The sequence below is a fragment of the Micropterus salmoides genome, unplaced genomic scaffold (assembly GCF_014851395.1).
Source record: "Micropterus salmoides isolate LMB-PRFRI ecotype aquatic unplaced genomic scaffold, ASM1485139v1 Ms_hic_scaffold_8, whole genome shotgun sequence".
Taxonomy (NCBI): Eukaryota; Metazoa; Chordata; class Actinopteri; order Centrarchiformes; family Centrarchidae; genus Micropterus; species Micropterus salmoides.
Genome location: NW_024044570.1, coordinates 30,884,513 through 31,310,432, shown reverse-complemented (window position 1 = coordinate 31,310,432; position 425,920 = coordinate 30,884,513). Strand labels below are relative to the sequence as shown.

Genomic DNA, 425,920 nt, shown 5'->3' with positions numbered 1-425,920 from the left:
AGAGACAAAAATAATGACATAGACAAATTTTTATTCTTTTATTTTGAAAATTAAGCAATTAACATTGTGTAAAACGTCACAGATTTATTATTTGCCAAAAAAGTGGATCAGCTTCCTCTGCAGCTGTGGCAGCAACATGAGTTTTGAGCTGAAGTTAAGTGAAGTCAGAGCGTGCTGGAGTTGTTTTTATTTGGTGCTTGCCCAAGTATGAAATTCTCCAGGGTTCCTCCTTGGCATCCTGCACTGTAGCCCTACCGTATGGAACCAATATGTTCTCCAGTCAAGCCAAGTGTATTTCATGCTCCAGGAGTCGTAGTTTGGCCCTGCAGGCCTGCTGAAGCTGCTTGTTATTCTAAGTGGCTGCGGGTAACAGTTGCTTCTGTCTGGCCCAGGATCAGAAATACTATCAGATTAGAGACAGACAGAGAGAGGGATGAGTGCACCTGGAAAACAAACACCATTCTGCCTAGTTGTTTGTGTAAGTTTGAATCCTCCTGTCTAGCAGAGAGTGTGTTGAACACAGGAGGCTTTAGGTTGTAGGGTTACTTTTCTTTCTTCACAAAAAATTTATCAAAGCTGGGCCGACTTTAAAGACTTACGCTAGAATGTGAAAAAGCACAAACCAGAATCCTCAAAGGCTGCAACAGTACATACACTTTAAGAGAGGTGGAAATAAATAAATAAATGATTAGACAAAGAGTTCTAAAGAGAGCCGTGATTCACCTTGAGAACTGATTTAGCCCATCTACCTTGCCAGTGGCAAGTTGGTTAAACATACCTACGGGGATGAGTTGAACAGAGTAGTATGGCGATTACAGTGGTGGCAATATTAGTTGTCTTATTTGGTTTGGGACCTCAATGTCAAAAGAAGACTTTTCATTGTCACACAGAAGCTCTAACAGAAATAAACCTTTGACCAATTTTAGATCTTGAGGCTGGATTTAAGTCACTGGAATGATGAGAATAAACCCAGTCACTATAGGGGCCCAATGGCAGAATACAAAGTGAAATCCAAATAGAGAGAAAAAAAACTCCAATCAGCCACCAGCAATTTTTTTTACTTAAGGGACTTAGCCAAGCGATATGCTTGGATGGTTCAAAGAGGCTGCTGTAGTTTTGAACTTTAATTAAACTGACAGAATTAGCAATTAGAGGCCTCAATGGCTGATTCACCAAGGTGCAGTAATTTGAAAACTATCTCTGCGGAGCTCAGATAAGATGTTGTCACTGGAGGCTAATTTGAGTATATCATAAACTTGAGGCTACATAGGAAAATCAGATTGGATGTGTTTGTCAAAATACAGACCTATGGCGAGTTCAGTCATCATAACCACACAGAGTAGCATTGTGTTATGGAAAAATAACTGCTTCAGATTTGATTTTAAAGTCTGTTTTGCGCTGAGGTGCTCTGAAACACCAAAAAAACCCACACAAAATCTCTTTTATGAAAAGATATGTTTCGTGTAAGGCAGGTGGACAAATCCAATTTGAAAATGGTTTTCAATAATGCTGCAGGGTAAATGCAACGTTATTGACCAGAGCAGAGCAGGGAATTATTTTCCAGTGCTGTGTTTGAGACTGTACATCTCTTCGCCTCTGGCAACAGCTTGGTGGTCTGACAAATAGGTTAAATTGGACAGAAGCGACTGCAGGAGAAAGGGAAACATTGTTAAACACTAATACATCATTGTCACATTAATGGTACAGCATATTTGGTGTTATTACTGTGAGGAAATGGCAGAGACAATTGCTAGCCTTTTTATTGCATTGCTGTTAGCGCTAATGTTCTTTTATATTAGGACAGCATTTTTACATACACCCTGTGCTTCATGTCACAACAAAGATTTGCAATTTACAGTATCTCCCCCTCTGCAAGACTCCTTCTCTACTAAAGAGGGTAAATATGTTTTAAAAGCAAAGGTCAGTGTGGGCTAAAAATGCTTGCTAAGGAATGTTTTCTACATTGGTCTTTGCTCAGTATATTAAGACTATAAGCTATGAGAATGATTTGTTAGCTCTGACGCTTAGCGACTCCGGAACAGGAAACCAGCTCTCAGAGCTCAACCCTAAATCTGTTGGAGGTGAAATTGCCCAGAACTTTTATTCCTGGCATCTTTTTTCTCTGGAAGTACAGTGCCTTCTAACAGTTTAGTGCCATAGAGCAGATCAATGCATTTTTCTCCAAATCCAGCCCACTGGTGCATCATGTAAAATGCAGTGTAGAGATAGATACTGCTGAAGTTCCCAGCAATGGTCTTAATTGTTTAAAGGAAATTAATTCCTAAAACTAATTTACTAATTTTGGGAAATATGCACGTGTCTTTTCAAGAGTTAGATAAGAACATTTATTCCAGTCTCAAGAGATAAAAAGGCACCAAACACCATGTCTGCTTACTGACTATTTCAGTCCTTATTGACAATCTTCCAAAATGAATGCGCAAGGTATTAAATTAAAAAGAAAACGACAAAACGACATGAAAAAAAAAATTCCTGAAAAAGGTGTGGGCTAAAGCTTTAGCTTTTTATACCACAGTTTTTACATAACATGTTATAATAGTCAACCCTTGAAAAAAATAAAATAAAAACTAATATTACAAATGTTTCATACACAGTATGCTGGGAGAGACGTAGCAGATGGCAACTGGGAAAATGCATGACATTTTGACCAGAGGTTTAAGTGGAACACTGGAACAGAAATAAGACAGACAGACTCTCACCATGGGAACCAAATTCATATACTGGCCTCGAGCAAATGGCTGCAAGCACGGCTGTGTTTTCAGACTCAGTGTTCGAACCTGAGACCTGCCAGTTTTAATTACTGATAAGACAAAAGAAGACCAATTACGACTTAAAACTTGGGAAAGTGAAGTACAAGATTAGTATGGCACTGACCTATGTGCACCATTGAAGATGCATTTTGTGAAGATTGAGGAGGGTGATAGAAAATAATTTTACTTTTCCCCTTTTATCTTAATTTTACTGCTGATATAGAGAAAGAAGAGAGTAGTTAAATAACATTTAAAGGCTCCTCTCGTTTTTACACACACAGACACACACACACACAAAATACACTGAAACAGCTATTTCTAATGTGGAAAGTCATATCACTGTTTTATGACAAGAAATGCAAATGCATTCATATGTATATAGACAATGTCATATATGCCGTGCAAGTGCTACTTTTAAAGCTTTAACATTTTCTATTAGTCTAGTTGTGCTTTATATCTTATCCATGTTATTCATAGGCCCATGATATCCTGCGTGATTTACCGGCGCAACTTCCGGTTATTCAATTCCCTGGAGTCTGCAAGAGTTAGCAATATGGTACAGTCTCTTCTCATAGACAATTTTCTGAAATAAAGGATGTGGGAATACATCTGGTGACACCTTGAACTTGGTAATGTGATCACACCTCTGCCTTCTACTACAGAGTGATGGGAAGATGACCTGAAGAAGTTAGTAGCCCTGAATTAGCTCAGCGTTAGCTAAAATGTTACTGAGTTCGGGGAGTTGTTTCTGTAGCATACAGCTAACTCTCACAAGTGCGGACGCCTGTAGAGAGCCAAAGTGAACCCGTAATTTCCAGGTCCTGTTCCAGAAGTAAGAAAAATCCCTGTTAGTAACTGCTCTAATAACTAAAAATCCAGCCTGGGAGCAGGGCTGTTCTCAGTTTCTCATGTGGCTCACTGCATATGTCTAAACAAGGACAAACTTTTGAAAAACTATCCAGTTTTATTTTATATTTCACCACACTTTTACCTATAAAGCTCAGAACTTTGCGGATTAAACGTCACTGCTCTTTCTAAAAACACTTGTGGAAAAATTACAGAGTAGTTGGTGAATTTTATGGATATGAATGAAGCCAAGTTATGATGTCTTAAGTACGGCCACGCTTGTAAATTTTCATGGGAGCTGTAGTTTTTTCCGTACTCATCTTGGTTTTATTTTGTTGAAATCATGAAGATTTCACTTTCTTATAGCAACTGCTGTAATTGATTTGTCTTAAATAAACCCCCGGAACATGTTTTATTTTTTAAGAAAGACTGATTAAAGAAATCCTGGATGACAGCTTATATTGAGTTACAGAAGCTATGGAACAGAGATTACTGGACGTGGCGTCAGGACTTGGGTTCTCTATAATCCGCAGGTGATATCATGGGGATAGGAATGAGGTGAATAGGCTAAGGACAATACACTTACTGTGTTGTTTAAAATTACTACCTTTAGTTAAATGCACAGTAAACTATATAAAAAAAAGCTCAACATAAACTCTATGGAGATATTTAACTTGATTGTTTGTCCTTTTCTCACTGTATTGTCATCTTTGTACCTCAGACAGTGATTGTTTTCTGTGTTCAAGGTTGTACACAAGCCTGTGTGTGTTTGTGTGTGTGCTTGTGTGTGTGTGTGTGTGTGTGTGTGTGTGTGTGTGTGAGGGAGAAAGAGAGAGAGAGAGAGAGATCAAATATCTCACTGTGGTGTAAATTAGCTTGTGGAATTAATCACTCATCCACACAACACATTGTGCATTTCACTGTTACTTATTAAACTGCTCTTCTCCGGCGCTTTCTGATCCAAATGTTGCCCCCTAACTTTATCTGTAGAAATAGCATGCGGTGCTGAGCTTTCTTTGCCTTTTTGTGTGTGAGAAACAAAGTAGCAGGACTAAAGCTGATGTGTACATGGATGATCCTGTGACACACATGTTCACTCCATACATACATCACACACCTATGTGAAGCTGAGAGACAAAGGGAGTATGTTCCTATAAATAAAAAAAACACATCGGCGCTGGCTTCAAAGTGGCGCTGCTGTCGTGGCTTTGGGCTTCCCATCAAACAGAACGGAGATCCAAACATCTGGGATCATGGATGAAGGATGGACATTTCCAGGGATGAAAGCAGGAAACTAGACAACACGAGCTCTCTACACATACAGATCACATAGATGTATTTTGCTGTGGATAGTAACAAACGCTCTTTACTGTACATTAGCACATACAGCAAAGAGTCAAATGGTGAAGAATGTTTGTATTTGTCCATGGCTGTCTTTTGGTATGTCTGTTTGTCTCCCATTTCTCTGCTCCTCTAACATGTATTTTATCTGTCTTTCCCTCTTCCATCCATCCATAGTAGGTTTTGCTACCTTTATAGAAAAGCATTAAACTGGTGACTGAATGACTGACTATTTGAGTGTTTTCATATTGCTCTCTAAATTTCAAATGAATGTTTCTGGGTAGGGAATTAAATGCTTGGAAAGAAAACAAGGTTACTTACAGTGCAAAAAAAGAAAAGATATTATTTCATCTTATAAAAGCGGTAGAAATAGCTCAACAAAGAACAAAAAATTGGAGTGGTTCGTGTCAAGGTTTTATGAGCTGTATTTAGGTTAGTGCTATGTTTTTAAATTTATTTAATCCTTTTTAAAGATGTTACTTCCAGGAGTGTTCATGTTTGTCCGCACCATCTGAAGCTATTCTGTGTGAAAACAAGGCCAAATGTGGAAGCTCATCGACAACCAAACTTTTGAAAGAGCACAAGACAAAAGAGAAATCATCTGCAAGTCAATTTTAGGGAGCAAGGACAAATTTGTGGCACAGAACAAGTTTTGAGAGAAAGCCAAGCCTGACTTAAATTAAAGTTTTAAGCCAAGACGAGGTATAACATAGTTAAATTTATACAATTGACGCAGTACAGAGATTCCTTTGCTCAGTATCTTCAAAGCTGTGTGCTCTCTGTTTTAGCAGTTTGTGTCTCTTATATGTAACTTTAAAGTGTTCTTTGGAATTGACCTAAACAAAAAGTGGCACCATCTATTCAAATGGTAATTCTGGTTTATAACTCTTTTTTTGTTTTTATACTTTTGTTCATCATTTTGGCAATAATATTGAGCTCACCAAGTTAATTGCTGAGATGCGGAAATGCGGTGCTGAAGCTAGAAATAAATCGGTAGACCAAGAAAGACAGACAGTCAGAAGAGTTTTTATACAAAGCACTCGGGTTATCCAAACATCCGTAGAAGAAAACAAAGTTTTGGGGAAAAATTATAACCCAAACTGTATGTTTTAAACATCAATCCCAGTTTACAGACCAACTCCCACACACTTGATCCCCTGTACTTACCGAAGTTGCGTACCTAAGGAAAGAGCTGTTCCCCCCTGTCTCCAGTCTTTATGCTAAACTAAGCTAACGAGTTACTGGCTGTAGTGTAGTTTTATATTTAATTGACAGATTTGACAGTGGTATCAAGCTTCTCATCTGACTCTCAGCAAGAAAGCGAATGAGGATACTTCCCAAAAAGTTGAACTACAGTATTGCTGTAATGCACACTGTAGTACATCCTCACCTCCCTTAACTTTCACTTTTTAAAGATTTTTTGTGTCTTTTGTGTGAAACACAGATTTGAGACTTGGACGTTTCTAAAAAAAAGTTGTCAGATATGTTTTTCTGTGACATTTCATGACTCTAGATTAAAGCATCACTGGGCAACTCAGCATGTTTGCTGCTCCAAATGGCTATAAGAGATTAAGTGTTTGAACATTTTGAACTTCAATACCCAGAAATCCTTTAAGGTGACATCAGTAAGCAAGACGACATTCTCGCCTGTGAAGCCTTATACCAAAGGAGAGCAAAGTAATGAAGGTGGAAAGGGTCTTGCATTGCTGAGTGCAGCTTTTTCTGGACAGAGTGCTGCCCCCTCTGCTGTGTGGGAGTCAGATTGGATTTCACTTAAATTGTGACTCTTCATTTCCTGTGGCCAGAAAAGTCAACACATCCAACATAGGGGATTTTATTTGGGTAGTCAGGGGGAATCTGCTACAATTTACAGAAATGGGGCACGCTTCTTTGTTGGGCCACACTTCATGATTTATTCTTATATATTTTTCACTTAAAACTGTGTCTAGTGCAGATAACTCGATGTTTTGGGATGAATCGTTTTTGCAAGTAATTTGTAGTTGAATTTGGAGGTCTTACTGCACCAAACACCATCATGGAGTTCTTGCTGAACGTGTTTGGAATAAAGCAAATGAAGTGAACTCACAGCACGTGCCTGACAATAATGAGTACCACCAGCTGAAAAAGAAAATGTGCTGCTTCTTTCTCTAATAGCAGCTGAATATGAGTTCCAAAGCTGAACACCTGGCCTCAGTTTAATTGAATCTTCTCTCAGGCTCCTTGCTTGAGCGTTTTCTCTGACAACCTCAACATGTGTCTTTTCTTGAAAATAACCTCTACTCTCACTGTTTTCCCCCTGGGTTTGCATGGATTCAAGGAACACTATTTTTTGCACATTATGGTGATTATGTGAAATATGATTCAAGATGCTTACACACTGCCGCGACTCCTCATGTTCATGCAAAAACACCATAGGGATAGTTTTACTCTCGGAGTCTCCTAAAATATCTCCTGGTGGTAAGAGATGCTGTCCTACACTGGGCACACTGCCTCTTAACCTTTTGCTACTGTTTGCATACAATGAGCCAAAGATGTGGATTGTACCGTAACCCATACATAAACATGAAATACTGTATGGGCACATAGTCACAGTCTCTCACCAATAATCCAAAGTCACATAATGTACATGCCATATATTTCAAAATATAACAAAAACTGTTCATATGTTTAATATGTTGTTAATATGTATAATACATTTTTACAAACACACACATATATTTTCATTTAATTTATTTATTTAGTATAATTATTTGGTATGGAACAGAAACAATAACAAAAAGACAAAAAGACAGCATATTCTTGGAAAACAAAAAAGAGCAGATATTAATCAAGCAAAGGAAGAACATTCTTCAAAAAGACAGTTTGCCAATAACTTTTAGCTTGTCTGATTGCAACAACAAAATTAAGCATATCAGGTGATGTGCACTTGTGTAATGAGGTAGAGTGTGGCATTAGGAGATCAACACCCTATATCAAGGTATGTATAATTATTGGGCAGCTTCATTACCTCTGGTAAAATGGGCCAAAAAAGATATTTAAAGAAAAGAAGCTACCTAATATTAACTTACTCGTAGATGGGTACCTTACATAATTCTTTGTCAGATAAAGTCAAATAAAATATAATACTCATCTCTCAGACTTTTGTCATTACAAAAGGTTGCAAACCCTCTGGTTTCTATCCAGTCCTTTCTGTCTTCCGATGATCTTGGGAATGCTAGCATAATTCACCCTGATATGGCAAATAGCCTGTCTACACTTTTGGTTTTCATGCAACAGATACTTTTTCAGTTTGAACGCATGCTTAAATTCTACATACGTATCACATGATGGCACACTTCTATGCTCACTTTGCCACTTTCGTAAAAACTGGTCTTCCAGTCTCTGTTCGACAGTTAGTTTTAACCAGTTAATGTTGTTACATTTGGTTATGCCAAAGGTAAGACAAACCACAATCATCCAGGATCTGCTTAACATGAAGTACCCATGGTGACGCAAAAACAACTGCATTATACAGGTTCAGCAGATAGTTGTACATTATTCGGTTGAGTTTCCACTAGTTCCCCCCAATAACCAATAATGCAGGTCCTCAATCTTAAATTACTTATTATAATTCATAGTTACACCGAGATATTTAGAAGAAGTAGTTCTCTCCATTACATGTAAACTTTAATTAGCTGCAGTCAGCTTTCCTAGTAGTAAAAGGAGGACATGGAAGAGGAAGACCAAGGAGAGCCAAAATCTCCGATGAGATTACCATGGTCTAACAGTAAGGGAGGCTTGGCAGAGAGTACAATCAATTTTGAACAGGAAGTAGCGTCCACTGCCCTGACTTTCCAAAATGAGGATAGGTAAGAAATCTGCTCTCACTGCAGTATTGCATGCCAATTCAATACTTGATGATTACTGTAGTACAGTAATCTTTAACAGCGGACCAAAGTACTGTAAATAGAAAGTATGTTTTGTTGTATGTATGTATGAGATTGGAAACTGTATTCCTACTTACACAGTATTTACAGTATTTATAGCCTAGAGTTGGAAGGTCTCTGACCACAATCCCTAAAATGTGCACCACTTCTACAAACTATGGAAGATGCATGAGCATATACAGCTGTAGAAGCTTCTCAGGGATGGATTTGCCATGCAGCTTGGCCAGGAAGAACATTGCATTTTTTATTGGTTACTCTGTATGAAGAACATATTAGAGCTCCCACGGTGTACAAATACAAAATATTGTATTTGTGTGTCTTATGATGACATAAGGATGTGGTATTAAAACACAAAAGTTTACAACAGGCTACTGTACATGCATTGTATAGTGTAACAATGAAAAACATTGTTTTAAATGCAGTGTTAGGAGTGTGGTTTTTTGTTCATGTCTTTCCTATTTTAGTCTGTTTTTGGATTCTGTGTTTCTATAGCTTTATTTGATATTGTTATGGTTTGGAGTTTTGTAGTCTAGTTTATTATTTTGTTCATTCCCTTTGAGTCTTTAAGTAACTGTCTTGTTGCTCATCGTAGTTCTTAGTCCTGTGCTTTAGTTCATGTTCAGTGTTTTCTTGGTCGATGTACTTCTGTGTTTTATTACTAATGGTCTGTGTCTTTGTCCTTAGTCTTTTATCTCCATGTTTTAGTTTGGTCCTGTCCATGTCCTCATTTTGCAGTCGTTCCATGTTTTACTTTGGTAGATCTGTCCTTGTGTGTTCCGTGAACTTCACTTCCTGTTTTATTTTGTAGTCTTCTGTGCCTGGTGTTTTTGTCTAGCTTTGTTCCTGTTGTTAGTTAGTATATTGTTGTCTTGATTATTTATTTTTTACTTCTGGTTTGGTTTTGGATCTGTGTCTGCTTGTGTTTGTAGTCTTTTCGGTTTATTCTTTATTCTGTTCTGTGTTAGTTTCCTGTCTGGTTTCCTTGCTGTTGCACTCTGTCTTATTCACAGTGTGTCTGCTGTGCCTGATTAGTCCTTATTCCCTTCACCTGTGTTGCTCCCACCCCGCTCGTTAGTTCCTGTGTGTGTGTATATATGCTTGCTTGTTTCTTTAGTCTTTGTTGCTTCCTTGCATCTGTGTTGAGTGTACCTGCACTTGTGGATTAATCTGTGGTTTGTACCTTATGCCTTTTTTTTGGATTTTTTCCCTATGGATTATGTTTTTGTTTGGAGTAACCTTTGTTTGGGCCATTGCCACTGAGCTCCCAGTGTAGATACTACTGTACTTGTTTAATAAAATCTTTTGTTTGAACTGCAACCATCTCGCCTACGTCTGCATTTGGGTCCACACCTCAGTCCTCAGCCTGCACTCGGCACCCCCGTGACAGCATGAGATTTGTGGTGTTTTTGTTTAGTTTCAGGAAAACAAGCCTTGCTTTCAGAAAATGTGTATAAGCAATTCAGAAAAACTGTAATACTTGTGAAACACTGAAACATTTATAAAATACAGTATATGTAAACATAGCCTATTTTATATGCACAGTATTGTTATAATGTAAGGCCATATATTAGAATTTCCTTTTGGGTGTCTTAAACATTAATTCCTCAATTTAAGTTACAATAGGTTTATGGGTTATGGACAAATAGATGAATACAAATATTTTAATGTGAATGAGAGTGTATATTTCTATTGCATTCTGTTGACTGAACAGTTGAAAGACTTTTCAGAATTGGGTTTATTGCCAAGTACATTTTCAAATACGAGGAATTTGCCTTGGTACAAATTGGTGCTTACAGTACACATAACATAAATAGTAAATAAATATATAAAATGTAAGAAGATCAGAAAATTTTTATTTTTATTGTATAAAAAGATACAATAATACTATAATACAATGCTGACAAGTATGTGCAAAAGTTGGCAACATGAGCATAAAGCACAGTTGAGCGTTGTAAAGTGTGGGGTCAGGAGAGTGTATGAGTGTGTGTGTGTGTTTGGGGAGGGGGGCACGAGAGTCAGTGACTGTGGGGACCTGGGCCATGTTGAGGTAGCCCACTGCCATCAGAAAAGAAACTGTTCTTGTGGCGAGAGGTTTTAGTCCTGATGGACCGCAGCCTCCTGCTAGAGGGGAGAGTCTGAAACAGTTTGTTTCCAGGGTGGGAGGGGTCAGCTGCAATCTTTCCTGCACGCCTCAGAGTCCTGGAGGCGTACAGGTCCTGAAGAGATGGAAGGAGACAACCAATCATCTTCTCTGCAGAGCGAATGATACGCTGCAGCCTGCCCTTGTCCCTGGCAGTGGCGGCAGCGTACCAGATGGTGATGGAGGAGGTGAGGATGGACTCTATGATGGCGGTGTAGAAGTGCACCATCATTGTCTTTGGCAGGCTGAACTTGGTGGTCGTTGCTCCAGAGGCGTGCGACCTCTGACATGTATAGCAATTGTAAGTCGCTTTGGATAAAAGCGTCAGCTAAATGAATAAATGTAATGTAATGTAACTTCTTCAGCTGCGGCAGGAAGTCTATCCTCTGCTGGGCCTTCTTGGTGAGGGAGGTGATGTTCAGCTCCCTCAGCACTAAACACAAACTACAGCTGAGACCAATGAGAATGTTTTTAGTTTTGGTCAAATAAAATTTTTGGATGTTATTACAGTGACTTACAATTTATCCTGAGGTTGACATGGTGGCGCTAGCGAGTACGTCAGAAGGATTCATCATCTGGGCACCATGAATGTCTGCACCAAACGTAATGAAAAACCAGTTCTCTAATTGTTGACATATTTGTGTCTGGGCTGTAATTTCCATTCCTAGAGCCACACTTGTAGCATGGCTAATAACTGTAAGACGCAACATCTTTTAAATCCATATTTGCAAGTTATGTTTTCATGATGTTCTCATTTGTCATTTAGAGGTGGACCCTCAAGCTGTAAATGCAAACCTAAGAAAGAGATAAAAACAGAGCGCAGGTGAGAGCGCACCTGTGCATGTATGTGTGTCTGGCCCTCGTTCATCTCCGCACTGCTTCATCATCACAGTTTGGTCTGAGAGAGAGTGAGTGAAAACCTTGTATGTTATGCAGGAGTTGCTCCCAGTTATTTGGATGTTTTTTGCGGATGAATATTTTATTACTGCCGGATGCCTCAGTAAACAGAGAAGCAGCAGCAGTATATAGAGTGAAGATGAAGTCCCACACCTCTTTGGCTTTACAGAGTAAGTGCATAAGCACATGTAAACACATACTCCACTGGTCTGGGATACTGACACAAATACTTGCAGACTCAAAAACAACATCTGCACTTATAGACAGTGTGAAGGTGATGTGATATTGGTTCAGACTCAGCAGTCTGCCTCAAAAGTCATTTTGCTTCCATCGACTTCCTGTTTTTCCAACAGGCAATGAGCAGCAAACCTCCTGCTCCAGAGGCCTCAATTATAGAGAAAGCTTCTTCTCAGGTTTGTGCTCCAAAAATTGTGGGTAGGAATCTGCGTCAAAGTTCGTTAGTTATTTATTTTGACCTTGAGGTGCAAAAGTTACGGCAGCTCTCCTGCACATATAAGAGGCAGCTGTGAAGCACTTGATTACCGGTATACCTTTGACAAAAGCAACACTAACTAAGCTGTGGCAAGCTGTATCGTAATAGCAATTAATTGTGAGGGTTTAAAAAAAAGTGAAAGTACTCTCAAGCGCCCTCAGACTCATGTATCATAAATGATGAAATGAAGTGTATCTTTGTTCTACGCTGCCCTTTTCTGGGAATTCGTTGTGCATTTGAGTTTAAAAAATCATCAGGAGATGTAGTTGAAGAAGAAATCTTACATGCACATTAATGAGACCCCTGCTTTACAATGAAACTGATGGATCTGATGAAACCTTTGGTTTTTCATATTTATACATTTAGTTTTTTATTATGAATGACCATGGCACATATAAATCTGTTGTCTTGGGATGTAATTAAAAAGTTTTGATATAAAGTACCCACCCATACATTTTATATATACATACATTTTCTGTACCTGTCTTCTTTAGCATCATGGAGCACTGAAGCCAATCCCGGCATGCATTTCAGCAAGAGGCACACAGGTTGCCAGTCTATCATGGGAATACACACAGACTTAAAAACTGAACAAAAAATGTAGGGTTGCCAGTTACCTAACCTGCATGTTTTGGGAACGAGAAAACCCTAACAGGCACGGGAAGGAAAAAGAAACTCTACACAGAAAAGCCCCAGCCTTCCAACAGATTCAACTCCAGGAACTTGATTTGATTAAGTTTTTAATTCATTTTCCCCTCATTTAGTTGTTAAATTAGAAGCTAAGTAGCTCTACAATATTTCTATCACTTACAATTTAATTCTCATATCATTTTGTAAGATTATTGTAGTCTTAAATGTATAGTTTTGATGGATATCTGATAGTGAAATTAAACCTTTCCATTACACAACGTTCTAGGGTTCATGACATATCTAATAATTACCAAGAAATTACTTGCTGAATGTATTAATAGCTTGTTTTATCTATCTATTCTGCTATTACAGTCAGTTTTGTCTTTAAAAAAATAATAATATATAATCAGGGTGCACATATATGAACTATAGTAGCCACATTATGCATTAGAGGACACCTTTCATTGGAATTCCATTGCTGTTCAAATCACCTAAAATGGACATTAACAGGGAATGAGTGAGAAACATTTCTCTATAACCCTCCTTATGTATGAATACTATTATTATTACTGCTGCTATGCCTACTACTAAAAATACATAATAATAATCATCATCATCAATCAATAAAAGCAGAGTAAGAGGCAAACGTGTTTGACAGATGTTAATTGCTAGCTTCATTTTAGGAGAACATTAACTGTAAATATAAATATTACTAAATAAGTAAGTTGAGAGTAGCTTTTTTTAGCCCTGTGTGGTGTCTGCAGGTAGTCCTTTCAGGCTGCATACAGTCCCAACAACAATAAGATAAGGCAGCCTGTATGTAACCTGAGAGGCGTCATTTAGAGCAAAGAATGAAAAAATCTGTAAAGAACTCACTGATGCTTCTTGTATCTCAATATTTCTTTAAACACCAACTCTATATTTCTAAATGCAAAAGACATTCTACACAAACTCTATCAAAACACAGCAAACTGACTCAAAATCAAATCATTCTGTCGAAACACTAACACATTTTCTTTCCAAGAGGAACAGATAAATCAATCATAGCACAACGACTTTCATTTCACTCAGGGGTGTACTCACTTTTGTTGCCAGCGGTTTAGACATTAATGGCAGTGTGATGTGTTATTTTGAGGTGAACCAAATTTACACTGTTATACAAGCTGTACACTCACTACTGTACATTGTAGCAATTGTGTCATTTCTTCAGTGTTGTCACATGAAATGAAATAATCAAATATTTACAAAAATGTGAGGGGTGTACTCACTTTTGTGAGATACTGTAGCTGTGATCATCTATTTTACCCAAATTATTTAAAAAAACAATGATATGTTCATTCAGAAATGCTTATCAGCTGTTTCGATATAGATTTTGAGCTGCTATTGTATAGCAGAAGTTGACGCTTTATACATTATTTAAGGTTAAACATGTCAGAAATAAATTTATTTCTGACATGTTGTGTGCTAGCATTTGTAAATAACACAAAAACATCCATAACTTTGGTATTGGGTAAGCTTGTACGTAAAGAAAAACATAGCATTTCAGTGTAAAAATGTATTCTGTGTAAACAACATCTGTTAATGGTATGGTATGAACAGACCAATGTTGGGCTAATTGTGTGACTACAGACTGGACAAAAATATGTTAGCAGTTGTAAAAACTGTAACACATCAATAACTTATAGGGACCCCTTTTCTCATTCTGAACATCAACATTCACTGCAAGTAAAACAAAAAGTAGAGAAAAGAGAAAGCTGTGAAGAAGAAATAATCATATTGAATGTACAGTTTTTAGAGAGAGAGTCTTCCCAATAGCTCTCAATTTATTTGCTTTTAAAACAACATTATTGTTTGAATGTACGTAGAGCATAGAGAATGAGAGAAGAATGGATGGATTGGGGAGTGTAGTGACAAAGAGAGCAAAGGAACTGAGAGAGGAAGAAAAGGACATACTGAGGGGATATGAGAACTTGAAGGACAGATTATGAAGATATATGCAAGGGAGGATTGAACACAGGGGAAAGAGAGAAAGAACAGAAAGAGAGTGAAGGTTATACTAATGAATGGTTATACTGGGGATGGCAGAGAGAGAGGAGGAGGAGAAGGAGGAGAAGGAGGAGAGAGAAGAAGAGAGGAGAGGGTGGTTAGCAAAAGAATGTGTGGGTGTCAGGGGATGCTTAAAGAAAGACGGTTTGTTATAAGAAAAAAAAGAGGAAGATCTCTTTTTTTGGTGTGTGCATGACCTTGAACAACCAAATCAGTAGCTACATGTAATTAAAGTCATTTTACAGAAGTGCAGAAACACACACACACACACACATATTCAGTGTCAGTGAAGATGATCTAACAGAGTAGTAAATGGTCTGCAAGGCTCATTACACATGATGGGGATTGATCCAATGTTCAGAACTGCAGTCAGATAAATAGCAGTAGGTGTGTGTGTGTTAACATTGGTTTTCTTAGCTTGACAAGACTGTGTCATGGATAAGTTCTGTTCCTCTGTCTCTATTGTATGTACTTGCATGTGTGCTGGTTTGAATGAGATCCCACATGTGTGATGTGCAAGTGTACGTGTGTGTGTGTGTGTGTGTGTGTGTGTGTTCTCCATAGTGTTATCGCTGCAGTAATCCCAGTGACAGTAGCCTTATTGCCCCAGCTGTGGCCTGACCTTTTCTCTAATTGACTCTAATCAATTGAGCTCTATCCTTTCTATCAAGCCGCTCTGAAGGGGAATGATGCTCCTCTTCACTCACGGCATGTTCCAATCTAGCCTTTAAAGAGGGATGCCACTTAATTCACCATTTCTGTGTATTCCTGCTCCAAAAACTGGACAGCGGTACCATAAAACATTGATGTTTGAATCTGAATGCAGCAGATGCACTGTACCACACTGAATCCTCCATAGTTCTGCAGATAAATGGACTGAGATGCAAAGCAGGGAATTTATTGTCCATTTATGTGAAGAGAAATCTAGTTCTTTTCCAAGTGCAGTTTCTGACACTATTTTGTTATTCTATATTCTATCCCTTCTTATATCCCCGTGGGTAAATTAGTTCACACTCCTTCTCTTCACAAGGGAGTGACACTAATTGCAGTGCAAATGAAAGGTTGTTTCTTTGAACTCTGTTTTTCATGAGAGCCAAGTTCGGTACCCACTCGCTGTGCTATTCTTTTTAATTTTGTCCTTACAAAATCCTTTAACTCTATTGACAAAACAATGTCAACTCAAGGTCCACTTACTCGCTTGTCCTAGAACATCTAAGCGCATCACACGATCTTCATCAAGCACAAATTTAAAGCCAATATGGACGACAAGCACTAAAAGTATTCAATATAATAGTAAGTTTTAACATCTACAGTTTGCATACCACAGCATACCACATTTGTTGATGACAACTGTGTGATACGGTCAAAAGCTCCAGAAAGAGGTCTTACAGATTATATTGTACAGATGGTCATGTAAAGGGAGTCAGTGGTATGAGACCAAGCAAAGCCGTTAGCAAGCTTGTTAACTCTCTTCAATGAAACTCTTCACTGGAGATCGTAAACAAGCCAGTGTGTATGATTATGTACAATCCAGACAACAAAACACCAGGGGGAAAGTAAACAGTACAGTACAGAGAAAATAGAAAGAAGCACAGCTAAAACTCTGGCGTGGACAAAAAGATCGTTTCGGATTTCAAACAAAAACGTAGCAGATGTTGCCGAAGACATTAACACATAGACAAAAAACTGTTAAAGAGGTGGTATTATGGTTTTTGGCTTTCCCCCTCTCCTTTATTGAGTTATATATCTTTTTGTGCACGTAATAGGTTTGCAAAGTGAAAAAGCCCAAAGTCCCATGTTCCTATCTCCCACAGAAAACTCTGCTCTGAACTGCCTGAAAACAGCTCGTTTGTAGTCCAGCCTTTACTTCCCTTTCTTGTGATGTCACAATGAAAATACGTGTCATAATGCTCGCCGTGCGACTAGTCCGACACGCCCTCAAAAACACCGGTGGAAAAACACTGAGCGGCACCACACCTCTCTTCTCCCTTCCAAACACTAGCTGCCCTCCAGGCAATCAGTGGACATAAAGTTGTTACTGTGATGTAGAGGCAGAGCTCAGTTAAAACTTTCTGGATGAAAGATGTTTCAGATTAATCACTCATCACTCTGAAACTTTTTGCTCCAGTCCAAATTGCCAACCTTGTCGGCAACATGTAGCCTACTGCTGAACCAAAGCTGTTTACCGTCTTTTCGCTGACTGGCCTTTCTCTGCTTCTGATTGGCTAGTAGTCCTTAACTAGGAACTGCGCATGTGCAACTCCCAACAAAGATCATTTAGAGACAAGACGTATCACTCCATAGCTACAACAAAGCCTTCAACACAGGGTGAAAAGAGGAGCTGCAGCAATGTGCAGTAATACAAAATATGGTGTTTTGTGGAGATGAAACCATTGTAAACCTGTTCTGGTACAACCCCTAAATAAGATTTTGAACCTAAAATGAGCACACCACCTCTTTAATAATGACACAAAAAAGTTTATTTTAAATGACATTAGATATAGTGAAACCCGACATTTACATGAAAATGTTACAGATTACCCAGAGATGGACTGGCGACCTGTCCAGGGTGTACCCCGCCTTTCGCCCGATGTCAGCTGGGATTGGCTGCAGCCCCCAACAACCCTGTACGCAGGATAAGCGGTTGACGGTGGATGGATGGATGTTACAGATTATTACTGACATGTAAAGAAGCACAATGATGAAACAACATCTCACTGCATCTGGTTGATGTTCGCATTAGTTGCAACATGTTCCACCAGAAAAGAGATTCTTAGATAGATTTTTAGTATGCCAGTTGAGAAGTCGAAAAAGTCCCCCCTCCACCCTCTCTTTCTCTTACCTCTACACACACACACACACACACACACAGACACACACACACATGCACACATTCACACAGACACACACACTTTTAGTATTGTGTGTGGTGACATTCAGTGTGCTTCCGGTCCCTCCTCTAGTGCTCACACTGGGAGCCACTCGATCCCCGATCAATACACTGCTTTCTACTCACACACACACACACACACACACACACAGAGCAGCTTCTGTATGATCAGACTGTAACAGCGATCATGATAACTGCGGCGAATTCTGCAGTCTACAGTTTCCCCATGCACATGAATGCACACACATACACTACAAACACCTAAAACACACAGATATATTTACCAACGCACCTGACACCAAAAGACGGATGTTGCACATGAAGCACAGCAATCAGATATTTCTTATCATAATAGTTTTTATTATCAAAAGGAAGGAGAAGGAGATTGTTTGACAGCGAGTAATCTGGTTGTCATCGATATGATGAAGGAAGACAAAGTGAAGAAGAAGATGGTGAAGAGAGGACAGAAAGAGCCGATAACATAGAAAGGGAGAGGGAGGATTTCAGACCTCCACCATTACAACTAGATCCAGCAGAAGCACATTTGTGTATATGTGTGTGTTCTTATGTCTTGGTGGGGACTTTAACCTGAATGCACACTGACCCATGGGACACAAATTTTGGTCCCCACGGGTAGAGACTGTTTATTGAGGGTTAAGACGAGGGAAGGGAAGAAAAGGGAGAAGGGTAAGGGTTAGGCATGTAGTTGCGATGATGTTTCAGATCAAGAATGTGTAAAATCCAAAAAAGGTATGTGGAGGAAATGCGTGTGTTTACATGTGCATCTCTCTAAAAGCATGTGGGTGAAATTGTAAGTGAATGAGAGTTAAAACACAGAGCAAGAGAGTAAGTGTGTATGAAAAAGAGAAAAGTTCAGAAGAATAATCGCCTGTATGTGTATGCGTTTGTGTATGCAGGCTAGTATAAGGTGGCTGTGATTAATTTCCCTCCGTAGTCGTGGCTCTAATTCCCGGCTGAGGTGCGAATGGTCCCTGAAAGAGTCCCAGTGGAAATCACAGTAGGCAGGCAGGCAGACAGCAGCTCTGAGAAACACTGATGAATTATCCATAGAGAGAGAGAAAGAGGGGCAGGAGGGGGTGATGGTGAGAGAGACAGAGAGAGGGCTGGTTTGTGAAGAGGAAGAAAGAGAGCAAGCAAAGTCATGAAGGAGGTTATAGATAGAGAGGAGAGAAAGTGAGAAAAAAAGCAAAAGAAAAAGAGATGGCAGGATAGTAAATACAGCAGGGAAGGAGAGGAGGAGTGTGAGAAAAACAGGGTGAGAGAAATTTGAGAGAGGGAAAAAGAGAGAGATTGTTTGCTGATGGATGGAGGGTAAAGTGAAAACCACAACATGTTTTCCCTCCTGGAAAATTCACACTTGCAGCGCTCATCCACCACCAGTGTGTGTTTCCTCTCACCGCTGAATCAGTGTGTCTGTTTCGTTGTATCTGTTTGGAAACGTAAATCTACGCCTCAATGCCAGCAGCTATCCAAACAGTCTCAGGTGTAGTTCAGCTGGGAGGGAAAACGTGCCCCGAAACTAATTCACCACAGAGACCAAAGGTCAAGCAAAAACCGACATCAAGTATTCAGGCCCTTTAAGGGGAAAAATGTGCACCTGGACATTTCTCTGTTCCTTTATTCAGGTTTTTCTTTTAGTCTCACCTGCATGTAATTAGTCAAGAGAACCAGGTTTCAAACTATTTTTGACAAATTGTATGTGATGCACAGACTTGTAGCTGCAGGTTTCAGAAACACAATTTTAGTACTTGTGTGAAAGACACTTTTAGTTCTTACATGGAATTAAACATACAACACAGCTACAACAACAAGGCTGATATAAAGAACAAATAAACACAAATGTTTTTCATTTCATACAGCCAGTGGTGGAAAGAAACTTAAGTATACTTTAGAGACACTTTCATGTGCAATATACTTCTCCACTACATTTCAGAGGCAAACTTTGTACTTTTTATTTTACACTTCATATATTTTACCACTATGTGTCATGGTCCAGCTGTGCCTCTTCCTCATTCCTAGTGTTTTCAGCTGTTCACCCTTCCCTGTTGGTCCCCTGTCTGTTATCTGTGTGTGTTTGTCTGGGCGTGGCGCTCCCGTCTCTCTCCTGCTGAGCATTCACCTGCACCAATTCACAACAACAGTTATCTCATTGCAACTTTCATATTGAGCAGGTCTAGACCGTTCTCTTTGTGATATTATTTACAGAGACCCATCACTTCACCACCGGGCGACCATCTGCCTCGACCGGTTGGGGTTGAGAGAGAGCGAGAGAGTTAGGGGGGATTAGCCAACACAATATCCACACAGAAATACAGACAGTAAAGTAAAGGAAATGGTGGTACAGACTGAAAATAAATAATGGTACTAATTATTACAGTAATGTTAATGATAATAATAATAATAATAATAATAATCTAATAATAATAATAATAATAATAATCAGACTAGTAATAACAATTGAAGCAAAGTGTGCCAAGCAGGAACATAGGGGCAAACATGTGACTCAAACCACAGATCCAGACTTCACAGTTCCAGAGCCAGAAACACCTGCAGAAAGTGTCAGGAGGAGAGACGAGAGGAATAAGAAAGCACAAGACTACAGGAAAGGGAAGAAGTCGAGTTAGTAATATGCATTAATGAGATGGCGTTGCTTACAGATGGAGAGAAAGAGGAGGAGAGAGGAGCTCAGTGCATCATGGGAGTCCCCCAGCAGTCTAATGCGGCATTCAGACCAAATGCAAATTTAATCCGCGCAACGCTCTCCTCGCGGGGGTTTTATCGCTGGACAACTGCTGAGTGTTCACACACAACGCGATAACGCGAATAAACACAACTCGCCATTACTACAGCTGTATGAACCCAAAGTAAACATTTTGCTGTGATTAAATAGCAATAAACGGATCAAACTGATGCCGAAATAACTACAATATGATGCAGATTTGTTAAACATATGAATTCATACTTTGTCAGGTCTGTCAACAAGTCAGCAGGACAATAACATTTAAAGGGGCATTATGTAGTTTTCAACGGCCACTAGCGGTGTGGTTCTAAGATTGCAACCAGGTGTGTGCAGCCAATTCTCTGAAACACTCAAACTCAACCATTGTAGCAGTCCTACTACATCTTTTCCTCTGCCCTCCCAGGTCAGTGGTTGTTCACTCGCCTCGTTTACTCCTCTCACAGAGAGTGAAGTATCAGAAATCTTGACCCGTAGCCGTCCAACTACATGCCCACTGGACCCTATTCCTACGAATCTCCTCCAAGCCACATCTCCTACTGTGGTCCCGACTCTCTAACTTCAAGAAGCTCTTGAAAACTCATCTCTTCTGAGAACACTTCCTCTTATAACACCCCTAACCTCTAACATGCACTTCCTGTGCTCTTCTTCTTCTATCCCCTACGATGATCTTGTATAGATTGCACTTTTTGTTTTTATTGCACTTTTTGTTAACTCTTGCTTCCTCCCTAGGTATCTACCCCATTGATGTGATATGTACTGTGAGCTCTTACTAGTATTTATTGCTGCTCTTACTAGTATGTTTTGTCAGTTGTAGATCTGTATTTGATGCTCTGTTGATGCTTGTATGTTGTTCCTCAAATGTAAGGGTCAAATGAGTAAATGTAAATTTAAGTAACTTTACTGTTACTAGTGATATGGCTCTTCCTCTGGGTTGTTGTGGCCATTTTGTTGCATGGTTTTATGTTATGTGGGTCATGTTAGTTACAGCGACTGAGGTAGAGAAGCTGTGTACCCAAGTATTGGTAAACACATAGACTGTATATAAAAACCACAATAAACATAAACTGAATGTTACGAAGCAAACGGCGGCAGGTCTGAGCTACTGTAGCGTTAGCTGGCTGCTCCTGGCTGCATCACTATAGGCTAATGTTAGTAAACAAATCGCTCCACATTTGCTTTTTACCTTTACATGTTTGGTCTGATGGGCTTCAGCACATACACCTTTATTGTTGGGAAATTGTTGTTTTGGATCCTTACATGGACTTGTGTTTTTCTGTGAGCCGGTTGTTTTATGGTGCCAAACGACGCTAACAACACTGGAACTGGATGTGCTCGGAATCTAGCTGCTGAGAAGCTCCAGTGAAGATAAATCAACGATGTAATCCCAAAAACTAAAGTAAAAAGGTAATTTCATAAAAGCAGTTTACTCCTAGCTCCTCCCACGAGTAAACGGCGTAGTTGTCAGGAGCAGAATACAGTCCTACTATGGGTGTTTTTGTCCAAAAGCTGGAGCGCTGCTCCCTGCTCCTCTGACCCAAGTTTAGCAGCTCTCCACCGACCATGAGATTTTCAATCGCCTGATCTGCCTGGCCCTCTCCACACAACGCTCTGAAGCCTCGGTGACGTACAGACATTCTCAATGTTGATAGGCTATCGCGACTCAGCGTCATGCGAATTTCTCGCTTGAGTTGAAAATACTCTACTCACGCAAATTCCTTCGCGTTGCCTTCGCGTCGCCGGCACCGCACCCTTCGCGTCACTTCACTGTGCCCAACAGGAAATCGTGGCTCAACGTGTCTTTGCATTGACTTTGTATGTAAACTCACTGCCCGGAACGCTTGCTTGGCTTTTGGTCTGAAAGCACCATAAGCCTATAGCAGCATAACTAAGGGATGGTTCAGGACTCACCTGAGCCAGCCCTAACTACAAGTTTTACCTTAAGCCTACTCTTAAATGTGGAGATGGTGTCTGCCTCCTTAACCCAAACTGGAACCTGGTTCCACAGGAGAGGAACTTGATAGCTGAACGCTTTGGCTTTTTGAGACTCTAGCAACCACAAGTAACCCTGCATTCTGGGTATGCAGTGCTCTCCCACTCTCCACTAATCAAGACTCTGCGTTATGTCTAGCCCGGCTCCTCACTCCACTCTTCGCCAGGTTGTTCAGTTTGCCACCATGGTACTAACGCTACGGCCACATCTCCAGCACAAGGCTTGTATTTTTTCTTTGTGTTTGCTTGACTCTTGTCACCTTTGCCTCATGTTCATTCCCTGCTGGTGAGCTCGGTCTCACTGCTCTGTCCAGTGTCTCGTGTTTTTCCTGCCGCCTGCCCAGCTCACTCTGCCTGCCTTGCTCTACCAGGAAACTCTGACCAAGATTTTCAACTTGCATCTCTAACATTGAGAATAAATCTATTTTTTAACCTTTTTCATAATCCCTTGTCTGTGTTCTGCTTTTTGGGTCTAATAGGATTACCAAACTTAACACTAGTTAGCCATTTATGACAAATCACAGTCAAGGCGCATGTATAATTACAACCATTAATGGCTGGTTCCATTTAGCTGCTTCAGTTCCAGGGTACAGCATGCTGGATCACTGTCAAGGCTTACTGGGACAGGTGAATAGAACAGAGTCATTGTTAATGTAACATTGTAATATATTTGCTTTTCCTACTATATACAAATCAAAATGTCTGCCTATATGAAGATTTTTCACACAAAACACAAGGTGAGCTATAAAATATGTTGAATTGTTAGAAGTTAATCTTGCAACATATAAAGTTAAATTTAGCTCCAGCTTGACTAACAAAAAAATAAAAGCCCCTTGCAGTTTAATGTATCAGTTTTAATATTTTATATTCTAATATAAATATTCTATGATACATTTACTTTTTTAAGTCTCACTGCCCTCAGCAACCTCCTTTGCAGAAACAGCAGGCAGCTTTTCAGAAAAAAAAACAAAACTCTCTAACAAATCCACTGTATACTACCTACCCATCACCTAGCTAGTTAGCAACTAGCTGGTGAACATTTATTTGGCAGCTAAAGAGATATTTCCCTAGGAGCTAAAAATGGAGTGAATATTAGACTTACATACTTAAAGTGGCCAGAAACACGACTCCAAATGAATGCTAATGTTGCTCTGTATCTCTGAATTTGTAAATGAGCAACAGTTTGGCCACAACAATTGGGTGTTCCCCTAAAGCTGTTTTAACAATCCAGTAAAATAATAAATAATAATAATGCTTTTGCATTAGGAGTATGTTTTGCCAATTATACAACATATAATACATATATTACATATTTTACTTGAATGCAGAACTTGTAATGGCGTATTCTTATATTGTGGTATTACTTATACTTAGGTTCAGGATCTATTAATTTCTTCTATTTCCATTTCTATTTTATTTATTTATAAGGACAGCACACACTAATCAACGTTACTGTAAATGTGCCAGTGTTAGCCTACTGGCTAATTTTCAACTGCAGTCCTTCGGCAAGATGTTTTGAAACCTTAAAAATGGTAAAATAAACAGTATACAAAAAGTATATCAAGACACTATAAAAACAACAACAACAAAACAGAACAATTCTCACAACATAAAACCACACGAAACATCCAGAAACAGTCAAGCATCATTACAGTTACGGCAGACACCATTTAGACACAGCTAGCCATGGAAATAACACAGAGTAACAACACACAACCTACTTTTGTTACATGCAAGCATGCAGGACAACAATAAACAGTACACATAAAATAAAATACATCAATCATTATATTGGTATTACCAAGCTGTGCAAAGCTGGCCGCCTGCCAATGGGCAGAGGACATGAGACATGTTAGCAGCAGGTTAAAGGTTCTTCCACCACTGTGTGCAACTAATTCTGTATTACAGTAAGTTGTTGTAATATAAGAGTGGGCAAAGCAATCTGTCACAAAACAGAGCTACAAAAGTGTCATAATGTTCATCCATATAGTGTAAAATAGAGTACGACCAAATAGACTTTTTAATGAATATAGGGATCAGTTCTGATGAGCTCTTCTGTAAAAAGAAAAAAAGAAGTATATATGGAGTTGTTGAATGTGCTGTAAGTGTGCAGCATGTTAGTGTTGTGTATGTAACATTAACAACCTGATGGTGATTTCTGCCATTTAACAGTAATTTAATGGACATTATGCACAGTGACATGGATGTCATTAAATCACACCATTGACCCTCCATGTGAATCATTTCAAGTAGAACGTGTTTGACCAAATAACAGTTGTTTCTGGCTCTCTGGGTTTTTCTGTATGACCTGAAGTCCTTGGTTTACATTGAGTGCACTGTTGTGTTTCATTATTACTACATTTAAAGTTACATACAATCTGTCAACACATAATACACAATGGAACTGTAATGAGCGTGTTACCCACACAGTTCCTTCAGAAGGTACTCACTGCCTCGAGGTTTTAGACATTGTGCAAATTGAACAGAAGATTATTATATAATGATCATTATGCCAGTAATGAACTCATAAGCTGCTTTTAATGTCTAATGACCAGTGCTTAGAAGAGTAGGACATTTACCAAAATACAGGACATGAGGTATTGCGCTCTTTTGTTCGAGTTCCATAGAAGTGACAGGAAGAAACTTTACTTCTCGCCGTGGGGAGACTAGGTATATTTTTAAAATTAGCCAGCAAGTTGAAAGAAGTGGCGAATACACATGTCAGTGTTTTATTCCTGGACCTCCATGACAAATGCTCTGCCAAATTATGCACCTGACACCTCCTTATTTTGGATGGTGGTCCGACAGAGGACTCTCAAATCCCTCATCATTCCCTCAGTCTCCTTCAGTCTTTCAGTCCTGATTTTCAGCCTCAGCCGCAAGCTTGCTGAACCAGTGTCTTCCTTTCTTATGCCTCATCTAATACCTCTTCCCATGACATGGACAGCCCTACAAAATAAATAGTCCTTCGAGTATTGTGCCAGGATACTAGGTCAAATGTTAAACTGGTGCTGTCTGTCTCTGATGGGAATATACTGCCCTAAATCTACCAGTACTCCCCGATTCCTAGCTTACTGCAACTCTCCTACACAATAATATCTCATCCAACATTCAAAGCCAATGTTTCAGGTTTGTGCTCATTCTAAGAGCAGAATAATTCATGTTTGTTTATGTATTCTCCTGTACTGTCATCAAAGGCGTGACAACTCTATCTGCAGAAGATTAACTTTGCATCCTCGCAAGATGTGTTTCTGCACTGCGTTGCTGAACATGGGTCATGTGGGAATTCAGCAAGGGACTGTCCTCACCAGAAAAATGAGAGTGTTGGTCATTTCTTAAAGCACCTAAAAAAGTGGTTCAACATTTTGGAAGATATGCTTGCACACTTTACTGCCAAGAAGATTGATATCATGCTGATAATTGTCCATTAAATGTGAAGCTACAGCCAGCAGTGTTAGGAATGTGGTTTTGTGTTCTTGTTTTCCTGTGTTTAGTCCTGGTTTGGGGATTTTCCTTGTAGCCTTGTTTATTCTTTTGTTCATGTTTAGTTCTCATACCTGTCTTGCCTTGCATCTTAGTTTTTAGTCCTGTACTTTGGTTTTGTGACTTTTGTTTATGTCTTTGTATTTATTCCTTGTTCTGTGTTTGTATTATGTTGGTCTTGTCTGCTTTGTGTTCTGTTGCTAGTATTAGTCTGTTTTTGTTTGATTGTAGTTTATATGTATTATTTAGTTTTGTCTGCTTTGTGTTCTGTTTTATGTTAGTATTAGTCTGTTTCTTGTTTGATTGTAGTTTATTTGTATTATTTAGTTTTGTCTGCTTTGTGTTTTGTTGTTCTCTGTCTGGTGATTTATTATTTGACTATTTTTAGTCTTGCCTGCTTGTTTCCTGTCATGTTTAGTTTGCCTTGTGATGTTGTCTTGTGTTTGTGCATTATCTGTTTTTATCTGCTTCCCTGTGATTACTCTGCCTGCCTTTGTGTCTGTGTCTGATTCTCTCCACCTGGTCTTGGTCCCGCCCTGCTTGTTATCTAGTGTTTAAATGTTGGCTTGCTCTGTTTAGTCTTTGTGATGTCCTCGTCTATGTTGAGTGTTCTGTCCTTGTTATCGTTCATTTTTGGATTTTCATTGCCTTTGGATTACTCTTTGGTTTGGACTGTTGCCTTGTGCTTTTTGGAAGACTTTTTCAGTAAGTTTGGTTTTAATAAATAATTGAACTACATCCTCTTCACCTTTTGTCTGCATTTGGGCCCACACCTAAGACTGCACTCAGCCATTCTCATGACAAGCAGATGCTTAGTGTAAAAATTGGAAACACATGGGCAACAGCTAGCCTGGCTCTGTCCAAAGTCTGTAATGATTTGCATATCAGCTCCTCTAAAGCTCACTAACTCATTATATAATATCTAATTTGTTTAACCTGTACAATAACCGAAGTGTAATCGATTTGTGATTTGCACTGGACTATAATTGGCTGAACAAGGTTGTTTTTACACTTCAGTTACTGATTCAACAAATAGCCTGTTAATTAGTGACTTTTAGAGGTGCAGGTAGGTGGTTTTTGTATTGCCTTTAGACAGATCCAACAGATCTTAATGATCAGGAAAGTTAAGTGACTGAATCCAGCTATATATTTAACATACAAATATGAGGGTGGTATCAATCTTCTCATCTAACTCTAAGCAAGAAAGCAGGAAAGTGAGAAAACATATTTCCCAAAATGTCATTAAGTGTCTTCCTGACAAGCAGCCTCTTACAGTCATGCAAATCTTACTTGTGTCTGAGAAGAAATTGCAGAAGTAGCATGATGTTGTTAAGCTATACTATAGCACTGCAAAATATCTTTTGAAGACTTGGGAGTAGAAGGTTTGATGTGCAAAGTGTCTGACTCTGACACCTGACCGCTTTCGCAGTGGATAAGATAAGAGACATGCCTTTGGTGCGAGAGAACCGGATTCAATCCCCCACTGTGACACATCCTCCAATGTGTCCCTGAGCAAGACACTTAACCCCTTGTTGCTCCAGAGGCGTGCGACCTCTGACATATATAGCAATTGTAATTGTTTGGATAATGATGATGTTTCTGCGTTCTGAGATCTAAGCTAATATTTTGGTGAATACAATGCAGTTCTTGTCGGTCATAGTTTACAATGTTAGATTGATAGAACCAGTGTCAAAAATAAACCCAATCATTGTAGCTTTCTGTTAACTGAGTAGTTTTTGTTACCCTGACATAATCAGACATTAATCAGAGAAGTGGAAGACCAGAAAATGCTCATATGAATCGTTTTGGTAATGGCCATATGGGGTGATTTAGCATGATAAAGCTTCATGACAAGCAAAAAAGTATATAGGCAGACATCAGGCGTAAAAACACTTGGGGCTAATTCAGGATGCATTCAACAACGCTGAGCTATCAGAAATTGAACTACCCATACCTCCTCCAACCAGTGATGCTCCTGTACCTGCTTCCTCTTGTCTATTTGCCTCGCTTTGTTTAATGCAGTTTAAACTTTTTCCAGAATATGATCTGCACAACTTTGCATTTTGTCTTATAGCATCACCCTGTGTAAGTACAGGTTGTGCTGAACTGCTTCTTCCAAGTTTGATTTCCACTTAGAAATGAGGCCACACACGTCATCTTTCCACTCTGGTGGCATCAATTCCAATCATATTTCAGCACATTTGAATTTCTCCCATTCAGCTGCACAGAGGTAACTCAAAGACTGTAAGAGAAGCTGCGAGCAATGCTGGAACAAATGAGATGATCATTCTCTAATCTAACATTGACCCCTCAATGCACCCAGTGTTGTTTCTAAAATCCTCTCCTCTGTTATTTCGTATTTTTCATGTTTTTCATATTTTCTGATAAGTTGATGCTCCTGGGTGGAGGAAGGTCCTGACTCACATAACTCTTTCAGTACCAATTGGATAATGTCAGGCATGCATCACCATCTAGCAAAAGTAATGCTTCTTTCTTACAGTTGCAACTGTCTTTTTTGATAAATGATGGATGACAGACAAAATATTCCCTACTTTCTTCCCCAAACCACAGCTCATTTTTACAGCCCAAATATTGTATAGTATTATTGATTTGTCATGAATGACTTGAAAACAGACTTATGTAGTTGATAGGCTTAGTGGTAAATCACTTTCAAATTTGAGAAATCCTTCATAATTATGCTTTTTGCAGACACTCTGCAGTTGCCCAGCTGTTCTGTTACATTAAAAATTGTAAAGGCACTGATCCGATCAGGTCTTGGAGAGTACTTGCAGAGTTGTGTGAAGCCTTTTGTGAAATCTGTTAATTGTTAATTGGTTGATAATCGTCTGTTGGGGCTGAAGTTCGAAACAGAAAAATATCTGGCGACGTGGACTTACCTCTGTAGCCCGCTCCTCATGTCTGCTTGAGGCTAATGGCTTGAGGTTACATTAGTCGCTACTAGCATAACACACCTGAATCTCCAACTGAATGGTCGGCGTCAAGTGGCATAACATAGATGCCAGGTTTTCACAAGGAAGACTAATGCGTAGAATAAAAAAGATGATTTCTCTGGTTCTGTGTGCAAAAATGCTGAGTTAAATACTCATATAAGAATGACGACTGTGGATTTCGTTCCCCATGTGTTTGTGCTAGGAAGAGATTCTTTCACAGCCAGTATGAAGAGGAGGAATGATAACAGCAAGGAAAGACCAATAATCTTCTATGTACATATGGGCATTGTAGTGCAGTGTGAGTGTTGTATTAAGACAGACTTCTGCATCTGAACTTTATCCTTTAAGGCTCTTCCTATATGTAAGAGGCTGAAACTGACCGATGTCTGAAAATTCACTGATTTCTGTATTAGTGTTCATGCTGGTCTCCACCATTATCTGATTTATTTGTTCCTTCCTTTCAGCTGTCATGGGCCTCCATAAAAATTGCAAGGCATCTGGTGCACTGCATACAGGACAGGAGACTTCCATGGGCACTGGGACAACTCTTTTATGTCTTGTGTCTCATTTTGCACCTCTTTCTATATTGGCTGAAATAGCAAACCATAGCAATAATTTCATTAAGACATTTTAAGGAATCCTTGTTCAATGCCTTGAATGCCTTGAATCTTTGTAATACTGGACTCTATTTTTCTTCTAAAGAATTTCATGCCACCTATCAACAAAGTTGGAGCATAACACAACAAGAAGATATTGCTGATATTTTCTTTATCATCTATTTCCATACAATTTTGCAGATAATATAAAACAAATTTAAAACAATCCATATTGTGACTTCCAAAATTTTGACAGCTTTAAGACTACTGCTGAGTGGACTTTAACTCTGTAAAGACAGTGTTGAAAACCAGATTAAACTCAGTGGGTTGTTTCAGTGCTAAGAGGATGACAGATGTTGGCTTTCAGAGTCTCATCTACCACCTCAGCTGAGAAACAGTAAGAAAAGAGAAATGTTGACGGTAGAGGGGCGTTCAAAACATGCTGTCAGGCCTGAGCTTTTGGTGTTTTTTGGTCATTGCTGTCTTTGCAGTGGTTCCAGAATCCCACAAATTCTCAGCAGTTTGTAGCCCAGTCAAGTCAAACATGGAGATTCAAATGGCTGGACCCGAGCAATAGTTTGCTACCAATGAATCAGATTGCTTTTACCTGCTGTGGAGCACATATGAAATCCTCAAAATTGAACACTGAAGCAGTAGTGGAGTAAATGTGGTCCTTCTCCCCAACTGTCGCTGTGGTTTCTGAAACATGGCTGCTCTATTTATCTCTGTCTGCCTGCAGATCCCTCTGTGCCTGGCTTTCTACTCCAGTCTCCTAAGCTGAAAGCTAATGAATTAACATCTACCCACACTCCACTGTCTAAGGATTTCTTAAGTACTTCATCACCACAGTAGTTTCTTATTCACTACTACTAAAGTGGTTTATTAGGCCTTAAGTTTAACTTGTTTTTTTTAACTTAAGGGTATCTCAAATAATGCTTTGTCACGTCGGCTTGCCTTCTTACTTTCCAGTGTTGTCATTGGACAGGAGTTGGTCCAAACTTGGTTGCATTCATCATTGTCACTATGTCTGTTAGCTCAGTTGGTCTGCGGTTCAGTCCATTTTCACTGTCAGCTTACAAATCCATCTACCTTCTGTCAACCCGTCAGTCTTTGGGTGTTTTCATTGTGGAGATTAAGATTTACATTTACTCATTTGACCGAAGCTTTTATCCAAAGCGACTTACATTTGAGGAACAACATCAACAAGCATCAACAGAGCATCAAATACAGATCTACAACTGACAATACATACTAGTAAGAGCAGCAATAAATACTAGTAAGTTTCCATCTATCTTTAGATAAGGTTTTATCCATTTCATATTTTTATATCATCTATTTATTTATTATTTATCATCTATTCTCATGTGTTATTTACTTTATATCTCATCTACCTCCAGCAGGGCCATAGCAAGGACTTCAGGAATATTGTGGTCATGTTTAAATTTTACCTCTGAACGTGAAAGTCTAACAGTTTAAAATTCTGGTGGAGAAATCCCCCTATAAGTCCTTTAAAGGGCTGGGTTAGGTATTTAATGCTTCTTCAGATTTTTAAACTTTACTTATTTTGTGGTCAGATATTTCCAGATCAGGAAACTTATTTATTTTAGGCAAAGCTTTTGAACACTGATGCCTTTATCAGTTTGATATATTTTCTTGAATGAAAAAGAGGGTCAAACCATGTTTATGTTCCTCAAAGTAACATGTATATATAGATATTGATGCCCAGTCCTTTATCAATTTATTTTTGTCCGCCTAAAAGTAGTCCAATTTAGCGCTGCTATATCCTGCTACATTTATTTACATGAATCAAATGACTACATGTAATGTAAAAAGGGTTACCCTGCTGTTCTCATCGACGTTGTTTCGGCTGCAGCACAGAGCTGTTTCCTGCAAAAAACAAAAAGCAATAAAAACCTATATGCATGCTATACCTGCCAGGCAGCAAACGGCACATAGATTATTAAAATTAGAAGCTAGCTGGTGAACACAGTGGAGCTTTTAGAAGCTAAAGAGCCAGCCATTTCCATCAGGAGTTGGTGGAGAGCTAAAAGTAGAGTGAATATTGGCCTTAAATTCATCAGGTGGCCAGAAACACAATTTTAAATGAATGATAATGTTGCTCTGTAACTGCTGGATTTGTGATAGAAAAACGTTTGCTATGTCAACTTAATTAGACGATAACATGTCCGCTGCCCCCTATTGTATTTTAACATAAACACATCAGCCTGAAAAATACCCACACTCTTTTAGCCTCCATATGAACCCGTCTTTGTCTTTCAGCGTATTGGCTTTTTACATTTTTCTCTGTAGGGATGGTATTGGTTTGACAATCTGAAGTGAAAACCACTTAATCAGCTTCTATCCAGCTATGAGCTCCAGACAGTCCAACAGGGAACAAATGAAATCCTGCAGTCTCAATGGCACCTCCCATGATGATTCTGCACGATCCAACAAGAATAGAAAAAACACAATAATGTTCTCATAATATTCTCGTGGAAACTAATAGTTGCCTGAGTTGGTCAATAATGTCCCTACAGTGAACGTATTTATGATATTTTTATCTCCAGCGGTGTCAGTTTAGTAGTCACACAATATTACTTCAGGGAATTATGCTTCTGGGGTAATCAATAGTTTGAGTTTACTATGACTTGATTGTGCTGATGCCATGCAGCAGTGTTCTGTCTTTTTCTCTCTGACTCTCTAGGGGAGCCTTGCTAGAGTAGTGGAGAGAAGAGGGGAGGCCACAGAAATAGCAATATCCTCCAACGAGGATCATATCTGACACAGGATGTCATTTGCTACAGTCTCTGCTCTTGTCCCACTGCACCGGACGGCCTGTACATGTAAACACACACACACACACACACACACACACACACACACACACACACGCACTGTAAAGCCTACTTACTTGCTTACTCATCCTCTGCAGCCTTTTCACAAACACACACACACACTTTAAAACACTTCTCTGACAAACACACAAACAAGGGGCAAACCAGCACGTTGATATTAATGAAGCCAGAGACACACACACAGAGTCAATTGAGCTTTTAATAGAGCAGCTCCTCTTCCTCTGTTTGGATAAATAATACAGCAGTCAGCAAATCTAGATCTAATAGATGATACTGACCTTTGGGGGTGGGAAAGGGGACATGGAAAGTGAGCAACGGGGCAACACCAGGGGCAATGGAGAGAGAGAGAGAGATAGAGGGGACAAAACTAGAGAGTTGCGAGAGAGAGACAGTTGCGGCGCAGAGGAATACACACAAGTATCAATAGAAGCGGAGCGCTCAGACAAAGCATCTTAATCAGAGTGCGACAAAGCGGTGATCAATCACGAAGATGACGATGGAGCAGCGAGTTGCAGAGCCGGAGAGGCCCTGACCTCAGCTGCACTGCAGATAGAGCACAGAGGCTGGCCGGGCAGCACTGGCCCTCAGAGACTCTCTTTCTGTGCGTTTGTCCTCTCGCTTTGTCTTTTCTTTTTCTCTTTCTGACTGCATTGTCTCTTCCTTTCCTCCTCTATCTCTCTGTATCTCCCCCCTTCCATTTTGATTACTCTCCACCGCTTCATCTCTCGGCTCCCTCCCTCCCTCCCTCCCTCCCTATATTTCTGTCTGGTACCCACCATCTGTCATCCGTTGTCTTCTTCGGTCACCCCCACCCCCCCTCTCCCACTCATTTTCAGTCCCTCAATCCAATTCAAGGAGCTTTATTGGCATCATAAGATGAATTTTACAGTCTCTCTGACTTTCTTTCCGGAACATTTGTCTTCCTCTTACTAATTTCCCACTTTTAATGCTACTCCACAAAACTCTCCTGCGTCCTGTGCAGGCCGTACAAGTCACGGTCAGCGTACAGTGAGTCCAGTACACTCTATCACATCAATGTTGAAGCCAAGGCCATGTATTCTTTATTACCTGCTCATGAACAAGCAGGCTGAAACTGAATGCTCCTCATCCCAGGCCGTTTTACAAGCACTGTGGAGGCATGAGTGTTGGCATGTAAAGGAAGAACCAGACTAATAAAATGGCTAAAAAGTAGCCTCATAGTTTGAGATGGCCTTGAAAGTGACTTTTATGTCTATAGTGACACCATGTGGAAATGCCCCGTAACAGATTAAAACATCGGTATGTTATATAGAGTGTTGCCCATGCAGCAGAAACTGAAAAGCATTTTTGATCTGACCTCTGCAAATGAATCTCTTTAAATAAATCCAAAATATCTATTTTCATAGACCACTTGAAAGATGTTCAAAATGAAAACATATGTGTATACACATAGAAAACTTCATACATTGTGATACACATGTCTATAAACATATGGTTTAGTCCTGCATATATGATGGTTTTAGACTGGAGGCATAGTGAAGTGGCTTGGTGGTGAATTTAAGTTAGAATGTATGGGATCCATCTGCATGTCTGCTGTGAATTAAGTAGTTGATCTCCGAAACAGGCCAACAGACCAGCAGGGGTCCCCTAGTCCCAGTGAGACTCCACCACAAAAGGGAATAACAAAATTAAATATATTCATATATTGTAGTTCCCTATCATACATATTTTAGACAGATGTCTGTGGATATATAACTGCTTGACATCACCACTGCTCTCAGATGTTGGTACATGAGGTATGATCATATCAAATGAGGGTCAGATAACAGTCACAGTATATGAAACTAGTCTAACCTGAACTTGTGGGTGAGCTTGAAACGTGCCTCCCAGACTTTCTAGTACTTTTCCAAGAGAGAAGTCAGCACTTTGACAGAAGGGACCAGGAAGTGACGGTGAGGACTTTATGGGGTCGGAACAAGCCGAGGGAGACCGTTCCGTCTCTACAAAAGAAGTTGGGTGAAAGAGGAGCTCCGTCATGCTAGCTGGAGACAGATAGAGGTACACAGGAAGTTGAAGGATTGGGCCTTCAAAATAAGGGTGCACAAAGTGGGTTGTTGAAAAACAAATTTATGTATTATATGAGTTATCAGCAGGTGAATTAACCTCTTTAACCCCTCCACTCCTCCTACTTCCTGTGAAATGCTTCTTCTCTGCAAGAATACTACCTGGTCCAAGATTTGCTTTCTGGAAATTCATGAGTATGCAATATACACCCACTCACAAGACTGACATAATGAAGGTCTTTAGGTCAAGATTGCTCAATAAAGCAGGAACCATCATATCATGTAATTCATGCTTAAGTGCTGCATATTCCTAAACAATGTTTCAATGAAATAGTACAAAACAGGGCCCCCCGGGGCAGCTGTCTGCCTTGGCAATTCAGCCACCGCAATGCTGGATGTATCTTCTTCAACAGAGGTGGTGTGCTAGATAACACATAAAAACGCAGAAATGTTGGACCTGAATACTCCCTACTAATGTGACTTTTCATTTTAACTATGTATCCTCAGTGATGTACCTTTTTTTTGTCTGTTTTGTTTTATATATGCATAACAAAAATAAAAAGCAAGCAAAAATGTATTGTTGTATGTTTCATTGGCCTGTTTTTTCGCCTTTAAAACACAAACAATCTAGTTGTACACAAAATGCTGCAAAGAATTCTCAACCCGCGTTTTATTTTGAAAATGACAACCGGAACTTCTGTGTCGCATTTTGTCTCTTTCCACTTTTCAGTCTTGGGAAGGTGGTCCCGGTCGAAAAACACCGTCCAGAAAAGCAACTGAGGAGACAGCGGTGCATGTTTTCATACAGTTTCTTTCCACTTAAAACATCTCCAAAACAAGCCATGAAACTCTGGGATTGACACAAAATGTTGCCAACAAAGGAAGTGATGGATTTGAGTTGTTTGTCCTCGGGTATAAAGTTGAGAAACTACGAGGTGAAAATGGAGAGCCCAGCTGAGTGAGAGTGGGGTGAGGAGGCTGGATTTGGCAAAGTTGGGAGTCCTTCCCTGCTGCTAGCAGGCTAGCTAGCATGCTCAGACACTTCGCTATGTCGGGTTAAGTAATGAGGCGAGATTGTAAGTCACTTTTACTCTTATAATGGGGTTATTTGTGAAAGTCTTTAGAGACTGTCCTGGTGTTAGTCAGTGTTGCCGAAAAATAACTGGTAAATGTGTTTTTGGCTAAAGAAAAAACATTGACATGATGGGGCCTGGCCATTTTTAAAATCTTAACTAAACTTTAATACAGTTACATATTACATTTTTTATACAACTATGTTATTCGGGATGTTTCCAGTTTATTTCCTGTTGTTACAAGAGAAAAAGTAAAGTAAGTTAATCAACATTTTGTACTGAGAACACTTAACAGTACTATATCAAGCAGACATCCAACATTTGATACTCGGATATAAGTGACCATCTGTGATAGTGCAGCTATTTCTTACAATGGCAGAGCTGTCCCTTGTTTTCTTGGCCATTTCAAAACAGACTGGGTCGCTGTAATTATATTTTGGCTGAAAGTTTCACAATATGGCCTCATCACGCAACTTCTATACAAAACTGTGGCTTCAGTGCCAAACTTGTCTCTCTGTTTAGGTCAGTTGCTTATCTGCCTTTGAGTGATAAATGAAAGCCGGACTCCGGTCAGGTCAGCATATTCTCAGCCCATGTGTGCCTAACCATAATCACTAAGGTTCATATGTCATTTTCTACTTCTGCATTTTAGAGCTTCCCTCCGTTGTTCTCCAGCCTGTGATAGTCCGGGGGAGCTGCTTTATCTGCAGCATGACCACAGCTTCTCCCAATGGATCGGTGCAGAGTTGATGATCTTGTTTTCTGTGGATGTTCTGCCTGAAGCTTTATGCATTTCTCCTAAAGGCAAACACCCTTCATCTTGTTTAAGAGAGCTCCTCTCCCTCCCCTGCCCTAATCAGTCATCATATTTGTGTCACTCATACTAACTATACTCATGCAATTGTGTTCTCAAACATTCAACATATTACGCTGCTTGAGATGGGGCCCTGGTAGGTTCTTCAAGGGGCTTGAGGTACCCCCTGCCTTCTGACTTCCAGCAGCATGGGCCTATAAAATAATATTGGAACAACAAAACACAGTAACACAGGACTTGCTGATGGAGCCGAGACACACAACGTGCTTGCCCAAATTATATTCATGAAGCCTTGGACTTTTTAAACTGGACCTAAGTGGATGTTTCGGGCGTATTCATGAACTGTGAATGCTGATGCCAGCTCACTGGGACTTGAGTCGGAGTAATCAGTTTTATTCATGAACCCTCTTGCTGAGTCTGGGTACAGCCTGGATGTTGGATGCCCTGACTGTGTTGAATCAGCTGTTGGGGTGATGAGGCAGGGCTCCTGGTGGCCTGTGTGGCTGGCTGGGCAGTGGCCCAAGGTGATGTGATGGGGTGCAGGAACAGTAAGGTCCTCCCTGAGCCTCCAGGGGATGTTCACTTGGACCTGGTCAAAAAGGTCAGTAGGACAGTGTTGTTACTTGTGGATATACTTTTGTTACCCCAGATACTACTACTACTAGTACTACCATTACTGCTATGTGCACTAGTACCAGTAAGTATTGATAATGTCAACTTAGAGCTGCAATTAATGATTACTTTATTTGTTGATCAATCTGTTAAATATTATATTATAATATTTAATATTTATAATATTATATTAATATTTTTAAGAACAGCCAGAAGCCAGTGGGTTTTTTGTTTTTAGAAAAATTGAACAATCCTTGGTGAAGCAGCCTGTGTGTTGCTTCCAGTCCATTCCAGGCCAGATACATGACCCCAATCAGAACATTTTAAAATTGATAATTTGATCATCAGAAATTATTCTGATACTTGAAAGTTATTTTAGAAGTAAAATCCTCTGGCTCCAACTTTTTTTGATGTGGAAATTTGCGAGTTTTCTGAGTCTTTTAAGATATTTTACATAAAAGCAATTTGGTTCTGGACTGTTGGTCAGACGAAACAAGATATTTGGGCTTTGAGCGTTTCTTACTATTTTCTTGATTTAATCAAGAAACAATCAACAGATAAATTGATGATAAAACAAATTGTTTCACACCCCTACTGCACACAGGTTAAAGTCTAACTATTAAAGCCAGACTGATTAATCGGGCCAGACCGAAATATCTGACGAATGAGGCTATTGCACATATATCCTGTCGGCCAATAAGGAACAAGAAATTGTAGTAGAGAACTGCCAGACTAGGTTTTAAAGTAATTTAGAAACAGTATCACCATTATGTTTGTCCGTTTGTTTATTTAATAACTCTAAAATGTCTTTTGTAAGTGTGTGTATTGTAGTCACAAACAAATAAGGGGTCCATATCAAGATAATTTTATGTTAATGTGCTTATGTAAAACAAAATACTATCAGCTAATATGCATGTATGACAGTTGATTTGATATTATCTTCCTTTCTACACAGAAATTGAATCAGCTTTTGTCATTGTACTCTTTTTTTTTTTGTAATTTGAATCTGTGATGTTCTGTATTTTTCAGGTTGATCCTCCTCAGACAGATATCTATAAGCACTTCATTCGAGGGGATGGCACTAGGAGTAAGATGGGTGGGGCCGGTGGAGGGGGAGGTAACAAGGCTGACTCCACCTCCCCATATCAGGCCCAAGCTGCCACTCCCACCGCTTCCATTCAGCCCCCTAAGGACCCATCCGAACTGTCGGACCCTCAGCGGAAGAAGGTGGCAAAATATCGAGCCAAGTTTGACCCCCGGGTCACAGCCAAGTACGACATCAAAGCTCTGATAGGTCGCGGGAGTTTTAGCCGGGTTGTTCGCGTAGAACACAAGAGCACACGGCAGCCTTATGCAATCAAGATGATCGAGACCCGTTACCGGGAGGGGAGGGAGGTGTGCGAGTCAGAGCTGTGCGTTCTGCGACGCGTTCGTCACACCAATATAATCCAGCTGATGGAGGTCTTTGAGACGGCAGAACGTGTCTACATGGTGATGGAGCTCGCCACAGGAGGAGAGCTCTTTGACCGGATCATAGCTCGCGGCTCCTTCACAGAGCGGGACGCCACGCGGGTGCTGCAGATGGTCCTGGACGGCGTCAAGTATCTCCACACTTTGGGGATCACTCACCGAGACCTGAAACCGGAGAACCTGCTCTACTACCACCCTGGAGCCGATTCCAAGATCATCATCACTGACTTTGGTTTGGCCAGTAGCAGAAAGAAGGGCGATGAGTGTCTGATGAAGACCACCTGCGGCACGCCAGAGTACATTGCCCCTGAGATCCTGGTCAGGAAGCCCTATACAAACGCTGTAGACATGTGGGCGCTGGGGGTGATATCGTACATCCTGCTGAGCGGAACCATGCCCTTCGAGGACGACAACCGCATGAGGCTCTACCGGCAGATACTCAAGGGGAAGTACAGCTTCTCTGGAGAGGTGAGGAGTGAAATCTGTTTCACACACAGACACCCCAGCAGACTTCACCCATATTTGGAATACATTCCTTTCACCGCATGAGGCTTTGTCAACAGGTTTCCAAGAAGTTCAGCCTTTCCTTCGTGGTGACAGGTTTAACACAGACACGCATTTTCACACGCTTAACCCTTTACAAGTCTCACTCTCTGTTCCCATCCACGTCTGCCTCATGAACCTTCACCTTTTAGCTCACTACACTCATTTATTTGTCCTCCCTAAGTCATTACGCCCTCCCACTAAGTGTGTGTGTGTGCACAATAATTTATGCTCTATCTGTGTTTCTAGTTGGAAGAATGCTGAGTTGCCCGTTTCTTTGTTTCATAGCGTGGGATGTTTATGTTGCCAGTGAGCTTTACAAAAAGGGGCTCTTGGTTAATGTTGGCCCCACATACAGCCACTCCAGCGCAAATAATAGCTGAGCAGATCTGTAATATTTAATGAAGAGCAGTTGAATCATCTCAGTTTTCTGGGGATGCGTCCATTTCAACTTCTCAAGTATTGACAGGTCAGATAAGTTCAGATCTAACACATTTAATAATTTAAATCACATCAAGCGAGCCCATATTTTAGCTGAGGTCTGCAAATAGGATAGCAGAGCTGGTGGATGAGTACAGGGTATGTCCAGAAAGTCTTCCTTGGAATTAGAGAGAGCGCTTTTCAATGGAATCTACAATTATGCATTTTTTAGCATTACATGGCGGTTATTGAGTAGATATTGTGGTCTTAGTTGTCACATAAAAGTTCTCATGAGCGTATGACAGAGCAATCCTTATTCTCTGTCAACATGAGTACAGACTTGATCTCCAAAAATGGAAATTTCTGTAAAGTCACAGTTGTCAGTTTGAAAACCAACAGGGGAGAGAAGGCCAAATGATGGCTTGATATAAGAGGTTTGTGAGCTGATCTGTTCACCACGCCGCACTGTAGCTGTCAAGGAGACACAAAATCCAAGTTCAAGCAGTAAGCAAGCTGTAATCACCTCTCTCTCATATTGTAACCTTTTAAGTTAATATTTTGTTAGCAAACGAGTTGCCTATTTACACATCCAGCTGAGTTGTGTTCACAACCACCCGGTGAATGTGAGACTGAAGTTCTCTCTTTTAGCTCTGATTTTGGTCTCCATCTCCTTTGCAGCCTAACGTGGTTAGTGGTTAAGATGCATACCATGTAACTGCGACGATTGCTGCATGTCATACACCTTTCTCTCGTCCCCATGTTTCTTGTCTGTCGCTATGACAGAAGAAGAATAAACATATGGTGCGTGGTGATTAAGTGTTTTGCAGGGGCGTTGACTCAGACATTAATAACTGAGAACAAGAACGATTCAGTTCATAACGGGGTAATTTAATCTTCTTGTAAGGATGCAATGCAGTGAACTTTATGTGGATTATGTCACTATGCATGGCAGAGAGCTTAAGAAAATCCTGTCCTGAGGGTAACTGAGAGGTGGAGCTGAGGTGGGGCAGACTTAAATGTACTTCCCTTTGGGACATGTGTCTTTACAGCTGTGATAAATAATCTTCACATTTACAGCTGCAGCCCAAAAACTAATCACAGCCCAGACATTGTTGGTGGAGGAGAAATGTATGTGTAAGGGTTACATATGTGTCATGTATCTTTAGCCAACATTGGTGATTTACCTGCTGTGTGAAGAGGGGGGGGTATGCTGTCTACTGGGAGACTGAAAACACAGCTGGTTGCCAAGCAGGACATCATGTACAAACTCTGTGCGTGCGTGTAGAAAGGCATGCTGCGTTGATATTCCCAATTCCTGTCTCAGTCACTCATTCTAAATAGAGTCCATTTCTCGGGAAGAGTCGACCACAGTTGTCAAGAGCATTTGCTTAGGAAGTTTTATTTTACATTAGATCTTTTGGAAACATGAATTTCTGTTCAAGCAAAACATAAAAAAACAAATCAACCAGAAGAACATTAAATTTACTACCCTACACCCATGGTTGAGTCTGACTGTATCAAAAGACCAAGAAGACACATTGAGTCAAATACACCAAACGCCTAACATGGTCAGATGTACTGTCTGTACACTGTAGTAGAAGTTCTCAGCTTTATGTCACTCTGCTGCCCTCGTGTGTCCAGTGGACAAAGCTCTGCTGATGCCAAACAAACTATAGGTTCTTTAACAATTATTTAAAGCCCCACTCCACTCAGATGTGTTTTGTTTATTGTTGCTTTACTTGGATGTTTGAGCTTTGCTGTGCAGAATGATAGATGTGCAGGGTGTAACACTAGAAGGCTGTTTTCACATTCAAATGTTATGTGGGAAAGTTTCTCTGCACATCAGAACTTAGAGTTCAACACTTTTTACATATGAGCATGTTTTTGTGACATAACAACTAGCATTAAAGCCAGTCGTGGTCCAGTAACTTACACAAGTGTGATGTGGAAACCTCCAGAGCACATACACTAAGAATGGACTTTTCAGTAAAGTAGGAAACGTCTTGTGTCCGGCAGCTTCTGTCATGAACACACAGATTCTGATTTTGATGTGTCATCCTATACCACAAAAGTTGTTGTTCTCATGTTTTCTTTTTGTTATTTAGAGCTAGAGTAGGAAACATTGGAGAAACCAGCTAGAGACGGGTTGATTTTGAATTTCAACAAAAATGCTCCTGAAATCAATTGCCTACCTCAGCTTTAATCCATTTTCTTCTCACTCAAACATAGAAAGTTTCTCTTATGTCCACATAATAAACATTTAATTTCTATAGAAGGTCTTCTATTATTTCTTTCTCTCCTTCCCCTTCTATTTTATGGAAGCAGAAAGAGCACAGGTGGAGCTAATAATATGATTAATGCCTCTTTTCCACCAGTTATTGCAATGCAATTCAGCAATTAGTGATATTAGTTACACCTGTGTAACATGGTAACAAGTTCAGATAAGAAACAACAAAGATGGCCTCTTCCGTTGAAAGGAGAATTGAATTGTATGACCGTAACACAGTAAAACATTCATTTCCATTGCACTGTATAGAGTACAGACATTAACTTTCAGTGTACCGTGACTAAATTACAGTCTTGTCTCACATCTGTCTCCCCCTCTGCAGCCGTGGCCGAGCGTGTCCAACCTGGCCAAAGACTTTGTGGAGAGGATTCTAACGGTGGACCCCAGTGAGCGGCTCACAGCTGGCCAGGCCCTCAAGCACCCTTGGATCGTCAGCATGGCCGCCGCCTCCTCCATGAAGAACCTTCAGCGCTGTATATCTCAGAACCTGCTGAAGCGGGCGTCCTCACGCTGCCACAGCACCAAGTCGGCCCAGTCCACTCGCTCCAGCCGCTCCACCAAATCCAACAAAGCCCGGCGGGTGCGGGAGAAGGAGCTGCGCGAGCTGAACCGTCGTTATCAGCAGCAGTACAATGGCTGAAACAGGGATGGGGACAGCCAGTGACTGGAGCGGACCTTATAATTTTGGGGTAACCAGCACTACAATGACTGAACTTTCACTATTGTCATTCAAAGTCGCTGCCAATGTTGGAGGCCAAGATGGCTTTAAGTCCCAAATCATTGCCTTAAAAAATAGGACAATGAACATGACTCAATCCATGGCTACAAGGCCGTAGAATTAAGGTTGAAAAGTAACTGCTGCCAGTTGAGACTATAGAACAAGTCAATAATGATCATGAAGACAATGTAATCTATGAATTGCTATGGCAGTGTGTCTCCTGATGAACACAGACAAGGACACACAAGTCAAGTTTTGAACTCCAAAGGTTACATCATCTCTCTATTCCTTCACTTTTCCTCCGACAGGATGGTGCCTTCCACTCCTTTGCTTTTGATCCTTCGATCCCTGTGTTTCTACATATTTATTTATTATTGTTGACATGATTATTAGTCTCCATTCAAATGGTCACTGGATAATGACCTTGCATGAGGATCTGTTGAACAGAGTTCTGGGTACTGACGTTTCTAAGAAGAAAGGACTACTTTAAGAAGAGGGGAAAACCAATTCCCCTAACTCATTCCTGATTGAAAATTGCTGTGAATTAACTATACTATACTGTACTAATTGTACAGACCTTGTCTTAAGATGTGGTTAATGGAAACACACTGCAACAAAACCACACACCCTTGAAGGACAAAATGAAGGCGTATCTTAGTTGCTTCTAAGCTCATCTAATCTTGCCATTATTGCCATGTTAATATTCTGAAGCTGTCAAAAGATCGTGAAGCTGTTTTGTTTTCCATGTTAAATCTTAAATGTATTATATTAGACAATAGGCCGCGCAGCCCGACTCCCAAAGATTTTTATAAATCCATAGATTCACCCATGAAGTACTGCTACAATCCCTTCGTGCTGTAGAGCAGTATTCTAATAATTATCTGTCTTTATAAGGGCATGTGGTCATTTCCGGCGTTGCGTGGTGTTACAGTGAAAGTGGCACATGTTGCATCCCGCTAAAATGAAGATTTTTGTTATGCTGCTGCTCTTGCACCAGCTCTTTGTAAGTTCAGAGTTAGCCTGGTTATAACATAAGTGTTTACAAAGTGGAGTTTTACACATCACTAAATTAAAACAGGTTGCAGCACACAAACTAGTTCTTTTATAAGAAATGAGTTGTAACTAAACATTAACTACAAGGTGTTTCGTAGCTAACTGGACCCACTGATGAAGCTAATGTTAGCTTGCAAATGCATCACCCATTAGATTGAAGAGTAAAAGTTATATTTGATCCGAGTCCCGACACATGATTGAAATGCTGTTTAAAACTTGTTTATGGATTGACAAATTGTTGGTGCAACCCAAACCAAGTCCTGCCACCTTTTCTAGCTAGCCTCTGTTCCACCAACATCTGTAGCTCAGTGGGATTGCTCCTAAACATTTATTTCATCTGTCCTGTTAGCATTCAGTAACAACAGATCGCACCACAGTCAGCCATTGGCACGCCCTCAAAGGAATTTTTTTTCTTAAAATTTGTTAAGTATTCAAACCTTACTAACCATTGTAAGGGGTAGTAGATATTGCTATTTAGCACGGAATATGGAGAGGAAATCCCAGAAATGTGATTCTGCTTGTGGAACAGAGGCTAACGGGATCGTTCAGTTCTACAGTAGCTTTTAAACAGGTTGTAGGGACCCTTCAGAAAAACAACTGTCCTAAATGGAAACCACTGAAGATAATAAGGAGCATGTAGAGGTGAATCAAATGACCATTAATACTTATAATTATTAAAATATTCTAAATAACAAAACCTAGCACACGTAATCCTATGCATACATTTTCTTTAGTTTGGAAAGGATGCCTTTGTTCTCTAAGTGTGAACTCTAGTTGATCAAATCCACAATGTTGAAAGTAAAAGCATAATATATTGTAGCACTCTTTTCAGTCAGAATCATAACTTGTCTAATGCAGTCCAATACCTATCATGTGTGGATAGTCAGAATAAGGTTTGTGACTACTGCATTACTCATCAATAATCTGAAATGAGAAATGGAGATTTTGGTTTTTGTAATATTGTGTTGCAGTTTAAATGTTAAAAGGCTGCGTTTCAGTAAAGTGAATTTTCTGAACTTAAACAGTTCAGGCAAAGTGAAATGAAAAATGAATGAAGCTGCTTGTTTGGTCATCATATCCATGTTTAAATAATTGATTGCAAATGATTCCTCCCCAAATTTACTATTAAACATTTCCCAAAAGTAGCACAACTTCAGAAAAATAGGTTGGGATTTTTTGCCTTTATTCCTTTTGTTCCCACTTTAATCTGGCAAAGCACTTCATTAAATAGAATTTAGTTAGTTTTTACAACTGCAGTCTTCCTTTGTATGGAACCAGTTCATTGCGTTTTTATATATTTTGCCCCTTCAGAATGCTCCCAGAGTAAATCAGTTGCTACAGTGTGGTCTTTTCTTCTTTTTATGAGCATTTTGCTGTGATCTATTCCAGACTTATAAAGTGTGTTGCTGTTGTGAACTTTTTAACACATACTGGAAACCTATCGAGCCATGTCAGCTGACCTCAGTTTTTCCCTTTCTTTTTGTCTTTTGTCCTTTACTGGTTCCAGGATTCTCTGTCATCTTTCTGCTCTTTCTATTTTCCTTCATGTAAGGCAGATTTAAAAACTTGTTTTCCATTGTCCCACAGCTGTTTTTGTCCTGATGTCACACCTTCTGGTGAGACTTAAATGTTTATAAAAGATGCAAGTCAGGCTTACATTGGAACTAGTATTGGTACATACATAAATTTTCACTCTGTCTACATTTTGTGAGATACCCTACCCAAAAAGTGTCTTTTTTATATCAAACATGCATACTCTGTAGACTTGAAGAATTTGAAGAAAGGTGCATTTAAAGTGCCTTCAAAGAGAAAGCAGCTGTGGTCATATTAAAAGAAAGATTTAAGGTGTCATATCTTCTTCAACATGCAGAATAAGGAGGTTGCCTTCGTTCTGATAGTTAGTTCATTGGTTGCTCCTAGAGCATAGCATATATGCGAGAGAAACATATTTAACCTGTCTCAGCTCTGAGACTCAGACTCTCAAAGTAATCATTTGGGCTCAAAGGAATTGCTGTGGTTGAATTAGTCAGCAACATTGTTGAGTGCCTAATGTGTACCATGTTCAATGAATAACCAAATCAGTTTTGCAGAATGTCAGCACTTGGGAAGTGTTTCCTTTCATGTTTTTATATATCTGCGTGATTTTATGTAAATGCTGTTGTCCTAAATGAAGTAGCCAACTCAACACTGTTACCTGAGAACAGTTATTCATCCTTTGTTTTTATTTGTTTAAATGAATGATAACACTTTGATTCATCTACCATTAACTTTTTTTTATTTTTTTAAACGGTGAGTTGTATGTGACAATAAAACACTCAAACCATGACTTACTTGATTGCATTTGGATTTTTAAACTATTCCCTGAGAGAGGAAATAGGCTTGTTTGCGATTGGTCCAACAGATAACACGAGTTTATGTGGAAGTTAATGTGTGCACAGCAAGACTACATTTTAGTTTGAGTACATTTCGTTTGCTACGGTTGTTTTCAGGGTAATTGATAATATTTGTTAGTTCTTCCTCTGCCTCTGCTCATTTGCCATAATGTAAAGCAGGACTTCAAATTATTGGCGTTATAATTTTAGATGGCCTGAAGTAGTTCAGTTGTAGCTGCACTGAAACAACAACATTTTTTGTATTAGCAATCAAATGTAATAATAAGGAGTCAATTCAATTCAATTCAAATTTGCTTTATTGGCATGAATGTGTAACAACAATATTGCCAAAGCATCATACAAACTACATCAATCAACCCCATACATTTCATTAAACAAGTAATTAAAGCGTAAAGTAATCAAAGCGTATGTGTGTTTGTGTTAAAAAAATATAAAAATAATAAAAATAATAAAACAGTAAGGTGTGTGTGTGTGTAAAATCTTTTAAATATATATAAAAATTTAAATAAAATAAATGAAACAATAACTTGTGTGTATGTGTGTATATTAATAGACAACATTTTTTTAATTAATTGATTAAAAAAAATATAATAATAAATTTAAAAATAGAAATCAGTATCAAATGTAAAAACAAAACAATTACTAAAATGTCAAACGATCAAAATAATAATAATTTTTAGACATAAGCAGGGTGCCGCTGTGGCCAAAAACAATCTCCTAATGTTCTTAACCAAGGGTATTGAATTGTAATGTGATAGTGATAACCTATCATCAGCACTCAAAATACTAAAAATAAATCATGTTACTTTGCTTGTGAAATCTAGTGAACTATGATCATTTTTGTAACGCATATTATCTACTAATTTTAATCACAGTTGTCAGTTGACAAATGAAAGTAAGGCTAAATAGTAAGGAAATTTGTACTTTATTAAAACCAAACTTCTGGAGACAGTAAAAGATGAATTTAAATTTCTGACTTTTTTAAAACTTTAAATGTGTTTTACTTGAATTATGGTTTAATCTTTTATTTTTGTCTTCTTTGCCTGACAGTAAACAGCGCCCACTGCTGGCAGAACCGCAGCATGGCCGTGAAAGCTGGACCAGCTGGAGGCCATGTGGGTTGCCAAATTTGAAACAACGCTTCACGCACTATGATCAGAGGTACCTTTGAAGTGCAAGAAGAAATTAAACATGACAGCTATTTTCTTACGTGAATTATAGTTTAAGTTTCTATTAAAAAAACAATGCAGGAAAACAGTTATCTCTTCCCGATATATATATATATATTATCTGAAATGTCTCGCGGAGTTAACTGCTCAGCGGTTTAGGAGCATAAGTTAACCAAACCTGGCAACCCGTCATAACCAGACGTCAGTGGTCTGCGGCTGTAGCGTTTAGTGAGTTTGCTGCTAGCTTTTGTTCTGTGGACATTAAACTACCTTCCGAATAGCTATCAGCTCATGAATACAGGGGTAGTAAACGATACATACAGATAACTGTGGCGTGTGAGACGTTGTTCAGCCCCGTGAGTATAATAAACACACAAAGCACCAGCAGATACTGTAAAAAACTACTAAGCTAACGTTAGCTAGCTAATGCTGTACATGTGAAAGACTGCTTGGTCTGAAAAATCGATTAGCATGTCTTGTTTACAAAACCCATCTCTGGTGGAAACGTGTAGCTTTTGCAACATTAACACGCGTTTAAATGGGTTTGAAATAACTATTTACTGTTGATAAAATAATTGTTTTCAGAGATATTTAGCCTCAGCATCTGTCTGCTGACGCTTGCATGTTTTGCTGATAAAGTCGTTGCTTCTGTGTGGCTAAATAGCTTTGTTTTGATATTGGGCTTAACATTTGCTAACTAACTAACCTAGCTTTGTAACTCAGCTAACATGTTTAGTTTTTTTTAATAAAGGTTGTGTTTCACTGGAAAGCAGTAAACTGTTAACGTTATTTAATCTCGTGGCCTGATCGACGCTGAAATTGTGCCTAAGGTAAATCCTGGTAACACTTGAACCTTTTATGCACCCTAATGTAAACTACTTGTATTTAAACGTGTGTGTGTTTGGTAGTGCGTTTGGTTTTCTCAGAGAGTCAAACACAAACACTAAGTAGAACAAAATTAAGGCTGGATCATTGTTGAGACAAGTTAAGATGCAGTGTGCCCTGCACCCCAATGGCCCTTTATGCGATACACACTGTAGAAATATTCAAATCTTTTTATCAACAAAATAGCTGCTGTTAACATCTGGTAGTCTATCTTTCTAATATTTATTCCTGCTTTTGTCTTATTCTTTTGGAGGAGGCATGGTTCCTGATAAATCTGGTACAGTTTCACCAAAATTCAGCTGAAAGAATTTTCAAAGGGACCCCTCTGCTAACAGTTAAAGAACCTGCTTGTAGATTGATTACTCTGCTTTGGGCCTCTCTGATTGGGGTGGGGGTCCTTTCCTAGCTACTAATCTATATTTGCTTGGAGCTTTGATGCCATTTTTTTTTCTTGGTGTTTTGTTGACACAGGTAGTCTTTTACAGCCCTGCCCTAAACAGTGGGGCTATTTATACAGCCCTGGGTCTAAAACCAGTAGTTGTTAGCCGTGCATTGTTGTCTCACAGGGATCCTGCCCCGAGCCGGAACTAGCGATTGAGCCCCCTCCTGTCAGACCAGACCAGCGAGGGGCTTTTAATTATGCAGTCTACACTTGCATGACTTGTGCACGGCCGTATGTGCATTTTTTTATCTACTGTATCATTAAGGCTGTGCAGGGGGTAGTCATGGGACCACACACACAAAATGAAAGTAAGGACGAGGATTTTGTGTAATTTCTGATTAGTGTAATGAATTTTTTTTATATGGGCTCCGGTGTGTCCTTCACAACACAGAAAACTCACGTTACTTAAGCTTTCTTTATAGTTTTAGTCCAATCCCACTCGGAGACCATATCACACATTGACTCTATTTTAGTATTTTGAAATTTTATCTTGAAACAGTTTACTCCTCTGCACTTGGGCTCTTTGCAGCTGTATGATTATTATGAGCAACTTAAGCTTAAACTAAAGACACAGAGACAACTGTAGCGCTTTACATGTTGGCTGTGATTTTTCTTTTTTACAGAAGTTGCAATCTTCTTAAACAAATATAAATAATGAACAAGACTCCCTAAATTATACTGAAGCGATTTGATAGTAAATGGCTTCTTTAGATATCATCACCACAAGTAAACCTTAGGGAACAAAGTCTGGACTTGTTTATACACTGCTATGCTAACTAAATCTCTTTGTTTGTTTTTTGCTTCTCTCTTCATAGCAATCAAACCCACTAGTGTGCCTGCTGCTAAGTAGTGCGCACACAAGTTTACAATAATTGACGGGGTGGTCAACTTGTTTTCATCCTTTCGATGGGCGCGTTTGATTTGTAGTGACAATAGCGTCATGCCTGCCTGGATAAATAGGCTAAAGGTATACAAACACGTGCATGTTGCTTACTGCATAACTGCACACTCAGCTCTGGAACATGTTGCACAAGTGTTCTGTGCAGCGATAAAGCTCAGCCCTCAGAGAGCAACTGCTCCACGGCACGCTAGCCGTCACTGAGAGGGTTTTGTGAATGTTAATCAATGAAATCAATACCTAAAATCCTCTTAAATGTGTGGAACTGGAACTGAAAGCCCATCCTCTGTGTCCCTCTGGTGTAAGGCAGGAGGCGGTTACAGATCCTGCAGGAAAGGGAGGTCGTCTTATGTAACTGGGGCTGGACCCTCAGTCAGCGTGGAGCTGGTTCTCATGAGCTCTGGTGTTGAGCTTGGCAAATGAGTGTGTGTGTGTCTTGCAGTGTCTGTTGATGTGTATTTTATTACTGGTTTGTCCAAGCCTTGGACCAGAGGGAAATTATCCTGTACCTGCCCAGAATTTCCCTTTTGATGCAGCCCCAAAGGATACAGGAATGTGTGTGTCTGTATATGTGTGTGTGTCAGGTCAGTCTAGCCGGTCTTCTTTTTGTGCTGGTTGGTAGTGTGTCTGTGTATCTGTAGTGTGTATCTACTCGGAAAGATCTTTGTGCGATGTAGGATTGGTTTCATTGTTTGTTGTTTTGGATGAGAGTTTGTTTAAAAGCAGTTGGGAGTGTTGAGTTTCTTCAGTGGGTCTGCGGTTAGTTGTTGTTGGCTGTTTCTGTATAACTCAGTAAGCCATCCTTGCAGGTAAGAGAGTTTTATCTCTGTGTACGTGCTCTATCTAGTAACAGGGTTGTTCTCTGAGGGCAGCACAAACTCTTCATGAGCGGCTAAATGATGGAAGGAGTGCTTAATACCACATCTCTCTGCACCCAACACCTCCCTTTCCTTCCCCTTTGTCCAGCAGAGGAAACACTCCTATCTCTGAACGCTGCACGATGGGATAGAAAATCTCAATCTCAAGAACACACGAACAGCCTTTCATTCAGTTTCGATAGACCGATAGAGCTGCACCTGAGTAGAGTTTGGTTGATAAAGATTAAACCTGGCTGATATATCAGGGCTGATATAGTCATATCTTCATTGCATATATGCAGGTCAGTAAAGAGTAGCAATAAATGTTTATAGTCTATATTGTTATGCTGACATGATCTTAGTTTTCTGAAATCAAAATGAGGCCTTGTAACTTTTGAAAGAATGACAAACTTTTCCTCTTACAAATAGGAGGAAAAAGAGACGATACTAAACCATTATCTTTCAGGTTCATAACTCTCTAAAAACACATTTGAAGATTCATTGCCAAACACATTATGCGGGGGTTTTGTGCAAAAACAAATAGCAGACGATTAATGGTTATTATATTTTCATTATGCTTAAATAATAAGATTGTGGGGTACTGGCCTCAAAACAACAGTGTTGTCAGTGAATCTTGGGTGTTGGCCATCAGATGTAGATCTTTTTACAGCCACAGCTGTGAAACTAATGGAGCCTTGATTCCATATGCTCGGAGTATGTGCTTGCAGGGTCACAAAATCCATTTGCCATTAATTTGAAGTGATAAGAATTCATGTTTGTGTGTGCAATAGCAAGTTTGAAGATTTATTCAGTGCTGGTAGATATGGTATAAAACATATATTGTACTTATACTGTGCTCAGGTCCTTCCATTTAAATGTCAACAAGCTTTGTCCTAACCATTAACCATTTTTAGTTGTTTTTCTTTTTTCCTTTTCAGACAAAAGCAAGAAGGACTGCAGTGGAACTCCTAAATTGACACCAACACCTTCCTCCATCGCTGCTCCCGCCTTCCTCCCATCCATCCACTGCTCTTCCTGGTTGCCTCCTCCAGTTGTCAACATGACGAAAATGTTTCTACTCTGGCTGTGCCACTGACCTCCACCGTGGACAACCGCCATGGAGAGAAAACGCAGAAAGAAATTAATCTAACTGCTCAGGCCGTTTGCAGTATGGACTCATTTTTGGAGGTTTGGACCTGAAATGCACTGTCCCAACCCCTGACTCTGAACCAGGTTTTAGCTGCTCATCTGAAACAGCACACCTGCCGGTTTGCCAAGTTTCAAAGGGCCTGGTCAGACTGATTGTTTGCGCTACGTTTACAACTCAAAATGCTCCTGCTTCCTGTGTGGGCATCCGTGCTTTTGGGGCTGCTGGTGGGCTTCCTGCCTTTGGTCGGGATGGAGCCAACTGGAGGAGCCAAATCTGGATCTGACCATGCCCCCAACCCAGAGCCCCTTCCTTCATCATCTGGCTCCAACTGCTCCCAGTTAACCCTCAAACTGGAATTCTCCTCCAAGACGGTGGAACATGGTAAGAAGGAATTGTTCACACTGGTGGATATGTTTTTAATGGTGTGTTTATAAGCTGTGGAAACTCTGTTTTTTTTATAAAGTGGCGTCAAAGATTTTACTAAATTCTGTGGGTAAGTCAGGGAATATCTAGGATAGGGATGTCCTGATCATGTTGGCCCTTAATAAGGGATGATACCTTTAATAATTGACTGAGATACTCAGTCTTCCAATAACTTTGGGATAACGGTCCCAATCAGTCAAAAGCCATGTCCAGATAGTAATCCAATGACTATGAAAGGCTCTCTCAAAACTTCTGTTACGGAGTCAAGCTTGTTTTGTGTACTGTTTAGCTGTAATGAAGGTTTTAATGTTTCTTTGCTTTGCAACAGTCCAACTTTAAGAAGTACACCATGGTGGGAATACTGGTTTACTATTTGACATATTGTTATTTCCTCAAATTAATTCTTGACCTCAGTCCATCAGATGTCGGGGAGAACCTGGGCAGAGACTCAACAGTCAGTGCTGAGGCTGAATGGGTGAGAGTTGCTTATAGTTTAGAAATCAGTTTAGGTAAAAATCATTATGGAGATACCAGGACGTGCTTTGGATTTTGTTGAAATACATCAAGCAAGCCAAACGACACGGAAGTTAATAAACGGTGGAACCTGAAAAACAGGCGGTTTTAATCTTTTGATACAAATGACTGAATATATTCATTAAGAAATGCTTGGATTTATTCTTGCTGGAACCACAACAGTGAGAGATCAAGATAAAATGCAACAGAGTCATAAGCGATTCAAACTGATAATGTTGCAGGAACTTAATATAGCCTATGTTTTTATCCACTGAATATCAAGATGTAACCCCATCTGTATGAGCCCTAAGACACACCCAGGTGTCAGTTACAACAGGGCATTACATTGGAGTTGTGCTGAGATGAGGATATGGCACACCCTATCCATCTATAGTTTGCACAACTTGCTATTCAGGCTCCGTCCATCAGTTATATAAATTCTGACACAGGAATAAAAACCTGAGTTGTTTTTGAATTAGAATTTTTTGTTTGGAAAGCAAATCAACAGATGGTTTTGTTGTTGTTTTTTTTTCAATCAATCATCTGTCTCAGGGTCAGAAAGAAAGGAATCAGAAAAATAAAAGCTAATGTAAAACACCTGATTTGTTCATAATAACTGACTCTCATATAATGTCACTGTCTGCAACTTTACTGATTCCAGAAGAGATGTTATATATTTTATTAACGTACATTGACTGTCTTTGTGTGTTGCTCAAACACTCCTCAGCAGTCAGCAGGCTGTGGGCTAACAAACAGCTTGAACCTGCTTGAATTGGGCCGTGGGTCCAAGCAAATGTGACTCACCCGAATACACACTGTGTGAGCACATCTCATTTCCTGTATGTTCTTTAAAAACCTTCCCCTCTCTGTCTCTCCAGAGTACATCGTAGGATTTACAGGGTATTTCTCGGCCAAAGCTCGCAACCTGTACATCAGCAGCGCCCTGCGGAACGCCGGGGACGGAGCGCTGGATTGGCACATTGTTCCCAGAGAAAACCCAGCCTCAGACTTCCCCAGTGATTTCGAGCTGGTCCACATCCGTCAAGCTACGCCTAGCAGCCTCCTGACCTTAGAGGACCACCCTTACATCAAGAGGGTCACACCGCAACGCAAAGTGTTCCGCTTGCTCAAATATGTTCCCTGTAAGTCTGACAATATGGTGTTACTGTGTAGGGGGAAAAGATAACAGCGTCTCCGCGGTTGGCACGTCCACCCATGAAATATAAAACTGAAAAGATACAGAAAGCTGTTTGTGTCTGCTACAGTTCACAGAATCTCTCTTTGTTTGTTGAGCCGGAGGATGCCTTTCTCTCTCCATTGTGTTTGTGGTGTAAGAAAGGATTGTATATCTTCATGTGAAGTGCAGGCCAACTTGTGGGTGTTGATGCTGGGTGTGTGTGTATGTGTGTGAGGTGTTGGGGGATGGGAAGAAGGACAGAGAACGTCTTGTGTTTGTTCACCCTGGGAGGGAGTAGGTGAGTCAGTGTGGTGGGGCTTGCCTGGACAGTGGGTGCCTGGCACTGGATGAAAGACTTCAGTGTGCCCACAGCCTGCATATACACATGCAGCACCAGTATGGAGGCCATGTGTCACGCATGAAACATTTCATGTCCTGAAGAAGTTCTTAGTCAGGGTTGTTTCATTTTAAATCTCTGTGAAACTCCATCTGAATTTAAAAAATTGGACTTAATGAAAGGGTATCTACTGTGCGAAGCATTTGGGATAATAAAAACATCATATGATAGGAAGAGTTTATTAGTTGTTATAGTTTATGTTATCGGCTCTGTTTCATGTTCAGCTATAATGTTCAGTTATAATGGAAGTAAATGGGAGGAACCTTCAAACCGACTCCTCTTCAACCCATTCATACTCACATAGAAGCTTCCTTCAAGCTTTAAGCAGGTCATGACACCAGATCATACAGCCATAAACTATATATAAAAAGAGCCTCAACTGGAGCATTCCGGGGAAGTTTATGAAAATACTGAAGAGCAAGTGTTGCCATGTTCAGCTCAATAAATAACCAAGTTAGTAGGTTTGTTAACCGAATATCTTTTGAATGCATGAGAGTGCATGTTGAATCATTTATGTCACGTGCGCTGAATTGAATTGAAGTAAATAGAAGCAATCAGGGGTTGGAAAGTGGCTGTGTTGTCTATCTGTCCTCCTGGGAATGTAGATTGGTGTAGATAAGCTTTGAACCCGGTTATAAAGTGGAATACCTGAGAAAAGGTCCGTGTTCACTGGAATTCTGTTGCATGACTCAATTCCATTCCATGCAGAAGCTGTCTAGTGTGGCAATTCATTAGTAGGAGTGATGAGAGAGAATACCTCACCCTGCATTTCACTCCTACTTTAAAGGCATAAAACGCCCTACAGGGCTCTGCTGCGGTTTGGTAATGACCTAGTGATAATTTGTTCTGTCCAAGTGATCCAAACTGTGATGAGATTGGCTCCAATGGGGCTGGGGTGATCAGCCTCGCGTCACAGCTAAAAGACAGAAGGAGGGAGGGAGAAAGAAAGAGGAAGAAATGACTTGAAATGAGGGATCAGAACATGATGAGCATGATTAGGTTAACAGGAAGAGTGTGTTGTCTGCAGGAGGAGCTGAAGTGGCAGACAGCAGTAACAGGGCATGTCATTATTAGCTGCAGCCTTTCATGGAGGGGAAGTTGTTCATTTAGCAACACTGCAAGTAACAAAATGTCTGTGTGTGTCCAAGTAGAATTTCAAATCCTAAGCACAATTCTAAAATTTAAACCTGAAATCAGCACGTAAAAGACATTTGCATGTGTTGTGTCTCCGTAGCACCCGAACCTGCTGCGCCCTGCAACGCCACCCGTGGGATGCAAAAATCGCAGTCGTGGCAGTCGTCCCGCCCGTTCAGACGCACCAGCCTGTCACTGGGCTCAGGTTTCTGGCACGCCACTGGTCGCCACTCCAGCCGGCGTCTGCTGCGAGCCATCCCCCGCCACGTTGCCCAGATCCTGCAGGCGGACGTACTCTGGCAGATGGGACACACCGGTTAGACCTCAGACCTTTTGACTTGTCTAATAGGACAGACATCTGCCACTAAATGTTTATAAGATCAAACAGGAATGAAGGATTGCTCTTAATGAAAGAATAATCATGACAAACTAAGAGAACATCTTTATCTGTTTTTGGTCTTGACAATAGTATGCACTTCTTGGAACATGTTGCGGGAGTTATTGGTGACACTCCATTTGCTTTAAATGAGATTGATTTAGTCTGTGTCTTCTGTGTGTGGACAGGTTCTGGTGTGAAGGTGGCGGTGTTTGATACAGGCCTGAGCGAGAAGCACCCACATTTTAAGAACGTAAAGGAAAGGACCAACTGGACAAATGAAAAGACACTGGATGATGGTGAGAAGGAAAACGCATGTCGATGACGGCTGTTGACTAGCATTGTACATGATGATACACTATGTTTATGAGAGAGAAGGGTAGAGTAGCCAAAAACGGTACTCAAGTAAAAGTACTGTTACTTTGCCCCCAAGAAAGTATTCGATTAGATGTTTATGAAAACAACTACTTATTTACCGGAAAAAACGACTTCAGTAGCGAGTAATTAAAGAAATAGAACAAGAAAAGGAAAAATGTAGTAGTGTAGAGTTAAAGTAGTGCATGAATATGTGGTGATGGGGCAGTGGATAAGGCACATGCCTTTGGTGTGAGAGATCTGGGTTCAACTCCCCACTGTGCAAAACACTTAACCCCTAGTTGCTCCAGAGGCATGTGACCTAAAAAGTATACTGCATTAAAAATACTCTGACACGTACAATCAATCAACTTAAGTACGTGTAACTGAGTAATTGTTTCTGGTCACTGCCCTCCTCTGTTTAATTATGCTATTGATGATGGTTAGTACTAATACTACTGAACTGTCAGGATGTACTGTGTATGTTGTGTGTTGGAGCGTGGTGGAAGCCCAAAAGTTGGCTGAAGCAGCACGGGGAGTGCTTGAACGAGACCGAAAAGGTGTGTTTGTGAGAGATAAAGATGGTTGGATGATCGTCAACCTCTTGTCCTATTTTTCAGGTCTGGGCCATGGTACATTTGTAGCAGGAGTGATAGCCAGCATGAGGGAGTGTCAGGGCTTTGCCCCCGACTCAGAGCTGCACATCTTCAGAGTGTTCACCAACAACCAGGTACATAAATGCTCTCAACATAGCGCTGTGCTAGTCTAGCTGTAGTAAATGTGGTTAAAAAAATATTAATGAATGGATAAATAAAAGCTCCAAGAAATGTATTTGCTAGAGAAGGTGATGATTTTTTTTAGGTGACTTAAAGGAATGTAACGTCTGTGAAACTACTTACTATAAAAGCTACTTTTTGTATGGATTAAAAGCAAGGTATGACATGTTGATTATTGAGCTTTAGAGGTGGTAGCCCAAATGTAGCCCATATCCGACTGATATGTGAACTGTCCACTGCCTGCAAGTGACCCGCATGCGCAGATGAATTAATGCGGCGTTGCATGCTGTCATATGGAAGTAAACAAAGGAGGCCACTAAAGTTAGCTGCGGTTAGCTCATACTTGCCAACCCTCCTGATTTTCATGGGAGTCTCCCGTATTTCATTTCTGTCTCCCAGTTTCCTTCCCACGGTCACATTTCTCTGATTTATGACACGGTCCCAACTGTCTGTCCTTTCCATGACATTCATTCTTTCGCTGTATGACTCTTTCTCACTCTCTCTGACTTTCTCAAATACTTCGGCAGCCGTTACTATCCCTGGACGGCCCACCCATGTAAAGTCTATATGTGGGAAACACCGGCTATACTGTTGTGATCCAACAAGAACAAAACACTCGGATAACACTGATAGTATCATGAGCCTTCCTCATAAGTCAATGATGTGCCAAAATCTGTCTTTAATCAGGTATCGTACACCTCATGGTTCCTGGATGCTTTCAACTATGCTATCCTGAAGAAGATTGATGTTCTCAACCTCAGCATTGGAGGCCCTGACTTCATGGACCACCCCTTTGTTGATAAGGTAACAGACTCTAATCCAAAAACAGGGACGGGTTGTCAGAAAGAGCCACACACAGGAGGAATGCTACAGTCATGGTAGCATTTGGACCATCTTGACTGATATTTGACCAGGTCGATGAAAACTGGTAGCAGATGTTTTGATGTTTTTCTAGGCAAGAAATAGTTCGCACACTACCATTCCTCCCTCTAAGTTACAGCCTTTTCATGTGCTAATGAGCTGGAAAAGTGAACAGTTCAACTGTCAGCCAAAACGGGTCAAACCAGGTAAGTAGACACGTGCATGGGAACATTTTCTCCTCTGCAACAACACAACAGATGAGCACAAAAACACCACGTCGCCTGCTCCATTGAACACTGAATGTAGAAATGTCTAATTTTGTTGTTACAAGTTGACAACCCCAAGGCGTTTGCCCGTTTACAGGGCTTCATGGGAAATACTGAACGACAGGAACATGGATCAGCATGTTAAGATTTTAGTGTAATGTGTGCAAGAAGCAGACTCATGCGTCTGGAAACCTCCTTGGCAAAGGAGGTCCACCAGCGTCAGTTCTCTCATACTTTGTTACCTTATTGCAGCTAAAATAACACCAACCACCAACTTAGTTGATTTTCTTGTTTGATTGACAGGTGTGGGAGCTCACTGCCAACAAAGTGATCATGGTCTCTGCTATTGGCAACGATGGACCTCTGTATGGGTATGCCAATCACTTCAACATCAAAACAATGGCATTTGGATCTTGAATCATCTCACTCTTGTCTCAGTCAGGGTGTCTGCAAGTCTTGAAAAGCCTTATTAAAAATGCCTAAAAAGCATTGAAGTCAGTTCCCTCAAAAAATGTAATTTACAAATGTCTTGAATATTTTTTATTTCCTGATTTAGGCAGTAACTTTAGCTGTACATACGTTTTCTGCTATTGCAAGTTGTTGGGAGACTTTATACATGTATAAACTACAGGAAGGACTGGTGCGACAGTAGACTGTGCACGCAGGAGGCTCTTGAATCCTCAAGATTGGAGTTTCAGTCAGTGCCGTCTGACCTCGTCGACTCATAATGGGCAAGTGTCGATGACCTGATATGACTGTGAAAACGGTATTAAATTGCATTTGACGTGGTATTTAAAAAGTCCTACATTCAAGCAGGTGAACCCTGCAGAAGCCCAGGTCAGAGGATACTGTAAAGGTTACACAGTCTCACTGCAAGTCATTTTCAGTGTGTTTTGAAGCCAAGTCAAAGTTCAAATGGATACTTTCCTAATTGTTATCATTGTAGAAGAATTTCTCTGTAGTTTTATAATGAAATCCTTGTTCATTTGCACAGAAATGCAAACTTCCACTACACCACTTTGACCGCTTTAATTATCCAAATGAACCCCTGGCCAGCTGGGTTTTAATACCCTGCTGAACATCTGCTACCTATTCGTTCTCTATAAAAGATCATTAAAAAGACAAAACAGGAAATTCTTTTTTAATTCTGTTGCACTCTAATGTTGTAGTGCCCAGATGGAACTGTGACCTGTTCCCTGGGTTTTGTAAATGAAGTAAAGTAAGTCTCTGTCCCTCAGCACCTTGAACAACCCAGCAGACCAGATGGACGTTATCGGGGTCGGAGGAATCGACTTTGAGGACAATATTGCTAGGTTTTCCTCCAGAGGCATGACCACCTGGGTGAGTAACTCCACCACAGACACACACACACACACACACACACACACACACACACACACACACTCAGTTCCACACAGACGCTCTCCATATCATTTATCAGTTTTAGAGCAGACATCTACCTCAGAGACCTACCCTCTGCTCTAGAAGCTAGTCAACCGTAATGTAAGCTCCTGATCCCTCATCCACATCCCATCAGCCATTTTCACACACACACACACACACACACACTCACTCTCTCACACTTGCACACAACATTTTTTTATCAGTAATAGCCCAAAGCAGACATCTGATTAAGGCTTCACTCTCTGATCTCTCTGCCCCCTCAACCACTGTAAGCCAGCCTTGAAGAGGCCATAAGGAACAGACACTCACCCACTCAGCTCTCCAACCTGGATACATCAAACAGTTCAACATTCAGCCGTTTTAAATGCAGTTTTCTCTACTTTTGCTCTACCTTTCCACTGTTTTCTAGTCATTTTTACTTTCTGCTTTGTCTCTGCCTTTCTGTGTGTTGGCATTGTGTGATAGCGTGCATCTACCTGTCAGTCGTTATCACTAGTCAGTCAACACCTGCTGTCTGCTGGATGCCCTTATTTTTTAATAGTAGTGGAGTTTTGCTAGAGTTGTATGGTGACTTTAAAGTGACTCCCTGACTAGAGTGTGACTTGTTGGAGTAGGTGTAATGACATGAACTGAAACATACGTTTTAGTGTGAATAAGGGCTATTTAAAAATTTGATCCCAGCTCTCTCACTCTTGTTGTTCAGTATAAACGTGTATGAGGCGATACAGCATTTCACTTCAAAATGTGGCTCAACATGCTCTAAAAGGACAAGCTCTAGGAAATGTTATGTGGAAGCACTCTGTCGGTCTCTGCCGTTATCTCATTATCTGTATCTGCCTCTCATCTCTGTGCAGGAGCTGCCGGGGGGCTATGGCAGGGTGAAGCCTGACATCGTCACCTACGGTTCAGGTGTTCGAGGATCAGGAATGAAGGAGGGATGTCGCTCTCTGTCTGGCACTAGCGTGGCTTCTCCTGTGGTGGCTGGTGCCGTTACTCTCCTGGCCAGGTCAGTATCATGTTGTCATTAAGTGTCTGGAGTTTGAACTTTTTATGTTTGCTAGAAAGTCAAGATTCTTAAACTGTTGGGGTTTTATGAGGTTGTTGTTCAGCTGTGTGTTTATAGATAGATAGCTTTATTGTCTGTCCCAAAATAAAAGGCTCCTTTAAAAACATACATTTAAACTCATACTTCAAACGCACAATTAAAACCTACATTACAACAGCAGCTGTACAATGTCTATTTTTTTTTTTGTTCAGAGTGGTTATTGCAGACGGTATGAAAGATTTCTTGTAAATGTTTTTCCTGGCAAGTGGAACTTTATATCGTCTGCCTGATGGCAGTAACTGGAAAGAGTGATGGAGAGGGTGAGAGGAGTCTCCTGTGATCAGGGTGGCCTTCCTGATCACAGAACGGTTGTGCAGCTCAAATAAGGGGGTTTGTGGTGAGCCGATTATCTTGCTGCAGTGGTTTATTATGCGGGAGAGTTTGGTTTTATGTTTGACAGTGAGGAGGTTGTGCCAGGATGAGATGTTGAAGGTGAGAATGGATACAGTGAGTGACGAGTAAACCGGAGTTAAAATATCCTTGCTGACATGAAAAGTCCTTAATTTCCTCAGCAGGTGGAGGCGCTGTTGTACTTTTTTGAACACGCAGTCAGCGTGTAGTGCGAAGGACAGGCAGGTGTCGATCTCTGTTCCCAGGTACTTGAAGGACTCAGCCTGCTCCACCAGCTGACCCTGGATACTGAGAGGCTGGAAGAGATGGGAGGATGTTTTAACTTTGCTCCCACAGCACAGTTCCTTTGTTTTTGTTATATTGAGCTCCAGGGAATGATCAGTAAATGTTTGGACCAGGTTGTTGATTGCTTGTTGATATTGGGACAGGGCATCAGTGCCAGTCAGGTGTGCCACCAGGGCCATGTCATCTGCGTACTTAAAAAGAGTTATTCCTTCACTGCTGCAGGAAATGCTGTTAGCATTAGCAGAAAAGAGAATGGGAGATAAGACAAAGCCCTGGGGGAGTCCAGTGTTTAAAACCAGCTTCTGGAGTTAAAACCATTTAAAAACACCTGTTGTGGTCGGTCTTGTAAAAAACTCTTTATCCATAAAATCAGTGTCGGGTGGACCTGGAGGTCAGAGAGGCAGTGCAGCAGATTGTTTGTGTTTACAGTATTAAAAGCAGAAATAAAATCCATGAATAAAATTCTGGTGTGTAGGTGTGCCGAGTCCAGTTGTTTAGTGACAGTGTCTAAAAGTGTGAGACATGCATCCTCTACACCACGTTTTGCCTTATAGGTAAACTGAAGCGGATCTAGTTTGTTGGACAGCATGTTCGACAGATGGTTGCATACAACCCTCTCCATACATTTACACAGCACTGATGTCAAGGCTACTGGTCGGTAGTGTTTCAGGTCTTTAGCAGGTGTCTTTTTGGGCAGTGGGATTATGATGGATTCCTTCCACTGTTTGGGAACACAGGCAGAGTCCAGGAGGTGCTGGAACAGCCTTGTGAGAACTCCACCTAGCTGAGTGGAGCATTCTTTGAGCACCCTGCCTCTGAGCCGGTCAGTGCCAGCAGCCGTGTGTGGGTTGACTCTGTGTAAGACGGAGGTCACCAGGTGTTCACCAATAGTGATGGCTTGGAGGGAGCGGCTGGGGGTCGGGGGGGTCCAGGTCATTGGAGTGCTGCTACTGTTGAACCGGGTGAAGAAACTCTAACTGCTCTGCAGAGGAGGTGGGTCTGAGCAGCCAACCACTGGCTGTTTGGGGGCTCTGCCCATCATGATGTTTAAGCCCTGCCACGCCTCCCTCGCATTTCCAGAGGTTAGTTTCTGTTCCACCTGGTTCTTGTAGTGTATCTTAGCTAGCTTGGCATCCTCCTGAACTCCTTCTCCAGCTCTTTCACCCTGAGCTTGTCTCCTATCAGAAAAGCTTTTTTCTTCTGGACCAGGTAGTTTTTCATGTCCTTTGTGACCCATTTTTTATTGTTTGTATAGTTATTTGCTTGGTGGGAGTATGCATGTTTATTTAATGGGTCTTTTAGGTGTATTTTACCATAAGGTCAGTTGTTAAGTTGCAGCTGGGAGCTGTTGTTGGTGATTCAGTTTGATCATTATTTTCATGCAAAGACATCATGGCTCTATTAACTACTAGTAAGTCAGACTGGGTTTAATTTGAGTTGTGAGTTTTTGTTTTTTTGTCACAAAATGTAACTTTTATCAATGAATTGCTTGAAGACATTATCCTGATCCTATTTTAGCCATAATAGCAACTAGCAGCGGGACTCTAGTGTCTGTCTGATGGTTGGTTGTCAGATATTAAAAAATGTATATGTTTTGAGTGGTCTTCTGGCAATCTAGTCATAAAAACATGTCTTATAGCGTGGTGAGTCACTGGAAATTGAGTAGTTTTAGTAGTTCTTCTAAAGACCAAGAAAAGTCTGTCTGTTGTTTCCCCAACTGCTGAAAAAGTGAAGTTGCTTAGTGCTAGGAAACGTCCCCCCCCCCTTACAGACTGTACAGCTGAGCAGGAAATCTGACGGTACGTCTTTTGGTTGCTATGTAACTTAACATTAGCTCAATTTATAGGAAGTAACTTAGTAGCTGCATTTCATTACTGCCTACTTGCCCGGTATTGATAAAATTAGATACAAGCTTAGACTAAACTGGTGTAGCCTACAGCTCTGTCCTGTACACAGACTGTACATCCTAATAACTATTTTTCAATTTTTAGACTGGTTGTTAGGAAAAGAAAGGACGGTGTTCACTGTGGAGGAGATGAGCTTAGTAAAGCAAGTTGGGGCTGCAAACTAATCCCTTTTAATTAGGAGACGTTTCTAAATGCTTGGTAATTAAGGGAGGTGGTTCTCATGTTGCCTATTTTTCATATTAACTTATGTTAATGTAAATTGAGACACAAAGGGCAACATGAAAAATCTTATCTGTAGCCTAATGATTCAGAGGTCATATTAACAGTTACCTGCCGTTAGGCTTAGGAGGTGAGGCCCAAAATCACTTGGGTGCTGTGCCATGAATGTAAAATCACTGTGGAGAGAGCACGAAAACTTAAACTTTTCCTAAATCAAATGGTTGTTGTCCCTCCGCAGACACATTCTTCAGCAAGTTTAATCCTTTTTGATTGTTTATTATCTGCTATAGCTTTTTCAACTATTTGTTATAGATATGGTAAAACTAATAGTCCACACAACAGCTCTGCTGCTGACACATCATGTATTGGGGTTTTATATTAAGACATGCACACAGTTTTTTGTTTTTTTTTGATTCACCTCCGCTGCTACAACTCAATCCTAGGGGAAACACTGCAGTGAACAGGTTCCCAGAGGAAAGAGGTGTGTCACTTGTTGAGTCTGTCAGTCTTCACATGGTGAAGGCCTTCTTGTTATGTAGCTGTAACTCAGGACCATTTCATGAGCTCATGTTGCTGGGTCAAACATCCTACCACGCTTATTAACAATAGGCTCCTTTCCCTTCTCCCAGGAGCACACACACACACACAAATAGTAGCCCATCCCTCTTTTTTTCCTCCAGCACTGTCCTGAATTAAAAGCTGTGGAATCTGACACCAGCAGACACTAACCTCGCCTGTCCTCTGTCCTCCAGCACCGTCCTGAACAGGGAGCTGGTGAACCCAGCCTCCATGAAGCAGGCCCTGATCGCCTCGGCCCGTAGGCTGCCAGGGGTCAACATGTTTGAGCAGGGCCACGGGAAACTAGACCTGATCCGAGCCTACCAGATCCTCAACAGTTACAAACCTCAGGCCAGGTAGATGCCTCAGTGAGCAGAGATTTTTTTTAAAAGAGCTCCTAAAGGAGCACCCATATACAGGCATTGGCCACTAGTTCATGGATTCAGAAACCTGAGTACACATTGTGTTCCTAAATGTTGTCTTGCACATGTAGGCGAATACCCGCCAATTACATTACACTAAAGGAGACCAAGCCTGTGCTGTCAGAGCCTTCTCTCGTGGGAGGAACGGGACAGGCAGAATTGTAGTTGTCCTTTGCTCGGCTGAGTGTCAAATACTCACCGCCCATAGGCTTGCAATGTGACAAGGAAAGTTTGCAGCTGTTTCCTTCATGAAGGACAGCAGCTATCGTCAGTTTTGTATCATAACATATATTTGATTGATTCCAGTGGTGACCCAGAGTCACAGTAAAAGTAAATTAATCCATTTTGGAGAGGTGGATTCTCCTCCAGGAGTGGTTAGAGACGTTTGTATGGATATTTTAAGATTCAGGAGTATTTTTACCCGATCACAATCTGATCACCCAAAATACATTTTAATGCCTATGTTCCCCGATTCGGAATATGCAAAGTCATTCACCTGTGTTCATCGTTCATTAAGAGATCAAATGTGCATCTCTTTTCTGTCAAAGAAGTTGTTTCAAAATTTGAAGTCTTAAATTTATGTTTGTTGAGGTCTTAAAAGGTCTTAAAAAACATTAGATTTGACTTTTCAAATGGTGCAAGAACCCTGTTACAAGGTGCCAGAAATTCATACATAATGTTGCGTTTACATTTTCAATACTTGAAAAAGGCCAAAAATAAAGACAACCAGTTTTAATTATTTTGACAATTAAATGTTTTGAGACTTTTAATGTCTACCACAAATATTAAATCACTGACAAAAACATTTACTGTATAAATCAGCGTAAATACAAACTAATATAGACCATCATTTTGCTTACTTTTCCTGGCTTTTGACACAAACTTGGCAGAGCATTCCAGTTTTTTATCACCTGCCTGTACACCAGAATATTTCAGGGTTTTGTCAAGCCATAAAAGGAAAATGTATGTTCTTAAATCTTCAATATATACAATCCTAACAAAAAAGCACTCAGTTTCCACTAGTCACAGCTCAAACTCTCTGTTTTCCTCCTGAATATTTTTGAATCCGTCAACCTCAATGGTCCGAGCAAGAATACCAGCTCTCAACTGTGTGACTTCAGGCTTCTAGCTAGATGTAACATGTGATCCAGGGCCAGCGTTCTTATTTAATAGACTTACTACTTTATTTGTGAGCAAATAAAGTAGTAAGTCAGATCAGTGTGCGGTAATTTATATGTATATATGTACATTCTTTACATATTTATTTGTGTTAAGGTGGTTTTAGGTTATTTTTTACATACATATTACATATGGAATATTACCAAAATTTGTATTCATTAGTTTCAAGCTAGTTTAAAAAAAGTCTTTTGCAACAACAGAGTTATACAGAATCCTTTCCCATCTGTGTGTCCTGCCAGTCTTTCTCCCAGCTACATCGACCTGACCGAGTGTCCGTACATGTGGCCTTACTGCTCTCAGCCCATCTACTATGGAGGAATGCCCACCATCGTCAATGTGACCATCCTCAACGGCATGGGTGTCACTGGCAGGATTGTCGACAAGGTGCACACACAAGAAACACACATGAAGAGAAGTCGTTTTTTCAGTTTCTTTTAGTCAAATGCTACTCTACAAAGAGCACACAGTATACTTAATATTATTTCCTCAAGTTCTGTCAGAGCACAAGTGAAGGACGAGTTTCATCCTTGACTGACCTGGTTTGCGTCATGATCTACTCAGACTTTAAAAAATAAACATCTTCCCTATAAGCCTTCTAAAGGTTGCTCTCTCCTGTTCAGCCCATCTGGCAGCCCTATCTCCCCCAGAACGGCGACCACATTGATGTGGCAGTCTCTTATTCACCAGTGCTGTGGCCGTGGGCCGGCTACCTGGCCGTGTCTATCTCCGTGGCCAAGAAGGCAGCGTCGTGGGAAGGGATCGCTCAAGGTCATGTGATGGTCACAGTGGCATCTCCTGCAGAGAATGATGTGAGTCACTGCAGCAACACCTGATCTGTCTTCTAAGCAGCTTTAGCTTTTTCTAGAGCAGTGCTTCCCAAACTTTTGTTTGTCCTACATACCACCACATCCCTCTCAGATGAGCTCAAGTACCCCTTCATCCACACACATAATTTCTGAATGTGTTCACTTGAATTGATTTTGAAGTAGATGTTAAGTGACTCTACAGGTGGATATTTACTTTACTTTTTTTTCATACAGTTGAATTGTCAGTGTTTGGGTTGGTTTAGTCAGGTTTGCAGCTGTGCTACCACTTTGTAGTGGTAGTTTGTTTGACTTTTGACTTTTTTTTTGACTTTGTTCATTGTATTATTATTTTAACACTTGGTATACTTTTACTAAATAATTCAGCAGTTTGTCCAATATTTTAGCTAACAATCTCAACTCTTTATCCATTAGTTCAGTCAATAATTTCAACTATTTCAGCTGTTCATAAATTACTTTTACTTAAATGTTTGAGCTGTTTGTACTACATACTTTTAGCTAACCCAATTCATACATATATATACAGTAGAGAATCTAGCTTATGTAATTCATTACTCCTCTGCAGTTATGACCCATTCGTCTTCTTGACTTTTAACCCCTTGCAGTCTAAGGTGGGCGGTGAGCTGACCTCCACAGTCAAACTGCCCATCAAGGTGAAGATCGTGCCGACTCCCCCGCGCAGTAAGAGAGTGCTGTGGGACCAGTACCACAACCTTCGCTACCCGCCCGGCTACTTTCCCCGAGACAACCTCCGCATGAAAAACGACCCACTAGACTGGTATGTGTGGATGTTTACTTGATACTAAACCCATTTTATCTGCCATCTGTGATTTGGTTTAAAAACTTTAACTTGTTTTCAATTATCTGGATTCATTACTTGTTTTGACCTCAAAAATATGACATGTGAAATGTGAAAATGACTGATTGTATGTTTCCAGGAATGGAGACCACATCCACACTAACTTCAGGGACATGTACCAGCACCTGCGGAGTATGGGATACTTTGTTGAGGTGCTCGGCGCACCCATCACTTGCTTTGATGCCAGCCAGTATGGTAAAGAAACAACGACAATAGAATTAGAAGACGTCCACTTCAAAAGGACTACAACAGCTGTTTGCTTATGGTTGAGCAAAGGACAACAAGCTAACGTGCTGCTTGCCATTGTGTCTCTGCAGGCACATTGCTGATGGTTGACAGTGAGGAGGAGTATTTCCCTGAAGAGATCACCAAGCTGAGGAGAGACATCGACAACGGCCTGTCACTCATTGTCTTCAGTGACTGGTACAACACCTCGGTCATGAGGAAGGTCAAGTTCTATGACGAAAACACAAGGTATTTAACTCTCACTTTACTACTGCTGATTATTGAAATCATAGCAATAACACTGGCTAATGTTATAGGCCAGGGGTTCTTAACCTTTCTGGCAGTCCAACCCCTTTTTGAAGTTGAAAATCTTTCGCGACCCCCTCCCCCCACCAGGGATCAGACAGAATGCGTTTTTTGCAGTGAGAGGCGCCTTTTTTAAATTGTTTTCTTTTGGCCACCTGCTGCGGCTTTTTGAATGAGCGCTCTGAGAGCATGGAGTTGAAAATAATTAAACTCGTGCCCGACATCATTCGCGTTTTTTCCCCATTATCCAATCTAATGAATGGAGAGACGGGTCCTCAGTTGTGCTGACGGAAGTTACAGTTGCTTGGATTGTCCGGACTCTCCCCGACTCATCTGAAAATATGCCTTGAACCGACCATCATTAAGACTAAGCTCCTGGACCAGCTGGTGGTAGCCTACTACCAGCGGTGTCTCCCCTTTCTGAGGGTCTCATGTGCCCACTTGGATCTCAGTTTCCTTGTCTTCTCTGTATTTGTACACCTCACACACTTAAAACAGTGCCAGAGCAGGCGCCCTCCGTTTGGCAGATGTTTCTTAGCAACAAAAGACTCAGACCTGTGAGTTGTGATCAAGTTTCTGCTAATATGACCGTTATTACTTAGTCTTTGATTACACTGACAGGACAGCTGATTCTGGATTAAACAGTGCAATATATTTACAGTGTCCACCCAAAGTGTTTCCATTCACAACTATAGGCCGTCTAGTTATTTTTCTTCTATTTTTGTGTCTATAGCAGCATTCTCGTGACCCCCGACCCCCGCTGTTATAGGCCATTAAAACCAGACACTAACATCATGGTGGACAGAGACCGTCTGAGTCTCGCCCACCTCAAACCAGCGAGAAGAGCACAGAAATGCAAAAGTCTTAACTTAAAGTCGGATATGCCAATCAATTTATTAACATAACGAAAAATTAAACATTTCTTCAATAATAAACTCAAGTCACTCTCCATGATTGCACAAACCATGCACCTCGCTGTGCGCCACACCTGCACTAATTAACACCCGTCTTAAGTAGACTTGTGGCAGATCACAGCGCCACCCCATCCCAATATACAGAATGGCTACAACAATATTTGTAGAGATTCTTCACATCACCGCAGTAAACTTTACGAATTTTAAAACTGCTCTTGCTCTGAACTAAAAAAATAAATTGCAGCCTCAGCAATACCAGACAAGTTCAATAAGTAATGCAGAGTGTTTTTTGATTAATAGTGTTTTCATGGAATGAGCTGTGGGAACTTGGACTGCATTGTAGTGCAGCAGTAATCTAAAGTCCTCTCTGACTGACTCCTTACTTGTGAAGCTCCCTTGACCTCAACCTTCGTTGGAACCTCCCTGTATTTATTTCTTTAAAAGGATCTATTTGTCCTCCATTATGAGACAGTTCAGTGATTAAACAAGCATAACCTAAAAAGCTCCTGCTTTAACCTGCAGCTTTATCATGTTATAATGATAGCAAGATAAACAGCGCTGTGTACTAGTTACCAACCTGCTGTATCAGTTTCTGTCCGTCTCTGCAGTGTACAGACTATTTATGCCTCTGTAATAGATGTAATATATCACGACTTTTCGCATTCATAGCTCTTCATGCAGAGCAAAAGATTACTCATGATTCCTTGTTGCTCCATTCACATCCCACTCAAGCTGTCGCACAGAATCTGCAGGATCAAAAGTCTTAAACACAGCTAAATATAGTCTTTATGGCTTCAAAATATTATGCTGAGTAATTCAGATTTAATTGAATGGTGAATTCAATAAGAATTAAGAATTAGGAAGTCTGCCTTTTCACTTTATAAATGTGCTGTTATTGTAATGTACCCCCCATATTATATGCTAGTGATTATTTTTAAATTGGCATTTTTATCCTTACAAAACCTGCTGACAACCTGTTTGTTGTGTTGGATTTTATGTTTTCATTTAATTTCCTTAATCAATCCTCTTGTTTGGGGCAGATACCAAATTGAAAGTAAAGCTTTGTTCTGTGCTGTGTAAATTGCAACAGTGGTTCTTGATTGTTATTTCTGTAGATTCTATATTTTTGCCTAATCGAATGTTTGTAGAGATGACTTTCTTGATGTAACTTGCAGGCAGTGGTGGATGCCAGACACAGGGGGTGCTAATGTACCAGCCCTGAACGACCTGATCTCAGTGTGGGGGATGGCTTTCAGTGATGGGCTGTACGAGGGAGACTTCACGTTGGCTGATCATGACAGTAAGACATGCACAAACCCCTCGTTGGTTTCTGATGATCATCCTCTGGTCACCTTTTTGTATTGTTTTATCCACACCATTTTTGCTAAATGAAGATGGTTGTTTGTGTCTCTGTCTCAGTGTACTATGCCTCAGGCTGCAGTATCGCCCGTTTCCCAGAAGATGGAATAGTGATTGCCAAGAATCTAAAGGACCAAGGTACCAGCACCCCTCTTAAAGTACTGACCCCGGCTTAGTGTAGTACAGTGCTGGCCAGGAGCCGTGCGGGCTGACAGGCAACTTTTTAATCTGTGTGTCTTAAGTTTAGGTATAACACCGCTCCCGCTGTGTTTTCACAGGTCTGGAAGTGCTAAAGCAGGAGACAGCAGTGGTGGAGGGGGTTCCCATCCTGGGACTGTACCAAACACCGTCTGACGGGGGAGGTCGTATTGCTCTGTACGGTGATTCTAACTGTATAGATGACAGCCACAGACAGAAAGGTAACCTTTCTTTAGTGTGTGCAATGTGTGGATGCTTTGTCGTACAACAAAAGGTGCAACTGAGCCGACTGAGTAATCTTTTGTTGTGTGATTTCTCAGACTGTTTCTGGCTGCTAGATGCCCTCCTTCAGTACACCTCCTACAGTATGACCCCGCCCAGCCTCAGCCACTCCCACAGCAGGGTAGCACCGCCCACAGGCACCGAGCGCCCACTGCCACAGAGACTGGAAGGTGAGGAAGGAAAATTACACAAAACATTAACAGACAGGTTAATTTATCATCTCAAATATTGGATGTGTTCCTTCTTAGGTATATGCAGGTTTATTCTTTTCATTCTTCCAGGCAACCATCTGTACCGCTACTCCAAGGTTCTAGAGGCTCACCTGGGAGACCCAAAGCCCCGCCCACTACCAGCCTGCCCCCACCTGTCCTGGGCAAAGCCACAGCCAGTCAATGAGACAGCACCCAGGTAGGTCTGATGATGCATTGCAATGCAGACAGTTCTGTTTTAGTTCTGTCTATATATTTGAGGGTAAATAATCATTTCCATTCACTCCTCTCAGACATCAGTCGTCAGTGGCAACAGTGATATGAACTTCTGTATGTAGTACTGGCTAATTTCCCAGGTGTTATATTTCTCAACATGTCTGAACAGATTATATTGAGTTATCTTGTTTGTGCACACTACCATAGTCAACATTCTGGTTACTTTTCCTTCAGTCACAGGACGATATAGAGAAAGAGGCAAGTCTCTCAGAGGAGGGGGGGGGGGCGCGGCAGCAGCAGCACATTTCAGTGACACAGTAATACTTGGAACCAGACTTTGGGTTTTTACTGGCAGCAACAGTCTTTTTTTTTTCCTCCAACCTGTCAACAGAAGGAATAAAATTTGGTTTTGTGACAGACTTGCCCACATACATACGTTACACTATACACATTAGATTCTGTCTCACCCCCTTTCTCTTTCTCTGTTTCTTTCTCTCTCTCCACTCTTGCTCTTAGTAACCTGTGGAAGCACCAGAAACTTCTCTCAGTGGATCTGGACAAAGTGGCTCTACCTAACGTCAGGGCTTACCGTCCCCAGGTCAGACCCCTGTCTCCTGGGGAGAGTGGGGCCTGGGACATACCTGGAGGTAACACGTGCTTCAGAGTTATTACTTTAAGCAATCTGACTTGGAATTAGTTTTAGAGCTAATTAGTAGTGCACAGCATTTGACAACATTGTTTTAAAACTTTAAAACAGCAGCTTTTGCAGCGGAAATGGTATTTATATAAAACATGGAAGTTTGTCACTCATCAGTTTTTCTTTAATTTTACATTATTAAGTATCCAAGTAGCTGGTTATTATTAATGAGAGGATGTAAAAAGAACAAGTCTATGATCAGTACAGCAGAAAGGCCTAATATTCTTCTAGCATAAAGTTAGATAGACAAAGGATGAAAGGAAAGACTGTAGTGTGTAAGAATAAAAGTGGTTACTGAGGAGGCCCCATGTGACCTGTGTCCCTTTGTGCCTCAGGGATAATGCCGGGCCGCTACAACCAAGAAGTGGGCCAGACCATCCCAGTGTTTGCCTTCCTAGGAGCGATGGTCGTCCTGTCCTTTTTTGTGGTCCAGCTCACAAAGGCCAAGAGCAAACCCAAGCGCAGGAAACCCCGCATTAAACGACCCACATACCTCCAGCAGCAGCAGCAGCAGCAGCAGCAGCAGCAGACGACGACAACTGGGAAAACCCCTACAGTTTGACTGGGACTGCTGCCGGGGAGCTAGGTTCACCTCCAAAACTGAGACGCTGCTGAAAGGACAGCATCTGTTGAGCAGCAACATTGGAGGTGTTTTTTTTTACATGGAGTCTAATGAACTGTTGAGACAGAAGTCTGACTGCTCTTAAACTCGAGCCTGCCGGAACTGAACACAGTGCAGCTCCAGGTGTCTCTTGGATGCTGTTTTTGTGCCTCTCGTCTGTATAAGGCTGTCCGTAGGTGTTTGTGTGTGTTTGTGGACTAATGAACAGTATTAGAAAGTGTTACACACAATGTAAAACACACAGTATATACCTGGCCCTAAAAAATGCCTGTTTGAGACAGACATCTTGTCTACATTTCCCTCTCTCTTCTCTTCTTCTTTGACCAAACGGTTTTATTCTTCATGAACAAAATGTGTCTGACTTTTATATTTATTGAATTTGTTCGTACCCTAACACACACACACACACACACACACACACACAGAAGTACAAGCTATTTCACACTCACACACAGAGAAATAGAAATGCATACTGTATGCACTTTAAGAATAAAGCAGTTGGCATACACGCGGACAGAAAAATACCCAACACACACGCGCGCTCATATCCAACATGAGGACCATCGGATGATCAAGTGTCACCACCCACTGTTTTGTAAGTTCTGCCCATATCTGTTTAAAGTCACTGTCTTTTCATTGTTTTTATATTTTGTATAATGAATGAACTCTGGCCAGGCATTCTGTTGATAGCCTCCTTTGTGATCTCATGGTCAGTAGTAGCATTGACACACTTGTTCAAATATATCTCATCAATTAAAAAGCATTATCAAAGTGATCTGCTTGGTTATTGCATTGTTTCTGGAGTTGCTTTTGAAGTAATTTGTAATGGTAATTCAAGATACATAATATATAACCCTACTTAGACATGATATTTATAAATTGCTGCTTTCTATTACAGTAATGGTCTTTGTCAGTAAGGAATTTGGTGGTTCTGTGGCCTTTTGCTGGAAAATCTGCTCTTTCAACAATGATATATGTAATCCAGTATATTTTTGTTCCACCCTTTGTTCATAAAAAGCAGCTCGAACATACAACTTTGCGTCGTGCATTCTCTCTTTTTTTCCTTCTGGCAACAATTTTTTTCTTTTCTCTTGTTTTCCCCTGTGGATAAAGTGGAATCCATGTCTATATCAGCATGGCATTTTTATATTCAGCAGGTGAGTGGTAACAGAGGGTTGATGATGTGCAAAAAGGTTACCCGTCAGAAATTAATTGAGGACGTTGGGATTATAGTATGCGTTTTAACCACCAGGACGCCCGGCACAGTTCTTTTTTTTTTTTGGAAGAGCTTTCAATACACACGTAGACCGAATATCTATACAGATGAAATTATGAATAAATGGGAATTGCTTATTCAGCAACAGCAATCTGTATCTTGCTTACAGTTTAAATCTTTATTGGAAAGTTGCTCATCACTGCACTGTTTGCATCACAAAGGTGTGATGAAACCTGCCAAAACATTTGGCTACAGTCACCACAGACATTTCAGAGTAAAAGGCTGAAGAGAAAAAAATGGAGGTTAAACTTGTGATGTGAGCTAATTCCTTTTTATTTTGCAGTTTTCTGAAATGCATTCCTTGGCAGACTTTGAGAAGGCATGATTGCTTTTTTTTTCTGTGGAGTAATCATAGATTGAATGGACTAATTCCATCTCACTCGTGGTTTTAGTATTGGTTATGGGCTGAATTCAGTGACGCAGGTTGATTTCATCAGAGGTGATATGTGTCGGTGTGCTCGGTGGTCTGAGCTTTGCTCTTTATCCAAGCCTAATAGGCCAGATCAGCCTGTGAATCTGTCACCTGTCCTCTTGGATGACGGCCCCAGTGAAGAACTAATCTCCCTTGGAACCTTGGGAAACTGGGAAATGACCCCAGAGCCAGCTAGCTGTGCTAACAAGATTTGGGAAAGCTGGTGGTGAGTGGAGGTCACATGCCCTCTTTCCCTCCACGGTTGAAAGAGACACTGTGGCGGCTCTGAGCTGAAGCTTTAAAAATCAAAAAAGACTCGATGTTAATTTTAATACAAGTGACTCTAACTAACTAACCTGGAATGCCCAAGACTAAAGATGGAAAAATGTGATATAACAAAACTGCACAGCAGATCATCTGACATCACCTGAATCATCTGATCGATAAGCTTGGAATCAATTCAATAATGCTGTATTAGAAAGAAAAGCAGTAGAGACCAGCATTTGCAGTGGTTCGCAGATAACGTCAGATATGAAATAGCAAGGCATAGCCTATAAAGTCTTTTTTTTTTTTTTTTTTTTTTTTTTACATTTACTCATTTGGCAGACGCTTTTATCCAGAGCGACTTACATTTGAGGAACAACATACAAGCATCAATAAAGCATCAATACAGCAGAGATCTACAACTGACAATACATACTAGTAAGAGCTAATAACATGTATGGCATCAATGGGTTAAATATAGGGAAAGAAGTTAGAGTTAACAAAAAAGTGCAATCAATACAAGAGAATTGTAAGGGGATAGAAGAAGAAGGGCACAGGAAGTGCATGTTAGAGGTTAGGGGATAGAGGTGTTATAAGAGAAAGTGTTCTTGGAAGAGATGAGTTTTCAAGAGCTTCTTGAAGTTACAGAGGGACGCCCCTGCTCTGATGGCCTGTGATAGCTCATTCCACCATCATGGTCTTACAGATGAGAACAGCTGAGATTGCTTTGTGTGTAGGGATGGCAGAAAGTAATAAAATATTAACAAGACAAAGACACGCTATAGCAGCTCTGTGAGGCTGCATTTAGGCACAGCTAATGCTAACGCCAGCAAGCTAGCATGCATAATGACAATGTTACAACCTGATCCAACCTGCAATGTTAACATGCTGATGTTTAGAAAGTATAATGTGTGCACCGCATTCTCCATCATAGTTGGACTGACAAACTGACAATCTCTGGAGTCATTTCCCCAGCGTCGCTAATCAAAAACATTCATTATGTCTGTAGTTTTTTTGCAAACTGTTTCTAACATAAAGCTTAAGACTTAGACTTGACTACTTGAGATTTAACTGTCAAGCCATGAGTCTTGTGACATGCAAAAACGCAACAATAGGGTCTATCCTTACCCTGTGATATCTTATAGTAGGTCTGCAACACCAATGAAAGGGCCCCCATAATCAAAAGAAGGTTGTGCATGAAAATCAGCATATTACTTTCTGATTCAGTCCATGTCCTTCCTTTCTTTCAGAAAGCTGGCTTTAACCTACGGGGTACAATCTGTGACTATACTGCACAGAATTGATTTGAGTTGCTTTTTTCATTTTCATCCATGAAATTAAAAGTCAGGAACTCAATTTCACAAGTGATGTGGTTCTGTTTTTTTGGGTGAACTCAAACAAAAGTGTTCTTGGCTTTGTACCACCACATTAATGATGGGCATGAAATGTCCAAGTTGCTGTGCCTGTGTTATTACTACTGGACACTTCTCGACTATTGAGAATTATCTATCCTCTCGGTTGAGAAGGTCTGACTGCTTCATGTTTACTTCTCCTCCCAGGCCTAACAAGCTGCACAGTGATGAGTCATGGATGAAAATAATCATTCTTTGCTTTGACGTCAAAAGACAAAGATGATGAAGGCTTTTACAGTAGGGGGAATACGGTGAGGGAGACAGGAAGGCGGTGTATAAAAAGAAAACTGTTGTCTTGTTATCTTCAATTAACCTTTAACAACAGTGTTTGTTGCAACTTTCCCCGAGAAAAAATAACAGAAAACACTAATGGAAAGGTCTAGACCCGCACATTGATTTCCCTCTCACATCCTTTCTTCAACATTTAAGTAAAGGCAAAATCTTGTTGAAAATGAGCGTTGCAGGTGAGACCCGTTCCACACCTGACCCACTCCCCATATCACTCATGGAAAATGTTGCTAACATTTCGAACCTTTTCATCACAACGTGATGACACCATCCGCAAGTTTGTGTCACTTGGGTTCTCTTTCTTTTTAGATTATTTTTTCTTTTTTGAGGATTTTGACAAAATATAGTTAAATGTTTTCGTTATATTCACTCTTTAAATTATTTAACAGTAGTACATATTGATTTTGACTTAGTTAATAACTGGCCTTATTGATAAAGGTTAGGTTAGACAAATGTCATTGTTTTTTGTGCTTTGGTGTCTAACAGGACTTCTGCTGACACGGTGTGTGTGTAATGACTTGTAATCATTTTGGTTTATGTGTCTGTCCTGTTTGTTCAGTGCTGGTCTGTAATTGTATTTTCTAAGTGTTAGACCTGCCAAGAGACTGTAGAAAATTAGCTTTAAGCTAACTGTGATACAATATTTCCAATAGTACAATTTATATCAATTATTGTACATAGCCCCTTACAAATAAATAAAACTAAATTGTGTGTGGGTGCACAAATTACAGCAAATTATGATTTTTTTTATCATGATTTGATCTTCCCTGGTTTTGTCAGGATCAGTTGAGTGACTAGCAGGTTTCGAGCCCAAATGCATGACACAAGAGCGCAGGCTTCAGGTGCAATGATTTAATCCAAATCTCAAACAGGAAATAAGGCTTACAGGCAGTTGAGGATTTCACAATCCAACAGATCAAGCAGCACAGAGACAGGCAGGCTCCGTTCACGACAATGTCCGGACACAAACTAAAGAAACAAGCAAACATATACAGGTGAAACTCGAAAAATTAGCATATCGTACAAAAGTTCATTTATTTCAGTAATTCGACTTAAAAGGTGAATCGAATATATAGTCTCATTACATGCAAAATTAGATAATACAAGCCTTTATTTGATATAATTTCGATGATTATTGCGTACAGCTTATGAAAAGCCCAAATTCAAAATCTCAGAAAATTAGAATATTACATGAAATCAATAATAATAAAAAAAAAAAGCATTTTAAATACAGAAATGTCAGCCCTCTGAAAAGTATAATCATGCATATGTACTCAGTACTTGGTTTGGGCCCCTTTTGCATGAATTACTGCCTCAATGCGGCGTGGCATGGATGCTATCAGCCTGTGGCACTGCTGAGGTGTTATGGAAGACCAGGATGCTTCAATAGCGGCTTCAGCTCTTCTGCATTGTTTGGTCTCATGTCTTTCATCTTTCTCTTGGCAATGCCCCATAGATTCTCTATGGGGTTCATGTCAGGCGAGTTTGCTGGCCAATCAAGCACAGTAATCCCATGGTCATTGAACCAGGTTTTGGTACTTTTGGCAGGCGGGCAGGTGCCAAGTCTTGCTGGAAAATGAAGTCAGCATCTCCATAAAGCTCGTCTGCTGAAGGAAGCATAAAGTGCTAAAATGTCCTGGTAGACGGCTGCGCTGACTCTGGACTTAATGAAGCACAGTGGACCAACACCAGCAGATGACATGGCTCCCCAACACAGACTGTGGAAACTTCACACTGGACTTCAAGCATCTTGGATTGTGTGCCTCTCCATTCTTCCTCCAGACTCTGGGACCTTGGTTTCCAAATGAGATGCAAAATTTGCTCTCATCAGAAAAGAGGACTTTGGACCACTGAGAAACAGACCAGTTCTTTTTTTCCTTTAGCCCAGGCAAGACGCTTCTGTTCGTTGTTCAGGAGCGGCTTGACATGAGGAATACGACATTTGAAGCCCATGTCCAGGACCCGTCTGTGTGTGGTGGCTCTTGATTCAGTAACTCCAGCCTCAGTCCACTCCTTGTGAAGCTCCCCCACACATCTGAATGGCCTTTTCCTGACAATCCTCTCCAGGCTACGGTCATCCCTGCTGCTTGTGCACCTTTTTCTTCCACACTTTTCCCTTCCACTTAACTTTCTATTAATGTGCCTTGATACAGCACTTTGAGAACATCCAACTTCTTTTGCAATTACCTTTTGAGGCTTTCCCTCCTTGTGGAGGGTGTCAGTGATGGTTTTCTGCACAACATTCAGGTCAGCAGTCTTCCCCATGATTGTCAATTACACTGAACCAGACTGAGAGACCAATTAAAGGCTCAGGAACCCTTTGCAGGTGTTTTGGATTAATTAGCTGATTAGAGTGTGACATTTGAGCCTACAATACTGAACCTTTTCACAATATTCTAATTTTCTGAGATTTTGAATTTGACAAGAGGAATAGAGATAAATCTAGATAAATCACAAATGATACAAATAAACTACGACCAACAGGGAAAACAGACTGAAACTAGGATTAAACAGAACACAGAGCAGACAAAGCCAAAATAATGCAAATGCAGAACCAGGAGTAAATACAAAGACATTAACTAAGACACAGAACTACAATGCAGGGCCAAACCTAAGATACAAGATAGAACAGGTACTAAGTGAGCTAGACAGAACATGCAAATGAACAATGGAATAAACAAGGCTAAACAGAGGAAACACAAGACAAGGAACAAAACCCCAAAACAGAAAACATGGGCCGACTACTAAACAGAACAGGGCAGCGAACAGAGACAGGACTAACCAGGAAACAGGACTACACATGGAACAGATCATAAATAAGGAATATACCAAAACAATACTGAACACAAGACAACAGACAGACAGGACTGAAAACCAGAACACAGACTAAATAACAGATACCAAACTGAACCAATAACCAAAACTCACAGAGAATCAAACAAGACAGAGCAGACAGGCAGAATGTGAACGGTTTGGGAACCAGGGAGTCACCCTTATGTTGCATTTTTGCTACTGCTGAAAATATCACCTTTGTGCATTTTGTTATGACACGCAGACTTGATTTTAAGTTCTGCATTCTCATTCATAGAAGATTCATAGAAGCTTTTTCATTATGGTAGGCCTACAGCACTCTGCTGCATCTTATTGTGGTACGCATTTGTGCACTGGTGGAATGTAACTTAGTACATTTACTAACTGAGTGTACTTGAGTACAATTTTGGGGCACTTGTAGCCTACTTTATTTGAGTATTTCCATATTATGCTACTTTATACCTACTTTACACATCAGAGGGAAATATTTCAGGCTATTTTTTTTACTTCACTGCATTTATTTGATACCTCAAGTTACTTGTTACTTTGCGGGTTCAGATTATATATAAAATACAATCAAAATAATTATTCGTTTAAATTACTAATGACATAGGCCTGCCAAACAGGCCTAGACATAAATTAATCCATCGCAACAACAGGCTATTATTGCCTAATCACGTAAATGTCCAGCCTGATTACGATCTAAACTGCAAACACTTCTGTTAAAAGAACATTAAAGTTTCACAAAGACATACCTTTGATATTACCACGGACATAAAGTGATGTTTATTTAGACGTTATGTCTGTTTGATCCAGATAAAAGCTGCTGTAGACATAAGGGCGATCACGTTACATGCCGCGCGCTCCCGCGGATCAGTTTTCGGCGGATGATCACTTTTCCGCACGACACCTGTGTGCTCTGCTGTTCAGTCTTTCTGGCCACGTAAAATCTGATTTCAGGTCTGTTAACACCTTATACAGTCTACGAATAACACACAGTTAAAAACATTTCCCGGGACAGCTCCAGAGGGGGGACAGGCCATCAAAACCAAAAAATTTTTTAAATGTCATTAAAAACGCAGCCCCCTGGTTCACTCCTCCCTCCCTCCAGCTCACAGAGAACAGCACGGTGCCCGAGGGGGTGGTCGAGAGCTGACCGGCAGGTCGCGTGGGTGTGTGTGTGTAGTGTGTCCCGCCGTGAGTTTCCCGCCGGTTGAAGTATGGAGGAGTTAGCCAGAGAAAGCATCAGCCTTTTGGCTTCAGGCTCTGCCAAACCACCGCTGGACGCTCGGCTCGGCCCCATGGGGGCTATTTTCATCATGCTGAAATCTGCCCTGGGCGCTGGGCTCCTCAACTTCCCCTGGGCCTTCGAGAGAACCGGGAGTATCCGCAGCGCAGTCACTGTGGAGCTGGTGGGCATTTTTTTTTAAATATAATATAATATATAATATAAATCTAAGATTATAAAAAGGTATTTCATACCCTACTCTTAGAAGACAGGGTCTCTCTGGATTACTGAGTTGTGGCAGATATTTCAAAAGTTGATGCAGCCAGACTAATTTTTAACCTCATCAAAAGTAAAGTTTAGTTATTTAATTATTTTTATTGAAAGTTTGTTGTAGGGGAGATGCATCTTATCTACTGAGGACTGAGGTCCCCTGAGATCAATTAAGGAGATTTGGATCTGTTCCAGGAGAGGCCATGTTAGACTTGACCTCAGCACCTTTTAGATTCACTTTATCCTTATCAGTCTGACTTTTCCTCTGTTGCTCACCTCTTTTCTCCAGCCTGTCACTCACACCACTGCAATACTGAAATAGTTTTGTGTCTTTTTCCCTTCTGCCAAAACCAGAACTCATTGTGCATAACCTCTTCACCCTAGCTGGGCACCACTTTGACCCTGAAAACCGACTTGAATCTCTGTTTCAAGTCATGTGTAAAAAGTTCCCAGACTCCATACAAATCATTGCAAGTGTTTTTTCTTGTTTCTTTCCTTCTCCCATGTGGATGAGGGAAACTCTGCTGGGGGAACCATGTGCACTGATCGTGCATTGCTATTTTACTACTTTTTTGTAAAGCGCTAAAGATCAAACCACTGTCCAATAGTTTAGTCCAATATAAGTCATTCCTTTATTCTCTAGGTATTGTCTGTCCTCCTTTCTACCTTCCACTGGACAAATCACCTAGCACAGAAGTTCCATTAATTTAATTTATTTATGTGCTGCTCCTTCCTCATCATCTGTCTCCCTGCAGATGTTGGATAAAATAAGGCTTAAATGTGTTGTAATATACATTGTCTGTGTCCTCCATTTTGTGTTAGGTGAAACTGTTACCGAAAGTTATTTTTTTTTCTCTGCTTGATATGACACCCGTATGGTTTCACTGCCATGTCCTCCAATTCCAAAGTTGGATGTGAAATGAAATAAATGAATTATTTGGTTCTAAAACAAAGAAAGTTTTTGTCTACCAATACTTCTGAAACACAATTCAGTGTCAGTTTTAATATTCAGTTTAGACTTGGGCAGTAGGCCTATCTCATTTTTCAGACCTCCCTGACATTTCATTGGGGTGTACGACTGTATTTGTGTAAACAACAAAAAAAACAAAAGCTGAGCTGCTGGTGATAGAAGTCATTGTAGCATGTATGACACTGTCTAACCTACAATGCTGTGTCTAATATGCAATTAGCCTCCTTGTAGAGCTGTACCAAATTTATTTTTTATTTTTTAAATGAAGTTTTGGATGTGTGACAAAGTGATGCATCTGTTTTAGAGAGCTAGTTAGCTGAAATAAGATGAAAAGCTTAATAGTACTCCTTGGTTTTATATACAGTATCATTATGAGCAATCTCTTTCTCTCTACAACTCTGTTATCACAAGTACCAGTGCAGGCTTAGGTGGGTTTTCTTTTTTATCATTTAGTCCATGAGATTCCAAAAGATTTGCTAATTGGCTGTGTTTTGTATCCTTTTATATTCACTGTTAAAATAAGCAGTTTGATTCATCACTTGGGCTTTGGAAATTTGGGACAGGAAACTTACATTGTACTATTTATATATTAAATAATTAACTGAAAACATTATATTCAGATTAACTGATAATAACTAACTAAATAATTGAGAAAACACAGTAACATAAGGTGGCTCTTAGACTCTCTGCAACCGCACACAGACGCCCTCTTCAGAACTGAATCCTCTGAATACGTCTTGATCAGGGATGATTTCCTACACTGCTTACTAACTAATTTCCTGTTATTATTATTTATTTTTTTAATCAATCTTGTTTAGCTGTTTATGCACTGTTAAGGAGCTCTGACGTGGTTTTCCTTCTATAATCTATAATCTATAATCTATGAAGAGATTATGAATTCCTCCACAGTGTAATTAGTGCTAAAATGAGGCCAAAGAGCTGAATCTGAAGGTTTTTTTTCTTTACCTCTCCTCATTACTCTGCAATGATTCTAAATATCTGCCTGGACACTTGAAAGTAACTGTAGAGCTTAATTGGATCACAGACTTTTGTAGTTTGTAGTTTGTGTCCAGGCATGCTCTTCTACACTCTTCACTCCCAGGTGTTTTCCCCTCCGATATTTTATTGATGTAATTTGCATAATTGCTGTCATTTGCATCTCCATGTTGTACTGACTTATTCCAAACTTTGACCTTTATAGCTTTTATGCAGGGATCTATAGCCCAGAAGGAGGTATCATCTCTCTATTGTTTTTCCCTTCTCTCTGTTTAGGTTTTGTAGCGGGTTTTCTGATTGATATTGGGGAAGCATTTTATCTCCCACACCTCTCTTTAGAGTCCACTAACTCACAACTTCTTATAAGCATATTAACCCAGAAGACACTGACATTAATCCTTATACATAGCAGGGGTGGAGGGCTAACCTCCTGGGCTGGGAAGGTAATTGCTTGGCACACGTCTTACATAAAAGTTATAGGGTTTGACTAGAAAGTTTAGAATGGTCACAGATTGCCATTGTCTTCCCTTTGCAATGTTATGGTAGCTGTAGACAATACAAGCCAAAATAGAATTATATGGTTAAGTTAGCCTTGTCAGGCAGTCTGAATCCCTTCCCATTTCCTTAGCCCAGGCCCACCGCATGGAGAGCTAGCATTTGCACACAAGGCATTCAGTAGTCGTATTAGTGTCATTAATAATCAAACCGGATGCCATACAAAAGTAGGAAATTCCTACTTCCTACATCAAATGGAACGCAACATGAGGCCTGACACTTTCATGGCTGCGCTCCATTGACGTGTATGCAAAAGGAGTCTTTTCCTAGCTTTTTTTTTCTTTTTTTGCTGTATTTTTCCAAGATATTTTCAAACTCTTTTCCTGGGACACTTATAATAATTACAATCGCTACCCAGAGAGGTAAACCTAAAACAAATCCCAAAAAATGTTGGCTGTGGATTGAATGTAACGTTATAAAGCCCTACTGTTTTTGCTTTTTCATGATTGAATAGAGACCTACCCAGCTTTACAGGAACAGTGTTAATCCTAAATATCGTCAGGTGATGCGGTGGTTCACTTTTACTCTGTAGTCTTTATTTGTATCACATCATTTTGTCAGACTGAACACAACCTTCAAATGTATAATGCAAACCCTTCTGTCTCCTTTCTGAGATTGCTTTTTTCATTTTTCCATAAAACAGACAATATTTCTTCAGGGAGTGCAGTTATAAACAGTGGCAGTGCCGTGATGAAACCACAGGTCCGACAGTTTGTCGGACTTAGCAACAGTAACTAAGGTTGGCGCGGCTTAGCTCTGGGTCAGTTGAGATGGTGAACAAGGTAAAAATTAAACATCATCATGTTAGCATTGTGTCTGTGAGTATGTTAGCATGCAAACATTATCTTTAAGCGCTGCTGCTCCAAGTACAGCCTCACAGAGCCGCTAGTTGAGTCTTTTCCTTTTGATATTCGTTGATTCAGACACATTTCACACGCTACCTAAAAAGTATAATGGTGGTACCCTGTCTGGTGGTATTATCTAATTGAGATAAATGGGCTAAAACACACATAGACTGTGCCAATTTACTCCATGATTGTCTTATTTTCCACAAATTAAAATGGATTTGTAAGATGCAAGAGTTACATAAAAGTTCTTTTTAATGTGGTTTTAAGGTTTTAGTTGTGGGTCAATGTTATTTAATTTGGACAACAAACTGGTGGAAAGACTGACAATGATACCTGAAGCTATGACGTCAAAGCTTTGTTGTGTACATAAAGATGCATATCCTGCCTTACAGTGTGGCATCGGTTTCCTTTAGCGCCATCGTTCTGCTCTCCCTCATCCACTTAGGTCTCCCTCGTGTTCCTGGTCAGTGGTCTGATCATCCTGGGCTACTCCTCATCCATCAGTGGCCAGTGCACTTACCAGGCGGTGGTGAAGAAGGTGTGCGGGCCGGCCATCGGTCAGCTGTGTGAAATCTGCTTCGTCTTCAACCTCTTCATGATTTCTGTGGCCTTTCTGGTTATACTGGATGACCAGCTAAGGAAATGTAAGTTGGCGAGACAGTTGAGTGTGCAGCTTTATAATTAATATTCATTTTTTGCTTTCTAAAATGACCTGCTGGTATCGGAATCCATGAACCACTGAGCAGCTCTAATGGTTTATCCATTAATTCATTCATTTACCAGATTTACGTTTCTTTAATGGATGATAAAGTGGTGGAATCTAGGCTGTAGCCTTCATTACATTTTAGATATGTTTGTTCAGCCTTAGTCGGACAGGGACAAAACACAGGGGCCAGCAACTGAAGATACAAAATTACAGCTGAAGATTTAAAAAAATAAAAAATAGACATACAAAGACATAGAGACATGACTGTAAGCTCACAGTCTTATCCAGTAATACTTTTTTTGATAGTCTCTTAAACAGGTGTCTCAGAAATATTAAATTATTATCTCCAATTGTATAGGAATATATTCCAACAGTATGTGTATTGCTTTATACCCATTTTTACAAATTAAACTGAGATTACACATTATGTGCAATAAACATTTTTATGGAACTGACTGCTGTTTTGTGAGGTACACTTTTAATAAAAAAAGGACATGCAGAGGTTTTATTCTGAGCTGAGGCTGAGGCTATAATATTTTGGATTAGAGGGTAACACAGGAGTGGATTTTCACTTCTATCCCATCCTGGTCCCAAAAAAATAATCCTGTCCTTCCCAATAGTGGAAGAATGATACCCGTCCCACCCACTCTCATTGACTTTTTTTTCTGTCCTTTCCCAGTCTCGTGATGAATAGTGAAATTCCATCCTGCAGGAATCCCACAGCCTCTAATTTAAATCTCAGGAAAACCGCTGTTCAAAGAAAAAAACTAAACTTCAGATAGTCCTGAGTAACAAATTCATATACAAACAGGATTTAGATTCTGACACACAGTAAGAGCTCCTCTGCTAATGCACTTCAATACCATGGCAACTGACTCAGAGTTTAAGTTACCTCTCTTTCTGGAACAGAAAACCCGGTGTTTCTCCTTTATCTCAGGGCCCTGGAGTATTTCTCTCTGAATTAAGAACCGGCCAATCTGTCCCCTCTTCTCAAGTTAGAGCGGGTGAATCCTCTGTGACCCTGTTTGGCTTTTGTTTCTTCTCAGTTAAAGGGCAGATTTATTTCTGTGGTTTGCTGCATTGAGTGTAACCTGACCACAGAACCGCAGCAAAATGGCCACTGATATTTGGTGCACAGATAGAGGACTAATGAGTGTGGTCTGAAGCAGATGTAATTTTTTCCTGTCCACATCATAGTTGCATCATCAGGTAATTAGACATTTCATGTCCCTTATCTTTGGAGACAGATACATTTGGCATTCAGTCTGATTATTTAACATTTCTGTGCTTCTTTCAGTAAATGTTTACGTCTGTGTGTTCTTGTTTACCCGTCAGTGTGTGGCTCCCTCTATGAGCTGGTGGCTGGTTTGCCAGAGTCAGAGATGCCTTACCACTTCTATACAGACCAGCGATTTCCCCTGGTGCTGCTCTGCATCTTCCTCATCCTGCCGCTGTCCATCCCCAAAGAGATAAGCATTCAGAAATATGTCAGGTCAGTTGTCCAATGTCACATGTTGCAATTGCTTGTCCACACACATTGTTCAGACATAACCGTACAGAATGTCTACGTTCCTATAAGGTTTTTCATTTTGGATTGGAAGTAGTTTTTATTATAATATAATTTTCCTACATTCTATTTAAATTGGATTATAGTGTGTTTTTAGTAGCCCAACCCTTTGGTTGAGAACAAAATAGAACTACTGGCCAGATTTGCCATCAAATGTAGTTTTGGTTACCACAGGCTGATTCCAAAGAATTCCAGTGACCTCTTAGCCTTTTATATAGCTCTGCCATCAGCTCAAAATTCGCTCTTTACCAACAGTTTGATGCATATTAAGATTCATTCAATCAATTCAAAAGCTAATGGCCAGATTTCTACAAAATAAAAATGGTTATATTAATGGAAATATACATGAAACACATGCTGCCCTTATGATAAACCATGTTCATTTTGGATGCTCCATGAGCTTTACTCTTAACATCCCCTGAAATATTTTTTTTTGCGGAGCCCCAGTAGTTAACTTCCCATATTAATGCTGTGATGTAGTGTACTCTAGGGTTTTTTGGTGCACCATGACATCACTGTTGGGTGTGGTTATAGGCGCAAGAAAGCACACTGCCAACCAAGCCTTAGTCAGAGGTGAAACAGACTTGAAACCTTCAACAACAGGTATTACTTTTTAAATGTGATTCTTGAAAGGATTTGATTTTACTGATGACCCATGATCTTTTCTCAAGCACCAACCTTAGACAGAACGCAGTATCTTGCCCCATGGTCATGTTTCTTTTTTATTCCTCTTACTGTGGGGTATAATGAACATTGCCGCCTCTAATCTCTTCTGTATCATTTTGACTTTTGACATGTTCTTTTTGTTATTTTATTATATTTTAGTTTTTTATCAGAATGTTCGTGTTGTTTTTAACAAATTTTGTTATGCTGAAGATTTGTCTATTCACATAAACACGATCCAGAAAGCTCAGCATACAGTGCACATCTACACATTTACATACTGAAATTCATGCGCATGTATGTATGTATGTGGATAAATGACCAGCTGACATGGACCTACAGTGTTGAAGGTACTGACCCCTGTGGTCAGTTTCCAGTAATCCACTCATCCATTGCACTTTGACTTTGTCTCAGTGTGTGTGTGATTTTCATCTGAAAAAGGTGTTTTGTCGCTATCCTCTCACAGCGGCCTAGGCACTCTTGCTGCAACCTACCTGACCATTGCCATCATCATCAAATACCACACCACGCCAGCTGTTATTGTTCACATAACCCCTCTCTACAGCAGTGGGTATGTATGTATGTGTGTATGTGTGTGCGTGGGAGGGGACAAATGATGGCTTCAAACAATCTATTTGCTCCACTGGTCCCAATGGCTAGTGAAATTAGTCTTGAGAGTAGATGTGTCTATTTGTAGTCAAATTGGTTCCACCAGGCGTGCAGGGCTTAAGTTAACACAGTGTTGTCCTCCTGTTAGCAGAAAGTCAGGAGACGGTCAATCTCAGAACCCATCGGCTTTTGTCTGGCGACGACTAAAGCTGATGATACACGGAGCAACTTTTAGAGCAATGGTGCTGGACAATGTTGCTGTCAATGGTAATGAGTAAAGATTACTACCGTAATCCCCTTCTCCCACCACTCCGCCACCCTTCCTGCACCGCCGCAATCCATTCAAAACATAGTCGGATTTGCCACCAACATGATTGCCCAGCAACATTGCTCAAAAAGTTGCCCCGTGTATCATCAGCCCTGTGGGGGCAACAGCCATTGTTTAGAGGCGGTGTAGCCACCAGACATCCAGATATCCGGGCCAAGACTTAGTCTTTGGTGTGCCGGTCATCTTAACAGTCCGATTAGCAATCTCAGAACCCATTGGCTATCGTCGGATAATTATTTAAATGCAGATAAATCTTAAAAAGCTAATCTCTAGGGTGCCAAGATTGATCAAAAGCTAAATCGTCATCAGATGATAGCCGATGGGTTCCAAGATTGCATTTCGGCTATTGCATTCCGCTTCTTTTGCCATCTACTCTTTCTCTGACACAATCTTTATTCTACTTGGACTACAAACGGACTGCATGAGGACTACAAAAGCAAACCAGAGCGCCTCTTGTCCCTTGCCTACAGATTCTGCATTCTCATGCAAATATGTGTTTATAGAGATTAGCAGAAATTTAGCTTAGCTTAGCATAAAGGCTAGTAGCAAGGTGAAAACGGCTAGCTAAATCTGTCTGTGAAGGTTCTCAGTCATCCAGGTCATAGTTATCAAAAGAAGGTTAAAGTCAAGGGGAACTGGACTTGGTTGAAGATACGAGAGACTTCTTCAGTTCTGAAATAACCAGTAGGGACAACAGCCAGGAGCAGTAACGAACCAACGGTATTGATGATCTTGGCAAACGACCCCACAGGGGTTTAATACCCCACTGAGTTACCCTACTGGTCATTTCAAAATCAGAATTAGATAGAGCTTTATTGCCAAGTAGTGTTTTACACATACAAGGAATTTGCTTTGGAGATAAGGTGCTATATGTAGACAAACATACAGTTGACATAAATAGATGTAGAAATATATAAATACGGAATAAACAAATGAATGTTATATAAGAATAATAGAAGAATAGAGAAAAATAATACAACTAACTGAACTGAAGAAGTCTCTTGGATGAGGGACGAAATGTCTTCTAGTATCTTCAGCCAAGTCCAGTTGCCCTTGACTTTAACCTTCTTTGACTAGCTAAACCTGAACGTGTCATTTTACCCTTACTCTATGTTTTAAATGTGTGTTGTTAGTGATTTTTAGACTTGCTGGCATGTGGGGTTTGTTACCTTTTGGACAGAGCCAGGCTAACGCCCTCCTTCTGTCACCAATGTTTATGCAAAGCTAAACTAACCCACTGCTGGCTCTAGCTCCATATTTAACAAACAAACACAAGACTAGTATTAATCTTTTCATTTAATTCTCTGCAAGAAAGCAAATGTCAAACTATTACTTTTAAATTAGTTTCAACTTCTGGTGATGACAACAGAGTCTGTAGCTGTCAACGTTCTATTACAAAATCATTTTCTGTGAATATATGCTTAGCAGTCTGTATTTACTGCTGTCTGCATGACTAAAGCAAGTCACTTTGGATTGAAGTAAATAAAGAAAAGTATTTAAAACAATTCAAATAAAATGCTAAACATTAGATTTTTATGTGTTTTTTCCTAAAAAGTAAAGTTTTGTCTGTGAGGCTGTCCTAAATAAATATACTTAATCACCACAGCAAGTTCATGTTATAGATTGCTTCCAGGAAATATGACTGAAATTGTATCCATTAATCTGCTTTGAATCCAGGCCACCAGGACAGACAAAGTAGATCAAACCAGTATCAAACCTCCTCTCCTTGAACCCCTGTGTCACTGTTAAGACACTCTGTCTGGCTCACTGACTTAACTTGGCTGCTCTTGTCAGCTATGAGCCTGTGATTGACATATAACTCTATGGCAAAGTGTCTCTAAATGCCACGGCATTATGAATGTTGCCCTAATAATAGCTTATTTCTTCTTCTTGTGGCATTTCAGAAACTGACTCTTGTGTTTCCTCCCATCTGTGTGCAGGATCAGCTCCTGGGCCTCCATGTTCAGCGCCATCCCCACCATCTGCTTTGGTTTCCAAGTGAGTGCAACAATTTCAAATGTATTCATGTAAGACCCTTTAAGACTTGGTTAACATGTGTTTGGAACATCGTGCTGTGTCAAGGCTAGAGGCCACTGAGTGTGCAGCTGTGTATGGAAAGTTTTATGTGTATGTGCGTGCTTCAGGAGGGGAAAAGTGTTCAGTTACAGCTGCAAAATTGTAAATACATACAAGAGACTACATAATAAAAAGATTATCCAGCAAGTAATAAACATATTTCTCTCACAGCATCTCGCCTTGCAGATAGTTTGGGTTTATAGTATTTCTACAAGTCCATTTACATTACAGCAGAAAAACAAGGCATCTGTGCTGCACGTGACAGATTGGTCAGTGCAGTCTTATGCGGTCAGTGGGGGACTGAAGTTATAAATTCTGAGCTAATTGCCTGCTGGCTGTAGCTTCATACTTACCATACAGGCACAAGTAGTATCAATCTTCTCATCTAACTCTCGGCAACAAGCGAATATGTCAGTCTATTCCATTTGAACATGGCACTCGCAGTAGCCTTCAGCCTATTGCATGTGCTCAAGAAATGTGGCTTGGGGTCAGATTTTTGGCTCTATGCGGCTTTGCACAGTGCACTGAATACAGCTGGACAGGATTGATAAAGTGAAAACAAACCACATACGTAACAATTAAGGAAGCAAAAGCTGAAGATGTGTATCCAATGTGATGATGTGTATGCTTTACACTGGATAATCTAGACCTCACTGTGAACCGTTTCCATTGGAAGTCTTTGGCTTATTCCAGAGTAACAGGGAATCTGATCCTGGAAAGACACACTGCTGTTGAATTTTTAAAAATGTATTTACCACAAACAAAATTCTATTCACCTCCAGTGTATTGGCGTGGAGGCAGACATTTCAGATGCAGATCTCAAACTGCCGTTGTGCTCTGCAGGAGCTCGGCAGAGGTAAGCTTTTCATATTTAATAGCAGGGTAGAGTATGGGAAAAGGATCATTCTGTCAATCTAAAGCAGGACAGACTGACATGAACTTACCACGTTGCCAAGGTAACCCCTGAGGGATGCTGGCAGGATCTAATAAAAGGAGGGGAAAGTGCAAAAGGACTGATGCATGTCTTCTCACACAAACACAGAGAGACGCTCTCTCTCAGGGTGAGTGATTGCACTGCAAAGGGTTGAAAAGAGAACTGATGAGATCCTGAGAGGAGTGAAGGAGGGGAAGGCAGGAAAGAGGAAGCAAGAATTAAAACTGGGCGATAGCAGCTGGGATCAAGTGGGGACAAGAGTCTGTATCCTGACCTCTGTGATGATTTAACGCGCCCCGTTGTGCCCCTCGGAGCCCTTCCGAGCCCATAGCCTTTATTTAATTCCCTATCTCATCTCAGTTCATCTCACCAGCAGAGAGATCAGAGATAATAAGTCCTCACCGTGCACTGTGAGCTCCAAACAAATGAGAAAAATCGTTGGCGGCTAGAGGGTCACACAATCTGTCTGACCAACACATAGTCCCTACTTTATCCGTCAGAGCATCTGTATTTTATATCACCCCGGAGTTTATTCCCACCAAACACAGTCAATTTCGCTTTTAACCAGAGAAGAGAAACTTGGACATGAAGTCAGCTGCTGTATTCATCAGCTGGAATTAGAAATCTTTATTCTCTGCACTGATTGCACATTTTTGGATTTGTCAGTTTACTTTCTTGTGTATGTGTTTGTTTCAGTGCCACGAGGCGTCCATCGCCATCTACAGCAGCATGGAGAACCAGCGGCTCTCTCATTGGGTCTTCATCTCTGTGGTCTCCATGATCTTCTGTCTCGTCATCTACTCCCTCACGGGTCAGACAGGTTTCTACTTACCCTCTCCTCCAGCCACAATCCCATGATTATAATACACCCTGGTAAAAATTCCTGGTAAAAAGAAGCAAACAAAGGAAGAAAGCAAAGAGAGTGTAAAACTAAGCGAACTTGCCTGCACATTTGAAGCCACACAGCACAAATTATAATTAAAGGTTTGGAACATTTTCACAACAGAGACTGCCGTTAATAGCCTGACCTAGTGAAGCTGTTTACCAAGAAGGATGTTGCACTAATAGAGCTTGGCAGTAAATAAAGAAGAAATGTGTACAAAGAACAGAAATGGATGACTTGCATTTGACCACCTGTCAACGGAACAGAACCACTGCTATAATTACAGGCTGCATGGATGAGTGCTCCTTTGCCCGCATCCTTAAAAAGTAATAAACATTGGCTCATTGAGCACATGGCTAATATGTTTCTTTTACATTTATAACCATCTTTCTTGTTTTCTGTCAACATCTTCACATAACTATTTCAGAAACATAAAAAAACATCGGCTAACCTGCACCACATCCATTCAATATTCTCCAGCTTTCTTTAACTCTCGCAAAAATCAGAAAACACACCACTAATGAGAGAGATTGCACTTATTTGACTGGGCAGTGACAGAGAAAGCCAGTTCTAATGAAGTGAGGGCAAACAGTGATGCAAGCGCTTGTTGGACAAGGAGGAATGGCCATTCGTTTTTATAACGTTTACGTGAGAGAAGCTGGATTTGCAGGTATACGTTGATCTGAACATTGTTAAAACAGTCCAGTCTTTTTGTGTTAAACTTAATTTGAAACTAAAAAACTTAATTTTGAGTGAGCTGTTGATGGACACTATTCTCCCACAAAGCAATGCATACAGGATAAGGATAAGCTAATCACAGCTGGAAAACATATTGTGGATGGAACACCTCAGAAGAACATTAACATTATGCTGTGTCTTCATTATGTTTAATTGGCAGTAGTCACAGTCTGATTGGTGCACAAATTGCATCATTTCCTGTTAGTATAGAACAGTTTAGTGTGTTGGTTTCTTGTATAGCACCTGCACAATATGCTATAAAGATTAGTATATATATTTCCTCCGAATAGGGCACATTGAGAAATGTTGAAAGGCTTACTATGCACACGTCACAGAAATGCACAAGTCATGTTCTAGAAATCAAATTGTCCATCAATTGTTAAGTCACACTGCACCACTATACAAAATCTATTTCCCTTAATTAATACACACGCCCAATAAAAAGAGTTATGCGTGTCTGTTGATTTATTTTTCTGAAACTCATTGTCATGCCAACTGTGTTTGTGCTGAGTCGGCTGACTTTGCTAATGTGAGTGAAGATGCCAGCTTTTCCACTTGGCTTAAAATACGCCGCATTTCTTGTTGATGGATAAGGAATCCTTCTTTTCCCTGTTGCAGGGGTTTATGGGTACATGACATTTGGAAAGGAGGTCAAGGCTGACATTCTGATGTCATACACCGGCGATGACATTCTGATGCTGATCGCCAGGCTGCTGTTCGGAGTCTCCATCATCACTGTCTATCCCATCAGCCTGCTGCTGGGCAGGTCAGGGACACGGACTTAGTGAATTCATATCATTTCAATTGAATTGTATAGAAAGACTCAATTTGTCTCACTATTTCACTTAAATTAACCCATCCAGGGTCAAGAGAAAGAGAAAGTCCAGGATATTTTGATAAATATGAAAGAAGTACACATAACCTCTGACCTCCTAAAATTCCCTGCCTGGGTTACAGTGCCTTCAAAGATTGTCTTTTGTAAACACTGTATCCATACTGATCAAAATCACACCCATCCCTGCACTTCAGATCAGTGATCCAGGACCCCCTGCTGAGCTGGCGGCGGAGGCGTGATGGCGTGGTGACGGTGAAGTTTGAAATCCGCAGCCGCTACATGCTGACAGTCCTGTGGATAACGTTGACACTTCTCATCGCCGCGTTTGTACCAGACATCAGCAAGGTCATCAGTGTCATCGGAGGCATCAGCGCCTTTTTCATCTTCATCTTTCCAGGTGACACTCTGGTTAGAGATTGATATTCTCTCAAATGTGTAGCAACCTTTTAAACCATGTGATGTGTTTGAACAGGACTCTGTTTGATGTTTGCCATGCAGTCTGAGCCAGTGTCCTGTAAGACCAGGTGAGGAAAAAAACGTAATTTGAACGTTAAGAATGTAAAATAAGTTGAACTGCATGTTCATCAGTATTTTCCCTCTTATAGAAACATGTACGGTTTTATGAACAGAAACTTTTAAATGTGGTCTTGGTCTGTCATTAAAATAGGTTTTGTCCTGGTAGTGGTGGGTCTGAGGATGGTGACGTCTTCCTTTCAGTTGGTCTGTTTGTCCATCCAGATACTTTGACTCATTCAGATCAAAACTATATTGACACTCACTGTCAGTCACATGTATGTATATACATACATAATAAATGGTGTGGCTTTGAAGAGAGTGATATAGAGACTGTTTCTGGTTAAACAAAAAGGATCTTACTCTTTAAGAGAGGTGTATGTATGTAGGGATCCTTTCCGCAATGTTGTCAGATACTTGTAATAACAATCTGAGCCTGTCAGTGGCAAAAACAAGCACTTTATTGGACATACGTTGACAGGGTGCAATTGCCTGCAAGGATTATATTGCAGGCCTGCCGACTTCAGCGCGCTCGCTCAATACTGGACCAACTTCAAAAAAATATTGTCCCAATTAGTCACAAAGACACAAAGATATGGGGATTTAAGGTCCAGGTTGTAAAATACCAAAGTTACCCTTTAAGTTGTAACCCACAGCTAACGTAACTGACTGCATACTTGACGGGGAGTGTTTTTGTCCGAGGGGGTGCCCACAGTGTCAGATCTGGGAAAGACCAAAGGAATGATGCATGCAACATTTGCTTAAGTTGTTACATTTCTCTATGTCACTCGTGCCTTCTCCTCTCCAGAGTCATCCTCACAGTTTGGGCAGTGGTGACCCTGATCTGCGGAGCTTTCATCTTCGGCCAGAGCACCACCATCGCTGTCATGCAGCTCCTTGGAAGGATCTGACTGTTTCCTTTTTTTTATTCATGGAGACAGTGATGACTAGATGTTAACTTGTACTGCTCCTTTTCTCTTTTTCCCCTCCTATAAATAGTCCTTGATGGTCATACTTCACCAGTGTAAAAATGGACATGACCGCTGAACAATCAAGAGGCCCCTCAAAACTTGCAACTTATGGCCTATGGCGAATAAAAAAATGTCCCTCCTTCAGTGTCATGGTATGTTACTCTCATTTGGGTTAATTGTTCTTAGTTGTATCTTAGTAATGAGCTCCGTCTGCCTCTTGCAATACTGAAATGATCTGACTGAAACCCTCAGGTATTTTTGCAGTTTGTTGTATCGTAGTTGACGTACAGTCATCGCATTTATTATTGCATATTTGAGCATATCAGTATTGGACCTGTATTCAGAAAACAGATACATGCAGTCTGTGGAGGACAAATAGCCTTAAACGGATAGTAGCTTATAAACATGTTTGTCACTGTTTTTATTTATCACATTCTTGAATATTATATTTCACTGTATGGTATGTATGGTAGTGTAACATAAAAACTAACTAGAACATTGTAGCAATGTGAAATGTAAACTGTAAAGATATTATCATGTGCCAAACATGGTGCAGTAAACCAGGAAAGTTTCAACCATTTGCACAGTCTTCTGGTTACCACCAGAATATGTGATGAAGGAGGCCTGATTAGGAATATTCACCAGACCTGCTGGTATCTACTGTCGAGCCATATAAGACAAGAGTTGTCAGAGATTGCTTGAGTTTGCTACAAGCGATGGGGAGGGATGATATTTAGACGTTTCTGTACATGTATATTTGCATGTTTGTGTAAATAAGTCCTATCTTTATTTGTATGTTTAATGAAAGAGCTGTATTTGTCATATTTGATAAATATATAATGGTGTGTAAAGTAGTCACGTTAAGAGTGAAAATTGAGATAATGAATGAGATATTAATAAAATAATTTTTATATGAAACCTTTGTTGGCTGTGCATCTGTTTGCTGTTTTAGTATACGTGGGGGGAAAAATAAACCCCATAAGAGATAGAGATCCAACATTTTATATTTATTGCGGCTCTATAGTAATCCAGCATAACACTAACTCTAAAGAGACATAATGACTTAGTCGAGCTCCAAATATACTGGATCCTTACACAGACGACATCATCAGGGTTATTTCCTCACGTTAAGGAGAATTCCCTCCAGGGCCACAGCAGACATACAACTGTTTTACAGGCTGAGTAGGATTTCCCTACAGTGTGTCCCAAATTCATACCACATACTAATTGTACACAGTATGTACTACTACTCATAATTCCGCTTCAGCAGTTGGTATACAAAAAGAATCAACATATTTGACCATTTTATGCTAACAGGAAATTGTACATGTGACATTGGATTTCAACCAAACTGTGAGTTGAATAAACTACCTGTGGGAGAATATTGTACATTTACAGCAAACTAAAAAGTTGACCGTACTTAGTATACATGCTGTGTGGTTTAGGTATGCTAATTTCACAACTTTTCCAGTGTGAACACACTACATAGATAAAAGCTGCTTAAAAGTAGTGTGGGCTTGGGACACACACTGAAACCATGAAGCGTAAACTGTACTTTATATGTAAAATCAGCTGAGTGCCCCTTTCAGGAGAAAGGGTGAAGTCGATTTTTTATGACTTACCTCATTTTATTGCTCATCAAATAATGTAGACATTTGTGAATTGAGGATTGAACTCATTAATGAAAGTTAAAATTAATCACAGATGTGCCATAACCTTTCAGCGTGAAATCAGCACCAGTATGAATCACCCGCAGGGTTTAAAATCAAAGCCACAAAGCACAGTTTTCAGTTTTATAGTTTTATTGAATTGCATACTACATCGTCTAGAATTTCAACAAGATATTCTTTAAAGACCAAATATAATACTTGCATCCCTGCAATAAGTCTCTACACTTAAGAAGAGAAAGCTGTTTTACTGAAACATACATTAAGAATTAATATTTCATTAAACATTTCCATAAAAGTGAATGTTCATTCTTGTATGCCATTTTTCTAGTCATATATATTTTATATAATAGATTGTAGTCTCTGTCTCCTTCATAGGAATACTAGAAAAGAAAGAAGAAGGTAAGAAATGCACAAAACCCATTGAAGAGTAGCATGGCCTAATACTACAGCAAATAAGTTACTGGACATTCAGTTGACATGCACTCAGTTGAAGGATAGAAAAGAACAGAGCCATAGAAGGGAAGAGTTATGACCTTGATGTTGATCAGTTTGGCAAATTCCTGACTGGATTGGTATCATGTCAAAACACTTGTTGAGGTAAACTTGGTGACACGCATCCTGTCCACCAGCTTCCCTACAGCTACAGACACTGATGCTGCCCACAGGAGGCCGAATCTTTCAATCAAAAGCCTGTTTCACTGAATTTCAACGGCATAACTCCTTCATTGTATGACGAAGCACAGGTTGCACTGAGGAGCAGGAGGATAGAAAAGAACAGGTTGCACAGTCTGAGGGACATTCAGGAATGTATCAATAGGAAAAACAGTATTGGCATTTCACTCACTATCTACCTCATATACACAACCCAACCAAGCTGGGCACAATGTACAGGAAAGAAACCTTTGATTAGAGCATGTGGGCTGCATTGAGCAGGGCACTCGAGTACTGTAAAACTATGGCTATCAGTATAGTAAGTCACTGACATGTGAACATCAATCCATGCAATATGGCTTTATGTTTCTATTCAGAATACAGCAGCTCCTTCTCGAACGCAAACATGATTTGACACGGTTTGTAGTGGCACAGGAGTGCAAGTAGTTTTATTTTTTAAGAAGTGAAAGGTTAACGGTGTCCTGTGGAGCTTTCTTGTAAACAAACCAAACTGAGGTTGATATTCTGTGTGTCGCTGTTGCTCTGTCATTAGGTTAGCTGCAGTTAAAGGTTTAGGGCGAGTAAACCTGTGTTGTCTGGAACTCATATCTGAGGTTTAACTTAAACCTACTGTAGACAAAATCTAACAGAGATTTAAGGGAAGGTCTGTATTACTCTGGTCTTAGCATGTAAGAATATGGTGTTCTAAAAGCAATGGTGCCAGGGTAATTCAGCCAAGTGATGGAGAGATAGGGTTTCTGCATTTAGTGTTTGTCAGAAACTTTGCTGCTGCAGTAATCAAGGCAAGATAAACACGTATAATAGGATGTAATGTAAACTAAAATATGTCATTGACGGCTGCTACTGGGAACAGGATTGAGGATAAATTATATATTATATCTCATGATTGAGGTTACGGTAACGCTATTTTTACATTGATTTTTTAAAAAGTATTTGCTGAAATGAATGTCAAAATGTTTATTGTCCAAACTGTCAGTTGGTCCACATGTCATTCAGATTTTTGGTCATTTAACATATAGCCAAATGAAAAACTACTGTCTGACAGCAGTGGCGTTTTAAACCCCTGCAAGTTCTGGTTTAGCTTGACCCATTCTAACTGCAGCTTAACAAGTCAGATGATAACTGACCAAACAGCCCCATTTTCCGTTTCATTGACATCTAAGAAATGTACTGAATACACTTTGTCCTTCCTCATAAAACATTTGCAAAGCCAAAAAATATATGTTATATTTTGAAACCATCATTGTTTATATCCCTGTTTGCAAGCTAGCTTTGCTAACTTCTTTGCCATTGTTGGTGCATTGCTACATTTCTAAGCACTTTACCGTCACTCACTGTTGATCAGCAAAAAAGCGTGAAACTGGCTGCAATAATGTGTATCCTGTCACCTGCATCATACAATCAAATTTGGGATCCACTCGTACAAACATTGCTCCATAGTGCTACTAGTGGTCAAAAACTCCACAGTTCCTTTAACACAGACACTCAGAGATTATTACAGACATTTCACAGATAAAGCAGCAACGCCTTTGCATGCCTGTTCTATTGGCCTACTGCAATATCTAATAATATTCAACACTTCCACATTCCACACAGCCCTGCCCTGCTCAATGCAGCCCAGCTGGATCGATATCAGTTATCAGTGTAGCTGGATCCCCACTCACTGCTAACACAGTACTAGCAGATGAGAGACTGGCTGTCATTCACAGATGAAAATAGAGAAAATAGACTCAACAGTGAGGTGGATGGCAAGATGGCACCTTTGAAAGTATAGAGATATAAAGAAAGAGCGATTCATCAACAAACCTTTAACCAGATGCTATATATCTCTAAATACTCTCATCATACTCAACAACCTCTTCCTCTTATATACTGTATCTTATATACAGTCACAATACTCACCCATTTTTACATTGTGCTTTCTGAGTGAGAGTCTGATTGTTTTTCAGTGGTGGGGAGGATAGATGAAGCATATGGGGGATAGAATCTGGGCGTTTTTACCTGAATTTGACCTCAGTTCATCCCAGAGTGAACGGATGAGATTTCTGTTTTGAACACGATGAGATGTGTGCCAAAGATCAAGAAAGGTCTTATTTTTTGGAGAGACAACTGATGAGACCAATCCTACAATTAATTCTGATGGTCCACATTTTTCTGTAATGTCGTCAAAACGAGTTATAGTGAGATCCTTGTCTCTTATAGTCGGGGTTAATGGCATCGATATACATGATCATTGCGTGTTAGAGATATTGATGCTGAGGTGGTTGGTCTATCAGCTACAGTATGCTAAGAATATGTGAAGTAATCTTTCAAAGTTGTTGATATCAGTGATATGTTGCTAATGCAATGGTGAAGCTGTCTTTGTATCAATAATACATTAATGCAACACGAAACTGGTGCTGCGTGATCTGATGCCAAGAGATCCACACTAAAGAGCGTTTCCCTGCTTACTGGGAGTTTACATCTCGCCAAAAAAGAAAGTATTCTTTTGAAAACCCTTTAAACCTCCTCTACCGTGTGGTGATGTTTAAGGCTTCATATTCAATGTCATTCAGATGGGTGTATCTGTCTGAAGTTTCTAATGCTAGGTATTCTGATTCAAACAAACTGTTACGAGAAGCCGCAGTGCCTAGAAAGCTACTGCCACTTCCACTTCCACTGAGGAAAAATTTGCACTACAGCACTAAAAGATACAAATATAATCATAATAGAACAACATTTTCATATGTACAATCTCTACTACACTTACACAGCTAATATAAGCTACCCATCGCCAATTCAGACAGGGAATACTACAAACGGAAGGCGGAAATAAAACAAACTTTAGCTGCATGGAGAACACTGAGGTGCTGCTTTCGCTCCTACTTAGTCTCTTCTATCTCAAGGTTGCAGCAGACTCTTGTCTAAGTCAGAAATTATCCCTTGGCAGCAAAATGATCTATTTATCTCACCTCTTACAAGACCCTGATTTCAATGCTCAGAGTTTCAACTCTTAACCCCCAAAGTGTTTCATAAAATAAAAGCTACGTGAAGAAATACAAATCACCAACTCTGAATGTTTCTCTCTGTGTCTGTCAATGTAAAACATCTACAACATCTGCATACCCAGATATCTGTGAAGACTTGATTCTGAACGGAACTGGCCTTCTCCTATTGGTTGGTCTTTGGTGCCAGGTAATGTTATGATCTGATGAAATATTGTGCTTCACAGAGATTTGGGTTCTGTGTGGTGTTTACACATGCTAAATAAGTTCATACCATCACAGACATTACTCCCACAGCAGCCATGGTACATAAATGGTACAAACTCACAAACAACTGGAGCTGCAGAATCTGAAAGAATAAAGGTTTGTAATTTGAGGTAAAATGCCATGTCCCGATGTATAAGAAAAAAAGTTTAGTTTTCTTCATTCATTCGTAGACTGGCATTTAAAATAAGCATTTCAAACCTAAAGTTACGACAGTAACCATGGTTCTCCAATAAAATCAGTGTGCAGAGGACAATAACCTCTCGTAAGATACTGAGTGAACGCTTGAAAAGAACTCAGCCACTCTCTTTCTCTCACACGTGCACGTTAATATATAAGAGAGTAGTGGTAATCATACAGGGAAATACCACAACTAGTCTACATGTCAATTAAGGTTCTCTTTGAGATGATAGAATAATTTTATTTTGTCTTAAATCCAGGCTAATCTAATATTTGGAGTCTTATAGCCAGCTCTAATAATCTAACGATGCTTGTTCAGGTCCTTCTGGAAAACTCCTGTTTGCATGTTGACATTATGCGGTATGTCTGAATATTGAATGTATTATTTTATTGTTTTATCAAGTTATTGTGCCACTATACTGCTTTTTGCAAGCTCTTGTCCATATGAGTGCATAAAATCTTAAAACACACATTTTGTTCTTATTCACTTATAAAAGCCAATTCACGGTTTTCAAGGCCTTTGTGGTTTTCACCATAATATACAACCCCAACCACACTTAGGGACACAGAAGGTTTGACAGCTAGCTAAGTTCAGAGATAGCTGACCTTGAAGCTAATTTCTAGCATTCAGTTTTCCTGAGATTTCAAGCTAATCTGGCAACTAGGTTTGTCGATAGGCTTCATTTACTCAACATGTGGATGTGAGTTCAGAGTGGCCGATGTGAGAATAATGTCCAAAGCATTTGGTTGGTTACAAAAAAAAATATACTTAAACACTGTATGGGAGAATAAGTGGAATGAGCAGCTAAGCTACTATGAAATAACAGCTAAATCGATGAGCTAACTGTTTTAAATTCAACCATAACAGGAATGAAAAAAATGGCACATCCCAAATGCACTACCCCAAAACAGCAACTGCTACATGAAAAACTCAACGTCAGGGTCCTTGCTACATGACAAACTCCACTTTACAGTGGCTAAAAGCTACTTGAAACATGAACTTGACAGAATCCAACATCTTGAGCCAGCAAACTACTTTTTGTAATCTCACATTGTAAAATGCACTGTTTGTTCAATTTTCACTGCAGTTAACACCATTCATTTGCACTGTGTAAACATGTACTTACAAAAAGAGTTGGGGAATGTGAGGGTTGAAAGAGGAGGAGTTTGGGGGTGTGAGAGCAGGTGAATCGCAGAGAGGAAGGGTTTTAGGGCTGGAGGCTGGAGTTGAGGAGGGAATGGGGAGTGTCCAGGAGTCTTCGGGGGTTAGAATATCTTCATGCTCAGTCCCTGTTCACGCTGCACCAGGCGGCTGCAAACACAGAGAGAGGGATGGCAAGTGAGAAAAGGGTTGGAGAGAAAGAGAGATTGAAAAGGAGATGAGGAGTAGTTTGGAAAAGGAGAGGGGCATGAGATAAGCAGAGCGCAGGGTGAAGAGAGATGGATAAAAAATTATTCTTAAGTACAAATGGCAATCTGCCTAATGTCACCCTAAGTCACTGACAGCCCACACCTTAGAGCACGGATGCACGCCAGATTTCAATGTTGCAATGCCTCTGAGCTTCAAGTAATTACACAGCCAGCCTTACAGACTAAACACTAATCACTTTCTCAGGATTATGAGAACACTGTATTATCATCAGTTCTGCTCCTAAATTGTGTATTTTTACCTAATTTCCTATTTTCTGTTTCTGTTACAAAATTATATTCTATTGTTTATTTGATATGCAAAAACATGCCAACACACTTAACAATACACTTAATTCACACTTTTAGCAATCCCTCAGTGTAAAAATACTCAAGTAAAAGTACAAAAGGTATTAAGATCAAAAATGTTTAAAGTACCAAAAGTAAACCTACTAATTATGCAGAATGGCCCATTGCATTATTGTCCTTAAGTACAGTATTTGAATTAACGTAATTAGTTACATTCCACCACTGCACTTCCCATTATGCAACCCCCTGCTGCAAATTCAAACTCAGACTCAAGTAAACTGATCTTACAGTCCACAATTATTGGACTTCTCCTTTAATGGATTAATTTAAAAACAACAGACCTTATTTTATTCTAATGTTTTACTGTGTAGTCTTTCACCACTGACCTGGCACGGCTACAGAGGACATGGCCTCTGGCTGGCACAGTGTATCCACCTTCACATGCTGAAAGGCTTTGTTGGGGGCTGACTGGAGGTGCCTGGAATCAAAAGGGAGGGTTAGAGAATGTATGCACACATAGCTACAAACATAACAAGCATGTTCATGTGCAAACACACATCTGCACAGCCACTCAAACACACACAAGCACACATAGCCTCCAAGCACTTAGCACGGCCCTTAGCCTCTACTGTAAGAAGTGAAATATTAATGGCAGTGGGATGCTATGAGCAGTGGAGCAGAAACCCCTTTAAACTCCTCTCCTCATGCCGACACCAGCACCAGCACTAAATCATGTTGACCTGATGCAACTCAAGTGCTTCACCAACTCTGGGGCGAGGAGCGCATGGCTGAAGAATGCTAATTAAATGTGGGTGGAGGAATTTATCCAACACATTTATCCAACAGGCTCATGACAGTAATGGAAGAAAAGTATTTGGCAATCACAAATCAATAGAATGGCAGGAAGGAATAGCACGCTCAGCTACAAAGAACTTTCAGAGGAGCCAGGTTGCTGACTCAATGGCATTTTCAGAAACAAAATGAATGTACAATGACTTTTAATACTTTTATAGTGGATCAGCATTAGGAATCAAACATTTTGCAGCAATTGCATTTACAAATGTTTCATTCTGCCTATTGATTTGGCTCATTTTTAGTCTCAAAGCAAGACTATTACTTTAACGGCATTTGCACTTTTTTATAAGCTTGTTCACACACGTCACAAAAAATCAAAAAGCTCTTAATACTGACATGAGAGAAAGGTATTAGCCAGGGGCTTAGGCTTGACATTGATTATTGATTATTATGCGCGTGAAATCTCACCTCTTCCACTCCTCCTCTCCATCCCAGAACTCGTAGACGACAAAGGATAAACCATCTGGCAGACGCACCGCAGTCACACTGGGGAAGAGACAGCGGAGAATGAGGATGAGTGGATTATAGAGGAGTGGAAGAGATGCATGTTTACATTAGATTGATGGCATGAGTGATGGTAGAAGAGGGAAAAGTTAGATTAGATGCAGCAAAAGATGGAGTCAAAGAGAAGAAAGATGAAGACGATATTAAGTGGCGGTAGAAAGGGGAGGAAACTATGTCATGACAGGTGCACATTAAAGGCTGGATTAAAAGATTTGTCATCTCGTACAAGATTGATGTCACAAGATGAGGGCTTGGAAATTGCATCTGTAAAAATGAAACGTGCAGTACAATAGAACAAAGTGCGACCAGGTCAGTGCAAACGGGGGAAGTTGGATGTTATTGGCCAATTGTATGAGGTACTTCATAGGATACACTTTGCTGTAATGTACAAGGGCTCCATATTGCTTCTAGAACAGCATGAATGTGTTGAAGTATGAGTTCAGTAAGGTGCTGGAAATAATCCACAAGGGATCTTTGTCCACGGTCACTCAATAGTTTCACTCAGTTTTTACAACAACTGCTGCATACCCCAGTTTACCCCAGCAGCACCTGCACTAAACTGGAACCGCTGTCACGTTGGAGCAATCTCGGAATGTGTGTTATCTTGCTGGGAATGTCCATTTGTTTAACAAAGTTAAACAACCCGAAAAGGATTGCAGCTTAAAAGTTAGTATGCACCCAAACGGATGTAGGGATTCATTACACCGCATTGACTGATTTTTGGCCACTTGGGGGCAGCGCAACAAGATATAAACAACACTGAAATACAGAATTATTACCTTATAAATGTGTTAGCCAACAATGGCTTATTTAAACATGAAGTAAACATAGAGCAGAATTAGCATTCATTTAGAGACGTGTTTGTGTCCGCCTGACAAGTACAATATTCACTCCCCTTTTACCTCTGTTTTGTTCTCTAATACCTCCTTAGGGAGGTAGGACATTTTTTTTTTTTTTACGGCCTCTTTGAAAACATTTGCCTGCTGCATCTAGACACAACACTGAAGAGAGTATACCAAAACTGTTGATTTGGTTTTACAGCCAAAACAACAACATTTTACTGTAAGTGCAAGACACTAAAACTCTCTGTAGAGCGGCGGGAAACTGCAGATTTGGGCAGTGACTCACATTCATTCGAGCCATTCTTAATATAAAAATATTGATTATAGCAGCTTTAAACCACCTCTACCATTACTGGTAATGTTTACAGTTGACAGAAGTTAGAAAATTCAAACATTCACTTCACAGGTCATTAGGACTATATTTTTTTAAAGAAGTCTTTAAATCAGTCTAACCATTTGATACAAGATAGCTGTGAACTACTCATTGTAAAAAACATTTCACAACATACAAAGAGTGTCTGACAAGATGCAAAGGTCTCTAATATGATGCTAGTAGAAAGCGTGCTGTAGCATAAATGCATGCAATCCCATTTTCAGGAACAAAAAATTCAACATTATTTGTTCCTATTTGGTCATTTTCTGGCTCCAAATGTATCAGAGTCAGTGGAGTGGAACAGCTGAAGTTGTGTTTACGCAGATCAGGTGTTCAGTGCAATTTTGGTACTTGTTTTGGCATGAAATCACACTTGCATTTGTGCCTGCTCAGGGTACTTCTAATCACAAACACAATTTTCAAAGCAATTTTCAATGTGCAAACACAGGCCAATCTACAATCACAAAAAAAGTTTTGCCTCTTTCACATGATTTTAGATTTCTGATACATGATCCTTTGTGTTTTCTACACAGCAGACTGGTAAACTATTGCACAGAGAGTCTATACAGTGAAAACAGGTGGATTATACCGGCATCCTGAGCTCCATCAGAGATCTCAGGCAATAATCAAAGTAATATTTTCAATGGACGTAAAAAGGATCATGAAGTCCAGTTCATACTATTACTTACACTATTTGCAGTTGGTCAATACTGTAGTATATTGTATTACAGTTCATAAATGTACACACATACGACTGAATTTAATAACTTAATGATAACACACAGAGATAATGGGAAAATTATGAAGAAGGCATTCTTAAATTACTTTAACATCCTTACTAATTGAAAAATATAAGTACTAAGAATAAATGCGTAATAATAAGTAATATATTAAAATTTGTAACTCCAGCTTTGACACTCCTATCTGCCCACTAAACTATTTGCTGCTTTTGGAAGGGATGACAGTAGCTGATGTGATTGGCCATTGTCAAAGATCATTCCCATATGCTGATTCTGTTCCTTCAGGTAATAATGTTTTCATTCTACTCCAGCCTCTTCTCCCGTTTGCACAACTCTGCAGCAGGATTGCACTGCACGAGCTGTACTAGCAATTGCACTTGCAGCCAATTTCAAAAAGGTGGATCCTGTTTTAGGTTTCAGATTATTTTGTCACAGAACAGTACGGTCATGTACAGTTGTGTAATCACCAAAACCAAGCTCCATCCCAATTTGAAATTGATCGTACCTCCTCAGGAGTTTGGACTTCCGAGTTAAACTTGCCGAGGTTGCAAGTCTGAACTTGGAGTACTCTGAATTAAGAAAGGCCTTGTGTACTTTTAATAGTTGCTGCTGTTAACAGCCAGCTGGGTAGGTAGTATGTGTAGCCTTGTCAAGTAAAATAAAAGGAGAGGTTATTTACTGCGTCTGTGTACTGTTTGTTTATTTACAGCAACAGTCTCTAGTGGTTGATTGGGTCTATTTTGCTCCAGCTAACATACACTAGCTGTTGTTCAGCTTGCTAAAAGAGGCAGGTGGTCACAACGCCACTGATCATGAATAGGGACGTTATATAAAATAATATTGTCATTTGCAAAACAATGTCCGTAAAGAAATAAAACTTTAATTAAAATCTTGCTACTAACAAAAAAATATGAAATTTCATTATGGAGTTTTAATGATTTCAGTGTATTTGTTTATTCATATGATTATTTACCATATTTTATGCCTATATGCCAAATTGCTGCTCTTGTATTGTCTGTAATCTGCAGATATAATTTATCACTTAGCCTGAGCAGTGTGTATGCAGTCTAAAAAGTAGTTCTTCCCTGAACCTGAGGAGGGCACTGGGGGGACGGCTGCTGCTAAACATTTTCTCAGGGCTTCAAAAGAAATAGCGTTAAAATAAAGTTGTGTGAGCGTTGCTGGCGTATATAATAAAGTGTTTGTGCATGTAATCACACATTCGCCTTAAAAGATAATGAGCAGGGAAGGCAGAGGCTAAATAAACATTATATATTACAGTTATTTTGTGCAAGATTAAATGAGGAAACGAGGAGAGAGAAAAGGAAAGGAACACTGACACAAACGAGAGAAAGAACGACACAGCACACAGGAGTGAAAGTCTCTTCAGAGGTAATGAGCAGGCTTCCTCCATCAACAAAGCTTCTTCTCCCTCATGCATTATTTACTTCAGCTACCTATAAGCACTGTGCTGCTACGACCTTTACTGTTATAGAAAGAGAGTAACAAAGGTACCAACAAGCCAGTGAAAAGGCTAATGCTAAAAACTAACAGCATCATCAGAGTGACTAGTGTTTCACCTCAAAGCCCCTTTCACCTGTGTGTCTATTGACCTCAGCTGAATCATTTAAATACAGCAGAGTGTGAGTAGACTCTCACAAAGACCTTGAAAGTTTGTGAATTTCAAAATATCGTGTTTGAAAACGAATGGACGACAAAGTTGCTGATAATAAAATGTAGTTTCCAAATTTAGCATTATGCCCATTCCATTTGTAAAGGAAAAACAATTCCACGATTTCCCCCTGATTCTTTGCTCTAAAATTTAATGTGTAATGTTTCAAATTCTCTGTGAGGCTGTACTTGATAATGGCACTAGATGAAAAGGATGATCAACATTGATTAATCATTTGTACTTAATTTAGACCTATTTGTAGATATTTGTTGTACAGTTAGTGCTTAATAAAAATGTTTAAAATTTTGAATCAATGAATCCCATGACTACTTGTATGTGAAACTTGCTGCTACAAAGGTTTTTTTGAGCATCTTTTAGCTTTTGTTTTGTTAACTTACTGTTTTAGTTCAGTCGCACCACTCTGTGTCCTTTCCACACTCAATCTGCCGTTTTCAATGACCTGGATACACCCATTATACACTACCTGCCAAGCACCAGCTGACAAAAAAAGCAACAAGCTGGTGAACATAGCAGAGAATTTAGCAGCTGACAAGCCAGATATTTACTTCAGGAGTTGGTGGAAACCAAAAGACAGAGCTAAAAGGAGAGTAGATGTAAGACACAGCATCCATTAGATGGCCAGAAACACAACGTGAAATCAATGATAATGTTGATCTGTGTCTGCTGGATGTGGAAATAGGAAACTGTTTACTAACACGTTAGCCATGCTGGAAAAAAAGGCGATGTCAAAGTTGTGTTTAAAGGTTGTTTCTGTTGGCTCCAATTGGCTCAAAAAATCAGGTAACTTGGGTTTAACAATTTAAGAACTATATAAGGCTTTTGTCTTGAAGTACCCAAAAAGTATTAAATATGATGCCTGTGCGCTATGCATTCTGTGTACTCCCAACTGGTGCAATACAAACATAAGACATGCAGCACAGCCAGAAGTCTTGCCAAGGGCATATTCGGAATAGGACCCTGGACTGCATGCAGCATATTGAGTCTGGGATTTAGAAAAATCTCTCTGGGTATTAGACTGTTTCACAGCTGCCTGAGGCTCTGAGTGGGAGGCACACGAGGTTTGTAATAGGTACGGTATGTGTATATCAGACTATATTACAGGTACAATATTATATGCATAAGTATCCCACTGATCCAACTGTTTCTTCTACAGCAGTTTTCCCCCCAGATTTTGGAAAGATAATGATGAAATAACCACTCAAAACTTAACTTAACTTAGAGTGTGCAGATGTGTGTGTGTGTATGTGCATGAACACTAAAGTATAGTTACACACATTCCAAGACACGAGGTGGGAATATTGAAGGTTGTACTTAATAAAGTGAGAAAAACTGTGAGGTCCTGACACTGAAAATCTGAAAATGGAACACATTAAATATTAAAATAGTATTAGGGTTATGGTGCTGCACTCTGCAGCAGCAGCAGTGAGACTTACTGAAAGCAGTCTCTCTGAGTGGAAACATTCTTCAGGTACTGCTTCAGAGCCTCGCAAAACTCGCCGAGCTTCTTCTGGGAAACCACCATCTCATGACGAATCAGCAACAAGGACTGCAGAGGAGGAGAGATAGAGAGAGGTCAATTTTGTACTGACATTTTTATATTAGTGTTTGTTGCAAGCAGATGGATATAAATAAAAAAACAGAAATAAAGTTCAATACCAAACAATGACGCTTCACTTGATCGTTGGGCTGACATTCCTCATACCTCCTACATTTATATAGATTGGTACACCTGTGTACTGCACATAAAAGCACAATGCTCATAATCTCACACAGTTTATAGAAATCTGTGAAGATTCTGAGCCACACTGTTATCCAAGGAAGGTTCAAATCAAGGGCAAGGGGACTTCTTCAATCAATTCCAATAGCCCTTGATTTTAACCTTCCTTGGACTTTACAGACATGTTTTGATGGAGGTTTCCTGGGGACCCAGTGGTCTAAAATCCAAAACATGTAACAATAACACCTCCAGTGACCTCTATGTGTTTGTGTGTGAGAGACAGATTGGACAGATCTTTTGTTGGAACATGTCTCTGTTTTATCTTCTCCTGTACTGTAGTTCCATTCCCAGTGGTGCCCAAGCTTTAGTATGTGAAACGTGTGTGTAGCTGCGTGCCTGTGTGTATGGATGTAGTGTACAACTAGAGCCTTATGGAGATTGTAGAGAATTGTTGCAATTATTTGTACAAATCCCATTTATAACAAGAAGAACTAAAGAAGTGCTGCTGGTTTTGATCGGGTGGGATTAGCTGCTATCTTCAGCTTTTTATGCACCATTGTTGCTGTAGCTCACTACAGCACAATTAAAAATTAATCCACTATGACCTAGATAGCTCTGCTGAGACGTCACAACACAGTCAGACAGACACGCAAACTTCACGTCACACACTGTGGCAAACATACATAAAAATTTGTTTACACAATTTACACAGTAAATCACTGTGCACACACAAACAGTACGTGCTTTTTATGCACACACACAAGTGTGCTGTTAAAATTTTTTTAACCTCAGATAATCTTATTCTGTTAGATATGAAATTATAATGTCCAATGTTTCCCTGGAGTTGACTTTCTCTGATTCTGAAATGTCTGATAGTGATTATAGTGATAGTGATAGTGGTGAGTCATTTATTCATGTACATAATTAGCCACAGAATGAGTACTTTTTGCTTACTTATGTACTTTTTATTAAGAAGACTTATGAAAACAGGATTTTTATTATGGAGTATTTTTACATTACAAAATTTTGTCTCTCCTGTCTTACGGTGAGAGTAATTACAAAACACTGTCGACACACGCTTATGATGTATGCTCCGCCATACTGAGTTGCTGCTGTTGCTATGGTTGCTCTCCTGCATTCAGCTCTGGCAAACCAATCATTGCTGGTTGACATAAAACACTTATCAGTATTTAGTTGCAGAAAGTTGAGGACATCCAGATTGTCACAATTTTTAGGACTAACCGAGACATAGGACTGGGTGTCGTCTGCGTAGCGATGGCAGAGGACACAGCATTGAAGTGACATATAACATGGCTAAGGGGTAAAAGATACATACTGTATAAAATAGGGCAAAGTACTGAGGCTTGTGAGAAGAGAGCGGGGGAAGAACAAAAACTTTGAGAACTCTGTTGTAAAAAGTCGACACACAAACAGAAATGAAACCTAGAAACGCAAGATAAATTCCAAACAACTTGTTAAGCATTTTGCCCCTTGTTCTTTCATTTGTCAAAGTTACTTGCTAATCATTGTGACTTTACATTTGTTTATCTTCCTCTCCCACCGCAGCTGTACTATTTCTCATCTTAATTCATTTTTACCTCACTTAACCTTTTTTATCTAACACTAACCCTCCAACTCTATCCTTATTCCTACTCTTCTCTTCCTCTCTATGTTTCTCTATCTGTCCTTATTCTGGTTCTCTTATTTATCTGTATGGAAAGCACTGCTGCTCTCTCTGTGTTTCAAGATATTTTGGTAGGTAAACTCTGTTGGTAACCCCTGTTTCTCACCAATGTATGGTTGTGTTTTAATCTTTCACTCCTTCTCCCTGAGAAATATTCCCAGTTATCTTTAAGATTCTGGCAGTGACTGCAGACACAGGGAGTGTTCTTGCTGTTATCAGGACAGATATCAGATTATGTAGCTGTTGTGCAACTGGAAATATCTTGCTGTAAAACACCCTCAGAAGAGAGCTCTCTATCTTTAGCAGGTATTAGCTACAGCCCTTGCAGCTAATACACATGCAGGCTCTAAGTGTCGATACACATCTGCATCCACTTGTGTATAGTGTGCCTCTTTCACTTTGTCTGTTTTATTGGCATGTAATGACTGTTTATCTCTTGACATCACTGCTGCCATTCATTTAAACTGCTGTCATGAGGCAACATTCTTGTAACATTAAGCTGCAAGATCGTACACCTGGTTGGTTTGTCAGTAAATATATTTGTTGAATGTGATTTATGAGGCAATGATTACATAAGTGTGCATATATGAAGCAACCATAACAGTAATAGAACCTGAAAGACATATAGCTGCTATACAGTCTACCATAAGTTATGAACACATAGACATCCTACCAGTACTAGTGTTTCTACTGAATTACAAACACTACATTGCCCAGCAGCCTCTGTTAATCTAATCACTACAACTCCATTAACCCTCCTGCCTCCCTGAAATCAGTACGATTACATCTGCTCCCCTCTGAGGTGATAATCAGTAGCCTCTACCTCTCTGGCTCTGTTTTTACAGCGCTACCAACCTCTATGTTAATGGTCAGCATCATGTTGGGGATGCTACTTGGAAGATGAAGTGAGCTAAGCTACCAGTTACTCTGCATAAAATGAAGCTTAGCTACACTGAAGCTACCCCCCAGGGAAATGTAGCAAGGTACAGCAACAGGGCAAAAGTAGTAATTTTTCCACAGTAGCACAAGAATAAAGAGCTGCTCCAAACAGTAACAACATGGCAAAAATTTCCCTTCACTTCCCTGTCGTTTCCTCTTTGCCAGTGGATCTCTGCTCCATTGGGGGGAAATGAAATTAGGGAAAGTTAAAAAAGCAAACAAGGCGATCAAACAGTGTGTTCACTCAGAAATCTGATCCGAATGCACAATGGAAAACGCAAATCATGGACACTTTTTGGCTCTGAGTTGACGTTTTTTTCAGGTCAAAACATTCAGAGCACTCCTGCAAACACGCTCAAGCTTGAGGCACCCAGGACACATTAGCAACGCTGCCTATAGAAAACAACTGGAAAAAGACACCTCTCACTGCAAAAACCAGGCTCGTCTGATCGACTTAAGTGACATATTCTGTCTCTCTGTTTATCAATCTCCTCTGCTCTCTTTCACTACTGTGGGCAGCACCGCACCTTCACACGCAATCCCTAATTTAGACTCATTTCACCATTTCACAGCACAAACACACACTTGCTTAGCTCTGGATCTTACAGTAATCATATGCCAAATAGTTATACATCACAAAGCATTAAACCACTTGCAAGCATGCAATACATTTACCACTAGCCTATATGTGGGGCTTGCAGATATTCACAGTGACAAAGGTTCCCCTAATCTGGGAAGTCCCAGATCCTCTTCTTGCAGGATCACATTACAATCAGCATATTTGATTATTGCTGTGATGTAGCCAGCTTTATATATTTGACCATGATCTTCACCAGTAGTAGATGTTGTGGAAATTCATAATGCATTTTTGTACATTTGTGCCTTCTCAACAATGCCAGAAATACTAAATACCTTAATTATAATTGATTTTATGGCTAACAGAGTGAAATTCAAGAATCTTCAAAAATATATCAGTATATATATAAAAAAGTTCTTTATGTCTAATTTGTGTGTAATTGTGGAATATTGACAATAAAAATACTGTCCTTGATGGTAGTGTCCGTGTGGTTTGAGATACGTGGGCAGAATAAAGAATAACTGATTGCCTTAATTTATTTAATTAAATCCTTCTTCAGCAAATATTATTAATTTACTGAAATGGATTGAGACATCAGTTAAATGCCTGACATGAATTTTCATCATTCATTGCTGCTGCGGCAAAGGGTTTGCTAATTGCTACATTTCCTGAAGTAAAATGTCAGACAGCCTTTTCAATTTTGTGTTTGAAATATATGCATTAGAATACAACTACTCAAAAACAGGAATTTACTAAGATGCACTTAAAGGTGGGGCATGTGAAACTAGAGAAATCCAACACCATTACATATACCATGATATTGAGCAAACACCCCAGCAAGCAATGTAACTAAAGCTGGCTAAGTTGTGGGTAAGCAAACAGTGGCTACACTTGCTGCTGCGAAGCTAACATGAAACCAACATGCAGAGATGACATGGTGGTCCCACAGTGAGCACACCAGCCCCAAACAGCAACACAACTCTTCTGCTGCTATAGCTAACATCACAACAACAGCATGTCTTGGCAAACAAGAAAGTAAGCAGTTATTTAACGTTACCTGACCTGACATACAAATCCTGGCTGGAACGGCTGGAATAGTGCTGTGCAGCTCGGTCTGACTCACTCTTTTTGTTTCCTATTTACAGAGCTAGGGCTGTGTACAAACACCAAATCTTTTTTCAGCGCACCCAGAATAGACATCTAGCGAGTGAGGAGGTAGTGAGGAGATATTTGCTGAATTTGACAAAAATATTTGTATTGGATTAGAATTGCTTACCCCACCTTTAAAGGAATCTTGGAGCCTACTCCAAGAAGAATGAGAGAGACTGAACATTGACCTTTATATTGAACCTATTATGGATTATTTTCTTTTAAACTTTTCATCATTACTTGGTCACTAATTGCTTAGGAGAGGTAATATTTTTTTAAATAACTTTAAAGGGGACCTATTATTTTCCAGTCCTATATAGTAGTTCTGTGACTCATGATTTTGCATGATTCAAAGTTCAAAAAAATAATTCTCTGTCTGTATACTGACTCTTCATGTAGGCCATCATTTCAGCTTGTCTGAAACAAGTTGTAGATGCTCCTGTCTCTTTAAAGCCCCCCTCTCAAAGCCCAGTGTCTTCTGATTGGCCAAGACCTGAAGCATGTTACCAGGCTGTTGTCGTCGCTGAGCGGAGTTAATGACCATATATGGAACACCAGCTCCGTTTGGCTCGGTGTGACGTACAACGGAGCCATTGTTAGAAAAAGCAGTTTAAAACAGAGCGTTCAGAACAGCAGGAAATCTGAGATTTTTGCTCACAGGGATTTCTTTTAAATACTTTAACCTAATTATTTAAAGCTTGGGCCATGTTTAACATGTTTAACACATCCAACATTGTAATATTTTAGATAAGTCATAAAATATGGAAAAGCATAATAGGTCTCCTTTAAACAAAATCAATAAAAAGGTTATGACTAGTCTTGATTTTGTGTCTAGTCTTACAGACAAGTTCAAGTTCAGTCCTGTGTGTTGGACTGGGGTTTGGTGGGGGGGAAAGAGAAAAGTTATTTGCCCACAACAAGATTGTAAGCAACAATGTTTAAACTCCTTCTGTGCGATCAAGCCAAATGTATGACTGATATATGTAAGACATGTAACATTACCGCGGTGGGCTCATGTTTTAAATGCAGTGAAAAGAACTGAAATGTAATGACATTAAACAGTGTAAGTGTATGTATGTTTGGATTTTCCTTTCAGAATCACCAGTTTTGAAATGTGCACAGGCTCCTCCTGTCAGAGGTCTGCAGCTCATTTCTTTTTATTGTTTAAGAACTGCCTTTAGCTTTCAGTATATATGATATAATGGAATTGCTTTGCCAGGGTCTGATCAGTGTGTGTGTGAATGTGTGTCGTGTCAGCAAGAACATCTATAATTGTGCTTTTCTTGCACCTATAAAACAAATTTTTGCATGCAGTGTGTGTGTTTGTGTGTGTGCGTGTGTGTGTGTTTATGAGACAATATTGACTTTACAAGTCTGTTTGATTGGACAAGTGGCTGACTATCACCATGTCGTAAAGATACGTGGAGCCTCGTTCATAGGCTTGTAAAAATATTATTGATTCCTGTCTTTTCCTGGGCTCCATCAGCATTCTTCAACCCTGATTTATTTTTATCTCAAAAAGGATAAGTTCCTGCTAAAGCTGAGCCCTGTTTGCCCTGTCAACTGTTACCAATATAATAAGCATAGTGTTGATTTAGATTTTTTCATGATATGTTGAAATCCTGTGTATTTGTAACATTTGATGAGGCGGAGACTAGTCATGACACTCCAAATGTGATTTGTGGTGACCAGCTGACTCATCTATCATTTAAAACTGCACTTAGCTCTTAATTTGTAGATCGTAGAGGCTAGCAGAGCGTAGAGGGTCCGAGGTGTGTGTTTGTCGATTGGCAAAAAGTTTAACATTTCTCTCTTGTCCTCCTCCTAATCTAACAACATGGGTGAAAGAGTTGTGGGTGGAGGTCAAGTTCTCTACAACTCTGTATCTCTTTACAGCTCTATATTCGCTCCACATTCACTCACTTAATTGGTCGCACAAATTTATTTTCGGTACATTGTTGTTAAAAAAAATTATCAGTAGACAGTGTCAGCGGCACAACATACAGAATGTTAACACATAAACAATAAATAAGTCACACCCACTTTTGAGTAATCAATCAGTCTAAAGGATGACATTTTTATCCCTCTTACCTTAGCTATACCCTGCCCACATCACTCAAAAACCACACTATCACACTTTAGACGCTAAAGATGCCGGTGACTTTTGTTTGCCGCTATTTTTCGTCTTTTCAGTGTAATTACTGGAATCTTCTGTGGTTGTGCTTCATGTACATCAGGGTTTATTAGCTGAGGCTGTTTCCATTGCACTTTGTTGCATTTTCTTCTTTTTGAGATTTTTCAAATTTCGCTGACACTCAAGTTTTTTGTATTGCGCAAACTGAAAATGAGCACAAAAACAGGAGGATGGAAACATACTACTGTACTGAAGCTCCATCTCTAAACTATTAGCCATTGATTTCACATCACTCCACCACCACCCCAATGCCACCAGTCAAGGCACCATTCAAAACTACCTTTTGAATCTCTGAGTGGCTGCTATTTATAGTTTATAGAAATATTAAAATGTCTTTGTCTTTAACATTACAGGTGGCATCGTGATGGTATCCATGCCAGTGAAACTTGGTGCAGTGTATGTGTTGCTTGCAAGCCATTTGGGGGGGGCAAAGTCAGAAATATGACACACTCAGTGATCCCAATCTCTTGGGAAGGGATAAAAGGACAGAAATGTAGGTGGGTGATAAGTGGTGTCGCAGTCCTCCTCCTATGTCGAGAGATGGTTTCTCTACTCTGGTGTAAATGGCTTCTGCCACCCCTTCACAGGAGACTGAGCAAACGCTCACACTTGGCCTCATGTAGCAATGACAACAATGGTCTCAGGTAACTCTAATGACCAGAACGACTGTCGTTACAACAGCCTGGAGCACAAATGAACCAAGTGATATCCATCACCTTGATAATAAACCAAGTGATATCCATCACCTTGATAATAAACCAGGTGATATCCATCACCTTGATAAAGACCCCACAGTGGTTAAATAGCTGGGATTCCCTGCCAGTCAGAACTGAAGAAGCCTCTTGGTTGAGAGGCAAAATGTCTTCCAGTATCTTCAATCAAGTCCAGTCGCCCTTGACCTTTAACCTTCCTTGGATAACCATGACCTGGAAGACTGAGACTCTTCATAGACAACTTGATGTACTAGAGTAAGGCCATATACTGTACTGGCAAGTGAGCTAAAAGTATGTCCCCTCCCTCCCCCCCTCTCTTTCTCTCACTCCTCACATCTGAATATAAACCCCCTGGTGAGGCTTTGCGCTGACAGCTGTATAAAATATGCAGAGATCATCGTCATCTATCAAGGATACATAAAGTATACTGTGCTATATGTGTTAAGTTTGTGGGTGTAATGTATGCATGTTACGTATGTCCCACTGGGTATGAAAATGGGAGCAGCAGAAAGATGTGTGAGCATGTGTTGTAGGGAGGGGGGGGGGGGGGGGGGGGGGGTTGCCATGGGAACTGGGAAATACCAGTTACCCACTTTCTTCTTCTCACACCTTTCATTCTTGACCCTTCATCTCCCCACACACTCCCCCGTTCTGTCTTTTCCACAGGCCTTCCTTCACCGTGTCTCTGTATTGCCCCAGTTCTTGTTATTGACATCTCATGGCTATGCAGCCTACTCACTTCACTTTTACTCCCCTCTTTTTCCAATCTCCCAACCTACCAGCATTTTCTCTCTCTTTTTTCTCTCCTACTCATTCTTCCTCTTTCTTCATCTTCCCTGTCTCTCTTTCCTATCCTTACCAATTCTTCATCTTTTCCTCTCTCCTGCTCTCCCTCCTATCAGCTCTGGGCTCAAGGAATCCCTCATTTATTCAAACAAAAAAAGAAAGAGCCCCTTCAGGGATGATTTGCATATCTCTTCTTGGGCTGCAATAATAGATGGATGACTACAGTATGCCTTACAGCGCATCGACGTGCTGACTGCAGCAGTGGGAGAAGAAAAATAAATGCCATACACTAGGCTCCAGCAGTACACTTCCAACAGTGCTTGTCATCATTTTTGGCCTGCTGCACCTTGCCAAACTATGTTGTGCTTTGTTTTCAGGCTATTTGACATGATTACTAAAGTAACTAATATAGGTTGGCTCACAGTAATGGGTATGTAACAAGAAATGAGTCAGGAGAGAAAATGTCTTTTTATCTGTCAGTCCAAATATAAACATAATTTTGACTAGTAGAGGAAGTGGGCACTTTAAGCCACATTAATGTGTTTTTTACAAAACAACTGGAAAATCACACATTTGACATTTATGGCTACCGTGCTGCACATATCTAACAGACATGGCAATCATTCAAAGTGGTGATTCTGGTGAACTCACAAATCACGGTCCAATATTCACTCATGTTTTAGCTCTGTTTTGGTCTCCACCAACTCTGAGGGAAATATCTTTAGCTGCTAAATGCTCACCAGCTAAATCGCTAATGTTATCTGTCTGTTGTTACAGTCTACGGTGGTTTATTAGATTAGAACTTTTTGGTTGGTCCCGTCAACACTCTTTGACTGACAAGTGGCATGCATCGTGCAGAAATAGAAATCGTGCAGAAATAGAAATAGAAAGCTCTTAGGATCAATAACCAGAAGCAAAAGCAACAACAAAACAAATCACATGTAACTTGGAACCTTCAATTACAGCATCAGTAAATGGAAACAGGCTGTGGTTGTAATGTGCAGCTCCCAGATGTTATCATGTGTATCAAAATCCCATCTCTGAGACTATTGCTGCAGCTCGCTTAGAAATGGGCCAGCATGCCTAGTGAAATTAGAGTGAATGGCTGCACTGAACGCTTTGAGGTTTCATAATGTACTAAAGCGCTGCGGGACTGCAGATCCACTCATTCATATTTTGACTGATAAAACAACAACAACTCTGTTCAGACGCAGAGATATTTATAGGGCAATCACAGAGATGAATTCTTTACCTGCACAAATCACTTGCATACAAAATGAACATCCAAAATTGTAGAATAATACAGTACTAAGTTGTATCCTGCATTATTCATCAACGGTAAATTATTTTCATTCTATGGTACATGCCGGTGAGTGTTAATATTTGGAGTGAAGCCCTGAGGTGCCATTAAGTTGCAAACCTCATAAAGACGACAGAAATGAAATGGCAGCTGCCACTGATGTCCCGATATTGCAACACCAGCTGAAATATTTCCAAGGACAAATTCTTTTTTATCGCCGCCACCTTCACTCAATCTTTTCATCGATCTCTGCCTTACAAATACGACTCTAACACATTCTATCTAAAGCTGCATGTCTCTTTTTATCCCCGTAATTCTTTCTCTCTCTCTCTCTCTCTCTCAAACACACACGCAAACACACACAAAAACACATACATACACACAGATACCTTGCTCCCTGTGAGCTCCACTGATGCAACCTGCTCTATATCTATTCAGCAGGAGAGTTATCACTGTTCTATAATGCTCTCTCTTCTGTCTCACTGTTGCTACATAACTCACTCTGTCTTCTCTCAGACTGTATTACCTTGATTGTTCATGTGCAAAACACAATGAGCTATTTTCCATACTGTAATGACTTCCAGGTAGCGGTTATCATGAGGCATAACAACTTACTTTTACATGACTGCTTGTATTTAATATATCAGAATTTACTGAATGTTTCTTATCCCAGATGAAATTCTCAGCTTATGAATTCATCCCGACATCAACAAATTCCGTTAAGTTCTGCCTTCTTGCTTTTCCATCAGTCTTTCGAATTATTGCTTTAACCAATGTTTTTTTTTTGTAACTTCTTGGAGGGTATGTTTCATAACAAGCATGTTTGCATAAAGATATTTGAGCTCTGAGGTGTTTACTCCACCAGTTCAGGTTTGTTTTGGCAGATATGATTTGAATTTTAAAAGGAAGCAAATACCTGAACCAGGTGTAGGTCCTTATCCAAAATAATTGCAGTACAGTTTATTAGGAATGAGAAAACCTTTAATTACTCGAGAACATGAGGTTTTAAGCAGACAAATGAGCTCAGATCAGACAATCTCTTCCTGTGGTTAGACTACGCGATCTCCCTCTCACAAATGAAAAGTTGGTTTCAGAAGCAATAAATTGCACCTTTGGTCAATTTAATACCCTCAGAAATGTTTCTGCTACAGCCTTACTTGGTCTTCTATGACCAGTAATATATGGTGCCTACAGTTAACTGCTAACTTTAGATAGATATTGCTGTGTAACAGACATTACCGAGTTTGTTTACTTCATGACGCAGGAGCATGTTTTCAGTAGGGAGTGTAGGCCTGAGCTTCCACACCCAAAATACATCCGCAGAACAGCGCACTATGGGGTCCACACAACAAAACGGAACAGTTAAGAAATGTATGCAAGTAATTAGGATGAATACGTTGGCATACTAAAGAGTTGTCACTCACAGAAGTTCCACATATCCAGAGTGCTGCTGTTAAGTTTAAAACTGCATTTTACGTTCATCATAAAACCTTTTAAAGCTTCCTCTAAACACACAGACAGTGGGTCACTACTATTGGTCCTCGATATGGGTTTTTCAGTTGCCAATGCCAATATATATATATAAATAAATATATATATATAAAGTACAATCTAACATACATGGTTATCTTCGCCAGTAACATGCTGTTTAGATTGAATTTTTATTAATTAATGAAATAGAAAAATACATTGGGTTCGGCTGTAGATTTCAGAACGTGACTGGTGTTTAAGGGAGAGTTGGATACAGTTTGTCAGAAGTGACGTCATTCAGCTGCATTATTCTCTACAGTATAATATGTAACACTACCCAGTAATGGTTTAAGATTAGATTTGCTGTCATTTAGGATATTATGGGATTAAACATGTTAAAATTTAGAAAAGGGCTCAAAACTAACTTTTTCACCACCTTCCCAGAGCTCACAAGGGGGTGGGGTGTTCCACAGCAGCCACATTGACAAGGCTGCCTGGAGGTGTCAGCAGACATTTTTTTCTTTAGCAGCCTGAGTGCAGGTATTGGCTGATGCCAATTATCTCAAAATGCCAGAAATCAGTCAGATTAATTGGCCAATCACTAGTCTATGGCCCTATGGAATCTGTTGAATTTATTTTCTGATTCTGTTTTATTTTTATATTTCTTGCCAAAACAAAGACATAACAGTAATGTAATATAACAGTAATGTTACATAACTTACTAACACATAATACAGGTGCATCTCAGAAAATTAGAATATCGTGAAAAAGTATTTTCTGTAATTTAATTTGAAAGTGAATCTTTCCAGATTCATTACTCATGCAGTGAAATGTTGACATTTATGTATTATACATTCTTGTTGTACTGACATTGTAATTCACATTCACTGAGCCCTATATGTGAGTGACATAATGCTATACTGACTCCAAGAGATGACTAAAGGCACTGGGACTGACTGCAACAAAAAATAGCTGACATTGTACTGTGTGTGTGTGTGTGTGTGTGTGTGTGTGTGTGTGTGTGTGTGTGTGTTTCAGGGCTTTGATCCAGAAGTTTTCCCCATCCTCTGGGTAATTCTCTTGTTTTGTTGTTTTGTTCTAACCTTGCATTTACCAAAATCTTCATAATGTATTCTTGTTAGTTGTGCAAAAAAGAGCCTACTGTTTTGCTTTACTTAACTACTTAATAATTAAATATGAATTACTGTTATTGTTATAGACTGTTACTGTTGCAGAGAAAAAAAAGAAAGAAAACAAGGTGTGGCTTCATTTGGAAAACAGAAATGGATTAACAGGCATCTTCGGTACTGTTAGGTAAGTAGTAAGTTGGATAAAAGCCTGCAACAAAATGGTCAATGAAGTCAATTAAAGAGAGAAGGGAGGCAATAAAGGCAAAATATATAGAGTTGAAGGAGGGGGGGGGGGAGAGAGAGACAGAGAGAGAGAGATCACACACAGACACACACACACACACACACACACACACACACACACACACACACACACACACAAACACATAGATGAGAACAGATACAGAGAGCAAGCTGTCAGTTTTGCTGGCTAAGTGGACTATATTCTGCTGCAGAAGAGACAGAAGGAGGGAGAGAGAAGCGAAGGCAGGGGGGCGGGAGGTTTATTAATGCACGTATAGGAGCGGTTATTACATTTACAGAGAAAATCTCCAGCGCAGAGAACACAAACAGCCAACAGGGGATTAGGGCCCATTTAGCAAGTGCCACCATTCATACAAGACAGAAGACACTGAAATGATCCAAATTTCATAACACTCTTCTAACCAACAGACCTGTCAGACATGACTGATTTGGATCAGTCTTATATGATCCAGTCACACTCTTTTTTTTAAAAACTTGAACAGCCTCTTCTGGTCTTAAAGTAAAAGGCTGACATTAGTCTATATTTTCCTTATTGTAATAAAAAAATCTCATGACAAAATGTTGTATCTAAATACTTTCAGACCCTACAGTTCACAGTATCAGCATCACAGATCTAAACAGCAGTGTGTCAAAAACACAAGGTTTTTATGCTATGAAAACAAAAATGACAAAAACAACGAAAGAAAAAAATAAATAAAATAAGAGCAATAAATAATAAAAACAGCCCCAAAAGGAAAAACATCATAATCAAACATATGATGATAAGTTAGAAAACCGCCAGTTTCTCTCTAACTCCTCCCCTCCTGCAGAGCCTGAGGTGGCTTTCTGATACACCGTTTTATTTCCTCATTCATGCTGTCACTATCATAACACATATCGGAATGCATTTACATCTTAAAAATCTTACTCTTAAACTCTTAAATATCGGTTGGATAGGCTATTAGTTTTTTACTCAAACATGATCTTGAACATGACCGCTTCACGATCAATCTGTCATCAATGTATGGACAGAGATTTGTCTCCGCACATCGTGGATTTATCCTCAGCACAGAATAAAATCTATGCCCGTCTTTAGGTATAACATTGTGATTCTGTGGACAGTTGCACTGAAAAACTTACTGTGGGCTACATTACTGCAGTAATCACTGTTTAAACTAAAACTGATCAATAAACAGTAATCTTTCATATTGTAGTCACACTGATTGGAACATTCCTATTGTAGTTATCATGCTGGAGATAATGTGACTGTTTCTGAGTGAGGATGACTGTGGTGCAGCTGAAACAAACAGGCCTAAATATGGTTTAAAAGTGAGTTTTTCATTATTACCTGCTGATAGTCTGAATGTGTTTTGAAAGTTTTAATAAAATACGAGCAAGATTTTATTAATGTATAGTAGGTGTCTAAATCTTGGCAGTCAGTTTGAACCTATAGACACATTTTCCACTGCAAAAAATTATTAATAGGCTAACCTACTGGGTCAGACTTTGATTTTACAATCACAGGTTCATGAGTAAACTGTGTCTTATATTTGATCTATATTTTCAAAATCAGGTAGTCAATTGCCACCGGCATTGAGTCCCATCAGGTTATACCTTCTTAAATATAGCCTTCCTATTTAAACTTGAATGTAATGGGCTGTAGGACAATTCCAGCACTTTCATTCATTAAGGAAATTCCAGTATGGTAAATGATGAATGAGCAACGCTCTATAGTAGTATTGTTAACGTATTGACTATTTCCTGTATATTAGTGATATTAAGGTCTGGTAGTATTACCCCAAACATGGCTGTCAGAGGGTTGGGGTGTATTGCTGTGAGATCGAATATTGAGGTCCAGTAATCTATCAGAGAAAAACATGACCAAAACATATGAACAGTAAACCGGGTCATTATGTTATGGACACAGTGGCTTGACCGAGGGACACAGCTTGAACAACCTATCGTTAAAGTAATGAGTTCTCTAGCCCATGCATTCTTACCAAAGGCAGGTTTATCTCAGTTCACAATTATACAGTTTCATTTTTAAAATGGCTCAGTAATTTCCCAAAACAGCTGGGTACTGTAGTTATTCAAACAGGAGGAAATAGAGCATTTGTTGGGACTATTTTCAGCAGCGGATTAATAAGTGAATTTGGTGTTCATGTGAGTATTTTAGGCAGCAGGACAGTGTATATGGGATTGTCTCTAAATAAACTACAGTGACCATGTTCATTGTAATAAAGGACATGAAACAGTGAAACAGTGTGGCTCGCTGATGTCTTTTAAATAGGTTTTGAATAAAAATGGAGCCTGTGGCATATACAGAGTAATAAGATATATCAGGCTTGGGATACACAGGCAATATTCACAGGATCGGTTCATTGTTGGTTTTATTTATTTAATCTGATTAGTTGAAACTAAGAAAAATATAAAATATTGCCACCCTCATCTTTTAGCATGTAGTTCATATCTTCTAACTGGACTGCTTTATTTAAAACAGGAAGGGGGTGCTCTACTTTCAAAACAAATTGCCTTACTTGCTGTGAATGTTAAGACTTAGTATTTAGCATGGAATTGTGACACACTGGTCGAGTCAAAAGTTTCATCCAAAGGCTGATGAAAAGCAAAACAACAAACAACAGAAAAAAGGTCAGGGGTCAAACTGTGCTGCAGAACCTGAAGCTGGCAGGGAGTCGTCTTTCTCAAGGACATGCAGGGTAATGGGTTCTTGCTAACAAAGAGTCCTGCAGCTGTATTGGTCTCTGGGTATAGTTCACCACCGCTGTCCTCTTGTTTCCTTTAACGTCTGGTGTGGTTTGAGCCTCAGGTCTGATACAGTAGTGCTGTGGTAAAATTCTGTTGACTATCGCCGTTTGCCTCAATATTTCAAGTATTCCTCCACCGGGGCTGACCTTCGCAGCTTTTCCATTCTCAATTATTCACTGTGTCAAAATAAATATAGACATAAATGCTGCCAAAGCGTCACCATCTGCAGTGACCACTGTTTTATTTGATATAAAACATTCGTCACATTAAAACTCACAGCAAAGTATAATTGACAGACTGCTGGGCTGAGAAACACCTGGTACTCTTCATGTGATCGCCCTGGTGTGGCTATTTTTATTAATGTTTTCAATAAAAGTACTACATATTCATAAATAAATGCCCCATGAGAATGGCTCGGATTATTTCAGTTAGATTTTTGTGAATTGGGGAGATAAAAAGAAAACAACCTGAACCATTGTGCTGCTTCATGAAAGGAGAGTGGCGGAAACCTGGCATTTAGCAAAGCAGTCAGAACGGGAGGATGTGAATGCAGAAAATAAATGCGAGGAACAGTGTTCACACAAGCAACTTTACCACTGATGTTAAATCAGTTGCTCCACTGGAGCACATCTGCAGGCTTCAGAAAGCCATATGTAAGACTGTTAAGACCTTTCAATGCTACATAGAACTGCAATTAAGATTAGTGTAAAACCATAAATACAATTAAATTACAAAACATAACATCTCGGGTTACGTATGTAACCCTTGTTCCCCGAGAAGGGGAACGAGACACTGCGTCGGTGACGACACTATGGGAACGCCTCTGGGCGTAGCAGGGCTGAATCATGAATGAAACTATTCCAATCCTATTGGTGTTGCTAGAACGGTAGCGTGTGACGGCGTAACTGGAGGCGTATATAAGCACGCCGGCACACAGGACACATCAGCTCTTTGCTATGAAGCAAGGCACTCCAGGCGGGGTGAGGTGTGGCGGACCAACGCAGTTCGAGTTCCCTTGAAGGGGAACGTCTCGGGTTACGTATGTAACCCTTGTTCCCCGAGAAGGGGAATGAGACACTGTGTCGGTGACGACACTATGGGAACGAGATACCCACTAGGCTGCGTCAAAACCCCCGCCTGCCCCCAGCGTGCAGTAACCTGTAGGCACGACTAAGAGGAGAGCGCACGGGTGCCGGTTGCAGAAGGAAGGTCCAGACTGTAAAACCGGAGGAAAGTGTGAGGAGTGGCCCAGCCAGCTGCCTCACACAAATCCTGGAGCGAAGCCCCTGAAAGGAGGGCCCTAGAGGCTGCCATGCCTCTAGTAGAGTGTGCCCTCACGGCCATAGGTGAAGGTAAACCGCGCACCTGATAGGCCAGGGAAATAGTCTGAACGATCCAGTTGCTGATGGTGTGTGTGTGTGTGTGTGTGTGTGTGTGTGATCTCTCTCTCTCTGTCTCTCTCTCTCCCCCCCTCCCTCCTTCAACTCTATATATTTTGCCTTTATTGCCTCCCTTCTCTCTTTAATTGACTTCATTGACCATTTTGTTGCAGGCTTTTATCCAACTTACTACTTACCTAACAGTACCGAAGATGCCTGTTAGAGAACCGGTCCTGGAGGAACTCCAACTGGGTCCACCACCCGTTCTCCAAACCAGGTGGCAAACACATTCCACTTCAGGCCATACATCCTTCTCGTGGACGGGGCTCTGGAGCTGAGTAGCGTCTCGACTGCTTCTGCCATCAGGCCCGCCTCCAGGAACTGCGCCCCCTCAGGGGCCAGTCCCAAAGCTGCCACAGGGCGGGGCGTGGGTGAAAGACCCGGCCCTCCGCCTGGGACAGCAGGTCTCTCCTCAGAGGGACCTGTCAGGGCGGGCCCTCCAGGAGTGATATTATGTCCAAGAACCACACTTGGGTCGGCCAAAATGGTGCTACGAGCAGTAGGCTGACACTGTCCTGACGGAGCCGCTCCAGAATCCCCGGGAGCAGAGCAACTGGGGGAAAAGCATACAGACGCAGCCTCGGACACGTCTGCACCATGGCATCCAGCCCTAGCAGGGCTGGGGGCGAGAGGGAGAACCACAGTGGACAGTGCTCAGCCCCTGTCTCGACAGCAGGTCTGCTCCCTGATTCTGGGTCCCAGGGATATACATCGCTCTGAGAGACAGCAGTCTCTGCTGGGACCACAGGAGGATCTGATGCGCCAGTTTGCATAACGGGCGCGAGCACAGACACCCCTGGTGATTCAAATAGGCCACCACTGCCGTATTGTCGGTCCTGACAAGGACGTGGCGACCACGGAGGGCGGGCAGAAAACTCTTCAGAGCTCTGAATACTGCCAACATTTCCAGGCAATTTATGTGCCAAGAGAAATGATGCTCCTGCCAGGAGCCTCTCGCAAAGCGGCCGTCCATGACCGCGCCCCACCCCATGAGTGAGGCGTCTGTTGAAATAATTGTCCGGCAACATGACACTCCCAACACGGGACCCTGGGACAGGACCCAAGATTTCCTCCATACTGACAGGGAACGAAGGCACCTTCTCGTAACCCATATCAGTGGGATTGGATTTTAACCACCACTGCAGGGCTCTCATGTGCAGCAGGCCAGAAGATATTACGCTGGACGCTGCTGCCATGAGACCCAACACCCTCTGAAAGTGTTTCACAGTGATGGTGCGGCCTAGCTTCACTGTGGACAAAATGGACTCAACGCGTGCAGGAGACAGGTGGGCCCGCATCATCGTTGAGTCCCACACCACCTCTAGGAACGTAGTCCGCTGGGCGGGCGTCAGCACGTTGTTCTTCGCGTTGAGCCGTAGCCCCAAACGCTGAAGGTGGGCAACTCTCGAGACTGAGTCAGAATGAGCCAGTCGTCAATGTAGTTCAGTATGCGGATGCCCTGGAGCCTCATCGTGGCCAGAGCTGCATCCATGCACTTGGTGAACATGCGAGGGGAGGGTGCTAGGCCGAACAGAAGAACCCGATACTGGTACGCCGCGCCCCCGAAGGTGAACCTCAGGAATTTCCTGTGAGAGGGACGGATGGAGATGTGGAAATATGCGTCTCGCAGATCTATTGTGACAAACCTATCCTCGGACTGGATGTGACTGACGATGGCGGGCATGGCGAGCATCTTGAACCTGAATCTCCTCAGAGATTGGTTCAGGGACTGCAGATCTAAAATCGGACGCAACCCTCCATCCTTTTTGGGAACTATGAATTACTGGCTGTAGAACCTGGACTCCCTGACTGGCGGGGAAATAAGTTCTATGGCCCCCTTTTCCAGCAGGGAGCGAACTTCTTGTCCCAACACCTGGCTCAGCTCTGAGTGCACCACAGTCCAGACCACCCCGTTGAATCTGGGGGGACGGACCCGGAACTGCAGCCTGTAGCCATCCACTACGATGCGCAGGACCCACGGGGAAATGTTCGGGGCTGGTGGCCGGTAGGTCCCTGGCAGCACCCTGAAGCGGAGGACCGGTAGTGGGCCCCCCTACTCGAAACCTCCGTGGCCACCAATGCTGCCATGGAGCGGCCAATGGAACGGTCCTCCTTAGTGACTCGAAGCGCTAAATCCGTAGCTCTACGAAGCTCTTCTATATCCTCCTCAGAGGGCCCCCCCCCCGGTCACAGTCCTTCAACAGATCGGCCTGGTATGCCTGCAGGATGGCCATAGTGTGCGGGCTTGCACCAGCTCGACCCGCCGCCATATAAGCCTTGCCCACCAGAGCGGATGTCGCCCGACATGGCATGGTGGGCAGCGCCGGTGTCTTGAGGGATGACGCTAGGGTGGGAGAAAGGTAGCTCGCTAATGCCTCCTCAACCCGAGGCATCGCTCCGTAGCGGGGGTGGCGCACGGTGCTGCAGAAAACGTTCATTTAGTTTACTGCCGGCCCGCGACTCCTGCACCGCCTGTGGCCAATCACTTGGCCACAGCCCGCGTCACCACCTCTAATAGTTCATCATAGCTGGGCGCAGACTGATGACGTCGGCCCGACTCCCGGAAGTCATCCTCCATGATGCTAAGCACATCTAACTCCTCAGAATCAGACTGTGCGAGCCTCTCCAGACTCATACCTTGGGCGGGAGAAGCCGAGAAATAGGCTCCCGAACGGGGAAGAGGGGAGGCGGAGTCAGCAGACGAGGACCAGGAAAAGGCCTCAGCCGTCCCGACGCCCTCAGAAATATCGCGCTGCAATCCCCATGACCGCAGCTGCCGCAACGCTTCAGTGACCGCGGGGCCTGAGCCACGGGGAGAGCGCATCCAACCGTCTTCAGAAAAGAGAGCTGCACGAGACCTCAGCACCCTCAGGGCCAGGGCCTCGCAATGGCCGCAGGCAGCCCCCTCGAGAGCTGTCTGGGCGTGCGACATCCCTAGACAGGAAACACACATCTCATGAGTATCCCCAGCCATGATGTAGCGTGGGCATGGAAAAACACATTGTCAGAACTGATTACCAGACGTGGTCTCTTCTGCTTCGTAAGGACTTCCAGGTAAGACAACAATTTTCTTGGTAGTGGAGCTTTCAAACATACTCAGAGTGCCTGCTGAAAAGAAAAAAGCTGATGCGTCCTGTGTGCCAGCGTGCTTATATACGCCTCCAGTTACGCCGTCACATGCTACCGTTCTAGCAACACCAATAGGATTGGAGTAGTTTCATTCATGATTCAGCATTGCTACGCCCAGAGGCGCTCCCATAGTGTCGTCACCGATGCAGTTCGAGTTCCCTCGAAGGGGAACTAGGAAATGCAGGACAAAAATACTATAAATCTTTATGATAAGCCAAGATAGCTTAGCTTTGCTTAAAGACTGGAAGCAAGGGAGACCTTCTGTCTTGTTTGTTTTATCTGTACTCAAACCAACAAAAATGACACCTTCTACTGGGAATTCATTTTTAGTCAGAGCCAGGTTATCCTGGTTTAGCATATAGACTGGATGCAAAGAGAAACAGCTAGTCTGGTTGTGTTCAAAAGTAACAAAATTTCACAATATGTGAATATGTGCAGGATGATTTCATGGACAGGAAATTGGATTTTGTAACATGTTTGGGTTTTAGAGGTGCTGGTAGGAGGTTTTTGTAACTGTTAGACAGAGCCAGGCTAGCTGTTTCCCAATTTTCTGGCTTTGTGCGAGAAAAGCTAACCAGCTGCTAGCTGTACATACAGACATAAGGGTGGTATCGATCTTTTTAATTAACTCAGCAAGAACGTGAAATTTATTATTACTTGTTTGCATGTGGCATTTGATTTTGTACCTATAAAACGACAAAATTTGTAGCCTTTGTACATTCATCTTCCAACTCTGCCTTCCCCAAATACTACAGAACTAGAAAGAATCAGCAAATAATCATTCTTATATTATAATTTTACATTACAGAATAACCTCCGCTGAATGAAATGTATAGTTTGAGTAACAACACACCATTATGTGCAGTTGACCTGAGGTGGGACCTATTTCACACTACGTCTCCTTCTCGTCTGAGTCAGCACTGGTGGTGTTTGGGAAATGGTTAATTCAAAGAGCACGTCCATCTGAGAGAAAGCTGCTGTTGAGTGCGTGACCCGTTCACATGGTAATATCCATATTTATAACCTCTTGATTTATTTTTCATAAGGTCTTCACAGCGTCCTGAATGTCCCTCTGCGAACTTCACTTTCTCCTCTCACCACCTGACTGTCTGTTCCATTCATCACATCTTATTGGAGCATTCATTATATATTTGACCATACATTATATATTTAAGCCTTAGTCATAAATCACACAGTATGAGTTTGCTTTCTCAACTGACATCTTTTCTTCCCTGATCCCACTCATTTCTTTTTTTGTGTATCTCAGCCCCCCCGACTTATTTTTTTACTTATTTTTTAACAAAACATCCTTTGTTTTCCCACACATTTCCTTTCACTAATCGGTTATTGTTTTTTAATTGGTCTGTTCTGCTAATGAATTTGGAAAGTAGTTACAGTATCATCTTTGTCTGCTTGGTTGTTGGCAAGATATCTTGAAGTGTAACAGAATATTTGGCTGAAATGTGAAGCTCACCCAAAGGATTAGTTCCTGGTATAAACATGAGTCCAAATCTTTGCAGCCATAGCAATGTTGGTTTGTTGTTTATACTTTCCTGGTGGTAGTCATAGTGGATGAATCCCAATAATTTTGGTGATTGCCAGACATTTCATCTCACGATACCAGCACATTGGCTGTAAGAGTTTTCACTTCTACAGTGACATATGTGTCATCTATCATCTGGATGGATTTGGTTCAGAAATTCATGTTCCCCCCAGGATGAGTGGTTACTTAATTGTAACTTTGGTGTACTTGGGTTTAGTGCTAATTGGCAAATGTTAGCATGCTAACACACTTACGAAATATGAACACATAAAACAACCTGCATTGTTATCAAGTTAACATGCCGACGTTTGCATTTACCTCAAACACAGCTATAAGCAGGTGCGATTTGCGTGCTTGGAAACTTTTTCCTCTCATTACAAATTTCAGAACTTTAACTTCTTCACTGCATTTGCAAACATATTTTAATTGGCAACCTTTTTTCTTATTTACGTTATCATGTAGCAAAACATGCAAGAATTGAATCCCTCTTCCACTGATAATAGAGGTGTAACGGATCTTGAACTTTGAGAGGGGTAAACATTTTGTCCGCACTGGGGAAATATTGTACACAAATCTGTCAAAATCTGTGTTAGTGAGCACTTCTCCTTTGCCAAGATAATCCATCCACCTCACAGGTGTGGCATATCAAGATGCTGCTCAGACAGCATGGGTACTGCACAGGTGTGCCCTAGGCTGGCCACAATAAAAGGTCACTCAAAATTTTGCAGTTCCAAGGAGAAGTACTCACTAACACAGATGAACATGGTGAAATTAAGTATTGTGAAGAGGAGCATGACCTCGTTACAAGAAAACCCTATTTAGAAGCAGGAGAGGGGGGTTACGGAGGAACAGAAGGCTCGGGGGGGGGGGGGGGGGGGGGTTCTACACTTGGTTGTAGGATTGATGAAGTAGGAGGAGGATGAGATGAAGGGGTGAGGAGAGGAGGTGAAAGTGGATGGTAGAAGATTTAATGGAAATTTCCATTGCGTTTCATTTTTTAGTAGCCTACAGCTACAATAACTTAATTTGAGTTTTCCAATAAAAGACCAGATTTATTAACCCTTTCACTTTGTTTCAGAAGCATACTGTGCCTACAGATCTGTGATTTATTTCTCAAACAGACACAGCAGCCTGGAGGCGCAGTTTGTGAGTGATCAGTGAAGTGTGCCTCTTTTTAAGGGATGATGCAGAGAACAGAAATAAGATACATCTGGCTGCTTATGCATTTCACTGGATTTATGAAGGTGCCTGCAATTCTACTAGGGTCAGTTTCTGTGAAAATATCTTTCGCCTCTAGAGAGCAGATGCAGATTTGCGCAGGGAGAGAGCAACTTATTTGAAAGGAAAAGAAAGAAGTAGAAGATAATAAATGAGCACAACAACCAAGTATTCTATAACAGCAAACAATGAGCAAAGAGGGAGCTGCGGCTTTGCGCTTATTAATCCTGAAGCAGACAGTGCACGCTGGTGATTCCACTCTTTCAGTTTCATTGCTATTGTGGTTGCTATTTCATAAACAAACGTCTGGCTTAATGTGATTTCATCTCTCTCATTCTCATTTATTCTTTTAAAATTGTATAAATAACGGACAGCCAAATCATTTTTGGAGTTAAATGGTGACTTTAGTATTAATGGACATTTCTGCTTTGGGACATTTTTGCCTTTATTGGATTGTTCATAATGTAGAGGCAGACAGGAAATGAGGGCAGAGAGAGCGGGGATGAACAAGCAACAAAGGTCCGGGTATGTGTTTTTTTGCCATAAGCTGCTAGTTTACTCCATCAGAAATGAAGGTTGAAAAATTTTATAAATCTCCACCCATTACCATTTCTGTAACTTTCTTAAAAAGTGAAGATCCAGCAATCACATCCACTTCAAGTCATGATTGGCCAGCTATGCGGGGGTGAGAGAGGAGCCAGGATTTGAATTGAAGCTCTCTTTTTTCATTTGTTACACAATTATTTGTGGTACTGTTCATGTGAACAACTAAGTGCAAGGACAGCCTTACGTTTAAAGTCCACCAAATCCGCCTGCGCTGTGTTATGGCTAGGCCGCGGTTGCTGGAGCAAATCGCGGCCATTCTAGTCTATGCTTGTGAGCATATGTGTATGCTTGTGAGTCTACCAGACGCATCAAGCAGAAAAGTGCAGATCAAACCAGGCAGGAAGTCAGACACAGATTGGCATAGAGAATCCAGTCAATTTTCAAAATAAAACACCCTGTGGCAACTCCCGATCGTAAAACAACAAAGAAAACGGTTAAAATGGACACAAAAAGAAGCCATTTAACTATGTAGCTTACTTAATCATAGTAGAAGCACAAAATGCAAACACTGATTACCAAGTCAACAAAATCTAAACATGTCAGCAAAATCAGGCAGGCAAAACACTCTGATTCTGAAATGCTCCTTGTGGGAAATGCAGCCTGAAGTTGACGGAACGAAACAGGGTCACAGAGAGCTGTGATGAAGGTAGTAGAAGTACAACAAGGACAAAACAATAACAGGTCAATAACATGGAGCAGGCTGAACGCTCCGCTGCTGAAACGCTTCTGAGACGCTTCAAGTGGACTTCCAGTGACGCTGGGCTATGGACGAATCAAAACCGTGGCGCAGCCATAACGCGCTGTAATCTGAGTCAGTGGATTTGCAGTGTTATGTAAATATCTCCACCCAGTTTGTTGGCTGGCTTTTTACTCCAACTTTAAGTGTGGCTGTTCGGAAGAGCTTTTAACACTTTTGCCTTCCAATGAGGTCGGACACTGTGTTTCAACAAACTTGTTCAAAAATTCTTGTGTGTCTACAGTGCATACATTTTTAAAGCTTTGAAACTACAATGTTTCCAAAATATAAGTGCTGTGAATTCATGCGTGGGTTTTCACATCTCAAACAATTTGGGCTAATTGTTTTGTGTATATGTTAAACTATCGACTTCTGAGGAAGTGAGATGAAGCTTCTGCTACATTACCATGGGAACTGAAGCAGAGTATTTTCCCAGTCTGTGTGAATGTAAAAAATTTGATTACCTCAAAGGCAAAAATTCCCTACTTACTGTTTTTGTAAAGCACTGCCAAACAACAAATGAACCCTGGAAAGAAAGATGATTTGCTGAAAGAAACCTCTTTAATTGCCTCACAGTGTTTTAGGGGGATGTTTTTCTTTACGCCTGTGCCCGGAGAAACTAAGGTTTTCTTGTTTAAAGTTCATTTTTACTAGTTACTCAACTTAATTTTCTTGTTTCTTATTTTTGCCTGTTTATAATTGAAAAACTGTGTTGCTTCGAGATACATTTAAAGGCAAATCACAACTTGAAACTTCTCCCTCTCAGTGAATGTGAGCAGTCTCTAGTAATAACCTTTCTGTGTCTGTGCCCATTACAACTGGACACTTTGGTCAGGGCTCTCACTGCTTGACAGCAGTTAATGGGAAGCCATAAGTGGCCAGACTGCTGTGGGTAAAAGTGCAATAGGTGATTATTACATCGGCCTCCTGCAGACAGAAGAAGATCTGGTTTTTAACCCCCCTGTGGCACAGATCTGGGTCCAGATGTATTTCACTGATAGAGTGATTATTTTGCCACATTATCAGCATGACTCAAGTGATGGCAATGTTCAGGTTCCAGACTAAAATATCTCAATGATTATTGCATGGATTCCCATGAATTTAGCTTGCTTATGTTAGCATTTGGTCAAGTACAGCTTCACAGATTCATTTCAGAATTTTTTACAATGGAGGCATCATTTCACAGTATTTCATTGTTTCCAATTTTTTTCCTTTATATCCTTTATTGTAAATCAGTTTTGATAGCGGTGCTGCAAACTAAATTATTAAGTATCTTTCCAATGTTCAGATCACAGGCGCATGTGATGGATTAATGATATGTGCACTATGAACAGCCACCGCTGAGAGTTATGCTCCATTGTAATGATGGCTGCTTTGGCATTAGAGAACTTTGATGTGGAACAATCAGTAAAATTGCACTCTTTCCATTGACAGGTCTAATGAGTGGTGATTAAGTGTGAGTCTTGAAACATTTATGGCTAAGCGTGGGAGTGGAAGTTAGCTCCACAATACCTGAGACTTACAAAAGCAAACCATGCATACACAGCTTTAGGTAACACTTCATTTAAAGGGGTGTGCATTAGACATGTTTATGACTGGTGTCATTCGGTCACTTATGTCAGTTTTTAATGCAAAATTTACTCTGTTTGAGATGTCTCTGTTACGACGACTGTCATTTACACCATAATTTTACATCCATCCATCGCCAACCGCTTATCCTGCGTACAGGGTCGCGGGGCACCATAATTTTGTCATGAATAATTCTCAACTAAAGTGATGAAGTTTTGACTTGTCATAAAGACGTCATTAAGTTTTATTACACTGTCAAATGCTTTTTATAACAATGTTATGAATAATTTTCTTGACCTCAACTAAAGTGGTACTATTTGGACTCATATAAGGCAGTTTTGACCACAGAGTATAATACTGAGGTGACTTACGGAGTTTCTTGACCAAAGCTTTTCTAGAGTGGCACATGCGCAGTACAGATCAGGCAGGATGTGGCAACATGTGGAATGTGGACAGAGTACACAAAGTTTTAGTGGTGAATCCATGCATCTATAAACAGACTTTTATACATTTGGCTGGAGTTGTAGTGATTGCTCATTGTGACGCCCTGTGGGGTCATGTGTGGGTGTGGCCTATCTCTCTCTCTTCCTTGTAGGGGAAGAGCTGATTGCAGTAACTCTGGGCACCTGCGCTAATTGCCCTGTAGAGTATTTAATCCTTTATTCTCATTCTTAGGGGCAGAGGTCGCTGCTGGGCTGGGGACGGACGGACCTCTCTGCTAACTTGCTACCATCTGTTTCCCTCCACAGGTTCCACCTTTGCCTTGGTTTCTGGACATGCTGTTTTAGTTGATAGTTATTATTTCTCGCACATTACAACACCCTCAGACACATTTTCCATGCATCCATCATCCTGACCTCACTGAAACCACTGATGTTCATAGCCCATACTTACTTGCTTACTTTGGCACCAGCCTTAATTTGGTTAATTTTGGTTTAAATAAACATATTTTGTTAAGCTTCTACCATGGTGTTTCTCCCTTTTGTTGTAGCCTTTTGAGCCAGGTCATAACACTCATGTATAAAGAAACCATATGGAGTACATATATCCAGGATCTATTCGTCACTTCTGGTGTGAATTTGCTGTAACTTTAGACTCGCTTCAGTAACCCAGCAGCCTGTTTCATAAGCAAGAATCAATCTAGTGAACTACACTATTTAAACCACTCTCCAGCATATATAACTTAGCTATTTTTAGTGCAGGTGCTTTGTCATCTAATGTATGTTCTCTGAGATGCAAACTGCTCATGACTTTTTGCTGGCATTCAGACCTGTAAGATAGCTTTTGACTATATTTATTGCACTCATGCACTTTTATCTCCACTCTCACTGCAGGCATACATGTGCTCTATGTGATAGCAGTCTTGGGTGAAATTATAACTCAAAACTGTGCCAAAGCAATTAGCTTCTGAAAAATTCAGATTTATGATCCAATCCAAACACAGCCTGAGAAGAAGAAGCCCACACCATGCTTGTGGCTTTTCAAATGAATCAGTGATCGTTATCACAAAGAATATCACAACCTTGACTATGCTTTATGTTTGTAAGACTGCTGATATGTTATTTTCTTTGGGTGTTACATATTGTAAAATACTGTGTGAAGCTATTAATTCTTCCAGCGAACACTCAGAGTCTATAAATTATTCAGGTCTAGACAACTAAACAAAACAAGCACATTTCCTGGGAAATAATTCAAAAGATCAGCGCCCATGGGACGGGTCCTGAGACCTTTATTATTTTTAGACGGGGTCATGCTGTCCCATGTTAATTACATCAGAAAGTCATGTCTCAGCCTTGTAACTCTTCTCCGCCTGAGGTACTGTTGTAGTAGTTGTTGGCCTTTGTAAGGCAGTAGTAAGTGATGCTGCACCTGGGGCTGTGTGTTGAAGTGTAATGTACAATAGTTATTCATTTAGTGTCTACTTACTGCGCTGGTAGTGCCATCTGTGTCTGTTAGCCTCTGGTGCAGATCAAACCAGACCGTCTGCAAGGAGAAGCACAACAACAACAACAGCAGCAACATGTCAGTCAACAAGACCAACAGCAGCAACTACTACAACCACAGCTTGAAGCAGACATTAGTCACCCACAACAAGAGGTATTAGTGGACACGTTGAGAGCAGAAACAGGCATGAAAGCAGACATGATGTCTTTTTAAAATGAATAATGAAGATCAGCAGGGAATTTGGGCAGAAAGTTTAAAGAGGAGGTGGATGCATGGCAATAAGAGAAGCACAAAATGAAACAGAATGAATTCTATCAGCATGAAAGACCTAAACATACAAGAACACTGAAAGGCTAAATCTAACTGAACATCATGATGTTCAGTGGTTCTCAAAGTGGGGTCCGGGAACCTCCAGCGGTCCTTGAGGGGGTTTCAGGGGGTCCCCAGCAAAAAAGGGACATCATTTATTTATTTATTTCACTATAATTCCATCCATACAGTAACACAATGACATAACGTGAAAACGTTTGAGAACCACTGAGTTACACAGCTATTGATGGAAGGAAGTAGCTGAAAAAAATAAGCCTATGTGCAAAAAAGGGGATGTCGCTTGTAATAAGACTCAACTGACCTTCGCTAAGCCCATCCCCTTAGATGCTGTTGCTATGCTTATGAAGCTTTCCATTCTCAGATTTAACACTTAAAATTGTTGTAGTAAACAAAAAGAGGCCCCTTATTTCTAGTTGAGGACTTTGGATTTTGTCGACTGAAATGACCACTGTCTCTAGCAGATATTATCAACTCTAGCTGGCAAGTATATGCTATATATAGCAAGTATATATAAGTTTGCACATGATGGATACGTGCATGATCCAATGCTTAATATGTACCAGGCAAAAAATATTTAGACTGTTGCAGTGTAGAGTCAGTCCTAGCGGTGCTGTACAGTAATGTAACTTTTAGATGGTTTGATTTTGACAGTGAAACAACTGCAACAGTGTTCATCGTCCTAACAGGTATTTGTACCCTGTAACATTTAGCTCATGATGCCCATTGCCTTAGTTTTGAAATAATGCCGTTAGTATACTACTGCATGCCATTTTTTTTCTGTATGCCTCACTCTGCTTCTAAGTCGCTAGTACTTTTAGACTAGTTGCCTTTGATGGTTGGGTTGATTAGGTTTAGCCAAGATGAATGTCAGGCTAAGCCAATCAGAGGTAGAGAAGGGCGGGTCATGCCTTCGCCGTCCTAGGAGGAAAAAAAATCGCTGTACTGTAGGTTAGCCAGACATGATAATGTTTACACCTTTATGTTGAAGTAAACTATGTAATCAATTTCTTACACTTTTGCATTTTCATTTTTAGGTTTTAGAAAGGCTAAAAAAAAAGACACCACCCACCAAAATGAATTTTGCTCTTGCTTCAGGGAGGGGTTTAGCAAACGGTCAATTATTCACATTCAAAACTTAAGCGAAGGGGACACAAATTCACTCTTCAGACATTAGTAAAACCAGGCGGGCTAATGGTACGGTGTGTTTATGTGTGTCTGTGTGTGATGATGACAATAATTGGATTTTAGTTTTCTCCTTTTCTCTCAAAGCTTGTGTCAGAGTTGTATAAACTTGTTCTAATAAATCACAGTAAGCGCTGCGGGTTTCTGTTACCAAGGTGACTGATTGAGTGAGAGTGAGTATCACTGTTGCTGCTGTGAATGAATAGTGTCTGCATCGCTTGCAGGGTAACTGAGATTTTAACCAAACGCAGCAGGGAAAGTCAAGGCAGTGGGGTCTTGCACAGTGGGCAGGTGAGACACACACACACACACACACACACACACACACACACACACACACAACTACACCTACACACACACGTACTGTAAAGCTACCGGAAACATACTGAGTTCTGGGATGAATGATTTGAGCTTAATGCGTCTCAGTCTGGGCATAGCTGGACTGAAATGGAAGGTGCTGTGTGTTGTTGGTTGTTGCACATAAAAGACTTGAGAGGGGAAGACTCACTGTCTGCAGGTCTACAGTTTCGCAGTTTACCCAGCAGCCTTTGGGTAAAGGCAAAGTCAATGACCAGTGTAACAAAATAATTACTCACATTTACACATTTGACTAAATGCTTGCAGTGTAGCCAGCTGTCATTAAGGAAAGCAGCACTGCAGCTCTAGCAGGCGGAGGTGGACAAACACAGTGCAGTTAAGTAAAGATTGCCATTGGGGTGGCAGTGGAACAGTGGATAAGACACAGGCCTTTGATATTGGTTCGATTCCCACTGCGATACATGCACCAATGTGTCCATGTGCAAGACACTTAACCCCTGGTTGCTCCAGAGGTGTGCGACCTCTGACATATATAGCAATTGTAAAGTCACTTTGAGTTTCAAGATCTACTAAACACAGGATTGTGTGGTTAAAGTTCAACAGGCAGCATTACATTATTCTGATGAAAAAAGAGCTGCATCACAGTCAGTATTCAACCTCAGCATCACCTACACCAGAAGTGCAGCTACAATCAAAGGCTATCATCCTGAGACTGACTTTTCCAGGGGAGAAACACATTTTCTTGTCAGCGGCACACAGAGCAATAAATAATGGTATTTTGTAACCAAAAGAAGAAAAAAACTCCCAGGGGAGAGTAGATTCAGTAGAGAATCTGAAAGTGAGGCAGAGCAACAGAGGCAACATGAACTTGCCAATGGGAGGAGGTTTTGCAGGTAACAGGATTTCCAGTGTGGTATCACAGAGCATTGGTGCCAACACAAGGCACTATTTTCATCTCGCCAGGCACCACATCACTCAGTGTGTAGCTGGCTTATTATTCATTCGGTAAACAACTCATGATTCACTCTGACGCAGTGTGATAATATCATTTCCTTTTCCAGACCCCTGCACAGTCTTAATACTGAGATCCATGCAGGTAATACCGGGCCAAACAGAGACTAAGAGACAAAGCCACATTCAATACTCCTCCTCAAGGCCATGTTTTGGTCTGATATGATTACTGCAGTATGGTCTTCTGAAAATGTAACCCAGCAGAAGAGGTCTATTCACTAGCTTTTATTTGCTCTGATCGCTCTGAAAACACACTTTCCAACATTAAGGGTTGGTGACCTATTTTTTTTTTTCTATGTACAGTGTTTTTCTGTTATTCTCTGCTGTCACTGGAAGGTTAACTTTTAAGGTAATTTCTTCTTTTCACAAAGAAAATCTTTCACCAATGTGGAAAGTCATATGAAAATGCTGCAACCTTGCACATAAAAGTAGGACAGAACTGTGTTGAAATAAGCTACTTTAAGTTATTTTACTTTATTTCCTTCTTGGATGGATTTTATATTTGGAAAGAGAAAGTATCTTCATTTAGGACCAAAATGCTCAATGAAGTCATTCTGGTGTTGCCAGTGCTTTGAATCTAAACTCAAGACATGTAGGATTTATTTTCTTCTGTGTCATTTCACAAAATGTCAAGCTATTCCTTTAAAGGTAGGACTGGATTAAAAAAAACCCTCAGCTGACTGATCCAAATTTGACTTACATACCTACATTCACTCTGAAGGAAACACTACTGAGTGATTGGACTTATTAATGTGTAATATTACAGTTTTTCTCAATTGCTTAAACACTATAACCAGGCTTTTCACATTTCATAACTCCATTTTTCAAAAAGCAGACCCATTTCCCCATACTCTACACACAAATCCCTTCATTTATCATTGCCTACACCATGTGGCCATTTAGAAAACTACCCAGGTTGAAACACAAAGAGTCATAACTGATAACACACCAATCAGAAGCTTCAATAGATAGATAAAAGGGCCAGAGTCAGTTCATTCAGTTTTGGAACAACAGATCTAGAGAAATGTGAAGGAAGAGGTCGAGGACACCAGAGAGGAAGAGGAAGAGCAGTAGGGAGAGGAAGAGGAGGAGGTGGAGGAGGAGGACGAGAATCTCTGGCCTGTTCCAGACCAAACGCTGGGGCAGAATAATTTGTTGTTTGGTGTGTTGTACTGTACAGTACACTAAGGAATTAAAATGTACAAATGTTTACATTTGTTATTCCTTTTGTTGTGTTTATCATGTGAAAATGTTTCTGAGGGGGAGAACCACATGCAACATTACTAATAACCAGTTTTTTTAGTATTGTTTTGAATTTATCTCACCAGTGTGTAAGACTGTGTGGTAGTGTGTGTGTTTCTGAGGGCAAAGTTTGGAGAAGATTGAATGGTTTTGAGTGGAGAGAATTTAACCTGAAAATAGGATGTTTGGGGAATTGGGTGAGAAGTTGTGGATTTGTGTTTAGAGTTTGGAGAAAGAAATGTGTTTTCGCAATTGAGAAAAACTGTGGGATTTGGGAAAGGTTTTTGTCCAAAGCAACTTAACATGTTTTTTCTCCAGTAACACACACAGGAGCAATATGAGGTTCAGTGTCTTTCTCAGGTGCAAAATGACAATGGACAGAATGTTGTCCATTAACCATACAATTAATGGACAAGGTGCTCACCTGAGTAACATTTTCCATTTTCCTACTGTAAATATTCATACATTTTCAATTTTCTTTGTCCACAGGTTCTGGCTGGAGTATCCTTGTGTATGATCTGATTATATGATGAAATGAAAAGCTAGTCTAATCAGATGTATCTTTGTTTCAAAAATGCTTTACAATGTATTCATCAAAATTATTTCTTTGTTTTTTGTGAGTATATCATGAAATTTCATTGCATTATTGGGACTCATTTATTTAAATTGTTAACTTGTTTACCCCATTTTTTCTGCCTTATTACCCAATTACAAAACTACTGTAATTAATACTTACAGTACAATTTATTGAGTAGTTACCCCACTAACTGCCTGACCTCTTGTCTTCTTACCTTATAATTGCATATTTGTCCCAGTGTAGATATCCAGCATGAATCTTATTGATACTAAAAAAGCATTGTAATTGCACGTGTGTGGGCTGTAATCTAAAGCTTGATTTAACCTATTATTTTACTCTTAGTCATTTTCACTTTATTGGTTTGTTACTGGGACAATGTTGGGAGCTGACATGACTATAAAGAAACTGTTTTGGAAGTGAAGAAAGAATGGATAAATTAAAGCAATGTCACTGTCATTTCTTTTCCCTTTGTGCAATTTTCAAGCTTCAATTCAATTCTGCCTACTTTTAGAAAGAAACACACTAACACTAAATGTGAAAAATCCTTCCTAAGGAGTTCCCGTCTTCATTTCTGTCTAAACAGGTAAATATCACACTCCACTGTGTTTAGTCACCCGTGAGAAGATGTGCCTTTGTGCCACAGTCACTGTAAACACGCCTCTGAGCAGAGTAATGGGCTCTCAGGAGGGTTTCAGGGTCACAGGTGATTATTGAATGATTCTTTAGTGGAAGGTGTTTCAGTCATTTCTTCTTAAATGGAGGTCACTTATATCAGCAAAACAATTCTACTTAAACTTGGGCAATTTGCTAGAAGTATGTTAAATTAGCATCTAGCGTGAAGGGCTAAAGGTCGTTTCCAAACACAGATCTTCTTTTATGCTTCTTCTCATTTTCGATTTTCTTTATGTAATTCCCTCTTCTCTCTCTCTTCCCACAACCCCCCCCCCCCCCCCCCCCCCCCGGCAGTTCATTGGGTTTAGTTATTCTTACATACAGTGGCCCGCTTTTCCAAAGACAGCTGAGTCTGCTGGGGCTCCATTAGCCTTAACATGTTCAGTAGTGGACGAGACGCATCCAATGCAGACGAACAGAGAGACAAAGAGGACTGAGGAAGAGGGGAGGAAATGAGGAATTATAGATGTAAAGATGCAGGAAGGGAGGAAGGAGGACAAAGAGGCGTCTGGGACTAGAGAGAGCAGCTACAACACAGAGGAAGTGTGGAAAAAAATGCATTGCGATAGTTTGGACAACAGGCCTTTTAATTGCCTCCTCCATCTCTTTCTTCATCCACTCCCTTTCTCCATCACAGCGTTAATTAACTCCTTATCCAACCACCTCCTTCTCCTCCTCATCAACCCCCTGCGTCTTCCTTTGTCTCCATTTTTCCTTTCTCTTGTCCTCCTGTCCTCTGCAGACCTTTATTATGCTGGCATTGAACAATTGTCCAAACTTACAATTCCTCCACATACTGACAACTTGGTGAAAGATTTGAGTGTGACGACAAGATCACTGGCTTGTGCTGTTTGTAGATGATAGAGGAGGTCTAGTGGTCTAAATGATGAGTAGAGCTAAAAATAAAAGGAGCAACCAACAGTGCAACAGAGTTTACGGTCCATCTGTTTCTCTTGGTTGAAGTGTGGTTGAACTCAGTTATTTATCATCACTATGTAATTCTTTCTCTGCAGAACATTTAACCCTTTTACACAAAATGCATTTAGTCCATGTTCAGTTATATTCTTTAATTTATATTTCTTAAAGACTACATCAATTTATATATATTTGATGTACGTTAATGATGTTTCCTCCTCTGTGTACCAGCAGTTGCATGTGACAGGCCTCTATCAAAATACTCACATATAAAGTGTAACAAGCCAAAAAGGTTAACAACAACGGATATTTAAAAATGGCTCTGTAATTTACTAAAACATCTGGCAAATGTAGTTTTTAACAAATGTTATTAAAATAGGAGGAAATTGTGCATTTGTTGATTATTTTCACCAGGGGACTATTACACAGTTGATTCGCTTTTGAGTTTTTACAGCAGCATGACAGCATATGTGTCATTGACTCAAAATAAACCACATGTGTTCATGGTAATGAATACCCGTCACATCGAATGAAACAATCACGATCGCGCTAAGCGGTCACATGACGCTTGATATCAACTCAGTAAGTCAACCCATGGCTTCCCAATCCAGCCATGAGCGTGTTCACATAAAAAGGCGGTGTTAGCAGCAGATGACCAATCACAAACATGGACAAGTCTACTGGCAGTAGAGCGGAGATTGTAAGAATGAGGTGCAAACTACAATATTAGACAAATATGAACAAGTTAAAAACCAGATCCAGCCTAAAAACAACACAGCTGCAGCTGCCTAATGCAGAAAAGACAGCTGGCAAAAAATGACAGACTGTGTGAATGTGTAAGTTAACAAGCTTTTAGTATCACAAGTAGATAATGAACCTACAGATGTCTTCCATTAAAGTAGTGTGTTGCTTAGATGTATTCTTATGACGTGTAAGACAATTTTAGCACTGAGCACTAAATAAATTTATATTAAACTTAACTTGAATCCAAAAATATATGCTCATAATATTTAGTCTATTATAATAGAAAAGTGAAACCATTTCTTTCAATGGCAACACCAGGATGTTTGAAATGCACTTGGGAGCAAAAAAAAAAAAGACTATAGAAATATATTTCAAAGCGGTGATTAGGCTTACTGTCATATCTTAAAAGTACAAGGCTTTAGTGTCTAATATAATGATATATATAGATAGATAATATAGATAGATAATATAATGTTGTGGGAAAACAAAAGCAGCCTATAAAACAGTCTGTGGGATCTTCTACGCACGGTGATGTCATTTGCTCCAGAGCAGGTTAGCGGCTGACCATAAGTTACCAAGGCAACATACCCGGTACAGAAGTGAACCACCGTCATAGGACTGAAAATTCAGAGTTTACCTCGTTGAAGGCAAATCCTGCATCATAGAACAGGGCCCTGGGCTTTCATTAAGTTTGGGGTTAGGCATGTAGTTGTTATGTTTAGGATAAATCTCCAGGGAATTACTGTTAGTCAATGTAATATCTTTCTAAATTACCAAAACAAGTTTCTTTGTGTGTGTATGTGTGCACCCGTATTTAAAGTATACCTTACCTTATTCTCCAGTCGTCCGATTAGTTCAGCCAGGCGATTGATCTGAGCCTCCAGGCCTTCTTTCCTCACCTCTACCGCACCTGTAACACACACAAATGCACACAGTATAAATACACTGAATGAATGAGTAGGAATACACATTAACTTGCATTTATTTGTTTCTGGTTTGAGACTAGATCTGATGCAGCTGGAATACATTTATTTAAAATATATTTATATAAAATATGTTATTATACATATTGAATTACACTGGAACTGGATATCATGCATTTCTCTGTACATCTTCAATATTTGAGACATGTTGAGACATTGACACATGTCAGTCGCATTATTGGACCACATGATACTGCACTTTGCTCTTTCCTTCTCATCATATTTCCATTGTTTCATCATTAATATTTAATGTAAAGTGGGAGTTCCAAAGAGGCTGATAAATAGGCAATTATATCTGTTTATTGGAAGGAATCTCGTCTGTTCAAAGATAGTAAAAAAAATAGACAGACGGGAAGCCAGCTCCTTTGAGATGCTCTGTTTAATTGGCTCTTATTATGGTGTGATTTTTGAATACCCAGCTATACTGGGCTCTAAGTACTTAGCTTTGGTCTTGGCAGAATATTTCTACTTTTTAGAATGAAGCACCTCCAATGGGTTAGAAGTGCTAATTTGCACTGAAACTTTTTAATAACTCTGTATCAATAGATAACTGAACACAGCATATAATTAATTATAAGCAGAAGTAGAGTGATTTCTGTAAAAAAAAATTAAAAATCAGCTCTTGTTGTGAAGAAGATGTTGCTGACCCCTTGCATCTTACTCCTCTGTATGAGCATGGGGGCGACCCAATACAAAATTCATGGCCTTGGCTTCATGCTTTACTGCTGAACAGGCGTCAGTGGCAGTAACATGCCAAGAAATGTAGCAATGCAATCCAAAAAGGCATGGAAGAAGAAGACTACTAGCAAGCAAACATGGATGCAAACAATAAACAACTGGCTTTTCAAATGTTTTCATGGTGTTGTCAAGATGTTGCTAGAGCTCAAGAATACACAGTGTGTTTTGGTGATTGCAGTGTCCTGGTATTAAAATGCTGAATGAATGGAGAGGCCCTAAGTAGTGCTGATGGAAGTTTACTTGGATTGTTTGCTTGGATTGTCCGGAGATCATTAAGACGACGCTACAGGACCAGCTGGTGGTACTACCAGCGGTGTCTCCCCACCCGGATCTCCGTTTCCCTGTCTCCTGCGTGTTTGTACACCTCTCACCCTCAAACAGTGCCAGAGCAAGCGCCCTCCGTTGTCTATTTTTTTTTGAAGCAGATGTTTTTAGCAGGTCGGCACAGTGGTTAGCACTGTCGCCTCACAGCAAGAAGGTTGTTGGTTCAAACTCCCGGCCTTTCTGTGTGGAGTTTGCATGTTCTCCCCATGTCCGCGTGGGTTCTCTCCGGGTGCTCCGGCTTCCTCCCACCATCCAAAGACATGCAGGCTAGGTTAATTGGTGTCTCTAAAATTGTCCTTAGGTGTGAATGTGAGTGTTAGTGGTTGTTTGTCTATGTGTGGCCCTGCGATGGACTGGCGACCTGTCCAGGGTGTACCCCACCTTTTGCCCAATGTCAGCTGGGATTGGCTCCAGTCCCTCCGCGACCCTGTACGCAGGATAAGCGGTTGTCGATGGATGGATGGATGTTTTTAGCAACAAAAGACACAGACCTGTGAGTTGTGATCAAGTTTCTGCTAACATGACAGTTATTACTTAGCGGCAAACCAAAGATTACAGATCTTTGATAAGACTGACAGGACAGCTGATTTGGTGGTTGCCTAGCAACATGAAAAAAACACAGCGCACTGCTCTTTTCCAAATTCAACCAAAAAAGCCATTGCTGTGCACCTCGCATTTTCGAACCTGCAAAGCCCTTTCTCTCTGATCGGGGCCTAAAGGTTCAGTGTGTAAGTTTTAGTGGCATCTAGTGGTGCTAGACTACTACTACTACTATTACTACTACTTCTTCCTTCTTCCTTCTTGTTCGTATGTATTCAGCGTAGTGACTTCCATGTGCTCCATGCCGGGACCCGCTGTGTATGTAGTTAGAATAAATATTGCATACTGGACCTTGACCTGACTCCCATAGTGAAGGGTGTAATGCAGACCACAATTCCTTTTGCTCCTCGCTGTCTTTGTTGATGACGGTTGCTTATTAGTGAGTGTTGGTATGACTAAAAAAAGCTGTGAAAGAGGCCTAACACTAATGAACACTGAGAAAACATGTTGTTTCCCTCTCATTCACCTCACTTTTCACCTTCTTGCGCCCTATGATTCTCTCTCCTCCCTGGGGTTCCTTCCTCTTCTCCTCCCTTTGCCCCCCGCCGTCCTCTACTCTCTCCTGAGCTGCTGTCCTCTTTTCATCCCGATGGCCCCCTCACAGCTAATTGGAGAGCTGGCTGCCCACACTTCATTAAAAGCTTTAACAGCCAGTCAATTAGGAGCTACCTCCCTTTGCCCTAAACACACACTCACTAAACCATAGTCTGTAACCATGGAGACAGTTAGAGATAAAAGCCCACTGGTCATTTCGATGTACTTAGAAAATAAGTGTCCTGGTCAATTATAGAAGTGTGTGAGGAATTACAGCCTTCGAATCTAGCAGCAGGGTGAGGGGAGGGAGGTCTCTATTGACTTTCTCCTCAATTAAACCCATTTGAGTTCTTCCACATTCACCTAATTTAACTTTCCATTCTGTTTCAGCCGGTATTTGAATGTGTTGAAATGTCTGACACTGTCTCTCAAATTATGCGACTGAAAGGTTCACAAACATTTGTTCTGTCTTGTTCACTTCTGTTCGTCTTTTATTGAGTGTAATTTATTTTTGAACTTTCTCCTGTTGAAATTTGAGTTTCTGTAGATGGTAAGATGTGTGATACTAAATAGCAGCTTTTTATTATATTGTAATTGTTAAATGTAAGATATCTTTCTCCACAGCAGATTTTATTGCGCCATTAGGAGCTGACAGAAATCTAGAGGATACAAAATATTAAAGCTGAACCGAATACAAGTTGAATGACACAAAATAGAGTAGCATGGATTTTTACAAAAAAAGAACAGTGTGCAATATATTATACTGTATCTTATTGGGATCAATTACCAGCTACAATTAATTTCCTACTTTCAAAGACTGTTTCAGTAGACAGAAAGAGGCAGGAAAACATATGGCAGCTTCATTCTGTTATCCATTACAGATACATATTGTCAGGCACAGCTGGGTGTGCACTCATAGATGCACACAATACACATGTGTACTCAACGACTTCTGCATACAAGAGCTGTTACATAAAATATACTGTGTATTTAGCCATCAAATGCATATTTAAGACCCCTTGTACAGGGTTTTGTTGCATGTTGTAGTGTAATGTCAGTATACATTTCAGCTGGCAAAATGAACGGTTGCCATCTAGAAATGAGTAGCTGCTTTTGTCTACCTCTGTCTGAAATCAATGACCCATTGTTTCAAAAATTGCTACTAACTGTGTGTGGTAAATCTGCCACCGTTATCACAGAATCATTGTAATGTGCCATGCAATACGAAAGCTTGACAGCTGTACAGTAACTACGGCTTGCTGAACGGTCAATTAGGCCTCACAGGAAAATGTCTGTGAAACATGAAATGAAACATATGGATAATCGGTCACACAATCTACTTCTGTATTTTCTACACACATTCCTACAGTATGTATGTACATGAACACACACACACACACACACACTTGACCTGTGTCTGTGAGTGTATTGAGAAAAGCACTGAAAAATGAACTGCAGCTCATTTACAATTAGAATTTGTCAGTAAAGTGCCAGATGCACTTAAAGGAGATATGAAAATGTTGCATACACCAACAATATAGCAATGGATGCTTGACTTTAAGGTGGTGGTGGATATTTTTAGCGCTCTTATTCTATTTCCCCCTCTTACTCTTTTCCTCACTCTTTGTCTCTTACCCCAGTTGTCTCCCACTCACTGCGTTGTCTCTTCCGCTCCTTTTGCTTTCCCTCCCCTCTCTGTCAGGTTTTCTGCAGAGACTCTCTGATCAATTCGCAGTGAAAACACACCGCGTACACACACACCTCTCGATATGCTATCATGACGTGAAAGGGTAAGATAAGAAAAATTCAAGGCGTCTCCTATGTGTGTATGAGAGGAGGAGAACAATGAGGGAGTGAAGCACTGACTCAGGAGTCCAGGAGTAATTCATACATGAGGATGGGCAGTAGGACAGGGAGAGAGAAGTGAGAGGATTTGGGAGTCATTAATCAATCAACTTGTCCTGACTCAAGACAAAGCGCAGTTGACATCAAGGTCCTCAGCTGTCAGCCCACAGTATAAAAGAGAAGGGGGAGAAAAACTGAGAGACAAGAAAAAGGGAAGACATAAGACATAAGGTTGGGGTAAAAAAGTGTGAGATTGACAAAAAGCACTAAAAGCGGCTTTTCCATCTTTGCCTTGTTTTGGAATCAGGATTTATCAAAGTAAAAATACGTTTTAAGGCACCTGTGGGAAAGTATTGACCAGGTTTTGGAACATTTCATCCAATGTGCCAGGGAACTGAAAAGAAACCTTTCTTATAATCATGACAGCCATTTGACCTTGCTTTGATTTCAGTGGTAACACTTCCATAAGAGGAATGAATAAACTGCTTATAACAGACTACAGTGTAGATGTCAGCATAAGTGTTTATTAATGTACAGTTATACTTCCATCCATCCATTCATCATCAACCGCTTATCCTGCGTACAGGGTCGCGGGGTACACTTATACTTAATCAATGTATTTATTCAACAATTACAGTATAAGTTCCCCTGTGCAGACCGTTAATATTAGCAATCCTCCAGAACACCTGCTTACACAGGCCTACTGTGGACCGTCTCAGGTGCTTATATGTACAGAGAAAAGCATCCTTCCACAGAGAAAAATGTTATTCCACACAGACTGGTGAGTCTTTCCTGTGTCGGAACAACCCCAAGTCATCCAAAAAACAGCTGAGCAAGCTAACAGGCGAGTGCTAATGCTAACTCTGAAGCTGAGCAAACTGATGTATAATCATAAATAATAGAAAATAAGATATGAATTATATTAATTTACTGTGTTAATTAAGGAAGTGCATAGTGTAATTATATTTATAATACAAGTATTCATTTATTTAGAAATACATGCTTTCTTCTTCCATGACAACTAGGCCAACTCGATTAACTGATGAAGGCTCCAAGGCGCAGCTGAAAGCTCCAGATAAAAATGAGTATGTAGATAAATATATATATATATATAATTTTTGTCACCATTTCTGAGCTCAATAACCTTCCAGTGCCACATGTCATTGGCTAGCAGTTTATACATCAGTTGCATACTCGTTTTAGTTGTTGATAAATATGTTAATAATAATTTTAAAATGTCTTTATTTGCTGTCAACTACATTTCAGTGTGTTATAATGTATTCAATATTAGGTATTATTATACTGCTTTAACTGCATTAATGCTAAATGGGGGGTTCCAAGTAAAGTGTTTTAGCCTTACTGCTGGAATCTGGGCACGGCTGCTGGAGCTGATCGTGGCCTTTCTAGACAATGATTCCACCAGATGCGCCGCAGTGCATTTCAGAAGATGCTTGGCGGAGCGACAGAAGCCACGTCAAGCTGTACAGAGCAGATCGAACCGGGCAGGAAGTCAGACACAGAAACGGTATAGAGAATCCGGTCAATTTTCAAAAACCTGTGCATCGTATGTCAAAAATAAACACAATTAACACAACAGACTAAAAAAGAAACAATTTATCTACAGAGCCTACTTAACCATGCTATAAGCACAATAGTCAAAGGCAAATCACACTGATACCAAAACAACAAAATCTGAGCAAGTCAACAACGGCAAAACGCTCCGCTTCTGAATCGACTGCCGTGCCAGTCAGTGCGCTGAATGAGTTGCTGGAACACCTTTATCATCTCCTTCATCATATGCTGACCCTCCTTCATGACATGTCTGTGCACTAAAACCTACTGTGCAGTGACCCTTGCAGTCTGGGTTATTGCAAAAACGACAAAAACATGTTTAATGTTGCTGCAGACATAAAACAGGCCATGGCAGTTTGGTTCAGTGTTACTAAATGTCTTCATCAGAACTTGGAGGCTGTACAATGACCGGAAATGCTCCGGTTTGAAATTCCCAAAGCAGCAGGCAAATGCTGCAATCAAGCAGTGCATTATCCTCCAGCAACAGCCATTGTCCAGCCATTCTGATGGTGAATAGCTGTTCATGAGACACTCACACCACTGTCTCTCAGAGCTGCCTCACGCTATGTTTTACTGAAACGAGGAGTAAATGACTTTCATGTGATGTTTTATTGCACAGTGAAAATGCAGTGCTTGTTAGGGCTGATGTTGAACTTGTCCATCTCCTGGATAAAACCATCTGTCTCGCTGTTCCGCCCTGAAGCAAGGAACTGAACTTCAGAGGGGTACCAGTGCTGTTGCAGATGAACCTGCCAACTCTGAGGTTTTGGAGTGCCCATCAAGAGCTGAACAGATGACGCACAGGAGGTGACCAGTTTGAACCAAGACAGCATTCTATTATGAACCACCGGTAAATCTCACCCAAACCATTACTTCAAATTTTCTGTTAACTTCACAGAATAGATATTTTCTGCAGTACATAACTCAGTGGCCTTTCCTGACACACCATATATCCCGGGATACACTCTGCTGACAGGTGACAGATGTTTGGACACTGAAAGAGGAAAATCCTGTCAGTCTAAGTGGCTGTCTTTGTCATCAACATGAATCAATTCTTCTTCTATGCAGCACTGGAAATGAAGCACTTAGAGAAACTTTTCACTGAGACAAAACGTTTGAGTGTTACTCATGTCATTCTTTCTGCAATTTTATGCCTGAGACTGAAAAATAAGTGACCAAGAAAAGCTGGTGTGCAAACAAGCAGCAATAATTACATTTTTGTGTATAGAATGAACTGTACATAACCTACAATCATTTCTTCATAATGAGACCATATGTGGTTGGCTTATTTTCAATGCTCAGCACAAACAGTGTTCTATCCTCATTAAGGGAGACGTTTGTGTTGAGGCAGATGTATCATCTGTAGACAGTATCTATAATTGGATGACGGTCTCACTTCTTTAGTGCTCTTCTTTAGTGTCATGCACTTTTTTGGTGAAACCTTTCTGAAATTCTGTATTTATTGAAATAGTTTTTCTGCCAGAAGAGTTATTTCATTTAGTAGCCACAGAATTATATATAATATGCACTTTGAACAGGGCTTTCAACATTCCCTGCTTTTACTGTTGACTCTGTTCATAACTCCACTGGTTTACCAGAGAAGCTTTCTAATGACAAAAATTACTTTTTAAAAACTTTTTAAATAGGTTGAATGCAAAAGATGTATTATTTAAGTCAGATGATCTTAAGTCCACAGATATAACTGAGTTTTTATTTATTTATTAGGTTTCTGCAGTGGTTTAAGTTGTTTATGGCATTTTCTAAGTAAACTATATGTATTTTTCCATTAGGGTGCCCACGTGATATGTTGTTGCATTTGGAAGGGTCCAAGACCATCCAGTTTTCACTGGAGGCTTCTTTATTACCCAGCAGCACTTAGGTTTTGTTTTATAGGCCACTATGTCACTATCAGTGGCCTGGGTCATCTCTTGCTCATATCGTCTCTATCAACACATCTGTATGTGGGTCATGTATCCTGGGGTAACAAAATGTCTCTTTTCTTGCCCAGGTTAATCAATAATTAGCTGCCAGCTTCAAAGTATAAAGCAGCCAACAAGGACCCTAATCCTTGTGTTGTCATTATGTAAATGTCATAATTTCCAATACGTCCTGGTTGAAAAGCTGGTTGAAAAGATGTGTAAAATGTACCTATAACATCAAGTTATAAAACACTAAGCAGTTCTACTGTCACTTTGCTCAACATTAAGTGAAATGAAAAAAAGTATACAACTCTTATGTCTGTGCAATACATGTGAAGCTACAGCCAATTGCCATTTGGCTAAGCTTAGCACAAAAACTGAAAAACAAAGGTGTCAAAATCTGCCTACCGACACCTCTAAATCCCAGTAATTAACATATTTTCTGTTGTGTAAAAATGTCATGTTGTGCTTTTATGGTCTTAGTTACTGCGTGCAGCCAAGAAATAGTTGTTTTACAAGTTTACAGTTGTTGCCATTCAACATGTTAATTTGTGAGCTTTAGATAAGGTGACCAGATTTCTGAAATGAAAACAGGGGACATTTTTGGTTTAGTGGTCAGTTTGTCATTAAAAAACATAATGTTATTATATATGAAATAAAACGGGGACAATTTTGGTTTTATAATCTGCCAAATATAACTCTTCTGAATTAAATCAATCATCATTTTGAGGCAGAAACTACCTTTCAGTCAACAAGTAGAGGCCACAATCACTTTCTGGCAAGTAGAATACGGCATTTTATGTGATGTTTTGGCCATTTAAAGGTATTTTAAGGGGTAAAAAGTAGGTTACTGGATTGGTTGGTACATAGCAATAGTCATAAGACATAAGGATGATTGCAAAAGAGATCATGTCTTTATTTTAAATACAATTCAGCAGTAAGTCATGTTAATTATAGGCTTCATTCCGTTTTCCAAATATAAAGAAGAATATTAGACAGAGGCCTACCATACACATAATCCATCGGCAACAACAGGCTTCTATTATTGGCTATAATCACCTAAATGTTATGCCTGGTTACGCTAAAAACACTTAGCCTTATGCTACAATTGTGATTATTCCGTTAAAACAAACCTTAAAGTATCACAAAGACATACATTTGCTATTACCACGGACATAAAGTTTGTTTTGTGTCATGTTTATTTGCACGTTCTGTCAGTTTGATCCAGATAAAAGCAGCTGTAGATGTAAAGAGATTGGGTGATACAGCTTTAACATGCTGCGCGCGCTCCCGCGGACGGCGATCAGTTTTCGGTGGACGATCACTTCATGACACCTGTATGCTCTCTTGTCCAGTCTTTCTGGCCACATCTGTCAACAGCTAATACAGTCTATGATTAATACACAGTTAAAATGGGGACATTTCCGGGGATAGCTCCAGACGGGGACAGGCCACAAAAACAGGGATGTCTGATCACCCTAGCTTCAGAGGCACTTGTTTGGTCAGAGTAAGGCTAGCTGTTTCCCCGTTTCCAGTCTTTATACTAAGCTAAGCTAAACTAATTGGCTGGTGTTTTAGCTTCATATTTAGCGTACAGACATGAGATTGATATCGATCTTCTTATCTAACTGTCAGCAAGAAAGCAAATAAAGAGTTATCTCCCCAAAATGTCACTATTCCCCTGAGTGAACATGTAAAAAATTATTTTAAAACTAAGATTTTCATTAACAACCAATGTGTGGATTTATAGCATTAGCCATTCATTTATGTGTTAACCATAGACAGTGTATATTCAGTGGTGATTTGCACACTTGAATATTCACTGCTACAGTGATAAAACAGTAGCAAAGTGTGTATCATTTATGAGGAAATATTTTTAGAGACAGGATAAAGAGTAAACTGTTCTTTGGCAGCATGCTGTCAGAAACAAGTCTTGGTGTATAAAATAAAGAGCAATCACTGCCATGCCTCATCCAATTTGACAGCATTGTTGGAATCTTTGTGTGTACATTATGCCAAGATACACAAAGGTTTATAAAAAATGAGGTGACTGCATCAGTGACACCATAAATCACAATATCCTGTTAAGGCAAATAAATCTTGGAAAGCTATTTGTGATTTATTTTCAGGTCTGTGCTAAAATGAGTGAAGTCACACACAACTGGCTTGGTATGTATATAATGTGTATGTTGTAACAGTGACAAATACTTCATGTGACCTGTCGCAGGAGTTGCTGTGGTTTTCTGTGTCCTCATGCAATGTGAGGATCACCTATAGGGTTGCAACTAACAATTATTTGCATTATTGATAATCGACCAGTTGTTGCAGCTCTACATCGAACACTTTGTTTATTAAAATAAACAAGATCCATCTCTGCTCTACTGATCACTCGCTAAATCAATAATGACAAAAACTCTATTGATTGTGCCTGTTTGCTCCATAGTCACAGAAGCATCAGGCGCCTTTTCGATTTATGAGTGGACATTTTTATGTTTTCTGATTTGGGTTTGAAGGTATTTTTTGTTCTAATCTAATTTTTACTCTGTTAGGTGAAAACCTGCAGAATACTGTAGCATGTAGCACTAATCTCAAGAAGAATAGGGACATTTATATGAACACACCAACAAGGAGAGTTTCCAGACACTACCTGCCATCAGCTGCATTACCACTCGAGGATAACGAAACAACAAAATGTTAACTGTGATTGACTCCCTGCCAGGCTGATGCTCATAGAGTAAAGTGGAGACGATTTGTAGTTGATGTGAAAAAACATGGTCTACCAAATTAGACAATTATAATGATTTCATATAATTAAAAATCTAACGATTATTGAGTCTACTTTTACTGTAATCATAACAAAACATGGAAATGTGTTTTACATTTACATCTTTACATATAAAAATACAGATCCAAGGTTCCCTGTGGAGTTATGTTATATAGAGCAATGTATTAACCCCCCTGAATGTGCAAGGGGACAGACATTCATGTGCACGAGCATATGGACGGCACGATTTACATCCTGTTGTAGGTTTCACACTTTTCCTCTGATCAGCAGTTAGTGCCAAGAAATGTAGCACTGCACAAACAAAGGCAGTGAAGAAACATAAATGTAAGCAATGCAGAATTCAAAATGCTGTAAAACAAACGGCTTTGCGATTGTTTTATGTGGAAGGAAATGTATTCAACACGTTTATTAAGGCAACACACTATGCATTTTGTTGAGGAACACAACTTTCTTTCTTTACAAGAAAACTGTACATAGCACCTTTAAATTTATTGAGCAATCAGTAACAACACACGTAGCCGTGAACCGATGATGCTGTCTGAAAAGTTGTTCTGAACAATCTGTTTAGACTTTTTAGACTTTAATGTTTATCACAGCGTGGTATTTTTCAGGCTAAATTTAAGTTGCCAAGGATTAGCCTTTGACTGTTCTAACCTGCTGCCCATGGGCAACATGACATACTGACCCCGAAACAATAGCACTTAACACCTTTGACTGACACTTGTCAATAACAACATCGGAGGAGAGATTGATTATGTTTTGCTCTGTCCCTCTGAGGCTTTCATCTCCCTAAGCCTTGACTCAACTGTATTTTTTGTTTGACTCTTCTTCTGTGAAGTTTGCGTTGCGATAAAGTGATGCCGTATCTCAACAACATTTGAAGTGTCTCTTCTTCAGCGAGCAATTTGTTCGAGTGGGTGCAAAGTGTCAAGGAGAGCGTGCGCTGCAGTGTTAACTACCAGCTGGTGGAGGAAGAAAGAGAGAGAGAGAGAGAGAGAGAAAAACGTAACAGTAAAAGAGAGAGGGCGAAATGTAAAAGTGAGAGAGAGAAAGACTAATGAGGGTCCTGCACATCCTCAAAGAGAATCACCAGTCTCAATCATTTTGTGTGTTTTAGCTTCTGTAACACGCACACACACCCACCCACGCGCACACGCCATAAAAACAGCACTACATAGCAGATTTTAAGTGTTAAGAGCTGACTGGTCTCATATTCACACTCATGGGTTTGACCACTGCCTTCTCACCATTTTTTGTCCCCTCATCTTCATCTTCCTCCTCTCCTTATCCCCCCTTCACTTCTCTAAACCCTGTCTCCTCTTGTCTCCACCCATTTATCTGTGCTGCCCAGTCTGCTGTAGGAAAACTGCAACACACCTATGTGGGTGGCAGATTGAGGTGTTTTACAATGGAGAATAAATCACTTTTGTGTGTATGTGTGTGTGTGTGTGTGTGTATTTCAGTACATTTGATGAAAAACTGCTGAATTTGATTTCTATTCACCAAGCGTGCCTTCCCCTAACTAAAGGCTGTGGATATAAGGCTAATCATACAAGTACATGACGGATTGGCCTCCAACCACAAATTCAGTGGAGTTGCTGCAGCGTGTAGGTGTGTGTGTTTGTCACCTGAAGCAGTGTTGATGGTCCTGACAGCCTCCCTGGCACTGACTCTGTTGTTAGGGGGATAGTCAGGGACGGTGTTTTCATTGCGCCTCTCTGACATCCGCGGGCTCACCTTGGCAGGTAGATGACTGAAAGAGAGAGAGAGAGACAGAGATGTCTTGACCAGAAAGGATTTGTGCTTGAGACGCAGTCCTGAACACACACACACACACACACATATTCATACATAACAGCCTGGCACAGTGAAACCCTGACTGGCTCACCCTGACTGGCTGTGCTGCTCATCAATGGCGTCCACGGCACTCTCTACAGAGCTCAGGAGAGATTGGATCTGATTGGCTGATTCCTTCAGCAGGAAACGGGTCACAAACTGCTCCACGTTGGTTCCTCTCTCATAAACCTGGGAAAACAAAAGAGTACAATCGTGCATATGTAATTTATAAAACCTTCTTTAAATCTGAAAGTGAGTCCTTCTGTCGGAGGTTTTAATACCAAAATGTCAATCAGCAGGAAATTCATTTGGAATAAAATATCTTTCACGCATCACAGCTTTCCTGTTTCTCGCTCTCTTCCCTCCACTCCTCTGAAAGGATTTTCCAGCATATATCTCTCTCAGTTCCTTCTTTGCATCCATTTGACAGTTGAAGGCATTCTCAAGGTGGACAGGCGGCATGCAAGGCAGCCAAAACATACTAGTACGTTTCACACTCTCTTCTGCCATCTTCCTCTCTCCTTTCTCTTTCCGAGTCTTCCTCTGATTTAAAGTTTGTGTTAGGCCTGATGTAAACCTTAAAAACTTTTGAGCCTGATCTTGCCTGGCACGTGGGGAATTCAAAGTGTTGTGTTGTGGGTTTTACTGTATATCATTGCAGAATCCGTGGGAAAAACTGGAGACCAGACTGAATCCACCTTCTCTAAAAACACAACAGCACTATGACAAAAAAGGCATGGAAATCAATAAAGACTTCAGTCACTACTCAAAACAACACTGATTCACATAGACATAAATTCAGCTCAAAGTGTACTGATCCATAAGATATCAACATAGACCTGTTTTAAATTGTCATATCTGCTGCAATGTCCATCCAGAAACAGAATTTACACTGATAGATCTGTGAATGCTGGACTAAAGCTCCTGCTTTAAACTGTAATGACCTTATCACTGCCACCTTTAAATTATTTAGGGATTTGACTGTTCACTAAAAACACCTCCCCCGGACTGTGACTGTCCAATCATAGCTTAGCAACCGTAACTAGGCACAGCAGGCTTGTTAAGCTTTGGATTTCTCCTCAAACTGTGTGCCCAATTCATTGCATTTAAAGGGTTTGAACATATGCACCGTTGTTTCTGTCTTTCCAAAATCAAAAACATAAGAGCAAAATTATAAAGAGGGGGTTGAACAACGTGATTGACGAGTTTTACCCAACATTTTGCTTGTGTTTGACTAGCTAGTGACAGTTTCAATTGACAGTGACTAGCTAGAAATGAGAAATGGTGGTATATCTGCCACCATTAGGCCTATTACTGTAAACTGCATAAGTGTAGCAACATTAACTAAGGGGGTTTGAAGCCTGGCAAACAATTGACTTTGGGGCTCTACATTAATATTTCACATTTGATGAAATGCTGCTCAGACATGGTAACATGCCAGAATAACACATGAAAACCTCACTATTAAACGCCAGGCCATAATTGACTACATGCGTACTCCAGAGAGCGCGGAGTCAGTCGGTCATGTCAGCTTTACTGTCAGAAGTCACAGTGCAGTGATTCAGGGAGACAATTAAGGTTCCTGTGCAGTCAGCCATTCTCTGCTGCGCTCCAATCAAAGACAAACGCTCCCACGAGACGCAGAATCACACAGGCCGTATTGACTTCCATTATCAAAGTCAGTGGCTTTTACTCACGCACACACGTGTCCACACTCAAACATGCAGCCTCGCAGAATTAGAATCCTCGTCGGCTCATGTGTGAAATAGTCCGGTCAGTATGTTATGGTTTTCAACAGCATTCACTGAGAGCATAAAACACACACATTTATATGTAACACAACCAACAGAAATACTATGATTACAGAATTTAGACTTGGGGTACCATTTTCATTTGCTATTTTATTTTAAGAGGCACTGATGACTCACTAATGACTACCATGCTGAGATTCAATTACAAGTGGGATACAGATCTAACTAAACCAGAAATGATACACATGAATTTTGACAGTTTTCTTGGAGAGATTACAAGTGCATTATGTGTCCATTATGAATTCATTATGGACACTTAGTCATTAAATAGGAATATGCTGCTAGATTCTTGACACAGCATGCCATTTATTTGGCATATTGATGCATGCTGATATATTTTCTCCGCATAGTTATGCACATTTATTTGAAGCGATACAATGAACAAACAAAGTTCAGAAATTGCCTTCAGTGATGTTACAAAAGTGGTGTTAAAAATGGAAGGATGTGTGCGCTCACATACTTGTACGCATACAGTAAGTGCTCGTTCATGTGTGTGCCTGTGTGTGTGTGTGATTGCTGACCATAACTGTTAAACGCTTGACTGCTTATGCACCTGGACTACCTAATTAGATTAGCTTGATTAGATTTGCATCATTGAGTAATGATGCCACTGCAGCAACAATCCTAACAGTATGCATCAAAGTAAACCATACAAACAATATTTGAGAAAAAGGATAATTTAAAAAATTGAAGTTATAAATATTAAAGCCACCACGTCTAAAGTAACAACATTCCTGACTCCTACTCCGCATCAATTGTCAATTTTTGTCGCCTTTTGAAATCAACAACCCAACAGTCCCACCTGCATCCCATGTTATCTGCATGTTATTGGCCAGTTTTTAAAAACTGGAAAAGCCCTAACAACTCCGCTTCCAAGAAATGGAACAATGGAGAACAAAGTGTTCTGAACTTCGCCAGGTTAACCTTATAGTGGATCTTGTCAGTTGTCACTGTACATACCACAGTGGTTCATACATCAATAGATTAGCACAAACCAGTCAACATACATAAAGCCTTGAGCTTTTAGGGCCCCTTGATTTCTGGAGACCGAGGCCAGTTGCCCAATTTGCCCAGTTGGTAATCCAGCTTTGCTTCTGAGAATCAAGGAATCTAGCAACAGCAGAACATACAAAATACAGTGCAAGTTCATGTGTACCTGCTAAAAAAGGTGTGTTGTGTGTTGTGTGAAATCGTAAGTTCTATTTTTATAAAACGGCTCTTCCTCTCCGGTATCTCCTCTCTGTATGTGTCTATCATGCCCTCTCCCGCTCTGCCCGAGCGTGTCCCATGGGCCCGGCTACAAAACCTGGAATAGAAAAGCTGTGATCTATAATTCACACAGATCACTGACCCAGGAGGAGATACATGGTCTGTCTTCGCTGGCTTGGTGAACACTGCCTGGTGATTAGCTAACAGTGTGTATTATTGTAAGCATCTGTGCGTGTGTGTGTGTGTGACTATCTGCTCAGATCTGTGAGTAGCTGTGGATGTGAGTTTGAGGCAGTAGTGTATGTGAGTGTACGTTTGTGTTGGTGTGCCTGGTTCAGTGTGATGTTTGATGACCCAGCTCTCCAGAACTTATCACAAACACAGGGTTCAACATCATCATTTTTCATACATCACCAAAGGCTTCGTTTGAAATAGCACACACAAGCAACACGCATGGAGCATCATGCTTCAGATCTCATGTCTTCCCATCTTCTTAAGGTTAACAAAAAATCTCTATTATCATTCATGTACGCATCTGCACACACGTATAGCAGAGCCCTCCCCTGCAGCGTGCACACACACACTCACATACACACCCAAAAACACACACAGTATTTTGTGATAAGATGGCGGTGGCTGATTACAGGGGGTTGTAGAGGTGGTAATCAGTGATTATAGATGTTGCTCTAGTTAGGGGAAATTATTCCATCTTCAGAGCCTCAGATGGAAATGCAGAAGCTTTGTGGAGGGGCAGCGGTGACAAGGATGTAGGCATCCCATTTGACTGGCATAAACAGCTGATAACGCCCCAGCGCAATGTTTTCACTCAAAAAGAGTGTGAGAAATATTCCAGATTACTCTTTTTAAACTTTGACTGATGCATTTCACAAACCAATCACTTGTGGACAGGAATATATATTCACATATCTGCCACATAATATTATTCTGAGTATAGTACAAATAATTCTAACATATTAGCAGCATTAGAAATCAGATAAATGAATTTAAAATAAATTTAGGTCTAAGTGAAGTAATTGTAATTGACCCTTCACTAATCCACGCCCCCTTAATTACTGTTGCTAAGTCCGACAAACTGTCATACCTGTCGGATTTTTATCATGGCGCTGCCACTGTTTATTACTTCACAAATATTGTCTAATTTTTGGGAAAAGCGATCTCAGAAAGAAGCAGACAGTTTTGCAGTTGTACTGTGCATTTGAAGGTTGTATTCAGGCTGTCAAACTGACATGAAAAAAATAAAGACAGAAGCTAAACCCTACAGATCAAAGAGTAAAAATGAACAACCGCATTATTCCTGACTATTGAGACAGAGGACAACGATATTAAGGATCAACACTGTTCCTGTACAGCTGGGTAGGGCTCTATTCACTATTACAGTCATTAAAAAGCAGGACAGTAGGGCTTTATAACATTACATTCAGTAGTAAGTTAGCTAGCGTTAGCTAACTAACATTACATTACATTAGGAACAATACACAGGATACATTTTTCTGGATTTGTTTTAGGTTTTGGAAAGTGAATAAATCGTACTTCTCCTTTCATCCTCTCTTGGTAGTGACTATAACTAGTGCCCCAGGAACAGCTTTGACAATATCTTGGAAAAATACAGCAAAAAAAGTTACGACTCCTTTTGTATTAGAGTCAATGGAGCGCAGCAATGAAGGTGTCAGACCTGTCACAACAGCCTTCACAATGTGTGGGGACAAGTGTGAGAGTGTCAAGCGTAAGGCATTTTGAAGGTGTTGCAAGCTGACCATCGTTCAGATAGATGGGTGAGAGAGGGGATTTAAGTGTTGCTATTGATCCTCTAATAATTCCCAATATCCCTCAGTTTAGCCTGAAGGAGCTTGATTAGTCTCACAGGAGGGAAGTCAAGCCGCCTTAGTCAGCTCTCAGAGGGGAGGAGAGGAAAGGAGAAGAGGTCTTTCTTCTCCATTAAAAAATATAGACCTACTCTACGGTACCATCCCTCTATCCCTCTATCCATGTGTAAACATTTACACACAGCAATGAAGGTGTCGGACCTTAGTTAGAGCGAGACTTACTGCGATGTGATGCGTATTCAGGCGTGGCTTAGCGAAGGGTCAATTGTGAAAGGACGCTTGTCGTGATAATGTAGATGACAACACAGGTTTTGTCTGGGTACTATTTAAGTCACTTAAATAATCTTCTTTCAGTCTGATTTAATAAGCTGCTTTTAATGATGATCCTGCATATAATCACATACACAATCGTTGACAAGCTCTACCCAGTGTCAGGCCATTTGTCTTCAGCTTTCAAGTTATCTCATTGACTTCATTCACTCTCACAAACTGGGAGGGCAGAGGTCAACATCTCACGATAGAATGTAATGATGGAGTACTGCATTATGAGACAGTGAGTGGCTCTCTCCCTGTATAACCCCCAATCAAGAATAGTGTAATAAAATAACAAATAATTAGGACATAAACATTTGGCACTGGCAGTTCTTTCCCAGACCAGCCCCCCACAATCATTTTAACACCACCTACCACTACTCCATCTTTGTGGTGCCCTTAAATATGCATACTGTACAATTCCCCTAATACACAACAAAGCTGAGTAGAAAGTGTCATGGACAAGTGGACCAGAGTCTAAATTTTTGCACATTTAGTGGCATTCGCATCTAGATTGTTAATTTTTTGGCTCGCAACTCCTGCGCTCCCCACTTTTTTCGTCCATCTTGACAATTGACAAAGACGTCCTCCTTTATCGACAGATGTTTGGCTCTCAGCCGTGGCATCTGACACAAGAAACAGACGGAGTACAGAGGGGGAGGGATGGGGCCGGCCCACTGGGAAAATGCTGGTATGACTGTAGTGTTGTTTAGTCTTAATAATGTCACAGCAGCCTTCACAATGTGTTGGGACAGGTGTGGGAGTGTCAAGCGTAAGGCATTTTGAAGGTGTTGCAAGCTGACCATCGTTCAGATAGATGGGTGAGAGGGGGGATGAAAGTGTTGCTATTGATCCTCTAATAATTCCCAATATCCCTCAGCTTAGCCTGAAGGAGCTTGATTAGTCTCACAGGAGGGAAGTCAAGCCGCCTTAGTCAGCTCTCAGAGGGGAGGAGAGGAAAGGAGAAGAGGTCTTTCTTCTCCATTAAAAAATCTAGACCTACATTACTGTACCATCCCTCTATCCCTCCATGTGTAAACATTTACACACACACATTACACTTCTCAACATATTCTCAAAGGTCCCGCGACCTTGTAAGCAGGATAAGTGGTTGACGATGGACGGATGGATTCTCAAAGGTTAAGTCTCTGTGGTTTTATTATTTCTCTGCCTGACCATGTTCTGTTGCCTGGCTGCACTCTGAGACTTTCTTACAGGCGACACAGTTCCTGAACTACCTGTTAGAGAAGTGTCCACTTCAGGCAGATGGTCACGTTGATTGAAGGCAATAGATGGTGACGGTTTCTCCTCAGTGTCTCTTGCGGTCCGTTGACCAGGTAAGCTTGTGGGGCTGAGGTGCACAGATGTCACTGTGCTTAAGCATCAGAAATCAAGTCTCCAAGTGACAGTCTCACAAGATCTTTCGCTGTGTGTCTCATATTGAAAAATCTTGCATCCATCCGCTATTTCTCCCTCTCCTTGCGCCGAATAGTTTGCAGAGCTGGCTGCAACATGGATCTGGACATAGATAGGTGGGTAATGTACTGTGTGAAGCTGAACGTGAGTAACTGTGCTGGGCTGTGGCCGTTACCCGGAGGTGTGGCTCTGTAGACCATCAAGGCACCCTAGGGGTCTTTAGCCACAAAGCCTTGACAGTTAATCTAGGGGTATTTAGGACTGCTGGTTACATGATCATAACCATAGTTTAAAGCAAACTCCTTCATCTCATGACCAGAGAATGGTTTGCCGTTGTCACTTACGAGTGTCTCACGATGTTGTGTCGTGAAAGTATTAACATCTGTTGAGTTTGTTGGGATGAGCTCTGCTATCTCTATACATATACTACTAGCAAGTACTGTTGCCTAGAGTAAATAAAGTTTTTGTTCTGGAAGCTTGGTTGGCATCAATGTTTTTTTTTTTTACATTGACTCTTTCCTTGATGCGCACACTGCAGCTAAGGACTAGCTCACGCAGTGTCAACTCACGGTACAAATTACTAAGTAATCTACTAGGAATTTGCACTTGCATATATTGGATTAGCCAACTTTTTGCCTGACAAAGACCACAAAGGCAAAGTACTGCATGACACTGGAATTCAATTTTCCCACATGGGTCCATGTAGCACTGACAATGCAGGATGACATCAACAAAACTGTCCACCTGTTACCTGTCAGTCCGTATGACTTCAAGCTTACAACTTGTGGTTCACAACGTTTAATTTTTTTCCTTTGAACCAAACTACAGGTGTGAAAGCACCCATAAGGCCTGCAATAGACACGGCTATAATACAGAGGATACTTCCCAGCAGTGCCAAGCTCTGTATTGGGGGATCCCCACCCCCACATTCCTCCTGCCACAGAAGAAACAGTGAGAGAAAGACATACTCACAGTCTCGCAGAGAGAAAGAAGAGAGTGCACACATTGTAGTTTCCAGCATGTAGCCTGTGAGCAGTTTTCTGTTCATGAACTTCCTTTCAACTGCTCTTCAAACAGCTTGAGGCAGTACAACGCCCACATCTAAGCCCACCAAGGTGTGCTCTCTGGAGGCTTCCTGAGCTTAGAATTTCTTATTACTCTTTATTGGTTTTGGTCTTTTTTTGCCATGGCAACCAATAACAGTTCTTTATGTTGCATCAAGTCTGAATTGTCTGTGTAGGAAAGAAGTTGAAGAAGAGGGGGTTTAAGTGGTGTTGCTTTTTGTATTTCAAGAGGTATCAACTTTTATTTCACTGAACCAGCAGTCTCCCTACAGTAGGTCTCTATCTGCAAGAATAACGGAGGTTTGATGTGTTACGAAGCACATGCGCAGCTCCCCGGTTGGCCCGCTATGTCCGAAAGCCTTAGCTTCACACATCAACTAATTAAAATGGTATCCTAGCAACCCCAGTCAATATGTCTCCAAGCAACTCCATTTCCGCAGTGTGCAGGAAATGATATCTTAGCAGCAAGCCTTTTACATTTAGAAACATATTCCTTTTAAATGTCTCTTCTCTCTTCTCACCATCCTATGCTTCCTTGGCTCATTGTTTTGTTAAGCAAGCGAGTACATGCACACACCCACTCAGCCTCTCTCCTCTGCATCCATCCTTTTTCACTATACCATCTTAAGCTTTCTCATGTGACAAAGATACTTTCTGACCATAGAGTTCAAGCATGTCTACACTGCCTGTGTGTGTTTGTGTGTTTTTGTGCGTGTGTTTGAGCACTAATGGTGGACTAGTACGAATGACCACCCGCTGCTCCTCCTCTAGAGACATCTACCAGTCCATTAGCAGGACACTAACCTCAGCATGGACACACAGGCACACACAAACACACACACACACTATGCAATATCGGCATCTAGTCTCTGGTTGGATTTTGTGGCCACTGTTTAAAGCTGTAGCAAAGGAAGTAGGTATCTTTTCAACACTGACATTCACATATTAAGCGGGGGTCTGGAAGTCCTCCCCCATAACATTTTTGATCAATTCAATATCAATTTATGGTGGAAATATCTTTATTTATGTAAAGGGAAACACTACATCGCATGTGTGTTTTTGTGGCAGGTGACAATTCAAAACATAAAAATAGAATAGAATAAAATGCAGTAAGGTGTCAGGCTTTACTCTGCTATGCATTGGCCTACGTTATTGCTCTGCTGATGTGGTAGTATCCCCTTCAGACACAGAACCTTATTTGGGAAAGTATTGGATGAGACAAGTGTGCTTCTCTTCTTCAAGGTGGAAAAACACCTCTAATCTCACCACAAATCCACACAAATGTTAACTTCAACACCTCCGATAAAGTGCGACAATCCCAAACAGAGCAAAGGTGTTTTTAAGTGAGGGAGAGACGCAGAAACAGCAGAGACACAGAGCTGCCGGTCAGAGGAAAGACCCCACACTGCAGTCCAATTTTTCTTCTTCTAAAATTATGACTTCATTTTCAAAATCTCAGATTACTATACCTTTTTTCTAACAGTGGCCCTAATCCTCTGTTATAGACATGTCCGTCCCTACCCAATTCACGCCTTGACTGTAGCTACTTAGAGAATGAGAAATAAATCTAACATAATAGATACATACAGGAAACATCTTCCCTCTAAGAATTGAAATCATTACTAAACTGTATGTACAAGCTAGTGGAGAAATAACTAATTACACCAAGTAAATAATAATTTGTCAGCTTGTGGTTGTGAAGAGGAAGTGTAATAAGAGCTATAATTGTGATTCAGCCATTAGCTACAAGAGACTACGTTATGTGTGCCAAACTCATCGGTTAGACTTCAATCCAAAACCTATTTCTCTTGTGTCGTCAAAAGTTAAAACATACTGCTAAATGTGTCAGCTAAACAGCGGTTTCAACCAATTAAGTGAGCTAACATTTGCCTAATTAGCTGACTTGCAACTTTTTATGCAGTCTATGGCTAGCAGCTGATAAAATCTGGCAGCTACAGTTGAAATTTCAGCTAGGAGCTAGAAAAGAGAAACCTTTTTTTGTCACAGTCTGAATTCAAGCAAGCATTTCAGTTGGTAAATCTGCCACAGCAACGTAAACTGTAGGGGAGAGCGGGGTGTTTTGAGCCTGTGGAGAAGTTGAGCCACAACTTGTTTCTCGGCAACCATAGACAAAAATGGTTATATGACTACACAAAAACCTCGGGGAAGATGACCAGATATTTGACTGTAATTTTACATCTTATGCATCACTGAAATGATGTGACATTATGCGTCCCAGGGATGCACCACATCCTAAAATATAAGTACACATTTTAATTGGAGACCTTACTGTCATGTCCTCATTTTAAAGACACATCAAGTAAAAACTGGCTTAAAGAAGGGGGTAAGTAGGCCCAAAAATGACCCAAAAAACCCTGTGACACCCTGTCGCACATGAGAGATGCAACCGTATTGCTTAGATTATAAACTCTCTGCAATCAAAAAAATATATATTTTTGGCGATCTGCGTTGGTGTTTGGCAGGTGAGTGTGTAGAATTACGGTGTTTCTGCCATTGTTCTACGTCATTAAACCGTGTTTATGCTGCGCGATCATGCGCAGTAGACGCTGGTGCCAACAGGAAGTAGTATTTTATTGGTCCAAAACTGGCTTCACTGCTCTCCATTCAAATCAGCGGGGTGGCTTCGTCCAGTAATATACTGTCTGTGGGCTCAACTCACTTCGCCCTCCCCTACATGAGCCATGGAAAGGCACAGCAACAGTAACTAAAGAGAGCGGGTCTTAGCGAATGGTCAATTTTACCCTAAATGTTTTTAATTTTTCTACAACCAAAACCACAGTAGAATAACTTGAGAGATGCTATAACCACATGAAATTTACAAACGCACACACTGACATTTAAAACTGAGTTAATTCATCATCATGGCAGACATTTGGGTTTGCAGTCAGGACTGAACACAGCTATAAAAAGAAAGAGATAAGACATTACCAAATATTTGGTTTATTGGAGAGATTTAACTGGTGGCAGTGCCCGTTGGAAGTGTGGACGTGGTTAACAGCAGGCAGCGTGCCTGAGTTTGTTTCTAAACAGAAGGCGAGCCCACTAACAGGCATCAGAAACATACAGACTCTTCAGATATCATGCCAGCTTCATCGTGCTTTAGAGAGAGATGAGAATGATGGAGGTCGAGGGTGGAAAGAAACAGTGGGAGAGAGAGAAGGAGCTCAAGGAAAGGGAGATGGGGGGGGGGGGGGGTGTGGAAAGTTTGAAAAACTGGAAGGTTAGGAGTGGGGGTTAGGAAAGAAGGAGGAAAACATACTGTTCATGATGTTGAGCTTTGTTTCATTTGTGTGTTTTACTTTCTCATTCAACTATATATTCAATCTCTAAGTGGAGTCTCGTTTCACCCAATTACCCATCCACCTCTCCATCTCTCTCTTTTTCACACACACACACACACACACACACACACACACACACACACACACACACACACACACACTGACTTTCTCCTTCTCACTCCTACAGTCCTCTGCATTATTCATGCTTTGGGTGTAACCTCATCAGTCAACACACACACACAGCTGACAACACAACACACACTCTGCCAGTTCTCATTCTCTCTACACACACACACACACACACACAAATTATTAATGTCCACATCATTAACAGTTGTCAGAGGCACTGATGATGCAGTCAATCTGTCAGTCACCTACTTGGTGGAATTGTCGCTACCTCTGTTCTGTACAGAACAACACCTTGTAAGAGCAAACCGCAGACAGGCGAATATTTATGCATATACAAATATGTTACAGTAACAGGCTGGCTGCTCCTCTGCTGTGCTGTTGCTCCAATTTTGAGAACAGCTGACTGGAAATACCCTATCTGCATTGCTAATGTAGGATAGACAGAGAGTTGTACTCTGATGGCTACTACTGTTAACAATACAGGCTGTTTCACTGATGGAGATGAAGGTGATTTGATCTGGACTGCAGATAAAACATCAGCCTCGTCAAAATAGTAGCCAAACCTTTGCAGCTTTTAATATCTACGGTAAACGGGTTTCAGGTAGCTTATTTATGCCACCGTGTTGTTATAGTACAGCGTCATCTTCCTAAATACAACTGAGGTGGGCTTGAGTTTAATTGAAACAAGTCTATAAAACAGATGTAGAGAGGTGAGAGAGTAGAGGATCTGCAGGGAGTAGAGATGACCAAAGCTGAACATCTGTGCTGCTGGATGGCAAATGGGGCCCCTGGAGACATGTGGGGGATCAATCAGATTTGGATTTATACATAGATGGAGTCTACAGTGCCGTATATACAGTGCATATGTGTGTATATTATATATACACGTGCCTATATTGTATATTGTCTCAATATAGAGTATTTAGGGAAAAAAGCACATAAAACGTCTTTGTCTTTGTAAGGGACCGCAACTGGCAGGAGTCAGGGGGTGATGTAAGAAAGCAAGCGTGAGGATGGGCAAGATGATCAGCCCCACCAGCCAATAAGATGCAAGGTGCAACTGTTTCCACCCACCCATCTCAGTCAAGTCATGGCAGAAAGGAAAAATTTCAAATTTCTTAATTGTCGATGTTTGAAAAAAACATAGATGTGGTGGCAGCGGAAGTAAGCAAGTAATACTGATATTGTTAATCAGCCAGCATCTACTGTTACAGCGAGGAGGTAAAAATCATTCATCTGCTTTGTCTGGTGAAAAGTGTCTCTGTTCATCTTTCCTTTTAAATGCATAATCTGTATATTCGATCAAGCTGTTTGTTTAAAATGACAAGTAATAATATATTATGACAGGATTTTTAGAACCCTGTCTGTCAAAACCTCTGCTACAGCCTACAGCTTGGCCATATGCTACGACTGGAATGCTACGCCATGACCCCTTAACCCACAATTGTAAGTCCCTCCTAATGGTAGAGTCATTGTTAGTGGTAGCTCTGTCTGTAGCTCGGTCATATACATGAACAAAACAAGTTTTACAAGAATGAGATAAGTATAGGCTACGCTGAAGTACAAATACTTTAGCAAAGTAATGGACCACTCAGGAGCTGAATGATGAAATGCGACCATGTAATCATCAATGATCAGTTTCACTGACGGAGCTGCTGAGCTTAGTCCTCATAGACAGTGATGGCAGCCATGAGAAAGAAGTCGAGCTTTGTTTTTGACCTCCCTATCTTTCTCCCACTGTGTCTGACCCCTTTACTTATCACTAACTTGTATTCTATGAAATCACCTCCTACGCACGCTTCTTGTTTGCTCCATCACTCTTTCCTTAATTTCCTTTCTCTATTTTTTCCTAACTCTACATCCGCTTCCTCTCTTACAGTTAGTTCTTTCTTTTCTGATATTCTTTCTTCACCCTGGCTTCAATTCATTATTAACGTCCTCATTTGTCTCCTCTCTTCATTCTCTGAGTGTAACTTTACTTCTTTAACATCCAGCCCACCGGCTACAGCACCCTGCGCCTTGATTATCAGGGAAACTGTGACCCTGCTCAACAGGTTGTATAGGTGGAGGGATGCACTTGCTCTCAAGGTTGACACCACTGTGGTAAAATCACCTGGAGACATTCAGTCATTTGTAATCATTAAAACTGCCATGTATGTTATTTATAATGTGCCCTCACATTCTAGAACAAATTATCTACCATATTATGCTGAAAGGAGATGTCTACTGATAATATTTCACTTAAGCTAATTCAACTTATAAAATTTAAATTACTAAACTGATGATTTTGCTATGCAGTGTTTCTTCTTCCTTTAAATTAGCAATTTCTATCATCTGATTGTCATCGAAAGGAGTCAGTATTGAAAATCCTTAGGAGATAAAAAAAACAATTACTGAATCAAAAAGTATGCCAAATATAATACAATACAAAAATATTAAATGAATAATAATAATGTTTAATAATAAAGTGTAAAAAATAAAATCAAGCTTTATACTTTTCCCTTAAAGCTATAATTCTTACGATTCAGGAAAAGTCAAACGATTCAGGAAAAGTCCTTTTTTGTAATGCCATTTCACATTTTTTCTGCAGTAGCTATTCATTGTACTTAGGTAATCATCTCTCTATGTGGTTTTTTTTTTTCATGTTGGATTCAAATTGCCTTCACAAGAACAAGAGATTCTCAGGAAAAGGGGAATGAATTTAATCCAGTGTTACTGTTTATAATATTATTGCTTATTGATATCAGCCTCACTGTCTAATGTTCACTCTTCAGCAGCCTGCCAAAAACTGCAGTTCCTTGAGTGGCCACTTGAGGCTTGCTCCAAAAGCAAGTCAATCCCATAGAGCCCCCATGTTAAAATACCCAACTTTACATCAGAAATAAATATGTTTACAGCCTGGTACAAGATAAACAGTTTTGTTCTCTATTGTAAAGGGGTGAATTTTTATATACTTTACCCATTTCAATTATTTTAAGACTTAAAGTTGTCTGCTTGCGTCCCAGATCACTTTGAAACCACTTCTAACAGGTTTGATGCCCAGGTTTGATCCTCTTTGATAATTATTGTCCGATCTCTAAACTGCCTTTTATTTCAAAGATTCTTAAAAACAAATTTTTCTAAGCAGCTCCGTGCTGCTATAGAAAACAATAGCATTTGTGAAATGTTCCAATCTGGGTTTTGTCAGTTTCACAGCACTGAGACAGCCACTCTCAGAGTCACTAATGACCTTTTAATGAATGCTGACACAGGCATGTGCCCAGTAATGGCACTGCTGGACTTAAGTGGTGTCTGTGACTGTTTTATTTATCTTTTACTGAATCATTTAATGTGTTTAACTCCTTAGTTTTTCAGTTTTTTCTGCTTTTGGTCTCTTTGGACACATTTAATCATTTATTTTTTCCCCCGTGTAACATTTATGAGAACATATGAGAATTAGTTAGCTGTGTCCATGTGCTGCCATGTGTGGACAGGAGGAGGGTGTTTTTTATTTGTATTTATTAACTGATTGGATATTAATATTATTTGTGTATTCAGTTATATTTTTGACTTATAAGCACCAAGCTGTGTTTGTTGACTGATTGGCCTATTGTCAGTTGTGGGGCTCATAAAAATGATCATATTAAAATCAAACTAGCTCTCACAAGAATAAAAATTTAAGAGCACAGGCTCAGATTACTGTATTGCATATGCACTTCGTCTGAAACCCCATTAAGCCCTAATGAATAAGTGATGAATACAACGCAAACTCATATCGTACCCACTGATTGAGCCAGCTGAGATGTTTTACACTCTGACTTCTGCTTCACCCTCTTATTCTTCACTTCCTGCAAACCTCTCACCACACCCCCCTTGCCTCACCCACTCTCCCAGTATCCTTTTTTTCCCTGTTGCCCTTTCTCCATTCTCCAGCATTGATCTTCCTCCTGTCGTGCTTTCTTCATCACACGTTATTGTATACAGACCAAATCGCCTCCCTCTGCACCATGATCTGCTTCACCTTAATCTTCATGAAGGAAAGAGGAGGGGATGAAGAGGATGAGGTCGGGGAGGCACTGATGGCTTGGGGGTGGAAGAAGACAATAGAGTGGAGATGAAAGAGGAGAAGATAAGAGTAAAAGAGAGGCGGGGGGAGAGGAGATGGGGAGGAGGAGTCAGATGAGAAGCGGCTAAAAAAGCTTGTGGGGGGGTTACTCACCTGCACGAAACAATCTTCTGAACCGATTTTGAAAAAAGATTTAACACAACGTTAGTCTGAAGGAAACTGTGTGCGTCTGTGGAGTTGTCAATGAATGTGGTGGCTCGCTCAGTGGAAGCTTGAAAAAATAAGGCTAATGAGAGCGGCTCATTAAACATAGCATTTATACTGGACAGACAGGACAGGAGATTTAATGAATTCCCCTCTTGTCTTTTTGTTGCCTGCTTCAGCTCTCACCCCACCCCCAAAACACACGCATACAGTACTCTTGGGAGGGGCCATTATTTATCTCCACCTGCTGGAGAGCCAATTAAAATTGTTTTCTGGAACCACTTCTGACTCTGATAGTGCCATAAAAGCTTTTGCAAAAAAAAAAAGAAAAAAATTAGTTGAAACAACACTGTATTTGGAGCATTTCAACACATTTGTTCCATCCCTGAGGATTACATATTTGTTCTCTAACGCCATCTAAATTATGCCATTCAGAGGCCTCATCTGGGAATATGAGTAAGATGCTGCTGTAGTTAAGAAGCAGACAGGCAGGGGGGCTTTCTCACAATCCGTCTTGACCAAACAGACTCGTTGTCGTCCAAAAGTTTTCCCTTAAACTTTTCTTCACTGCTCATCATTTTTAAATGGCAGTCATCTTTGATCTCACAAAATTAGGACTCCCTCGTGGAAATGAGTGTAGCCACAGGAACAGCAGTACAGTATGAAACTGTCATGGATGCCAAACAGACTTTGACCTTCACTCTACATGCCTTCATCACCTCCTGCTTGGACTACTGCAATGGTGTCCTGTACGGCGCACCCAGCAAAGTCCTGGACAGGCTACTATGTGTGCAGAACTAGGGTGCCAGGGTTCTCAATCACCCCAGTCCTCACTCACCTTAGCTGGCTCCTGGTCAAATTCCTCACCCTTACAAAATCCTCCTCCTCACCTCTAAATACCTCCATGGCATTGCCCTCCTGTACCTACTGAAACTTCTCCATCCCTACACCCCCTCCTGGAATTTGCGGTCCACCGATAAGGGCTTGCTCTCCGTCCCCCGCAACAGACTGTGGACTTTTGGGGACAGAGCCTTCAGCCTCCTCTCTCTGGAACTCCCTCCCCACTGAGATCCACAACGCTCCCACTTTTAAAAATCTGCTAAAAACCTACCTTTACAAGGCATACCATCTATAATGACCTCCTTTTTTTGTTCTGTTTGGTGTTTTCTTGTGGTTATGTGTAAAGTGTGAAGCTTCCTTATGTCCCTTGAAAGGCACTATAAAAATACAAGTTATTATTATTGTTATTGAACAAAGCCCACGGTCCGCATGTGATGCTGGATGATGTCATGATCTGCTCTGGCAAAAGTCTCTTGTCTTACTGTAACGAACTGGCTCGACTGACATCAACTCAACCTGTCTCCATGACAACATGACAATTGTCACCAAAGTATCCTGCCTCCAAGGAATCTGTCACCATAGTAACCTGGGATGCAGCTGGCACCGTGTTTGTTTTACTTTATAAATAAGCTGCAGAAGCTAATAAAGGCAACAAGGTTTTTGTCTTTTTTTGCAATTTTCACTTTCGTTAACTTACTTTAAGGTGGAGTAATATAATTATACATTGTCTCATTTTTGTTCTGTTCAAACTTCAAGTACTCAAACTCAAATTTACAGTGACTCATACCTGTAAACTATACACACTTGGATTTTTCTGTGTATATAGGCTAGATTAGTATGTATGTTCTTTATGAGCTACTGCATGTCATTTCAACAGCTTATAGATATGGCACCTAACCTAAAAATATTTCTAAACATGGTGCTTTGATGACTTAAGTGAGCTGGACATTCAAACAATCACAGTGGAAAGAATGAGTCTCTGGGAAATGATATTGTTGTCTGGACGGAGCATATATATATATATATACATACATATATATACACACATATATACACACACACACACACACACACATATATACATATAGACATACACACACACATTCAGATATATATATCAAAGTTATTAACATCGTTTTACACTGTTGTTTGTTTGACAATAGTTTAGATTTTAGGTGTATAATCACTTTCGCCCCCAATTTTTCACAATTTTGCAGTGTTGTAAGTCATTTAAAATTGTTATGCAATAAATAGCAAGAGCAGACATCAAGCAGATCATACTGTTTATCCATCTCTTAAATTGTTCCTGTAATCTTACCATCAAGAGATAATTATGTCTTTGAAATAATTCTGCTGCTTCCTTTGTGTATTAGCAGGATAATTACAAATTAATACTCAGGCTGATCAGATGTGAGGTCAGAGGTGATTTGAGTTTATTAATCACCACTAATTACTTGATCAGCTCATTTGCAGAATCTCATGAGCCTCCAAAGACAGGCAGCAACGACTGCTAATTGATACCTTGACAGTCAAAATAATGAATACTGCATGACGTGAAAGGAAATATCACATTTGCATGAATAATTAGTGTGTTGGTTGTGCCTCTGGGAGTATGAGAGGAAGGATGATGAGCGATGGTGACACAGACACAGAGTATTAGTATATCTCCGGTTTCTAGCAGCTTGCCCAGCTGCATCAATTACAGCTGTGGATATCAAACTTCTGTTAAAGGGAAACACATTCAGACTAATTATATTCTTGAGAGAAAAATAATGGCCTTGAAGACTTTGACTATGCAGGTATTGCACTGGCTATTGTAATGTGTTTTATTCCAGGTGCGGTATGTAATTTTATTTATCCTGTCTTGCACTGCAAGGATTTGGCAAGGTTTCCATACCACAGCAGTGCCAATACTGCTGGGGTATAAATTTCAGCTGAATAATCTGGAGACCAATTTTTGTTCTTGCAGCAACCAAGAGCCACCCACTTCTGTACAGTAACAGCTGAGTACAAAGTCTGTCTACCTATTCCACTCAGTCTCTCTCTCTCTTTCTCTTTCTGTCTATATCAATTGAGGTAGATGGAGAGCTAATCAATTCTCACTTGGCTCTAAAAGGCCAGGGCTCAGGCTACAGCCCTCTGCTCAAGCTAATATCACGCTCTGTCTTTTAGCTCCACCCACGCCGCCTCCTCACATCTGCCTCAATTTGGAGATTTTCCCCAGGTTTTACATGGGTGTTGTCTTGAAACTTCTTTTATAGTAAAAACAACCCATTGGAGGCATTGATTCCACTTTTTTTCTAAAAAAAATCTACAATAAATAAATAAATCTACAATATGGGATTATTTATCTTTTTTGAAAATGACAGAATGGGGGAGAGGGAAATACATTAGACGGGAGGGGATGGAGGGCGAGGAAATGAATTATGACACCAGCAGCACAGAAAGGAGGCAGTGATTGGTGAAGCTGGGGCACCTTTTTTTAAGGGTAACGTTAAATTGACACATATGCAGCTATTACTGGAAGCCCAGGGACTTAGGCTCTTATCCCTACTTGGATTAGCACTCAGACAGTCCATTAGACCTTTGCTGATAAGCTCCAGCATCTGAAGAGGCACTCTATGGCTAACTATGAAACATTAAAAGTGTTGATCAAATGATATAATGAGTGATTTTAAGTAAGAGGTTAAAATGTGGTAGTTAATCTGCACCATAAGACTTGTGTAGTTTTTCATAACAGGTTAAAGAATGATACCAGTACATCTTATCATCACTACCAGTACATGTGTTTAGCATTATAAGTTTATCTACAAAGTTGCAGAGTACATTTTGCAGCTCAGGAAACAATCAACCCTTAACCCTTAATTCTGCACAATAAAAATAAATACAAATTAGTTTGGATACTGTTGAAGCCTGACATCGTTTAATAACTGAATGAGATCATTTGTCTGACTGTCAGACATAATCACTTTTACACATGCCTAAGTGGCATAACCAACCATATGTGTTCTAAAACGGCTGCTGGAGGCTGGAAGACAATCTTAGTTACCCCAGACAGCTGGTGGTCTATATGGCTATATGATATAAGCTTCCATAAGTTACCAAAGTAAGAAATTCTCAAATTTAACAGATACTGGTTTCAACCATGGTGCCCCCCCCCCCCCAAAAAAAAAGTCTTAATGGCTTTGATTTACATGCTTTTCTGTAATATATTCAAAGCCATTAAAGTGGGTGAGTAGTCATGTGTTTTTTTTGTTTTTTCAGCCAACATGGGAAAGTATATATAGCTCAAATAGTTTCTCTCCCAAAATCAATTCCAATACCTCAACTCAGGGTATCTTCTTTTTAACATCTGTTTTCCTCACTGTGTGGAACCCATAGGGATTATTTTATGTATAGTAGCATGAGGCCAGGGATTGCTGTGGCACTTAAAGCTGAGTCAGCTCACCAAGATTTTACCAATGTAACTGAATGTAAATTTTATGCTGCCATTTACAAAGTAACTGTCAGTGTGGGTTAGTTACGTAATGGTGATAATGGGTTATTGCAACGCAACAGAAAATAAAATCAATGAAAAAAATGTTTGTTATGACTGATCTCTGTCTCTCTCTGCAGTAAAATCTACTGTAGCCGTGAAATATGAAACACACACACACACAACCTCCATCAATATTAGACTCGTCAGCAGTGTCTTTGCCTCACTTTGGCTATTTGACTCTATGAGCTGGTCCACTCCCTACACAGCAATAGTGCTGTTTAGGGAGTGGACCTTCAACAGTGCCTGCAACAGACAATACAATGACATCACAGCCCCAGAGAAAGGAAAGAGAGTGTATGTATGTGTGTGTGTTACAGGGAAAAAGACAGTATGAATGAGAGTCAGACAAAGGGAGTGCACAACAGATACAGCAAATGAACAAGAGGGACACTCGACTGATTGATTAAACAATGGCTGCTCATTAGAGAGATACTAGCCCGAGGTTGTGTGTGAGGGAGGGCAAGTGTGTGTGTTTGAGTGCTGCTGAATGGCCCGCAGCTGAAAGAAAGATTAAGACAGAGCTGGTGGATAGAGATATAGAGACACACAGAGCCGAGTGAGTACTACACAGACACACACACAGACACACACACACACTGAAGCAGAACTTTAACATGAACATGGATATGGGAGTGTGGCTGTAGACCAGCTGCTATATATAGCACATGGAAAAACTGGGATAACACATTACTGTTCTGCAGTTGACTGCCATACAAGCATGCACACACACACACACACACACACACACACACTAGTATGGACAGGTTGTGAGGACACTAAAGCTACAACAGAGCAACATTATCATCAGGTCTTGACATTAGCACCTGCCAAACACATAGAAGTGACAGAGTAACACAGTCACACTTAGTAGCCGCTTTGGCAGGTGGCATTCATATGGCTGGCCCCTAAAAGTTATGATTTGTGTCACCAGTCGCGAAGACCCCAAGTCGACTCATATTTTATCTCTGACTTTGTGGAAATCTGATGTTTGCACATCCCAGATGGTGAGACCCATTCGTTGCTGGTTGAACGTCAACTGTGGGTTATGTGAATATATTGAACACTGAATGACAACATTATTGAAACACAATAAAACATCAGTCTTACAGGTAAAGCATGAGACTCATGTAGGGTAATAGGGTGATGAATGGCTAAGACACATGCCTTTGGTGTGGCAGACCCGGTTTCAACTCCCCACTGTGACACGTCCACCAATGTGTCCCTGAGCAAGACACTTAACCCCTAGTTGCTCCAGAGGTGTGCGACCTCTGACATGTATAGCAATTGTAAGTCGCTTTGGATAAAAACGTCAGCTAAATGTAATCTTCATATTGAGCAGTCAAATCCCGGGACTTGAATGCGGTATATGCTTCATGCGATATTTTGATTTGATTACTTAAAATTGAATTATGAATTCTAAAGTAGTGTATTGCGCACTTTTAATATAAATGTACTGCATTACCTTTTGTGTAGCTTGTTAAAACAAGGTCCATAAGACATTATAACAGTTGTTATAATCACTTACAAACATGCATTAGGCGCTATAGCAAAGTTCATTACGTATATAAAATGGAATAATAGCTTATAGTAATGTTTAAAGTTATATAGCATGTCTTTGTTTGCTTTAAGTAAAGTGTTAAAATATCTATCCCTGTATAATATATTACAGGTGGACATAATACCATATGAACTAATTATAAGACCTTATAACATGTAATTGTTTGCTTTAAGTAAAGTGACACACATTATATAGTATGTCAATATAGTATAGTTAAGAAATATAATGTAGCACCCTGCTAGTTTGGTTTATATAATGTTTATTTCAGTAACAAATGTACAGGGTAAATTGAGACATGGACTGGTTAAATTTACCTTTGCTGTGTAATAGTTTTAACATGTGCATTAATATGGAGTAATTTCTAAGTTGGTAAGATGTTGAAATGTCTAATTTTCTATGTAGCTCTTGAATCTCTCAAGTCCATATAATTGGATGTTTATTCGATTGTCAGGTGTCAGTCTGTCATTAGCTAATCAGTGATTACTTAGAGATATTGTTGGTAACCTATCAAGTCCTAAGAGTCCGCTAACGGGTCCGGCCGTCATCAAGTCCGCTGCTGTTCCAATTGCTGAATGACGGACTGCGTGCTCCCGTTCCTGAGAGTTTGTACTCCCGAGCCGAACTTGCCAAGTCCGAGCTTTAAAGTACAGAAATCCGAACTTGGTGAATTCGGTATTGAGAAACAGCCCGAGTGACGGTCTGAGAGCGAGAGAGAGGTGACCGACACAGCGATGTTGAGGCTAGTATTTAGTTGTGTTAAATGTTTAAATTACGTTGCAGTTAAGAGTTAGAAACCGGGTAGATTTGGTGTTACTGGTACCGGACACAGGAACAATGTGTGTATTTGGACTGTTTACGCCGCAAGTCTGAAGTTGAAGAACACATGTTGAACTGCTAGCACTGCAGCTAGCGGAGTGAAGAGAAGACACGTGCTGAGGAGAACTGTTGTTCAATTGTGGGAGACGGCTACACTTCATGGAAAGAGCCGCAGTGCTGACTGACCGCCACATTACATCAGAGGAGAAAATTCTGCACACTAGGAGTTCGGAGCGGGACACAGGGTTTGAGAGAGAGAAGTCCCAACTTTTGGAGTTTCCTAAGGAACCGTGAGTGACATTACAGACATCATTTGCAAGGTTTAAATGAGCTCCAACAGCGCGCCAACATATATGGTACCAAGTCACCAAGAGCCATTTTTTTTCAAAGGTGATGTAATAAAGGTGAACTAATATTGCGATCAATCACTGTGGTTTGATTAATGTTCATTCATGTTAAGGATAATGTGATTAAGGTGTTGAAATAGTTGTTGAAGAGTGCATGGGAGTTCCAGCTCACAGTAACAGTAACAATATCGCTATAAAATAAGCTAGCTCGGCCTCTTTGCAAACTAGTTGACTGAAGTGCATGTTGTTAAAATAGACATATTCCCACTTAGAAAATTTGCGTTGCTCTCACCAATTCACCTCCCATGCAAAGGTAATCGAATGTGAAGATGCATGATATGGCAACCCTGAGACAAAATTAGAGTTGAGTGAGGTGGGCTACAATAATAAATAATGCCAAACCCTGACTATCATTCATTTGAGGATGTACTACTGACTAAATAATCAATCATCTTTTTTCGTCCCCGTGGGGAAATTGGTTTCACAGGGCATTTTCTCACAACATCACGAGTCACTAACGGAGATTCTGACGCACATACCTTGCACCTTGCTACAAATCAGGCCGGATCAGCTGACCATCCTGCTTGTTTCATATGCATTACTTGTTTAAAAACCTAATGGCTCTTGGTACGGATTAAAATTTGATCACATAATGAATGAAAGTCTGATATTCACTCACTCCGTTTTTGGTCTCTCCCAACTCCTAGGAGAAATATCTGGCTTTTGGGCTGTTAATTGCTTCACTACTTAACCAGCTAGTTGCTAACTTATGTTAATCTTAAATTTTTTAAAGTCTTACTCTTTAGCAATAAAACACATTCTTGCTCAATTCTATGCAGTCAGGGTTTCTGCCTCTACAGCCTCACTTGGTCCGTTTATGGTGGCTAATGTAGGCCGATTTTAGCACGATTCCGATAGATATTGATATGTAACCACTAACCACTACTGAGTCAGTTCCCTGATTTTATGACTCTTCTCTACTTTACCTTTGCCTTATAGTTGTCACTTGTCGCCACAGTAATTGTTACTTTGACATGTTTTAAAGTCAAATGTAAGCTCTCATTTCCCCCTTGACTTACTGTTGCACAACATAATGTGATAGCATGGCACTGAAGTAAAAACTCCACTATATGGTGGGTTTTATGTTCTCGTCACTAAACAGGAAAAGTTGCCAAATATCCAATTTTCTCAAAAAATATGTTGAAGTGATTCCATTTCCCATTATAATCCAAGAATGACCCAGATGTAACATCAAATAAACACGCAAGTCTTCAGAAAATGTATCAACTGAATTTTGAAAGGCAGTGGGAGTGAACATCAGTTTAACAGCAGAAGAAAAGCTGTCGCAACCATCATTTCACTCTCTTACTCTCACAGACAACTTAACACACACGCACGCACACACTTACTTTTTTGGTGAAGTCCATGGCTTTGAGGATGGAAAGGTTGAGCGTTTCCAACGAGGCCAGAACTCCCTCATAGTCCCCCATGTGCTTGGCAAAGTAGTCTGTACACACACATATGGGTAAATTGACACATTACAAAACTTTTAGAGCCACAAAATAATTTGCTGTGGTTAACCGGAAAGTAGCTGAATTAATATAATATATTTTAAAGAAAAATAATTGCATTTCAACTGAGAAGTACTTTTTAATAATAGATAAGAGAGAGAATGAGAGCAGCGGCAGGGAGGTGTGTATGTGTGTGTGGGCAGTCTACTTACCGCAGAGTTCCTTAGTGTCAACATTACTATCACAGCATAGTAGAGGAGCAGCACAGGGAGATAAATGGAGGAAAGGAAGGTAGGAAAGTAGGAAGGAAGGAAGGAAAAGAATGGAGAAGAGCAGGGTCAGAAACGGAGGATAGACTTTTAGCATGCAGTCTTTCTCTCTCTCTCTCTCTCTCACACACACACACACACACACAGTTGGCGTTTGGCATGCATGGAGCGATCTAACAAGACTTTCTGACAGGAGTCTGAATCAATCCACTGCCATCATTCATGCTCAGTTCACTGTGTGGGGACTCATTTGGCAGTGAATTCTTCACTGGCATAAAGAAGACTTTCCCTGGTTGACTGACCTGGAGAGAAAGAGGAGAACAAAGGAGGAGAAGCAAGGATGGAGAGAAAGAAATAGAAGAAGTGAGGGAATGAAGGAAGGAACCAGCTCAAATGAGGGATGTGAGATGTAAGTGATGATGGGAGAACTGGGGACAGAGGAAGAGACAGGCAGAAAGTGTCCATCTGTGCATCTGTTCATCTTAATTATAAATTACTGTTCAGCACATGCCACACATTAAAGGGACTGTTAAAAAAACACAGTAACTGAAGTTTAAAAATCACGTCTTCATTGTTATTTGAATATTGAAAATATTAGCAAAAGACCACGCACTGTATGCTCTGTTTTCACTAAATGATCCGTGTTAGACAGCCTGGTTTGATAATGGCCCATTTTATTTTATTAAGCAGCAGTTTCATTTAAATGCATGGGCTCTTCCAGGATTACTCCTGATCCGTCACTCTGGCCTTTAAGAATCTCCAAAAGTCTAGTTTTACACAACATTAAATGTATTTTCATGTTCACTAATGGCAAATGTAGTTTAAACTGCATTTAGGGATGTTTGTCAAGGTTCCAACATTTTGTTGGTAAAATAAAAGTCGAATGTTTACAATCCAGATGCTACATTTTCACAGAGGACAGAAACCAGTAAATATGTTGTTCTCGTTGACATTGGGTTAGTTAAGATTAATTAGGTAGATATTATGATTTATCATTAGTCTTGGGATTCCACCTTAAAGGAAAATGTGATAGGAATCAGCATATGTTCTCATATTAACAGACTAACATATTCGTATTAAACACGGTGAAGTGGCTTAACCAATTTAAAGTGCAGACATAGGACTTTTACAAAGTATCGTGTCTGTAGGCCAAGTGGAAGCAATGACGACATTAAAATAAATTAATATTAAATTGTGTTTATGAATTTTTATTGCTTTGTGCATGTTAAAGGGCACTCCACTTATTTTTCACGTGAAAACCTAAGATAACAGGTTCTCTCTGTGAAAGTAGCATGATCATTCATATCATTTATTCATTCTATTAACAATAAAACTCTTCGTCTGAGCAACAGCACGTGTCTATGTTCGTCTTCGGACACACTTGCAGTGAGACATCCATAGAGAAAAATATCATGTTAGGAAGAAAGCGGAGGGTTTAACAAAAGATGCTAATGAGTTGCATTATGGGAAAAGTAGGATCCAGTGATTTTAGAGCTTGACCCATAGTAAGAACTAGCTGTTTGCTAGTTTACCTATTTTAATCAATCCAACTGTCTAAACAGGCAGCGTAATGGCTTAATAAACTTGTGCTATATGTATGTATGCCACCTGTGTTGACCCAGTGTAGAAGTCAGACATCTCATCACAGATTCTGACCATTGTTTTTTAAATTTGCCTCTTATGAGTCCCTCAACTATATGGTGCTCATGATTTAGTGCAATACTAAATACCGCTACAAAGATGCAGGGTTTTCAAATAATTGTTGTTTTTATAATAAAGTTTTGTGCAATTTGCAGTAATTTGTTTTCTATTTCCATTTGTACAGTTGCCTCTTTCTGTTTGGACTCCAGGAAGCTCTATAGTTTGCTGAATTGCCAGAATAACTCTTGCAAGACGTGCAGGTATGTTTGTCCATGCATTTGGGTAAAAGACAATTTAGTGCTATAGGTGCTAAATGAAAAACAAAAGAATTAAAAAGAAGAATTAAATAATCATGTGAGGCTGGATATCACCTAAGATTTCATGTTCTGCTCCCTCTCCAGCACCATTTCACTGCGTGAGGGACAAAGGCGTCAGACAGTGACAGATGGAGAGAGGGGGGAGAGACAGAGAGAGGTGATGGGCAGGGTGATAGAGAAGGATGCAGGATGGAAGCAAGACGAGCCTGGCAGAAAACTAAGAAAACAACCTTATAGGGAAAGGAAACCAGAGATTGGAAGAAACAAAAGAGTGACGGGGACACATAGACAAATGAGTCACTGCTCGCTCCGTTCCTCCTCTCCATCCATCAACTTCCTGCTCCAACAGGAAACGCATTTCTTCTTTTACTCGGACCAATCAATAACCTTATCTGCTGTCACATGATAATGCAGAGGCCTGGCATGGGGCTGCCAAGTCTACTTAATTCTAATGAGTAGAAACTTCTCCAACTGCATGCACTGCAGTGAATAAGATTTATAAAGCGCAACCATCTCCAAGAGGCAATGTGGCTGACGTCAGAGACACGGCGATAGTTGCACGGTCCACTTACTGCACTGATTTAAAAAAGAAGAAATCTCCACTAATGGCTGAGCCTGGTGGAGGATTTATACATCAAACCTCCTTCCATTGTACAACCATAAAGGTCAGCTTTTGTTCTGCTTGGTTTCATTTTATTTCAAGGTCCTGCAGGTTTCTGAGGTTGTATAAATGAACAGAGGCAGTCTTTTGATCACTCAAATCCCACTGTGTCAGCAGACTTCTCCTGATTGCAGGCTGGATGAGCTGATTGGCTGATTTTAAAGGGTCAATAAATTGATTTCATGAGAGCCAATCCAAACAAACAGACGGAGATGAAGAGAAGATAGAACAGGTAACATTCACTTTACTCAGTTTTCATTCTTCTTATATTTATTTCTTCCATAGTTTGTTTAATCTCCTCTCCATTAATTATTTTATACCTTCATATTGAAATTGTCTCTTAACATAAAGGGCTCTGGTACAAAAGGGTCTCCATAAAAGTAGCTTTCATAAGTGGATGAGACATTTTCTGGCTGCAGGATAAATTACATACATTTTACTTAAGCGTGCACACACACACAAAATTGAAAAGTGTGATACTGAGGCTGTGCGGCAGCAGAACACCTGCGTGCATCTCTCCTCTTTTTCATAATTTATAGTGAGATGTGATCAAAAAGTCACGGTGGAGAGAGCACACAAACACGCATAAATGTACAATTACTTTATGCAGATTTATTTCATGCAGCGACACGGTCATCTTGCATGCTGTAGGCAAACACACACCTCACACACACTCGTACAGTAGGGGTGTAATAGTGCTGACCTGGTGTTATCAGAGTCGATGGTGTGAAACAGCTTCTCCAGCTCTTCCTCGTTCAGCGTACCATCAGAGAAGAAAGCCTGAAACTCATCCAGAGACAGCTTACCGTCATCTGCAGGAGACACATACACACACAATTAGTTAGCATGTTCCATCAAAGAGCTTGACATTTGTTCACGCCAAAAAACTTTGTTAGACAGTATTAATAGGGGGATCCGTCTGTTTAAGTTACCATATTAATTACTTCACTTTATGAACCTGTATGGTGCTTTGAGATGGGATCAAATGAGTTTATAGAAACCTGATGATACTGTATTCATCCAAATAATAATATATACATCCTGCTCAGCCTATTTTTCCAACCGGTATTTGTTACTCCTTGGTCTTTGGGGATTTAAGGATAAAGCAATTGAAGTCCCCCTTCACTGGTGTTATTCTTTAGTTAAAGGTCTTGTAATTGATCAGTTTTGTGGATTGAGTCCAAGTCATGTGACTTTGTTCACACTTTGCTACAATGTAGTGAGTGTACCGCTAATAACATTGTAAATTTACTGTCCCCTCAAAATAACACATCACGCAGCCATTAATGTCTGAACCACTCGCAATTAATGTGAGTACACCCCTAAGAGAAAATGTCCAAATTGGGCCCAAAGTGTCATTTTGTGTGGCCACTATTATTTTCCAGCACTGTCTTAACCATCTTGGGCATGGAGTTCACCAGAGCTTCACAGGTTGCCACTGGAGTCTTCTTCCACTCCTCCATGGCGACATCACAGAGCCAGTGGATGTTAGAGAACTTGCGCTCCTCCACCTCCCGTTTGAGGATGCCCCACAGATGCTCAGTAGGGTTTAGGTCTGGAGACATGCTTGGCCAGTCCATCAGCTTTACCCTCAGCTTCTTTAGCAAGGCAGTGGTCGTCTTGGCGGTGTGTTTGGGGTCGTTATCGTGTTGGAATACTGCCCTGCGGCCCAGTCTCCCATGGGAGGGGATCATGCTCGGCTTCAGTATGTCACAGTACATGTTTGCATTCATGGTTCCCTCAATGAGCTGTAGCTCCCCAGTGCCGGCAAGCACTCAAGCAGCCCCAGACCACGACACTCCCACCACCATGCTTGACTGTAGGCAAGAAACGCTTGTCTTTGTATTCTTCACCTGGTTACCACCACACACGCTTGACCCCATCTGAACCAAACAAATCCATGGCCTTAGTCTGCTTGTCTTCAGCAAACTGTTTGCGGGCTGTCTTGTTCATCATCTTTAGAAGAGGCTTCTTACTGAAACGACAGCCATGCAGACCAGTGCTGCAGCTCAGTTTCTGGGTCCTGGCAATCTTCTTATAGCCTAGGCCATCTTTATGTAGAGCAACTGTTCTTTTTTTCAGATCCAGTATGAGGGAATGTAATAGTGATAACACCAAATTTAACACACCTGCTCCCCATTCACACCTGAGACCTTGTACTTGTCACATGACTCCAGGGAGGGAAAATGGCAAATTAGACCCAATTTGGAAATTTTGACTTAGGGGTGTACTCACTTTTGTTGCCGGCAGTTTAGACATTAATGGCCTGTGATGTGTTATTTTGAGGGGACAGCAAATTTACAGTGTTATACAAGCTGTACACTCACTTTCACAACACTTTCAGAATTGTCACATGATGATGACACAAAAAATGTGAAGGGTGTACTCGCTTTTGTGAGATATTGTACAACTGCTGGATGGAATGACATGAGATTATGTACAGACCTTGATGGTCCCCAGAAGATGAATACTACACTGATTTTGGTGATTCCCTGATTTTAACTCTAGCGCCAGGCTGATATTTCCATTCTTATAGTGAAATGTCTGGATAACTATTGCATGGACTGACATGAAATGAAACAGAATTTCATGTCGCTGTAACTTAATTTTCCCTCAGGTATCCCCGTTTCATCAAATACTCCACTCTGTACTGTATTATGACTCAGAGTGAAGCCTGACATGATAAATACTCGTCTGGCTGTTCCTCAGTCACTCACTGTGGTTCAGCTAGCCAGAGGTTATGACAATATACTTACAAAGTCTGTATTATTTAAAATCCCTGTTGAAGACACACTATTTGTCTTTAGTTGCCTCTGTTGTTGTTTGCTTTTTGATTATTATGATGAGGATCATTATTTTTATCAAATCTTGCCATTTATTACCTGTACACACATGCTCAGTGTGATTCCTGCCTTCAGTGCTTTCTAAAGCTGCTGTGAAATCAAGCCAGCATGTGCTTCAGTCTACTACAAACCTTAAGCTGTATCCCCGCTGTCTGTCTGCCTCTGAGCTTTGGTAAGCACACAATGCTGATAATGTTTCAAAACCTCGAGGCCTTTAGGGAAGCACTGATGACCAAAGAGCTCATGAATCGATACTGGATTCCGGCTCTTGTTAGACAACCTCCAATAAAAGATTTGTTATTAAAATGCTATGCTGATGTGTGACATGGACAATGTTTGACACTCGCCTGTACATGTTTCTGACTGACAAGGTCAAAGGAAGGCTGTGATCTATCATAGCAAATGCCATTTGGTTTTTCACATTACACTTCATCACTGTGTATTGTTTTTTTCAATGGTTTATCCTAAAGGAAGCTGTTATCAATTTCCTTTCACTCACTGCCAATCATAGCACGCCTCCTACTTGTATTATTGAATGTAAATAATCAATGCATCCTGAACAACAGATCAGTCACACTCCCTTTCTCAAATTGGTTGCACATTGATGACTGGACTCGAGGACTACAGCCCAACGGCCCAATGTTCTCAGAGTGCTTCAATGTGATTTTAAAAAATGTAAACTGAAACCTACTACTATGAGGTAAAACCAATGCATGCTTTACCTAAATCGCACCAGTTAAAGGTTCATTGTACAATATTTAGGAGGATCTATTGGCAGAAATGCAATCTAATATACCATGTTTTCATTGGTGTATGAAGACCTTACATAATGAACCGTTATGTTTTTATTACCGTAGCCATTTCTATCTACATACACCGTGGGTCCTCTTACATGGACATGTTGCACCGCCATGTTTCTACAGTAGCCCAAATGGAATCGAACAGCTCTACAGAGCGTGTTTCATCACTACGTTGAAAATGTATGAAGAAGAAGAAGAAGCAGAAGAACAACAAATAACGTTAATAGTAGTAGTAGTAGTCGACTGGTTTATTAGAAGTAAGAAAAGAAAAGAAATTTGGATAAATGGAGGCCCACACGTGTGTCGGCAACAGGGGGGAGCAGTGCATTTATGTGGAATAATCAGAATCTTTCCTCCTTAAATCTTTATTGCAAAAAGTACTTAAAGAAGTTCACAGAACTTTGAACATGCAAAATCACAAATTGCATATACAAATTTCACAAAAATGTAATTTGTAATATGGTTATAACGGTTAATTTGCTGGCCATGTAGAGTGAACTAGATGTCTGCGTGTTGTTTACACGCTCTGATAATGCTAATCCAACACATCTTTGTAGTAGCGTCCATGTCCATCCACATTCTGACAACTCGAGAAATTGGACCATCTGAGGAGCACGTGTATGCACAGTGAGCCACTGGTTGCAATTTGCAACCCTCACCACTAGATGCCACTAAAACTTACACACTGAACCTTTAAAGGTGAAAGGCTGACGGGTGTGGTTAGTGTGCTCTGTTGCATCTGTGACCATACCCAACCGTGATGTCATGGTGTAGTGACACAACCTGGGGTACAATATTTTTAAGGGGTGTTACTTAGATATGCATCTGGTCTCATGGGTGGCCATTTTAGGCACTTTTATTAAATTTCTGTGAAAAATAACTATCTGTACAAAAATGTATTTTATGTACCTCTATTTCTCATTGAGTTTGAATTACATTCATATTGTATAGATGTTTCTGCAGCACACAAGCTACTGTACTTTCAATGCACAGCAAAGCGCAAGACTGTGGTGGTCCCATATCATACCAGCAATAATGATTTTATGAATATCTAAACATGATAAGAATCATTTCCTACCCTTAAATAAGAATTCTGAGTTGCCTAAACTGAAACTACTTTCAGAGGGCATACACTAGGACTTTGGGATGATCACATGTGTGTGACTTAATTAATCATTAGTAAGAAGTTTTTATTCTGCATCTAGATCCAACCAATCCTGCAGAGCACCTTTTTACAAAGCGGCCATCATCTCTTTTGCTGTTTAATTGTAATGCAGTGTGAGCTTTGCTGTGGTGGAGTGGTGGCTCTGCAGTAGGGAGTGGTTATTCACGGCTTTGACTCCATTCTGTATCTGCTTGCCAGTATGCCTGACTGTCTGTCTCACCACATGATGCTGCGCTAGATATCAAATATTAATTCCCTTGCCCTCAAAGTGTGTTTGTCCTTGAGTGTGGCTGACTGGATGCAGCAGGTTGAGCTGTGGGACCACTGCAGAGCGCTGGGAAACCTTAGGGACATGGAGACTGCAGCCTTACAAAGGGTTGAATTCAAATGTGCTGCTCTTAAGTCTGCCTTATCTATTCCCCACTACTGCTTCTCAGCTGCAGGATGGCGCAAGCAAGTTTATGAATATCTCATTTTACCAACAAGAATTTTACATTGCCCCTCTCTTTCTTCTTCCGCTCTCTTCTTGTCTGTTTTTTTTAATAGTTTTTGGGTTCCTCCACTCCAGCACAGCAGGAGTGTGCCTGACACACATCCAGCAGAGAGACAGTGAGCTGCACTCTGGCTGTGGCTCAACTTTTGTCACCCAGGAGTAAAGGCATCACATGCGACAAACTGGCAAAAAACTTCCAGGAACTCCACCACCATGGACAGCCACACTCTTTTTTTGGCTATCCACCTAACTCTTCTCCTCCCTTTATACCCATCTCCCTAGTAATCTAACATATCTTTTAGCCCTCTTTTTATCTAACTTGTTGTGCGAGAAATACAAAGTGGAAGCTGACTCTCAGATGTTTTGCCATGTTGATTCCTGCTGCACACAATGACACCGGCTAAGAAATGCCTTCAGAATGGCTTTCTTTTGGTGACGCTTGGCATAACTTTCCATGACAGAAGGCATGTTTGTTTGAGATGGACTTCTGTAATGCCACTTCTTGTGTTCACAGAAACAGTCCTACTCTCCCTGTCCATCCGGCTCAATTGTTTATTTGAACTCTGTGGCCATGACTATTTCTAACTTGCCCTTCTGTGGCGCAGCAGTGAAGCAACACTGAAAGCAGAGGCACTGGTGTTTAATTCAGCAGTGACCCAATTTACTGCATGCAGCCAGCTACCCCAGTTAGACCCACTTAGGAATTCTCCAGCAACAGAAACGCAGCAACACACACAGACACCACTCAAGCAAAGCAGATAGCTAGCTAACCCAATTTCCTAAAGCATGAAATACTCCCAAATTACACATCTAACAAAAAACTACAGCTTCTATAATCCCTGGCCTATACTACACCACTGCCAAATACTCAAATGTGTTTCTTTTTCGTCACATGGTGCCTTCTCACACATACGTAGTGTAATGTAATGTGCTATTCCTAATAGGACAGCCAGGAATCATGCTCATCTGCTAAATAGCATCCATACAACATTTCAGCGGCTTCCCATTATCTACGTACTGGCCCTCCAGCCACCAATTCACCCTGCAACTCCTTCACAGCAACCCTGACAACCACTCCTCAGTAACTCATAAGTTGGCAACAGAGGAGGTGATGCAGCAGCCAAGAGCACCCTGTCTCCTCCTAATAAGACACTGTAGATTTGCCCTATTTGCTGAAATTACCATTATTTTATGGTCCAAAATGGTCCATGGAGGGAAATCATTTTGTTGCAAAGGAAATGACCCAAACTCGAAAATGGCTTTCTAAAACTGCAGGGGGGAGGCAGTCCAGGCAAAACTCAGAGGCAAACTTTGACATTTGGGTTAAAAAAAATTATTCCCATGTATCTCATTTTTCTATTTCTGTACAAAACTGTAAAGATTTCCTGATTTAAAAAAATGATGTATTCATTAGTGAGTTATAGAGGTGCTGGTAAGCGGATATTGTTACATTTAGGTATAGCTGGCTGCTGGCTGCAGCTTCATATTCACTGTACAGACATGAGAGTGGTATCGACTTTCTCATCTCACTCTCAACAAGCAAGAGAATTCCCCAAAATATATAACGTTCCCTGGCTGTGTCAAAGGTTGTGTTCCCACATCATTTATTCCCTACAAATCTCTAAGAAAAGGGAGGATATAAGGTATCATGGGACTGGGAATAAGGTAGATGTGCCATTTCATGATTTCTGAGCAGAGTCTTGCAAAGTTAACAGTTATTTCTCGCTGTATAATGTACAACACCGCCCAGTGTTGCTCTGGTTATGTGTGTCATGTCTCCTCGGATGAATTATATTCCCTGTTTGCATTGCTGCATTTTGAGTCTTTTTCATTTTGTACAAACACATGGTCCTGTATTGCTAGATTAAATTATGGAAATCAGAAACAGCAGCGACCTGTCTACATGGAAAGAGTGCACTGTGTACCAAATCAGTGCAAAGGCTTAGGAAGGGAACCTCCTGGCTGCCTTTTTTCTTTCTGTTATTTGTTTTATACCTGAGAGAAGAGATAATAGTTATTTACCCACAGTCTGTTGTGACACAGCCTGCTGCTTTGTTTTAAGCACAATGTAATATACTCACACAAACTTTTGTCACAGTTATTTCAGATCTGCCAGTCAGCTAGAGATCGATAGTTATTACAGTCAGATCACATCATTTTCAAATACAAATTTTACTTCTGAAAGCGTATAGACTAGAATTTTCTGATCATAAATGAATAAATTAACAATTAATTACATAGCGCACAGAACAGTTGATCCCCAAAGGGGGAAACAAATCTTCCCTTCATGTTATGAAGGAGGAAAGAAATCCTGCTTTATTTCCTTGCAATGCCATTGGGGTTGTTATTTTAACGCCCCGAGGAGGTGCGTTATAAACAGCCTGGCATTTTCAGACCTCTTCTTCCATCAAAGTTTTTTCATTTTGAGAATACCGTAAAGTAAATCATGCAACCACAAACCTCTTTGTTCAGCCAATCGTGGAAAACAGATCTGCATAACTGTGGTGCCATCTGAAGCGCCACAAATTACAGGTGGTGAAAATGCCATCAACGCACCCCATCATTTCCAGGCTAACGGCAGCGAAGTGAATTCAAGATTTGTTTCACCTTTGTAAACATGACAGGTCCGTATGCTCATTGTAAGCATGAATGATTTAAGTTTGCAGCGCGACCAACCGGCATAGAAGTCACTGTCAAATAAAACAGATTGCAGCTGTCTTTGCTCTGCTCACTGACAGATCAATCTAATTCAACTTTAAAATACTATTCAAATGTACAAATGATTTGTAAATCAACTCGTACTTCCCAGTCAAATCCCTTTGTCCATGTGCACTATCCGTAAACTAGTCTAGACTCTGAAATCCTCTGGTTCTTCTGATCCAGCAAGGCCGCCTTCAAACCAACTTGCGTGAAGCAGCTCAGCCCTTTCATTCATGTGACTTGGGCCAGTCAACCTGCACAGAGGACGCAGTCAAACGCTGGATTATCCGTACCGCAATTTAACGCTTACCGGCAAATTGCTGTGGCATCCAATGCAAGCACACATTCATAGTACATCACTGTACATTTACACATGAATATGTATTTCTACTGTTTACCTTGCAACTGTGACTAAGGATAACATCATTGCCACCTGGATGAAATTCCAGAGATGTAAAATCCAGTCTCTGAGTATCATACACATCTCCCAACCTGGGACCAGTGTCGGGGTTGGTTCCAATATATTACAGACACTAACACAGACCCTCGCATTTCAGTTTTTGTTTACGCATCCCAAGTCTCCAGACTGACTGTTTTACTAGTGCTGAGGGAGGCCGTGTCTTCTGGACCATCAGGGCGGTGTGAAAGAGTTGAGGGTGAACACTCTGGCATATAGACGTCAGTATGTACGACACAAGATGCTCACTAATACAGACCTGTACTGCTTGGTGTGTGTGTGTAAGTGTGTGTGTGTGTGTGTGTGTGTGTGTGTGTGTGTGTGTGTGTGTGTGCAGTAGTAGATGTGTGTGAGAAAGAAAGAAAGAAAGAGCAGAGGACTGTCAGAAGGGTGGACCTACTGCGCTAACTGCTCTATCTTTTCTCAGTGCAGACTAAAGCGAGGCAATTACCACTTCCTTCTTCCTGCTGGGCTCCAAATCCTCCACGCAGCACTGAGGAGGAAGAGAGACCGAGCGTGCCATCGCTGCTCTCTCCTTTACTACATGTCGTAGACATCTAGCCTGCCACCATATGTTTTTACATACACTGAATCTTGTTTGTTTGTAAAGAAGATATTTGCTGTTGGCTTCCTCTGTCCAGTCTCTCCCCTCTTTCTCTCTCTCTTTCTTGCCATTTATTATTATTTTTGGGGCTCTACATGATGGGTTGTCATAGCAACAAGAAGCGGGGAATTGACCCTCCTTTCAGGCTCATGATATCACCATCTCTTTCTCCCTCTGTACACCATTAACACACACATACACACTTCTGCCCCCCCCCCCCCCTTCCCTCAGTTATTTCTCTCCCGCTTTGTAATCTTCATCCCCTGCTCATGTAAGAACCTCCAATCCTCTTGATGTAACCATTTTGTTTCCTTCTGATCATTTTCTTTCTCTCTCTCTTTATTACTTCTACAGCCACAATCACCTGCTTTGTCAGTGAGATTTAGAGATTTGTTCTGTAAGATGGTATTTTCCCCTTTGTCAAAATGATCTCACTTTTTGCAAACAATTCTGTGTGTGTGTGTGTGTGTGTGTGTGTGTGTGTGTGTGTGAGGCTGCCAGTGAGCTGTTTCATCTGATAGATGAGGAACAGGAGTGATTCTCACTGAGCTGTCAGCTCTTGTCCTTTCTCCCTATCCATCACTGCAGCCCACCTGGAATTCATACACACACACACACACACAGTATATATACTGTGTATAATAATATGGCATCTCACTTAGCGCTCCCTCATGAAACCTTGTTTTTAAAAAAAGGAACAGCAGTGCCTCACTTTCTAACTTGACTGGCATCTTTGCAGTCAGATTAACAGCTGATGATCAGATGATCTCACAGTAACAGACAAGGCTTGCTCTATATTCCCGATTCCTGATCCATCACAGTAAGAGAAACCAAAAACATTGGCAACCATCAAACTGGCCCTCAGTGCAGTCAACACTTGTGTTTATGCCATTTATGCTTCATCTGAGTTTTTAGTACAGACGTCGGTTTAAAAGAGTTCATGAGAGCCTCAGTCTCAAGATGATCATGACATTGCTCTGCACACCGGATCGTGAACTCTACCAGACTTGTAGGAGCTGACAGTGAACACTTGCTGTGGACAAAGGCTTCAAAGATAACGGTTGTAAGTTCTAATCATTCATTCTTGAATGAGTCTTAAAATTAAGCTGTATTTGAATCCCTTATATGTGATACGTGAAAGGTCAACTTCTTTTGTTTTGGCTCATTCCTTTATAATGTCTACACACAAGGGAAAACACCTGCAACTCTCCTTTTTGCCTTTGGAGGACACAAGCTGGAATGATTCAAAAACTTTCATATCAAAGCCTCACCACAACACTACAGAAATATTGCTATCCAGTAGTCCAAGCCTTGCACATCATTTGTTGTTTGATCAATACATAATTTAAACGTATCTGTTGGTGTGTGATCCTTGCTAGTGAAATGTGATAATAATGTAACTTTGACAAAACGATCAAGTGATGACCACTGAAGTGAGTCCATCAGAAGCAGCTTTCAAGCCTCTGCAAGCTGATTTTCAAATGGACTGAATGAAAACCAATGACAATCAACTTAACAACCATTCAATAATGCTCAGACAGAAATGTCAGTTCAGTCGAGATGCTTTTTGGGCGCCTGACAACAGCTTAGCAACGACTTTAACAATAAATGTCTGTCATGTCTGTCATGTTCCAAGGCACCTGTCCAGCCCTGGAATCATTTCAGCTTTTGCCCCGACAGTGCAAAATGGTGAGTCAATTTGTAGTGAATGCGCTACAGTAAGACATGCACAACCATCATCGTGGTCTTTTAAATGAAACGACTTAAACATTGTTCATATATCTAGAAAGGTCCAAATGTGCAGACTGCCCATGTGCAGACTGTGTCTCTAAACTCAACAAGCTGTGTGCAGCTAAAGAATCACCATCCCCCTAATTTTTAATAAAAACAGAGATCATAATTTGTCTTAATGAGCAGGATACGATCCTCTCTCCATCTCCCCAGTGACGGACGGTTCCCTAGTGTAAACAATCCTCAGTCTATCTGTCTGGATGAAGAGATGAGCCCTAGCAGATGATAATCATTCACTCTTATCTATTTTCTGTCTCAGCAGAGAGTGGAATCATATGTAATCATCATCAATCTGCTGGCTGAACAGAATAATGTTATTATTAGAGGAGTGTGGCTGCTCACAACACAATGGGTGTAATGGTGCGAAGATGCGTGTGTGTGTGGTTTATATGCACAGTTCAGGAGTTACTCTGTGTGCATGTGTGTATATTGTGTGTGTGTGTGTGTGGGGGTCTATCCTAATGATGAGTAATCCTAGGTGATGGCAGATAATAGCAGCGTGTCAGTGCGCTAGTGAGGATGACGCATTCAGGTGCTGGCCTCCTCCCATCTAAAACCTATTGGCTGCCTCTTCTGCTTCAATCAGCCCTTTGGGGAGGCCTCATTTGCACAAATGGTGTTTTATGGTTCCTGTTATAGACAGATATGCCCCTTTACCAGCCAGTAATTGACTACCATTGCCCACAACGGTGCTTTTTTAATGCAGCGTGATGGTGTTTAATGGCAGATAATAGAACGTCAGCGTGCTAAACAAGGTAATTTCTGTGTTTCGTGGCGGCGCTCTTTGTTTTTAATGTTATCACATGGCGCCCTGGTGGCTCTGCAGATTAACAAACATGCCAGGGAAGATGTCCATATTGTGTTAATGCATAGGAGATGCTACTGCCTCTGGGGGGGGGGGGGTTACTTTTTAAAATCCTGTTGCTATCTCCTCAATTTTAATTTCTGTTTCATTTACTTACTAAAATTTTGTTTTCTTAGTGTTCAGCTGCCATAATTCAGATCAAACAAGAGCGGAGATAAAAATGTTGATCTCTTTTCATTATTAGCAAGTGCTTTGCAGACTTTTTCTGCCCCAAATTTTGGCTCTGAGGCTACATAGTCGAGGCTACTTCCCTATCACAACAACATCAGCCTTCTCATGACTTACTGCAGCTTGTCAGCAGTAAGTCAACAGTTTAGGTTACAGTTAGCAGGTTCCAGATGAGACACAATCTACCCAGATGTTTGGGCCGACACAAAGTGTGCTTACACTAACACTTAACAGGCTGAAATGGCAGTTTAGTTTACAAAGAGTTTGACATGGCCCAGCACTTGTTGTCGCGGACTGCACAGAGCAATGATTAATAGAGCTGTAGAAACATCTGACAGGTAGAGAAAAAAAAGAGATGCTGGAGAGGGGCGAGAATGGAGGAGGAGAGGAGGAGTCAGAGAGAAAATGAAATAGGAGAGAAAATGAGACTGAGTTAAGGGTGTGTGTGATCAGGAATGGGTTTTTAACTGTTTGCTTCCCTTTGCCTGCTTTCCTTCTCCTTCTTCTCCTTGTTTTCAACTCTGAACCCTCCCTCCTTCTTTACTCCTTCCAACCACCAACCACCCACTCCCTCCTTCCTCACACAGAGCTACTAATGAAAAAACTCCCCCTTTTATTTCCATAGGGGATTAAAATGTTTCAATTAGATCCCCCCTTCTAGATAACATTTCTTCATACCAATTTAGCGACAGAGCATTCTTTGGTCAACCTACCCTGTGTTGCCAATCCATCCTTTGATAAACCAAGAGTGTCACTAAAGAGCAGGAGATACCGTGTGCACTGTGCACTGCTACCTCTACACCATTCAACACTTCCACACAGGGAAAAGTGATAACAGAGTTGGCAAATCAACAGCAGAGTGTGCAGCTTGTTGTGACTGAATTTATATGAGCTGCTCATATCTGTCAGCTGAAATTGGAATTTCTGGCCTTTAACCTGACACATGTTTTTGTCTGTTCATCTTCTGATCTAAATACAAGATGCAGAGATATGGTGCTGCGCAGGGATTGCCAACATGCTGATTTGTCATAGCATCTCTTAGCGTAGCAGGGTCTTGTCTGTTGTGGAATTGAACATGAATAATGTCAGGATGGACTGTTCTTCTTAATCAAGCATCTGCATGAGAATGTCCTGTGGTGTCTGACTGATATAAAGAATTCAAATGTTCTCATTTTATTCACGTGGTTATTCCTACTCAGGGTCACTGGGCACTGGAAGCTATCCTTGCATGCATTGATTTTGATGGGAGAGGAACACAGTAGGCCAGTAGTGCTAACACACTGGAGAAAAACCTCAGACACACTCTGACCCCTAACCTTGTTTTCTAAATTGGAATTTAGCAAACAATTCTCTGGGTAACGGGACGTGGGTGTATGTCTGTAGATAACAGATGCTGTACTATGCCAGCTCTGCGAGGTGAGTATTAAATCTAACTCGACAGTAAATCAGTGAAGTGTGTCTGTAATGTGAGAGCAGCTGTGATGTGAGGGCAGAGGCCTGACAGCAGCTGTGGAGGGAGGCAAATATCAAATAAAAATTTAAATCACACTAAGATCAGAGGTGACAGTGATTGTAAATATGTAAGTAATGTTTCTGTACAGCAGAGTGTTGAGGGTCAGCTGGCACCATATGAAATGTGTGCACTTAGGAGTGAAAAAGAGTTAGTGCTGCTTCAGCAGAAAAATGTTATCAGCACATGGCAATGATCCTTAGCTACTTATGGCCATGAGGCAGCTTTCTGTGATGAACTCAGGCTGCAACTTACCGTCACTTTCATCATCATCATCAGCCGTAGAAAAAGTAAAACATTCCCCCAACAACTACCCCGGGCACCTTGTGCTTGTTTAGTCTGTCTAACTTTAGCATTTAGCTCACAGTGACAATGTGAACACGCTGATGTTTAGCATCTCATGAGCTCTGCAGGTATTTGATTATAAACTAAAGTACAGACAGAAAGTTAAGGGATCGCCAAGGAATTCTCTTCTGTCGGGCACATGGATAGGGGAGTAGAGTATTTACCTACTTCCTCCCCGATGAGGCATGGTGGTTGTCAAGTCTGGCAACAAGTACATTCAGAATATATAGAGAAAAAACCTGATTTTGAGGTAAGAACGTAAATGTTTTGACCAAGCCTATATTTTGTTTAATATCTATACTATTGCAGATAGAATTGTATGACTTATATTAGATTGAAATGTAGTTTCTTAGGCAACATGTGATGCATTTTTTCCTTTCTAATTTCAAACCACTCTGCTAAAACAGCTAGCTAAACATTTTCTGACAGGGGTGGGTTGTAACACTTCTTTAAAAAGTGTTACAACCATCCACTATATAATACTAGACTTTCTTGATTTGAATATTTTACAGTTTGCCCTTTGTCAGGGCTCACCAAGTCTGCACTCCAGGGTTACCAGCATTCATTTGTCAGCTCTGTGACCAGTACTTCCCATTCACATGTAGTAGTACAGGCAGCTGGTGAGAAGTGCCGGTGCGTAAGAAAAAGTCCCGGTACGCCAAAGAGTAAAATATAGTAAAGTACTGCATACCGGTGAGTACTGGCCCACTTCAAGCACTGACTGTGACTCTAATTAATAATATACACACATTGACACTCACAGACACACACTTTTTTTTGTTAGACCTAGGGATGTACAAAGATGTTGTTTAATTAAGTACATTTTAGTAGTATTTATTAAGTATACTTTTAAGTAAGTTTATTCTATAGATACATTTACATACACATACTGTACATGCATGCGAATCATCAGGAATAGTCTGTTACAGTGAGAGGGAAACATTGTTCTTTTATATCACTACCTGTTTTGAAGCATATCATATAGTGTAGCATCTATTTTATATCCTATTACATCCTACCCCGGTAGTGGAGTAGGATGTAATAAGGCAACACAATGCATTTGACATCACCTCACGGTGCGGTCTGTGATATTCTTGTAGAGGACTGAATTGGTGCCATTTGTAGTGAACAAATGTGGGTACTTTGTATTAAAGTTTGAGAACTCTAGCTACAAAATTCAGTGAGTTATAGTTGCTGAAGCAAGTTTTGAAACCATCTCCCCTACCTGTACCGTATTTCATGACAATCCATTCAATAGTTTGAGACATCTCATGGTAGAGATGTCAGAAGTTAGTGTTGTTTCAGTCTGGACTAAAGCGATGGACCAACAGACATTACCATTCTTAGAACTATGTTGCAAGTATGGCTAAAAAGTACACAAACCATAATTTTAAAAAAGTTAATGGATTTTTTTCCTTGATCGACTGAACTGAATGAAAAGGAATCTTTTGTCACTCAGCTCATGGTGTCCAAAAAAGAGGAGGGGGAACTTTGGAGTCATAGCAACAGCAACCCATGAGGCCCCATGGGAGGAAAACAGAGGGATGCTGTAACCAGGGGCAACTGAGTGGTAACTAGGGCTACTGTATCCTTGATCTGAGCACGGGTAAACTGCTTGTTCGGTGTTTTATTACAGAGTGCTAATTTTTACCTTTCTGTGCAGTAGTTTGCGGCTGTGTTAAGATAATTTATCACTAGGCGCTTTCATTGGCTAGCTGGTGAGTGGGAAGCTTAATGCACATCCAATGGAGTCTGAATGATGCACATACAGTTAAATCTGTGAGTTGGGTTAAAGGGGTTTATTAATCGCACACAACAAGTACAAGTTTGCAAATCAAAAATAAATGCAGTCGCTGTATTACATTCTACTCCATTACGGGTGATTCCCCTGAGAGACCTTTAGGCCGAGTTATTATGCACACGGCACACGTATTTAGACACACCCGTCGAGGCCACAGTGTTAATTATGCGGCACGTAAATGTCATGTCTTAAGTGCCCCTGGTGCTTTCAAGCTCATAACAGAAGACCCCCACTTCCAATAACACACACAGATGGTGTGCACAGATACAAATCAGAGTACACATATTCTCTACTAAGTGGCAGTTCCCAACCATTGCTCATTAAGAGAGAGAAAGTCAGGAATTAGCACCTGCTAATTCTCTCCCAACATGAAGCTCATGGAAGAACAAACACTTAGCGGCTTTGCTTCTGATCATCAGCCCTGCCAATCACCTACTGTAGCTGTGTTCACCATGGTAACCCCACTGCTTTATGCGCCTCACTTTTCAAGTGCTGTGGCAGGTACTTCCTTTGCTACTTATGGTGTAATCCAGCAACAAGCACATTTCATTGTACAGTTTTTTCAATTGCTAACCTGCATTGGTCGAAACGGAAGTCGCATTGTCAAAACTCTTCACACAGTCAGCGAAACAGAAGTGCACGTTGACCAAACTGTGAATCATTTTTCATTGCTTTCACACAAAATGCAAAATGCACTTTCTCCAAAATCCATCCAACTCTTTTCTCATTACTACTCAATCACCTGCAAAACACTATACATCTGCAGCATATTTTTCAAATGCTAACACACTGGGTCTAAAAGTGTTAAAAAACACATTCAAAACAGAATGATATCCTGCATTTTTGCAGTAATCAGACTGAAATATATGGAAATTCAGAATTTTTACAAACATTTTATGTTAACATCTATGTGCGTAGAGAAATGTGTGTACTGTTTTGAATGTGGTTTTACTGTAAAACTGCAAGATGAGTGTAAAGCAGGAAATGTTCTTGTATTTTAGCAGAATTGGTTCAAGGGGTTGCTGCACCAATTACAGGTTTTGGTCATTGTGTCTCAGGTACCAGTTTTACTGTGTAAACAACTGAGAAAAACTGTATTGCAGCACTGAAATTACAAATTACTGAATGCAGTGATATAGGGAAAATTTCTGCATTTCTGATTCATTCTTGTTACATACACTACAGTACAGTCAATAAAAATGATAGAAATATAGGCTAGAAAATATGTTATTCTTACAGTTTTTCTTGGTTGCTTTGGTACATTTCTAGAATCATCCTTACAGTAACATTTGCAAAACTATTTGTATTTGTAAACTATGGCTAAGGTTTGTAAGACAGTGATTGAAAATGCACAAGGCTGCACTTTTTCTGTATTGCACAGATCAATTTCAACAGTACAGAGTTATACATTGCAAGGGATTGGTCAGGATTCACAGTTACGCTTTTACTATATGCACTGTTATTTGTTGACAGAGCATTTCATTGTGATGCAGAAAAAAAACGAGACTATTTTACAGCACTACATAGCATAATAGAAACAATTACAAAATAAGAAATGGAAACACCCCCTCAGGTTGATGTTCCTGTCTATTGGGCCATAGGTTTTTATTCACATTACAACAGATATTTTTAACAATTTACTGTAGGACACATTTACAAAGAAATCTAATAGAAAAAGACAAAATGCTTTGCAGATTATGATGTGTCCAACCATTTTGAACTTATGACTAGATGTTTTGGGGGGTAAGACTATTCAACAGAGAACCAGTATAATACTTTGTGATCAATATGACATACAGTGTGCAATTTGCAATTTCTCAATAGACTAAGAAATTACTATGTGCAATTACTAAGTGACTTGATGATGTGGAGATTGAACAGTAGAATTTCAATGATCTGATCTGAGAAATGTACCAAAGTGACTGAGAACAACTGTATTCTATATCAAGTACTGATTTATAGGGAAAAAGATCTGTCACATTTCGAAGATAAAAGTTCATCAAATTTACATAATGCTTCATGTTGTTAGTGTTTTGTAGTTCAGTGTGTTATAAGTGAGATCGTATGCTTTCTGAGTGAGAACTGTTGCATTTTGGTTGAACGAGTTTATTATGCGACTTGTATGAAGTGTTTTGGTGGTTTGAGTGACTTTTGGAGGTGAGATTAACTGTTTTGCCAAGATGTATGTTGTGTGAAGAGTTTTGTAAAAGTGGCTTCAGTTTTGACCGTTGCAATTGAAAAAAACTATAACTTCATTTCTATATTCAATCAGACTTTGGCTCCATTCTTGTGAAAAAAAACCTCAATTCGCAAATCAATGCCACGTCCACTTCGGATACGGTCATAATCAGAATAAAACCCTATTTTTGTGTAATCACAAATCAGCTAGTCTGACGATGCAGAATAAAATTAAACACACAAAGCATGAATAAAGGGGTTTTGTGTAACACTTTAACACACACACACACACACACACACACACACACACACGTACACACAGTCACTGGGTGTTATATGTTCAGGACATAATTCAGCTCTGATCTCATCACTGTTTGTTCATTCTCAAGAGTTGTGTGTGTGTGTGTGTGTGTGTGTGTGTGTGTGTGTGTGCGTGCGCGGTTAGTGGTTGAAAAGGTCACATCAGTGAATCAATGTTTGCCTCTCACACCTCCGGGCACTTAAGTAGAAAATCTGGTTTGACTGATTAAAGGCTTTGCTTTGTTCTCGATGACTTGTTTAGTCTAATAATTTCTGTGACCTTTAGTTTCAATCTCTTCCTTTCTCATGACATCAATCAGTCGTCAGAGGACTGCTTAAGACCTGTGCAGGTTGAGTAAAGCTGATTTTGAAGGCTTCTGACAACCGGTGAAAAAGTCCAATCTGATGACGTTAACATGCATTTTCCACTTGGGGTTCTATTTTCAAAAGCCAAGTTATTTGTAGAACCACACGGTTTCAGTGCTTTTTGGTTAGTAAGTCTGCTAGCTTAGCTTGAGCCTTTGTAGCCTACATGTTTTAAAAGTATGTAGAATTAACTATAAGCAGCTCCTGTTTTCAATATGTACCCATGGTTGTACAGACAAACTATCACTGGATTACTTTGATACTGAAGAAAACCGAAAGACATGATGATTCTCAGGAAAGTTCTGGAGTTATAAGGAGGGTCTTTGTTTCTATGATTTCTAAGCAGATTTAGGAACATTTGGACATTGGGGATACGAGATCCTCAGGAAGTGTAAGACACACTGAATCTAAAAATAGGTATGTCTGTGTGTGACAAGAGTACATATTGTGATGCAAATTTAGGCAACTGGGTAGTTTTAAAGTACCTTAAAGAGGTGGTATTATGCTCATTTTCAGGTTCAAAATCAAAATAGGGGTTGTACCAGAATAGGTTTGCATGATTTAATTTTCAAAAAACACCATATTTTTTTCATACTGCACATTGCTGCAGCTCCTCTTTTCACCATGTGTGTAGGTACATCTTGTCTCTAAATGATGATATTTGTTGGGAGTTGCACATGCGCAGTTCCTAGTTAAGGACTACTAGCCAATCAGAAGCAGAGAAGGGCGGGTTAGTGAGAAGTAAACACGGCTTTGTTTCAGCTGTACATGTTGCTGACCAGCTTGGCTAGAGCAAGAGTTTCAGAGTGGTGAGTTATTAATCTGTAACAAAAGTATCTTTCATCCATTAAGTTTTAACTGAGCTCTGTCTCTACATCACAGTAACAACTTTGTCCATTGACTGCCTGGAGGGCAGCTAGTGTTTGGAAGGGAGAGGAGAGGGGTGCTGCCGCTCAGTGTTTCTGAGGGCATGTTGGACTAGTCGCACGGCGAGCGTTAAATAAGGCGCATTTAGCTTTCATCTCTGTGACGTCACAGGGATGAAAGGGGAAAAGGCTGGACTACAAACGAGCTGTTTTCAGGCAGTTCAGAGCAGAGTTTTCTGTGGGAGATGGGAACTCCCTTTGGGCTGGACTTCGGGCTTTTTCACTTTGCAAACCTGTTACATGCACAAAAAAGATATATAACTCAATAAAGGAGAGGAAAAAAAGCCAAAAAGCATAATACCACCTCTTTAATCAGCTCCATGAGCTGTGTGTCACAGCCGCTGATGCTGCTCCAACTGCTGACTGCTGGTGTTGATAAGCGAGCCAAATCAACGGGCCAAACTGTAATTCATAACTAACTTCGTTGTTTCTACAAAACCTGCATGCACATCTCTCCCTCCACTTCAACTAGTTCTGTGACTTATTGTGTAGCTGCTGTTGGTGTTGTCTTTTTGTATGTTGTCACTCATTTGAAACCTGGCTGCATAACAATTTTTGCCCAGTGGGACAATAAAGATAAACTAAACTAAAACCCTATTTGAGACAGCATTTCATAATCCTTAACTTCTGTGAATCTGTTTAGCTCTCCCATTGTCTGTCCGTACTTTTCTCTGTTGCATCCGTCTGTCACACACTGAGAGCTCTGCTTTGGAGAGGAGATCAGGAACTGAAGGAAGGATGGAGAGAGGAAAGTGAGGGTAGAACAGACACGATTACACGTGCATGGAGAGGAACTGGAGGATACACTAACTGAGGGAAAAGCTGAAGGACAGAGAGAGATGAACTTTAACAGGCAGAGAGAGCTGCGAGCGACCGAAGGGGAATACGGTGGAAGCGTCAAAATATAAATAAGTGGGGTGCAGTGAGGACAGACATGGAGGAGAAAGAGAAACAGGAGGGGAAGGACTGGTGGGTGCGGGTGCCAAATGCCCACTCATCCCACAGGCGCCCAAGCTTTGTTTCAGCAGTGCTGCCAAATGCGGCACGGCCAGGGAGTCCTGCCACGCGAGCCCCGAGGAGTTTAATAAGCCTGGGTGCAGCTCCCACTGCAGAGAGGGAGGGAGAGAAATGAGGTGGATGGAACAGAGGGAAAAGAAGGGAGGGACCGAAAAGGCAGCTGATTGTAGGGATCCTGCTTGACTAATAAAGAATGAAATGAAATGAAAAGGAAGAGAAAATGAAAACCGCCAATTGTTCTTCAGGACTCTTTTTGCCTAAAATTAAATAAAAACATAAATAGATACATAATAAAATATCTGTGGTACCTTTGGTGCTTCTTTTGAAACGGATTAAAAATACTTATTTTATGGTACTGTATATCGGACTGATGTCAAAATGTTGTGCCAAAATCCAACCACCTGTCCTTAAAAAAGGCATGTTTGTAAAAATTACAATTTCCGTATCGAAAGGCCTCCATTTCAGCTCTGTGCTCTTGCCGTTTTTGTGTGGTGCATATATGAGCTGAAAAGAGGTGGGGATTGATCCCAACCCAGCAGAGGGCAGAAAGCATCAGGTGAGGAAAACGTCTTCAAAGGGCGTCTTAACTCTCAGCCTTTGATCCAAATCCAGACGACCAAGGCGGTGAACAAAGAGACTTCAATCCCCTCTGGTCTCCTCCCTCCCTTGCTCTTTCTTCCCTAGGCCACCAAAGGAACCTGCACACAATCCTTTTTACTTTTCACTCCGCAGTTTCCTTCAAATCACATCACTCCTGCACCACAGTGTTAACTCATTCGGTGTTCTGTTTGCTCAAACTGCCTACAAACATCTCTAAAGCTCCCCATGCACTGCTGGGATTACCTTCACATTTACTGAAAAGACACTGAAGAGTGGTATCGATCTTCTTATACCTCTCGGCAAGAAAGTTACCAAGTCGATTTCCCAACACGTCAAACTATGACTTGATTACATTTTCTCTCTGCTATATGCTGCCAGTGGTGAGTTGACTTGAAAATCTGAAAAACATTTTTTTACATGTGCTATACTGATCCAGGGTATGGCTGTTCAGGGATTACTGTAGCTCCTGCATATTGCCCATCAATAGTAAAAGAGCACTATAATGACACTATGAGGATATTATTGTGTGTTCCAAGATTTGATACAGCTAGTCATGAGCAGTGTTGGGCAACTTACTTACAGAATGTAAAACATTATAGATTACTAGTTACTGTCATTCGTGAGTAATTAGTTATATTACAATATTACTGTCTCTGAATTGTAATACTTTGCACTACTTTTGCGTTACTTTTGAGTTACTCTTACTGCTATTTAAGAGGTGCATTATTCAGATAGTAAGATGTGCCTGCATATGTGGGTGCTAGTGATGCGCAGATCGCAGTTATATCTGTGGATCGGGTCGGTCTTTGTCTACATGTGGTCTTTATATAATAATGAAGTTTCTGATTAATAGCCGGTGGGTTGTGGATGGGTGAAATTGGATGAATTGTTTCCCCATTAAGAAATACGCTGTGCACATTTACGCACTAGGTACAGCAGCATAACTTCATTGATTATTTAAATCTACCGAAACTCCAACAGGATTGGTCAGGATACACTGACAGCAGCCGCTCTAACCATGAAAGTACATTTTTAAAGTAAACACATATAGAATTCTATTTACGCATGATCCATGATGATAAAGACACAGGAAAATTACAAATGCAAGGCAACAATAGTATATTGTCAATATTTTAGAGACCCCCCAAAATTTCACAAATCATTGTTTGCACCCTGCCTTTAATCTCAGCACATCAAATTCCACCAACAGGAAATAACGTTACTCTTTTACTCGCAGAGTTTTTATTCTACTGCAGAAATGTTTGGTGGTGTTGGTGAATTATTAAAATAACAAAACACAACTTAATTTTGTGTTAAAATGAGATTGTAACAGATATAATGTTACCGAAATTTTCTTAATGCTAAGTAATGCTAATTACTGTTATATTACTGAGTTACAGTTAATTATTACAAATTGTTACAAAAGTAACGTAATCCATTACAGTAATTGAGTTACTTTTGTAACTTTTGTTACTCCCAACACTGGTCATGAGCATAAATGGGTGTAGGAAACATGTATATATAGACTGGATTATACAAGTAGTGAATAACAACAAAACCTGCATGTTATGCTTCAGAGTAGTGGCAGGAGTTGTCAGACTTGATGAGTTTGGAATATGGTTGTGTTTTATATTTGTAATCTATGCATCTTCTTGTATTTTCTTGTAGTGAATAATGGTATGGAAATACAGTGAAATTAATCCAATAATTGTACCACCGATATAAATTAAAATGTTTGCGTCAATACAGAATTTTGTTTTTAAAAGCACATATTCCTAAACAGAGAGAGCTTCACACAACACAGACACACATACTGTACAACTTACAGACAAAAGCGACACTTTGTTATGTCTTTGTCTAAAGCTAATTAACCTGAAAAAAAGGGGTGAGTTGAGACAGCTAAATAAAAATCACACTAGGCACTTTACTTGACATTACACTGCGTGCACAATTATTAGGCAAGTGAGTATTTTGACCATATCATCATTTTTATGCGTACTTTCCAACTCCAATCTGTTTAAAGTTGAATGCTTATTGAATTTAAGCATATCAGGTGATGTGTATTTGTGTAATGAGGGAGGGTGTGGCCTGATAAGCGAGCTGAAAAGTTAAATATTGTAAAATGCCATTCAGATGGATGTAACACTCTTAAAAGAGCTAAACCTTTGAGGCGTGACCAATGGATAATCAAACGTTTTGTTCCTACTAGTCAACTGGGGCACAAAAAGTGCATGTAGAAGAAAAGGCACAAATTAACTGGGAAACATATCAGTTTCTTGGTCTGTTCACGATCAACTTTCGCTGAAGCATCACCCACAGCCTGTTCAAAGGGGTGGATTGTCTTCCCTGACTGTACATCTTGTGTTTGAGAAGGTAAGTTGACAAGTTCTCAATAGGATTCAAACAGCCTGTTCTCATGCTCAGGTGTCACATATACACGCTTTGGAAACTACACGCAAAATCGCCGTTTTGCGTACAATAGACACAGCTTTTCCAAAGCGTGTATATGTGACGCAAGAGATGAGATCGGGTTGATTCAAGTCAGGTAAGGATGGGGGCCAGGTCATTATTTCGGCATCTTTGAGGCCTTTGCTGGCTGGCCTAGCAGCGGGTGCATGTGATGGATCATTGTCCTGTATAAAGACAATGGCCTGAAAACTGAGGGCTTCTTCCACTGCTTGAAGAAAGTATCTTTCAGAAACTGGCAGTAGGTTTGGGAGAAAATCCAACTCTATCTCATCCTTAATGATAGTACCAGTACCCAACACTCCATCAATTCACTCTCACTTCATCTGTCCATAAAACCTTTGAAAAATCTGTTTTCAGCTATTTCTTTGCCCAATCTTGATGCTTCAACTTGTTAATCTTATTCAGTGGTGGTCGTGTTTCAGCCTTCCTGACTTTGGCCATGTCTCTGAGCACTTGGCATCTTGTACTTCTGGACAGGGGCACTGCCAGGCTTTTGAAACACTGGGGCCCAGAAATCGTAAATTTCTTTGCCATAATGATCTAAAGAGAATAAAGTCATAATATTTTAACAAAATCTACCTGCCCCTCTGCTTTGCATTACCCTGCGTAGTACCCCCTTTAGACCGTCTGACAGACACAGAGCCCGTCTGGAACCGTATTTGATGAGACAAGCGCACTGCTGCTCTTTATCAGAGGTGGCATACTGAAACTGCAACACCTGTGGTCAGCCAAATATCTCACCACAAATCCACAAAAATGTTAACTTCAGCACCTCTGATAAAGTTTAGCTCGCAGCTGCTTCAGATGGAAGCTGGAGCAGAGAGACAGTCCAAACAGAGCAAAGGTGTCTCTGAGTGAAGAGGACAGACTCAGGAACAAGAGCACCAGGTGTGTCATGTTATTCTCTCCCCCCTTTGTGTAGCAAATACATTGACTAGACACTGAGCGAAAAAAATTATATTTAAATGTTTTGATTACAATTTTGCTGGGAACAATTCAGTAGTTGCTGACAAGCCCTGAAGCTGTAACCAATTCTCTCTCCCTCTCTCTCTAGGCAGGCATGTTGAATAATGGTGGGGGAGACACATCACATGAACTTCAAATAAAATTTAGCAATATTATTGCAAGTCATGAGGATTATTGCATATTAATATGGAAAATATTTTTGTTGTTGTTGTTGCCCTACATTCTGGGCTACAGTCAAAACATTTGGGTCTGAAGCCCTGGAAAAGTGACCTGGCAACGCCGATGCTTCCGGACACTCCAGGTGTATATTGGAATATTGTGGCACTGGAGGATAATGGGTTCCTAGTAGCTTCAAGTGTAATTCTACGCAAGTCTGTCACAGTTAATTTTTTACCTTAACTTGTGCTGTCCTTCACATACCCTTGGACCGTCCTGTCCTTTTCCTGTCACCTGACTGCCTCACCGACACCTGGGGCGAGTTCAATCTCAAAACGTTTTACACCTGTTTGCAATGTTTTCGGATTGAACGACATGCTTCCTTGCAACGTTGTGTAACTTTGTGCAACGTTCCGCAACAGGCTTCGACGTATGTTTTCTTCTGTTCTGTGGGTGTGTCACAATCGTCACCCAATCAGCTGTGATAAGTTTGTAAACACAACAGTGCTAAAAAGGCAAGAATATGCAGTGCGCATGCGTACACAACAGGGTGTTTGAGACACCTCCGTTTCTGTTGAAAAAAAAAAACGTTTTGCTACATTTGTCGCCGCTGTTCTCACTTCCCTTATTTGCTCTACCTGGCCTACTCTGCCCACTCCTCACCTGCAACTCATTCTCGCATCACCATTTATTTCAGTTCACTTCCTTTCTTCATTGCCTGTTCATAGTTGCCTGGTTGGGTTTTGCATGCTAGTTTCTGTTCCCTGTATCTGCCTTCCTGCAAGCTAATCACCTAATAAATCAATGAACTGCAGTGTTTAGGTCCAGGACACAGTCTCACACCCAGCTTTTGGGACTGGATCAATGATATAAAGAGGAAGATGCAGGATCATACAGTGGGCAGCTGACAATGACTGGTCGGTTGCTAGTGTCATTTAAGGAAAAAAACAAGAAAAAAAAACTGAATTTTGATTCTTTTTGTCCTACAGCAAAAACACTTTATCTTTTTCTCCTTCCTTTCCTGTCACTCTGACATAACTCCCCCTCTCTATTCTCATCTCTTCTGTCTCCCTCGGCGTGCGGCACTCTGGGGCTTGTTAGCTGCAGTGTCAGTGATTAAAGACTGCAGGTAATTAGATACACATGATACCATTCTGACTGGCTGACTGACGAGCTCCAGCGTCTACCGGCAGACGAGCTGAATGTTTTACTTTCCTTCCCCAATTATTGCAGATGAGGTTGCATGCATAACTGAGGATATTTTCATAATTTTATAAACGGAGTGCTGTGTATGATATACGATACACCAACACAGAGAGCAGAACACAGAAGCAGCGTGCCTGTAAATGATGCCAAAACACAACAGTATAGTTTTTACCTGTTGGTTTGGCTTAAGTGCTGTGAAAAAAATACAGATTTTTATAAAATGCATCCACATTTTAGCAGATTCCATCCGTGTTTCTGCATTGCAAAAATCATAGGGTCCCGTATATATATATATATATATATATATATATATATATATATATATATATATATATATATATCATGGTACTTTTCATGGTATTCTCCAGAATCACATACCCCACCTTTAAAAATGTTAGTTTCACAGTCTCAGAGACTTTAAATATTCAGGAATGTATCAAAATAAATCAAGCATGTGACAAATGTGTTGTTTCAGCTATTCAGTTATTCTAGGTTCTAGATGAATAAATTCATACTACTTAAATAAAAAAATAAATGTTAGCTACTGCTGGTAATGCCTTATTACATGCCTAGATATTTAGGTTTTCCTTCTTCCGTTAAACACATGGTATTTATTTATATAAAGCTTCTCTATCATTGCTGCAATGTTTGAATCAACATGAGTTCTTTTCACAACTTGGTTTAAATGCAGAACTTTCAGAGCTGCCAACTTTGTAGTTTAGTTTGGAGTGAGGTTTGGTATTGCTGAGGTCAGTGGATTTTACGAGTAGGCCTTCTATGACTCTCATATTGTTGTTGAAATGCAAGAGAGTAGGTGTAGCTTCAACATTGGAGGGGACCCATATTAAGGGGGAGGGATCTGGGGGTCCCCCATTCTGGTGAAATTTTCTGCATCAGTTCATGGTGGAAATGTCTTGATTTATATAAAAGGAAACGCATAATTTAGGCGGCAGGTGACGATTCAAAATATTAAATTACAATAGCATGTAATGCAGTAAGGCTCTCGGGCATTCTGTATTGCTTTCAGATAAGTTTTCTCCTGAAGATCTTTTCTTATTTAATATCATCCCTGTGAGTCAGCACACATGCAGGCGGGATATAGTGCCTTATTTTAACAAGAGCACGGCGTGAAGCGCATCAAAACGCAATTGCGTATGGGGAGTGTCCAACTCCAATTTTGCTTGTTTGACGGTGAAAAAAATGGTCAGTATGCCAAGCAAAAGGGTTGTACTGTGTCTGTGAATTAGTCATGGGTGTGTTTTTGGCATAACATGCAATAAACCAATGTGTTTTGCTGCGCATTGCTATTATAATAGCGGATGAATGGTGCATTATCAAAAAAAACATAAATTGACTCATTGAAGTGTGGACGTGCTTTAAAAACTGTCTCTGATTGTGAAGTCTAATGTTACACTGGAGCTCTGTGGTTTATCAGTGAAGTGTCTGAACTACAGGGCAGACTGGAGTCTGTTAACAGACTATAAAACTTCACTAGCACGGACCACGCCACAACAATGTGTGATTTAGAGGTACATGCAGATGAGGGAATGAAGGGATGATGGGATGAGGGAAGGAAGGATGGAGGGAATCGAGGATGAGTGGATGTATGTAAGGATGAAAGGATGAAGGGGAGGTAAAGGGAGGGTTTGTCGAGCAATCTGAACACAAATGTTAACTTCAGCTCCTCCAATGAAGTGCAACTCACAGCCGCTTCAAAAGAAAGCATCCTGGAGCAGTGGGACAGTCCCAAACAGAGCACATCTGTGCCTCATTTTTTAAATGTTGATATTGCAGAACTCTATCAGTCACAAATTGCGACTCACAGTGTGAGAATGGTCATTACTACCAAGGCTTATGTCAGTGTTGCAGAGTTGATTTGCTTGTGAAAAGTGTTAATTGCACGACTTTCCCTTCACATCCGTGTCATTTCCTTTCTGTCTGTGGATTGAGCCAAGCTAGTTGTTTCACCTGCCTCCAGCCATACGCTAAGCTAACCAGCGCCTGGCCGTAGCTTTATCTTTAATGTACAGACATGAGAGTGGTATCAATTTTCTCATCTGACACAAGGCAAGAAAGCAAAGACGTGTCCCAAAGTATTCCTTTAAACTTCAATAATGCTTAGATGTCAACCTTAAAAACTTCTACCACAGGTTTGGGGAACAGACAGCTAACAGAGATGTAATCCTGCCTCTTTTTAAGACGTGCACCAGTGAATCAGTGGGCTCCTGTTGAATAAACCATGAACTAAATGGGCCAGTAAGGGCCATCATGCTTTCTGTCTGCATCTCTCACTCCCTTCTCTCTCTCATGTCCGCCGTTTGTCACAGTTTGTCTTTCTCAACTGATTTATGTCTTTTCTCTCTGTCTCATTCTTTCTGTTGACCGCGATGCAGCAAATCTTTATCCTCATCTTCCCTCACCTCCTGTATTTAAATCCCTGTTCCTTTACACACACTTATCACTGTGTTTCACTTTTAAACTCTCCTCATTTTTTGGTCTGTTTGATCTATAATATCATAAATTTCGCCCCCAATCTTGCACACATGTACCTCCCTTTCTCATTCATCCTTATGCAAGGCTTTAAAGTTCTTTCCCAAATTTATGAAGAAAATGATCTTCAGTTGTGCATAATGTTGGCAATTTGTGCATACTTTCTTACCTTGAGAAATCAAAATAAATACTTTTATTTTTACTCTCCTTATGCACACTGTACAGTGCCAGACTCAGGTTGTGATAACGAAAAGGGGAAAAAAGCTGTAAGAATTTGTATCAGAAGACATACAAGAGAAATGTGACCCCCAGGAGATAATTTGGAGAGGGCAATGTCTCATGACTGGGTTTAAAAAAAGTTTACAGAACAACACAGCTAATTTTCAACTCTTTGTGTCCTCAAATGTCAACACTGTCAAGATGGTTGGTTATTGGTTGATGGTGCAAATTAAGGTATTAAAGTTCACCAAAGTTGAACGCAACGCAAGAGTTCATGCTGAGTTACTTGCACTTGTTAGTGAACCCATTTTGATGTTTCCATTGAAATACATTGATTTCACCCCAGATTTTGCAGTTTTAAATGCTAGTGTGACCTGGCCATCACAATATGTGTACTTTGTGTTACATATAAATACAAGCTGTGAAAAACAATAGCGATGACAACAGCTAAAGCTTGCTTTAAAAGTTTCTTTTTAAGTTGCTAAATGACATCAATTCCTCATTTGTGTCCGTGAGACCTTATTCAGCCATTCACATTTAGATAAATGAGAGAGTTTGTATACATTTTCAAAAAATCTAGTCAAACTAAACGGCCTAATATAATAAGGCTTTATAAATCAATTCAAGCTGCTATCATCTCATCAATTTGTAATTTCACACATTTTTTAGATAGCATATATAGACTGTGGAACTAAAGTATCATGACTAGAGGGATCCAGACAATGGGATAAACCAACTCTTGTAAATTCTTGGAAAGCCGGAAAGAAAAATAGTCAAATGGCCAATTTATAGAGCATGCAAATAAAGGAGGAGGTGTTCCCCAGGAAAACAAATTAGTGATTGGTCATTAGGTACAGTGATACTCATTCCCAGTTCTTCTCTTTCCAACTCAGTCATTCCAGAAAGTTGCACAGAAAGCAAGGATGAGAGCACATTCACTGAGAAACACTGAGGACTTTTCAAGTGAGAATATGTCTGCTCATAAAGTTGCTAGATAGCTATCACATGATGCTGAACCCAATGTGCCTGGAATTGAGAACACAGTAGTCAAATGATACTCTAAGTGATAATGGCAGGGTGACTGGAATAATGGCAACTTGCTATACTGCATTAGCTATGGCAGTGTGCAAATTGTTGATGAAGGGTTGTGATAGTTATGTAAGCATAAAAGAGATCTGATGTCTGAGTTGCAAAACTATCAATCTATCGAGAACAGCACAGAGAAGCTGATAAACAGTAACAATATATATATAATTATAAATTTAGATTAACTGAACTGGGCACAGAAATTATCACACCCCACTATCTCCTATTACACACTATATCTGTGTTAAAATAACATAATTGTTCCAAAAATCTTTGCTGTCCCACTAAGGAATTTCAACTTTCATGAAGATGAGTGTCAGTATTAGGTAGCACAAGATATGATACTTGGCAGAAAAGAGAAGAAACAGATTGACAGGTGATCTGACCGGTGGAAAGTGCAGAGCTCAGAATACTTGGGCAACAAATACACAGACAAAATTCTAATGAAATGAGGAAGTCACTTTCCTAAATGTAACGGTGACGAGCTCTGTCTGGCCACACTGAACAGAAGCAGCTGCACCCTCCTTGCTTTTAGCTAAAAGGTTGTAATTCTGTCTAGTCTTGACAGCACGGATAAACAAGCCTCCCTTAAACTCCGTCTGCTTTCTGTCTTTATGTCAAACACTGTGTCGATAATTAGCAGATGGCTGATGAGTCACAAGGCAAGGAAGCAAGGGAGAAAAAAAACTGAATGCTAACTGATGAGATACACACAGATACAAACTGAAAATTTCAATGTCTTGAAAATGTTTTCCCATAATTTAGCTCAGGTGTAAAAGGGCTTTAGAATAAAAATTAGGTTAAGTTAAGTTAAAGGTCCCACACCGAATTAGACCTCTTCAAAATTACTCCCTCATTCACAACTCACTATACAACATAAAAGCAATAGTTCACTCTATAGCAGTGTTGGGCTGTAATGAATTACTGTAATGATGTTACTTTCCCCAGTAACTAGTAGTGTAAGTGATTACTATTTCAAAAACAGTCCAAGTAACACTGCATTACTGCGTTACCGGAATGCACCATCCTTGACGTGATGCACGACTGCACGGCAGGTCAGGGGCACCGGACTTCATGTTGTTTAAGTCAGCTGCTAGCCAAGAAGCTAAAGAAAGAATGGAGAACGAGGGAGAGAGGTGTTGTTTCGACAGCTGTAAATACTGCCATTGTTGCATCACAGTCTAAGATGCAAAGAACATTGTTGTCCGTTGTAATACGTGCAAACAATTCTACTAAACAAATCTAATTTATTGAACCATCCACATTGCTAAAGCAGTCCAGCAATGTGAAACTTATAGAAAGAAACTCTAGCCACTACTGCCAGTGATGCATGCACTGGTCGGGAGAGAGTTGCATTAAAAAAAGTTAAGTACTGCTCTGAGTAATAGTAACATAACGAGTAACATAACTTGTTACTTTTACCAGTAATAAGTAATGTATTAGGCAAGTAAAAAGTAACTTCTTGCAATTTCTGAGTAACTTGCCCAACACTGCTATGTTATTACAAACAAACAATATAGTGAGCAGTCGATTGACATTTTGGGCACTTGATAGGTCAATTGTTGCATTACTATAATTTTTGCTTCTTATCCTGTGCCATGGACTGTTAGCAGAACGAAGTGCATATGGAACATTCCATTTTTAAGGTCTCTATTGAGTGCACTATATAGTGAATAGGCCTTTTTCACTGCAGACATTTAGACTTGTTTTCATTTTAGAAGTGCAGCTGAAAGGCAGATAAAACTTGATTTCATTCAGTCAGCAGTTGCAGAAAATTTGCAGTTATTATAGTAACCCCAAGTTATTATTTCACAACAATTCCATTGTACATGCAAAGATGACAGCAGCAGCGCGATGGATTGTAGCACATTAGAGGTGCAGCTACAAGTGAAAATAGTAAACTAAGTGCTGTCAAATGATGCAACTATTTCAGAGAATTATTGGCTGCTGAAACACTCAGCCAGCTGCAAAACAATGGCTTTGAGGCAGCCATGACGATCACAAGCAACACAAGCACAATGCACACTTACGCATACACACAAGCAAGCTCAGGCATACCGATACACTTATACTTAAATTACACACCAGCACACACAAAAAATGCTCACCGATGCATGCAACTTGTACTTGAAGTAGATGTGGGTGCATAATGCACACACACTAATGCACGCACACACTCCCTGGCTTGCTGTTTCAGCAGCTTGGGGGCAGGAAGGCCGGCCCTGAAATCTGCACTATGAATGTAAAGACAGAACTTGGCCAATTAAACCTCAATTACTGCCCTGTTGTCAGATATATGACACTATCTCTTCTTCCTCTCCTCACCCTGCTCTTCTTTCTCTTTCTCTGTCCTCCTCTCCCTTTCAGACTCTGCCACCTCCTGCCTCTCTTTCTGTCAATCTCTCCCTCCCTGCATCTTCTTTTTAACAATTCTCTCCACTACCCGTTCATCTCACTCTCGCCCTCATTAAAACAGTTCCCCGGTCTTCGCCCAGGAGAGAGGAGGAGGAGGAGGAGGGTAAAAATAGCTCTTCTTCAGCATGTGCTCACTGGGTCTTTCTTTCAAGCCTGCGTTCCATACGTTAAATAACTACGTTACTTCATAATAACTGTCTTTTCTTCTTCTTCTCTCTTTGTTCCTCACTGACTTTCAGTCTCTTGTTTCTCTTGCTCTGCAGCTCCTCACCCATCCCCGCTCATACCTGCCTCTTTAAAGGCAGCTTGCAGCTGTGTGTTTCTAGCAGCCATGGAGTTGTTGAAACACCCCAAGAGACTGCTATCAAGTTGCACAGAATCCTACAGCTTCTTTGTGATGGAGAAAGAGCTGCTTTCTCTGTGATATAACTGGCCTGTGCTCGGGGAAAGACCAGCATGAAATGAAAATGTGAAACATCAGTGACATTCTGTATCTGAGCAGTTGGTAATTAGGTAGTGCAAGCATTTAAAACTTTTGATATCGACAGCATTTCTCTAACCCTCTGCTTTTGCTGTGCCCTAAAGGCTGCCACTCTGTGAATGTCTTTACCTTCTTGTGTCTCTGTGTGGCCTGTCCTCTTTCCAGGTCTCTAGGTTGGAGAGGTGGTGGTGTGGCTCAGATCCTGCTTAGTAGGTCGACACCTGAAGATGCTCAATTGTCCTCCTGGATCCATTCTCTTCACTTAAGTTTTAAAATCTACATTTTCTATGTACATAATTGTATATACTATAATTTTGTGTTAATCTATTCTGTACACACATCTATGGCGTGTCTGTCTGTCCTGGGAGAGGGATCCCTCCTCTTTTGCTCTTTCTGAGGTTTCTTCCATTTCTTCCCTGTTAAAAGGGTTAGTTTTTTTGGGGGGGGGGGGTCCTCTTTGGAATCGAGGGTTTAAGAACAGAGAGTGTCATATGCTACAGACTGTGAAGCCCCTTGAGGCACACTGGGCTTTGTGGTATTGGGCTATATAAATAAAACTGACTTGACTTAAAATTTTGACAGCTGATGCCACAGTCTGTTGTAAAGGCACAATCATCTCTTAGAATAACCCCAGGCGAGATAAAAATGTCATCTACTGCAATGATGTCACCAGTTAAATCATCAGGAAAAATTGTTTACGTTCACTATGTCTACAACTTCAGTTGATAAATGGATTTTGTGCAGTGTGTATCTACACAGACACACACAACTATTGCGTTAATAAAACAGAGGTCAGACTAAATAAACCTTTGTTCACATTAAAGTGAACAGATATCTTCTGTACAGAGATACATTTTGGGCACATAGCTGTGCTGAAGAGGAGTAATCAGCTTGGATAACAGAGAAACCCCCTCCACACACACAAACACACATACACTGGAAGAGCAAACGGCCATCTGGCTGCTATGAAAGCAAAGCTTTTTATGCTGCTTCCTCATTAGTTAAATTCTTTTTTGTCAATGACAAAGTGATAGGATAAAAGAGGCGAGGCGGGAGAGGATGAGAAAGAGGAAAGATGGATAAAGCAGGAAGAGATGTAAAGGGAGAAGAGGAAGAGAGAAAAAGAGAGAAAGTAGCAGTACATGTGATGCCAGAGGGTATAAACAAACTCCTCACTGGCACAGCTACAGTAATATATGCTTTCCCCTTTGAAAACACTTTAATGTCCCAACATGCTAAAAATACAGCACACTGTGCAGCAGCTCAGACAGCAGACAGACAGAGCTTCGTACGCAGTAGTTTCCTGCTCTGCAAAAGGTTTCTGAGACAATCATCCGTCTGAAAACCTCCCCAGCAAGGCCAAAATACTTTGTTTATACTTTGGTTGTTTGTTGGATTCACTTCTTGTGAATTTCTGCCACTGGAAGCAAAACTACAGATGCAAACTATATGAAAACAACACTGACCTTTAACTGAACATTCAGAGAGCAAACCTCTGCCAAGACTGTGCAACTGCCTTCTCTATTGCTGATAAACCTTTCTTAAAGCAGACATTTTGAATTGTCATTTTTAGAAAATGCACAGATGTAACTCATTTATACCAGTAAGCAAGTATGCCCAGTACCTGGGCCCTGAAATGTAGTCATAAGATAGTAAGTGCATACAAAATGTCACCAATAAGAAAAGTCTATAAAACATGGACAGAAGTCCAGAACTTCATGAGACAACTGAACACAATTCCTTTTCTTATGTTCAATGTTGAGAAAGCCCCTTTTTCGGTCTTGATTTGTTCACACAATTAAAATATTGTGGTAAAATACATACAATAATAGGTTATCAATGGATATCTACATTGATGCTCTACTATTCCGTGTCTTATTTATTTTTACTAAATGATGAGTATTTTTCATTGAAATCTGTTTTTTATAACCTGCTAATTATAAGACAAACGTGCATGGGATCAGAAACATAACCTCCTTGGTGGAGGTATAATAACGCAAATCAATCTGAGATTATAGAGAACTGCAAACCATGTGTAAAACTGTGAAACCTCTCAAATCAGATGAAATAATACTATCAACAATCATCATTTCATGTTACAACATACAATATTTTAGAAAGTTCTTTAATGGATAATGTTTAACAAATACATTATACAAACAAACATTTTCACATCTCTCTCTCTCTCTCTCAATTAAGGTACTCAATGCAATCACTCACCATCTTTGTCAGCTCTTCTGAATATCTGTGAAGAGAAAGCAAGACATTGTAGTTAGTATCACTGAAGCAGTGAGCTGCATGAGGTAAGAACAGGAAAAATGTACAATCATATAAAAGCCATTGAAGGAAGGTGGTTCAAGAACAATCCTTCAAGTGTTTGGGAAAGTAACTTTTTGGTTACTAATTACTAGTTACATAGGGTGGACACACTAATAGAAACACAAATGTACAAAACTGGAAAGTTTTCTAACACAGTCTGGATTTGGAATTGGACAAAAATAGTATATAGAGAAGGGCTACTGTATAAAATTTATTTTCATTCTTGTTTTCATACAGGTGTTCATGTTATTTTCTCTACTCCCTATATGTCATTAAAAGTGTTTATTCTTAACATTTTTCAATATATTTTGTATTAATCTACTAAAGTATAGGAATGCACCGAATAGTGATACCAGATATAGGCCCAATACTGGCTAAAATAGCTCGATCAGGGGCCAATCTCCATCCATCGTCAACCGCTTATCCTGCGTACAGGGGCGTGGGGGGCCGGAGCCAATCCCAGCTGACATCGGGCGAAAGGCGGGGTACACCCTGGTCAGGTCACGAATCCATCGCAGGGCCACAAATAGACAAATAACCAATTTCTTTTTTCCCAATATTGCAATTGCAATTTAATATGCGATTAATTTTTAAGCTCTTTATCTTCTGTATTATTCAAAACAGACAAGCAGTAAATCAGTATAAAGTATGACCAACACAATATTAGGTAGATTAAACATACACTGTTCTTTCTTGTGGGTCAGGCCTGTGTTATGATGAAAGTGATGAAGGTGATGCATGAATTGCATGAATTATTATTATGAGCAATGGTGGAGAAGAAGTATCTAATTTTAATAATATGAGAAAGATTATTGAGAGTCAAGTCATGGCGTTAAATAATATGATATTATATCATCAGGTAGGCATTCAGCACACAGTATTATACATGTAGCCCGAGGACGCCATTGCTGATCTTGGACTGTTTGTAGTTTCCACACGAGGACCTAACGAGGACTTTGCCTATGCTGCCGTTTGGATTCATCTTTTCATCGCTTCCTGCTCTGTTTCTTCTGGATGGACGCCGAACTGTGAGTTGGACCGCGTGTGTTGTTACTCTGTTGAGAGAGGAAAAAAGGATTTTGTCGGCCGCACCGCAGCCCAGCTACACACAGGCCTGCAACTATTTTAATTTTTTGCGCACATTTGAGAGAGTGTGTGTGTGCATGCGGGCCCGATGCGTGTTTGTCTGGTAACTGATTAAGTACATGAAAGTATTTGGAGTTTAAAATTAGTATTTGCCTATTAATGTTTTGAAGGGTAAAACAGGGGAAATATAAGGGGTTTTGCTGAAGAAATAAGACAAAAAAATTAACATTCAACATTGTGTGGTATAATATTTTGGTATAATTTTAAGGTAATTATTTGCTAACTTTTGGCGAAGGTATTTGAGTTTAATATTCTTTCTAAAACTACTACTACTTATTTTAAAGAGGTATATTTTGTGTTTTTGTATTGTTTTGTATTGCTGCATTATCTTAAGAATCCGGTGGATACTTTTTGTATTATTTAAAAAGGAAAGCAGCCAGTGAAATATTATTCCTTTTAATATAAGAGAGTTGTTGGGTCAGTTATTTCAAATGAAGCCTACTATGTTGAGAGATTCAAATGCTAAGTTTGACAAGTTCTGTGTATGTTAAGAGGGTATTTCCGGAGTCACCCAAAACAGGTAAACCTTCATGGTAGCAACCTTTTGAAACGCACACCGAAACCCATAACACCCCATCAGTCAAGTCTAAAGCTAATCATAGTCGCTTAGGCGCTTATACAGGGTGGTGGGGTGCTACATACAGTAAGCGTTCAATACAAAACCCACAGTTCAACCACCAATTAATGAGTCTATCTCAAAAACCTCCAAAATTCAAAAGTTGGCCAACAAACATAAAACCAAGTGACGCCTCTCGTGTTTAAAAGACGAGCCTGGTAATTCTCCGACAACACCGGAGTTCCCCTTCTCGGAGAACGAGGGTTACATATGTAACCCGAGACGTTCCCCTCCCCTGCAGCCTCCAATGCTGGTAAGCAGCGCGCTGGCTGTAACTCGGGACAGACTGCGCCTCTTTCGGACTTGTGAGTTTGGTTTGAAACGCCGTTTCACAGATATTTCCTGAGCTGACTGGTGGCTTAGTGGCTGAGTGTGTGACGCTGGCACCAATCACTTACATTACTACACGTCTTTCTGTTGTGCACTTTCCTTTCTGTTGTGCATTTTTCCTGTTCTCCAAAGCGGCAGATGGCCCAACGATTTCAACCACCAACACCACCAAGTTACCCGCGGGTGGCGGGTGCCACTTTCATTCACTGTGTGATGCTAAAGTTTCTGTAGTGTCAGGTTCTGTCAAGCTTAAGGCCGTTATACAACAACAAGTCAAGGTACAGCATGCTTCACATGTTATGCTGTACACAGCTTTACTTTGGCAGCAGCCGAGATAAGCCTCGGTGCCTGACTATTAAAATTTTCTCCTGAACAGCCTATCGGAACTCTTCGTGAGAGAGGGCAGGAAACCCTAAACTGCCCCCCACACACGTAACCATGTCTTCCCGTTTCTGGTTTCCCGTCTCTCGGGAAACCAGAAACAAGCCCTCCCTCAGGGGAACTGCCCTCTGGGAACCCCGCCCCAACAGACAAAAGCAGCAACACACGCTGTCTCGCTGTCTCGCTGTCTCTTGTCCTCTCTTGTTCCTGGCTCTCCAACTGCGCTTCAGCACGCGGCCAGCGTGCTCCCTCTCCCGGCAGCACCCTACGATCCTCGACCCGGCGCAGCGAAGGCTTTGTTCGTTTCAAGCCACACATGTTCGCTTCAAGCCACACGACCTCAGCTTTCCCTCGTTTCCAACAACTTTACTTGCATTTTATTTTCTTTGGTTTTGTTTTGTTAAAAGTTATCAGTCCGTTAAGTTACACTAGTTTAATATGAAGATTCGTCGAGCTAATCCCACCGACGGTGGACCCACCCACATGGCCCGCCAGTAGTAACAAAGGACGACCAAACCTCTGACCCGAGCCAGGATTTGAAAAGGCCCCCACTGCGAGTTTCTTCAATAAGCTGACAAAAGACAGACCTCCAGAGCAATTCCCTGGCAGAGAAAGCGACGGCTTTAAGCTGTCCTAACCGAGAACGCACGGAACTCCGCCAGTGTGAGGCCGTTTACCAACAACCCGGCTGGGAGAAGCGACATGCAGTAAGCCCAAATCCCTGCATTCTGTGGTCAGTGATGTCTAATAGTTTGTTAATCCATTATCTTTAGTCCTTAAAACTCATAGCTTGTGTTCATTAGCTGCTCGTATGAGTCAAAATTATCCCCACAATAGAACCCCACATTCTCATGGTTTAGCCACTGTTTATCTTTTTGATGTATATGTAGCTGCATTTATAGTCACCTTAGTAGTAAATTTCACTGTAATCAAAGGAATTGTGTGTGTATTGCCTGTCTCCAAGTCCCTGCCACGAGAATTTACCCTTTCGATATGAGACTGACTGACTTTAAGATAACTGAGCGATTGTTAACTAACTGATCACTAGTGTACTAGAACGGAGTCTCGGGTGGTGCCCCGCGAGAGATTTATGAATAAATATTTTCTGAATATTAAAATTCATAATTTGGTATTCTCATAAATGTATTAGATCAAATGTAGTCATGCTACAAGTGTAGAGCTGGTGCTGGGAGAGTGGGCGACATAAATGGACGTGACGTAAGCTAAAGGCAGAGGCAGAGAGACCGAAGAGGATGTTGATAGAGAAAGCTAAAAAGAGAAAAGGAGAGCCAGGACCAAAGTAACCAAAGTTGTGGACTTCCTAGTTTTTTATCATAATCATAACAAATGCACAGCTGCTCCTTATATATGACAGCTGTGAATTACACTCTGATATGGTATAGGTGCCAAATTGCACCAAATCTTATATAATGTTGCCTTACACATGATGAATGATTGCCAGTCTCTTCCTCACAGTAGGGATTACAGTTTATTAATTTTACACTGGTATTGGTACTCAGCATCGGTTTATACCCAAAGCCCACACATCGGTACCTTGGAACCAAGATGGTGCTGCGTATAGCTGCCTCGGTGTTAGGTATGCTCTGTTTTGTTTTGTTTTTGTGTGTTAATTCAGTTTTCGGCTGTGATTCCCGGAGATCTTTCACCAGAGAAGAGCTCATGAACATCAGGGGAACATCAGATTTATTTCCAACTTTTCTCGCGTCATCAGTGGAATTATTGGACATTTTGGTGAAGAGTACGCTCACTGTTGTTCGCTGCTGGGAAACGCTGTAAGAGAGGGAAAGGAGCCGGGTCGTTTCCGACAGCGAGGACTCCGCACATCGCTACGGCAATATTTCTCTCCAACGTGCGCTCACTGTGCAACAAACTGCATGAACTTCAGTTACTTGTGGGGAAAAAGACTTTTATTCATCCTCTGTTCTGTGCTTCACGGAGACGTGGCCGTGTGGATCAGTACCGGACTCAAATGGCTGGCTTCCAGGTCTACAGAGCAGATCGGCCAAAACAAAAGGTGGTGGTGTCTGTTTTTACATTAACAAAGTGATTCAGCAGCACTGTTCTCACCACCTGGAATATTTACTGATACACTGTAAACCCTTTTACCTTTTTCGCCATGAGTTTGCTAGATACTTTCTGCTCTGTGTTTACATTCCACCACAGGCCAACGTGCACGACGCACAGCGTATGCTGGCCGACCAGATACTGTGGGTAGGGCGGACATTCCCAGACTCCTTAAGTACTGTTCTTGGTGACTTTAACAAAGGAAACCTCAGCCATGAACTCCCAAAATACAGACAGTTTATAAAGTGTCCAACCCGAAGAGAGAACATTTTGGATCACTGCTACACTACAGTTAGCCGTGCCTATCACGCCATCCCCCACGCTCCTCTTGGACACTCTGACCACATCATGGTGCACCTGATTCCTGCATACAGACAGAAGTTAAAACTCTGTAAACCTGTGGTGAGGACATCAGTGAAGCTGTAGAGAACATCCAGGCGTGTTTGGACTGCACTGACTGGGATATATTCAGGACTGCTACCAACAGTCTGGATGAGTTTACTTATGCTGTCCTACATCAGCTTCTGTGAAGACAGCTGTGTACCATCACGGACAAGGGCGAGTTTTAACAATGACAAACCCTGGTTTACAGCCAAACTCAGACAGCTAAGGTTGGAAAAGGAGAAGGCATTTAGGAGTGGGGACCGAGCAGTGAGCAGGGCAGTAAAGTACAGGTTTAGCAAGGAGAAGCTAAACGATTGTACTGAGAGAAACTTCAACACCAGTTCTCTGCAAAACAATGCCACTCTGAGATAACTGTTGTTGTGATTTGGTGCTATATAAATAAAATTGAATTGAATTGAACTTCTGTTTGGAGGTGGTTCAGACAGATCACAAACTACAAACCCAAAGCCCCCTACTCCATGAACGTCTCTTGCATGGCAAATGAGCTGAACCAGTTCTACTGCTGCCTCGAGAGACAATCGGACACCATCCCCCAAGACTCCTCCAAGAAGTATGGTCAAAAGATGTTAAGTGGTTTACAGGAAGAAAACGGTGTGAGTGAAATGTGTGCTAAGCTCCCATAAACTCTGAGCAGTTTCTTGTATCTGCTGTAACTAAAAATGCAGTGCTGACCGCCACGTATTGATTTTTTTTTTTTTTTACTAGGCCTATTTAAAATCGCATTTGATCGCCATAGCACATGTCACTCTCTCTCTCTCTCTCCCTCATGAACACAGCTGCACAAATCTGTCCAACACAATGCTGTCAATGTGAGAGACCCAGCTTAAAAAAGTTATTAGCAAGCATATAAGGAGCCTAGCTAATAAAGAAAGCTAAGTTAATGCTAGTATACAGCTGGGTTTTCGAGGCTAGCGCACTGTACATAGCTGGTAGTCAATATCGACTTTTTCTGGAAGGCTATTCAGAAAGAGACATCAGTGTAACAGCTTTGGTTGGAAGAAATTTAACATAAGAAATAAAAAAAACTACTTCAGATGTATTGGAAAGCCCAGCCAGACTGAAAGTGATGTCTTTTTTTTTTACTTTAATGCGGTCTGTAAATGGATACCCAGTGGGTGAAAACCTGGAAATAGAAATGTTTGGTCCATTCAATTTGTTAACCAGCGCAGCTCGTACAGTGAGTCCATGCAGAAACTGAATCACACACATTCCTTTAAACAAAGTGTGTCTCAACCAGATAAGGGGCAGTGGTTTCTGATAAGGCTTGTAAGCAGAGGATAAAAACTCACAAATATTATGTACAGACACACATACTGACTGAGAATTTCTTGTTGTGTAAGCGTGCACCATGTTCTATGAAACGTATGAACACACAATTCAGGGAGATAATTTATAGCTTCAATGAAAGCTTCTCTCCCTATGGAATTGAAAGTGGCAGGTGTGGTACTTTCATCAGTGTTTCAGAGTGTGATATAAGTTGTTCCTACTGACAACAACTGCCAGAAAACAGCACAGTGACAGAGAAGGGGTGGAAGACCGAGAGAAAGACACGGTGAGGGGGATGCAAAAGATTAAATGAGCAGACAGAAAGAAAGTGGGAGGGAGGGTACTTATTTTCTTTTGAGAAAACCTGTCACCAGTGGACTGTTGTAGCACTAACTGTTCTTGTGAAAGACATAACTGACAACTTTAATAGACATCTTTCCAACCTACAGGGGATTAGTGATTGGTACTGAAAAGATTTTTGGTGGAGCATCTCTTGAATGTCTGAACTGAACTTCAGATTCCTTTCCATTATACTTGAGAGCAGTACTGTTGCAGAGCTAGTGTGGATTTTCACCAACAAATGTATGAAACTGTCAGAAGTCTTGACACTGACTGACTGACATTATCAACTGTTAATGTCAAAATAAAAAAGGATATTACGGTTTAATTTTTTTTTTAAATGTTGTGACTCGCATTTAATATTTCAAGTCCAGCAGAAATGAGAAATCAATTAGTTGATCAAGAGAAACTCAATCGGCAAATATGTTGATAATTTATTCATAGTTTCACTCCCTTTTCAAGCAAAATGCCAAATATTCCAGTTTCCTGGCCCTGAAATGTGGGGATCAAACATGTTGAATAAGTCACCTTGGCCTCTGAGAGATCATAATGGTCATTTTATTACATTGCTGACAAAACTTTTAATTAATTTGTGAATCAAGAAAATAGTCAGCAGATTATAGATAATGCAAGTAATCGTTGGTGCAGCCCAAATTTCAAGACAAAGTAGATAGACACCGTTGACAACAGTCATGACTGCAGTTCAAAGTCATCAGGATGGAACTTACATAATGTACAAGTACAAAAGCACATAAACTAGTCTACATATCCTTTACTCCAAAAGTTTACTGCTTGGAAAACTATATGCGATGCATTCAGATGGCGACTGTAGCCAGCTGAAGAGGCCAAAGTGAAAATCATTAACTGCTGAGACGCACGACATTTCGAATGACAAGCTGTTCTACATTGTTCTGGTATCCGGCTGCACCCTGGGGCGCACTAAACTCTTCAGAAAACAGCCAACTCTGGAGCTGCTGGAGACAGACAAGCTTGGAGAGGAGGGAAAGTGTCGCCGTGAGGAGGCGGTGTGTGTGTGTGTGTGCGCGTGTGTGAAAAGAGAGAGTTGTAACAGAAATACAGATTGAGACGAAAATATGAGACACCAAAAGGAGATAACGACTGAACGAAGCAGAAACAAAAGAGAGAGGGGGGATGTTGCATCCATCTCCTAACCTTATTAAGGATGGATGTTTTCTTGGCCTGGCTGGGGAGAGAGGAGAGGAAGAAGACATGAAGGATATGGAGGAAAGGAGGAGAGGAGAGAAGGAACAAGGGGAAGAGCACAAAGGATGAAAGGGGTTTAAAGAATAGAAAGAAAGGTGCATCAGGGTTAAGATGAAGGAGAAGACAAAAACAGCAAAGGATGAGAAACAAGCCAGCAGAGAGGGTCTAATGAGGAGAATGCTGCCTGAGGGTGCGTGCACACACACACACACACACACACACACACACACACACACACACACACAGAAATCACTTGAATCCCTTTGGTGTGGACTGCCTCTCCATGATAATAATGGTGGAGTCAATAATATTGGAAAATGGCAAAAACAATTAACATTTTTAAAGTTCAAACGGATGTGCAAAAAGTGAGCTGGAGAGAAAATGCCAGAAACAGTTTATTGATGATATCAGAAGGCGCGGCCTGCACTGTGCATCAACCAATCAGTGTGAGTATAGCAGATAACCCTCATGTTCAGGGCAACTCAAACTTCATAAATACAGTAGCCTACTTATCTGAGACCAGCTGTTCCTGTGTCACACATCAGAAAAAGGTCAAAGAGACATTTTGGGTCCTGACTCAAAGCTCACAAAAACCCTGCTGTACTGCATCTTCCTGAGTGGATAGTCTCTTGCTCAAGCAGGGAGTATACTATTAGGCTACACCCTCCTAAACCCCTCTACACACTCACAGGCAAACACACACACATACATAATTAGTTTACTAGGGTACTAGGATATATTGGCCCTCTGGTCTTGATCATAATTAGTTTTCCATGGACCCCTTCTTTACCAGTCTATTTGGGTTGTGGCAGGGTCTGCGGAAACTGAACTAATTTTCTCTTTTGTTTTCTACCCCGTTAAAGCATTCACGCAACATCAGGTGATCTCCAGGGAGAGGATTTAATGGGGCGGTGATGAAAAATAACCCAATAGTATTGATGGACTGACCTAAATCGACATGGCGCTGCGTAATTGCCACTTCCATTACAGGAAGGCTGCATCTTTGTATAGGTTTATCTGTTGGACTTTGCGCTCGATGAAATATTAGGTCAATAAAACATATGGTAGTCAGACATTTTCATTAATAATTAAAGTGTTGTGATAAAACTGTCTTAAGTATCCTAACAGACAATCTGACCAACTGATGGTCCTGAGCGGCGAAGTGCGGCGGTGCGCGTCGGACTTTGGATAGATAATAAAGCCATCACCAAGAGTAGGCTAACGCTACTGCACCGACAAGGATTTATTATGACGTCTGTATTGACAAAGAAGTAAACAAGTTAAGCCAAGCTTAAAAGAGTATTGGTCAATAGGATGCGGAAAATGGATAGTGACTCTTTGGACAGGGAAACGGAGGAAGTGAACGCACAATGAGATTGCCCAGACACAGGGAGCGTTTGATCCCCGACAGCCACCAAAGTAGGTTATCTGTTAAGCAGGCACATCTCCTGCTCTGATAAGTTCGAGCTACAACCCTTAACAGTAAGTAATTGTAAGAGCGTCTCTGTGCGTAAGTGCGCACAGCATCGGATGTCTTCATCCTGCACACCCTCCCACCCAACCCGTCAGGCTGACCACTGCCCGGTGGCTCTCCATACTCACATCCAAAATAACGGAGATGCCTCTCCGCGGTTCCGGGGCGAAGAACTGCTCCTGAGCCACGGCTACCTCCTCCTTGCTGGAGGCGTACTCCCGGCTGGAGATGTTCTTGTTGTCGCTCATTTTGGTGACGATCCAGCGGACGAGCCCGTCGATTCCACCGGGCTGAGCGCCGCTGTTTCCGGACTGCGCTGCCGTTGCGGACTCGCTGTCCTGACCGGCTACGGGGTTCGGCTGCTCGCGGCTTTCTTGGGCTCGAAGTTTCGCTTGTTCTTTATTGAGCAGTTTGTGGACTCCGTCCCTACAGTAGCGCGCTGCCTGCTCACACATCCTTTTGCTGCGGAGCGCTCATGCTGCGCTCTATGGGGGAGAGAGAGAAGCCCCCACCCACCGACCCCCCCCCGTTACATCACAGCACCCACCCCAAAACACACCCACCCATCCGACATATCCTGCATACCCACAATATTATCTGTCGTTCGAAAGTCAGTTATGACGCATTGAGATGAGTATGTGTTGAGAGTTTATAGTGACGTTGTTGCACTTACTGGATCTCACGATGTATTACTGTGCTACACTACAATTTTCTGTTTATATGTAAATATTGGAATTGTGTGTTTAATTGGGTCTAGGTGTTGATCAGTCCAACATCCATCTTGTAATAAAGAATAATAAATTATTCTGGGCTTGTTGTCCAAAAGAATTACATCCACTTTGCTCTGTCTTTTCTTTAATGTCTAATCTGAAAGACAATGCTATGTTTCCCTTCCCTCCCTTAAACAGTTACAGCTCACTTTGTCCCAATGATCAAGATCAGAGGATTTTCTCTCCTAAGAGGAGTGACTCTTGAATTGTCAACCCAGCTCCTCATTACATGTTTAGGTGTGTGTGTGTGTGTGTGTGTGTGAGAGAGAAAGAGAGTGAGAGAGAGAGACATGACACATCTAACTTTGGTAATGAGTGTGTGCTCCAGCTCTGCCTTTTCAACTGAGTAGCTGTTGTGGTCTGCATTGTCCTGTGTGTCTAACAGCACGCAAGGTAGTTTGGACAAATTAACTCCTGGTGGAAAGTTGACACTCTAGCACTCCGGTTATAATAATGACCAAAAGGATGAAAAAAGGTAAATGACGTTTGGAGCACTAAAACTGGTAAAACCACTTGACATTATTGCCCCCATGTGGACACGAGTGTGCAATGACAGGCATCAGCAGGTTTTTTTCTGCAGGATTTATTCAGTTAATTATTACAATATTTATGAAGACATTTGAGACAACTAATTATTTAAAGCACATAAATAAATACACACCCTCTTGTATTTTTGGCATTAACATTGGAGTTCATGCATCGGATAAATAATTTGTTCAACTGAAGCATCATAAAAATAAGCTAAAGCTATGAAGGCTTGTGTCCAAGTGGTTGCCTGTGCACATTTATTTCGTTTGTGTGTCTTTTTGTGTGAGTCTGCACAGCCAATCGCATGTGTGTAGGTGTATGTGTACATATCTCTCTAAGATGACTCAGGGCTTTGGCCCTTCAGGTAATAAACCCAAGAACAAGGTGTGCTGCGGCCTTCGGAGCACTGGCTGGAGATGGTCAGCTTGCCAAACCATGGTCCTGGAGAGCCTCCTGGAGGGGCCTCAAAGGATATCAGGATGTTTTGGGTCTTTTTGGAGAGGATGGTGTCCACCCCTTTGACAGTAAAACAGGGATTGTCCACCTAGGAGCAGGGTAAATAAGGCTTAGGTTAAATCGTTATATATAGTATAAATTGAAGAATGCCGGCAGAACATATTTGAAAGAAAATGTTTTCCTTGGATTTCAAGAAATGTAATTCTTGGAATGTTATCAATCATTTCCAGTCTCAGTTACACTAATGCTCTTCTAAAAATTCCACTCTTCAACCTAGTTATTTCCCTGGCCCTCGGGTCATCGGTTCTTTACCTGAAAAGAGAAAGCTGTGGTCTGCAGGAATACATTCTTGAAGGGTAGAGTGATGTTGCGACCAGCCCTGATGCTAAACGGGCCCTGGGCTTTGGGGGGGAGGCAGATCCCATGTAAGGGAAAGATGTAGTCGCCACCGATTCCTGAGGACAGTTTGAGCTGGCCTCTCACTTCCCCCAGCTGATGAGGTTCGAAACAAACCTCCACACTGGCCTCTGACCCTGCCTGGAAACCTGGAGAAGCACCAACACTCTTGTCCACAATAAAGTGCGGGCAATCAGTCTGCAGGAGTGAGAAAACAAGCAGAGATTTACATTGATTACGTTGGTGTTTTTATAATTCTGAAACATGAAACTTACTTTGAATGAAGGATGAAGAAACCAGAAGCACATTCTCCTCTTGTGTTGTCAAGTAAATACAACTAAAATTCTTAGATACAGTCATGACCCGATACACAACCAACAGTCATTGAAAATGAGAATTTTACCAATTTGAAACAAAGGTTGATAATACCAATGTATAACCATCTTTGTCGGGCACACAGATATAAAAACACAAATCCATTATTTGTGAATATATTTTTGAGCTAAACTTGACTCCACTTAAGTTCATTCATCAGACAAACTCAAATTTCAACTAATCAGTTAAAAATAAATGAATACAACACATCAGTTGTCATTTTAACTAACTTTGGTGATACTGTATAAAATGAGTGGGGACTTAAATGGGCACTCCAGCTATTTATTATTGCATTTCCATAAAGACTGGGGACTCACAAGAGAGTTTGTTCAAACGGTCAAAACAAAAGTGCCCCTTTGATAATTTCCAACTCTCTCTCCGACTACATGATGGCCACATCCATTAGTAAGACTACAAGTAGCAGAAAATAAGAGAATGGTAAGAGTTTCACAAGACCGTGGTGTGCACCTTACATTTCTATGTCATTGGGATATGCCTAATATTTTCTTACCTTGCATGAGTACTCTGTTTTAATGCAGGAGTAGTTGATGAATTTAACAAGCACGGAGTGACTGTTGCCCAGGGAAGCGTTGAAGTAGACAGTTTTCTCTGGGGGTGGGGGCAGAGCTCTGAGCAGCAGATCATAGTGGAAGAAGCCCAGATCATTACTGCTCAGAGTCAGCCGGGCTGTAGTTTCACCTGTGCGCAGGGGCTGGTACTCTATGGTCAGAGAACTCTAAAGAAAGGACACATATAGAGTATCAATTAAAGTTTGTTTGTGGGCACACAGCAGTTAGCGAATAGATGTACTCTCAGTATCCACCTTGGACTGCCCTGGCACAGTGTGTTGAGGTGGGGCGCTGATGTCAGGGCATTTACACTCAGTAGTGAGGCAGGTAGCTGTGGTCAGAGGGTTTTCCACCTGTACAGTGGCCGAGGCCGCCTGACGGACAGCGGTCACCAGCTCTATAGTGGACAGGACTCCTGGAGATGTGGCCTTGAAGGTGACAAGGTAGAACAAGTACTCACCGGACACCACATTACAAAACGTAACCTGAGGAGAAGAGTTATAAGGTGATGTTAGGACAAGGCTCAGAAATTTATTCAGATCAGGTCACAGAAATGTGTGTGTGAACAAACCTTTGTGTTGTACTGCCCCTCTCTGTATGTAAAGAAAGACATCTTGTAGTCTCTCTTGGCCAAAGCAGGGACATCAATGTATTCTAGACCCTTTAGGGACACTGTAGGATCTGGCCTGTCAGGTTTCAGGATCTCCATCAGCACACGGAACCTGACCACACAGAAACAGAAAACTTATGACTCTGCTGTAAAGCTAACAGGGCTTGTGTATTTGTCATTCACATTCAGCATTAAGGTAGTCTTTTTGAAATGCGGCAAGAGATTTTCCTAAATTAAAGGGGTAAGAATAAATTAAAGGTTGCGTAGTAGGGCTGGGCAGTATATCGGTATAATGAGGTATACTGATATAATTTCAAAAGAGTTAAGAAATTAGACAATACCGTTTATACCATATAGTTTGACATTGAGTTAATTAATGTGTTTCCGTAAAGTCCTGCCAGCATTTGCTCCTCTCTCTCTCTGAGCAGCCCCGCCCCTCTTTCTGCGTCTGCACGCAGTCGTCTACTCACAAACTCCCTAACAACATGGAGGGAGACACAGTGCCGGTCGACACTGCTGAAGACCTGGCTTGTAAAAAGAAAAAAAAAAAACAATTCAGTGTTTCCTACACAAACTCTTTTCTTCGGCCGTCCGCGCCTCCTCCTGTGAAGGGAATTGGGGGTAGAAAAGTCAAGAAAAGTTCTGTTTTTTATTCAACGACTTTATACAACGTGGCCTACTACTGATGGAGAAAGTCACCGGAGCAGACATAGAGGGAGGGAGGGAGAGACGGAAAGAACCGGGGCACACTGACGTGTTTGCAGGAGAGGTATGTTAGGTCTGTGAGTGTGAAGAGAACTGAAGGAGGCGGATTCAGTAAGTGAGTGACACTTGGAGAATGAAAGATGGAGAATGAAGTATAATTAAAAGGGTGAAATAAGAAACAAGCTAAACAAGGGGTAGCTGATTTTAGTGTGTATGTTTTTGCTATTTGTAGTAACCCACCCAAGCCCACTTAACAGAAAATACTGATAATTATTCGGAATTCTGCCTAACAGTACCGGGATATGACTCTGTGGTCCATATCGCCCAGCCCTATTGTGTAGTGATGAACCCACAGAGGAGCTTTAAACTGAGTTTCAGCTCTTTGTTTTGTTGTCCAGCCCGCAACTTTACTGCTTTGGTTCAATCTCATACTGTCACTTTCAGCCACAGCAGGCAGCTGTTTTCACTGTACACTATCTGCTCAGCACCAGAGCAGCTAAAGAGCCAGATATTTCAACTCAGGAGTTGGTGGAGACCAAAGCAGAGTGAAAAGTAGAGTGAATACTCGACTTTTTGTTTAGCAAGTTAAGCCTATCAACTTAAAGGTGATAATTTGTCAATAGTGTGTTTACAGCTTGTTTCTCCCACCCCCAAGTGGCCAAGAAAAGATGCTATTGCATGTTTAAGAATTATATCAGGATTATATTTAGGGTTGCATATGATTTAATAGATTAAAGATATTAGTGATTTCAAGGAGTGTGTGTGTGTGTGTGTGTGTGTGTGTGTGTGTGTGTGTGTGTGTGTGTTTTACCGCTGCTGCTTGGAGAGCCAATTGCGCACAGGGAGCAACTGTGTGTGGTGAGTCTTGGCAGGCAGTTCGTGTACAATGACATGCTCTGCCTTGGGAGGCCCAGCAGTTCCCTGCAAGGAGTACAGCATGCCTGTCCCGTCAGGGAAGGAGAAAAAGACTGATCCCTGAGAAAATAAGAAGAGAGATATAACAAGATAATGTCACACTTCGTTGCTAACATTATAGTGTTTTATTTTGTTATATTAAATGCACAAAAAAGGCAAAATATAAAAAATTGATTTTGTTTAAATGTTGGTGCTCCTTTACCGTGTGTTTTTTTCCATCAGCAGTCATGGTCAGTGGTTGGTAGGTGATCTCATATGTCTTGTTCTGGAGGGGTTCAAGGATCACAGAGGGTGCAGCGCTCCACTGCTCGCCCTCTATGACAGGTCTGATGCTGCAGTGCTGGCTTGTGGGGTTAAACACGTGTAGGGTCTGGATGTGAGAGTCACGTACTGGGCAAACAAAATTCACCACCTGGAGAGAAGCGGTCAGAAAGCGGTCAATTTTATGCAATAGGTAATACAAAGGAAGTTACGTTGTAGGTAATGCCTTTCACTGAACGTAAGCAAAAAGAACTGCAGGATTAATCACCTTCAACTTGAGTAACTTTCTAAAGTCTTCTCTCATGCAGTAGTGGCTAATTAGCTAAATGAAACCGACTGCAAGTTTCCCCAAATTTTCAATGATCTTTAAATCTGTCAACACTGTCTGCCTGTTCCAAAAAAGAGTCGAGTCAATGACTCACATTATCTGATGCTGGCCTTTTACCATCCCTACAATGAGAAGCTACACTGCTGCAAGCCAGCTTTTAGCTTTTCTGCCTATTGGAGGAGCCTAAAAAAAAATAAAAAATCAATATCCAATATACAAACGAGTGTAAAAACCTTGCACTGCTTTCTCGTACACAAAGCAAATGTGATGATTCATATGGTTGGTCAATGAAAACGGTTTGTCCCTACATAAGGCAGCACACCTCTGTTAGAAATCTTGTTATGAAAAGAGTCACTACAAACATACAGAACATAACAACAATGTGATACTTTATTGATCCCCTTATGGAAGATTATTGTATTTTATGGCTGGATACATCCCTTGTGCTAGTAGTGTCTAAATAAGACAAGAGGGAATGGTGTGTTGGGCTGCTCGGGGTCTCACTGACCAGATTATTTTTACCAAATAATACCTCCAACACTACGACTTTGTTAAAGCAAATGAAATAATCTGAACTCTTGGATACAGACGTTTGAATGTCGAGAGCACTACGCTGCCACAAAACCGGACAAACAGTTAGAGAAGAGTCTGAGCAACATCAACCAAACAGGAGATGGCTCAAGTCAAGAGACATCACAGGAGTCTTCACCAAGTTCAACTGAACGTCCAAGGCCATAGGCCATCATACTCCTGCTGAAATGTAGCTACCGCCTGCTGACACAGGGAGCAGCTTCCAAGAAGGAAAGCAACCTGGAGAGGCAACCCTTTCCATGTATACCAGGCTCTCCCGGTGGAAATCCAGCAGAGGCATGCAAAATATGAAGATAACGGTGAAGCTCCGTAGAACTGGGATCTCTGCTATGGTCTTCTCTATCCTGCAAGGCTCATTTTCACAGTGGATGGAAAGAATCACATCTATAAAACTCCCGATGATATGATATTTCTCTAGCCTCCCTCTGCCATTATCTAACATAATAAAAATACTGATAATCCCTTAATCCCCCGGTGAGCCAGCTAAAGAACTATACAGACGTCTCAGTATTCCTGACCTATCCCTCCCCTCATGTAAGGTGAGGATGAACCCTTTATTTACAGCTGGAGAGATACCTATAGTAAACATAGTTTGGCAGCAAAACAATATTATTACACTAAGCTTAACTGATAGTTGACGGAAAATTTGTAAATTTCAGTGAACTGAAAAGGCAACACAAATTTAATGACTTTTAAATCAGAATATTCTGTTGAAAAGAACTTGATGGAGGAAGTCAGTGGTAAATAAATGGTTTCTGAACTGTATAAATTATTATACCACACCATTTATAACTGTTGTACAAGCATTAAGTCACAGTGGGAGAAAGATTTAGAGGTATCGCTCACTAAAGTGTCAGTGTGAAAATATTTTACGCTGTTCAAATTACTTACCAAATTGTGTAAGGTACAAAGTTATCCAGTAAAAACTTTTATTTAGGTCATATATAACTTTTGGATGATGTTATACTTGTCTTAAATTCTATTTTATGTATAAATATTCCAATATAACCTGCAGAATTTTTACTGGGCAGTAAGATAGTTGGAATCAATTCTCAAATGATGCAACGGCTGGTCGGACTAGCATGTCTGTCAGGAAGGAGGACAATATTCATCCACTGGAAATTGAGGAAACCCAACTGTTGTTTGGAGAACAAGCTCAAGGAATATCTGGACTTCCGATATGAATACAATGTCTCTTCAATTAGGTCATTTTTTTGGTTTGCTCATACAGTCTTGTTTTCTGTTTCTTAGGTATTCAATTGAGTGTGGTACATCAATGCCCCTATACTGTTCATCAGATACAAAACCCCAAACAAAATGTATCCTGTATATGTTTTATTTCCCTCCTTTACTTTGTGTACAAAAGTGCATTAATCAAACCTCTTTGCTAGTGGAGGCTATGATGCAGGAGCCTGTCACAGTGAGGGTAACAGGTGAGGAAGAGCCTTCCACACAGCACGACAGGTTCTCATATCTTGTGTCATTAATCAGTTCTTTGGGGGCAAAAGTCACTTCAAAAGGGACCTCCATGCCTGGACAGATATAGCCTTTAGCTGGTGCGATAGACAACTCTGGAGGAAAATTAACTGTTTTCCACTGGAACCTGGTTATAAGGTAGAGAGATAAATAAAAAAACAAAGAGGATTTAAATCCAACCAGATTTAGCCATGAATGTCAAAAGCAAGCTACAAATGATTGCAACACATCTATAGACAGAACATTTATGTTCAAATAGCACCAAAGAGAGCTGATAAAGTCAGTCTGATATTTTCTTTATCAATCTGTCAACTCATTAAAAAATAGAAAAGAAATCTAGCTTGATAAGTGCGTGTGTGTCTGTGTTTCTGTTGCAATATGTAAGAATGAGGATTTTTTCTTAGATAACTACTGAAATATCATTGGATCACCTGGCACCAATGTCCCCAGTATTCATCATGACAATCTTCTTCCGGGCCTTGCACCGCTGGACAACAGCTCCAAAGGCTAGGTGGGCCTGGTCCAGTTGGACCTCCACACGCTGACAGTTAAAACAGGAGCTAGTGATTAACATGACTTTGTTGAATAGACAGTACACAATTAAGAGAACAAACCTCAAAATGCCTTGTATAAACTTTGTGTCATTCATAGTGTACTCTGTTTCAAAAACAAATACATAATACACACTCTAACACGATAATTCTCTAAACAGTTCTGTACATAGTTAGGAGTAAACCAGTAAAAGTAGAATTTTATGTTGTCAAGTAAATACATCAAGCAAGGTCATCATTTGCACCAGCCTTGTAACATGAAATGAAAATACTACCACAACCTACCTGACAGCAGCCTTGAATGGTCAGCAGGGGGTGTAACAGGCCCGCAAACTCAGCATGCAGCTCAGCAGTGAAGGGAGGTATGTGCTGACGAGGTGTGAACTGGATCTCAACATTACATGAACCACCACTGGCTTTTAGGTTCAGGTCACCTGCTGGACTGAATGACAAATCCTAGAAGAGGAGAGGGGAGCATGATATTAAGTGTTGTTTGTGAAGACCAGAGTTTATCTGTGTGTGTGTGTGTGTGTGTGTGTGTGTGTGTGTGTGTGTGTGTCCCTACCCTTGGGTCCAGTGGTGTGTTTGTATTGAGCAGCAGAGTAAAGGAAAGGTCTAAAGGGCTGCGGTTGACCAGAACCACTTGTTTTTTCACCTTCTGACCCAACATGAGAGATCCCAGTTTAACTTTCCTCTGCTTAGGGTCCTCCACCTCCAGCTAGGACAGAATGGGATACAGGATGATTGGATTAAATACATCAGATTCTAATAAATGATAAAGTCAAATGGATAGATTAAGTGGAACCTGTTTACAGTAAGGGAAGAATCTACTATCACTAAAGGTGAGTATTTGGTTTGATGTTCTTTTTAATATTGCCTGTATAATTATTGGCAAAATAGACATGTCAAATAGACGTAGATTTACAGTGGTGTTTGTAAACAAGCACAAGCTGTTGCTTCTTAAACCAGTTTGGCACTAGAAGCACTTGGCTCCAGGTAGACAGGTTTTTCATCAACAGCAGCATGCAGCATTATTCCTGAGATGCGTTTTAAGGCACTGAATCCCAAATCTGTAACTTTAACTTTTCTAAAGAAATTCATACAGTCTGTAGGATGTAGATTTGTGTAAATTGGTGACAATAGTCACCTTAGAGCTAAACTGTGTAACTTTTAAATTAAATAAAAGTTTGACAGCTACAGCCTGTTTTCCTGTAGTCTGCTATGACCATAGACAATATGATTACCCTGACCTTTAACCTTAACCTGGAAGAAATGACCAAAAATGAAAGTCAGATACGGATATATCAGTCCAACAGTAAAACCATTTAAAAGGAGCAAGCAACAGCTGACTTACCAAATAGACTCGGAGAAGGCATCTGCTTTACTCGACCGGTAATGGAACATCTAACATTGGCTTCTGCTAGGCATTGATTATTTTGTTGAAGTTGCAGTTTTGTGTGGGGATTACAGTTTACTGTTTATGGTCACGATTCAAGAACTGAGGGTGACTGCTACAATGTAAACTAACAATAGTTAGTTTGATTTAGAAGGGAACACAAAATTACACTATATTAACTATCACTTATTCTAGCATAACTGCGTTTGTTTCTGTCGTAATGCTACACATACTGCCAGATGCATCCTAATCGTTTTTATCCATCCTTTGGTGAATTACCGCTGCTTGTTAGCTCACTAATTCATAACTTAGCTTGTTATCAATGGAGCTAAGTTACATACTCGGAGCAATCACACTAAATTTTCTATGATGTGGATCATAATGCCAGTAGGACATACAGTATTTTGAGTTGTCCCCCTTGTTTATGTGAGACCCTTACATGTTGCTAGTCACTCAGTGAGTTTGGTGAGTAATGCCAACTGTTAGCAACTACATATTAGCACACAACTGCTGTGTGGCACCAGGTGTCTTTAATATTGAACCTTTTCACAATATTCTAATTTTCTGAGATACTGATTTTGGGGTTTTCATTAGTTGTCAGTTATAATTATCAAAATTAAAAGGAATGAACAAAGGCTGTACCCTTCACTGCTCATTTATCAAAATAATTAGATCTGCCAGTTTGTAAATGCTCAATGAAAGTTGCATAGACTCATAGATTGTCGCTTTTCTTTCTCACCTTCATCTCGATGCCTAGGCCCAGGATGTCCACCAGTTTTGTGACACAGCTGTTTAAGATGAAGGTGAGTTTTTCATGGTAACGGCCTGCCTCACGAGGACAGAAGTTAATAGGTACCTCCATCACAGCCCCAGGGGACAAAATATCTGGTTGGAAGTCAATTTCTAGGTAGGAGGTGTTGTTGAACAGACACTGGACACTGAGGAGAGGAAAGTAGAGGACAGAAGGTGTTGTTTTTTAATCTCAAACGCTGACATTCTGAGTAAAGTAAAAACATGTCTTTCTGCAGTAAACACACATGGACAAAAACAGACACACACACACACACACACACACACACACACATAAATATACCTGATGTCCTTTTCGCCTTTGTTTCTGATTACTAAAGTCTGGGAGGTTGGCACCATGCCAGGAGAGTATAGGAAGCACTTGCCAAAGTTGTACTTGGTGAAGGAGAATTCAAGGCTGGGTGCTATAGCCCTGCCTTTAATGGCAAAGGTAAATGTTGGCCCGTGCGTTATCTGACAAGAGGAAACAAGAGAGGAGTGGCGTAGACCCCGAAAGAACAAATCAAGAATAACTATAAAGCATATTTGTTCAGTGGTGTGTCACTTATTAATTAAAATATATGTACACATGTGGCAATGCAATTGTATTTGGTAAAAAAACAATGGCAATTACACCTGATCAAGCAGAAAAACACTAACAATGCAAGTGTCAGTTTAAACACAGGATCTATTTGGTGTTGAACGGTCAGTTCCAGCAAGTTTAACAACTTAATTATAGCTAAATTTTCAAGTGTCCCTTTTGTTTTACATATTTTTAAAATTAAATTATGTAGTTGCTGTCATAATTTAGCAGTAATCTTATTGTTTTAGTATTTGTCTCTAAAGATTAAGAAGAGAAAAGTAGCTTTAGTTTGTTGAGTAGACTTTTAATTACTAAGACATTTTCACCACACTTGAATGAGAAAAAGATTAGCATGGATTAAGGGAATGTCTTTATTAGTATTTCTAGAATGCTGGTGGCTAAACAACCTTTAAAGCACCAGTACCTCTGTAAAAACCCTCATAAAACTTGATAGAAGATCAGCATCTCACCTTGATACTCAGTCTGATGTCCTGGAGGTTACAAATGCTTCGGGCACAAAAGAAGAGTGACGAATGCAGCTTCTTCCCAACGTCAATTGTAGCATTTTGCGGTTTGATATCCAAGTGTTGCAGCAGCTCGCTGGGGCCTGTTAGGTCAAAGTTCACTTCCAAGCTGAATTTGGCCAGATTGGACACCAGGAAATTAAAGGTGGATTGCTCAGAAATCTCCACCTACAGACAGCATATATATAGACACATACAGGAAGGTGACTTTCATGTTTAAATTTCAGCATTTGCGTCTGTGATGTGAAAGTGTGCTGACCATTCCAAAGTCCAGAGTGTCTTGGTGGTTAGGGCTGATCTCTCTGATGCCTCCGTCTGGCTTCTCAACTTGAACAGAAGTGCTCATGGTGAAACAATTGGCCTTAACTGTGAGTGCAAGTGGCTCTGACTTCCTCTTCACCCTCAGAACCAATCTGAAGCTCACATAACCCTTCCGGCAAGGTGTGAAGGACACCGACAATGGCAACCTGCACCAAAGAGTTCACAAATACTGACTGACACAATGCTCTTTATTACTTTCAACGTATTCTGTGACAGAGGTACCAAAGTTAATTAGCAGTGAAACAATATACAACTACCTTACAAAGCTTTAATATTTGCTAATTAATGCCATCACGCACAAGTCAGTTATTGTGTTTTCTAAATAATGGATACTTACATTTATTGCAGAGACTGGAACATTGCATTGGCATTAAAGGAACCGCTCTAAGCTGGTTTAAGTCCTATTTATCAGATCGATTTCAGTTTGTACATGTTAACGATGAGTCCTACATGCACGCCAAAGTTAGTCATGGAGTTCCTCAAGGATCTGTCCTCGGACCAATACTCTTCACTTTATATATGCTTCCCTTTAGGCAATATTATTAGGAAATATTCCATAAACTTTCATAGTTATGCAGATGATACTCAGTTATATCTATCGATCAAGCCAGATGAAACTCATCAGTTAGCTAAACTTCAAATGTGCCTTCAGGATGTTAAAACCTGGATGACCTGTAATTTTCTAATGTTAAACTCAGATAAAACTGAAATTATTGTTCTGGGGCCTAAGCACCTCCGTGACGCATTATCTAAAGATATAGTTTCCCTTGATGGCATCGCCCTGGCCTCCAGCACCACTGTGAGGAATCTTGGAGTTATCTTTGATCAGGACATGTCGGACATGTAGTCTCACATTAAGCAAATTTCAAGGACCGCCTTTTTCATCTACGTAATATCGCAAAAATCAGGAATATCCTGTCTAAAAATGATGCAGAAAAACTAGTCCATGCATTTGTTACTTCTAGGCTGGATTACTGCAATTCTTTATTATCAGGCTGCTCGGAAAAGTCCATTAAGACTCTTCAGCTGATCCAGAATGCTGCAGCACGTGTTCTGACAGGAACCAGGAAAAGAGATCACATTTCTCCTGTCTTAGCTTCTCTGCATTGGCTTCCAGTAAAATCCAGAATAGAATTTAAAATCATTCTTCTTACCTACAAAGCTCTTAATGGTCAGGCACCATCTTATCTTAAAGAGCTCATAGTACCTTACTACCCCACCAGAGCACTGCGCTCCCAGAATGCAGGGTTACTTGTGGTTCCTAGAGTCTCCAAAAGTAGACTAGGAGCCAGAGCGTTCAGCTATCAAGCTCCTCTCCGGTGGAACCAGGTTCCAGTTTGGGTTCAGGAGGCAGACACCATCTCCACATTTAAGAGTAGGCTTAAGACTTTCCTCTTTGATAAAGCTTATAGTTAGGGCTGGCTCAGGTGAGTCCTGAACCATCCCTTAGTTATGCTGCTATAGGCCTAGACTGCCGGGGGATTTCCTATGATGCACTGAGCTCCTCTCTCCTCTACTTTCTCTCCCTCTGTATGCAACCTCATCCCATTATTGCATGTTACTAACACAACTTCTCCCCTTTCTGGTAGTCTTGTGCTTTCTCGTCCCTCTCCTCTCTCCTCCTATCACTTCCTGCAGGTTTTCTGGCTCTGGAGCTGTGGAGTCTGGATCTGTGGCTGCGGGTCACCTGCTGCCCCCGTGTTCCTGCTCGACACCCTCTGCTACAACAACTATTGTTACTAGTCCTATTGTTATTATTGTTATTATATTCATTAACATTACAATTATTATCATTAACACTACTATACATATCTATACAATTTTTCATTCATAGTCATTTAGTCTATAGCAACATCACCTTTACTGTCTGTACCTCTGTGTATATTGTGTAGGCTGCCTCCCCCTCTCTCTCCTTCCATCCCTCTCTTTTTCTCTCTGTTCCTCTCTTGCCCTCTCTCTCTCTCTCTCTCTCCCTCTCCCTCCCCAACCGGTCGAGGCAGATGGCCGCCCACCCTGAGCCATGGTTCTGCTCGAGGTTTCTGCCTCTTAAATGGAAGTTTTTCCTTGCCTCTGTCCCCCAGTGCTTGCTCTTGGTGGGAATTGTTGGGCTTCTGTAAATAACATCACAGAGTGCAGTCTAGACCTGCTCTTTTATGAAAAGTGCTGTGAGATAACTGTTGTTGTGATTTGGCGCTGTATAAATAAAATTGAATTGAATTACATTTTTAAACGTCAAAACGAATAAAGTTTTTACATTTAGTTGTATTTAGTGTACATTGTAGTGTCACTAACCTGTCTTTGGGTGCCACTGTGCCAGTCATGGGCTGCAAAATGAGGCTGGACTGCTGGTCATCAGAGAGAAGAGATGACTGGTTGATAGAGAAGTGGAAGGGCTCCTCCTCTCCATTCACCAGATCGACTGTCTGTTTTACTTTGCGACCTGTGCAGGCACACACATGCACACACACACAATGCTTGTACTGTGAACCTCTATTAAGGTATCATGTAACTCTAACCTTAACCAGAAAACCCAGTCCTAGTGCCTTAAAAAATTGAGCATTGCCTCAAAAGACTCATAAACACTCATACAAATAGAGCCGTCAATAGTTTGAGCCCATAATATAAGCAGCTTTACAGATTTACACCATAGAATTTTACTATGGCAGAGATCAGTAATTAAGATCAACCAAGGATGTTTGTTGAAGGATTTTAATTGAGCACAGAATTTTCCCATTATTACAGTAAATGAGGGCTAAGTTAGCAGTTTGTATTAACAGCTTGTGAATTCTCATTTTGCCCCCCAAAGAAGTATGTGTATGTGTACAGTATGAGACAGGAGATTTAAACAATACATTATCCACCCATGATAAACAGTGACCTGCTTCATCAACAGTTGAAATCTGTTATGGTCAGATAGACTTGGAATTGGAACTGTGTTTGAATTCCCATGGCACTTGTTCTATTTAATCGAAGTGGATTATATTGTTATTCATTTGATAAATTCATTACACTTCATTTCAAAACCACGCACTGCTCAAAAAGCCCAGAGGCAAAGAACGAGCCTGACACAGTAGCTGCAGTCTGCAAGGTTTCATTTATGGGGATTTACAGGAGCGTTGTATTTATTTTATATCTAGAGTATGTTTATGAATGTTTTTATGTTAACTATAAAAGGGAAAAAACTTCATCTTTCATCAGGGGGTTAAATATTTTTGTTATAAGGCCAGATTTGGATTTGCACAGGAGTCTGTGGAGACTCCTGAGGACAGTCAGGAGTCAGGTCTTATATTGGAAATCATATTCATATTGTTCACATTTTTATCTATTAACCACATGGTTTTATTTTAATTTGCCTAAACCTAGCCATACCTTAGTCATGTCTAAGCGTGTACTGTTGAAATACACAAATAAGACAACACTTTGACAGTGAACTACAGACATAAGTGTATGTACTGTATCACACAAAATATATATGCACTTCAATGCCAAAATTCATGCACCATTAACCACACAAGAAAACTCAGAGAAAGCTTTGCTTTGTGTTAAATATGTGGTGCGACGACTTGAAATAGATGAGTGATGTTACTGTGTAAATGAACGTACAAGCGTGTGTCTATGTATGTTACATACCAGCAAGCAGCTCTCCAAAGTCAAGGTAAGGTCTGTCAAAATAGACAAGTGGTTCTCTAGTGGTGCCCACACACAGGAAGGGAACAGACAGTGACAGAGTTTCAATCAGAAAGCTCCAGAATGACTCCACCGCATCCAGCTGCTCAGGAACATATTCAAAACACACCTGCACACACACAGAGACAGAGGATCATGAAAAAAATGGCTAAAAAAGAAAATGGCTAAAATTTTCAGAAAAAGAAAGGATATGAAGAAATGTCTGAAAGAAGTAGAAATAAGGGAGAGTGAGAAGAATATAGATGAGGAAGAGTGGAAGGGAACAAGCTCGGAGTGATGAACAAGCTCGGACAGATTAGATCAGATGAGTTGAGCTGGAAATTGATAGGATTTTGATTAAACTAAATTAAAATGGTATCAGATTGAATGGAAGGAATAAGATTAGATCTGTTGTGATGAAGTGGGACATGGGGAGAGGGGGAAACTGAAACAGTAATGAAATGGAGATCAAAAATTCAAAATGAGGAAGGAAGAGATAGTGACTGATGTGCAATGAGATGAAGAAGAATGGGACAAGGTGAATTAGATATTGTAGTTGAAGGAAACTGGAAGACAAATGTTACAAGATACCACCACCCCATAGAGCAATTTCACTGTGTGTTTCCATCCTTACTTCCACTTTCTTCCCAGGCAGGATGGTACCACATGGGGTGAGGCAGTAGAACGGGCTACCACCTGTGTCTTCACACCTCCACTTGAATGAGTAGGCTTTACTGGTTGGGTTCATCACACTAAAAGATCTGTGGAGTGAACCAAGAACACACATGCATATTCTAAGTGCTCACAATGATGGAGATAAAAAAGTTCACCTCTCTCTTGCTCTGTTACCTTGTTGATGGAGTAGAGAGCCCAACAGCGTTGAACTCTATGACCCTGGTGTTTGGGTTCAGAGGGCCCCTGAATTCAGGGTTGCGGCGGATCCCATTGATATAGTCTGAGTCCTCCAGGTCAAAGTGGCAGTGAGGCAACAGACTGCGGCCACACACCAAGATACAGGGAGCCTGATCACCATCCTGCAAGTTAGGAATACTGAAAGAAAGGCATCCACATACCGACAGAAATAAATAACAGAGTCTGTTATATTGTTCTTGTGAAGGCATTCTTCTTTAAGGTCATCCTGTCCTTCATAAAACCAGAGGTGTTTTAAAGAGGTAAATAAACTACAAACACATGTAGTTTACAATGACACTCAGGGCTCAGGGTGTGGCCAACTTTTTGTTCTCAGTACATGTCTGTTGCAGCATGGTAGAGTTTAGAAAATAAGTCAGATCGTGCTCCTATCACTGAAAAATAAACCAGATTTCAATAACTATTTAACTATGGCATCAATTATATAATTCTATTCTTTAATTCTTTAAAATGTGAATTTTTAAAGAACAATTTACTACACCTGCAGAACAGCCTGCCTTGAAAATTGGCCACCTCCAGAGGTGAAAAGCGAATGCTGAAATTCTGCTTTGCACCGGGCTCTATGGCCCCTACACTGGGCTCGATGCTGACGGGCGGACGCTCAGGATTCCCCACCAGAAGCGGCATCACACTGGCGGGACAGGCTCCAATTAACATTCCTGCTGACCTGCTGTCTGGTGGAGAGGTAAGGGTCCCATGCTTTACATATTCATATTCACATTTACACAGTTTCAAAAAGCATTCAAATACAAATAGGTATTTCAAATACAACTGTGGAACATAATGGTACAGCATGAACTGTTACAGCTTTTCTCGATTGCTCAGACATATTTCTTGAAATTATGCCTCTTTTTCTCAAAACTCTAAACACAAATCCACAACTTCTCATCCAGTTCCCCAAACATCCCCAAATTTCCTATTTTTAATGGAGAAAAACTGTAATGCTGATATTCAAGGCCAAATCAAATGCTGACAAGTTGACCACATCAAATACAATAAAACAACAGTAATATATATATATATATATATACCTCCTTGGTCATAGTTGACGATGTTGTTGCTTGGTTCCATGAGGACTTGGAAGGAGAATTCCAGTTTGACAGCGCCATTATTAACTATCTGTAGCCTGAACACATAGACACACAAACAGACAATAAACATATAAATGATTTTAATGCGCTTTACTGAAACCTATTGTGACTACTGTGACAGAGTGTCAGAAAGATATGTAATGGGAAGGCATCAGGAGCTCCAGTTTGAGCTCATGGCTTCATTTTGGTTATCAGTATGGTTTTTTAATCATCTTTAGTATCTGACCCCTTGGGATGCCCAACAAATCTTTTTGGGGTATAACTGGCTGCCTGTATATTTAATTGAGGTTTAATGAAAAAGTGTCTGACTTACTGATGGATCCTGGTTTGGTAAAGAAGTGTGTCTTTGAAGTGGATGGTGTTGGTGTTGCAGCTGAACTTAACATAGTCACAAACTGCGCTGATACGCAGTTCCAGCTCCCACAGCGAACCCTCAACCACAGAGCAGCAGGGCTCAGGATCTGTCTTTATCACCTGCATGCAAACATATACAACTATAATTGTGAACTGGTAAACTCTCTCTTCAAAATCTCTTTTAACTCACAGTCAACACGTTTACCTTATTCTTCACAGGCTGCTGTGGTTCTCCTGAAGCCTCCTTGGAAGAACTCAGCCACTGCACTGTCCTCTGCCGGTCGTCCCAGTCAGCTACCTCCTCTACTGGCTGCTGGAACTCCACCTGACAAACTTTGCATCTCATTGGCATGCTGCTCAAAGTCACTGGTTGACTGGAGCAAAAGGTGACAGTCACTTCCTTAGAACAACCAGCATGAAGGTGTCCGACCTGGGAGAAAAAGCAGAATCCTTTTGATAACAGTATTATCCAAAGCAAAACAGCATAGTTTCAGACTGTTAATATGTAATATCATTAGAACAGATATTATGTTGTACTTTTAGTCCCACAGAGACCCAAAACGACCACACACTAGAGATGCAAAACAACCACAGAAACCCAGAACATCCACAAATTTATAACATACAAAGTAAGATTATTTGGCATTAATTTGTTATACTGAATAATTAATGTAACTATCGATAGTGTACAATTTATTACTGGCAAGAACCAGGGCTTTAAATATGAGTCTTAAGACATTATTTCTTTCTAAACCCGCCCCTCTTCCACAGTCACACTTTCATTCCTTCCTTCAGTGTTTTACCTGTGGTGAAAAGAAGACATGGGGTCCAGCTGGAGGCCATTCAAACCTCACCACCTGGCTGCTGCTGTGGTTGGTCATGGTAAAACTCTCTTGGTAGGGACAATCAACATGGCAGTCACCAAAATTCAGCACCTCATAATTACCTGTGAAAGAGAAACAGTCTTTGTAGAAAAATCCAAGATAACAAGCTATCTTAATAAATCACAATGGCACTTACAGCCTTTCTCTGTGCAAAATCACGTGACTGCTTCTCTGGTTGATTAATATATCTACTTTATACCTCTTCCTCTCCATTCCTAATATGTGATTAGTTTCCTGCCCTCCTTTCTTCTCTCACCTCCTTCATCATCTTCCTGATCCATTTCCTGCAATGATCTGCCAATGTTGTCAAGAGAGACAATTTCCTGGTAAGCTTCTCCGCTCACTCGTATTATGGTTTTGCTGTACTGGTTGTCCCCCACTTGCAGTGACATCTTGGCCTTGATGCTCAGGGGCTCGTAAGAGCAGAAGTTGACCTCAAACTCCACCTGCTCGTTAACATTCATACTCAGGATGGCTCTGTGCACCAACTGATGCTCTGTGGACGAAGGAGTGTCACTAATAAGAAATGTGTGATTTTTCTACTGTTGTGTGCACTCAACTGTTTTTTGTTTCATCACAAGGAAGACATTACTATTCTCCGAATAAATTGCAAAATTCATTTTTTTATTTTTGTCTCCTGCAATGCAAGCTGCATTCTTGGGTCACTGGGGTGGATAACCACTTATTTATAAATAAGTATCAAAATGTGACAAATGACACAAGTTGCACAAAACCGTATGGCTGAAGGGGAATTTTCAGTAGTTGTACATAACATGCTAAATTATAAATGTAAATGCTCCGTATTTGTATAGCGCCTCCTGAGCCCCAGTGTCACACAGTTTGTCAATTTACAATTCTGCATGTGGTTTTGGGATCATGTAAATTATAACCATAGTCTCTCTGGGAGATTGTCAAGTCTGTCTACTCCTGCATATGTGAACAAAAAGCCTTTTGGAGAGAAGAAAGTGAGTTACCAGACCTCTATAGCCCGCTCCTCATCGCTGCTGGAGGCCACAGTTGCTGCTGTCCCTCACCCAACTGTCTAAATATATTCTTGCAATTGCACTACTACTAGTGAAAGATGGGTTGCAATCACAGCTGACATCAGTCTGTGTCGTGAGGGGTTCAGTGCCCAGTTATTAGTGTAGACAGGGGTACAATAGGGACTAATGAATTCTATAATACTGAGCAGCAGCAGTAACAGTAGCAGTACTGCTTGGGAACTGAGTAGTAAGAACAATCATACACACAACAAAATGAACAGTATATTGACACCTTGTTGCAAAGGAACCTTTGGCATTGTGTACAATTTGTAACTACTAAATCATTATGTAAGTGAAGAGGAGATGCAATGTACTGCAGACAGAGTTTTACAGGTTAAGGTTGTACCTGTTGTGCCCTCAAGCTGTGTGGAGTCAATGGAGCTACAAGTGTTGCCACGAGCAGCTTTGAGGGTGAACACACCATGTTTATCCAGCATGTCAATCTGGACCTACACAATACAGAGCCACAAAGTACATTAAGTGACACTACTTTACAACGTTGTTGTGCTAAAAGAACTTTGTTTAAAAATAGTTTGGGGATGCCCCAAAATCAATAATGAGGACTCCTCTCACCTGAGCCGGAACATTTCCATCATTTAGCAGAACCAGGGACAGGGCATGTTTGCGCCCTACCAATACTCGTTTGAACTGCAGCAATGGGCTTCCTCCACTGTTCCTCAGAGGTGGACGCACCACACACACGCTGGGCAGAGTACCCTCTCCTGTTAGGTCAAATTCTAGCACCTTGCTCTTGAATGTTGGGGTCATTCTGGATCAGACAGAGAAAAGAGTAGGTGGGTAGTGGTCAGCAAAATAAAGGTGATACTGTTCTTTTACTACAGTCACAGTAGTAGCAGGAATAAAATAAAATAAAAACATCATCAAAGAGAACACTAAAGTGGCATACACAGTCATGCACTCATATACCTGCTGGTTCCTTCCATTGTAGCCTCAAACACAGCACTGTAGAGCTGCATCATCTGGGGTGTGAAGGTGACCACAGCGAATGAGTGTGACTGGCTGGGAATGCTCAGTGTTGTAGCAGACAAATCAAAAGCCTCAACGTTACGGGATGTCTGTAAGGAAATACAGGATATTTTTGACCTGCTAACTACCATCTACCACAGTCACAAAGCGTTTGTAAGCACTTATCCATGTATCTACCCACAGAGCTTTACATGCCCTACCTTAGAAGCAACATATTTGATGGCCAAGCTGAGCACGCAGGGCACCTTAGTGTTGTTGGTGAGTTTGAAGCGGGCCTTAGCGCTTCGCCCAACTAGGACTTTGTTGAAAATAAACTTGTTCTCATCTTGGACATAAATGCTTTCAGCATGGCAAAACTGCTCAGAGGAGAGCTGAGCGCTGTTGTAGCACAGATGGTGTTCCTCAAAGATGGAGGCCATGTCTAATGCTATTCCTGGGAAACAAAAAAAAGAAGTCAGATACAGTTAGTTAAAGGAATAGCACTTGATGATCGACCACTTTTGTCCCTAATGTGGACCATCTAAATGTTTACTGACTGTTTTCCTGAATGCAAATTGTTTGTGCCCATCAATCATATAAAACACAAGTAGATCATATATCTCTCACCTGGTTTGCAGACTTCAGCCAGCAGTCTGTATGGTATGCCGTCAGGCTGGTCTGAGGGGTCACGGTCACTGATGTCAATCAGCAAACCCTGGTTCCAGTTGCCCAGCTGTTCAGCTACACAATCCACTGTCACCACCTGCTGAGACCCTGGCTGCAGGCTTCCTGTGCAGGGAGACACTGAGAACACCCCCATGGTGAGGCGATTCTAGAGGGAAACATGTAAGGATGTAGAAAAGTACAGATGAATATACTGGGGAAACAACACAAAATGAGACTAATTTAACTTGATTTAAATAGCATAATGAAAATGCGTTTTTTTTCTGTTGTATAAATGAAATATTTGTTATTTCACCCAAAAGACACAAAACTATACTGCTACGCCGACGTGCAGATTCAGAGCGCTTCTTTATATTTTGAATATAAATGACTTGATTTTGGGGTGAATATTTCACGTCACTGTTGGTGGGGGACTAAAACTCTCCCACGGTGCAGAGCAGAGGGAGAGACGCTGTGCTGCTGCAAGAAAAGCCGCTGACTGAGATTACTCGGAGCAGGGAATAAATTAGCCTAGAATGTAATGGATTAGTGTAGGCACATTTCTCACTTTCCCCATGTTTGTCTGAATAACTCTAGATTTGGCATTGGACTCGTAGTAGAGAACGAGATCTGTTAACTGTTTTTGTACCAAATAGGTTGACTAGACACTGATGTTCGTCATACTGCAGTTAAATATTTTAATCAAAATGATTGCTAAGGACAATTCAGTATGCTGGATATTGGTAGGGACATGTCCTACTGTCCCTATTAAATGCTACTGCATGGATGAGCATAAGCAGTTACTTTCCTTTACTTTAAAAAAGTGTGTCTATCTTATACGACACCTTCTGAATAAATCTTGCAAACCTCCAGCCTTGCTCACATCAGAGCAGAGCACTCCTTTTTATTTGTTTTGAAATGAATCTGATTCATAGACCTTTTCACAGCAAACGTGTTCCTGACTTGTTTTGTGATTGTTACTTGTCATATCAGGAAATGCACAGGTGGAACTAATAACATTAAAGATGGCTCTGCTACCAATTAATGATAAAGTCACACCTGTGTTTGACAAGTTAAAATACTGCTTTGAAAAAAGTCTGTTCTACTTTCATAAATGTGTAAAGACCAGCATAACTAGCATTATGTTACATCATTTAAAATACAAAATATCATTATCATTATGATTGTTTTGCAATTAATTATGGTTTAATTGTTTAAACCATAATTAATGTTAGCTTGACTAATTAAAATAACATGAATATTGTAATTGACAATAGGTGCTTTTTTGTCATTTCTATGAACTGATCCTTTAAGCGACCTCTAAATCAGAGGCATAAATCTCGCTATGCTATGCATACACTGTATTTACCACAATGAGAAATGTAAAAGAACACTCATTGATTACCACTGAGAAAATGGTTAGAACAAACATGGAGAAACAAAACAGAAACACTTTCATTGTTGTCATTTCCACAAGCAGTCTCTCACCTGTGTAATACTCATGTCTTTCTGGAAGGACTCACGTCGCACTTTGAAACTGGCACCAGTGGGTCTCCCTGAATGACTCTCTTGTGGCATCTTCTTACCTGGACCCCTGCGACCAGTTCCCGGGGACACAAACCATAATTTAATTTAAACATCTTTACATTTTCTTAACTGATACCGGGAGTAGGGTTTGTAGTCAATTCAGTGGTCTGTCCACTGACCAACACAGATCATTGGTTAATAGCACGAGGGGCACGGAAGCAAGTGGTGTAGACCAGTTAGTGAGTGGTCCGTGGAGTGGTCTTTATGGTCCTAATCCACCTTCTCTTGCTCTTGCTGTAGTGGTAACTCGAGTGGTTAGCCGAATGTCAGAGATGTCTATGTCTATTTTGTAGACTGTATTGTCGATTATGCCTTTATCTGTCTATCTATCTATCTATGCATAGCATCTGAGTCGTATGTGACTATTTTATTTAATGCTTTAGTAAATATAAACCAGTGGTCCAAACAGTCTTTTTGGTCTGGTCGCATTTTCCTAATCCTCCTTTGGCTGTGTTAGCCCACACTTTTGTTAGCTATGAATGCACTTGAAGGTGACAAATAAACTCCACAAATCATATTTTGTCTATAAATCACATTCTCTTGTACATTAGGTCCACAAATTACAACCTTTATAAACATTTATCAGGCAGAGTTTTACACCACCCAAACTATCTCATGTCAGTTGGAAAAGGCCTTGACCCACAAGCACACATGCATACTTAACCACACTGAATAAGCTTACATTAACCTAAGCCAAAGGGATTGGCAGCAAAAAAAATGCTTCAGTGAAGCTTCATTTGTAAAGTGTATTACATGTTAATATGGGATTCGTCAAATATGGCAGCAGACATGGTTCAGCATGTACAGTATTTCATCAACAAGCCAAGAGCATCTGCGCTGAGCTGCTACTTTTAAATTTATTTTGCTTTTAAATAAAAAAAGTACTGTTCCATTCCAGCTTCATTCCAAAAGTGTTAAGCCCTGTGTTTCTGTGTATAATGTTTGTTGGATTGTTCTGTTCTCCTACCCTGGCCTCCCTGGTGGAGCAGGATCCATGATCATGCGGCAGATGGTAAAACGTGTCTCAAAGACTCCATTGTTCTCAATAGTGAAGCTCTTGCTTTTCTTGGAGCCGTAGATCCGTGGACCAAAGTTAATGTCACATGCAGGTGTGATCTTGTACCTAAAGAAGGAGCACACAACCAATTCACAATTTGTGCTTCAGCCGAATCTTGGAACTGCCTCCTATCAAAAAAATAATGAAGCTTGCCGATTATGATGGTAAGTAATGCATTTTGATGTATTCTGTAAAGCATAACATGTACTAACTGTGATGTATGAAAACGATTAAGATTATCATTCAATAGAATCCAAAAATAAAGTTTAGTGAGGGTTAAAACAATCCAAATCACAAATTGCTTCTCATTTACATTAGATAAATATAACATAAAAGAGAAAGTATGAATCAACCCTTAACCTGGAGAAGACAGACTTGACTGAAACCTTGATGGCTAAGATTGCTATGGTTTCTCCTCCACTCCCAATGCTGGGTTCAATCACCTGCATATGAGAAAAACAACATATTCCAGTAACTCATGAAGCAAGTTGTATTGTCATGACTCTGCTTCTACCTTGTATCTGTATTTGAACAAATTACAAATTGGGTGAAACCTGACAAAGCAATCACAGGGTCTGGGAGCATCTTACTTCCATATTTAATGTTGTATAATCATGTTTGGTTTGGTTTGTTTTTGTGCTCTTTATCCATTATTGGATATTAAAATTGACATGTAGACGGTGTTAATGAGCAGAAGGAGTCCCCCCAACCTAGAGATGTTGTGATTATACGGGATGCATCCTGGCCACCAGTGCATGGACAAATGAAATTTTAAATCTTCATAAACATTTGTCTTATACCCATGTGTGCCTAATCTTTGGCTAACAAGGTTAGAAAATCCTTCTCCATTCCATTATGTCTTCAATATGTAGTTGAACCTCCAGTTCTGTGATCATTAAGACCAGTGTATGGCTCAGACCTGGCAAGGCAGGACAGGTTGCTCTCTAATTAAGACTTCTGTTTTGGGTCTGCAGAGGATCTGCACTGTTGTGGCCTTCTCGTGGGGTGTTAGAGTACCACACTGGGGGGACACCGTGAAAATGGAGTCTAGGTTTGGCTGGGTTGGGTTGGTCTGCTGAAATGTGAACCTTGTGGAAAGAAAGGAATGCAAGTGAACAACTTTATTAGTACCTTGGTGAAATCAAAATCACTTACAATAATGTGGAACTCAGACTGATACTATGGCAAACTGTTAAGTCAAAAACTAGCACCTCAAACTCACTTGTAGGCTATTTCATATTTTCCTTGGTTTTTCATCCTGAGAGACAGTTTGGCCTCTTCAAAGACTTTGATCGTTCCAAAGTCCAGACAGCCATCTGCCAGAGAAACAAGAGTATATAGAATATTGTTTTTAGGATCCAGGAGTGAAAATCCCAAATGTTTAGTTAGAGAAGACAAATTAACCTATTTAATCTACCAGTTTCTACCTGGTGAGATGTCCAGAGCTATATCATAGGCTTCAGCAGTGACCTGTATGTTTTCGGTGTGTACGATTCCTAGAATCTTCGCCACGTCAGATACCTGAAACAAAACACACAGCACACGCTGTACATACATACATATATACATACAAATATGTATGAAATACCCAGTTTGACACCCTCCACATCTATCTGCATAGGCTTTGTCCATTTTCATCTGACTTGATTTTACATATTTTTGAATCACCCTTGACATTCGCAGGTGCTTCTGACTGTCTAGATCAACATTTGAATAACACTGAGTTCATACTGTTATTAATGTGTATTTATATTACTTTACCTCCAGACGTAAGATCTTCTTAATGTGGAGTGGCTTCCTGGCCCTGAAGTGCAAGCTCAGGGGGATAGAGGAGTTAGGTGAGATGATGCCCTCATCCTGTGGCACACTGAACTCATCGCCCAAATCCTCCGCACCCTGCAGTCTCCAGGACACCGGCAGAGCTGTCTTATTGTGCAGCATCACACTACGGCTGTCCTGCCTAGAAAGAAAGTTGGAAGAAGGCCGGTTGGGTGGACAGAGGGATAGACAGTTTAGTTCATACAAGAATTCAAAAATAACCTCTGTAATTAACGTACAGTATTTCAACTTTATCATGTTTCTTCTCTATTTGGAGGGCCTGCACTGTGCAAAAATCCCATGTAAAGGTATTGATGAAAAAATGTGTATTCCAAGATTTAGTACTCTATATTTGGTACCTGTGCAGCAAAACCCTGTCAAAATGCAAATGCTTGCTTTCCAGCTCCAGCATTGGCCGAACACCCCAGCAGGAGAGGTTTATGATGACAAGCTCTGGATTGTCCTTGATATAGCAAACAACACTGTCCTTCATTTGTCCCAGTTTTGTTGGGTAGGCCCACACTGTCAACTCCTAGCAGGACAGAGAATATTTACATGTACTAATGCTATTATCATCTGTATTGCTTCAAAGGACACCAAAATATTCACAATCTTGTATGTTCCCTTTGCTTTGGTCATTACATCATCAGTTTTCTGAATGAGAGTGTTAATAGACTAGTGCTCTGGTACCTGTTTCTGGTCAGGTTTGAGAGTCATGGTGGGGGGGTACAGCAGATATGTGGTGGCCTGGGTATCATGCTGGAAACTGAATTGGACCTCAGCCTCCAGACCTGAATTGTTATGAATCACCAGTCTCTCTGTGTTCTCTGGGTACTTATTTTCCTTGTATCTACATAAACACATGTAAATCTGTAAATACAAAGGCAAACGCTGATACAAACGCACAAAGCCGTACACTGCCATCACTCTGCCTCTCACCTGTCTCTGGTCTTGCCACAGAGTAATGGTCCAAACTCAAAGTATCCAGGTGTGATAACATAAGTCTTCTGGGTCCCTTCTGTCATTTGTGGCACCTTCTTACTGAGGGCAAAAAGAGTCCTGGGAAAACCACATATGATAACTTTAAGTCTAACATGTCATGTAGTCACATTAGTAAGAAAAATAATGTGACTAATGTAAATATATTGTTAGTAATTCCTTATTATCAATAGCTTTTTATTATTAAAAGGACGAAAAAGGGACACAGTGACAGAGGAGCAGCAGTAATAAAGAAAACAACAATGTGTTATTAGAAGTGGTATTGAAGAGGACCACACACATCACAGCAGTGACATTTGCAGGTTAAGTTTACATGCTGTTTATGGTGCTACAGCTGAGGCAGCTAATTAGCTATCTAGCCTGCAAACTGACGTTAGCAGTGCTGCTCTTTTCCTCTGTGAATGTCTGTTTGGTCGCTCGTTCCACAAGCTAAGGTGCAGGACAAGACGTGTTCACTTTTGTAATTTAGATAAGGAGAGTTTAGCAGAAAAGCTGATGTGGGTTGTTGCTCAAAGTCTGTGGCTCTTGTGTTGAGTAGCAGGCTGCTGTCTGGCTGTTAGTCAGTGTGACTGTTGGCTCTGTCTATGATAGAAGGCTTTATTGCTTTATGCAAAGATTTGTTTGGCAAACAAATATTAGGTGAAATATCAAGACTAAAGTGTAATTATTATGTAGTATGTATTTGTATTCCCGTTCTCTTTCTTTACCATCTATATTACCGCATTACATTATAAAACAATGCTGACTGACATGTAGTCTTTGCAGATGGAGGGATAGGTGCAAAGTCCTCTGCAGGGGAGCTGGTAGTGTCTCTTGGTGCCCAGTAGCTCAAAGTTGAAAGTCTGTTCAAACCTCCCTGGGGAGTCTGAGTAGAACCAGATCTTCAGAACCACTTCACTGTTGGGGGGTACAACCCAGCGAAATCTGGTCAGGCTGCACACACACAAGCGCACACACACACACACACACACACGCTTAATAAAACCACAATATCAAAGCAAAGAAACCCAACAATGTCTCCTTGCAGAGTTTGTCTGGTTGTGTTTTAACTTGCCTCTGCTTGCGTTTCAGCTCCAAATTCCTTTGGTGTTGGTGTTGGTCCTGTTCGATGCAGTCCGACATGGAGGAGACGTGTACCTGAGGTGAGCGAGACCGGTCCGAGTCCTTTGATTTTGTCTTGGCTGAAGTTCGTCTCCTGCTCCTCTGACTCTCTCCGTCCTTTTTATCCTTGTCCTTTGTTACTGCACTCTCCTTAGTGCTGCCCTTGCCACCACTTTTGGAAGGTGTTGCTGCTGCCTCTACCTTTAGTGTGAACACCATTCTGATTTTAAAATCTTAAATCTTTTACATTTTTAAGATCAGTTTGTACTTTTGATTTATTGATTGTTATAATTTGGTTTCATAAACCTGTGAGACCAAGGTAGAGATGAACGGTAGCTTGTATTTCAGTGCAGGTAAATTCTTAGCCCTAATTATTCTTCTAAGACTGCATTTCCTGTAAATCCTGCTGGTTCTTGCCATACAAGAATGTAACTTCTTTGGACAAGACCATAACTTTAACATCTCAAATTTTTTCCACTTATGCATGTGTGTTTAAGTGTATATTCATGTGGTGTGAAATTACCATGACCTTTACAACTGATGTTTGTAAATCTTCCTCTGAATCTTTTTTCTCCTCACGCCGTTCGCCCAGCTCAGAGGGAACCAGGAAGGTGAAACAGTCACAGGTGAGTTGACTGTTAGATTGCTTTCTGGTTTTGGGGAAAGGAACCATGGAGAACGTGGTTGGAGGAAGGATGGGTGGGCCGCCAGGTCCAAACCCCAAATCCTCCAACACCTAACAAGACCAAAAGAGAGAAGGAAATAGATTAGGCAGCGATGATTAACTGGTGTAAAGTGAGAAGAGGGAAGACACATATAGTTAATTATACAAACTACAAAAACAAGACAAATTAGACAAGTCATACTTCATCCAGTGGAGGCAGGACGCTGCTGCTGAGCAGTTCTGTGGCACTCGGATAGTCTTTCCCTGTTACATTCAGCACAATGTGAGGGATGTCTTGTGGATACACCTTGTCTCCTGCCTTGTCTGCTTCAGGTGGTGCTGCCATCTGACTGGGCAGTGGAGACAATGTCTTGGTACTGGCTTTCTTGCTCCTCTTGCCAACAGGGGTCTGTGTACACAGGGATACACAGGATTAAAATGATGTATACAAAATTTAAAGTGTAGTAACACTGAGGCTTCCTTTGTCTATATGCAATTTATGCAAATGTAAAGAATTAACAGTTAGTACCAGAGGTTTTCTTTTTCTTGCTGAGTTCTATTAGAAAGTATGGTGTTAGACAGACACTCAATAGTAGTGTCCCACTGATGGCTAGCCCCACAGGAATTTCTTTTTCTTTGACAGCCAGTATGCCTAATCCTATGTGAAGACTCCGGGTCGGAATTTTCGTAAAATCCATGGCTGTTGTGAGCATGCACGCTCCGGAGCCTATCGTCTGCTGAATCTGTGCCGTACACACAGCAACACCGCAGCTAAAACCATAACATGTCTGGCTCCCAGCACAACACAGACTCCAACACAAACTCCACGTAAGGATAAAAACCAACAACAATGTGCAGGAGCCTCTCAGGACAAACGAGAATCAGATCGACGTCAGGTGAAAACACAGTCAACATCAGAAAGACTCCAGTCACGGAGAGACCTCCACTTTGTTTTGGGACTGACTAAACCGACACAGAGTTGTCTTTCATCCTATTGGACAGGTTAACTAACATTACTGAAAAACATGAGAAATATATTGTGATTTTGTGCTTTAGTTGGCTCAAGATAGATAACATAGCACGCCCACTAACGCCGAGCAGTTGCAAACATCATGTGGTGTAAAATTCTACAGTTTTATGGCCTTCCACATTACTTGAACAGCTAATGCGATCCATATTACAATCCTGTGTACCATCAGTATTATGTCAAAGTACTAAATGCATTCAGTGTCACGTTATCATGTAATGAGCATGGATTGCTAAAACCTCAAGCTGATAAAAATATTCCTGTAACTTTGCAGTGGGAGTTTAAATGAGTTTCCAGCATGTTGTGTGAAGCTGACCAGTGTTTCTGTCTGCACGATTATGCTCGCTCATTTTGAGCACACGTACGAGCACACAAAAGGTTTCAATCTAAAAACCGCACCAAAAACTACATATTGCCCCTTTAACTTAAGTATAAAGAAAATACAACTGACAGTCAGCAAACTCACCTGTTTCTCGGTTGCAGCATCCTCTGACACTGGTGGACATTCTTCACTGGGGAGCGGGACCAGTAACAAGCCCTGGACTCGGTCCCAGTGATGCAGGATGTGTTCGACCTTTTCCTGGATCCGCTCATACTCACTAAACTGAGACTGCAACTCATCCACACTGGACTGGGTAGGGAAACAAAGGTGGATAGTAGATTACAAAGAGGTCATCAGCATTTAACAGTAAGAATTGCTCTACAAATGGCAGAGGCTCAGTGTAGTTGTGAGGGTAATTCTAAACGCAACAGATTGTATGACTAAAATTGTCTTTACTTAATTATTACAAAAGTATTAACTAAGTTCAGAGCAGCAGTTTATTTTTCCACTATAATGTTCATGGCGAATTCGACAACAGTATTACATGTAAATGTGAATGTAATTCATTTGCTGCTATATTTTTTTTCATCTGTCATTAAATGTTTTTAAAGCACAGTAAATTCCCAGTATTCAGTGCTAAGTTTGATATCATGAACAACAGAGCCTGAGTGCAAGAGTGCAATTACAAATGAAAGAAAGGTATGTTCATTTTCTAATGACACAAAACATGCGGTTGCAGATGGTATTTTTTGTGTGAATGCAGGACCCATTATGGCATTATCTTAATAAAGATTCTAGAAATAGAAAGTACTTGTATTGAAATGTGTCGGTAAATGTGACACTAAATACTCATTTGACAACATGATGCGTTGCTGTGTGAGGTTCAGCGTGTCACTGCCTTCGCTCCTTAATAAACCCACAATTTCTCCCTCCAGCTTGTCTTCAGGTTGGGGAGACTCTGCCTGTAAAACTTTGGCTTCTTCTGTCCTTGTGTGTGAATGATCAGCCTCTTTGTTTTGATGCACTGTATTAGCAAAGAGGAACAATAATAATCCATGGTTACATTTTTGATCATGACTTTTAATAATCAGAATGACATTGATTTCTTAGTGTATTGTGTTAATATGTCCTGGAAGTTCCTACGTCCTGCATTGAAGCATGCTGCGATTACTTACACATGTTGGCACCTTCATTTATATTTACGTCCACTAGTGACTCTTTTGACTTGTTACAGGTAGACATCCTCCTCCCATTCAATGCATCTGATGACTGAAGAGGAAATGAAACAAATTAATTTTATTTGTGTGTGCTAATGGGAGCTTGGATATATTTTAGTTCACATTGGATTTTGTTTTCGTGAAGGAATGGGATACACATACAGACCTGCTTTCCCTCCACCAAGCTCTTCTTCTTTGATGCTTCTTTATTATCCTTTTTTGCCAGCTTTTTGCTCTTCTTCTTCAATTCTTCTTCTCTCAGCCTCTTCATCTCTTCCTGGTTCCTCTGTTCTTTGTGTACTTTTACTATTCGCCCAAGCTCCCTTACGCACAGATCACACACGTTAAGTACACCCACACACAGTTTTTATATTTTTTTTTATTGAAAATGTTCCCACTGATTGGTGGAAGCTTTGTCAGCTAATTCTCTGAACACTCTAATTAGTGTTTGTAAACAAAGCTCAAAAACTAGACTCTAGAGGGGACTTCAAACAAGTAATGTACACAACATGAAAAACTGGAGGGTTAAATGAGGACCTCATCCAGGTATGCAGACACATAGTCCAAGCTGATATGTATTTTCTCAAATCTTTATCTATATTTCTTTCACGTCCCCATGAACAGGTGGCATTTATTAGGCTGAAACAAGCAATTTACGACACGTTTGTCCAATTGAGCGAGTATGGTTTTAGGATAAGAATGCAAACATTTTCTTGCGTTAGGTCCAATATGTCTTGGAGTCGGTACCTGAGTTTGTGCAGTCTGAGCTTCTCTCTATGTCTCAAGGCAATACGCTCCTTCACCTCTTCTGGCAGAGCATCATACTCATCCCCATCGAGCTCCTGTAACCACTGCTCCTCCCTGTCAGCTTTCTCTTTCTTCAGAGCCTCTGAAGGGCACACACACAGACAGTTCAACATACTGTACATTGTTATCAACCTTACTGAGTAGAAATAATAATACGATAACTTTGATGAGTTCTGTCCTCTGTACACTCTAAGAATTTGTGTTTGTGTGTGAGCTGGTGCATGTTTTACCCTGGGCTTCTCTCTGTGCTGTCTCCCTTGCCTTCAGGGCAGCGTAGGAGTCAGACAAGTTGACTACATAGATGTGTTTGCGATTATTAAGGGCCTTGAGAACAACTTGCAGCGTGCTTGCTGCTGACTGAGTGTAGACAGACTCCAGGCTGCCAATCACTATGCCACGGTGACAATCGCTTAGCTGTTATCATGACGGCAGCACCAACAGCAATGACAAGAAAAAAGAGCAAAACATGAGAAGACACAATGAAACTTAGACACAATACATATCTGATATCTGCCAGTTTTAAGTTTAAGTGTTTAAGTGCAACTAGTTGCAAGCCTTTTTGATGTAATATTTATCTACTTGTCATCTGCACTATATTAGATTTAACTTTATCTATAGGTCCTGTGACATTGTGCTCTAGCAGTTAACTTTGAAACTGTGTCACACAGAATACTACTACTATATAATGCATATATAGCGCTGCCACCATCTTTCTAAACAGTTAACTAACCTGAAATCTTTCCGCCAGAATTTCAACCAGTAGCTGCTCGGGCAAGAGATTTCTGAATGTGGTCACATCTCCTCCCTGAAGTGAGACCACACCAAAAGAAATTGGTGATTCACATTAAATTATTACTTAATATATTCACAATTTTATATAATCATTTTATACCCAGACATAAAAGAGAGATTTTGCTTGCAAAGATAAATGTATGTGTAGATGTATCCAGTAGGTCCATAACCTGAATTTATAGAGAAAAAGCAAGATTTTCCCAATCCCAAACCTACTAAAATAGTTAAACATCCCAAACACAGCAGATGACCAGAGGACTTGAGAAAATGTACCAGGCAAAGGGCGAAGTCTTTGTTTTCGGTCTCCTGAGGAGCTTTGGAGTCATTTTTACTGCAGCTGTCCTCTCTGAGTTTTGCAAGAACTTCCACAGTGTCATGTGAAGCTGCAGCTGAATTTGTAGCTGGATCTGAGGATTCAAGATGTGGTGCAGGTCCCGGTTCTTTGTTTTTTTCAAAGGACTGAGCTGGAAGCAAATGGGTTTATTTATTTTCACCTTCATTTATCAATTTAAACCAGACACTATGCTCTTCTGCAGTACTGTCCTCTGACTATCTGTCACGCTCGGTCCGTGACCAGTGTATTTGATAGTGTTTTTGTGGTTTCTCTGGTGTGTGGTGTGGGTGTGGTCTCTCTTAGGCACCTGGCTCTCCGGCACAGCTGCTGACAATCAATCAAGCTCCTGCTGAAAAACTCTGATCTCCAGTCAGCAGCGCCAGATTGTTGTACTCACTTCAGTGGTAACAAACTCATAGACAACTCTCTAGTAAGCTTCATTTGTCTTGTGAGCTAACCTCTTGTAACGTGTTTTCTCCTTTTTGCCTCAGTGCCTTCCCGTCTGCCATACCGATCCGCCAGCAACAGGACCTTTTTGTTCCCAACTACTCTCCACAACAACCCCACTAAAACCCTCTGTTTAATCATTAAAATCCTTTTGTGAGCTTCAACCAGCAAGTCTCTGTCTGCTCTTGAGTCCAAACCTGCATTAAATATAACACTATCAAACACTTCTAAAGCCTAATTGAAGTGCCAGGCTGCCTTGCACAATCACAGACTTTGTCTGACTGCTGAGTCGTTCCCGTGAAGAGGATGGTGATTAAATGCCTTGCTGATTGGCACATATGGGAAAGCACTAGTCTGGTCATTACAATAAGTGGCTTGTGATTTGACCTGCAGGCTAATGCAACTACCCAAACAGATACACAAACCCCCCATTTGAGTATTTAGATCTTATGCTTACCAGCCTCCTCAGCCTTCTTGTCAGCATACTCCGCAGCAGCACAGTCATAGAGTCGTCTTGCGGTCAGGCTAACAGGCGATGCGCCATTTATCAGCACATCTGTAACCACAGCATCAACACTCAAACACGCACCTCCGTAGTGACGAGCGAGAGCAGCCGCTGTGCTGCTCTTATCTGGAAAAAGTGGAGCAACAACACACACACAGTTTTACATATTCATTAATCCAAGCTAACTGAGTGGTGATTTATGTAAAATATCAAGATTCTGCAAATTAGGTGATATAATTTAATTTTATCTACACTATGTAACTGCTTCACCTGTCTGCGGGGCTCCATATACAATAACAGCAATGCCTCTGCGGTTGCGTGCAGCCAGACCCTCAGGTGACAGGTCAACACACATGTGGCGGGCAATTGCTCTGGAGACGGGGGTCATCTCTAGCTGCCCCAGTCTCCCACTGCTTCCCCCTTTGGTCATCTCCAAAACAAGTGAATGCGCAAAAGCCAAGCTGTCTGGTGGGTTGGCATTGTTTTTTCTGGACCTCTCTTCTTCCTCATGTGTGTCACCTGTCCCAGCTTCTTTTTCATCTGAGCCTGCCTTCAGCTCTGCTGCATACAGGCAGATTAGATTAAAACATGCAAGCACTGATACAGTATGCAAACACATGCAAGTATCTGACTTCAGTGCTTGCAGATGAACATGGGTGCGTCTCCCACCTTTCAGCTGGGAGCAGTAGTCCTTGTAGTAGACGAGCAGTTCTGTGGGAAGACTTTCTCCAGGGGCCCTGGGTGGCAGCAGTAATATGTTGTTCTCATCATAACCCTGCATCAGACGAAGGATCTAAATGGGACAAAGTAATTGGGAAGAGGTTTAGGGAGAAACACAAAAATAAACAGACAGAAGAAAATCTGATGTTGACAAGTGAGGGGCCAGGTGAGGAGATATGAAAAGGAGGAGAGGAGACTGGTAAATGTGCAATGTTTTGAGGGCAGATCATCTTTTGTCTTTCTCCAAGAGGGAAAGAGAAGAAGGAAAGATTAGGTGAAATTGTGTGTGTTAGATAAGCTAAAACTAACTTTCACTTTCTGTGACTATCTAAGGCCTGGGTAAGGCCCAAAACATGCGTTTTATCACGTTACAAATTTTCCAGTTAGAGATATTAAGTTATATAAAACAAAGCAACACAAATGGATTTAGTGGCAATATGTGGTTTATGAATAGGAAGTTGTAAAAGCATTGTGCAACTGCCTCTCTTGATCAAAGTTTAGACTGGTAATGATTTCTTGTGACTGATGGCTCTATTCCCCCCTGGTGGATGAAATGTTTATAACATCTGGTTCACGGAAGCTGGTTCTTGAGAGCTTTAAATAAGACAGACTGTACTAGAAGAAGACAATCCCCTTTAAATGGCTGAATAATACTGTATGTACTCACAGTATCATTAACTGTGTCATCTATCAACCTTGCTTGCACCCTCTCATTCCAGCATTCTCTCTCTTTCTTATACTTGTGTAGTCTTACATTCAGTCTATCAATTGCACGAGAGAAGTCTCGAATAACCCTGAAAAACATTTCACATTCAGATGTTTGTGGCCTTGTCTCTTGCCTTTCATGAATGTATATTAAAAAATAAATGTGTGACATTATTTCTTAAACTTGAGATAAAGAGAGCTACCTTTTCTTCCTCCAGATACTGTGTGTCGAACTCCAGGGAGTAGAACTCAATGGTGAAAGAGCAGGGGTTTTTGACAGTGACCTCAGCTTCAACCTCAGTGCTGACAGGCAGGCAAGGCCCCAGCTCCAGTGCAGACGGGCAGAACTCGAGTTGTGGCTCCTCACCTTTCCCCTGTGCTGTAATGAACACCTGCTGGGTGCTCTCAGCCGCACGGACCACTAGCTGCCTGCTGTAAGCATGCTGCAAAGACATACATAGTCGGTCAATATTTTGTTACAACTCTTTTATAGAACATGTTTCCACCATTTCATACAGGCAGTAACGCCATGATGCTCTGCTCTGCATTGTACCAAACTCTGAAATCAATTAAGCTCTTTACCCCCTCAGCAGGGCTGAACTTTATCTGGACGTTGACTTGTTCACCAGGGGACAGTGTGCCAGAGCAGGGAATAATCTCAAAAACCACTGGAGGTGGTCGCCAATCCTGCATGACCTTTTTACGCTGGTAGACAGGCAGAAACTTATCTACCTGAGTGAAAGCAAGAACAGAGGCAGGTCTTACCCTAATGCAGATTGTTTAGATAGTATTCTAAACACTTGGTTTTCCTAAAGCTAAAGATGTAAGATACCAGGTAAATCTAGTTTTTGTTACATGGATATCAAATAAAAAAATTATTTTGGAGAAGTTCATTGAATGACAGCTGTTGTACCTTTTTGAAAGACTTGACCTCCTCGGCTATGCTCCAGTAGCAGGGCACAGACTCGTGATTGAACAGCTGTATTGTCTTCACCTGATGGGGGGAGGTTATGTATCACAAAATATAAAGGGTTTTCACAACAACATTCTCACGCCCGTTTAGTTTAAACAGAGTGTACTGATTTTTAGTTGATACGTGGACTTCTTGCTGCTTCAGCATAAAATCACTAAGCACAGTTTTAAGATAATGATTTCACTTCTTTAAAGATGTGTTACCACAACTGAGTTTAAGCCCTTCAAGCATGTCAGTTTCGTAAGAGAAGTCCTTGGAAATGATCTGACCACAAGAGGGCACCGCAGTGAGGTGGCATAGTGGTCTCTCATTGGTGCCCCTCATTACTGTACCATGCACACAGGCAGCACTGTTAAGCTGCATTTACAGCATTTGTGCTTTCACCTACTTTCCTATTCTCCTGCATTTGCATGTTGATAATACAAAGTACAATAAAATGAGCAGTAAAAGTAAATTTGATTTAAAAAAATGTGTGTAGTAATCCAAGTAATCAGTGTAGGATATTATAAAATTCTACTATTTTAAATTATATATATATAATTATATATATATACCGTGTCATTCCATATTCTCATGCTCTATTACCTGACACATGCCGCACTGCACAGTGTCAAACTGTAGTGTATCCGTGGAAACAGAGATGGCCGGCACAGTTACCACTCCACACAGCCGCACCTGGACCATCGGACCACCTGTGACCTGTAAAACAGACAAGGACCCAAAATATTATACTGAATCAGAAATTATGCTATTTGTGCACGTGTATGTGTGTGTGTGTGTGTGTCCATTTGTACCTGTATTGGCATGACAACACTTATGCCCCCCATCTTCAGGTTGGCTCCTTGGGGGTCAAATTTAACTATGAAAGTCTGTGTCTCGCCACAGGGCAGGTTTTTCACTCTTTCAAATTCTGCACTGAAACCTTTGAAGAAGCAACAACACACGCAAGCCATTTTTTATTTTAAAAAAGGCAAAGTATTGAACACAAATCAATAGACAATAAAACAGCACAGTGAAAACTGAATGATTCATATCTGCAACTCAAATTTTATCCATTATTGAGATAATTTTCCTCTGCTATCCCTTTCTAACAGCTTATTTGCCTGTCTCGCTAATCCAGTATTATGAGTTTCATGTTCTATTATTTTTCCAGATGAGGTATGTGCATAATTGCACATACTGTAGCTCAAAGGAGGCAGAAAATTAGTTAGGCCCAAACTGTCAGTTTATAAATACTATTTACCACGTTCTTTGTAATTGTTGTACAGTAATACAGAGACAGCCCACGTAAATAAGAAACAGAGACAAAGAACTGAAAATGCCACAGGAACTATATTGTGTTACCTGTGCCAGCTAGAGATTTGCGATTGGCATGGAAGGACACGGCCACTGACCCGGTATTGGTGACATTTATAGTGTGACTGAGGACTTTGCCTGGAATGACATAACCAAAATCCAAAACATACTCGGGGAGCAGGAATCTGGGGGTGTGGGAAGAGAAACATAAATAAGACAACCAATAACAAGCATCATCCAAGTCACATCAAGTCTTTTTACTAAGCCACTACTTGCATTTTATGAATTACTGAGATTCGACAGAATTGTTTTGAGTTGTTATGATCATATTACTATATGTTATCATTTTACAAAACTATGTCATTTAAAAAGTTTTCTTTACATGTGTGAAATGTGTTTTATTTCAATGGAACACAGTTCACATCATGTTTGCCTTGAACATCAACTTGATTATTATTAAGTCATAATCTTCAGTATACATTTGGTGGAAGACAAACAAGGGATCACAGTATGGTATGGTATGGTAACATCCAATGCACACTATGATATCCATCAAGTACCACAAAACAAAAACATACCCAGCCAGACAGTGTTCATTAACCCAAACTCTTTGAATTACACAACACAGTTCTCACTTCAGCCCAGTGAGTGGACCATCTGTTCAGCCAAAGCGTGTGTGTGTGTGTGTGTGTGTGTGTGTATGAACATACTTGCTAAGTCTGTGCCACTTTCTGGAGGAACCTTGCGAGTCTCTGAGCTCCAGCAGGCTGCCGGTCACAGCGAGAGCATTCTGTTTGACCAGCGTTCTCTCGATCTCCATGTGAAGCAGCTCTTCATACTACAGGCAGCCGGCAAAAGATAGAAAAGCAAAAGGGAGAAAGAGACAGAGGGAGGGGTACATAAATCCTCAAAAGTTACTAAAAAAGTATTACAGAGTTACATAAGCAATAAAAAGCACGGTCTGACTGGTAGTCAGACTAGAAGTCAAAGCTCCCTTTAACAATTTGTCATTCTACTCATCACATATGCAGTACTTAAGTCTACAAGTTAAGTGGAATTGGTGATGTCTTAAATTAGCATTTTGACCAAAATAGGACATCTATTGCGTGTCTGTCCATCCTGGTAGAGGGTCCCTTCTCTGTAGGTCTTCTTGAGTTTTTTTGCTTCATTCCCCTGTTTTTGGAGGGACATAGGATATCTTTATCTAGACTAAGGGTCTAGAAAAATGTTTTATGAATTGTTGTTACATCATTTGCCTTATTTCTCTATCATAACAACAGATAGATGGTCACTGAGTTTTCTTGTGAATAAGGTGGAAATTATGCCAGTTTATCATGTTTTGCACAGGTATTGCAGATTCTCCTGGGGATCACAGTCTTTAACCTTATCTATGAAAATCTTTGTATTGTTATTTCATTGGTTAGGGGAAATTTCATGGATGTTGCTGGGGAAACACACCCATCTGTGAGTAAATATTCAGGAGGTAAAGCAGAGAATAGTCATAATAATCTTCATTGTAAATCAATGGTTCTTGTCTACTCCCTGGAAAATCAATATACAGATAAGAAGCAGAGATAGGCTGGTTACTAACACCTGTGATGTAGCAACCTTGCATATCTGGAAAGAAAATATATGTGGAACATGTAAACCATATATGTTGCATTATTTCTTAATATACTTTATATAATTAAACATGATTGTAACAAACATATATATGCTATTTAATGTTACATTAAATTACATTTAAATTGGTTTTAGTCCTTCTAGAGTCACTTATTCATTTTGTACTAGAACAAAACATTGAATAGTTTTCACACCATTATGTGCATTCTAACTAACCAACTCAATATTTTATGAGAACATGCTGACAAACCAAACTTTAAGATGATTTTTTCTTAATCCTTAAAAACAGCATTTGGGAAGATTCAAAGTTTTCTTTGCATAAAACTGTTGTTTATTTTAGTCACTGACGGTGAGTGTGCAGTTGGTCTCTGCTGTTGCTCCTCCACCAGTGGTAATTCCATTCATAAGCTCCTTGCTGACTCTATCTGTCTCCACAGCTGTTCTGGCCTGCTTCACCACATCACAGTAGCACTCATCTGCTGCAAGGGAATCACAGTGTCACACCAGTGTAGGAATAAAGAATTGGAGATGGAATTATTAGGGAGACCTGTCAATCAAGCGATTTTGGCTCAGTGTTTTCTAACACGATAAAAGGTGTTAGAAAGCAACACATAAAATAGACTACCTGCTAGGGGCTAAATTAGGTACTATGGGAACAAGACTTTGTGTCAGAGAACTTTACATTAACAATTTTCTTATAGGAAAGGATAAGCATAGTAATAGATAACAAACTATACTGCATTGTAAATGTTCATCCTTTGGCGTTTTGAGTACTGACACTGTTGTCCATTTGCTGTCTGTGTGTGTGAGTGCACGTCTATGCATACACAGGTTTTGTGGCAAGTTCAGCCTGATCCTTGGGAACACTCCCTCTCCAGTCAGAGTGATGTCCTGCGGTGGCAGGTAAGCCACCCGCAGCTGAAGCCGCTTCTCAAACACCCCAGGGATTCCCGGGATGTAGAGCATACGCAGAGATTGCTCTGCACCACCAGCAACATAACCCTGACACACACACAAAAAACAGGTGAATAAACACTTGTTCACAATAAATGACCCTCCTATATCTAAAACAGTGCCAAGATGAACTCACCATACTGGGTATGACCATGGGCCGGCCAGGTATGACTTCCTGTCCTTTATCATTTTGCTCATTGTCTTTTTGCTGCCGTGCATCTGACTGCTGCTCGTCCATATCCAGGGCCATCTTCTGTACCCCCGTCTCCTCGTCTGCCCCCTCATCGTCCTCCTGTAGGATGCTAAATTTGAAGCCCAGCTTCCCAGTATTCCTCAGGGTCACCTCAGCTTCCCCTTTATGATCAAACAGCTGGAAGATGACGTGAATTAGCTTGATGACAATTCCACCTTGTATATTTTAGTTGGAGGGTGTGCAATGTAAAGGTAATACAGTAAATTGTTGTTTCTAGAACAATATGCATGATGTTGGCCTCTGTTTGCACCTCACAGTTTATGGTGATAACCATAATAAAAATATAATAAGAAAGATGATGAGCTGGAAGTAGTTGTCTCCATGATATGAGCACAACGGAGCTGTTATTTGAGTGTAAAGAGAGAGAGAGCGTGTAAGAGACAGACAGATGGGTAGAGACAAACAAGAAAAGTGATACCAAAATGTCTGGAACTGTTCAAAGTTGGTCCCTTGTGGATGTGCAAAGGAGGTTGTTTTAGGACTTCCTAACGAATATGGATAAATCTAATCTTTGACTACAAGAAAACAACATAGACTCAGAGAGAAGGAGAAAGAATAGTGCTGAACAGACAGGAAGGTCAGAGAAAGGTTCTGCTGAATCGCTTATTTCAACTAAATCAAAAATCAATATGTCCTTGTTTTGAATATCAATGATAACTGGTCTGGATGGCTTGCATTCTTAAAGAGGGAGTGGCAGCGCAAAAGACCAAAGTGTGAAAAACTATGCAGTGACATTCAAAGTTAATGTGATACACCTTACCAGTCTTTTTACTGTGTAAAAAAGTGTGTTTGATGGCACTACATAACAGTAGATATTATGTCTTTATATTGTGCGATAATGACATACAAACACTTATCTCACAATCTGTTCCTTAGCATTAGATTCTATGATAATACAAACAAGTGGAATGGGGAAGAATAAAACACAATTGTTTGTCAAAACATTAACAGTAAGCAAAAGCAAATAATCATTAAACAAACAACAGAAACGCAGCTAACACGTTGTCATCCAAAATCACAAACAAAAGTCTGTCACACTTCTCCCAAGCCCGTCAGTGTTGTTTTGAAAATGGCAGAATGTATCATTCCCCCAAGTTTTGTAAAAATCTAATTTCGTCTGTCATGTCACACATGGATGAGCAACCAGATGGCAAAGGAAGAACAAGGATGCAAATTAACAGAAAGTAGATTAAAACATAGAAAAGGAGAGTTTTGCCCAGACATGAGCAACTCAAACAGCAATCTATCCTGCCTTCTTTGCCCCTACCAGCAGTCTCTGACTCCAGTCTTGGCCCTTACCCTAGCCATAATGATCTGCACATACTAAGCTGTAACAGCACTATTTGATTTGTAGAGTTTGTTGGGATAAAGACCTGAGAAGCTGAACTCTGAGTAAAGGAGACCTTTATATGTACCTGTAGACCGAAATCGATGTGGGTAGAGTCAAGGCTGTAGCTGATTACTGATGCTTCTCCTCTGAGTTTGATTTCGTACGTAGGCCCCTCCTCTACATGGCACTGGGCTACCACCTCTCTGCTGACATTTTTATGGCCGTAGAAAGACAATATGACCAGCTGTTGGTTCCCAGGTTGCAGATGACCATATATTGGCAAGATATCAAACACCTACAGACACAAAAAGAAAAGCAGACGAACTCATTTTGATTATTCCGATGTGCTGCTGTCATACTCTCACTCACTCCCCTATCATGAGCCATCAGATGAGAAGGTCAGTACCACTCTTTTATCTTCAGCTGAACTGTTGTAGCGTTACACTGCTCGACAAAGTTGCACTTATGCGTAGGAATAGTGAAGTTCTACAGTTGAGAAAATGTAGTTCCAAAGGAAATGGCCCATACTTGAAATTATATTGACTGTTTTTGTTGGGCCTTCTTTTAGATGGCTAAAATTAATTTTGCTGCTGACCCTGTCCACAACAGTATATTGCTTAGCTGCGTACAACTCCCTGCTTCTCCAAACAGGGGGTGCGCCAACTGCCATCTACTGCAGATAATACATTGACTATGGATAAGTACCTCATGTAAACCCACTTCAAAAAACCATATAAGATGTGCATGTGTGTCTACCTCCACAGAAACAGCATTGAAGCACAGAGACAGGGAATGACCCCTAACTCAGGGAAACCGTGATTTGTTTACATGTGAGCATTTGCCTACCTCTTCGACACACGGAGGGCTCTGTGTGCTGCTCTTATCATCTGCACCAGGCCTGGGGCTGAGAGCGACTGAATAGGCAGGAGAAGCCGTTAGAGCGAAGCTCCACCCTTCTTTAGTCTCCTTTACTGTATTTTTCTGTTCCTCCTCTGCCTCCAGCATATGTGTCTCTCTATGGAAGAAAATAAAACAAGCTGAAATCAAATATTTCTTTTCCCCACAACGCAAGTGAAATTATAAAGTCAGGCAAAAAAATGAAAAACAACTCCTGTAACTCCTGTAACAATGAGAAGACATGAGACAAATGATCAAAACCGTGTTCCAGCTTCATGAAAAGACAATTGAAAGCCTCATGATGAGGATAAGGTAGTAGAGTAACACATGTAAGCAGAATAATGCAGCCAACAGCTAATTATTCAAAGAATCTATTGTAAAGCCAATATATCATTAACACAGTATTGTAACACCTAAGTGAAGAAGAAAATCTTTAGCACCCACATCCCAGGGAACTCTGGCTCTCATTTTCTCTCTCTGTTCTACTCTCTCCTTCCCTGTGGGATCAGACTGGGTGCATCCATCAAGTTAATTAAACAGAGTGTTCTATAATTAAGAGGAATTTTAATAGGCAAGCAGCAGGAAACAGGTCAGGATAGATTGCAGTGAAGTGCTGAATAAACATGGAAGAGAATGAAAGAGATTTAGTGAGTGAAGCCATCTCAAAGCTGGGCTGGACAATTTCTATATTAAATCACCAAACACTGGTTACGTTATGCCGACAGTGTGTGTATGTGTATGTGTGCGTATGCCTGTGTGTGAGCTTTAGGGGGTGCACACATGTAAGGCATCATTAAAGTCTGCACACAAATTTGTCAAGCTCCCAAGAATGCTTCATTGTGTCCACTTCCAATGAGTGGGGGTAGTGATGCCAGCACCAGGGGGCACTGTTGGATGGTCAGTATGTGAAGAATGCTGTTTTAAGGAACAAGCTAGCCTGATGTCTAGCCTTGGGAAGATCACAAATTAGCACGCCAAGTAATGTAAGAAGTAAGGGTGAACAAATACTGTAGGTCAGTGTCCTCAAAAATAGTGTGTATTTTTGGTGGAAAAGAGTTTGAAAGAGCCCCTAAAAACCTTGTGCCCCCCTGTGGGAAAGAAGGACGTGGGTCCTCTAAGAAAGAGTTTAAAGCCCACTGGTGCGGACGGAGGAACAGATGGTGAGACAGCAGATGATGACTCTGCAAGAGCTCAGCTCAAAACAGAAATAGCCTACTCTGACATTCCCACATCTGTCTCTCTCTCTCTCGTCCATCTATTCTTTCCTTCATGCACACTGTGGGTGTGACTGTGTTTTACTGTTTTCCCATCTTCAGTCACACTAAAAATCTACAACTCAAAGACTACAGAGACTACAAACATCTTACTTCCAGCAGACTGCTGGGGGAAAAAGGAGCAATGGGGAGCTGGTATGAGAGCGTTTGATGCAGAAAAATTATACTGGTACAGACAGCTGGCTACTGGGGTTCCAGGTTGTGAGTCAGAGTGAGTGTGTGTATGTGTGTGTGTGTGTGTAAGAGGTACGTTGTAGATTAAGATTTTACATACTAAACCTATGATGTATGAAGATGCTTTTTTATAATTATAGTCTGAGTGGTTACATTTAGCTCAAGCTTGACCATCTACAACATTAAAATGCTCCTTACACGCTTTAAATTAAAACATTGAACAGTGACAGGGGTCCTTGGGTTGCATCACAATGATTATTACTTTTGCTTATTCTAATCCTGTGTTATCAAAATCCCTCTCTTTTTTCCTCCTGTAAAATATCAAAATATTTTGATGACTCATCTTTGTGTTTAACCCCATCTTGTGTGTCTAACCCCAAGTTAGACAACTTGGGGTTAGACATCCCCAAGTTGTCTAACTTGGGGATGTTACGTAAATGTCCATCCATCCATAGTCAACCGCTTATCCTGCCTACAGGGTCGCGGGGGGTTACGTAAATGTATACAATTAAATGTGGTGTAAGCTAACGGTCCATCAAACAAAACCACACTTGACCGTTAGCTAGTTTGGGTAGGTGGCAGAACAATATTATAGTAGTAGAGTGTGTTTGGATTTCAGCTGGCAAAAACTTTGTTTACATTTCCAAAGAATGTGAAGATTATGGTTAAGGCTCTAATTTATTCACTAAACCCATATCCTCTTCCTCCTGATCCAAAAACATGTGTGAGGGAGGTGTGGGTGAAGCCCAAGTTCTGTATTGTACTAAAGCACCATATTATTCGCTAAGCCACTCTTACTTTTCACAATCCAATCAAAATTCTAGGATCTGATACAAATTCCTCTCGTGACTAAACCCATCCGCATTTTCACTCGGAAATGTGTCCCATAAAAGAAGATTCAGACGCTCTAACTGCCATTTCACTGTAACTTTGATATTAATACTTCTTCTACCACTGTTTCTTCCGGCTCATTTGAAGAGGTTGTCATTGGAATTCTTTAGGCAAGTGTCATTTCAAGATTTACCCAATCACCTTTATTGTATTATGAAAAAAACGAGTTGTAGAATGACTATGAGGCTAAAATTGTAATTACTGTTTCCCAAGTTGACCTTGTGGTGCAACTGTGGTGCAGCTGGCTGCAGATCAGGTTGTGTGTTCAAATCATCAGTCAGGTTCAAAGGCGTGTGTACACCACGATGCTCAACATCTCTAGATGTTTTAGTATCTATTTAGCTTTTTGTTTGTCCATTGTTTACACACTAGTTAAATCTCTTCTTCAGTTCATTGCTCATTCTTTATATTTGTGTATCTTTATCAGACACGTGCAGAGGGGGGTGCGCTGGGTGCTTGAGCACCTGCCTTTTTGCCCTTTGATGCCCAAAGTGCCCTTTTAAGAATGCAAAATGTCCTTAATTTATTTATACATTTGTAAAGGCCATAGACTGTATATTAAAAAGGTAAAGGCCCTTTTGTGAAGGCCTGCCCAATCAAACTATTAGTAAAATGAATGAATAATAATTTCTCAGTTAATAAAATGGCCCACATGATGACCTTTCACCTTATGACCTCATCCGTGACCAGCCCCCCCCCCCCCCCCAGCAGCTCTGCCTAAAGGACACCTTCGATTAATCCGGTAAGTGGGGTTTACCGCAATGAGCTTGTTGTGGGTTGTTTGATGTATTTTACAAGAAAGACGCAAAGAGAGCATGCACAGTAGTTGTGTATATTGCTGTGTCACCTGTAGAAATAACGTTAGCTGCCAGAACTATGCCGACAGCTAACTAGCTTCTACACAGATAAACAAAGGTGCTCTGTTCGCTTCGTGCTGTTTGAGGGGGAAAAGTTTCACGGGCGTCGATAGGTGTTGTCTTTTTATGTAATTTGACTACAGACTTTTCACTTGAACTAGGATTAATTTAACTAGTAACTTAATAAAAGCCTTGTGCCTTAAACTATTTATAACAACATTGGTAAAACAGGCTTACTGATCTGTCTGTCTCACTCTTACTCACTCTGTCTGCCACCCTCATCCTTTCCCCCGTTAATGTTTCTCAGATTATTTCCCACACTTTTTTGAATCTGGCATTTTATTTCCTCTACCTGCAGCTCTTGGTGTGCAGCAGTCTCTGTGAGCGTTTCCCTCTTATTTTATTGTAGCAGTCAGCCTTGGCAGCAGCTGCAGCACTATAGCAGGTCAGTCTCTGTGAGCCAGTCCCAAACACCCAACAGTCTTTACATCTTTTCATGGTCACATAATTGTTTAATAAGCCAATAAATATCCTATGTTTGTTTTAATATCTCTAGTCACAGATCACCTCCAGTAGTATCAGCAGCAACAACAACAGCAGGGGCAGCAACATCCCCAGCAACCCCTCAGCAGCAACTGTTCCCTGTAAGTTAGCCCACATTGTTTTAAAGCTAGAGCTGGGTATTCCCTGTGTTTCTTTTTCAAAACACGTATGTATCAATACAAAAGTATCTGTATACCCATATCAACAAGGAATACATACCAATATATTTGTGTATTGATATTTTGAGAACAGCCCTGTTTAAATCCTTGTTAAGGTTGAATCTAATCTATTCTAATATAGTGACCTTCTGTGACCTATGGATACAAACAGGTACAATCACTATAACGTCTCACCTCTTTCTTATGAGATCACTTTTGATTGTTCAGAATTATACTAAACAACGTTTCCATTCCTGCACTTAGATGTTTCAAACAAAAATGTCTTTTTCACAAGAGTAGAAGTCCACAGTTTCTTTTACAAGAAACAACACAAAGCAGCCAGCTTACAGTACAATGCAAAAACAGGAAACTCACTCCTGTTTCTGCCTCTTGTACTGTTTGAAAAAGGAAAAATTCCAGGTTACTGAACGCATGCCAATGGAACGTTGCTCAAGAATATTGATCTCGCCATTGTATTAGTCCGGCTTAAACTCAACATCCCCTAACGCACCTGGAGTTATTAATTGTTAGTGATTCAATCGTTTACTTGTCCAGTGATCTAGTCCATCATCGCTGCAAGTGGCTACAGTGTCATCAAAAAAAGGAGGAATACGCTTTCCAGTTTACTTATTGCTGATAGAGTCCTAAAGATTGAAGTTACAGTATTTAATGTATTGTACTGTATCTATCTATCACTGGGATAGATGGATTGAGAAGAGTTAGCTTTATTGAAATTCCCCTCTCCAAGGCTGCGGTGTAATTACTGATAGGGATGTAATTAGCTGAACATGGCTAGATAGTGCAGGTTTCGTGAGAGACTTTAGAGAGAGAGTGTGCCCACAGAGTGAGGCCTCCATTTAATTAGCAGGAATTAGGAATTAGCTTATGAGACAGATTGTTAAGAGCGGTCACAATGTAAGAGGGAAAGGGTAAAGAAAGAGAAGAGAAGGTTGATAAGGATTTGGTAGAGAGCCGAAGCACAGGCAGAAGAGGCAGGAGAGCAGGAGCAGAGAAAGGAGGGGGAAAAAAAGAAAGATAAATAGGCAATGTAAAACCCTAAGATGAGGACAAGGAGGGGAGCAAAAAGGAAGAATACCAATAGATGAAAGAGGGGGAAGGGAAAAAGAAGGTAGAGGGTTATAAATCTTGTAGAGCTTTAGCAGTTAGTTGGTTCATGGCCATGGACAGACAGACTACTATAGTATTCACAGTCCATTTCAAGAGAGGCGAGCCAAAGCTAAGGTTTGAGAGAGGCACAATGTAACATTAAGTGTACACAATCAGTAGATTTGTCTTCCCCGGAGAATTTATAATGGATTTGGCTTTCAATTCGGAGGGTTAAATGTATAGCTACTGTACTAACTCACCCCGATGGACAGTTTTAATATATGGCTGAGCTCTATTCTGTTCCTGTCCCTGTGAATCTTGTCTATTCAGGATACCACAGTTCTAAAAAAAATGATTTGTGCTATAACAAAAAAAAAAAAGCTGTAACACAGGAATCATGGAGCAGCATTGCAGCAGGACGCACAGAGCACAGGTGCTTCAGCTTCCTTTAGTCCTTCAACCAAATGAAAGCAACATTAAAAAGCCTGTATGTTACATAAACAGAGGTTTATGAAAACAAAGGACAGGAAGCTATCCTTGGGTATTATGCTGTGAAATATTATCACCTTAATTTGTGATCAAATGTTGTATTACATTTTTTTCCCATTTCTAACCTCATAATTACCTTTTCTATCATTTAGATAGCTGAAAGTTGTCTGTTACCATCATCTGTCCGCAGAGATAAATCAAGGAACAAAAGTACTCTCTACAAACAATAAGATGGGCTTTGACAACTAATATTTCCGGTAAAAAGAAGACATAGAACATAATGTGAAAGTTATGATGCTATGTTCAGATTTTCTGGCTTAGATAAGATCCAGAACAGCAAGTTGATAGGACTTTTCAGCAAAAGAGGCACGGCAGGCCTCTAATCCTGTTAGTATTTGTCCCTTCAAGACACATCCCAAGACTGTATCAGCCGGCATTGATTTGAATATGCTATACTAATATTGTATGTAATTATACAGTACATAATTTACTGTCCTTTACAGTGTGTCAAGTAGGTATAAGTGTGGACACTTTTCATTGTTAATATACCTGATGGTACAGTGTTTCTGGTCATCCAAAAAAGCCCAGTGGTAGGACACAGGCAGCGGAGAGCAGTTGGTGATCGAGATTTCTCTATGAGTCTCAGTGCAGTTGAGCACACAGCCAAAATCCACTGTGTTGGAGGAGAAGTGGAGGTTGGGGAAGTGGACCTCAGCGTGCAGCTTCACCATGTCTTGCTGTGGGTGTCCCTGGAAGTGTACTTCAAGGAACTGGGGGGGAAAAGTCAAGGGAGGAAATGTATTTGTCCAAAATAGTTGATCTTAAGGGGAAAATTAATTAGGTGCAGATAAGTAAATAGAGATTATTTTCACTTAATGCCAGTGGTTCCCAATCTTTTTTGACGTGTGACACCTTTAATGAAGCAACTCTTGACCCCTAATCAGTTTATGACCTAAAGAGTGATTTTTCCTACTCAGATTGTTTAATTTTGAGGATTCTTAGCAACCTGCAGAGGTGAAAAAATCCAGATTTTGAAAGATAAAAGCTAAAGAGAAAAGAACCCAATCCTAAAACCCAATGTATTGGGAACCACTGCCATATGTGTTAAGCTATAGTGTGCTCAGAAGGACACAATGTTACACCAGATGAAAAAGAAAAGTATTACGTAAGAAATTTTACAAAAAAAAAAGCATCAATGTTACCTCATCCACGACTCGTGACACCCGATCTCGACAGTAAGATGGATTAAAGCATACCCACAACTTAACCTGCCTCCCGTCACCTAAAACCATGGACTGCAAGAAGACACACAGTAGTGAAAACGTGTAACATAGGGTAACAGGTATTAAAGGAATCAAGCTGACCCTGTAATATTTGGGACCACAGACCTGGTATGTAAACTAATCAACAGAATATAAGAATAGCTCTTCAACTTCTTTCATTTTTTTGAGAATCTAGTTTTGCACGCTTAATGGAAAATCATTACATCATGATAATGACTCCCAAAGCACAAGTTCACAACTCTTTCAAAATCCTTCTCACAGTTAATGAAACATTTATCGTAATCCTGCCATGGAAACTAGGCTCATCAAAATACTACTCTTTAGCTTCATTTAGAGACCTGCAAGGGCTTTGGAAAAACATTTCAATTTGGATTGCAATCCTGCGTTTTAATCAACTATTAGAATGGAAGTCAAAGCCATGATGATAAAATGAAAACACGGACATTATGGGAATACATAAACTGAATTTTATCACGGTGAAAAGATGGGGTTTATAATGAGTAATGCCACTGAGTGCATGTCATCAAAAGTTCAAAAACAAGCAAATCACAGCCGTGAGTCTCATTTGGAAGATCAGGAACATCTAAGAGAGAGACAGAGTGTCTGACTCTAATGTGCACATGCACGCCCACTACAGACAAAATGGACTGGAACAGAATTCCACTGTACTTGGTAAAACAACAACTGTGAGTAATATTAGTGTTTGACTATTTACAAGAGAACAGAAACGCACAAAACAGATCGATGAGTCATCAGCATTGACTGTTGACTGTTCACGCCCTACATGACCTAACACACTTGGTAGCACTTATCATACTGCACTCAACACAGGACTATGGTTAATCCTGGATTGCAGTGACAGTTACTCAGTGCAAATGCAATAAACAACATTCATGGTGAAATGTGAATCAAGAGCTGAAATACTAAATTAGCAATGATGTCTCAGTGATGCCTCAAAACAGTCCCTGGTCAGAGCACAGCTTGGGCCAACAGGGACCCTTCTCTAGAATCTGTATGCTCTCGTTGTGCTTGCTAAGTACGTTTGCTCAGGCATTTAGTTACACTTTTAAAGAATTGTTACTTTACTTGACTACTAAATTTCTGTGCAACTTTATACTTGTGCTTACATACAGTGCATGTCAGAGGAAAATGGACCTTTTACTCCGCAACCTTTATCTGACAGCTGCTGTTCCTAGTTACTTAAGATAGGATGAGCTACAATAGACATTTCTAACAACACTGTAGAAGCTCTTTTGTCTGTTTTAAGTTTTTTTAAAGTCACAATCTGTCCAAATATTTGTGGCCCCACTACCACAGATCAAACCGATATCCCTCACAAACTGATTGACGGTTATTTAATATATAATACTATTATAACTATTATAATACTCTTTAACCTAAGGTAAAGTTAATCTCAGTACAAAAACAGGTTTCCAAATAATAACTGCAGTTAGTGGCTACTTCTGCAAACACTGTTTTGGTAGATGACAGAAGTTTCAACTCATGGTGGTGGTAGTGCTAAAGTCTTTGTGCCACCAAAATCAGTAGGTTTCATCTCCTTGAAATTAAAAAACAAATAGACAATTAAAAATGAAGAGTTAACTAAAAGGGAGAGATATGTACCTTAGTGGTAGCAGAGCTGAGGGCTCCCGGGGCGTCACACAGAGAGAACGGCTCGTTCAGAGAGAGCTCCAGGGATAGAGGCAAAGATGACACATTCTCCAAGATCAGCTTCTCATACAGGGGCACTAGACTTTTTCCTGGGACCTATAAGATGTAATTAATTCAAGCAATAAAAAGCTCCCCTTTTTTACATGGACAAGATATGCCAGATACAGTACAGAACTAAATACTAAAAATATATAGTTTTAAATGAAAATATCCTGGAGACAGAACTGCTCATATGTTTCGACCAACCTTCTCTATGTAGAAGTTCAGTTGCTTGGAAGAAATGGTGAGAACAGGAGCCACAAATCGGCAGGTTATATGTACAGACATGATGTGCTTATTACCGCCGTCATTGCGACCCACAATGCCATGGCACACCAGATGCTCCTGTACAACCTGGGAAGACGAGAACATTTGTACTGCACATGTTCTACAAAAATGCATCTCATCTAATGAACACACATTGGCCGTGGTTATAAAATTTAGAGCTTATTCACTTTTGGGCAAGCAAATTGTCTCACCTTGGGAAAGTCAGAAGATCCCGTCAGCACCATGTCAACGGAGCAGCCTGGGAAAAGCTCCACATGAGAGGGGCTAAGGCTGAACACTGGCTTCTCTCTGCTAGAGGAGAGCATAGATCCGCGGCCCACGAGATCCGTCTTCCCGGGAGCAGAGATGGGGGGCAGGAAGGTTCGGCCAGATGAGTTTTCGCCCTTGCGGGTTTTTGTGAAGGGCAGGAAGCCCTCAGTTCGCCAGTGCATCCGGTGAATTCGCTGCCCATGGTTGGTCAGCTTAAAGTGGTACTGGCATGACCCAGGGCTTATAGGACATACCGAGGACATAAAGGAGGTGAGGCATACTTCATTTCTAAATCCCTACATCATTATTATTTAAACCAAAATCTGACTCATGGGTGTGATATAATCCATTATACCTGAAGTATGTGCCTAGGTCAAGGCTGGGAGCAAAAGGTCGGTCACTGACAATTGTGGTACCAGTGCCTGTGGCAGACAGAGCGACGGTGTGTGTTTGACTGTCTTGGATGGATACTTCCAGCCGTTCCTGGAAGTGAAGCGTGTCCTTCAGGTGTGCCACTACCCTTAGCTCCAGCTGGCTCTCTGGTGGCACTTCCCCCTCACTGGGCTCAACACGCCAAAATGACCTTCCGTGGCTCTGAGGAAACAGAAAAGAAATCGGTGTCCATTTATGGTCTGAATCCGAACAGCTCAAGTGCTTGCTACTACAGGATGACTGTAGAGCTGCAATGATAAGCGATAAATCGGTTACAGAATTTTTTTTAAGAAAAGAAAGTGATGTGTGAATTACTTATATGTGATTATTTCTTTGGTTTCTTTAATCCTCATTGAGAGTAAACTGAAAATATTTGGGTTGTGAAAAAAACAAGAGATTTGAGGACATCATCTTGGGCTTTGGGAGACACTTATGGACATTTTTCACCAAACAACTAATGAATTAATCGAGAAAAGAATCGACATATTAATCGACAATGAAAATATTTGTTAATTGCAGCCATAGATGCCTGCCTTTGTATGAGATCCTAGAGGTATATAAGCAGAGCGGTGGCTCCCTACCTGACATAAGTAAGACAAAATATCTTCCTACTGTGATTACATTAATAGAGAATATAATATGCAGATGTGCAGTAAAGATGGAGTTAAGATGAGAAAATATGTTTTAAAATACACAAAAGCTTTAACACTTGCAAAGTTGAAAAATGATGTGAGCATAAAAAGGGACTGCTGCAAGACAAACTCATTCAATTTCCCATCTATGTGGATTGTTTGATTGCATTTATATGAATAAAGTCCAATGTAATGAGAAAACAGATGTAAATTGAGTGTTCATCACCAGTCCTTCAACAAAACCCTTCACTGAGCTCACTGTACTGTATATCTGACCAAGCAGTGGTCAGGATCACAATCAATGTTCTATACAGCATCTCTTTTGATGAATGGCTGGAACATAAACATTTAATTGGGGTTTTGAGAATGAACTTCCTACAGTGCAGTGAAGCTTGGGCACTTTCAATACCTATAGGACAACACAGTTGTTTTTGATCAATAGAGAAGAATGTCTTTACTGAAATACTGCATTTGACATTTGTCTTGCCTTTCCGAGACTGCACTAAAATAATACTGGACAAATCAAATATAAAGATTTTGTTTGATGTCTCTGTTCAAAGTCCCTTTATGACTTTAGGAGTCATAGATCACTTTCTCAGCATCTGTATGATCAGGTGAAGGAGCCGGTGAAAGCGAACTTGGTGTGGGTCGATACTAGGGTGATCACAGTAAAGGAGTAGGCGGAGTCAGAAGAGGCAAAAGAGCAAGGGGTTGACTCCCCTGACAGAGGAGCAAGACGACTGGAATCTCAATAATCACATCAAACCTGCTGCATTCCACAGCTTGATAAGCATTGATTGCTTTTGAATGCAGCACAAGTCAGACGGGCTTAGAATCCAAATCTGTGCTGTGTGTTCAACCTACATAAATCCTGCATTGGTGTTGCAGTGACAACTGCAGCCAATTCTCCTGTTAAACAATATACAGCACAACAAAAATAAAGGTGAACCTTATGTGACTCATGTTTCTGGTTGCCAGCCAAAAAGAATTTTCCAACCAATCCCTTTTTTACAAAGACTGCAGAAAATTTATACACATCATGTATATATGTACTGTTATGCAGTTTCTATTTATATCATTTAGAAAAGCCCAGGCTGGATAAAGGATGCAGTTATTTCACACAAATGGTCACTTAGATTACAAGCAAGTGTGGATACGTTCCACAATCCCCCACAATCTTCAGGCATCAGGTCTATTTGTGTGGCTCTATGCCAGCCTATTGAGCGGGATGTAATGTAATTCCAGGCGAATCTGCATTGATTGATGCTTGAGAGTGCAGGGGGAAACTCCTTCCCTCAACACTGCCTCAGAGGAGAGGACAGGGTCACTCAACTGCAGTTACACAGGGGTTGCCTATGTGTGTGTGCACAGTTGTGTCTATGTCAGCTCAGGTAAGTAATGAGGCACAGTTACAGTCACAGGTTTTTTCACAGTGGATATCAGGCAACACTGCTAAGGTGATATACTTGCGAGACAGGGTTTCATTTACACAGTGTAAGCACAGTAAATAAAAATAAATGGAACACAACTATTCAATCTTATGTTAGTATATTAGTGTTTATAACTAAAAAGGCAACACTTTCCAAATAATATGCAACTGCTAGTGCTGACAACTGCAGGTGTAAACACCGCAAACAAGTTCAAATGTCTCAAATGGAAAACTGAAAAAGCAGATGAAATGTCAGTTGACAATTAATGACAGTCAGTGGTGTCATTTGAACAGTAAGAGATGAAAGCGGTTGCAACAGAAAGAGATATACCAGTCCTTAAGTACATTGTCTGTGGTTAAACATTAACAAGTATGTACATAAGTTAGTGTTGTAGTCAAGACCGCCCAAATCGAGACCAAGTCCAGACCAAGACCAGAGTTTATCAAGACTGAGACAAGACCAAGACTTTTAGGGGCTGAGACCAAGTCGAGACCAAGACCGAGGGAGGGCGAGACCAAGTCAGGACCAAGACCAGTTCCCCACATTACATGACACAAAATAAAATGTGGAACGAACATAAGCATCTTTATTCAACACTCCTTTTCCATGCTTACCATCGCATCAGGGGGGGCGGTCGTTAATGGTAACAACACATTTTTATTTAGTGTTATTGGTTGCATTTGAAGCAATACGTTTTATATCCAGTCAAAGTAAGGATGTTAACAAGACAATGCAAAAGCAATTTGTTGATGGTCTTGAAGTAAAATCCCAAGTCTTTAATGTCCGAGACAAGACCGAGTACAAATGCAGTCGAGTCCGAGACCATCAAAAAGTGGTCTTAAGACCGGTCTCAAGACCAAGACCAGTCTTGAGTACTATAACACTAACATAAGTAACATGATTATTTAACTTAGAACTTTAAATAAGTCACTGTTGACATGGTTTCACTTGGGAGACAAACCCTAGTGTTCTGGTTGAAAGTTCTGTGTTTGTTTGATCCATCCACTTCTAATGTGTCCTCATTTGCTCCCATCATACTTACTACGGCCACTAGAGACCTTGGCCTAACAAAAAAAGTAAATATGGTTTGTAATAAGCTGCTATCAACCTGTACGGCCATTTTTCTGGTGAGGAAGGTTCACATTGTATTTGACGTCAACCACTTATCCTGCGTACAGGGTCGCGGGGGGCTGGAGCCAATCCCAGCTGACATTGGGCGAAAGGCGGGGTACACCCTGGACAGGTCGCCAGTCCATTGCAGGGCTGTATTTAATTTTATGGTGTTAAATCATCTAAGGTGATGTCTGTATTTTATATCCTTTATTTGAAGAAGATTTTATGTGGTTTAAAACAAGTAAAATGGTTTACAAGTGTGAATGGTTGGCCTGCTGTAGCAGCCTCCCGGCAGTAGGTGGTAGTGTGAGACTGTGGTTTACCCTCAGGGATCATGATCAAGAGGCATGCTGTGCTGTTTTCCCTCAATAACTGCGGAGATTTCAGCGAGGGAATACCACATCTCTCTGTCTCACCCCTTTTCCTGTATTTCAGGTTAGTAATGTGTTAAAACATCACATAAACAGTAAAATGAGCAGGTTTTGGAGATATAGTTTCACATGAGGCCCTCCGAGAGTAACGATAGCGGCGCGGTTTACTCTGTTAATACCCTGTTAGCGTAAGATGCTAACATGTGGGCCGCTCGTCTCTACTATTTGGGGGTTAGAGTAATATACTGGCTGGCTCCATAAACGATGTGGCATGTTGTAATATTTTGGAATGGTGTTATGTTTAAAACTATTGAAAATGCTGTAATTATACACATTTTTATATGTTTTAGTGACGAATACTGTTACTTTTATTTTGTTATTAAGAATTCTCATAGCATGATGACGTTAGTCTCGTAATATTGAAACTTTTTTCTCGACATGTCAGAGAAAACAGATATGTGGGAGAGATTCTGAATTTGCAGAAAGTTTTGAACATGAGCAGAAAACCTGATGAAACACAGGAGCTATTAAAGTCCAGGAGTTTATAACTAAATTAAAATGAATTAATTTATCATCGAGGGGAAGAGGTGCCACGTATTTAAAGTTACTTCCCCAAACAGAGAATCAAAAGAAGAGGGAAGGCTATGTGTACTGAATCATCAGGGATTCTATTAAATTAGAAAAGTTGATCAACAGGAAACATATTTAAAACCAATGGGGGGTTGTGCGCCTAGGGCTCCAACACTGTCAGGGCCAGCCCTGATCTCTCACACAAAATCACTTATTGGCGCCGACTCAAATCGAACTATCAACTAATTATTCCAATAGCTAACAAGACATTGAAACTATTAACTTATTAATTATATACAAAATTTAGATATACAAATTAGACTGAAAATGAATTAGTCACAAGTTTTGCACAAGAAATCTAGTCACAAAATGTATAGATGGTTAGACACAGTTACTAAATCCATTAAATTCACTACTTATAATATTTAACCTCTGTACGCTTATACCTATAGTGCTCGAGGCATGTAAAGTCACCTTGTTCATCTCAATTTGAATGCATAAGTGTTTTATTTGTTTATTTATTTTCAGTATGTGCATGTCTGGTTGGTGTCTGTTTGTACCATGCGAGCAGTAAAGTGGGCTGGAATAGGTGATTGGTTTGACAGGTGCAGGGCTCTAGTAATGTCCGTCAGAACCGGGATTGTGCCAAAGTCCAGTTGTGGGCTCTGAACATGAACTACAGGTCCCTGCCCAATACATGACAAGACCACCTCCTGGAACCGAACAGAAAAGAGGCGGATTAGAGAACAGGTTGTACTGACCAATTCAGAAAAACACAGTATGCCTGTATTCAAACATAAATCTCACAATTATGCTCACATGCACTCATTATTTGACCCGTAACAACATGCACAGACTTCCACTGACCAAGGGTGGCTTGGCACTGCCAAACACAGCAATGCGTAGAGTGTGATGCAGCCTTCCAACGGCCTTAGCCTGCAGAAACACGGGAAATGCTTCTGAACTGCGAGGAAGAATCACTCCTCTGGGTACAGAACTGCCAAAAATCAGTGACGGACTTTCCTCATATTCCTGGAAAAGGTCAAGGTCAAGGTCAGAGTTTATTTATATAGCACATTTACAAACAGTCTCTACTGCCCCAAAGTGCTGTACAAATACAGAGAACAGCATAAGATAAAAAGCATAATAAATAGCCAAATACAACCTGTCTAAAACAGAACATGCCAAAAACAGTAAAAACAGACAACAGATAAAAAACTATACTTAAAGCAGTAACAACAATAAAATGTCACAGCTCAGCATGTCTTAAAAGCCAGTGCAAAAAGATGTGTTTTTAAAAGTGATTTAAAGCTCTCAATAGAGGTAGCTGCTCTAATGTTGAAAAGGTGACGCAGACAAAAATGAATGCAGGCATACAGACCCAGCATCTATAGCACATATAGATACACAACTAAAAGAAGAGATGGTCTTGGAATAAATTTTTCACTGTTGGAGTGGACATTGACAGTGTTTTCTGTGGTGGCCACTTTCATGCAGCTATTAAGCCCAGACCTGATTATTTTGACCCTAAATATGTATCTTAATTGTACATTTAACTTAATTTTCTTGCTGTAATGATTCCTCCTGTTCATACTACCCATTTAAATACCCTATGTGCTTTCAATGATTGGGGTAAAAATCCACAGTCCTCGTTCCAAGCAAAAAAAAGCATTTTACAGTTAAGCAAAAGCTAAAATTAGGCTTTAGAATTCTGACTTATTTAAATCAAGTGGATATCATTGAAGGTTACTGTGGCTTTAGTACAATAAATAAGATATAATGTGTTAATTAGCGATCTTTAGAGGTGGTGTTATGTAGACTTTTCCCAAAATGTTGGGCTACTACTTAAAGGTGTTATTTTTCAGTCATGTCGCTCACCTCTACCACATATTTTTTTGTTGTAATGGGCTGCAAATGAGCCATTGTCTTAAATATGCATGTGTCTGCAATGACAGGTTTTGTGCTTGTTTATGTCACTATTCTAGGAGCCTACCATATACAGTACACACACAGAAATAAATAATTTACTGCAATGATCTAATTAACCTGGTCAAGCACGACGAAGCAGGCAGGCAGAGTGCTTGTGTTGATCAGCTGCACTTGCTGTTCATAGGAGTGATTGAGGAAACACCTTTGAAAGTCTAACACTGGAGTCTCCACCACAATATCAGGAACAACACACCTATTAGCAAAGAGAAATAGAGGGGAAGGCAGACAGACAGAGGAAAAGAGAAGAAAAGATCTGAGGCTTATTTATGAATCACAACAGTAATTGCATTGCGTCAAGCCAAAACTGGAGCCTATTAATTAGAACGGATTCATAAATTTACAATGACGGTGATTGCCGTGAGGAAATCAGATACCATTTCCCTATTCTGAGTGATGGCGCAGGTGACATTCAAATGTATTCTTATGCAAATTGGGCTCTGAATATTTAACACATAGTCCACAGATTTGTCGACACCTGTATGGAAGTTCAATGGACCACATTTACAGCTTGTCAAAGCATCAGCGACAGCCAGAAGCACAGCAGAGGTTACTGCCAGAAAAAAGGCGCTTTACTTTAAGAGAAAGGGTGATGGGACAGTTTGTAAAAAGCAAGATGAACCTCTGCTGTTTTGCAGTGTCTTGTGACACAGTATTAACACATCTTATGTCAAAACTTATTTTCAAATTTAACAATAAGTTTAGAAGTAGTGATATCCCATCTTACTAGGACAGAGGGATGGTGGTTCAAGTTTATTCATTCATTCATTTTTCATGAAGCATCTTTTCCAAATAGAAAAGATCAAACAGTATATGGCACAACAGAAAAATACAGGACAGCTGACCCAATAATCTGTTTATGGCTTTAATGGGGAAAGTCACACTTAACTCTAAAGTATTTTTGCAACAAAGCAAACTTCAACTTTCAACTGATGTTTGCATATTAAAGAGTGCGTATGTGTGCGTATGTGTGTGTGTGTGTGTGTGTTCACATATGTAAATGTGTCCGACCTGGCAATGATTGGCAGAGTCGTGATCTCCTCCCCGACACCCTCAACATCCACCACCAGTGCCAGCCTGTATGTCCTGACTGTGTTGGAGCACAACGTCACCTGTACATATAATATACAGTTCAGGTTCAAAAGATACAGTGAGTATACTCACATTAAACCTTTGAACACAATTTCATTTGGTAGGTTTAAGTCTGTTGCCATAGAATTTCAGATTAACTTTAAAATTTTAGATTAGATGGCACATATTTGTTGTCAATTGTTAATTGTTGTTGTTCTATATTTTTATATTGTCAATTTATATATTTATGTACACAATATTCTCTTCCTTTGCAATACGTAATGCACATGTAAATATCTGCCACATTCTTCTTTCTCTGCAAATAGTTGTATTATTTTCTCTATTCTTTTATTATTCTTAGATAACTTGCATTTGTTTATTCCATATTTATATATTTCTACATTTATTTATGTCAACTGTCTATTTGTCTACATGTAGCACCTTATCTCCAAAGCAAATTCCTCATATGTGTAAAACACTACTTGGCAATGAAGCTCCTTCTGATTCTGATTCTGACTAATGCATTCCAGGACAACTTAATCTCAAGTCTTCTCAAGGAAAGAAGTTTAAGCAAGCAGAGCAGTGTTCAATGCTGAAAAAAGTAAGCAATCCAAATGTTACCTCTAAAACCTCACAGCTCTGGTATACCCATTTACAAAGACTTAATGTGCTGCTACGACAATTAATTTAAATGGGTCTCCCTTAATTTGTTAATTTACTGTACCTTAATGGTGACATCTGACATTTCAGCGACAGAGCCTGCAGCAGGGCTGACGGTAAACTCCACAGGCCGCGCATGAAGGTCTCTAGCAGCACTGCCTTGCCAATTGTTCATGGACACACTGGAAACCTGTTTAGCACATGTCACACTGGGAGACCCCAACCCGTCTCCTGGGACACGCAGGGCAAAGGTCATAGGCACCAGGGAGGTGTTGAAGAGGGTACAAATCAATGTTAGCGGGAAACCTGCACAGAGACAAAAGGAAAAATGGCCAAGATGAGAGAAAGAAAAACAATTAAGATGGAACAAATAGAACATAAGAACATAAAGAGGAGGCTAAAGTAGAAGACATTTTTCTCTGAATGTTGCGATTCTCTCGAGTACATGTTATATAGAAACTTAAAAACAAAAAAGCCAAAAAATTGTGGAAATAGGAAAAATAGCGACTAAGTAAATAAGTAACTCACCAAAGGCTACATCTCCAAAATCAAACTCTGAAACATTGAAGTGGAATGTGGGACCAATGACACCACCTCTGAAAGAGAAGACAAAAACATGAGCATTGAGAAACCCTGGAAATAACAACAGCAAGTGGAAAGATTCTAAAATAAGAACTGTAAGCGTAGTGTAAACTGATTCTTTATAACTTTAATAAGTAACCCTGTCACCACTTTAAAGGCTTTAAAGTTTTTATATTTACTGATAAATCTGAATGTTCCATTACAATCTGAGTTACTCGCTAACTTCACCTGAAGGTTAAGGTTAGTGGTTGAGGCTGTCCTGTGACAGTTAGCAGCAGGTCCTCAGAGAAAGTTCCCAAGATGCGACTGTGGAAGGTGACTCCCACAATCTGGCTGGCTCCAGAGGGAATAACACCTTCCTCAGGACTAAAGGAGAAACAGCGGCCAAAAGGGGTGTCAGGGCTTGACAGCCTGAAAGGGGCATCAATCAGTCCTCTGTTGGACACCAGCACCTGGATAAAAAGAAGGACCCACTGATTCAACACTCAAGTCATATTTTGTTTGTATGAGCGAGCCCCACTGTCAATCATCTAGTAGTATGCATGTATTGCATTTATGTTTGATGACCTTATCCACTTGAATATTGCAAATAGTGCTCTGGGAGCAACAGTTTTATTTTGCAGAAAACATTTGATGAATTTATTACAAGCACTAAAAAGAGAGAAGTATATGATTTGTTTTTATGTTGGAAATTTTAACAGTTCACTTAGTTTAGACTTAAAGTTTAGTTTTATTTAAAGGTTCAGAGTGGTAAGGGTTGCGAATTGCAATCATAGGCTCACTGTGCATTCACATGCTCCTCGGATGGTCCAATTTCCCAAGTTGTGAAGTCATTCTTTCAACTTCAGTGCGTTCATGTGCTCTTAAGACGGAATGTGAAATGGATGCTACTACAAAGATGTGTTGGATTAGCATTATCAGAGCATATAAACAACATGCAGACATCTAGTTCACTCTACAATCACAGCAAACTAACCATCATAACTATATTACAAACTACATGTTTGCAAAATATGTATATGCAATACGCCATTTTGCACAAATCAAAGTTCTGTATACTGTAAAGTAAAATAAAATGTCCCATGTACACTTTATTTGTCTTTTTGCAAAAAAAGATTTAAGGAGGAAAAAAAGATTCTGATTATTCCAACACAACATATACACCATCGGTCACCGCTCCCCCCCCTCCTTTTCTGCACACGCAGGAGAAGCTACGGTGTTGGATCTTGTGCTAAATAATACTTGTGGGCCTCCATTTGTCCACTTTTCTTACTTCTAATAAACCAGATGACTACTACTACAACTACTACTTCTGTTACTAAGGTTACTTGTTGCTGTTGTTGTTCTTCTTTGTACGCATTCAACGTAGTGAATGAAACGCGCTATGTAGAGCCGTTTGTCCGTTTGGGCTACTGTAGAAACATGGCGGCGCAACATGGCGACTTCCATGTAAGGGGACCCGCGTGTATGTAGATAGAAATAGCTCATAGCTAAGGTAATAAAAACATAACAGTTCAGTATGCAAGGTCTTTATACACCACTGAAAACATAGTTATGGATATATATATTGCATTTCTGTCAATAAATCCTCCAACATATTACACACTGAACCTTTAAAAGAGACAAAAATTGTATAATACATACTTCAGTATTGTCAAATTGTAAATATGGTAATTCTTGTTGTTAAGAGTCTTGGCTGGGGCACAAGATATGGATATGATATAATGTTCACTAATGGACAGAATAACATGAATACCTTGCAATGTAATCTTACTATAAAAGGAAGAAAGATTATGCCACACACAAACTGTACACATCAAGCGCATATTTTGTCCTATGTCATAACAATTTAAAGGGACACAACTGTTCACTTCGACTTAACCTTTCTTACCTCGTAACAGCTTTTGGCACCAATGAATACTTTGTTTTTCATGTTCATCAGGTTATAGCTGAGCTGGAGTTCAGGTCCCATGCCCTCACCCTTTATTGTTAAAGGTAAACGAGATTCACGGCCTGAGTGTAGACACAGACAGAGAAACCAAAATGGAACACTGTAAACGAAACATGAAGACACTCTTCATATCTGGCAGTCTGATGAACAAATCTGGGTTTGGTGATAGTGCCTACTGTAAAGTTTGGTGGAGGAGGGATAATTGTCTGGGGCTGTTTTCAGGGTTTGAGCTATTCCCTTTAGACCCAGTGAAGGGCCTGCTTGATGCTACAGGAAACGAAGATATTTAATCCAATCAGACACTTCTAACATTGTGCAAGGTGACAGTTTGGGGAAAGCCATTTGCTGTTGCAGAATGACTATGCCCCTGTGCACAAAGTGAGGTCCATAAAGACATGGCTGACCAGTTTGGTGTGGAGGAACTCGATTGGCCTGCACAGAGTCCTGACCTCAACCCCACTGAACACCTTTGGGAGGAGTTAATGCCTGGCTTTCTTGTCCAATATCAGTGCCCGACCTCACAAATAGAATGCTTTTGGCTGAATGGGCACAAATTCACACTCCAAAATCTTGTGGAAAACCTACCCAGACGTGCGGAGGCTATGATAGCCAGAAATATTGTTTGTAATTGTGCTGTAATTGACCCATGCTGGTCAGGTCATCACCTGCCTCAGAAAACATGGAAATCTATGTAAATCTGGCCTCCGGCTCAGAAGACACATGTGATGGCCACATGCAAATTTCCCAACAACCTTTTACTATCGCTGGGATGAATATACTGGGGCCTCATGACTGTCATATTGTCTAATATGAAAATGAGAGCAAGTAGCAATGATTCGGTCAGGGTGACTAAGGCATTTAAGCAGATTTAGGGGTTCTTCAACTGGTGGTACTTCAACCAAGTTTGATTGTGGATATCATACTAAGGAGAAGCAAGACATACACTGTAATTGAGAAGAGCAGTTGTCCTCTGACAATTAACCAACAGACAGACACTGTTTGCTACCTGGTCTAACCTTTGTCTGTACCAGCCCACTGAGGGAAGGAGAATCTTTTATTAGGAAGCCAAGCTATTGATTTGCAGCAGGAGTGCAGTCTGCTTGAAGTTGTTAAAACAATCCATTCCAAGGTGTTGAAGAACAAACAAAATGGTTATGCCCTCTGGTTCTAAGATGGTTTTGGTTCAAGAAACCTGCCTTTTGCCTTTTTCGCATGTTTCGCAGCCACCGTAATTTCTCCTACGTTTAGTAGGCAAGTAGTATTCAGTTGGCTGCGATCTGCAACTTCACTGCTAGATGCCACTAAACTCTACACACTGATCATTAAAATCAATTGCTGTTGAGATGCAATGTATTTCACATGTTGCATTAAAATGGATCTTAAATGACCAGTCGTGAGTGTCACCTTGCTTCCCTACTCATATTTTATCATTTGTGCAATACATATTTGAGGAAGAATTGTGGAAGCAATCTAAGATTTCCAAACATGTGAAATGAGCCAGCATACTGTAGGCTACTGTAAAGAAAGGCTCTGTTCCAAGGCTGGATGTGTTGTTAGTGTAGTTACAAATGTCAGTTGGATTTTGAATGAGGTTTCCTTACTTCTTGAACAGAACCCGAAAGATCCGGTGTCACATTAGCTCTCTATAAAAAGTTGAGCCTATACAGCCATGCTAACAGAGTGATGCTGAGTGGTGCAAGAATATTTTTTTCTATATTCAGATTCTAGGTTTAACATGTTAGCATGTTAACGGTGTTTACCACTTACCACAAAGTACAGCTGACTCTAAGTTGGCAAAGTCATTAGTCTTGCAAGTATTTGGCCATAAACCAAAATACTGGACTCATTACAGTTTGACCTGATGATGGCACTAGATGAGAAGTGATTATAGTTCATCCTGTCTGACAGTCCATCCAAACATTGTTGAGATAGACAATTTTGGTTAAAAACTATACATTGCTCTGTTGTTACTGGATTGTAAAGATACATGAAATAATGTGGGTTTGGATGTGAAAACTAAAGTTAGTGTTGTATTTTCTACATAGGCACTGACCTGTAACATCACAATATATGGTTTGTTGGTACAGTTTGGCCTCCTCTGGCTTGAAGACAACGATGAACCGTGCTGTCATTTTGGGCCATATTTCACCCTCCTGAACCATATAAAGATAAACAAAAACAATTGGTCATTTTACTTAAAGGATATAAAAGCGGACATGCATGTCCACTCTGTGAATGCATATTCCCTCATACAGAAAAAATACAACTACTACCTATGAAAACCTGTCTGTGGCTGTATAAGTATATGTGTGCATGGGTAGGTGGCTCTTCATATGTGACTGGCCTACAGACTGTATGCTCTCTCTCCTCTGTATGCCTCTCCTTCTGTCTCCTTTCTCCCTCTGGCAAGGGAACCTGGCTATGTTGAGTGGAGGAGACACAGGCAGAAATAAGGGAAGGCGGTGTCAGAACTGGTCAGGCTACCTGAAGGTCCCTGGGCAGAAAAGGCCCAATTTGTGACTCACCTGCCATTGAGGACATGAGGACTGGATTTACATGCGAACAAGAGATCTAATTACAGATCTAATCTTTCTGGGGGAATCCTCAACAGATTCTCATTTCTCTCCTTACAGCCACAATGCATCATAGGTGATATAGCATGTAATGAGAGTGTCCTTCAATCTAAGGATGTTTCAAACATCCAACCTGCTCAAGTGCCCTTGAACAAGCTACTGAATCCCTGCTAGCTCAGAGATATGTGTATATAGGTATGTTGTTCCCCATGGCATTTTAAAATATTAGATTATCATGAAAAGTCATTATCTCTGCAGCACAGTCTTAACGAGGAGAGAAACCTTACTAAGCTGCAAATCCATGGGTCTGGTGGACCAACATGTGAGACTGTGCAAGAGGGAGAGGATATTACACAGACACACAAACACACCGCTGGTTCCACAGTTATGCAGCTGTGTGGAAGCTCCAGGCGGTAGCCCTTCACAGCCTGGCTTCTGCGTTCCTGCAGGGCTTTGGACAGCAGCGGGAGGCGATGGATCGCTGTCGGGTCAGACTCACACTGAAAAAGCAACTGTTCCCTCTCATTTTCCTCCTTCTGCGGGAGCACTGAGCTTTCCCTAGAGAAAGGGAGGGAAGGTGAAAGGCAAAAAGAGCCAAACGAACAGTGTCAGAGACAAAGACAGGCAGAGAAAGACTTGTCAACAGAAATAAAGTGATGGACATTGAGCTATTTCTGGCAACACGTGCTGTGGTAAAGAAAAAAAATCATCAGGCAATTTTACTTGCCACCTGGTACACAGTGAGAGGGAAAGGGGGAGCTTAAACAGCCCACACTTCTAAAAAACCACATTCCTTCATTGTCTGTGTTAAATCATTTGTGTGCATTCATACATACCTCAATAAGCTCAGGGCCTCCTCTTGCAGGCTGGGCCATGTCGTCCAATAGTACTGAAGCGGGATATCACCCGTGTTGGTGAGGCACACTGTGTTTACGTTGGCCAGGGAAATGTAGGTCTTCTTTAACAGGACAGAGTCTGGTTCAAGATGAATGTTCAGTTCCTCACAAGTCCCATAAAGTCTGATGTAGACATCTTCACCTGAGCAGAAGACAAGCAAAACACTTTAACTTTAACAGATATTTGCACATACACTATGTCTTCATGTTTCACTTGGGACAAGGGGCACATATACCTTCCACTTTTGTGCTCTATGTGCATACCATTTATTGAAGTCTATATATTCAGACTGCAGCAGCACAGACAACAAGATCAAAGAATCTTGGTAATAATATAAAGCCGCAAATCAGTAGCCAATAAAAGCCTGCATTTATTTATTTCTAAATGTGTTTAAAGATTTATCTATAGAAATGAATCACACATAACATCTGAGATGTTTACAGCAATTCGGAAGTCTGGAATCAGGCTAGCAATACTGCAAACCTCATGTAAAATGGGGCCTCTGAAGCTGACTTGGTTTTGTGCTTTCTTGTTATGACATGCCCCGTTAATACAGCTTTAATATTAAAAGATGCATCTGAATGGATGATTTCAATAACTTCCATCTTATAGCTAACAGGTCTTCAGGACACACAGGAGTAAACTGATGCCACATACTGAATCTGCGAAAAACATTCAAATTTATTCCACAAAAAGCATGGCAAATGGTTATATATTTCAAATCTGTGACATATTACAACAATAAACAATAGGCAATAAAAACCAGATCAGGACCAAATCAGCCTTACCCCTGATCCCTGTTGCTACCTACTGTATAGCAAAGTAGGGCTTTTTAACTAACATAAATATTAGCATTGAAAATAAAATTTGAAGTGAAGTAGGTAGAATACAGTAGCTATTATGAAGAGAAGCATTAAAAAGAAGCATATTCTAAAGGAAACAGACTCCTGCTCCCACATCCTCTCTAGGCACATTCATCTCTTCATTGTCATAAGTAAGATGTGAGTAGAGGGGTTTGTTGTATGCTAAATGTGCATCTGTGGCGATTTAGTTGACACCTTACAAAGTGGAAGCCATTGACCCACACACTTTAACAGAGCAGTAGTGAGATTTTGTTTAACAACTCGCCTACAAAAGTCTCAGTCTTCTTGATAGATTTGTCCTTTCTCTTTGCAAAACTACACCAAAATGACTCAAATAAATTTCTTATTATTGCTTATTTAACAAGCAAGCTAACTTGGAGCTAGTCCTTAATTAAATCATTGCCCTAAATTGCCCTAGTTGCATGGGGGGAGAGACACTTACACAATGATACGCTGTACATCCAGTACTAAACTGGGAGCTACCCAGCGCAACAAAAATTCTATCCACTGAGCAGCCAGACTCCTCTGGGAGTCTGAGGCCTAATGTGGGCAATGGATAGAGGAGAAACGCACAGTGAAGCCAAAGACACGCTGCAAAGTCTAGCTTTGAAACACTGGATCTGGATCAAAAGGAGCCTTGCAGAGAGACTAAAATGGCTCCCAAAATATCCTGGAAAACTGGCATCCAAAACAACTTACTTTATTATGCTGCCAAAGCCTTTGAGTTGGAGTAATGTGAAATACATCAGGCTGAAATAAATATGAAACGTTTAAATTATAATGTAGTAGGCATAAGGAAAATATGATTTCCCAGCACAACACAATACAACTTCAAAGTATGTTTCTCTGGTGTCTCAAAACCACAAGCCACAAGAGACACAGACCTTAATGGTTAATAGGACATCTAATGAGTCTCTGTGGGTAACAAGGTGCCACCATCTCAACACATTTCACATAAGTGAGAGAAAGAGCAACAATAACCAGCAACAAAACAAGATGCAAAACAAGGTTTTGTATAAAGCCACCAAGTACAAGGGCTTATGTAAATGTAATGAGTCTTTATTTACATGGGACAGACTGGATCTTTAGCCTGTAGAAGCACCGTGCTCATCCTGAGATTACTGATATTTGTATACCTGCAGAGGTTAATTTTTTTTTAAATAAGGACAAATGCTCAGCTCCAACTCAACACACACAGGGACTTTTTTTGGATAAAACACAAGGGGATATCTGAATTCTGCTTACTGAGTTGTCTGGGATCCGAACTCTACAGGGTTCTCCTATCCATGTTACTGTGGTTCATAATTTCTTTGATATAACATCTCCCTAGCGTAAATGAAAACACAGATACCTTGGTGAATGAAATTACCAGAAATAAAAACTCAGATCAAAGTGACATGGAGGATTTTCTCATTTACAAGCTGTGCAACTCATAGAGTCCAAATGGGTATCATTTTATTGTGATTGTTGTGCTTTTCAAAGCTTGTCTCTAGCCAAAACAACCATGGACACTTTCCATTAATTACTTTTTATTCATGTATAACTGAATAGATAGAACGGAACATGATTAAACCTAAACGACAGGTCAGATTAATGGTTGCTCTGCAGGAAGGTGAGTTAGCTTTTGGCCGAAGATATACAACTTGACTCTGGTTTGACAGTGCAAGAAATGTCCAACAATGTTTAAATAAACAAGGGCACAGTGTCATTGACGCAAGGCACCTAAACCAATGCCCAGCACATATCATCCAGCTGCAATGCTGCAGTGTCAGCAAGTTCAGGGCTGCAGTTCCACTCCAACCTGCGGCAAGGAAACAGCAGTTTATTTTTCAAAGGTAGAAATGTCCATGTGTGTCATGTACAGACAAAATGAGTACAGGCCTCTCAAATTGTGCATGCAACATTTTTATAACTGCTGTTAATATTATTTATAGCTACTCTAATAAATTACAAATATACTTCTCACAAGCGAACACTAATTTGAATTTTATTTATTTATATTTTCTTTTTCCCATCATTGGTTTGCCTAAAGAAAATAAAGACTCGATTACAAAAAGTGTAAAAACCTGTGACATAACACTTATTTCCTGCCTGCAAGATGAGCAACAATCAAAATGCAGAGGCTAATACTCTGTTTGCCTGCAGGACGCAACATCAGCATTTCCCGGGTCCAAACTGCTGCAGCAATTAGGCTACTTTTCTTTCCTATTGGTGGATTATGTGTACAACTAGTCTGACAATAGGTGCGTTTGACTTCATGCAGCGCTGTGCAGCGCTGACGTAACGTGATGCATGCTGGACTTAAAATAAGGCATGCTGGTGTGTCCGACTTTCGCTGGCGCTGCAAAACGTCACCATGTCACATGACATTAAAACCTCGCGGGAGCAAGGCGGTGGCAGGCGCCGTGTCCGGCGGCCGCAGTTGCTTTTCCCCGGCTACACCAAGTTGACACCACACTATTGCCTGATTTGAAGAAAAATGCCGCGAGATCAGTCATTGATCGCAGCTCACAGTAAGCTCACGCAGGTAGAATGTGTCCGACTTGACAGCGCCGTTTTTTATTCCCCGCCCCTGCAGTCACCTGAAGCTCATGTTAGACTATCAAGTCGGCAAAAGTCAGCCGCCGTCATCTCGAATGCACCTACTGACTGCCCTCAAACACACTTGGTGCCACAAACACAAATCTTCCCCTGTGCACTCAACAAGCCCAAGATTTCCCTTCTCACTGACTGGTTCTCATGGTGACAACAAATGGCATTTGCATCTTACTCAGCACAGGAATAATCCACACAAGAGAAATCCCACCAGTCAAGGTCCCTCTAGATGAGGAAAAGTCCCTATCTATATAAAATTTCAGTTCAATTTAAATGTACGTCTACTGTTTTATCAAAAGCCTCAGTAATAGTAAAAACTGTAGTGTGACTTATTGAGCTTTTATATGCATCTACAACAAACTGACCCTAGTTCTGGTTGAGAGAAAAAATAAACCAGACTGAGAATAATGAGAGCTGGTTGAATGACCATGTGCGTCCTCCAGTGAAAACACATATTAGAATTCAAGGACTGTTTGAGTTTGCTTCCAAAGGGCCAATTATCAGTAAGTTTTCCATCTGCTAGAAAGAGGGAATACAAAAAAGCCTGGCACAGTTACACAGGAAAGCCAGGTCTTTCACTCTGCTGGGAAGACTACGAAGCTGTGAGATACCATCAGATGAAGAAGAAGAGAGAACAGAGGATGAGTGATAGAAGGAAATGAAGGAGAGAAAACTGAGAACAGGGGAATGCAGAGAGAAAAGCAATTATCTCCCAGCATCCGGATGCTATGACAGCAGTTGACAGGCAGGGAGAAATGCTGCTTATTGCTAAGCTTTCATCATCACTAGCCACCAACCCATCTTCCCCCCACTCGCTTTCTCTTCCTATAATTTCTCTTCTGTACACAGTGAGAAAACTTCTCAACCCCCTCGGCTACCTTTGATTATAGCACAAACAGCAGCTCTGTAGTGTGTGAGGACGCACATGAGTGTACTTACATTTTGGGTGACTGTGTGTGTTTATCTGCGGCTGCTTGCCATTTGTGTGTGTGTGCTGCTTTTGTAAAATGGTGCTGTGCTGAAGTCCCCTCGGCACTATCGCCCTGTCAAAGCAGATGCCTCAGCGCTCCCTAAGAGCTGTCCGTCTTTTCATTTAAATCAGCAGCAGTGACAGAGGAGAGGGAGGTGTGTGATGGGGGTGGGGTTGTGGGGGGGGGGGGGGGGGGGCTTACTGGAGCAGCACAGAGTCTCTATTCACTTTTAAGACAGAACAAGGATTGTCTAACATACCATGAGGGTGAACAAGTGAGCTAAGCACACTGTTATTTTTCAAAGCTACACTGCCTTTTAACTGACAATGTGGTAAAGATGCAGTGTGTACCTGCCTAAAGCACAGTGTTGTACATGCAAATTGACACACAACACACATGCATACACTGGCTAGAGCCAGTGTATGCTAAAGTCTCCAATTGCCGCTCAGCAGAGTAAAGCCTTTTGCAGGATGCTGACCTGAAACATACATGAGCGTGAGGTAGACAGGGCAAGGTGCTAAATTAAAAATGACAGTCTCTTGATGGGCTGTAAGTGGTGTTCTGGACGTGGGCTGGTCCTCTCATTATAAAAGCTTAATGCTGCTGAGCGCCGCTACTGTTCCCACTCCTTCAGCAGACCTGCTTGTTTACATAGCCACACAGCACCCCATGCTCCTTTAAGGTCACGCACACAGGTAAAACATAATGAAAAGTTTTATAGTACACAAAAAAAACTCTAATCCACAGATTTTTTCTATAGATTCTAAAGTTTTTGATTTTAAAACAATCATCATTAAAGAGCTGTACATAAATATTTTGTCGGGTCTCCCTGCTCTGTGAATGGTATCGCAATAAATTCAATGAAGCTCAAAATGAATCAATATAAATCTAAAGTCAGAACAGTTTAGCTCTTATCCACCATTATCCAATCATAAACAGGTAGTTTTCTCACAAGGTGACTTTGCCGCGGTAGAGTTTCAGGACTACTACTGATAACCAAACGACTGTCGTGTCAGCATGCTACTGAATTTTCCCTCACGTACACACACACTCACACACACACACACACGCACAATCTTTCACAGTAAAAATGGGGGTAGTGTACCCAGACAATGCATAACTAACAAAAGTGAACTCAAGTCCTCTTTTCCACATGGTACACAGAATAACACAGTTTTTTTCTACATAAATCCATGTAGGGTGTTCAAAACAGAGTGAGTTAAAGCAAAACAAGAGAAAAAAATCAACTGAACACACGAGCCCCAATAAAATCATCTATTCCAATGCACTGATGTTTTCCAGCAACTTTATCCTTTTACCTCTAATTGATCCCCTCGTGTGTCGACACGTCTTTCTGCCTTTGATGTTAAGGAGTCTAGCAAATTGTGCTGGGAACTGAGGCTACCCTTAAAGATCGTGTGACCACTGAATGTAAAACTACAGGATAGTATAAATGGGGACACAGCCCAAAAACCACTATCACAAGTGAGCAGATTGATACGGTGGCCCAGAGGTGCCAAATACAATACAAAAGCCACAACACAAATACAAAAGTCACAACAGAAATACAAAAGCCACAACACAAATACAAAAGTCACAACAGAAATACAAAAACTCAGCCAATTAAGAGGTAATTTGAGAATAAATCATAGCTGCAGAGACAGAGGAGTGGAGAGGAAACAAGGACCCTCAGGCTCCATCCACACTACTCTGTTTTAGTTTACAAACGCAGAATTAAACGAATACGATCTCCGTCCACACCAGCATTTTAGCTGCGTATCAGAGTTTACATTAAAACGACTAAAAACGCACATCTAGTGGCCGTTCATGTATACTAGGCACGCACATGCCGGTGTAAACATGAAGCAGATGGTCTCTTCCGTAGTTACAGAAGATTTGGCAAAATAATAAAGTAATGCAGACAAAGAATCAGACCAGATTTTTTTTTTTTTTTGCATGGACCAGTAACGAGCTGGGACTGTTAGTGAATGTAACACGGGAGTTTGGTGGCGGAAAACAGACTGGGAGTCGTCGCAAAGTAAACGACGACATGCACTGTACAAGCATAGGCAGATAAGTGTTATTTGCTCGGTACAGAATATTTTAATAAGAATACCGAGTCAAAAACTCTGTCAGTAGCACAATGTGTCTGCTTTGCATGACATAAGACCAAATCAGCGAGCCACGCGTGAGCATCCGCGTCATCGTTTCTAAAGTCCTCCATTTTTGCCCGTCTTCACTAAAACGCCCCCTGGAGTTTCAAAAGGAAAAACGCGGTCGGCAGCGTTTCCAAACTTTTACGCTTTAGGTCTTCGTTTTTGTCATTTTAGTTTGGACGGGAGGTGCAGACGTAGCAAAAGGTCTCCGTTTTAAAACGAAAACACAGTAGTGTGGACGGGGCCTCAGAAAATTGCGTTGAGCAGGAAATATAATACACCACAGCCATCAAGGGCTAAATACCCACTCTGTTCACAGCCCAGTTCCCTAAGGATGTTGTAAATTGTCCTCTCATTACCATTACTTATGTCACCTTTGACTTCATGACCCTAATTACACACAAACACTCACACACACACATAGGCTCCAAAGTAACTCGTTAGTATCTACTCATCTGCTACATCCAAGGTTAAAGGATAATTTTGAATCCACAACCAGCTATATTCATAAGAGCAAATAGTCGTACCCACAATGTTTTAGGTTTAAATCAAGCAGCAAAAAGAAGATTAGAAAGGAGACATTGCACAGTTAGTTGGATCATCTTGAGGAATCTATTTGTGCTGGGGTGCTACAGATAGGTCTGAGGATGGAAAACACTGATAAGGGCTGCATACATGACAGAGATAGGGACACACACGCATGCAATAATGTTAAAAGTACAGAATGAAACAAGCTGGCATATCATCTGCCTAAAGTGAATGCCTGTCTACCAGCCATTGTAGGAAATTACAGTAACCATTGTTTTGTGCATGTGTGTGTGTGTGACGATAGTGGGCCATGTTCAGCAGTCTTGTTCTGCTTCAGGGTGACCATTGCTGCAGAAAGAGAATCTCATTACAGTGTTTACCTCATAATAGTAAACACATTCATCCTTTTAGTTCCATTCCATTTGACATTGCTGCTTACGCAAACTCCGTTTTTTGTAGATTTTTGTAGAAAATATCTGCTTCCATCTGTGTGCGTTTGCATGTGTGTGCGTGTGCACGTGTGTGCCAAGCCATAACAGATCTAATGAGACAAAGTACTTTGAGGCAACACTTTTATAAAAGATACTGTACTGTATCAAATCTCACTATATACGGGTTCATGTTTGTGAATTACCAAAGAAAAAAGTTGTATTGATACAGTTGTCAGATTTTGATGAAGCCAAATGAAATCTGTTTGTGCGACACAGGAGAGACGGACAGATTGAGAAACACATATGACAAATAGGACAAAACATCTGAAAACTCACTGCCTTCTGTGGAAGCATTTAGAGTATACTAGAATTTAGAAGATCTGATGAGAAACACACTGAAAAAAGGTCATTCTTATTATTATAAAAATCTGTATATGCTGATTAGATAGCTGTGAATATTTCACTACAGCTCAGGGAAATCAAGAAATAATGTACGACGCTAGTTTAGCTGAGGTCATAACTTCCTTTAAAGTAATTTGTGTCACTAGCTTGCTCACAGTTTTGTAGTTTTGTTTGTTTTCAGAGATGAATTTTTCTCACCAGTGTGGTAATGCAGAAGCAGGTCCTGACTGTAGTCTCCTGCAGTCATGGGATTGAATTCCACAGTCACCTGCATGCCCTCGCCTACATCAAGAGCTCCACAGGAGGGTGTTATTGAGAAAGGCCTGGATTAAAATGAATACAATTTCACTGGATGGAATAAAAACACAGACATTAAGGCTTGGACTTTTATAATAGCCTAGGTGTAATGTTGTTTTGTGAGAAGAAACCCAGATATTGAATAAAACATGTAATCAACAGTAATTACTATAAATGTTAATGAAATGTATACTATCACCAAGTATAGTAGTAGTTCTTGAAGAGGTTGCTAAGCAAATTGTTTGATTCTGCATTAATTATATAATTTACATATTATACTCACAAATGTAATTTTTTAGGTATCTAATAACTATTTGCTGTGTAGTAAACTATAATAGATGAAATCACTCAAACAAAAAACCGTCCTGTTTTGACCCTCACCTCTGTGTGTGTAGCTGGAACATGGCCTTGCAGTTTCCTATGTTGCGAACTAGAGTAGTCCGCTCTGTGGAGGCTTTCACAAGACAGACGGGTAAATGGAGCTCGTCACGAAAGTCAAGAATGGCACGTGGCCCAATGGCATGGATTGGGACCTCAAATCGTTCTCTCTCTGTCACAAAAACCAGTCTGTGGTGATAGTCCTAGATTAACAAAATGAAAAAAATATTATTGAAGTGTGTTAGGTGAATCAGAGCCATCTGCATGTCAGCAAGGTCCGGATGGAGACACAAGTCACAAATACACACATATTCTGAATTGTTTTTTTTTCGATTAGCTACTAAACCATTGTTTTAGTATTTTCTAATATAAAGTGTGTGTACACCACTACTCAACCACAAAACATGTACATAAATAACAAAACTAAGAGTACAGCCATGCCAGTGGGTTGTAGTTAACATTAGCATACTCACAAAAACAATACTAGCATGTTGATGTTTAGTAGGTATGATATTTTACCTTATTCGCCATCTTAGTTTGGCATGTTAGCACGCTAAATTATGCTAATTTGCATTAAACACAAACTACAGGTGAGGCTGACCAGAATTCCATTAATATTTGGTCATAAACCAAAGTATTGGACAAATAAAAAAAACTGACCTGATGATGGCACTAGTAGCAGTAGTCAAGAGAACATACGTTATTAAAGTTGAACCACTAGGGATGATAAACATCTACCATTGTCCAATAGTTCCCTTTTCAGTGTTTTCCATCCTCAGACCTATCTGTAGCACCCCAGCACAAATAGATTCCTCAAGATGATCCAACTAACTGTGCAATGTCTCCTTTCTAATCTTCTTTTTGCTGCTTGATTTAAACCTAAAACATTGTGGGTACGACTATTTGCTCTTATGAATATAGCTGGTTGTGGATTCAAAATTATCCTTTAACCTTGGATGTAGCAGATGAGTAGATACTAACGAGTTACTTTGGAGCCTATGTGTGTGTGTGAGTGTTTGTGTGTAATTAGGGTCATGAAGTCAAAGGTGACATAAGTAATGGTAATGAGAGGACAATTTACAACATCCTTAGGGAACTGGGCTGTGAACAGAGTGGGTATTTAGCCCTTGATGGCTGTGGTGTATTATATTTCCTGCTCAACGCAATTTTCTGAGGCCCCGTCCACACTACTGTGTTTTCGTTTTAAAACGGAGACCTTTTGCTATGTCTGCACCTCCCGTCCAAACTAAAATGACAAAAACGAAGACCTAAAGCGTAAAAGTTTGGAAACGCTGCCGACCGCGTTTTTCCTTTTGAAACTCCAGGGGGCGTTTTAGTGAAGACGGGCAAAAATGGAGGACTTTAGAAACGATGACGCGGATGCTCACGCGTGGCTCGCTGATTTGGTCTTATGTCATGCAAAGCAGACACATTGTGCTACTGACAGAGTTTTTGACTCGGTATTCTTATTAAAATATTCTGTACCGAGCAAATAACACTTATCTGCCTATGCTTGTACAGTGCATGTCGTCGCTTACTTTGCGACGACTCCCAGTCTGTTTTCCGCCACCAAACTCCCGTGTTACATTCACTAACAGTCCCAGCTCGTTACTGGTCCATGCAAAAAAAAAAAAAAAATCTGGTCTGATTCTTTGTCTGCATTACTTTATTATTTTGCCAAATCTTCTGTAACTACGGAAGAGACCATCTGCTTCATGTTTACACCGGCATGTGCGTGCCTAGTATACATGAACGGCCACTAGATGTGCGTTTTTAGTCGTTTTAATGTAAACTCTGATACGCAGCTAAAATGCTGGTGTGGACGGAGATCGTATTCGTTTAATTCTGCGTTTGTAAACTAAAACAGAGTAGTGTGGATGGAGCCTGAGGGTCCTTGTTTCCTCTCCACTCCTCTGTCTCTGCAGCTATGATTTATTCTCAAATTACCTCTTAATTGGCTGAGTTTTTGTATTTCTGTTGCGACTTTTGTATTTGTGTTGTGGTTTTTGTATTTCCGTTGTGACTTTTGTATTTGTGTTGTGGCTTTTTGTATTTGTGTTGTGGCTTTTTGTATTTGTGTTGTGGCTTTTTGTATTTGTGTTGTGGTTTTTGTATTTGTGTTGTGGCTTTTTGTATTTGTGTTGTGGCTTTTTGTATTTGTGTTGTGGTTTTTGTATTTGTGTTGTATTTGTGTTGTGGCTTTTGTATTTCTGTTGTGACTTTTGTATTTGTGTTGTGGCTTTTGTATTGTATTTGGCACCTCTGGGCCACCGTATCAATCTGCTCACTTGTGATAGTGGTTTTTGGGCTGTGTCCCCATTTATACTATCCTGTAGTTTTACATTCAGTGGTCACACGATCTTTAAGGGTAATGTCTCCTTTCTAATCTTCTTTTTGCTGCTTGATTTAAACCTAAAACATTGTGGGTACGACTATTTGCTCTTATGAATATAGCTGGTTGTGGATTCAAAATTATCCTTTAACCTTGGATGTAGCAGATGAGTAGATACTAACGAGTTACTTTGGAGCCTATGTGTGTGTGTGAGTGTTTGTGTGTAATTAGGGCCCTGAAATCAAAGGTGACATAAGTAATGGTAATGAGAGGAGAATTTACAACATCCTTAGGGAACTGGGCTGTGAACAGAGTGGGTATTTAGCCCATGATCGCTGTGGTGTATTATATTTCCTGCTCAACGCAATTTTCTGAGGCCCCGTCCACACTACTGTGTTTTCGTTTTAAAACGGAGACCTTTTGCTACGTTTGCACCTCCCGTCCAAACTAAAACAACAGGGAAAAAAAGACTTAAAATGAAGAAGTTTGGAAACGCTGATGGTTATAAACATACAAAAACGTCAGGGGATCACCAAAGTCATTAGAATTAATCCTATGGGAACCGTGAACAATTTGTATCAAGCATAGCATTGTAGAGATATTTCAGTCTGTCAATATCTTTGGTCTGTGGACTGACCGACCGACAGATCAGATGCCATCACTAGAGCCGAGCTGCTAGCAAGACTGAAAACAGTGTGGTGACCACTGTAAAACAGCCACAACACACATGAAGGATTATGTAACTTTTAATATAATGTTGGTACATTCAATGCTGACCCTTGCTTTTCAGGTTTCACTTTCACCCATAGTATCAATAATAGAGATGACAAAAGGATATGCTGGTGTAACATCCTGCCTGATCTGAGCCTTCTGACTTAGCCATTGGCAGAGATCAGTGCACAAACTCTGAGTGCAACGTGAATACATCCATTATAATGTATAGTCTGTCATTGATGTCATATTATTTATTATGTATTTTTGCTATATTATTGTCATCAGATGGAGTGCTTACTTAAGAGTATTATCTCTCTAATTTCACATTCTTACCCACATCGCATCCTCTGCTTCCCTACAGGCCGGATTACAGCTTCATCTAATCATCTAATCTAAATTCTATATCAGCCTCTTAAGTGCAGGTTACCTTGATACTTCATTGTGCTTCCTGAATTCAGCCTTCTAAGTATGATTATTCTATGGAGCAGTCAGACTACCTCTGTATCCAGTACCTTGTTCTCCTGCGGGGTAAAGGAGACAGCGAAAGTAGCAGACATTCCTGGTGCAACCTTTGTACATGCCTCCTCTGGACCGACCACATGGAATTGCTCCGAGTCCTGCATCTCCAGCTTCACTTGTCGTGAAACCTTGACAAAAAACATCAAACACACTTTAAGCCCACACGGCTGACAAAGTGGTCAGAGAGTTGGATTGTTTCTGTTTCATTTCACAGTTGTTTGCTTGACCATTTCATCAGCTCAGCAGCCATGTTGTTAGTGTAACTACTTCTTTATTCATCACTCATTCACACACCTTGTCATTGTTGAGGAGAAGTAGAGGTAACTTGTAGGTCTGTCCAGGAGTGAAGTTCTGGAAGACCAGCTCAGATGGGTAGGGCTGGAAAAGCGGCTGATCCATATCCACCAAGGACAACTGACACAAACACACACACACACACAGTATAAAATAACTCCAATCAAAGTAGATCTTTTCTAAAAAAAATCACCACATATACAGTATTAATTTCCATCCCTGTCATTATTAAGGGAATTATAACAGTAAAGATGAATAGTAAAGATTACTGTTTTTTAATGTTGTTTTTTTAAAGTCACCCATGGTAGTTCCTGGGTATGAGTATCCTGGGGTGCTCTAAATTTTCAAAAATATGTATTTCCAATTTAACATACAGGGCTTACTATATACTAAATTTGCATAATGATATGCATTTATCACATGATATTGCATTCTTTCATGAAAGCCCTATACATTCAATACACTAAATGTAGCTACGTATCTCTAACATGCATCATATTCAGGTTAATCAATTAAATGTGGTTATTCATGTGTTTTTTTCACAAAGTCAATTTATTTGTAGTAGCTACTTATTTATTAATTCATTCATAATAAATATTTTTGTATGTTTATAACCATCAACATCCATCTGGTTCATTGATACTTGAAAAGGGAGATCCGGTGTTATTGTCATGTTGAGTCATGGCTTACTATGTTTTATTAATATATTAAGGCATGACAGCAAGGTTACACCGTTATTGGATTGCTAGCTGCCATTTGCATCTCCTTCATCCACTAGTAGCCTACACTTTTACTTCACTACCCTCTTTCACTGTGTCATTGACAGTCAAAGTGAAAATAATACTGTATTGTATATTAAAGTGTGCAGTTTTGTGGCATTCTGGATGACCTAAAAAAGATCCTGCTGGTCATTGCTCCCACTTATCACCTGCAGTGGCCCACAGTGGAGGTTACTCATATTCACATTTGCATATTCGACAAGTCAACAAAAAATGTGAACAGGGTGAGAGGCAAAATGGGTCCTCCTAATGATGATGAGGGTGCATTTATTAATTTCATAGGTGAACTTTTGATGACATTTTTGCTCCAAGCCCCCCGTTAAATTCTGACTCTACAAGTTCAGAGCATTCAGTGACATTGTTTGCCCTCAGCCCATCAATTAATGCCTGCTGACTAAGCGGATGCAGCTTTGGAACAATGTAAATGACCCTAGAAGACAGCACAGTCACTGTAATGCAGGGGATTAATATGTCATAATAAGAGGTTTTCATACATTCTTGTCTTTATTCTGGTTATATTTAAATATATTTATTCATTTATATATTAGTTCAGCCCATAGGATCTCACATCTGGCTTGGCCAAAGTGTTAAACCAAGTATGGTAACTGGAGCTAAAGTATGTGCAATACAAATGCTGTGCTGTGTAAGTAACATTGGGAACATTTCACAAATGCAATTTTATATACCTTACTATATACTGTATCCTTGTGGTCAGGAAATGTTTTATAGTTGGTAGACAAGTTGTCAAAACCTAATGTAGGTTTCAATGTATTTTTTGAGACTCAAATGTTATAGTGGAATCCCTAGGGTTTTATTCTCAAAAAGATGAAAGGCGACAGCCGAGGCTTGTCTGCAGATGGCAGTGGCAATGGCAAACTGCTGTCCAACTTTTATCTTTTGCTGTCACTGTCACACTGATGGTGTTGGATCAGCCTCTAGTATGTGCTTCAAGTTCTTGGAACACATGACATGTTTAACTTGTTTCATCAACTTGTAACCATTTTTTCTGGTTGCTCTCTCATAAGAATTTAGTATTATTTTGTGGATAATGACAGCATAGCAAATAATTAAGCTACTGAAGTGTCACAGTATTAACTGGCATTTACTTTGTGATGCGTAGTCTTGCCCATGTCAAGCAGTTCCAGGATGCGGGGCGGGTGCACCTCGTTGATGTTAGCCAGGCGCTCCTCTGTAGACTTTAACATCTCCTGGGTGTAAACAGATGGACTCACCTGCAAATACACAGGAGCACAGGCTATTATGTTAACTGCATTGGTAGCCTGTTTCCTGTCTCATCAGCAGTGATGAGGCACCACATCAAACAAGACTGTTACGACTGATAAAATGGAAGAAAGGATAATGAGCTCAAGAGCTGTAGACTGTCACTCACGCAGCTGTCAGATATGACACAGATGCACAGACGCTTGGATCAAGAACATTTACTTGAGCTAATTTCATGTGCTCAAATAATGTTAATATTCTGCCCTTCAGTGAGGACTATCTGCAGCATTTTGTGCTTAATATCCTCTTTACACATTCCTCTGGCACCGTTTTATCAGAGCACCCAAGGCAAAGAAACATCTAACTGCACTTAGCCTATTTCAAAGTTAGGTCAGAAAAGGATTTTAGCTTAAAATCGAGATGAATAATGTAGCAGAGGGGTGTTATTGTATATGCAATATTTAATAGCTGCTAGTTAGGTGTGTATTCATAATACACTCCTTTCTATTATTCAGAGACAACAAAGTTGCTCTAGTAAACACTATTCTATATAAAGGGAAGTTGTGAAATAATATGGCTTTCCTTTAGATGGTGACTTCTCATAAAAGTCTCCTAAAATGTAATCAGTTGGTGTTTACACGGAGAAATGCAGGCATGAAACATTGTGCTGTGGGAGATAATAGTTGCACTATTATCTCCCACAGCACAAACACAAATGTTACGTTGTGTTGTTTTATTAAAAACACTTAGCAGTAGACATGCAGAGGGCATACACCATGATAGAGACTGAGAATATTTTAGATAATAATTAATGCTATACTGTTTCATTATTAATTAGTATATGCATTGCACTTTATGTTATTAACGCAGATAATGAGCACAACAAGATTTGTTATATGATTAAGAAACATCAGCTATCACCAAACTTGAAATCAATACAATTAACTGTAAGGACACATTATCAGCTTTATGTGGATCTCATACTGACTTGATGAAAATCTAAGTCCTTCTTCTTGTCACCTACTCTACAGACACAAGCAGCCAAGGAGAGAGCAGGTGCCTAAAATTGCTGAGCTGAGGTCAATGCAACAAAACACTGCAGTTGTGTATTGATTTTTGTTCCCTTTGAAGGCAAGGTAATTATTAGGACAATCTGTCAATTGAAGCAGCTTCTTTAAAAGAATGGGACAACTTCCAAACCATGGGTCACAGGAAATTGCCCCCCTGGTTTCAACATCTGATTAATTTCAGCTGGATACTTCTAAATCTGTGTTAAGCAACAAGCTGTCATGGCATGATTTTCTCACCTTTCTTGGCGTGTCTTCATTTAGAACAAGTTTATAATTGCAAGGCGGAGACACTTTGCTCCTGAGCCACTTTGTTCTTGCGTGAAGCGGATTGGCTGTCATTTTTAAAGTTAGGAAAATTCACCTGCAAAAAAGAAAAAAGAAAAAAGAAAACAAAAAGGTAACGTTAATGGAAGACGAAAGGTGTCATTTAATAAGCGCTAATGAAGTGCCCCTTTTATTGCCTTCTCTCTAATGTGACAGAATTACCAGAGATGTTTTTCCCTTCAATGTGATGCTAATGTGTAACTTAACAACTAAGTTAGGTAGGTTAACGTTATCTTTAGCAAATACCGTGCAGTGCATGTCCTCCAAATCCCCCAACTTTTGGAGGGTGGTTTCTAAGCTTAGGCTACTTTAAACTGGCCAAAACAACTGTAATTACTTATAATTAGAGTTAAATATAAACATTTTTATCGCACTAACTTGACAATACTCAACACGCACGTCATCCTGCCGACTCGCTGTCGGTTACATTAATGTTATTATTAGGCAGTAAAATCTATTCTACCTGGATAAAAACTTCTCTTCTGTCACTTAACGTTCGAGTAAACTCAACAAGTGAACTTTTCCTGTTGCAGTAACAAAAAATGTTAAGTATTACCACTCCGTAGGTGAATAAACACCGGATGAAGCTGCCGAAATTCAGCCACGAGCTCCAGGGTCCCATTCGTTGTGGTTTGTTGCCTTGGCAACGCACTCAACGACCTCCCAGTAAACTGTTTTCTGATTGGCTACCGGTTGCTGTATTTAAAAAACTGTGACGGTATCTGTAACAAAGTTGTTTCATATTGGCACAACTCGTCCTTGTTAATAAAAAATAACGAAGAAATCAGGTCATACCATGTGAGCAGTCATGAGACCATGAATGAGATTGTCTCATTATGTAACCCTGTTGTAAAATAACAGTCTATAGGGCTATTGGACACAAGTGACTTTGAAAAGTTTAAAAGCAATATTAGCCTATTTCCTCCATTTTTTTACAACTGCTTACATGCGTTTTCAAAACTATGTCTCCTTTTTTCAAAACTCTTTTTTCAATTCCCAAAGCTGCTCACACCAAATGCAAAATGCCTCATATGTCCTTCAAAATTAATGCATTCACAATGCCATAAATACGCACAAAAAATGAAGCACTTAATGGCAAACACTTTTTTCATAATAGTAGCCTACATTTTTGGATACACCGTGCACACACTGTTCTTCTAAAACCAAAGGTATAATTTTTAGAATGAAGAACAAATTTGTGTGTGTGAGTGTCCTTTTCCTATAAAGGGCAGGGGGGTTCATATACTTTCTCTTGCTGAAATAGTCTGTTCTCATTTCTGATGGTTCGAAAATTATGGAAATGGTAAATACGTGTAGCATTTTGATTGGTTGTGTTTAGAAAAGGAAAGCAAGTCAATCCCTGCTAGATTCTTGTGTCTTCGGTAGAGAAATGTGTGTAGTGTTTTGAAAAAAGTGTTTTATGCAATTGAAAACTGAGTGAAAGGCTGAGAAAGAGCTGATCGATGGTTTTGGAAATTTGGTGGGTAGTTTTGCTCTTTGAGTGAGAGGTTTCAAAAACCATGTGAAATGTAAAGATTTTGTGTGTAAACTGTAATTGGTCATCCAACTTGTTCTGGTTAAAACCTGAATCAGTTAACAGACCTAGATTTGAATAGAAGCAAAATTGGTACTTTACTTGAATATGCCTAGGCCTATAATAGGCCCACCACAAAGTAAAAATACTCCAGCATTTTTAAATCTCAGCTCATTTTAACCTACTGTTGTGCAGTTAATTGTTACCGTTTTTTACAGTCGCTAGGACACATTTCCCAATATTTAGGTCACTTTTTCAAAACTCACTTCATGAACTGCTGCGCCGAGCTGAAAGTTGGCTTGGAGAACTTTCAGCTCGGCACAGCAGTTCATTTGACTTTCATAATGCACTAAAACTACCAAATCACTTCATACATGTCTCAAATGAACTCATTCTTCCAGAACACGAGCAAAGTTTGACAACAAACACACTTTGTCACCCACAAAACAATGACCTAAAAAACACTAACAACAGGTAGCATTATACAGTGTTTTCTTGTGTAAAACAACGACACATCTCTGTTTATAATTCACTGCAATATATGTTACTGGAATGAATCAGACATGATGCAGAATGCTTCAATATATTTTATGTCTTTTATTAATTTTTATTTTTTTACATTGAGCAATTCCAAAATACAAAAATATTTATACACACCATCCACTGATACAGATACATTCTCCATTTGGCCACAGGTTCTCATCCACATCACATCTTATGTCATCTAGGGCAATACACCTAGGAAAGGAGGAAAAGTGACACCATTCTGGGATGGGCTGCAAACCACTCGGTGACTGCACAGGAGTGGTGAAATGCCACATTGTCCCATACAGTTATAAATGTTGGCTGATTTCTTCTCTCTCCATCCCTTTCCTCACCTAGCATAACCCTTCCATAGAGATCATGCAGGAACGCAAGGAAACGTTCAGTGTTGTATGGCCCAATTAGTGGTTTGTGTAACAGCAGTCTATCAGTGGATATTGCTGCGCACATTGTGATGTTGGCACCCCTCTGGACCGGGACATCCACTGTGGCTCTCTTCCCAATCACATTCCTTCCTCATCACCGTGCTTTGGCCAAGTTGAAACCCGCCTCATCCACAAAGATGAAAATGTGGGGTGTTTGCCTGACTTCAATCTCCATGACTCTCTAAAATAAATCCACAAGGCAACATAAGCTGTTACAGTAGTAAACATTACCCAAAAAGTTGTCTTTGTGTGTGTTTGGTTTTGTTCAAAAACAGTTCTGTATTTTATTATGATCTTACCTGGACATATTGGTTCCTGAGTTCCTCTCAAAAGGCACAGAGAACAACTGATGTTTTTTAAGGACTCTAGAAATAGTTGTTATGCTTACACTGTGAATATTGGCAAAAGTAACATTGTCTGCCAAGACTCTGTCTTGAATCTCAGTGAGTTTTATGCCATTGTTTCTGATGAACATATCAACAATGGCAGTTTCCTGCACATCAGTGAACATTCTTCCTCTCCCACCTGTGTGAGGTAACCGTTGAGTCCTAAGCAGAAATGCAAAAGCAATTACACCCAAGTCTATTTACTTCTGTAATGTGCAACTCAGTCTAATGCCCTTGCAGAATACAAGTTACCTGTTGGTTTTTCCCAGAAAACTCTAACAATAGATGCCACTGTTGAGCGCTGCAGATTTGGCTGCACTCTCTGACCAGCCTCTCTCACTGAGAGACCATGATTTACTACATGATCAGTTACAGTAGCTTTGATCTCATCTGAGACTACAGCTCTTGAACTTCCTCTTATTCTTCTTCCACCACGCATACGTATTCCTCGGCCCCTCACAGCCACTCTTCTTCCTCTTTCAGCTACTTCTCTGTTTCTTACTGGGTCCATGTTTACATCACAATGCAAAACTACTCAGCAGTTGTCTCCTTTTGTAATGAAATTGAAAGAGTAACACCTGTGTAGATGTTCATCTACAATGAGAATCAGCTGTAGTTGGTCCAATTGTCCAATTGTTTTTATAGCATTTAATTTTAGGATTTACAATATATTTCATTAAAATATTACTGTAAAATTGTAGCAAATTTCTGTCTTATTCAGTTTTGTATTATGTTATTGTTTTGAACTTAAGTTTAACAGTTTTAAAAACAGTATGTAAGCATGTGCAAATTGGCCTTTGGTGGTTGTTGTGTCGCAGTGAGAAAAGAATTAATGTAATTTGAAAGATGTAGTCACTGAATACATTTTGTGCCAAAGCAATGATAATTGATCCTCAGTTTGGCCCACATATACTTCTGTTGTGCTCACTGTGTGAAGAGCTTTGAAAAAGTGACCTAAGTATTGGGAAATGTGTCCTAGCGACTGTAAAAAACTGTAACAGTGCATATTTTGTAAAATCAATGTAATGTTAAATCAAAAGCGAATAAATGTAGCCAAGTAAAAAGTACAATTCCCTCCCTAATGTTTAGTGGAGTCAAAGTATGAAGATACGTCAAATGGAAATAAATGGAAATATATGGAAATAAATGGAAATAAGTGTGTGTGTGTGTGTGTGTGCGCGCGCGCGTGTGTGTGTGTTTAAGGGGGTCATTATGAGGACAAGTGAGACTACAAAAGAGATTTGAAAGCCCAGTGAGCATAGTGACAGGGCAGGAATTTCTAATATGACCTACAAATATCCAGAACAGATCCACTGATTTATCCCTCTTGACTGACGTGTTCATGACAGAGGCCTACATGTTTTGGACAGACATTTTACAGAGGTTATTAATGTTTTTCAATTCCCCCAAGTAGAATCACTTCATCACACCCTGATCACCACTGAGAATTTTGGTGACTGAAACTTCTGACATTATTATATAAATGTTTCTCACTGCTGAGTTTGAGTGAATGAAATAATATAATAATGATATTTAAATGATCTAAATAGCACTGCTTGCATTATGGTCAAATGCTATTTCAAAGCCTTCTCCACATTGCAAGGAAAAAATCTTTATTTAGGCCTAACTAGTCGGATTTAAATATATTGAGTCTAAAAACATTGGCATCCGCCTACACATTAAAATACCCACATGTGAATGTAAACTCCCCGACTGTGTTACTGTAAAATCCTGAAATCCCAAGAAAAAATATTAAGGACATGACCTCAGTGTCCTCCAGCCTTGGATATACTCATTCATGTCACAAATATCATAAAGTCGGTTAATTTGTTAGTTAAAGTGAAATTGTAGTTTTACTGTGCATTGCTGCTTTGGTAAGAGACACTGAAAGAGTTTATTTGATCATGTGTCATTATACCATATTGGTTTATAGTTCTCTTGACTTACAGGCTCACAGTATTATGTAGTTACAGCTGCTGGTACTCAGTTTTTGTACTTTCTCTCAACGCCTCTTTCATTCTCTCCTTCTAACCCATGAGTCAGCACTTTGAATTGTTATGCAGCTTGGGTGTGTGTGTGTGTGTACATGTTTCATTTCAGGAAGATAGGTAGCCTACCATGTGGAGCTCCCTGGATTTGAGGTGTTTAACCAAACTCAGTAGCCTAACTCTGATGTCATTTTGGCGTTATTTATTTATTTGCTGTTAATCAAAACATTGTTGCTGATCTGTTTGCTTTCCTCATCTTTCTGTTTCCCTTTCCCTCTGTTGCCCTCTCATTGTTTCTCCCTCTGTTCCCAGCCCTGTCTCTCTCAGTGAACGGATCAGTGAGCAGCCCAGCCTTGTAGAAAATTGGATTTAGTCTTCTTCAAAGGGACCGGGGGTCCGTTTAGGCCCCGCCCCTTCGTCTTATACGCCGTGACGTCGGCGCGCACTGTGATCTCAGCAGATTCTCCTGTACCCGCTCCAACACTGTCAACTCTGCACGGGAAGAGTCTGTCAAACGCGACACGAACAGCGTTTTATCAGCAGATTGATCATCAGACATGGAAGCGGCGTCCTCATCCCCCACTCAGTGCAGGTAAGACCGATAAGGCAGGATGTTGGTGGAAATGATCCCCATGGCTGTCAAGGCTACACTGTAGGCTAGCTTTATTACAGCCTATTAAGGGTCCTGTGGTGTTCAACGCATAACGCTTGTGTAATCCGTTGAGTTTGCAAGACGCATCTTGGTATGGACTGTGCTATTTGACAATCATTCAGAGAAGACAGTAACATGAAGGCTTTATTCTGAGGATTAGCCTGGGGGCTTTCCTCCCAGGATGACACCTGGCTCTCACTCTAACGTAATGTGTGTATGTTACAGGTGGCATGTCATACATAACTTTAAAGTCTGCTTCCTTTCTCTTTAAATAGACACGTCTACTTTCTTTCATTAATAATGCTTTGTGTCAGCTCACTGAACAGGCCAGTCTTGTGTGTCCAGTTCACAGGGAGCCTCTTAGCAGCAGCCCAGACTAGCCAGACTCTCTTGTGTTTTAGGGGAGTGTTGTGTTGCAGGCAGATCGCTCTCCTGCCTGGATACATACATTCCGGCAGGACCATGGACAGTTCCGCGTTGGCCGGTCCGCGAGTGCCAGAGAGGGGAGAGCCCAGGAACTCACTTCCTGCTTTCTGTTTCCTTGCTGTTACATAATACCAGTGGTGGATGAAGTATTCCGATCCTTTACTTAAGTAAAAGTACTAATATCTCACTGTAACAAAATACTCTGTAACAAGTAAAAATGTTACTGAAGTAAAAGCATGTAGGCCTAAGTATAATCAGGAAAATGTACTTAAAAGTATTAAAAAGTATTAAAACTAAAAGTATGCAGAAAGAAAAGTGTCCCCTATGACTGCTATACTAATATATATTATATTATTAGATGATTATTACTCGTGCGTTAATGTAAAAGCAGGATTTTACTGTTGCAGTTGGTTGAGGTTGAACTATTTTGTAATTATATTATGTTTGTAGTTATTTTCTCCATTAATTGATTGTAAAAACTTTGAAAATAGTGAGAAATTATGTCACAATTGCCCACAGACCATAGTGACACCTTCACAATGCTCGTTTTGCCAGTCCAAACCTCAAAATAATTAAAAATACATTAAATTAATCAAAAGGAAAAGCAACAAACCTATGAACCATGTTTTTACATAAAAATGACTTTGGATGTATTTATTTCAATCAACAAATGAATTAGCTGCTAAAACATATGATGTTTTGTATAACAAAACATCATATGTGTTAAACTCTTCATATGTTTTGTGTGTACAAATCTTACTTTGTAAAGTAAGTAATAACTGAAGCTGAAGCTGATAAATGTAGTGAAGTAAGTATGCTATTTCCCTCTGAGATGTAGTTGAGTAGAAGTAGAAAGTGGCATGAAAAGAAAATACTCAAGATAAGTACAAATACCTCTAATTTGTACTTAAGTACAGTACTTGAGTAAATGTACGTAGTTACTGTCCACCACTGCATAGTACAAAGGCCTGTATGTATGACCTGCATGATCGTTAAACATGAGCTCATGTAAAGAAAACACCAAAAGGCCACGCCTGTGTGAATACATTTAAATCTATATAAATACATAAATTAATGAAGAGTCTACTAAAAGAAACAGAACAGTACTAAAAGAAAAACACAGAAATACAAGTATGCCAACAAACAGTACTTTAAATATCTTTTAGCAATTACGATACTATATAAAAAGCATAAAATATGTAACTATTATTTTCCCATACTCAATAAACATCTCAAGCATTAGTTTGATTAGTTGCATTAACGTCTTTGGCCTCTTTTGGTGAAATGTGTCATTTAAGTTATCTTTCATTTATTTTTTGGGTAAGTTTGGTTAAAGTTAGGTTTTGGTTTTGAGAGAAATTAAATTCACACGGTCCACATTTGATCCATAGGTGTACAAGAATGTAGCTCACGTAGCTGCAGTAATGTGCAGTTAATGTGGCTATTCATTTTAATTGAATGGAAATGTGTCTTTCGGGTTAGAATATATTTTGTATGAATTAAGTTTACAAGACTCAGTTTTTAGTAAGCATCATAAAATCATCAAAAAAAAGGTTTTAAAGAACAGGATAACCAATAACAAGATGGTATTGTATACTGAATCTTGTGGATTTGAAACGTCATGTTGTTCTTTTATGAAAGGCGCCTAAAGTTATGTCAGAGGTTCTTTCAAAATGCCCATTGTTAAAACACTTTTCTCTGTCACCTGTTAGTTAGGTCAGTCTACTTGGCTATTAGTAAATCCAGGTGTGTGACACATTTACAACATAATTTACATTATTCCCCCACTACCAATCTCCTTATTTATGAGAGGAATTAACTGATGTTCATATAAAACCTTATAGCAGAATTACAGACACAGGAAAAGTCATGTTGCTGGATAAGAGATGTTTTTTATGGTTAAGTTAAATATTGCACACCCCTCCTGATGTCTTCATATTTCTTGGGTTTATGAATCACTGATTTAAAAAAAAAGATGCTCAGCTGTCGGGTTAATTGACCTGAAATTCTGTCATTCATTCTCCACCATCCAGTGAATCTGTTTATGAATCACACACTAACAGAGCAGTAGAAGTTTGCCTACATGTGGGTGTAGTTGTGTGTAACACTGCTGCCATTACCACCTGAAGAATTATGTGACAGGTTGCTTCTGTGACTGACAGGCCGGTTGTGTTACCGTTGTCTGTACTGTAGAATAAACTGATTACTTGTAGGGTGTTATGTTCATTTTTCCACAGATTTTAGATTTAGAAATACACTTTATTTTTGTCTTGATAAAGTTTTAGGTCTCACTTAGCCATCACTCAGATAGTTGGTTGGAGCTTTATTCACACATAAAGGTTCATCACTTTGACTTTTCTCTGTCCCAGGTACCAACATACCTACTGTAATGAAAGATTTCCCAGTTCCTTTTTGAGCTTGAATTAATAAAGAAACAAGGGGAAATATGGGAAGATTGAACACCCAAGGCTAGTGTAATGTAGCTGTCATCTTAGATGGCAGCTCTAAAATGGGTTAGAAGTCATCAGGCTCTCTCCTGTTGCAGATTTGTCTGGTAAAGGCTGCAGCCTGAAGTGTCATTGTGTTTTAATAACAAAGCTTGAGGCATAGAGGGGACATTAAGAAGGTTATAGCTTTACAACCAGATTTATAACCAAAATTACAGACTGTTTCAGACTTGTGTAATGTAGCACCTCGAGACATTTCCAATCAAATCAGCCCTCATCCCTGAATACTAATTTAAGAAAAAAACATTGTTGCACAATGTATTATTTATTTATAATTTTACAAAACTTTACTTTCCATGTGTTTTTACTCCTGCAATTAACTCCAGCTTATCTTTCAACTTCTATCTAACATGGTTTTTACAGAATGTTGGATAATATTATCATGACAATGAGCAGCTTAGAGTGAAGTTGATTTGTCATCTTGACAAAGACATCCTATTGTTTATGTTAAACCTTTTGCAGAATTATTTCTGCAAAAAACTAGCCAAACGAACTTTTCTTGTCAGCAGTGTTTGTTACTGCCTGGATGTTAAAAAAGCCATAACCTGTTCAACCTGCTCTACTGGACAACTGCCATCATGTGTGGACAACTGTATGTTTGCTGGCGATTAACATATTCTGTTTTCGGCAGAGTCTTCCCATAGCTTTCTCAATGCAATATATTGTTGTGTTTAAATGTTGTTTTTTTTATTGCTTCCACATTGCATATTTATTTTAGGATGCATGCATTCATTACTTTCCTCTGCCGTTTAACACACCAAAAAAATGTAATCAATACTTTTCTGCTCACATTTAATTCACACTGTCTATCATACACATACTATTGTTGAACATTGACATTAGCTGTGATGTTGATTTGTATTTATGATGTTTTTCTTGGTGAAAATAATGGTGATGCTGGTTGCATCAATAATTCTCTTTGATATATGCAACTGATTCATAACTAGCAAAGCTATGGTTTAGTAATATTTGACAATAATCAATATTTTCCCCATTACTTTCAGATACAGTTATGAAGTGTATAAAGAGACAGCAGACTGGCTGCTGGCCCACACAGAGCAGCGTCCGAAAGTTGCCGTCATCTGTGGTTCAGGCCTGGGTGGCCTGGCTGACATGCTGAGTGACAAGATTGTGGTCCCATACAAGGATATTCCACATTTTCCCGTTAGCACTGGTAAATTGTCTCTAACAAATTAAATTTAATCTAAAACTTATTATTAGTGTTTGGAAACTGTACATCAGCATGCTAGCAGCTGCTCATACTGTATGTGTGCTGTGCAGTGATGGGTCATGCCGGTCAGCTAGTGTTCGGGAAGCTGCAGGGCCGTGAGTGTGTCTGCATGCAGGGGAGATTCCACTTCTACGAGGGCTACAACATACACACAGTAAGCTATAGTAGGCCTGCATAAGGTGGCTATATGGAATTCTGCTGGTGGTACTTTTTTATTAGTAAGCCAGGACAATGTTATTGCTAAAGGTGAGCTGTAAATAACTATTAGAATTAACTGGTAAAAACATAAAAAAAACACAAGACTTAAAGTCTATAGCCATACTTTGGCTATGTGAGGCTGTACTTGTTTTTGCAGCAGCCCTCTGAATGTGAAAACTTCAAATTAGAGCAGCGAAGCAGCAGATGTAATTTAGGCACCAAGTTGCTAAGGTCAGCATGCAAACACTAAACTGACTTTTCTTGTTGGCAGTTGTTGCCTGGATGTTAAAAAAACAATGAACCTGTTTTACTGGACAATTGGCATGTAGGCTTGGACAACTGTATGTTTGCTGCCCTAATTTGCTCATTGCAGTATATTGTTTGGGTTAAGTGTTGTTAACAGTGCTCATAGTGATCATGCTAACATGCTGATACTCCACTACCACAAAGTACAGCTGAGGCTGGTGGGAATGTCATCAAACATAGTTTTATATGTATTCAGTCCAAAGTATTGGATAAATTTAGCTTAATCTGACAATCACCAAATCTTGTGTCTCATGTGTTAAATTTCATTGCAATCCATCCAATATAGTTGAAATGTTTCATTCTGGACCAAAGTGCTGGACTGACCGACCAAGATCTTGTTGTAATAATATAAGTAAATACATAAAAATATAATATAGTATAAAAATAAAAATATAAAATATTACAAGCTCCTTCAGTGACAGACTGATACATCCACGCTGTGTAATGGAGAGATTAGAGAAGATCTTTTATTCCTGCAGCTGTGAGACTTTATAATCAGCACTGTTCACAGTAACCACAACTCAGAGACTCGCAATTCGTTAGTATTATGTTTATTGTCACTTATCACTTTATTCTATGCTATCCACTTGCCGCTGTCTGAAATTTCTCACCTGTGAGACAAAAAAAAGCCTGATCTTATCTTATCTTATAATGGTGGAGGCATGGCTGAAAACATTACAATGTGTTTGATCTTGGTTTATCTATTGGTGTTCATGATACTGAAATAATATTAATTAATTAAAGAATTCTAATTAAATTGAATACTATCCATGTGATGAACGGATGGTGCAGAAATGCAGACATATCCATTTGTTACTTCTCTAAGTTTCCTTGTGATCAGCTTTCTGTCTCAATTTCTGTCACAAGCCAACTTGCTTCTGCATTTGAAACCTTGCTGATGCGAATGATACACTATACAGGATAACTGAACTAAAGCTGGCAGTTTAGACTCTGACTTTGTCAATAACTTTGAGGAAAACATTTACAGCTTCTCTAGTTGCATGCCTAATCTTTACACCATACGTGTGCAAATACTTACTCTGTTATTCTTGTCTTCACAAGACGCAGGATTCATTTTGTGCCACATCTTTTCATTACCACTTTAAATTTAATAGCTCAAAGTGGACTTTCTTTCATATAGTTTTACATTCCCTTTCAGAGAATCAACTCTCTGTAAACTCTCTTTAAATTTGGTGTCTTCAGTTGCCTTTTGACTAGAGTATGACAGACCATCGTATAGCTCACCCCTTTGGCTAATTTACGATGACAGTAAGAGAACCACCCAGTGTGGCATAGTGAAGATATGGGACTCCTTTGGCCTGTGTAGACACCGTATCCTGGTTTTATTTATTTTATTACCAGCTGTGATGCGCCATCTCCATATAAAATTATCCATATAACCCTACTGTACCATAAAACCCAGTTTCATACATACAGTAATAGAAAAACAGATGCATGAAGGCCCTGAATCCAGTTAAGACTTTATACAGAGAAGTACTGGACAAAATGTCACGATAAACTGAGCAGAACTCAAAAAGATTTGACTCCACCCAAGCCAATTTTTCACCAGACATTATGTATTACAAATGTGCTTTTTTAGGAATTTGTGTTGTGTGTCCTGGAAAAAAATCCAAACTGAACAGAAGATTAGATGAGAATTAGTTTTTAGTAGCCACACTAGGGGCGTGGCTCTGTCAGTGATGTCAGTCGGTTGGTCGGTCCACAACTAACACTTTTAATTTGATCCAAAACTTGTTGCTTTATTAACTAAGCAAAACCAATGACAAACACGTCTGCCTCACCCTCAGCACCTTGTGGTTAGTGCTAATTAGCAAATGTTAGCAGGCTAACACACAGAACTTAGACAGTTAATATGGTAAGCATAACACCAAAATATAAATCTGAACATGAGCACTTAAAGGCTAAACATTAACATGCATTGTCATTGTGTGGCATGGATGTACACTCTTAATTTTGTTTTCTTTTTTGACATAAACATTCATTAACTACTGAAAACTAGCATAACACAGACAGTGCCTACTAAGGTTAACTCACCATTAACAGCACCCTGCTATAGTTTAACTATGGACAGTCCTGCTGTTACAGCTTACTGTGCTCACATTTCATACCTAACAAGGCCACAAGTTTTGTTCTAACACAGACCCCCGTTATAATATGCAAAACTCATTTCCAACAATGAACATTGCCAATGTTCCACAATGACAGCACCGACCTTATCAAGAAACCAGGGTACTTGAAAGCATTTCTTCCCTAACTAGAAAAACACTTTCACAGGCAATTCAAGCTGTGGAGAAATAAGAGATAGAAAAAGCTATTTCCAAATGTGGCAGCAGTGAGAAGCAACAACAGTCATTTACGGGCCATCAGCTGCCCTATAAAGGTTATTACAGAACCACAACTGTTTCAGACTTGCACAGTTCAAGGGCCTACATCAATAAAAATCCTAGTGTCTATTGACATCAGCATGTGTAGAAGCTATCCCTTTTAAAATATTGGTTTCTCTTGTGATACATTTTCTCCTCCATCTTGTAACTCCCATTGTAATAATGTGATATACTTCAAAGCCATAAAAGAACGACAGTATCTGTCTCTGAAGCACAGCATGTCTGTCACTCCAGGTGACGTACCCGGTGCGAGTCTTCTTCCTGCTAGGCGTGGATACTCTGATTGTGACTAACGCTGCAGGCGGACTCAACGACAGCTACAATGTGGGAGACATCATGCTCATTAAGGATCACATCAACATGCCGGGTTTTGCAGGGCAGAATCCACTGTGTGGACACAATGATGAGAGGTACAGCACAAACACAGAGTCAGAACTGTGAAAGTAAAACTGTTGCACTGGCAGCATCTGTGTCATTTAATGTCTCTTCAGGTTTGGAGTACGTTTCCCTTGCATGTCGGATGCGTATGAACGTGAACTGCGGGATCTGGCCAAGCAAACAGCAAAGGAGCAGGGCTGCGACAGCTTCCTGCAGGAAGGAGTTTACTGCATGCTGGCTGGACCGACATTCGAGACCATTGCAGAGTGCAGAGTCCTGCAGACGCTGGGGGCTGATGCTGTGGGTTAGTACAGCTCCCTTGTGTTCACTTAAAGGGATACTAATGTGTTGGGGGGAATACCTGTCTTTCTGTAAAGCTTACTAGTAATGTTTAAATGAATGTCAATACATTATTTGGATAAGAACAGAACCTGCACTCTGAACATATACACACACAGCATTTGAATTTTTGCAGTTCTTTTTTGAAAATGGTGTTCAAATACATATCATGTTTTATCATTTGATTGAGACCCGAGTACAGCATATTAAAAGAAAAACAAACATAGTCAGACATCAGAAAAGGACATATAGCAGAGACAGTCACATACATTGCTGTTTTCATCATATAATTTGTTCTCATGGAGATTGTGGCAAGAGCATTGTCTTACAAGTTGGTCCATAACCTTGCAAAGGTGTTCTACTGGGTTGAGATCTGGTGACTGTAAAGGCCGAAGAATTTTATTCGCATCATTTTCAAACCCACCAAACCATTCATTGAGCCCTGGTGCACAGAAGCATAGATAGATAGATAGATAAACACACACACACATACGTATATATCCATGCATCTATACTTGTGACTATGCCATGTTAGTGCACCTGAAACATACTTCTTCCCTCTTTGTAGGAATGAGCACAGTGCCAGAGGTGGTGGTGGCTCGTCACTCTGGCATGCGTGTCTTGGGTCTGTCCCTCATCACCAACAAGGTCGTGACAGATTATGACAGCAATGACAAGGCAAACCACGAGGAGGTGCTGAAGACCACCCAGCGCCGGACCCAGGACCTCCAGAGGCTCGTCAGCAACCTCATCATCAAGATCTAGTGCCTTCATTTACAATCTGTTGGCAACTTTTTCCTGCCTCACAATTTAATGATTAGTTACTAATCATAGATAATCGGTTAAAGGTCATAAACAGTCAAAAGTATGTGTAGGTGGTGAGCTGGGTGTGTTATTAAGTTATTATCTATTTGGGAATTTCATTGGTGTAGTTAGCTGGGGAAGTGAGTGAGAGGTTTTTGAGACAGAGAGCAGAGTTTAGACAAATATCTCGAGAATGTCAACATGCCATTTAGAGATGCTTGTAATGGCCAGAAATGGCCAAAGCTTTTGATGTATGTTGACAATGTCAGTGCTATCACAGCAAGACTGTCACAAGATGGTAACTGTTAGCCTGGGTCAGTCCAGTATATACATATATAGGGTGAGGGGTTAGGTTAGGTTAGTTATATTTCTGACAGCTAGCTAAATGTGTTCCTCAGAGGTGTAGTGGTGTCTATAAGTTTAAAGGGCAAAAACTAGCCAGTCTCCCAATAATATAAAAGTTTTAAGAGAAACCATTCTTACTCTTTAACTTACTCTTTAAAGGTCCAGTGTGTAACATTTAGGCGGGTATGTTGGCAGAAATGGCTGGAGTATGTTTTTATAAGTGTATGATCACTAAAGATAATGGAGTCCGCCATGTTGGGGATCAGCTGGCACCTAATTTCCTTTATTTTGTGATTGCTTGTTATTAACAACTAACTGTGCAATGAATGTGATCACATCCGAGTTGTTTATTTTGGAAGCAGAGAAATCACTTATTTTAATAATCTAATATATTTATTGATGGAAAAAATGTTACAATGTGGCAATGGAATTATCGGAATCCTTGTCGGATCTCCATTGGAAAAGAAAATAAGAGTTTAGCAGAATGAGTTTCTGAAAAGTCTGTTCAAGAATCGCTAGAAAAAGCACAATATAATCTGAATGAAATACCTAATCTGGCCCAGCAGTACTGATGATGAAGGTTTTCTGCCGTGGATTGTATTTGAATCAGTTTTGTTTGCACACCAAAAGACCAAAACACTGTAATATCGCAGGGGGTGGCGGTTGGGGGTTGGGGGAGTTGCAGTTTTCAATCTTCTCTGCGCAGATCTGGAACCTCCTGCCAGGTTCCCTTGACCATCTCATTCATTAGAGCTGAGAAGGCCAGAGAAATCCTAGATCAGCAGTCCAGCTCTTGGACAATTTCTATCAGGCTTAACATCAAGATGCTAATGGAAGTCTTAAAGGGGAATTACACTCAGAAAGAGGCATCATCGAAATGTGAAATCTGGAACTGTACCAAGCACAATAAACAGGGAAACTTGTTATACTGTATCCAGTTTGGTCTCTAACTCATGTACAAGTTAAACCTAAATATCCTAATTGACTTAAAACACTTTATTTTTATGCAAATGTTACTGCTGTGAAATAAAAACTTACAGGCGAAATTTTGACCCTGGTATTTTCTATCGTCAATGAGTGAGTGTTTATGTGTAGGTGTGTGTACAGGAGGGTGTGTGTGTGTGTGTGGGGGGGGGGTTATGTCCCAGAATCAATGTTTTTCAAGAGGAAAATGAGTTTCTTCCACTTTCAGCAATAATGATGATCAGTGAACAGGGAGATTTCTGTGACAAGCAGGGAGATAAAGGACTCCCTCCTAAACACACACACACACACACACCTCATTACCACATCCACACTTTCTCTCTCCAGCTCCAGCTTCACTCTTTCCATCCTTCACTTTAGACGCACCTCGAACAGATGAAGACGCAGTGAGATTGAGATGGAGTGGAAATGGCTGTTCCGTGCCCCGCTCTTTTCTGTTACATAATTCATCTACATACAGCATGTAGAGGTGCAGCCCACTGTGGAGCTGAAATATTAATACAAATGAACCAGGCAGCCTAATAACACAAACACAACACCTATACTGGGCTGGTTTGTATTTACACACATTCACAGATGTGTCACAACTCAGACTCACAGCAAAAAGTGAGCCCTCTACAGAGATATGCATTTAGGATGCAAATAGTGGGCTCTTTGCTTTGAATGGAGGGAAGTGGTGGACAGGACACAGATAAAGACAGACGATAGAAGTGACTAAAGAGAATAAGAGAGGAGAATGTAGTGTGTTTGAGTAGGCAGTCCCTGCAGGCTGGCGACAGGCTTCATCTGTAATGTAATGTTGATCTATCTATTGTCACTGTGCCAACTCAGCCCAGAGCCCACTATTGATTATTATAAGGTGAAAAGAGAAGCGGAGGAAATAGAGTGGGACAGCTCTGCTGAGTTTACATTCTTAAACGCTGTCACACAATAAGTCTTTTTCTCTGTCACACACAGACAAATAGATTGTTCTTATGCACTGTCATGTACCTGAGCTCACACAGTCTATGAAACAGCAGTACTACTGTTAGTGATTGTGACTTTTACAAGCAAAAGAAATAGCGTTAGTGAGGGAATGTCTCTGCTGACTTTCACGCGCTGCCTCCAAAAGGAGTCGGCTGCCAGCAGCGTGTCAGCACTGTACCAGCTTGCAGGGAGGATCAGAAAAATTACTGCTCCAGCTCTGAGGAGAAGTGACAGGTCAAGTTCTACAATATAGGTGTGGTGATGCCAACCCGGTTTACCCGGATCATCACAATTATTTGCCTCCACTCCCCCTTTCAACTGGGATAACCTTGATTTATTGCACTGAAAATACAAAATGTTAACACCCATCGAGCACTGTGCAGGTGTCTCAGCTGCCAACCTCTAGTACTGCTATTGGTCAAACTCACTTATTATTTGCAGAACATCTGGTTTCAAAAGCGTCCAACTCAGTGAGCTCTAAAAGAAATGGTGGGAAGTACACTTATTCACTTTCTTTACAAGAGTGAGAATTACAGGTAACACTGATGTCTGTGAGGGAAGTAAGGAGTTGGAGCCCGCAGGCAATTAGCTTAACCTGGCTATGTCCAAAGTTTCTACCAACAACTCTAAAACGTAATGCTGTTTACTATTATGGGGTTGCCAGGTTTGAGACCATCATCCATGACCAGAAACGTTTTTTAAACTTGGGCTCACAACTGTATGGCAATTCTGTTTGCCATAGAAATAGTTAAATCTTTTAGTTCCCCCTAAAACAACAAATTAATCTATTTACACAGACAAAACGCAGCATATTAAATAGTGAGTTTTAGAGGTGTTGATAGGTGCATTTATGAAATCTGGGCATCGTGTCAAGGTTGTGTTTTCAGTGTGAAGTGTTGAATTGAACTAAATAAGATGATCTAGCTTTTGACACAGCTTTAAGGACACTGTTGATTACGCAGAACTTCCTTAACTCATTTTTTAATTTTTTCACTTCAATTGGTCCTTTTCACAGCAGACATTTTAGCCTATGTTCACACTGCAGGCCTTAATGCTCACCTCTGATTTATTGCCCAGATCCAAATCTTTTAATTGACTCTTCACATTATTTTTTAAATGTGGTCCATATCGGACTCCAGAAAGTGACCTGCATGCGCAAATGAAAAAATTATGTCACACGCTGCCTGTACGGAAGTAAACATGGATTTGGATGACTTTGGCCTGCAGTCTGAACGTGGCCTTGGACATGTTGTGGCAGAAAGGGTACAGGAGTAATAACTGATATTAATTACACCTTACTGGGACACTGAAATGGAACGTGGAATACTCTAAATATCTGTCAAAGGGTAAACTGGAATCACCGTATAGGGCTTGTAAAACACAACCAGTTCATTTCACAGGATTTCAAGAGAGTGAGAGTCAATTGAAAAATGTTATTAATATTCTTCATGTGTGAAAAGCTGTCTCCAGATTTCATCCTACAGCAGGACAATGCTTCTAGGGATACTTGCCCTCCTGCTCATTACAGTCGTATTACTTCATCCTGAATATTATCACCTCTTGCAGTAAATGAGTTGAAGAAATATATATGAGCACATTTTTTTCATCCTCATTCCCCTAATAGGATCTGTGGCTTTGCCGGCCCCTCTGCACAGTAGACTAGCCATTAATGAAAAAGTTCTTGTTCTCCCCAGTTTTTTCAGAATTAACATTTATTATGTGGGCTAATCACTGCTGGCTGGAGGGAGTGTGGGAAATGTGATTAGTGTGTGAGTTCTAATTAAGTCTGTGAAGCCTCACACACTGGCAGACAGGCTCAGGGAGCTGCATGCTTAGATACACACACAGATGTAGGAAGGAACACACCCACACACGAACACACACGGAAACACACATGCATTTCATGTGCATACAGACATATGGGAATTTACAGGATCAAACACACACACACACACACACACACACACACACACACACACACACACACACACTCATGGGATCTACTGTAAAGCATGATGATGTAACATCAAAACAATCTGCCCTCTATCTGCATCTCTCTCATCTTTCCATCACACACACACATAAACACACACACAGTCTGCCCACTGCAGTGCCCAAGACGTCCTATCACACAACTACATCAAGCTTGGAAGCACACACACACACACACACACACACACACACACACACACACACACACAGGGACGCTGACTCAGATGGATGTTGACGGCGGCAATGCGCCCCCAGCGGCGGAGCAGCGGTGCTGCCGCTCGTGCGCCGGGGTTAAAAAGCGGCGGGCGGCGCGCAGGGGCCACAGTGTGGGGTGTGTTTGAACAAGAGACACAGAAAAGTTGGTTGCGGATTTTTCTGGCGTCTGACCTGCAGCACCATCCGTCGAGAGCATCATGGCAAACAAAGCACAGCAGCCTCCTCACCTGCACCTGGCCGAGGTCACCGCGTCCCAGTTCCTCGACATTTGGAAACATTTCGACGCTGACGGTAGGACACTTTTTTCTCTTCCTAAAGTTATTTCAAACTCATAATAATATCCCGAATTATATACCACTGCTGTGCAATACAGCCAATCGAAGGAAGGTTACAAATAATCGAAAAAGGCAGGAATGCATCCTTCTAGTAAAACCGTTATCAGGCTTAGAATAGCAGACTATAAAATCACAGCAAAAGTTTGTCGTTTTGGGATATTAAAGCGACAGATTAGAAGATTTAGGAAGAGAAAAAATAGCGGTATTGCAATATAAGGTTATGCAAACTCAATTTTACGGTGATACTTTAAGAATATTATCGGGACTGTTTGGTCTTTAATTAGTAATAGCCTAATATTCATTGTCTTCCTAAGTTTCCTGCTTGATGGATGAATGAAGTAGCCAAAACGGGACATTTTCATCTTTTACCTATATTGTTGAGAAGCTGATCTCAGACCATATATTTTGCATATGCCGAATTATTGCAATCATTTTTCTAAAAGTTCGACGTTTTTCAAATGCATTTTTAATGCGGCCACTCCCGACATCACGTGGTAGCCTAATTATTTTATTTTATTTAATTTTGAGGGTTTTTTTAAATTTTATTTAAATGCACAGGTAGATTTATTGTTTCTCAAGAAAGCATACGTTAACGTATGTAACAGAGACAACATACTAACATATACACGATTTTTATATATCCAATGAGCCCTAAATGATATGTAAAGTGTTTAAGCCGCATATCAAAGGACGAATAAATCAGATTTTAGGTGGATGCAGCCTTTATTCATCTGTCATTTTTTATGAGCGATCCCAGATAAGTCCTCTCATGGTAGGCTACATGAAGAAGCCTACGCCCTGCCATGCATGCAACTGAAGTGTAATTTTGCCATCATTTAATTAGCGTTTTCTGTGGGTTACAGACAGCTATAATCATTGACAGTTTGGATGTTGCCTAAGTAAATTGCTCTGAGTGATGCTCCATGCATTGGTATTGATTTCCAATCAGACTCTGGCTTATTTAGGTTCCATCAGTAAGCACAGTCTGTCAGATGGTGGTGCTCTTTATGCAGTCTGGTTTCTTCTTCAGACTCAGTCTTCATCAGTATCTATTCTTCTTGCAAATATCTCTGTGCACATGTGGCAGTGTTGCAGTGTGGCAGTCTGACTTTTTATTTCAGCAAATTCATCAGGCATGCGACTGCTGTCATGAAAGCCTCCCATGTTAAATTATGGAAATGTTCATATTTTCATTTCACTTGAAGATCTGCAGACTCCTCTGTGAACCGATGGAAGTGTAGATCAGACCCTTTCGAAAAGCACGGGGTAGAATTAGAAGTCCACAGTGGAGATAATTTTTTGTTTCCTGTAAAACTTTGAGAGTTTTGCTTTATTAAATCAACCTTCTTGTCCATGATAGTCTACACCTGCAAACAAGGCGAGTGTATTGCACCTATTTGTTTTACACATGTCCTCCTGGGCATTCATTGTTAGTGCAATCTGTTTTGACGCCTGCACACATGTTGAAATGCATTCCACAGGGCAATTTCAATTATATTTATATATAGCGCCAGTTCATAACAGAAGTTATCTTTGCACATTTCTTAGAGAGCAGCGTACTATTTGTAATATTATTTTCAGAGACCCTACAATTCCCACTATGAGCAAGCACTTGGTGACAGTGGCATGGAAAACTCCCTTTATATTTTAAAATCTAAAGAACGTAACTACATCTTGTTGCTATTGTAGAAATCTCAGATCTCTTGTTGTGCATGTTGCAAGAAAGTGGAGATGGAAGGAGGAGTTGGGTGGGGCTTTGCTGAGGGGCTCAGCAGCTGAGCTCCATATGAGCCAATGTGCAGTTGTTGTCATATCTGTTATTGATTTTACTCTTTTGGCCTGGTTAGAGCATATGGATATCAGTTCTACCGCCCAGGTGTGGGTCCTGCTGCAGAGGTATTTTACATATCAGCTTTGCAAATCAAATACAGCCAGTGCGCATCAACAGATTTGGGTTTGATTTGTGTTCTCATTACTGTGAGTGTCTTCTGGCTCGGCAGAAAGAAAAGGAGAGCTAATTTGTTTGCTCAGATTTGAGTAAACATCATTTGCAGATAAAAATACAAATACACAGGAGGCAATGCACCCAGAGATGATGAAACCACATATTCCCCCGTTGGCCCAGGATCAAGTCTCATCTGGATTGCGTCTCTCGTAGCTCCTCCGCTGTGTCCCTCTCATCTTTCGCTGCTGTCTCTGTCAGGCCTTTTCAATTCGATCACTTCAAAGCTGAAAAAGGAAACAACTGCAGTTCCTTTTGCTAATTATAGAGCATTTGCTGTCAATTATTTTTTCTTAACCTAGATATGGAAATTCGGAATATGAAGGTAAAACCACCTCCTGAGTTGAGTTGACCTGCTGATCTCAACTGTGATCTCAACACAAAATATTTGAATAGACAGGGCTGCACTCTCCTTTGAAAGGCAAATGCTTTTTTTTATATAGACTTAATGCACTTAGTTGGCACAGCTCCCCACTTTGAGAGTTTTTCTACATTGGGGTTGAATTTTAGAATCAGAACCAGAAGCGTACAGAGTCTTTACCAGTGTCTCCTGGGACTGTAATGACGCTGAATCCCAAAGAGTATGTATTTGGGCAAAAAGTGGTCTTTGTGAACCTTTTATCTTGCTGTCTGGTGCAAGCTTTAAGTGCTTGTGCTGGAAGACCAAAGTATATGAAAGTAAGTTTCATTATGACACATAAAACTAGTTATTTGACATTTAAATTGAATCATCTGGAAGTCAGTTGAAGTCAGCTGTAAACTGTATCCTCTGGCTGTGTCTTATTTAATTTTTCCTGTAAGATAGATACACTAATTAGGCTGTAGCATATATAGCATTTCATAGAAGAAAAACATATGGTACTGGAAGCATATTGTTGTGGCTTAAAGGATGCTTGGAAAAGAAATAACTTTCTACGTCTGAATAAGCACAGTACAAACAGATGCTCCCTTATGCACAAATTTAACGGTACGGATCTAGTGCTGCATTTATTGAATGTATGTCTGCACTCCGGCATAATCTATTCATAAATCTGTTTTTATTGTCATTTTATGCCATTCGCCTTGTAGTTAATCACATCTTACTATGTTTAATTATCGAGCAGGCCATTTCTCTCCAGAGTGCTAAATGTCAATAAGACCCACAGGAGGGAGGCTTGATAGCAGCGAGGCATTTTACTGTCCCACTTATTGAAACAGCAGAGCTTGTATTCATGAGTTTTGATAACATCACTAAGGATCGCATGCATGCCCCCCCCCCCCCCCAAACACACACACATACATTGCACACAAAAATTTCCATGGATAGAACAAAGATGTTAAGATGTTGGTTGGATAGAGAGAGGGAGTTAGATAGGAGATGACAGAGAGAGACGGCGAGTTAGAGGGAGAGGAGAGGAAGTGGATGGCATAATAATCTTTGTTAGTGTTTAATGAGGCAGCTCTTCCTTCCAGGGTTTTATTGAAGCAGCTAGTCACATCGTTTGGAGCCATCTGTCCAGCCATTCAGCATTCTTGTTGATAGAATATTGGCACAGATTCAGAGACTACCTGGGTGAAGCAGGCATACTCATACGTCCTCTAAATAGGTACTGTCAGGGCAACAGAACACCAGTAGTAAGGATAAAATAAGGTACGATATAGAGAAAACCAACTTTATTGTCCACAAGCTAAATTTGTCATGACAGAATCTGAAGAAATGTCTCAGGATAAGCACCGTTTGACAAAAGTGACACTTAACCTGTCAAAATGATTGATAGCACGCAGTAAAACAAAGTCTACAGGATAGTACCAAGCTTCAGTTCCTCTTGACAAAATAATCTTAAGAAAACTAATTCAGGTACAAACTGTCACAGTGCACTGTTATGCATATTGATTCGTCCCATTTGCCAAACTCCCTGCTGAAGGCAGTATTGATCTATGTGGAATAAAAGAAGCTGCCGGTGGATCATCACCTTCAAAATCCTAGAGAAGCAATTTTCCATATATAGTTTTCTCCTTGTGTACCACCCTGTGAACACAGTCTTTGAGGAGAGATCAGTTTACATCTTGTCAGTCAATAGCCTAAACTATTGAGCCAGAGGAAGAGAAGCGAGTTACTGTTAAACGGCTCCTGTTTGAATCAATACCGAAGCCATGCTGAGATCTGTTTGACTCTGTGACACTGTGACCACATCTGCACTGGGTGTTTTGCATAACATGCCATCATGGTCTGTCTGTATCCCAGGTAATGGCTATATTGAGGGGAAGGAGCTGGAGAACTTCTTCAGGGAGTTGGAGATGGCCCGAAGAGGAGCAGGGGTGGTGAGTTCAGAAACTAGAGATTATACGAAGCCACACATACTGACCACTCAGGTTTCACTTGTATTGAGTACAAATGTTTTCTAGGACCCGTCAAACCCCACATTCAGAGAAAAGATGAAGGAGTTCATGCAGAAGTTTGACAAGAACAAAGATGGGCGGATTGAGATGTCAGAGGTAAGGCCTTGAAGGTGCTTCTTGTATTATGCTTGGAAATCTGTCAATTTCATTAAAGGAGTAGTTTGTCATTTACGCTTTCTTGCCAAGAGTTTGATGAGAAAACTGATACCATTCTCATTTATGTAGCCACAGCCAGCGGCCAGCTAGCTTGTCTTAGCATAACGACTTTAATCAAGAGAAACAGCTATCTTCCAAAATCTAATACTTTGGTATTATGGGAAATGTACTTATTAACTTTATTGCTGGGAGTAAGATGAGGAGATTAATATCACTGTCATACGTATGAAACTTCCAGTCTTTTGCTAAGCTAAATTAACCAGCTGCTGGCTGTAGCTTCATAATTATCACAAAGACATGAGAGTGCTGTCAAGCTTCTATAACTCTCAGCAGGAAAGTGAATATCTCTTTAAAATTTGGAAAAGAAGAAAAACAAGTATGACCGACTTTTTGGTACAATAAAATTATTCAACAGAGCTGTTCTACTTGGGCTAGTGCCCTGACAGAGGTTTTTTGATGTGCATTCACAATACTCATTGAAATGTGGCTCAGGCCCAAGAAAAAGTGTAGAAAAGGTTTGATTTGACTACTTTTGATGGAGGGTGAGAAAAAATTGTACAAAGAAAAGGATAATTCTCAAAGCCAGAGGAGTACATTACATCACAAGCGAGAGGCTTCAGAGGCCTGGTCAATACTCCGATCAATGCATAAATACAGTCTTTATTATAGTCTCTATGGAGCGTCAGTTTGGGATATTGCTTTCTCTTGATTTTTCCATTTTCGGAGCATGACTTGAAAGAGATGCAAATGGGGCTTCTGCAATATCAATAATCCACCGCCCGCATGGAAAATCAGCAAATGAGTTTAAGGTTCAAATGTTGGAAAATCAGGTGCAGAGACTTCGTCTGAACATACGCAGACATGATTTATTTTTTTTATTCAAACTTCTAAGCATAGCCCAACTTCTGAGGTCATGGCTCTCTATTATTTACGTCAGAGTCACCCATTTGAGGCTTGCAGACAAAAAGCTCCCCGGCATATCAACCTTATGTTATCACCACTCTCACCATTTTCTTGTCATTGCTGTCTTTAGCTGGCCCAGATTCTCCCAACTGAAGAGAACTTCTTGCTTTGCTTCAGACAGTTTGTCAGCTCCAGTGCTGAGTTCATGGCGGTAAGAGTGTGTTTATATGTGTGTGTGTGTGTGTGTGTGTTTGTAAGGGTAATGCAAAGCTGTCTTCTCTAGATGACCTCTGTTATTTGTTATTTTTCTTTGCAGTACTTTTTGTACAAAAGCTTCTTGTTCACTAAGAAATGCCATTAGTCGGGACATACTTACTTAACCAACCATACATTATAGACCAGAGTCAGTCCTTCCATGGATGGAAGACAGCCTGCATGTACTCAATCCTACCAGCTAATTTCATGGATTAGTTCACTGTGTTATAGTTGAAGGTCTACAGAAGAGAAAATAAATATAAAAACTTGATGCGTAAAATCAGTATGAAATAGGAAGAAATAAACAGCCATGCAATTGTATCAGATTGACCCCAGGGCACATTTGCCTGAAGAAGCCTGTTTCACCCCAAAATCACCATTGGCAGACTTGGAAACCCCCGTCCCAGTGGCATTAACAGAGGGCATTGTCACTTATATGAGATACTAGATACTGAATAACACGTGTGAAAATCTGTGGTAACTTTACAGAAAAACATCAGGCACTTAGCTGTATCTTTGAACCAGCTTTACCGAGGCTACTCCGGAACAGAAAACAACAACAACTAACTAATGAATCAGAAGTGAACCAAATTAGTGGCAGCAAACAAGGAGCGGTTACCCCTCTGGAAACTAGCCCACTAAAATATTGTCAAGTGGTCTATAACGACATATTTTAAGATTTATTTAACGATTGTAACAGCAACATCAAAGTCAGATGTGTTAACAACAAGACAGTGATGGGTTAGCAAAGCACCTCTTTAGCTAACGAGCAGGCAGACGTTAGCAACGCACAAAATTAATTGCATGTGACTAGTTTCTAGTAAAACCTCTGAAAAAATAGCAATGTCTGTCCTGTTACTGTATAACAGCCAAGCTGTGTGTTTAAGAAACGTTTATGTAGGAAATTTCCAAGTACGGTATAAACAAACTTCAGTCACAGGATTTTCCCTCATACTCGTTTGGTGCTGCTGAGAATTATGAATAATTAATAATTGTAGAAGTAACAGAAAGCCTTCAGCAGAGAGTGCTGAAAGGTACTAGAAAAAGGAAATCATTTATTCCACAAAATACCTTCAGAAGATAAGAAAATGGCAGATTTCATGTTAGATCTGCTGCAATGAAAGAATGGAGCCAATTAGAAACCAATTTAATGTGGGGTAGAGGCTGTCCTTGTCTCCTGTGTCATGAAAAGGAATCATGAAATGAGAGAAGGAGCATGAATGAGAGAGAAGGTGTGGAGAGGGATACAAAGGGCAAACGAGAGAAAGAGGGAACAGAGAGGACGTAAATGAAATGTCGATGGGAAGTGGAGAGCCAGAGTTTGAGAACATAAACAAGGATGGAGGATTAATCAGTCTTTGTTGGTGGTGCAGGGAGGAGGGAGAGGGTGGAGAGGTTTTTAAAGGGTTAGAATGAGGAAGCAGAACCTTCTATTTTCAGAGTCATATATAATGGATAACACCACTGTAGCTCCTCTCTGCAAAGCCCAGAGCAGGAGAGGAGGAGCAGAGGGGGAGGAGGAGGAGGAGAGGGGACACGAGAAAGGGGAAGGCCATCCATCTTTGATAAGGAGCCCTTCTTTGGACAGGGACAGCTGCTAGATTAAAACATTCATTAAAATGACTTTCTCTCCCTCCCATTTCTCTCTCTCTTTCTGTTTGCCCTCTGCTCGGTATGCGAGCGAATGGGATTGTATTGAAAACTGTGTGATTGCAGTGATGGTGCAGGCTTTTGTGGTCTTCCCCTCTTGAACGATTTCTGCTCTGCATCAGAGAAAAATCAAACACATAGCGTAGTTAAAGAGCAAGCTGGAATTTCATCAGAGAGGATTTATGTAGGGGGGAGAAATGTAAATCACTCTGGAGAAGAGTTTCTTTGCGTTGGTGCTGAAAAACTGCTTTCAATCCAATGTTTATTTTGTTTTGTTGATTTCTTGTAGGCATGGCGGCGATATGATACAGATCGCAGTGGCTACATTGAAGCAAATGAATTGAAGGTATGTTGTAAATATGTATGTTTATATATATATATGATTCAGTGATAAAGGCAACTTATTCTTGTTAATTGCTTTTATGTAACATTTATGATATCTACATTTGCATCCCAAAGGATAGTTTAACCTGAAAAGCCTTACAAATATTATTATTTATACGATTATTTAATCATCTGCTTACTTGGTTATACTTCTTCTTATTATGTTTTGTGTTTTTGTCTTTCTTTTCCCTCCACGCACATTCAAATGCACATCAACACACACACATGCTCACCAACAGAGCACCTACCCTAAACTGTAATTATCACACAGCAGTAGCCACTGAAGTAGCAACTTAAGTAGCTACTTAACCCATATTCACTGTCTTTTCCTTTAATCATTTACATTTTATTTAAATATTTACATATATTTATACCACTGTAATAGTCATGTTTTTCTGTTTTTGTGCTCCCTTTGATGTATTTCCCATACCTTTAAAAATTTTAAGAAAAAGTGTCTTAACTTGTATGCATTTTTCTATTTATGTCACCTCCTAGATGCTTCATTGTTTTGCATCAATAAAAAGAAAGCAAAGAAAGAGGGAAAAACAATCCTCATTTTTTTTGTGTTATGCTTAACAACCCTATTATGATACTGATTTGGTGTGCTTAATGGAATAGTTCAACATTTTGGCAAATTATTCACTTTCTTGCCGAGAGTAAGCACTCTCTTGCCTGTAGTGTGCGATAAATATGAAGCTGGAGCCAGCAGATAATTAGCTTAGCTTAGCATAAAGACCGGAAGCAGGGAGAGATGCCTGCCACCACCTCAGCTAGATTCCTGCCAAACTCATGGTGATGACATGACTCCGGGAAATCAAAATGGTATCAATCTTCTCAGCTAACTCTCAGCAAGACAGCATATTTCCAGAAATGTTGAACTATTGTCTTAAGGTGCCTAAACATCTGTAAAAAAAAACAAACAACAAAAAAACAACTTCTAAGTAAGAATAATAATAATAATAATAATAACTGATATGCTAAACATGGCCGAAGCTGTAATATTTACACTGCTATCAAGTGACATATTAGCTAAACACTTGCACTCAAAATACTCAAAATTTCAAAATGTTCAGCACTTTGGATTTTCAGTGTGATTCACCTTTTTTGTTGATACATGTGAGCATATGGGCGTGTAGAGGAGAGTTCAGTTGCTGCTGCACGGGAAATTCCCCACTGACCATGAGTGTTTTTTTCAGGTGAGGATTCAGACGCAAATAGCTTTACAAATTGTACGAATATTATTCACTTCAACACCTCTTGGAAGCTTTGTGTCAAATTATATAAAAGAAAGTGCTCCACCCTGGGGAGTAGAACATGAATGGGGTCGGCGATTACGCATCAAATACAAATTAGGCTGCTTGGGTTGTCTTGGGATCACATTTCTTCCAGCTGACCAGGTGCAGATGAGTTACTCAGGTGTGGCTTTTTGAAAGCTTTGGAAAAATGCAGATGAGATCGCAGGCAGCAGACACGTCTCACCTCATGACTGTGAGCAGAGGGCAACAATAAATGAGGAAATCGACTCAAGAGCTGTAATAGAGTTGAGCTAATGCTACCTTCATTTTAAAATACTTTACATTTTTACTGCATGAGAGGGAAATGCGCTTTTTACTGCAGAACATTTACTGTACAGGCTGTAGTACTCTTTACTTTGCAGATCAGGAATTAAATTCAAAAAACAAGATACATTCATAAAATTCCATTGATATCATAATTTTTTTAAATTTCCTTTCTTTGCATCTATTCATTTCCTCTACTTTCTATTTCATTATTTTAACCTTTTCTCTTAATCTTCATTGGTTTCATTTTTTCTTCGTTAATTAATCTAGAAACATGGAAATCAAGAAAACTGAAGAATCTAACCTCAACCCCTAAAATATCACTCCACTATCATTACTTTTACTTTGGATACTTGAGTTCATGCTAATGTTATTACTTGTTGCATTATTTTTATTTAAATAAAAACTTTGTAGTTCTATTTCAGTTCTTTCTCTTCCCAACGATTATGGCCAAATTTACAGTGTTTTTTTTTAATCCTCAGCTATGTATTTGATTAAATAAAAGTCCTGCATAGTTGTTTTTTCAATGGTGTGTCTCTGTCCTCAGGGCTTTCTGTCAGACCTGCTGGAGAAGGCTAACAGACACTACGATGACCAGAAGCTCCAGGAGTACACACAGACCATAGTAAGGCTCACTCACATGCAATGAAGAATCTCACGCACACAGTGTAATTGGACAGTTATGACAATTCTGTTGGGCTAAACTTTGTGCTCAGTATGAGGAACATAAGACTCATCGTTTTCATTTTTATTGATTTTCATCAAAAATACACAGATTTTTAAAAGGGACCCGTTCAGTTTAACCCAGATTTTATGTCCTCATCCAAAAGTTGCCGTTGCAAGAAGGCACTGTTCTCCATTTTCTGAGATGAGAGGTCATCTCTCAGCTCAGAAAATGTTTTCAGTAACATAAACTGAGGGAAGGAAATTGTGAGAAAACATTATTTCGATACTGATTTTGCATCAGAGTCTCTCAAAGTTATAAGAAATACAATAACATAAAAAGTAAATTCTTGGCAACACCAATGAACCCTGCAGCAACACAGTGAGCCAGACTTTATGGATGTCTATTATCCATCTGCCCTGGAGGACCTGAGAGACCTATATGGTTGGTGGCAGCAGCGTTGTGCAGCTGAGTGGTTGTGACCCATCATGTCCTGCAGGTTGTGTGTTTGTAGCCCAGATGTGCCAACATCTGCTTCTTCCTGGAAGCCCCAGAGCTGACATTAACCTGATTTGCTGAAGCAGTTTCCTCAACATGCTCATAGATAAACTTGGTCATAATTGTTTCTTGATACCTTTAGTACTCATTAAAAACATGTGGGTGTAAGTGTTGCCAAATAATCCAGATTAAATAATGACATGAATGCTGGAGAAAATCTGAATTTTGACAGTTTTTTTTATTCTTTCCTCCTGATGAAACAACTGACCTAAAAAAGCGAAGTTATTATTCTGTAAAACTTCACCATCGACTGCATTAGCTGAAATGGTTGAGGCAAATTGTAAAGGCAGTCCCTGCACTGGTCCTCTTTACTTTATGGCCATCCATTGTATTTCTCAGTCAATGAATATCAAGGGACCACATTTGCCTTCATCTTGACAACATATACCTATAAAAAAAACTTTCTTTCATTCTCTCTCCTCTGTCCCTTCCTATCTCTGTTCTGCTTCCACTTTGCAGCTCAGGATGTTTGATCTGAATGGAGATGGGAAGTTGGGTCTATCAGAGATGGCAAGGTAATGTGCAATTTTAGTTACTTCTGTTCACTATATAAATGTTGTAACACATTGCACATTGATGTAGATTCATTGAACAACTATTGTGTCCACTAATGAAGTCCTTCTCTCCCGCAGGCTTCTCCCTGTTCAGGAGAATTTCTTACTCAAATTTGAGGTAGGGAACAAAAATGATGCAGAAAGAAATGTTCTTGCAAAAAGACACACAATAAATGTAACTGTTTTTAAATATTTATGATAATATGTGTTTGAGTTTTGTCTTAAAGGGTTAGAGTCCCCTTAGGGTTAGAGTCCCCTTAGGGTTAGAGTCCCTATGTAACTTGTTGACAGGGTCCCGCTGTCAACCGCTTTTACCAGAGTTTGTAGCGTGGACAATCTGGATTTACAGTGACGACTGTATTTAAGGAAGGATTAGAGTGCCTTTAGGGTTAGAGTCCCTAATGTTAAAGTGTTAGAGTCCCCTTAGGGTTAGAGTCCCTAAGTAACTAAAGGGGGGATAGAGTGGGAGATGGGGAATTAAAGGAGTAAAATAAGTAAAGGTGGGAGACCTGCGTGTTTTTATTTTCTATTTAACTTTTAAACTTTTTTATATTTCCCTGTTGCTTTTATGTTTTATTTAAAGCACTTTGAATTACCTTGTTGTTGAAATGTGCTACACAAATAAACTTGGCTTGCCTTGCCTTGTCTTACTGTAACTTTTTGGAAATTTGTAGCCTGGTAATCAAAATCAAACCTTGTTTTTACAGGGTGTCAAGTTGACCACTGAGCAATTCAATGCCATCTTCACATTCTATGACAAGGTAGGTGATGTTTTATTCAAGTTGGTAATAAACTACTTTCCACACACTCCCAAACACACAGTTGAGGTCTGGCCTCACGTCTGGGATAGCGTCTCTTCCACTAGCTTTCAGTTGTCAGTGTATTTTTGGCATAAACCGTTTGATTCATTTGCCTGAAAAAATGGGTTGTTCCTGGGATATTCTGTCTACGTATTCTGAGCTAAATTGGTATGTACTACAATGTGTGAACAATTTGAACACTTTATCATTTATATTTAATTAGAAACATTTAGCAAAAGTTAGGTTGTTTGGAACAACTACGTCGCCCTTGATTCTTAGTCATGGGAAAAGTATATAAACATTAGATGGCTATAACCTAATGCTAAAGGAATAATTATTTTATCTTAGTTAGAATTAGCCGAGGCTAGTGGAGTAGAAGCTAGCTTGAAAAGTGGTGGGACTCAGAGGGACACCTAGTCAGGTAGGTTTGTGTCTGCTTAAGAGTGTACTCTAAGCTAATATGCTAACACAGGGAGGAGATTTACATTGTAAAATATGAACAAATTGCACTAGAGTAAAAAAACATAGACTAGACTTTCAAGTTGTCAGGATGACTCAGCGCTATTTGTTTTGGCATTTCCGATTTTGTTAAAACCATGAATATGCAAATTCCTTGGTTGTACCTAGGGCGCTCCACTACTACCTAGGGAAATGAGTTAGGCTTTGCACACCTGTTCCTTAGTAAACAGCTCAGGGTGGTTGAGCAGTGGTTCACTTAATAATGGTCACATTTTCCACATTAGCAGCAGATTAGTTGGGAGGGACTACAGTGATATGATACAAGACAGACTAGAGCAGGGCAGAGTTACAGGGTAGAAAGCTCCACCTTGTACATCTGTGATGTAATGTTTCTAATTTATGACATCTTGGGAGTTTTTGTCAGCCTGAGGGACCAGCCATAATCTAGCTATGAGAAGGCTGACTCAATATTTACGGAAAGAAACAACTCAGTTTGATGTGGCACAGCACCAGTAGTCTAGTTCAGTGGTTCCCAACCTTTTTGGTGTAAGGTACCCCCACAGCCCTGTCAATTGAACTCACGTACCCCTTCATCAATCACACTTATCGTGTACGAAATGTATAACACTATATATTATATATATATATATATATATATATATATATATATATATATGTATATATTTTTTTTTCCATACAATTTAAGTGTCACTATTAAGGTTGGTTTGGTCAGCTCAACTACTACCATATGAAGTTGATGATCCAACCATTTGACCATTACTTTTGGCTAATCATTTGTAGTGCTGCAACTAACGATTGTTTTCATTGTAGATTATTTTCTCGATTAACTAATTAGTTGTTGGTCCGAAAATGGTGACAAATGTGGATGCTTTTTTTCTAAAGCCCACAATGACGTCCTCAGTTTTCTTGTTTTGTCCACAGCCCAAAGCTATTTGGGAGTTTACTGTCACAAAATATTATATTGTAATAGCCGTCAACTAATCTATTCATTTATTATTTGTTAGCAATTTAGTTAAAACCATTTATCCATTACCTTTACCTGTTTAGACTTATGTGCTTGCTAACTAGTTTTCATGCACACTTACATAATTGCAACAAGTACAGCGGTGTTCAGTTGTTACAGCTGCTTCAATATGTGGATATATTTTTGTATTCACATCTAGCAACTGCAGAAGTACCCCCTGGGGTACGAGTACCCCTGGTTGGGAATCACTGGTCTAGCTCTTATGTGCTAAATGCTTCTGTATTCTGCTATATGCTGCTTAATTTGTGTTGTGTTAATTAACATATGTAGTATACCAAATATACTATCCAGCAGGGATATTACAATTGCTTGAGTGAAAAGAAAAAACATGCTTCCTCTGTATTTATATGGTTTTAACAATTTAAATTGGTGGCAGTGGTCTCAGATGTTGTATCAGTCATCAGTGATTGGTCTTTTGGAAAGAGACAATTCAGTATCTTCCAATGGATGGGGATAGGTTTGTTTTAGGTATGTCAGCAGGCGCAGGTAGAATTCAGATCAAAAACTAATAGAGGACAAAAATATAGGCCTACAGTAAAAATCATATTAATTTGCACTTTTCGGGGTGGAGCTTTCGTGCATGTTCATGTCTCGGGTTGGACTGATGGCTAGCACTCTCTCTAGCTCACATGCAGACATTAATTATAGATGAGCCACTGCGGCCAATTCACGTAGAGCTGCCCTATTCAATTGGCGGCCTGCGGGCCACATCCGGCCCCAAAGAAACCTCCATGTGGCCCAGCATACATAATCTGATATACGACAGAAAAGTAAAAGTAATAGTGAATGGAAATAACTAACGAGTGAGCTATTTCGTTTCCTTCTCATCTCAGAGTTTCACATGCGCTGTACCGATCACCGCCAATATAAAGGCTCAACACTAACTGTCCGACCTGCAGCCTCTCCCCTCCTGTGTTTCTCTGCAGAGCACACACACACACACACACACACACACACACACACAGTGGGCAGCCAGCTGATCAGCGAGAGAGTGTAAGTACATGGTGCAATAAAACCGTCGTGAGTAAAAAGCCAATACTTTACCAACGCACCTGTTTAATAACATGTAGGATAGAATATTTTAATGTGCTCAGTCTCTTATCCACCACAGCTGTGTGTTGGTCACAGCGCAAGTTCAGCTAATACCTTATTGTTACAAACAAGCTAAAGTGAAAGCTGCCTGTCTTTAGTAACTGTTTAGTTTAGTTTGCCATGTACATTAAAATATGGTCAGCTGCTGGCTGAGACTAACCAGCTCCTCTCTACCAACAGCAGCAGCAGGAGGAGGACAATAGAAAGGAATGATAGGGACCCAGATCATCAATATTTCCAAACACGCTTGATGTCAGGAATATGATTTATTTTACTAATATTTTAGTTTGTTAATATTTGTTTATAGTGAGATATTAGTAACTTTGCTGTTGAAAATCCTGTTACTGCTCTAAAAACAACATTTAGTTAATAAAAAATATATAAATTTTTTTTTAAATAATATATATTTTAAAGGCAATAATTTAGTAATAAAAAAGAACTGATAAAAACATAAACAAGGAACTGAAACAATAAGGAGGATACCAATCCCAACTCGTGAGAAAATGTCCGGCCCACCTCCATGTCCTGGTTTTAAAATTTGGCCCAACTGAATTAGTAATTGAATAGCTCTCATGCAGAGTCTCTCCACGAATGGAGCACTACCATTTATGTGTGTAATTAGTTTCATCATTTTGTTATGCGCTCAGCCCCTGCAGCTGAAACACAGGCAGCTGCTGTCACTGGTGCTGAGAGTGCTGAGATATCGTGAGCGGGGCAAAGTGTGGCCGGTCAGCTGAACACTAACGTGGCTCATAGTGCCACAGCCCTAAACAGTGCGATGCCTTGAAAATGTCTGAAATGCAAGATGGCACGCAAATTAGACAGACCGACCGATACCTGATGTTGCTTTCCCATAACTTGCTGGTCTTTCATCAAGAGAGAATAAATAGAATTCACATTTATTCCCAAGATCTAGGACACTTCAGGCTGGCTTTGTAAACATCAAAGGGCATCTCCCAAAGTAAAAATAAGACTGGCAAGCCACTCAGCTCTGAATTCATTCGGAGACCAAGCCTAGATGAACAGAACATGGTTTTGTGCCTGTTGCCAAGGGAAAATTTCCAGCAATTTGGACTTATTTTTTGGCCCCAAACTCTAAACACTACTGTGAGACATAAGACATTGTTAATTAGCAAAGTGGCTCCATATTGACTTTACAGCTAACCCCCTTTACAGAGTTGAGAATGGGAAGTCTTTTTTAAATCATCATTCATGAAGGGCCATTTGGCTTGTGCATTCATGATGGCTGCCATAAAATATTGAATGAAGTTGAGCAGCAGAGCAGGGTACAGAAATCAGGAAGCTCAAAATCTAAACATAGCTGGTCCATGCTGGTTAGAAAGGAAGGCAGGATAAATAAATAAAAATCTGATATAATAGGCAGCTACATATTGTTGAGCTATAGTCTAAAAGGGTGCAGTGTGTTTTGAAGTTTGCTTGCTGTCTCCAGATCAGTCCTTTCCTTTCTGAATGTTTGGAGATGAAAATAACATTTGTTTCAACTTCTTTCAGGATGGGAATGGCTACATTGATGAGCAGGAGTTGGATGCCCTGCTACGAGACCTTTACCAGAAAAACAAGAAGGTGAGATAGGAGCTTTGGTAAAAGTTTACAGAAATTTGTATACCAGACTGTGGCCTGGCTTGTGACTTCTGGCACCTGATACCATTTCTCTCTGATCATTTCTGCTCCTCTCAGCAGTTCACTTCCTGTGCATTCTCTATATACCTACCGTGTATCAGAACAGAAACAAACAAAACAGAAAGATACCTAAAAACTTTATTTTAAACACAACTCTTCGCAGAGCACCTACATAACTTGGATGGTACAGATACAATAATAGAAGTAGCAAACATGCCAAGTGAACAAGCATGCAATGAGTAATTTTGACTGCTCTGGTTTCTGGCTCCAAAAGCTTTATTGAGGCCACCAAATGATCCAAGTGTATTAACAGCTTCTTATCTAGATTCAGGATATGTGTATTGGTGTAAGAAAGGTTGTAAAACCAGGGGCATAACCTTAGGTTATGATGTAGGGGCATTTTTGTGTCTAAGGTTGGTGTGAAATCACTAAAGTCCTCTGTCTAGTTGTCAGGAGTTGAGGCCAGAAAAGTAATACAGGACAAGATGCTTGTTAGCAGGGACTAAAATCAGTAACACAGATTTCTAATTGAACATATTCCATGTGACAGCGGATGTTTAGTTTAGTTGACAATGTGAGGGGAACATTAAATCACACACAACTACAACGCAATTGTGTTATTTTTTAACAAACCTAACTAATGAAGGCAATGCGTACTAGCCAATCAAAGTTGTCAGAAAAATCCCAGTATTTTAGCATTATAATATGTGTAACGAGGAATTGCACATGGCTTTCATTTTAAAAGCCAGAGATGGTGATTTCAGACCCCTGTCTGAAATGAAGGACCTATTGTTTCAAAAATGTGGGGAATCTATCACTGTTATCAGTGTCAACTGTGTATGTGTTGTGTGGTAAAAGAAAGCTTGACAGGTGCGCAGTTAAGGTTCTTTGTAAATTAAATTAGCATGTATAGTCAAAAACATATCAATATCTGTAGATGAAGTTCTCCAGGGCTTTTTACGCCATGCTTCCTCCACGAGGCCTAAACATCCTACACAACAATGAGTTTGGCAGAAAAATGTACTGTCCAGGACAATACTGGTTGAATTTAGCTAGCTTAGGGTAAGTTTTGATCCAAATAAAGCTTTGGTATTTTTACTTGATTAATGTCACTGATTGACCTCCTCAACTTTAGTGACTCTGTCAAACCTCCCTTTCTCTGGTTCAGGAGGTGGACTTGAAGAACCTGTCGGGCTATAAGCAGAGCATCATGAGTCTGTCTGACGGAGGGAAGCTCTACCGTGGCGAGCTGGAAATTGTCCTCTGCAGGGAACCAATTGTGTGACTCTCCCTCTTCTCCTGTTGCATATCATAATTTTCTCTGCCTGCCCTGCCCCGCTCTCCCAAGACCACACCCACTTCCAGCTGCCTGGCAACATATACCAGGTGCATGTGCCCGACACCCCCCCATCATGCCCCCCCCCCCCAAAGTTACAAATTCAGAATGAATGATCATTGCACTGACAGCTCTGACAACAGCTCTTTCCATAAACCCTTAATCTCTACAACCTGACTTCTCAACCCTAAACATGACCCTTCTGAAACCTCAACTTTTCACCTTCTCAACTCTCCCCCATGTCCATTTCTGACCAAATCCCCGTCCCTGCTGTCCATGCTGTGCCTGACTTGCAACGCCTGACCAAAAGCCCGAACCCATTATTCCATTGAAATTACCTTTTGACTTGTTGACCTGAACCCTGACCCCGGCTTCATTGACTCCTCCTTCCCTTTGCTCTTTCAACTTTGCATTAGATACAATATATAGTCAAATAAAATTGCAGACAGCTGTGTTTAATTTGATCTAATTTTCAGTCTGTGATGGAACTGGTATTGATTTTTCCACCGCGATATGTCTTTAAGACCTCTCGTTCCATTACCATGAAACGATTTTCATTTTCAATGTTTGTTTTTCGGCTGATACTGTCAATTGAAATAATAATAAAATGTCTTAAGATAAAAGTTTTGACATTGTATGAACATGATTTTTTTAAGAATTGCTGCTAGTGGTGTTTATGCCTTAATGAACAGAATTACATTCTGAATATTTCTGCATCAGAGCTGTGCAGCACTGTGTCATTCTCTCAAAGTTACATCTCCTGAGTACTTTCCGTTGTGATGACCTTCCGCATACCAACTGCTTAACTTTATCAAGGCCTCCCAGCTTTAAACTGCTCCCTTGCCTTCAATACACTGGCATAAGCATATAAAGGATTAACGATGGATGCAATCACAACAAGAGCAAGATGGCACACAATTTAAAGCTATAGCTTAAAAAAACATTAAAACTGGACTCTGAGTTTGATTCTGGTTGTCTGTGTTGAGCAAATTAACACCAGAAACTACAACTTCTGATTCTTTCCCTGCAAACATATTGCTTAGTGTGTACTGGAATCAAGAAGATGATAGAAATAATGTTTTTGCTGTAGGACTGACTCAGACAGCTTTATTTGCTGCATGATGTCTTTCTCCCATGTGCATAATGAAAATGACTGAAGAAACAAGTAGAATGATATTGCTGAGCCTGCACTGCAAGGCATTGTGTGTTTTCCCCTCTTGTGAATGAAATGAGGCAGCATAACAAAACACTTCCCCCATCCCTTTGAGTTGCTGTTAACAAACCTGGACTGCTACACAAAACAAAAGCTGACATCCATTTAAAATTTGTTTCTAATGGATGTACAGTTTATCTCCTGTCGAGTTGTTCCTTGAGAATGGATTTTAATTAAAGAGTATCAGGCTTAAAAAGTTTAATTGTCCATAAGATTACATATTTAACTTTAAATAGGCCCAAATATCGACATTCATTTAAATAACATTCAAGGGCTATTTGGGAAACACTTTAAAACTTACTGAGGCCTGATTTTTGAAACTCATAAGTAAAAAAAGGAGATAATATTATCTGACATTGCCCAAAAAGGAAAATCATGGTGTGTCTCAGAAGCTTTAAATGCTAATAAAAACATGAATGCAGAGGCTATTATATAAAGCCTGCAATAAAATACAACTACAAAACTTAACCTCAACAATGATGCAAACTGACAACCAAAGAATTTTGTCAGAAAATCCAGTGGTGCACCAAAAGCCTTCATCTTTTCAAGTTGGACCCAGGGTGCAAGGTTTTTCCTTCTTCTGAGCTGAGATGTTACTCCTGAGGTAGTAGGACAGGACATGATATTTCTCGTAAAACCCCTGTAATTGAGTTGACGTGCTTTTAAAGCCATCTGAATAATACAGCAAGCACACAAACTGCCATCTCACTGTCGAGCTGGTGCAAACCCACATCAATTAATCAGAAGCATTTAAATCTTTATATGGCATGCAGCTGCACGAGGAAGATGTGAATATCACCAATACTGTAATAAGAATATAGCTTTTCAGAAGTAAATTGTATTGTAATAACATGTATTGATTAAAGTGAGACTGTAAATTAGCAAAAATGTTGTTTAAGTGTAGTACAAGTAGAGAGAATTCAAAAAGTCAGCAAAATGCCTTAATAATATGGGTTACACAGAAATATATCTTTTCGATTTGCTAACATTAGCCACCCTAAAGCTGATGATACACGGGGCAACTTTTTGAGCAATGTTGCTAGGCAATGTTGCTGTTGGCAAGTCTGACTATGTTTTGAACTGATAGCGGCGAGGCGGGCGGAGTGGTAAAGGGGATTACGGAAGTAATCTTTACTCATTACCATTGACGGCAACATTGCCCAGCACCATTGCTCTAAAAGTTGCTCCGTGTATCATCAGCTTTAGCTACTGGTCATACAAACTAGCAAGTAAGGCTGTAAAAGCAAAGATCCAGACTGTATTAAGTTGAGCAAGGAGGGTTTTATTACTTTTAAATAAAACTTTATCACAAGAATGAGATATCTCTTCTTTCAGAAGTTACATCGTCTCACTTTAAAGCACAATTAATAAGAATTAGGAATGGGTCTCTTGAATACTATTATAATGTGGAGCTAGGAGAATTATATCATGCTATATCTATTTGTGTATTACTGCAAGTGGTGTTTTGTCATCTAGGGTTAGCATCCATAAACCTGCACACAATTATTTCAAAGCATTTTTCATAATCAGTCCAGTTGCCACATGCACATCCCGTCCCTCATCCTTGCACACACCTGCAGCTCCTCTGTCTGGTCTTCAACCTACAGGTACATACATGCTGCATCCCTGACGAAAGCTAACAGCAGCACATTTCTCCCTCTCAAATGTATATGCACTACTGTCTCGCACTTTCTGACAAAGTGAGAACTTTAATTACTGTTTGGTAGTGAAGTATAGCGATGACTCAGCTGTTGTCGTCAGACTTTCAAACAGGGGAGAGTGCTTTGGAAAAAGAAAATGCTTCAGGGAGTGGGTGCATTGGGGTGGGAATAATTTTGTACAACTCCACATCATCAAAACAGGGAGCTGCTGATAGATTTTGGGAAGGAGGCACATCTAATTAAACATTTTGCTGATGATGCAACCGTTGAGAGATTGGACAACTGTAGATACCTGAGTGCCGCACTTGATAAGTCCCTCTCCAATAATACTGTGTCATCCAGAAATAAAGAAACCGTCTCCACATGTTCTGTACATTCTGCCTCAGCGGGGACACTTAGTTCTTAAGATACCCTCTTGCTGCTGCAAATCACTTACAAAGAAGTCTCACCTGCTCCAGTCTTCTAGGAAGACCATCAATTTTGAGTGATAACTTACATGGAACTGCAGGAAGAATCTGAACCACAGGCACTGCAGAAGGCAAGAAGCATCTACAATCCCTGAACACAGTCTTACTAAGCACTGCCTTCTGTTACCATCTGGGAGTAGATTTTACATTTAAAATCAGACTGTTCTCAAACAGATGCAGGATGAACTTTGTTCTTTAGCTATAATGTGCTCAAAAGGGAAAACAAAAACTAACTTTCTAACTTGTTTAACAAAAAAAAAAGTAAATCTAAAATATATTTGGATGCTGATAATTTGATTACTGGTAATGTTATTTGTGTTTTTTATTTGTATTTGTGTAGCATATACAGCCTGCCGTCTGTTTAATGTTTTATTATGTTCTGTATATGCAGCAGGTTATACTGATGATGGGCAAACAGGTCAGTAGCAAACACAGTATTTACAAAAAAGGCAAAGTATTATGTTGCATTGTGCTGTAATCAGGCTGCTCATTCTCATACTTTTCTGTGTCTTTAGCCACAAAAGTGCTGTTCTTTGATCTAGGCTAAAATATCTTGACTATTGGATGGCTCGCCATGACATTTGGTGGAGAATGAATCCCCTGACTTTTACTGCAGTGCCACCAGGCAGTTGACTTTTCGGGTTTTGAGTGAAATGTTTCCACAAATGTAAAGAAATCTATGAAATCTAAGAAATCTTCTCAACATTTTCTGGTAAATATGTTAGATTGCTGATGAATGTTTTACTTTTGAAGTCAGCGGTCGGGGCACTAAATCTGCGCTTGAACATAGACTTGAACATGCTGTCTAACTTGAGTTTAGCTTACAAATGTAGGCGAATAGTTCAGTTTTTGACCTGTGATCGTGTATTACTAGAAACCGGATGCTAACTGCTGAAATGCAAGAACAGGACAGAAAATAGTGCTGATGAGTTGACGACAGACAGCATATTTAAGAATAAAAATCACCAGAAAAACGACCATATATGTTGTTAGTTCAAGCAGCTTATTACAACCCATTTTGACTTTTATTATCCATGACTTCTAGTGGCCTTACAGTAATAGAGGAGGGAGTCAGGTGACGTAGCATAAAGAGTGAGAAAGTCCTAGTAAAGTGGTGGATGGGTTGGATTGATGGGTCTAAGCCAGAACTTTCACACAGGAGAGTGGCATTCAAGTCCTATGTGAAACAGAATAAAGCTTCAGTTATTTAGAGTTTTAAGTTAAATAGCGTTACCTACTTTGTGAGTTAAGTTACGTGATTTACGTCAGTTGACTTACTTACTTTAGCCCAAATGTTTTAACAAAAACTCTTGTAACAGCGGTAATGGAGAATCGCACCCATATTAGAATTTGCATTATTGAGCATGAAGGTTCATTCTTGATCTTGGAACTAGTTGTTTGACAATCTTAACTCAAGGTCCACTTACTATTTTCTCCCCAGAGGAGCTTTGAACTGCATCTCTTGGTCTTTATTAGCAGATGGGGTTTCTTTGCGGTGCAGCCTCCGTCTGTCAATGAAGACCACAAGATGGAGTTGAAAGCCCCAGAAAGAAACTAATATTTGGACTATTTGCATTTTTTGCATAGAATTTCATATAAATGTGGTACAGCATCTTTGATGGGACACTTTTCTGACCCATACATTTTTTAAAACAGGGCCTATTGCATTGATAATTTTGAATTACAAATTCAAGAGCTAATTCTTTATATTCTCCGTTTGGGAATGAGGTTTAAAACACTGAAATTGGGCCACAGACAGAAGATAATTCTTGAAATGGAGGGCATACTCCTTCAGCAGTTCAAGTCTTTAAGGGTGATTTGTTTTTCTGCTGATATGGTTTTTACTGATTTGCACAATTTTCTGTCCTGTTTTAGCAGACTGGGTAGCCTCAGGACATGAAACAGTATTGAATCTTCAAGGGTTCCAGATGATAGGGGCAAGCATGTATCGGGGTTATTGTTAACAGTATTTACACGAACAAACTCAATAAGTGGATAGCTGAGTAGACTGAAAAACCAAAGGATACAGTTATGCATGTAAACACACCAATGTGATAACTGGAGGCAGCCAACTACTCTGTGCGCAGGGGCGAAAGAGAGAAGAGAATGTGAATATAAGAGGATAACGGTCATGATTTATTCAGTGATGAAAGGAACCCTGGTATTTTATTAATGATCTATTTATATATAGCTCATGTGAATTAAATAAGTGATTGAAAATGGATGTTCCAGCCTAGATTCTTGTGTATCCCACACACCCGACACATGCACACAAAGAATCACATGCATGTGCACACATGTACACACACATCACGACAGAATACACATGCACATTCACTGACAGATACAGGTTAATCCAGGAACACACACTGACTCTGCTCCTGACTGACAACTTTATCACTCTTAGCTGTAGCACTGTAACAAAAATGCAAACTCACACTGCAGCTGGATTCACTGCTACTAAAAAGGACATTTTAATGATGTATAAAAGCTCATTTTTAATTCATCATAATTTTCAGGAAAAATAAGTCATCCAGCATTTGGTGTGGAGAATTCTAATTATTATAGGGCCTACATCGCAGGTTGGCCAAATCTAATGACGTCTATGTGTGACCAGGGGAATTGTCACTTCTACTCATTGCTCACTTAAGAACTAGACTAGTTCTCTAGTTCTCTGTTGAGCTGAATTCACTCATTGAAACTCACAGTTAGGTTGTGTCAACAAAAGCTATTGCATGTAATATGTTTGACATTTTGGGGAATACGCCTAAAAGCTCACTAAGTAACATGTTGTATCTTGCTTGTTTAATCCCTACAAGTCTAAATATGACCAGTTGTGGTTTGTTTTTTACTGGCTGGGTGCCCGCGTCTAGCCTTTATGCAAAGCTGAGCTTAGCTAAGTTGTTGCAACTTTAAATCTGCAGTAACTGATTTGTTTGTCCAAACTTGTTGGCGAACAAAAAGTTGCTTTTTTACACATCCAGGCTCCAGCAGATATGGCGCAACATTATCATTCATTTGGAATTATCTTTATGGCCAATTGACGAAAGTAAGTTTAAAATTCCCTCACATTAGCTCTATTTTTGGTCAACTCTTGAGGGAAATATCTGGCTCTTTAGCAGGTAAATGCTGCACCAGCTAGTCCCAAACTTTATTTGCCATTTGGTGCTGAGCAGGGAGTGTAGTGTACATTGGGTTTTAAGAGTTTTTTTGCTGAAACTACTGCCACAAAACAACAAGAGTGGCGAGAATGAACCAAAACAGTAACATTGAGCTGAAACTCACTATGATACTCTGTAAAGATACAGGTGATAATTCTCTGTAGGCTCATCCCTACAGTGACCCCTTTCACATTGTCATTTGATATATTATCACTCTAAAAATATAGAGACAGACAAATATATTCAAATGAAACACGTAGTAGTATCGATCTCCTTTCTAACTCTTGGCAAGCAATCAAATGAGTGTCTCCCAAAATTATGAACCATTCCTTTGAAAAAACTACTACTTCCACTGTGTGTTAAACCTGAATTTACTTTGAGCCTTGTACCAGGGCTGTTAAATTGATTAAAACTAATAAGGCAAAGGCTATACTCATTGTTGACAGAAAAGTCTTCTACATAAAGAGACAGTGACCCAGAATCCTGCCCACGTAAGCAAGTGCACTCAAGTTTTCTGTGAGATCAGGGTATTGGAAATTCCAAACACTGAAGTAGTTGCAGAAATGAATACCTTTTTCTTGGTTTCCATTAGGATTGTCAACGATCTGTATCCTTTCTTAGGGCTATTGGCAGAGACCCAATGGCCTGTTAATGTTTATTCCTTACCACCAAGCCAATATAGGATGGTTCAGGAAGAACATATGAAAGAAGATCCTTAACGGATAAAGGGAAAGGAAGTACTATAAAATAATCAATACTGCCATTTTGAGTTGCAGAAAATTCTCCTGGAGTCACTCGGCCTGTCTTTTGTTGAATGTTACTTAGCCACAGAGGATGTGTAATGTTTAATAAGTGATATCTTCAATCTGTTGATTTAGCTTGACCTCAGTCATTGTTCAAGCAGAAAGGCATACAAAAAGATGTGACAGACAGCCACCCGGAATGGTCGATTCAATTATAAGATTTTACTACTCTAGGGGAATTTACTGTGTCCTTTAATCTTGATGTATCACGATCAATGCTAAAGAATGTACAAAACATATTAAAGAATGTAACATAAAAAACTTCAGGAGCCTTACACCAAACTGAAAAGCACAACATTGATGGTCATGAATAAAAACTACAGCAGGTTATCAGGCTGTATCACATGTCATCTGGATCTGGGGTTTAAATCCAGTGTTGCTGCGACAAATGTCACTCTGTCTTCTTTCCTGTCATGTTCCACTGTGTACAGTGGAGATAAAACAGCAGTGTTTACAGTATCGCCACTGTCAAAATAGAAACATCCCATTCTCTAAGTCTACTGTCCCTCTGCACTGGTTACTGGGCAGACCAACTGCAATCTAAGCCATTAACTGATTGCTGAATTTTCTGTAGAGACAATACATCACTGTGTATGCTTAGCAGAGCCAGTTAACACCCTCCACCTTCAGGAGCACAGCTTTGCACCGCACATTGTACCACTACCCACCCATCATTTGCAATGTGTGCTCTGTGCCAAAGTAATGTGTCTGCAAATGGAGGCATTGATGCCAAATTCCAAATTAACTGACCTGAAGCAGACCAGGGGTATATGCTGCTCCCAAGCACCAGAAGCTTTAAGAAAACCTGGACTCAGGAGGCTGCCAGAGAAACCATCTGTGTGCTGTGACTGCATAAGCTTCATCAGCTGTGCTGTCACCCTTATCTCTGCACCTCCATCTTAGCTTCAATATTTGAAAACTAACTGAATGCAAAAGCTAACAGTGGATCCCTCTCTCATTTACAAAAATAGTATTCATGAAAGCCAGACTATTAATAAATAAATTCTCTTGTATTGTGTCAGGTTATCTAAAGATGGAAAATGGAAGCAAACACATTGCAAACCATGAGAAAATACTATTGATTTTACTATAATAATAAGCATTGTTAAATGTTAAAGAAAACATTTCCATACTGATAACAGCAGCTGAAGGCATACTGTAACAGGTAACTTTCTGCAGTGTTATATGTGACTGCATATTTTCATATCATATCTTTAAAAATATTTAACAGTTTTAAGTGGTGATTTGACAGACTATCTCTCATATGTTCTGCAGTGTCTTATTAAGCTAAACTGCAATCAAATTTAGATTTTTTTTATTTTTGGGACTTTAAAATAAATGAGTTTAGCTTTGTTTTGTTTTTAATGTCATACCTTTTATATTAGGCTAATTTGAATATTGTTTCATAACCTATGCAGCCATAGTCATTGTTGGTTTTTTTTTTCCTGTCCCTGCACCTTGATTTCCACTGTCTTTTTGTGTACCATCTATGTGATTTTTATCTAAATTAATGAAAGTCAATATATTGTTTCACCTATCCAAGACCGATGTGATGAGTTCTGTGGATTGCTAACCAAAGAGTCTTAAGTTTAGGTCTTGAGTAAGGATTAGTCAACGGCAACGAGTGTGACGCATTGTGCGCGCAATGAATTTCGAGAAATAATCCTAGTCTTGCGGAGGAGGACGCGTCTTACATTGAGCATTTCCACTGTAAATTCAGGCCCTGCTGGATTATCCTAAGAAACGGTCGTTTTAACAACTCTGTTTCAGTTTCCCAACTGTTTCCAGCCACCGTCGTCGAAGTTATACTTTACTGAACGGTCTCAGAAACTCTGGCTGGTTTTCAAGGTCCGTGTTTTGGTCAAATGGAGCAATCCCCCCACCTACCGGAGGAGTCGCGTGACAACTGCAGATTTAGCAAAGCCCTGTCACGACATTTATCTGGATAGAGGGCTCATCCATCGAGTAGAGCATTTGTTATTTGTAACATTCGCAATGAGTGGCGCCATGAATTTCAAAAACTGCGGCTCTGTGCTGGTAACGGGAGCCAGTCGAGGGCTCGGGCTGCAGATAGTCGACAGCCTGGCGAGTGGAGCTTTCTCTCCCGGCAAGATTATCGCCACGAGCAGACAGCCCGCGAGCGCGCAGGTAAACACCAGCACATACGGATGGTACCTTTAGAAGCTAACTATCCCGTAGCCATACCGCCTGTAGTGTGTTTAATGTCGTTATATTAGAGGAATAGCGCTGTTCTACACGTCGCTGTGTTGACCTAGATGACGGGAGAGGGTACATGAAGAAATGTAATGAAGTTCAACGACGCATGCGGCGCCATTGTTCCCTTACTGTATGTAATGAGCAATGACACAATGTGCTTTTGACCTACAGAAACTTCAGGAACTGGCAGAGAAGCATCCCAACATCCACATAATCACGTTGGGTAAGACAAAGTACAATCATGGTTGGTGTGTGTAAACCATAGACTGTAAAAGGTGTAAAATGTTGCAACATATGAAAACAAAATAGGCTTTTTGCATGTGTGGAAAATTAACAAACACACAGAAACACTATAACATAAGGGCCTGTATATTTTAGATATGAATGAACCATTTGTCTGTTAATGAACATGAGCAATCCCTGGCTCATGGGTTTATTCAGACATATTAATCACACGCTCAAAAATGGAGGTTCGAGACAAGAACATTTCTTCACTTACAGGTACCGATTTAAAGCATGTTTGCTCAAAGGTACAAAATAGATCTGTAAGAAGCCAGAAGTGCACCTTTTGACTTACAGAAGCGGTACAATGGGGTACACAGGTGTCTCTCCAAAGGGTACTTTCCCAGCGACAAGCATTTGTACCATTTCAAATACACACCAACCAACAAATAAAAAATCCTAGATGTAATACCCACCATCATCTTACAGCACAACTACTTAAACACATGATGGTCTCATGCATGTTTAAACACTAAAGACAAAGAAATGGCATACATCCTGTACACACTGGAGATATTGGAAGTGAACTGAAAACGTTATTTGATTCATTTATTATCAGTATTTTCTTCCATTTTGGTAGAATTTTGTTTGTTTTTGTTAACTCACGGTGTTGACTTGTCTCTTTAACAGATGTAGTGAACCAGGAGAGTATAGAGAGGTCTGTAGAAGAAGTGGACCAGCTGGTACAAGAAGAGGGTCTGAACTGCCTCATCAACAATGCAGGGATCAATGTGGTCGCCGACTTTCAAACCGTTACCGCAGAGAAGATGATAGAAAACTTCCACACTAACGCTGTGGCTCCTCTGATGACCACCAAGGTGATGTTTATTGTGCTTTCTGTTCACGTAGCAGTTGTGGACCAGCTACTTAGTGGGGGGAAAAAGGTTGTTTTGTTTATTTGGAAGGTCGTCAGCTTATTTCACTATCCAGTCATCACCAGATGGTGAAATAAAGAAAAGAAACCACACTTTTCAATTCCTCAGGAGCAGGGCCCTGCGAGTGGTTCATTTTCTGAATGCTGCAAAGTAGAACAAAAGGCTGACCTTGATGGACAGAAGTAACAAAATCCGCTTAGCCCAGGGCAGACTGCATTTCATAAATATTCATTTAAAGTCCGGTTTCAGTTGGCCTCACAGTGCAGGGCAGACTACAGAGATGCTAAAAAATCAGGCGCTGATCAAGAACAAGTCAGCAGGGCAGATGCTTGCTGACACACAGTTTGCTCCAATTGAAGGACAGTGTCTAATACAAGGCCTGTTTGTGTGGTGGGGCAGCAGTGAATCACCTTCCACTGCATCGCTCTCTATTACGATAATGCATTAACCATTTGTAGCTTCTCACACGTGTCGTTTGTCATATGTAACAGTAGAGTAAATATATTTGGCTTTCGGATTGTTGGTTTGGCAAAAGAAGCAATTTGAAGACATCATGTTGGAAGATTGGGATTTTTCACAGTTTTTTGACATTTCAAAGACTGATGATTAATGGTTTAACCAAGAAAATAATCAGCAGATTAGTCTATCGTGAAAATAATTGTTGTAGCCCTAATTCACAAAATGTATGTCTGGAAACTACATACCCGCTTTTCTGCTGTGTAAAAGTCTTGGCCTTTAGATAATTGAACATTGTCGGTATGTAATGTAGGGTTGGGTTCAGCTATTAGGGTCAAATATTTAGACAACAAAAATATTTATTCTTTTAAGAGTTTAGTCTGACTTTAATTGTTTTATTAAAATTAGAAAATTAAAGTCTTAGGATCAGGTCTTCCCCTTTGTTGCCAAAGTGAATGGTGTGTCACGGCTTGGCATGGCCTGGCTCTGCTGGAGGTGCTAGTGCCGGCTGATGACACACTCGGGCTAGAAGACCTCAACACATCAAACACTGACCATTGTTTCAGATCAGGGGTGGTGGATCAGGGGTCAGTGCTGTTCTGCTTTAAGCTAAATGTTTGGTAAAAGTTGATTTACAACCTGACTGCATTTCTATCGCCTTGTCGTTTTCCAACTACAAATTTTTCAAGTGTTTTTTTACCGTGGCCAATCTCTCACTACTGTAATGACGTTAGCCATGCATGCTCGTATCTTAACAAATGGACACGCTGCTGCATTATTATCGACGTAGACGGGTCCTGGCAGATAGCCTCGTCATTCCACATATGGAGCCTTTTGGTAGCAATTACAAAGGGTTATCGCGTTAGGAACCGATAATCAACACCAAAATTAGTGTGGTGCTGTTGAATTGCATTGTGTTTTACTGACAGGTGTTTCTGATATTTAGACTACCCTTATTGATTTAAAAGTGATCCTGTCAGTTAATGCAATAAAGAGCTGTACATCAACAGTCAAGCTGGACATGTTGCCACCAGAGTGCACTATTTTATCCCTCTCTGCAGACTACAGTATGAAATATGTTTTACTGTGACTGAAAAGGCTCTTTCTTTCTCTCTTAATAAATAAATGATTTATGATGTGTATGTCTAGATGTGGGCTCTGTGTTCTATTTATTATAATATATAATATTGTGTATTATTTAAAGTGTAATTAAGTACAAATGTAATCATTTTCAAACTAACTCATGAAGCTCTTATGCAGTATTAGTTACAGCTTCCTTGTCAACATACTGATGGTGGCTCTGTCCTGTTAAAAGCCTGTACAGTAGGTTGATTCCAGCCTCAGCTATAATGTGTTTTGTTCTGCCTCTGCCAGGCCTTCCTGCCTCTGTTAAAGCGAGCAGCGTCCAGAGGAGGTGCAGGTGCTGCAGGGAGCATGGGCATCCAGAGGGCAGCAGTCATTAACATGACCTCTCTGCTGGGCTCTGTGGAGCTCAACTGGGGGGAACGGGCTAATAACTTCAAATGGTACCCCTACAGGACGTCCAAGGTATTGTTACCATGGGATGAATACATTTGTTTTATTACCAATTAATAAAAAAGTACACAACCTGTCTGGTGGATTAACTCTGGTGAGATATGGCTACAGACAGGGAGCTCAGGCTGTTTCAAATAGTTGGGTGTTGTATTTGTGACCTGATAAATGAAAGAAAGTCATAAGCGTTCTCCTGATTAATATTTTGCACTTTTTGCAATAATTGATTTTAGGGAACATTTGAAAAATCAGCTGCACCTTCCACCATCCTCCCACAGGTCAACTGCTGTGGTGTTTGGTTAAACTGTACTGTAGCAGGTTGGGTTTTCAATTACATTTTATTTATATAGCACCAGTTCTGATCATAACAGAATGTAACTCCTTGCACTTTTCATAAAGAGCACGTCTAGACCATGCTCTTCATAATAATATTTCTAGAGACCCAACACTTTCTACCATGGGCAAGCACTTGGCGACAGTGTCAAGGAAAAAACTCCCCTTTAACAGGTAGAAACCCGAGCAGAACCTAGAGTCAGGGTGGGTAGCCATCTGCCTCGACTTGTTCGGCTGAGAGAGAGAACACAGTAGCATCATGCAAGATACACATAAAGATGTAAAATAATAATATTGGTAGTGGTAATAATACAAACATCAATTAAAAAATGTAATAATAATAATATCATTAATGATGATGATAATAATAATAGTGAACAGGAACATAGGGGCAATTGTTGGCTTGCAACCTCAGATCCAGACTCTACAGCTCCGGAGGCAGAAACACCTGCAGGAAATGACAGAAGGAGAGACAAGAAAGCACAAAACTGTGGGAGAGGGAAGAAGTCGAGTTAGTAACATGCATTAATGGGAGAAGAAAGCAATCAGATGGAGAGGATCATGGGAAGTCTCCCGTCAGTCTAGGTATATAGATGAGAGCAGGCATACCTGTTGTCAGAACGACCACACCCCGTTTTAGCTTAAAAGCTGCTGCGTCGCATTTTGCACGTCAAACTAAAAAAGAGTTTATGAATTTCCCTAACAGCGAGGGACTGTAAAAGAAGAGATCTGTGGCTTCAGGCCATCTCCAGAGAGGATGAAAATGGTAAATTGTCGGACTGGCCAGTCATTAGTGTCAAGGCAAACACTTCATCAGAGGTTAGTTAATGGTGTTACTGAGTAAATAACGTGTGCCGATTGTTCTTGTAGATCGAAGTGTATCGAAAAGAATCTTAGTGATGGTGTCAGTCATTTTTTGCTGTGAAAAATATCGCCCAATCATAAAACACTTTTTAGAATGGAGTTTGGTTGAACAGTCGGTCCACTCGAAAGACCGCTGGCAATAGAGGGTATTTTAACATTTATAATTCACACAAATGGAGCAGAGCTACCTTCTAATAATGAACCTTGTAAACAGCATAAAGTAATGTACGACGTGGGGACTAAAACTGACCTGTTTTCTATTTCTCTGCTCGTAGTAAAATGACACATAATAAACACAAACAGCTATCAAAATAGAGACAGTGGTTCCACGTCAAAGTGATGTAATTAGCTTACAGTAACGTCACATTGGACAGATTACCAGAACAGCGAAATAAAGTGTCTTGATGACAGCAAAAATGACAAATCCATCCAAAAGTGACTTCCACTTATCATCAGGTTCCTAATAACTAAAAAGCAATATGATTTTCTAATTTTATGCAATTAAGTTGGCAAAGAATTTGCTTTGACCACCAGTCAAATTAGAGGGGCTGCTTTCACACGGAAGGGGCGGGGGCATGAAACAGGAACAAAGTTGCTCTCATCTATAGCAGGATAACTAAGGAATGGCTCAGGGCTTGCCTGAGCCAGGCTTAACTAAAAGCTTAACAAAGAGGAAAGACGTATGTCAGCTTTTGTAGGTATGCGTTGCGTGGTAACTTATTTCTTATTACCTTTCTTAGAGCGCCCTAAACATGGTGAGTCGCTGTATGGCTGTAGACCTGGAGCCTGACGGGATTCTCTGCATGGCTATACACCCTGGTTGGGTCCACACTGACATGGGGGGGCCTGAGGTAAGGCCTGGGATGCTCTTAAAGACTTGTGAGTAAAGGATACCAAACACTGAGAAAATTTCCTTGCATACTCTCAAGCCTTTTATTTACGTTAGTGAGAAAAACACGTTTTGGAGAATGCATTTATCAAATGCATGTATCAGCTGTTAAACCATGTTGCATGGTGTTTTACATTGAGGAGCTGTTGCACAATGTCTCTTTTTTCCACATTTTAGTGCCCTGAGTGTATATGGTGAAGAAGTGACGTTTGTCTGAATCTATTATTTGTGATCATCTGTCTCTTTCCAGGCTCCACTGAGTCCAGAGGAGAGCATTTCTTCTGTCTTGTCTGTGATTGGTGGACTGACTGAAAAGGATCATGGGTCATTTCTAAACTATACTGGAGAGATATTGCCTTGGTGATTCTGATCATCAAAATAATGAGCAGTGTTGGACAGTAACGCATTGTAATAATATTACTTTTCCCAGTAACTAAGTACTGTAACTAATTACTTTTCTAAAATAGTAATAAATAGTAAATTATTACTAGTTACTAAGGCAAGTAACGCTATATTCCTCGTTACTGAACGCACCATCCTTTACGTAAATCCACGACTGTGCGACAGCTCAGCGGGACCGGACCTTCTGTTGTTCATGTCAGCTAATAGCCAAAAACTAAAGGAAGAATGGAGAACGAGGGAGAGAGGCGTTCTTTCTTCCACAGCTGTAAGAAGCTACTGCCATTATTGTGTCACAGTCGTCTGGTGTAAACTCTGTGCGACCAGCAAAAAGCTTTCAACTGTGAACAATTCTACACCTGATTTATTGAAGCATCTGCTGAAGCAGCACAGTGACGTGAAACTCCGGCAGCTGCTGTCACTGATGTTTGGACTCGTCGGGAGAGAGTGGCGTTTACGTAACGTTTTTTTTAACTGCTGAATACTGCTCTTATAAACAGGCTACATGTGCAGTAAAACCACTGTTTAAAAGTCGGGATTTAATTGCGTTATTTTTTTTATTTCAGCCGGTGGGGTAAAGAAACGTTAGGCCTAAACTATTTGCTTTGTAAAAACCACACTCCTTGCTGCTGTTATGGATATGATGAGACTGCTTTGTTTGGGGGTGGGGGGGAGCAGTGTTTCCCATAATTAGCATATAATTTGGATAATTATCAATGCTGACCGCCACATATTGATTTTCCAAATTTTTTATAGGCGTATTTAAAATCATTTTTGATTAACAAGCTGTATTGAGGAGAATATATTCGTGCAGCACCTCCTGGCTCGCTCCCTCTTTCTCTCTCTCTCTCCCTCTCATGAACAAAGCTGCACAAATCTGTCCAACGTTAGAATAACCCCCCACTTTTTTAAGGAGTAATAAGTAACTAGTAATATATTACAATTTCTGAGTATCTGGCCCAACACTGAGTAGGATGATTATTAGCACAACTAACGGATCCTAATGGCTTTTTATTGCCATTATTCAGCTTCAGCTATGCAAAGATGAACTTTTCAGTGGCTCAGAGTGTTAAATCTTAACCAAACTCTACCTTTTAGTAGAAATTGTGTGTATTTCACCTAAATACAACTTCAATATGGGACAGCTACAGTATTCAGTTTCTTATAAGATCACTTTACATTGTTTTTGAGTACTGTAGATGAGCAGGGTATGCTGTGCGCTGTAGCTTGTCTTTAGGCTACATGCTGTACACAAAGGAGGTTACTCTGTTGGGCCGGTGCAGCCCTACATACCTCTCACATTGCGTTACCAAAAAATTATCAAGCATTATTCAAATGTAAACATAAAATGTTGCTATTATTTGATATTAACACATCTAAGTCATTGTCCCAGATAGAGTCCGACCGCCAAATTGCTGATATGAGCTAATTGCAGATACATCAGTATCAGTGTTTATAACAGCTGATAAATTACAATTAATTAAGAAACAGACGGATCCCTCAATCATATTATGAGTGTTGCATAGTTTGTCCAACAGGGGGCAATCTGCAACTCCCCTGATGGCAACACACAGGAACACCACACATCCACCACAAAGCACAGCAATCAGCAGTACTTTTGTTCAAAGTACTATTTACAACAATAAAGAAAGTTTACTTTTAAACTGCATTATGTCATGTTATCTAAAAAATTGGGATCTGTCTTAAAAGTCCCATATTGGTCGGCTGTAGTCCCAGACAAACAGACACTACTTGTGAGAAAGTCTTAGCAGAAAACCTCAGAGTTGTAGTTTGGTTGTCTTAAACTATGTATACGTTAGGGCAGAAATTTCATTTACATTGCCAAGCTGAAGTGTCATGGCCACAGAGTTACTCTGCTGAATACTACCATGTAGTACTAAAACTCCACCTGTGGGCAACCAGAAGTGGATGCAGTTGTATAAACAGATAATAAATGACAATATAGAAAACACAGTAATTATATAAAATCTGTCTTCAAACGAGAAGTTATAATTTTTGACAAAGAATATACATTAATAAATACTTTAAAATGTACTTACAGCTGCGTACAACTACATTATAGTGTGTTTGTATGCTTCTAAAGGCTGAATAGGGGTAAAGTGCCCCCATGTATTTTCCTGTTCAGTTATTTCAGCTACTGGGCTGCCTGAAAATGTTTTATGAATATATAATAATAATATATTTTGCCCTTAAATACAGTTTCTGATCCTTTTCTTAATAAGTGGTGTGTGGGAGGGGGCATGTTGCGTGTTAGGACAGGCCCCTCTTTCTTAGAATCTTCAAAGACTGAACAGAATCTGGTGCTATCCTTACTGACTTTCTTCCCTATGGCCCAACATTATGAGTCCTTTACTAGAAAGTAATCAATCACAATTAAAGGTATAAACTGATGAATGATGAGCCAATCGTGTGATGAATATTTGGACACCAAGCCCTCTAATTAGTTAATATTTACTGAATTTACTGATTGCATTCTCCTTAGCAGTCAGTCAACAGATGTTGTTTAGGTTTACATTTGTGTGTAAGGACGCACAGAAGTAAAGTGAATTTTCTGTGGTGGCACTCTGTCTGCTGTCTGTACTGAATTGTATAGTTTCTGCAGTTTACAGTTAAAGTATGGTAAAATCTACGTACTGTACTTTTTAGAGGATTTGACTTTACCATCATTGTGGTAAAACAGTAATACACATTTGAGTGTCCGTGAGTGTGTCTTCTAGTAAAAGAGGTCTATAATGAGATACAAGAAGTTTCAGCTTTGTAGTTCACTTTTCTCACAAACTGTATGATTTATAAGATGAACGAGTAGTTGTAAAGGGATATTTTTCCTCCAAGGATGTAAGCAACAATAAACAAAGAAACAAAGACATTTAGTCAAAATGTTTTTATTCCTCATTCTTGGAATGGCGAGTTTGTATTTCAGCAGGGTTACTTGACATTAATTGTTAGTGTTGAAGGACATTTCCGCTTTCCCATTGTGTGTCTCTCTTTCAGCAGCAAAACAATAGGTGACAAGTCTGGAAGATAATGTCAACAATGGAGAGCATTTAGGACAAATGTCACTTAAAGTTATGATCATCTCTTAGTGTCATACTTAGTAGCTTTTACAATTGCAAGAGAGTTGAGTGTTCCTTATCATTGCCAGTTTACAGCACCTGTGCCTACAGCTGGTTTGAGTACAGTTGGATGATAAAGCAAAGATGTCACTGAACCCGTGCTGAAGTTGAATGTGCAACTCAGAACACGCTAATAGCTAATGGACTGAATTTACTGGATACAAGTATCACTTAAAAGTAGTTGATAGCAGTTCTTGTGCCGGGCATGGCAATGTTTTAATCCCCCATTTGTAAACGATATCTGACCTCAGCATTTGGTAAGCTCCCAGGAAAGCCATTTAAATCTAATCAAACCAGTTTGCCAAGAATGGTGTGCAGGATGTCATGTGCTGGGTGTGTGGTGAGAGTGCGAGAGGAGGAGTGTGCCTAGAGTGCCAAACACAGAAGGAACAGTTATATGATAAGGTGCTGCTTTGAATTTCTCTTGCGCACAAGTTCTTTTGTTTCTGTTCATTTTTAAGACTTCAGCATGGAGTCAATTTTTCTGCATTCCTGAAGAAAAGGATGAGTGGAGTTTTCATTACTTTACTACAGGTACTACAGGTTACTTTACTACAGGTAAATGTTTATATGTGATTATGTAACCTATTAGTTCAAGTGGAAAGCAGCAACAGAAGGCCTGCACACTAGTGAAATTCACCATTCGCGAGTCTTTTCAAGAAAGGTTCTGAGCTAATTTGTGCAACATTGTACAATAGTTGAATTGTGGAAGTGTGTTATGCCAACTTTCTTTGTTTTAATAGAAATACTAGTTTGTTTTTGTTTTTTAAATAATTCACCAACACCGCGAAACATTTCGGCAGCAGAAAAACAAATCCATTAGTAAAAGAGTAACGTAAATTCCTGTTGCGGGAATCCAATGTTCGACATTGTATGCAGTGTGCAAAGTACGGGGGAGCTCGGCTCTTCTTAACAAAACGGTAGCTCCCCTAATGGATCATGCATAAATAGATTTCTATAGACTATGTGTTTGTGCTTTGACGAATTACTTTCATGATTAGAGAGGCTGCTGTCAGTTCATCCTGACCGATCCTGTCGGAGTTCTCCTATTTCAGGACCAGGACCGCGGTGAAGTTAGTGTTAAGTTGCATATTCGACTGACATTTACCCAGGATCCGGTGACGGCTTCTAACTCAGTTCACCCAGTGTCGGCAGTATAAGTGTGGTTTGCGCATTTCCGATAGCTCGCCTTTAACCACCGGGGGTTAGTTTAGGGACCATCAATAAATTACAATTGTTAAAACAGTGTTACGGGAAAATCATAATTTATTTCAATAGCTTCCATGTCATGTGATCTTCATATTATATTTGAGTGCATATCCAAATTTATATAAATATTTATTAATAATTTATGGAAAATAATGCTTTTTTTTTCAATATCTTCCATGTCATGTGATCCACGGACTCCAAACCAATGCCGAATTATTGTACTACACTAGGCAAATGAGACACACCTCTTCATGTTAGATTTAAAGACTTGTTTTATTTTATATTAATATTTATTAATAATTTGTGTAAAAAATGCATTTTTTTTCTATAGCTTCCATGTCATGTGATTCATGTACTCCAAACCAATGCCGAATTGTTGTACTACACTAGGCAAATCAGACACACCTCTTCATTTTAGATTTGCGTACTTGTTTTATTTAACTTAATAGTTATTAATAATTTATGCAAAAAAGGAATTATTTTTTCAATAGCTTCCATGTCATGTGACCTACCAACTCCAAACCAATGCTGGATTGTAGTACTACACTAGGCAAGTCAGACACACCTCTTCATATTAGATTTAAAGACTTGTTTTATTTTATATTAATATTATTTATAATTTGTGTAAAAAATGCATTTTTTTTCAATAGCTTCCATGTCATGTGATTCATGGACTCCAAACCAATGCCGGATTGTAGTACTACACAAGGAAAATCAAACACATCTCTTCATATTAGATTTGATTAATTTTTTTTCTTTTTATCTTAATATTTATTAATATTTTATGGAAAGGTGGGCTTTTTCAATAGTCTAATTTTGGGGGAAAAGGTTTTTTCCATAGTTTCCATGTGAAATAGTTTTTAAGGCAAAAATTCAAATCAAACAAAATCCCCTCAGTTTACCTTAACAACAATAACACCACACCTGCTTCCGTCTTTTAACTGGGTTGCACATGACTCTTGCCATGACAACTTGACATCCATTCAGTCTGTTTGGCTTTCTCATCCTTAAGTTTTCCCTGAATAAGAAAGTGTTAAAATACTTTAAACAGATATGTAGGTGAAAAAATAATGTCAGCTCACAAACATTTGGTATGACCAGCAAATAACCAATGTTTGTATTCATCTCATCATTGTAAATGCATATGAGGGACGGGGAGAGGGCAGTCATAAAAGGTAGGCTATATTATAGTAGTAATAATAGTCTTTTTAAACAAAGCTTAAGAATGCAAAATGTCAGTGACAAATTCTTCAACTTCTAAAGTGGAGCAATAGAAAGCATCCTGACTGGAAACCTTACCATCTGGCATAGGATGTGCAAGGTCCAGGACGGGAGGGCTCTGCAAAAGGTCATTAAAACCGGCCAGAAGATTATTGGTACCTATCTACCAAGCATCAGTGATGTCTGTGAGGTGAGGTGTCTGCAAGGAGCCCAGGACAGCACCAACGAAGCCGCAGCCTGTTCACCCTGCTTTCTTCTAGGAAAAGATATAGAAGTCTGCTGTCGTAACACCAGACTGCTGAGAATGTACTAGCATATGAAAAAGCACTCAAATCTGATATGAAGAGGGGTGTCTCATTTGTCTAATGAAGTACTACATTTGAGCAAAGGGTTGGAGTCACTAGGCAACATGACATTGAAATAAAGCTGTCTTTTCCAAAAAATATTAATAGAAATAAGAATAAGTACTCAAATCTAAGATTGAAAGATGTGCTTCATTGGTCTAGTGTAATACTACATTTCAGCAAAGGTCTGGAGTCACTGAATGACATCACATGGAAGCTATAAAAAAAGGAAAGCCTTTTTTTTAACCAAAATTATTAATAAACATTTATATAAAATAAAATGTGGATTCAAATGTAATTTCAGGGTGGCGCGGTGATGCAGTGGTTAGCACTGTCGCCTCATAGCAAGAAAGTCGTGGGTTCAAACCCCAGTTGCCCCGGCCTTTCTGTGTGGAGTTTGCATGTTCTCCGCATGGGTTCTCTCCAGGTGCTCCGGCTTCCTCCCACTGTCCAAAGACATGCGGACTAGGTTAATTGGTGATCCTAAATTGTCCTTAGGTGTGAGTGTGAGTGGTTGTTTGTCTGTGTGGCCCTGCGATGGACTGGCAACCTGTCCAGGGTGTACCCCGCCTTTTCGCCCGATGTCATTTGGGATTGGCTCCAACCCCCCGCAACCCTGTACACAGGATAAGCGGTTGATGATGGATGGATGGATCACATGACATGGAAGCCATTGAAAAAAAAAAGCATTATTTTCCATAAATTATTAATAATATTAATATAAATTTGGATAGGCACTCAAATATAATATGAAGAGGTGTTTCTCATTTGCACAGTGTAGCTCTACAGTTCGGCATTGGTTTGATGTCATGAGATGGAAGCTATTGAAATAAATGATGATTTTCCTGTAACACTGTTTTAACAATTGTAATTTATTGATGGTCCCTAAACTAACCCCCGGTGTTTAAGGTTAAAAGCGAGCTATCAGAGGTGAGCTAACCGCACTTATACTGCCGACACTGGGTGAACTGAGTTAGAAGCCGTTACCGGATCCTGGGTGAATTTCTGTCGAATATCCAACTTAAAACTAACTTCACTGCGGTTATTTCAGGACCCTGAAACTGGCGCAGTTTAACAGAATTAAGCCATCATTCATTTTATCACAGTATTTACACCTATTAATACTACATAAGGCTGTGATCTTGATATACTTTGACTGTTTACCAGTGTGCCATCTTTAAATGTCCAGTTTTTCTTTCTTACTTCGTATTACCACTCCTAACTCCTTGGAACTGAGAAATGTTCACATAGGGGCGTAAATGAACAAAATAACGTCCCTATTTGGGCTGCAGCTAACAATTATTTTCATGGTTTGTTAAATTGTCTATTTATCCACAAAAATTCACACAGTTTCACTCACAGTTTCCCTGAGCTCAAGTTGACTATTTTAAATAAGTTTAGTCAGAACAACAGTCCAAAACCCAAAAGTATTCTGTTTACAGTGATAACAAAAAGCAGCATGTCCTCACATTTGAGAAACCTAAATCTACATATCAGCATTTTTTCCCTGAAAAATCATACTATCGAGCATTGCGTTAGTTCAGGCAGGCAACGTAGTCAAGCTCTGCTCATTCCAGATCTTCAGCAGGACATCAGCTGACAGCTACGCTGATTCCTCTCTGAGCATTCATTGGGAAATTCCAGACAAGGCAACTATTTAAGCTGCTGTAGCCTACCTGCCTTTCGTCGCTGCTCCTATCCAAAGCTCATAACCCACCGCCATCCCAGCTCCACCTTTCAGGGTGTATCTGATAGGGATGCACAATAATTATGGGTCCGAGAAGTATTGGCCGATCGGGCACACGGATAGAGTGACACAGACACAGTTCAGGCAGCTATCTCCTGTCCTCCTCCCCTCTGTCTCTGCGTAATTCAGTGCAGGTAACAATGTGCAGATTGCAGATACATGGCAATCTAAGCTTAACAGTTAGACTTCAGACAGCTTTCATTCAGCTCATTGTACATCTAGCTTTGCCAAGCTAGTGCTGGCGCGGTGTGCTTTTAATAACATAAAGGATGAGAGACATGGACAGAGCGAATCAATTAACCCCTTCTATGTTATGCTCGTTTAATAGACGTATCGACAAAGTTGTCTTATACTCTTGAGGTTTTGTTGCACATACTGCAGGAGCTTGGAGCTCCTTTCACTTCAACACGTCCACGACCTATCTCTGCGCTTGCCACTGTTGGTGCGTGGTGTGACAACCTGCAACCTGCAAAGCCAGGTTGCACCGCCCTGTAAACACCCTCTCCTAATCGGACTCACTGATTCGCCATGCGCTGATCCAACGCTCAATCCCCCCCGGTAAATAGCAGGTGGGGGGAAAAGTGAATGGAGACAGGATCGAGGGAAGCAGAGTTGTAAGCAGCGGAGCAACACGCTGTTTGTTAGATGAAGCTGAAAAATTTAGGTAGTTAATCCCTTGAGACCATTCGAGTCATCAACATTCGCGTTCTTTCACCTTGCCGGCCACAAACTACTCCACCTCTATACCACCGCTGAGTAGGCTACAATAATCACCGCCATCCAGTTGTCTCCGGTTGTAAGTCCAACAAAACCCCTTTCTTACGCTGCCTGGTTTTCTTTGTTTGGCCTTGGCTCCTCTGTTGATACTTTGTGATGGACTGAAGTTCTGATGATATTTTGTGATGGAGTGAATTTATGTTTCTACTTTAGTTAAACTAGACTTAACTGCGGCTGATGTGCATTTTGAGTTGATTGCAGTGTGTTATTTTGAGATTTGCTTTTCTTTTGTGGTTTGATAAAATACTTCTGTTTCAAGCTGAACCTTTGAGTGCTGGTTTTTCTTATCACACTGTTGTATATTTCAATGCGAGGGTGTACATTTTATACGTGCCTCCTTTGTGACATTTGTGTAGTAAGCCAAAAAATCTTAAGTCTCAGAAGAGAGACCTGACTGGCACCCCTGTAAAAGAAAAAAACCAACAATAAAAGCCAAACTGTCACAGTGTGAGCCCGCATGTGTGATCGTGTGCGTGAGGCGACTCAGAGCAGCAGAGGCTGCATCCTGATAACAAAGTATGGTCTTCAGCCCCAGGCCCGTTTAACACCATGCTTCAGTGCCCATCTAGTATCTGATTAAAAATGTAAATTGCATGCCTGCTCTGTTCTGTACAGGGGTTCTTTACTGCGGCACTCTGCCTCTGGTTTTCCATGTATGTATGTGGATGGGCAGGGAGGTGCTCTCCCTACCTGATGGCTTTTCCACAGAGAGGTGTGCTCAGAACAGAGCCATACCGCCAAATATAACATGCAATATCAGTCTTTGATGAAAGTTGTCCTGACTGAACTTCATTTTATGTTTATCTCCTAAAATGACCAGTCATCTCCGTATTACTACATCACTACAGTAGTACTACTACTACTTTACTTCCTTTACTTTTTTTTTAGTCTTGAAGGTTTTCAGGCCAGTTAGCTTGGAATTGTCACAAGTCACAAACTTCTTGTAAACAGTGTGTCCAGAGATGCCAAGTGCACCATCACTCATCATGTCTTTTCCTGTTTAGTATGAAATCTACAGGAGCAGCTGGTCGGTCAACATGAGCATGTTTTGTGTTTACTTAGGTATTGAGTATTCAGTCAACCAGATTACCTGTTACAAATCCTGCATGATGGTCATAAAAACTGTCTGGATGACTGTCCTGGATCAGGGCTATATTCAAAGCTTTAATACCAACATGCAACAGCTAACATGTGTGAATACTGCAGTTGCTATTCACTACTGCTACTTGCAGTGACCAAAAACTGTTGGAATTGTAATGGACTTTTAGGGGTACTATGACACAGGTTTCCCCAGGTCTTGTTTGGGCCAGTTGCTGAGTTAAAGCAAGCTCCCCTCTGCCTGCTTGATTGACTGACGCAACTGTATTGATGAGGATGCGCTGCTATCCATTTGTTAGGTAACCCAAGGTCAAGATTATCTTCTTTTTTTCGTAAGAGACAGACTGACTGGCTCTATGTAGAAAGTGTTGCATGTGGCTTGAATGACGCCCAACATATTTTTAGGTTAGCTTAGGTAAGATTGATTTGGACCAATATCCAAAAGAATCTTCACACATATATAGAGGGGTGAACAATAACCTTATTTTGACATTTAGTGAATGTATGCAGGTCTAGGTAGGATACATTTCCCCAGGCAAGAAGTATCCTTCAGATTTGGTGTCAACTGAACCTGACACACTTTATTTTCATCATAACAGTTAGCCAATAATCTGAAATCCTCTTTTGTTGTTATTGTTGCTGCCCTATGACTGAACCTCCAATATGGCTGCCAAAGGGTCCATAATGTGGCCTCAGAGTTCTATTATAAGCAGTATAGTCCGCTCACATGGTCTGTCCTCCTGTGTTGCAGAGGTATGTATAGGCCACATGGAGTTGGAGAGTCATGGTGATATTGATAGACTATCCCGCCTCTGCGGGGCTGCTGTCGACAGCTGGAGAGCTGAGGATGCCATTTTCAGACACCGTCAAGTACTTCATCCTGGGCATCTCGGTCACTCTCCTTCTGTTGGCCCTGGGTATCTTGGCATGGCAGGCCTTCAGATGCTGCACACAGACACACACTACATACATCGAGGAAGATACTGGTGAGTTAGGATAAGGGAACAATGCAGCACATATGGATGATGCTGTGTGTCTGACCTAGAAAGTAATTACAATAAAAATGCAAACTTGTGTCTGATTATTACTGTAGTGAGCAGTGATCTGCTGTACTCAGAGGATAAGTCAAGAACATCTGGAAGCCATGCAGAAGCTCCAAGGACTAGGGTAAGAGGAAATGGATTTGAAAGGTGTGGACAGGAAAAAAATATTTTGTTTACTTATTTCCTTATGACCATATGTCCTATCTCTTCTATTGTATCAGGGTATCAGAGTTCAAAGCAGCACTATACAATATCAGACTTGACCAGATGATTACTTTCAAATGTATAGATGTGGCTTTGTTTGGATAAGTAAAAACTGAAGCAGAGCCACTGTTGGCAGCTTTTGGAGGAAGCCTTTCTGTCATATGTTCCTAGATGTGTGTCTGGACAGTCACATTTAGTATCAGGTCAGTACAATCAATTGTAACTTAAAAACTCCAGATTTCAATATTGAACTTCATCAGCTCAATATGTGCATGGAAAATCCAACTGTATGCAAATCAAATATACTATCTGTCTTTCCATGCATGACTGGCTTGTTAAGTTGCTGAATTTGAAATGATGTGGTTGGTTTGTGTAGAGAGTATGAGAGGGAGTTTAATATGAAAAAAAAATCATAAAGCCTAATGGACAAAAAACAAAAATATGCAGGTTGGTAGAGAAGATCTACGGGAATACAGGGCATTTATAGGTATGGCAGCTGCAAACAAAATGTGTATATATATATATATATATATATATATATATAAAATATAAATGATCTGCTAATTCAAGACTACCTTGGGTATGATTTTTGGTTTTAATTTTAAGTCTGAAATGTGCCTCTTTAGTGTAAATTACCATCCTGACATGGATGTGTTTAACAAAACTATTGTTATATCTACCAGAGGAGTCAGGTTGGGTAAGGTATCTGTGTTGATCTTATGCTCGCCTACATCTGATCTTTGTTTGAAAACTTTTATTTGGATAGTCCACTGTTTCCTTTCTGCCATGTGCCATGTGACTGTCAATAATATTCCTGATGACTCTAAAAGCAATGTGTAGTGTTTGACAGTGTGGACATAGTTAATGTAGGACTTTGGGGCAAAAAAGAGTTGAAAAACTAGGACAAAGACTGCTAATGACATTTCAACAGTATAAGTTCAACAAAGATTTTATTTACCAATGCTTTTCAATTTGATGTTGATTGTGGAAAAATTATATTGTTAGTAGTTCCTGTTATTTTGTCCAGACCCTGCAGTCTGTGGAGCTGCTCCACTTAGGCAACATAGTCTATGTACATAAAGACAATTGAGCACGCTTGTTCAAACAAAAGAGAGTTGCGACTTGTCACAAGTCAAATAAAAGCTGGAGGTGGTGAAGTTGTTAATGAAAACAGCTGATAGAAATGGAGTGTACGTCTGTGGGCTCCCCAGGTGGAGGATGTCGGCACAGAGGTCCGCAGGCTGAGTCGCTGTCTGTCTCAGGCCTCGTTTCCCTCCTCAGGATCCAGCCAGGGAGACAGCGACGCGGGCAAGCAGGCCACTAAAAAGGTAGCAGCCGGCATTACTGTATAATCCTGTGGTTACTATCTAAATACATACAGCAGCTCCAATATTTTGATATTCACTTCATTTCAAGGTTTATGCACTTTTTATTTTCAAAATCTACTCAAGGCTGCCTTAAAACTGTGTTTTACTCAATGAGTATGGAGTAGGTCTCACACATGAAATGGCTTATTTACATCCTAAGTGGCCATGAAAATCACACAAGTATTGTGATGTAAGGGAGGTTTTGAAGATGCTGATACTGTCTGATTATCATCAGAAAATCAGGTCTGATTAATAGCACACTGTCATGAAACGTTACACACTACTGGCTTTGTGTTTTTCTATTGATAACACTACAGCCATGGTAGCAGGTGTGTGTTTTTTTGTTTTATTTTTAATTTTTTAAGATTGTAGTTGAATTAGCGCACATTTGAGCTGAATGCTAACATTAGCATGCTAACATGCTAACAATGAAATGCTGATGTTTAGCAGGTAATATTTACCAGGATCATAGGTGTCATTTACACTGGGGACATGTCCCCACCACATTTTGAAATGGCTGATTTTGTTCCACCACTTTGTGAAAGCATTTGTTAAAAATGTTCTGAAAAACAGCTTCCACCAAGAAATGTTAACTAGCAAATGAAAATGCTTTGAGAAAGGTTTATTTGCACAATACAAAACATGCAATGCATTTTAAATATAGAAGCAAATGTGCATCACCAAAAAAGTAACTTGGCTAAAAAAAAAACAAGCTGCTTATTACTGCATTGTCACCTGTCAGCTGAATTTTTTGTTTCTCTGTTATATGAATAAAGACATTTACACTGTAAATTGGAGCAGAAAATGTCTCCAGAAGTGTTTAACGCTCCAATTTTCTTGGGGATGACCCCAAGACCTTCCACTCATATATTTCAGATTTTTATATTTCTTTAAAATAGTGTTAAAAAATCTTTTCATCTTGTTCTTGTGTATCATCATGTTTTGTGACCAAGTAGAATCATCACGCCCCTGATCTGGGCCCTTATGTCCATACCACTTTTCAACACAAAGTGATGCCCTTGACCAGGGTCACCATCCTAGTTTAGCTGAGAATGTCATGCTTGCTGGAATTTGGTCATAAAAAAAAGTTTTCTAATTCTAATTTTGACTGGATTAGGTCTGGCTGCTGACACCTGTTCTGAATTTGTTTGGATATGTCGGCTACTTCTTATTCCTGACATCTAAGGTCTTAGGGGACATTTTAACCGAGATGTTTGAAATCCTTGATGCAGTGCATTTCACATTTTCAAGCAATATTAACAGCAACATTAGGTATTTGGTGTCTTTCCTAACATACCCTCTTATACCAGGTCGATGGATCGCTGCGTTTCTCCATCTATCATGACCAGCTGCAATCCCAGTTGGTGGTCACCATCTTACAGGTGGAGGGGCTTCTGGAGCACTTGCAGACACGCAGCCTCCAGCTATTTGTTAAGCTAAGTCTCATGTGGGCAGGTTCAGAGGGAGTGGAAGTGGAAGGCTGTATGGAGGAGGAGGAGGTAAATTTGTCTTTATTAACATGCTCTACAGTTATGTCACTCAACAAGTGGCCAAGAATCCATGGCATCATATTTAGGGAGATATACAACTATAACTCTTTTCATTTGATGCTTGCTTACTGCTGTGACCCTCTTAGGTCGAAGGGACAGCACCTGTCCTTTGGACAGTGCTGCAGGAGTGGCGAACTCGTATTGTGAAAGGCAGCTGTAATCCTTTATATGGAGACCAGTTCAGCTGCGTTCTGCAAGAGCATACAGAGCTTCATCATCTCACCCTCAGGATGGAGGTCATGCAGTACACAAACCCATCTCTCACTATTAGTATCTCTCAAATCATAGGAGATAAATTTGTCAGTTGAAGAAATAAGAATTAAGCAAAGAAAAAATGTCTACTGTGTGATTCTGAAAGTAAACTGCCCACAATTGTCTGTGTGCATATCAGGTGAGGGACTTTGATAAATTCTCCAGACATGCAGTGTTAGGAGAGGTAAAAGTTCCTCTAGGGCAATTTAACATCGCCTACCCTCTGGAGCTACAAGAAGATCTGCAGATACCCCAGAAGGTATATACATTGTGTATATTACAAACACACACATGCAATCAAATAGGAATGTTTTTATCATCTTCTAGTTGAGGTGAATTTAAGGACTGCCATTCTTACACATACACATTAATGAGTATGTGTAAGAATGTAGGCTGTGATTATAACATCATATATGTCAGTTTAGAAACAAAATAAACATCGGATCTCTATTTTTTAGCCATAACCACTAAACTAACAGAACAGGATTTTAAATATTGAATGGTTAAAGTGAAAAATGATTACACAAAATGCAGCACTGTAGCATTTTCTTGGGAAAAAAAAAATCCATCATGTTGTGTAAAATTATTTTTATCTTGAGATTGAGTCAGTTTTATTTTGACTGTTATGTTTAATTTCCCCCGCGACCCTGTACGCAGGATAAGCGGTTGATGATGGATGGATGGATGTTTAATTTCTGGAACATGTGTTTTTTCCCATTATTATTAATAATTTCAGTTCATTCATGAACCCAATTACCCATGTCATTTTTGGTTCCCAATAGGGAACAGCCACATTAGATGAAGTGGTCAGTTTACCTTGTGTATAGATTGATACATCTTTAGAGGTTAGGGTTGTATTCTTGCTTTATTTATTTAATGGTTCAACGTTGTTTAGTCTCCACTCGAAACAAAAAAAAATTATCAAATTAAAATTGATTTTAAAAATTATACATATTCTATATATGCTATACATTGAAGAAGTTGAAATCTGAGAATATTTAGTGTTTTTGACTGATGAACAGCTTCAACGATCAACATTGTTGCTGCCAACTGTGTTAAGGATCTTGTAGGAGAGGTGCTTCTGTCTTTGAAGTTTCTTCCCACTTCTCAGAGGCTTGAGGTTGGACTGTTAAAGGTCAGAATGGTCCTCACCAAAATGTGCTCAGATACAGGTAAGTAACAAACGCCTCCATTAAAATGTAGCCATATACAGTATAACATTCAGTTCCTAATCTGCCTTCTCTGTGTTGTACAGCCCTTTACGCCCGGATCAGTGTGCAGTGCAACCATTGCAAGTTGAGATACCAGAAAACCTCTGCAGTGGCCCGCTGCCTGGTAACTGTCTTCAATGAGGTCCTCATGTTCTCCCTGCCAGAGTTTCCTCTTGAGCAGTGTAAAATTGTGGTTTCTGTGTATGAGACTCGCATGACTAGGAAATCAACCAAACGTCTGATTGGACAGTTGACTGTGGGGAAGGAGAAGAGTTCAGAAGACAAACACTGGAGCCTGATGATGCGCTCAGTCCGCCAGCCGATAGCAAAGTGGCATGGCCTGCTGATCTGACCTTCCTGCACTTACTTGGATCTCCGTACATGCTTGTATTTAACTGGAATCTGCTTGTTTATCAGGAGAGGGATGTGCACTTGCTTTACTGCAGGCCAAACATAGACTTCTCTGTCTCCTGACTCCCCTGTGATAGAAAGACCTTACCACTCCAATCACAACGGTGACTGTTAACTGGATGCAACGCAGTGATTTCCGCATGGATTTTATGACTCCTTGCAGACACCTTTATTTTGTTTGTGAAAGCAGAAAAGTACTTTAGTTCTGAACTCACCTATAGTAGGCCAATGTGTTAACTTTGTACCTGTGAACAGCCAGTAACTGAATCAGTCAGTTAGGGCTGGAACTAATGATGATGATAATTGTTGTAAATGTGAGTTATTAGTTTCATTATTTGGCAAGGTGTATCTTTTTTGTTACATAATCATTTGGTCTATAAAATGTGAAAATATCAAACAACAGTAAATTACCATAACATTTTTTTATTTATTTGAATTGAACAGATAACAGTAGCACATTCAGTTTACAATTGATCTAAAGCTTACCTCTAAAAAGGCCGGACACCCCCTTATTTCCTTTTTGTTTGTTAATTTAAACATTTTCATGAAAGTAGATCTAACAAGATTCATTCATATTAAAATAAGAATGATTTCATGTAAAATGTACCCTAGTTGACCCCGTGTTTTCATTGGTTGCTCAAAGCCTTTGAGTCAAAGGACATGCCTAGAGGAAGAGCAGTGTGGCTGTATTATATTGGCCAAGTTTTGATGTGCTAAAATAAGCTATAACCAAGTAAAACAACGATTTTATTTACCTTATGGCTGTATGATATTGTTCCGTTAAAACGAGCGAGGTTGGAAGTTGACTGTGATGCAGAAAATTCCAGGTAGGCTAGTGCTAGCATATGAGTGTTCAACAATGACCAAAAGTAAATAAATTATAATAAATGTGCATAAAAACAATGAAATCTATGCGATGTTGACAGCAGTTATTATTGGAATATCATAAACATCATCCAAAATATTATCATAAATATTCACTATATCACCTAGACCCATAGACATATCTGTGGCCCTTTCCATGACATCACCTTTATAATATGGGTTTCACAGGGGTGCGCGTGCGCCAAGGTATGCGCCACGGTAGAGAACGTTCCAGTCTTCTCTTCAGCGGTAACGTTAAGCCAAAAGGAGGTGCAAACCTCAAGTATCTTTTGGTAATTTAAGTATTTAATAATTTTAGTATCATTATGTAGTTTAGTTTGAACATTTAAAAGCTATAATTTTAACCATGATTATTTAAAAATAACCTTTAAATGTTTGTTTTTGTGTTAGTTTTTTTTTTTATTTAGCTAGCTAACGTAAGCTAGGTTAATAACTTTAGCTTAAAACGATAAAAACTGTTTATGGTTTAAGCACACTTGAGCATTTGTGCTTAGCTGTGCCAACAAAGACAACTAACGTTAAGCTAATTAGGAAGTTACCTCAATGACAAGATTGAGCCAATTTTATAACTTGCTGTAACTCAAACTTTGTTAATGCTAAAAGTCATTATTGCTGCTGTCACCAGCTCAATTGATGTTCATAGCGCACACAATATACTGTATAATGTTAGCCTACAGTAAACAGAAGTATTCAAGGTACACCAGTCAGAGTGTGTCGATCTGGGGAGTGCATGTAATAATGTTGCTGACTTACTAGAGTGTTGACATCCATCAATATCCGGCAAAAGCCGTTTTTACACAGAAAAACCGTGGGTGCCTCTGTTTTAACATGTGTTAGATGCTGACTTGTGGTGCATGTAATGTTCAGAGCACATTTCTTCATCATCATCATCATCATCAGAAACCATTCTTACCTCAACCAGCAACTCAAGAATGATTGAACCTTCATCCAGAAAAAGCTATGAGTGAGAGGGTAACACATCAACAGTAATAAAAAATTTAAAACAAATAGACTTTTATGCCTCTGCTAGCTAGCTACTGTTAAGGGAATCAGTAGATAGAGTTAAAACTATTTTATTAGGTAAAGGTAAAACTTGTCTCAGGAGACACCTCTAGTCCAGTGCCATATGTAAATATTGAATAGGATTATTTTAGGATAAATGTGGGCTTATTTAGTGGGGTAAGTCTTGCTCTTTTGCCTGTAGATGATTTCATTATGCAGTATTACTGGCAATAGGAGTTACAATAAGACCTAAATGTAGACACACATGAAGAGTAAGAATGTTTCAGTAAGTTTACAGAGGAGGAGTGAAAAGGTTTATATTGGTACAGACTAGGGTTGCAGCGGTATACCGTTTCATGCTATACCATGGTATGAAAATTGACTTATATTATGCACATTTGTCTATCTACAGAATTAGGGTTAAAAAATGAAACCGGATGGAGAATCTCACCAGAGCATATATTTTATTTATTTTCAAAAGGGAGACATTTTACTCAAGCATTAAAAAAGTTGCAAGTATTGTCAGGACATAATATTTTGTCAAATTATAATTAAGTGTTTGATTCACCATGAACAACCCTTCTGTTTAAATTCCTTTAAGGGTCATTGTAACTGATAATAATAATAATAGTAATTGTTTATACCATATACTGTGAAATTGAATTTTTCTGAGATGTTGATCGTACCGTGAAAATCTCATACCGTTGCAACCCTAGTACAGACAAGCAGGCTGTAATGGCTACCTAGCGGCATTGTTAAATATATTTTTAGTTTGGAACTTATGGCTAAACTGTTTGGTAGGAAGATGGCAGAGGTGGGAAAACTAAAGAGAGCCAATTACGGGACATGGCAGAATCCGGAGGGGGAGAGGGATTTGGTCCAGATACTCCCAAATTGACGGACCAACCATTTTGTTGAGATTAATGGACTTTTGCTGATAAAGTTTGGCCAGCTGTGTAGTATATTCTTATACAAATGTGAGTTCTGGATAGCCAATTGCCCCAGTCTGACATTTATCTCTCAGGGGAAACAATAAGATGAAAAAGAGCAGGCAGACAGCAATTAAAGAGCGACAAGTGAATAGCATTTATTTTTAGATTATATTTCACATCATATTATATGAGTAGAAATAGCTGGTCAGCTAGTGTGCTTTACTCAGCTGCGTCTTTTCCCTAAAAAAAGAGAAATAAAAAAGGATGTGATCAGATTAATTTCAATAAACATTCTGTCAGGTTACATTTGAATTTAAATTTGATTTGTTTTTGACTAAACAGCTGTATATTTACCTTTCCAGAGTCACGGCTCTTTGCTCTCAGTTTGTTGACCTGGGACTCTGCAATGTCAGCGCGCTCCTCAGCCTCCTCCAGCTCATGCTGGATCTTCCTGCACTTGGACAGATGAACATTTGCCTGCTCCTCCTGGAATACAAGATAAACATAATTTAAAGGTATAGACATTTTAATGTATAAAAGGTTTTTTTGTTCACTATTATTTTTGTGCAACATGAATACGGTTTATATTGACAAAATAAAAAAAAAAGACTAGCTATAATGCTTAATAGTCTTTTTTACCATTGTTTTTGTCAGAATAAAGTAATACTATGTTGCAGTATTGTATTTGCTAGCCACAATGTCAGTTTAATATTGTTACTTACTGAGTATCATTTTTAGATTTACATTATATGTAATTATGACAGTTTGGTAGTGCAAAATCTAGGATCTTATCAGCTATCTGCCTCTCGGGGAACGGCCAGTGTTTTGGGGCTTCCGGTATAACCAGCAGAGGTTCAGATAACAGATATTTATCTGGGCTAACGCCAGGAATCCACTGACTCCTGCTATGGCACAATACGGCTGCGCCACGGTTTTGATGCGTCCGTCCGCTGGAAGTGTCTCAGAAGCGTTTCAGCAGCGGAGTGTGCAGCCTGCCCCACGTTATTGCCTTGTTACTGTTTTGTCCTTTTGTGCTTCTACTACCTTCTTTACAGCTCTATGTGACCCCGTTTTGTTCCGTCAACTTCAGGCTGCATTTCCCACAAGCAGCATTTCAGAATCAGAGAAATGACATGATTGATCAATACTACTCGGAATAGGCGGAAACCAGAATACTTCGTTACCAATGTCTTGTACCTTGACTACAGGTTCTGAATTCATACGAATATCTGTTTATAGAGATTATGTAGTGCAAAACAAATACAAACTACTGATACCACAAATTTTTGATTTGTGATGTACTTTTACTTTATGTTTACTTAATCAAAATGTTCTGTGCAAAGAGCTGGGTTTGTGTTTGATAAGATAATTCTGACATGTTATCTACCTATCATTACTGAAAATGAGTATGTTGTCCTTACCGCTTCCTCAGCCTGCCTCTTGTAGGCCTTCACCTTGAGCTGTAACTTGTCAACCAGATCCTGCAGCCTGGTAACGTTTTTCTTGTCCTCTTCAGTCTGTGATAGAAAGTAAATTTGCATGTTTAAATGTTAGATGTAATAATAATATGTTAGACTGATTTATACATGTTAACTTTCAAAGTGACTGTACCTGATAGGTGAGCTCCTTTACTCTCCTCTCATATTTGCGGACACCCTTAACAGCATCCGCTCCACGTCTCTGCTCAGCCTCAACCTCTGTTTCCAGCTCACGCACCTTCAAAAGAACAGACAATTCATCAAACATTAAGGATCCAAATCTTTTCTTACATTTGTTCAACTGCAAATCTTAACACAGTTGTCTTACCCTAGACTCAAGTTTCTGGAGCTGCTTCTTGCCACCCTTCATGGCCAGGTTCTCAGCCTCATCCAGGCGGTGCTGCAGGTCCTTAACAGCGACCTCCAGGTTCTTCTTCATCCTCTCCAGGTGAGAGCTAGTATCCTGCTCCTTCTTCAGCTCCTCAGCCATCATAGCAGCCTGAAGGAGACGGCATGAAATGTTAATGAGAAATATTTTGAAAAAAAACACATTACGTTACATTATGTACAATTAAGAACAAAGGAAAGTTAAACCTACATCAGTGATGGCCTTCTTGGCTTTCTCCTCTGCATTCCTTGCTTCCTGAACAGTGTCATCCACTTCACTCTGGATCTGGACCAGGTCAGACTCAAGCTTCTTCTTGGTGTTCAGAAGGCTTGTGTTCTAAAAAGTAAACAGATTTAGTCACTTAAGTCACCACATGACAGATTTTTCACATGTTATTTAGAAAAAGGAATGATTGTGTTGTTCACCTGAGAGTGCAGAAGTCCAACACGCTCACTGGCGTCCACCAGCTCCTGCTCAGCGATTTTGCGGCTTCTCTCTGTCTGTTCCAGAGCAGCTCTAAGTTCCTCAATTTCAGCCACCATGAGACCGTTCCTGCGGTCCACCATAGCAGCTTGTTCCTTGAATTCCTCCTGGGCTCTGACAGCATCATCAAGGTGCAGTTGAGCATCCTGGTGAAAAAACATCAGGAAAATATTCACATGAGTACAAAATAGGAGCATTGACCTTAGCCTGTGCAACAGCTCTGTGTCTTACAATACCTTCAGCTGTGCCTGCACGTTCCTCAGCTGCTTCTGGGACTCAGAAGCCTGGCGATTGGCATGGCTCAACTGAATCTCCATCTCATTCAGGTCTCCCTCCATCTTCTTCTTGATTCTCAGGGCATCGTTCCTGCTCCTGACCTCAGAATCCAGAGTGCTCTGCATGGAGTCAATCACCCTCTGGCTGTTCCTCTTGATCTGCTCCATCTCCTCATCTTTCTCTGCCAGCTTCCTGTCCACCTCACCCTTAATCTGGTTGAGCTCCAGCTGGACACGCAGGATCTTAGACTCTTCATGTTCCAGAGTTCCCTAATGATATCAGAGAAAAAAATGTGAATTTCTGCCATTTAAGCCTTTTAAAATACCGTATTTCATCAAATAAAGTCCAGGTCTCAAATAATTGCTTGGGGCGGGTAGGTTGCCATTTATAAATAAAGGATGATCCTAAATACTCCTGGTGCTGTTATATAATGTGCATGCCAACAAAGCATAATGTACATTTCCATCACTTTAATTGAATAAATTCACCAATATAATCATTCTATTTCCAACCCTGTTCTGCATTATCTTAAGTATTATTGTCGTATTTCAGTCACTGTCGAAGCCAAATGTATCTTGTAATAACATATAGGTGCCACAAGATGGCAATAACTACATTTTAAGTACTGTTAGGGAGCCCTGTGAGTCACTGGTTTTGCCACAACACCCTCCCATGCAAATGTTTGACAATAAAAGCCTTGTTAGGAAATGTAGGGATTCTGTCTGCTGAAACGCTAGAGGGCTTTTATTTTGGAACAAATACAGGATTTGGATTAACGATAATTAATAAAATTTTCTTTCAGAAGATCGCACTAACAGAAAATTACCTCAGCCTCTTCAAGAGCTGTCTGGATCTCAGCCTTCTCTGTCTCCACCTGCTTCTTGGATTTCTCCAGCTCATGGATGCTCTTACCGGTCTCACCAATCTGTTCAGTCAGATCTGAGATCTCCTCTGCAGAGAGATGCATGTGTTTAATACTGTTAAGCGTACATACAATACAGCGTAAGAAAGCAAATGTTAGCTGTTCGGAACTCACGTTGCAGGTTCTTGTTTTCACGCTTCATGGTCTCCAGCTGATCCAGAGCTTCCTCATAAGAGTTCTTCATCTTGAACAGCTCAGTGCTGAGAGTACGAGCCTCCTTCTGTGCTCCCTCAAGCTCTGCCTGACCCTCCTCATACTTCTGTTTCCACTCTGCCAACACCTGAATAACACAATTAATAGAGTTTACTTACTAAATAATCAATACACATCATGTTAGTTTTCTTTGATTCGATGTTATGGTCGCACAAAGTAAATGTTACCTTGTCAAAGTTCCTCTGCTTCTTGTCCAGGTTGGCGGCCAGCCCATTGGCTCTCTCCACATCAATCATGAGGTCCTCCACCTCACTCTGGAGCCTCTGTTTGGTTTTCTCCAGAGAAGCACACTTGGAGTTCACAGCCTCAATCTGCTCCTCAGCCTCCTGAAGGCGCTGGGCCAGCTTTTTCCTGTTTGAAAGGGGTGCAGTTTGTTTCTCAGTTAAAGAAAGTTACACATTCTTAATTTAATATATAATATTTTTCCAGTAATATATGAAATAAAATAATAATAATTAAATGTTTGGATATTTGCTTAAATGCAAGCATTGATAGAAGCAGTACCATTGTCAGTTGAGCTATGCTAAAATGCTGCACTTCTGGACATTTATTGTTTGAAAGTTACTCACTTGCTTTCCTCAAGCTCCTCAGTGCGCTGGATAGCATCAGTTTCATACTTAGTTCTCCACTGAGCCACCTCACTGTTGGCCTTGGACATTCCACGCTGCAGCTCAGCCTTGGCCTCCTGCTCCTCCTCAAACTGCTCCCTCAGCAGATCACAGTCATGGCGGGCTGATTGCAGTCCATGGGCAAGAGCATTCTTGGCCTGGTGGAAGAAATAATATTCAGTGTGCAAAATGTTGAAATAACACACAGGAAGTATTGTTGGTACACTCAACGTTTTCTTACCTTAACCTCCTCTTCAACCTGTCTCTTCAGCTCCTCAATCTGCTGTGTGAAGGCCTGTTTGCCTCTGGTCAGCTGAGAGACAAGAGCTTCTTTCTCTTCAATTTGACGGCTGAACTCACCTTGTGTGAAAGATGTCATGATTAGTTTGGGTGACGTTTCTTAATAACACTCAACAGATAACTGATAACTTGTAGATACCATTTTCTGTCAGGAGACGTGCTTTCTGTGCACCACTGTCATTGATTTGACGGACATTTTCATCATTCTTTGTCTTCAGTTCACTTAGTTGGTCCTCAAGAGTACGGCACATCTTTTCAAGATTTCCCTAATGAGTAAAAGAGAGATCAGATCAGTGATCATATTTTAACTTATTGACTACACTAAGATGTGTATTAAATAGAATTGAATGTATTGTGTACCTTTGCTTTAGCAACAGCCTCCATGTTGCTGGAGAGGTCATCAATCTCCATCTTGTATTCACTCTTTTCCTTCTCAAGCTTCTGCTTGACACGCTGGAGGTTGTCGATCTGCTCTCCCAGCTCAGCTACGCTGTCAGCCTGCTTCTTGCGAAGAGCGGCAGCCGTGGCTTCATGCTGCAGAGTCGCCTCCTCAAGGTCACGGCGGAGCTTCTGGAACTCAGCTTCACGCTTCTTGTTCATCTCAATCTGAGCAGCAGTGGCACCACCGGCCTCCTCTAGCCTCTCACTGATCTCCTCAAGTTCCCTGGAGAGGTCAGCTCTCTGCTTCTCAACCTTGGCACGAGCAGCACGCTCAGCCTCAATCTCCTCCTCCAGTTCCTCAATACGGGCCTGTTGAATGTAGGTGTGTTGTCTTTCAGTAAACTTTACCTTTTTTTCACACAAAACAGGAAAAGCCTACAGTAATGTTTGATGACACACAATATTTCACCTGAAGCTCCTTGATCTTCTTCTGAAGCTGAGCACCCATTGACTGCTCATCCTCAATCTTGCTAAGGAGCTGACTGATCTCAAAGTCTTTCCTGTGAGAATAATAGATAGCATACATAGTAAGAGTTCCTGCAGCTGATCATCATTTTAAAGGAATGGTTGTACAAATTCAAAAACAACGTTACTTCTTCAGTTTCTCGTCAGACTGCTGCTTGTCATTCTCAAGATCCATGATGGATTCCTGCGCCAGTTTCAGATCACCCTCCAGCTTCCTCTTGGCTCTCTCAAGGTCCATACGCAGCTTCTTCTCTTGCTCCAGAGAACCCTCAAGCTGAACATTAATATGAGTTTTTAATCATCACGTTCAAGGAGAATCTTGCTTTTCCAATCCAAGAGACTTTGTAAACTTACATCATCCACTTGCTGCTCAAGCTTGGTCTTGGCCTTGGTCAGAGTGTTGACTTTGTCTTCCTCAGCCTGCAGGTCATCAAGAGTCTGCTGATGAGCCTCCTGAAGGGCTTTCTTTTCCTTGGTCAGCTTAGCGATGCTCTCATCCTGAGAGGCCATCTCCTCGGTCAGGTTCTTCACCTAAGTTTGCAAGAAAAATATTGTTATTAAATGGTAATGCTTAAATGTTACTTGATCTGCTAGATGTATTAATATTTACACACCTTGTTCTCAGTGGCATGTTTCTCCTTCTCCACTTTGGCCAAGGTAAGCTCCAGGTCATCAATATCCTTCTTGAGCTCTGAACATTCATCCTCCAGCTTTCTCTTCTTGCCAGTGAGCTCAGCATTGATTTCCTCTTCATCTTCCAGTCTCTCAGTTGTCTCTTTGAGTTTGGCCTCCAGCTGAATCTTACTCTTGATGAGTCCTTCACATCTCTCCTCAGCATCTGACAGATTCTCTGATTCCTAGTTTATTTTATGAAAATAGACGTTAGCACATAGCTAACCACTGAAAAACATGAAAAAGCTCAACTCTCTGTTGATGTGTACTTACAGATGCTACTTGCAGCTGCAGATCATTCTTCTCCTGTATAATGGACACCATCTTCTGCTCCAGTTCCTTCTTCTTGGCCAGGGCAGTAGCCAAGTCTGATTGCATCTTTCCGTAGTTTTCCTTCATCTGGGCCAGCTCCTTCTCAGTTTCAGCACTCTTCAGCAGAGGCTTGATCTTGTAGTACACCTTCATCCATGGCCAGTGTTTCACATTCATGAATGAGCGGACGTTGTACTGGATGGTATAGATGGCTTCCCTGTGGACAACAAGTTGTTATTTTGGCAGCGTTGTTCATGATTTTTCATGCCATCATTCAGAATTTGCTGTTTTCAACGTGCCTCCTCTCCATCATCTTGACAAACTCCTTTCTCATGACATAACCACGGCAGAGAGCCTGAGTCATGGTGACCAGAGATGCCAGCTTTTCATCTCTCATCTCCTCAAGGGTACCCAGCAGACCGGCCTTGAAGAACACCTGAACAAACAATAAATAAAAATGAAAGTAGGATGAACTCAGATAGTGAATACTTTTTGAAACAAAATAAATAAATTTTCTCGTACCCCACATGGTTCAAGGGTTCTAAGGCAAAGGTGTTTTATAAATAGGGCTGTAACGGTTCTGAATCCAAGGCCGAAATTGCAACACAAAAGGTTCATGGTGCCATGTTGCGGATCCGAGACAGATCTGCGACACACCCGCTCCCCAGACTGTTGAGCTCTCATTAAGACAGTGTAACTGCGGCGGCGGCCGGTGGGGGCGGTAGCGGTGTAGGCCTATATCGTATTTGTTTTGACAGTAGGTTATTCAAGATCATTTTCCACCTTAATTTTCATGTTTATTTACTACTTTAATCTGCTCCTCTTCTCTTCTTCCCACACACACACACACACACACAGAGCCTGGTCTCTCACGGCACCGTGTTCAAGCTCATCCGTGATTCAGTTTTCAAGTGCGCCGCATGTGGGTCGAAATCGAAACTAACGTTAGTAAGTGACATCTGCAGTGGTGCCTTCATGTCTATATTTAAGGTTAGTGCAAGGTGTAGGCCTATATTTATAGTAGGCCTATATTTATAGTACACCTTAGACCTATTTCATTGTCATCCAACTGCGTGTGTCACTTGACTATTTTGCTCCAGTCATAATTGTGATTGATCATGCCTGCAACTTTGACTATTAATGAACCCAAGATGGAATGTAATAATAACAATAATAATGCCACCACCCCCCAAAACCAAAACCGAACCATGAATTTGGTGTATCAATACTCCCCTATTTATAAATAGCCAGATGGTGGTTGCTCGACTTCTATCACTTCTTCCTTGTCACATACAAAATATATAAAAATAAATGAAAAACAAACAAACGTGCTGGACTGAAAAACATAGCCTCCTTGGTAAGTACACCAGTTGTTTCAAACTGTGGGGTGTAGAGCCACATCAGGGGGGATGTGGATGTTGAGTGGACTTGAGTGAACATGAATATGATTCATATATGGTGACATAAACAAGCAAAAGTGCTTTGATGCTGGTCATTTCTCTAACCATAATCTTGTTTATTTCAATTGCCTGCATTGTTATTAATCAATAAAAATGAAATCCAATTTGCTGGGAACTTGCATGAACTTTTTTTGGCTTGCAAAGGGAGCGTGACATGAAAAGTTTGAGAACTGAATTACACTAACGTTTGAATGCAGTGATGGTTCTTACCTTGGTGTGTCCGAATCTGTACTCATCATGATTGACATCAATTGAGCCAAGCAGCTTCTCTGAAGCCTTCTTGTTATCAATGAACTGGCCCTCAGGAATGACACTGGCATTGAGCACCTTGTACCTTTTGTGAGAGAGTTAATGGTCAGTGTGAGCATTTTCTTTCAATAGTCTCAAATAACTGTATTAAAATATTCACTGATACCTCTGCTTGAAGTCACCATAGAGGATTCTGCTGGGGAAACCTTTTCTGCAGATTCTGATACCCTCCAGCACACCGTTACACCTGAGCTGGTGGATGACCAGGAAGTTCTCCATCAGACCTGTAAAAAACACATTTTATAGTGACTTCTTTGAATAAAAAGTATTTTTGTTGAAGCAGCACAATAGTAAGTAACCATACCAAGAAAACATAACCACTCCCCAAAGACTCCATTGAGATTATGTTCTGTATGTACCTGGAGTCTTTGACTCATTGGGAATCAGGCAGCGCACAAAGTGAGGATGGGTGCTCCTCAAGTTAGTCATCAGCTTGCCCAAGTTCTCCTGTAGATCCAAAATGGTAACACTTGTCATGAAATGCAACAATTGTGAGTTTGAGAATGAACTGAGATGAGGTTTTTACCCAAGTTTGCAATGTTGAACCTTACCCTGAACTGTGAAGACACAGTCTGCATAGAACCACCCTTCTTCTTGCCTCCCTTCTTGGCGCCACCGGTCTCTGTTGATAATTTTAAGATCACATGTTTTGTTAGGGCGAGACATACATAAAACATGCTACAGTAAGATAGAAATATACAGAATCTACAACCTTAAAATCTGTTTATGAAGTTACTATCCTACCTTCAACAACAGGGGGATACAGAACAGGCAGCAGTTTAACTGAGGACTTCTGGTACAGCTGCACAACAGAATCATTCAGTGGATCCTTGTTCTTGTCCAGCCAGCCATTGATATTGTAGTCCACGGTACCAGCATAGTGCACCAGGGAGAAGTGGGCCTCAGCCTTGCCTTTGGCGGGCTTTGGCTTCTCAAATGCTCTGTTTTTGCCAAGATGCTGGTCATAAAGCTTATTCTTGAAGGAAGTGTCTGTGGCCTTGGGGAACATGCACTCCTCTTCAAGGATGGAGAAGATGCCCATGGGCTTGGAGGAAATTTGGAGAAGTTTGTCATTAAGTGATACATTAAGTCAAATTAAGAACAATTACAAAGAATCACAAAATTCAGTCATTACCTTTTCAATCAGCTCAATGCAGGCAGCCAAGTCCATGCCGAAGTCAATGAACTCCCAGATAATACCCTCCTTCTTGTACTCCTCTTGCTCCAGGACAAACATGTGGTGGTTGAAGAACTGTTGCAGTTTCTCATTGGTGAAGTTGATGCACAGCTGCTCCATGCTGTTGAACTGTGAGGGGACAAATAATCAGATTAATCTCTTTTAGGCAATAAGAATGATTCTGTCATAAAAAGTATCATCTACTGAAGTATTGGAAATGAAGCTTACATCAAAGATTTCAAAGCCAGCAATATCCAGGACACCAATGAAGTACTGCCTTGGCTGTTTAGTGTCCAACATCTGGTTGATGCGGATGACCATCCACAAGAACATCCTCTCATAGATAGACTTGGCCAGGGCAGGCACTGAGTTCATCACCTGAAAACAAGGATGTGTTTTGATTAAAGTAAATAAACCGTTTTGGAAAATGCTGGATTACTGATATTCTGAACTTTTTCTAATGAGGTAAATTAATTGATCAAAATTATAATTGGCTTTTACACTGTATCTGATGTTACTAAATGAAGAGGGACTAACACATTCTCAATTTTCTTTTTCCTTATGTAAATGTGCTACAATTAAAACATAAAACTTAAGCCGTATCTTACCTGAGGTACAGTCTGTCCTTTGGTGACAAACTCATTTCCGACCTTCACTCTGGGATAGCACAGAGCCTTCAGCATGTCAGCGGAGTTCAGACCCAGCAAGTAAGCAACCTTGTCAGCATCTGAAAATAGTTACATGATTTACATACATTATGTGACCGTGATTGTCCATCATGACAGTGTTACCAATGTTTATGTTATGACCACCGCTGGCTGCCATTTAGTGAGTATTAATTATGGTGTTTCCATGAGTGATTCTGCAAATTCAGCTGTGTGAATCCCTGTCAAGGATTCGTCCCTCTGGAAATGAGACCACTTACTTCTTGGCTGCTGTTCGCTGACGTCTATGATTGGTGTGGCTTTGGTCTGACCGAACCTACCAATCAGGAGTCTTCAATCAACCCCAGCTGCACTCCACTCCAGCTTGTGTGTCCACAGCTCAGGGCGGCTGTGAACCAGTGATCAGGTGGCCTTGCTAGTTAGTCTAGAGACTACCATTGCATTAGTATAGAGAGTGTTTCGTGTGTTTGTATTTCTTAGTATTGCCTGTCGGTTGCCTGTTTGAGTGGCTTTAGTCAGTGTTCTTCGAGCCTTTATAAATCACCTTGTTGTTGATACAGTGTACCAAGAGTTGGAGACTTTAGTTTGAGACCTCTGAGTTTGCAGAATAACTGCTAGTTTGTTTTCTTTCATTGTATTTTGTAAGCTGATGGGGGCTGACCTCTTTTTGTTCTTTAGTGTGTTTTTGAGCCTAGAGCTAAATAACTGTATTTGGACAAGACCCTCTTTTGTTTCATTATGTGTATCTGTTGTTTGTCAGCACTCGTATGGCCTCTTTCTGTTGTATTTCCTTGTGTAAGCACCCTCCTTGGTTAATTAAACAACTGACTGTAACCAGAACCATCCAGTTGTTGCATTCCACCTCCTTTCCAATCCCAATTTATTTTACTGCTCTCCAAGATGAACCGGGTTCTAACAACAGAAACCAATCTGACAAAGAACTTTACCACTGCTGTTCCCAAACTATTCACTTTGAGCTGACATTAAATACTCACCCTCTGTGCCATCAGGCTCAGCCTGCTCCTCACGCTGCTTCTGCTTGAACTTCATGTTGCCATGGTGAAGCACAGCACCAGTCATCTTGTAGATGCTCATCTTCTCTTCATTAGTGAAGCCCAGGATATCAATAGCGTTCTGTGTTCAGAGGAGGTGTCCACATAAAACACAATGACTTTAGAAAAATACATTTAAAAGAGCAGTTCTAATGTTGCATTTAATGCACAAAGTATATGTAAATGTTTTGAAGGTCACTCACATCAGTGGCTTCCAGCTCAACTTTGTCATCAATGCTGGCCACAGTGATCTGACCCTGGCTGCACATGGGGAAGTCGTAGGGGTTGGTTGTGATGAGTGACATTTCTGGAGATCAAAAAAAGGGTTAGAAACTCAATAGATTTGTTTTATATGAAGAATGTAAGAAAGTTTATCACTGTGCAACAACTTAGTCTGTTTACCAATCAGCTCGGGTTTGTGGTTGGTCATCATCTGGTAGAAGATGTGGTAGCCTCTTTCATCAGGAAGCTGGAATGTCACTCTAGACTTCTCCAGCAGATCTACAAATGTTGTTCATAAGTCACAGCCTGGCCCATTCTCAAATGCAGTCATTTGTGTGTACTATGAGGATTGTTACTTACATGTCTCAATATCAGCACTAGCCAGTTTGCCAGTTGTGCCGAAATGGATTCTGATGAATTTACCCTGTTTGGAACAAAGGCATTTTTAACATCCCTCCACACAGGGAATCTGTAACAACACCTCTCATGTGTAGAAATCCCTCCATACTTACAAAACGAGAAGAGTTGTCATTCCTCACAGTTTTGGCGTTACCATAGGCCTCCAGCAGGGGATTGGCAGCAATAATCTGATCCTCCAGTGACCCCTAGAATCAAAGTTTAGAAGTGACATCAGAAAATAACTTTATGTTTCCCTTGGACAGAAGTTTTCTTTACTTACAGAACATTGAATTGTAATCATCCTACAGTAATCTACTCCACCTTTGATGTGTCCTTCTTCTTGTCTCCACCAACTGAGATTGTTGCAAAGTACTGGATGACACGCTTGGTGTTCACAGTCTTTCCAGCTCCAGATTCTCCACTTGTCATACACACAGACTTATGAGAATTTAATCAAGATATTTGACAATGTTAAACAAAGTCAACAAATGAGAAACTTACGTGATCAAGACAGACTGGTTCTCTCTATCTGTTAATGGGAAAACAAAGGAATTAACTGTGGATTTCTGCGACAGTACCCTCACACTGACATACTCTACATTGGTATGGTAAAGACTTACCAGTAAGCATGAACTGAAAAGCGTTGTCAGAGACTGAGAAGATGTGGGGTGGAGCCTCCATACGCTTCTTGCCTCTATAGGCACTTACAACTTCAGCATCGTACACTGGAAGCCACTTGTAGGGGTTCACAGTGGCACAGAACAACCCAGAGTAGGTCTGAAAGTGATCGCAGAGAATCAACCGTTAACTCTATGTCTAAATTTTCACTAGTTATCTTTTGTCATTAGGCGGAATGTCTTACGTAGATCATCCATGCTGCATAACGCTCTTTGAGGTTATAAAGCACAGAGGCTTCATTGAGATGGGTCATCATGGCCATGTCCTCAATTTTGTCGAACTTGGGAGGGTTCATTGGAGAGACGTCATCTTCTTTAACTGTCCTCTCCTGGAACAGGACGTTTGTCACAATCAGAACTGATCATACTTAATTACCAGTTGACTCTGACTTCATGATACTAACCTCCTGAGTGTCCAGGACTTTGACGGTGACTTTGTTACCATCTTTCTTGATGATTGTTCCCTTCAAGTACAGCTCCTTGACATCGGCCACGTAGCAGGCAGACTTGGCATCAAAAGGTTTGCTCTGAGCCTCAATTCTCTCCTTCTCTGGCTTACGGAGGTAAATGGCAGCTTTGCCATAAACGGCCATCTCTGCGTCCGTACTCATGGTGGCAGTTTATTTCTGTGAGGTCATTATAAATAAGTTTAATCTTATTTATCTTTTTAAAACTAATGTCTTTAAGCCACGTGACTGAGCAGCCCAGAATAACTGAGGTCAACTAAATAATTAACATCCCCATCAAATTCCAGAAGTGACTTCAACTTAGGTCCTTCAGTATTTATTTCTAGAATGAGTTGATAGTGTAAAGATTAACACTAATCCCAGTTATGACAGAAATGGATGAACAAAAACTTTACAGCTATATTAAATGTTTCACATATGACATATACAAGTTAAAGATAGATAAAAATATTCATGAGTTCATCATCACAAGTGACTTCACCTTAGATCATTCAAAAAAAATTGTAGACTGATTTACTACTAATCTCAGTTTTGACAAAATTGAATTAACAAAAACTTGGCAGCTGAATGAAATGTTTCACATAAGATGCAAATTAAAGATAGTTGAAAGATATTCATACCTGACACTTTCTCTGTCAAAAGCCTGTTATATTCCAAAATCCTGTTGAAAACACAACATCTTTTCAGTTATTGGTAAAGGTTTTAGAGCAAAAATTTGTTAAACAAATATTTATATATATAGTTAAACAAATTTCTCATATAAAGAATGCATTCAATTCAGTTTATTAGTGGAAAGCCCCTTGAGATGCAGCATCGTGTTTCCAAGGGGGTCCAAAAACACAAATACATAGTATGAGACAAAACATAACTAGTATGCAATCAATACACAAAACATAAATAATAGTTGGCTCAGTCAGCACATGAGATGATCTTAAGCAAATAGAAGAAAAGCTTACCAGAAGCAGTCGCCTAAGGTCTTCTACCACACACTGCTCTGTCCTCTTTGACTTCTTATATTGAATATGGTTTGCTTACGAAGCAAAAGCTAAATATGGGACATAAGCCAAATGTGGTGTGAATAGCAGACATCCATTGAAACGTGTTGCTAGTACATAAATCCTATGGTTTGGATTTCAGACTGTAAGGCTAGTTCCTCTTTTACCTTGCTAAATTAAATTGCACTTTCTTTTTCTAAACAAATGTGTCTTTCATTACATGACAAGCCAAGGCATCATATCAACGTAACAGAAGGAGAGGGGTGCGTAGAAAGCAAATATATAGTTGTGTACATGACTGATGATAATTGTAGAACAGATTTAAGATATATGAAATTGCCTCTGTCCCAGTGGCTTCCTTGGCAGTGATTAACACAGTGTCAGCACAGCATGCATTTCAGCCACATTTGTTAGTTGTCTGTCTGATGCACAGATGGAACAGATATTCTTTCATTTTAATTAATACATATATGTACAAACACTGTGTAGCTCCGCTGCCATTTAAGCTGCATTTTACAAGCGTAACCATGACCCCAATTATCTTTATAGCCTTCAGGTCTATTTTCTGCCTGTATATGATCCTACATTCCTTCAGTGTTACTCTTTAGGTTTCAAGACCGCCCAAATAAAAGTTCTTCGTCATTCTTTATGACTGCTGTCAGTTGTGCATATGTAAATTATTTCGACTACAGCTTTTCTTGACTTCTTCTAATGCTGGAATATTTTCTTTGACCATTTGTCCAACAGTAATGATTCCTTTCTAACAAGTCTAAAACATGTTTTCCTGATGTGCCATATAGAGCAAGATGGGAAAGAAACCTCACCTCATGTATTCTTACTATCTTAGTATTTAATATGAATCTTGAGCAGAGCATTTGGCAACATTGATTAAAGCTCTAGGATAATACCACAATGGTACTCACAAGCTGTTCCCACATTTGCCAGAATTGAACAGTCCCCTATTTTACAACCATGTGCCTAATGTCACTGTTGATGAGCAGCTTTCACCATTCAGGAAACCAATATGGAATCAAGATCTGGGCTGCATGTGATGCTGTTTCATGCATGGAACTTGCAAGTCTATATACGGGGATCCAAGAAGTAGATGCCTCATCTTTCTAAGCTACTCCTCTTATGTGATAGAAGCAGTGATATCAGAGGGTGGAGGCTGAAAGGTAGGCACATGCGTTCTGTTAAACATTCCTATCAAACAAATAGAACTTCTTAAAACTTTTTTCCACTCTTCACTTTCTGTGCTAAAAGTGAACATTCAGGTGTCATTTTGGTGTGCCAGAGTTTATTTAACTGTAATATTTAAGTGTTGTCTGTGGCTTCCAAAGAAATCTCCTAATCGAGAGATGGTTAAATCAGGTATATATTTTTGCTCATTATTAACTTTAAAATAGCCCATGATTGTACATCAAAAAATTGTGCAGCATACTGTGTTGTAACCATCCATTCCAATAAAGATGGTAGAATGTTGTTTAGCTGTGTCACAAATGATACAGATTTCACATTTGCTCTCTCTCAGAGGACAAAATAAGATCATAATAACACAGACAGCAGTTTTAGATCAAAATTTTTTTATTTTGGTATATTTCACATCATATGATTAGAAACAGCCCTTCAGCAGGAGTGGTTTACTCAGCTTCCTCTTTTCCACGTAAAAAAATCAATCAATCAATACATATGCGCATACATACACATCATACTCTACAAACAAATGTTTTAAAACCATATTTTTCAGTCATGACTAAAGTATTGCGTGACATAAATAAGCAGAGTATGGGAAATGTCATTTGATTTTTCATTAAACTGAAATGTATATATATTTACCTTGAGTCACAGCTCTCTCTTTGCTCTCAGTTTGTTGACCTGGGACTCTGATGCACAGATGATGGAACAGATATTCTTTCATTTTAATTAACATATATTAACATATTTGTACGTTTAACAGTGTAAATAATTAACATATGTTTATGGTTAAATTCCAGTTAAACTTGGGACTACTAACCAGCTGTATTTTATTTTGTTAATGAAAATCCACAGCAAAAGGTTGTTTTGTACTAAATGCGGTGCGTTATGGGTGACCCAGAGTAGTTGGGAATGCCATGGGTTGCTCTCTGCTGGGACACATATTAAGCAATATCAACGTTTCATATGATGTGTAAACTGTCAGCATTCACCATTGATACTGATTATCAAAGACATAATGGCAAAATTCGTAGCTATATTGCTCTACAAGCTATAATTCATTTAATGTGTAGTAACAAATAGAATTTTGGCTAATGTTTGCTCCCAACGAGCTCTGTGGCAGACTGGTCTATTAATATGGAACCTTACTTTCTAGTTCGAGCGAGAGCAGACATCTGACCAACTTATCATTCATGATGAACAACTGTGGTTGTGTTTGTGTCCCATTGTTGCAGGTATGTTTATATATAAAAATGTTAAGCATTTTATTGCAGTATATGTAGCGGGCTTGCAGGAGTAATCTTTGCAGGCTGCAGACAAGCCATCTATACTCCATTGTCACCACAAGGAGGTAGCACAGCAAATTTTGGTTCTATTTTCGTAAAAATGGAGCTTTTGAGTGAGAACGTTTGATTAAAATGTAATCCAATATGTCCATGGTAATGTAATGGGCAGGGCTTGACATAAACTTTTATGCTCACTAGCCAGTGTGGCTAGTGGTTTTCCAAAGTTACTAGTAGCCACACAGCATTTTCAGTAGCCACAATTTTTGTTGTTGGGCAATTACATTTTATATGATTAAAGTTGACAATGGCACACTTAAATTGGTGTGCTAAAATTTACTAATATTATCATTAGCTCTGATAAGATTGTGTTTAAAGCTCCTTTTTTGAAAACATGTAGTCTATAAATACATTAAAAAAGCAGCTTCTAACTTGTATAAAATAAAAGTGCTGCATGGGTGTAAAAGATTAACTGAGTGACTGATGCCAACCAAGAGACGCATCTGATGCTCTTGCTGCATCAAGTAGCACCTTAGATGAAGATCTAGATTTGGATGTAACTTAGCCAACCCATTTATTTTGTCATTATTTATGTTTTTATTACCGCATGTTGTTAAAATTGTTTGTATTTTCTTTTTCGTATTTATAATAATATTTTATCAATAATTCCTTTATATTTTCATCATGTTGTATTATCTACGTTGTAATCCTTTTTCTTAATAAAATCTTTATATTTAATTTGTTTGGACGAATTACCATTTATGAGAACATGTTTGAGTAAAAACAATCCTTTAGCCACTATTCTGCTGTCTATTAGAAGTAGATATGTAGTCATTCAAAAGCTGTGTATTTGATCTATTCTTGGGCTGTGGTTAGACGTCTACCAAACTTTCACTGACAGCCCAAATTCAGCCCTGTTTTAGCCTAGACGTCTGGGCTCTGTTTAGACGTCTTTTTACCGTGAAATTGCTTGCTGGGTAGGAGTTATTTGTGAGTATTGTCATTAAACGTCATTTGTTGTTGATGGCAGCTCACTATTACAAAGCCTAGAAGATGTTTTAATGTCTTATGTTTTTGTAATCTTTTTTAAGATATGTATTTTTATATTTACATTTATATATTATATATAAACTGTACCACTATACAATCACATATGGACGAGTCACAGTAGTTGGGAATGCCATGCTATGGTTTGAGGGAGAGCGGACATCTGACCATCTTCTCATTCATGATGAACAGCTGTGGTTGTGTTTGTGTCCCAGTGATGCAGAATAAGCTACTCTGATTGCTCCATCCATCTTGACTCCTGAGACGTGTTTGGGGATAGCAGAGAGAACTAGATAGAAGTCACATACACACACTGTGTAGCAGCTGACATTTAACTTGCATTTTATGAGTGTAACCATGACCCCAAGTATCTTTATGGGCTTCATGTCTATTTTCTGCCTTTATATGAGCGTAAATTCTTTCACTTTAAAGTGATACTCTTGCTTGCAAGGCCGCCCAAGTAAAGGTTCTTCATCATTATTTATAACTCTTAATAAATTGCGCATATGTAAATTTAGACTAAAGCTTTTCTTGGCTTCTTAAAATACTGAAATATTTTCTTTGACTATTCATCCAACAGTAATGATTCCATTCTAACGAGTCCAAAACATGTTGTCCTGATGTGCCATACAGAGCAGGATCAGAAAGAAACCTCATCAATGTTTCCCAATCTTGAGCAGAACATTTGGCAACAATTTTTTCCAGAGCATCTTAGGAGCTCTAGGATAATACCACAGTGTTTCTCACAAGCTGTTCCCACATTTAGCCAGAATTTAACAGTGAGTGGAATGCCTTCCCTTATTTTATAACTAACTGAGCTAACTCAGTATCATCTTTTAAATCACTCCTCACCTCCTTTTAAAGGAAGGCTTTTTATAGTAAACCTATTGTCTAGTTTCTATACATATTTTATCACTCACATTTGACCTGTTTTATTGCAATCTGTTGTTTTATCAGGATTTATGTTTTAAATTGATTTTGTTGTGTTTATCTTGACTGCACTATTTTATTTGGTTCTGTAAAGCACTCTATTACTGTGTTTTGAGGGCTGTACAAATAAAGTAGATTATTATTTATTATATTCAGTAAGTATATCTGTGTGAATTTTTATAAAATTTCTGAACTAGTTTTCATTCTAGGTTGCAGCAAGAAGAAGCTCTGTGATGTATGCAGACCTAAGAAGGACATGAAGACAGAACTGCAAGAAATACATCTGCAGCACACAGTAAAACTCTGTCCGTGATGTGTTGACCAGCACAAATTTGCAACCTGTCCTCCTAAACGACAATGTCAATGCTTCCCAAAACAACACGAGTGTTTCCAGAACCAGTCCAGCGACAGGCGAATGGACCTCAACTACATTACGTAAGTCACGTGAAACTGTTGTTTGATTAGGTTTGGGCTAGAAAACTATGTGGTTAGGATTAGGCAATAAAACTACTTGGTTAGGTTAAGGAAAACATCATGGTTTGGGTAAATCACATGACGTTAGTCATGCGGGTTAATGTAGTTTTTTATTGATAAATCTGTTTTAGCAGAGGTAAATACAAATATGAACCATGTATGCTGTCTATATTGCTTACAACTGAGATTAAATAAAAATCTGTTAAATTTTTTTATGTGGTTCCACCAGACTCGCAAACACTGGATGAATAACGAATCAAATAAACAATCCTTCAAAATACCACCTTCCACTTTCTGTAGAAATGTTTGGTTACCAAATAATTAATATATTGTGACAGCTTCAGTTTATTTTACTAGTAAGCATGGTTTAGCCTTTCAAGTTTGTTGCAGCATGATGCCATAATACTGCACAAGCACCACAAGAATCAGTAATATAGAGACACCATCAATAAGAGGGGGAATATGACAAAATTGGAAGCAGGAAGAATCCTTGAAACAGTATCAGTCTTCTTTCTGGTTACTCCTCTTATGTCATAAAAGCAGTGACATACGAGTGTGGAGGTTGATTATTCTCTTAAATGTTGGCACATGCGTTCTGTTAAACATTCCTATCAAACAAATAGAACTTCTTACAACTTTTTCCACTCTTCACTTTCTGTAGCTGGATGCATTTTGAGCAGGGCCAAAAGTGAACATTCAGGTGTAATTCTGGGATGTCAGAGTTTATTTAACTGTAATATTTCAGTGTTGTCTGTGGCCTCCAAAGAAATCTCCTAATCGGAGATGGTTACATCAGGTATATATTTTAAAATAGCCCATACATCAAAAAAGTGTGCAGCATACTGTGTTGTAACCATCCATACCAATAAAGATTGTAGAATTTTGTTTAACTGTGTCACAAATTTCACATTTGCTCTCTCTTGGAGGACACATTGAGATCCAAATAACACAGACAGCAATTTGAGATTTCAACAAAAACAATTTTATTGTGGTATATTTCACATCATATTATATGATTAGAAAAAGCCCGTCATCAGGAGTAGTTTACTCAGCTGCCTCTTTTCCCTGTAAATAAATAAATAAATACATGAGTACATGTGCAGATATATACACTCCACTGCATACATATAAAGGTTTCAGTGATGACTTAAATATTGCTTGACATAAATAAGCACAGTATGGGGATTTTCAATGGATTTTTTATTACGCTGAAATGTGTATATATTTACCTTTCCAGAGTCACGGCTCTTTGCTCTGAGTTTGTTGACCTGGGACTCTGCAATGTCAGCGCGCTCCTCAGCCTCCTCCAGCTCATGCTGGATCTTCCTGCACTTGGACAGATGAACATTTGCCTGCTCCTCCTGGAATACAAGATATAGAAAATATTTAAATGGTCAAAAAGGCCTTCTAGGTCTGCTGTACATGAAACTATCATGACATAGTATCAATTCCTCATTGTAAAAGTTTTGTCCTTACCGCTTCCTCAGCCTGCCTCTTGTAGGCCTTCACCTTGAGCTGCAACTTGTCAACCAGATCCTGCAGCCTGGTAACGTTTTTCTTGTCCTCTTCAGTCTGTGATAGAAAGTAAATTTGCATGTTTAAATGTTAGATGTAATAATAATATGTTAGACTGATTTGTACATGTTAACTTTCAAAGTGACTGTACCTGATAGGTGAGCTCCTTTACTCTCCTCTCATATTTGCGGACACCCTTAACAGCATCCGCTCCACGTCTCTGCTCAGCCTCAACCTCTGTCTCCAGCTCACGCACCTTCAAAAGAACAGACAATTCATCAAATATTAGGATCCAAACTTTTTCTTACATTTGTTCAACTACAAATCTTAACACAGTTGTCTTACCCTAGACTCAAGTTTCTGGAGCTGCTTCTTGCCACCCTTCATGGCCAGGTTCTCAGCCTCATCCAGGCGGTGCTGCAGGTCCTTAACAGCGACCTCCAGGTTCTTCTTCATCCTCTCCAGGTGAGAGCTAGTATCCTGCTCCTTCTTCAGCTCCTCAGCCATCATAGCAGCCTGAAGGAGACGGCATGAAATGTTAATGAGAAATATTTTGAAAAAAACACATTACGTTACATTATGTACAATTAAGAACAAAGGAAAGTTAAACCTACATCAGTGATGGCCTTCTTGGCTTTCTCCTCTGCATTCCTTGCTTCCTGAACAGTGTCATCCACTTCACTCTGGATCTGGACCAGGTCAGACTCAAGCTTCTTCTTGGTGTTCAGAAGGCTTGTGTTCTAAAAAGTAAACAGATTTAGTCACTTAAGTCACCACATGACAGATTTTTCACATGTTATTTAGAAAAAGGAATGATTGTTTTGTTCACCTGAGAGTGCAGAAGTCCAACACGCTCACTGGCGTCCACCAGCTCCTGCTCAGCGATTTTGCGGCTTCTCTCTGTCTGTTCCAGAGCAGCTCTAAGTTCCTCAATTTCAGCCACCATGAGACCGTTCCTGCGGTCCACCATAGCAGCTTGTTCCTTGAGGTCATCCTGGGCTCTGACAGCATCATCAAGGTGCAGTTGAGCATCCTGGTGAAAAAACATCAGGAAAATATTCACATGAGTACAAAATAGGAGCATTGACCTTAGCCTGTGCAACAGCTCTGTGTCTTACAATACCTTCAGCTGTGCCTGCACATTCCTCAGCTGCTTCTGGGACTCAGAAGCCTGGCGATTGGCATGGCTCAACTGAATCTCCATCTCATTCAGGTCTCCCTCCATCTTCTTCTTGATTCTCAGGGCATCGTTCCTGCTCCTGACCTCAGAATCCAGAGTGCTCTGCATGGAGTCAATCACCCTCTGGCTGTTCCTCTTGATCTGCTCCATCTCCTCATCTTTCTCTGCCAGCTTCCTGTCCACCTCACCCTTAATCTGGTTGAGCTCCAGCTGGACACGCAGGATCTTAGACTCTTCATGTTCCAGAGTTCCCTAATGATATCAGAGAAAAAAATGTGAATTTCTGCCCTTAAAACCAACTTTATTTGATACTACATATCAAATAAAGCTGGTAGCCAAATAAATGCCACATCTCAATTACCGGGGTCAACAAATAAAGAACAGTCCAAAATACGTTTTGGGGTAAAAACACAAGGGTGTGTAAACTCCTGATGCCTGTTAAATAATAAGTACCATATGGGAACAGTGCAAGTTACTGAATTTGCCACAGCATGGTCCTGCAAATGTTTGACAATTAAAGTCTTGTTAGGAAATTAAGGGATTATTCGCTCCACAGTTTGAACAAATTTAAATATAAGTGTATTGTAAGTGTTAAGTTTGGATTAAAAGCATAATGTAATAACAGAAATTAAATTTAACAGGACAGAAAGGAGCAGATCAGGAAACAAGGGGACGTCATACTAAAATATGACCAAGGCACTCTGCAGTTGAGATAATTAATAAAAATTTCTTGAAGAAAATTACCTCAGCCTCTTCAAGAGCTGTCTGGATCTCAGCCTTCTCTGTCTCCACCTGCTTCTTGGATTTCTCCAGCTCATGGATGCTCTTACCGGTCTCACCAATCTGTTCAGTCAGATCTGAGATCTCCTCTGCAGAGAGATGCGTGTGTTTAATACTGTTAAGCGTACATACAATACAGCGTAAGAAAGCAAATGTTAGCTGTTCGGAACTCACGTTGCAGGTTCTTGTTTTCACGCTTCATGGTCTCCAGCTGATCCAGAGCTTCCTCATAAGAGTTCTTCATTTTGAACAGCTCAGTGCTGAGAGTACGAGCCTCCTTCTGTGCTCCCTCAAGCTCTGCCTGACCCTCCTCATACTTCTGTTTCCACTCTGCCAACACCTGAATAACACAATTAATAGAGTTTACTTACTAAATAATCAATACACATCATGTTAGTTTTCTTTGATTCGATGTTATGGTCGCACAAAGTAAATGTTACCTTGTCAAAGTTCCTCTGCTTCTTGTCCAGGTTGGCGGCCAGCCCATTGGCTCTCTCCACATCAATCATGAGGTCCTCCACCTCACTCTGGAGCCTCTGTTTGGTTTTCTCCAGAGAAGCACACTTGGAATTCACAGCCTCAATCTGCTCCTCAGCCTCCTGAAGGCGCTGGGCCAGCTTTTTCCTGTTTGAAAGGGGTGCAGTTTGTTTCTCAGTTAAAGAAAGTTACACATTCTTAATTTAATATATATATTTTTCCAGTAATATATGAAATAAAATAATAATAATTAAATGTTTGGATATTTGCTTAAATGCAAGCATTGATAGAAGCAGTACCATTGTCAGTTGAGCTATGCTAAAATGCTGCACTTCTGGACATTTATTGTTTGAAAGTTACTCACTTGCTTTCCTCAAGCTCCTCAGTGCGCTGGATAGCATCAGTTTCATACTTAGTTCTCCACTGAGCCACCTCACTGTTGGCCTTGGACATTCCACGCTGCAGCTCAGCCTTGGCCTCCTGCTCCTCCTCAAACTGCTCCCTCAGCAGATCACAGTCATGGCGGGCTGATTGCAGTCCATGGGCAAGAGCATTCTTGGCCTGGTGGAAGAAATAATATTCAGTGTGCAAAATGTTGAAATAACACACAGGAAGTATTGTTGGTACACTCAACGTTTTCTTACCTTAACCTCCTCTTCAACCTGTCTCTTCAGCTCCTCAATCTGCTGTGTGAAGGCCTGTTTGCCTCTGGTCAGCTGAGAGACAAGAGCTTCTTTCTCTTCAATTTGACGGCTGAACTCACCTTGTGTGAAAGATGTCATGATTACTTTGTGTGACATTTCTTAATAACACTCAACAGATAACTGATAACTTGTAGATACCATTTTCTGTCAGGAGACGTGCTTTCTGTGCACCACTGTCATTGATTTGACGGACATTTTCATCATTCTTTGTCTTCAGTTCACTTAGTTGGTCCTCAAGAGTACGGCACATCTTTTCAAGATTTCCCTAATGAGTAAAAGAGAGATCAGATCAGTGATCATATTTTAACTTATTGACTACACTAAGATGTGTATTAAATAGAATTGAATGTATTGTGTACCTTTGCTTTAGCAACAGCCTCCATGTTGCTGGAGAGGTCATCAATCTCCATCTTGTATTCACTCTTTTCCTTCTCAAGCTTCTGCTTGACACGCTGGAGGTTGTCGATCTGCTCTCCCAGCTCAGCTACGCTGTCAGCCTGCTTCTTGCGAAGAGCGGCAGCCGTGGCTTCATGCTGCAGAGTCGCCTCCTCAAGGTCACGGCGGAGCTTCTGGAACTCAGCTTCACGCTTCTTGTTCATCTCAATCTGAGCAGCAGTGGCACCACCGGCCTCCTCTAGCCTCTCACTGATCTCCTCAAGTTCCCTGGAGAGGTCAGCTCTCTGCTTCTCAACCTTGGCACGAGCAGCACGCTCAGCCTCAATCTCCTCCTCCAGTTCCTCAATACGGGCCTGTTGAATGTAGGTGTGTTGTCTTTCAGTAAACTTTACCTTTTTTTCACACAAAACGGGAAAAGCCTACAGTAATGTTTGATGACACACAATATTTCACCTGAAGCTCCTTGATCTTCTTCTGAAGCTGAGCACTCATTGACTGCTCATCCTCAATCTTGCTAAGGAGCTGACTGATCTCAAAGTCTTTCCTGTGAGAATAATAGATAGCATACATAGTAAGAGTTCCTGCAGCTGATCATCATTTTAAAGGAATGGTTGTACAAATTCAAAAACAACGTTACTTCTTCAGTTTCTCGTCAGACTGCTGCTTGTCATTCTCAAGATCCATGATGGATTCCTGCGCCAGTTTCAGATCACCCTCCAGCTTCCTCTTGGCTCTCTCAAGGTCCATACGCAGCTTCTTCTCTTGCTCCAGAGAACCCTCAAGCTGAACATTAATATGAGTTTTTAATCATCACGTTCAAGGAGAATCTTGCTTTTCCAATCCAAGAGACTTTGTAAACTTACATCATCCACTTGCTGCTCAAGCTTGGTCTTGGCCTTGGTCAGAGTGTTGACTTTGTCTTCCTCAGCCTGCAGGTCATCAAGAGTCTGCTGATGAGCCTCCTGAAGGGCTTTCTTTTCCTTGGTCAGCTTAGCGATGCTCTCATCCTGAGAGGCCATCTCCTCGGTCAGGTTCTTCACCTAAGTTTGCAAGAAAAATATTGTTATTAAATGGTAATGCTTAAATGTTACTTGATCTGCTAGATGTATTAATATTTACACACCTTGTTCTCAGTGGCATGTTTCTCCTTCTCCACTTTGGCCAAGGTAAGCTCCAGGTCATCAATATCCTTCTTGAGCTCTGAACATTCATCCTCCAGCTTTCTCTTCTTGCCAGTGAGCTCAGCATTGATTTCCTCTTCATCTTCCAGTCTCTCAGTTGTCTCTTTGAGTTTGGCCTCCAGCTGAATCTTACTCTTGATGAGTCCTTCACATCTCTCCTCAGCATCTGACAGATTCTCTGATTCCTAGTTTATTTTATGAAAATAGACGTTTGCACATAGCTAACCACTGAAAAACATGAAAAAGCTCAACTCTCTGTTGATGTGTACTTACAGATGCTACTTGCAGCTGCAGATCATTCTTCTCCTGCAGAAGGGACACCATCTTCTCCTCCAGTTCCTTCTTCTTGGCCAGGGCAGTAGCCAAGTCTGATTGCATCTTTCCGTAGTTTTCCTTCATCTGGGCCAGCTCCTTCTCAGTTTCAGCACTCTTCAGCAGAGGCTTGATCTTGTAGTACACCTTCATCCATGGCCAGTGTTTCACATTCATGAATGAGCGGACGTTGTACTGGATGGTATAGATGGCTTCCCTGTGGAAAACAAGTTGTTATTTTGGCAGTGTTGTAAATGATTTTTCATGCCATCATTCAGAATTTGCTGTTTTCAACGTGCCTCCTCTCCATCATCTTCACAAACTCCTTTCTCATAAGGTAACCACGGCAGAGAGCCTGAGTCATGGTGACCAGAGTTGCCAGCTTTTCATCTCTCATCTCCTCAAGGGTACCCAGCAGACCGGCCTTGAAGAACACCTGAACAAACAATAAATTAATTAAAATAAATGTAGGTAGAACTCACATAATGAATACTTCCCACCTTTTGAAACAAAACAAAAACAGTAGCCTATTTTCTCGTACCCCACATGGTTCTATACTGACAATTAATCACTTGTTCTTTGGCCCCTGATATGACTATATCATGGGCCAATATACATTGGTACAAACACTAATGTAGCAATGCAGTGATGGTTCTTACCTTGGTGTGTCCGAATCTGTACTCATCATGATTGACATCAATTGAGCCAAGCAGCTTCTCTGAAGCCTTCTTGTTATCAATGAACTGGCCCTCAGGAATGACACTGGCATTGAGCACCTTGTACCTTTTGTGAGAGAGTGAATGTTCAGTGTGAGCATTTTCTTTTAATAGTCTCAAATAACTGTATTAAAATATTTACTGATACCTCTGCTTGAAGTCACCATAGAGGATTCTGCTGGGGAAACCTTTTCTGCAGATTCTGATACCCTCCAGCACACCGTTACACCTGAGCTGGTGGATGACCAGGAAGTTCTCCATCAGACCTGTAAAAAACACATTTTATAGTGACTTCTTTGAATAAAAAGTCTTTTTGTTGACGCAGCACAATAGTAAGTAACCATACCAACAAAACATAATCACTTTTCAAAGACTCCATTGAGATTATGTTCTGTATGTACCTGGAGTCTTTGACTCATTGGGAATCAGGCAGCGCACAAAGTGAGGATGGGTGCTCCTCAAGTTAGTCATCAGCTTGCCCAAGTTCTCCTGTAGATCCAAAATGGTAACACTTGTCATGAAATGTAACATTTGTGAGTTTGAGTATGAACTGAGATGTAGTGTATACCCAAGTTTGCAATGTTGAACCTTACCCTGAACTGTGAAGACACGGTCTGCATAGAACCACCCTTCTTCTTGCCTCCCTTCTTGGCGCCACCGGTCTCTGTTGATAATTTTAAGATCACATGTTTTGTTAGGGCGAGACATACATAAAACATGCTACAGTAAGATAAAAATATACAGAATCTACAACCTTAAAATCTGTTTATGAAGTTACTATCCTACCTTCAACAACAGGAGGATACAGAGTAGACAACAGTTTAACTGAGGACTTCTGGTACAGCTGCACAACAGAATCATTCAGTGGATCCTTGTTCTTGTCCAGCCAGCCATTGATATTGTAGTCCACGGTACCAGCATAGTGCACCAGGGAGAAGTGGGCCTCAGCCTTGCCTTTGGTGGGCTTTGGCTTCTCAAATGCTTTGTTTTTGCCAAGATGCTGGTCATAAAGCTTATTCTTGAAGGAAGTGTCTGTGGCCTTGGGGAACATGCACTCCTCTTCAAGGATGGAGAAGATGCCCATGGGCTTGGAGGAAATTTGGAGAAGTTTGTCATTAAGTGATACATTAAGTCAAATTAAGAACAATTACAAAGAATCACAAAATTCAGTCATTACCTTTTCAATCAGCTCAATGCAGGCAGCCAAGTCCATGCCGAAGTCAATGAACTCCCAGATAATACCCTCCTTCTTGTACTCCTCTTGCTCCAGGACAAACATGTGGTGGTTGAAGAACTGTTGCAGTTTCTCATTGGTGAAGTTGATGCACAGCTGCTCCATGCTGTTGAACTGTGAGGGGACAAATAATCAGATTAATCTCTTTTAGGCAATAAGAATGATTCTGTCATAAAAAGTATCATCTGCTGAAGTATTGGAAATGAAGCTTACATCAAAGATTTCAAAGCCAGCAATATCCAGGACACCAATGAAGTACTGCCTTGACTGTTTAGTGTCCAACATCTGGTTGATGCGGATGACCATCCACAAGAACATCCTCTCATAGATAGACTTGGCCAGGGCAGGCACTGAGTTCATCACCTGAAAACAAGGATGTGATTTGTCACTCAACAATTTTGGCAATTGCTGGATTACTAGTATTCTGAACTTTTTCAAATGAGGTTAATGTGTTTCCACATTAGATTTAACTTGCACAATGCATTCCGTGTTACAAACCTAAGAGGGCCTAAACTTCACATAGACATGTGGGCCTACTCTGGGCTAGACCGGTAATCTGGCACACCGGTCATTTGCCCAGTGGGCCGACGCATCTTTCGGGCCTTTATTTATTTATTTTTTAATGGACAAACAAAAACGCCACAATAACCAATATGTTTGATTCTGGGTCGCAGCATCTTCAACATGCTGTAGGCTGCTGACATTGTGCAGATACAGGCACTTGAAGGAGGACAGGACAGCCATGGGCACTGCCGAGCATAGAAGGAGGCGATTGTAGGTTAAGTGGTAAGCATGGAGTAGCTTTACAGGGACTTGTATCGAGGGAGCAGGGAGGTAGGGTGTGTGCCATACCATAATGACGATGATGATTACTTCAATTAAGTAATCATCCTCGTCGGGCCTACGCTGCTCTGAGTGACCTAGGTCCATATGTATCATGATACAATTATCAAGATTATTAGGCCAAGGGTCCCCTTGATAAACATGTGACTGTACAATATGGTCTATTATATAACACCTGTAGCATACTGTGCTAAAATGAATAAATGCAAAAACATTTTTAACAAAGTTGTTCAATCTTATTTTAAGTGCTTCATGCATCAATTGAATAAACAGCTATTTGCTCATTCCCACTATATTATTGTTGAAACTGTACAGCGTTCCAACAATTCCAACAATTCTAGACCTAATAATAATTTGAAATGACACTGTGACTTGCAGTGTTTCTTTTTCTTTTACAATTACTTGTACTTCTACTTGAGTATGAGTTGTGTACCCTATGGCCACATCTGATCACCAGAGAGTCAGTAAAAGCCTATAGAGTGTACAGAACCATTTGCGCTGATACACTTATCCACGGCACTTACTACACAATTTTATAGTGGTTTGGGGGAATATTACAGTAGGACTGCAATAGTCTAGTTTAGGACTGCACTGTTGGTGTATTGGTGATGGGTGGCCGATCGATTGTGGTGGGCCACCTAGGCCAAAAATGCCTGGGCTGTTTTTTTGTCCCTATCCAGCCCTGTATGTCCAACATGTAAATTATAACAAAAAAATCGTGCCAGTATATGTTAATTACCTGAGGTACAGTCTGTCCCTTGGTGACAAACTCATTTCCGACCTTCACTCTGGGATAGCACAGAGCCTTCAGCATGTCAGCGGAGTTCAGACCCAGCAAGTAAGCAACCTTGTCAGCATCTGAAAATAGTGATTTATAGTTAATACGTACAGTATGTGATTAACCATCATGATGTAACAGAAACCAGGCGGTGAAGAACTTTACCACTGCTGTTCCCAAACTATTCACTTTGAGCTGACATTAAATACTCACCCTCTGTGCCATCAGGCTCAGCCTGCTCCTCACGCTGCTTCTGCTTGAACTTCATGTTGCCATGGTGAAGCACAGCACCAGTCATCTTGTAGATGCTCATCTTCTCTTCATTAGTGAAGCCCAGGATATCAATAGCGTTCTGTGTTCAGAGGAGGTGTCCACATAAAACACAATGACTTTAGAAAAATACATTTAAAACAATAGCTTTGATGTTGCATTTAATGCACAAAGTATATTTAAATGTTTTGAAGGTCACTCACATCAGTGGCTTCCAGCTCAACTTTGTCATCAATGCTGGCCACAGTGATCTGACCCTGGCTGCACATGGGGAAGTCGTAGGGGTTGGTTGTGAGGAGTGACATATCTGGAGATCAAAAAAAGGGTTAGAAACTCAATAGATTTGTTTTATATGAAGAATGTAAGAAAGTTTATCACTGTGCAACAACTTAGTCTGTTTACCAATCAGCTCGGGTTTGTGGTTGGTCATCATCTGGTAGAAGATGTGGTAGCCTCTTTCATCAGGAAGCTGGAATGTCACTCTAGACTTCTCCAGCAGATCTACAAATATTGTTCATAAGTCACAGCCTGGCCCATTCTCAAATGCAGTCATTTGTGTGTACTATGAGGATTGTTACTTACATGTCTCAATATCAGCACTAGCCAGTTTGCCAGTTGTGCCGAAATGGATTCTGATGAATTTACCCTGTTTGGAACAAAGGCATTTTTAACATCCCTCCACACAGGGAATCTGTAACAACACCTCTCATGTGTAGAAATCCCTCCATACTTACAAAACGAGAAGAGTTGTCATTCCTCACAGTTTTGGCGTTACCATAGGCCTCCAGCAGGGGATTGGCAGCAATAATCTGATCCTCCAGTGACCCCTAGAATCAAAGTTTAGAAGTGACATCAGAAAATAACTTTATGTTTCCCTTGGACAGAAGTTTTCTTTACTTACAGAACATTGAATTGTAATCATCCTACAGTAATCTACTCCACCTTTGATGTGTCCTTCTTCTTGTCTCCACCAACTGAGATTGTTGCAAAGTACTGGATGACACGCTTGGTGTTCACAGTCTTTCCAGCTCCAGATTCTCCACTAGTCATACACACAGACTTATGAGAATTTAATCAAGATATTTGACAATGTTAAACAAAGTCAACAAATGAGAAACTTACGTGATCAAGACAGACTGGTTCTCTCTATCTGTTAATGGGAAAACAAAGGAATTAACTGTGGATTTCTGCGACAGTACCCTCACACTGACATACTCTACATTGGTATGGTAAAGACTTACCAGTAAGCATGAACTGAAAAGCGTTGTCAGAGACTGAGAAGATGTGGGGTGGAGCCTCCATACGCTTCTTGCCTCTATAGGCACTTACAACTTCAGCATCGTACACTGGAAGCCACTTGTAGGGGTTCACAGTGGCACAGAACAACCCAGAGTAGGTCTGAAAGTGATCGCAGAGAATCAACCGTTAACTCTATGTCTAAATTTTCACTAGTTATCTTTTGTCATTAGGCGGAATGTCTTACGTAGATCATCCATGCTGCATAACGCTCTTTGAGGTTATAAAGCACAGAGGCTTCATTGAGATGGGTCATCATGGCCATGTCCTCAATTTTGTCGAACTTGGGAGGGTTCATTGGAGAGACGTCATCTTCTTTAACTGTCCTCTCCTGGAACAGGATGTTTGTCACAATCAGAACTGATCATACTTAATTACCAGTTGACTCTGACTTCATGATACTAACCTCCTGAGTGTCCAGGACTTTGACGGTGACTTTGTTACCATCTTTCTTGATGATTGTTCCCTTCAAGTACAGCTCCTTGACATCGGCCACGTAGCAGGCAGACTTGGCATCAAAAGGTTTGCTCTGAGCCTCAATTCTCTCCTTCTCTGGCTTACGTAGGTAAATGGCAGCTTTGCCATAAACGGCCATCTCTGCATCGGTACTCATGGTGGCAGTTTATTTCTGTGAGGTCATTATAAATAAGTTTAATCTTATTTATCTTTTTAAAACTAATATCTTTAAGCCACGTGACTGAGCAGCCCAGAATAACTGAGGTCAACTAAATAATTAACATCCCCATCAAATTCCAGAAGTGACTTCAACTTAGGTCCTTCAGTATTTATTTCTAGAATGAGTTGATAGTGTAAAGATTAACACTAATCCCAGTTATGACAGAAATGGATGAACAAAAACTTTACAGCTATATTAAATGTTTCACATATGACATATACAAGTTAAAGATAGATAAAAATATTCATACCTGGCCCTTTCTTTGTCAACAGTCTGTTAAATTCCACAGTCCTGTTGAAACCATATCACATATTTTTAGTTATTGGTGGAGTTTTTTCAACAGATATTTAAGTAATTAATTAAACAAATTTCTCATATAATCAATACATTTAAATGATCTAAAGCAAACAGAATATAAGCTTACCACAAGCAGGGGCCTCCTAAGGTCTTCTACCACACACCACTCTGTCTTCTTTGACTCCTTTTATTGAGGCTGACTTGCTTACATAGCAAAAGTTAAATATGGGACACAAGCCAAATGTGGTGTGGAGCACTTGTTGAAACAGGTGTTGCTAGTACATACATTTTATGGTTTGGATTTTAGTCTGTAAGGCCAGTCCCCTTTTCCCCTTTCCAAACATTTTGTGATAAAATGTTTGACTTAATTTTTTTTTTTTTTTTTATGTGACTTATGTGAAGCTGCTCCTACATTTGGATTTATGTGCTCATGAGAGGTGATAGCCTGAACTGAATGGGAGATTATAACCTTAGATACGTACTTAATTGATTATTTAGGCTTGTTTTTATTGTTTTTGGAATACTGGACATACAGAGCTATATAGTTGCACTGTAAATAGTAAAGTAAAGAGTAGTAATTGGTGAGAAAAAAAATACTATAACACTATAAGACATACTAATCATAAGTAATCCACACATGTAGGAGTGTGTGATGCTACATTGAGAACTTAACATTTTGATATATTTAGATTTCTTATTCTCTGAGTCAGGGTTGCAATTGGAATCCATTGCAGCTGCCATGAATCCAAGTTGACTACAGCTGTCATTGTCTTAAGCGAATGAATGAGATGTACATGTTTTAACAGCAACATTCAAGCCTACAGGTGGTGGGTATAGTGTGTGGGAGTGCAGTGACACTGATGTCAGGATACCCTAGAAATATTGGGATATTGGGAGCATGCTCACTCGTTTCCCTCAGCACCACAGCTTCACATGTTTGTGATGTTAGATCGGGATTTTGAAGAATTGTTATTGTTTGACTCTAAACTGTGTTTTGCTTTAAAACAACCTGTATTATAGTATGTAAGAAAGTAAGTAAGTATACTGTATTTACCAAAACAGTATACTTACTTGATGAAGAATGCAGATTTTTGTATGCTAAGTTTGTTTTTTTGTGTTTCATATTGCTCTGATATAAATTCAAATTTGTTTCTCAGGGAAACAATGTGGTGATAATTACATAGTCATCTGCTGTAAGACTATGAAAGAAATCAAGCTAGGGTGGGCCTTTCTTATTTGCCTTCTTTCCTTGCTTGTTCATTTCAAGAAGTTGGCACATGTATGCCAGGGTTTCTCAATGTTTTTCATGTCACACCATTTTCAGATCCTTTCTTATATATATGTTTAATATAGATTTAACTTTGAAGCTGAACCAGGTCAGCCTCAAGGCTCTTTTGTATTCAAAAGGCTTCTGTTCTCCCTTATAAAAAGATTTAGTCACTTATATCTTCTCTGCCTGATGGGAACATATTATTTGATTTGTGAATTAGTCAAGAAATGTTTGCATGAGAATAGAAGTCCATCACACTCACTAGGATGGCCAGCTGCTCAAACACCTCGCACCCTCTCTCTGTCTATTTCAGAGCATGCCTTAGATCCTAATTTTCTGACACCTGTTGACTGACTCCTCTCATAGTGGGGGGGGGGTTACTTGTTTATTTTCTTGTCTTTTAATGTATGTTAATTCATCTATTATCCACGGTAATGTAATTGAGTTCTACTCAAAAGGAAATAGATTCACAAAACAATTTATATGGAACACCATACGGTAGTTTGATTTCAAACAATATCAATATTTACTTAACAATAAACAATTTAATCATGTCTGAAATTGGTTACTAACTAGTACTAAGTAACTTTAGTTCTTGTGGGAAAAATAGTTAAAATAATAATTTTTAATTAGTTAAATCATGTACTGTCTGTACTGTATATTTGGACTACTGTACTACAAACAAGAGCTTCAAAGGTCTTCTACCACACTCACAGACTTAAATTGGAAGTCTTGCTTACAAAGCAGAAGTTAAATACAGTGTCAAATATACATCCCATATATGGTAAGGAAGACAGCTGATGCTTACCATAGTTTGGCATTTGCTGCTAGTACATACATCTTATGTTTCAGGTTTCCATCAGCAAAGCTCTGACTTTGTGATAATCTTTAATTAAAATAAGTAGCTTTAGTTTAGTTTATTCATTAATTTGGATGATTTATTGAAACTACAGTTACAGTAAAAATACATGTATTTTGTAATCCATCTCATTGATTGTTTAAATTGTTTGATACACTGTTGTTTAAATAATAAATGGAGCAAAATCCTTTAAAATAATTTGAGTAAATGCTGTTAAACAATTAAGATGTTAAGTTTCACAAGAAATGTATAAAGAAAAAATATACAGCGACTACCATGTATAAGGTGCAGGAGATATGCATATGGCATTCACACTCATATGTCAAGCTATTAGCGCTTTCTGACGACATCGATTCGAGTCCATTTTTGGCTCCACGCACATCACAGCACGTTGAATGTCAACCATTCTGCTTGCAATATCATATTTAAATGTCACAGGCAGTAGTACAGAAATTGCAGTGTGAAAGAAAACATTTCCACATTCATTTGTCAGCCAATATAGTGACATGATGTAATTTGCAATCTGAAAAAGCTCCTGTGAAAAAGAGATGTTATTTTATATTTTTTTATTATCTTGAAAGTGTAGCCAATAATCATGCACATAACACCAATCAATAGTGCCTTTTGAAAATATATGTGCATGTGCTCACTGTTGTGGAGGTATCAGAATGCCTAAAAATAGCTGTTACAGAACAGCTGGCATATTTGATTAGCTCCTTTACCACGTGATACTGAAGTCAATATCAAGTCAAGTTTATTCACACGCTTGGCATTGTGATGTGCCTGGTATATATGAATATTGTTATTGTATATGATCTGACTAGTTTGCCTTCTGCCTATTTTATTAAAGATCTGTTGAGTTTGAATGCTTTCTGATTAGAGCCAAATATGTGTATACATGCTGTGATTGTCAGATACCATTTTTTTGTGCTGTCTCAGTCCTGTCTGTGGCCTCCAAAGAAAGCTCATAAATGGGACCTTGTCTTGAATTATGTAATTAATATATATATATATATATATATATATATATAAACAATATGTTTTTCTAACTTATCCTGAGAAATCCTTAGGTGCTCATAGGCCAACTTGGTAATAAAGTTGCTCTGCACATAAGGGACACGCTTATTAGCTGTCCATACCAACTTACAAATCTCATTTTAGCTACCGTTCATGGGAAGCACAGACATTGAAGTATTACAGAAAGCAATTTAAGAGCAATAACGTAATCTTTATTGTTTCACCATGAATTATCATATTATATGATTTAACACAGGGAAACATTCAGTGTGCTTTATTCAGCTGCTTCTTTTCCCTGTAAAAAACAGATAAATGGTTTGTGATTTTTTAAATAAGCTTTGGGTAATTTTGATCTTCTGACTGCCGACTTAAACCTTATGCTGTGTCAAGTGAATATAATAATCTAACATATCTGCTCTAACATAGTGATATGAATTAAAGAATGATGATTGCTGTTGTAATTATTTTTGACTAAACAGCTGTATATTTACCTTTCCAGAGTCACGGCTCTTTGCTCTCAGTTTGTTGACCTGGGACTCTGCGATGTCAGCGCGCTCCTCAGCCTCCTCCAGCTCATGCTGGATCTTCCTGCACTTGGACAGATGAACATTTGCCTGCTCCTCCTGGAATACAAGATATAGAAAATATTTAAACGGTCAAAAAGGCCTTCGATTTCTGCTGTACATGAAACTATTATGACATAGTATCAATTCCTCATTGTAAAAGTTTTGTCCTTACCGCTTCCTCAGCCTGCCTCTTGTAGGCCTTCACCTTGAGCTGCAACTTGTCAACCAGATCCTGCAGCCTGGTAACGTTTTTCTTGTCCTCTTCAGTCTGTGATAGAAAGTAAATTTGCATGTTTAAATGTTAGATGTAATAATAATATGTTTTGTACATGTTAACTTTCAAAGTGACTGTACCTGATAGGTGAGCTCCTTTACTCTCCTCTCATATTTGCGGACACCCTTAACAGCATCTGCTCCACGTCTCTGCTCAGCCTCAACCTCTGTCTCCAGCTCACGCACCTTCGAAAGAACAGACAATTCATCAAATATTAGGATCCAAATCTTTTCTTACATTTGTTCAACTGCAAATCTTAACACAGTTGTCTTACCCTAGACTCAAGTTTCTGGAGCTGCTTCTTGCCACCCTTCATGGCCAGGTTCTCAGCCTCATCCAGGCGGTGCTGCAGGTCCTTAACAGCGACCTCCAGGTTCTTCTTCATCCTCTCCAGGTGAGAGCTAGTATCCTGCTCCTTCTTCAGCTCCTCAGCCATCATAGCAGCCTGAAGGAGACGGCATGAAATGTTAATGAGAAATATTTTGAAAAAAACACATTACGTTACATTATGTACAATTAAGAACAAAGGAAAGTTAAACCTACATCAGTGATGGCCTTCTTGGCTTTCTCCTCTGCATTCCTTGCTTCCTGAACAGTGTCATCCACTTCATCTGGATCTGGACCAGGTCAGACTCAAGCTTCTTCTTGGTGTTCAGAAGGCTTGTGTTCTAAAAAGTAAACAGATTTAGTCACTTAAGTCACCACATGACAGATTTTTCACATGTTATTTAGAAAAAGGAATGATTGTGTTGTTCACCTGAGAGTGCAGAAGTCCAACACGCTCACTGGCGTCCACCAGCTCCTGCTCAGCGATTTTGCGGCTTCTCTCTGTCTGTTCCAGAGCAGCTCTAAGTTCCTCAATTTCAGCCACCATGAGACCGTTCCTGCGGTCCACCATAGCAGCTTGTTCCTTGAGGTCATCCTGGGCTCTGACAGCATCATCAAGGTGCAGTTGAGCATCCTGGTGAAAAAACATCAGGAAAATATTCACATGAGTACAAAATAGGAGCATTGACCTTAGCCTGTGCAACAGCTCTGTGTCTTACAATACCTTCAGCTGTGCCTGCACGTTCCTCAGCTGCTTCTGGGACTCAGAAGCCTGGCGATTGGCATGGCTCAACTGAATCTCCATCTCATTCAGGTCTCCCTCCATCTTCTTCTTGATTCTCAGGGCATCGTTCCTGCTCCTGACCTCAGAATCCAGAGTGCTCTGCATGGAGTCAATCACCCTCTGGCTGTTCCTCTTGATCTGCTCCATCTCCTCATCTTTCTCTGCCAGCTTCCTGTCCACCTCACCCTTAATCTGGTTGAGCTCCAGCTGGACACGCAGGATCTTAGACTCTTCATGTTCCAGAGTTCCCTAATGATATCAGAGAAAAAAATGTGAATTTCTGCCTTTAAAACCTTTTAAAATACCGTATTTCATCAAATAAAGCTGGTGGTTAAATAAAGTCCAGGTCTCAAATAATTGCTTGGGGCGGGTAGGTTGCCATTTATAAATAAAGGATGATCCTAAATACTCCTGGTGCTGTTCCAACAAAGCACAATGTACATTTCCATCACTTTAATTGAATAAATTCACCAATATAATCGTTCTATTTCCAACCCTGTTCTGCATTGTCTTAAGTATTATTGTCGTATTTCAGTCACTGTGGGTGAATGTGTGTTTATGTCGAAGCCAAATGTATCTTGTAATAACATATAGGTGCCACAAGATGGCAATAACTACATTTTAAGTACTGTTAGGGAGCCCTGTGAGTCACTGGTTGTGCCACAACACCCTCCCATGCAAATGTTTGACAATAAAAGCCTTGTTAGGAAATGTAGGGATTCTGTCTGCTGAAACGCTAGAGGGCTTTTATTTTGGAACAAATACAGGAAAAGTTCATTGGATTAACGGCATAATGCAATAACAGAAATTAAATTTAACAGGACAGAAAGGCCCCCTGCATTTGAGATAATTAATAAAAATTTCTTTCAGAAGATCGCACTAAAATTACCTCAGCCTCTTCAAGAGCTGTCTGGATCTCAGCCTTCTCCGTCTCCACCTGCTTCTTGGATTTCTCCAGCTCATGGATGCTCTTACCGGTCTCACCAATCTGTTCAGTCAGATCTGAGATCTCCTCTGCAGAGAGATGCATGTGTTTAATACTGTTAAGCGTACATACAATACAGCGTAAGAAAGCAAATGTTAGCTGTTCGGAACTCACGTTGCAGGTTCTTGTTTTCACGCTTCATGGTCTCCAGCTGATCCAGAGCTTCCTCATAAGAGTTCTTCATCTTGAACAGTTCAGTGCTGAGAGTACGAGCCTCCTTCTGTGCTCCCTCAAGCTCTGCCTGACCCTCCTCATACTTCTGTTTCCACTCTGCCAACACCTGAATAACACAATTAATAGAGTTTACTTACTAAATAATCAATACACATCATTCTTTGATTCGATGTTATGGTCGCACAAAGTAAATGTTACCTTGTCAAAGTTCCTCTGCTTCTTGTCCAGGTTGGCGGCCAGCCCATTGGCTCTCTCCACATCAATCATGAGGTCCTCCACCTCACTCTGGAGCCTCTGTTTGGTTTTCTCCAGAGAAGCACACTTGGAGTTCACAGCCTCAATCTGCTCCTCAGCCTCCTGAAGGCGCTGGGCCAGCTTTTTCCTGTTTGAAAGGGGTGCAGGTTGATTCTCAGTTAAAGAAAGTTACACATTCTTAATTTAATATATGTAATATTTTTCCAGTAATATATGAAATAAAATAATAATAATTAAATGTTTGGATATTTGCTTAAATGCAAGCATTGATAGAAGCAGTACCATTGTCAGTTGAGCTATGCTAAAATGCTGCACTTCTGGACATTTATTGTTTGAAAGTTACTCACTTGCTTTCCTCAAGCTCCTCAGTGCGCTGGATAGCATCAGTTTCATACTTAGTTCTCCACTGAGCCACCTCACTGTTGGCCTTGGACATTCCACGCTGCAGCTCAGCCTTGGCCTCCTGCTCCTCCTCAAACTGCTCCCTCAGCAGATCACAGTCATGGCGGGCTGATTGCAGTCCATGGGCAAGAGCATTCTTGGCCTGGTGGAAGAAATAATATTCAGTGTGCAAAATGTTGAAATAACACACAGGAAGTATTGTTGGTACACTCAACGTTTTCTTACCTTAACCTCCTCTTCAACCTGTCTCTTCAGCTCCTCAATCTGCTGTGTGAAGGCCTGTTTGCCTCTGGTCAGCTGAGAGACAAGAGCTTCTTTCTCTTCAATTTGACGGCTGAACTCACCTTGTGTGAAAGATGTCATGATTACTTTGTGTGACATTTCTTAATAACACTCAACAGATAACTGATAACTTGTAGATACCATTTTCTGTCAGGAGACGTGCTTTCTGTGCACCACTGTCATTGATTTGACGGACATTTTCATCATTCTTTGTCTTCAGTTCACTTAGTTGGTCCTCAAGAGTACGGCACATCTTTTCAAGATTTCCCTAATGAGTAAAAGAGAGATCAGATCAGTGATCATATTTTAACTTATTGACTACACTAAGATGTGTATTAAATAGAATTGAATGTATTGTGTACCTTTGCTTTAGCAACAGCCTCCATGTTGCTGGAGAGGTCATCAATCTCCATCTTGTATTCACTCTTTTCCTTCTCAAGCTTCTGCTTGACACGCTGGAGGTTGTCGATCTGCTCTCCCAGCTCAGCTACGCTGTCAGCCTGCTTCTTGCGAAGAGCGGCAGCCGTGGCTTCATGCTGCAGAGTCGCCTCCTCAAGGTCACGGCGGAGCTTCTGGAACTCAGCTTCACGCTTCTTGTTCATCTCAATCTGAGCAGCAGTGGCACCACCGGCCTCCTCTAGCCTCTCACTGATCTCTCAAGTTCCCTGGAGAGGTCAGCTCTCTGCTTCTCAACCTTGGCACGAGCAGCACGCTCAGCCTCAATCTCCTCCTCCAGTTCCTCAATACGGGCCTGTTGAATGTAGGTGTGTTGTCTTTCAGTAAACTTTACCTTTTTTTCACACAAAACAGGAAAAGCCTACAGTAATGTTTGATGACACACAATATTTCACCTGAAGCTCCTTGATCTTCTTCTGAAGCTGAGCACTCATTGACTGCTCATCCTCAATCTTGCTAAGGAGCTGACTGATCTCAAAGTCTTTCCTGTGAGAATAATAGATAGCATACATAGTAAGAGTTCCTGCAGCTGATCATCATTTTAAAGGAATGGTTGTACAAATTCAAAAACTGTGTTACTTCTTCAGTTTCTCGTCAGACTGCTGCTTGTCATTCTCAAGATCCATGATAGATTCCTGCGCCAGTTTCAGATCACCCTCCAGCTTCCTCTTGGCTCTCTCAAGGTCCATACGCAGCTTCTTCTCTTGCTCCAGAGAACCCTCAAGCTGAACATTAATATGAGTTTTTAATCATCACGTTCAAGGAGAATCTTGCTTTTCCAATCCAAGAGACTTTGTAAACTTACATCATCCACTTGCTGCTCAAGCTTGGTCTTGGCCTTGGTCAGAGTGTTGACTTTGTCTTCCTCAGCCTGCAGGTCATCAAGAGTCTGCTGATGAGCCTCCTGAAGGGCTTTCTTTTCCTTGGTCAGCTTAGCGATGCTCTCATCCTGAGAGGCCATCTCCTCGGTCAGGTTCTTCACCTAAGTTTGCAAGAAAAATATTGTTATTACATGGTAATGCTTAAATGTTACTTGATCTGCTAGATGTATTAATATTTACACACCTTGTTCTCAGTGGCATGTTTCTCCTTCTCCACTTTGGCCAAGGTAAGCTCCAGGTCATCAATATCCTTCTTGAGCTCCGAACATTCATCCTCCAGCTTTCTCTTCTTGCCAGTGAGCTCAGCATTGATTTCCTCTTCATCTTCCAGTCTCTCAGTTGTCTCTTTGAGTTTGGCCTCCAGCTGAATCTTACTCTTGATGAGTCCTTCACATCTCTCCTCAGCATCTGACAGATTCTCTGATTCCTAGTTTATTTTATGAAAATAGACGTTAGCACATAGCTAACCACTGAAAAACATGAAAAAGCTCAACTCTCTGTTGATGTGTACTTACAGATGCTACTTGCAGCTGCAGATCATTCTTCTCCTGCAGAAGGGACACCATCTTCTCCTCCAGTTCCTTCTTCTTGGCCAGGGCAGTAGCCAAGTCTGTTTGCATCTTCTCATAGTTCTCCTTCATCTGGGCCAGCTCCTTCTCAGTTTCAGCACTCTTCAGCAGAGGCTTGATCTTGTAGTACACCTTCATCCATGGCCAGTGTTTCACATTCATGAATGAGCGGACGTTGTACTGGATGGTAAATATGGCATCCCTGTGGACAACAAGTCATTGTTATGGACAAAGTCATTCTTAATGATTCATACAATGAATGTGCCCTTAAAATGAGCTGTTTTCAACATGCCTCCTTTCTGTCATCTTCACAAACTCCTTTCTCATGACATAACCACGGCAGAGAGCCTGAGTCATGGTGACCAGAGATGCCAGCTTTTCATCTCTCATCTCCTCAAGGGTACCCAGCAGACCGGCCTTGAAGAACACCTGAACAAACAGAAAACAGAATTTACTGTCTACAGTACACACTGTAAACCATACTAAACATTAAATTACATAGGATTCAGAGAGCGCATAACACACACAATCTTGTAATGTCTTATATCATTAAGAAAACATAGAAAGAAAGACAACAAAAATGTTTTATCTGTATCAGGATCAGGTTTGTATCAAAACAATGTAAATTTGTTGGAAATCTAATTAAATATGTTGAAGGAGTTAAGTTTAAGGTTTTTTCCTCAAAAATGAATGACAAATAATGGCAGACTTTAAGGACAGAATGAAATGGGTTCCAAGCCTCTTTGTTCAAGAGTAACAAAGCAAAATGTAAACTGTTTTATCAATGGCCACATGATGGTGCTATTTCTCTGCATTCTTTCCTTTACTTGTTCCTTGACCTATTGTCTAATTTCCCTTCAAAATGAATTAAATTTATGTAAGATGTTTTTGAGATACAGATTGGGGAAAAATGGACCAAAAAACATCATCGTCATTGGTACGTACACTAAAGTATGGATGCAGTGATGGTTCTTACCTTGGTGTGTCCGAATCTGTACTCATCATGATTGACATCAATTGAGCCAAGCAGCTTCTCTGAAGCCTTCTTGTTATCAATGAACTGGCCCTCAGGAATGACACTGGCATTGAGCACCTTGTACCTTTTGTGAGAGAGTTAATGGTCAGTGTGAGCATTTTCTTTCAATAGTCTCAAAAAACTGTATTAAAATATTCACTGATACCTCTGCTTGAAGTCACCATAGAGGATTCTGCTGGGGAAACCTTTTCTGCAGATTCTGATACCCTCCAGCACACCGTTACACCTGAGCTGGTGGATGACCAGGAAGTTCTCCATCAGACCTGTAAAAAACACATTTTATAGTGACTTCTTTGAATAAAAAATCTTTTTGTTGAAGCAGATCTAAATTAAAGAAACCATACCAAGAAAACATAACCACTCCTCAAAGACTCCATTGAGATTATGTTCTGTATGTACCTGGAGTCTTTGACTCATTGGGAATCAGGCAGCGCACAAAGTGAGGATGGGTGCTCCTCAAGTTAGTCATCAGCTTGCCCAAGTTCTCCTGTAGATCCAAAATGGTAACACTTGTCATGAAATGCAACAATTGTGAGTTTGAGTATGAACTGAGATGTAGTGTATACCCAAGTTTGCAATGTTGAACCTTACCCTGAACTGTGAAGACACGGTCTGCATAGAACCACCCTTCTTCTTGCCTCCCTTCTTGGCGCCACCGGTCTCTGTTGATAATTTTAAGATCACATGTTTTGTTAGGGCGAGACATACATAAAACATGCTATAGTAAGATAAAAATATACAGAATCTACAACCTTAAAATCTGTTTATGAAGTTACTATCCTACCTTCAACAACAGGAGGATACAGAGTAGCCAGCAGTTTAACTGAGGACTTCTGGTACAGCTGCACAACAGACTCATTCAGTGGATCCTTGTTCTTGTCCAGCCAGCCGGAGATATTGTAGTCCACGGTACCAGCATAGTGCACCAGGGAGAAGTGGGCCTCAGCCTTGCCTTTGGCGGGCTTTGGCTTCTCAAATGCTTTGTTTTTGCCAAGATGCTGGTCATAAAGCTTATTCTTGAAGGAAGTGTCTGTGGCCTTGGGGAACATGCACTCCTCTTCAAGGATGGAGAAGATGCCCATGGGCTTGGAGGAAATTTGGAGAAGTTTGTCATTAAGTGATACATTAAGTCAAATTAAGAACAATTACAAAGAATCACAAAATTCAGTCATTACCTTTTCAATCAGCTCAATGCAGGCAGCCAAGTCCATGCCGAAGTCAATGAACTCCCAGATAATACCCTCCTTCTTGTACTCCTCTTGCTCCAGGACAAACATGTGGTGGTTGAAGAACTGTTGCAGTTTCTCATTGGTGAAGTTGATGCACAGCTGCTCCATGCTGTTGTACTGTGAGGGGAAAAATAATCAGATTAATCTCTTTTAGGCAATAAGAATGATTCTGTCATAAAAAGTATCATCTGCTGAAGTATTGGAAATGAAGCTTACATCAAAGATTTCAAAGCCAGCAATATCCAGGACACCAATGAAGTACTGCCTTGGCTGTTTAGTGTCCAACATCTGGTTGATGCGGATGACCATCCACAAGAACATCCTCTCATAGATAGACTTGGCCAGGGCAGGCACTGAGTTCATCACCTGAATAAAAACAGGGATGGGATTTGAAATGTCCTCTCACTTACAACAGCTTTTATTTTGTGTTAATCTTTGTATCAACATAAAAAGATTCAACAACTAAGACATAAACTGAACAAATTTTCACAGACACCTGAGTAACAGAAATGGAAAAAATGTGTCCCTGAACAAAGGGGGCTCTCACAGGACAGACATGGCAATTTATTGCCCTGGCAACATCCGCAGTCCTCATGCCTCCTTGCAGTATGCCTAAGGCACGTTCATGCAGATGAGCAGGGACCCTGGGCATCTTTGCTTGGTGTTTTTCAGAGTCAGTAGAAAGCTCTTTTGTGTTCGTAATTTTTATAACTGTGAGCTTAATTGCCTACCGTCTGCATGCTGTTAGGGTCAATTCCACAGGTGCATGCTCATTGATTGTTTATGGTTCATTGAACAAGCATGAAAAATATTGTTTACACCCTTTACAATAAAGGATTTTTTACAGAATTATCTTTAAAATACAGTGTCCTAAAAAAAAGGACGTTAATTTCCACAGTGAATGTCATGTTACAAACCTAAGAGCAAAAACAAAAATTTCCTACCAGTATTTCTCCGATACCTGAGGTACAGTCTGTCCCTTGGTGACAAACTCATTTCCGACCTTCACTCTGGGATAGCACAGAGCCTTCAGCATGTCAGCGGAGTTCAGACCCAGCAAGTAAGCAACCTTGTCAGCATCTGAAAATAGTGATTTATAGTTAATACGTACAGTATGTGATTAACCATCGTGATGTAACAGAAACCAGGCGGTGAAGAACTTTACCACTGCTGTTCCCAAACTATTCACTTTGAGCTGACATTAAATACTCACCCTCTGTGCCATCAGGCTCAGCCTGCTCCTCACGCTGCTTCTGCTTGAACTTCATGTTGCCATGGTGAAGCACAGCACCAGTCATCTTGTAGATGCTCATCTTCTCTTCATTAGTGAAGCCCAGGATGTCAATAGCGTTCTGTGTTCAGAGGAGGTGTCCACATAAAACACAATGACTTTAGAAAAATACATTTAAAACAATAGCTTTGATGTTGCATTTAATGCACAAAGTATATTTAAATGTTTTGAAGGTCACTCACATCAGTGGCTTCCAGCTCAACTTTGTCATCAATGCTGGCCACAGTGATCTGACCCTGGCTGCACATGGGGAAGTCGTAGGGGTTGGTTGTGATGAGTGACATTTCTGGAGATCAAAAAAAGGGTTAGAAACTCAATAGATTTGTTTTATATGAAGAATGTAAGAAAGTTTATCACTGTGCAACAACTTAGTCTGTTTACCAATCAGCTCGGGTTTGTGGTTGGTCATCATCTGGTAGAAGATGTGGTAGCCTCTTTCATCAGGAAGCTGGAATGTCACTCTAGACTTCTCCAGCAGATCTACAAATGTTGTTCATAAGTCACAGCCTGGCCCATTCTCAAATGCAGTCATTTGTGTGTACTATGAGGATTGTTACTTACATGTCTCAATATCAGCACTAGCCAGTTTGCCAGTTGTGCCGAAATGGATTCTGATGAATTTACCCTGTTTGGAACAAAGGCATTTTTAACATCCCTCCACACAGGGAATCTGTAACAACACCTCTCATGTGTAGAAATCCCTCCATACTTACAAAACGAGAAGAGTTGTCATTCCTCACAGTTTTGGCGTTACCATAGGCCTCCAGCAGGGGATTGGCAGCAATAATTTGATCCTCCAGTGACCCCTAGAAGTTTCAAAGTTTAGAAGCGACATCAGAAAATTACAATATCTTCCCCCTGGTCAAATATTCTGTTCTTACAGAACACTGAATTGTAATCATCCTACAGTAATCTACTCCACCTTTGATGTGTCCTTCTTCTTGTCTCCACCAACTGAGATTGTTGCAAAGTACTGGATGACACGCTTGGTGTTCACAGTCTTTCCAGCTCCAGATTCTCCACTAGTCATACACACAGACTTATGAGAATTTAATCAAGATATTTGACAATGTTAAACAAAGTCAACAAATGAGAAACTTACGTGATCAAGACAGACTGGTTCTCTCTATCTGTTAATGGGAAAACAAAGGAATTAACTGTGGATTTCTGCGACAGTACCCTCACACTGACATACTCTACATTGGTATGGTAAAGACTTACCAGTAAGCATGAACTGAAAAGCGTTGTCAGAGACTGAGAAGATGTGGGGTGGAGCCTCCATACGCTTCTTGCCTCTATAGGCACTTACAACTTCAGCATCGTACACTGGAAGCCACTTGTAGGGGTTCACAGTGGCACAGAACAACCCAGAGTAGGTCTGAAAGTGATCGCAGAGAATCAACCGTTAACTCTATGTCTAAATTTTCACTACTTATCTTTTGTCATTAGGCGGAATGTCTTACGTAGATCATCCATGCTGCATAACGCTCTTTGAGGTTATAAAGCACAGAGGCTTCATTGAGATGGGTCATCATGGCCATGTCCTCAATTTTGTCAAACTTGGGAGGGTTCATTGGAGAGACGTCATCTTCTTTAACTGTCCTCTCCTGGAACAGGACGTTTGTCACAATCAGAACTGATCATACTTAATTACCAGTTGACTCTGACTTCATGATACTAACCTCCTGAGTGTCCAGGACTTTGACGGTGACTTTGTTACCATCTTTCTTGATGATTGTTCCCTTCAAGTACAGCTCCTTGGCATCGGCCACGTAGCAGGCAGACTTGGCATCAAAAGGTTTGTTCTGAGCCTCAATTCTCTCCTTCTCTGGCTTACGGAGGTAAATGGCAGCTTTGCCATAGATGGCCATCTCTGCGTCCGTACTCATGGTTGCAGGTTATGTCTGTGCAAGTCATACAACAAGATGTTTTTGTAGTCAGTTCATGTGATTGAACAGTGCCTAAAGTGTCTGCTGTCAGCCTTTCAGACTAATAAGCACTAGCCGTTATTTGGTGGAGCTCACTAATAAAACATCCATCCATCCTGGTCACATTCACACCAACAGCCAATTTAGAGTTGTTAATCTAATCATCCTAATCCTGCGGTGTGAGAAACCCCACACGGGCACAAGAGAACATGCATACTCCACACCCCTATCAAATCCAGCCAGCAGGTTTGAACCCATAACATTCTTACTGTGCGGCCAACCACTGCAGCACCGTGCCACCCACTGATTAAACATACTTGTAGTTACTAGTAAGTAATCAATGGTAAAATTTGCACATACCTTGCCTTTTCCTTTTGTGAAAAGTATCTTATATTCCACAATCCTGTTGAAAACATGCTTTAGTCAGTGCATGAAATGATAAAATGTGTAACTTACATCTGGGCATATTCTATTGGAAAGTTAAAAGAAAACTATAAATTTCATCTAGTGTCAGAGGAAAGCACAGAGTGCAATCAATAATAATTAATTTACAGTTTCACTCTTACATAAACTATATTTTGCAAACTTATTTCTAAAATGAGGAACACATTCAAATGGTACAACGCATTATAGCAGATAACCTCACCACAAGAAGAAACGTGGCCCCCGGTCTTCTACCACACACTCTGAAGCTCCTCTGGGACTCCTTATATTCAGTCCGGTTTGCTTACAAAGCAAAGCTTGAAGCAGACTAACATGCCAAATATGGTTTGGGAGTGACATCTGAGTCTTCATGTATATGAAATATTTTGCTGGCACCAAATGTGGGATGATCCTTACATGAAGATAGTCATATTGCTTATTCACATCCTCCTAGTACGTTATTAATATTTGTGAAAGTCATATTTTTGTTTTTAAATCAAAAAAGTGCTGGGATTTGTTTTGTTTTATTTGGTACTGTAATAAAACTTTGGAAAGTTCTTAAGCTTTTAACTGGCTGCACAGGATATTCTTTTATATGAGATTATGTTTTATATCTTTATCGTGCACATGTAAATATACCCAGATATGACTTACTATGTTATCTTTTTAATCATTAAGTGATCAAATGCACAATAATCAATGTCTTCTTAACTAACAGAACATGATTTCACAGGAGTAAATTTAACTTGCTCCAAGCTCT

General features: G+C 40.3%; 11 protein-coding genes and 1 pseudogene across 14 annotated transcripts; 7 read left to right on the top strand and 5 right to left on the bottom strand.

Moving 5' to 3' along the window:
• Positions 1-35,385: 35,385 nt before the first annotated feature.
• On the top strand, positions 35,386-45,970 carry pskh1 (protein serine kinase H1). The gene is made up of 4 exons (XM_038705650.1): positions 35,386-35,730; positions 36,380-37,142; positions 38,183-39,091; positions 42,196-45,970. The coding sequence occupies exons 2-4, from the start codon at positions 37,074-37,076 to the stop codon at positions 42,511-42,513; spliced, it is 1,296 nt and encodes a 431-aa protein (XP_038561578.1). The 5' UTR covers positions 35,386-35,730; positions 36,380-37,073; the 3' UTR covers positions 42,514-45,970.
• Positions 45,971-47,396: 1,426 nt separating this feature from the next.
• On the top strand, positions 47,397-72,631 carry mbtps1 (membrane-bound transcription factor peptidase, site 1). Its single transcript, XM_038705482.1, has 23 exons — positions 47,397-47,562; positions 51,227-51,819; positions 53,253-53,516; positions 55,183-55,398; positions 55,647-55,757; positions 56,433-56,542; positions 57,276-57,392; positions 58,019-58,086; positions 58,954-59,056; positions 59,974-60,125; positions 63,739-63,900; positions 65,385-65,529; positions 65,766-65,954; positions 66,575-66,747; positions 66,908-67,023; positions 67,146-67,302; positions 69,449-69,573; positions 69,693-69,770; positions 69,911-70,051; positions 70,151-70,282; positions 70,394-70,520; positions 71,054-71,184; positions 71,570-72,631. Exons 2-23 carry the CDS (start codon positions 51,618-51,620, stop codon positions 71,794-71,796), a joined length of 3,246 nt encoding a protein of 1,081 aa, XP_038561410.1. The 5' UTR covers positions 47,397-47,562; positions 51,227-51,617; the 3' UTR covers positions 71,797-72,631.
• A 6,690-nt stretch (positions 72,632-79,321) lies between these two features.
• Positions 79,322-94,921, top strand: slc38a8a (solute carrier family 38 member 8a). The gene is made up of 10 exons (XM_038705009.1): positions 79,322-79,731; positions 83,632-83,830; positions 85,228-85,384; positions 86,589-86,693; positions 89,000-89,057; positions 90,766-90,880; positions 92,309-92,456; positions 92,720-92,922; positions 92,998-93,049; positions 93,847-94,921. The coding sequence occupies exons 1-10, from the start codon at positions 79,540-79,542 to the stop codon at positions 93,947-93,949; spliced, it is 1,332 nt and encodes a 443-aa protein (XP_038560937.1). The 5' UTR covers positions 79,322-79,539; the 3' UTR covers positions 93,950-94,921.
• A 5,606-nt stretch (positions 94,922-100,527) lies between these two features.
• On the bottom strand, positions 100,528-226,801 carry necab2 (N-terminal EF-hand calcium binding protein 2). Of its 2 annotated transcripts, XM_038706950.1 has the most exons (13): positions 226,446-226,801; positions 216,953-216,977; positions 183,019-183,127; positions 179,640-179,665; positions 179,326-179,423; positions 155,534-155,670; positions 155,274-155,398; positions 143,176-143,255; positions 135,337-135,393; positions 107,936-108,048; positions 102,759-102,836; positions 101,882-101,973; positions 100,528-101,091 (listed from the first exon to the last, which is right to left on the bottom strand). In XM_038706950.1, the coding sequence occupies exons 1-13, from the start codon at positions 226,770-226,772 to the stop codon at positions 101,063-101,065; spliced, it is 1,296 nt and encodes a 431-aa protein (XP_038562878.1). In that variant the 5' UTR covers positions 226,773-226,801; the 3' UTR covers positions 100,528-101,062. The 2 variants fall into 2 exon arrangements, with proteins under 2 accessions (XP_038562878.1, XP_038562879.1); XM_038706951.1 differs by lacking the exon at positions 135,337-135,393.
• An 867-nt stretch (positions 226,802-227,668) lies between these two features.
• On the bottom strand, positions 227,669-309,266 carry hydin (HYDIN axonemal central pair apparatus protein). Its single transcript, XM_038706541.1, has 91 exons — positions 309,208-309,266; positions 308,565-308,688; positions 307,143-307,268; positions 305,258-305,377; positions 304,957-305,091; positions 301,402-301,601; positions 300,922-301,046; positions 292,717-292,918; positions 292,252-292,438; positions 291,361-291,460; positions 289,248-289,369; positions 287,585-287,808; positions 287,303-287,370; positions 286,839-287,080; positions 286,055-286,155; positions 285,104-285,239; positions 283,925-284,089; positions 283,618-283,770; positions 278,865-279,103; positions 278,452-278,749; positions 278,180-278,326; positions 277,886-278,029; positions 276,182-276,274; positions 275,529-275,749; positions 269,436-269,604; positions 268,675-268,884; positions 267,143-267,376; positions 266,880-267,054; positions 266,401-266,531; positions 265,140-265,267; positions 264,478-264,614; positions 263,928-264,055; positions 263,719-263,832; positions 263,074-263,154; positions 262,743-262,892; positions 262,364-262,603; positions 261,405-261,528; positions 261,006-261,296; positions 260,688-260,861; positions 259,723-259,913; positions 259,388-259,462; positions 258,888-259,071; positions 258,598-258,739; positions 258,017-258,173; positions 257,809-257,902; positions 257,554-257,657; positions 256,778-256,942; positions 255,487-255,693; positions 255,150-255,356; positions 254,574-254,821; positions 254,270-254,452; positions 253,460-253,579; positions 253,211-253,370; positions 252,880-253,052; positions 252,464-252,662; positions 252,130-252,223; positions 251,925-252,018; positions 251,622-251,790; positions 251,063-251,145; positions 250,613-250,768; positions 249,547-249,652; positions 248,023-248,227; positions 247,617-247,849; positions 247,357-247,505; positions 247,003-247,198; positions 246,776-246,878; positions 245,643-245,882; positions 245,306-245,448; positions 244,708-244,932; positions 244,462-244,622; positions 244,089-244,183; positions 243,539-243,731; positions 242,977-243,177; positions 242,762-242,888; positions 242,092-242,257; positions 240,754-240,901; positions 238,400-238,607; positions 238,087-238,308; positions 237,338-237,507; positions 236,984-237,182; positions 235,414-235,566; positions 235,134-235,304; positions 234,729-234,838; positions 234,202-234,424; positions 231,844-232,053; positions 231,538-231,701; positions 229,983-230,133; positions 229,666-229,896; positions 229,354-229,578; positions 228,384-228,665; positions 227,669-228,159 (listed from the first exon to the last, which is right to left on the bottom strand). The coding sequence occupies exons 2-91, from the start codon at positions 308,664-308,666 to the stop codon at positions 227,950-227,952; spliced, it is 14,961 nt and encodes a 4,986-aa protein (XP_038562469.1). The 5' UTR covers positions 308,667-308,688; positions 309,208-309,266; the 3' UTR covers positions 227,669-227,949.
• A 4,654-nt stretch (positions 309,267-313,920) lies between these two features.
• On the top strand, positions 313,921-324,049 carry pnp6 (purine nucleoside phosphorylase 6). The gene is made up of 6 exons (XM_038706890.1): positions 313,921-314,119; positions 318,117-318,286; positions 318,394-318,497; positions 321,487-321,662; positions 321,744-321,934; positions 322,538-324,049. Exons 1-6 carry the CDS (start codon positions 314,085-314,087, stop codon positions 322,732-322,734), a joined length of 873 nt encoding a protein of 290 aa, XP_038562818.1. The 5' UTR covers positions 313,921-314,084; the 3' UTR covers positions 322,735-324,049.
• A 3,321-nt stretch (positions 324,050-327,370) lies between these two features.
• calb2a (calbindin 2a) lies at positions 327,371-345,675 on the top strand. Its single transcript, XM_038706891.1, has 11 exons — positions 327,371-327,567; positions 331,838-331,914; positions 331,999-332,088; positions 333,182-333,262; positions 335,246-335,302; positions 337,447-337,524; positions 338,581-338,636; positions 338,754-338,793; positions 339,383-339,436; positions 343,584-343,655; positions 344,881-345,675. Exons 1-11 carry the CDS (start codon positions 327,474-327,476, stop codon positions 344,995-344,997), a joined length of 816 nt encoding a protein of 271 aa, XP_038562819.1. The 5' UTR covers positions 327,371-327,473; the 3' UTR covers positions 344,998-345,675.
• Positions 345,676-354,015: 8,340 nt separating this feature from the next.
• si:dkey-12e7.4 (uncharacterized protein LOC558132 homolog) lies at positions 354,016-360,494 on the top strand. Its single transcript, XM_038705309.1, has 6 exons — positions 354,016-354,501; positions 354,742-354,793; positions 355,483-355,670; positions 357,558-357,731; positions 359,654-359,764; positions 360,053-360,494. Exons 1-6 carry the CDS (start codon positions 354,349-354,351, stop codon positions 360,164-360,166), a joined length of 792 nt encoding a protein of 263 aa, XP_038561237.1. The 5' UTR covers positions 354,016-354,348; the 3' UTR covers positions 360,167-360,494.
• Positions 360,495-363,721: 3,227 nt separating this feature from the next.
• syt19 (synaptotagmin XIX) lies at positions 363,722-376,375 on the top strand. Of its 3 annotated transcripts, none has more exons than XM_038705307.1 (9): positions 363,722-363,869; positions 370,483-370,717; positions 370,825-370,898; positions 372,190-372,306; positions 373,656-373,844; positions 373,982-374,131; positions 374,287-374,406; positions 375,208-375,319; positions 375,403-376,375. In XM_038705307.1, exons 2-9 carry the CDS (start codon positions 370,516-370,518, stop codon positions 375,708-375,710), a joined length of 1,272 nt encoding a protein of 423 aa, XP_038561235.1. In that variant the 5' UTR covers positions 363,722-363,869; positions 370,483-370,515; the 3' UTR covers positions 375,711-376,375. The 3 variants fall into 3 exon arrangements, with proteins under 3 accessions (XP_038561235.1, XP_038561236.1, XP_038561234.1); XM_038705308.1 differs by having other exon boundaries at positions 363,753-363,893; XM_038705306.1 differs by lacking the exon at positions 363,722-363,869 and adding an exon at positions 368,410-368,652.
• Positions 376,376-378,718: 2,343 nt separating this feature from the next.
• LOC119893273 (myosin heavy chain, fast skeletal muscle-like) lies at positions 378,719-391,718 on the bottom strand. The gene is made up of 39 exons (XM_038705304.1): positions 391,512-391,718; positions 391,293-391,436; positions 391,051-391,207; positions 390,932-390,959; positions 390,752-390,851; positions 390,544-390,636; positions 390,392-390,455; positions 390,212-390,310; positions 390,013-390,116; positions 389,753-389,891; positions 388,701-388,819; positions 388,321-388,470; positions 388,051-388,221; positions 387,660-387,960; positions 387,467-387,537; positions 387,275-387,362; positions 387,022-387,139; positions 386,817-386,940; positions 385,446-385,582; positions 385,108-385,363; positions 384,777-385,019; positions 384,517-384,693; positions 384,291-384,436; positions 384,107-384,197; positions 383,617-384,006; positions 383,396-383,522; positions 383,198-383,316; positions 382,918-383,114; positions 382,516-382,699; positions 382,250-382,415; positions 382,040-382,164; positions 381,174-381,482; positions 380,880-381,083; positions 380,665-380,790; positions 380,395-380,565; positions 380,200-380,304; positions 380,010-380,105; positions 378,943-379,074; positions 378,719-378,828 (listed from the first exon to the last, which is right to left on the bottom strand). The coding sequence occupies exons 1-39, from the start codon at positions 391,716-391,718 to the stop codon at positions 378,808-378,810; spliced, it is 5,799 nt and encodes a 1,932-aa protein (XP_038561232.1). The 3' UTR covers positions 378,719-378,807.
• Positions 391,719-398,463: 6,745 nt separating this feature from the next.
• Positions 398,464-409,792, bottom strand: LOC119893275 (myosin heavy chain, fast skeletal muscle-like). The gene is made up of 39 exons (XM_038705305.1): positions 409,586-409,792; positions 409,367-409,510; positions 409,125-409,281; positions 409,006-409,033; positions 408,826-408,925; positions 408,618-408,710; positions 408,466-408,529; positions 408,286-408,384; positions 408,087-408,190; positions 407,827-407,965; positions 407,575-407,693; positions 406,206-406,355; positions 405,936-406,106; positions 405,545-405,845; positions 405,352-405,422; positions 405,160-405,247; positions 404,907-405,024; positions 404,702-404,825; positions 404,342-404,478; positions 404,004-404,259; positions 403,673-403,915; positions 403,413-403,589; positions 403,187-403,332; positions 403,003-403,093; positions 402,513-402,902; positions 402,292-402,418; positions 402,094-402,212; positions 401,814-402,010; positions 401,413-401,596; positions 401,147-401,312; positions 400,937-401,061; positions 400,136-400,444; positions 399,842-400,045; positions 399,627-399,752; positions 399,358-399,528; positions 399,164-399,268; positions 398,974-399,069; positions 398,727-398,858; positions 398,464-398,562 (listed from the first exon to the last, which is right to left on the bottom strand). The coding sequence occupies exons 1-39, from the start codon at positions 409,790-409,792 to the stop codon at positions 398,542-398,544; spliced, it is 5,799 nt and encodes a 1,932-aa protein (XP_038561233.1). The 3' UTR covers positions 398,464-398,541.
• Positions 409,793-413,488: 3,696 nt separating this feature from the next.
• LOC119893299 lies at positions 413,489-424,698 on the bottom strand (annotated as a pseudogene).
• Positions 424,699-425,920: the final 1,222 nt, after the last annotated feature.

What these genes read in the sequence shown, in the direction of transcription:
- slc38a8a (XM_038705009.1), top strand. Translation starts at nt 79,540, where the DNA reads ATGGAGGAGTTAGCCAGAGAAAGCATCAGCCTTTTGGCTTCAGGCTCT. An exon ending in GGATGACCAGCTAAGGAAAT is followed by an intron (nt 83,831 to 85,227) that starts GTAAGTTGGCGA and finishes TTTACCCGTCAG; the next exon opens with TGTGTGGCTCCCTCTATGAG. An exon ending in CCAGTGTCCTGTAAGACCAG is followed by an intron (nt 93,050 to 93,846) that starts GTGAGGAAAAAA and finishes TCTCCTCTCCAG; the next exon opens with AGTCATCCTCACAGTTTGGG.
- syt19 (XM_038705307.1), top strand. Translation starts at nt 370,516, where the DNA reads ATGGTGATATTGATAGACTATCCCGCCTCTGCGGGGCTGCTGTCGACA. An exon ending in CAGAAGCTCCAAGGACTAGG is followed by an intron (nt 370,899 to 372,189) that starts GTAAGAGGAAAT and finishes TGGGCTCCCCAG; the next exon opens with GTGGAGGATGTCGGCACAGA. An exon ending in ATCTCACCCTCAGGATGGAG is followed by an intron (nt 374,132 to 374,286) that starts GTCATGCAGTAC and finishes TGTGCATATCAG; the next exon opens with GTGAGGGACTTTGATAAATT.
- pnp6 (XM_038706890.1), top strand. Translation starts at nt 314,085, where the DNA reads ATGGAAGCGGCGTCCTCATCCCCCACTCAGTGCAG. An exon ending in AGGGCTACAACATACACACA is followed by an intron (nt 318,498 to 321,486) that starts GTAAGCTATAGT and finishes CTGTCACTCCAG; the next exon opens with GTGACGTACCCGGTGCGAGT. An exon ending in TGTGGACACAATGATGAGAG is followed by an intron (nt 321,663 to 321,743) that starts GTACAGCACAAA and finishes ATGTCTCTTCAG; the next exon opens with GTTTGGAGTACGTTTCCCTT.
- necab2 (XM_038706950.1), bottom strand. Translation starts at nt 226,772, where the DNA reads ATGTGTGAGCAGGCAGCGCGCTACTGTAGGGACGGAGTCCACAAACTG. An exon ending in GCATCTCCGTTATTTTGGAT is followed by an intron (nt 216,978 to 226,445) that starts GTGAGTATGGAG and finishes TTCTCTTCACAG; the next exon opens with ATATTCAGAAGAGCTGACAA. An exon ending in CCATGGACTTCACCAAAAAA is followed by an intron (nt 155,671 to 179,325) that starts GTAAGTGTGTGC and finishes TTGTTTTCCCAG; the next exon opens with GTTTATGAGAGAGGAACCAA.
- mbtps1 (XM_038705482.1), top strand. Translation starts at nt 51,618, where the DNA reads ATGCTCCTGCTTCCTGTGTGGGCATCCGTGCTTTTGGGGCTGCTGGTG. An exon ending in ACCACCCCTTTGTTGATAAG is followed by an intron (nt 57,393 to 58,018) that starts GTAACAGACTCT and finishes TTTGATTGACAG; the next exon opens with GTGTGGGAGCTCACTGCCAA. An exon ending in ACTGCCACAGAGACTGGAAG is followed by an intron (nt 70,283 to 70,393) that starts GTGAGGAAGGAA and finishes TCATTCTTCCAG; the next exon opens with GCAACCATCTGTACCGCTAC.
- LOC119893273 (XM_038705304.1), bottom strand. Translation starts at nt 391,718, where the DNA reads ATGAGTACGGACGCAGAGATGGCCGTTTATGGCAAAGCTGCCATTTAC. An exon ending in ATGACAACTCTTCTCGTTTT is followed by an intron (nt 390,456 to 390,543) that starts GTAAGTATGGAG and finishes TGTTCCAAACAG; the next exon opens with GGTAAATTCATCAGAATCCA. An exon ending in TGCAGCTGCAAGTAGCATCT is followed by an intron (nt 385,020 to 385,107) that starts GTAAGTACACAT and finishes AAAATAAACTAG; the next exon opens with GAATCAGAGAATCTGTCAGA.
- hydin (XM_038706541.1), bottom strand. Translation starts at nt 308,666, where the DNA reads ATGACAGCCAATCCGCTTCACGCAAGAACAAAGTGGCTCAGGAGCAAA. An exon ending in CAGAAACACTGTACCATCAG is followed by an intron (nt 269,605 to 275,528) that starts GTATATTAACAA and finishes TTTCTTCCATAG; the next exon opens with AGAGACACATATGCTGGAGG. An exon ending in TCAGGAAGATGATGAAGGAG is followed by an intron (nt 245,449 to 245,642) that starts GTGAGAGAAGAA and finishes TCTCTTTCACAG; the next exon opens with GTAATTATGAGGTGCTGAAT.
- si:dkey-12e7.4 (XM_038705309.1), top strand. Translation starts at nt 354,349, where the DNA reads ATGAGTGGCGCCATGAATTTCAAAAACTGCGGCTCTGTGCTGGTAACG. An exon ending in GACAGCCCGCGAGCGCGCAG is followed by an intron (nt 354,502 to 354,741) that starts GTAAACACCAGC and finishes TTTGACCTACAG; the next exon opens with AAACTTCAGGAACTGGCAGA. An exon ending in CATCCACATAATCACGTTGG is followed by an intron (nt 354,794 to 355,482) that starts GTAAGACAAAGT and finishes TCTCTTTAACAG; the next exon opens with ATGTAGTGAACCAGGAGAGT.
- calb2a (XM_038706891.1), top strand. Translation starts at nt 327,474, where the DNA reads ATGGCAAACAAAGCACAGCAGCCTCCTCACCTGCACCTGGCCGAGGTC. An exon ending in CCAGTGCTGAGTTCATGGCG is followed by an intron (nt 333,263 to 335,245) that starts GTAAGAGTGTGT and finishes GATTTCTTGTAG; the next exon opens with GCATGGCGGCGATATGATAC. An exon ending in TCTTCACATTCTATGACAAG is followed by an intron (nt 339,437 to 343,583) that starts GTAGGTGATGTT and finishes AACTTCTTTCAG; the next exon opens with GATGGGAATGGCTACATTGA.
- LOC119893275 (XM_038705305.1), bottom strand. Translation starts at nt 409,792, where the DNA reads ATGAGTACCGATGCAGAGATGGCCGTTTATGGCAAAGCTGCCATTTAC. An exon ending in AAGTCCTGGACACTCAGGAG is followed by an intron (nt 409,511 to 409,585) that starts GTTAGTATCATG and finishes ATCCTGTTCCAG; the next exon opens with GAGAGGACAGTTAAAGAAGA. An exon ending in ATGACAACTCTTCTCGTTTT is followed by an intron (nt 408,530 to 408,617) that starts GTAAGTATGGAG and finishes TGTTCCAAACAG; the next exon opens with GGTAAATTCATCAGAATCCA.
- pskh1 (XM_038705650.1), top strand. Translation starts at nt 37,074, where the DNA reads ATGGGGTGCAGGAACAGTAAGGTCCTCCCTGAGCCTCCAGGGGATGTT. An exon ending in ACTTGGACCTGGTCAAAAAG is followed by an intron (nt 37,143 to 38,182) that starts GTCAGTAGGACA and finishes TGTATTTTTCAG; the next exon opens with GTTGATCCTCCTCAGACAGA. An exon ending in AGTACAGCTTCTCTGGAGAG is followed by an intron (nt 39,092 to 42,195) that starts GTGAGGAGTGAA and finishes CCCCCTCTGCAG; the next exon opens with CCGTGGCCGAGCGTGTCCAA.